The sequence below is a fragment of the Heteronotia binoei genome, chromosome 10 (assembly GCF_032191835.1).
Source record: "Heteronotia binoei isolate CCM8104 ecotype False Entrance Well chromosome 10, APGP_CSIRO_Hbin_v1, whole genome shotgun sequence".
Taxonomy (NCBI): Eukaryota; Metazoa; Chordata; class Lepidosauria; order Squamata; family Gekkonidae; genus Heteronotia; species Heteronotia binoei.
In genome coordinates this window covers 14,286,881-14,863,596 of record NC_083232.1, presented here as the reverse complement: position 1 = coordinate 14,863,596, position 576,716 = coordinate 14,286,881, and the positions used below count along the sequence as shown (strand labels likewise).

Below are 576,716 nucleotides of genomic sequence, written 5' to 3'. Positions count from 1 at the left end.
ATGTGCTCCAAGCCCACTTCATCAGACGAGGAATCAGGTACAGCGGGCAGAGCTACATACAGCTGGTAGGCAGTGGCTCAGAATGCAAAATGGTACAAATTTAAGATCCAATGACAGAATGACTGAGAAAGTAATGCCCTCTTTTTGACCCAGGCCTATATAATAGAAGCGGCCCCGCGGCACAGAGTGATAAAGCCGCAGTACTGCGGTCTGAACTCTCTGCTCACGACCTGAGTTTGATTCCGGCGGAAGCTGGGTTCAGGTAGCCAGCCCAAGGTTGACTCAGCCTTCCATCCTTCCGAGGCTGGTAAATGAGTCCCCAGCTTGCTGGGGGGAAAGTGTAAAAGACTGGGGAAGGCAATGGCAAACCACCCCATAAAAAGTCTGCCGTGAAAACGTGAAAGCGTCACCCCAGAGTCGGAAACGACTGGTGCTCGCGCAGGGGACCTTTCCTATCCTATATAATAGAGTGATTGACATACATTCTCACATTTTGACGTATTACTTTACCCACGTTACCCAGATTGCTCAATTTGTTAATTTTGCTATTCTGTCATTGCATTTTAAATTTGTGCCATTTTGCATTCTAAACCACTGCCTACCAGCTATATCTAGCCCTGCTCATTGTACCTGATTCCTCGTCTGATGAAGTGTGCTCGGAGCACACGAAAGCTTACATTCTGAATAAAACTTTGTTGGTCTTAAAGATACACTTGACTCTGACTTACTATTTGTTTTCTTGGACCCAGCCCCCTGCAGAGGGATCTAAAAAAATGGCTAAAAAACAGAGGGATCTAAAAAAATGGCTTCCATAGTTACAAACTAGAAATTTCCCCATCCTTCTGTGGACTTTACCAAAGAGATAATGGGAAATTCCTAGATGATCACCTGGAAGCGTTCCCTCTAAGCTGAGTTAGTGTGAGCTAGCTCACAGATTTTTAAGCCTCCAGCTCACACAGTTTGTCTTAGCTCAGGAAGGATGACCCCAGAAGACACTAATTTATGCAGCAGCTCACAACTTTAATGCCAGTAGCTCACAAAGCAGAATTTTTGCTCACGAGACTCCACACCTTAGAGGGAGCATTGGAAGTGACATCACATCCTTCTCAAGCCACGCCTTCCCCAGGCACCACCATCAAAATCTTCTGGCATTGGCTGAGACAGTACTGGCAAACTTGGCTGTTTCAAGCTGGGAAAACGGAGGGGAGAGAAAGTGTGGGTGTAAAGTGCTGTCAAGTCCCAACTGAATTATGCTGAGCCCAGCAGGGAGTCATCGAGGCAAGGGAAAAGCAGAGGTGTTTTGCCCCTGCTTTCCTCTTCAGAGTCTTCCTTGGTGGTCTCCCATCCAAGTCCTACGGCAACCTGAGCAAGAGAATTTCAAGGCAAGTGAGAAGCAGAGGTGACCATTGCCTTCCCCTGCGGAGCTTTCCTCAGTGGTCTCCCATTCAAGACTGATGACAACCCCATCAAGGGGCTTCCAAGGCGAGTGAGAAGCAGAGTTGGTTTGCCGTTGCCTTCCTCTTCAGAGTTCCTTGGTGCTCACCCTTCCGGTTACTGACTCTACTTAGCTTCTGAGATCTGATGAGATCAAACTATACTCTTTTGCCTTTCCTCCCAAAAGCCTACGGTTTTTGCTATTGCTCAGTCGCACAGTCGAATCTGACTCTTTGCGACCCCATGGACCAAGTCACGCCAGGCCCTCCTGTCTTCCACCATCCTCGAAAGTCTGCTCAAATTAGTGTTAGTTACATCAGTAACACAGTCCAGCCACCTCATCTTTTGCCGTTGCCTTCTTCTTTTGTATTCTGACTTTCCTAGCATCAGGGTCTTCTCCAGGGAGTGCTCCCTTCTCATTTGGTGGCCAAAGTATTTGAGCTTCAGCTTCAGCATCTGACCTTCCAGGGAACAGTCAGGGTTGATTTCCCTTAGGACTGACTGACTTGATCTTCTTGAAGTACCCTCTTCTAATACACCACAGCCTGAGAAAACATCTATTGAGCCAACCTGGGGACCTAACCAGGAAATGTGTATCATGCGATGACGACCTTTCACAGTAATACGTGTGAAATATTTTTTTCAATATCTAAATCTCCGATGTTTTGTTGGAAGAACAGAGGGACTATTTTATCCATTCCATGTATCTCATTCTGCAGGATATATGTAGTGATCAAATTCGTACACATAAGGATATGCTGATTCCTGCTGCAACTTCAAGCGTTCTATTGGAGGAGACTGATAGACCCTTACTGAGCAAATGATCTAGATGACAATTGGATAATTGGTATTTTATCGCATGCCCACACACATGCCCTGTGCCCCTCATTGTTCAGGCGCTATTCCTGTAGACACATGTGCTTCTTCCTGCCAGCGTTGTGGGAGGTTAAGAGCATAATAATTATCTTGCTGGGTTTAGGAGAAGGTCTTAATTTTCACACCCAGACTCAGCTCATCAGTGGTATTTGCCTGTGAAAATGGAGATTCCGTAATTTAACTATCATATCTATTAGCCATAGGCAAGATTGCCCTTCAAGAATCCACTGAATTGATTTTAGGGCTGTTAGCCATCGACATACCTTGCAGTAATTACTTCAGTAAATTAATCATCCTTCCTTTGTTCTTTGGCGGTCCTTGGCTTCATCACCATTTCAAAGAGGCTTATTTAACCGAGTAGGTTGAAGCACCGAAGAAGTGGCGGTTATTACATCGTTAAGCTGGTTCAAAGGAGTAGACACTTGACGTTTCTGAACAATCGAACCAAAAAATGCAGTCGCCATTATCCAGTCCTACAGACTAGAGAAGAAGATCTGACCAATAGTTTGTCCCATCATCTGTATGTCAATGTGACCTTATAAAATAACATAATGATACCCCCCCCCCCTAAATCTATAGCAAGCGACACTTTTGAAATAATAAATCTCTCCCTTATCCCCCACCCCCACTGCCTTGAATGTGAGGGAAAGTGTACAGTTTTAATTCTGTCAGTAGCTAAATCATTAGGGATCCATTTCTGGCAACTTCATGGCAGAGTGAAAAGAAAGTGGCAAGTCCACCAGGAAGTATACTTTGATGCAATCGTTTCACTGTAAATCGAATTAACGGCTAGAGTTGATGGATTGTTAGAGAAACAGGAAACAAACAACAGTTTCCGTAACAGCTAGATTCAATCCAGGTAGGTAGCTGTTAGGGTTGCCAAGTCCAATTCAAGAAATATCTGGGGACTCTGGGGGTGGAGCCAGGAGACTTTGGGGGTGGAGCCAGGAGACATTAGGGGTGGAGCCAAGATCAAGGCTGTGACAAGCATAATTGAACTCCAAAGGGTGTTCCGGCCCTCACATTTAAAGGGAAATAATGGATAGGGGCACCTTCTTTTGGGGCTCACAGAATTGGACCCCCTGGTCCAATCTTTTTGAAACTTGGGGGGTATTTTGGGGAGAGGCACTAGATGCTATACTGAAAATTTGGTGCCTCTACCCCAAAAAACAGCCCCCCCAGAGCCCCAGATACCCATGGATCAATTCTCCATGATTTTCTATGGGACTAAATCTCCATAGGGAATAACAGAGTTTGCAGCAGACATTTCCCTCCCCTCCCCCCCGCTTTCTGATGACCCTGAAGCGGGGGGAGGGCCTCCAAACCGGGGGATCCCCTGCCCCCACCTGGGGATTGGCAACCCTAGTAGTTGTGTTGGTCCGAAGCAGTAGAACAAAATTTCAGTCCAGTGGCACCTTCAAGGGTATGAGCTTTCATTTGAGGGAGTGTGTTGTACCCACAAAGCCCATACCTTAAATAAAACTTTGTTGGACTTAAAGATGCCATTGGACTCAAGCCAGATTTGAGTCCTGTGGCACCTTAGAGCAGGGATTTTTTTTGTAGAAAAAGCCCAGCGGGAACTCGTTTACATATTAGGCAATACCCCCTGACATCGCCATAGTTTTGTGCAGGGCTTTTTTGTAAAAAAAAAATAAAAATAGTGGAACCTTTGCATATTAGGCCACACCCCCTGATGCCAAGCCATCTGGAATTGCGTTCCTGCAAGTTCCTGCTCAAAAAAAGAGTCCTGCCTTAGACAGCTACAAGATTTTCAGGGTAGAAGCTGTCAAGAGTCAATGCTGTCTTCATCAGATACTTTTGAAAGCTCCTACCCCGGAAAACTTGTGGGTCTTTAAGGTGCCACTGGTCTCAGATCTACCATTGCAGACTCACATGGGTACCCTCTGAAGCTAGTTTCCATAACACAATCCTACAAGAGAAGAAGAAGAGGAGAAGTGGTTGGATTTATACTCCGCCCACCACTCCCCAAAGGACTCTCAGAGCAACTTAACATCTCCTTTCCCTCCCCCTCCGCAGAACAGACACCCTGTGAGGTAGGTGGAGCTGAGAAACGGCTCTTGAGAGGAACAGCTCTGTGAGAATTTGTGACTGACTTAAAGTCACATTAGCAGGTGTATGTGAGGAGCGGGAAATCAAACCAAGTTCTCCCAGATAAGAGTCTGCCCACTTAACCATTACACAAAACTGGGGAGGGGGGGGGAAGAGAGAGAGAGAGAGTAAGGACCGGTTCAGATGCCCTTCATAAACTTTGGCATTTTCCACTATTTGCCTTTCTACTATCTGGAATATAAATCATGTCATACAATGATGCATCTTACTTTGCTTTCAGATTTTGTTCCTAGGAGCAACTATCGTTTGTGTATAATGAATTATGGAACTAAGTGAAGACATTAATATCTGGCTCTCAAGGAATACCAAAAGTTTTACATTTCTATAAAGCATTTCTCTATAGAGCATTTCAGGTTTCTGTAGAACAATCCTAATATGTCTACTCAAAACCCTACTCAATTGTACTCCTACAGGGCTTACTGCCAGACAAGTATTCTTTCTTCTCCACAGGTATCCAGATTTAGGAATATATCTAGTCTAAGGAGCTAAAAACAACAGGACAGGCTGTTTTAGCTGGACTCCCCCCCAGTCTTCTCTTTCTTCAATTTAAGCTTTGCTCTTTCCTGTGATTAGAGACAGGGTCTCTTCTATGGCAATGCCCTGAATATGGAACCCTCTTCCCACGCTGGCTCACTAGTTTCCCACACTGGTTTCCTTTTCCTCCAGGCTTGTGGATGATTCAATTTTGGGACTATTCCACATTGCCATTTTCTTCCCATGTGTGTCCCTATGGTTTCAGGGTGTTTCTTTCCCCCTTTTCCACATGTGTTTTGCTCCCTCTAGTGGTTGATTTGATATTACACTGCTGTATGTCCAGCATAACAGCCTTACATGTCCAGCATTACAACATGTGTACAGTGATGTAACATCGAATCAACCGCTAGAGAAAGCAGAATGCATGCAGAAAAGAAGAACACCCTGAAGCAATCAGGACATAAATCAAGAAAATAAGAATGCGGAAGAGCCCTTAGGTGCTTGGATCATTTCTCTTTCTTTTGCAGCTTTGATTGTTTTACATTCATTAGAAAAGTTGGTTTTGCTCTGTGCTATCTGTTTTGTTCCTTGCCTCCCATATGTCCCCTTCCCGCTCATCCATTCCTTATTTCCCCACTCCAGCTTGGTGGTGAGAACCATTCTTGGTCTGCCAGTCACACAAAGACTAAAAAACCAAGTCTCAGGCCTTTTAGAACACAAAAGCTGAATGCCAGCAAATGAACAGTCAGTGCAATTCTGCATAATCTCATCTCACTCACTGGGAACAATGGCAGCCTCCGAGAAAAATAAGCCTCCCGCTTTACCTAGCCCTTGATGTTAATCAGAACCTCTCACTGCCTAATCAGGAATACTCTACAGTAAGGGATCCTACTGCCTTCACTCTTAGGCCTTTGAAAGCTCTAGCATCCACATTAGCATTTACCTCCTGAGTTCAGGTTGGATTATGGAATTTCCCACCACAAATTCTAGCTCAGAAAGATGAAATGAGCAGGGCTTTCTTTGGTAGAAAAAGCCCAGCAGGAACTCATTTGCATATTAGGCCACACACCCAGACAGGACTGCATTCCTGTGCGTTCCTGCACAATAAATAAATAAATAAAAATCCCTGGATATAAGCTTGCCTCCCGTATGTCCCCTTCTTGCTCATCCGTCCCTTATTTGGAAATATCCACAGGAACTTGGAATTCCCTGCCTCCGATGTACCACAAATCAAGGAATACGCCTGTTAACTCCCCTGGATTCCCCTCTCCTTTCTCCAAGTCCAGGAAAAAGGGAATCGTCTGTTGTCATTCAGACGATCTTATGTGCCATCGTTAGCCTGATCAGCTTCCAAGAGTTTCCCAGAGAAATCTGGGAAGAACTTCGAAGGCACATACTTCAGTCGTAACACCCTGAAGGATAGATACTTGCCCAGGTATTGAAGAGCAGACACTGCCAGGGCCGGTGCTAGCGGTTCTGCCGCTTGAGGCAGAGCCCTGCACCACACTCCGCCCCCACAAGCTGCCGCTTCCCCCCTATTCAGAGACTTCTTTGGAAGCTTCCAAAGAGCGCAGTGTTTTCGTGGCGCCCATCCGCTTTCGGGTTGAAAGCAGTGTACACTGCACTCTTCAGAGGCTTCCAAGGAAGTCTCCAAAGAGCATAGTGTGCTGTGAGTGGGCAAGGGGAGTAAGGGGGCAGGGTAGCCCCCCAGGCAGCCACCTACCCCGCCCACTCCCACGCGCCGGCCCTGGATACTGCCTGCCATGTGGTCTAGAGTTCGACAGGTTGCGTTTTGTAAATGTATCCTTTGTGCTCACCACTTCGTAAGAACATAAGAGAAGCCATGTTGCATCAGGCCAATGGCCCATCCAGTCCAGCACTCTGTGTCGCATAAGAACATAAGAGAAGCCATGTTGGATCAGGCCAATGGCCCATCCAGTCCAACACTCTGTGTCGCATAAGAACATAAGAGAAGCCATGTTGGATCAGGCCAATGGCCCATCCAGTCGAACACTCTGTGTCACAGAAGAACGTAAGAGAAGCCATGTTGGATCAGGCCAATGGCCCATCCAGTCCAACACTCTGTGTCACAGAATAACGTAAGAGAAGCCATGTTGGATCAGGCCAATGGCCCATCCAGTCCAACACTCTGTGTCACATAAGAACATAAGAGAAGCCATGTTGGATCAGGCCAATGGCCCATCCAGTCGAACACTCTGTGTCACAGAAGAACGTAAGAGAAGCCATGTTGGATCAGGCCAATGGCCCATCCAGTCCAACACTCTGTGTCACAGAATAACGTAAGAGAAGCCATGTTGGATCAGGCCAATGGCCCATCCAGTCCAACACTCTGTGTCACATAAGAACATAAGAGAAGCCATGTTGGATCAGGCCACTGGCCCATCCAGTCCAACACTCTGTGTCGCATAAGAACATAAGAGAAGCCATGTTTGATCAGGCCAATGGCCCATCCAGTCCAACACTCTGTGTCGCATAAGAACATAAGAGAAGCTATGTTGGATCAGGCCAATGACCCATCCAGTCCAATATTCTGTGTCACACAGTGGCCAAAAACCCCAAATGCCATCAAGAGGTCCACCAGTGAGGCTAGAAGCCCTCCCACTATGCCCCCCCCAAGCACAAGAATACAGAGCATCAGTGCCCCAGACAGAGAGTTCCAACAATAAGCTGTGGCTAAGAGCCACTGATGGACCTCTGCTCCAGATGTTGATCCAATCCCCTCTTGAAGCTGTCTATGCTTGTAGCTGCCACCTCCTGTGGCAGTGAATTCCACATGTTAATCACCCTTTGGGTGAAGAAGTACTTCCTTTTATCCGTTCTAACCTGACTGCTCAGCAATTTCATCGAATGCCCACGAGTTCTTGTATTGTGAGAAAGGGAGAAAAGTACTTGTTTCTCTACCTTCTCTTTCCCATGCATAACCTTGTAAGCCTCTATCATGTCACCCTCAGTCGATGTTTCTCCAAGCCAGTTTTCTGAAATCAGCGTACTTGTTTTGTCTACTATCTCTGAGGCTAAATCTTGAAACAACTTGCTGGGAAGGAGAAATCCACTGCCGCAACACCTACAGTTATTGAGTCAGAGATCGTTGGGACAAACCAGCTCCTATCTCCCATCAGCCAGCACCTTCTCCACACCATTCCAGGCTCAGATAAGGGAATGTTCTTATTCCCCTTGAAGCCTGGTTAGCCTGGTAACATCCTGTTCCCCGCCGTCCCATTGAAAAGCTTGACATGACACATTTTTTCATTTTTCATTTTTTCATTTTTTTTCGATTTATATCCCGCCCGCCCTCCCCACCGAGGCGGCTCAGGGCGGCTCACAACATAAAATTCTAACAATAAGATTAATTAATATTAAAATACATTAAATAGTTTACAGCAGTTAAAACAAGAAAATGATCTATCAATGTGCTATCCTACAACCTTCCTTTGGGGTTTTTCAGGTACCGGTCAGTTATATGCCAACCGGAAGAGGACTGTCTTACAGGCCCTGTGGAACTGCCCAAGGTCCCTCACCTCTTCCGGTAGCTGGTTCCACCAACAAGGGGCTGTAATCGAAAAGGCCCTGTCCCTGGTTGACTTCAGATGGGCCTCCTTCGGCCCGGGGATTGTTAGTAGATTTTGAGAACCAGATCTAAGCACTCTCTGGGGAACACGTGGGGAGAGACGGTCCCTAAGGTAGGCAGGTCCTAGGCCATATAGGGCTTTAAAGGTAATAACCAGCACCTTGTAACGAACCCGGTATATTATTGGCAGCCAGCGCAGTCCCCGGAGCCCCGAGTCACATGCTAGGTGACAGGTGGTAGGGCATTGGGAGGGGGCTGGAATAGCTGGGCAACAGCTTCACAAGAAGACAGTAGGTGCTAATCCTTTAGCTTCAGTGGCATACACAGGCCCCAGATTCAGCAGGAGCTCACAGGAGCACAGCTCCTGAACCTTTCTGAGGGCTCCCCCTCTTTCTCCCCACCTACCTACCTTGTCCATTGGATAGTAGGCACATCTGCATAACAATCCCTGGATTAGAAGGGTGGGCAGCCAGCCAGCCACGAGGAGCTTTGCCACACCCTCAGCAGCCCTCATTAACCTCTGGAGAAACCCACACCACCCTTTCTCCACTTCTTATGTGATTTCAGGCAGCGGGTGGCTTGCTGGCCTTTTGACTTGGGGGGGTGGGTGGCCAAGGAGAGCCGCTGGTGAGTAAGGCCTGCTTGGCCTGGCTGGATCTCTAGCCAAGCAGGCCTCGCTCACCCAGGGCTCTCCTTTCTTGCATCAGGTTGCTTTTGGCTGGGGGGGGGGGCGGTGGCATATGCTAATGAGTTATGGTAATGAGCTCCACCACCTATTTTCCTACAAAACAACCCCTGGGCATACAACACAGGAGAGCCACATACTAAATTCCACATGGAGAAGATAATCAGGGGATGCACTGAGGGGCTTTAATCCAACAAAGTCAATTCCATCTTAATCTGATGGGTATAATTCCCCCTTTTTTGACCTCCTCTTGGAGGCCACAGGCTTTAACTGTCATTTCCTCTCCCATAAGGGATATGGGAGCTGTAAATCGTGAGGTGAAACAGAGAGGGATTTCTCACTACTGCTACATCTGCACATCATTGGATATTGTGCTGTTATTGCGCTATAATGGTCATTCCTCTCAAAGGGTGGGGCTCCGTGGCAGACTATCTTCTTTGTATGCAGGAAGTTCCTGCTTCAACCCCTGGCAGCATCTCTAGTTCAAAGGGTTTGGTAGTGGTGGTCGAAAGGGCTGTCGTCACAGCTGAGAACACAAGAGAGCATAAGTGAAGCCACGTTGGATCAAGCCAGTGGCTCATGCAGTCCAACACTCTGTGTCACACAGTGGCCAAACCCCAGTTGTCATCAGAAGGTCCACCAGTGGGGCCAGAACTCCAGAAGCCCTCCCACTGTTGCCCCCTCCCCAAGCACCAAAAATACAGAGCATCAGTGCCCCTTACATAAGCATAAGTGAAGCCATGTTGGATCAGGCCAATGGCCCATCCAGTCCAACACTCTGTGTCACACAGTGGCCAAACCCCAGTTGTCATCAGAAGATCCACCAGTGGGGCCAGAACTCCAGAAGCCCTCCCACTGTTGCCCCCTCCCCAAGCACCAAAAATACAGAGCATCAGTGCCCCTTACATAAGCATAAGAGAAGCCATGTTGGATCAGGCCAATGGCCCATCCAGTCCAACACTCTGTGTCACACAGTGGCCAAACCCCAGTTGTCATCAGAAGGTCCACCAGTGGGGCCAGAACTCCAGAAGCCCTCCCACTGTTGCCCCTTCCCCAAGCACCAAGAATACAGAGCATCAGTGCCCCTTACATAAGCATAAGAGAAGCCATGTTGGATCAGGCCAATGGCCCATCCAGTCCAACACTCTGTGTCACACAGTGGCCAAACCCCAGTTGTCATCAGAAGGTCCACCAGTGGGGCCAGAACTCCAGAAGCCCTCCCACTGTTGCCTCCCAGCACCAAGAATACAAAGCATCATTTCCCCAGTTGACTTAACCCATAGAGTTTTCAAGGCAAGAGGTGTTCAGAGGTGATTCACTATTGCTTTCCTCTGCATAGCAATCCTGACCTCCCTTGGTGGTTTCCCATCCTAGTGCTCTCTGGAGCTTGTATGGGAAAAGGCGGTCCAGGAGGTAGTCAGGTCCCAAGCCATATAGGGCTTTAAAGGTCATGACCAGCACTTTGAACCGGGCTCAGAACACCATAGACAACCAGTGCAGTGTCTCCGATACCAACCTGGCCACATAGTCTTCAGAGTCTGAGAAATTCTAGTGTTCTAAATTATTCCTCTAAAAGAGATTAAACATAATATCAGACCACACCTTCGTATCATCATGGGCAAGCTTCACCACTGAGAAACAGCAAGGAACTTGTACCATAGGGTTAGTTTTTCCTCACACAGGTTACCAAAGGCCTGACTCAGTATAAGGCTCGCTTATATGTGTGGTTGACTTACTTGCAGTTGCTTAATTCCATGTAGGAAGAAGAAGAAGAAGAAGAAGATATTGGATTTATATCCCGCCCTCCATTCCGAAGAGTCTCAGAGCGGCTCACAATCTCCTTTACCTTCCTCCCCCACAACAGACACCCTGTGAGGTGGGTGGGGCTGGAGAGGGCTCTCACAGCAGCTGCCCTTTCAAGGACAACCTCTGCCAGAGCTATGGCTGACCCAAGGCCATTCCAGCAGGTGCAAGTGGAGGAGTGGGGAATCAAACCCGGTTCTCCCAGATAAGAGTCCGCACACTTAACCACTACACCAAACTGGCTCTCCAGCCTTCAGGTGGGACCTGGAGATCATCTGAAATTACAGTTTATCTTCAGATATTCAGTCCCACGGGAGATCAGTCCCACGGGAGAAAATGGATGATTGGGAGGGTGTGCCCCACTGAGGTCCCGTCTGCCCCAGGGAAACATTTGTCTAATATGAACTCTCTGGATGAATAGGTGTTTTTGACTTTGATTACTCTAGGAAACTTCCTTGGTGGAAGACAAGAAGGAGTACCAGAGCCCATCTCAAAAGAATGTGTAAATTAACTAAGGGCTGTCTGAAGTAACCGTGTGGCAGCCATTTTGTTGCTACCACACTTCTATCATTTGTCATTCTAAGCCAGCTTCACTGATGGGCCCTCTGTTGGTTTGCTTTAAATATACACACATCTGTTGCTTATGTATACAGTATTGAAAACAGGGAAGGAGAACTTGGTGTTCCTTCATAGGAATTACTGTGAAGAGTGCAAAGATAATGTTGACCAAAAAAGGACATTGAGAATTTGACAATCTGTTCCTCACCCTCAGTCTCACTCAGCCCAGGAGTGAGTTTTCATAAGGCAGGGCTGATTGCTGATGGTTAGCTATGACATATGCAGCTAGGAATCAATCACTTTGATGTGTTATCTTATCTCAAAAGATAAGGATTAGTGGGTTGTTTGGAGGCTGTTGTAATGCAACTTTAACACTCTCGTCTTGAAGTGCGATGGAGGTACTTTATAGGTCTGTTGTGAGAACGGAAAAGTTGACACGGCCGTTGCCTTGTGAAATGGCTGAAAGGGAGCCTTCACAAGATGGCCGCCGCTGCTTGTCCCTGCTGAAGGTGTCAGGGTGGAGGGTCTCCTAATGGATAGTTACTGTTGTGTCCTAGGTTCAAATGGAGAACTGTTACTTTTGGAGGGAACTGTTACTTTTGGAGGGAAGCTGAACAAGCCAAGCTTGTACTCCACACCAGGGTTCCAGAGAAGGCCTAAGCATGCCCAATCAGGGGAAGGATTGAAACATAAGTAGCCAATCAACATCTAGGCTCATACTGTACCCTGATAGGCCCTTAGGCCTCTGTAAATAGCCAATCCATGTACATAGTTAAGGTCCAATCAGAAGGGGGCAAGAATTGTATAAAGGAGCGGGAGGTTTGAATAGAGCTCAGTCTGTGTTGGTGTTCCTGAAGTAAAGCTTGCTGAAATCACTCTCCGACTCTGGTCTCTTACTGTGTCGACCCCAGTACTTTACAGTTACCACCAGGGAACTAATTCTGAAAAGAACACTGGCTTCATTGGAGAACCAGGTCTCGTCTTTCGATGGAGCTGGCGATATTGTGAAAGCAGAGAAGCTAAGGATCAGAAATCAAAGGAGCAGGGCTTTTTTTGAGCAGGAATGCATGGGAATGGCTGGCTTTGTGTTAGGGGGTGTAGCCTAATATGCAAATGAGTTCCTGCTGGGCCTTTTCTACCAAAAAAGCCCTGTGTGATACAAAGGTGATGTCAAGGAGTGTGGCCTAATATGCAAATGAGTTCCTGCTGGGCTTTTTCTGCAACAAAAACCCTGGAAAGGATATTGCCGCTCTCCTCGCCTCCATGATGGCCTCTATCTCAACAAAAGGGTGGGGCTTTCCTTTGTAGTGATTGGGAAGCTTTCTTTCAAAGATGCCTGTTCATCTTTTAAGAAGTACCTGAAACTGGATATTAGCATTACAAAATTGTGAATCATGCTCTCTTGAGCTCAAAATACCAGACATTTGTCTATTTAGAGAGTTTTATTCTAACCATACATTATGCTGAGGAGGGAGGAGAGAACCATGTAAGCTGCCTGGAAGTACTTGGAGGAAGGAAAGGATGAAAAGGAGACAGAAAGACAGGCAGGCAGATGGATAGATGTGGGGCAGGGAGAGTTAAATCTGTGAATAGTAAAATCCAGGCTTCAGATTCAGCAGGAGTACACAGGAGCACAGCTCCTGAACCTTTCTGACAGCTCCCCCTCCTCCTCCCCACCTACCTTGTCCATTGAATAGTAGGTGCAGCTGCATAACAATCCCTGGATTAGGGGACTAGGCAGCCAGCCAGCCATCAGGGACTTTGCCACGCCCCCAGCAGCCCTCATTAACCCCTGGAGAAGCCCGCCCCACCTTTTCTCCACTTCTTATGTGATTTTGGGTGGCAGGTGGCTTGTTGGCCTTTTGACTGGGGTGGATGGGCCAGGAGAGCCCCAGGTGAGCGAGGCCTGCTTGGGCTGGCTGGATCTCTAGCTAGCCGAAGCAGGCCTTGCTCGCCCAAGGCTCTCCTTTCTTGCATCGGGTTGCTTTTGGCTGGGGGGAGAGGTAGCATATGCAAATGAGTTATGCTAATGAGTTCCGCCACCTATTTTTCTACAAAATGACCCCTGGTAAAATTGCAGTGACCAACTGGATGAGATTTGTGGTGTATCTAGAGTTGCCAACTCCAGCTTGGGATATTTGTGGAGCTTTGGTGGCGATGGCCAAGCAGGGCCGAATTTGAGAAGGGACAGGATCTCAGAAGGATATAATGCAATAGAGTCCACCCTCTAATGTAGATATTTTCTCCAGGGACACAAATTCCTCTCATCTGGATACCAGTTATAATCAGGGTTGCCAAGTCCAATTTAAGAAATATCTGGGTACTTTGGGGGTGGAGCCAGGAGACATTAGGGGTGGAGCCAAGATCGAGGCTGTGACAAGCATCATTGAACTCCAAAGGGAGTTCTGGCCATCACATTTAAAGGGACGGCACACCTTTTCAATTCCTTCCTTCCATAGGAAATAATGAAGGATAGGGGCACCTTCTTTTGGGGCTGGACCCCCTGGTCCAATCTTTTTGAAACTTGGGGGGTATTTTGGGGAGAGGCACTAGATGCTATACTGAAAATTTGGTGCCTCTACCACCAAAAACAGCCCCCCAGAGCCCCAGATACCCACGGATCATTTCTCCATGATTTTCTATGGGAATAAATCTCCATAGGGAATAACAGTTCCCAGCAGACATTTCCCTCCCCTCCCCCCGCTTTCTGACGACCCTGAAGCGGGGGGAGGGCCTCCAAACCGGGGGATCCCCTGCCCCCACCTGGGGATTGGCAGCCCTAGTTATAATTCCGGGAGACCACCGGGCCCTACCTGGAAGATGAAACTCTAAGGGCAATTTCCCACACAGCTTACCGAGGAGCGAAGTCCCTCCTCACCGCGCAGTGTCTGCTCGGATTTCCCACCAACTGCTCCGTGGATTCAGGAAGTGCCGCACCTTTTGCGTTGCTAACGTAAACTAGGGTTTTAGCGATTTCCATTTGAGATGCAAAAGGTGCGGCACTTCCTGAATCCGCGGAGCAGTTGGTGGGAAATCCGAGCAGACGCTGCGCGGTGAGGAGGGACTTTGCTCCTCGGTAAGCTGTATAGGAAATCACCCTAAATGTACCAAGTCTCTTTTTGTGGCACACTAGCGACAAAATTTGAGTCCAGTGGCACCTTTAAGACCAACAAAGGTTTATTTAAGGTATGAGCTTTCGTATGCATGCACACAGGCCTTGAATTCAGCGGGCGCTCCCAGGAGCACGGCTCCCGAGCCTTTCTGAGGGTTCGACCTCCTCCTCCCCACCTACCTACCTTGTCCATTGAATAGTGGGTGCAGCTGCATAACAATCCCTGGATGAGCTCCACCACCTATTTTTTCTACAAAACGACCCCTGCACGCACACTTCTTCAGATACAGAGTATGCGCACACACAGTGTGCATGCACACGAAAGCTCATATCTTGAATAAACTTTTGTTGGTCTTAAAGTTGCCCCCGGACTCAAACATCTATTCTGCTGCTTCAGACCAACAAGGCTGCCCACCTGGATCTATCTGGGGACAGAACTGTGTAGGCTGGTTTCTGGAAAAGTCACCGAAGTGTAATCACACTGCTTCGTTTTAGGGAGCTGAAAGACTTCTTCAGACACCATCTCCATTCTTCCCGCTTGAACAATCCCAGACAACATCCCTGACTTAAATTAACTGAGATCTAAGGCAACCTGGACTTTCTAGTTCTTTACAGGACAGGTTTGTCGAGTTCTTAGAAAGACAATCCAGTTTCAGAGACGTAGATCTTCCTTCAATATTTGCCCTAGATTGATTCAGTTGGCATAGGGATTAAGGGTTGCATTACAAAAAAAACCTGCAAGAGGATTTCTGTTTTGTCCTCCCTGCTGTTTAGGTAAGAGAAGTTCAAAGCCAGCCATCTGTCTGTGGAAGCCAGAGGGCGCTGTTTGCCCATGCATGGTTGTTTGACATTCTTGGGTCAAAAGGCATCCCTGGACCACCTCCCATGGAATTTTCTACCCATGGGACAAGAACGCAGCTGACGCTGAGAGTTTCCATGGTCCTGCTCAGGGCCTCCAACTTTCCCCAAATAAAACAAGGGCACTTCTTTTCTCTGTACAAATACCCCTAATCTTGGCATACCAAGGATCACTGCATGGCCAGTTTGTGTATAGTGCATGTACTTATTTTGCAGCGATTGGCTTCAGAAACAGGTATGTTAGCACTGCCTTCTGTCTTCCACAGTGTTTCTGTCTCCCACTGACTTCAGAAACAGGCGTGTGAGCAAACTGGCTGCAACGGTTTCACTAAAAAAGCAAGAGCATGTAAGATCCAGCCGGAAGTTAAGCAATTCTATTGATTTTTATGGAGATTTTTAATCATATGCTTCCCTTTCTTATTGAGATCAATGGCTTTAGTCTAATAGCGCACAATAGTCTGATCTTGTTGGGGATTAGAAGCTAGAAATGGCCAGCCACAGTCAGTATGTGGATGGGACATCCCCAAGGAAGGCTGGAGGAAGATAATGGGGAACCATCACTGCTCCTCTCTTGTGCTGAAAACCCCACGGACTTGGGGTTTCCCTGAGTCCTTTGTTACTCAACAGCACACTTTCCACCCCCCCCCCCCGGACTGGGCCTTAAGGGTTTAATAAAATGTTTAGACCAGGGGTGGCCAAACTGTGGCTTGGGAGCCACACATGACTCTTTCATACGTATTGTGTGACTCTTGAAGCCCCCACCATCTTGTCAGCCAGATTGGAGAAGGCATTTGTCTCTTTAAATCACTTCCCCAAGCCAGAGAATGCATTTAAAGTTGTTTTCTTTCCACCTCTCTCTCTACCTACCACCTACCTACCTATCTATCATCTATCTATCTATCTATCTATCTATCTATCTATCTATCTATCTATCTATCTATCTATCTATCTATCTATCTATCTATCTATCTATCTATCTATCTATCTATCTATCATCCATCCATTTTCATCATCATCTCCTTCCTTCCCTCTCTCCCTCATGGCTCTCAAACATCTGACATTCATGTCTTGTGGCTCTCAAACATCTGACGTTTATTCTATGTGGCTCTTACATTGAGCAAGTCTGGCCGCCCCAGGTTTACACTAACAGAGAATCTGGTTGGGTTTTCTATACAATATCTGACACAGTAACATTTTGCCTGCTGAGTATTTACCAAGGGCAGTCTCTCTTTTCTGGTGCTGCCAGCAACTTGGGTGGGATGCCTTTGTAAAATGCTGTGGCCAAGTATTTTAGCAACACAGAAGAAGAAGAAAAAGACATTGGATTTATATTTCACCCTCCACTCCGAGTCTCAGAGCGGCTCACAATCTTTATCTTCCTCCCCCACAACAAATACCCTGTGAGGTGGGTGGGAAGGAGAGGCTCTCTCAAAAGTAAAAAACTTACCACTCCAAGACACTTACGTGTGTACATTTTTCATACAGGAGCTAGAGTCAGTTCAAGACTGATTCATTTAACCAGATACTCAAGCCTTCTGGAGTTTGCTGGCCTATAGCCCTCTATGAATAAATAAAGCAAGCTGTTCTTTAGATGGCCATTTGCTCTTTTACTGAAATACAAACTTTTGATTTTTAGTTCCATTCAGCTGTGTTGCTATCTTGCGCTGCCATTATCTTGGTTTATTCCAGATTGAGAGAAAAGATGTGGTAAGAAGAATCAGGAACATTGGTCCGTACTAGTGGCTGTTACACCTGGGAAAAACATAGAAAGGCATTACTCCCGAGGAAGTCTACTGATGAAATGGGCCTATATCCGGGTGCTCATAGACTTTTTTTGCAATATGGGAATGTCAATATTGGACCTCTGTTACAACAGGAAGTATGCAAAATTTACAATATGAAATATATGAATGGATATTTAAATTGGATTTTTTATTATAACATGAAGTATGTAAAATTTAAAATGTGGTGCATTAAAATATATGAAGGTTTTTAAATGGTTACTATAAACTTTGTTTATCATCACAGTCGTTGTTTAACTTCCATGGCCTGTCCCATTAACTGGGATCCCTTTTTCTTATTACAAATCCCCAGGTGGGGACAGGGGGTACCCTGATTTGGAGACCCTCCCCCATTTCAGCATCATCAGAAAGTGGGGGGGGGGGGAGGAAAATGTTTCCTGGGCCCTTTGTTATTCCCTATGGAGACTGGTTCTCATATAGTATAATGGAGAATTAATCTGCAGGTATCTGGAGCTCTGGGGGCCCCCGTTTTCTGAGGTAGAGGCACCAAATTTCCAGCATAGCATTCAGTGCATATCCCCACAATGCCCTCCAAATTTCATGAAGACTGGATCAGGGGGTCCAATTCTATGAGCCCAAAAAGAAGGTGCCCCTATCCCCCATTATTTCCAATGGAGGGAAGGCATTTCAAAGGTGTGCTGTCCCTTTCAATGTGATGGCTAGAACTTCCTTTTGGAGTTCAGTCATCCTTGTCACAGCCTTGCTCCTGGCTCCACCCCCAAGTCTCCTGGCTCCACCCCCAAAGGATATTTCTTGAATTGGACCTGGCAACACTAGTTTCTATCCAGTGCACCATGTGGATCTCATTGCTCCTTTCCTTTCCTTTTTTTTGTAACGTGGAACAGCAAGACTCTTGTTTCCCTGACCAAATGCCCGGCCTGCACGGGGTGTAAAGAGATGCTGCTGGAGACATGATGTAGCCCATTTTCAGGAAGATTAAGTCCTCCCTTTTGGATTAGTAAGAGGACACCGCTGCAAATGTGTCCAAATTCTGGGAAACGGCACTGACCAAGAGGCTGTAACAGTATCCTCCCGGCCTCTCCTCCAGTAATCTCTGCATCTCAAATCAATACACTCGCTGAATCCCCCTCCCATCCATTTGTTGCGGTTGTTGTTTGTTTCCTGTGATTTCTTGTCCCCCTGCCAGGTAAATCCTTGGCTAGTGAGCCAAGCCAAGTCCGGGGGTACAACACGGCTGTGCCAACGTGACTGCCAGAACGCAGAATGCTTGCTCCCGATATAACCGCATCGGAGAGGAAGCTGACATGAAGTGTGTTGCTCTCAAGACTTCTCAGAGAATCTCGGGGGTGCAATCTCAGTGGGCAGGCCGAGAGTTTGGAAGGGAGTCGAAACTTGCTGCTTCCCTTTGTGGACACACATCCCGAAAAGGAAGAAGAAACTGAATTTGTTCCCCACCGTATACTCTGAATCCCAGAGTCTTAGAGCAGCTTATAATCTCCTTTACCTCCCCGCCACAACAACAGACACCCTGTGAGGTAGGTGGGGCTGAGAGAGCTCTCCCAGAAGCTGCCCTTTCAAGGACAACTCTGCGAGAGCTATGGCTGACCCAAGGCCATTCCAGCAGCTGCAACTGGAGGAGGAGGGAATCAAACCTGGTTCTCCCAGATAAGAGTCCACGCACTTAACCGCTACATCAAACTGGTTCTCAGCTGTTGCAGACTTTAGAAACAATGTAAAAACTTACTTACCGGAGGTCAGGCATTTGGGGCAAGAGACCACGGGGGACCCCCTACATTGCATGCAAAAGATGCAGCGTGGCAAATAAAAGCCCATCCAACAGCGCCTAATCCGCTGACTCAGGCAAACAAGCCAAGCCATGGGCTAAAGCAGAGGTGGCCAAACTCTGGTTCAGGAGTCAAATGTTGTCATGCTGAGCCCAGAACCTGCAAAACCTGTTGCGCTGGAGGACAAAGGGAGCATAGAGTTGCCAACCTCCAGTAATCTCCCAGAATTACAACTGATCCAGTAAGTAAGTTTTTACATTGTTTCTAAAGTCTGCAACAGCTGAGAACCAGTTTGATGTAGCGGTTAAGTGCGTGGACTCTTATCTGGGAGAACCAGGTTTGATTCCCTCCTCCTCCAATTGCAGCTGCTGGAATGGCCTTGGGTCAGCCATAGCTCTCGTAGGAGTTGTCCTTGAAAGGGCAGCTTCTGGGGCGATCAACACGTGAAATTCACTGCCACAGGAGGTGGTGGCGGCTACAAGCATAGGCAGCTTCAAGAGGGGATTGGATAAGCATATGGAGCAGAAGTCCATCAGTGGCTAGTAGCCGCAGTGTATTGTTGGAACTCTCTGTCTGGGGCAGTGATGCTCTGTATTTTTGGTGCTTGGGGGGGGGCACAGTGAGAGGGCTTCTAGCCCCACTGATGGACCTCCTGATGACACTTGGGGTTTTTTTGGCCACTGTGTGACACAGGGAGTCAAATGTGGCTCTTTCGCATGTATTGTGTGGCTCTTGAAACCCCCGCTGCCCCTTTCAACTGCTTGCCTTTGCATACAGGAAGTTGGTTGGCAACCGACTGCTCCCTATAGTTGCCAGGTTTGGAAATCCCTGAAGGTTGGGAGCTGGGACAGTGAGTTTTAGGGAGGAGAGAGACCTACGTAGGGCATAATACCATGTGGTCTACTTCCCAGAGCAACCATTTCTATTTAATAGAAGTAGAATAAAGGTAGAGGTGCAAGCACCAGTTGTGTAAGTACCTGTGCAAGCACCAGTCGTTTCTGTCAGAACTGGGAACTTCAAAAGAGACGCATTACTTTGTTTCAAAAGTTAAGACGTTTATTGAGAACTTAGTGTCCAGGAGAGAAGCGGGTTGACTCTGATAGCCTTCAAGGCTATCGGCACATTCTTATGCAGTGGTAACAGAAACAATAAAACTCTTTCTCACACCCAGAGAGACAGTTGTCTGTTCCCAGGCCCCCTTATCTCCCAGCGCGGAGGAAGGAACCCCGCTGCTCTTCTCTGGCATGTTAGCTTCAAAGGCCACCTGCAGATGGTTCCCAGAGGCTATCAGTCACCCTTCAGTGGTTAGTATTTGTTTGAAATGCAAAGTACAGGGTTAGTAGACATTTCCAACATGGAGTCAGTTAGGCTAATAATATATTGCTTAGCACATAGGAAAGTTACAAGTTCTGACAGTTTCCAACTCTGGGGGGATGTCGCATCATGACGTTTTCAGGGCAGGCTTTTTACGGGGTGGTTTGCCGTTGCCTTCCCCAGTCATCTACACTCCCCCCACCCCCAGCAAGCTATGATTGATGTAGTCTGGAGATCAGTTGTTATTCTGGGAGATTACTGGAGGTCGGCAACTCTATGCTCCCTTTGTCCTCCAGCGCAACAGGTTTTGCAGGTTCTGGGCTCAGCATGACAACAGATAAGACCTGTTTGATCAGAGACAATGGAAGCCCTGGGGGAAACAAGTGCTTGCACACCGTGAATAATGGTCAGCACTTGTCTGGCCAAACCCTCTTGCCTGCCAGCTGCCTCTTTGCTTTTCTGTCTCTGTTCCTTCTTTACTGATTCCCCTCCCACCCCCACCCCCACCCCCGGGCACAATGTCATTTGTATCTCAGTGAAATCCTGTCTATAAACAATTAACAATGCAGTTTCCCGAAATGGTGTCATGCATGGTTGAAAGAGCACTTGAGAAAACGAAACCCCGAAGTAGAGAAAGTAGAGAAAGAAGTACATTTCTCCCTTTCTCACAACACGAGAACTCGTGGACATTCAATGAAATTGCTGAGCAGTCGGGTTACAACTGATACAAGGAAGTACTTCTTCACCCAAAGGGTGATCAACATGCGAAATTCACTGCCACAGGAGGTGGTGGCGGCTACAAGCATAGGCAGCTTCAAGAGGGGATTGGATAAGCATATGGAGCAGAAGTCCATCAGTGGCTATTAGCCACAGCGTATTGTTGGAACTCTCTGTCTGGGGCAGTGATGCTCTGTATTCTTGGTGCTTGGGCGGGGGGGGGGGCACAGTGAGAGGGCTTCTAGCCCCACTGATGGACCTCCTGATGGCTCTTGGTTTTTTTGTCCACTGTGTGACACAGGGTGTTGGACTGGATGGACCATCTGCCTGATCCAACATGGCTTCTCTTCTGTTCTCTTCTGTATCTAATAAGGCACTATCCAAAAGCTCTCTCCTGGATGACTTAGGCTAGCCCAATATTGTCAGATCTCAGAAGCTATGCAGGGTCAGCCCTGGATGGGAGACCACAAAGAAAGTCCAGGCTTGCTATGCAGAGGCAAGGAATAGCAAACCACCTCTGTTTGTCTCTTGCCTTGAAAGCCACCAGGGTTGCAAAAAGTGAGTTGTGACTTGTCTGCACTTTCCACTACCATCAATATCTTGTAGATCGTATTTTATCATATAAATGGATATTGTATCTATATCTACCTCTACACCGGTCTATTTATATCAGGCATGTCAAGCATGCAGCCTGGGGACCAAATCAGGCCCCTGAGCAACTGACTGTCTTATGCTTCCTTCTCGCTCTCTCTTGCTTCCTTCTGCATCACAGCTTGCTTTTTTAAGGCCTGCTGTACAGGAGGGGGCACACAGTCTTTGTCCATGTGTGGCCTTCTAGGAAACCAGTTGTGGGCCAGAAGTCTGTAATGCTTTGGAGGATGGTAGATTTGGCTTGGAGACAGGTGTGGAAAGGACCTGAGAACGCATTCGTCTTGCTTTTTTACGCAGACCAGTACTTCAAGCTCTCTTTGCCTAGTTAACTTTTTAAAAGGCATTGCTTCATCCCAATATAGTGTATTGCTAGTGAACATCTGTGTTGGGATGGGGATGGGGGTGGAGGTTGTTGATGCGTAATACCCATTTGTTCACAAAGCTACTTATACTCACCTTATTCTGTTTGTTTTCTCTGCTGCTACTAATAATTAGTGGCAGGATGACCGCACTTCTGGTGATGTAAGGGGTGTGTGGCCTAATATGCTAATGAGTTCCTGCTGAGCTTTTTCTGCAAAAAAAAAACCCCTGGAAGCAATAGATGGCAGAACTTATACGATACTGATGATGTATCACTCACTGCATCCCTGAAGTAATGTTGATTGTCTTTAGAGAGCCAGTTTGGTGTCGTGGTTAAGTGTGCGGACTCTTATCTGGGAGAACCAGGTTTGATTCCCCACTCATCCAGTTGCACTTGCTGGAGTGGCCTTGGGTCAGCCATAGCTCTGGCAGAGGTTGTCCTTGAAAGGGCAGCTGCTGTGAGAGCCCTCTCAGCCCCACCCACCTTACAAGGTGTCTGTTGTGGGGGAGGAAGATAAAGGAGATTGTGAGCCGCTCTGAGACGCTGAGATTTGGAGTGGAGAGTGGGATATAAACCGAATATCTTCTTCTTTACTTAGCAAGAAAATAGGTGGAAGAGGTCTCTTGATGTTTAGGCAAGCACTTGAGAAAGAAAAACTAGCACGGAATGACTATACCAAGAAAACAAAGAGAAACTTCTAGTTGAAGTGTAGAAGGCAAACATATTAAGGTTACATAAACCAAAGAAAATTACAAAAAAGACTGACAACTGGAAGGAAAAGCATTTGCACGGGGCCTTATTTGAAAGTCACAGAAAACAAAGTTTATAATGAAAGCACCTGGAAGCGTCTCCAAAAGGAGCACTTGACAAAAGAAACGGAGACGCTCATTCTAGGTGAACAAGAGCAGACACTCGAAACAAATCATATGAAAGTCAAGATGCAGAAGACCAGTGATGAAAACAAATGTCAACTTTGCAAGGCAACGGATGAAATAGCGTGCATAGGGCTTTTTTTGTAGCAAGAACTCCTTTGCATATTAGGGCACATACATACCTGTGATGTAGCCCTGTAAGCTCTTGGAGGATTGGCTGCATCATGGGTATGTGACCTAATATGCAAAGGAGTTCCTGCTACAAAAAAAGCCCTGTCTTCAGGTCTGCATGTAATAACTGAGTGCTGACCACATGCAAGGTTATGCAGGTCAATACCAGTGTTCCCTCTAAGCTGTGTAGTCTTGTGAGCAAAAGTTCTACTTTGTGAGCTACTGGAATAAAGCTGTGAGCTACTGGCAATAAAATCTAGAGCTACTGCATGAATGACTTTGCTCTGGGGCCATTTTTCCTGCGTGAAGACAAAATCGTGTGAGCCAGAGGCTAAAGAAATTTGAGCTAGCTCACACTCACTCAGCTTAGAGGGAACGCTGGTCAATACTCCTCCCCGCAATTAAATCAAGGCCTGGGATTTCTTAAACCAGATCTCCTGGGGATTGAACCTAGTACTTTATGCATGCCAGGCACTCGCTCTAGTACTGGCTCCTCTTCCCAATCCAGCCGTGCTGGAGTCAGAAGCGGCTGTATAATATAGCGGGTTCAAAGCATCGCAGAGGTGAGATCATAGTGAGGACAGCTCTTTATTAAGGAACGCATTGTGAGGGCTGCTCCCAACAAAGACTGACTAAGGGCCTGTGGGCCTAACTTGTATACAACTCTAATCTCCCGCGCTAGCCTGCCATTGGTTCATTCAAACAGGCAGGGGTCTGTGATTGGTGCAGGACGGCAGGTATTTGGATCCCACTACCCATTGTTATACAGTCCCCAAGCTCTGCTTTCCTGGCTCCAATGAGCCGGCAGGAAGTACATACTTTAAGGCACATACATAACAGTCTGCCTCTCTCTGTCTCTCTTGTTTTTCTCCATGTCACTCTTCCTTCCCACAGGCAGCCTGCACAAGTCTCATCTTCCCTTGCTTAATAACAGTGAGTCACTATTCACACAACACTAAATTAAGCTGCTAATTAAATACGGGCTTTTTTTTCTTCTTCGGGCTCTAGACACGCTGTACTTAAACAGCAAACTAAATTATTATTTGCTCGCATCCTTCTTCCACACCAAAAAGAGAGAGAGAGAAACTTTTCATTCGGCTTGGCTGAGCTGAAAACAAGCCCGGGCTTGCAAAGGCACAAGATCCTATTCTTTCTGGATGTCGCGCTCCCAGTTTCTCTTATGTTGAATTGTGTGTGTGTGTGATACGCCATTTCGGTCTGCCCTGTGATATTCCTCCAGCCAAGCTACAGGAGTCTGGGGAACTGGCTTCTGGGGTTGCCGACTGTAGGTTGGAAATTGTAAGGTTTTGCCCGGAATCTACCACAAGACTTCTCAAGTCAGAGTAGAAGAAGCTTTAGTAGGATTGCCAAGTCCTCTTCATCTATGGTACACCAATTGTACCATAGAGTTTTACCTCCCAAATGGCTAGAGCGTCCGGGAAAACCATAGAGTTTTCCCGGAAACCCTTAGAGCGGCCCCACACGGGTGCTGCCATTTTGATGATGTCACTTCTGGGTGACGTCATCACGCTAGCAACGCAGGGGGAGGTTCCCTGCCCAGACCGGGGGCTTGATGGCCTTAAGCTTTAGTGAAGAAACATATAGCAAACACTTGTAACATGGTCAGGCCTCATTTTGAGCAGGAGCTCACAGGAGCAGCGCTCCAAAACCCCTACATTTTATTGTGCTCTTTCTTTCTTACCCCCCCCATATTTCACCTCACAAAAAAATGCAAAAATAACCAAAACATATAAAGCAGATGGAAATCTTTCTCTTGACACTGTGGCCACATAGGAGAAAATAATTTAAAATGTATGATGGGAGTAAGGTTTTCTTATGACATTGATAATTCAAAAAGCATTTTGAGGTAGATGCTGAGCTGATATAATTTAGTCCACCTTCTGGTGATGTCAGGGGTATGCAAATGAGTTGTGCTAATGAGCTCTGCCACTTCTTTTTCTACGAAATGACCCCTGCATGTATATACAAGGCTACTGCTTCACCAGACTGATATAAAATGAAACTTACAAGCTAGATATAAGTGATAGGATAGTGTCCCATCACTCTTTTCACCTAAAACCTTCCGCTCAAAAGTCTGAATTATTTCTCAGGCCAGTGTTACCTTCCATCAAGGTTGCATTCCAGTTCGCAGGCATCTTCAGTTGGTACCTATCAAGTGGGCGTCAATGTGGCAGATGAGGTTCATTGTGGCCAAGTGCAAAGTAATGCACATTGGGGCCAAGAATCCCAGCTACTAATACAAGTTGATGGGGTGTGAACTGGCAGAGACTGACCAAGAGAGAGATCTTGGGGTCATGGTAGATAACTCACTAAAAATGTCAAGACAGTGTGCGATTGCAATAAAAAAGGCCAACACCATGCTGGGAATTATTAGGAAGGGAATTGAAAACAAATCAGCCAGTATCATAATGCCCCTGTATACATTGATGGTGCGGTCTCATTTGAAATACTGTGTGCAATTCTGGTCACCGCACCTCAAAAAGGATATTATAGCATTGGAAAAAGTGCAGAAAAGGGCAACTAGAATGATTAAAGGTTTGGAACACTTTTCCTATGAAGAAAGGTTAAAACGCTTGGGGCTCTTTAGCTTGGAGAAACGTCGACTGTGGGGTGACATGATAGAGGTTTACAAAATTATGCACGGGATGGAGAAAGTAGAAAAAGAAGTCATTTTCTCCCTTTCTCACAATACAAGAACTCGTGGGCATTCGATGAAATTGCTGAGCAGAAAGGTTAAAACGGATAAAAGGAAGTACTTCTTCACCCAAAGGGTGATTAACATGTGGAATTCACTGTCACAGGAGGTGGTGGCGGCTACAAGCATAGCCAGCTTTAAGAGGGGATTGGATAAAAATATGGAGCAGAGGTCCATCAGTGGCTATTAGCCACATTGTATATGTGTGTGTGTGTATACACATACATATATTGGCCACTGTATGACACAGAGGCCGTTTTCCCACTGACCTTACTCCGGAGCGACGTCCCTCTTCACCGCGCAGCGTCTGCGCGGATTTCCCACCAACTGCTGCGCACAACCAGGAAGAGCCACGGCTTTTGCGTCGCAGATGTAAACTGGTTTTTAGCGGTTTACATCTGCGATGCAAAAGCCGCAGCACTTCCTGGTTGTGCGCAGCAGTTGGTGGGAAATCCGCGCAGACGCTGCGCGGTGAAGAGGGACGTCGCTCCAGAATAAGGTCAGTGGGAAAACGGCCAGAGTGTTGGACTGGATGGGCCATTGGCCTGATCCAACATGGCTTTTCTTATGTTCTTATGTTCTGTTACTAGAGAGATGAGATTATACCCAAACTTCCCACCATGACTTCTCCTCCACAGTGTCTTTCCTTCTCACCAACATTCTCACGCAGCTCCTCATCTGGAGCATGCAATGGTACAAGTGAGCAAGAGATTTAACTTCTCATGCACTGGGGCAAGAGAGAAAAGGAGCAAAAGGACTTCCAGTGCACCAGGAAGAAGTTTCCCAAGGAACTTGAACAGCGTACCTCTTGTCTGGAGGCTCTGTAAAGCCCACCCGTTTAGGAAGGCTTTTGGAAATCAAACCCTGACATTTCTTTTCTGATTTCTGCTGCTTATTCTTTTTATATACGGCATAGTTCAAATGGTGCGTTTGCCTGATGTGATTTTAATTGATTTTTAGTAGACTTATTTGTAAAGGGAAAGACAGGCATAGTATTTAAAGAGCAATTACGGAGGGTTCTTCACCCACGGTGTGTACCTGGCATCACAATTTGCACGACAGGCACGCCTGCCAGGAAATCGAAGGCAAGGCCAGCCATCAGTCTTCGTCCCCCCCCACCCCCACCCCGAAAGCTTTAGGCATGTTTTGTCATTACTTTAAAAAAGTCTTTCATGTACATTTATTTTTAACCTTATTGTTCATCCTATGAAGAAAACACAACTTTTTTTGTTTTCAAGTTGCAAAAGTGTTTTGGGGTTGTTGACGTGATGGGTGCTGTCCAACAGCACCCTCTCCAGCCAGCTTTTCACTTGCATCAAGTTGCGCAGAATACCTTTTCAGTACCTCGCGTAGGCTGCCTCAAGCTACAGGTGGTGTCAAGCGCCGATATTTCCCAATGATCAGTCTTTTGTTTTAAATCAAAGCTGTTTTATTGGTTGAAACTCGGAAGCTGTACCAAGGACACAAGCCTTGGGAGTAATGACGTATACAGAGTTACACAGTTGCTATATAGGATATCTTCAAAGGTTAAATTACAGATGCATACTTGAGTCACAGGTTCAAAGGTTGCGAAACGCCGGCTGTGATCACACAGTCTAAATAATGCACTTTCGATCCACTTTCAATGCACTTTCCAACTGAATTTTACTGTGTGAACTGGCAAAAATCCAGTTGGAAAGTGCATTGAAAGTGGGCTGCAAGTGCATTATTTAGTCTGTGTGACTGCAGCAACTATCTCTTTTATCACTAAGGAATTTGGACTATTAAAAACATCTGCCATTCTCACACTTCTCGAGCAAAAGAGAAGAGTTGTCTGTGTGAACCTGTGGGAGAGGCGACTTGAAAGTGGTACCAGCCAGGCTGTAGCATAAACATCCTTGGGCCAGATGGATTTATTACCTGCCCAATGGTTGTAAATCAGGGGGGAGCAGTAAAGAGCCGGTGACCTGCTCTTTGTTTAAGGAACCATCATGTTACAGAAATAAGTGTGCTTGACAGGTGGGACCAGGCCTGGACTGTCCACTAGTCAAATTTGGCCATCATTTAGGGTACCAACAGTCCAGGGGTGCAGAATTGGACTGTGGCATAGGCCGGCAGGGCTTCCTTCCTGCTTGCACCCCAGGAATTTTTGCACCCCAGGGATGTGAGTTCCTGCTCAAAATGAGGCCTGGATTAGTTACATTCATGAAGTGCATCCTTAATTGGCAATCTATTTTTTGCTTGGGGTGGCAGGGAAGAGCAAGAACTTGCATTGTATATCTTGCTCTTCCGATACTGTACAGAGGACTATGTTAATAATGCAGACACGGTGCTTGGGTTAAACACACACAGAGAGAGCCCAACTAGGCGGTAACCTTTTGTTTATCAGACAAATGCTCTTTTGTACAGTGGCTGTGTGGTATTTTCTCCCAGATTTAAAAGTGGTGCCTTGATTTCTCTCGCTCTTTTTTTTTTTTTATCTGCTCCCCGAGACTTTTTCCCTGATTAGAAGAGATTTTGCACTTCACTACTTGATTAAATAATGAATACATTTCTGTTTGATTTGCCGTTGCTTTCTTAATTAAATTTCTTTTCAGTGGCCCCAATTTTCATTATAATTTCAATTTTGCATTTAATCACTGTTGTTCTTTGGCGCCACCTTTCCTAATAGGGGTCTATTCTCCTGTCAGAATGCTTGGAGAACTCAGATGGGAATTACATGCATATATCAAGGGCAGAGGGGGGGGAACATGTCTATTGGTACAGTTATCTGAGAAGTTAATGAGGGAAGGGAGAACTTAAAAGAGTGGAATGTTTTGGGTCATGTGTGAATTGAGAAACCTCCGTCTAAATACCTACAGGAAGGAGCCTGGAAACAGTTGGAGTCTTTTCATCGTTGTGTATTTCTTTGTGCATGAATGTGGTGTGCGTTTGTCTAGATCTGGGATTAACCTAGAAGAGGCCTTATTGTGTTAGTGCTAGGGAAATTCTGTTAGAGGAGGAGAAAAAGAGGAGGCGGAGATAGCATTTATACCTCGCCCTTCACTCAGAGTCTCAGAGCAGCTTACAATCTCCTTCCCTTCCTCTCCCCACAACAGGCATCCTGTGAGGTAGGTGGGACCAAGAGAGCTCTTTTGAGAACTGCTCTTGAGAGGACAGCTCTGAAACGTCACATGAGCAGGTTGCATTGCGGAGAAGTGGGGAATCAAGCCCAGTTCTCCCAGATTGGAGTCCGATTGGAGTCCGCACTCCTAACCGCTACACCAAACTAATAGCTAGAACTAACCTTGTCACAGCTGGGTAAGGATGCCATGGGGATCCCCTGGAACTACTGCTCATCTCCAGACTACAGAGATCAGTTTCCCTGGAGATAGGGTTGCCAAGTCCAAATCAAGAAATATCTGGGGACTTTGGGGATGGAGCCAGGAGACATTGGGGCGGAGCCAGGAACAAGGGTGTGACAAGCATAATTGAACTCCAAGGGAGTTCTGGCCATCACATTTAAAGGGACAGCACACCTTTTTAAATGCCTTCCTTCCATAGGAAATAATGAAGGATAGGGGCACCTTCTTTGGGGGCTCATAGAATTGGACCCCCAGGTCCAATCCTTTTGAAACTTGGAAGGTATTTTGGGGGGAGGCACTAGATGCTATACTGAAAATTTGGCACCTCTACCTCAAAAAACATCCCCCCTAGAGCCCCTGATACCCATGGATCAATTCCCCATCTTTCCCTATGGGAATTGTTCATGGAGGTGCATGATGGCTGTGGGGGCGGGGCTTCCCCCACCAGCCAGCTGACTGGGGGAGGGGGGAAGTCTGTAAAACCGGGGGATCCCCCTCTGGGACCTGGGGATTGGGAAGCCTACCTGGAGAAAATGGATGTTCTGGAGGGTGGTCTCTATGGCATTGCACTTCACTGTCCTCCCCACAGGCCCGTAGCTACAGGGGGGGGTGGGCTGGGAAGGGCCAGACCCATCCTTTCAAAAACCCCTTCCAACTGTACAGCCCCTCCATTGGAGGGCCTCCAATCTGTCCCTTTTGCTCACCACCACTCTGAACAAGTAGCAGCCTTGCTGTTGGTCTTTTCACTTTTTTCCGCTCCCCTTTTCTAACAAAGCATGCAGAGCAAAGTTGGGGTGGGGGGTGAGTCAAGAGGTCCCTGTCTTTCTGAGAGGGGGGCACATAAGAAAGGAGTGAGGGGAGCAGAGCTGCTGTGATTGCCCAGGTGAAGGGGGGTTAGCTTGTGGAACTCAAGGCAGCTTACAGTGCTCAGAGCCCAGGGCCACCAAACTGAGTTGCCCCCCAGCGCCCCCCCAACTAGGGTTGCCAAGTCCAATTTAAGAAATATCTGGGGACTTTGGGGATGGAGCCAGGAGACTTTGGGGGTGGAGCCAGGAGACTTTGGGGGTGGAGCCGTGGGGGTGGAGCCAGGAGACGTTAGGGGTGGAGCCAAGATCAAGGCTGTGATAAGCATCATGGAACTCCAAAGGGAGTTCCGGCCATCACATTTAAAGGGACCGCACACCTTTTCAATGCCTTCCTTCCTTAGGAAATCATGAAGGATAGGGGCACCTTATTTTGGGGCTCATAGAATTGGACCCCCTGGTCCAATCGTTTTGAAACTTGGGGGATATTTTGGGAAGAGGCACTAGATGCTGTACTGAAAATTTGGTGCCTCTACCTCAACAAACAGCCCCCCCCCAGAGCCCCAGATACCTGCGGATCAATTCTCCATTATTTTCTATGGGAATAAATCTCCGTAGGGAATAACAGAGTTCCCAGCAGACATTTCCCTCCCCCCGCTTTCTGACGACCCTGAAGCGGGGGGAGGGCCTCCAAACCGGGGGATCCCCTGCCCCCACCTGGGGATTGGCAACCCTACCCCCAACCAACTAACCCTGCAGTGGGCCTCACCAAACACGAAATCCTGGCTGTGGCCCCGCCTCCCCAAGCTATGTACCCAATTCTTCAGGAGTTTCCCAACCTAAATCTGGCAACCCTCATCCCAGTAGCTGCACTGGGGAGGGCACCTAGCAACCCTACTGCTAGGTAACTCTAGGAATCACCAGAAACTCCATGGTAAATACTTCCTGTAAGCAGAGGTTTGTTTTTTTTTTAAATTCTCTCCTGCTGCTAGTACCAGCGGCAGCAGGCAAGGGGACCCGGGGGGCAAGATTCCCCCTCACTGGGATTTGGCAGCCCTTGCTGAAAAATGAGCAAGCCCACCTTACTATGTTCACTCAATGTCCTATTTTGTAGCTTCCTCCTGAGTTCGACAAAGCATGGGCAGCTCCTGATAGGTCACAACTGACGGGAGGTTGTTTTCATCCCACTTTGGGGTTTGCACATTGAAAAGCCTGACCCTTAAATTAGGGTTGCCAAGTCCAATTCAAGAAATATCTGGGGACTTTGGGGGTGGAGCCAGGAGACTTTGGGGGTGGAGCCAGGAGCAAGGGTGTGACAAGCATCATTGAACTCCAATGGGAGTTTTGGCCATTTCAAGGGACCGCACACTTTTTAAAGCCTTCCATAGGATATAATGAAGGATAGGGGCACCTTCTTTGGGGGCTCATAGAATTAGACCCCCCAGTCCAGTCTTTTTGAAACTTAGGGAGTATTTTGGGGAGAGCCACTGGATGCTATACTGAAAATGTGGTGCCTCTACCTCAAAAAACGGCCCTCAGAGCCCCAGATACCCCCAGATCAATTCTTCATTATTTTCTATGGGAATAAGTTTCCATAGGGAATCATGAGTACCCAGCAGACATCTCCCTCCCCTTCCCTGCCCCCCCCCCGCTTTCTGATTACCCTGAAGCAGGGGGAGGGCCTCCAAACTGGGGAATCCCCTGCCCCCACCTGGGGATTGGCAACCCTACCTTAAATGGTCATCATGGGACTATTCACATGCTCCCTTTGAACAGGTCAACTGAAGTACATAAAAAAGGCAGGGCAATTTTTGTAGCAAGAGCTCCTTTGCATATTAGGCCACACACCCCTGATGTAGCCAATCCTCCAAGAGTTTACTGGGCTCTTAGTACGGGGCCTGCCATAAGCTCCAGGAGGATTGGCTGCCTGATGGGGTGTGGCCTAATATGCAAAGAAGTTCCTGCTACACACAAAAAAGCCCTGCATAAAGGATGCCCAAAAGAACACTTGACAGAACAGAGAGCAAATCGCAATTGCCTTGTAGGCACAGCTACAAACAGGGCCGGCCTTACCATTAGGCAAACTAGGCAATTGCCTAGAGTGCTGGCCTTCAGAGGGTGTCAAATTGAGTGCCCCCATGTGACTTGGTGATGTTATCAGTACAAGGGTGGTGGTGGGGAGAAGTTAGCCTTGCCTAGGATGCCAGACAGTCTAGGGATTGTCAACAGAGCAGCCGTATATTGGTTTTAGGCCACCTGAATTGTCACGTTTTCCCTCTCAAGGGATCCTGGGAATTGTAGTTCGGTGCAGGTTCATGCAGTGGTCTCTAGACCTCCTGCCTCGGAGAACCCTGCCAGGGTTTCCTTAGAAAGATTCTTACCGCATTCAGTTTGTAATGTAGACATGCCCTAAAGGAACATGACGCACTTGTGGGTGTGGCCTGTGATTGACAGCTCATTTCTCCCGCATCTCTTGGAAGTTGGAATCCACCTAGCAGCGGAAGTCTCCTCTTGCCAGCAGGCCTGATGTAGGTGTTAATTGAAACGCAGACTTTTGAGAGCGCACGAGAACCACCTGCCAGGAATTCCTCCTTTAAAGTCCTTCAAGCAATGAGCTGAATAGCGTAAAAGAGAGAAGCCTCTTCCCAAGGGCTCTGTTAAGCCCTCTTTTGCAAATCCAAAGAGGAAGACCAATTTCTAAATAAGAACTGGTGTGCAGTTTTATTCCCGGATGTTCCTTGGCGGGGGAGGGCGGGATACAAAAATAAATTTACTTACTTTACTTTACTTTACTTTTATGCTGCTGTGTAGCATGTGTGTGCTATCTTTCTCTGCCTCCCTCTCCGTCTCTGTTTCTCTGTCTCTCTCTCTCACACACCCATAGAGGTTGCCAGACTCCAGGTGGTACATTACAAGAAACTAGATGTCTGTGATGTAAATAGGCTACCATACTTTTTATACTTATTTATATATAATTACTTATGAATTTACATACTTTAAACGTTTTTTTTACTTGAATTTACAAATATCTTTGACACACACATTCACAGTAACAATTATAAAAAACAATTAAACCATTTTCAACAGAGCTCGTAGTAATTTAGTGGGACAGCATTACAAGTAGCTAGTTATAATAGACGCGTTTCGTGTTGCCACTTCATCAGTCTTATTATTATCTTCCACTTGTCGAGCTGTATATAGTGAGGGAGTAAGCAAGTTTTTAGCATGTGCAAAGCCTTCCATTTCACTGCTGGCCAAAACACTCTCCATGCATACTGGAGTCAAACAGTGAGGCTTCATGAAGGAACAACCTTAAAAATGACAGGCTGGAAAACTGGGCTAAAATCAGTAAAATGAATTTTAGCAGGGATAAATGTAAAGTTTGAATTTAGGTAGGAAAAATCCAATGCATGGTTATAGGATGGGGGAGACTTGTCTTAGCAATAGTATGTGCGAAAAGGATATAGGGGTCTTAGTGGATCATACGCTGAACATGAGTCAACAGTGTGATGCGGTGGCTAAAAAGGCAAATGCAGTTTTGGGCTGTATCAAGAGAAGTCTAGTGTCCAGATCAGGTGAAGTGATGGTATTGCTTTAGTCTGCTCTGGTAAGACCTCACCTGGAGTATTGTGTTCAGTATTGTGTTAGGCATCTCAGATCCCAGGTTCTTCTTGCTAGTCTCAGGGTGTGAGCCTTGGGACAGACTGGGCAGTAAAATGTCTGTCTCAGTAGAATGTTGGCTGGCTGGTGCGCTGAGCAACAGTGGGCCAGCTATGGAGGAAGGCTTAGATAACAGTGCCCCTGAAGTTCAGTCATGACATGTCGGAAGTGAGTATATAAATTAGGAGTCAGCCCACCAACTCTGGTTTACACCCTCTCTGGATCTGGCCCTTGACCTACACTTTAATCTCTCCTCACACAGCCTCACAGGCGAGGTCCCGTAATTCCAAATCGTATTTGTTTTAATTGCCTCCTTGCATTTTTTGTGCCTTTTGGCAAACTTACAAAAAGAAAGGTGAAAGAGGGGTGCTTCTTTTGTGAGGAGGTGTGAAATTAACTTGCACGTTTTTTAAAAGAAAGAAAGAAAGAAAGAGGGGAGGAGAGACCAGGGTACTGTGCTAATGGAGAGGGGAAGGTAGAGAGGAGAAAATTGCTTTGTCTGTGGCCTGTGTTTTATCACTATGCTTTATTATGAAGCCACTCAGAGATTGTCAAAAAGCCTTTCTCGCTGTGAACCTTTCTCTCCACCTTGCTGAGGTAGATCTTTTTTTTTTTTGCTTGGCAGCCTGTTCCCCTGCTGGAGCTGTCACCATTCATGGGTCAAGTCGGGTGTTGTAGTGCCTAACTTCATTTTCTGCTTCAGGCCCCGAGTTGTGGCTCAGCTGAGGTTCAACATTTCAACACCTAAAGCAAAACATCAGGATTGCACTCCACCCCCTTATCCCCGCCAGTCGCCGAACCCACATTCTGGACTCAGCTAATTCCCTCCCCTGAAACAGAGAATAGTGCCTTAAGGCGGGAAATGTGTGACCTGCTCCTGAGGTAATTCTTTTGTGGCCTGACTAGATGTGGGATCCATTTTAACACAAGAGGTCTACACGATGGATTGATAGACTGCAGTTTTCCTGCCTCACATGGCCGCCCAGATGCCTTCAAAATTTCGTTCCTGAGGGTCTTCTTCAAGGACAGGGGAAGATGTGTGTGTATATATAAAAAATTTTTGGCCACTGTGTGACACAGAGTGTTTGACTGGATGGGCCATTGGCCTGATCCAACATGGCTTCTCTTATGTGACACAGAATGTTGGACTGGATGGGCCGTTGGCCTGATCCAACATGGCTTCTCTTATGTGACACAGAATGTTGGACTGGATGGGCCATTGGCCTGATCCAACATGGCTTCTCTTATGTGACACAGAATGTTGGACTGGATGGGCCGTTGGCCTGATCCAACATGGCTTCTCTTATGTTCTTATAGCTGGGGTTGCCAGCTCTGGGTTGGGAAATATCTGATTTGGGTGGTGGACCCTCTATAGGGTGGGGTTTGGGGGAGAGGAGGGACTTCAGTGGTGTACACAGCCATGGAGTCCACCCTCTGAAGCAGCCATTTTCTCCAGGGGAACTGATCTCTGTCATCTGGAGACAAGTTGAAATTCTGGGGGTTCTCCAGCCACCACCTGGAGTCTGGCAACATTAGCACACCCTAAACTCCTTTTTGTTCTTTATCTGATATTTCTGTTTGTAAACCTTACAGGGCCGCTGTTAGGGATGGGCATGAATCGCCTCACAAACGAATGTTCGTGGTGATTTCTGGCCAGTTTGTGCTTCGCGTAGCGAAGTTCGTGGCAGGTCAACAGGCACAGAGTTTCCACAAACTTTCAAGCAGTTTGTGGCCATTCCCACAGCCACCCTTGCCACTAGGCAAACTAGTGCCCTAGGCATATGTCCCAGCTTGCTCTAGGGCCTGGTGGCTCTGCTCTGCTTCTCTCAGAAGGATGGAAGGCTGAGTGAACCTTGAGCCGGCTACCTGAACCCAGCTTCCACCAGGATCGAACTCAGGTCATGAGCAGAGCTCAGACTGCAGTGCTGCAGCTTACCACTCCGTGCCCATGATAGTGTTTGCCAACTGAGCCCTGGAAAATCAAGAGATAAGCAAATCAACACATACACCTCTGAAAATGCCTCATACTAAATCAGACCCATGGTCCATCAAAGCCAGTATTGTCTACTCAGACTAGTGGGGGCATTTCAGGTCTCAAGTGGAGGTCTTTCACATCACCTACTACTCGATACTTTCATCTGGAGGTGCTGGGGATTGAGCATGGGACCTTCCATGTGCCAAGCGCTGAGCCATGGCCCCTCACCTCTAAGGCATTTGCTGGAAGGGTTGAGTTTGCAGAGTTTAAATCAGGGGTGTCAAACATGCAGCCTGGAAGCCGAATCAGGCCCCCAGAGAGCTCCTATCAGGTCCCCAAGTAACTGGCTGTCATCTGCTTCCTTCTCCCTCTCTCTCAATCCTTCTGCATCACAGCTTGTTTTGTTAGGCTTGCTCAACTGCACAGGAGCTACATAGCAAAGCCTCTATTTTCTCCATTGGCTGAGGCTCCTTCCTTGTGAACAAAGGGGGAAGGAATAGTTTGCTTTGCCAGGCTCTCTCAATCGCACAGCAGAGCTACTGAGCCAAGCCTCTCTTCCTTCTGTTGGCTGACGCTCCTCCCCCCCCTGGTCCCCTGGGGAAGGAAGGAAAGAGCCAGAGCTTCCTTTGCCCAGTTCCCTGGATCCCATGGGAGAGATACAAATAAACCACCTTTAAGACCAACAAGTTGCTAATGTTTTAAACATATTTTATTTTAAGCTTTTTAAAAAAATCTTTGTGTTTGTCTGTGTCCTTTATAAAGTTTAAGAACATAAGAGAAGCCATGTTGGATCAGACCAATGGCCCATCCAGTCCAACACTCTGTGTCACACAGTGGCCAAAAAAATTATATATATACACACACTGTGGCTAATAGCCACTGATGGACCTCTGCTCCATATTTTTATCTAACCCCCTCTTGAAGCTGTCTATGCTAGTAGCCGCCACCACCTCCTGTGGCAGTGAATTCCACATGTTAATCACCCTTTGGGTGAAGAAGTACCTCCTTTTATCCGTTTTAACCCAACTGCTCAGCAATTTCACTGAATGCCCACGAGTTCTTGTATTGTGAGAAAGGGAGAAAAGGACTTCTTTCTCTACCTTCTCCATCCCATGCATAATCTTGTAAACCTCTATGATGTCACCCCGCAGTCGACGTTTCTCCAAGCTAAAGAGCCCCAAGTGTTTTAACCTTTCTTCATAGGGAAAGTGTTCCAACCTTTTAATCATTCTAGTTGCCCTTTTCTGGATTTTCCCCAATGCTATAATATCCTTTTTGAGGTCCGGTGACCAGAATTGCACACAGCAGAGGCGTCACTAGGGCAGGGCCAAGGGGGCCATTGGCCCCCCCCCCTAGAGCATTCTCATTGGCCCCCTAGGGCTCTTTGAAGGCAGCAGGCGGCAAGCAATCACAGTCTTTATTGGCGGGAGACGCGGGGAGGCTCTTTCAAGGCAGTGGCGAAGCGAGAGAAGGCCGGGAGGGAAGAGGAAAGCGCAGCTCTCCGCAGGCAGGCATCAGAGGGCGAGCAGGCAAACCAGGGAAGGGAGGACGTTGCGAGCCAACCAGCGAGGGAAAGGAGGCTTTAGACGCGCGGGGCGCAGGAGGGAAGGGAAGGGGGCAGGCAGGCAGAGAGCGAGGGAGTCCCTCACGCAGGAGGAAAACAGGCGGCATCGGCCGCGCTCGCAGCAGCAAGAGGAGGAGCGGGTGAGGGGTAGCGCAGGAGCATTGCCGGCAGTGCGCATGAGCGCCAGTGCTGAAGACTCCGCACCGCAGGCGCTGCTGCTGGCGGCGGGGGAGGAGGGGGCAGGCGACGAGGACCCGAAGCGGGCTTCTTTCTCGCTGGTTCTCGCCAGGTGCGCTGAGCTCCCCCAGCCGCCGCTCTCGGCTAGCAACTGGTCTTGCACAAGCCCGCGCCGCCGCCAGCGCCTTGGGAGGGATGGACTGATGGAAGAAGTAGTTTGCAGGACGAGCAGCGCCTCTCCTCAAGTTTCGGGACGGTTACCGTCCCCAAATCTTTCGGCTTCTCCAGGCGGAGGCTTCCTTTGTTCGAACGCGAGGGATTTAGCACCTCTGGGCAGCGCACGAGGACTGCTGCTCTTCCCTCCGAGTCCGGCACACTTGGCCCCAGGGTGCAACCGACTTGGCCCCAGGGTGCAACCCACGCACTTGGCCCCAGGGTGCAACCCACCCCAGTGACGCCACTGGCACACAGTACTCCAAATGAGACCGCACCATCGATTTATACAGGGGCATTATGATACTGGCTGATTTGTTTTCAATTCCCTTCCTAAGTTTATGTCTCTGCTGCCTGGCATTCCATTTTATGACTCCCATGGTCCAGCCTGACAAAGTCTTATTGATGTCAGACCCAGCCCTCATAACAAACGAGTTTGAAACCCCTGGTTTAAATCATCCAAGGGCGATGTATCCTCAGTTCCCTTCTGCACATACATGACAAGAAAGGCCAGAGTGGGGAAGGAGAAAGGATTCCCAGAGCTTTGCTTAGGCATGGGATATGCGTTTCTTTGGTCGATATAGAACTGTGAGGTTTGTGAATGTTGATTTTTTGTAGTTGCTTAGCGATCAGTGAGTTGTGCAAACAGAAGGGATATTTCTATCCTGGTGTGCTGTTAGGCAAAAAGACCTCCTAACAGCACGCAGCTCCAGGGTTCCAAACACATCTTTGCACTGAATTTCATTAAAATGTACTGCGCTTAATTGCTAAGTAAACCCCTGGCTCTGTATGGATGACTTCAAACGTCTGCGCCAAAGTAAACCGAACCTGGTACGAAATAAAGCGGGGCTCTGTGATGAACGCATTAAATTTGCTTACTTTGATTTGTGCAAAAGGGAGGCCTCTCAGATCTTGGAAGTCCCATCTCCTTAGATGATCCAACGGTAATTCCGTTCTGTGAAGCTGCAAAAGCTATGCATATTAATTCGGTATATCCTTTGGATTTATAACCCTTGACTGACAACTGATTCAGATATCGTTATCGCTTATTACTCCATCAGTCACAGATGTGCAGGCGAATGTATGAACAGCTTCCACTGGGGAAAAAAAATGCTGTGTCTGAGGTGATGCCAGATGATACGACAACTCCACTTCTTCACGAACCGCGATGGCCATCTCCCTTCCACAATTCCCTGATGGTTCAGAGTGTTACCCGTTACCTCAGGTGGGGTCTGGAGATCTCCTGGAATTATAACTGATCTCGAGACAACAGAGATTAGTTCACCTGGAAAAAACGGCTGCATTGGATGGTGGTCTCTATGACTTTGTACTAAGCGAGACCCTTCCCCCTAAACCAGGGATGGCCAAACTGCTCAGGAGCCACATGTGACTCTTTCACACATATTGTATGGCTCTCGAAGCCCTCACCACCCCATCAGCCAGCTTGGAGAAGGCATTTCTCTCTTTAAATCACTTCTCCAAACCAATCCAGCTGGCAGCTTGGAAAATGCATTTAAAGTTAAAGTTGCTTTCTTTTCAGCTCTCTCTCCCCATGTATCTTCCTTCCTTCCTTCCTTCCTTCCTTCCTTCCTTCCTTCCTTCCTTCCTTCCTTCCTTCCTTCCTTCCTTCCTTCCTTCCTTCCTTCCTTCCTTCCTTCCTTCCTTCCTTCTCTCAGACATCTGATGTCCATGTCTTGCAACTCTCAAACATCTGATGTCCATGTCTTGTGGCTTTCAGACATCCGATGTTTATTCTATGCAGCTCTTACATTAAGCAAGTTTGGCCACCTGGGCCCTAAACTCTGCCCTCCCCAGTCTCTACCCCTCACACACAAAATCTCCAAGGATTTCTCAGTCCAGAGTTGGTAACCCATTAAATCATTCCTTGGGTGATACTTTTCCAGTACGAACTCAGCCTTATATGCTGTTTCTCCATCATTTGTAAGAGCTGTAAGAGTTTAGGACTCTTGTGGGTTTGCTTAGGAAGACCTTTTCTTATCCATAGGATGTATGTAGCAATTCAGTCATACTTTACAACTCATAGGGTTAAATACGGACTCAGAGATCTGGGTTCCACGCTCTGTCCCGAAGCTCTCAGAGGTGACCTTGATAAAATCGCACTCAACTTCCGATGGTGGTTGGGATCCTAAAATGAGAAAAGCCAAATATGCCGTTCAACGCTCCTTAGAGAAATGGTGAGATAAAAATGCGATAGACTTTACTGTGATGATTCTGATTCTGACTGACACAATCGTAAGGATTTTCTTGCTGGCAGCCTTCGTCGGTGACCAAAAGCTGTGAAGAGTTTGCTGGAGATTCCTGAGAGATCCCTTTGGAGCAGACGGGGGGCGGGGTCTGCTTACTCGGGGTCTCTGGCCCTAATCAGCATGACTCAGGCAAACCTTAATGAGGTTGCTATGGCAACCTGTGGGGGCCACTGCCTGCTCTGGCAGTTATTGCAACGGCTTGTGTGCCCGCACGTGCAATATGGCTGAGACGCGTCCTGTGACTCAGCAGGAATGCAGAACGTGCTTGCCCAGTCAAACTGGCACCTTTAAGGCCAACAAAGTTTAATTCTGAGTAGCAGCTTTAGTGTGCAAGGACACTGCCTTTAGGACTGTCAGGTCCAATTCAAGAAATATCTGGGGGACTTTGGGGGTGGAGCCAGGAGACATTGGGGGGTGGAGCCAGGAGCAGGAGTGTGACAAGCATAATTGAACTCCAAGGGGAGTTCTGGCCATCGCATTTAAAGGGACCACACACCTTTTAAAGGCCTTCCCTCCATTGGAAATAATGAAGGATGGGGGCACCTTCTTTTGGGGCTCATAGAATTGAACACCCTAGTCCAATCTTTTTGAAACTTGGCGGGTATTTTGAGGAGAGGTACTGGATGCTTTGCTGAAACTTTGGTGCCTCTGCCTAAAAAAACACCCTCCCTAGAGCCCCAGATACCCACACATAAATTATCCATTATACCCTATGGGAATCGGTCTCCATAGGGTATAATGGAGTGCCCAGCAGACATTTCCAGCTCTGGGTTGGGAAATACCTAGCAATGTTGGGGGTGGGGCCTGGGGAGGGTGGGATTTGGGGAAGGGTGGGACCTCAGCAGCGTAGAGTCAACCCTCAAAAGCAGCCATTTTCTCCAGGGTGGGCTGACTCTATGGTCTAAAGATCAGCTGTGCTAGTGGGAAATCTCATGACAGCAAGTAGCCCTTCAGCTATGCTTCCCTCGTAAAGAACTTTAGAGGTCAATATGACCACCCTGAATTGGGCCCTGAATCAATGTGGGAGCCAGTGTAGACGGAACGAGGCAGAACCCACTCCAGCTGACACACTAAAGTGGCAGAAGAAAACCAACAGGAATATTTGCATATTAGGCCACACCCCCTAATGCCAAGCCAGCTGGAACTGCATTGCTGTGTGTTCCTGGTGCTCTGGAATCCTACTCAAGTGGGACATGATCCTGGTCATGCTAAATGCTTATTTCCTCTATTTTATGGTTTCCCTGTACTCATCAGCTGCTTTGCGCAGCTCTTTGGAGAGGTGGTAGTAAAAAAAAATCTATGTAATCTGTATTTTGATAAAGAGGATTGCACCTCTGATTTGTATCGATACGGTTTCCTTTGTTGGACTATATGGTCTCAAGCGCCATATTTTTCTGCAGAAAAAGCCAAGCAGGAACTCATTTGCATATTAGGCCACACCCCCTGATGTCACTGTTGTTTCACACAGGGCTTTTTGTAGAAAAAGCCCAGCAGGGATGCATTAGGCCACACCCCCTGGTGCCAAGCCAGCAGGAACTGTGCATTCCTGCTTTTCAAAAGCCCTGATCCCAGGAAAACATTTCTGTCTGACTGCTAAAGGAGTGAGTCATTTTCCAAGTGAGTGAGTCATCTCAGAAAGTAGAGTCTCCTACCAGAAGGATTCCATGAGAAGCATGGCTCATATCTTCCATGTCCTTGGAGGGCCAAGATCCATCTGGTGTTTTCTGGGGCTCACTAATAGGCTCCTAAGATACTGTGCTAAGTCAGCCTCGTCAGAGAATAGAATAATAGAATCACAGAGCTGGAAGGGACCATACAGGCATAGGTGGAATTCTAGCAGGAGCTCCTTTGCATATTAGGTCACACACACCATGATGTAACCAATCCTCCTGGAGCTTACAAAAAAGAGTCTTGTAAGCTCTTGGAGGATTGCCTACATCAGGGGTGTGTGGCCTAATATGCAAAAGAGCTCCTGCTAGAATTCCACCCCTGCATACAGGTCATCTAATTCAACCCAGCTGCTCAATGCAAGATCAGCCTAGAGCAGGGGTGGCCAATGGTAGCTCTCCAGATGTTTTTTGCTTACTACTCCCATCAGCCCCAGCCAGCATGGCCAATGGCAGGGGCTGATGGGAGTTGTAGGCAAAAAACATCTGGAGAGGTACCGTTGGCCACCCCTGGCCTAGAGCATCCCCGACAAGTGTTCATCCAGATGCTGCTTAAAAACTGCCAGTGAAGGGGAACTCACCATCTCCTTAGGTAGCTGATTCCACTGTTTACTTACTGTAAAAAACGTTTTTTTAATATCCAGCTGGTGCTTTCCCACCAATACTCCCTCTTAGCTGTGTACCTTTGAGAGCAAGAATTCTACTTTGTGAGCTACTGGCATTTACGTTGTGAGCTGATGCATCAATTTGCTCTGGGGCCATTTTTTCCTGAGCTAAGACAAAAATGTGTGAATAGGAGGCTAAAAAACTGTGAGTCAACTCAACCTAACACAGCTTAGAGGGGCACTGCTTCCCACCCTTCATTTAGACCCCTCTCCCCTCAACCTCCTCTACTCCAGACTGAACATTCCAAGTCCTTCAGCCTTTCCCGATAGGGCTTGGTCTCTAAGGATTCTCTTCCACTGTCTCTAAGCTGTTCCCTCTAAGCTGAGCTAGTGTGAGCAAGCTCACAGGTTTTTTTAGCCTCCAGCTCACACATTTTTGTCTTAGCTCGGGGGTGGGGGAAAGGCTCCAGAGCAAACTAATTAATTCCGTAGCTCACAAACAGCCCCCATTTAAAAAAGATCAAGTTCTGAGAAGGACAGCGTTTTGTCACGAAAGCATTTGTTCGATTTCTTCTGGAGAAAATGGCTGCTCTGGAAGGTAGACTCTATGGCATTATGCCCTCCTGAGGTCCCTCCCCTCCCTAAACCCCAATCTCCAGACTCCACTCTCAAATCTCCAGGCATTTCTAAACCCAGAGTTGGCATCAGGGCTCTTTTTCTAGCAGGCGCTCCTCTGCGTATTAGGCCACGCCCCCCTGATGTAGCCAATCCTCCAGGAGCTTACAGGGCTCTTTGTACAGGGCCTACTGTGAGCTCTAGGGGGATTGGCTACATCAGGGGGCGTGGCCTAATATGCAGAGGAGATCCTGCTAGAAAAAGAGCCCTGTTTGGCATCCCTGTGAGCCATTCTTGTGTGGTGCAGGGAAATTTTATCCCACATTTCTTCTGCCCTGGTGCAGACAGAGATGCCCAGATTACACTTCTTCTGAAGACGAAGACGATGAAGAGGAGATTGGATTTATAACCCTCTTTCGCTAGCCAAAGGAGTCTCAGAGCAGCTTACAAATCTCCTTTCCCTTCCCCTCCTCACAACAGACACTATTTTGGGGCAGATGGGGCTGAGAGAGCTCTCCCAGAACTGCTCTTGAGCAGAACCGCTTTGAGAGAAATTTGTGACTGACTGACTCAAGGCCATGCCAGCAGGTGCAAGTGGAGGAGTGGGGAATCAAACCCAGTTCTCCCCTACAAGAGTCTGCACACTTAACCACTGCACCAAACTGGCACTCACACCAAATGCGTATGAGCGAATTATCAGGTGCATGTTAGACCCTGTGAGTAGTCATGACCCCCTAACACCGTCCTGGTTTAGTTCCAATTAAAGAATCGCGGATCTATTTTTAATTACTTTTATATACTTTAACCGGGTGTTTCCTTGGCCTCTCCCAAAATATAAAGTGCTTTTTATAGCCATCGCGGAGTTAAAATTGGATTTCCGGTTGTCTGTATATATTATATAGCAGGCAGAGGCCCTTGCTTACTTCTCAGCTGCGTGCCAGCGTCTCTGCCTTGCAAAAGGTATTGGCAGAGAGCTTGGGCCCATTAAGATTCACATGTAATATTTACAAATCCCTCTTTATCTTTGACTGCCTCTCTGTCTCTTCCCGCATCCTGCTATCATCTCCTGCTTGCCTGGCCTCCGTGCCTAATGCGCTGTGCCGGGACGTGATTCTGGGTAGGGGGAACCTGTGATGATTCTGGGAAAACTTTCAGCAGGTACATGCATGCAGCCACGTTCTCCCAAGTCCTGTGGATTACCATTGCCTGTAATTTAAACACTGCTAGATTTTTAAAAAGAAAGTAGAGAAAGAAGTCCTTTTCTCCCTTTCTCACAATACAAGAACTCGTGGGCATTCGATGAAATTGCTGAGCAGTCAGGTTAAAACGGATAAAAGGAGGTACTTCTTCACCCAAAGAGTGATTGACGTGTGGAATTCACTGCCACAGGAGGTGGTGACGGCTACAAGCATAGCCAGCTTCAAGAGGGGTTTAGATAAAAATATGGAGCAGAGGTCCATCAGTGGCTATTAGCCACAGTGTGTGTGTGTGTGTGTGTCTATATATATATATATATATATATATATATATATATATATATATATATATATAATTTTTGCCACTGTGTGACACAGAGTGTTGGACTGTATGGGCCATTGGCCTGATCTAACATGGCTTCTCTTATGTTCTTATGTTCTAAAACTACACCCAACTGTGCAAACGTTTGCGGGATGGGAACATGAGGCAGGTTATCAGATCAGACCATTCTAATAGGCTCAGGTTTCCTTAGGGTTGCCAATCCCCAGGTGGGGGCAGGGGACCCCCTGGTTTGGAGGCCCTCCCCTCACTTCAGGGTCGTCAGAAAATGGGGGGAGGGGAGGGAAGTGTCTGCTGGGCACTCTATTATTCCCTATGGAAATTTATCCCCAAAGAAAATCATGGAGAATTGATCCACGGGTATCTGGGGCTCTGGGGGGGGGCTGTTTTTTGGGATAGAGGCACCAAATTTTCAGTATAGCATCTAGTGCCTCTCCCCAAAATACACGCCAAGTTTCAAAATGATTGGACCAGGGGATCCAATTCTATGAGCCTCAAAAGAAGGTGCCCTATCCTTCATTATTTCCTATGGAAGGAAGGAATTGAAAAGGTGTGCCGTCTCTTTAAATGTGATGGCCAGAACTCCCTTTGGAGTTCAATTATGCTTGTCATGGCCTTGATATTGGCTCCACCCCCAATGTCTCCTGGCTCCACCCCCAAAGTCCCCAGATATTTCTTGAATTGGACTTTGCAACCCTAGGTTTCCTGAGGGTGATGAGGGAGGCGGAGACTTGCAGTGGGGGCATAAGATTAGTGTCCCTGGCATCATGACATCCCTTCCAGTGTGACCTGGGGTGATGTTCTAGAATTCACCTAAAACTATGGTTTGGGGTGAATGCTAAAGCATCACTTGATATGATGTCACTTCTGGGTTGGCCAGGAAGTGATGTCATCATGCCAGGGATACTGATTGCATCCTGCCATCTTGCCCACCATTTCCCTCCCGCTGCCCGGATGAGTAGCAGTGGGCACTGGCAGCAGGGGGCGTGAGGTTTGTTGCCTTCAGTGGAAAGCTAACAGAACCAGAGATGAAAAAAAGGCCCCGTGAGTCACCAAAGTACAGAAAGCCAAAAAAGCATCTCACTGGGAACAAATAGAGTATAATTTTGAGATCCATTTTGGTGCAGTGGTTAAGTGTGCAGACTCTTATCTGGGAGAACCGGGTTTGATTCCCCACTTACAGCTGCTGGAATGGCACTGGGTTAGCCATAGCTCTTGCATGAGTTGTCCTTGAAAGGGCAGTTGCTGGGAGAGCCCTCTCAGCTCCCCCCACCTCATAGGGTGTCTGTTGTGGGGGGAGAAGATATAGGAGATTGTGAGCCGCTCTGAAACTCTGAGATTCAGAGTGGGGGGCAGGATATAAATCCAATATCATCATCTTCTTCTTCACTACGCCAGTTTGGTGTAGTGGTTAAATGCATGGACTCTTATCTGGGAGAACCCGGTTTGATTCCCCACTTCTCCACTTGCACCTGCTGGAATGGCCTTGGGTCGGTCATAGCTCTGGCAGAGGTTGTCCTTGAAAGGGCAGCTGCTGTGAGAATCCTCTCAGCCCCACCCACCTCACAGGGTGTCTGTTGTGGGGGAGGAAGGTAAAGGAGATTGTGAGCCCCTCTGAGACTCTTCGGAGTGGAGGGCGGGATATAAATCCAATATCTTCTTCTACCTTACAGGGTGTCTGTTGTGGGGGAGGAAGATAAAGGAGATTGTGAGCCACTCTGAGACTCTTCAAAGGAATTAAAAATGTGTGCCATCCCTTTAAATTTGATGGCCAGAACTCCCTTTGGAGTTCAATTATGCTTGTCACAGCCATGATCTTGGCTCCATCCCTAATGTCTCCTGGCTCCACCCCCAAAGTCTCCTGGCTCCACCCCCAAAGTCCCCAAATATTTCTTGAATTGGACTTGGCAACCCTACTCCTTCCTAGGCCCTTGCTGCAAGAAGGTTGGTGTTTATTGAGATGGAAGGTTGTGTGACCTTTAAGTATGAACAAGCTGTGTGTGGAGGGGGGGAGGGGTAAGGCGATTCTGCCAAGGCGCTGTTCAGTGACAAAGTGTCAAAAGCAAGCCTGTCAAGTGCGCAGCCGTCCAGCTTGACATCCCTGAGCTGGAGTCACAAAAATAAGGCTTTGCCAGGCCTCAGCAAGAGTGTGATAGCCTGGCATGCAGGCGTTGAAGGATGCCAAGGTTGGCATGAGCTGCAGGCGGCTTTCCTCACCGTCTTGCTTTCTTTGGCCCAACAGCACACCGCCAACGTTAGCTCCTACCTAATCTGATGTCAGAGGAGTAGTTCACACAGAGCATGAGGAGGAACCGTAGGCCGTTTTCACGTGCTGCCTAATTCACTTTCCGTGCACTTTAACAATTTTGCGGCTGGGTTTTTTGAATAGGGAAATCCAGCTGCGCATGCCTGCTAAAGTGCACTGAAAGTAAGCCTAAACTGCATTGAAAATACACTTGAATAAAGCTCTTTCAATGCATTTTAGGATTGTTGGTTCCTATACGCGTAGGGTTATCTCATATCACATGATGTCTCGAAGCTGAAGGTGTGCATTTTAGGTGAGACGATGGAAGGCAACAGGAAAGTTCTGCCCATGAAGGGTTTAATTTAATTTAATTTAATTTGCCACTTATACCCTGCCCTATGCCACAAAGCGGGCTCAGGGAGGCTTACAACATTAAAACATTACAATACCAATAAATTAAGCATATCAAATTAATACACAACAAATCTAAGATGTCTCATAAATATGATACATACAGTTTAAAATAAGAAGACCATAACTCCAACAATGGTACAGCCTGAGACCATAGTTCAGCAGTTTGCTTTATCGGTGATGGCTCTTCACTTCTGTTAAAAGCGGGGGACCAGGGAGGACCTCTGTTGGCTGCCCCCAATCTGGTAGGGGTCTGTCTGGGAGGGCGCAGAGCACCCAGCCAAATTCCTTTATCTTCCTTCCCAGCAAGCACCTTTGGCCTGTGACTGAAGATCTGTGACTGTGCAGACCCAGGCAGTGTAAGAATAACACGTTTATTGTAAGGGCTCACAAACAAACAAGCGTGTTGTAACTTTCTTTAGTGCAATAGTGAACAAGGAAAATGAGACAGTAAAGGTGGTTCAAAGAAATAAAAGCCCTGACGTGACTAGCTATACTTTCCCTTCTGCTTTCGACTCACTCACCCTTCCCTGGATGAGGGAACCTTCACGACTGCAGCCTCTCCCCGGCTCAGCCTTTTCCAGAAAGAACGTACCTCTCTCTCTAGCTGGCCTTTTGTTTCCTCCCAGATCCCACCCATCTGGACAAGTTTTCCCTCCAAAACTGCTGCCCACCCAATTAGACGGACAGATAGGCTTGCCAATCCCCAGGTCCCAGCAGGGGTTCTTCCGCTTTCCCAGGCTCCTTCCCGCCCCCAGTCAGCTGGCTGGCGGGGGGAAGCCCCGCCCCCAGAGGACCATGTGCCTTTCCACCTCCAGAGGCTTCAGTCTCCGGTTGAAAGGCTTCCTCTTGGGATGGTGTGTCTGTGTTACTTTGAAGAAATTGGCAGCAACTCGTGAGTAGAGAGGCCAATCCCTTGCTTCAGAGTCACCAGAAACGGGGTGTATCGGGGGGAGGGAAACATCTGCTGAGCACTTCATTATTCCCTATGTGGAGATCGATTCTCATAGGGTATAATGGGGAATTGATCTGGAGGTTTCAGGGGCTCTGGGGGAGCTCTTTTTTTAGGTAGAGGTGCCAAAGTTTCAGTATAGTATCTAGTGCCTCTCCCCAAAGTACCCCCCAAGTTTCAAAATGATTGGACCAGGGGGTCCAATTCTATGAGCCCCAAAAGAAGGTGCCCCTATCCTTCATTATTTCCTATGGAAGGAAGACATTTTAAAAGGTGTGCTGTCCCTTTAAATGTGATGGCCAGAACTCCCTTGGAGTTCAATTATGCTTGTCACACCCTTGTTCCTGGCCCCGCTCCCAATGTCTCCTGGCCCCACCCCCAAAGTCTCCAGATATTTCTTGAATAGGACCTGGCAACCCTAGGGACAGAAGGGATCCTGGGAAATGTAGGCCTGTTACTACTCTAACACAGGTTTCCCTGGAGCTTGTAGGCCTCACTCGCCTAGGATCATGACAACGTCAATCATCAGAACCTCTGAAGAGCCCTGCAGGACCAGTCCAGAATCCTCTTCTCCACAGAGGGGCAACCACATGCCTCAGAAGGTCCACTTATGAGGTCCATGCCTCAGAAGGTCCACCCACCACAGCAGCATTGGAGCCAAAGCATTCTTCCCCCTGCTTTCTTCTGGCAAGTGACATTTGGAGACATTCTGTCTTCAGCCACAGATCCAGCAAACGTCATGCCATGAATATGCATGTGAGAAACGGTTCCTGAGTAATGCAAGCAAACATCTGCAGCTGGGGATTAGCGCCATTAAATTACTTTTCTTTTTTTTGCCTGGATGTGATATTTTGGTATTATTTTATTAATGTTTTCAAAATGTTGATATTGGTGCTAAGAAGCTGAGGTGTGAAATCTGGGAGAAGAGGGATGCTTTTGAGTGAGCTGGAAGCCAACTTGCTCCGCTGTGATCTTTTTTCCCCCTTCCTGCCAAGTCCCAGCTAATTTATGGTGACCCGGGCAACAGAGGTGAAGAAGAAGAAGACATTGGATTTATATTCCGCCCTCCACTCAAGAGTCTCAGAGCGGCTCACAATCTCCTTTACCTTCCTCCCCACAACAGATACCCTATGAGGTGGATGGGGCTGAGAGGACTGTCACAGCAGCTGCCCTTTTCAAGGACAACCTCTGCCAGAGCTATGGCTGACCCAAGGCCATGCTGGCAGTTGCAAGTGGAGGAGTGGGGAATCAAACCTGGTTCTCCCAGATAAGAGTCCACACACTTAACCACTACACCAAACTGGCTCTCTGGTTGTTGGTGGTTGTTGGAAGTTCCTGGTGCAATGCCCTGTGCCTCAGTCCTCCAGAAGCAAGTGACTACAGAGTAGGCAGGGGCAAGCAGCCACACACTAAGTTCCTCCTGCTTCCTGTGTGTTATCACAGTCTCCCTTTGAGATGCAGATGAGCACTCCTAGGAAAAGCAACTTCCTTCATTCCTTAAGAACATAAGAGAAGCCATGTTAGATCAGGCCAATGGCCCATCCAGTCCAACATTCTGTGTCACACAGCGGCCAAATATATATATATATATATATATATACACACACACACTGTGGCTAATAGCCACTGATGGACCTCTGCTCCATATTTTTATCTAACCTCCTCTTGAAGGTGGCTATGCTTGTGGCCGCCACCACCTCCTGCGGCAGTGAATTCCACATGTTAATCACCCTTTGGGTGAAGAAGTACTTCCTTTTATCCATTTTAACCTTTCTGCTCAGCAATTTCATGGAATGCCCACGAGTTCTTGTATTGTGAGAAAGGGAGAAAAGTATTTCTTTCTCTACTTTCTCCATCCCATGCATTATCTTGTAAACCTCTATCATGTCACCCCCGCAATCGACGTTTCTCCAAGCTAAAGAGCCCTAAGCGTTTCAACCTTTCTTCATAGGGAAAGTGTTCCAGCCCTTTAATCATTCTAGTTGCCCTTTTCTAGACTTTCTCCAATGCTATAATATCCTTTTTGAGGTGCGGCGACCAGAACTGCACACAGTACTCCAAATGAGACCGCACCATCGATTTATACATGGGCATTATGATACTGGCTGATTTGTTTTCAATTCCCTTCCTAATAATTCCCAGCATGGCGTTGGCCTTTTTTATTGCAAACGCACACTGTCTTGACATTTTCAGTGAATTATCTACCACGACCCCAAGATCTTTCTCATGGTCAGTCTCTGCCAGTTCACACTCCATCAACTTGTATTTGTAGCTGGGATTCTTGGCCCCAATGTGCATTACTTTGCACTTGGCCACATTGAACCGCATCTGCCACGTTGACACCCACTCACCCAGCCTCAACAGATCCTTTGGAGTTCTCCACAATCCTCTCTGGTTCTCACCACCCTGAACAATTTTGTGTCATCCGCAAACTTGGCCACTTCACTGCTCACTCTCAACTCTAAATCATTTATGAACAAGTTAAAGAGCATGGGACCCAGTACCGAGCCCTGCGGCACCCCACTGCTTACCGTCCTCCACTGCGAAGACTGCCCATTTATACTCACTCTCTGCTTCCTATTACTCAGCCTATTACTCCTTCTGTATTTTGCAGGGCTTTTTTTGTAGTAGGAACTCCTTTGCATATTAGGCTGCGCCTCTCTGATGTAGAAAAATTCTCCAAAAGCTTACAGGGCTGTTCTTACAGGGCTTATTGTAAGCTCTTGGAGGATTGGCTACATTAGGGGAGTGTAGCCAAGTAGGCAAAGGAATTCCTGCTACAAAAAAAAGCACTGGTCTTGTGGCTCTCAAACATCTGAAGTTCATGTCTTGTGGCTTTCAAACATCTAATATATATTCTATGTGGCTCTCACGTTTTGCAAGTTTGGCCACCCCTGGCCTAGAATATCCAGGATCCGTGTGTTAGACTGTTTTCATGGTTATGTTGTTCAGACCTTTATTGGCATAAGAGCAATAATGATTCACAATCAAAAGTAGGTACAAAGGCCTGAAATATAGTAAGAACAATACATAAACAATCAATTAAAATAGCAGCCAATAATACTAATCAAAAGTAGACACCTAGCAATTAAAATACAGTAGTATGCCTAGATTTAATTTTATAGACTTCTACTAAGAAGTTCGCAACACATGTAGTAATGTGGGGATTAACATCTTCTAAAAGGTAGGATAGAATTTTCCTTTTAGTAAATACATTGTGTTGGAGATATTCAGCTAAGAATTGTCTACGTTGTGAGGCCGGGGGGAGGAGAGAGGACATTCTAAAATAATATGGGATATGGAACCAAGGACTCCTAATTCACATGGGCATAATCTATTTTGGAGAGGTATCTGTCTAAACCCACCATAGAGAACTGTTGATGGGAAGGGCGCCAAAGTAAAAGTCCGGCGATGGAATGGGGAGTCTAAAGTAAAAAAATAATGGGGTCTCTTCCCATGTCTTTGGGGTATACCTAGGTTGGCTGCAGAGCAAACAAGGGAATGTGAAGGGAGCACTTTTGGTGTTCGTGATCCATAAGCCTTTGTTGGATTGTTCTTAAAGATATATAATTCGTCACATAAGAAAAGTGTGTTCACCACAATATCAAGTTTTTGTAGTTTGTGGGTAAATGTAGAGAGCCAAGTAATGCTGCGCCCGCCTTTCATGAGGTTGTATAATAAATTTCCTGAATCCATTCTGAAATGAATTTTTAACCAGAACTTAAAAGCCATAATCCAGGCTCTGGTTTCTAGAAGGTGTAAACCTAGCTCTGCACAAATGGAAGAGTAGGAGACACTTGGGAGCACCTAAATCTGACGGCAGAATGATGATTGCACATTCTCCACGCAGGGACTAAAGGCTCCAAACCACAAAGGTATTCCATATAGCAATTGAGGGAGGATTTTAGCATTGTAAATTTTCAGAGTTGCTGAATGGTTATCTCTTTTAATTTGCGCCAGATAACATCTTACTAGACTTACAGCTCTATTACGATGTGTTGGCCATCTAAGGTTGTAGTTAAAGTAGTTTCATTGTTATTCATTGAGCCCTTCTGTTGTTTATGGACCTATGGCGCCGTATCTTGTGGAGATGAGGTATCCACTTCACTGACTTGTGTATCAGTTCAGGATTGCAAGATATACAGACTGATATACTTTGAAAATTCTCAGTGGACTTTGTTTGGAACCATTTTATATACCTGCAGGTGGATGGTCAAACAGGTGTATCATTTTCTATTTTGTGATATATGGTTGAATTTGTCTCTCTCTCTCTCGGCTTGACTTCGCGAACGAAGATTTAAGAAGGGTGCAGTAGTCCACGTCTGCTGCAGGCTCGCTGGTGGCTGACAAGACCAATGCGGGACAGGCAGATCCGGCCACAGTGGCTGCAGGGAAAAATCTGATTTGGGGTTGGTCCTGTAGCAGTGCGATTCTTCCTCAATCTCCTTTTGTCCTCAAGACCAGCTATGCGTGCGTTCTCAAAGGAAGAGACAGCCTGGTGGATGGTGTGCCTCCATGCTTTGCGATCTGAGGCTAGGTCAGACCACTGGTGATGGTTGATGCGACAGGTGCCAAGGGATTTCTTCAAGGAGTCCTTGTACCTCTTCTTTGGTGCCCCTGAATTTGTATAAACACATTAATAGACACTTTGTTGTCCTTTTGTAAGTGTCCTTTGTTGTACTGACTGTTGTAAGTGTTCTTTTGCATATTGTTTATTTATGGTTTCACCATCTGGAGGCTGGCAACCCCACCTTAGAGACTAACATTTTCGAGGTATTTGAGAATCAAGAAGAAGAAGAAGAAAAAGATATTGGATTTATATCCCGCCCTGCACTCTGAATCTCAGAGTCTCAGAGCAGCTCACAATCTCCTTTACCTTCCTCCCCCACAACAGACACCCTGTGAGGTAGGTGGGGCTGAGAGAGCTCTTACAGCAGCTGCCCTTTCAAGGACAACTCCTACAAGAGCTACTGCTGACCCAAGGCCATTCCAGGAGGTGCTTGTGAAGGAGTGGAGAATCAAGCCAGGTTCTCCCAGATAAGAGTCTGTGCACTTAACTATTACACCAAACCACTACACCAAAGTTCCCTCTGTCAGATCTCAAAAGTTTACCCTGAAAATCTCATTGGTTTCTAAGCTTGTGAACTTCAACTTCTAGTGGCAACCCACTAGAACAACTCAGGGCAGGTGCTTTGGAAGTTTGGAGCAAAAGGAAGAAAAGAAAAGGCCTAAGTAATCTCTCACCCACGCCATCCCTCCACTCAGCTAGCAGCCTGCAAAACAGCTCTGCGTTTTAAAAGAACCCACCCTTCTGGTGAAGCTATGCATGTTAACTGATCATCTCCTGTCATTTCAGCCTGATAAATTGTTTTCTTTTCTCAGCCTCTTTGGTATCACCCGGAGGCATGAAAGCCCCGTTTGGGTATCGTGTCTCTCTGTCATCTGGTCTCGATCGGGGTGTTGAGGCAGACGGCCTAGCAGCTCTGGAATGTTTTTCAGCTGGCTGATAAAAAGAGCAGGAGGCCTTCTCGGGATTACACACGCCCGGGCACCAATCTTATCAGCGCCACTTAGGGCGCATTCTGCACAGACACTTCTGGCCCGCAGTCAAGAGAGCGATGATGAACTATGCGGGGTCAAGATTGCTGGTGAGGTCTGGTGGTTGTAAACATGTTGTGCCTCTACTGTGCCACAGGCACAGAAAGTTTTAGAAGGGGGGAGACAGATTTATGAAGAATAAGTCTATCGACGACCATAGTGACTCAAGGGAACCTCCACAATCAGAGGCAGTCAACCTCTGCATCCCAGAAGGCAGCATCAGGGGAAGGCCCCAGCCTCTGTACCCAGGGACGGCTCACACACTAGGCAAACTAGGTGGTTGCCTAGGGCGCCGGGAGAGGAGTGCCAAATTGGGCTCCCCCCTACCGATGCCCAAGACAACCTCCAAAATTTGCCTCTCTCCCCCTGCCTCCTCCAGCCCCCTCCTTTCACTTCCACCGTGCTGCGCTCTGCCCCCCCCCCCATCAGAGGAATGTGCCGCGACACGGCTGGGCCTTACCTGCTTCGAGGCAGTTGGCATCTGAACATTTTTTGAAGAGAGAGCTGGGGGAGGCTTCGCTCCCCCTCATTTCTGGTTCTGGCGGTGGGGGGTGGGGGTGGTGGGCAGCGAGCCTGCGTGGGGCGCCATGCGCCCTAGAGCCAGCACTGTCTGTACCTTTTTGTTGGACCACCAGAGGAACTGGTTGGCTGCTGTGTGAGATGGGATGCTGGACCAGATGGGTCACTGGCCTGATTCCACAGGCTATTTTTCAGCTCCCATGACATGTCCACAGGTGACCTTTTGCAGGGTACAGGAATTCAAAGGCTGTTTAGTAGCAAGAGTGGTAAAGCAGACAGATATAAGTACTGCAGTGCTGTGGTCTGAACTCTCTGCTCACGACCTGAGTTGGATTCCGGTGGAAGCTGGATTCAGGTAGCCGGCCCAAGGTTGACTCAGCCTTCCATCCTTCCGAGGTCGGTAAAGTGAGCACTCAGCTTGCTGGGGGGGGGAGTGTAAAAGACTGGGGAAGGCAATGGCAAACCACCCCGTAAAAAGTCTGTCATGAAAACGCTGTGAAAGCAACGTCACCCCAGAGTCGGAAACAACTGGAGCTTGCACAGGGGACCTTTCCCTTCCTTAGTAGCAAGGCTGACTCTTCAGTTCCTTCAAAGGAAAGGCCTCCCTCCCTTAAAAAAATTAGAAATAAAAACATAGCATGGGAAACTCTCTCCCTAATCTCCGTGAGCTACTGTGGCGACACTTGATTAAAGCTTAAGGACTGTGGGAGAAGAGTGGGGGGGGGGGGGGGAAGGAACCGAGTCACATTGCAGCTTTGATGCCATAACAGAAATCCATAAAACATTTGTAAACTGCTAGGGGCTTATGGGATCCGTACGAGAAGTTATGTTCAGGTAAGTGTTGTTTAAAATAGATCGGAAAGAACTGTACTGTCTCCTTGATGAGGAAACTGCACCGTAGGGAAATGGCGCTGGAGCAGGATCGATATATTGAAGGTAATAACCCAGCAGAACGCTGAGTAACAAGCCAGAGCCTGATGAAAGGGAAAGCCAGACGGCAATTTTCACCTTCAAATTCAGCCTTCCCTTGCGCTGGGTATTTACAGAAATATTGGGGAATGAAATTGAATTTTTATAGTTCAGAGAGAAGAAGGAGGAACCCACCTCCCCCCAAAAGTCTCGGATGAGCCTGAGCCGTAATAGTCTGCAGAAGAAGAAATTGTAGCCCCTGAGTTGGTCAGAAGGGGAATGCTTAGCATGGCTCTCTGAGGATGAGACGGCGACAGTCGCTGAACCTGGGCCCAGCACATCCATTGAGCTCAGTGTATGTTATTGCTTTAATAACGGTGAGATAAGGTCTCGATGTCTCTTGTCCTTTTCACTGTCAAATAATAACGCTTTCCTTTCTCGTTGTGACGGAGCTCGCAGCGCAGCCTACTTAATTCATCGTTTTAGTGGGCAAACTGGATACGATGGTCTTTGTGGGTCTCTGTCGGTCTTCTGAGAGAGAGAGCCAGTTTGGTGAGCCAGTTTGGTGTAGTGGTTAAGTGTGCGGACTCTTATCTGAGAGAACCGGGTTTGATTCCCCACTCCTCCACTTGCACCTGCTAGCATGGCCTTGGGTCAGCCATAGCTCTGACAGAGGTTGTCCTTGAAAGGGCAGCTGCTGTGAGAGCCCTCTCCAGCCCCACCCACCTCACAGTGTCTGTTGTGGGGGAGGAAGGGAAAGGAGATTGTGAGCCGCTCTGAGACTCTTTGGAGTGGAGGCGGGATATAAATCCAATATCTTCTTCTTCTTCTTCTTGAAGATAAATTACAGCTGTACAGGCCCAAAATTAGGATTGGCGTTACATGGGGACTGTACACACAAAACTGCCTTCTGCTGCATCAGATCTAAAGGGTGATTAACCTGTGGAATTCACTGCCACAGGGGGTGGTGGCGGCTACAAGCATAGACAGCTTCAAGAGGGGAATGGATAAGCATATGGAGCAGAGGTCCATCAGTGGCTATTAGCCACAGCATATTGTTGGAACTCTCTGTCTGGGGTACTGATGCTCTGTATTCTTGTGCTTGGGGGGGCACAGTGAGAGGGCTTCTAGCCCCACTGGTGGACCTCCTGATGGCACTTGGGGGTTTTGGCCACTGTGTGACACAGAGAGTTGGACTGAATGGGCCATTGGCTTGATCCAACATGGTCTCTCTTATGTTCTTATGTGACCCAGAGTGTTGGACTGGATGGGCCATTGGCCTGATCCAACATGGCCTCTCTTATGTTCTTATGTGACCCAGAGTGTTGGACTGGATGGGCCATTGGCCTGATCCAACATGGCCTCTCTTATGTGACCCAGAGTGTTGGACTGGATGGGCCATTGGCCTGATCCAGCATGGCTTCTCTTATGCTCTTATGTGACCCAGAGTGTTGGACTGGATGGGCCACTGGTCTGATCCAACACGGCTTCTCTTATGTTCTTATGTGACACAGAGTGTTGGACTGGATGGGCCATTGGCCTGATCCAACATGGCTTCTCTTATGTTCTCTTATGTACCCCTGGTCCATCAAGGTCAGAATTGTCTACTCAGACTGGTAGCAGCTCTCCAGGATTTCAAGTTGAGGTCTTTCATGTCACTTGCTACCTGATTATTTTGCTTGCAGATGCTTGAAATTGAACCTGGGACCTTTGGCATGCTAAGCCAGTGCTCTACCACTGAGCCACAGCCCCTCCCAATTAAAGGAACTATTTGAACATGTATTTTTAATATATTTTTTATTTTTTCTAATGGGAAACTAGAATGATGTATATATTTACGTTGTGTGTTAAAAGGTAAATTAGCTGGACAGGAAAAACGTCTGGGAAAGAAATGCCCTCATTTCGACCCAGGCTTATTAGCAACAGAATAATTAACAGACATTCTCACATTTTGACACGTTACTGTTTTATTGGTTTCCCATGCTAATGCAACCCAGATCAAAGGTTTTCTGAATTTGTTAATTTTACTATTCTGCCATTGGATTTTAACTTTGCATTCTAAACCACTGCTCACCAGCTATATGCAGCTCTGCTTACTGTACCTCAGCAGCCCCGTGGGGCAGAGTGGTAAAGCAGAAGTACTGCAGTACTGTGATCTGAACTCTCTGCTCACGACCTGAGTTCTATCCCAGCGAAAGCTGGTTCAGGTAGCCGGCCCAAGGTTGACTCAGCCTTCCATCCTTCCGAGGTCGGTAAAATGAGTCCCCAGCTTGCTGCGGGGAAAGGGTAAAAGACTGGGGAAGGCAGTGGCAAACCACCCCGTAAAAAGTCTGCCGTGAAAACGTTGTGAAAGCAACGTCACCCCAGAGTCGGAAACAACTGGAGCTTGCACAGGGGACCGTTCCTTTAGCGGCCCTGTGGCACAGAGTGGTAAAGCAGCAGTACTGCAGTACTGTGATCTGAACTCTCTGCTCATCACGACCTGAGTTCTATCTCAGCGAAAGCTGGTTCAGGTAGTCGGCCCAAGGTTGACTCAGCCTTCCATCCTTCTGAAGTCGGTCAAATGAGTCTCCAGCTTGCTGGGGGGAAAGTGTAGATGACTGGGGAAGGCAATGGGAAACCACCCTGTAAAAAGTCTGCCGTGAAAACGTTGTGAAAGCAACGTCACCCCAGAGTCGGAAACGACTGGTGCTTGCACAGGGGACCTTTCCTTTCCTTACTGTACCTCATTCCTCGTCTGAAGAAATGTTCATGCGCACAAAAGCTTACATTCTGAATAAAGGTTTGTTGCTCTTAAAGGTGCCATTTGACTTCTGCTTTGTTCTATTTGAGCACATGAAGCTGATTTATACTGACTCAGACAATCGGTCAATCAAAGTCAGTAATGTCTACTAAGACCAGAAGTGTCTCTAGGGTCTCAGGTGGCAAGGTCTTTCATATCATCTGCCAAGTCCTTTTCACTGAAGATGCCAGGGATTGAACCTGGGACCTTCAGCATGCCAAGTAGATGCTCTACCACTGAGCTGGAGCCCCTCCTAGAAGAAGTTTAACTCCTCCCATCCTTGCAGGGCTGCACTAAATGAAATCGGCCTCCCTGCCCTCCCCCCCACACCTGATGCTGGTAGGAGTCTTCTAGAGGAAAAAAGACCGGCATCTATCTTTTGCCAGTCTTTTTTCTTTAAAGGGCTATGGCAGCACAACCAGCCTGGTTTTGATTTGCAAAACTCTCTGTGAGCGGGGTGCAAACAGTTAAGCCCGCTTTCTTCTTCCTTCCTGGCTCAAGTCGGGGCCCCCGCATGGTTTAAAAGAAGCTTTTAAAAACCCCTTGCAAATCCTATCACGGCTTTCTCCACATCTCATCTCTTTTGAGCTTAAGTGCTGTTGGATTGTTCCTGTATCTAGTTTCCCATGACCTTTCTCAACATTCTTCAATCAATGAAGACAGCCAATTTCCATTTCTGGGGCCACATTTATCCTGACCATTACGACTGGATTCCCAACAACTTCCTCGTGATTTGGTTTGACTTTGCTCTTCAAGGAACCCAATACATAAACCGAGTCCGGTCAATCCCACTGAAGACTAACGTGTGCATATCTTGCATCCGTTAAGGTTACCAACCTCCAGACGGTAGCTGGTGGTCTCTTGGGATTACAATTGATCTCCAGGCAACAGAAATTCACCAGTGCGGAAAGCGGACTCTATGGCATTATACCCCACTGAAGTTCCTCCCTTCCCAAGCCACGCCCTTCTCAGGCTCCTCCCCCAAAATATCCAGATATTTTCCAACCTGGAGCTGTCAACCTTACTCCGGGAACACCCAGGCTAGCTGGTTTATGATGACAAAGGCCTTTGGGTTGATCCCAGACCCTGGAATCTTCCCCATTCCAATTTTGCTACCTCACCAGCTCATTCCCAAGTTTTCTTAGTTGCTTCTCTTCTCGGGGAGGAGTGGAAGCTACTTCTCCTTGGCTGGTGGGGCTGGCATACTCAGCCTTCTTCGCTCTCATTTGATGGAACTGGGCAAGTTTTGGGAGAACTTAGCTCTTTCCTTCCTTATTTTGCATCCTCGCCATCTCACTTCTGCATGGAAGGTGTGCCCTTTTGCTGGCAATGTTAGATAAATTAATCTGGCAATCCATTAGTCTGGCCTTTAACTAGCAATCTGTATGCAGAGGGGCCCATTTTCAGTCCTTGGAATCACAACTAGCAGGTCCTGCTCTCCCTAAGATCTTGGAGAAGATTGGGCTGTAGCTCAGTGGTACAGCATCTGTTTGGGATGGCAAAGGACCCAGGTTCAATCGCGGGCATCTCCAGTTTAAAAAGATCTGGCAGTAGGTGATGCGAAAGACCTCTGCCTGGGAACCTGGAGAGCTGCTGCCAGTCTGAGGAGACTGTGCTGAATCTGAAGGACCAAGGGTCTGATTCAGTTGAAGGTAGCTTCGTGGGATTCAAGTGATCCAGTGACTGCCAGTCATTATAGACAGTTTCGTGTTAGGTGTGTCTGATTTGGTATAAAGCAGCGTCATATCTTCATAGGGTAGCACAGAGGAAAGATTTGACATTCCTTTGACGATAACTGCCAGTCTGAGCAGCACAAAGCCCTTCCCTGCCTGAACGGCGTGGCAAAGGGAAGCGTCTATTTTCTTTTCTTGCACGACATCTGAATGAGGATGACTCGTCAACCTTAGCAAGATAGGTTCAGGTGGCTAGCCTGGAACAGCAGAACACAACCAGAGTCCAGCAGCACCTTAAACCAACCTTTTTGACAACAGGGACCAGTTTTGTGGAAGACAATTTTTCTACGGACCAGTGGGGGGGGCGTGTTTGGTGCTGGGGTTTTTGCCATCCCAGGCTGCCCCCCCTGCCCACGCAACACTCCTGCCCCCCCAATGGGGGTAGGATTGCCAATCCCCAGGTGGGGGCAGGGGATTCCCTGGTTTGGAGGCCCTCCCCCCACTTCAGAGTTCTCAGAAAGCGGGGGGGGGGGGAGGGGAAGGAAATGTCTGCTGGGAACTCTGTTATTCCCTAGGGAGATTTATTCCCATAGAAAATAATGGCGAATTGATCTGCTGGTATCTGGGGCTCTGGGGGGGGCTGTTTTTGAGGTAGAGGCACCACATTTTCAGTATAGCATCTAGTGCCTCCTCCCAAAATACCCCCCAAGTTTCAAAAAGATTGGACCAGGGGGTCCAATTCTATGAGCCCCCCAAAAAGGTGCCCCTATCCTTCATGATTTCCTATAGAAGGAAGGAATTGAAACGGTGTGCTGTCCCTTTAAATGTGATGGCCAGAACTCCCTTTGGAGTTCAATTATGCTTGTCACAGCCTTGATCTTGGCTCCACCCCCAATGTCTCCTGGCTCCACCCCCAAAGTCCCCAGATATTTCTTAAATTGGACTTGGCAACCCTAAATGGGGGGTCTTTAAATGGGGGGGGGGAACTGGGGCTGTTTCTGCCTCCCTCACCCATTTAAAGATGACCAGTAGAGGTCTATAAATGAGGGGTAGGCTAAAGTCACAGCAGCGCTGCCCCTTCTGCCAGCCCAGGACCTGGGCAGACAAAAGAGGGGGTGTGGCCTCACTCCATGGATTGGAGCAAGGCTGTGCCACCTTTTTAGTCTGGGGCTGCTCAGCCTTGCTCAGCATCCCAGTTACTAGCAGGCCACAGACTGGTACTGGCCCATGGCCGGATGGCTGGGGACCCCTGCCTTAAAAGGTTTTTGTGAGTCAAAGTGAGTCAATTTGTCAGACATCTGACAAAGTGAGCTTTAACACAAGGAACTAATGCCCTGGGGGAGGGTGGGGGGTGGGAAACCTGTCCGTCTTCCAAGGTGCTGCTGAGCCCGAATTTCCCCCCAGCACTTTACATACACACAGATACACAGTGCAAAGTTTGAGTCCAATGGCACCTTTAAGACGAAGAAGAATTGCAGATTTTTACCCCGCCCTTGGTGGGAAGGGCGGGATATAAACCATAAATAAATAAAGGTCATTAAGAAAGAGGTTAAACAGAAAAGGGGCCAACACACAGCCTTGTTTAACCCCTTTGTTTAACGGGATCTTTGACGTAAGATTGCCTGATGAAGAGCATTTGACCTGACAAAAATTAGAAGTATATAATTTTTTTAATAAGCATGAGAAGTCTTTTATCAATACTTCTTTGTTCAAGTTTAGCCCAAAGCAGGTCCCTGTCAATTGAATCAAATGCTCCCTTTAAGTCTAAAAAGGCTACATACAATTTTGTAGCCTTTTTCCTAATAGTGTATTTGGAAATTAGATGAGACAAGGTATTACAATGATCAAGAGTAGGTTTCCTACTAATCTTCCTTCGCTCTCACTCTCCTCTTCTCCGTGGGGCTTCCGTCGGATTTTGGACAAGCTGCCCTGGGGCTGCAACTTGCTCCGCCTCTTTCGCACAGCAAACAAGATCCTCTAAAAACAGTTTCTGTTTGCCTTGCGAAGCTAGCTGCAGCCCCGAGGCAGATAGTGTGAAATCCAAAGGACGTCCTGCAGAGAACAGGAGACTGAGAGCGGCATAAGGCTAGTGGGGAATTGGTCCTTGTTTTTTTTTGAGATCTGGAAACTGTGAAGGGAGCCACAGATCAAAATGTGCCCATGCAGCAACTGGTGGGGAATTGATCGCTTGAGCTGGGAAAGCAGAAGCCTGGGGGTGGAGCAACTCCTAGAGAGCCAGTTTGGTGTAGTGGTGAAGTGGGTGGACTCTTATCTGGGAGAACCGGGCTTGATTCCCCACTCCTCCACTTGCACCTGCTGGAATGGCCTTGGGTCAGCCATAGCTCTGGCAGAGGTTGTCCTTGAAAGGGCAGCTGCTGTGAGAGCCCTCTCAGCCCCACCCACCTCACAGGGTGTCAGTTGTGGGGGAGGAAGGTAAATGTGAGCCACTCTGAGACTCTGAAATTTGGAGTGGAGGGCGGGATGTAAATCCAATATCATCATCATCATCATCGTCATCGTCATCGTCTTCGTCTTCTTCCTAGTGAGGAATTAGTCAAACTTCCTTAACCATTACATGTGTGGGGATGTTAGTTGCCAGGAGGGGCTAGTAAGAGACAAGATGCGAAAGTAACTGGGCAATACGTATGGTTGAGATTGGATTAAAGCAGTTGGTGCAACTTGCAAATAGCAGCAATTTAGCATACAAATAAAAGTGTTAACACACTTTGTATGCTAATTTGCTGCTATTCACAGATCTTACCAATTGCTTTAATCCAATCTCAGCTATACTTATCGCTCAGTTACTTATGCATTTTGACTCTAAACTAGCCCTTCCCAGCAACTACCTCCTTTCCCTCTCTACCTATATGCAAGACCAGGGGTGGATTTCTAGCGGGAGCTCCTTTGCATATTAGGCCACACACCCTGATGTAGCCAATCCTCCACGAGCTTACAAGGCTCTTTTTTGTAAGCTCTTGGAAGATTGGCTACATCAGGGGTGTGTGGCCTAATATGCAAAGGAGCTCCTGCTAGAATTCCACCCCTGGGTAAGACTTAAGGAAGTCTGTTTCCCTGTATTTAAAGAAGTGTTCACTTCACTTCACTTCACTTCACGGCTTGGCTTCGCGAACGAAGATTTAAGAAGGGTGCAATAGTCCACGTTTGCTGCAGGCTCGCTGGTGGCTGACAAGACCAATGTGGGACAGGCAGGTCCGGCCACAGCGGCTGCAGGGAAGAGTCTGATTTAGGGTTGGTCCTGTAGCAGTGCGATTCTTCCTCAATCTCCTTTTGTCCTCAAGACCAGCTATGCGTGTGTTCTCAAAGGAAGAGACAGCCTGGTGGATGGTGTGCCTCCATGCTTTGCGATCTGAGGCTAGGTCAGACCACTGGTGATGGTTGATGCGACAGGTGCTAAGGGATTTCTTCAAGGAGTCCTTGTACCTCTTCTTTGGTGCCCCTCTATTTCGATGGCCGGTGGAGAGTTCGCCATACAGGGCAATCTTGGGAAGGCGGTGGTTTTCCATCCTAGAAGTGTGTGTAAACATGAAACCTTATACTTTGTTGATCTTAAAGGTGCCACTGGACTCCAGCTTTGTACTGTTGCTTTAGACCAACATGGCTACCCATAGTGGTAGGGATGTCAGCAGCCCTGACCCAGATGGCCCGAGCTAACTCAGTCTCATCAGAGCTCTGAAGCCAAGCAGGGTCAGCCCTGGTTAGTGGTTGGATGGGAGACCACCAAGGGAGACCAGGGCTGTTAGGTGAAGTCAGGCAACGGCAAACTATCTCTGTTCATCTCTTGACATGAAAACCCTATGGAGTCAGTCAGCATCAGTTGGCTATGAATGGAGGGTACTTTTTACCACCAGTGATGTCAGCTGTTTTGTAGACGCTGTCTAGAACAGGGGCGTCAAACATGTGACCCAGGGCCGGATCAGGCCCCCAGAACGGTCCTATCAGGCCCGCGAGCAAATCAAAGGTAGGTTTACAACCTACAGAAAACACAGCTGAACAACACCTGAACAGGATACTCAAGATTGCTACAGCACAGACGTCGTCTCCCGTTTTCGACGCAAAAATTCAGATCAAGAGGTGTCAGTTAACAGAGACTCATAAATAAACAAAACATTGCAAGAGTGCTAATGTTTTAAGCATGTTTTGCTTTATTTTAAATGTTTAATTGTGTTTGCCTGTGCCCGCTACCTAGCATTACATTTCATGACACACATGGCCCAGCCTAACAAGGTCTCATTTATGTCAGATCCAGCCCTCGTACAAATGAGTTTGACGCCCCTGGTTTAGAAACCACATAGAAGAAGAAGAATTGCAGATTTATACCCCGCCTTTCTCTCTGAATCAGAGACTTAGAGCGGCTTACAATCTCCTATATCTTCTCCCCCACAACAGACACTCTGTGAGGTGGATGGGGCTGGAGAGGGCTCTCCCAGCAGCTGCCCTTTCAAGGACAACCTCTGCCAGAGCTATGGCTGACCCAAGGCCATTCCAGCAGCTGTAAGTGGAGAAGTGGGGAATCAAACCTGGTTTTCCCAGATGAGAGTCTGCCCTTTCAAGGACAACCTCTGCCAGAGCTATGGCTGACCCAAGGCCATTCCAGCAGGTGCAAGTGGAGGAGTGGGGAATAAACCCGGTTCTCCCAGATAAGAGTCTGCACTTTCAAGGACAACCTCTGCCAGAGCTAATGGCTAACCCAAGGCCATTCCAGCAGGTGCAAGTGGAGGAGTGCATAAAACAAAGAAAGAAAAGCCACAGCTCCATTTGGTGCCAAGCACATGATGCGCCAATATCAAGCCGCACCTTCATGGAGCAGCAGAAGGTCAGGAGAACTGGCCAAGAGCCTCCTTCTCTAGGAGCTGAAGCAGCCGTGACTTTGTTTAGTCAAGACACAAGAGTGTTACAACACTGCGGCCTATCTTACCCCTTTCCTTCAGGCTGCCAACATTTTCACAGGACATGTTGTGCATCGTTGCCATTTTGACAGCTGACGGGGCGTGAGTTTTAGCACCCTCCTCTCCAATGGCCGTGCCAGCCCTCCATTGCGCTTTGCATTCCCTCATTTTTCGGGGGCTTCCCAAGGCTTGGTTTCCTGACTTCTGTGTCACCTTGTAGAAAAACGAAATAAAACAAAACCGATAACAATAACACAAAGACTCTGCATTCTCAGGGCAGCCATCTGATATTTAGGAGTTAGGAGTTCAAAGAGGATTAAATCATCACCAGCAAAGGAAAAGAGAGGAGGGAAACACTGTGCATTGCTTGCAGAAGTGGAAACATTAGCAGCTGTTCCCGGGTTTCATGTGCCAATAGGATGGAAACACCGATGGGGGAGATCACTCCGGAGTTTTCTCCCAACCGCAGAAGGATTTGGCCTTTATTTCTGGCAGTGATGGGCATTAGAGGGTGGCAGGCACTATGCACACAAGACTGTAACATTGTCCTCTGTGCTCTTTAATCAGAAATACCACCACACCCTCATCCTGCCCTTACAAATCATTAATGTGGATTCTGTGCCCTGCCCCATTCCAGTTTCTCGGATTCTACACCCCGCCTCATCCCAAATCCTCTGAGGTTTCTTTGGTTTACTTACTGGAATATGTCCATCCCATTTTTGGTGTAAAAAACAGGTTATAAGAACATAAGAGAAGCCATGTTGGATCAGGCCAATGGCCCATCAAGTCCAACACTCTGTGTCACAATAGAACATAAGAGAAGCCCTGTTGTATCAGACCAATGGCCCATCCAGTCCAACACTCTGTGTCACAATAGAACATAAGAGAAGCCATGTTGGATCAGGCCAGTGGCCCATCCAGTCCAACACTCTGTGTCACAATAGAACATAAGAGAAGCCATGTTGGATCAGACCAATGGCCCATCCAGTCCAACACTCTGTGTCACACATTGGCCAAAAAACCCCAAGTGCCATCAGGAGGTCCACCAGTGGGGCCAGGACACTGGAAGCCCTCCCCCTGTGCCCCCCAAGCACCCAGAAGACAGAGCATCACTGCCCCAGACAGAGAGTTCCAACAATACACTGTGGCTAATAGCCACTGATGGACCGCTGCTCCATATGCTTATCCAATCCCCTTTAGAAGCTGGCTAAATAGAACAATCACAAAACACATTTTTTAAAAATGAGGTTAAATATACAAAACAAACAAAGCAGAAGTCAAGTGCACCTTTTAAGACCAACAAAGTTTTATTCAGAATGTAAACTTTAGTGTGCTAGAAGCACACTTCATTGTCTGATGAAGTGTGCTTAGAGCACACAAAAGCTTACATTCTGAGTAAAACTTTGTTGGTCTTAAAAGGTGAACTTGACTTCTGCTTTGTTCTACTGCTTCAGACCAACACGGCTGCCCACTTGGATCTATAGATCCAGGAGCCACATGTGGCTCTTTCACACATATTGTGTGGCTCTTGAAGCCCCCACTGCCCCGTCAGCTGGCTTGGAAAAGTCATTTCTGTCTTTAAATCACTTCTCCGAGTCAAGTCAGCTGGTGGCTTGGAGAAAACATTTAAAGTTGCTTTCTTTCCACCTTCACCTCCCCTCCCTCCATCTATTTGCCTTCCTTCCTTCCTTCCTTCCTTCCTTCCTTCCTTCCTTCCTTCCTTCCTTCCTGCTCTCAAACATCTGATATTCATCATGTCTTGTGGCTCTCAAACGTCTGATGTTTATTCTGTGAGGCTCTTATGTTTGCAAGTTTGACCATCCCTGCTCTAAGCTCTCACCATCCCATCAACAGGCTTGGAGAATGTATTTAAAGTTGTTTTCTTTCCACTTCTCCCTTCCTCCTCCCTATTTATTTGCCTGCTTACCTTCCTGTCTTGCGGCTCCCAAACATCTGACATTTATACTACGTGGCTCTCATGTTAAGGAAGTTTGGCCACCCCTGTTGTAGACTAAACTAAAACACAGTTCATAAACTACTAACCTCCTTCACTTGGAACTAAAGCAAAGAGCTGCAGTGAAAGGAAACAAAGATGCTATTGAATAAAATCAAGCCACTCTTTTAAAAAAAACCCTTAAAGACTAGGCCCTGGATCCCTGTCATAAGAATGGCTGTCCGTCCATGTGCTTTCTCTGTAATGGTTCCCAATGAGGTTAGGAAAGTTCCCACTCTCCTGCCTTTCTGCAGACTCCGCACAACTGAACTATCCAAGAGGACTTTTCTGCTCAAATAATAATTACTCATTATCATATGGCAGTATGTTGTAACATAGCCAAGAGATCCTAAGATTGCCTGGCAACCGGAAGTTCTAGCTCTTTTACCGTTACGCACCACTAGGTGGCGAGGTAGGCTTGTTTTTAAGGCAAGAGATGTTTCCGAGGTGGTTTGCCGTTGCCTGCCTCCACATCGTGCTGCTGGCATTCCTTGGAGGTCACCCGTCTAAATACTAGCCAGGGCCGACCTTGCTTCATTTCCAAGATCTGACCCTGCTTAGCTTCTGAGAACTGCTCAAGTAACAGCATTGCACTGGACCGAATGACCCTCCAAGGTCATCTAGTCCAACCTCCTGCACAATGCAGGAAACTCACAAACACCTCCCCCTAAATTCACAGGATCTTCATCGCTGTCAGATGGATAAATGATTGAGACTGTGGTCTGCATTGCTGTGTATAGCAGCATAAATAAGATCATCGGGATGTTTGTCTTATTGCGCATACCAACCCATCCTCCACTGTGTTTTAATGTCTTCCTTTTTTTCTAATGGCAAACTATAATGTATGTTATAACCTCTTGAGAAACCATGCCCTCTATTTAAACTAACAAAGCCAGAACGTTACCTAGATTTATGGCACTTCGCACCTACAACAGCAGTCTGTTTTTTATCACCCTCCAGTGTTGTTTCAGCCCTGCTTTGTTCTAACGCTAAAAACACATACATCCCTATTTGTGATTCTTTTAATCTGCTAAAAACATTCCCATGATCCTAGGTACCAACTCACTGCCCACTTATATTAAGAATTGCTGCTTGCCATTCCCATTTTGTCGGATGAAGTCTGCTTAAGAGCATACGGAAGCTTACATTCTGAGTAAAACGAAGAAGAAGAAGAAGAAGAAGAAGAAGAAGAAGAAGAAGAAGAAGAAGAAGAAGAAGAAGAAGAAGAAGAAGATATTGGATTTATATCCCGCCCTCCACTCCGAAGAGTCTCAGAGCGGCTCGCAGTCTCCTTTACCTTCCTCCCCCCACAACAGACACCCTGTGAGGTAGATGAAGATATTGGATTTATATCCTGCCCTCCACTCCAAAGAGTCTCAGAGGGGCTCTCAATCTCCTTTACCTTCCTCCCCCACAACAGACACCTTGTGAGGTAGATGAAGATATTGGATTTATATCCTGCCCTCCACTCCGAAGAGTCTCAGAGCGGCTCACAATCTCCTTTACCTTCCTCCCCCACAACAGACACCCTGTGAGGTAGATGAAGATATTGGATTTATATTCCGCCCTCCACTCCGAAGAGTCTCAGAGCGGCTCACAATCTCCTTTCTCTTCCTCCCCCACAACAGACACCCTGTGAGGTGGGTGGGGATGGAGAGGGCTCTCACAGCAGCTGCCCTTTCAAGGACAACCTCTGCCAGAGCTATGGCTGACCCAAGGCCATTCCAGCAGGTGCAAGTGGAGGAGTGGGGAATCAAACCCGGTTCTCCCAGATAAGAGTCTGCACACTTAACCACTACACCAAACTGGCTCTTCACTGGTCTTAAAGGTGCAAGTTGGTCTTAAAGGTGCAACTTATCTACTGCTTTGTTCTATTGCTTCAGACCAACACGGCTGCCTACTGGGATCTTATGTGAACTTTCAGCGTTGAAAAGCCTGTCATTAAACTCTGATTTGCCACAACATCGGAATGTCAAGTCCTTCATCAAACCAGAGTTTCCCTCAGAAAACCAGGATTCCCCTCTTAAACCCTGTGCCGTTTGGTCCGTTCCCTTTGCTTCTGGGCTCAAACAGCATTTGCTTTTGGGTTCTTCCCCTCTCCCTCTACAGGGGTCTCTGCACTGTAATTGGATTGAGGCCAACGTAGCTGAGAAAGGACTCTGTCCAAATGCCTTTGGCTCCTGGAGGGGAGAGGGGGCTTCTTCAGTTTAGTTAAAGATACACAGCCGTGAAATTACTTTGGGAGCTGTTCTTGACCTGACACATTTCAGCAGCTTTGGCAGAGCTGTTAAAGATGCCTCCCCCTGTCTGGCTGTTGAGGACTGTACTGAGGCGGGGGTGGGGGAAGCTGAGAGCAACCTTTTCTTCCATTTTCAATGGAGAGCCCTCGCTAGAGTTGTTCATATACATTTCTACAGTTCAGGCACTGAAATGCACAAGGGAATGTCCACTCCTGCATGGTCAGATTCCCTCCTTCCACATAGAATCATAGAGTTGGAAGGGGCCTCCAGGGTCATCTAGTCCAACCCCCTGCACAACGCAGGAAACTCACAAACACCTCCCCCTAAATTCACAGGATCTTCATTGCTGTCAGATGGCCATCTAGCCTCTGTTGAAAAACCTCCAAGGAAGGAAAGCCCACCACCTCCCAAGGAAGCCTATTCCACTGAGGAATTGCTCTAACGGTCAGGAAGTTCTTCCTAATGTTGAGCCGGAAACTCTTTTGGTTTAATTTCAACCTATTGGTTCTGGTCCTACCTTCTGGAGCTACAGAAAACAATTCCACACCATTCTCTATATGACAATCTTCGTCACCCTTCTCTGGACCCGTTCCAGCTTGTCTATATCCTTCTTAAAATGTGGTGCCCAAAACTGAATACAGTACTCCAGGTGAGGTCTTACCAGAGCAGAGTAAAGCGATACCATCACTTCACGTGATCTGGATACTAGACTTCTGTTGATACAGCCCGAAATTGCATTTGCAGTTGCCTTTTTAGCCACCACATCACACTCTTGACTCATGTTCAGCGTATGATCCATCAGGGTTGGTACCAAGTGGGTGGGGAAAGAGGGAGTGTGCAGGAGGGGGAGGCGTGTGGCCATTGGCAGTGAGCCCTCCCAGAATCCCTGGGCCCTGGCATCTCCCTCATCTGAAACGGGTTTTCAGAGGATTCTGCCTGCCGCGGAGGGAACTTGAAAAGAGGTGGGGCAACTCGCTGCCCTGGGGCAGCTTGTGCGAAATCCAGCAGAAGTGCTGGCAGGGAAAGGAGCGACGAGATCGAAACATGGCTAATGGGGAATCCTCTCTCTCTGTCTATCTGTCTCTTTGTCTCTCTGTGTGTGTCTCTCTCTCTCTCTCTCTCTCATCCATCTATCTATCAGCAGTTGCCTCTCCATACATAAACAGCAAATTAGCATACAGCTTAATGATGATGTTTTGACATATGCAAAGACTAAATAGCAATGACAAGCTAAGGTGTCGGGTCACACTATGTTTGGGTTGAATTACGGGAGGAAACCAGTAAAGCCATAAATATGTCAATGTAGGAGATTAATGTATAAAAGTATCTTTCCAAATTGTTAAAAGTAATTGGGACTCTGCCTATATATATGAAACGTTAGCTTCCATTTCTATGTGTCTGGAGAAGTGTGCGTACGCACAAAAGTTTGTACCTTGAATAAACTTTCGTTGGTCTCGGGGCTTTTTTTAAAAGCAGGAACACACAGGAATGCAGTTCTGGCTGGCTCGGTGCCAGGGGGTGTGGCCTAATATGCAAATGAGTTCCTGCTGGGCTTTTTCTAAAAAAAACACCCTGGTTGGTTTAAAGGTTCCACTGGACTACAAATCTGTTGTGCTGCTTCAGACCAACACAGCTGCCCACCTGGTAGAAAGCATCAGTGGAACAGGCTTCCTCGGGAGGTGGTGGGCTCTCCTTCCTTGGAGGATTTTCAACAGAGGCTAGATGGCCATCTGATAGTAATGAGGATCCTGTGAATTTAGGGGGAGGTGTTTGTGAGTTTCCTGCATTGTGCATGGGGTTGGGCTCGATGACCCTGGAGGTCCCTTCCAACTCTATGATTCTATGGGCTGTGGTGTCTATGAAGATACGTTCCATCATTCTAGCTTGCATTTGGGTGGACAGGCCATTTTAAGTCAGAGGAAGCAGAGCAGAGTTTAGGATATTAGGCGTCAACTGTTCCTGGTGTGCCAGTGGCAGTAACAGCAGCAGTGTCCTCCTGTTCTAGTAAAGAGGGTGGTTCGTGCCAACAGGGGTGTTCCTTGTGACCCAGGGGGTCTATGCGAATGACATGGATGGGACCCCAGAATCTATCAGGCAATAGTTGGGAGAGCAATCAGGTGTAATGACATTGGGGGCCCCTCCATCGCCCTAGCGCTGATGGTTCTCCCCTCCACAATGTTTCCTGGGTCACCAATAAGCAGGGCTTTTTTTGTAGCAAGAACTCCTTGGCATATTAGGCCACACACCCCTAATGTAGCCAATCCTCTCGGAGCTTACAGTAGGCCCTGCACTAAGAGCCCTGTAAACTCTTGGAGGATTGGCTCCATCAGGGGTGTGTGGCCTAATATGCAAAGGAATTCCTGCTACACACCACAAAAAAAAAGCCCTGCTGGCAATGTAAGGGATTTGTGGTCACTAGGGCTTTTTTAATAGCAGGAACTAATAAGTTTGCTATTAGTGGTAACCAGCTGCATATTTAAGAGGAAACCTTAATTGTACCCAAATGCTCCCCTCTGGGATTCCATACACCAACTAATTTTGCATATTAGGCCACACCCTCCTGATGCAGCCAATCCTCCAAGTGCTTACAGGGCTCCTCTTACAGAGCCTACTGTAAGCTCTTGGAAGACTGGCTACTTCAGGGGGGTGTAGCCTAATATGCAAAGGAGTTGGTGCCTAATATGCAACATAAGTTGGTGTATGGAATCCCAGAGGGGAGCATTTGGGTACAATTAAGGTTTCCTCTTAAATATGCAGCTGGTTACCACTAATAGCAAACTTATGAGCCCCCAAATCTCCCAGTGGGGACTCACAGCGGCTGACATCATTCTCCCTTCCACTGTTTGATCCTCACAACAAGCCTGTGAGGCAGGCTAGGCTGAGAGTGTGTGACTGGCCCAAGGTCACCCAGCAAGCTCCCCTGGCAGAGCAGGGATTCGAACCTGGCTCTCTCCGCATACCTAGTCTGACACTCAACCGCCACATCACACTGAAGAAGAAGAAATGATATTCAGCCACACAAACCAGAATATCTTGATCTTCTCGACTTATAAGTTTTTAATATTTTTCTTCAGTTTTGTTTTTTGTTTCTTTTCCTTTTACTAGTACTTTTTATTTCTCTCTTTTTCTACCTTCCTTTTCTTTTACCGTGTTAGTCGTGGATCACACCTAATAGTAATTACTCAATAGTAATTTTTGGAATAATCTGTAATAGTTTGCATAAAAATTATTAGGCAGTTAAGAATTCTTAGCAATGCTTACTTAATAGTTTAATGATAATATGGGTTCAATTAGATTGATTGTATTTTGATGCAGGGATTGTTGCCTTAACTTTAATCTTGTTTTCATCTTGATCTCTCTCCTTGGATAGAAAATGATCGACATATCTAGACACATTTATATAACTTAAAATTCTTACTAGATATTTTATTGTATGTATGTATGTAAGTATTTATGCTTGTTTATAACCTGATTTCATAAGATTAATTGTATATGAGTATTAATATTGATATTAACTTGTATATTTTCAAAATTCAATAAAATACATAAATGAAGAAGAAGAATTGTAGATTTATACCCCACCCTTCTCTCTGAATCAGAGACTCAGAGCGGCTTACCATCTCTTATATCTTCTCCTCCCACAACAGACACCCTCTGAGGTGGGTGGGGCTGAGAGGGCTCTCACAGCAGCTGTCCTTTCAAGGACAACTCCTGCGATACCTATGGCTAACTCAAGGCCATTCCAGCAGTTGTAAGTGGAGGAGTGGGGAATCAAACCCAGTTCTCCCAGATAAGAGTCCGCACACTTAACCACTACATCAAACTGGCTCTCTGGTCCTCTGTGAAGAAGATGATATTGGATTCATATCTCACCCTATACTCTGAATCTCAGAGTCCCAGAGCAGTTTACAATCTCCTTTACCTTCTCCCACACCCTCACAACAGACACCCTGTGAGGTGGGTGGGGCTGAGAGAGCTCTCCCAGAAGCTACCCTTTCAAGGACAACTCCTGTGATAGCTATGACTGACCCAAGACCATTCCAGCAGCTGCAAGTGGAGGAGTGGGGAATCAAACCTGGTTCTCCCAGATAAGAGTCCGCCCATTTAACCACTACACCAAACTGGCTCCCACAGACTATGCCCACAGATGTAGGCTTGAGAGTGTAGGTACAATGCCTGTGTAAGTTCAGCTCAGCCTCTGTACTCATTTCTATCCATGGCAGGGCTGGGAGAGGAGAGGGAAGTATCTGGACAAGATCAATGAAATCTCTGGGGAATTTCAAAGGGATTTGGCTCTCTCTTCTGCATCGCTGCTCCTCATGAGTAGCAGAAGCAAAAGGAATTATGCAAAGTGAGTTAAATATGCAAATCTGCTTAATTTATACAGAACACAGCTCTTCTTGGCCCAGAATTACTCAGATACAGATGCTGCTTTATTCTGTAAAGCGCAGAGGAAGGAACAAATGGATAGCTTCTCTTCTTGCCTTGCTTGGCAAAGTTGCTATCTGTGTGGTTCTGTTCCTTACCCACGAGGTCCTGTCCCTTTACCCTTTACCCACATGTCGCTGGGTTGTGTGCTGCTGTGAATTTCCCTGTCAGGAAACGTGAGAGATAGAATCATAGATGTTGTGTATGAAGACTCAAGTGAAGACTCCTGCCTGCCTCATTGGAGCCATACCAATGGAGCTTGGAGACCTGGGAACAATGGGCAACAGGATCCGAATTCTGCTGCCCTGCACCAATCATGGGCCCCCTGCTGGTTTGAATGGTCCAATAACGTGCTTGCGTGGGAACCCTGAGTTGTATATAGTTGGCATTGTGGGCCCAGTTAGTCACTCTTTGAGTGCAGCCCTATACCATGCTGTACCTAATAAAGAGCTATGATCACTACCACCTCACCTTTTAAAATCATAGAATCATAGAGTTGGAAGGGACCTCCAGGGTCATCGAGTCCAACCCCCTGCACAATGCAGGAAACTCACAAACACCTCCCCCCTAAATTCACAGGATCTTCATTGCTGTCGGATGGCCATCTAGCCCCCAAGGAAGGAGAGCCCACCACCTCCTGAGGAAGCCTGTTCCACTGAGGAACCGCTCTGTCAGGAAGTTCTTCCTCATGTTGAGCCGGAAACTCTTTTGATTTAATTTCAACCCATTGGTTTTGGTCCGACCTTCCAGAGCCACAGAAAACAATTCCACGCCATCCTCTATATGACAGCCCTTCAAGGACTTGAAGATGGTGATCATATCACCTCTCAGCCGCCTCCTCTCCAGGCTAAACATCCCCAGCTCCTTCGACCATTCCTCATAGGACTTGGTCTCCAGAACCCCTCACCATCTTTGTTGCCCTCCTCTGGACCTGTTCCAGCTTGTCTATATCCTTCTTCATTGCATTGAACCCACTATATTATAATAGAGTTGGAAGGGACCTCCAGGTTCATTTAGTCCAACCCCCTGACCAATGTAGGAAACTCACAAATGCCACCCCCCAGATCCCCAGTGACCAATACTCTTTGCAAGCTGTCTAGTCTTGTGAGCAAAAATTCTACTTCCTGAGCATTAAAGCTGTGAGCTACTGCACAAATTAGTTTTCTCTGCAGCCGTTTTTCCTGAGCTACGACAAAAATGTGTGAGGAACTAACTCAGTTTAGAGGAAACGTCGCAGTAGTGACCTCTGCTCCATTCCCAGAAGATGGCAAAAAAGCTCCAATATCCCTGGCCAAATTGGTCCTGAGAAAAATGGCTACCTGACCCCAAAGTAGCAATCTGCATTTCCCTGGGCTTGTAAGAAAGGCCATGAGAACGATGTACTGATGCAATGCTTCCTGCCACCCCTCTCATGACCCTTCTAAGCAGGGCTGGAATTCTAGCAGGAGCTCCTTTGCATATTAGGCCACACCCCGCTGATGTAGCCAATCCTCCGAGAGCTTACAAAAAAGAGCCTTGTAAGCTCTTGGAGGATTGGCTACATCAGGGGTGTGTGGCCTAATATGAAAAGAAGCTCCAGCTAGAATTCCACCCCTGCTCCTAAATTTTCAGGGTCAGCATTGCTGTCTGATGGCCATCTAGCCTCTGTTTGAAAACCTTCAAAGAAGAAGAGTCCACCACCTGCTCAGGAAGCCTGAGGAACAGCTCTAACTGCTGTAATCACTGCATCTTGAACACATGACGCTGCCTTAAACTCAGGGCTTGTTTTTGAGCTGGAATGCACAGGAATGCAGTTCTGGCTAAAAGGAAGTCCTTCTTCTCCCAAAGGGCGATTAACATGTGGAATTCACTGCCACAGGAGGTGGTGGCAGCTACAAGCATAGCCAGCTTCAAGAGGGGATTGGATAAAAATATGGAGCAGAGGTCCATCAGTGGCTATTAGCCACAGTGTGTGTATATATATGTATACACACACACACACGCACACACACACACACACACATATATATATATACATATAATTTTTTTGGCCACTGTGTGACACAGAGTGTTGGACTGGATGGGCCATTGGCCTGATCCAACATGGCTTCTCTTATGTTCTTATGGCTGGCTTGGCATCAGGGTGTGTGGCCTAATATTCAAATGAATTCCTGCTGGGCTTTCCCTACCAAAAAAGCCCTGCTCATACTAAATCAGACCATTGGTCCATCAAGGTTAGTATTGTCAGTTCTGACTGGCAGCATCTAGACCTATCCAGATTGGTTTATTTTCCCCACAGATGTGCACATGTGAACCTGAGCATGCATAAAGCACCACACTGAAAGAATCTAGATTCCACCCCCCCCCCAAAAAAATGAATGTACAGTCACATCAACACTATTTATTACCGTCTTCTATTTGTGTGCACAGTCACCAGTAATGGGGTGTGAGCATGCATATGAATTAAAGTTTGTTGCAAACTATACCTGCGCAGTTTTTTCCTGAACAATATTCAGATATGAAAAAGAAAATAATGGAGAATTTCTAATGCATCAGTGCTGCTCGAGAACCCATCTGTACTTCCAACATTCAGGGAGAAATTCAAATGAGAAGAGTTTTGGAAACATCCCCTGTGTGTAATGCACACAGTGTGGGTTGGACTTGGTGATGTGTTCTTCATGCAAAGCAGGGACTCCATGCATGGGTGGAAAGTTCACTGGAGCTCCAAGAAGCAAAAGGATCAGGACAACAAGAGTCAAATAATCATAGAAGAAGAAGATATTGGATTTATATCCCACCCTCCACTCTGAAGAGTCTCAGAGGGGCTCACAATCTCCTTTATCTCCCTCCCCCCCAACAGACACCCTGTGAGGTAGATGAAGATATTGGATTTATATCCCACCCTCCACTCTGAAGAGTCTCAGAGCGACTCACAATCTCCTTTCTCTTCCTTCCCCACAACAGACACCCTGTGAGGTGGGTGGGGCTGAGAGGGCTCTCACAGCAGCTGCCCTTTCAAGGACAACCTCTGCCTGAGCTATGGCTGACCCAAGACCATTCCTGCAGCTGCAAGTGGAGGAGTGGGGAATCAAACCCGGTTCTCCCAGATAAGAGTCCGCACACTTAACCACTACACCAAATTGGCTCTCCTAGAATTATAGAGTTGGAAGGGAACTCCAGGGTCATCTAGTCCAACCCCCCCTACCATGCAAAAATATGCAAATACCTCCCCCCCATACCCACCCACCTCCAGTGACCCCTGTTCAATTCCCAGAAGATGGCAAAATCCGCCCCCCTCCAGAATCCCTGGCCAAACTGGTCTGGAGAAAAATTGCTACCTGACCCCAAAGTAGCAATGGGCATTTCCCTGGGCGTGCAAGAAAGGGCCACGGGAACTAAGCGCTGATGCCGCCCTTCCCGCCCTCCTTCTCATGATCTGCCTAACCCCACAGAATCAGCATTGCTGTCAGATGGTCATCTAGCCCGTCACCTTCCAAGGAACTCTGTTCCACTGAGGAAATGCCCTGTCAGGAAGTTCTTCCTAATGTTTAGCTGTAAATTCTTCTGATTCCATTTCAGTAGGTCAGTAGGAAAAAAACAGATTGACTACCCCTGGGCCAAAAGAAATTAAACTCCAGAATACCCGCACACGGGCCTTTTCTTCCGCGGCCCCATATCTTTGGAATCAGCTCCCAGAGGAGGTGCGGGCCCTGCGGAACCTTGATCAGTTCCGCAGAGCCTGCAAGACCATCCTCTTTAAACTGGCGTTTATGAATAGCTGAACTATACGTGCATAACAAAGAAACATCAAATGGTCCAGTCTGGAGATCCGCCATCAATACTAACTGACAGGCATAGCGCCAAATGATGATATTACGGTTAGATTTAATTCAATGCTATTAGATTAGTAACAGTTTTTAATTTAATGTATTCATTGGTTTTTAAGGCTAATTTAATGTTTATTAATGTATTGTTATTTTCTGTTGTTGTTAGCCGCCCTGAGCCTGCTTTGGCGGGGGAGGGCGGGATACAAATAAAATTTTACCTTACCTTACCTTACCATTTCAACCTATTGGTTCTGGTCCGACCTTCTGGGTCAACCGGAAACAACTCCGTGCCATCCTATACGACAGCCCTTCAGGTACTTGAAGGTGGTGATTGCATCACCTCTCAGTCTCCTCTCCAGGCAGTGTGTGAGATCAGGTTCATGTCGCGTTCCCACTTTGGGAATTTCCTTCCCCCCATTTCATTGTGCAAAGGATTGCCACTGCTTGGATTTCCCAGCCTGATCAGAACATGTACACATCTGTCCCCAGATGCTGGACTCATTAGAATCTGCTGCTGCATCTGTAATGAACTGTTGTTGTTTAGTCACACAGTCGAGTCAGACTCTTTGCGACTCCATGGACCAAGTCACGCCAGGCCCTCCTGTCTTCCACCATCCTCCAAAGTCCGCTTAAATTCATGTTAGTTACATCAGTGGCGCTGTCCAGCCATCTCATCTTTTGCTGCCCCCTTCTTCTTTTGCCTTCTGTCTTTCCCAGCATCAGGGCCTTCTCCAGGGAGTGCTCTCTTCTCATTTGGTGGCCAAAGGATTTGAGCTTCAGCTTCAGCATCTGACTTTCCAGGGAACAGTCCGGGTTGATTTCCCTTAGGACTGACTGATTGGATCTTCTTGCAGTCCCAGGGACTGTGCGGAGAAATAAATAATGGTTCCTATAATGAGAGATAAAAGCATTAATCATTAAGAGAGCAGCCAGTAGCCTATCTTTATGCTATAGGGAAAAGGCCACTTTAGACACTGCAGCCCACAATGTAAAGGAAGCAAAAAATAAAATTCCCAGTGGGGGTAGCCTGTGCAGTTGCTGCACTGTGCCTGAATCCAGGAACTCTGGAAGACACACTCTCTTTTCTGCACCAGCGTTGCAGCTGGTTGGAAAGCTGCTGCCGTCAGCTCAGCCCTATAGAGTCACCACTGCAAATGGCCAGAGGGTGATATTGCAACTACTGGCGCAGCAGAACTGAGGCAACATAACGTGCCTAAAGGACATAAGAAGCCATGTGGAATCAGACCAATGGCCCATCCAGTCTAACACTCAGGGCCACACGGTGGCCAAAACCTCTGTGCCATTAAAAACAGGTCCAGAGAAGGGTGACGAAGATGGCGAGGGGTCTGGAGACCTATGAAGAAAGGTTGAAGGAGCTGGCCATGTTTAGCCCGAAGAGGAGACGGCTGAGCGGTGATAGGATCACCATCGTCAAGTACTTGAAGGGCTGTCGTTTAGAGGATGGTGTGGAATTGTTTCCTGTGGCCCCGGAAGGTAGGGCCAGAACCAGTGGGTTGAAATTAAATCAAAAGGGTTTCCGGCTCAACATTAGGAAGAACGTCCTGACCGTTAGAGCGATTCCTCAGTGGAACAGGCTTCCTTGGGAGGTGGTGGGCTCTTCTTCCTTGGAGGTTTTTCAACAGAGGCTAGATGGCCATCTGACAGCAATGAAGATCCTGTGGATTTAGGGGGAGGTGTTTGTGGGTTTCCTGCATTGTGCAGGGGGCTGGACTAGATGACCCTGGAGGTCCCTTCCAACTCTATGATTCTAAACGTTCCACCAGTAGTGATGGAACTCCAGAAGCCCTCCCACTGTTGTCCATCAAGCACCAAGATGACAGAGCATCGCTGCCCCAGACAGAGTGTTCCACCATCTGTACACTGTGACTAATAGCCTCCCATGGAACTCTGCTCCATATGTTTATCTAATCTCATCTTGAAGCTGTCTATGCTTGTAGCTGTCCACCATTTCCTGCATCAGTGCATGCCATGTGTTAATTACTCTTTGGGTGAAGAAGGACTTCCTTTTATCTCTTTTCATTTCACTGCTTATTAATTTCACGGAGTGCCCACAAGTCCTTGTACTGTGAGAAAGGGAGAAAAGTACTTCTTTCTTTACCTTCTCTGTCCCATACATAATGTTGTAAATCTTTATCATGTCACCCCTCCAGGCTTTTTTTTTGTAGCAGGGACTTCTTTGCATATTAGGCCACACCCCCTTGATGTAACCAGTCCTCCAAGAGCTTACAGTAGGCCCTGTACATAAGAACATAAGAGAAGCCATGTTGGATCAGGCCAATGGCCCATCCAGTCCAACACTCTGTGTCACATAAGAACATAAGAGAAGCCATGTTGGATCAAGCCAATGGCCCCTCCAGTCCAACACTCTGTGTCACATAAGAACATAAGAGAAGCCATGTTGGATCAGGCCAATGGCCCATCCAGTCCAACACTCTGTGTCACACAGTGGTCAATATATGTGAGAAGAGCCCTGTAAGCTCTTAGTACAGGGTACTGTACTATATGAAGGGTACTGTAAGAAGAGCCCTGTAAGCTCTTGTGGGATTGGCTACATCGTGTGTGTGTGTGTGTGTAAAGTTTAATATACAAAGGAGTTCTGACTACAAAAAAGCCCTGCACCCCTCAATTGTCATTTCTCCAAGCTAAAGAGTCCTAATGTCTATAGGGAGGGTGTTCCATCCTCTTCATTATTTTAGTTGCCTTTTCTGCACCTTTCCCAATACTATGATGTCTTTTTTGAGGCTGCAACCAAACAGTCAGAAGGAGGATGAGACTGGGAAGGGCAGCCATGAAGGAGCAAGAAAAAAAAAAAACCCTGAGTGTAAGGCTGGTAGAGAGCCAGTTTGGTATAGCGGTTAAGTGCGCGGAGAGATGTGACAAAAAAAAATATGATAGCCTTTCTAAATTGGTCTATCCGCCATAATCCTTGTGGAATTCCAGCTTGCCCAACCACTAAATTTAAGGATTAGAAAGGATTTACGGTGTTCTTCCAGTTCAGATTGGTGTGCCCTGGCCTAGATAGCCCGGGCTAGCCTGCTTCTGTCAGATTTCGGAAGCTAAGCAGGGCCGGTGTTGACTGGTATTTGGAAAGGTGACCTCCAAGGAATACCAGTGGTTGTGATGGAGAGGCAGGCAATGGGAAACCACCTCTGAAATGCCTCTTGCCTTAGAAAACAAGTCTAGCTTGCCACCTATTTTTTTTTTTCTTATTTGATTTTGATTTTTAGCCCACCCTTCCCATAGAGCAGGCTCAGGGCGGGCTGCATCATAAAACAATCAACGGTTAAAAGCCTATTTAAATATATATAAAATCTAAAACTACGTAGTAACAGTAGAGACTAAAATGGCAAATTCTGCCTCACAAACATGGCCTATTGTCCAGATCCAGCAGGTTCTACAGCACTGAGATGGAATGAAAGGGGGGAGGCCGGCCAGTAAGGTTTAGGTTTTATTAAATTTATACCCCGCCCTCCCTGTCAAGGGAGGATCAGGGAGGCTTACAGCAATCATCATATTACAATCAATTTAAATTTAAAACAATTTAAAAACAGTTGGTGCTAGTAACATTCTGATGTTGTTTAGATCCGATGGCATTGGTATCCCCTGGATTCCTCCTGCTGTTACAATCTCAAAGTCAGCTGAAAGCAAGCCGGAAGAGTATGGTCTTGCGGACCTTGCAAAACTAGCCAAGGTCCCACAAGGCCCTAACCTCTTCTGGCCTCACCTCACCTCAACCTCTAACCTCTTCTGGCCTCACCTCACCTCTCCTCAACCTCTTCTGGCCTCACCTCTCCTCAATCTCTAACCTCTTCTGGTCTCACCTCTCCTCAACCTCTAACCTCTTCTGGCCTCACCTCTCCTCAATCTCTAACCTCTTCTGGCCTCACCTCACCTCAACCTCTAACCTCTTCTGGCCTCACCTCTCCTCAATCTCTAACCTCTTCTGGCCTCACCTCACCTCAACCTCTAACCTCTTCTGGCCTCACCTCTCCTCAACCTCTAACCTCTTCTGGCGTCACCTCACCTCACCTCAACCTCTAACCTCTTCTGGCCTCACCTCACCTCAACCTCTAACCTCTTCTGGCCTCACCTCACCTCAACCTCTAACCTCTTCTGGCCTCACCTCTCCTCAACCTCTAACCTCTTCTGGCCTCACCTGTCCTCAACCTCTAACCTCTTCTGGCCTCACATCTCCTCAACCTCTAACCTCTTCTGGCCTCACCTCTCCTCAACCTCTAACCTCTTCTGGCCTCACCTCACCTCAACCTCTAACCTCTTCTGGCCTCACCTCTCCTCAACCTCTAACCTCTTCTGGCCTCACCTCTCCTCAATCTCTAACCTCTTCTGGCCTCACCTGTCCTCAACCTCTAACCTCTTCTGGAGTCACCTCTCCTCAACCTCTAACCTCTTCTGGCGTCACCTCTCCTCAATCTCTAACCTCTTCTGGTGTCACCTCACCTCTCCTCAACCTCTAACCTCAAGAGATGTCCACTGCCTCAGCTGAAAGCCTGGTGAAAGAGCTGTTTTACAGGCCCTGCAGAGTTGAAGCCGATCCCGCAGGGCCCGGATATCCAGGGGGAGTTCATTCCACCAGGCAGGAGCCAGGGCTGAAAATGCACAATGCTAAAAGAGATAGAACGTCTGGCTGCCAGACAATCTTAGGCTCTCCTGGCTATTCTACACACAATGCCATATGGTAATGAACTAATTAATTAACAATGGTGTGACTTGAGAGAGCTGTGAGCATGCTAGAAAAATGAAGTTAATCCTGCAAGATTCTGAGCAGGACAGCTCTGCAAGAGCTATGGCTGACCCAAGGCCATTCCAGCAGCTGTAAGGGGAGGAGTGGGGAATCAAACCCGGTTCTCCCAGATAAGAGTCCGCTCACTTAACCACTACACCAAACAGAGGAAGCCCAAGTGCAAGGGAGGAGCAAATTTTAACAATACACTGGGAAAGAGGAATCAGGGAAAGAATAAAACCCTCGATGAGGGACGGTGGCTCAGTAGTAGAGCATCTGCTTGGTAAGCAGAAGGTCCCAGGTTCAATCCCCGGCATCTCCAACTAAAAAGGATCCAGGCAAGTAGGCATGAAAAACCTCAACTTGAGAGAGACCCTGGAGAGCTGCTGCCAGTCTGCGTAGACAATACTGACTTTGATGGACCCAGGGTGTGATTCGGTATAAGGTGTTCAACCAACACTATAATGGCCCCTGTCGCTGACATGTTATTTTAATCTGCACAGCCAATCTCACATGGGCAATTAAAAGCTCCTCCCACTTTTTAAAAGCACTTGATGACTGCTAGGAAGGGTGATGGTGGGTGCCATGGTTCCCCCAGGGATCCATGTTGGAGACCCCATTCTATCGTGTCCAGGAGGAATAATCCATTGCCTCTCTCAGTTTCCATCGAGAGCAAGGAATTGTGTTTCCAAGAAACACTGATCCGTCCGGATCCAGACCTGCAGGTGTTAAAATTCTCCCGAGTCACTTGTCTCTGGGATGACTCTGTTAATTAAAGCAAATGTTACCAGCCCGGACCTCCCCGATTCATATTTCAAGTGACCGTTTTAATGGAGTCCTGTTTTCCTCAAAGGTGTCATCGGTGGACTCAGTCTAATTAAAGGGCTGATCGAGGTGTCACTTCGCCTTAGGTGGGCCTTCATAACAAGGCAGGCTTCCTGCGGAGGCTGTGAAAAAACGAGTGCAGGTACTTCTTCCTCCCAGCTCTGTAATTCTGCAATTCTCTGTAGTCAGGCTGTGGAGGGGGGCAGGCAGTTGTGGGAGGGGGGGAGAGTCACAAGGAGGACTCCTTTCCAGCCGTCTGGGCTCCGGTCCCAAAGGGTTAATGCGGCGTGGCGTGTGCCGTGGCTTGTGGCGCTTGATTGCTTTTAATTAAAAAAAATTAAAGGATTTATGTTGGGATTAAGTGGGATAATTATTGATTGATCTCTTGCCTTGTAAATTGAAGAGCCTTTTGGATTAATCACTTTTTAAGTAGGAAATCGCTCTCTGCTCTCTGGACAAGCGAAGCGGCTTTCGGGGCCCTCTTGCTCGTTTTGCATGCGGTGAAAGAGAAACCGAATGCAGCCGCTCAGGCCCCAGGTTGCCAATTCCACCCCTACGGCTGACTCCTGGGAGCAGTGTTGCCTTTTAACATAAGGTTGCCAACTCTAGTTTGGGAAACACCTGGAGATTTGGGGGTGGAGCCTGGGGAAGGGTGTCGAACTCATTTGTTATGAGGGCCGGATCTGACATAAATGAGACCTTGGCAAAAGAAAGAAGGGAAAGAAACTTAACCCAACACTGGATGCGATATGTATGCCCTTGATTAAGACATAAGGCTGTAGAAGAAGAGCCCTCAAGAATATCTCTAAGCCTTTGTCACTTCGTTGCAAGTAATGAATTCATTCTAAATATTACCCTTAAATAGCATGTTTGAAATAATTTTTACAAATTCATAATTTTTTCTTTTTTATGTCACAGAAATTTCCTTGTGGTCCAGCATTGTTCTATTGTTTTATTCTATTCTGTATTATGAGCCAATATGTGTAACTGGAGAGCCAGTTTGGTGTAGTGGTTAAGTGTGCGGATTCTTATCTGGGAGAACTGGGTTTGATTCCCCACTCCTCCACTTGCACCTGCTGGAATGGCCTTGGGTCAGCTATAGCTCTGGCAGAGGTTGTCCTTGAAAGGGCAGCTGCTGTGAGAGCCCTCTCCAGCCCCACCCACCTCACAGGGTGTCTGTTGTGGGGGAGGAAGGGAAAGGAGATTGTAGGCCGCTCTGAGACTCTGTCCTTGAAAGGGCAGTTGCTGTGAGAGCCCTCTCCAGCCCCACCCACCTCGCAGGGTATCTGTTGTGGGGGAGGAAGGGAAAGGAGATTGTGAGCCGCTCTGAGACTCTTCGGAGTGAAGGGCGGGATATAAATCCAATATCTTCTTCTTCTTACCTTTCTGACCTCTGAAGAAGACCAATTGAGGTCGAAACGCGTCAGGTCAAGTTGAGTGGGTTCCCATTGTGGTTTTATGATTGTACATAGGATAGAGGCTTATGATGGGCCCTTACGTGGTTTTAGCTTTCTACAATAAATACATGTATGTTGGTTTATGATTTATTTTACACTTCGTTTTTAATGTTTGGCCCTTTAATTGCATATTAACCTTTCTGGTTTCTTATTTATAAATTAGACCTTTTCAGGCCGGGCCGTGTGTGTCATAAAATGTAATGCCAGGAGCAGAGATATAACCTTTATAAGGGACACAAACACAAAAATGTTTTTAAAGCTTTAAATAAAACATGCTTAAAACATTAGCACTCATTGGTCTCAAAGGTGCTTTCTTTGTATCTCAGGGAACTGAGCAAAGGAAGCTCTGGCTCTTTCCTTCCTTCCCCAGGCGACTAGGAGGGGGAGGAGCCTCAGCCAAGAGAAGGAAGAGAGTCTTGGCTCAGTAGCTCCGCTGTGCGATTGAAAGAGCCTGGCAAAGTCAGCTTTTCCTCCCCCACTTTTCCTCCCCTCCCCAAGGGAGGAGCCTCAGCCAATAGAGAAAATAGAGGCTTTGCTCTGTAGCTCCTGTGTGATTGAGCAAGCCTGGCAAAGCAAGCTCTGATGCAGAAGGAAGTGAGAGAGAGAGAGAAGGAAGCAGATGACAGCCAGTTGCTCAGGGACCTGGTAGGAGCTTTCCGGGGGTCCCTGTGCCGCATGTTTAACACCCCTGGGTTATGGTATATAATTGGTATATAATGCCACGGGGTCCAAAGCAGCCATTTTCTCCAACCGATCTGTGGTCTGAGGATCAGATGTAATTGTGGGAGATCTCCAGGCAGATTCCACCTTATGGCATGGACTTCGGTCTGCTTGAAATGTCCCACTTAGAAGCCAATATAATTAGGTAAAGAACCATTCGAAAGGCAGTGTCGTACCTGGGAACATGTAATCCTTTGGATTTTGGATTTCTATTCATCATATAAGCCTCAGCCCACTCCTAAAGGAACTGTGAAATACACTCTCAGATTAAAGAGGAAACAATTTTAGCAGGAGTGAGACTAGTATACATTGGGATATACTTTGGACAATATAATTTGTAAATTCTTTGCTTTTGCATTAGGCATATGTTTATACCGTACACTGTATGTCGGTTTTGGACCCCAAACCATATAATATGACCCTCTAGATGAAATATACATGAATTATTGGTTTTGATATACTTTATTTGCATTATGTGAATCTTCACTGTGGTCTGAACAGCAGTCGGTGTGGTTTTTTGACTAGTACCTGGTGGCTGGTAACTGTCTTATAACAGCCTGCAGCCTCGGCATGCTTCCCTTTGAGGCAGTGATCCAAAGAACCACACACGCCATCTTAGCCTCCAGACTCCTCTTCCTCAAACTCTAGGTTGCCTTTATTTATTTTATTCAATTTATATCCCACCCTCCCCATGAAAACAAGCTCAGGGTAGCTTACATGCTCATGTAAATACATGGGGGGGGGATCACATTAAGATATAAAAACATAAAAATCAAACTATTTTAAGTGCTATTAAAATATTTGGATTTTTCTATTCTGTTGTGGTAAGAGCCCCGTGGTGCAGAGTGGTAAAGCTGCAGTACTGCAGTCGGAGCCCTCTGAGTTTGATCCCAGTGGAAGCTGGTTCAGGTAGCCGGCTCGAGGTTGACTCAGCCTTCCATCCTTTGGAAGTCGATAAAATGAGTACCCAGCTTGCTGTGGGGGGAAATGTAGATGACTGGGGAAGGCAATGAAAAACCACCCTGTAAAAAAGTCTGCCGTGAAAACGTTGTGAAAGCAACGTCACCCCAGAGTCAAAATCGACTGGTGCTTGCGCAGGGGACCTTTCCTTTACCTTAGAAGAGCCCTGTGGCGCAGAGCGTTAAAGCTGCAGTACTGCAGTCCTAAGCTCTGCACCCTGTGTGGTGGGTGGGGCTGAGAGGACTCTCACAGCAGCTGCCCTTTCAAAGACAATCTCTGCCAGAGCTATGGCTGACCCAAGGCCATTCCAACAGCTGCAGGTGGAGGAGTGGGGAATCAAACCCGGTTCTCCTAGAGAAGAGTCCGCACACTTAACCACTACACCAAACTGGCTCTCTAAATACTAAAATAAAGAGGATGCCTAGCACTTTTTGGTGAGAATACAGATATAAGGACTGAATGAATTTAGCACAGTGGAAGAGTATCTGCTTGGCATGCAGAAGGTCCCAGGTTCAATCCCCAACATTTCCAGGTAAAGGGTGTTGCAGTTTATGAATCATAGGCCAGAAAACAATTCATAAATTCAGTTTATGCTGTGAAAGACCTCTGCCTGAGAACCTGGAGAGCTACGGCCAGTCTGAGCAAACACAGTGATGGACCAAGGGTCTGATTCGCTACAAGGCAGCTTCATAAGTAGGAGATCTATTTGATAAAGGGCAGAATGGAGCAAAATCTGGAGCTGTTGCTGGACTTTTCAGACAGTGGCTACCTGATCAGAGGTAGCCCATAAAACGCTTCAGGCTTGCACACCGGCAAGCGAAAGGCTGAACGATTCGCTCCTTGCAAATGTTCTCTTTCCTTGAAATTGCATCGTGGAGCCTCCAGCCGGGAAGGGGAGGTCTGCTTCTGACTCAGCAGAATCTCAGCATTGCTGCGCACTCACAAACACACACAGAGACAGAAATGCCATCCCCCGCAACACGGCGGCCGTTGAGCCCTAAACAGATGCCGGGCCCCATCTCGCATGACGGCAGCTGTCTTTCCCCGCGAAGGCGAGAGAGGCATCCCAGAAATCTCCTTTGCTTCCCACTTGGCAAGGATGATCAAATGACACCTCGGGATAAATGTGATTTCTCAGCAGGGGCAGGAGGGCCAGACCTTTGGCCCAAAGCATGACTAAGAAAGACTAAAAGGGTGGTGCAGACACAGAGAGGAAGGGGAAGACCGCTCACGTCTAGGGATGCCAGCCTCCAGGTGGGACCTGGGGATCCCCTGGAATTGCTGCTCATCTCCAGACTACAAAGATCAGTTTCCCCAGAGAAAACAGATGCTTTCAAGGGTGGACTCTGGCATTGTATCACACAGATATCCCTGCCCTTCACAGGCTTCATTCCCAAATCTCCAAGAATTTACCAACCTAGATCTGGCAACCCTGCTTCCCCATCCTCCACCAGTGGCTAGGGGGGACCTGGCAACCCTATTAGCGTGTGATGATATGATGCCACAAAGCCAACCAAACTTTGTTGTGTGGCAGTGCTACTTTAGTAAATGCAGCCATTTCCGAGCAAGGGCAGTGCTATTTTAGTAAATGCAGCCATTTCCGAGCAAGGGCAATTGCGTTCACTCTGAACAGACTTTGTGAAGGAGTACAGAGGCTGCCTGATGAGTATTGGGGTGGGGAAGACGCTATGGTTTTCCACCACTGCAGGATGACACAGGCACTGTAGGGGTTTCCTGACTGATGATCTCACTCTCCTCTACCAAGGAAACTGTTATCCATCAGCAAGAGCAATTTCTCCTACTTTTTACCACCCCCCGCCCCTTAAAAAGTCACCCAAAGGGAATCCTAGTCACATCAAGCAATCCCATGAGATCAAAGCACTGGTTTCGCAGATGCATGAGGAGGACATGGGGCCCAGTAATTAAGCCCACACAGTTCAGTGGAGGGACAGTAGACTTAGGACTGCTAACCTCTAGGTGGGTCCCAGAATTCTCCCTGAATTACAACTGTGAGAACTTCAGGCCCCAGCTGGACACTGGGAACTCTAGCTACAGGGCTGACTCAGGGTGTACAACTTCAGTTAATAACCCTCTTCACAGAAGGCCAATAGGAAGGGTTGTGGTTAGAGAGCTCCTGGAATTCTGACTCATCGCCAAGCTATAGAGAAGAAGAAGATGATGATATTGGACTTACATCCCACCATATACTCTGAATCTCAGAATGGTCACAATCTCTTTTACGTCCCCTCCCAACAGACACCACTGTGAGGTAGCTGGGGCTGAGAGAGCTCTTACAGCAGCTGCCCTTTCAAGGACAACCCTTGCCAGAGCTATGGCTGACCCAAGGCCATTCCAGCAGGTGCAAGTGGAGGAGTGCGGAATCAAACCCGGTTCTCCCAGAGAAGAAAGCTATGGCTGACCCAAGGCCATTCCAGCAGGTGCAAGTGGAGAAGTGGGGAATCAAACCCGGTTCTCCCAGAGAAGAAAGCTATGGCTGACCCAAGGCCATTCCAGCAGGTGCAAGAGGAGGAGTGGGGAATCAAACCCGGTTCTCCCAGAGAAGAGAGCTATGGCTGACCCAAGGCCATTCCAGCAGGTGGAAGTGGAGGAGTGGGGAATCAAACCTGGTTCTCCCAGAGAAAAGAGCTATGGCTGACCCAAGGCCATTCCAGCAGCTGCAAGTGGAGGAGTGGGGAATCAAACCCGGTTCTCCCAGATAAGAGTCTGCACACTTAACCACCACACCAAACTACACCAGTTCCCCTGGAGAAAATGGCTGTTCTGGAAGGGGGAATCTAGGGACTGTATTCTGCTGAAATCCTCCCCTCCTCAGACTCCACCGTTCCCAGGCTCTATCTCCAAAAAGTTCAGGGATTTCCCACCATTCTGCACCTGTCAGTCCTAGTGGGAGGTACACCCACTGGTTTGCAATCAGCTTTTCAGAGAATGGTCCTTTTGGTCCAAAGCTGTCATTTCATGCAAACAGGACTGCCCCAAACCACATGACTTTACCTGCTTGGTCAAAGGATCCTCACTTGTGTGTGTGAGGTGCCATCAAGTCACTTCTGGCTTACAGCAACCCTATAAGAACATAAGCGAAGCCATGTCGGATCAGGCCAGTGTCCCATTCAATCCAACGCTCTGTGTCCACAATGGCCAAAACCGAGGTGCCATCAGGAGATCTACCGGGGGGGCGGGCAGAAATCCAGAAGCCCCACCACTCTCCCCCGCCCCCCCCCCCCAACACCAAGAATCCAGAGCATCACTGCTCTGGACAGAGTGTTCAATCTTCACCTTGGGGCTAAGAGCTAATGATGGACCTCTGCTCCATAGGTTTATCCAGTGGGTGCCACCACTTTCTGCATCAGTGAATTCTGCATATTAATTACCCTTTAGGTGAAGAAGTTCTTCCTTTGATTTCTTCTAAGCCTACTGCTCCTTAATTTCATGCAATGTCCATGAGTCCTTGCATCACAACAAACGGAGAACAGTACTTCTTTCTCTACCTTTTCTATCCCATGCATATTTTTAAAAACTTCTATCATGTGTAAACCCTATGAATCAATGTCCTCCAAAAGTCCTATCAACAGACTTGCTCATGTTTTGCAAACTGAGGGCCGTGGCTTCCTTGACTGTGTCAATCCATCTAATGTTGGGTCTTCCTCTTTTCTTTCTGCCTTCCACTTTAGCTGGCATTATTGTCTTTTCTGGGTAGTCTTGTCTTCTCATAATGTAATAAAAATGTGATAGGCTCATTATATCCATTTTAGCTTCTAGATTTCAGGCTCAATTTGATCTAGAACCCACTGGTTTGTCTTTTTGTCCACAGTATCTGTAAACCTCTCCTCCAACACCTTACCAATGCATTTATTCAGTTGGCTGTGGGGAGATTTTTGTATTCAAAGAAGTAAAAATTTTAAAAAGTCCATGGAATATTTTAAGTGGATGGACTGAAACTAGAAGAAGAAGAAGAAGATATTGGATTTATATCTAACCATTGGATTTATATTGGATTTATATCTAACCATTGAATCCTTGCAATGTATATTCCTGTATTCTGAAATGCAGCAGTACAGAGATCACCAAGATAAGTACACTGAATCTCCACTGGGTTCAATAGAATGAAGGCCCTATGCAATAGAATAGAATCATAGAGTTGGAAGGGACCTCCAAGGTCATCTAGTCCAACCCCCTGCATAATGCAGGAAACTCACAAAAACCTCACCCTAAATTCACAGGATCTTCATTGCTGTCAGATGGCTATCTAGCCTCTGTTTAAAAACCTCCAAGGAAGGAGAGCCCACCACCTCCTGTGGAAGCTTGTTCCGCTCTAACGCTCAGGAAGTTTTTCCTAATGTTGAGCCGGAAACTCTTTTGATATAATTTCAACCCAGTGGTTCTGTTCCTGCCTTCTGGGGCTACAGAAAACAATTCCACACCATCCTCTAGATGACAGCCCTTCAAGTACTTGAAGATGGTGATCATATCACCTCTCAGCCACCTCCTCTCCAGGCTAAACATCCCCAGCTCCTTCAACCTTTTCTCATAGGACTTGGTCTCCAGACCAATCACCATCTTTGTCGCCCTCCTCTGGACCCATTCCAGATTGTCTATATCCTTCTTAAAATGTGGTGCCCAAAACTGAACACAATACTCCAGGTGAGGTCTTACCAGAGCAGAGTAAAGCATCACCATCACTTCATGTGATCTGGACACTATACTTCTGTTGATACAGCCCAAAATTGCATTTGCCTTTTTAGCCACCACATCACACTGTTGACTCATATTCAGCGTATGGTCCACTAAGACCCCTAGATCCTTTTCGCACAGACTACTGCTAAGACAAGTATCCCGCATCCTATAACCATGCATTGGATTTTTCCTACCTAAATGCAGAACTTTACATTTATCCCTGCTAAAATTCATTTTGTTGGTTTTAGCCCAGTTTTCCAGCCTGTCAAGATCATCCTGGATCCTGTTTCTTTCTTCTACTGTATTTGCAGTAATAGATATAGGCCTCCCCCTGAAATATATCTGCATTCCCCCACGCCCACCCCATATCACTGGCGACAGTATTCTCTGCTACTTTTCTCCTGATCCACACAGCTTGCCTAGCCTGACCGTAAACATTTCCCTGGTATTCCTATAAGTAGCTTAACTATATCCAGTGAAACATAAAACCAAACAAAAGGGATTAAAATATTATCCTAAGGCGAGGGGAAAATGGAAGGCATTTACCTGAAATCCACACGGACTTCCCTGTTGCGTTGATGAGGCCACTTCCTTCTTGGGGGGGGGGCACAATCTTATGCGATGGAGGCCATGTGCAGGAAGAAGCTGTGGATATTAAAGTAGCAACGGAGCCCGGTCTGCTTTGCAGAATTTGCCAGTCTGGAATGGCCATTGACAACTGTGGGGCATCATGCAATAGAGTTCTCCCTCCGAAAGCGGCTGTTTTCTCTACGGGGAATGGATTTCTGTCATCTGGAGATCAGTTGTAATTCCGGGAGACTTCTAGGGCTGTTTTTGAGCAGGAATGCATCGGAACGCAGTTCCGGCTGGCTTGGCGTCAGGAGTGTGGCCTAATATGCATATGAGTTCTTGATGGGTTTTTCTACCAAAAAAAAAAGCCCTATGCAAAACAATGGTGACATCAGGGTGTGTGGCCTAATATACAAATGAATTCCTGCTGGGCCTTTTCTAGAAAAAAGCCCTGTGTGAAACAACAGTGACATCTGGGGGGGGTGTGTCCTAATATGCTAATGAGTTCCTGCTGGGCTTTTTCTACCCCAAAAGCCCTGCTAGTCCCCATCTGGAGGCTGGCAAGCTGAGTTGCTAATGCAACACTCTTAAAGCTAGACACAAAAAGAATGTTGATGGGGCCATGCAGACGAGCACCTCCTTTTTGCTTAGTCTCACACAAGAAAAGAAAGAGACACAAATCATATGTCAAGGGTTTTGGAGAACCCTCTGAAACCAAGGAGCAGAGAACGCTATAACCTCCCCTCCCTAAAACTTTCAGCAAGAGTTGAGTTGCCAGGTCTCTCCTGGCAACTGACAGGAGATGGGGGACTTGTGAGGGAGAAAGGCCCAGGTGATGTTGCTGGCGATGTGGTTACGTCACTTCCAGTGTGTACCAGAAATGACATCATCATGCTGTGTCACTCTGGCATTTGGGAAAAAACTCTATGGTAAAAATGACTTCTACCATAGAGTTTTTGCCCAACTACCAGAGAGTCACCCAGAAGTCACTAGTATGATGGCATCACTTTCTGTGAGATGCCAGGGATATGGCATAGACCTTCCTCTTTCAGCTGGTAAGTCCCCCACCAGCCAGATGTTCAGTGCTTGGGGGGAGGGCCTGGTGACAGGTCCCCCACCTCAACTGGAGAGTCTATGAACCCTACTGCAGGCCTGGCAACTGACAGGAGATGGGGGACTTGTGAGGGAGAAAGGCCCAGGTGATGTTGCTGGCGATGTGGTTACGTCACTTCCAGTGTGTACCAGAAATGACATCATCCTGCTGTGTCACTCTGGCATTTGGGCAAAAACTCTATGGTAAAAATGGCTTCTACCATAGAGTTTTTGCCCAACTACCAGAGAGTCGCCCAGAAGTCACTAGTATGATGGCATCACTTTCTGTGAGATGCCAGGGATATGGCATAGACCTTCCTCTTCCAGCTGGTAAGTCCCCCAGCAGCCAGATGTTCAGCGCTTGGGGGGAGGGCCTGGTGATAGGTCCCCCACCTCAACTGGAGAGTCTATGAACCCTACTGCAGGCCTGGCATCCATATCCCATGGCTACTAATCAAGACTTGAGAACAGGGGCTGACCTGGCTGTTCAGGTTTGCCAAGTAGAGAGGGCTTTCCATTATTAGTTTCTATAATGAGAACTACGAGAACTGGATTCTGGGTTCCAAGAAAAGGGGAGGAACATCATGGCCTGCTCAGCTGAGTTTCCTGGGGCATCCCACTGGCTGCTGTGGAAAACAGGATGTTTGCTCTGAGCCAGCAAAACAATTCTCATGTACATGTAAGTCCCTTCATCTGGGCTATGGCAGAGAAGAGAGGAACAGACAGGAAGCAAACAAGGGTGTGCCCTGTTCCGGTTCATCTTTTAGAAAGCCCAGAGCAGCTTATGTGGAGCTTCTATCCAGGCACACAACGTTCTAAACCTCCATGGCTCCATCATGGACTGCTTCCAAGCCTTGCATTTGCAAATGATTCCATGGGGACTCTCTTTAAACATGTGCAGCGCTGCCCATCATCGTTTAGCCAGACATCATGGGACGTATGGGAACACACATACTCTTGATCCTGCCGATACCTTGAACAGGAGTGTTGTTTATGTAGGATCTGTGGATACGAGGCAACAGGGAGCATTAGACTGGGATGATAAGAGCTTCCAGAGAGACAGAGGGTTTAAGGCACGGGCAGCCTGGTGCATATAGTCGGAACGAGAACATTCCCTCCCAACACTTGTTCATTCTTCAGACGCTTGCCTGGGCTTTGCTCAGCAATGCGCCACGAGGGAGCAGCTGATTCCACGACAGCTGCACAGCGGAGGTCATGTGGGGTGCTCTTTGAGGACACTCCCTAGATTGGAGTGCCTCAATGGTACGCAGGAGAATTTTGTTGAAGGAGGCTCTGGCAGACATCGCCTGGCTGAGGTCCAACCGGACGGCCAAAGGCAAAGTTAAACATCTTGCTAAAATGAAGGGTCTGCTCAGTCACTGGGGTTATGTCCTGCTCTTCCTGGTTCTCCTTCTCTCATGGAAGAGCTCTCCCTCCACCTTTTAGCATCATATCTCCATTTGGATCAATGGCACCATTTGTATCAATGGTGCTTGGGGGGCACAGTGGGAGGGCTTCTAACGGTCTGGCCCCACTGATGGACCTCCTGATGGCACCTGGGTTTTTGGCCACTGAGTGACACAGAATGTTGGACTAGATGGGCCATTGGCTTGATCCAACATGGCTTCTCTTATGTTCTTCTGTGACACAGAGTGTTGGACTGGATGGGCCGTTGGCCTGATCCAACATGGCTTCTCTTATGTTCTTATGTGACCCAAAGTGTTGGACTGCATGGGCCGTTGGCCTGATCCAACATGGCTTCTCTTATGTTCTTATGTGACACAGAGTGTTGGACTGGATGGGCCACTGGCCTGATCCAACATGGCTTCTCTTATGTTCTTATGTGTGACACAGAGTGTTGGACTGGATGGGCCACTGGCCTGATCCAACATGGCTTCTCTTATATTCTTATGTGACACAGAGTGTTGGACTAGATGGGCCATTGGCCTGATCCAACATGGCTTCTCTTATGTGTCACAGAGTGTTGGCCTGATCCAACATGGCTTCTCTTATGTTCTTATCACTTGCAGTTTTGAAGAGCAGATAGGAGAAGAAGGACTTGGCCATCAGTACACTGTAAAATGTAAATGAGTACCCAGTTTTCTGGGGATAAAGTGCAGATGACTGGGGAAGGCAATGGCAAACCGCCCCGTAACAAAAGGTCTGCCAAGAAAACGTTGCGATATGACGTCACCCCATGGGTTGGTAATGACCTGGTGCTTGCACGTGGGACTACCTTTACCTTTACACTGCAAATGTAGTTTGACCTTTGCTGGAAAAGGGGTGGTTGTATTGGAAGAAAGGCAGGAGGAAGGGTGCTATCGAAAGCACTTTTATGGGTGGTTTTGATAGCATTTTATGAATCAAAATTAAATGAAGTAGAATAAGATGCGGGACAAATTGAGGAACCCTTCTAAAGACTGTAGTTTATGTACTGGAGTACATCTGGGTATAGATGAGGTTGGACATGCAAGATCAACTGTAGGCCCAGAATGCAGTTTTGGACCCTGCTGCACCATCTCATCATATTGTTCTGCGGGGCTGTTTTGTTCTATTGAATACTGAGATTGACTTTTATTATTATATGATTTTATTGTGATTTTATCATTATGTTGTGCTCCACCCTGAGCCCCTATGGGGGAATGGGTGGACTATAACTAAACTAATAATAATAATAATAATAACTAATAATAATTGGACCCAGGGTTGCCATTCCCAAAGTGAGAGTAGGTAATCTCCACCCCACAGCTCCCATTTCATGCTGCTGCTCGGAGCAGTAGCTGGATAATTTATTTATTTTTTAAATGGCCATCAGGACTATGGTGTGATGTCACTTTTTATGGAAAAACTAGAAGGGACATCCCGCCTCTCTAGGGATTGCTGGAAACTCTATGGTAAAGTAATAGAGCTTTCAAAAATTCTTAGAGTGGACTGATGTCAGTTTGGTGAGAGCCAGTTTGGTGTAGTGGTGAAGTGCGTGGACTCTTATCTGGGAGAACCCGGTTTGATTCCCCACTCCTCCACTTGCACCTGCTAGCATGGCCTTGGGTCAGCCATAGCTCTGGCAGAGGTTGTCCTTGAAAGGGCAGCTGCTGTGAGAGCCCTCTCCAGCCCCACCCATCTCACAGGGTGTCTGTTGTGGGGGAGGAAGGTAAAGGAGATTGTGAGCCGCTCTGAGACTCTTCAGAGTGGAGGGCGGGATATAAATCCAATATCTTCATCTACCTCATAGGGTGTCTGTTGTGGGGGAGAAAGGTAAAGGAGATTGTGAGCCACTCTGAGACTCTTCAGAGTGGAGGGCGGGATAGAAATCCAATATCTTCATCTACCTCACAGGGTGTCTGTTGAGGGGGAGGAAGGTAAAGGAGATTGTGAGCCGCTCTGAGACTCTTCGGAGTGGAGGGCGGGATATAAATCCAATATCTTCTTCTTCTTCTTGATGTCACTTCCAGGTTTGCGCCATATGTGCCATCAGTCTCCTCTACAAATCACCAAAAAGCACTATGGTTTTACCATAGTAAAACCGTACTATGGGGAGGGACGGTGGCTCAGTGGTAGAACATCTGCTTGGGAAGCAGAAGGTCCCTGGTTCAATCCCTGGCATCTCCAAAAAAGGGTCCAGGCAAATAGGTGTGAAAAACCTCAGCTTGAGACCCTGGAGAGCCGCTGCCAGTCTGAGAAGACAATACTGACTTTGATGGACCAAAGGTCTGATTCAGTATAAGGCAGCTTCATATGTTCATCGCTGCCAGCACACCTCTGTAGGAAATGCCAGAGATGCGATGGTAAAACCATAGTGCTTTTTGGTGATTTGTAGAGAAAATTGATGGCCTCCCCTGCATATGAAGTCTGAAAGCTGTGGGAGGGTTGCAATCTGTGTCTCTTCTAGCTTGCCCTTAAAAGCCTGAACAGAAGCAATTAACATGATGAAGCAGAAACCACCAGACCTCCTCATTGCATTGGGCAACAGGGAACCAGGCTGCAAACATTCCTCCTGTGTCTGCATAATGCCTCACCCTACATCCTGCCTGCTTCCTTTTCTGTCATGGCGTTGCTTTATCTTGGCCTAGAGAGGCACTGTCCTACTCTGAACTGCTGCAGGACATCCGATACGCCGATGACTGAGCTGCTGCCTGCAGAAATGCTCGATCCAGTGGAGCCACATGACCACCTGAGCTGCTGCCAGGTTGGCCAATGAGAAACACTCCTGCTGGACAGCTGTGACATTCTGCTTCCAGAGAACACCACAAAGTGCCCACCCACCTGCTCGGACATTCCCGGGAGTTGAGCTGGAGAGATTCTTGCGAAGTGGGCAAACGAGCCTTTGTTCCATCTGTGGGCAAGAAACGAGCCAGCCAAAGCAGACTTCCCTCGGTGCGCCAGGATGCCCTGGGATCCCGCCCCGTAACAGGCATGTGAGAGTTCAGGGGTGAAGCAGCAGTAGCAAAGGGGGTTACCTCTGAGCATGTGCAGATGGCCAGGACCCAAACACGGAAGGGATGAATGGGGGGCAAGGTAGGCAAGTCAGAAGAACCAGTGAGACCAAGTGCATTGCTATTATACAGACAATTTATTTAGATGGCTAGCTGTGTTGGCCTGAAGAAGAAAAACCACGGAGAGTCCAGTGATGCCTTTAAGACCAACAAAGTTTTATTCACTATATGAGCTTTCGCATTGGACGCACATGTGTCTGAGGAAGTATGCATGCCTTAAAGGTGCCACAGGGCTCATAGCAGGGGTGGCCAAACTTGCTTAAAGTAAGAATCACACAGAATAAACATTGGATGTTTGAGAGCTGCAAGACATGAATGTCAGATGTTTGAGAGCTGGAAGGAAGGAAGGAAGATAGATGAGGAGAGGAGAGGAGAGGAGAGGAGAGGAGAGAGAGAGAGAGAGAGGTGGGAAGAAAGCAACTGTAATGAATTCTCCAAGCTGCCAGCTGGCTTGGCTTGGAGAAGAAAGGTTAAAATGCTATAAAGAAAGGTTAAAACACTTGGGGCTCTTTAGCTTGGAGAAACGTCGACTGCGGGGCGACATGATAGAGGTTTACAAGATTATGCATGGGATGGAGAAAGTAGAGAAAGAAGTCCTTTTCTTCCTTTCTCACGATACAAGAACTCGTGGGCATTCAATGAAATTGCTGAGCAGTCAGGTTAAAACGGATAAAAGGAAGTCCTTCTACACCCAAAGGGTGATTAACATGTGGAATTCACTGCCACAGGGGTTGGTAGCAGCTACAAGCATGGCCAGCTTCAAGAGGGGATTGGATAAAAATATGGAGCAGAGGTCCATCAGTGGCTATTAGCCACAGTGTGTGTGTGCGTGTATATATTTTGGCCACTGTGTGACACAGAGTGTTGGACTGGATGGGCCATTGGCCTGATCCAGCATGGCTTCTCTTATGTTCTTAAGTGATTTAAAGAGAGAAATGCCTTCTCCAAGCCAGCTGATGGGGTGATGGGGGCTTCAAGGGCCACACAATATGTGTGAAAGAGCCACATGGGGTTCCTGGGCTGCAGTTTGGCCACCCTTGGTCTATAGCCAATTTGTGTCATTTCGGAAATAAGAGAGAAGTCTCCTTCTCTGACTCAGGAAACTGAAGATGTGGGATACAATGTGGGAGAAAGGCATGTTTCCTTCGTTTGTCCTGAGCCTGCAGAAAACACAAGAAATAATGTTCTGATTCTGCAGCTGTAATTTCCAGCCGTCATCAAGCAAGCCCAACTATCCATCGAGGTGTGGGCTGGGACTCTTAAATGTCCCACGAGTAAGCTGAGCCCAATGGCTTCTGCGGTCTCGTAGCCCCATGGGGGCTTGCTTACAGGACAACAATCACGATCAGGGGTGGAATTCTAGCAGGAGCTTCTTCGCATATTAGGCCACACACCCCTGATGTAGCCAATCCTCCGAGAACTTACAAAAAAAAGCCTTGTAAGCTCTTGGAAGATTGGCTACATCAGGGGGTGTGGCCTAATATGCAAAGGTGCTCCTGCTAGAATTCCACCCCTGATCATGATAGGTGTGAGGTTGGGTTGTCAGGCTGAGCAACAGGCAAGAGGGATGGGGGCAGGGAAATTACATCACTTCCTGGAAATATCTCAGAATTCCAAGATGGCCAGTAGAATTGTGATGTTTTTCACAATTCAGTTTAGAACTGGAGGGATTTTTTTTTCTTTTTGCAAAACATAGATTTTAAATCTCATAAATTTACTCGAAGGGAACAATATTACCAGATAGTCTGATGCGATACTTTGCACTTTGTTTTTTCTTGAATTTCTGAATACGACTTAAAGGGTTTTGGGGTGCAAATTCAAGCTAGATTTTGATTGCAGAATCCCCCCCCCCCCCCCGCCTAACTATCTGATAATATCAGGCCCCATTTTGGTCAGGGGCTCACAGGAGCGAATCTCCGGAACCTCTAAATTTTATTGTGCTCTTTCTTTCTCACCCCCCCCCCCCCCAAAAAAAAAAACCTTGCTTCTGGGCTCCATTGTTAAACCTCCTGTGAGAATTTTGCTGAACTCTAAGATTTGACAGACTTTCTAATATTTTTCCCCATGAAAAATGGGAAAATAACCAAAACACGTAAAACAGACTTCATGCCACTGTGGTCACATAGGATAAAGTAATTTTAAAAGTATGATTGGAGTAAGGTTTTATTAAGGCAATTATAATTCAAGAAGCATTTAAAGGTAGATGCTGAGCTGGTATAATTGAGTCCACCTTCTGGTGATGTCAGGGGTGTGTGTGGCATATGCAAATGAGTTGTGCTAATGAGCTCTGGCACTTCTTTTTCTATGAAATGGCCCCTGGGTAATACTAACTGATACTATTTTTCGGGACATTTTTTGTAGCAGGAGTTCCTTTGCATATTAGGCCACACACCCCTGATGTAGCCAATCCTCCTGGAGCTTACAGTAAACCCTGGAAGAAGAGCCCTCTAAGCTCTTGGAGGATTGGCTACATCAGGGGTGTGTGGCCTAATACACAAAGGAGTTCCTGCTACAAAAAAGCCCTGATATTATTGCCTTCAAGTAAATGAACGAGATTTAAAAAAAATCTGTTTTGCAAAAAGGAAAAAAATATCTCTCCAGTTCTAAACCGAATTGTGAAAAACATCAAAATTCTACTGGTCGTCTTTGGAATTGTGAAATATTTCAGAATTCGTTTCCGATTTACTAAACACTATTCTGGACTGTTAAAAAATTCGTAAAACCAAACAGTTGAAATATGCAGCACACTCGTTGTGCAAAAAAAGTATATATGAGTATGAGATACAGAATGCAGCATCTCGTTTGGGAGGAAATCTGTGCTCTCTCTATATATAACCAGAGAGGGACTGTCAAGCGGGAACAATCCGGGGAGCAACTTTCCTGTCTCACCACTTCCCTCTCTCTGGCAGGAGAGGGTGCATTTGTCCAAAAGCTGCCATTAGCTGTTCATTCCAGTTATTAATCCCACATCCTTTACATGGTTGCATCTGTCTCTGAGCCAGTATTATATAACTACAATTGGCTCGCATTGGGAGATGCTAAAACATGGGCAGGGGGCTGGAAGGAAATCTGCCTGTTCCGAAACAGAGAAGAGGAAATATTTTGCCCATTAATGACTCTGTCTTGCGTTTCATCACATACAGTTTTTGCTTCGGGTCACTTCTGGGGTAGAGAGACATTTGGGCTTGATTGCATTTCAAAGTCACTTTTTTAAAAAAAAATGCTCTGACCTTAAGCGGGACATTGGTCAACGGCTGCCATTGAAAAGGTGGCAATAAGACAAATCAGGTGGCAGAAGAGATGGGAAAAGAGAATGGTGATGATGAAGAAGAAGATGGTGATCATAATGATAATAATTTCCAAACAATGAATCAGTGGGATTTATTTGCAAAGTAAGTCCCGCATGTCAGATGGGTCAGGAAGCTAAAAATATCTCCCTTTTTTTTTCCCTAAGCGACTGGCAAATAGCATTAAATTGAGACAGACGGAAGCAGATAGAGGGATTATGAAGCCGTTCGCTTGGGATTGCGGCGTTCATTCCAGCGACTGCATTTTGCAAAGAGCCAGGCCTTCAATGACACGAGGGTTGCCAACTAACCAGAAAAAATGGTCCGGCTAGCTCCTGTGCAGCAATTCGTTCCGCAACGATCAGAGGATGACGCTTGTTTCCCTGCTGTGAGAAAAGCTTCCGTGTGTCTCTACCGGAGGGTTTGCGAGTAGGGGTTAGCAGGCGATCGTGTTTATCCCCATGCCACCAGAAACATCACTTGATAATTCTGCCGGATCAAATGGCTATCAAAAGCACAGCTGCAGGATCCAGCTCCAAACTGGCAATCCTCAATGGCATATTTTCGGACTCCACACTGCGAGAAGGTTTAGGCTTTCCAAATTTGCAACTTGCACGAGCCTTGCAAACCGGTGAGGTGTCAAAATGAGGTGGGAAGCCAGATTTCTGCTTTGGCCGCCGCCATCTCCCCAGTCTACAGGTATTTCCCAACCCACAGCTGGCAACCTTGTTTCCCACACGGAACGCCATCAGGTGCACCAGATCATTGTCTTCTAAAAAACAGGGACACAAATATTTAGGGCTGCTTGCCATTCCATTTTTGTCTGATGAAGTCTGCTTAGAGCATACGAAAGCTTACATTCTGAATAAGTTATTTGGTCTTAAAGGTGCACTTGTCTATTGCTTTGTTCTAACGGTTCTGTTTTGTTTGCTGTCAAGTCACAGCTGACTTCTGGCAGCTCCCTAGAGTTTTCAAGGCAAGAGATGTTCAGAGGGGGTTTGCCGTTGCCTACCTCTGCACCTGTCGCATCAACCATCACCAGTGGTCTGACCTAGCTTCAGATCGCAAAGCATGGAGGCACACCATCCACCAGGCTGTCTCTTCCTTTGAGAACGCACGCATAGCTGGTCTTGAGGACAAAAGGAGATTGAGGAAGAATCGCACTGCTACAGCACCAACCCCAAATCAGACTTTTCCCTGCAGCCACTGTGGCCGGACCTGCCTGTCCCGCATTGGTCTTGTCAGCCACCAGCGAGCCTGCAGCAGACGTGGACTACTGCACCCTTCTTAAATCTTCGTTCGCGAAGTCAAGCCGAGAGAGACCTCTGCATCACGACCCTGGTATTTCTTGGAAGTCTCCCCTCCAAATCCTAGTCAGGGTCGACCCTGCTTAGCTTTGGAGATTTACTTTGCTTTACTTTAAATTTTGGATTTATATTCTGTCCTATTCCGCAAGAGGGTTCAGGGTGGCTTACAACAGTAAAATCAAACAGTTAAAATAATATCATAAAACAAACATCACAAAGTCAGGAGCCGCACTAGTTCCTGGGCCGGGTGGGGTTTCCCCCACCCTGGAGGTTCTCAACCCGCCAGCCCACATTATTTTATTTATTTTTCATATTTATATCTTGCCCTCCCCGCCAAGGCAGGCTCAGGGCGGCTAATAACACATCACTCACAACTGATGTCATTGTGCCGGCGATGTTGCGTGCAAGCTGCTCTAGGAGCTTCCAGGAAAACTCTGTGGTTTTCCTGGACGCTCTAGCAATTTGGGAGGGAAAACTCTATGGTACCATATGGAGCTCGCAGGGGACTTGGCAACCCGAAGCAGCACAGTAAACAATCCTTATAGACACAGGGTTATAGACATCCTTACAGACATCTGATGAATCCAAGCCAGTGTTCCCTCTAAGCTGAGTTAGTGTGAGCTAGCTCACTGTTTTTTAGCCTCCGGCTCACACATTTTTGCCTTGGCTCTGGGGAAATAGCCCCGGAGCAAACTAATTTACGCAGTAGCTCATGACTTTAACGTCAGTAGCTCACAAAGCAGAATTTTCGCTCACAAGACTCCACAGCTTAGAGGGAGTCTCGGTTCAGGCTAGTCTGGGCTATCCAGAGCAGGGCAGGTCCCTGGAAAACGATATACTCCTGCCTGCTGAAATCCATCTTGGATTATGCTGTAATCTGGGTCTTTCTCTTTCTCCTGGAAAGTCCCTCCCCATCCCCCACCTGACTAACAGGAGGCAGCTGGCAATCCTGTTTGTGACTTAGCATTGGTTCAAAGGGATGACAAAATGTAATAAGTATGCAGGTTCACTTTGGTGGATCGGAGGAACTTCCTTTCGGTCGGGCAACATACTTTATTGCAGGTACATTACACACAAGTGAGAGAACACGCGGGCCGGGTCCCACTTATAAACATCGCCCGGAACATCCCCCAAGACTGGCCAGCCCAATCCTGGCCAGTCAACTTCCCGCCACTGATGGTGATTGGCGGGTGCTCAGCGCGCTCCGCGGAGTCGCCTGGGTGTCCCCAGTCGCCTCCGCTGGCTGCGCGGACTAACGCTATTGCGTTATAACGAAATGGTTGCGTTATAACGAAATGGTTGCCACAATACACTACAGAGAACATGGCGGTAACCCTTCTTAGGTGGCCAGCCCAGCTAGGATTTGGATGGGAAACCTCTATATACTGGAAATCTATATACTCCTGCCTGCTGAAATCCATCCTGGATGTTGACCCAAATGTGAGAATCCTGTTGGATATTTACAAGGGTCGCTTTGTAGAAAAATAGGTGGTGGCGCTCATTAGCATACGTTGCCCCTCCCCCAGCCAAAAGCAACCCGATGCAAGAAAGGAGAGTCCCAGGCGAGTGAGGCCTGCTTGGGCTGGCTAGAGATCCAGCCAGCCCAAGCAGGCCTTGCTTGCATGGGGCTCTCCTGGGCTGCCCCCCCTCCAATCAAAAGGCCAGCAAGCCACCTGCCTCCCCAAACCACATAAGCAGTGGAGAAAGGGTGGTGTAGGTTAATGAGGGCTGCTGGGGGCATGGCAAAGCTCCTGGTGGCTGGCTGGCTGGCTGCCCACTCTCCTAATCCAGGGATTGTTGTACAGCTGCACCTCCTATTCAATGGCCAAGGTAGGTGGGGAGGAGGAGGAGGAGGAACCCTCAGAAAGGTTCAGGAGCTGCACTCCTGTGAGCTCCTGCTGAATCTGAGAGCTGGGTATTTATATGCAGCCAATGGCTAGTCTGCGTGTTACAGGAAATCCAGGGAAGGTGGAAGGAGAGGACATCAGCGAGCTGTTGGCAGGGACGCGAAAGAATCTTCCGCTGTTACTGATAGCCACCGGGTGACGAGTGAAGGTGCCGGACGGCAGAGCTGAAGGTGAGCTCTCATCAGGCCTTCAACACAAGCTATTTTTGCAGCCTGACCTGTAGCTTTCTGGGGCCTGGGATTAGAAGGAAGAGGGTCCGGCCCGGGTGTGCAGGACCTCGTGGATTCCATGCCTGCCCTTCTTGGCTCCTTCACCAAAGTCATGTGCCAAAGTTCACATTCTCCTTCCGCCCCCCTATTCTGATGCGTACAGTTGCCAACTACCAGGTGAGACCTAGAGATCTCCTGCTACTACAGCTAATCTCCAGGCGACAGCGATCAGTTCACCTGGAGAAAATGGCTGCTGTGGGGAGTGGACTCTCTGGCATCGTACCATACTGAGCTCTCTCCCCTCTGTAAACCCTGCCCTCCCCAGGCTCCACCCCAAATCTCCAAGTGAAAGAAGAAGAGATTGGATTTATACCCCACCCTCACTGCCTGAAGAAAGGAGAGCCCCGGGTTAGTGAGGCCTGCTTGGGCTGGCTAGAGATCCAGCCAGCCCAAGCAGGCTTCACTCACCTGGGGCTCTCCTTGACTGCCCCCCCCCCAGTCGAAAGGCCAGCAAGCCACCCGCCGCCCAAAATCACATAAGTGGAGAAAGAGTGGCGTGGGCTTCTCCAGGGGTTGATGAGGGCTGCTGGGGGCGTGGCAAAGCCCTGGTGGCTGGCTGCCTGCTCTCCTAATCCAGGGATTGTTATGCAGCTGCACCTGCTATTCAATGGACATAGCAGGCGGAGAGGAAGAGGGGGAACCCTCAGAAAGGTTCAGGAGCTGAAAGGTGGTGTTGCCTTGAGCCGTTTTTTGAGCCTTTGCCATTTTTGCAAGTAGTGAATTGAGACTTTAGTGTCGATTTGTGAATGTACTGCATGAGACGTTATTTCAAACGGAGGAGGAAGAACTTGGAGTCGTCGTCCACTGGGCGCGTTCTTAAATTTACTGGAGTTGTCTTCATTGAGGAGAAGATTGCAGAGTAGACCTTTGCTGGAAAAAGCTTCGAAGCAGGATATCCACCTCCTAGACCCTGGAGCTCTAATTTATATTGTGAATCCCTAGTGGGCATATACTTTTTATTGAGATTGTTCCTTATATGTGTGTGTATTTATGATCTATGTTTTACCTATAAATGTTGAGAATTGGAGTACATTACCCCTTAGTAATTTTTTATCACTATAACCTTTTGGGTTGTTTATTGCTGCAGCCCCTGGAGGTTGGCTGCCCTATGCTGGCTGGTTGGTGGGATGACGTTATATATGTGATCTGAAACGTGTACTTAGTATAGGTGTTCTTGCCTGGCTCATTGGAGTCTGTAGGACTAAACTTGGGGACTTGGGAACAATGGGCAGTTGGATCAAAAGCCCTGCTGTCCTGCTCCAATCATGGCCCCCCTGCTGGTTTGAATGGTCCAATAGCACGCTAGCACGGGAATTCTGAATGTATATATAAAATCATAGAGTTGGAAGAGACCTCCAGGGTCATCTATTCCAACCCCCTGCACAATTCAGGAAACACACAAACACCTCCCCCTAAATTCACAGGATCGTCATTGCTGTCAGATGGCCCTCTAGTCTCTGTTTCAAAACCTCCAAGGAAGGAGAGCCCACCACCTCCCGAGGAAGCCTGTTCCACTGAAGGATTGCTCTAACGGTCAGGAAGTTCTTCCTAATGTTGAGCTGGAAACTCTCTTGATTTAATTTCAACCCACTGGTTCTGGTCCAACCTTCTGCGGCCACAGAAAACAATTCCACACCATCCTCTATATGACAGCCCTTCAAGTACTTAAAGATGGTGATCATATCACCTCTCAGCCGCCTCCTCTCCAGGTTAAACAGGCCAGCTCCTTCAACCTTTCCTCGTAGGACTTGGTCTCTAGACCCCTCACCATCTTCATCGCCCTCCTCTGGACCCGTTCTAGCTTGCCTATATCCTTCTTAAAATGTGGTGCCCAAAACTGAACACAAGACTCCAGGTGATGTGAGGGCCCTGTTGGTCCAGTCTTCAGTCTTAGAGTGCAGCCCTATAATATGCTGTGCTAATAAAACAGCTATGTTCTCCACCACCTCGCCTCTTCCTTGCATTGAACACACTATATTATAGATGGGGAGAAGGAAGCAGGATAAGGGGAGAGGCCATGTGGGCATTAATGGAAGAGAAAGAGGAAATAGGGTGGGTGAAGAGATGACCCTTGCGGGTTGCCACTCGTGCGTCTCTAGATTGCATCCCTGCACTGGATGCGCTGATCAAAAAGAAAGCGAATCAGCCCCTGTGATCTGCGGGGGGGGGGGGGGGAGGTAAAGGTAGTCCCCTGTGCAAGCACCAGTCATTTCCAACTCTGGGGTGATGTCGCATCATGACGTTTTCACAGCAGACTTTTTACAGGGTGGTTTGCCATGGCTACATCTACACTTTCCCCCAGTCATCTTTCTAGCCCTCCTCCCTGGTTGTGCTGTTATGTGTGTCCATATGCTTTTTATTGAACTGTTTAAATAGTTTGGAAAGGTCCTCTGTGCAAGCACGAGTCATTTCCGACTCTGGGGTGATGTTGCTTTCACAACGTTTTCACGGCAGACTTTTTACGAGGTGGTTTGCCACTGCCTTCCCCAGTCTTTTACCCTTCCCCCCCAGCAAGCTGGGGACTCATTTGACCGACTTCGGAAGGATGGAAGCTGAGTCAACCTGGAGTCGGCTACCTGAACCCAGTTTCCACCAGGATCGAACTCAGGTCGTGAGCTCGGACTGCAGGACTGCAGCTTTACCACTCTGCGCCACGGGGCTGCTTGCGATCTGAAACCGTGCTGTAAAATGAAAGCACATCCCAATCCTGCAGATCTCACTGTGTCTGAGCCTCAATTTAGCATCTGGAGAGTTGAGCCTATCAACATTGGCACAGTCTTGTTTCTTAATCCTTCCTCTGGTTTCTGGTTTGTTTTAGGCTGGAAGTGGGGACAATCTGTCAGTTTGTAAATGTACATATCCAAGTGCAAAATGCAAACACCGCACATTGCCAAACGTTAATATACTCCACCCCTCCCTGTTCAAGGTCTGATCTCGCTGCTGTTTCACTGGCCTGCCCTCTCCCATGCTGGTTCTCTAACTCAATTGGTCATAGCCAATCAGAAATTCCATGTAGGGATACCAATCTCCAGGTGGGACCTGGGGATCCCCTGGAATTACAGCTCATCTCCAGACTGCAGAGATCAGCTCCCCTGGAGAAAATGGATGCTTTGGAGAGTGGAGCCTATGGCATTGTACCCCACTGAGGTCTCTGTCCTCACCCCCCCCCCCCCCCGCACCAGGCTCCATCTCCAAATCTCCACGAATTTCCCAACCTGAATATGGCAATTCTACCCCCCCACCCCCCCATTCCTGGCAACCCTAGTAGTTTATATGATATGATGCCACAAAGCCAACCAAACTTTATTGTGTGGCAGTGCTACATAGGTAAACGAAGCCAGTTCCGAGCAAGGGCAATTGTGCTCATTCCAAACAGAAGTAGCGGCTTCCTGTCTGATAATCTCACTCTCCTCTTCCAAGGGAACAGTTATTCATCAGCAAGAGAAATTTCTCCTACTTTTGATCCCCCCCCCCAAAAAAAGGCACCCAAACAGTACTTTTTCATTGTAGGCAAGAGCGTTGACAAAAATGCTTTCTCCTACTTACAGCCCAGCAGTGGTTATAGGATCTGGTTGGTTTTATTGCTTGTAAAACCACTAGCAGCAATGGTGAAAACAGGCCACCCCGGGGTGTTCCTAGGGAAACCCCACTTGTTACTTCTAATCAGGGGTGGAATTCTAGCAGGAGCTCTTTGCATATTAGGCCACACACCCCTGATGCAGCCAATCCTCTAAGAGCTTGCAAGGCTCTTTTTTGTAAGCTCTTGGAGGATTGGCTACATCAGGGGTGTGTGGCCTAATATGCAAAGGAGCTCCTGCTAGAATTCCACCCCTGCTTCTAATTCTGAATTGGGCCTCCACATATGGCTGAAAAAACCTATCCGGTAAAACCAGGGTCAGAAAGGGTATTAAAGGTTGGAACACTTTCCCTATGAAGAAAGGTTAAAATGCTTGGGGCTCTTTAGCGTGGAGAAACATCGACTGTGGGGTGACATGGTAGAGGTTTACAAGAGTATGCATGGGATGGAGAAAGTAGAGAAAGAAGTCCTTTTCTCCCTTTCTCACAGTACAAGAACTCGTGGGCATTCAATGAAATTGCTGAGCAGTCAGGTTAAAACGGATAAAAGGAAGTACTTCACCCAAAGGGTGATTAACATGTGGAATTCACTGCCACAGAAGGTGGTGGCGGCTACAAGCATAGCCACCTTCAAGAGGGGTTTAGATAAAAATATGGAGCAGAGGTCCATCAGTGGCTATTAGCCACAGTATATTATTGGAACTGTCTGGAGCAGTGATGCTCTGTATTCTTGGTGCTGGGTGGGGGCGGGGGTGGGGGCAAAGTGGAAGGGCTTCTAGCTCCTCTTGTGAACCTCATGATGGCACTTGGGTTTTTTTGGGGGGCGGGGGGGGGGTTGGCCACTGTGTGACACAGAGTGTTGGACTGGATGGGCCATTGGCCTGATCCAACATGGCTTCTTTTATGTTCTTATGTTCTTTTTTTTAGGAGCCTGGGAGAAGCCCAAAGTTTGCAGGAAAAAAGAAAAGAAAAACAAAAACAAAGAAAAACACACCAGAGGTTCTAAATCCCCCAAGTCATAGAGGCAACGTCTGCCTCTTTTTAAAAAGTGTGGCATCCAGATTGCCAGGCTATGTTGTGAGATCTCAGTGGCTGTTTGGTGGGTTGCTAGGCAACCTGCTGCCAACATTATGGAGGATTCCAAGGGTCATGTGTGGGAGGGTGGGGAGAGAGAGACTAAAAAGTGGAAGGAGAGAGGGAAGGTAAAGGTGGAAGGAGAGAGCAGAATATGTTAAAAAGATGGAGAAAGAGGGGGAAAGTAGGTAGATATGTACAGTAGGTGGATGGGGATAAAGGAAAGAGGAGAAGCTGAAGGCTCTGCCAAGAGGAGGCAAAGATGGAAAGCACACGGAAGAAAGAGAGGGAGAGAGGCAATGAAATTCCCTCTGTGAATCTTCGTGGGTCTTCCATTTTTGCTTGTTTTTATGGCAGCTTTTTTCTTTTGGGACTATTATGCAGTGGTGGAATTCTAACAGGAGCTCCTTTGCATATTAGCCCACACCCCCTGATGTAGCCAATCCTCCAAGAGCTGACAAGGCTCTTTTTTGTAAGCTCTTGGAGGATTGGCTGCCTCAGGGGTGTGTGGCCTAATATGCAAAGGAGCTCCTGCTAGAATTCCACTGCTCTTGTTATGTATCAAACTTTATGCATGGCGGGGAATTTTCACGGGCAACCGCAGGAATGCTAGCAATGCAATATTTCCGTCTGAGATCATAACCAATGAGCAGTCAGGGCGTGAAACTTGACTGCTGTGATTTGGTATGGGAAGCTGGAGGGTGGTCCTTTTGCATGCATATAAGCAGAGCTTTGGCCCCGCCCTGTTGTCTTCGTATGTAGTTGCCAATAAAGCCCATTCCGCGTGAACTCCAAAAGCATCGAACCCAGTACTCAACAGGGACTGTGGTTTTCTCTTCATTGCTACTTGGGCCGTGCCAAGCAGAACCTCAACCCCGAAACAGTGAAAGAGAGACTGCTTCAGATGACTATGGGCCATTTTCAGATGCGGCAAACAGCCGATCGGAGAGGGAGGGAAAGTTCTTTGCGAGCTCTTTGCGGCGAAGTGCGGATCAAAAATTAATGGAAGCCTTTCTATAGATTGCACCGCACACTTCAGAGCGAGCCTTTAAAGTGTAGTAATTAACCTCCCGATAAAAGGGTTACCCAAGTAGGATCCATTGATTCGTCTTCTCTTAAGATGCAGGCTCCAAAGGGGCCTTCCATTTGGTTGCCGAGGAAGGCTGGAGCAAATTACCACCGCTGTCGAGAGGCTGCGAGCCGATTTAACAGGGGAAGGATGTCGAGCTCCCCTTGACTCATCCGTCTAGCCGAAAGAACAGGAGAAAGCTGCCTTCTCCTGCCTGCCATGTTCCTTCCTGAGCCCCGCTAATATCCACCTTATCCAGGCCTCTTTTAGAATAATAACATATTTCTAACAGCTGATGCTCGAGAGCTCATGGGAAGAAGCCCTGGCCAAATCATGGCACCTATTGTCCTGCTAATGCGAACTAAAAATGGCAAATGAATACATGGAAAGCTCAAAATTATTTTTCAATCACTCTCGCGGCAGGCTCCCCAGCGGTTTGAAGGAGCAAGGAAAGGAGCGTCTGATGGATTCTGGAGCTTACCTGTAATTGGCAAGGGGTCGGCAAGGGACTTGGGAGCCCCCGCTGCCAGCTCTCTTCCTTGGGAAAGAGAAAAGGACCCCTTCAGCTTCCTTTCTTTCCTGGTATTTGGGCATAAATGAGGGGATGTTGACAGGGCATTTTTTTGCAGCAGGAACTCCTTCGCATATTAGGCCGCACCCTCCTGATGTGGCCAAACCTCCAAGAGCTTACAGTAGATTCTGTAAGAAGAGCCCTCTAAGCTCTTGGAGGATTGGTTACATCAGGGGGGTGTAGAAGAAGAAGAAGAAGAAGATATTGGATTTATATCCCGCCCTCCAATCCGAAGAGTCTCAGAGCGGCTCACAATCTCCTTTCCCTTCCTCCCCCACAACAGACACCCTGTGAGGTAGATGAAGATATTGGATTTATATCCCGCCCTCCACTCCGAAGAGTCTCAGAGCGGCTCACAATCTCCTTTACCTTCCTCCCCCACAACAGACACCCTGTGAGGTGGGTGGGGCTGGAGAGGGGTCTCCCAGCAGCTGCCCTTTCAAGGACAACCTCTGCCAGAGCTATGGCTGACCCAAGGCCATGCTAGCAGGTGCAAGTAGAGAAGTGGGGACTCAAACCCGGTTCTCCCAGATAAGAGTCCGCACACTTAACCACTACACCAAACTGGCTCTCCGTAGGGTGTAGGGTTGCCAAGTCCAATTCAAGAAATATCTGGGGACTTTGGGGGTGGAGCCAGGAGACATTGGGGGCAGAGCCAGGAACAAAAGTATGACAAGCATAATTGAACTCCAAGGGAGTTCTGGCCATCACATTTAAAGGGACAGCACACCTTTTAAATTGTCTTCCTTCCATTGGAAATAATGAAGGATAGGGCACCTTCTTTTGGGGCTCATAGAATTGGACCCCCTGGTCCAATCATTTTGAAACTTGTGGGGGGGGTACTTTGGGGAGAGGCACTAGATACTATACTGAAAGTTTGGTGCCTTTACCTCAAAAAACAGCTCCCCCAGAGCCCCCGAAACTTCCAGATCAATTCCCCATTATACCCTATAAGAATCGATCTCCACATAGGGAATAATGAAGTGCTCAGCAGACGTTTCCCTCCCCCCCACCCTTTCTGGTGACTCTGAAGTGAGGGATTGACCTCTCTACTCATGAGTTGCTGGCAACTTCTTCCAAGTAACACAGACACACCATCCCAAGAGGAAGCCTTTCAACTGGAGACTGAAGCCTCCAGAGGTGGAAAGTCACATGGTCCTTCGGGGATGGGGCTTCCCCCCACCAGCCAGCTGACTGGTGCGGGAAGGAGCCTGGGAAAGCGGAAGAACCTCTGCTGGAACCTGGGGATTGGCAAGCCTGGGGGGGAGGGGGGTGTAAGCCTAATATGGAAAGGAGCTCCTGCTACAAATAAAAGCCCAGGGGGTTGAACTGTCCTTGCAGCCACTTGCCTTCTGAGATGCCTTCACTTTCACTCCCCCTTACTCTTCTGTGTTAGATGATGGGAGGGGCCTCCACTTGTGTGCACCTCTTGCTTTTAAGTAGGCTTGCCAACCTCCTGGTGGGGCCTGGAAACCTGGAATTACAGCTGCTCCCCAACTGACATGGATTGGTTCTCCTGGAGAAATTGGCTACTTTGGAGGGCGGACTCTATGGAATCATATGTATGTTGAAGCTAGGGTTGCCGATCCCCAGGTGGGGACAGGGGATCCCCTGGTTTAGAGGACCTCCCCCTACTTCAGGGTCATCAAAAAGTGGGAAGAGGGGAGGGAAATTTCTGCCGGGCACTCCATTTTACCCTATGGAGGCTGATACCAATAGGGTATGAGAATTGATCTGTTGTTATCTGGGGCTCTGGGGGGCTGTTCTTTAAGGTAGAGCCACCAAATTTTCTGCATAGCATCCAATGCCTCTCCTCAAAATATCCCCCAAGTTTCAAAAAGATCGGACCAGGGGGTTCAGTTCTGTGAATCCCCAAAGAAAGTGCCCCTATCCTTCATTATTCTAACTGGAGGGAAGGGATTTAAAAGATATGTGGTCCCATGAAATGTGATGGCCAGAACTCCCTTTGGAGTTCAATTGTGCTTGTCACAACCTTGCTCCTGGCTCCACCCCCAAAGTCTCCTAACTCAACCCCCAAAGTCCCCAGATATTTCTTGAGTTGGACCTGGCAACCTTAGCTGAGGCTCCTGCCCTTACTGGAATCCACCCCGAAATCTCCAGGAATTTCTTTATCTAGAGCTGGCAAACCTACTTTCAAACCATTGAACATAAGAACATATAAAATATGAAGCTGACTTATGCTGAATCAGACCATTGGTCCATCAAAGTCGATATTGTCTACTCAGATGTAGCTTATTAAATGTGTGGATAAAGTACAAGAAATATGGTGATGAGAGGAGACCTTTATGGATAGTGCCGGCTGAAGTGATAAAGTTAACGGCCAAAACAGTCAAGGAAAAACAACTATCATACAACCAGTTACTAAAAATACAAAGCGGGAAAATAGAATTGAAAACTGCAGAAGAACTAAACTATAAATATGATTGGTTTCAAATGCAACAAATAAAAAGTTTGATGGAGAATGATATCAAAGCTGAAGGAATAAGGAAAGAACAAACAGAAATGGAAAGAGTTCTGCTTGGAGATAATGAGAAATTAATTTCAAAAGTGTACAAATTACTTTTACAATGGGCTACAGAAGATGAAGTAGTGAAATCTCAAATGATAAAATGGGCAATTAATGTAAATAAAGAAATAAAGATGGAATCTTGGGAATATCTGTGGAAAAATTCCATGAAACTCGCAACATGTCATAGTATTAAAGAGAACTGTTTTAAGATGATGTATAGATGGTATATGACTCCAAAAAAATTAGCAAAGATGAACAATAAGATGCCAGATAGGTGCTGGAAATGTAAAAAGCATGAAGGTTCTTTCTACCATATGTGGTGGACTTGTGAAAGAGCTAAAATGTTTTGGCAAATGATTCAACAAGAGATATCTAAGATCCTGGGATATGAATTCAATAAAGAGGCAGAGACTTTTCTGCTGGGATTACAAATGGAAAAATTTCCAAAAGAAGATAGAACATTAATATGGTACTTGCTCTCAGCTGCTAGGACATTGTATGCGCAGTTGTGGAAGCAAGAAAAAATACCAGAAAAATGGGACTGGATTATGAAAGTTATGTCATGGAGTGAAATGGACAAATTAACAAGAAAATTAAGAGACTGTGATTTAGAACTTTTTAACCAAGAGTGGAAGAAATTCAGAAGATATGTAGAGAAAGAGTGGAAAATAAAAGGACATTGGACAATTTTTGAGGATTAAGATTTTTAAGATAACAATATAACTCTTGAAGGGGGTTCTTCTTCCCTATGTTTCTTTTTTGTTTCGTTTTTTTTTCTTGATAGTTAAGGGTACCTTTAATATCTGTTTTTTTAAAGAAAATAACACTGGCGGGGGTCAAGTAATTGGGGGAGGGGTGGGAGAAAGTAAGATGTGGGGTAGAATGATGGTCTTTTTCTTAATATATATTAAGCTTTTTATAAGTTGTAGTTATAGTTCTACTACCATATGTTACTAATAAAATTGTTTATTCACAAAAAAAAAAAAGATATTGTCTACTCAGACTCGCATCGGCTCTCCAGAGTCTCAAGCTGAGGTTTTTCACGCCTACTTGCCTGGACCCTTTTTTAGTTGGAGATGCTGGGGATTGAACCTGGGACCTTCTGCTTACCAGAAGAGCCGCATATAAGAGCCACATAGAAGAAACGTCAGATGTCTGAGAGCTGCAAGACATGAATGTCAGATGTCTGAGAGCTGCAGGAAGGAAGGTAAATAAATGGGAGGAAGGAGGGAGAGAGATAATGGTGGAAAGAAAGCAACTTTAACTTTAAATGCATTCTCCAAGCTGCCAGCTGGCTTGACTTGGAGAAGTGATTTAAAGAGAGTAATGCCATCTCCAAGCCAGCTGACAGGGAGGTGGGGGCTTCAAGAGCCACACAATGTTTGCGAAAGAGCCACACGTGGCTGCTGAGCCACAGTTTGGCCACTCCTGCTCTGGAAGATTATCATGATCAGCATGGTATAATAGCCTGAAGGCAGGTGCCAGGGCCTTTTTTTGTAGCAGGAACTCCTTTGCATATTAGGCCACACACACCTGATGTAGCCAATCCTCCAAGGGCTTATAGTAGGCCCTTTAATAAGAATCCTGTAAGCTCTTGGAGGACTGGCTACATCAGGAGTGTGTGGCCTAATATGCAAAGGAGTTCCTGCTAAAGAAACAAACAAACCCTGGCAGGAGCTGTAAGGTTGTTTCCATCATGTGAATAACATGATCCATATGCAGTTTGAGAAGGTAAGGTGAAATTGTTTGTGAGAAGTATAAACATTTCCCCCCCAGAGACTTCCGGGGTTGGAAAATGCCAAGCTGAACTGCTTCTCAGAAGGGGAGCAGGCTGGAACTTCTGTTCGGGGTAGTGGAAGGCAATTTAATGCCTACTGCCTACTTTTCTCAGTCAGAGATCAGTCCAAGATATGCACAGGAAACTTTGAGGAGATTTACCTTGGCTAAAAGGGAGTCCCGGGGGGGGGGGGGGGGCTCCTTTGAGGCTTTGAGGGGTCTCCGGAAACGAGTTGCATTTTCATCATCTGCAGAAGTTTCCAGAGTCATTTATTTGACATAAGCTCGACAGGATCCTAATCTTCTTTGATACTACTAAACATCTAAAGCTACACAAGACCGGTGTTGATCTGGATAACTACAGAAAAGGTACAGATCACTATCTTTCATTCTGGGACTAATTAAAGTTAAACAAAATGAAATCAGAAGGTGGGAAATTGAAATCTAGAAAACTTGGAAGAAAAAGGGGCGAAGGGGTGAAATTTGGACTTTGTAAATTTAAAGGACAGTGCTAAAAAGTGGAAAGGAATTTATTGTTTCGTCTACTTGCGGTTTTTGAGAAAAAGCCCCATCATCATAGAATTGCAGCTCCCAAAGTCAACACAGGAAATACGTCAAGTATCGTGAGATCTCTCTACCAGCGAAAACGAGATTTGGTGGCAAGTAAAGCAGGAAGCATTGAATGGAAAATGGAAATCATTGAAGCAGCCAGCCTATTCTAGGACTATAATATCATAGAAAAACATCAGCGGCCATTGCAAGAAAGCTAAAGTTTAAATAAAATTTTTAAAGTGTTCGGGACATTAAAAATTGGGGAGCCGACAGAGGTGACGTTTATAAGGTAAATGCTATTGGACATTATTGTTAATAACTATTTTAGAAGCCACTAGAGAAAAAAAGAAAATGTTTTTTTTTAAAGTGAGGCAGAAAGTCGCGACCGCCATTTTGGAGAAAATAAAAACTTTAAAAATTAATATCTGAGCCCAGGAGGCTTTGAGGACGGCAAGATTAGGCTTATTGAAGAAAGCAAGCTTCACTCTTTTAAACCTGATAATTGAAATTTAATTTGGTGAGGTCAAAATTTTCGGTGTTTTTACATGTCAGACCACAAGCAAACCCGAGCAAGGACTGGATTGTTCCATTAAAATCCTTATTATTTTTTTTCGCGCTCCAGGAAGGGGGCCAGCTGCCTTGCCCGCCTAAGATGAAAAAATGCGGACTTGGCAGCGGCTGCTATCTGAGCCTCCATCTTTAAGGAAGGCTCCAATAGCACCCCCAAGCTCCTGACCTGTCCGCCGCCGTCAGCGGCGCACCGTCAAAAACTGGTAGGGGGATTCCCCTTCCCGGGCCGCGGCGACCCAAGCAAAGGACCTCTGTCTTCATAGGATTTAGCTTCAGCCCACTCAGTCTGAGCCACTCAGCCACAGCCTGTAGTGCCCAATCAAGATTTTCCGGGGCGCAGACCGGCTGGCTGTCCATCAGTAGATAGAGCTGGGTGTCATCAGCGTACTGGTGACACCCTAGCCCATACCTTCGGGCAATCTGGGCAAGAGGCCGCATCTGATGTTTATTCTATGTGGCTCTTACATTAAGCAAGTTTGGCCACCCCTGTTCTAAGCACTAGGCTACAATGGCTTCAGAACTCAGGGACTAGATTTTCCATAAGCCACTTGTCTCAGGGTTGGCAGCCTCTAGGTAGGGCCTGGAGATCTCCTGGAATGACAACTGAGCTCCAGATTATAGAGCTCAGTCTCCCCTGGAGAGAAATGGAATCTTCAGTAGGTGGACTCTATAGCATCTCATTTCTGCAGACCTCTCTCCAGCCTCCAAGTTCCAACTGCAAATCTCCAGGAATTTCCCAACCCAGAGTTGGCAACTGTAGAGCTCTGTGAGAATACATGTCCAAGTTGAACTGCAACCCCCCAGGGTCATCTAGTCCAACCCCCTGCACAATGCAAGAAGCTCACAAACGCCGCCCCCTAAATTCACAGGATCTTCACTGCTGTCAGATGGCCATCTAACCGCTGTTTCAAAACCTCCAAGGAAGGAGAGCCCACCACCTCCCGAGGAGGAAGCCTGTTCCCCCGAGGAACCGCTCTAACAGTCAGGAAGCCCTTCCTAATGTTGAGTCGGAAAGGTGCTTTTGTACAAGCACCTTTGGTCTTTCAAGTATAGAGCTTGGACTTTTAAGAGAATTTTGGGGGGATAATGAAGATTTCATATTTGTGGCACTTTATATTGTTATGAATGGTGTGTTTTTTTATTAGTGCCGTAAGTTGCGAGATGTGGGAGATTCAAGCTTTATAAACACTGCAATAATTTGTAAGAGAGTGGCAGGGGGGAGAGGTTTGTTTGTTAATCACAGTATTGTGGTGTATGTCCCCCCCCCCCCCCCGGAATCAAAGCCGATCATGAGAGGTAGAGCAGGAAGGGCTGCATCGATGCTTAGTTCTTGTGGCCTTTCCTTACATGTCCAGGGAAATGCTGAGCACCACTTTGGCGTCAGGAAGCAGTTGAATTCAGGGCCAGTTTGGACAGGGATCGTGGAGGGTTTTTTGCCGTCTTCTGAGCACGGAGCAGGAGTCACTCGGGGTGTGCTAGGAGGTGGGAGGTAGTTCTAAATTTCCTGCATTGTGTGTGGGGGGGGGTTGGACTAGATGACCCTGGAGGTCCCTTCTACCGATGATTCTAATTTCCTGCACCAGCTGCAACTCTCTCCTTTGAACAGCGCGGCCCAATCAGCGCATCTTTTCCTGTCCACTTGGGTTTTCTCCTCTGCAGAGCGAAGCCTCCTAGGTCCCTGGCAGCAATCCGTTTTTAAACTGACAACTGGGAACCGCTATCCCGGAGGGCATTACTCCATTTCATTTTTCTAAAATTAAACATTGTTTTGAGAGGATTCCGTCAGGCATTTGCCACAGCAAATTGTTTGCTTCTTTCATTAAGCTTTCATTTGGGTATCCAGAGAGACGGGGAGGTGATAGGAGGGGGTTGGAAAAATAGCTGCTTCAGCTGGAGGGAAGTGGGGAACGAAAGGCTTCTATGCCACTCCTGGGTCATGCTTATCTTGTGCTCCCTTCCCAAGAGTTCTTGTTTTCAAAGTAGTCTTCCAAGAGCTGGTAGGCAAAAAATATTTCAAAGCACCCAATAGGAAGAGCAGGAACTAAGATTTTCCTCCAGCGATTGGCATCCTCTGCCAATCTTTGCTCCCAACAGGGAACAATCCCATTCGGCAATCTACATCTCGATTTTAAAAACTCCACACTCGCCAATAAACGAAATGCATGTCCTTATGCATCTGAGGAAGTGTGCATGCACATGAAATCTCACACCTTGAATCAGAGGTGGAATTCTAGCCAGAGCTTCTTTGCATATTAGGCCACACCCCCTGAGGTAGCCAATCCTCCAAGAACTTGAGCAAAGGTCCCCTGTGCAAACACCAGTCGTTTCTGACTCTGGGGTGATGTTGCTTTCACAACGTTTTCACGGCAGACTTTTTACAGGGTGGTTTGACATTGCCTTCCCCAGTCTTTTACACTTTCCCCCAGCAAGCTGGGGACTCATTTTACCGACCTTGGAAGGATGGAAGAAGAAGAAGAAGATGATGATATTGGATTTATATCCTGCCCTTCACTCCAAAGAGTCTCAGAGCGGCTCACAATCTCCTTTCCCTTCCTCCCCCACAACAGACACCCTGTGAGGTGGGTGGGGCTGGAGAGGGCTCTCACAGCAGCTGCCCTTTCAAGGACAACCTCTGCCAGAGCTATGGCTGCCCCGAGGCCATTCCAGTAGGTGCAAGTGGAGGAGTGGGGAATCAAACCCGGTTCTCCCAGATAAGAGTCTGCACACTTAACCACTACACCAAACTGGTTCTCCTGTTGAGCCGGCTACCTCAACCTTGAGCCGGCTACCTGAACCAGCTTCTGCTGGGATAGAACTCAGGTTGTGAGCAGAGTTCAGATCACAGTACTGCTGCTTTCCCACTCTATGCCACGGGACCGTTTCCAAGGCTCTTTTTTGTAAGCTCTTGGAGGATTGGGTACATCAGGGGTGTGTGGCCTAATATGCAAAGGAGCTCCTGCTAGAATTCCACTCCTGAATAAAGCTTTTGTTGGTCTTCTAGGTGCCCCGGACTCTAACTTTGTTCTACAGCTTCAGACCAACACAGCTGCTCACCTGGATCGAGGTACGGATATGAAGGGAAGGAAGATAAAATGAGAAATTCCGCATGGGATGGAGAAAGTGAACCATAGAGAACTTTCTCTTCTAAAACTAGAGCATGGGGACACCTGAGCAAGTTGTAAAGCGATAGAGTCAGGATGAACTAAATGAAACGCTTCTTCATACGGAATGAGAAATGAAATTGTGGGATTCCTTATCCGAGGAGGTAGAGATAGAGATCTGGATGGCCGGAAGAGGGGATGAGACAGGGTCCTGAAGAGACGGTCCAGGCATCCTTTCCAGGCTCCACCCCCAAACGTCCAGGTATTTCCCAATCCAAAGCTGGTGACCCTAACCATGTATAGAAGTGTGCTGTTAATTTTGGTGAGGCAGAGAAGTTTGGGGAATGTGAAGAGTGAGCCAATCACAACAATCGTTTTCCCCCTCTAAGCGGAGTGAGCGTGAGCTAGCTCACGGTTTTTTAGCCTCCAGCTCACACATTTTTGTCTCAGCCCAGGAAAAATGGCCCCAAAGCAAACTAATGGATGCAGCAGCTCACAAGTTTAATGCCAGTAGCTCACAAAATAGAATTTTTGCTCACAAGACTCCACACCTCGGAGGGAGTATTGGCAACAACCTGTTCCCCGCACTTATTACCATTTCCAGAATGAACGGATGAGATTCCAAGGAAGCAAGAGGGGAAGATGGTCTGAAAATCAGACATCTTTGACTTCAAGAGCGGCAGCCCTCATTTTTATACACTTGTGGAGGCTTGCATGGCACTTCTTTAACTAAGGGGGAGCCTCCTGACAACACAGAAGCCTTGATTACCATCCCGTTAGCATCTCCTCTCTCCTGCTGTCAATAACAGGCCCTCTACATCAGCGAGCCAAGTCCAACTTCAGAGAAAATACTACTTGTTATGCTGATGAAGCTGAAGCAAACACTCCTTTGGCTTCAAACAAAAAACTATTAGTAAAAGCTTTTTCTCAAGTTGTTTCAATGGTATCTAGCTTCACAAACCTTTTTGGAGGGGCAGAAAGTTCACGATTTGGGGGCTTATGTTCAGGGAGGGGCCGTTACTCATGGTTAGAGCGTCTGCTTGGAACACGAAAGGCCCTAAGTTCATAAAAAACATAAGAAGTGCCCTGCTAGATCAGACCAGAAATCCATCTAGTGCAGCATCCTTCTCACAAAGTGGCCAACCAGTTCCTCTGGAGAGCCAACAGCAGGAAATAGAGGCTGAGGCCTTCCCCTGAGAAGAATATCAGGACAACCCTGCTGTATCAAAGCAGTGGTCCATCTAGTCCAGCATCTTGTCTCACACAGTGGCCAGCCAGTTCCTCTGGAGGACCAACGACAGGGCATAGTGGCTGAGGCCTTTCTCTGATAAGAACATAAGACGAGTCCAGCTGGATCAGACCTTCTAGTCCAGCATCTGTCTCACACACTGGCCAACCAGTTCTTCTGGAGGGTCAACAACAGGGCATAGAATCCAACATATTCCCCTGATGTTGCCTCCTGGTACTGGAATTTAGAAGTTTAGTGTCTCTGAATGTGGAGGATCCCCTCAGCCACTGATTCCTCCAAGAATCTATCTAACCAATCCCTAACAGTTTAAAGCAGGGCTGTTAAACATGCAGTTCGAAGGCCAAATCAGGACCACAGAGGGCTCCTATCAGGCCCCCGAGCAACTGGTTGTCATCTGCTTCCTTCTCCCTCTCTCTTGCTTCCCTCTGCATCACAGGTTGCTTTGCCAGGCTTGCTCAATCGCTCAGGAGCTACAGAGCAAAACCTCTATTTTCTCCATTGCCTGAGGCTCCTCCCTTGGGGAGGAAGAGGGAAGGGAGAGCTTGCTTTGTCAGGCTGTCTCACAATCGTACAGCAGAGCTACTGAGCCAAGCCTCTCTTCCTTCTATTGGCTGAGGCTTCTCCCTCTCCTGATCACTCGTGGAAGGAAGGAAAAAGCCAGAGCTTCCTTTACCCAGTTTGCTGGATCCCCTGGGGGAAATACAAAGAAAGCACCTTTTAAGAGCAACGAGTATTAATGTTTTAAGCATGTTTTAAGTTTTTTAAAAAAATTTTAATTGTGTTTGTCTTTGTCCTTTATAAAGTTTATCTCTCTGCTACCTAATCTTAAATAGGTACACACATGGTCTGGCCTGACATGACCTGGCCCAACAAAGTCTCATTTATGTCAGATCTGGCCCTCATAACAAATGATTTTGACGCCCTTGGTTTAAAGACTCTGGAAGTGGGTGATGTGAAACCTGAGACCCTGGAGAGCTGCTGCCAGTCTGAGTAGTCAATATTGACCTTGATGGACTACGAGTCTGATTCACTACAAAGCAGCTTCATATGTGACTTGGAGCAGTGTCCTTAAAGCCAGGAAAGTAGATTCTTGAACCGTGCTAAAAAAATAGTGCTTTTATTGGCAGGTTTACAAGCAGAATCCATTAGTGTCTAATATCCTGCAGGAGAGAACAAACAAACAAAAAAGAGAGTCTCGCTTCCTCTGATGTCACTTCTTTCCTTCTGTTTTCCTGGGGGTTCCAAGTGGGCGTCTTGGCCATAGTACAAGGTTAAGAATGTCGCTGACTTTCTAGCTTGCAGGGCAACGCACGTTCTCGGCCAGCAGCCACTTCTCCTGCCTTTTGGAAACCGCCTCGAGCTCCTACTTTATATCACGTAGAGTGTTAGCAATCATCTATCTCCGTGGAAAAAGAGACAATTATATATTTTCCCCCCTCTTTTTTGTTAAGTAAAAAAATATCAAATATAATAAATTTATGAAAGACCATTCACAACATATACATTAAGTGTTAACGTGGTTGCTACAGCAGCTACGTGATCCCCTCTCCTTTGCTCGGCCTTTCTCTCCCGGGCTTTTTTTGCAAAATGATAGAAATGCAAGGTCGTACATGGCCATAGGTAAATGCGCTAATATAAGTAAGACCTTAAAAATGAAAATATGCGGTCGGATTTTTTTTTTCTCCCCCTCCCCAGTGGATTAGATATACAGTATTTTAATTTTGTTACAGTCTAGCGCCTCCGTAATCGTACCGCTGCTATGATAGCTGCGACTTCTGGCCTGATCCCCAGTGCCAATTTCTGTGCATATATAAATATAAACATTAAGCAAAGTTCAAAAAGAGTAGGGTCAAAGGTTATAAGTATATAACGCATTGACACCCCCCACCCCCGGCATTAAGGGTTTAGCTTCCATTCTGGATTTCCTTTGCGACTAATGTTTCAAAAGGCTGCTTTGACTGTTGTGTAGGTACAGCATTACATTCTGTAAACAATATATTTTTTTAAGTGTTCTAAAAAAAAACCCCCTCAACCAACCCACCCTTTAAACCACCGACTCTTTGTCCTGCTCGGGTGACAACTGATCGTCTAGATGTTCATCGCTTTTGCTGGAGTCCGTCAGCCTTAGTTGGAAGTTGTCACTGGTGCCTCTCGTGACGCTGTCGTAGGAGGGCGGGAACGACGTGGAGGAAAGAGTCTCGGACTTGTTGATAGGCCTGCCGTAGTTTTCGCTCATCAGGAGGGCTATGAGGCCTTCCTTCTCTGGCGCGTCCTCCTCCAAGTTGCAAGCTTTTTGGCGGTATAAGAAAGAGGCCTGCTTGACTGAGCGTCGGAAGAGGTGGTTCCTATAAGCCCTCTGGATGACGACGGCGGAAACCTCTTCCTGTTTCCGCCGCAACGTGGTTGTGATTGGCTCGTAAGAAATCTTGGATGGGTTGGCGGCCATGAATTTCTCCTCCATCTGGATTTTAAGGGCATCCATCTCCCCGGATTCTCCCAGGACTCTTTTGGTAAATGCAAACAAAATGTCCAAACAGTGGATCCTGTCGCCACTCACCATGGGCAGGTCCATTGCAATGAGCTTGATTTTGTTTGGTTTCGCGATGCGCAACGGTTCTGAGAGGGCATCGGCAAAATTGGAAAGTGCATCATACTCAATAAACTGAGTGGCTTCAGGATCAAATCTTTCCCAGATTTCATAAAACATATCAAAGTCATCCTCACTTAGAGGTTCTGTGCTCTCTTCAGTGGCCACACTGAAGTTCTCCAAAATTATGGCTATGTACATGTTTACAACAATGAGAAAAGATATAATGATGTAAGTAACAAAGAATAGGATCCCCACAGCGGGGCTGCCACAGTCTCCCTTTGAGCTATTTGTATGGTTACCGTGAGGATCGCAATAGGGTGGCCCAGTGTTCAAGATGGGGTTGAGGAGGCCATCCCAGCCGGCCGATGTTGTGATCTGGAAGAGGCAAAGCATGCTGTTGGCAAATGTCTGGAAGTTGAACATGTCATCGATCCCGTGCTCTTTCTTGACGTAGGCAAAGTTGGCCATCCCGAATATGGCGTAAATGAACATGACCAAGAAAAGCATGAGGCCGATATTGAACAACGCAGGGAGGGACATCATTAAGGCAAAAAGGAGGGTTCGGATTCCTTTGGCCCCTCTGATCAGTCTCAGAATCCGACCTATTCGAGCCAAGCGGATGACTCTGAAGAGGGTAGGGGAGAAGAAGTATTTCTGAATGATGTCAGAAAGCACAGAACCTTGGGAGAGAAGAAAACAGAAATGAAAGGAACAAGAGGTGAGCATTTCATCAAGGCTTTGGTTGTTCAGTTAAAAAGGAGAAGACTGCAGATTTATACCCCACCCTTCTCTCTGAATCAGAGACTCAGAGCAGCTTACAATCTCCTTTACTTTCCTCCCCCACAACAGACACCCTGTGAGGTGGGTGGGGCTGAGAGGGTTCTCACAGAAGCTGCCCTTTCAAGGACAGCTCTGCAAGAGCTGTGGCTGACCCAAGAGCATTCCAGCAGCTGCAAGTGGAGGAGTGAGGAATCAAACCCGGTTCTCCCAGATAAGAGTCCGCACACTTAACCACTGCACCAAACTGGCTCTCCTTTACATTTCCAGTTTAAGAGCATGAGCCACTCCTGTGTGAGTTTAGCCAAGTACGTGGACCTGAAACAGCCCACAGCAGAAATCTCTTCTATTCCAGACTCCCTTGTTGGTCCTTGACACATGCATGAGGGAACATCACAGCACACCGGCCACTGCAGACCTTGAGACCAAACTCTGGCTCCCCTACCCTCATCTGACTGAGAGACGTGTGTGTTGGAGCCCTGTGGAGGGAGGAAACTGATAGCTAGACACGTGTATCTCACCACTGAGCAATGCCAATTTCATCTATCTCTGCTCCCCCACCCCGTATACAGCAGTTGGCAGGAAAAGGCTGGTAACCCAACTTTGGGAGTTTCTTTCTTTGACAAAGATGAGAAATTTCAAAATAAGTCAAAAGAGTTTTAATAAGATTGGTGAAATTTCTCACTCTTTTTTTTTTACACAGAGGACAGCAAGGCTTTGGATAAGGTTACCGTGGTTTCTTCAAGTCAAGGTAGTCCCCTGTGCAAGCACCAGTTGTTTCCAGCTCTGGGGTGACGTTGTTCTCACAAGGCCACTAAAGGAACGGTCCCCTGTGCAAGCACCAGTCGTTTTCAACTCTGGGGTGACGTTGCTTTCACAACGTTTTCACGGCAGACTTTTTACGGGGTGGTTTGCCATTGCCTTCCCCAGTCCTCTACACTTTTGCCCCAGCAAGCTGGGGACTCATTTGACCGACCTCGGAAGGATGGAAGGCTGAGTCAACCTGGAGCCGGCTACCTGAACCCAGCTTCAGCGGGGATCGAACTCAGGTTGTGAGCAGAGCTTAAGACTGCAGCACTGCAGCTTTACCACTCTGTGCCACGGCCAAACTACCGTGATTTTATGTTTTAATGTCTTTTAATGTACTGCTCTGGCGGGGAGGGTGGGATATAAATCAGTCAATCAGTCAGTCAGTCAATCAATCAAACAAACACACAAATAAATGCCTAAGAGGGGACATGATAGAAGTTTATAAAATTATGCATGGGGTGGAGAGAGTTGACAAAGAGAATCTTTCCTCCCTCTCCAAACATTCTAGAAGTCAAGGGTATCCAATTAAGCTGACGGGCAGTAGTTTCAGGATGGACAAAAGGAAATACTACTTTACACAAAGGGTGATTAAAATGTGGAATTCACTGCTGGAGGATGTAGTGATGGCCACCGGGACAAATGGCTTTAAAAACAGATTAGATAGATTCATGGAGAATAGGTCTATCAGTGGCTACTAGCCATGGTGACTGAGGGGAACCTCCACATTCAGAGGTACTAAGAATCAAGATGCAACATCAGGGGAAGTCCTTGGCCTCTGTGCCCTGTTATTAGCCATCCAGAGGAACTGGTGGCCACTGTGTGAGACAAGATGCTGGACCAGATGGACAACTGGTCTGAGCCAGCAGAGCTTTTCTTAGGTTCTTATCAAGGAAATCCTTGGCCTCTATGTCCTGCTGTTGGCCATCCAGAGGAACTGGTTGGCTACTGTGTGAGATGGACTAGATGGACAACTGGTCTGATCCAGCAGGGCTCTTCTTATGGCTGTGTTTGGTGTAAAAATTAGTCGTGTGTACATCCCAACACATCTGGGATGTGATTGCTGCTCACAACTTCCTTAAAAACTTCCAAAATGAGGACCACATTAAGAGGCAGTGAACTGCTACCTAGATGTGCCACAGGTGCATGGAAACAATCAATGCAGCAGGGTAAGAGGAGTGGTCAACAGCATGTACGGTAATCCAGGACCTTGCTTTGCGTGGGCCAGGGAAAAGCTTGCCCAATTTACCCTCTTTGGCAACCCTATAGGGTCTGTAGGAAATGTGGGCCACGTGACCTCCCCCAACCAATCACGGCTTCCAGATTTTTGTCTGACCTACCCACAATGGATAGAATCACAACAACGAAATCAAATATATTCCAGCCATTGGTGAAATAGTAGTGCCTCAGGGCCACCATTTTCAAGATACACTCCGCAGTGAAGACGGCCACAAAGATCATGTTGATGATGTACAGGATGTTGATTTTATCCTGACTTTGGTCATCCGTTTCCACCATCATGGTGACCATGTTGAGGCAGATGAGGAGCATGATGCAAATGTCGAAGGCTTGCTTTGTGACCACGTCAAAAATGAAACCCTGGCACTTGTTCTGGTGGAAAGGAAGGAAAGAGGATCGTTAGTACACCGTACACTTAGCAACTGAGTGAGGCAATGCTGAATCTTCGAAGCGCCGAATCTTCGAAGTGCCGAATCTTCGAAGTGCCGAATTTTCTTCTACTTTTGGGATGAAAGCTTTCCAGCTGCACAGAAACTTGAGGGTGGACATTTTATTTATTTATTTAAAACATTTATTAACCCTGCCTACTTTGGCCGCACAACATCCATGCAATGGATTCTATTCTGTGGTCACTAGTGTGCCCTATCCCAAACCTTCTGTCAAGTTAAATGACAAAAGGACCGTTAACTTCATTGGAGCTAGATCGCTCCCTTATTCACCAGCGTAGTGCTTTTTAAAAGATGGGGCCTTCCAACAGTAAATAGAAAGAAGAAAGGAATTGCAATCTGCAAAAAGGTTTTTTTCCCACGCCTGGCTACCCGAGATGAAATACATGAAGAAGAAGAAGAAGAAGAAGAAGAAGAAGAAGAAGAAGAAGAAGAAGAAGAAGAAGAAGAAGAAGAAGAAGAAGAAGATGATGATGATATTGGATTTATATCCCGCCCTCCACTCCGAAGAGTCTCAGAGCGGCTCACAATCTCCTTTACCTTCCTCCCCCACAACAGTCACCCTGTGAGGTGGGTGGGGCTGGAGAGGGCTCTCCCAGCAGCTGCCCTTTCAAGGACAACCTCTGCCAGAGCTACGGCTGACCCAAGGCCATTCCAGCAGGTGCAAGTGGAGGAGTGGGGAATCAAACCTGGTTCTCCCAGATAAGAGTCCGCACACTTAACCACTACACCAAACCGGCTCTCTTCATGAACACATGAAGCTGCCTTATTCTGAATCAGACCCTTGGTCCATCAAGTCAGTCTTGTCTACTCAGACTGGCAGAGGCTTTCCAAGGTCTCAGGCAGACGTCTTTCCCATCACCTACTGCCAAATCTTTTAACTGGAGATACTGAGGATTGAACCTGGGATCTTTTGCACATAAAAAAGATGCTCTGCCACTGAGCCACAACTGGTGATGCTCTCCCCTGATCTTTGAACAGGAGGCAGCAGGGTTTGAATTCAGGACTTTCTGCATGCAAATCATGCACTCTTTTTCATGGGCCCTCCCTGGTGGTCATTTTGTAGAAAAAGAGGTGCCGGAGCTTATTAGCGCAACTCATTTGCATATGCCACCCACCCCTGACATCACCGGAAGGTGCACTAAATTAGATCAGCTCAGCATCTACTTTAAAATGCTTCCTGAATTATCATGGTCATCATAAAACCTTACTCCAATCATAGTTTTAAAATTATTTTCTCCTATATGGCCATAGTGGAATGAGAAAGATTTCCATCTGTCTTCTTAATATGGTTTGGTTATTTCCCCATTTATTGTACGGGGAGGGGAGGGGAGGGAAATATTAGAACATTTGTCCAATCTTAAGAGTTCAGCAAAATTCTCACAGGGAGTCTGAACAATGGAGCCCAAAAGCAAGGGGGTTTTTTTGTTTGGGGGTGGGGAGGGAGAAGAAGCACAATAAAATTTAGAGGTTCTGGAGCTCTGCTCCTCTGAGCTCCTGCCCAAAATGAGGTGAGGGCCCTCCTAAGCCATTCAAAAACTGAGCAGTCTCACCAGCGGTCGGGGGATGGGCTTTTGGGGTTTCTTGGATCCCAGTTTTTTCATGGCGTTGTAGTATTTCTTCTGTTCCTCCGTCATAAAGATGTCTTGCCCGCCTAAGTATAGAAAGATACAGCGACTATTATTTTGGATGAAAGAACAGAACCTTTGTGCAAAGCAGCAGTAATCCAATGTATTGAAAATACCGTTCATTTTCATTGCTTTCCTTGTGTTCCTGGAAACTAAAATGGGTTATTGGAATTCTAGCAGGAGCTCCTTTGCATATTAGGCCACACCCTTCTGATGTAGCCAATCCTCCTGGAGCTGACAGTAGGCCCTGTACGAAGAGCCCTGTAAGGAATTCTAGCAGGACCTCCTTTGCATATTAGGCCACACACCTCTGATGTAGCCAATCCTCCTGGAGCTGACAGCAGGCCCTGTACTAAGAGCCCTGTAAGGAATTCTAGCAGGACCTCCTCTGCATATTAGGCCACACCCCTGATGTAGCCAATCCTCCTGGAGCTTACAGTAGGCCCTGTACGAAGAGCCCTGTAAGGAATTCTAGCAGGACCTCCTTTGCATATTAGGCCACACACCCCTGATGTAGCCAATCCTCCTGGAGCTGACAGCAGGCCCTGTACTAAGAGCCCTGTAAGGAATTCTAGCAGGACCTCCTCTGCATATTAGGCCACACCCCTGATGTAGCCAATCCTCCTGGAGCTTACAGTAGGCCCTGTACGAAGAGCCCTGTAAGGAATTCTAGCAGGACCTCCTTTGCATATTAGGCCACACACCCCTGATGTAGCCAATCCTCCTGGAGCTGACAGCAGGCCCTGTACGAAGAGCCCTGTAAGGAATTCTAGCAGGACCTCCTCTGCATATTAGGCCACACCCCTGATGTAGCCAATCCTCCTGGAGCTTACAGCAGGCCCTGTACGAAGAGCCCTGTAAGGAATTCTAGCAGGACCTCCTCTGCATATTAGGCCACACACCCCTGATGTAGCCAATCCTCCTGGAGCTTACAGCAGGCCCTGTTCGAAGAGCCCTGTAAGGAATTCTAGCAGGACCTCCTTTGCATATTAGGCCACACCCCCTGATGTAGCCAGTCCTCCTGGAGCTTACAGCAGGCCCTGTACTGAGAGCCCTGTAAGGAATTCTAGCAGGACCTCCTTTGCATATTAGGCCACGCCCCCCTGATGTAGCCAATCCTCCTGGAGCTTAGAGTAGGCCCTGTACGAAGAGCCCTGTAAGGAATTCTAGCAGGACCTCCTTTGCCTATTAGGCCACACACCCCTGATGTAGCCAATCCTCCTGGAGCTTAGAGTAGGCCCTGTACGAAGAGCCCTGTAAGGAATTCTAGCAGGACCTCCTTTGCCTATTAGGCCACACATCCCTGATGTAGCCAATCCTCCTGGAGCTCTCAGTAGGCCCTGTACGAAGAGCCCTGTAAGGAATTCTAGCAGGACCTCCTTTGCCTATTAGGCCACACATCCCTGATGTAGCCAATCCTCCTGGAGCTTACAGCAGGCCCTGTACGAAGAGCCCTGTAAGGAATTCTAGCAGGACCTCCTTTGCATATTAGGCCACACACCCCTGATGTAGCCAATCCTCCTGGAGCTTCCAGCAGGCCCTGTACTAAGAGCCCTGTAAGGAATTCTAGCAGGACCTCCTTTGCATATTAGGCCACACACCCCTGATGTAGCCAATCCTCCTGGAGCTTCCAGCAGGCCCTGTACTAAGAGCCCTGTAAGGAATTCTAGCAGGACCTCATTTGCATATTAGGCCACACACCCGTGATGTAGCCAATCCTCCTGGAGCTTACAGCAGGCCCTGTACGAAGAGCCCTGTAAGGAATTCTAGCAGGACCTCCTTTGCATATTAGGCCACACACCCCTGATGTAGCCAATCCTCCTGGAGCTTCCAGCAGGCCCTGTACTAAGAGCCCTGTAAGGAATTCTAGCAGGACCTCCTTTGCATATTAGGCCACACACCCCTGATGTAGCCAATCCTCCTGGAGCTTCCAGCAGGCCCTGTACTAAGAGCCCTGTAAGGAATTCTAGCAGGACCTCATTTGCATATTAGGCCACACACCCGTGATGTAGCCAATCCTCCTGGAGCTTACAGCAGGCCCTGTACTAAAAGCCCTGTAAGGAATTCTAGCAGGACCTCCTTTGCATATTAGGCCACACACCCCTGATGTAGCCAATCCTCCAAGTGCTTACAAAAAGAGCTCCTGCTAGAATTCCACCCCTGTTTAGAACACACAACAAAAGACTTGACTTGGTAAAGGTAATTAGGGATGGTTGAACACCTGGTGGTTCAGCTCCCATCCTGTTTACCAGTTGCAAAGAAGGAGCAGATTTTTTGGTGGATTGTTCATCTATTTGTCAGGCTGTTTGTGACTGTCTGGCAGGTTGTTTCCTTCCTCATATGGCTAATGCGTGCTCTCATACAGCTGGTTCGAGTCCTACTCTCCCTGGCCAAGCTGCTGCTGTGTTCATTTGCCAATTGCTTGACTAGGTTGCTTCCTCTCCCTGTGTTACCAGAGAGCCTGGATGTTTTTGGTTTTAATCCACAATTCTAACTGTGCAAATGAACAATAGCATTACAACAATCTATTACCAAGATCTACTAGCTTCTCTGAATTCCCAGCTTTCATTATAGAAAAACAAAGACTGTAGCCCTTTTCATTGGGGAGATGTAAAGGGAAAGATGCATCACTTATATCTCCATAACAAAAAAGAAATACTTTTTTTGCCAAGAGGGGGGCACACTGGGGATCATGTCCATCCTGCTAGCTGTGGTTAGTTTTCCACTTGTGGTCACAGTATCAGCTCCCTGTATCCTGTGCCTGGGTCATTGTTTCACTTGCTTAAAGCTGGGATGTTGTGGAGTTCTCCTAAACTATACCGCCGGTTTGTTATCAATGAATCAGAGAGCCTGTTTGCCATGAGCCAATATCATGGAAGGCTCCCCCCCTGCAGTTGTATGCACCATGAACATGGGCAGCCAATATCAAAGGCTGTATTTTTCTGATTGCATACATATGTACAGAAAGACAGATACTTCTGGCCTTGTAATCAACATGCAAATTTGTTGTACAACAATTCCATTGTGTAACAATTCCAGGCAGATGCACAGCACATGAGGCACTACTTATCTTTTTCTTTTGCTGATTAAAATTATCAATGATGACACCAATGAAGAGGTTCAGGGTGAAAAAGGAACCAAAGATGATGAAGATCACAAAATAGAGGTACATGTACACGTTATATTCCCATTTAGGCTGCTCCTCGCGCTGCGAAGACAAAAGAGAAACACATGAGACTGCTTTTGGCTGAGTCAGGCCACTGGTCCGTCCCATTGACTCTGACTAGCATTGACCCTCCAGGGTCTCAGGCACAGAAAGAACTTTCACATCACCTACTACCTGATTTTTAAAATAAAACAAACTTGCAAATGCTGGGGATTAAATCTGGGGCCTTTGGCATGCCAAACAGACGTGCTATTGTTGATCCTCGGCTTCATCCAAGAACAAAGCAAGAGAGGATGAGAAAAACTCATTGGCATTCTAAGAGAGATTTCACATGGGAGGGCTTTTCTTGTAGCAAGAGCTCCTTTGCCTATTAGGCCACACCCCCCCTGATGTAGCCAATCCTCCTGGAGCTTACAGAGCTCTCATTCCAGGGCCTACTGTATGCTCTTGGAGGACTGGCTACATCAGGGTGTGTGTGGCCTAACAGGCAAAGGAGTTCCCACTGCAAAAAAAAAAAAAGCCCTGTTGCACAGTATGTCATTGACAGTGGACACAGCTCTGCAACATTCCCTCCAGAGGTAGCCGGTGGGGGTGGGCTTGTAGAAAAAGCCCAGCAGGAACTCATTTGCAAATTAGGCCACACCCCCTGACATCACCCATTGTTCCACACAGGGCTTTTTTTTGGTAGAGAAAGCCCAGCAGCAACTCATTTGCATATTAGGCCACACCCCCTTGATGCCAAGCCAGCTGGAACTGCGTTCCTGTGCGTTCCGGCTCCAAAAAAAAGCCCTGGGGGTAGCCATTACAATTTGGTGTCTACTCCTGTTTACCTTTCCACATCTGAAAATAGCTACATTGGAAAGACAGCAAACCTCCAAAACAGACCAGGAATCAAGCCAGTTGCTGTTAGAGAAAGAAAACTCACTCTTGCCTCTGGCCAGCAGATGTTGCATTCTTTTAAAACACTGCTGCCTCAACCTAAGGCGGATGAGTAGTTTGGGATGCTCAAACACCTGCCAGTTCAGCTCACTTCCCATTTGCCAGTGATGATTAGGCAGTCAATTAACCCAGGGGCTGTTTGTAACCTGTTTGTGTGTATTCATGGGAACCAGCAACTTGGAGCCATCAGAAGCTGACTCTCAACTGATGAGGGATCAGCTTCTGATCTCCTGCTGGGTAAATGCTGCCCTGTGCCTAGCAAGTTTGGGGATGGGGCATGGGAATCACAAATGGACTACCAACTGATCACCGGGAAGTCAGGTTCCTGTGAACTCTCACCCTGAAAACTTTGTTGCCTGAGATGCAGCAAATCGAGGAGAGGGCTGACAAGGAGACCAACCGATTCCCTTTTATTTTTCCCATCCAAAGCTGTGGGCTTGGGCTGCAAAGAAAAGGAATGAAACGAGCTCTTTCTCCTCTCCTTTTCTTGCAATGCAGAGATTAAAGCATCTATCCCTGTCCAGTTTGGAGAGGGGGGAGAGAAAGGAGCTCTCCCTTTTGCAATGTAGAGTTCAAAAGCATCGCCCTTGCCCCTGCCCAGTTTGGAGTGGGGAGAGAGCATCCTTTTGCAACCCATGGAATAGGTATGTTGATTCTCATTCTCCTCTCCCCCATCTAATAGATCCAGAGGAGTTAGCCATGTTAGTCTGTTGCTGCAAAATAGTGAAGAGTCCAGTAGCGCCTTTAAGACTAACAAATAGATTGTAGCATAAGCTTTTGAGAAACACAGCTCTCTTCATCAGATGCTTCCGATAAAGAGAGCTGTGTTTCTCGAAAACTTACGATCAATTTGTCAGTCTTAAAGGTGTTCCTGGATTCTTTACTATTTCCCCCCATCGAAGAGAATTAAATGGTTAGCCCCCTCCTGGGGATGTACCTTAGGATCTTATTGTCCACTCCAACCAGATAAGGCTTTGTTATCTTAAAATTATATCAATCTACCCGCAATGCTGGCAACTTGGACAAATGCCAATTCGGCCAAGGCTCACAAAGCAACAATGAGAAAAGGTGAAAAGCAGAAAGGTAACGTTGCCTCAGTCATTCTACATACAGAGTCTGAAAGCCTCTTCTGATTCCAACCTATTCCCACTGGCTCCAATAGCTGGATAAAGGATTTTGATATATTATTAACACAAATATCCTCTTTGTGAACACCCTCTTATGTTTGACACAGATACGATGCAGCCTCCTGCTGCTGAAATTAAGCAGGTAAAGATCTCCCGCTTGGAGGACAAACAAGTCAGAAGTGAGAGAAAGAAAGACATCCCAAAGTCTTGCTGCGTTCAGTCCCACATCTGGCTTTTACAAAGGCTAAGACCCCGAATCTAATATCAAATCCAGAGGAAGTGAATGCAAATCCCGTTCATTTCAACGGTACTAAAGCAAAATTAACATCTTGGAGTGCTTTTATTCCATCCCAAAACAGAAATTTAGGTATTGGGTAGGGATGCCAGCCTCCAGGTGGGACCTGGAGATCCCCCAGAATTACAGCTCATCTCCAGACTATGGAGACCAGTTTTCCTGCAGGGAATAGCTGCTTTGGAGAGTAGACTCTAATGCATTGTACCCCACTGAGGTCCCTGTCTTCCTCAGGCTCCATCTCCAAATCTCCAGGAGTTTCCCAATATAGATCTGCCTCCCATGCCCCCCCCCATCCCCTCAGGGCCAGCCGTAGACTGTCTGGCACCCTAGGCAAGGCTAACTTCTGGTGCCTCCTGCACTGATAATGTCACTGAGTCACATGGGAAGCACCCAATTTGGTGCAAGCACCCTAGGCAATTACCTAGTTTCCTTGGGGCAGGGCTGGCCCTGCATCCCCTGTCGGTGGCCAGAGGGGATCTGGCACCCCTATCTCCCTCACTCCCCACCCCCCAAAAAACATACAACTAGCTAGCTGATCTCTAAGGTTAAAGGAGCTTATTCAGGAAAACATCATGATGGATTATGCCCACAGTTGCTTCGAAGCATAGCAGGAGAATAATGCAAAGCAGAAGATAAAAGTATCTGAATGTCACAGCCCACCTCTCGTGAATCCACTGCAGCATACATAATTTCCATCCAACCTTTGAATGTTGCCTAGGAAAAGGAAAGAAATGTATGGATAATTAGAGCAATCATAATAAGCGCTGGTTGGTAATGGTGACTTTATTACTCGGAGCCGTTATATGAAATATTATTTCTCGCTGAATAAAACCACCAAGTCACATCCCACAGATTTTTTTTCTTGTGTGAGACCATAAATGTTATTTGGATGGCTGTTTTCTTTTACGGGAGTCTCTGATTAATGCTTTCAAACAAGCTTTTAATAGATTTTGTTTTTTAAACAAAAGTTGGCGTAACGCGGGCATTTGAGAATGGTCAATTGAGCCGGTGCAAAATCCATGCTACTCTCGAAAGAAAGATATTTGTTTTTAGATCATTGCTTGAGTTGGTCTCTACCCATAGAATGCATCTCTTGGGGAAATTCACAACAATTCCAAGAATTATTTGGAGGAAAAAATGAAACCATACTCTAATTAAATATGTTAGAAGGGGGAATAAAAAAGAACTTAAATAAAAAGCCATAGTCTACCGAGGGAGATGGGCATACAAAATCTGGCTTTTGTGTGAAGCTTCTGTTCCTCGATGGGAAGCTGAGCATGCTGATCTAAAGAAGATGATGGAGAAGAGGAAGAGGATGAGATTGGATTTATACCCTACTTTTCACTACCCGAATTAGTCTCAGAGTGGCTTACAATCCCCTTCCCTTCACTGGCAGTCTTTAAGCAACAGCTGAACAAACACTTGTCACGGATACTCTAGACTGATCCTGCATTGAGCAGGAGGGGTTAGACTAGATTGTCCTGTATGGCCTCTTGCAACTCTGTAATTCTATGATTGTTTTGAATCAGTTGGAAGGGGCCACACAGGCCAATCTAGTCCAACCCCCTGCTCAATGCAAGATCAGTCTAGAGCAAGGGTGTCAAACTCATTTGTTATGAGGGCCGGATCAGACACAAATGAGACCTTGTTGGGCCAGGCCATGTCGGGCCGGGCCATGTGTGTACCTATTTAAGATTAGGTGGCAGAGATATAAACTTGATAAAGGAAACAGACAAACACAAATATATTTTTTTAAAAAAATTAAAACATGCTTAAAACATTAGAACTCATTGGTTTTAAAGATGCTTTCTTTGTATTTCTCTCATGGGATCCAGGAAACTGGGCAAAGGAAGCTCTGGCTCTTTCCTTCCTTCCACAGGGGAAGGCTCAGCCAATAGAAGGAAGAGAGGCTTGGCTCGGTAGCTCTGCTTTACAATCGAAACAGCCTGGCAAAGCAAGCTATTCCTCCCCCCCTTCCTCACCAAGGGAGGAGCCTCAGCCAATGGAGAAAATAGAGGCTTTGCTCTGTAGCTCCTGTGCGATTGAGCAAGCCTGGCAAAGCAAGCTGTGATGCAGAAGGAAGCAAGAGAGAGGGACAAGGAAGTAGAGGACAGCCAGTTGCTCGGGGGGGGGGGCTGATAGAATCCCTCCAGGGGCCTGATTCAGCCTGCAGGTTTGACACCCCTGCTCTAGAGTATCTGTGACAAATGTTTGTTCAGCAGCTCCTTAAAGACTGCCAGTAAGGGGCAGCTCACCACCTCCCACTGCGGAACAACTCTGACTGTAAAAAAAAAGTTTTCCCGAATATCTAGCCAATGTCTTCCCACCCTTAACGTAAACCATTATTGAGAGTCCTCTCCTCTGCTGCCAACGGGAACAGCTCCCTGCTCTCCTCTAAGGGACAGACCTTCGGAGACTTCAAGACAGCCATCCTGTCCCTCCTTAGCCTCTTCTCCTCCAGACTTCCCAGTGTCCAGTTAAAAGAACCAGGGAGCAAGTGATTAAACACACACACACACACAAATCTTTGGATTCCAACACTCAGGAACCCGACGCATTCATTTGACAAGATTGCTGAACCTGAGTTCATTCACACATCCAAAACAACGGGTCCTTCAGGGCTGAGCAGGGACATCGGATTCTCATCTCCATACAGATGATAATTTCTTGCCTGCGACCATTGCTCCTCTGCTCTATTCAAGACAGTGGCCCCGTGCCGCAGAGTGGTAAAGCAGCAGTACTGTGATCTGAACTCTCTGCTCACGACCTGAGTTCGATCCCAGCTGGTTCAGGTAGCCGGCCCAAGGTCGGCTCAGCCTTCCCTCCTTCCGAGGTCGGTCAAACGAGTACCCAGCTTGCTGGGGGTGTGGGGGGGGAAAGTGTAGATGACTGGGGAAGGCAATGGCAAACCACCCCGTAAAAACTCTGCCGTGAAAATGTTGTGAAAGCAACGTCACCCCAGAGCCGGAAACAACTGGTGCTTGCACAGGGGACCGTTCCTTTCCTTTTCCTAATCAAGACATTCCATTTTGCGCGGTACCTTTTCATCCTGACTCCTTTCTCTGTGACACCCAAGGGTAGAATTCTAGCAGGATCTCCTTTGCCTATTAGGCCACACACCCCTAATGTAGCCAATCCTCCAAGAGCTTACAAGGCTCTTTTTTGTAAGCTCTTGGAGGACTGGCAACATCAGGAGGTGTGGACTAATAGGCAAAGGAGATCCTGCTAGAATTCCACCCCTGATGACACCCCTCCCACTTCCAGAGTGAGATATAAGGACTCATAAGTCTCCATTCCTACTCAAAACTGAAGGGAGCCCTAACTCCTGAAAGTTCAGATCTTGGAAATCTCGTTGGTCTCTCAGGTACTACTGGACTTGATTTTAGCTGTTGTTTACTACAGAGCAACCAGCCCACCCTCCCGAAATCATACTTAAAAAGAGAGATAATAGCCCAGATGATATCGCAGCACTTTTGCTTCAGCAAATGGTCATTTCATCCTATATACTGATCATTGTACACCTGGCTTAATACCATCTCCCCCTGTTTCTCGTGGAAGGCGATACGAACCTCTTGTGGCCCATTTCTACTCAACGGCTGATTCTCCTGTCCATGGAGAGGGACGGGACAGTGGCTCAGTGGTAGAGCATCTGCTTGGGAAGCAGAAGGTCCCAGGTTCAATCCCTGGCATCTCCAAAAAAGGGTCCAGGCAAATAGGTGTGAAAAACCTCAGCTTGAGACCCTGGAGAGCCGCTGCCAGTCTGAGAAGACAATACTGACTTTGATTGACCAAAGGTCTGATTCAGTATAAGGCAGCTTCATATGTTCATATGTTCAAGGAGGCTAGAACAGGGGTTAGGGTCTGTCCGTGGGGCAGCGGCGTGTTCTCAAATTTCTGTAATATTTCCTTGCACCTCTTCCTATTGGACAAACAATTTTTGGTCTCTGCATGGCGTTTTTTATCCCTGGGGTATTACTTGGGCTAGATCCCAGCCAGGGTACAACTTGGGTCACTCAGCAAGAAAGCTCTGCTGAGTTTCACAACCGCCGTTCGCAAGCCGATTGGACGACGATAAGACGATGTCTGACAACGCAGCTGCTGAAGCACGGTTTTCTAAAAGGCCTAGCAGTAACATAATCCAAAGCCCCATCGGGCTTCTGGAATCCTTCACTAGACACTTCATCTGCAAAGAGAGGGCGGTAGCACGAAGGGGAGGAAAACAACGCTGGGAAAAGAAATTATCGGTGAATTAGTAGCCACTTACAGCCCTGATCCGGAGGTGGCGAGATCTTCAGGGGAGTGTTGGGTGATATTATCCTGCCTGGAAGAGCTCCAGCTAAAACGCCACCTACTTTGGAAACCGTCGGAGGGGACAAGATTAAACGGCCGATAAAATTCATCTGAGGGCAAGCTGGCAGCTGACGATTTGGCTGCGGCTTAGGAGGGCAAGTGCAGCAAATCTGCTCAAGGCTTAGAACCACCAAACTGTGGCTAAATAGGAATTAAAAAGGGAAGGGAAAATAATTCTGGAGACGTGCCAGAGAAAGACGATCGTTGCGGGTTGAAAGTGCAGAGGCTGGGCTTCTGCAGAAGAGGCAGTATCTGAAAACGATCCAGTATCTATTGACCCGCACAGCTGAACTTCCGTTTTCTTTTGCTACCTCTCTCAAAACCCCAGACCCTACCAGGGTTAATTATGATTGTACTAAGAGCCCTGTAAGCTCTTGGAGGATTGGCTACATCAGGGGGTGTGGTCTAACATGCAAAGGAGTTCCTGCTACAAAAAAGCCCTGCTTCTTCCTAGTCCCCGCCCCCCCCCCCCCCACTCAAATCAGGGCATCACAAGATTATCTGCATTTCTGACAATGGTATCTGTCCTAGGAACTGTCCTAAGCATGATTGGACTGTGAATAATACAAACATTCTCAGCCAAGGTAACTGAAATTCTGGAGGTGACTGCTATAAACAGAGTATATTATGTAATTTGATCCAAACTGCATACACTTATTCAGCTGCATAGATTAGCCTGCTTATCAAAGATAAGTGCTGGCAAAGCTTTTTTGTAGAAGGAACTACTTTGCCTATTAGGCCGCACTCTTTTATGTAGCCAATCCTCCAAGAGCTTACAGGGCTGTTATTACAGAGCTTACTGTAAGCTCTTGGAGGATTGGCTACATCAGGAATGTGTGGCCTAATAGGCAAAGGAGTTCCTGCTACAAAAAAAGGCTGAGTGCTGGGAATATTTCTTTGGCAGTGTACTCCTTTGTCTTGTGGTTGTGCTATATGTACTTGTACTGTATGTACTTGTGCTGTATGTACTGTACTGCTTGTACTTGTATCTGCCCTGTACTTGTGGTGGTGGAGTTTTGTTTCCTTGGCTCACAGGGGCTTTTGCTTCCCCCCATTAGGTGATCCAGCCAGGAAATTAAATAGAACGATGCCTTCCGTAAGGCTGTGCAAAAATGCACGTATGCAAAGAATGTGGATAACACAAACTTGCATATCAAATATTAAGACTGATTTAACATGAGCATTTATGATCGCTGGCTGGCTGACTGATTTGCTCACCACTTATTTATATAGTTGGTTGCTGAGCAATATGCAGCAATGCCAGGTCTGGGGGGGGGGGGGGAGAGACAGAAAGAAGGACTGCTCTCAGGCTGTGCAACAATGTACATTCCCCGTGGCACAGCACTGAACTGCACTGGAGGGATGGTGGCTTAGTGGTAGAGCATCTGCTTGGTAAACAGAAGGTCCCAGGTTCAATCCCAGGCATCTCCAAAAAGGGTCCAGGCAAGTAGGCACAAAAAACCTCAGCTTGAGACCCTGGAGTGCCGCTGCCAGTCTGAGCAGACAATACTGACTTTGATGGACCGAGGGTCTGATTCAGTAGAAGGCAGCTTCATAGGTTCGTATGTTTGAACACCTGAAACGTAACATAACAAACAGGCACCAACTGCTTATGAATGGCAAACTGGTCATCAGACAATTGGCTCCCTGTTTGCAACCTGTGAACACCTGGTAAGCCAAACTGTTTGGTGTTCGAGCATCCCGAAACCGAGTTCAACCGAGTGCAGTGGGATTTGCATCCCAATGATTAAAAGAGGAGGATGAAAAAGAGTTAGTTTTTATAACCTAGTTTTCCTCTAACCTAAAGAGTATCAAAGTGGCCTACCTTCACCTTCCTCTCCCCGCAACACACACCTTGTGAGGTAGGCGGGGCTTAGGGTTGCCAATCCCCAGGTGCGGGCAGGAGATCCCCCGGTTTGGAGGCCCTCCCCCCGCTTCAGGGTCATCAGAAAGCGGTGGGAGGGGAGGGAAATGTCTGCAGGGAACTCTGTTATTCCCTATGGAGATTTATTCCCATAGAAAATCATGGAGAATTGATCTGCAGGTATCTGGTGCTCTGGGGGGGGGGGTGTTTTTTGAGGTAGAGGCACCAAATTTTCCGTATAGCATCTAGTGCCTCTCCCCAAAATACCCCCCACGTTTCAAAAAGATTGGACCAGGGGGTCCAATTCTATGAGCCCCAAAAGAAGGTGCCGCTATCCTTCATTATTTCCTATGGAAGGAAGGAATTGAAAAGGTGTGCCGTCCCTTTAAATGTGATGGCCAGAACTCCCTTTGGAGTTCAATTATGCTTGTCACAGCCTTGATCTTGGCTCCACCCCTAATGTCTCCTGGCTCCACCAGATATTTCTTGAATTGGACTTGGCAACCCTGGTGGGGCTGAGATAATTCCGAGAGGGAACTGTGACTGCCCCAAGGTCACCCAGCAGGCCGCATGTGGTGGAGGAGTGGGGAATCAAACCCAGGTTTCCAGATTAGAGTCCACTGCTCTTAATGACTTCACCGCACTGGCTTTCAAAAAGAAAACAGAACACGCATACATACACTAACCCGGATGACCTAGACTTGCCTGATCTCACAAGACCTTGGAAGCTAAGCAGGGTTGGTCTAGGTTTGTGATTGGATGGGAGACCCCAACACAAGTTCAGTCGCTACACAAAGGCCAAAATGGCAGCCCCCTCCCCATCCATCCCTCACCTCGACACCCCCCTGTCCAGCACAAGTGACCTTTTGCAACGGGCACTGTAGTTCCTTCATTTCCACAGAGCTCTAATGGGAACACTCGTTGGTGATCTGTTGCGTGTTCCCGAAAACTCATGTGACAAATGATTGCCTTTTAGAGTAGTCTTTGCTATTTTAGGTCCACTGTCTGGCTATTACTAATTGTAAGTAGGAAAAACAAAAAGATGACGCAGTAGCTCTCAAAAATACTGCAGAGTCAAGAAAATATTTTGGTGCATTGTGACATGGATGTATGGGATGCCCTAGTAATTTGAGCATAAAGTCTGAGTTTTCCATCAATCCCCCCCCCCATTCCATTAATATAAGCTAGACTATTTCTGTCAATATTAAAAATACAGATTTTGGAGTGCAGAAATGAGAAGTCTGGCAATATTTACTCTGGCTGCACATCAACTAAGCATCTTCATCGGATACAGAAGGTTAATGTGGATCCTCTATAGGGTTCTCTGTTCTTAGGAGAGTCTCTATGCTACTCCCTTGTCAAGAGCTCTGAATTCCTATCTGGAGTCAAGATGAAACTGGGGAGTGTGACTTTCGGGGGCTGATGGAGACTTTCTGCATTACAGGCTAGGGTTGCCAACCTCCAGATGGAGGCTGGCAATTTCCCAGAATTACAGCTGGTCTCCAGACAACAGAGATCAATCCTTCTGGAGAAAATAGCTTATTTGGAGGGTAGACTCTACGGCACTGTACCCAACTGAGGTCCCTCCCAAACACTGCCCTCCACAAGCTCCAAATCTCCAGGTATTTCCCAAGGAGGAGTTGGCAACCCTAAATTTACAGGAGTGCCTATAATAAAAGGTATTTCCTGGCAACTGGGGAGGGGGGATTCGGGGAGGCCACAGTGTTATATCACACAGGAAGTGACATCATCATGCCAGCAACTCCCATGCGACACTCTAGAAAACTCTAAAGCGTCACCTAGAAGTTGGTGATGTGATGACATCACTTCCTGTGTGAGGTAGGCCATGTGGCCTAGGCTTTCTTTCTACTGGTAGGTCCCCCTGCCAGTCAGCTAATCAGTGACTGTAGGCAGGGCAGTGCCTATCAGCAGACAACCCTTGCCTCCACCAGGGGGTCCAGCAGCCCTACTCTTCTGGAACTTGCTCCTGAGGCAATTACTTCATGTCACTTTGTGCCACAGCTGATCCTTGCGGCTGTGAGGATAACATGGAGGAAGAATGACGTCGTAAGCCACTTTGGGTCCTCCTAGAGGAGAACAGAAGTATGCAAACGAATAAATCTGGAGCTCTCTCCAGTTTGGAAGATCAGAAAGGCAGTCACGCCTATTGTGGGGCAGATGGCATTACAGCATGTTAACACCCATGATTTTTTTTTGAGCAGGAATGCACAGGAACGCAGTTCCAGCTGGCTTGGTGTCAGGGGTGTGTGGCCTAATACGCAAATGAGTCCCTGCTGGGCTTTTTTCTACAAAAGAAGCCCCGGTACCGCCCATGCCCTAGGTTTCCTGGTTTTGTGTGGGGTGGGGATGAGCCAATGTTCCCCTTGTTTGCTTGTTTCTTTTTATACTCATTCACACGCTGATCAACCGTTTTGGTTCGTTATTCTTCACTTTCAGTTTTGTCGGTGCCTGTGCCATGGTATTTCTGTGCCATGGTATTTCTGTGACGCATACTGCTCGTTTTTATGTAGGGCTAATATGACATAATTAATATTTGGATAACACTTATTTCACCCTGAAGATTTTACAGGGGAATACAGACGCAAGGAAATAGAAAATGGCGTGGAATGAATCAAGAGGCTTGATTTGCACAATGGGAGAAGAGGAGGAGGAGAAGGAGGAAATTGACTCAGATTCAGAGGCTGCAGCTGGTGCAAAACACATCAGCCAGGTTGTTAATGGAGCTACCTGTCTGAGAGCACATTCAACCTGCGCTGGAAATGTTGCACTGGCTGCCTGTGGCGTTCTGGATTCGTTTCGAGGCGCCGGTTATAACATTTAAAGCCCTATATGGCCTGAGACCTGTCTATCTTCGGGACCGCCTTTTCCCATAGGTACCCCAGAGAGCACTACGTTCTGGGTCCCAAAATCTTAAGATCACCGGACCAAAAGAAGCTTGATTATCCATCACCAGAGCCGGAGCATTCTTGGTAATAGCCCCCGCTCTGTGGAATGCCCTCCCCGAAAACATCAGAGCCCTGCGGGACCTGCCACAGTTCCGCAGGGCCTGTAAGACCGAATTGTTTAAACTCGCTTTCAATAGCTAAGGGGAGGTGCCTATTATTTCATAGCACTGGCAATCTCACTGAACTGTGAGAACCGAAACTAAAAAACATTGGAATGATCAGAATATCAATGCGCATCTTGAACGTAATGAGTGTAAAATGTATGGAAATGATTTTATTGCATATCTTGTTTTAAATGTTATGTCGTTTTAACTGCTGTGAGCTGCCCTGAGCCCATTAGGGGAGGGTGGGATATAAATTTTGATAAAATAAAATAAAGAAAAGTAAAAATTGGATTTATATCCCGCCCATCACTCAGAGTCTCAGATCAATTTAGAATCTTCTTCCCTTCCTCTCCCTGCAAAAGACACCCTAACAGGGAGGTGGGGCTGAAAGAGGGGTGAGAGAATTGCTCTTGAGAGAACAGCTCTGAGAAAACTGTGGTTTGCCCAAGGCCACCAAGCTCGCTGCATGTGGAGGAGGAGTGGGGAATCAGACCTGGTTCTCCCAGATCAGAGTCTATGCTCTTAACGACTACACCAAACTGGCTGTCACCAGAAGAGAGATTTAGAGGAGAGAGAGGGATAAGAAATGAGAAATCATCCCTCGCTGGCTTTTCAGCTCCACGAACTTGTACGTTGGGTGGCAAGAAAGTGTTTCCCATCACCCTGAGGACCCCACAAAGTAACTGCCAGCAATTCTTAGAACACATTCAGACAGGTGGATTGTTTCAGCTTCTTGCTGTTGCCCCATCTCAGAGAAGGATCTCACAGGGCAATGCAAGATGCAGGGAAAAAGGAACTCAAACAATCAAGGGGGATGAAACACCTTTCCTGGAAATAAAAGCGAAAGTGTCTTGGGCTTTTAAATTTCAAGTAAAAGAAAGCCAGGGGGAATACATGACAGCAAATGTATACAATTGTACAATGCGAAGAGTGTTAAAGAGAGACAAAGACAGCTTTCTATAACAATACTAGAACTTGAGGGTCACCCAATGGAATTGACTGGCACTCAGTGGAGAAGAACAGACACTAAAAGTACTTCTTTGCACAATGAACAATAGCGAGAGTTTGGAGAGAGAACTGGGATTGCCTTAAGGTCACCTAGCAGGCTTCGTGCGGAGGAGGGGGGAATCAGTCCCGGTTCTCCAGGCTGGACTCCGCCATCCTTAACCACTACTCCATGCTGGGTCTAAAAGATCTCTCATTAATCCAACGACATGCATAATTACTGGAGTAGCACAAGAGCAAAGGGACTGAACTATGACTCAGAACCTTCCCAGTTTGAATCTCACGTCCGCCATAAACGCACCACAGATGCAAAGTCAAAGGAGAACTTAGCGTAGCTAACTGTGTAGAAGAGCAACCCATGGATTCTGTTATGAAGGATTCCATTATGAAGAATTCCATTATGAAGCTGTGAACTTTATGTCCAGAATATAGAGATGCTGAAATCTGGTTCCATTGAAGCAGACTACTAGATGACTTCTGCAACTGATGAAGAGAAATTGAAACACCACAATATCTGGAATGGGTGTTTTACTGCTGCTCATTGCTGCTTAGCTGCATTTTGTGACTTTGTATGCATTATCTGAATTGTACTGGAACTTCTGTTACTTTGTTCAGTACTCAACTTGCCTTATATGTTCACATATTTGTAAACAGTTTAAGGGTGCCTGTGAGCACTAGAAATTTAAAAATCTTTGTTGTATACTACCAACATAATTTATTGCATACTTTGCAATAGAGCATTTAAGTGGCTCAGCTGCAGTAGAAGGTGTTTGGATCTAGAACAGAGCTGCTGGTAAGGTGAGTGAGACTTGATTTGCTTTTCTAAAACTGCTGGGGAGCATTACCTAGGGTTGCTGTGGGAGGTAACTGTGGAGTGCTTGGTGCCTGCTGAAGAGCGGTTTCTGATTGCTTTTGTGTAGCCGTTGCTGAGTGAGGAGAGCTTGTTTGCCTGTGGGTAATTGCTGGCCCCACCCTCTGCCGTTGCTCTGGCTCTTGAGTCAGAGGTGGGTGGGGGCTTGAGCCTTTAATTTGCAAGGCTCATCCTTGCCAGAGGCGCGAGCCTAAGGGCAAGAGCCAAAGGGCTCTTAGCCTGGGGGTCTAGTTTGGGGGTTCTGTAGAAAGGTGGGTAGTTACTCACAAGTAGTTTCAAGTGGCAGTTGGTAGTGGGATTTAAAGAGAAGTGAAGATAAAGAAAATGTTGAAATGGATTGCAGCAGTATGGCTGGTGAGGGAGCAGAGGCAGTGATGTGTAAAGACTGTGGGATGTTTGTACTTCTACCTGAGAGTAGCACGAATTACACTTGCAGCAAGTGTAAGTTAGTGGCCCTGCTGGAGGAGAAGATACAGGGACTGGAGGCACACAACTGTCCACACTGCAGTGTTTAAAGGAAGGTGAGGATTTTCTTGACAAAACACGTAAGGCACTCTTGACAGGACAAGAGGAGGGAGAGGAAGTGGTATCTCAGCAATTAGAAGAGAATCCAACACAGGAGGAGGGTTCCTGGAAAATGTAACCCAAAGGAGAAAGAAAATCAGAAGATGTTCTGAGCCCCTGCTGCTCAGCAATAGGTTCCAGGATCTCCCCACAGTAACTGATTCTGAACAACTGGAAGAAGGGCTACTTCCCCAGCCTCCACGAAGCTTGAAGAAAGTTTCTCAGGATCCTGCAGATAAGAAGCCTGGAGCTTCTGCTCCCCAATATAGGAAGAGGATGGTGGTGATGATTGGAGACACTTTGCTCAGAGGAGTGGAGCCCAAAGTGTGCCGACCGGATTCGTCATCCCGAGAGGTCTGCTGTCTGCTGGGTGCAGAAAGGATTGGAAGACTTATCAAGCCTACGGATTACTATCCTTTCTTGTTGATCCACGTGGGAACGAACAATACTGCCCGTCATAGCCCTGAACGTATTAGAAAAGACTATGTGGTCAGAAGGTGAAGGAGCTGGGCACACAGGTTGTGTTCTTGTCAGTGCTTCCTGTTGAAGGCCGTAGCTTAGGACGACAAAGAAGAATACTTCAAATAAACGACTGGCTACGTTGATGGTGTCGTCAGGAAAGATTCGGATTTTTGGACCATGGCTTACACTTTCGAGATGCTGGTCTTCTATCGGGAGATGGTTTGCACCTTACAGTGGTAGGAAAAAAGGTGTTTGGTAACAGCCTTGCTAACCTAATAAGGAGGGCTTTAAACTAAATTGTATGGGGAAGCGAGACAATAATTCAAAGCCTCGTATGATGCCAGAAACTGGGGATAAGAACATTAAAGATTTGCAAAGAGTGCAGCATACGCTAGGTAATGTTAACTTGCAGGTTTGTACAGAAACTAAACCCTCGGGATGCATAAAACATGGATTCCGATGTCTCTACACTAATGCACAGAGTATGGGAAATAAACAGGAGGAACTGGAAGTCCTAATAAAGGAAGGAGACTATGACATAATAGGCCTTACTGAAACATGGTGGGATGACACTCACAACTGAAATATTAGGATTCAGATATACAACTTATTTAAAAGGGACAGGGAAATGAGAAAGGGTGGAGGCAGCAGTATATGTGAAGGAGGTATATACTTGTGAGGAAATATGTGAATCGGAGCATGGCAGCTCAGTTGAGAGTCTCTGGGTAAAAATAAAAGGAGTAAGAAATAACAGTGATATTATTGTGGGGGTCTGCTATAGACCACCAAGTCAGGCAGAGGACTTGGATGAGATACTTCTACAGCAGATTGCAAAGTTCTCCAAGAGAAGGGATACAGTGATCATGGGAGATTTCAACTACCTGGACATCTGTTGGAAGTCCAAATCTGCTAAAATTGAAAAGTCAAATAGATTCCTGACTTGTCTTGCTGACAACTTTATTTTCCAGAAAGTGAAGAAGGAAACAAGGGGATCTGCTATCTTGGATTTGATTCTCACCAACAAGGAAGAATTGATTGAAGAAGTGGAAATAGTGGGCACCCTGAGCAGTAGTGACCATGTGATTTTGGAATTTACAGTCTTAGGGAAGGGAAAAGCTATACGTAGTCAGACTTATAGGTTGAACTTCAGAAAGGCAAACTTTGATAAACTTAGAATTATGCTGGGTAAAATCCCATGGTCAGAAATACTTAGAAGGAAGGGGGTTCAGGAGGGCTGGGAGTTTCTTAAAAGCAAAATACTGAAAGCGCAATCACAGATGATTCCTATGAGAAGAAAAAAATGAAAAAAGCCTAAAGAAGCCAAAGTGGCTCCATAAACAGCTCTCTAAAGACTTGAGAAATAAAAAAGTCTCCTTTAGGAATGGGAAGGAGGGCCTTATAACCGAAGATGGATTTAAACAAATCACCAGTGTTTGTAGATAAAAAGTTAGGAAAGCTAAAGCTCAGTATGAACTTAGGCTGGCCAAAGATGCTAAAAACAACAAAAAATGGTTCTTTTCTTATGTTCAGAGTAAGAAAAAGAGCAAGGACATGGTAGGCCCATTGCGAGGGCAAGAAAGTGAAATAGTAATGGGTTATGAAGAGAGGGCGGAACTGCCCAATTCCTACTTTTCCTCAGCCTTCTCTTCTGAGGGAAACAGTGCTCACCATGGCAAAAATGTATATATAAGGAGTGTATGAAGTTCCAACCTAGGATCAGTTAGGGAAACACCTAGTTTCTTTAAACGAAACTAAGTCCTCAGGGCCAGATGAATTGCATCCAAGGGTTCTAAAAGAGCTTGCGGATGTAATTTCTGAGCCTCTGGCTATTATTTTTGAGAATTCTTGGAGAACAGGAGAGGTGCCAGAAGATTAGAGGCAGGCGAATGTTGTCCCCATCTTCAAGAAGGGGAAAAAAGAGGATCTGGGTAACTACCGACCCGTCAGCTTGACATCTATACCTGGAAAAGTTTTGGAACAAATCATCAAACAGTTGGTCCTGGAACATTTAGAAAGAATGGATGTGATTACTAAGAGCCAGCATGGTCTTCTCAAGAACAAGTCATGTCAGACTAACCTGATCTCTTTTTTTGAGAAAGTGACTACCTTGCTGGATCTGCTGTAGACTTCATTTATCTTGATTTCAGTAAGGCTTTTGATAAGGTTCCACATACTATCCTTGTTGACAAGTTGGTAAAATGTGGTTTGGATCCTGTTACTATTAGGTGGATCTGTAACTGGTTGCAGATGATACTAAATTGGGAGGGGTTGCAAACACAGAAGAAGACAGAAGCAGGATACAGGATGACCTTGACAGCCTGGAAAACTGGGCTAAAATCAATAAAATGAATTTTAACAGGGATAAATGTAAAGTTCTGCATTTATGTAGGAAAAATCCAATCCATGGTTATAGGATGGGGGAGACTTGTCTTAGCAGCAGTATGTGCGAAAAGGATCTAGGGGTCTTAGTGGATCATACGCTGAACACGAATCAACAGTGTGATGCGGTGGCTAGAAAGGCAAATGTAATTTTGGGCTGTATCAACAGAAGTCTAGTGTCCAGATCATGTGATGTGATGGAATCGCTTTACTCTGCTCTGGTAAGACCTCACCTGGAGTATTGTGTTCAGTTTTGGGCACCACAGTTTAAAAAGGATATAGCCAAGCTGGAACGGGTCCAGAGGAGGGTGACGAAGATGGTGAGGGGTCTGGAGACCAAGTCCTATGAGAAAAGGTTGAAGGAGCTGGGGATGTTTAGCCCGGAGAGGAAACGGCTGACAGGTGATATGATCACATCTTGAAGTACTTGAAGGGCTGTCATATAGAGGATGGTGTGAAATTATTTTCTGTGGTCCCGGAAGGTAGGGCCAGAACCAATGGGTTGAAATTAAATCAAAAGAGCTTCCGTCTCAACATCAGGAAGAACTTCCTGACCGTTAGAGCGATTCTTCAGTGGAACAGGCTTCCTTGGGAGGTGGTGGGCTCTCCTTCCTTGGAGGTTTTTAAACAGAGGCTAGATGGCCATCTGACAGCGATGAAGATCCTGTGAATTTAGGGGGGAGGTGTTTGTGAGTTCCCTGCATTGTGCAGGGGGTTGGACTAGATGACCCTAGAGGTCTCTTCCAACTCTATGATTCTATGATTTTTTGTGATGGTAATTACTTAGCATGCCTTTTTTGGCTTGCTCTTCTATAAATGCACCACAAGCTACTCTACCTCAGATCCCATCAGGGGATATTACTACTGACCTGCCGTTGCAAGGTACCGGTCAGGATTACAAAATGAGATTTGTCAATCCCTTTGAATATTTAAAATTCCGAGACAAACACTATTATTAATTGGAAATGCTGAGAAGAAATTCAGGCAAGAATACAAGAAAGGTTCAGAAAAATGTGCTCGAAGGCATTGATTTTGCCCATGTTCGTTTCAGTTCTGCTTTTGTCTGTCTAATTTTCACTCCTATCTCTCCATTTAGCAACTTTGCATGTCCTGGTCTCAGATGCTCCTAGAGGAAGCTCACAGCAATAACATGAAAAAGCCAATAAAAACAACTGATGCCAATAAAAATAAGTCACTAGAACCACGCCAGGGCATAAAAGTGGCATAGAACAAACAAAACAGTCTAGAACAATATCGATAAAGCCGTTTTCAGGTTCAGAGTGCATCATAAAACAGATTAAAAAGTGGATCTTGATATAGATGATAGACAGACAGACAGATAGATGATAGTTAAAAAGATAGATGATAGATAAATGATGAAGATAGATAGATAGACAGACAGACAGATGGATGGATAGACAGACAGACAACAGGCAGGCAGATGAATAATAGGTGGGTGGGTGGATGAACGAATGAACAGATGTGGATCCAACTATTCTCTAAGTAGTCTTCCTCCAATGGAAGAGCCACTTAAATTGGAGGAATTATCCTTGAACTGGACAAAGGCCTTAAACCTGAGCCAAAATGAAAGGGTGAAGTATAAATATTTTAATAAATGAATGAATAATAACCTTTGCTCAATGGAGTGATAGGATTGTAGCAAGATCCACCCCACTTTCCATCTATCCACCCATCCATTTTTGTAGCAGGAACTCCTTTGCATATTATGCCACCACCCCCGCCAGATGTAGCCAATCCTCCAAGAGCTTACAGTAGGCCCTGTAATAAGAGCCCTGTAATCTCTTGGAGGATTGGCTATATCAGGGGCGTGTGGCCTAATATGCAAAGGAGTTCCTGCTGCAAAAAAAGCTCTGCATCCATCCATTCATCCCTGCTTTCCCCCATGGAGCTTAGGAGAACATATGTGATTTTATCCTCACAACCAGTTTTATCCTCACAACCATTCTGTGAGGAAGGACAGGTTCAGAAAAAAAACGTGATGGGGCCAAAGTGATGCAGTGCACTGCACGGCTGAACAGGAATTTGAACCAAGACCTCCCAGGTCCTAGTTCACCACTTTAATCATCACACCCCGCTAGCGCACGCATTTCCCATGTGCAACTTTCCCCTCCCAACCATGCAGAAATATGAAGGCCAGCTGAACTTACCACCTGCAGAAGAGCCAGGTACCCTGCCCCAACGTTATCAAAGTTGACCTTCACTTTTGTCCAATACAACTCTCCCGTCTCGTTCAGGCTTTGACACTCGCTCATGTTGTTGACAATGGCGTAGTCCAAAGGCAGGTCACTCTCTGTGTTGTTAATGCATTTCCCAAACTTCCCAGCAAACAGGTTGACTCCCATGATGCTGAAGATGAGCCAAAAAATGAGGCAGACAAGCAGAACGTTCATGATAGAAGGGATGGCACCTACCAAGGCATTGACCACCACCTTTGACGAATGAGAAGAAAGCATGCAGTTACTGTAAGCCACAGTGCCAAACTGCCTACTCTACGTAACATCCAAAATCAGGCCAGGACTCTTGGCAGAAGGACAGATTCACACTGGCAATGGTCAAAGGGCTTGTGATAGAATTGCGGCTTTTTGGGATTCCATCATAGACTAAATTCCTTTCGTAACTATGAAATAAATACCCAGGGCTTTTTTGGGTAGCAGGAACTCCTTTGCATATTTGGCCACACACCCCTGATGTAGCCAATCCTGCTGGAGCTTACAGTAGGCCCTGTACGCTGTTGGAGGACTGGCTACATAAGTGGGGTGTGGCTTAATATGCAAAGGAGTTCCTGCTACAAAAAAAGCCCAGCAAATACCTAAGCGACCCGTATTACTGTAACTTTCTTTACAGACTGATGTCAAAATACCTAAACCAACCCGAATTTTATTTGAATTTTTACTAGCAGCGGCACGAGCAGCCATAGCATCTAGGTGGAAATGTAAATCACCACCATCAATTTCTTTGTGGTTTGATAATATCTGGAGATCTTTTGTGATGGAAAAAAAAATTGTACTATAATCAATATAGAGGAATTGCTGAGTGCAATTCTGATTTTCCACCAGTTTGGTTACCCTTGTTAAATTATATGGTTTTAATGGATAAAGTTCCAAGTTTTGCGTATCCCACTGATTTGCTGTAATTATAATCTGATTATTCTCTTCGTCACTTCTCCTACAATCCTGTATTTGATACTGTTATTACCCATAATGTGTTTATTTGTTTGGAGAATGTATTTATTTCATTAAAATAAAATTTAAATCTGATAAAAGAACTATTTTTAACTAATGGAAGATCCTTTTAAAACAAAACAAAAAAATCCAGCAGGTTTCCCAGCAAGGCAACCGTCCGACTGCGGCCCATGTAAGTCGAAGCAACAGCTGTGGCAGAGCTGAAGCAACAGCTCTGGATGGTAAGTGGAGCGACATATTTTCCATAAAGCTGAACATACATTAGATTGGAACCAACTAACTGGTGACAGATCAAAATGAGTAGCTGTGTTTAGTCTGGCTGCAGTTGTAGGAAAGAGCCAGAGTCCGGTAGCGCCTTAAAGGCTTTAAATTTGTGACAAGGGATGAACTTCCATGAGTCACTACTCACTTCTTTCTTCAGATCTGAAGAAGACAGCAGTGACCAGCACCAGTGCGGCGCCCCTCCCCATACCCCTCCTCCCCTGACTCTCACCCCCAACTGAAGAAGAAGATATTGGATTTATATCCCAACCTCCACTCCGAAGAGTCTCAGAGCGGCTCACAATCTCCTTTCCCTCCCCCCCCCCCCCCGCAACAGACACCCTGTGAGGTAGATGAAGATATTGGATTTATATCCCGCCCTCCACTCCGAAGAGTCTCAGAGCGGCTCACAATCTCCTTTCCCTTCCTCCCCCACAACAGACACCCTGTGAGGTAGATGAAGATATTGGATTTATATCCCGCCCTCCACTCCGAAGAGTCTCAGAGCGGCTCACAATCTCCTTTCCCTTCCCACCCCCACAACAGACACCCTGTGAGGTAGATGAAGATATTGGATTTATATCCCGCCCTCCACTCTGAAGAGTCTCAGAGCGGCTCACAATCTCCTTTACCTTCCTCCCCCACAACAAACACCCTGTGAGGTGGGTGGGGCTGGAGAGGGCTCTCACAGCAGCTGCTCTTTCAAGGACAACCTCTGCCAGAGCTGAGTGAGCTGGAGTGAACTGGAGTGAGCACAGCTAGCGGTCATGTGGTTTGCACAGCGTGCCCCATCATCGGCTGCCGTAGCTCCATCTCCCGCATTGTGCCTGTGCTTCCAGAAGGCGGGAGGTGGAGCTAAGGCAGCCGGGCGGTGGCATGCACTATGTGAACTGCGCCACCACCACCAAGCTTGTATGAGGGTAAGAAAGGAAAGGTCCCCTGTGCAAGCACCAGTCGTTTCCGTCTCTGGGGTGACGTTGCTTTCACGACGTTTTCACGGCAGACTTTTTACGGGGTGGTTTGCCACTGCCTTCCCCAGTCTTTTACCCTCCCCCCCCCAGCAAGCTGGGTACTCATTTTACCGACCTCGGAAGGATGGAAGGCTGAGTCAACCTTGGGCCGGCTACCTGATTCCAGCTTCCGCCGGAATCGAACTCAGGTCGTGAGCAGAGAGTTCAGACCACAGTACTGCAGTACTGCCGCTTTACCACTCTGTGCCACTGGGCCGCTATGAGGGTGGGAGGGAGGGCCAAAACCAGTGCCTTACCCCCTGGACCACACTCCAGGCAGCTGCCTGAGGCTGTCTAATGGACGTGCCGGCCATGGCAGTGACTCACAACAGTTCATCCCCTGCCACAGGTTTTGTTAGTCTTTAAGGTGTTCCTGGACTCTTGCTCTTTCTACTAACTGGTAAGAGGGTTGCCAGCTTCTGACCTGGAGGCAGCGTGCACCTTGTCTGAACAGCATCAGGACAGCAAAATGTGGATGGGACTTATAGCCAGAGTCCTGCTTCCTTGCAGCTGGTGATGGCGGACCACGGTGCCAGCATGCAAGCCACTGTACCCGAACGAGAACTTGCTGATCTGGAGTTGTTAAAGCAGAACACTGCCACCAGCCCAAGAGCTGGTCCAGGTCACACAGAAGATGCCAGCTGGCTTCCTAGACCTGTTCTAGAAACTTGGCAGAATGAGGTTTTGGTAAATATGAGGGGGGCAGAAGACACTGCCCCGTTTCAGGCTGCAGGCAAGGTATTGCATTGTTTGACATTCCCCAGTAATAATAATAATAATACTGCAGATTTATACTCCACCCTTCTCTCTGAAACAGAGACTTAGAGCAGCTTACAGTCTCCTATATCTTTTCCCTCACAACCAACACCTTGTGAGGCGGGTGGGGCTGAGAGGGCTCTTTCAAGGACAGCTCTGTGAGGGCTATGGCTGACCCAAGGCCATTCCAGCAGCCGCAAGTGGAGGAGTGGGGAATCCAACCCGGTTCTCCCAGATAAGAGTCCCCACACTTAACCACTATGGCTGACCCAAGGCCATTCCAGCAGGTGCAAGTGGAGGAGTGGGGAATCAAACCCGGTTCTCCCAGATAAGAGTCCGCTGACTTCACCACTATGGCTGACCCAAGGCCATTCCAGCAGGTGCAAGTGGAGGAGTGGGGAATCTAACCCGGTTCTCCCAGACAAGAGTCTGTACACTTAACCACTACACCAAACTGGCTTTGGAAGCAGAAAAGAAGAATTCTAGGAAAAGTGGAAGGGAGTAGGGAATGAGGAAGACCCAACATGAGATGGATGGACTCAGGGCTTTTTTTTTGTAGCAGGAACTACTTTGTATATTAGTTCTGATGTAGCCAGTCTTCCCGGAGCTTATAGGAGGCCCTGTACTAAGCTCTTGGAGGATTGGTTACATCAGGGAGGAGTGGCCTAATATGTAAAGGAGTTCCTGCTACAAAAAAGCCCTGGATGGACTTTACCCAGGAAGCCGCAGCCCTCAGTTGGCAAGACCTGAGCAAAGCTGTCAAGAACAGCATGTTTTGGAGGACATCAATTCAGAGTGTCGCCATACATTGGAAACGGCTTGACAGCACTTAACACCCCCACACTCAAGCAGAGAACCAGCACCACAGGTGGAGGGTGCGACTTGAACATTTCCTCCTGACGTTCTTTTAATCCCCGGGGAGTTTTTACATGAGGGAACGTTAAAAAAATGGACGCCACACCTCCACTACTCTTGCTGTCTCGGTAGCTCTGCCATTGCTTCCATTTTGGAATAGCCAGGCAGCAAGCTCAATGACAAACTTCCTGGATTTTAATCTATGCTGTTTTTTGAAATGCGTATCCCCCTCTTTCCTTAGGCATGGATATTTTTAAAGGCTGGTCCTCTTGCTCTTGAGAATTTTAATCTATTCTTTCTTACTAGTGCTGGCCCTGGACTATCTGGCAACCTAGGCAAGGGTAATTTCTGGTGCCCCTGATAACCAATTTTCAAAAACAGATGAATGGTGAGAAAAAGGAAAAGCACAATACTTGAAATTGCTCCCTGATCTGGATAACCCAGGTCACTGTGTCAAGTGGGGGACATCCAAATCAGCACCCACAGAAGGCTGGTATAGGGTTGCCAAGTCCAATTTAAGAAATATCTGGGGACTTTGGGGGTGGAGCCAGGAGACATTAGGGGTGGAGCCAAGATCAAGGCTGTGACAAGCATCATTGAGCTCCAAAGGGAGTGCTGGCCATCACATTTAAAGGAACGGCACACCTTTTCACTGCCTTCCTTTCATAGGAAATAATGAAGGATAGGGGCGCCTTCTTTTGGGGCTCATAGAATTGGACCCCCTGGTCCAATCATTACGAAACTTGGGGGATATTTTGGGAAGAGGCACTAGATGCTGTACTGAAAATTTGGTGCCTCTACCTCAAAAAACAGCCCCCCCTCCAGAGCCCCAGATACCCGCGACTCAATTCTCCATTATTTTCTATGGGAATAAATCTCCATAGGGAATAACAGAGTTCCCAGCAGACATTCCCCTCCCCTCCCCCCGCTTTCTGATGACCCTGAAGCGGGGGGGAGGGCCTCCAAACCGGGGGATCCCCTTCCCCCACCTGGGGATTGGCAACCCTAGGCTGGTACCCTAGGCAATTGCCTAATTTGCCTAGTGCCAGGGCCGGCCCTGTTTCTTACACATTCTAAATCAGGGCTGGAATTCTAGCAGGAGCTCCTTTGCATACTAGGCCACATCCCCATGATGTAGCCAATCCTCCAAGAGCTTATGAGGCTCTTTTTTTTGTAAGCTCTTGGAGGATTGGCTACATCAGGGGTGTGTGGCCTAATATGCAAAGGAGCTCCTGCTAAGAATTTCATCTCTGGTCTAAATGCCAATGCGCTAGATAAGATGTTTGGAATAAATGGAAAGGGAAGGGACTCCTTGCCTGCAGTCTGGAAAGGGACAGCTCGGTCTGCCTCTTTGAAATTTTACCACTCCTCTCGCCACTCTCGCATGTGTGGAATATACACAGGTGTGTGCAGCCCACCAGAAGAACATTATTTTATCCATAATTACAGTCTGTAAAGCATTGACCTGCCCCGAGCCCTTGCTGTGTGTTAAGCATGAAAGATTGCATTAACCTGTTTCCCGATTAGCAGAGTGCACAGAATTGTTCATCGAGAGATGGAAATATGTTCTCAGGACAGGTAATGCAAGCACACGGCGTTAGAATAAGGGCCTTTTCTCCCAGTGAGCAAAATTATCTATGGCTCTAAACCTAGGCACACTCGAGTGGGCCAGTTCGCCCATTGCAAAGTTCTCGTGTCCTTCCCATGGCTACGGCATGTCAAGTGGGTACAAGTGGCCATGCTCAAGCTTTCTTTCTCAGGTGTGCAGGGGCCCATTCAGGTCAATACTACCATGCGCACACAGAGAGAGAGAACTTAGCTCTCCACCCTGTGGTGTCATTTTCCCAACCTGAGATAATCCTGGTGACTCGAGCCACTATTTGCCCTGCCAGGGAAACTTGCATAGACCAATGGATATACGTAACACACATGAAGATACATGGAGTTGTCTTATTTTGAATCGGACCAGTGTTCCATCAAGATCAGTACTGATGACTCATGCTGGCAGCAGTTCTTTGGGGTCTCAGGCAGAGGTCTTTCATACCATCTTCTGCCTGGTCCTTTTAACCGGAGATGCCGGGGATTGAACCTAATGATGATGATATCGGATTTATATTCTGCCCTCCACTCCGAATCTCAGAGTGGCTCACAATCTCCTTGACCTTCCTTCTCCACAACAGACACCCTGTGAGGTGGGTGGGGCTGAGAGAGCTTTCCCGGAAGCTGCCCTTCCAAGGACAATTCCTGCGAGAGCTATGGCTGACCCAAGGCCATTCCAGAAGGTGCAAGTGGAGGAGTGGGGAATCAAACCCGGTTCTCCCAGATAAGAGTCCGCACACTTAAGCATGACACCAAACTGGCTCTCTGGGACCTTTTGCAGACCCAGCAGATACTCCAACCACTGAACTCCACCCCAAAGTTTCCCTAATGGAGCAAACAGTAGTTCTTGGGGAACATCTCAGGTTAAGAAAGCAGCACAGAAAGAAATAGATCTGAACCAGGACTTTGAATACCTGGGAATTTAATTCCAAGTATGGAACTCAGACCAGAGGTCTGTTGACCCAGCACATGGAGGACACAAGGACCCATTTCCTACTAGCCTTACGCCTCTCTCATGCGCCTCCTCTCTGCGGGGCTTCCGTCAGATTTCACACCATCTGCCCTGTGGGTTGCAACTCGTGCCTCCTTTTTCGCACAGCAAACGAGATCCTCTAAAACCAGTTTCTGTTTGCCGCGTGAGAATGGTGAAGCTAGCTGCAGCTCCAGGGGAGACAGTGTGAAATCTGACGGAAGTCCCACAGAGAAGAGGAGAGTGAGAGCAGCATAAGGCTAGTGGGGAATTGGTCAAGGACTTTGCAATGCATGAATTGGCCCTGTCCAGGATCAATTTGCACTGCAGATTTTGGCTTATATAACCAGTTACAACAATCTGTTAGCCTTCTGTCACATGGACAAATGAAATGTGTGGGCTGGGCAGTCAAGAACTTGTCAGCAAAAATCTGAAGACTACATTGGTTCTTTCCCCAGTCTCAGAAGTAAGGAGAATTGTTTCTGACTTTGCCACCTGATTCGTACATTACTTTTGTCCGCAAGAGCACATGTCCCTTAATGGCTGACTCAGGAGCACAACAGACAGGGACGTGAATACTTTTGCTGAACCATTTTCACGTGTTTCACTGCCACAGCGACTAAGGCAAGTAACTGTGCCCAGTCTTTGCAGCTCTGAAACCCCATGTTTGTTTGTGAATTCGAGACCAATAGGAACGTTGTGCTATCGGAGCCCGCAACGGTTCTGCTACCATCAACCATTGTGAGCTGCCCAATTTGAAAACAAGTGAAGTTGTTCTTCTTTGCTTTTTTGCTGGTTTCGACAAAAGGGACACACTCCAAGCCTCAATATCATCTGTAAACCAAATATAACCTGTAGTGCAGCCGGCAACATCACTGATTAGAAATCAATGAAATACTGCGCGACACATGATAGTCAAGATGAGATACCTTTGGTCTAGATCAGACAGTTGCCTATGCAGTTATCCAGCTCACACAGCTGGGTCTGTCGTAGAACAGTAAGGTTTGAATCCAGCGGCACCTTAAAAACCAACAAAATTACCTAGGAAAAATCTTTCAGATGTCAAAGCTCCCTTCATTAGATATCTGTTATCTGACAAGGAGCTTGGACTCTCGAACACTTATACTCTGGAAACCTGGTTGATCTTTAAGGTGCTAGTGGACTTTTGCTCTTCTAAAGAAATACATTAAGCAGGTACTGCAAGCAGAGGCCTATCTGTATGGTAGCCCAGTTGACAAGATCTTATCTACTTTTGTGCGTGGAAAGAGCAGAACCAACTGGGTCATTGTACCCACGGGCTTCCACCCTACTTACGGCTTCGCACGCAAGACAGAGGGAAGAGATACCCATTTGCCCTCCAGACTGAGACTGATTTCTCACTCACCCTACGCCGCTCTCACATTCATCTTCTCGGTGCGGCATCCTTCCGATTTCCCACTATTTGCCCCGGGGCTTCGGCAAAGATCAGCGTTTAAGCGCAGCAAACAGAAACCGCTAAGAACCAGTTTCCGTTTGCGGCACTTAAACGCCGATCTTTGCTGCAGCCCCGGGGCAGATAGTGGGAAATCGGAAGGACGCCACGCTGAGAAGACAAATGCGAGAGCGGCATAGGTCTGAGAGTGCGAAATCGGCCTGAGAGTTCGATCACCATTTAGTAAGGCTTTGAACTAGGCCTTTGGGTATTTACCTCTTGCATTCATTTCCTTTTCACCTTTGCGCATGCATATATCCATCTCCTAGATCACATATGAGTATCTTTTTCTTTGGTCCTTGGCAGGTTCAGTAAGCAGCGTAACATGTTCAAAGCAAGCATGCAAAATAATACTGTGCAGTTAAGGACTCAGTCCTTTAAGGCCCTGGGGGCAAGCCCCATGTTGTCAGTGGGAAATGAGACCCATTGAATCTGTGGGTCTGAGGCCTGCAGATGCATTTCAAGGTAACACCGTCACGGGAAGAAAAATCACATTTGCAACAGGGTTCTAAAGCGATGGAAACGGATCACGTGGTGGCACATACATTCTCGACTCTGGTTTGAAATATTCAGTAATATCGACATGCATTGCAACAGACAAGATGACAATAAAATTATGGGCACGTCACTCAGAGTTTTGAACCACGGTATACAATATGAAGGGTTTTCAGGCATGCAGAACATCGTATTAAAAATGTGGGAGTACAATCCAGAAAAAGTTAGTCATGACTATGGCTGAGCCCAAGCAGGAGACACGTGTTGCGAAGAAATTTGCCTCCCGTGAAACATGTTGTTGGTTCAGGAGTAATTTGGAGAAGCCTGCAATATTCAGACTGAGGGCAGGAAACATTGCCCTTACTCGGAGTCGGCTTTGCGGTGTCATCACATACCCAAATTTGATTGGATTCGTGACACTGAGAGGTCATCCTCGTTTGCTGCACCTCACAGACCGCGCAAAGGACTTTGAACAGAAATTGAAACCCAAGCAATGGCGGGGAAGGAAAAAAGTGAAATTGACAAAAAGGGTAAGGGATATGGCTGTCTTCAGGAGAAACTGAAGGTCTCCTTTTCTGCACCCAAAAGTTCACTCATGAAAAACTCAGTCTTAGTCACAATTAAAGCCACATCGAAAACAACAGCAAGAGTCTTGGGCACAGCTAACATCAGTCTTATTGGTTGCTGACAAACAATTCCTGGATTGTGCCAATCTCCTTAAAACATATTAAAGGCTTGTTAGGTCTTTTGTAACTGCAATATTATGTAAGATGCTTGTCAAATCTGTTACAGAGGACCCAGGAGTTGTTCTTTTCTGTTGCCTTTGTCGTTTATGTCTTTGCTCCCTTGAGGATCCATGCCCTTTGGCTTCTGGGGCACCGACCCAATTCAGTCCCTCTCCTCCCATTTATAACAGCCAATAGTACCGATGGTAAAAGAAAAATTAAATTTTGATTCAACTGGGGAATTGAATTGTAGAAAATGTCACTGTTTGCGGCCTATCAGGCTGGCGTGCAACTTTCTAACAAGCCAGTAATACAACATTCATTTCACTATTAATTTCGTGACATCTGTGAGGAAGGGGGGGGGGGGACAGCAGGATCAAAGGACTTTGCACATCAAAGGGAGGCCATTGTTTACTCTGGTACATTTAAAAAAAAACACATAATGAAGCGGCTGTTCCAAAATCTTTACACCTTAAAAGAATGAGAATGATGCAGTCATTTAAAAAACACACACACACACAAATATAATTTGTTTCATTTCAATGGTCAATTTTTGATCACTCATTTCCTTTGTTATCTGTGAGTGCATTCTGCAATGATGTCGGGTGGGTGGGGTAATGCGTGCTTTGAATGAAACAGGAGGAATTATTATTGTGGGACAATAGATTCCTAGCGAAAACAGGACTGTTCTGTGACGATCGGGACCAAACCTACATGTTTTTTTGAGGGGAGAGGGAATTAAAAATGATGCCCCCTTATGGGCCCATTCTATCTTATAGGCCTATACAATAGAATGGACTCCATACCCAAGTTGGCACCCCCCCCCAGTGGCGCCTGGGGCAAATGACCCCTCTGCCCCCCCCCCCCCCCCCGATCTGGCCCTGGTGAAGACTCGTCTCCAGAATGCTCCAAATTGTGACGGTCAACTCGGATTGCAAAGCTGATGGTTGAGTGGCAGGGAATGCAGCAAGGTGGGGGTTACAAGCCACTTTGAAGCTCACAGCAAATGACACCGGTTTGTGGTCTCCCATGCAATCTGCACGTCATTTGCATTGATCTAACTAACACAGATGAACGCATGCAGAACTGTGCAGGACAGCAACATCATGAGCAACTTCGGGTACCATTTCCAAGCATAGAAGACTTACTGTTGACCTCATGTTGCCTACAGCCTGAAGTGCAGCTGCCTTTCCAAACAAGCTGCCTTGCCTTATTGCAGAGCAGTTCCACTGGCATACCTACGTACATACGTGTCGTCAAGACGTTACCAACTCACGGTGACCTTATCAAGGGCCTTTCAAGGCAAGTAAGAAGTAGAAGTGGTTTGCTGTTGCCTTCCTCTGCACAGCCTTCCTGGATGGTCCCCCTTCCGAGTACTGACCCTGCTTAAATTCGGAGATTTGACAAGATCTGGCTACATAACATGTCACCTTCCCTCCCATCTGGCATCCTTAGGCAGGTCTGGCCCTAGACTGTCTTTGACTCCAGGCAAGGCTAATTTCTGGCACCCGCCCCCTGCACTGATAACATCACCAAGTCCAATGGGGTGCCCAATTTGGCACCCCCGGAATGCTGGCGCCCTAGGCAATCACCTAGTTGCCGAGTGGCAGGGCCGGCCTTGTCCCTAGGATACTTCAATTCCAGCAGTTTGGGGCACGTAACCACAGACAGGGCTAGATTAGCCAATAAACGAAGAACTCCAACTAATTAGGGGTCCTGCTTTAGTTTATGGTATTTACCTGGTGCCCCCCAAGGTGAAATAAGCGCACGTCTCTCTTCCAGACGTAGGCTTCTCTGAGATTCCTTGCAGTTCAGAAGAACCAGTGTTCCCTCATCAAAAATCAAGGCCTCCATTCCTGGCTCGAGGAAAAAGATACATTCATGATAGCCTGGAAACCGAGAATTGCAGAACATGCTTTGCACTGCCGAAGGTCCTGCTGATTGGGAATGATGTGGTGGAAATCTCCCTTTCTCACAATACAAGAACTCGTGGGCATTCAATGAAATTGCTGAACAGTCAGGTTAAAACGGATAGAAGGAAGCACTTCTTCACCCAATGGGTGATTAACATGTGGAATTCACTGCCACAGGAGGTGGTGGCTATAACCATAGCCAGCTTCAAGAGGGGGTTAGATAAATATATGGAGCAGAGGTCCAACAGTGGCTATTAGCCACAGTGTGTGTGTGTGTGTGTATTGGCCACTTTGTGACGCAGTGTTGGACTGGATGGGCCACTGGCCTGATCCAACATGGCTTCACTTATGTTCTTATGTGACACAGAGTGTTGGAATGGATGGGCCACTGGCCTGATCCAACAGGGCTTCTCTCATGTTCTTATGTGACACAGAGTGTTGGACTGGATGGGCCACTGGCCTGATCCAACATGGCTTCTCTTATGTTCTTATGTGACACAAAGTGTTGGACTGGATGGGCCACTGGCCTGATCCAACAGGGCTTCTCTCATGTTCTTATGTGACACAAAGTGTTGGACTGGATGGGCCACTGGCCTGATCCAACAGGGCTTCTCTCATGTTCTTATGTGACACAGAGTGTTGGACTGGATGGGCCATTGGCCTGATCCAACATGGCTTCTCTTATGTTCTTATGTGACACAGAGTGTTGGACTGGATGGGCCACTGGCCTGATCCAACATGGCTTCTCTTATGTTCTTATGTGACACAAAGTGTTGGACTGGATGGGCCACTGGCCTGATCCAACAGGGCTTCTCTCATGTTCTTATGTGACACAAAGTGTTGGACTGGATGGGCCACTGGCCTGATCCAACAGGGCTTCTCTCATGTTCTTATGTGACACAGAGTGTTGGACTGGATGGGCCATTGGCCTGATCCAACATGGCTTCTCTTATGTTCTTATGTGACACAGAGTGTTGGACTGGATGGGCCACTGGCCTGATCCAACATGGCTTCTCTTATGTTCTTATGTGACACAGAGTGTTGGGCTGCATGGGCCACTGGCCTGATCCAACATGGCTTCACTTATGTGACACAGAGCGTTGGACTGGATGGGCCACTGGCCTGATCCAACATGGCTTCTCTTCTGTTCTTATGTGACACAGAGTGTTGGACTGGATGGGCCATTGGCCTGATCCAACATGGCTTCTCTTATGTTCTTATGTGACACAGTGTTGGACTGGATGGGCCACTGGCCTGATCCAACATGGCTTCTCTTATGTTCTTAAATGATGTTTTGGCATGTAGCCATGACCTGGATGACTAGCCCAATCTGGTCAGAGCTCTGTAGCTAAGCAGTGTCAGTTCCACTGAGCGCTTGGATGGGAGACCACCAAGGAAGTCCACAGTTGCTATGCAGAGGCACACTATGGCAAACCCCAAGTTTGTTTGGCCTGGAAGTTCCATGCTCGTATTCTAGGCTCAGTTCCATGCCTCTGACCATATTTTGCCTTGAAAACCCTAACAGAGGTCGTCTTAAATCACAGCCATTGGAGTGCAAGTTTTGGTGCATGCTTTTTCCTGTCAATGCCAGTGGACAAAATATGTGGTCTAGGCCTGTGGTCCCCAACCTTTTTGGCACCAGGGACCAGTTTTGTGGAAGACAATTTTCCCACGGACCAGGAGGGGCAGGGGGTGAGTTGATGGTTTCGGGATGATACAATTGCGCACTTTGTTTTGGTGTAGTGGTTAAGTGCGCGGACTCTTATCTGGCAGAACCAGGTTTGATTCCCCACTCCTCCACTTGCGGCTGATGGAATGGCCTTGGGTCAGCCATAGCTCTCGCAGAGTTGTCCTTGAAAGGGCAGCTTCTGGGGAGAGCTCTCTCAGCCCCACCCACCTCACAGGGTGTCCGTTGCGGAGGAGGAAGATAAAGGAGATTGTGAGCCGCTCTGAGACTCTTCGGAGTGGAGGGCGGGATATAAATGCAATATCTTCATCTACCTCACAGGGTGTCTGATGTGGGGTAGGAAGGTAAAGGAGATTGTGAGCCGCTCTGAGACTCTTCAGAGTGGAGGGCAGGATATTAATCCAATATCTTCTTCTACCTCACAGGGTGTCTGTTGTGGGGGAGGAAGGTAAAGGAGATTGTGAGCCGCTCTGAGACTCTTCGGAGTGGAGGGCGGGATATAAATCCAATATCTTCTTCTACCTCACAGGGTGTCTGTTGTGGGGGAGGAAGGGAAAGGAGATTGTGAGCCGCTCTGAGACTCTTCGGAGTGGAGGGCGGGATATAAATCCAATATCTTCATCTACCTCACAGGGTGTCTGTTGTGGGGGAGTAAGAGAAAGGAGATTGTGAGCTGCTCTGAGACTCTTCGGAGTGGAGGGCGGGATATAAATCCAATATCTTCTTCTACCTCACAGGGTGTCTGTTGTGGGGGAGGAAGGGAAAGGAGATTGTGAGCTGCTCTGAGACTCTTCGGAGTGGAGGGCGGGATATAAATCCAATATCTTCATCTACCTCACAGGGTGTCTGTTGTGGGAGAGGACGGGAAAGGAGATTGTGAGCTGCTCTGAGACTCTTCGGAGTGGAGGGCGGGATATAAATCCAATATCTTCTTCTACCTCACAGGGTGTCTGTTGTGGGGGAGGAAGGGAAAGGAGATTGTGAGCCGCTCTGAGACTCTTCGGAGTGGAGGGCAGGCTATAAATCCAATATCTTCATCTACCTCACAGGGTGTCCGTTGCGGGGGAGGAAGATAAAGGAGATTGTGAGCCGCTCTGAGATTTGGACTGGAGAGAGGGATATAAATCCAGTATCAACATCATCATCGTGTAGCCCTGGCCTGGACGGCTAGCCTGACCTGGTCAGATCTGTGTAGCTAAGCTATGGGAAAGGGTGGAATATAAATCTGCTAAAACAAACAAGCAAATAAGCTGGGTCAACTCTGCTGAGTGCTTGGATGGGAGACCACCAAGGAAGTCCACAGTTCCATGTTTGGCCATGCTCATATTCACTTCTATGCCTCTGACCATATTTTGCCTTGAAACCCTTAAGGTTGGTCAATAAGATGATGATTTTGGATTTCTATCCCGCCCTATACTCTGAATCTCAGAGCGGCTCACAATCTCCTTTCCTTTCCTCCCCCACAACAGACACCCTGTGAGGTAGAAGAAGATATTGGATTTATATCCCACCCTATACTCTGAATCTCAGAGTCTCAGAGCGGCTTACAATCTCCTTTCCTTCCCCCCCCCCCCCCCACAACAGACACCCTGTGAGGTAGAAGAAGATATTGGATTTATATCCCACCCTATACTCTGAATCTCAGAGCAGTCACAATCTCCTTTACCTTCCCCCCCCCACAACAGACACCCTGTGAGGTAGAAGATGATATTGGATTTCTATCCCGCCCTATACTCTGAATCTCAGAGCGGCTCACAATCTCCTTTCCTTTCCTCCCCCACAACAGACACCCTGTGAGGTAGAAGAAGATATTGATTTATATCCCACCCTATACTCTGAATCTCAGATCAGACACAATCTCCTTTACCTCCCCCTCCCCACAACAGACACCCTGTGAGGTAGAAGAAGATATTGGATTTCTATCCCGCCCTATACTCTGAATCTCAGAGTCTCAGAGCGGCTTACAATCTCCTTTCCTTCCCCTCCCCCCCACAACAGACACCCTGTGAGGTAGAAGAAGATATTGGATTTATATCCCACCCTATACTCTGAATCTCAGAGCAGTCACAATCTCCTTTACCTTCCCCCCCCCACAACAGACACCCTGTGAGGTAGAAGATGATATTGGATTTATATCCTGCCCTATATTCTGAGTCTCAGAGTCTCAGAGTGGTCACAATCTCCTTTACCTTCCCCCCCACAACAGACACCCTGTGAGGTAGAAGATGATATTGGATTTATATCCTGCCCTATATTCTGAGTCTCAGAGTCTCAGAGTGGTCACAATCTCCTTTACCTTCCCCCCCCACAACAGACACCCTGTGAGGTAGAAGATGATATTGGATTTATATCCTGCCCTATATTCTGAATCTCAGAGTCTCAGAGCGGCTCACAATCTCCTTTCCTTCCTCCCCCACAACAGACACCCTGTGAGGTAGAAGATGATATTGGATTTATATCCTGCCCTATACTCTGAATCTCAGAGTCTCAGAGCGGTCACAATCTCCTCTACGCCCCCCCCCCCCCCCACAACAAACACCCTGTGAGGTAGGTGGGGCTGAGAGTGCTTTCATAGCAGCTGCCCTTTCAAGGACAGCTTCTATGAAAGCTATGGCTGACTGAAGGCCATCTCAGCAGGTGCGAGTTACTTCCATTGGAGTGCAAGTTTTTGCACATGCCTTTTCCTGTCAACACCAGTGGACAAAATATCTGGTCTAGGCATCCGAGTGCCTTGAGAAGCCTTCTGGCACGGAGCCCCTCGTGTTCTTGAACTGTCTCTTCTCTAAGCTACACTGTTTACGGCATTTCTGCTGACTCAGTGAGCAGACTGCCATCCAAAGCAGAACTGTGAAAAACAACTGCCCGTCTGACTACTGACCAAAGTGAAACCTTGGAAGCAGAAACACACACACACACAAATCGATCTTTTGTAGAGCGATGCTTTTGTTCAATGTCTCTCCGAAACCAGCCCAAAATCTACCGCAGGTACACACGGGGAATTTATAATTTGAAAAGGGAGCAATGCTTTTCAAGATGAGGAAGCCTGTGGAATCAGGCGCATGCACGGAATCGGGAGATGCAATCGTGCAAGTTAAGATCGATGTGAAGGATAATCCAGGCCATGCATTCCTCCCCCCCCTCTTTCCATCCCCTGAGCTCTTGCAAGAACTTGCACAGATGACAAGATGGGAAAACACTGAACTGTTCTCCAAATGAATCGCAAGCAGCCAAATTTTCCTCGGGTGTATCGCGCTCAGGCCTCAATCCCTTGGATGCTAATGGGCCCAGGTCTCCCCAATGCCAGCAGCTGGATGCCTAGATAAACTGGACGTAGGATTTGTCAGGATGGCTGAGATACAAACCCAACAAAGCTAATTTCTCTAGAGACCAGGAGGGACTGTGGGAGTTTCTTTGATAAAAGGTACTTCCTGTCTTCATTTTTTTAAAACTGAACTCTATAAAAGCCTCCCTCTTCTACTGGAACAATACAGTGGATGAAAGACTGGTTTTCTCTCCTGTGAAGGTCATGGTGTTGAAAGACGTTAGTGGAAGGCTACAACTTGGGAGACGCGAGCCCCGTGGTGAAGAGTGGTAAAGCTGCAGTACTGCAATCCAAGCTCTCTGCTCATGACCTGAGTTTGATCCTGGTGGAAGCTGGGTTCAGGTAGCTGGCTCAAGGTTGACTCAGCCTTCCATCCTTCCGAGGTCACACCCAGAGTCAGAAATGACTGGTGCTTGCACAAGGGACTACCTTTACCTTTTACAACTTGGGAAATGCATCGGTCCCTAGCAGTGGTCTCTGTGTTGATTTTTTTTTCTGTTTTGAAGCTCAGCCTAGGAATTTTACAGGGCAAAGAGAGGGTATTACCCCATGCCTCTCCTGCAAAGTACTGCAGTGTGGGTTTGGCATTGCCAATGAAGCTACAATCTAGTGCTGGGGGAACATCATCAGCGTTCCTCTTGATAGCACATTGGGAAGAATAGTACAAGTGTTTTACTTCCATTGCTTTAAATGCTAGACATTCTTCAGTTAGAGTGCATGGAAGGGATCTGCTCTGTCCCCCCCCCCCCCCTTGAGCCCAGTTTCTCCAATCCAAGCTTTGCGTGACATTTGATGGACATACTGGCTAACCAATTGACCACCAATTCAGAAGTCTGGCTGGCTATTCCTCCATGTTGGAGGTATGCTGTCCACTTGCTTTCTCTTAAAAGTTCTGTATATTTATTCACCTAAGCGAATATTAGTTTTCTTAACAAAATCTCAAAAACGCTGCATGCACTGTGGGATACTAGGTGCTTGCACGTTGCACTCTCATGTACACCATAATATGTGTTGCAGGTCATATGCATGTATGTCAATATGCTCGCATGTCTGACTATGAACATATATGAACATATGAAGCTGCCTTATACTGAATCAGACCCTCGGTCCATCAAAGTCAGTATTGTCTTCTCAGACTGGCAGCGGCTCTCCAGGGTCTCAAGCTGAGGTTTTTCACACCTCTTTGCCTGGACCCTTTTTTTTGGAGATGCCGGGGATTGAACCTGGGACCTTCTGCTTCCCAAGCAGATGCTCTACCACTGAGCCACCGCCCCTCCCCTATGTACAATCAGGCATATTTGCACAGAGAAGGAAGGACATATCCCCCATCTTGGATATACACCGTGCAAAGGGTGAATGTTTCATTGCGCAGAAACATTTTTCGGTCAACCATTGTGTGAATGCAGAATTAAGATGAACAATTAGAGTTAATTAGAATTAAGATGACTGTTGAAATGGTTCCTCAGTGGAAAAGGCTTCCTCAGGAGGTGCTGGGTTCTCCTTCCTTGGAGATTTTTAAGAAGAAGATGAAGAAGATATTGGATTTATATCCCGCCCTCCACTCCGAAGAGTCTCACAATCTCCTTTACCTTCCTCCCCCACAACAGACACCCTGAGAGGTGGGTGGGGCTGGAGAGGGCTCTCACAGCAGCTGCCCTTTCAAGGACAACCTCTGCCAGAGCTATGGCTGACCCAAGGCCACGCCAGCAGGTGCAAGTGGAGGAATGGGGAGTGGGGAATCAAACCTGGTTCTCCCAGATAAGAGTCCGCACACTTAACCACTACACCAAACTCTTTTAAACAGAGGCTAGATGGCCATCTGACAGCAATGGGGATCCTGTGAATGTAGGGGGAGGTATTTGTGAGTCTTGAGAGTCCCTTGGACTGCAAGAAGATCAAATCAGTCAGTCCTAAGGGAAATCAACCCACACTGTTCCCTGGAAGGTCAGATGCTGAAGCTGAAGCTCAAATACTTTGGCCACCCAATGAGAAGGGAGCACTCCCTGGAGAAGACCCTGATGCTGAGGAAGACAGAAGGCAAAAGAAGAAGGGGATGGCAAAAGAGGAGATGGCTGGACAGCGTTACTGATGTAACAAACACGAATTTGAGCAGACTTCGGAGGATGGTGGAAGCCAGGAGGGCTTGGCGTGACTTTGTCCATGGGGTCGCAAAGAGTCGGACTCGACTGTGCGACTGGACAACAACAACAAATTTGTGAGTTTCCTGCATTGTGCAGGGGGGTTGAACTAGATGACCCTGGAAGTCTTTTCCAACTCTATGATTCTATGAATTGACGAGAACAAATACACGTACCATCCACCTGGATAAAGGAAGCTCAAGAAGAGGGAATAAAGAACAAATGGGGCAACTTTTGCACAGGCCAGGCAGTGGAGCCCAAGTTTAAGATTCTGTTCTCTTCACCTTCAGTTCCAGTTCCCACGTTATTCCAGAAATGCATGCCTTTGAACAACCTTTCCCCGGTACATTCACTTGAAAACCGGCTGTTTGTCGCATAATGCGTGCCCGCAGGATGAACCCGCAAACTACAATAATCTTGCTACTTAACGCATCTGTACCTGAAACTACTCAACACATTGCTTAAGGGGGTCAGTTATTTCCCTTGTTAAATTCTCGAACATAACATCAGTGGATAATAATGGAAAGCTTCACTCTCTCCAGGTCATGGCTAGATGTCGCTAAAACTGACTTTAAAAAAAACAACACTCAATGTGTCAGCCGGCAGCAGGTATATGTAATCCTTCCTTGGCTTTAAAAACAAGTGCATGCCGCCATTGTGGGAGAACCTTGGGAAAGTAAGTAAAGAGAAGTATCTGTACATGGAGGAACAAAAGGGAACCAGTCGGCTTGGGAGAACATGAGAGTCCTGGGTTCAAATCACTGCTAAGACTGGGACTCTGCTGCTGCGCAGCTGTGGAAGCAAGAAAAAATACCAGAGAAATGGGACTGGATTATAAAAGTTATGCCATGGAGTGAAATGGACAAATTAACAAGACAATTAAGAGATTATGATTTGGAGCTTTTTAAGTTGGAGTGGAAGAAGTTCACAAGATACATAGAAAAAGAGTGGAAAATAAAAGGACATTGGACAATTTTTGATAATGATTAAGTTCTTTTTATTTATTTATTTTTAAAAACAAAAGTATAATTTTTGGGGGTTTTTAATAGTTAAAGGTATCTTTAATATTTTTTTTAAGTAAATAACACTGGTGGGGGTCAAGTAACGGGGGGAGGGGTGGGGAAAAGTAAGATATGGGGTAGAAGAATTTCTCTCTTTTTAAGTCTTTATAAGATGTAGATATAGTTTTGCTACCATATGTAACTAATAAAAATTGTTTATTCCCCCCCCCCCCAAAAAAAAAAAGACTGGGACTCTGCTTGGCCTTTGTCCGGTTAGTCTCAGTTTTCCATCGGAGAAAACAGAAACATTGGACACAGGCCCAACACAAGAACCGTTTTCCCGCACAGCTTACCTCGGAGCGACGTCCCTCTTCACCGCGCAGCGTCGGCTCGGATTTCACACCATCTGCTCCGCAGAAGCAGGAAGTGCCGGGGCTTCTGCGTCGCAAATGTAAATCGCTAAAACCCAGTTTACGCGGTGAAGAGGGACGTCGCTCCGAGGTAAGCTGTGTGGGAAAAAGGTTAAGGAGTGATGGGCAGATGGTGGTTTGTTGCTCTGGCCAATTGCACCAGGCCATGCTCACCCTCTAGGTCCTGTTCCTCTTTGCTACTATATGGGAGAAGACGGAGGGCAAGAGGCCAGTTGGCAGCAGTCAGTATCTGCCCATTCCGTCCTTTCCCCATATGGCTAATCAGGCCATTTTAAGGAAGTGCTATTCCAGGTATCACTGGCCTATCAAGCAGAACAAGCGATGAGACATTCCCTGTATTGGTCTTGGTATTCTCAGGGCCTGCTAAAGTCCGTTTGGACAGAGACTGATTTCCCCACTAGCCGTACCCTCCTCACGCTCCTCTTCTCTTCCGTTGGATTTCCCGGGGCTGCAACTAGCTTTGCCTTTTTCACGCAGCAAATAGAAACTGGCTTTAGAGGTTTCTGTTTGCCGCGCAAAAAAAGGCGAAGCTAGTCGCAGCCCCGGGGCAGATAGTGTGAAATCCGACGGAGCCCCCGCAGAGAAGGGAAGCGTGAGAGCGGTGCAAAGCTAGTGGGAAAATCGGTCAGACTTATATAAAATAGAAACTTTTTTTTGAAAGGCCTTCTCTGACTTGACAATTTGACTCTGGTGAACTTCCCATCAGTGCAGGAGTCAGGCATGTGCACATACAGATCTAATCAGGTCTCTCAGCACTGTATAAGGAGTATAGGGTGGCGGGGGTGTGTCACCGCCCAGTGCTCCACTCTGCATGTGGTACTTTCAGGTCAGCCACTGTGTGATCTAGGGTCACTGGCCTAGTGGTTAAGTGTGCCAGTTTGGTGTAGTGGTTAAGTGCGCGGACTCTTATCTGGGGAGAACCGGGTTTGATTCCCCCACTCCTCCACTTGCACCTGCTAGCATGGCCTTGGGTCAGCCATAGCTCTGGCAGAGGTTGTCCTTGAAAGGGCAGCTGCTGTGAGAGCCCCTCTCCAGCCTCCACCCACCTCACAGGGTGTCTGTTGTGGGGGAGGGAAGGTAAAGGAGATTGTGAGCCGCTCTGAGACTCTTCGGAGTGGGGGGGGCGGGATATAAATCCAATGTCTTCATCTACCTCACAGGGTGTCTGTTGTGGGGAGGGGGGAGGTAAAGGAGATTGTGAGCCGCTCTGAGACTCTTCGGAGTGGAGGGCAGGGTATAAATCCAATGTCTTCATCTACCTCACAGGGTGTCTGTTGTGGGGGAGGAAGGTAAAGGAGATTGTGAGCCGCTCTGAGACTCTTTGGAGTGGAGGGCGGGATATAAATCCAATATCTTCATCTACCTCACAGGGTGTCTGTTGCAGGGGGGGGGGGAGGTAAAGGAGATTGTGAGCCACTCTGAGACTCTTCAGAGTGGAGGGCGGGATATAAATCCAATATCTTCATCTGCCTCACAGGGTTGTCTGTTGTGGGGGAGGAAGGGTAAAGGAGATTGTGAGCCGCTCTGAGACTCTTTGGAGTGGAGGGCAGGATATAAATCCAATATCTTCATCTACCTCACAGGGTGTCTGTTGTGGGGGAGGAAGGTAAAGGAGATTGTGAGCCGCTCTGAGACTCTTTGGAGTGGAGGGCGGGATATAAATCCAATATCTTCATCTACCTCACAGGGTGTCTGTTGCGGGGGGGGAGGGGGGGGAGGTAAAGGAGATTGTGAGCCACTCTGAGACTCTTCAGAGTGGAGGGCAGGATATAAAATCCAATATCTTCCATCTGCCTCACCAGGGTGTCTGTTGTGGGGGAGGAAGGTAAAGGAGATTGTGAGCCGCTCTGAGACTCTTTGGAGTGGAGGGCAGGATATAAATCCAATATCTTCATCTACCTCACAGGGTGTCTGTTGTGGGGGGGGGGGGGAAGGGTAAAGGAGATTGTGAGCCGCTCTGAGACTCTTCTGAGTGGGAGGGCGGGATATACATCCAGTATCTTCATCTACCTCACAGGGTGTCTGTTGTGGGGGGGGGGGAGGTAAAGGAGATTGTGAGCCCCCTCTGAGACTCTTCAGAGTGGAGGGCGGGATATAAATCCAATATCTTCATCTACCTCACAGGGTGTCTGTTGTGGGGGAGGAAGGTAAAGGAGAGTGTGAGCCCCTCTGAGACTCCTCAGAGTGGAGGGCAGGATATAAATCCAATATCTTCTTCTCCTTCTCCTGGCAAACCCTGGGAACTTGCTGGATGGGGTGGGTGTTTAAGCCTGGGAAAAGAGAGCTTCATTGATGCTGTAACATCACACCTGGAATTCATGTTACAGGCTCTCTCTCTAGGAATCACCTCAATCTCTATGATAACGTTCATAAAGACTGGGGAGATTCGCTACAGCATCGCTGACAGTCACCCAGAAGTGACATTTCAGCACCTGCAATGCTGTGCTCTTCCCATTTTTAATTCCTGCTGCTTTCCCGAGCGAGTGTGGACAGTGCAGTGCAGCAGCGGGAGGTTGCTCACCCATGGATGGGCAACTGGCAACCTGAGTGCAAATCAATGCATTTTCCAGACCTGGCTCCATGAAAGCTCTATCCCCCCACCCGCCACGGTGAGCATCTCCACCCTGTGGGACAAATAGCCTTGACCTTGCTAAAATTCATTGCCTCTCAGTCCATACGGTGTAAGTAGGCCTTCCATTAATCCTCACTAACCTGCCCTTCGTTCAATCTAGAGAAAAGCAAGATAAATACTTAACATTTGTTGGGAAATTCAAAAAAGCCATGGCCAGTCCAAGTTGCACTTTTACCCCTAAGAACAATTCCAGTCCTGTTTTGTCCAGGAAAGAAAGCATTTGGTTTTGCGAACACCCCTCGGTCCAAATAAGCAGTGACCAAGCAGAAAAATCATATACACAAATACAGCACAAAGTAGGCATAAGACGGAAGAACTGTCTCTGCCTGGAAACGGAGATGCCCCATGTTCACAAACGGGTGAGGTTGCAAACGCGCGTGTTCATGTATCTGCCTCCAGGTGCAAAGCTGCCAAATAGCAGAGCATGCCGGGGCCCTTAATAGCAAACTATTTTCCAAACACTTGCACGGTTGTTACAAAACATCCGCTAGGAAAGATAATTTGTCACATTTGCAAGCATATGGGTTGTTTCTTTTTAAAGGGGGGGAAAAAAACCCATATTTGCTGACTGCAAATGCTTTATTCCTCATTCCCCTCCCCCACCCCCCGTTTGGTATTGACAGCTTGGGCCACATGGGGAAAACTGCACTTTTGCTTGCAAGTTTGAACCGTGTGCAAATTGCCCCCCCACCTTTTAGCCGACATGCCTCAAGACCCGGAACTCTTGCAAACAGAGGAAGGCCTGAAGTATTGCAAACCCCGAAACACAAGACTGGCATCAATTTCCATTTCCCCCACCTCCAGAACCTCAGCTATACGCAAGATGCTCCATATCTTGTTGTGCGCTTCCATGGACCCCCCGCCCCGTCCCCCAGACCACAGAATATCCCAAGCAAAGGGTGCCATTCACCAAGAGGCCAGTCCAGCTGACTGGCACCACGCATTTGCATGCAAACTTTCCAAACATGCATATGTTCAGTATGCAAAGATGAATCTCATGTGCGATGAAATGGAAGGGGGGGGGGGGAGGCAGACACGAGGAATGACAAGACGTGGACACACACACGCACGCCGGCTAATCCTTGCAATGGGAATGATCAAAAAAGAAAATGCTGCATTCGATCCTTCCCTTTCAACTAGGGTTGCCAAGTCCAATTCAAGAAATATCTGGGGACTTTGGGGGTGGAGCCAGGTGACATTGGGGGTGGAGCCAGGAGCAAGGTTCTGACAAGCATCATTGAACTCCAAAGGGAGTTCTGGCCATCACATTTAAAGGGACTGCACACCTTTGAAATGTCTTCCTTCCATAGGAAATAATGAAGGATAGGGGCACCTTCTTTTGGGGCATATAGAATTGGACTCCCTGGTCCAATCTTTTTGAAACTTAGAGGGTATTTTGGGGAGAGGCACCAGATGCTATGCTGTAAATTTAGGGCCTCTACATCAAAATACCAGCAAATATTTCCCTCCCTTCCCCCCACTTTCTGATGACCCTGAAGCGGGGGGATGGCCTCCAAACTGGGGGATCCCCCTGCCCCCACCTGGGGATTGGCAACCCTGCTTTCAACACAACTGAAGCACCTGCTGGCTTCTAGAGGAGGGCAGGGAAATCTGGAGCCTGGCGCTCCAACTAGAGGCAAAATGCTGGAAGAGTCATGGAAGGAACCTTCCAGCTTATATTTTTTTTAAAAAAAACCCAGAGATGTGGAAGCCGGATTTAGGTCAGAGCTGGGTAGGGAGAGAGAAGGTGGTTAAATTCTTCTACTCCGGTGTTGACTCCTCAACTGGAAATGGCTCCACTCACCCCTGCAATTACTAGGGTTGCCAAACCAAGCTTTCCAACCAATGGGACTTGAGACGGGCGGGGACGTGGTGTTGAGGGTGGCACCAGGACAAGTACAATGACATCACTTCGGAGTACTACACAGAAATGACAATTGGGTAGCTTAAGAAATAGCCAAAAACTACCCTCTTCTCACTTCCGGGTTGTTCCTGGAAGTGATGTCATCACGCTTGCAAAGCTGGTGAGTTTCAATTTTTTAAAATCTTTATCTTCCACCACCTTCTCCAAGCAAGTGGTGGCAAAAGGAACTTGAGATGGAGGGATCTCCCATGTGCCCCCTACACACCAAGAAGATTCATCATCACCTGGAGTTCTGTGTTCAGTTTTGGGCACCACATTTTAAGGATATAGACAAGCTGGAACGGGTCCAGAGGAGGGCGACGAAGATGGTGAGGGGTCTGGAGACCAAGTCCTATGAGGAAAGGTTCAAGGAGCTGGGGATGTTTAGCCTGGAGAGGAGGCGGCTGAGAGGTGATAGGATCACCATCTTCAAGTCCTTGAAGGGCTGTCATATAGAAGATGGTGTGGAATTGTTTTCTGTGGCCCCAGAAGGTAGGACCAGAACCAATGGGTTGAAATTAAATCAGAAGAGTTTCCGGCTCAACATTAGGAAGAACTTTCTGACATTTAGAGCGGTTCCTCCGTGGAACAGGCTTCCTCGGGAGGTGGTGGGCTCTCCTTCCTTGGAGGTTTTTTTTTTTTTAAAGGCTTAGATGGCCATGTGACAGCATTGAGGATCCTCTGAATTTAGGGGGAGGTATTTGTGAGTTTCCTGCATTGTGCAGGGGGTTGGACTAGATGACCCTGGAGTTCCCTTCCAACTCTATTATTCTACGAACATGGCTTTTTTTTTTTTAGTATCTGCCTAACTAGACCCTTAGATGGAGTGTGCACATTGTACATAAAGGTGTGGAGGGTGGGATTTATGCAAGAGAAGGGGGGGACTAGGGAAAGGGATGCAGGAACCTGCAGCCTACTCCTGGATCCTTGAATCCTACGGAAGGGCTGTTCTGGAGACAAGAATTGAGAAGCCCCTTGGAAAGAAAGGAAACAAACAAGAGAATGTCTGGGCTCCCAAATGTTTGTACTTTGCAGATTCAATTTCCGTTACTTTATTCCGAGGGCCAAATTAGGTGTTATGTTATTGGCGAGTTGTGTCTGGGTTTCTTCAACTCCACTCATCTTCCCTGCGATCACACGGTAGCAATAGGGAATGTCATTGCAGAGATCAGAGGGAGTTGTTCCAAAGTTATGTAAGTAACTCCCTGCCGGGGGCTCTTTCAGCTTCTAAAAATGGTCTGGGGAGGAGGCAGGAGTCCCTCCTCCACCCACGCCGCAGTTCCAAGCAGAAAAGCACTTCCTCTGATCTTTAAAATGATCTTCTTTCTAGCTTCTGTGTGACTACAGGGAACATCAGTTGGGTCATGGAAAGCCAGTTACAACTTGCCAAAAAAGGGACATCTAGTTTGACCCTGCTTCCATTAAGCTGGTTTAACAGCTACTAGGATTTCACAATGTGTGTGTTTGTTTTTTTTAAAAAATTGGGTCTTGCAAATGTATGGCTGAATTTAGGCTGCTCTATTAATGACTGGACGAGCCCCGTGGCGCTGAGTGGTAAAGCTGCAGTACTGCAGTCGGAGCCCTCTGCTCACGACCTGAGTTCGATCCCAGCAGAAGCTGGCTCAGGTAGCCGGCTCCAGGTTGACTCAGCCTTCCATCCTTCCGAAGTCGGTAAAATGAGTACCCTGCTTGCTGGGGGGGAAGTGTAGATGACCAGGGAAGGCAGTGGCAAACCACCCCGTAAAAAAGTCTGCAGTGAAAACGTTGTGAAAGCAACGTCACCCCAGAGTTGAAAATGACTGGTGCTTGCACAGGGGACTACCTTTACCTTTTTTTTTTTTTAATTAATGACCGACAGGCATTTATATCTGTGTAATTGTTGATTTACCCTTTTGTTTAGTTTTCTGTGAAGAGCAAGGTGCTGATCTAATAAAATAACAGAAAATTAGGATACTGTGGGTAGAGTTCGGAACTAGATTCTAAAGGATATTCAGCAGACGGCCTTTGTGGCAAATTCTCAACCTACTTTAGCTCACGACTTTGGCGTGAGGATACTATAAGGCAAATTTTCTGCCTTGATACAAACATGATACTTATGTGTAACTATTAGTTTCCCAGTGGTTCTTTTGCCCATCCACCTTTCCTGCAACAAATCCTCAGGGCTTTTTTTGTAGCAGGAACTCCTTTGCATATTAGGCCACGCACCCCTGAAGTAGCCCACCCCCCAAGTGCTTACAGGCCTCTTCCTACAGGGCCTATTGTTTATTTATTTTATTTTATCATATTTATATCCCACCCTCCCCTAACGGGCTCAGGGCAACTAACAATAGTTAACATAGGGGTTAAAAGACAAAATGTACAATAAAAATCATTTCATACAATTTACAATCCCTAAATAGCCAAGATGGACATCAATACTTGTAGTGTTCTGGACTCAAGTGAAGACTGCATTAGGTGTTCCTGCCTGGCTCACTGGAGTTATGCGAATGGAGCTTGGGGACTTGGGAACAATGGGCAGAAGGATCCAAATCCTGGCTGCCCTGCACCAATCACAGCCCCCCTGCTGGTTTGAATGATCCAATAACATGCTTGTGCAGGAACCCTGAGTTGTATATAGTTGGACCCGTTGGCACAGTTCGGGCGTCTTTTGAGGGCAGCCACCTACCGTGCTGTCCTAATAGAATCATAGAGTTGGAAGAGACCTCCAGGGTCATCTAGTTCAACCCCCTGCACAATCCAGGAAACTCACAGACACCTCCCCCTAGATTCACAGGATCTCCATTGCTGTCAGATGGCCATCCAGCCTCTGTTTAAAAACCTCTGTTTAATTTTATCATATAAATCCCAGTGGAGCTCAGTGTTCCACTTTCAACCTTTCTCACAATACGAGTACTCATGGGCATTCAATTATATTGCTGAGCAGTTGGGCTAGAACGGATAAAAGGAAGTACTTCTTCACCCAAAAGATGATTAACACATGGAATTCACTGCCACAGGAGGTGGTGGCGGCCACAAGCATAGACAGCTTCAAGAGGGGAATGGATAAGCATATGGAGCAGAGGTCCATCAGTGGCTATTAGCCACAGCATATTGTTGGAACTCTCTGTCTGGGGCAGTGATGCTGTGTATTCTTGGTGATTGGAGGGAGGCACAGTGGTAGGGCTTCTAGCCCCACTGGTGGACCTCCTGATGGCACTTGGGGGTTTTTGGCCACTGTGTGACACACAGTGTTGGACTGGATGGGCCACTGGCCTGATCCAACATGGTTTCTCTTATGTTCTTATTTCTCCAAGGAAGGAGAGCCTGCCACCTCCCGAGGAAGCCTCTTCCACTGAGGAACCGCTCTAACGGTCAGGAAGAAGAAGACAAGACATTGGATTTATATTCCGCCCTCCACTCAAGAGTCTCAGAGCGGCTCACAATCTCCTTTATCTCCCTCCCCCACAACAGATACCCTGTGAGGTGGGTGGGGCTGAGAGGACTCTCACAGCAGCTGCCCTTTCAAGGACAACCTCTGCCAGAGCTATGGCTGACCCAAGGCCATGCCAGCAGGTGCAAGTGGAGGAGTGGGGAATCAAACCCGGTTCTCCCAGATAAGAGTCCGCACACTTAACCACTACACCAAACTGGCTCTCCTCATGTTGAGCTGGAAACGCTTTTGATTTAATTTCACTACCACCTTGCCTCTTCAATGCATTGAACCCACTATAGACTAATTATTGTTTAGTGCTGCATTTGTTGATGTCACTGGATGTTATTTGGCACTCTGTAAGCTCTAGTAGGATTGGCTACTTCAGGGGTATATGGCCTAATAGGCAAAAGAGTTCCGGTTACAAAAAAGCCCTGCAAATACTGTTCTAAAACAGATGTTCTAAAACCTGACCCTCCCATTCCTGTATCTCCTGCTTAATAAATGGATGTTGTTTTGAACACCTGCACCGATATATTATGAATCTGAGTGCAGGAAAGAGAGAGAGTACACTAGTCCTGACCTGGAAAAAAGGAACATCACAAGCTGAACCTTTAAATTTGGAAGGGATTTAGTAGTGAGGCAGGACTCCTTCACTTCAAGCATGCACAGTCTAATCTACCTCTCGGAGAGGAGAGAACTTTTGACCTAAATGCTAGCACTTCGGTTTCTGAATTGAAGCCCATCACTTGTGATACACAGAGACCACAAAAAAGTAACCCAAGGGGTGTTTGAGGAAGGAAGGAAGGAAGGAAGGAAGGAAGGAAGGAAGGAAGGAAGGAAGGAAGGAAGGAAGGAAGGAAGGAAGGAAGGAAGGAAGGAAGGAAGGAAGGAAGGAGGAGGGAGGGAGGGAGGGAGGAAGGAAGGAAGGAAGGAAGGAAGGAAGGAAGGAAGGAAGGAAGGAAGGAAGGAAGGAAGGAAGGAAGGAAGGAAGGAGGGAGGGAGGGAGGGAGGGAGAGAGAGAGGGAATAGATGGGGAGGGAGAGGTGGAAGGAAAGCAACTTGAAGTGCATTCTTTAAGCCCCCCCCCCCAAGTCAGCGGCTTGGCTTGGAGAAGGGATTTAAAGAGACAAATGCCTTCTCCAAACTGGCCAACAGAGAGGTGGGGGCTTCGAGAGCTGCACAATATGTGTGAAAGAACCACATGTGGCTTCCGAGCCACAGTTTGGCCACCCCTGCTCTAAATGAGTCCACAGATGTCCACTGAATTGACTGTACAGATCATATTTGTTTGGATTGCCATGAATTTTCAGATCTCGAGCCCTGAACTGATTCCACCCCCCCCCCTTTGCTTAAAGAAGGACTCTTATCTCTCTAGAAGCTAAGTTTTCTTCGTTACTAAGAAATGAAGACAAACAAAGAACTTTGTGTGTGGCTAAATCTTTGGCAGCTGTAGTGAAATCTAATGCTTAGGCTTCCCTTTTAGTGTGTGATGACTCACGGCTTTTGTCAAGAAATCAGTAATTAAGAAGAAGAAGAACAGGGCATAAGAAGGTAAGCCTCAATTCCACTGCACAGGATGAGACTCTCGTGACTGACCTGGGCGTGAAGGCATCTCATTCCTCATCCAAAAATGGCCACATCCCCTTCATATTGCATCGCAACCCTATTTGAAGCTAGGGAGCCTAATGGATTTGTCCTGTTGCACTCTGTAAATGAGGGGCAACTGTCTGACAGATGCCGTCTCCACCCGAAATCTGTTTGAAAAATGCTGCAAGACAAGGCATGCAGCCGGAGTAGTTCCGAACAAAATTCACCGGGGAGTCAGTCCTTGCTAAAGCTGTCCCTACAAACAAGATGATCTTGGGCGGGGAGAGGAGGAAGGGGGGGGGGTGTTTTACTTTTGCAACATTCAACATTGCCAATGGTTTCATTTGCAGCCTGGCATAAAAACAACAACGACGACGACAACACAATTATAACAGATAAATGAATGAACAAACAAACAATGGCCTTCATCACATGCTGTTCATAGACAGGTGGGCTTTGACGATGGGTCTTGTGGGTTTTTTTTTTTTAATTTTAATTGACTCTTACCCTCATCCCTTCAAATCGTGACAGTGCTCTTAAGGGTCTCAGAGCTCTGAGGGTCCTAAGGGATTTAATGGGACCCATTTCCGAGTATCCAAGTGTATTAGCTATGAGGCTTACTAATGACACCTGAATGGAGACACAAAAGAGGAGAAGTCCAAACTATTAGCACAAATCCAACCAGTGGGCTTTTCTTCTCTGGCTTTCTTGCCTGGAAAGAGAAATCTGGTTAATCGATAGATGAAGGAAGAGCCTAAATGGGGGAGAAAAAGTGATATTAATTCAGCATGCAGACATATAAAAATCTTTTCCCAGAAGCAGTTTGGGACAGAGAACTGTTGATTCCCATATTCAAAATGGCACCATGAGACGTCGAAACCGATAACCAATGCACTTTCTCTGGCTGACATCTCCATCATGTTCTGTTGTCTTCTTTCCTCAAGGTGACCACATGGAGCTCTGACAGACATCAAAAGTTGGCAGTAAAGGAAAAGCAAAGTCTTTTTTTGTTAATGATTTGGGTATCCCCCCTTCTTTTTGCAACTGAACAGAAACAGCAGAGACGTGGGTGCTTCTCCCGTTATTAAATTATGCGAACACTGTAATTTTGTGCTCTCGAGATGAAGCACTTGTGGGTTTTGCAAGATCCAACCGTTTATTATGACCCTTTTTATAGAGCGTTGCCAATGCCAACTAAATTGTCACTCAAAGTGTATTGCCACAATATCCTGTTCCCCTTGCAGACACACCGTCATGGGATCTGTTTACTATGGTCATCCTTCTAGAAATGGGCCTGAACAGCTGTTGGACCACCAAGCCGGACACAGACAACTAGCCACGTATGGTGACCCGCCATGCTTGTCACACACACATACACCCTGCCTTTGCACACCCCAGAAAGCTTATGAGCAGCTGGATTCAAGTCCAGTAGCACCACATAGACCAACGAAATTTTAGGGGTAGAGGTTTTCGAGAGTGAAAGCTCCCTTTGTCCAAATCCAGAAGGGAGCTTTGATTTTTGAAAACCTACCCCAAATATCCCATTGGTCTCCCAGGTGCTATCGGGACTCGAATCTAAGATATTCTACCATAGACTATCATGTGTACCCCCTGAAACTATACATAGCTGGTAGCAGGGGTGGAATTCTAGCAGGAGCTCCTTTGCATATTAGGCACACACTCCTGATGTAGCCAATCCTCCAAGAGCTTACAAGGCTCTTTTTTGTAAACTCTTGGAGGATTGGCTACATCGGGGGGGGGGGGTGGGCTAATATGCAAAGGAACTCCTGCTAGAATTCCACCCCTGGCTGGTAGACTTTGTTCGGCTTGGTGAATCACAATCCGTGCAGATCCATTCTAAAGGACTGTGAAGGAAGTCTAATTGGACTGACGACACTTAACCGTGGAGACCACCATGTGCCACCGTAAGGAAAGGCTTGACGGTATCTATGCTGCAAAAAAAAAGAGAGAGGGTTTCGTTACTTCAGGTGCAAGCCACACTCCATAGACACTGAAAGACAACCCTTACCCTTATGCTCTCAAATCGGGATAAGGCTCGGAGGGGCCTCAGGGCTCTCAGCGTCCTGAGAGATTTCATAGCGGCCACGTGGTCAAAACCGAATAGTGTTGCTATCAGGCAAATTACTGAAATCTGTGCGGGTCGAATGGAATGTGAAATTACTGATCAAAACGAGCAAAAACACACAGATATAACAGCAAAGTCAAGGGGGATGCCACCTGTTCGGGGAAGTGACCTTTCTTGGCAGTGAGAATGAGAGCTATGGATAAACATATAGGCCTTTTTTTTAATAGCAGGAATTCCTTTGCATATTAGGCCACACACCCCTGATGTAGCCAATCCTCCAAGAGCTTACAGTAGGCCCTGGAAGAAAAGCCCAGTTTGGTGTAGCTTGGTGTAGTGGTGAAGTGTGCGGACTCTTATCCGGGAGAACCGGGTTTGATTCCCCACTCCTCCACTTACAGCTGCTGGAATGGCCTTGGGTCAGCCATCGCTCTCACAGGAGTTGTCCTTGAAAGGGAAGCTGCTGTGAGAGCCCTCTCAGCCCCATCCACCTCACAGGGTGTCTGTTGTGGGGGAGGAAGGTAAAGGAGATTGTGAGTCGCTCTGAGACTCTTCGGAGTGGAGGGCGGGATATAAATCCAATATCTTCTTTTTCTTCATTTCTGGAGTCCAGTTGTGCCTTAGAGACATACCAGATTTTTGGGAGCTTTGACTCTAAAGCTCATATCCCTTTGGCGTATTGGTTAAGTGTGCCAGTTTGGTGTAGTGGTGAAGTGTGCGGACTCTTATCCGGCAGATCTGGATTTGATTCCCCACTCCTCCACTTGCAGCTGCTGGAATGGCCTTGGGTTAGCCATAGTTTTCGCAGGAGTAGTCCTTGAAATGGCAACTGCTGTGAGTGCCCTCTCAGCCTCATCCACCTCACAGGTTTTCTGTTGTGGGGGAGGAAGATATAGGAGATTGTAAGCCGTTCTGAGTCTCTGATTCAGAGAGAAGGGCAGGGTATAAATCTGCAATTCTTCTTCTTCAAAGGCGTTCCTGCTACAAAAAAAGCCGTGTAGAACATGGATTGTGCCTTTATAGCAAAGTGGCTGCTCCATCATGGTGCAATGTGCGACTGAATCGTCATCGACAAATGTGCGAAAAGTGGGCAGTGCATTGGAACAGCAATGTCAGCGAAGTTGCTTGCACCCAAAGTAATCCTGCTGCCCCCATGTGTTCGCTTTTCATTCTCATTGCCATGAAAGGGTTATCTGGGTCCTAGTTTCCCCCCAACCCATGCGTGTTGAGCTCCACTGTAGTCAAGCAATGCTAGGTTGTCTGAAAGGATCCGGTGCACGATTGGCTAATGAATTCAACCAGCAAAAAGGAAAATCTAGCACATCTCATCACCAGAGGTTGTGGGGACTAACCAACAGACAACCCAGATCCACCTGATTCCCACAACAGAAATCAAACCCTGTTAGGGAGAAAACGGTTGTTTGAATGCTCCCTCAGACATTGCAGGTAGAATTCTGAATGACCAATGAATGACAAAGAAAGCTAATCCCGCCCCCCGCACCCGCCCAAATACACTGTTAAAGTCACTCTAGATTTCCAGTGATATTTCTCATTTATTTTTCTTTCTGCATGTCATCACTGGAACCTTTTCATTTTGCACATTTTCATTTGTTGATGCTTCCAGTTGGTTTTCTTGCTTTTCCAGGATTCAAATGTTACTTTATGCCATGCATACATTATATCCCGTCGGTGTGCAATTGATGCAAATGTGCTGGTAAAAGCCAGAGAAATTTAATGGGAAATATTTGACATGAAAAAACTGGAAATTGTGTAAAGGTTTGGATCCAGATTGCATTGGAAAATTCCCACAAATTCTCCCATCTCCCTGCAGACTTCCTCACGTCACTTCTAGGGATAACTTATTCCCCAGAAGCGGCCTTTTGGGGAAGTCCAACGAAGAAGGGGAGGCAGGAAATTTCAGTTCTGCCACTGGAAATTTTTGTCTGGATCCAACAGAACTTTAATTTACACGGTGAGGGAAAGCAAAAAAATAAAATAAAATGGGGAATTCTAAAGAAGGAAACTGGGATGCCACTGAACTTCTGAATCTCACTCTTTGAAATCCACTGAATTAGTAGGATAAGGTAGCTAACTTAAGGTTCAATGAGCTTTGATCTGCTGGATCTTTGGAATGGGACTGTCTTCCTACGGGACTAACAAAACAGCCTGTCCTGTTAAGTTGAAACCTCTAAGGCTGACATCTCCCAATATGGAAATTCCTGGAGATTTAGAGGTAGATAATGGAGAGAGCAGGGTTTGGGGAGAGACCTCAGCAAGATATAATGCCATACAGACCACCCTCCAAAGCAGCCATTTCCTCCTCTGTAGTTGAGTTCAGTAATTCTGGGAGATCTCCAGGTCCCAGTTTTCTCCAAGGCTAGTCCTGCATGGGGTGTTCCATGATAGGGCTGCCAATCCCCAGGTGGGGGCAGGGGATCCCCCAGTTTGGAGGCCCTCCCCCCGCTTCAGGGTCGTCAGAAAGCGGGGGGAGGGGAGGGAAATGTCTGCTGGGAACTCTGTTATTCCCTATGGAGATTTATTCCCATAGAAAATCATGGAGAATTGATCTGTGGGTATTTGGGGCTCTGGGGGGGCTGTTTTTTGGGATAGAGGCACCATATTTTCAGTATAGCACCTTCTTTTGGGGCTCATAGAATTGGACCCCCTGGTCTAATCATTTTGAAACTTGGGGGGTATTTTGGGGAGAAGCACTAGATGCTGTACTGAAAATTTGGTGCCTCTATCTCAAAAAACAGCCCCCGCAGAGCCCAGATACCTCCAGATCAATTCTCCATTATACCCTATGAGAATCGATCTTCAGATAGGGAATAATGAATAGCCCAGCATACATTGCCCTCCCCCTTCCTTTCTGGCTACTCTGAAGCGAGGGATTGGCATCTCTACTCACGAGTTGCTGCCAACTCCTTCCAAGTAACACAGACATACCATCCCAAGAAGATGCCTTTCCAATCAGAGACTGAAGGCTCCAGAGTGGGAAAGTCACATGGTGGCTTTGGGGGCGGGGCTTCCCCCCGCTGGCCAGCTGACTGGGGGCGGGAAGAAGCCTGGGAAAGCGGAAGAACCCCCGCTGGGACCTGGGGATCGGCAAGCCTACTACTGGCATTAAAGTTGTGAGTGAGCGACTTGGCTGCTGCTGGCGCCATCCCTTCCTGAGCGAAGACAAAAATGTGTGACCTGGAGGCTGAAAAGCTATGAGTTAGCTCACACTAACTCAGCTCAGAGGGAACACGTCTCATAACAAATGAGTTCGACACCCCTACTCTACTGCGTGAGCAGCTGCTCGTGAACACAGGAAGCCCAGCTCAGCAGCCGTCTGGAGCCACGCACGGTGTTGCACTGCTTCTTGCCCATTTGAAGATTACAGCAGTTATAGGTTCCATCTAAGCCAGGGGCATCAAATTCATTTGTTACCAGGGCCAGATCTGACATAAATGAGTCCTTGTTGGGCCAGGCCAGGTGTGCACCTATTTAGGATAAGGTAGCAGAGGCATACATTTTATAAAGGACACAGGCAAACACGATTAAACATTTTAAAAAAAAATTAAAACATGCTTAAAACGTTAGCACTCATTGGTCTTAAAGGCGCCTTCTTTGTATCTCTCCTATGCGATCCAGGCAACTGGGCAAAGGAAGCTCTGGCTCTTTCCTAGGGAGCCAGGAGGGGCAGGAGCTTCAGCCAATAGAAGGAAGAGAAGCTTGGCTCAGTAGCTCTACTGAGTGATTGAGAGAGCCTGGAAAAACAAGCCCTGCCTTTCTCCCTCAGCCAACGGAGAAAATAAGAGTTTTTGCTCTATAGCTCCTGTGTGATTGAGCAAGCCTTGCAAAGCAAGCTGTTGTGCAGAAAGGAAATGAGATAGGGAGAAGGAAACAGATGACAGCCAGTTGCTTGGGGGCCTGATAGGAGCCCTCCGAGGGTCTCAATTGGCCCCCGGGCCACATGCTTGACATCCCTGATCTAAGCTGTATGCTTGAGCAGTCATTCATTTAATGCAGGAAACCCTGCTCAGCAGCAATCTGGAGCCGCTCAGGGTTTTGCACTTCACAGCAGTTATGTTCTGCTCAGGATGTGCTAAATAGGGGGGGGGGATCAGAGGGACTATTGGAAGCCACCAAGAAAGTCCAGGGTCGCTCTGCAGAGCCAGGCAATGGCAAACCATTTCTGTTCCTCTCTGGCCTTGAAAACCCTACAGGGCTGCCGGAAGTCAATTGCACCTTGGCAGCCTTTTCTACGACCACCACGGTTCTCCTGCCATGACCCTGGCAAGCTATGAAAACCAGCTCTGCTGAATTTGTTACGGTGCAATCTTTTTTTTTTTCCTGCAAAAGTGGTGTGGAGGGGCGGGGGGTGGGGATAGGGTTGCCAAGTCCAATTTAAGAAATATCTGGGGACTTTGGGGGTGGAGTCAGGAGACTTTGGGGGTGGAGCCAGGAGACATTAGGGGTGGAGCCAGGATCAAGGGTGTGACAAGCATAATTGAACTCCAAAGGGAGTTCTGGCCATCACATTTTAAAGGGACGGCACACCTTTTCAATGCCTTCCTTCCATAGGAAATAATGAAGGATAGGGGCACCTTCTTTTGGGGCTCATAGAATTGGACCCCCTGGTCCAATCTCTTTGAAACTTAGGGGATATTTTGGGGAGAAGCACTAGATGCTGTACTGAAAATTTGGTGCCTCTACCTCAAAAAACAGCCCCCACGGAGCCCCAGATACCCACGGCTCAATTCTCCATGATTTTCTATGGGAATAAATCTCCATAGGGAATAACAGAGTTCCCAGCAGACATTTCCCTCCCCTCCCCCCGCTTTCTGGCGACCCTGAAGCGGGGGGAGGGCCTCCAAACCGGGGGATCCCCTCCCCCCACCTGGGGATTGGCAACCCTAGGTGGGGAGCAGGCAAAGTTAAGCACAGTGACCCAACGGCTGTTCATAGATCTGAAAGTCTGCCATTGAGAGCGGAAAGCCGGAGCAATGAAGGAAGCCCAGGAAGCGAGAAGGCTTTTGAGAGCAGGAAGCCCCGCTGATGCACAAACTGCTGAGCACATGGAAAATGGTTCCTGTGGGATAGCGAAGTCCTGTTCCCCCATTTTCCCTTCGACAGATGGGTGTCTGGTTTCCTGTTAGGAATGGCTTAATTCTCAGGAATGTTTCTATTCTGGGGTGATGGCAGTTCTGAGTACTGTGTGTGTGTGTGTGTGTGTGAGAGAGAGAGAGAGAGAGAGAGACAGAGAGAGAGAAGAGGAGGAGGAGACTGGATTTATACCCTGCCCTTCACTACCGAAAAGAGCAGGGCGTTTTTTTGTGGCAGGAACTCCTTTGCATATTAGGCTGCACACCCCTGATGTAGCCGGTAACCGGGAAAAAGCCCAAAGGGAAAAAAACCCACGGACATAAATGCTCACAAGAAAAAAGCCCACATGGAAAGAAGCCCACAAGGAATAGGGTTGCCAAGTCCTATTCGAGAAATATCTGGGGGTGGAGCCAGGAGCAAGGTTGTGACAAGCATAATTGAACTCCAAAGGGAGTTCTGGTCATTACATTTAAAGGGACCGCACACCTTTGAAATGCCTTCCCTCCATAGGAGATAATGAAGGATAGGGGCACCTTCTTTGGGGGCTCATAGAATTGGACCTGGTCGAATCCGTTTGAAACTTGGAGGGTATTTTGGGGAGAGGCACTGGATGATATGCTGCAAATTTGGTGCATCTACCTAAAGAAACAGCTCCCCCAGAGCCCCAGATACCCGATGTAGCCAATCCTTCAAGAGATTACAGGGTTCTTCTTACAGGGCCTAATGTAAGTTCCAGGAGGATTGGCTACATCAGGGGGTGTGTGGCCTAATAGGCAAAAAAGTTCCTGCTACAAAAAAATGTCCTGCAAAGGAGTCTCAGAGAGGCTACAATCTCCGTTTCCTTCCCCTCCCCACAGCAGACACCCTGTGAGGTAGGTGGGGCCGAGAGAGCTCTAACGGAAACTTGCTCTTGAGAGGAACAGCTCTGTGAGAACTTGTGAGTGACTCAAGGTCACATCAGCTGGTGCATGTGGAGGGGTGGGGAATCGAACCTGATTCTCCCAGATAAGAGTCTGTGCACTTAACCACTACACCAAACTGGCCTGTGAAGGTAAGTCACATTCTGTGACCAAACAAGTGGAATTCAGCATAATTAAGTAGATTCTCTTATAGTCAATTAATGTTTGGGGAAAAGAGGAATAGCTAATTCTAATGCTCAAGGGACCCTGATCTGGATAGAACAGGCTAGTCTGATCTTATCAGCTCTCAGAAGGTAAGCAGGGCCAGCCCTGGTTAGTACTTGAATGGGAGACCACCAAGGAAGTCCAGGGTTGCTATGCAGAGGCAGGCAACAGCAAACCACCTCTGAACATCTCTTGCCTTGAAAACCCTACGGCAGGGGTGTCGAACATGCAGTTTGGGGGCCAAGTCAAGCCCCCGGAGGGCTCCTATCAGGCCCCCGAGCAACTGGCTGTCATCTGCTTCCTTCTCCATAACAGCTTGCTTTGCAAGGCTTGCTCAGTTGAATAGGAGCTACAGAGCAAAACCTCTATTTTCTCCATTGGCTGAGGCTCCTCCCTTGGGGAGGAAGGGGGGGGGAGGAATAGCTTGCTTTGCCAGGCTCTCTCAATTGCACAGCAGAGCTACTGAGCCAAGCCTCTCTTCCTTCTATTGGCTGAGCTCCCCCCCCAATCCCCTGGGGAAGGAAGGAAAGAGCCAGAGCTTCCTTTGCCCAGTTCCCTGGAGCTAATGGGAGAAATACAAAGGAAGCGCCTTTAAGACCAATGAGTGCTAACGTTTTAAGCATGTTTTAAGGGTTTTTTTAAATATTTGTTTGTCTGTCTTCTTTATAAAATTTATATCTCCGCTACCTAATCTTAAATAGGTACACACATGGCTCGGCCCAACCCAACATGGCCCGGCCCAACAAGGTCTCATTTTTGTCAGACCCGGCCCAAGTAACGAATGAGTTCGACACCCCTGCCCTATGGGGGGGGGGGTCTTCTGGGCAGTGCTAACAAAAAATGCTCACGGGCAAGGGCAAATGAAAGGGAGACAGGCTATCGCCACCCAGATGCAACAAAGAATGAGCCCACTGTATTAATGCTGAAACTGATAACACAGCACTTCCGAGAGGAGCATCCGATTCTGTTAAATCACCTTGCGTTAATAACCTCCTAGCCGAAAACATGCCTTGCCTGCAGGGAAATTAGTAAAAGCTTCTTTTAGCACCCCTGGCTGTGAATTTGTATTTTTAGTGACACGTCTCTTGTTGTCTAGATGAGAAATTGCATGGATTGTGATGACGATATGCAAGTTCCCTCCTCCTTCAGGTGAGATACTTGCAGGTAATCAGGTCAGTTGCACTCAACACTGGGTAGGAAACGCCTGGGCAAGAATCTGGGCTTCTAGATCAGACACACACTCCGCCCCCCCCCCAGGGCTTTTCTTTGTAGCAGGAACTCCTTTGCATATTAGGCCACACACTCCCTGATGTAGCCAATCCACCAAGAGCTTAAAGGTAAAGGTAGCCCCCTGTGCAAACACCAGTCGTTTTCGACTCTGCAGTGACATCACATCACGACATTTTCACAGCAGACTTTTCACGGGGTGGTTTGCCTATTCCTTCCCCAGTCATCTACACTTTACCCCCTGCCCCCAGCGAGCTGGGGATTCATTTTACCAGTTTGGTGTAGTGGTTAAGAGCCAGTTTGGTGTAGTGGTTAAGTGTGCGGACTCTTATCTGGGAGAACCGGGTTTGATTCCCCACTCCTCCACTTGCACCTGCTGGAATGGCCTTGGGTCAGCCATAGCTCTGGCAGAGGTTGTCCTTGAAAGGGCAGCTGCTGGGAGAGCCCTCTCCAGCCCCACCCACCTCACAGGGTGTCTGTTGTGGGGGAGGAAGGCAAAGGAGATTGTGAGCCGCTCTGAGACTCTTCGGAGTGGAGGGCGGGATATAAATCCAATATCTTAATCTTCTTCTTCTACCGACCTCAGAAGGATGGAAGGCTGAGTAAACCATGAGCCGGCTACCTGAACCCAGCTTCCACCAGGATCGAACTCAGATTGTGAGTAGAGCTTGGACTGCAATACTGCAGCTTACCACTTTGCACCACGGGGCTCTTCGTACAGGGCCTACTGTAAGCTCCAGGTGGATTGGCTACATTAGGGGTCTGTGGCCTAATATGCAAAGGAGTTCCTGCTACAAAAAAAGCCCTGCCCCCCCCCCCCCCCCCCACAATTCAGCTTTCCTTTTCACCTGACAAAGCCACCTGGAGAAATGCACCAAGCCGCCCTTGTAGATATTTGCACTTCAAATATGCATTGATGTTTGAGATTTTTAACCGTAAATGCAGTCACGTCATTTTCATAAGGGACAGGATCTTCCAAACGCTTCGTTTGCAGGGTAGCCTACCTGTCACTTTGCATTTTAGTGTGCACATGCTATTCCTCTTTCAATGTGCTAACAACTTGCGCTTATGCACAGTGCCCAGTTGTCTTGGATCACCCCAGAGTTTCCATCGAGTCCCAGAGCTACTCTAAGGGCGATTTCCCACACAGCTTACCGAGGAGCGAAGTCCCTCCTCAAAGCGCAGTGTCTGCTCGGATTTCCCACCAACTGCTCCGCGGATTCAGGAAGTGCCGCACCTTTTGAGTCTCAAATGGAAATCACTAAAACCCTAGTTTACGTTAGCGACGCAAAAGGTGCGGCACTTCCTGAATCCGCGGAGCAGTTGTTGGGAAATCCGAGCAGACGCTGCGCAGTGAGGAGGGACGTCGCTCCTCGGTAAGCTGTGTGGGAAATCACCCTAAGTTAATTCCATCTTCTCACCAGAAGTGTGAGATTACAACTGCTGGGTTTTCATTTGTTCCCTCTCCTGCTGCCAGTGTGGTGCAGCAGTGCCTGAGTGGCAGATCCTAAACTAAAGGACTGGGATTTGATTTTCCACTCCTCCTCCACATGAAGCCTGATGGGTGACCCGAGGCCAGTCACAGTTCTCTCAGGACTCTCTCAGCCCTACCTTCCTCACAAGGTGCCTGTTGTGGGGAGAGGGAGGGAAGGTGATTGTAAGTCGCTTTGTGATTCTTTAAGGTAAGAACATAAGAGAAGCCATGTTGGATCAGGCCAATGGCCCATCCAGTCCAACACTCTGTGTCACATAAGAACATAAGAGAAGCCATGTTGGATCAGGCCAGTGGCCCATCCATTCCAACACTCTGTCTCACATAAGAACATAAGAGAAGCCATGTTGGATCAGGCCAGTGGCCCATCCAGTCCAACACTCTGTGTCACATAAGAACATAAGAGAAGCCATGTTGGATCAGGCCAATGGCCCATCCAGTCCAACACTCCGTGTCACACAGTGGCCAAAAAGATCCAAGTGCCATCAGGAGGTCCACCAGAGGGGCCAGGACACTAGAAGCCCTCCCACTGTGCCTCCCCAAGCACCAAGAATCCTGAGAACATAAGAGAAGCCATGTTGGATCAGGCCAGTGGCCCATCCAGTCCAACACTCTGTGTCACACAGTGGCCAAAAAAAACCCAGGTGCCATCAGGAGGTCCACCAGCAGGGCCAGGACACCAGAAGCCCTCCCACTGTGCCCCACAAGCACCAAAAATACACAGCATCACTGCCCCAGACAGAGAGTTCCAACAACATGCTGGGGCTAATAGCCACTGATGGACCTCTGCTCCATATGCTTATCCAATCCCTTCTTGAAACTGTCTGTGCTTGTAGCCGCCACCACCTCCTGTGGCAGTGAATTCCACGTGTTAATCACCCTTTGGGTGAAGAAGTACTTCCTTTTATCCATTCTAACCCGACTGCTCAGCAATTTCACGGAGTGCCCACGAGTTCTCATATTGTGAGAAAGGGAGAAAAGTGCTTCTTTCTCTACCTTCTCTATCCCATGCCAGGTGAAGAAAAGTGGGGTATAAAAACCTTCTCTTCTTCTCCTCTCTTGGAGCGGCAGAGGATAACAGGAACTTGGGCTATAAGGGAATGATATTCCTATAAAGAGATGCTCAGGCTGCTGTTCCCTGTATACTGTTCTGAACAGGGCCTCCATACACCTGGGAATCAAAGGTTCTCCTAGGAAGAATGTATTGTGTAGCTAGGGAAGAAAAAGCCTGTGTGCTTCGTCTCTGGGTCTTGCTTACTCAGCACTCATGAAGGGCACCTCCAGCAGAGTGGATCCATTGTTATGAATGGATTCGACATCCCAATTGTTCTCTGAGCAGCCTGCCCTATTCTTCTCTTCCAACAAAGATGTGTCGAAAATTCAATACTTTCTTTCAAAGGGGGAAGGGGGGGGGAATACACAAATCGAGTTCCAGGGATAGCTGTTTGAGAACAACTGATTACGGCAGATTGCACAATTACTGCCAAGGCAACACAAGCCTCCGTTTTACTAATCAACAGGGGAAAGAAATTCAGAAAACAATTAAAGTCGTTACAAAACATCAATATATTTACCCTCGCTTGGGATGTTTTTTTTGGTAAGGGTGATTCAGCAGAAGGGTGGCATTTAGGCCAATTCCTAAGGCATTTCTAACCTGCTAGGCGTCCCCAGCGGTGTGTGATTGACTTTCTTTTCTCTCCGGACTTGTACGTATGCGGGGTTGTGTGCCTCCTGTCCCCACCCCCCCACCCCCCACCTGGTGTGGCAGCCAGGCATTCTAAATTTAACATCGAAATCCTGGAAGACGCAGAGCTTTCCAGGAAACAATTTGGAAAGGCGCTTGAGCATTTGCTTAAAAAAAAAAGGTTGGGGGGGGGGAGGCCTCGCTGTTTGAGTGACGAATGATCCACAAAGTAACATGCAGCAAGTACACGGAAACCGCCCCCACGTGGATGCGACCACTGATAGAAGAAGAAGAAAAAGATATTGGATTTATATCCCGCCCTCCACTCTGAAGAGTCTCAGAGCAGCTTACAATCGCCTTTACCTTCCTCCCAAACAACAGACACCCTGTGAGGTGAGTGGGGCTGAGAGGGCTCTCACAGCAGCTGCCCTTTCAAGGACAACCTCTGCCAGAGCTATGGCTGACCCAAGGCCATGCTAGCAGGTGCAAGTGGAGGAGTGGGGACTCAAACCTGGTTCTTCCAGATAAGAGTCCACACACTTAACCACTACACCAAACTGGCTCTCACCAAACTGATAGATGATTCCTGTTCCATAAGAGTGCTTCCAGATGCAGTGCATTGAAAAAGAGTGGCACTCTAGACTGGCCAAATCCCTGAAATGAAACACACCCAGGAAGCAAACTTCCTTGAGAATTGGTGTTAGGCTACCTGGAGTAGCAGGATCGCATGATTGCCACTACTATTGTCACACCCAAACAGGAGCAGTGACTCTAAACATGCTCAATAGGAATGCCAGAGTGTGCATTCAATAAAGTGGCACAGTCAAGGACATGTGCAGCCAGTGAAAGGGGAAAACAGGTCGCCCCTGCAGCTATTTCCACCGGCAAAAACAGCACTGGAGAGAAACCTCTACTCCCATGTCAGGGTCAGAGTGCTCCACAACTTGATGGTGCAATGATACAAATTTAAGGTAATCTATGCATCTCTTCAATGCTACAAGTTGGGATGGGCACCTGTGTCCTGTGTCACAAGTAACATTTCGACTGGATCTTAATGTGCCGATTTTCAAACACCATGTTGGCTTCTTTTCCACACTGTCTTTTCACATGCACATGTACGAAATTGTTAGGTGTCCACCTATCATAAAACGGATTGCGTGAAGAGGCCTTCAGGCCATGAAGTTACTTTTGCTTCTTAATAACGATTTGTCCCTAACCCGTGTATTGGAAACGAAATCAGGAATTGACTCGGCAATCAACTTGGAAACTATCTTTTTGAAAAAGGAATGACAGAAAGAAAGAAAGAAAGAAAGAAAGAAAGAAAGAAAGAAAGAAAGAAAGAAAGAAAGAAAGAAAGAAAGAAAGGAAGGAAGGAAGGAAGGAAGGAAGGAAGGAAGGAAGGAAGGAAGGAAGGAAGGAAGGAAGGAAGGAAGGAAGGAAGGAAGGAAGGAAGGAAGGAAGGAAGGAAGGAAGGAAGGAAGGAAGGAAGGAAGGAAGAAAGAAAGAAAGAAAGAAAGAAAGAAAGAAAGAAAGAAAGAAAGAAAGAAAGAAAGAAAGAAAGAAAGAAAGAAAGAAAGAAAGAAAGAAAGAAAGAAGAATGCAATGTAAGGTGAGATGCACGGGGAACTGATGAGGGCAAATAAAACCCACAGCATATGGGAAATTGATATTTATTTGGCCGCTTTCTGAAATCTGGCAAGGATATGCAGAATAATAGAGATAATTTTCAAAGTTAGAATCTGAGACACAGCGAGGGTCTAACATTCCCCCCCTTTCTCAATAGCCTCTTTACAAGCTCGGTTTAAGCACTGTAGAAATGAGAACACTCCCAAGATAGGTCACGTCAGGTAACGCAACTAGCAGAAATCAAGAGAGGGATTTTTGTCCAGTGCTGTCTTGTTTTCTTCTCTCTGTGTTTTGCTGGCTAGCCATTTTCTGGTCTCAGCTGGTCTGCTGCTCTGTGAATAGGGTCTAATTTTGAATTTCTTCTTTTTGGCAAAATGGGCACTTTTTTGTTTATGATGTCTTGGAGTCCATTGTCAGGACTCATCCTTCAGGGATTCCCTACTGGACAAAAATAGCCCGCAGCTGACGTACGATAATAGGACATTGAGTGTCCAGCTTTCCGAGTGAGAATTTGTTGCACTCATCCAAAATGATGGGATGGGTTTTCATGCTTCCACGTGCAGAAATGAAGACCCAACATGGAGCAGGGTAAATAGATAGGGGTAAGGAAGAATGCCCACAAGCACCTGTTTTGAGAAGTGAGTTGGGTTTTCCGGGCCTTTTAATGGGAGGGGTGCTGACTCAGTGGTAGAGCATCTGCTTGGCATGCAGAAGACCCCAGTTCTGATCCCTGGCAGATCTGGCAATAAAACGGTAAAAAGTAGTCGCCTGTGCAAGCACCAGTCATTTCCGACTCTGGGGTGATGTCACATCACGACGTTTTCACAGCAGACTTTTTTACGAGATGGTTTGCCATTGCCTTCCCCAGTCATCTACACTTCACCCCCAGCAAGCTGGGTACTCATTTAACCGACCTCAGAAGGAGGGAAGGCTGAGTCAACCTTGAGCCAGCTACCTGAACCCAGCTTCCACTGGGATCGAACTCAGGCCGTGAGCAGAAAGCTTGGACTGCAGTACTGCAGCTTTACCACTCTGTGCCATGGGGCTCTTATAATCTGGTAATAGGTGATGCAAAAAAACTCATCTGAGACCCTGGAGAGCTGCTACCAGTCAGAGTAGACAATATTGATGGCCCAAGGCAGTTCCAAGTGCTTGTGTGATACCGCAAGTGATTTGTTTGGTGTAGTGGTTAAGTGTGCGGACTCTTATCTGGGAGAACCGGGTTTGATTCCCCACTCCTCCACTTGCACCTGCTAGCATGGCCTTGGGTCAGCCATAGCTCTGGCAGAGGTTGTCCTTGAAAGGGCAGCTGCTGGGAGAGCCCTCTCCAGCCCCACCCACCTCACAGGGTGTCTGTTGTGGGGGAGGAAGGGAAAGGAGATTGTGAGCCGCTCTGAGACTCTTCAGAGTGGAGGACGGGATATAAATCCAATATCATCTTCTTCTTGGCAGAAATTTATGCAGAGTCATGGTATGTGGGGTTTGTGAAGTTTCTACAAGGGGTTGGGATTATCAAGTACTCAACAGAGTAGAATGCCAGCTGAAGGGGGGCCATAACTGTAGCCTGGTTTTGTGAACTTCCTCAGTGCTAATTTAAAAAAAAAAATGCTGAGCAATTATAGCACAGTGGCTTAGAGACCCAACTACAAATTAGGAAGTCCCAACTTCAATGCTCACCTGAGTCAAGAACTCCACCGTGGACTTGTTCCCCACTGAATGAATGAATAGAGGTTTAGTTTGGTGTAGCGGTTAAGTGTGCGGACTCTTATCTGGGAGAACCGGGTTTGATTCCCCACTCCTCCACTTGCACCTGCTGCAATGGCCTTGGGTCAGCCGTAGCTATTGCAGGAGTTGTACTTGAAAGCGCAGCTTCCGTGAGAGCCCTCTCAGCCCCACCCACCTCACAGGGTGTCTGTTGTGGGGGGAGAAGATATAGCAGATTGTAAGCTGCTCTGAGTCTCTGATTCAGGGAGAAGGGTGGGGTATAAATCTGCAATTCTTCTTACAAGATTATGCATGGGATAGAGAAGGTAGAGAAAGAAATACTTTTCTCTCTTTCTCACAATACAAGAACTCATGGTCACTCAATGAAATTGCTGAGCAGTTGGGTTAGAACGGATAAAAAGAAGTACTTCTTCATCCAAAGGGTGATTAACGCATGGAATTCACTGTCACAGGAGATGGTGGTGGTTACAAGCATGGAAGGCTTCAAGAGGAAATTGGACAAACATATAGAGCACAGGTCCATCAGTGGCTAATAGCCACAGGGTATTGATGGAACTCTCTGTCAGTGGCGGTGATGCTCTGCCTTGGTGCTGGGGGCGAGGAACAGTGTGAGGGCTTCTAGTGTCCTGGCCCTACTGATGGACCTCCTGATGGCACCTCTTTTTTGGCCACTGTGTGACACAGAGTGTTGGACTGGATGGGCCCTTGGTCTGATCCAACATGGTTTCTCTTATGTCTAAGGCAGTGATGTTCCATATTCTTGGTGCTTGGGGGGGGGGGGGGCAACAGTGGGAGGGCTTCTGGATTTCTGGCCCTGCTGGTGGACCCCCTGATGGCACCTGTTTTTTGACCACTGTGTGACACAGAGTGTTGGACTGGATGGGCCCTTGGTCTGATCCAACATGGCTTCTCTTATGTCTATGGCAGTGATGTTCCATATTCTTGGTGCTTGGGGAGGCAACAGTGGGAGGGCTTCTGGAGTTCTGGCCCTGCTGGTGGACCCCCCTGATGGCACCTGTTTTTTGGCCGCTGTGTGACACAGAGTGTTGGACTGGATGGGCCTGATCCAACATGGCTTCTCTTATATTCTTATTAACTGACCTACATGACCTACAGAAGTGGTTTGCAGAATATTTGGCAAATGAGCTTGGATTTCCCATGGTTGGTGACGACGAGTAATTATTATCACGGAGGTGTAATAACAAGTCACAGTTTACTGACAGAGACATGATGGATGCAGAAGGCAATTGAAGTTGTTTACAACTGAGAAGCCAGAACAATCCACGTTGACACTAAGCGATGTGATGGGCAATGGATCGTTCTTTGAGAATTGAAGTCCTCTATTTATAGCAGTGGCTGTACTTAACACTCTTTGAGAGCTCTTCTTGTATTCAGAAGCACTTCTTGGCCATTAGCTGATGTCACAAATATGCTAAATCTCCCTGAGGTACCCTTGGGGAAGTCACACAGAGTTGGAAGGGGCCTTATATATGCCATAAAGTCCAACGCCCTACTCCAAGAGTGTCAAACTCATTTGTTATGAGGGCCGGAGCTGATATAAATGAGATCTTGTGGGGCCGGGTCAGGTGTGTCATAGAATGTAATGCCAGAACACGGACAAACACAAAGTTTTTTTTTATAAAAAACTTAGAACATGCTTAAAAGATCAGCACTCTTGCAATAGTTTGTGTATTTAACAGTTTCCGATAACTGACACCTCTTGCTCTGAATTATTGCATCAGAATCTGAAGACAACGTCTGTGTTGTAGCAATCTAGGCTGTTTAGGTGTTGTTCTGGTGAGTATCTGTGAAGTTTTCAAACCTACTTTTTTGACATTCATTACAGAAATCTCAGTGTCAATGCTTTGAGCCTAAGACCCAGGGGAAAACATGAAATGTCTGGGCATTGTGAGGTTTTGTACGTAAGTTGCTTCATGTGCTGGTCATCCAATGGAGAAAATAGAGGCTTTGCTCTGTAGCTTGGTTGCGCAAGCCTGGCAAAGCAAGCTGAGATGCAAAAAGAAGCAATAGAGAGAGAGAAGGAAGCAGATGACACTGAGTTGCTCATGGGCCTGATAGAAGCTCTCTGGGGGCTTGATCTGGCCCTCAGGCCACATGTTTGACACCCCTGCCCTAATCAGTACAGGAAATCCATAGCTTGAGAAGAAATTGGGTTTATATCCTGTCCTGTGCTTTGAATCTCAGAGCAGTCACAATCTCCTTTACCTTCCCCCTACCACAACAGGAGCTGAGAGAACTCTTACAGCAGCTTCCATTTCAAGGACAACTCCTACAAAAGCTATGGCTGACCCAAGGCCATTTCAGCAGCTGCAAGTGGAGGAGTGGGGAATCAAACCCGGTTCTCCCAGATAAGAGTCTGTGCACCTAACCACTACACCAAACTGACTCTCCTTAACCACTACACCAAACTGGAGGTGTCCAGTCCAGCCTCTTCTTGAAGACCCCTGGTCAGTCAAACTGTTCTTTCCACTAGGAAGCTTCTTCTTGTTGGAAATGAAAGGATTTGCAGTCTTTCTTGCCTTAGACTACAAAAGAAGACTACAGGAGAGACAGAGAGATAGGCTAGGACACTAAACATCCTTCCCTTCTCTCTCTCTGATGCAGTCCCTCTGAAGTGTAGATTGCTACTCTCAGGAAAACCTACCTTCCTTCCTTCCTTCCTTCCTTCCTTCCTTCCTTCCTTCCTTCCTTCCTTCCTTCCTCGCTCACAATGCCACCTCTTCTCTACCCTGGCAACATGAGAGCAGGTTGTGTTCCTATTATCTCCATCCATCTTAGCCAGTTAGCCTAGACTGAAATCTGTTGCTACTCTATCTTGTCTAGAATGGAGTTCCTTAAATAAAAGGATTATATTAGTTTGCTATAAAGAGGTTCAGTGTGTACATTTGTTATCTATAGCACACACACACACACACACACTCCAGATGGGCTCTGCTGTGCTATGCGCCTTGCTCACTCTGCTACCCATATAATCCAACACTTCTAATGTTCACCTGATAACTACTCTGTCATAGTTTCAAGTGTGCAACTGTGGTGGTCTGCAGTTGAAGAGAAAGATGACCAAACATGATCCCTAGTGTAAAAACTTTCAAGAGTCAAAGCTCCAGTATCTGACTCTCAAAAGCTTATATCCTGGAAATCTTACTTGGTCTCCAAGGTACTACTGGACTTGGTGGCTCATCTGCTTGATAAGCAGAAGGTCCCAGGTTCAATCCCTGGCATCTCCAACTAAAAAGGGTCCAGGCAAGGAGGCGTGAAAAACCTTTTAGTGCAGGGTCCACTGTAAGCTTCAGGAGGATTGGCTGCTTCAGATGGGTGTGGCCTAATATGCAAAGGAGTTCCTGCTACAAAAAAACCCTGATGTTAATGTTTTTAATTGTTCTAATGTTTTGTGTGCACTGCTTTGGGGACCCTAATTGGGTGGAAAGGAGACACTGAAATTTTTTAATAAATAATTTTAAAAAAAATAAACATGAGCTGCCACGGGGCAGGGGGGGAGATCCCCTTCAGCCACTATTTGTGAGGTGTCTGAGGTGGAAGTGAACCACAGAAACATTGCTAACTTTCGTTCCTTCAGTTCACTCGTGACAGTGAGAACAACAGCAGAGGCAACAAGGAATAGAGCAGGGGTGTCACTCATTTGATATGAGGGCCGGATCTGACATAAATGAAGAAGAAGAAGAAGAAGAAGATATTGGATTTATATCCCGCCCTCCACTCCGAAGAGTCTCAGAGCGGCTCACAATCTCCTTTACCTCCCTCCCTCACAACAGACACCCTGTGAGGTGGGTGGGGCTGAGAGGGCTCTTACAGCAGGTGCCCTTTCAAGGACAACTTCTGCCAGAGCTATGGCTGACCCAAGGCCATGCCAGCAGGTGCAAGTGGAGGAGTGGGGAATCAAACCTGGTACTCCCAGATAAGAGTCCGCACACTTAACCACTACACCAAACTGGCTCTCACACCAAACTGGCTCTTGTCGGGCCGGGCCATGTTGGACAGGGCCATGTGCGTACCTATTTAAGGTTAGGAAGCACAGATAAAAAGCTTTATAAAGGATACAGACAAACACAGTTAAAGGTTTTTTGGAAAAAAACAAAAAACATTAGCACTCATTAGTCTTAGACGTGCTTTCTTTGTATTTCTCCCATGGGATCCAGGAAACTGGGCAAAGAAAGCTCTGGCTCTTTCCTTCCTTCCCCAGGGGACGAGGAGGGGGAGGAGCCTCAGCCAATAGAAGGAGGAGAGGCTTGGTTCAGTAGGTCTGTTTTGTGATTGAGAAAGCCTGGCAAAGCAAGTTCTGCCCCCCCCCTTCCTCTGTCGCTCCTGTGCCACTGAGCAAACCTGGCAAAGCAAGCTGTGATGCAGAAGGAAGCAAGAGAGTGGGAGAAGGAAGCAGATGACAGCCGGTTGCTCGGGAACCTGATAGGAGCCCTCCGGGGGCCTGATTCAGCCCCCGGGTTGCATGTTTGACACCTTTGGAATAGAGGAAAGAATCTAGAGAAGAGCTGGGCAAGCAGCCAGGGGGAAAGTGGAGAACTAAATCAAACGGGAAAGCCAGGAGCACCTGTGCGGAGGACTCAGAATGGACTACCTGTTCCCAGGTCCAAGTAGGCAGCTGCGTTGGTCTGAAGTAGTAGAACAAAATAGGAGTCAAAAAGTTGCCATTGACTCCTACTACCTGTTCCCACTTCAGCATAAATGAAGGAAATAAACACCTCTCTTTTACGAGATGTGTATGTCCCCCGCTCCTTGATATGCCTGAGGATCCCCCAGGTCAGTTCCTCTGGAGAAAAATGGTCGGCTTGGAGAGTGGACTCTATGGCATTACACCCCGCTGAGGTCCCTGCTCTCCCCAGACTTCATCCCCAATCTTCTGGGAGCTTATAAAAAAGAGCCTTGTAAGCTCTTGAAGGATTGGCTACATCGGGGGGGGGGGGTTGGCCTCATATGCAAAGGAGCTCCTGCTAGAATCCCACCCCTGATTAGGCCACACCTCCTAATGTAGCCAATCCTCCAAGAGCTTTGAAAAAAGAGCCTTGTAAGCTCTTGGAGGATTGGCTACATCAAGGGTGTGGCCTAATATGCAAAGGAGCTCCTGCTTGAATTCCACCCCTGGCCCTGGGTAATACTTCAGTGAAGCCCAGGGTCACTCCACAGAGACAGGCAAGGGCCAACCACCTCTGTTCATCTCTTGCTGTGAAAACCCTAAGACAGCTGAGTCACCATAAGAGAGCTGAGACTTGAGGGCACTAGAAGAAGCAGCAGCAGGAACTTGAGGGCACTTTCTACCACAGTCGTTTAAAAAACCCAAATGTGTGTGTAGGCGGCAGGTTTTTGGAAGTGAACTTTATCCTGTGAACAGCCCATAAAGCAGCCAATCACAGAATCGCAAAAGGAACCTCGAGAGTCACTTAACACCGGGCAATCGCAAACGTCGTCAATTATTCCCCCTCCTCAAGCTCATCTCTAAAACCCTCCCCCCACATCCCCGGGGGAAAGATATTTCCTGGCAAATACCATCATCCAAGTTGGGGGAGGGGGAGAGATGCATCCGCCTAGCTTATTTATTTATTAGATTTATACCCCACCCTTCCTGCCAAAATGGGCTCAGGGTGCCTTACAGGCCAAACGGAAGTTAATAAAATAAAAAAATTAAAATTGGCACGATCGCTAAAACATTACTACAACTAGGGCTGCCTAGTTCCTGGGCCGGGTGGGGTTTCCCCCGCCCCAAAGGTTCCCAACCCACTGGCCCGCATTGAGCTGGGGGGGGGATCCTCCCCCGACATTGCCGGTGCAATGACATCACTCACAGTAAAGTCATAGCGCCGGCGACATCGCACGCCAGCCAGTCTAGGAACTCCCAGGAAAACTCTATGGTTCTCCTGGATGCTCTAGCAATTTGGGAGGGAAAACTCTATGGTACAATAGAGTGACATCATAGCTCTGCGCAGGAGGAAACAGTCCTCCACTGGAAGCTTTGGGGGACTTGGCAACCCTAACTACAACTATAATATATTAAGGTGGCGAGCTATGACAGATTTTCTTCATATCTTCTCTAGCATCATCAGTGTTACATCCAAAAGTTCCAGATGGATCCAGGTCCCAGCGTCAGGTGATCAGCTACATTTCTTCATTGAAGCAGTCTCTGATCATAACAATCAAAACCTTGGTGGAAGAACTCAATTTTGCAGGCCCTGTGGAATTGAAGAAGGTCCCCCAGGGCCCTAATATCCTCTGGGAGCACATTCTACCAGTGTGGAGCCACAACTGAAAAGGCCCTGGCCGTAGGACTCTTTCGGGCTGGGGATCGATAAAAGATTTTGAGACCCCAATTGCAGTACTCTCTGGGGAACATGTGGGCAAAGGCTTGGATAATGGTATTTGCATAATGCATCAACTTAAATTTGCATCCTCTGATCTGAGCCCAGAGCTGCTGCTGCTTCTGTCAGTCCTTCTACAGCAGGGGTGGCCAACGGTAGCTCTCCAGATGTTTTTGGCCTACAATTCACATCAGCCCCAGCCAGCACGGCCAATGGCTGGGGCTGATGGGAGTTGTAGGCAAAAAAAAATCTGGAGAGCTACCGTTGGCCACCCCTGTTCTAGAGCAACGTTGCTCTCCCTCGTCATAACAGAAGCCTTTCACATAGCTGAACATTCTCAAAGGAGTTGGTTGCTGCAAATCACTTCAGCCTTACATTTCAGCATGTTGTTAAAGGAGCACGTAGAGTTAAGGCGTACGGTTCAGGGGATATAAAAGGTGATGAGAATTGGGTTCTGCACTCTTCGTTCTATTCTGAAAACAACAGCTGACACCGATGAACTCATCCCAAGCTGCCCCAAGTTGGAGTAAATGTAACCCCAAGGCCCCCAGCCTTTGGAAGTCTGACATGGTGCAATGGGACCAGCTACAAAATGGCTGCCACAGGAGGCGAAGCCAGCTACAAAATGGCTGTCGCAGCTTGCCTACTGTCACACAGTGAATATTCTTGTGCTGTAGAGGCAGCTGCTGTTGAAGCAATGTTTTTAAAAATCTGCACAGGCAATCATATCTTCACCGGCCAATCAGAAACATGGACTCTGCCCACTTTCTAAGAAAGCGGTGGGCACCAGGAAATGTGTCAGTGGAGTCCAAGATACCCTCAGGCACTGGTTGAGGACCCCCCTGGTGTAACCCAAACCACATGAGAAATGTATGATAGCTCAAAACGAAACTTATTCCACCATGTTCTCTAACCCAACATGAAGGAAGAGCCATACTTACGTCGACAATGAGAAAATCAAGCCAGCACCAGGCGTTGGTGAAGTATTTCTTAAACCCGTAAGCTACCCATTTGAGGAGCATCTCCAGGACAAAAATGTAAGTGAAGATACGGTCAGCATATTCCAACATGGTTTTAATGTTCTTCCTCTCTTCAAGGTAGATGTCTTCAAACGCCTGGAAGGAGAAAGCAACCCATTGCAGTGCTACGTACTCCAGAAGGTCCGCTCCCCAAAAATCGAGATGACAGCTCTAGTTATAAATGCCTACACTAGGGCAAAATATTTGTCAATGAAGGAATGTCCCATCCAAACATTGGATTTGCTAAATGTTGCCACAGGGTTGTTCAAAAGATATTGAAAGAGAACGTTAAAGGACATTTGGTGATCTTTGACAACGGTTAATCTTTAAAGAAATGATATATGGATTACAGTTTAAAAAAACATGATTATTGAATTATAACTTTTTTTCTTTTTCTCAATGACTAAGAAGAAACACCATGAAGATGGATTATAACTATTGAGTTTTTCGGAGAAAGATTTTCTAACAGACAGAGTTTATTACCTTATAACAGATTAAATAATAATACGGGGACGTTTGCTAAGGGGGCACGCACTGCTGGGGGGGTCACAAAAGGGGTGGGGTGGAGAAAAGGTTATATATGTGTACTAACATTCAATGACAAATGAAGATACGTTATTACAATATATTACAATACATTGTTTTTTTAAAAAAACCAAAAACCAAAAGATATTGAAAGAGAATTTCACAGTCTTTTCATTCATGCTAACCATTTCTACAAGGAGAACGTAACTGACAGTCCCACCGTTCAAAACAATTGAGTTAGAATACTCACAATGCAACGCTGTGTCTGTGTTATGTGCCACTTAGTCACTTCTGACTTAGAACCATGGAATAACAGAATTGGAAGGGACCTCCAGGCTCATCTATTCCAACCCCCTGTACAACGCTGGGAATCTTACAGTTCCGCAGGGCCTGCAAAACGGCACTCTTCTGCCAGGCATTTACATGAATGGTAACATCTGCGGCGATGGGACTGGCCCATAAGAACACCACCAGCGGTCTGCTTCACTACGCTACGGCAATCTTGAGACCTCTGAGTATAGCTAACCACCAGAATTTAAATCGCTGCCTGAAATTATGATAGTAGCACATGCAAATGTTTTAAATTGTTTTTATGTTTCTATTGTTGCTTATTGTATTGGTCACACTAATGTGTTTGCGTCGACCCTTGGTTTGTGAGCCGCCCTGAGCCTGCCTTCACAATTCACAAATACCTTCCCCTACACACCCCGCGACCCCTGCTCTGTGACCCCAAGATGGCAAAAAAACCTCAAGGATCCATGGCCAAACTGGCCTGGAGAACATTGCTTCCTGGCCCCAAAATGATGATCAGCATTTCCCTGGGCATGTAAAAAAGGGCCACAAGAACGGAGGAAGGGCCATGAGAAATAAGTGAACATATGGTGGCTCACTGAACTAATGACCTCCAAAATGCCATGTTATTAGCCTTGCTCAGGTCTTGCACACTGAAGGACCCATGCAGCTTCCTTGATTGAGTCAAACCAACTCATGTTGGGTCTTCCTCTTTTCCAGCTGTCTTCTATTGCAGGGGAGGCCAATGGTAGCTCTCCAGATGTTTTTTTGCCTACAACTCCCATCAGCCCCAGCCATTGCCCATGCTGGCTGGGGCTGATGGGAGTTGTAGGCAAAAAACATCTGGAGAGCTACCGTTGACCACCCCTGTTCTATTGTTCCTAACATTATTGTCTTTTCCACTGAGTCTTGCATTCCAGCCTATTGATTTCATGGGGTTTAAATGAGCCTATCTATGCACAGAAATACTCTATTGTTAAGGTATTCGCAACCTGATCCACAAAGAGTTTAAGACTGTATGAACAGTTGCTCAGATGGACCATCTAGTATAGGATGCTATTTCCAACAGCACTCAGTTTGGTGCAGTGGTTAAGTGCACGGACTCTTATCTGGGAGAACCGGGTTCGATTCCCCACTCCTCCACTTACAGCTGCTGGAATGACCTTGGGTCAGACATAGCTCTTGAAGGAGTTGTCCTTGAAAGGGCAGTAGCTGTGAGAGCTCTCTCAGCCCCACCCACCTCACAGGGTGTCTGTTGTGGGGGAAGGAGATAAAGGAAGAAGATAGAAGAAGATATTGGATTTATATCCCGCCCTCCACTCCGAAGAATCTCAGAGTGGCTCACAATCTCCTTTCCTTTCCTCCCCCGCAACAGACACCCTGTGAGGTGGGTGGAGCTGAGAGAGCTCTCAAAGCAGCTGCCCTTTCCAGGACATCTCCTACAAGAGCTATGGCTGACCCAAGGCCATTCCAGCAGGTGCAAGTGGAGGAGTGGGGAATCAAACCCGGTTCTCCCAGATAAGAGTCCGCACACTTAACCACTACACCAAACTGGCTCTACACCAAACAGATTGTAAGCTTCTCTGAGACTCTGATTCAGAGAGAAGGGTGGGGTATAAATCTACTGTTTTCTTCTTCTTCACTCAGAATTCAATAACAGGGAGGAAAGGACATGGTTTCCCTATGATGTATGCCTTAAGCAAGTAATAAAAGCTATTCCCTCTGAAGATGGAATAGGTTTTTAGCTACTATGGTCAGGGCCGGCCCTAGACTGTCTGGTACCCTTGGCAAAGCTAACTTCTGGCTCCCCCCACCCCCTGCACTGCTAATGTCACTGAGTCACAAGAGGGACACCTGATTCTGTGTCCCCAGAAGGCCGACACCCTAGGCAGTCACCGATTTTGCCTAGTGGCAGAGCTAACCCTGACTATGGCTAACTACTACTTTTCACTCTCCCGCGAGTTTGTCTAATGAGTCTGAGCCCCACGATAGTGGGGGAGAGCGGGATACAAACGGGATAAACGAGTAAATCATTCTTCTTCAGGGTCGCCAGAGCTCGTGGCCACGATCACAACTTGTGGTTGGATTCCCCATATTTATCCCATAAAGTTCACCTAAACGTCGTGGGTCCTTCTTTGCGGTTCTCTTGGTCAGGGAGTCAGATCTGCACAGCTGGCAATAGGCAGATGAAACAGTCTGTGACATCCTACAGCGATGATGGGAGTTGTTCACCAAGACATGAACACACAAATCTGCCCCATCCTGAGTCTGACCAATGGTCCGTCAAAGTCAATATCGCCGCCTCAGACTGGCTGTGGCTCTTCAGGGTCTCAGAGTAAAGGTCTTTCAAATCAACTATGACCTGTACTTTTGCCTGGAGATGCCAGGGGTTGGATCTGGGCATGCAAAGGACATGCTCTGCCACTGAGCCACAGACTGTCTGTGATACCCCCCCCCTCCCCATCCACTTGGGGCTAAAGAGATTGTTCCAGAAGGTAGCCATATTGGTCTGCAGTAGAACATCTAGACCTGAATCCGGGAGCAACTTAGAAACCAACAAGGCGAGGTCTTACCAGAACAGAGTATAGCGATATCATCACTTCATGTGGGCTGTATCAACAGAAGTATAGCGTCCAGATCACGTGAAGTGATGGTATCGCTTTACTCTGCTCAGGTAAGACCTCACCTGGAGTATTGTGTTCAGTTTTGGGCACCACATTTTAAGACAGATATAGACAAGCTGGAACGGGTCCAGAGGTAGGTAATGAAGATGGTGAGGGGTCCTATGAAGTCCTATGAAGAAAGGTTGAAGGAGCTGGGCATGTTTAGCCTGGAGAGAAGGCAGCTGAGAGGTGATAGGATCACCATCAAGTACTTGAAGGGCTGTCATATAGAGGATGGTGTGGAATTGTTTTCTGTGGCCCCGGAAGGTAGGGCCAGAACCAATGGGTTGAAATTAAATCAAAAGAGTTTCCAGCTCAACATTAGGAAGAACTTCCTGACGGTTAGAGCCTTCCTCAGGAGGTGGTGGGCTCTCCTTTCTCGGAAGTACTAAAACAGAGGCTAGATGGTCATTTGACTGCAATGAAAACCCTGTGAATTTAGGGGGAGGTATTTGTGAGTTTCCTGCATTGTGCAGGGGGTTGGACTAGATGACCCTTGAGTCCCTTCCGACTCTATGATTCTAAGATTTGGGGGAGTATGAGCCTTTGAGAGTCAAAGGTCTCTTTGTCAGATACCTGATACTTGAAAAAGTGACTCTCAAAAGCTCATTCCTCGGATATCTTGTTGATCTTTAAGGTGCTATTGGTCTCAGATCTAGCTGCTCTAGAAGCCAGGAAATCCTAAACACTCTGCAAAATATCAAAGCACTGGGAGAAAAACCAGCTCACAAGCTGGGTTTTTTTTTGAGCGGGGGCATTAGAAGAAGCAGCAGCAGCAGGAACAAATGAGAGCAGACTAGACAGACATCATTATCCGGAAGAAGGAAAGCTGTCCAATTAAGCTGACTAGCACTGAGGAGAGCTGGAGCCAAGGCTGAGTGAAGCCAAGGCCACACTGAAGACAGAGTGGGTTGACATTCATTGAAGGCAGCTTGGTAGAAGTCTCAGAGTCCTCCAAAACATAGGGAACCACTCCAGAAGGCGAGTTCTGGCCCAGTTCCATCACAGTAGGCATAAAAGGCAGCTTCCCAGCCGCATCCAATGTCTTGATCCACCGCCAAAGTTGTCTGAACGGAGAATAAGGATCTCAGCTGTGATACGGCCACGGTGGCACCGGCACTTTTAAGTTTCCCTCTTTAGAGGTGCTAAGAAGTGCTAGCCAGTGTGATAGAGTGGTTACAGTGTCAAACTAGGTTCTGCCATGTAACTTCCCAGCTGACTCTTTGAACAAGTCTCTCTCGTTGTGCATAACCTCATAAGGTTATAGTGAGGCTCAAAGAGGGAGGAACATCTGGACATATGAAGCTGCCTTATACTGAGTCAGACCATCGGTCCACCACAGTCTCTATTGTCCACTCAGGGATTGAACCTCGGACCTTCTGCATGCCAAGCAGATGCTCTGCCACTGAGCTACAGCCCCTCCCCCCAAGAAGAAGACGACGACTGCAGATTTATACCCCACCCTTCTCTCTGAATCAGAGACTCAGAGCGGCTTACAATCTCCTATATCTTCTCCCCCCACAACAGACACCCTGTGAGGTAGGTGGGGCTGAGAGAGCTCTCAGAGAAGCTGCCCTTTCAAGGACAACACTGCGAGAGCTATGGCTGACCCAAGGCCATTCCAGCAGCTGCAAGTAGAGGAGTGGGGAATCAAACCCGGTTCTCCCAGATAAGAGTCCGAACACTTAACCGCTTCGTCAAACCAGGCTGCCTTCAATGAATGTCAACCACGTGCACCTATGAAACTATACAGGGAAGGGGTCTATAGAAGGCTGCGCAGTACCAGATCTTTGAGACTGCTCAGGGTTAATTCCTGGCACTTCTAAAGGAATCAGTGCAGGATTTCCAGGCGGCTGCTTTATCAGCAGCCGCCGAATTGACCGCTTACCGAATGAAAGGTAAAGCAATTTTCACAGTAATGGTCTGTCAGGGAGATAATTATCATGCTTAATATTTATGTAGCCCTTTCCCCAAGAGCCTGGAACAGCTCCCACACCTGATGCCACCCAGCGAAATCATCCCGGAGCTGAGGGGATAGAAGAAGAAGAATTGCAGATTTATACCCCGCCCTTCTCTCTGAATCAGAGACTCAGAGTGGCTTACAATCTCCCATGTCTTCTTCCCCCCACAACAGACACCCTGTGAGGTGGGTGGGGCTGAGAGGACTCTCACAGCAGCTGCCCTTTCAAGGACAACCTCTGCCAGAGCTATGGCTGACCCAAGGCCATTCCAGCAGGTGCAAGTGGAGGAGTGGGGAATCAAACCCGGTTCTCCCAGATAAAAGTCCACACACTTAACCACTACACCAAACAGGTGGAAGCATGCCCCAACTCCATCTCCCAAATCACTCCGCTCATTTCCCTTTCCTGTGACTCCCTTTGGCCGAGGGTTGTCAGGTCCAATTCAAGAAATATCTGGGGATTTTGAGGGTGGAGCCAGGAGATGTTGGGGTGGACAAGCACGACTGAACTCCAAAGGGAGTTCTGGCTATCACATTTAAAGGGACTGTGCACCTTTTAAATGCCTTCCCTCCATTAGAAATAATGAAGGATAGGGGCACCTACTTTGGGGGCTCACAAAATTGGACCCCTTAGTCTGATTCTTTTGCAACTTGGAGGGTGTTTTGAGGTGAGGTACCAGATACTATGCTGCAAATTTGGTGCCTCTACCTCAAACAACAGTCCCTCCAGAGCCCCAGATACCCATGGATTCATTCTCCATTATGCCCTATGGGAATCGGTCTCCATAGGGAATAATGGAGTGCTCAGCAGATGTTTCCCTCCCCCCCACTTTCTAATAACCCTGTAGCAGGGGATGGGCCTCAAAACAGGAGATCCTCTAACCCCACCTGGGTATTGTACAGACACACAGGAAACCACAGCAGATGGATTGAACAACGCAAATTGCTGGTGAACTATAGTGCTACGATGAATGACGGAGAGCTGTGCAAAGCCGGAGTAAGGGATTTAAGAAGCACTGGTTCCAATCTTAGTCGCAGCTGAGAAGAAGAATTACAGAAACGTGAAGTCAACCTAGGATTCATGTTGCTGCCTGTTTGGTGAAAGAAATACAGCGGCTTTACAGTCTACAAGCGCTACCTGGCAACATCGCCCACCAGAGAAGAAAAGTTGGCAACTGGGTTTTGTGCTGGATTTGTAAATCGTGGCGTGATGACGGCAGGACACGCTAACTACAAGTGCCTGGGACTGTCACTTTAAGAACTTTGATAATGTTTTAAATTCAATGATATGAATAATGTATGTAATGTATGAGAAGCATAATACGCTCTTTTGATGTGTTCTATGAATATAATAGAATTTGGTTTGCAAAGGATTTAAGTGGTCTTTTAAGACTTTTTCACCAGCAATTTGTGTTGTTCAACCCACCAGGGGATTGGCAACACCATTTTGGCCTCTCTCCCTCCCTCCCTCTCTCTCTCCACCCCCTTTATCAGGGTCTTCGGCCAGCTGAAGACTTTTTAAATTTCATTTGGCATACCTCCAGTAATGGTTACCGGCCCTCCTTCCTGGCTCCGGTGTTGTTTGTTTATGTGTTTTTACTGAATTTATAATGTTAAGTATAGTTTTCAGTGGTTCAAATGTTCTAATGGTTTTTATGTTCCCTGCTTGGGGACCCTGATCAGGTCGAAAGGTGACCTAAAATATTTTAAATGAATAAATAGAGAAATATCCCTAGCAAAGGAATTGAAGGGATAAATTCCCTTTCCTTCTCCTTGTACATCCCCAATTCAAATGGCATCTGCAGTCATGTGCAATTTACTTTTGACTGACTGAGGAAGAGTCAAGATTTTCCTCATATCCATTATGGCCTCCAGAGACTTGTGCCCAAGAGCAGAAAGTTTCTCCAGAATGCCTCCTGCTGCTCCAGCAAAGTGGTTCAGAAGAAGACTTAACTTCTCTTCCTGATCTTCATCCACTCAAAATTATCCCCTCTCAGATTGTTCTCTCCCCACCACCAAGGTAGGGTTGCCAAGTCCAATTAAAGAAAAATCTGGGAACTTTGGGGGTGGAGCCAGGAGACTTTGGGGGTGGAGCCAGGAGACATTGGGGGTGGAGCCAAGAACAAGGATGTGACAAGCATAATTGAACTCCAAGGGAGTTCTTGCCATCACATTTAAAGAGACAGCACACCTTTTAAAATGCCTTTCTTCCATAGGAAATAATTAAGGATAGGGGCACCATATTTTGGGGCTCATAGAATTGGACCCTCTGGTCCAATCGTTTTGAAACTTGGAGGGTATTTTGGGGAGAGGCACTAGATGCTATACTAAAAATTTTGTGCCTCTACCTCAAAAAATAGCCCCCCAGAGCCCCCAATACCCACGGATCAATTTCCTATTATTCCCTATGGGAATCATTCTCCATAGGGAATAATAGAGTGCCTAGTAGACATTTCCCTCCCCGCCACGCTTTCTAAAGGGGGGGGAGGGCCTCCATACCAGGGAATCCCCTGCCCCCTCCCTCTCACACACACTTACCAGATCTTCCTCCGGACAACTCTACTTCCTGTGAAAACGAAAGCAAAAGAAAGGGAGGGGCCGTTCTCAGAAGCCCTTTCTGCTTCCTGCCCAGCCTTAAAGGGGCAGACATTTTGCAAACGGCTCAGGAGCTCAACAACATGAAGCCTAAAGGTATGTTCTCCCCCCCCTCCACCCCCACCCCCGCTTCCAGAGTTTTGAAGAGCGGGAGATGAGGCTGCGAACCCAGAAGTCTCCCGCCAGAGCGGGAGGTTTGGGAAGCCTACACCAAGGGAGGGAACAAGAAATATCGGACTCCTGTATCTCTTCCTCTCTGAGTGGAACAGCAGTTTGGGGGTAATTTTCAACGGAAAGGTATCAAGAAGGGAGACAAGAACTCCCCTCATGGTTTTCTGCTTCTGACCCCAACCTCCAAAAACTGAGTTGCATTTAAACTGAGTTTGAGGGAAGAATTATTCAACTGACCCATCTGTGTAGTTTGTGTTTCATTTGAACCTTTCCTTCAGATGCCTTCTTTTTCCCCCATCTTTTCAGTCTTAGGGTCAAATTAGATATAATGGCATCCTTGTGGCTGCCGCCAACCATTTTGAAGTCATTTAAAAATGCTGTGAGGCTCTGCTCAGGTGGCCATTCAAATGAGTTTTAAAATGGCTGTGGCACCCTCAAGGCATTTTAGAATGACTGTAAAATGGCGGCAGCATCCTTGTGTTATTTTACCATTACCTTAAAGTGACAGCGGCATCCTTGTGTTATTTTAAACTGATTTTAAAATGGCAGCAGCATCTTTGAGGCATTTTAAAATGGCTCCTTATGATGACCACAAGGATGCTGGCATGTCTAGTTTGGCTCTCTGATCCATAAAGTAAGTTTAGTGAGATAAGGGAGGAGATCATTCATGTCACCAGGGGTGGAATTCTAGCAGGAGCTCCTTTGCATATTAGGCCACACACCCCTGATGTAGCCAATCCTCCAAGAGCTTACAAGGTTCTTTTTTTGTAAGCTCTTGGAGAATTGGCTACATCAGGGGTGTGTGGCCTAATAAGCAAAGGAGCTCCTGCTAAAATTCCACCCCTGCACATCACACAAAGGCAAGGGAAAGGTATGCTATTCTGCACTTGATACTGGGGAGACTCTATCCAAGATAGGAATGGGCACACACTGTCTGACGAACTAAAATTTGTCATGAATTTTGGCCATGTTGTGGTTTGTGAAGAAATGTTCATGAAACTGAAGCACCCTCGTGAACTTTTATGAATTCTGATGCAGTTCATGGTGGTTCATGAAGGGGAGAAGGCAGAAGTATAAACCCCTGCTTTCTACTCTTCACCGAAAACAAGCTGAGTGCTCCCAGCCATTTAAACCCCTGCTTTCCGCTCCCCACAAAAAGCAGCAGGGAGACTTTAAATGGCCACAAACCATGAACTGCACTGCAAAAAAATGCGGGTCATGCCCATCCCCAGTCCCAGATAAAAGGCTGCTGATTCCCCACACACAGTCTATCACCTTCGCCCCCTTCTCTGCTTTCTGGGAGTTTGTCCAGAATGTCTCCTATCGCTCCAGCAAAGCGGTTCAGAAGAAGGCAAGACATACTGAATCACAGATGGGCAGGAGATGATTCTAGAAGATTAAAGATAATTAAGGAAAGCGCTCTTCACACACGTTCAGGAACATTTTTTTTTTTTAAAGACCGTGAGTAGAAAATGGTAAGTTCTGAAGCTTACCAGTGCTCCACTGCTAAGGAGGATCATAAATATGATGAACGTTTCGAACCAGCTGTGTTCAACAATTTGATAGCAGGTTTTTCGGATCCTCCACCAAATCTTCCCAGGAAGTTTCGTGGTGTCCACAGAACAGCAGGGGAGGAATCGGACACATGCTGAAAAGAGCAAGCGGGGTTGGAGAGAATGTTTAATGCCACAGGAGATGAAACAACATGCCCTATTCATGTTCTTACATTCGGGGAAGGGCCATGGCTTAGCAGCAGAGCATCTGTTGGCATGCGGAAGGTCTCAAGTTTGATCCCAGGCATCAACAGTTAAAAGGACCAAGTAGAAGGGGATGTGACAGACCTCTGCCTGAGACACTGGAGAGCTGCTGCCAATCTGAGTAGATAATACTGACTTTGATGGACCAATTATTCGATTTGGTGTACGGAAGCTTCAAGTTTGCATTTCAAGTCCTCTGCTTTTTGTGGCTGCTTTTGTAGATTCAATTCTCGTGGGTATGGAGGGTTGCTTGGGATCATACACAATTTGTATGGTATTTAGGCCCATGACATATTGTCATTAGTACGTATATGATACTGAAATACTAGGGTTGCCAACTCTGGGCTCAGATTATAGTTGCTAACCTCCAGGTGGTGGCTGGAGATCTCCTGAGATGACAATTGATCTCTAGGAGACAGAGCTCAAGTCCCCTGGAGGAAATGGCCACTTTGGAAGGCAGTCTTTATGGCATTATACCACAAACCTCACCCTTCTCAGGCTACAATCCCAAAATCTCCAGGTATTTCTCAACCAGGAACTAGCAACCCTAGTTGGGAAACTCCCTAGTTGGGACTTGCCAACCTCCAGGTGGTAGAGAGTACAATCTGAGAGAGGTCACTATAATGGATAACACAACAAAAAATGCAAGCTAGTGACCAATTTACTAAGAAGTATATAGAAATCAGTCCAAATGTCCAAAACATGTATATTCAAGTCCCAAAGTAGTGTGGTGACAAGCCAATCGATTAAGTACTTGTTTCTATCCAGTCTTCATCAGACCTGGGACCAATATTGATTCAATTATATGGATTTTTTACACAATTTTCAAAAAAGAGGGATGCGGAGCGTCTCCAGCATCAATTTCACCTCGGCTACAGCTCAGTATGTGGCTTCTTCTATATAATTGAATCAATATTGGCCCCAGGTCTGATGAAGACTGGAAAGAAACAAGTACTTAATCGATTGGCTTGTCACCACGCTACTTTGGGACTTGAATATACATGTTTTGGACATTTGGACTGATTTCTATATACTTCTTAGTAAATTGGTCACTAGCTTGCATTTTTTGTTGTGTTAACCTTCAGGTGGTGGCTGGAGATCTCCTGAGATGACAATTGATCTCTGGGAGACAGAGCTCAAGTCCCCTGTCGGAAATGGCCACTTTGGAAGGCAGTCTTTATGGCATTATACCCCAAACCTCACCCTTCCCAGGCTACAATCCCAAAATCTCCAGGTATTTCTCAACCAGGAACTGGTAACCCTAGTTGGGAAACACCTGAAGATAGTGCAGCCTAAGGAGGGAGGGATTTGTGGAGAGGACAGACCTCGGTGGAGTAGAATGCTACAGCAGCCATTTTTTCTAGGCTCTAGATTACTGAATGGATCTCTGGGAGATCTCCAGGCCCCATCTGGAGGTTAGCAACCCTATGAAATACTAAAACACAAATTACATTGGAGAAATACATGCAGTTTACAGGATAAAACTTCAGGGAATCAGAAAGGGACATAAAACAAAGCCAGCACAGAGTCCAAACTGGAGAGCTAGTTTGGTGTAGTGGTTAAATGTGCAGACTCTTATCTGGGAGAACCGGGTTTGATTCCCCACTCCTCTACATGCACCTGCTGGAATGGCCTTGGGTAAGCCATAGCTCTCGCAGAGTTGTCCTTGAAAGGGCAGCTGCTGTGAGAGCCCTCTCAGTCCCACCCACCTCACAGGGTGTCTGTTGTGGGGGAGGAAGGTAAAGGAGATTGTGAGCCGCTCTGAGACTCTTTGGAGTGGAGGGCGGGATATAAATCCAATATCATCTTATTCTTCTTCAATCAACACATAGGTTGAAATGGGATTGGTAGTGGCCAGGGGTTACAACCGAGAGATACTAGAAATCTGAAAACATCCAGATCCACCGAGAGCCACAACTAATATTTCTGAAAGCTTGCCATCGCCTCCAGAATTGTTTTTCAGTTTTGCCAGTGTCTATTTCCAAATCCTGCTGAAAGATATTAGTTAACTTGATATAATGTCTGACTTGATAATAAAGCGACTAATGCGTTCACGTGCGAACTAACCAAGTTGTTATGCGATAAGCAAGCAGCTTGTAAAGCACATGATTCTGATGACTAAAAATGGCTCATAGCTTATCAAGGTCATCTCACAAATTAAATACAAAAGTACGATAATGTTGGGATACTCGATTTACAGTCTCTGGCTTTACAAAAACACCCTCAAATCCTTGGGTAACACAATGAGCCTTTAACCATTCCCTGTTGGTCTGGTAATGTTGTGAGCACAAGATATAACCAAATATATAATAGTATAACCTTCATCCATTTAATATTAATCTTCAATATTAATAATAGAAGTGACCAGTGACTCACAAAAGCTCATCCCCTGTCACAGGTTTTGTTAGTCTTGAAGGTGTTCCTGGACTCTTGCTCTTTTCTACATTATATAATACAACCTTCATCTATTTATAAACCTCCTACAGCTAAGCGGGAATAGAGATAATTTTACTGCTACATACACCAAAGGAGGAGGATTGTGAAGAAAGCCCAAAGTGAGATAAATCAAGTCCACTGTCAAGTTTTTGTCAATGCTGAGTAAGACCTTATGGCTCTTTCAAATGGGATGTTTGACCCAGTTCAGATTCTGAAGCCAAACAGATTTTTGGGGGTAATGCATTTTTTTTGTACAGCTTTTTGGTAACTTTCTCACACAAAAAACTGTCTGATCCCTTTTTCTTCTCAGTTCCCCCCACTTTAGAAGTGCTTCTCCCCTTTGATGCAATCGATCTGAAGGTTGTTCCCTTTTGTGGCGTTGCCGCTGCAAACCTGAGCTCTTTTGGCACACCTTGTCTGCTAGTGGCAGATCAGCTGTGTGAAGGAGCTACTTTCCCTATGCAGGATATACAGGGAGGTTTGCAAGGTATTCATTCAAGTGCTGACTCTCCCTTTTCCTCCTCTGTCTGACTCCCCCTTTTCCTCCCATCTGGTCTTTCAGGAAGATGTGGCAGCACGATTGGTCCTAGACCAGGGGTGTCAAACATGCTGCCCAGGGGACAAATTAGGCCTCCAGAGGGCTTGTATCAGGCCACCAAGCAACTGGCTGTCATTTGCTTCCTTCTGCATAACAGCTTGCTTTACAAGGCTCGCTCAATCGAACAGGAGCTACAGATCTATTTTCTCCATTGACTGAGGCTTCTTTGGGGAGGATGGGGGGGTGGAGGGAGAGCTTGCTTTTCAAGGCTCTTTCAATTGCACAGCAGAGCTACTGAGCCAAGACTCTCTTCCTTCTATTGGCTAAGGCTCCTTCCCCTCCTGGTCTCCAGGGAAGGAAGGAAAGAGCCAGAGCTTTCTTTGCCCAGCTCCCTGGATCCCATGGGAGAGATATAAAGAAAGCACCTTTGAGATCTACGAGTACTAACGATTTAAGCATGATTAAGTTTTTAAAAAAAACCTTTGTGTTTGTCTGTGTCCTTTATAAAGTTTATATCTCTACTACCTAATCTTAAATAGGTACGCACACGGCCCGGCTCGACACGGCTCAGCCCAACAAGATCTCATTTATGTCAGATCTGGCCCTCATAACAAATGAGCTCAACACCCCTGCCCTAGACTGTCTGGCACCCTAGACAAGGCTAACTTCTGGAACCCCCCCCCCCTCCTCAGCTATGATAACTTCACTGAGTCACATGGTGATGCCCAATTTGGTGCTCCCAGAAGGCTGTAGGCTTGTCAATCCCCAGGTCCCAGCGGGGGTTCTTCTGCTTTCCCAGGCTCCTTCCCGCCCCCAGTCAGCTGGCTGGTGGGGGGAAGCCCCGCCCCCAAAGCCACTATGTGACTTTCCCCCTCCGGAGGCTCCAGTCTCCGATTGAAAGGCTTCCTCTTGGGATGGGGTGTCTGTGTTACTTGGAAGAAGTTGGCTGCAACTTGTGAGTAGAGAGGCCAATCCCTCGCTTCAGAGTCACCAGAAACGGGGGGGGGGGACATCTGCTGAGCACTTCATTATTCCCTATGTGAAGATTGATTCTCATAGGGTATAATGGGGAATTGATCTGGAGGTTTTGGGGGCTCTGGGGGAGCTGTTTTCTGAGGTAGAGGCACCAAATTTTTAGTATAGTATCTAGTGCCTCTCCCCAAAGTACCCCCCAAATTTCAAAACGATTGGGCCAGGGGGTCCAATTCTATGAGCCCCAAAAGAAGGTGCCCCTATCCTTCATTATCTCCTATGGAAGAAAGACATTTAAAAAGGTGTGCTGTCTCTTTAAATGTGATGGCCAGAAATCCCTTGGCATTTAATCATGCTTGTCACACCCTTGTTCCTGTCTCCGCCCCCAAAGTCTCCTGGCTCCACCCCCAAAGTCCCCGGATATTTCTTGAATTGGACTTGGCAACCCTAGAAGGCTGGCACCAAGGCAATCACCTAGTTTGCCTAGCGGTAGGGCCGGACCCGTGTGGCAACACTGGAGAAAAATTAGTGTAAAGTAAAAGCATGAAACGGTCCATAGTGGGTGGTAAAAAAGAAGGTAAAGGTAGTTCCCTGCAAGCACCAGTTGTTTCCAACTCTGGGGTGCTGTCGCATCACAACATTTTCACGGCAGGCTTTTTACGGGGTGGCTTGTCATTGCCTTCCCCCGTCACCTACACTTCCCCCGCAGAAAGCTGGCTACTCATTTTACCGACTTTGGAAGGATGGAAGGCGGAGTCAATTTTGAGCTGGCTACCTGAACCCAGCTTTCGTCGGGATCGAATTCAGGTCGTGAGCAGAGAGTTCGGACTGTAATACTGCGGCTTACCACTCTGCACCGCAGGGCCCATCGTATTGGGTGGGGGAGATGCTAAAACAGGCTTTGGGGGGGGGAAACCCCAGAGCTAATCAGCCGTTGAGGCATGCCACGGGACACTTAGCTCTGCTTGCTCACTGGGAAACTTCCCAGTAAGCTCCAAGGCCAGCCTACCTGTGTTAGAGGCCTCTTGCAGAAAACCGCTTGAAGCGTTTGCCGTGACTCATGCACAAGAGGCAAAACTTTACTGAGGTCTAAGGGGTAATCTGTTAGCGGAACAATGGCAGCGCTCTTGATTCAATTTAAAGGACATGTGTCATTTCTCACTTGTTCCTCCCCAACAGGGGAGGTATTCAGTCCTATCTGTCCAGCACAGTCATTTTCTTTTCACAGTGGGCAAGCCCCTCCCTCCCATTCAGCTCTGCCAAAAATCTTAAATTACATCATGAGAAATTTGCAATGTGAAATGGCTTTAAAAAAAAAAAAGAGTTGTTCATAGAGTGTTCTAAAACAGCAGGCTTTTACTGCTAAGACAAGTGGAAGATAATGCTGGGTTGTCACTGATTGGCAACGCTCCATCAGAGAGAAATGTCTGCAAATGAATTATGGAAAGGCAGAGGCCAACGTACTGTACATTGTGTAGAAACATCCCCTGCTCTGTATGGAACGTCTTCAAGGCGCAAGTAGTGTGGATATGGATGGGAAAGGTAGGTAGTCCTACATCATGGTAGTTTGTAGGTAGTCCTACAAACGCCAAACTGCTTTTTGGCGATTTACGTTTGAGCGGCTTTTGCGACGGGAGTTTCCGGCGCAAAAGGCTGCTCCGCGGCATTTAGTGCGAAATCCGCGCAGATCCTGCGCGGTGAAGAGGGGGTCGCGCCGGCTGGAGGTGAGTGCGAAAATGACCCATGACATTTTCTTGGCAGACTTTTTACAGGGTGGTTTGCCATTGCCTTCCCCAGTCATCTACACTTTACCCCCAGCAAGTTGGGTGCTCATTTTACCAACCTCGGAAGGATGGAAGGCTGAGGCAACCCTGAGCCAGGTACCTGAACCCAGCTTCCGCCGGGATCAAACTCAAGTTGTGAGCAGAGCTTGCACTGCAGTACTGCAGCTTATTACTCTTATATTATGGCAAACTCTTTTAACCAAGTGGTGCTTGTTCAACAGCGGCTCTTCAAGGTCTTCTTGAGGAGGTGCAGCATTGTGTTTTTTTTTAAATGCAGACTTGTGTACTTACTGGAAGTTCTTACAGAAGCTCTCCCAGAAGTGTAAACGGGTAGTTCTAGGAATCATTAGAAATTCTATGGTTTTACCATAGAGTTTCCAAGAATTCCTAGAGCTACCTGTTGTAACTTCTGATAAGAAATCAGAGGATTTCTTATCAGAAGTTACTGGGAGCTTGTGCAAACCAAACAGAGAATCATGGCAAAGAGTGACAGGAAAAAAACCCCAAAGGGTGCCATGATAACCAGCCTCACAGAGACAAAAAATTGAAGAAAATTTGGAAAAAATTCAATATAATCTATTTACACTCTCATACAAAATATTTTGAATATTTCCAGGATTGGACTGTTTATTTACTTATTTGCATCCTTCTCTTACACTGAATATGGGTGCTTGTTTGTCAGGGTATGACTTTTAAAATATTTTGTATGAGAGTGTAAACAGATTGTATTGAATTTTTCTAAATTTTCTTCAGTTTTTTTGCCACCTACTGGGAGCTTGGCACCCCTATCTTGAGCAAAAGCCTGGTACTGTGGATCCTTCTTTTGTGGACTGAACTTCTTATATGCAAAATCTGCTCACCCACTCAGCTACATTCCTCACACCTGAGCTGCATCTCTGCATACAATCTTCCTGTGAAGAGATTTGTGTGCTACCAATTTTAACACTCTCAGCTTCAGTCCCTGAACATTTGGGTATTTTGTTACAAGAAAGCTAAGTAAAGATCCACAAAAGGGGATGCTGTGAAAATCTGCCATTTGGTGTTCCCTAAGCTAAAATTGAATATAATGAAATTAGCACAGAACTGAACCAGAGGCCTTTTTCAATGTATTGTTGTTACATTTTTTATCCTTGTTCATTTGTCTAGAAGCTCGCTTTTCTTCTGTCCTTCATTTCATGCTCATACAACCCTATGAGATAGGTTTGAATCTGGGAGACTAGCTAGGGTTGCCATCCTCCAGGTGCTGCCTGGAAATACCGTGGTATTACAACTGATCCAGAGAATGACAGAGATCAGTTCCCCTGGAGATAATGGCTACTTGGGAGGGGGCACAATGGCGTTGCAAACCAATGAAGTCCCTCCTTCCCCTAAAACCTGCCTTGCCCAGACTCCAAAGACCTTTCAAAGCCAAGTGTAGCTTAGAATGTGGATCTAAATGTTTAGATGAAATTATCCCCCTGCCCTGAGGCATGGGGCGCCCATTTTGGAATTGTCTCTGTGGCACATGAACAAATTTGTCTTTTCAAAGCACTACTATCACACTTTGTGGAAAAAAACACTTTCATGGGTTGTATTGTGGAGTCCCACAAGAAAAGAAAACCTTGTTTGTGGTAGCAAAAGACATCGTGTTTCAAAATCACCAAATGCCTGAACTCTGAAAATACACTTGTAAACAAGGCAGAAAACACCCAGCATTAATAACAACTAATATTTGTATTTAGGGTTATTTTCCTGTTTCTAGAACATTATCTTGTTTTGGTGAGGTAAATTTTCATTAGGTTACCAGGAACCAGCAGATTATGGGGGTGTTTTTTTGGGGTGGTGGTGGTGGTGTATCTCTAAACAGCACTTAAAAATGCCTTCCTGGATCAGTGTTTTCTGAAACAAATGTCGTATTTTTGTATCCCAGTTTCTGAGGGGGTAATGAGGTAACAACACAACGCGATGGGAAAAGATATGATGTATACCTTTGTGCTGAGTGCAATACTTCCTGCCTCACAGAAAAAACTTTACTGAGACTGAGGGCTGGATTACAATTTTGTCACAAAAGGAGATTTTCCTGGGGAACGCTGCCCCCTCAGAGCAAACTTTGTGCTCCTACCCAAACGTCAATTTAAAAAACCCCACAATTCGGTACAGTCTTACATGTAATTGCCATTAGGAAAAATATGCTGCACGTTTACGAATGCTCTGTTCTGATCTGTGAGGCAAAAAGGCAGCCACGGTGCAGATGACTCATGACAAATATTCAGATTGGCACCTCACCAGCGTCACACCACATGTAACAACTATGTTTCTGGGAAAATGTGCTTGGTCACCAAGAGCATGTTTTCTCTTTTGACTGTGGGGATGAACAGAAAACAGGAACTGCAAACCATCTGTGTCCCTCTGAGGCACACACATGACTATTGCTGTGTGATGAACCATGTTCTTCCTCCAGCACCCACAGAGAAATCTTCCTTGCTAGTTTTAAAGACAAAATTCATTCTTAATTTACAAGGGGAAATGCATTGCTCTGTAGAGAAAAATCAACAGACACTTTTAACCGTGTGTGTTGGCTGATGTCAAACAGAATAAGGGAACTGATGATGTTTATTAATATTACGTTAATATTATTTGTTTCTTTAATATTAGCGAACCTGGCTACAGGAATTCAACCCAAGTTTAGTTTCAGAGTGAACAGAGAATCAGGGGATAATGAAACTGACAGGGAACATTTCCAATCAGCAGAGTTAAAAGATCTTGCAACAGAACAGATTTTTGATAAATTATTTTTGTGTCAGGCTAGATGACCTTGATGGTCCCTTCTGTCTCTGAGATTAAGTAACTAAAATAAATACATAAAAACCCTTCTCTGCCATCACTGTGACCTCACAGGTCTGCTGTATGTTTTAGTCTAAGGGTGTCAAACATGTGGCCCGAGGGCCAGATCTGGCCCTGGGAGGGCTCCTATCAGGCCTGTGAGCAACTCACTGCCATCTGCTTCCCTCTCTCGTTCTTGCTTCCTTCTCCATCCCAGCTTGCTTTGCCAGGCTTGCTCAATCGCACAGGAGCTACAGAGCAAAGCCTCTATTTTCTCCATTGGCTGACCAGCACATGAAGCAACTTATGTACAAAAGCTCACAATGCCCAGCCATGTCATGTTTTCCCCTGGGTCTTAGGTTCAAAGCATCGACCATGAGATTTCTGTAATGCACATCAATAGATCAAAAGTAAGCTTGCAATTTACAGACACACACCTGAACAACGCCTGAACAGCATACTCAAGATTGCTACAGCACAGACATTGTCCATAGATTTTGATGCAATTATTCAGAGCAAGAGGTGTCAGTTATCAGAAACTCTTAAATAAACAAAATATTGCAAGAGTGCTGATCTTTTAAGCATTCTTTAAAAAAAAATCTTTAATTGTGTTTGTGTCCTTTTTATATCTCCACTACCTGGCATTACATTTTATGACACACATGGCCCAGCCCCTCAAGGTCTCATTTATGTCAGATCCGGCCTTCATAGCAAATGAGTTTGACACCCCTGGCTTAGTCTAAGTCATTCTGGGTCTTTTGGCAACAACACTGTAATAATCTCACACTCTGCTTCACATCCCCCAGCTTCCTGGTAAACCACAGAGCAAGGGGTTTACCCAAATGTAGGGGAGTCCACCAAGGAGTGACCCTGTTTAAAGCCAGCCCATTTTTCTGGACAGCTACAAGGGCCTCCCCAGAGTCTTCTGGAAAGCAAACATGGTGTTTTGTTTTGTTTTTTCAGAAAACGCCCAGCAGGAGCTCATTTTAGCGGCTGAAGGGAGGTAGCTATTACATCACAGCACCGATAATCCCACTGAATGATTACTGTTATAAGAAGAATTGCAGATTTATACCCCACCCTTCTCCCTGAATCAAAGCAGCTTACAATCTCCTTTATCTTCTTCCCCCACAACAGACACCCTGTGAGGTGATGCATTTCAGGAGGTTTCTTCTTGTCTGGTTTTTAGCCCTCCGTCCAGGGTTAAATGCGCTCTCTCTCTCTCGCACCCACCGTCTCACATTGTTGCCAGCACATTTCTCCCCCCCCCCCCCCTTCTCAAAGGAGGACAACTTAACCTGTACAACTTCTTGTGGTGTCGGGTTCCGAATCGTTTTCCACACAGGCAATCCCAACAACTGACTGCTACTTAAATCAACTTTTGCACGGCACTGAACAATGCTGAATTCCCAATGAGGGCACACCTGTACATAACTCTGTCCTTAGCCGTTTTCTTGCCGCAAGGAAACTCAGTATGTTTGCTATGATACGCTCTCTTTTTTAATATCTGTAACCACTTATCATGATATGTAGGTCACTGTCTTATCAACGGAGTGCATTATCTAGGCAAAAAAGAAACACCATTTTGCAAGCTTCTTGGAAAACAGAAAACATCTGGAAAGGAGCTTACAAATAATCACAGACGGTGGAGTGCTCGCACTTCTGTACCGGGCCTGTTGCTGTCAACAGAATTAATGTTTCATTGCTGCGTTTAAGCAGAACTGCCAAAAAAATGCCTAGGACCTAAGGATGTTTGCATGCTCTCCAGGGGTTCTGTTACCTCGTTCAGTCATCTTTCCTCATGCCCCCATGCCATTTTGCTGACCAGAGAACATAAGAACGTAAGGGAAGCCATGTTGGATCAGGCCAATGGCCCACCCAGTCCAACACGCTGTGTCACACAGTGGCCAAAAAACCCAAGTAGCATCAGGAGGTCCACCAGTGGGGCTAGAAGCTCTCCCACTGTGCCACCCCCAAGCACCTAGAATACAGAGCATCAATGCCCCAGACAGAGAGGTCCATCTATGCCCTGTGGCTAATAGCCACTGATGGACCACTGCTCCATATGCTTATGCAATCCCCTCTTGAAGCTGGCTATGCTTGCAGCCACCACCACCTCCTGTGGCAGTGAATTCCACATGTTAATCACCCTTTGGGTGAAGAAGTACTTCCTTTTATCCATTCTAACCAGACTCTTAATGTTCCAAGTTCTATAAAAAGACCGATCTTAGGTTCATGCTAGAGGTGGCCCAGTGGTTTCGGAATCTGTTGTAGCCTGTGATCTTAATTTACAAATACCTGGTGGAAGAGCACCATCTTACAGGCCCTGTGGAACTGTGGGAGCTCTTGCAAGGCCCTAACCTCCTCAGGGAGCTTGTTCCACCAGCTGGGGCTACAACATTATGCCTAATGTCCCCATTTGCCTCTTCAACACGAGACTGCCTGGTTTGAAAGGCATGGGGTCTCCATCCAAATGGCAGCCTTGCATTCCCTATGCATTATTCCTCTTTGATCAGGTGTGTTTCTGACTGCAACAATTCTTTGGGAGGTGCACACTCATAGATTGATGACGGTTCAGCTCGCCTTATTCCCCCTGCTTGTCCCCCTCCCGACGCTCCAGGGAAGAATCCTATGGAACAATCAGCCGGAACAGAAACTCATTTTGAACAGTGTGGCCTTTCAAGAGATTTCTCCCTCTGCTCCCTTGCATATCTGAGCTGCAGAATTAAACCGAGTGAAAATCTCCCCACGGGTGTCATGCCACATCCCCGCCTTTCGGTGGCAGGTAGAGTTTTGAGGTTACCGAGTGCCGACACATTTTAATCTGAAAAAAAGCAAAAAGATCGTCTCAAGCAATTGGCTGACGGTTACCAGGAATGCACAATTCCGCTCTGCCTTCCGTTCAGTTTTCATTCAGAAAATTAATTTCGGAACTGGCACACAGGCAATTTTGCTGTGGCTTTCATGCCTCCCTTGAGTCTAGGGTTTCCAACTCTAGTTTGGGGAATTCCTGCAGGTTTAGGGGTGCAATGTGGGGAGAGCAGATGTGATTCCATAGAGTCCACTCTCCAAAGAAGCCATTTTCTCCAGGGTAATTGCTCTCTGTCATCTGGAGATCAGTTTTAATGCTGGGGGGATTACAGTTTTGGGGGATCTGGGGAATCGCCAGGCCCTGCTTTGAGACTGGCAACCCTACTGGCTTTTGTATGCATGCAGTTTGGTGTAGTGGTTAAGTGTGCGGACTCTTATCTGGGAGAACTGGGTTTGATTCCCCACTCCTCCACTTGCACCTGCTGGAATGGCCTTGGGTCAGCCATAGCTCTGGCAGAGGTTGTCCTTGAAAGGGCAGCTGCTATGAAAGCCCTCTCCAGCCCCACCCACCTCACAGGGTGTCTGTTGTGGGGGAGGAAGGTAAAGGAGATTGTGAGCCGCTCTGAGACTCTTCGGAGTGGAGGGCGGGATATAAATCCAATATCTTCATCTACCTCACAGGGTGTCTGTTGTGGGGGAGGAAGGGAAAGGAGATTGTCAGCCGCTCTGAGACTCTTCGGAGTGGAGGGCGGGATATAAATCCAATATCTTCATCTACCTCACAGGGTGTCTGTTGTGGGGGAGGAAGGGAAAGGAGATTGTCAGCCGCTCTGAGACTCTTCGGAGTGGAGGGCGGGATATAAATCCAATATCTTCATCTACCTCACAGGGTGTCTGTTGTGGGGGAGGAAGGTAAAGGAGATTGTGAGCCGCTCTGAGACTCTTCGGAGTGGAGGATGGGATATAAATCCAATATCATCATCATCTTCTTCTTCTTCTTCTTCTTCTTCTTCTTCTTCTTCTTCTTCTTCTTCTTCTTCTTCTTCCCCAGTTTACCCCTATACCACATCTGTGTACACACAGCTCCTGAAGCTTTCTGAGGGTTCTCCCTCCTCCTTCCCACCTACCTCGTCCACTTTAATAGTACATGCTGGGCGTGCCAGTCCCCAGGTCCCAGCTGGGTTTTTTCTGCTTTCCCAGGCTACTTCCCGCCCCCAGACAGCTGGCCGGCGGGGGGAAGCCCTGCCCCCAGAGGACTATGTGCCTTTGGAGGCTCCAGTCTCCGACTGAAAGGCTTCCTCTTGGGATGGGGTGTCTGTGTTACTTGGAAGAAGTTGGCAGCAACTCATGAGTAGAGAGGCCAATCCGTTGCTTCAGTCGCCAGAAACGGGGTGGGGGGGGGGAGGGAAACGTCTGCTGAGCACTTCATTATTCCCTATGTGGAGATCGATTCTCATAGGGTATAATGGGGAATTGATCTGGAGGTTTCAGGGGCTCTGGGAGAGCTGTTTGAGGTAGAGGCACCAAATTTTCAGTATAGTACCTAGTGCCTCTCCCCAAAGTACCCCCAAAGTTTCAAAACGATTGGACCAGGAGGTCCAATTCTATGAGCCCTAAAAGAAGGTGCCCCTATCCTTCATTATTTCCAATGGAAGGAAGACATTTAAAAAGGTGTGCTGTCCCTTTAAATGCGATGGCCAGAACTCCCTTGGAGTTCAATTATGCTTGTCACACCCTTGTTCCTGGCTCCACCCCCAAAATCTCCTGGCTCCACCCCCAAAGTCCCCAGATATTTCTTGAATTGGACTTGGCAACCCTAGTAGGTGCAGCTGCATAACAATCCCTGGATGAGCTACACCACCTATTTTTCTACAAAATGACCCTCTGGTTAAGAGTGGCAGACTCTAATCTGGAGAAGCAGGTTTGATTCCCCACTCCTCCACATGGAGCCAGCTGGGTGACCTTGGGCCAGCCACAGCTCTTTCAGAGCTCCCTCAGCTGCTAAAAACAAATCTAACTCCCCATTGCTCAATGCCAAGAGCTAGAACTCGCAGCTGCCAAACACTCTAACGCTCTAGCTCCTGGCTATTCTACCAAGAATGGCATCCGATAATTTAATTTAATTTAATTGAGTAGTACTGATTAGAATTTGGATTAGGATTTAGAAGACCCAGAATTTGGGAAACTGATGAATCGTGAAGTTTGCTAGGTGATTCTCAGCCTAGCCAACCTCACAAGAAAACAGATTCAGGTGGGGAGCCGTGTTGGGCTGAAGCAACAGAACAAAGACGAAAATACCCGATGAAGTAGGGGAGGGACGGTGGCTCAGTGGTAGAGCATCTGCTTGGGAAGCAGAAGGTCCCAGGTTCAATCCCTGGCATCTCCAAAAAAGAGTCCAGGCAAATAGGTGTGAAATACCTCAGCTTGAGACCCTGGAGAGCCGCTGCCTGTCTGAGAAGACAATACTGACTTTGATGGACCAAAGGTCTGATTCAGTATAAGGCAGCTTCATATGTTCATATGTTCAAGCGCTGTATGCATACAAAAGAAGAAGATATTGGATTTATATCCCGCTCTCCACTCCAAAGAGTCTCAGAGCGGCTCACAATCTCCTTTCCCTTCCTCTCCCACAACAGACACCCTGTGCGGTAGATGAAGGTATTGGATTTATATCCCGCACTCCACTCCGAAGAGTCTCAGAGCGGCTCACAATCTCCTTTCCTTTCCTCCCCCACAACAGACACCCTGTGAGGTGGGTGGGGCTGAGAGGGCTCTCACAGCAGCTGCCCTTTCAAGGACAACCTCTGCCAGAGCTATGGGTGACCCAAGGCCATGCTAGCAGGCGGAAGTGGAGGAGTGGGGAATCAAACCCGGTTCTCCCAGATAAGAGTCCGCACACTTAACCACCACACCAAACTGGCTCTCCATTTCCATCTCCAATTTCGCTCTGCCTTCCGTTCAGTTTTCATTCAGAAAATTAATTTTGGAACTGGCACACAGGCAATTTTACTGTGGCTTTTATGCCTTCCTTGATTCTAGGGTTTCCAACTCTAGTTTGGGGAATTCCTGCAGAATTCAACTTGGTTGGTCTTAAAGGTGCCACTGAACTCAAACTTTGGTCTACCGCACAAGGTTACTGTGAGGATAAAATGGGAGAAGGAAGAATGATAATGTATGTAACACAAACTGAGAATGCCGATGAATGGGCAAACACGAGAGCATTGCAATTCCCTTCTGAGATGACGCATGCGCATGAGTGCATGTTGATCTGGGTAAGATCTATGCGGAAAGATGAGGAAGAATGGAAAGAAATTTGACAAACTGCATACAAGCACCAGCCCTTAAGAAGTCCAGGAATTAAAAGGCACCAGGTTTGTTTGTTTTTAGCAGGAATTCCTTTGCATATAAGGCCACACCCTCCTGATGTAGCCAATCATCCAAGAGCTTTCAGGGCTCTTATTCCAGGGTCTACTGTAAGCTCCAGGGGGATTGGCTACATCAGACGTGTGTGGCCTAATATGCAAAGGAGTTTCTGCCACAAAAAAGGGACCAAAGCTGCATTCCTAAAGCATAATTTGGTGCCATTCCACAAACAGGGCCGAGTGATCTAGAGCTTCAAAATCTGGGCAGAAATTCAGATGGGGAGAATGTTGAAGCATCTATAATGAGACCTAAGGGAGGGACAGAAGCTAGAACATTCCCACCCACCCAAGGGCTGTTGCCAAAACAACACAATTCTGCTCTAATTTAAATTAATTATTTAAATTAATTTATTGGTTATCTAAATTAGATTACTGTTTCATTAATTGGCTAATTTGAGGAAACTGTATCTGTGGCAAATTAATTGGGGAAGAGTAATTGATTGGGAGGGTTTTATACTTAAGGAGCCAATGGAGTTAATTAATTAATTATTTTTTAGCTAATGAATTAATGGGTAGATTTGGGGTGGGGGTTTTAATTAAATAACCATTAGACACTATTGGCAGGTTAGCATAATTGATAGATTGGCTAGAGAAGGGAGGGTTGAGCAGGGAGTAGGTTCAGCTATTTCACCGGTCTGAAGTTCTGGTGGACACCAGCAGGAGATGACTGGCCTGGGGATTCCAGTACTCCTGGGGAGGGGAAGGTATGACGGTGGGAACAGGCAGAATTATAAGGGAAGGAGGCCGAGGCATGACAGTGCTCGATCCCCTTCCAGCCTGTGTCTCATCCCAACAGTGGCAGGTAGTGGGGCCAGGTTAAATTACTCGCCTCCGTCACTGGTGTTGTGCAATGCCAGGCCCATAAATAATAAGACCTCTACCCTTCGGGAGTTCCTGCTTGAGCAGGATATGGACCTGGCATGCGTGACCGAGACCTGGGTGCGCGATGGGGAGACCGTAGCTCTCTCCCAGATGGCCCCCCAGGATGGCGGGCGGGGGGGAGGGGTGGCTCTATTCATACGAGAGGCTTACTCCTTCTGGGCTGTCCCGGCCCCGGAGATCAAGGGCACTGAATGTGCCGGTCTGGCATGGGACTTTGGGGAGGTGTTGGAGATCTGGTTGGTGTACCGACCGCTTAACGCACCAGCTGGCGCCTTACCGTCCCTGGTGGAGGCCGAAACAGGCTGGGCATTGGAGTACCCGAGGCTTTTGATCCTGGGTGAATTCAATGTCCATGCCGATGACGAGACCTCCAGTCAGGCGATGGACCTAGTGTCATCCATGGCGACGCTAGGACTCTCCCAAATTGTTACAATGCCCTCTCACCAGGCGGGGCACATGTTAGACTTGGTCTTTGCGGCGGGAGTTTTAGTGGACGATATTACTGCTGAAGCAGTGCCATGGTTGGAGCACTATGCCCTTAAGGCTCGTGTGGATGTCCCACCCCAAGCCCATTTAGGCAGCGAGCATATTTTAGCTCGCCCACGGAGCCAGACGGCTCTACGGGATCCCTGGCCTACTGGCGATTCCTTGGATGACCTGGTGGAGTCTTGGAATGACAGACTCTCCAGAGCCATCGATAAAATCGCACTTAGGCATCCTCTGCGCCCTCATCCAAAGCCGGCACCTTGGTACAACCAGGAGTTGCGGCAATTAAAGCGAGGACTCAGACGACTAGAGAGGCAATGGTGGCATACTTGAGACGAAGCGAATAGAACATCTTATAGAGAGTTTATGAAGTCCTATGAGATGGCAGTCAAAGCCGCAAAGAAAACATACTTTGCGTCTAAGATTGCGTCTGCAATTTCGCGCCCGGCACAATTGTTCAATACAATGCTGCCACAAGGCAGACCAAATTCTAAGGAATTTGTGATCGGCTGTGAGGTTTTTGCGAATTTCTTTGCAGATAAGATTGCGTCGCTCCGTCGCAACCTCCCCACCACATTGGAGACAGTATGCGAACCCGAGGCTCCGTGCTTGTCTTCGGATCGTGTTCTGGACTGTTTCAATGTTCTCAGCCTGGAGGAAGTTGACAGGATCCTCTTGTCTGCACGCCCTACAACTTGTGATATGGACCCTTGCCCCTCCTGGCTTATTAAAGCTTACCAGAGGGAACTCAGATATCCTGCACGGGATATCATGAATAGATCCCTGATGGAAAGGCATTTTCCAGCACCTCTTAAAGAGGCGGGTGTCTGGCCTCTCCTGAAAAAAATCAACGCTAGATCCGGCTGAAATGGCACACTATCGGCCGGTCTCGAATTTACCCTTTTTGGGTAAACTCATTGAGAGGGCAGTGGTGTTGCAGTTACAGTTTTCTGGAGGATACTTCTGTTCTCGATCCCCATCAGTCCGGCTTTCGCCCGGGTCACGAGACGGAGACAGTGCTGGTTGCTCTGGTGGATGACCTTCAGCGGCATCTGGACCGAGGTGGCTTGGCGGTACTGATGTTGTTAGACCTATCGGCAGCATTCGATACGGTTGACCATCGGTTGTTGACTTGCCGTCTCGTCGACGTGGGGATTCAGGGGCTAGCCTTACAATGGCTTTCCTCTTTCCTCAATGGTGGGGACAAAGGGTGGCGATTGGGGGTGAACTGTCCCGGAGGCACACGCTTGATTGCAAGGTGCCTCAGGGGGCGGTGCTTTCCCCGATGTTGTTCAACATCTACATGCGCCCCTTTGCCCAGATTGCCCGGAGGTATGGATTGGGTTGTCACCAATATGCTGATGACACCCAGCTCTATCTACTCATGGACGGCCGGCATGACTGTGTCCCAGAAAATTTGGACCTGGCGTTACAAGCCATGGCTAGATGGCTCAGGCTGAGTAGATTGAAACTAAACCCAGCAAAGACAGAGGTCCTTTGCTTGGGTCAATGTGGTCCGGGACGGGAAATTCCCCTACCAGCCTTTGACGGTGTGCCATTGACAATGGCACACAAGGTCAAGAGCTTGGGGGTACTATTGGAGCCTGCCCTGACAATGGAGGCCACTGCTAAGTCCGCATTCTTTCATCTTAGGTGGGCAAGGCAGCTGGCCTCTTTCCTGGAACACGACGATCTGGCAACAGTGATCCATGCAACAGTCACCTCAAGGTTGGACTACTGTAATGCCCTTTACATGGGGCTGCCTCTGTGCCGAACCCGGAAGTTGCAGCTAGTGCAGAATGCCGCCGCCCGGCTGTTATTAGGGCTCCCCATGTGGGAGCACATTCAGCCGGGGCTCTGCGGACTGCACTGGCTGCCAATAATATACAAGGTTTGGTTCAAGGTGCTGGTTATTACCTTTAAAGCCTTATATGGCCTAGGACCTGCCTATCTTAGGGACCGTCTCTCCCCACATGTTCCCCAGAGAGTGCTAAGATCTGGTTCTCAAAATCCCCGGGCCAAAGGAGGCCCGTCTGAAGTCAACCAGGGACAGGGCCTTTTCGATTACAGCCCCTTGCTGGTGGAACCAGCTACCGGAAGAGGTGAGGGCCCTGCGGGACCTTGGGCAGTTCCGCAGGGCCTGTAAGACAGTCCTCTTCCAGTTGGCATATAACTGACCGGTACCTGAAAAACCCCAAAGGAAGGTTGAAGGATAACACATTGATAGATCGTTTTCTTGTTTTCTTGCTTTAACTGCTGTAAACTATGTAATGTATTTTAATATCCATTAATCTTATTGTTAGAATTTTATGTTGTGAGCCGCCCTGAGCCACCTCGGTGGGGAGGGCGGGATATAAATCGAATAAAATGAAAAAAAAAATGAAAATGAAAAATGCTCTGAGTTCCTCCTCCTTTTCAGTGTTTAGGTGAACTTATTTTATGTGCTAGTTCATTGCTGTTCATGTTTCACATGTTGTTTCCCATGATTCACGCTGTAGAGCTAGAAACGAGAAAACGCATGTATTGACATCTGGATTCAAGGTAAGAGGTGATACACATTATGTTGGGAAGCGGAATATAATGCAGGGCTGCCATTTGGATGGACACCCCATGCCTTTCAAAACAGGCAGTCTCGTGCTGAAGAGGCAAATGGAAACATTAGGCATAATGTTGAAGCCTCAGCTGGTGGAGCTCCCTGAGGAGGTTAGGGCCCTGCGAGAGCTTGCACAGTTCCGTAGGGCCTGTAAGATGGTGCTCTTCCATCAGGCACTTAAAAATTAAGATCACAGGCTACAACAGACTCTGAAACAACTGGGCCACCTCGAGCATGAACCTAAGACCAGTCTTTTTATAGAACACCCAGCTGGAGCAACAGAGTAGAAAAAGCTTACAGATCATCATAACACTTGAAATGGTTTGACTTGTTTATGTCTTTATATTTTAATGCGATTTCATATCTCATGTCTCTGCAGGGAAATGTAAGCCGCCCCGAGGCCTGCTTTCGCGAGGAGGGCGGGATATAAATTGAATAAAATAAATAAATAATGCAAATCGAGTCACCATAGTGGAAGCCCTGACCTGGATAGCGCAAGGTAGCCTGATCTTGTCAGTTCTCAGAAGTTAAGCGGGGTTCAGCCCCGGAGAGTATTTGAATGCGGGGACTCCAAGGAATACGAGACTGATTCCACATTCACCTTGCTCCGGGGCAGGCTTCCGTTTCTGTGTGGAGCAAGCTGGCGATTTCACACCACTTGCTCTGCGCCGCCATTTTGTGCGGGGCAAACCCGCCATTTGCCGTGCCACAGTGTAAACCTGAAAAAAACCAGGCTTACACTGCGGTGTGGCAAATCGTGGGTTTGCCCCACGCAAAACGGCAGCATGGAGCAACTGGTGCGAAATCGCCAGCTTGCTCCACACAGAAACGGAAGTGTGCCCCGGAGCAAGGTGAGCGCGGAATCAGCCACAGAGTTACTACACGGGGAGGGACAGTGGCTATAAGGGGAGGGACGGTGGCTCAGTGGTAGAGCATCTGCTTGGGAAGCAGAAGGTCCCAGGTTCAATCCCTGGCATCTCCAAAAAAGGGTCCAGGCAAAATAGTTGTGAAAAACCTCAGCTTGAGACCCTGGAGAGTCGCTGCCAGTCTGAGAAGACAATACTGACTTTGATGGACCAAAGGTCTGATTCAGTATAAGGCAGCTTCATATGTTCATATGTTCATATGTACACAGAGGCAGACACTGGCAAGCGACCTCTGAACATCTCTTGCCTTGAAAACCTTATAGAATCACCTAGTCAGTTGCAATGTGATGGCCAAAAAAAAATCTAATGGGTTAGTCTGGATTTGCTCTACTACTTTAATGCGTTACGAGTTTTTAGAATCATATGATGTATGTACCGGTAAAATATAAGTTGCTTGGTGCTGCAACTGGCAGACTTAAGCAGAATAAAATCTGATATTCAGATTTAAAGTTTTGTTCGAGAAGCCTATAATATCATGATGTGACTGCGAATTTTCTGTGCAAAATGCAAGTACACAGTGATGGGCAAAAGGATAAGCATATGCAGGCCTCAGTTCCAGTGGGAGCTCACAGGAGCACAGCTCTTGAACCTTTCTGAGAGTTCCACCTCCTTGTCCATTGAAGAGCATTGCAGCTGCATAACAATCCCTGGATGAGCTCCACCACCTGTTTTTCGATAAAACAACCCCTGAGCATATGCATGCAAATACGTGATAAATGTGTGTCACAAAAAAATGTGTTTTTCATCGCAGTGCCCTGTGAGTGTTTGCAGATCCCAACATTTTGCATAAATTCAAAACCAGACACATTTTCAAAATTCTAATCCAAAATTTCATATTTTGATTTTTAGCACCATGAACCATTTAAGACACAGACCTGAAACTGGAGTTTGGATGGCAAATTCTTAAGGCAAATCTCATTCGATTTAACCCAGCTGAGTCCATGCTACTTTATAGACCTGGCATCTCTCAAACCTCTAAGCACCTAAATGTGTGTGCGTGTAAAGTGCCATCAAGTTGCAGCTGACTTATGCTGACCCCAGCAAGGGGTTTTTGAGGCAAGTGAGAAGCAGAGGTGGTTGGCCATGGCCTTCCTCTGCAGAGTCATTCTTGGTGGCTTCCCATCCAAGAGTTATGGCAACCCAACAGGGGGCTTTCAAGGCAAGTGAGAAGCAGAGGTGGCTAGCCGTTGCCTTCCTCTGCAGAGTTTTCCTTGGTGGCCTCCCATCCAAGAGTTATGGCAACCCAACAAGGGGCTTTCAAGGCAAGTGAGAAGCAGAGGTGGCTGGCCATTGCCTTCCTCTGCAGAGTTTTCCTTGGTGGTCTCCCATCCAAGAGTTATGGCAACCCAACAGGGGGCTTTCAAGGCAAGTGAGAAGCAGAGGTGGCTAGCCATTGCCTTCCTCTGCAGAGTTTTCCTTGGTGGCCTCCCATCCAAGAGTTATGGCAACCCAACAGGGGGCTTTCAAGGCAAGTGAGAAGCAGAGCTGGTTGGCCATTGCCTTCCTCTTCAAAGTCTTCCTGGGTGGTCTCCTTTCCAAGTCCTGCTTCCTGCTTATCTTTCAAGATCAGATGAGATCATGCTGCCTTCCCTCCCAATCACCTAAACATAAACTGATGAAATTCACAGGTTTCAATACATCTGTAAAATGCAAAATGCAAAGGAAAAAAATAGTTTTTTTAAAGTCCTATTTTCCCCTTGAAAACGCTAACAGCCCAGAGAGCACGGTTTCTATTAGCAAAACCTTGCAAGGGGTTAAAGGGTTAAATCATCTCCCTGTGAGACTGAATTTAAATTGGAGTGGACACATCTGCACAATTTGCTTTTTTACAGAGGGACAAAGACCCATGATGGGTTCGTGTCCTATATCTCTTAGTAGACACAACCGGAGAGTCCGGCAGAATAAAAAATTAGAAGACAAATGCTAATTTTTGTGAGCAAACAGACATTCTGCTAATGTCCTATTAACTATGGTGTCACTGCAATTCTAAGCAGAGCTCCTCTGAGCCCAGAGTTCTTTAGAACTTAGTTACTCTGAATTTGACTTCAGTGGACTCAGAAGGAGGTAACGCTGCATAGAATTGTGCTGTTAGCTTTGCTGTGGCTTCATGTGAAGCTCAGTCATAGACGTCCTTGATGCTATGTACTTGTTGTGTTCAGCGTTCACTGTTAGTACACCTGAGCTTGAATCAGGCTTCCATTATTCTCCAGGATCCTGATGCCTTCATTCCAATTGGCTGTTCTCTTGGAACCGGCCAATCAGGACATGAGGCATTTCTACCAGGAAATGCAAATGAAGGATCCTGGAGAGACCAATAGGAGGGATTGTCGCCGACTGAAGGGGGCATGTTTTACTCAACCACTGGGCATATATTGAGTGGAGTCGCCTGCGCTGTTAGTGACTGTTTCTTCTTGTATAGACTGTTGCTGCTTACTTAACAGTTGACTGAACTAGCTTCATCTCTACTCAGTAGAACAGCTAGATTCTAGTCCAGTAGCATTAAAGAGATCAACAAGGGCATAAGCTCTCAAGAGCCAGAGTTCCCTTCAACAAAGCTTTGAGTCTTGAAAGCTCATACCCCCTCCTCAAACCGGATCTTGTAGAGCCAGTTTGGTGTAGCGGTTAAGTGTGCAGACTCTTATCTGAGAGAACCGGGTTTGATTCCCGACTCCTCCACTTGCAGCTGCTGGAACGTCCTTGGGTCAGCCATAGCTCTCATAGGAGTTGTCCTTAAAAGGGCAGCTGCGGTGAGAGCCCTCTCCAGCCCCACCCACCTCACAGGGTGTCTGTTGTGGGGGAAGAAGATAAAGGAGATTGTATGCCGCTCTGATTCAGGGAGAAGGGCGGGGGTATAAATCTAGTCCTCTTCTTCTTCTACAGTCCTACGGGACTCAAATCTAGCTCTTCTACTGCAGACCAACATGGCAGCCCTCTGAAAAAACTATCTTTACTCAACGGTGTGCTTACCACAAAGCAGGCTAGGTCAGGATACAGGCCAGATCTTTTTGCGTGCACATGGAAACTTATGCTTAGAATCAAACTTCAAAGTGTGCTGGCACACGAAAGTTTATGGCCAGAATTAAACTTCAAAGTGAGGCTCTTTAGCTTGATGAAACATTGACTGAGGGGTGACATGACAAAGGTTTACAAGATTATACATGTGATGGAGAAAGTAGAGAAAGAAGTACTTTTCTCCCTTTCTCACAATGCAAGAACTCGTGGACACTCAATGAAGTTGCTGAGCGGTTGGGTTAGAACAGCTAAAAGGAAGTACTTCTTCTCCCAAAGGGTGATTAACACATGGAATTCACTGCCACTGGAGGTGGTGGCAGCTACAAGCATAGCCAGCTTCAAGAGGGGATTGGATAAACATATGGAGCAGAGGTCCATCAGTGGCTATTAGCCACAGCGTACTGTTGGAACTCTCTGTCCGAGGCAGTGATGCTCTGTATTCTTGCAGCTTTTTGCGGGGGGAGGGGGGGCACAGTGGGAGGGCTTCTACTGTCCTGGTCCCACTGGTGGATGTCTTGATGGCACTTGGGTTTGTTGGCCACTGTGTGACACAGTGATGGACTGGATGGGCCATTGGCCTGATCCAACATGGCTTCTCTTATGTTCTTATGGCCCCGCTGGTGGGCCTCCTGATGGCACCTGGGTTTTTTGGCCACTGTGTGACACAGTGATGGACTGGATGAGCCACTGGCCTGATCCAACATGACTTCTCTTATGCTCTTATGTGTGAATGTGCATGAAATCTTATACCTAGAATTAAGCTTCAAAGTGTGTATGCACATGAAAGCGTATACCCAGAATTAAATTTTGTTGATCTTAAAGGTGCCACTGGACTCAAACATTGTTTTAAGGATTTAAAAGTTCACCTGCCTGCCAAATTGTGGTTTCACAAACAGGTTGTAGTTCTGACAAACTACGTAATTTGGACAAACTATGGTAACATGTTATGTCTGAACTGAACTATTGCGCATTCGGTTTATAGGTGCCTAAGCTGTTATGTTTGCCAAGTGACCATAAGATGCACCTAGTTTTTAGAGGCGTTTGTGTGAATTTAGAGGTGTTTGTGTGAATTTTTTGCAGTATTCGCTCCTTAAGACGCACACACTTTCCCCCCACTTTTTTTTGGGGGGGGGGGGGAAGTGTGTCTTATAGAGCAAAAAATACGGTACCTCTGGGGTCACTGGTTGGGGGACAGGTGGTACGGGGTTGCCAGTTCCAGACAGGGAAACTCTTGGAAATTTGGGGTGGGTGTTGGGGAGGACAGGGATGTCAGTGGGGCCCAATGCCATAGTATCCACCTTCTGAAACATCCACTTTCACCAAGGAACTGATCTCTACAGTCTGGAGCAGTGTTCCCTCCGCTAGCTCATAATTTTTTAGCCTCCAGCTCACATATTCTTCTCTTAGCTCAGGAAATATGGCCCCGGAGCAAACTAATTGATGCAGTAGCTCACACCTTTATTGCTAGTAGTTCAAGAAGTAGAATTTTTGCTCGTAAGATTCCACAGCTTAGAGGGAACATTGGTCTGGAGATGAGCTGCAATTCCTGGAGATTCCTAGGTCCCACCTGAAGGCTGACATCCCAAGAGGAAGGGATTAATCAGTGTACTTCTGCTTCTCCTCCTACACACCTATGTCCTCATACCTCTACACAGATATAGATTCATGTACTTCTGCTTCTCCTCCTACACACCTATGTCCTCATACCTCTACACAGATATAGATTCATGTACTTCTGCTTCTCCTCCTACACACCTATGTCCTCATACCTCTACACAGATACAGATTCATGTACTTCTTCTTCTCCTCCTACACACCTATGTCCTCATACCTCTACACAGATATAGATTCATGTCCCTCAAGCTAAGGTTAGGTGAAAACACCATTTCCTATTGCAATGCTACCAGACCCATCAACCACAGATGTCTGATCCAAGAAAATACACAACCGGGAAAGACCTTGAATCAATAATCCTGTAATTGTCAATCAACCCATTCCTTTTCCAATATGCAACCCTCATTTATTGTCTAAAGCAGGGGTAGGGAACGTTGGCTCTCCAGATGTTTTTGCCTACAACTCCCATCAGCCCCAGCCAGCATGGCCAATAGCTGGGGCTGATGGGAGTTGTAGGCAAAAAAAACATCTGGAGAGCCACTGTTCCCTACCCCTGGTCTAAAGTGACTCAACCGCCTATGCGACTCCTCCGATTCTGCATCGCAGCCCCAAGATGCACTCAGTAAGCTTCTGACTTGTTCTTGACATTTTACAGTGAGGAAAAGAAAGAGGGCTTCATGCTTACGTTCCGGGAAGCAGTCTTCAGGCTCCATCATCTCTTCTGCCAGTTCCGGCATCTGTTCCAGAAGATCTGGCGGGATTGCCAAATCCACCGTACTTCCTTCCGAAAGGCTGGTCTCTTCAAACTTCTGGAGGGAAGACATAGGGGCAAACGGTGAGAAGGAAAGAAGAAGGGAATAAAGATGAATCAGTCTTCTTATGGGAGATGCTGTAGAACAAAAGCAAGCCAACAATGATTCTGCTGGTAGAGAAGGGTGGATTTCTCCCCCCCACAATGCATTTCACTTAATATCTAGAGAAGGTTCAAAAGCGATAGAGGAGCATGCTAAAAATGGGGGGGGGGGAATGCATCAGTGAGGCAACAAGGGATGCCAGCAAGCCTGGAGAGGGATGTCCTGTCCCTTTTATAGAGACCTAGGTGTAAAAACGAGCGGCCAAAGCCTTTCAGGTAATAACATCACCTGGTCAATACCATTCCATTGAGCCTCTATTAAAGACAGAGATCTGGATGGCCCAGGATGGCCTGATCTGGTCAGATCTTGGAAGTTAAGCAGGGTCAGCCTTCGTTAATACTTGGATGGAAAACCACCAAGGAAGAGTCCAGGATTGCTATGCAGAGATGGGCAACGGCAAACCGCCTCTGGTCTTCTTCACACCCCCATGGGAAAAAATGGAAAGGTCCCCTGTGCAACCACCAGTCGTTTCTGACTCCGGGGTGACATTGCTTTCACGACGTTTTCACAGCAGACTTTTTACGGGGTGGTTTGCCATCGCCTTCCCCAGTCTTTTACCCTTTCCCCCCAGCAAGCTGGGTACTCATTTGACCGACCTCGGAAGGATGGAAGGCTGAGTCAACCTTGGGCCGGCTCCCTGAACCAGCTTTCGCTGGGATAGAACTCAGCTCGTGAGCAGAGAGTTCAGATCACAGTACTGCTGCTTTACCACTCTGCGCCACGGAGCCTAATGAGGGATTACACCCCCATGAGGGATCGCCATAAGCCAGCTGCAATTGGATAGCATTTTCCACCCCCAAAGAGACAGAACTTGTTGCCCTCCAGCCAGCTGGCAAACCGACGGGCAACCATTTGTGATGAGTTGGGGGACACTTCACCATAGGAATGGGCCTGCTCCACCCCCAAATCCGCACCACGAATCGGTTTAGGTGGCTGGATGTCCTCCAGTCTCTGAGCAACATAACCTGGGGCCTGTGTGGCATATGAAACCTCTACCATGATGCCCCTGTGCAGGCCCACCCCTCTGTTCCATCCCCTTACCTGTAAGTGGCAGTGGAGAAGACTCACATAGGCTGGGTTCAGATGGGCGGTTTAAGGCACTCCAGGGATCACCGGTGAGTGCCTCCCAAAAGCGTGTCCCAGGGCCGACTTGCCCACTAGGCAAACTAGATGGTTGTCTAGGGTGCCAGCAGGGTGGGGGCACTGAATTCGGCCTCCCTCCTAGGCAAACACCGAGTTTGCCCCCCTGTGCCTCTTCCTCAATGTCCGGAAGGGCTATCGAGTGCCTCCCGGCTGTGTAAAGGCGCCCCCCACTGATCAGCAGGGGGGCGCCTTTACGCAGCGGGAAGCAGCGCTCCATCTCCCTTCCAGTCATTGAAATTGACCTGGGGTGGGGAAGGGAGGGAGGAGGCAGCAAGGGGGGGTGCGGCACCAGGGGGAGGTGCGGGATGCTGTGGAGGGGGGCAACAGGCCACCCAGTCTGCCTGGGGTGCCATGCAACCTCGGGCCGGTGCTGTGCCTACCACCCAGCTCCTGCCCTTGACCAATCCCCGACTTACCAAGAGCTGGCTCAAAAAGGTACCACTTTAGCACATCTGAGGCACCTCCCTGGGTGTCTGGACTGCTGGGAAGTGCCGGGAAAGCACCTGGGGAGCTGCAGACAGGGCGCATGAGCGCTCTGGATGCTTCCCCTGGGGCACCTGTGGCCCATCCCTATTTCTTGGGCCATCTGGAAGCTCTGGGGTGTTCCGGTTTCTGCTGGCTCACTTCTGGGGTGGCACACCGCTGCCCTGAGATGGTGGTCTGAACTCAACCACAGGGGACCGAAGAAAGACACCCATTACGTCAGGAATGTGCTGCTGTACCCAGAACTGCTGGTAGCAATGGGTGATGTAGCCCCTGTGGATATGGATGCTGCTTTGCATATTCATCAGCATGGACCATGGATAAGTTGGGGGAAGGGCTGTAGTGGTAAAGAGGGCTTGATGAGCGTATGTGTGACATAGTCTGCGTCAGGCTTGTCTGGAGATATCGGATTGGCTCTATGGTGGTTGGACTCATGATATCCATTGGTCAAATCCATTTTGGGGGGTGGGGGCGGGACCCATTCTGACATTATTTGGGCATCAGTACCGGGAACGGAAGTAGCTTCCAAGATGCAAGCAGAGGATAAATGTCACAGCATTGTAACAAGATGCATGAAAGGACTGGGTTGGCACAGAAACTGAGGCTAAAACGAGATGCTATCTGTAGTTTGAGCTGGGCCCGGGTTTCCCCGATCTAACCCTGATCTCTGCACAGTCAAAGCTGAGGCTGAGGAACTAAAGCTCCTATGTGCCTAGTGTCCCAATTGTGCTGGGAACCAAACTGTGGGGGAAGGAGCGGTTTCCACGTTCCCTTTCAATTTCCCCAAGGCGAAACATCTAGTTTGGGCCTTAGAGCAATTTCTCACTAAGACCAAAAACCTGTGACTGTCTGGCACTTCAGACCTGGAGTCCGGGGAGTGTCACATGACTGAATCTTTCGGGGGGGGGGGGGGCGGAAATCCCTCTGCATAGAAAACCAGCTTATCAGGATGACTAAAACCTTCCTTCTTGTTTTCTACCTGCCGGCATTTTAAATAATTATTTATGTTTATTCAGATTCCACATTAAAATGTATATAGTTACAGAACAATAGAATACAATAACAAGGAGAAGACTGGTGAAATGGGTAAGGAAAGAAATAGTGACACGAACTGTAGAAGAAGAAGAAGAAGAGGTGGAGGAGGAGCTGGAGACTGGATTTATATCCTACCCTTTACTACCTGAAGGAGTCTCAGAGCAGCTTACAATCTCCTATTCCTTCCCACAACAGACACCCTGTAAGGTAGGTGGAACTGAGAGAGCTCTCCCTGAACTACCCTTAATCAGAACAGCTCTGTGAGAACTTGTGACTGACTCACGATCATTCCAGCAGGTGCATGTGGAAGAGTGGGGAATCAAACCTGGATAAGAGTCTGTGCTCCTAACCAGTACACCAAACTGGCTCTCTTTTCAGGTGATGATGATGATAATGATGAATTGGATTCATACCTTGCCCTTCACTTGGGAGTCTCAGAGCGGTTTACAATCTCCTTCCTTTCCTCTCCCCACAACAAACACCCAGGGAGATAGGTGGGGCTGTGAGGGCACTGAGAGAAGTGCTCTTGAGAGAATCACTCTGAGTGACTCAAGGTCACCCAGCTGGCTCCATGTGGAGGAGTGGGGAATCAAACCAGGTTCTCCAGATTAGAGTCTGCCACTCTTAACCAATGAACCAAACTGGCTCTTGACAAAGTGTTCGATTAAAACGACAGCTTTAGTTATGTTACAATGACATCTCTCTGTCGGTTTTTTTGCATTTGGTGGGTGATGAAGAGTTACTGAATGACACAGAACAAACAGAGTGCGAATCTCCATCCATGGTATGGACCAAGCGCAGGCTCAGTGCCTTGACAGGAACTTGGCCGCCGTTGGCACACTCCACGCTGTGCTTTCAATTCATTCAACAACCTTGACCCACATCTGCCATGTTCAAAGAGTGCATAGTGGTGTGTGACCCTGAATCCCGTGCAACAACTGGGATTCTTTTGCACGCGTGCAAGGGAATCCTTAGCAGATACAGCCGTGCATGAACGGTTTCCCAAGGGAGAATCAATAATCTTGTACTAAAGGCACAACGCGAATCTTTGCTTTGGGTCAACACGTTGTCGCAGCCCAGGTCAGTTTGGTATAGTGGTTAAGTGTGCGGACTCTTATCTGGGAGAACCGGGCTTGATTCCCCACTCCTCCTCTTGCAGCTGCTGGCATGGCCTTGAGTTAGCCATAGCTCTCGTAGGAGTTGTCCTTGAAACGGCAGCTGCGGTGCAAGCTCTCTCAGCCCCACCCACCTCACAGGGTGTCTGTTGTGGGGGAAGAAGATATAGGAGATTGTAAGCCCCTCTGAGTCTTTGATTCAGAGAGAAGGACGGGGTATAAATCTGCAGTCTTCTTTTTCTTTAATCATCTCCATGAGCACTGGAGCTCTCGCTGCTTTCATTTCTGGCATTCCACGAACCAAAAGCCTCAGCCCCATAGCTCCAACCTGGAATCTCAAACGGCCTCAATTTGGACACAGCTGCTCGACTCAGCAGAATCTGAAAGTGCAGAAGACTTCTGCATTTCGCTAATTGCGGCCTCCAGCTGGTCTCCCCTCCTCACCCCAGAGAGTTCCAATGAATCCATCAGGCAAGACAACAGAGAGAAAACACCACCTTTAAGAAGCTAAGATGAAGGACACAAATAATAGCTCGCTGGAGATTTCGAAGCAGAAATCTTCTAACCTGGCCCCCCCAAACCCTTCGTGATGCAGATGAAAAACGTCTAAGCGAGTGATTATTGGGCTGCTGCAGATTTCCTGAGAACAGACACGGTGAGAATGAAGGCAGCCTTTCCAGGAATTGAGGACGTGTTTCATGGCTGGATTATGGAGGCAGCGGTGATGGATCCTATTAGAAAGGATTCAAGCAGCCTAGTCCACAAAACCCAGCTGAACTGAAGACCTGTTGGCTTCTAAGAGACTGATCTCCAGTAAAATGTCCCAGATGTCTGCAAATGACCATGTCTGCCCCTTCCCTTTGAACTTACTCTGGACTGAAGATGTACCATCTGAAGGGTCAGTGGAACCAGTGGGTTTTTTTGGGGAGGGGGGGGCGTAGGGCTTTTTTTGTAGCAGGAATTCCTTTGCATATTAGGACACACCCCTACGATGTAGCCAATCCTCCAAGAGCTTACAGGGTTCTTAGTACAGGGCCTACTGTAAGATCTTGGAGGACTGGCTACATCAGGGGTGTGTGGGGAAGAGCTGCCCTTTATTTCCTTGCCCTAAAGTTTTAAGCATCGATTCCCCCTAGCAGGGTTTTTTTGAGCAGGAATGCACAGGAATGCAGTTCCGGCTGGCTTGGTGTCAGGGGGTGTGGCCTAATATGCAAATAAGTCCCTGGCAGGACCAGATCTACATGTTTTTTTGAGGAGAGGCAAAATTAAAAAAATGATGCCCCCTTAAGGGCCCATTCTATCTTACGGGCCCATAGAATAGAATGGACTCCATACCCAACTTGGTGCCCCCCTCTGCCTCCTCTAGGTCCGGTTCCTGGTGAAATTTCCCTGCAAAAAAGTTTTATGTGAAACAATGGTGCCACCAGAGGGTGTGGCCTAATATGCAAATGAGTTCCTGCTGGGCTTTTTTAACACAAAAAAGAGCCCTGCCCCCTAGCATTTTATTTTCCAATTCAATCCTCCGTTCTCTTGGTAGAACCTTTCAGTGCAAAAATTTTGGGACTCCCCCCCACCCCACTGTGCTATGCAAATGTCCCAGGTAGAAAAGCAAGACATGTCGAAGCGCAGGCTTCTAAAGAAAGAGCAAATGCATTCGTTGAACTTAGCAGGCCAACAGAAATAAATAATCTGCAATGTGCCTACACCTCAGCCTGGTACAGAGACAGTGTCAAAGAGAAAGATGTGAATATTTTGCAGGTCTCAGCAATACAGCCCCAGGAGGGAGGAAGAAACCCAAAAAAGGAAGAGTCTAAATGAAAACAATGCACGGAAAGGAAAAAGAGCCGATTAAAAGGGAGCGGTGTAGAAGGGACAGAGGGTGGGAGTGAAAGGGTTTTTAACTGATTATTTATAGAAATGACAGTGAATGGGTTAGATGTAGGACCATCAAACATGGCTGCCAGGTTGCGGTTGGGAAATACCTGGAGATTTAGGAGATGGAACCTGGAGAAGGTGGGGTTTGGGGAGGGGAGGGACCTCGGCAAGGTACAATGCCATCAAGTCCATCCTCCAAAGCAGCCATTTTCTTCATGGAAACTGATCTTGGCCATCTGGAGATCAATGATCACAGGGGCTTTTCACACTTACCAGTGGAAACCGGAAGAAAATCGGTATTGTGCCGCCCTGGAGTAATGAGGGATAGGGATGGGAATTTCAGACATATGATTTTCTTTCCGGCAGGGTTCCGTGTCTGAAGCGAGCCATTTCACACTGTTCTGCTTTTATCTCGCTTCCAGGAGCACTGGCCCTTTTTGCACACACCATCTCCAGCTTTTTGGGGGGGTGGAAACTTCGGGCTACGAGCGTTATAGCGCTATAGCACGATAACAACGTATCAAAACAGAAAATAAAAATCTCAATGGAGCCCAGGCATCCCAATGTCAGTACTCTTGCACCATACTGATATCGCGCTATAGCGCTAGAATCCTTTTAGCCTGATGTTTAAAAAAACAAACAAACGGAGATTGTGGGGCAGCCAGCAAAAAAAGTCATGAAAACGGCCAACGTTCCTGGAATCGCTACTGGGGATTTCAAACAGCATCCCATAGCAATTACAACCTGGAAGGAGGGGCTGAAAATTTTTTGGGAACGTCAGGCTACGAGCGTTATAGCGCTATAGTGCGATAACGATGTATCAAGACAGAAAATAAAAATCTCAATGGAGCCCAGACATCCCAATGTCTGTACTGTTGCACCATACTGATACCTTGTTATCGTGCTATAGCGCTAGAACGCTTTTAGCCCGACGTTTAAAAAAACAAAACAAACGGAGATTGTGTGCCAGCCAGCAAAAAAAGTCATAAAAACGGCCAACGTTCCTGGAATCGCTACTGGGGATTTCAAACAGCATCCCATAGCAATTACAACCCGGAAGGAGGGGTTGAAAATGGAAGGGAACTGCTCTTAGTAAAAAGCGAGTCAGGCACCGGGACAGCTGTGGGACTGAAAAGGTAACAGTATTCTGGTAGCAGCCAGTTACTGAATCGGATCTGTCTGAAATGATAGCAAAAACCCATTACTGTTCAGTAACTGGCCAGCTGCCATACCGGAATATTTAGGCTTTGTGAAAAGCTCATAGCAGGAGGTTTCCAGGTGCCACCTGGTGTTGGCAACCTTGATCATTTATGATGACCAACACAGATGGAGGAATAAGGTAGCCAGTTCTGGATCCTTCCATGATTTTTTTAGTTTAAAGTTTCTGGTCTTTCTACTTATGCATATAAAAGGAAAACATGGAGTCCATCTCAGCGGTTTAATATGGAGGAACATGGGCCATCCATCTGAACACTGCCTGTACTGTCTTAAGGTGGCTTTTCAGAGGAAAGATGCTTTCCTCCAATGCTTGCTGCCTGGAGTCACAAGGAACCAAACCTGGACCTTCACAGTGTAGCAATCTTCTCCGTGTCTCTGCATGATTTACTGCTCTGATCTTTCTTTCAGTCAGACTCTATTGGGATCAGTTATTTTGTTCAGTCCTGGTCCCAGGAGTGATTTGGTCATTTTAAATTGTTCTCAATGTGGAGGCACAGCAGAATGACTCGTCCTGACTTCCCAGCACAGCTTTCCATAAGTGCTAGTTTTGCTCACTTTAGGATTCATGCTGAGATCAGTGATTCATGCAGAAGCACAGCAGGGGGACTCCTCTTGAGAATTCTTATTTCCACATCATCTACTGGTAAAGCTTTTCAGTCATAAGAGTGACATACATCCCATTTTTATATTTAAAAAAGGAGTAGATCTTTAGGCCACAAGTCTGGGGGAAATTATTTAGGGGTATTCATTCATTCATTCATTCATTCATTCATTCATTCATTCATTCATTCATTCATTCATTCATTCATTCATTCTATTTCTCACCCGCCTTCCCCACAGGTGGGCTCCAAAATAAACGATGCAATCCCAAATACAACCCTTCCAAATCTGTTGAATCCAGTCAGTTTAGAACAATGAAATTCTGTTTGGGAATGAAGACAATATTGGATTTATACCCCACCCTCCACTCCGAGTCTTAGTCTCAGAGTGGCTTACAATCTCCTTTACCTCCCCCCACTCCCCACAACAGACACCCTGTGAGGTAGATGGGGCTGAGAGAGCTCTTCCAGAAGCTGCCCTTTCAAGGACAGCTCTGCGAGAGCTATGGCTGACCCAAGGCCATTCCAGCAGCTGCAAGTGGAGGAGTGGGGAATCAAACCCGGCTCTCCCAGATAAGAGTCCACACTGGATAGACTTGGACATCCAGGTCACTGGGTAGAAGGGGTATAAATAGTTAATATTTTTTTTTTAAATAGTCCTCTGAAGTAGTGAACATTTCCCCTGGCTTGAGGTAGATGCCCCCCTTGACTCCGTGAGAGGGTCTGGAACTCATCATAAAGCCACGGGCCCCAAAATCATCATTCTAGTACTGCCTCTCCCTCCTGTAGAAGCTGCAGCCCCAAGCTTGGATTTTCTTGGAGAAAGAATTCTTCCCCACCCCTAGAATTTCAACCATCCACAAGTTGGGGGCAAATATCTCATAATTAGCCACTCCTGTGTAACATCTTCTGAATTCTGTTGGACAAATTAACTGTCTTGAACCCTTCCTCAATAGACTAGGCCAGGGGTGGCCAAGGGTAGCTCTCCAGATGTTTTTTGCCTACAACTCCCATCAGCCCCAGCCATTGGCCATGCTGGCTGGGGCTGATGGGAGTTGTAGGCAAAAAAAACATCTGGAGAGCTACTTTTGGCCACCCCTGGACTAGGCAATTCTGTCAAGAATAATATGCCCTACACAGGGCAGGCCAACGTCTGAGATCATCCGCAGAGAGACCAGGCTATCTTGTCCTTCCCGGCCTTATGACACCTCCCAGAAGTGGCTCACCCAACGAATGGGATTGGCGCTGTTCGCTGCCCGGAACAGATTTGTCTTCAAAAATAGCATCCTAGGCATTACTCTTCCATGATGGCATCTGTCACCTTGTGTGAACTTCCGCCTCGCTTTCCGCTTTGCCGTGGAAAGGTGCCATGTTTTCTCAACCCCTCTTGAACTGTCACAAATAGAATCCAATTATGTTGTGTTCTACGAAGATGGCATTTGTCTTCGGGGACAGATTCATTTAAAGGTGGGGACAGATACGGAGTTGGCTGTCACTGCTGCTTCCTGTCAAGATGGCATTCAATCCATCAAAGGAATGTCCCAGTTCCACGAAGAATTCCAGTCACAAACAGGTTCCATTTTCTGGTTCCCCCCCCCCTTTAGTCTTGATTCAGAGGAGGGTCCCCGTACAATGACACGCTCACAAAGCAGTTCTTTTATCTTTTATTATTATTTTTTTTAAAAAAAAATTCAAACTTCAAACAGGAAGGAAATAGAACATAGGACCATAACGGTGGCGAATCTCCAGATAAGCACCTCTAGAAGGATTCCAGATATCTAAAAATGTGTCCAAGCGCAATTATCGTCAATATGCCATAAATCCCAAGGTGGATAAGGCTGTACGGTGAGCATTTATCTCTCTAGTGTTGTAATAGAAGCAGTTCTTGTCGGTTTTAAGGACTATCTGGACAGAGCGAGAGGACATGCTATTTTGCGGAAGTCACTTTCCGCCAATGGCTAAATATTCCACATTAGCATAAACATGAGGTGATAGTATAGTATTATATAGTAGGCTTCCCAATCCCCAGGTCCCAGCGGGGGATCCCCCGTTTTTACAGGCTTCCCCCTGCCCCCAGCCAGCTGGCCGGCGGGGGAAGCCCCACCCCCACAGTCACCATGTAGTTTTAGAGCTCCTGCAGGTTTAGAAACCTGCAAACAGGCCCGTTTTTAAAATGTGTGCCTTTAAGGCTGAGCAGGAAGCAGGAAACAGGAAGGGCTTCATGGGAAAGGGTCAGTAACAGTTTCCTCGGAGAACGGCCCCTCCCTTTCTTTTGCTTTCGTTTTCAGAGCAAGTAAAGTTCTGCAGGAATAAGACCCAGTAAGTATTTGTGTGAGAGAGAGGGAAGGGGCAGGGGATTCCTTGGTTTGGAGGCCCTCCCCCCCTTTAGAAAGCGTGGGTGGGGAGGGAAATGTCTACTGGGCACTCTATTATTCTATGGAGAACGATTCCCATAGGGAATAATGGGGAATTGATCCATGGGTATTGGGGCCTCGGGGGGGGGGGGGCTATTGTTTGAGGTAGAGGCACCAAATTTTTAGTATAGCATCTAGTGCCTCTCCCAAAAATACCCCCCCAAGTTTCAAAACTATTGGACCAGGGGGCCCAATTTTATGAGCCTCAAAAGATGGTGTCCCTATCCTTCATTATTTCCTATGGAAGGAAGACATTTAAAAAGGTGTGCTGTCCCTTTAAATGTGATGGCCAAAACTCCCTTGGAGTTCAATTATGCTTGTCACACCCTTGTTCCTGGCTCCACCCCAATGTCTCCTGGCTCCACCCCCAAAGTCCCCTGGCTCCACCCCCAAAGTCCCCAGATATTTCTTGAATTGGACTTGGCAACCCTATTATAGAGTGAAATACTACTTACAGCCATTTTTCTTCAGGGGAACCGATCTTTGTAGCCCGGCAGTCCACTGTAATTCTGGGAGCTCTCCCCATCCCACCAGGACGTTGCCAGCCTTTCCTTACGGACTGGAGAGATTGGTTTCCAAACCCACATGCAGGTCATGCCCTGCCCCACGATTGCCCCCTGCCCTGTCATGCAGCCCCACCTCCATTTTGACCACATGCACTACTGAACTCAGGCAACAGATGGCATGCAACTGGCAAGCAGGTGGGCAGCGTGAGCCGTGGACTGGTTACCTCCTTTTGCCCAGTGGGTGAGTCCAGAGGGTCGTCCTTCGATGGCTTGTCCGTGTTGAGCTCACTTAACTCCTCGCAGATCTCAGAAGCCTGACTCCGAACGGCTGGGCTTTTGTAGAGTTGCCCCTTCGTTGGAGGCAGCTTGTCCTGCTAGGAGATAATCCTAGATGGGTTTGATTTCCCTTTTCTCGCATCGCGTGCTCATTGCAAGAAGCAGAACTTTCTCCCATACACCGAGACGCACACCCAATGAGAAAAGGAAAACCGGCTTCCAATATTAGATGTAGCACTTTAGGGCAGTAAAGGGGAAAGAATCAAGAATACATCTTGCCACTACCGTTACTACTAACACGATAGGGTTGCCAGCCTCCAGGTGGGGTCTGGAAGAAGAAGAATTGCAGATTTATACCCTGCCCTTCTCTCTGAATCAGAGACTCAGAGCGGCTTACAATCTCCTCTATCTTCTCCCCCCATAACAGACACCCTGTGAGGTGGGTGAGGCTGAGAGGGCTCTCAAAGCAGCTTTCAAGGACAACTCCTACAAGAGCTATGGCTGACCCAAGGCCATTCCAGCAGGTGCAAGTGGAGGAGTGGGGAATCAAACCCAGTTCTCCCAGATAAGAGTCCGCCCACTTAACCACTATGGCTGACCCAAGGCCATTCCAGCAGGTGCAAGTGGAGGAGTAGGGAATCAAACCCAATTCTCCCAGATAAGAGTCCACACACTTAACCACTACACCAAACTGGCAGGAGATCTCCCTCTTTTACAACTGATCTCCAGCAGGCAGAAATCAGCTTCCCTCAAGAAAATACAATATAAGTAACTGGTACCGATGCACAAATGGGGAATATATACAAAAATCATCTGTCAACAATAAAGATATTCACACTTTTAATGTGTGTACATGCATTTGATTTAGTGCAAATACAAGACAAAATAAGGACAAATAAAAATACAAGGAACAGAAAGGTATCTGTACTCCCCCAACTCGTGCACTATGAAATTTCTACATAGAGCATATTATAGTCCCTTAATATAGTGCTGGCAGAGGTTTAGAGCATGCGTTGATCCGTGTTTGAAACAAAGTCACTGTGGCTCCAAAAAACGGTGAGAGAAGAGGCTGACAAAAAACAGAACAAGCAAAACCGTGAGGATTCCTTTCTATACGGTTCCTTATTCTCTCCATGACGACATCATGAGCAGAACTGCTAAGAATTCCACCCTACAGCACTTAGCTGTGGACTGTATTAAGGCTATGCTCTATGTAGAAATTTCACAGTGCATGAGTTGGGGGAGTACGGCTATCTTATTGTCCCTTTGTATTATTATTTGTCATTATTTTGTCTTGTATTTGCACTAAATCAAATGCACGTACGCACATTGCAAGTGTGAATATCTTTATTGCTGACTGTTGATTTTTGTATATATTCCCTAGAGAAAATGGCTGCTTTGAAGGGTGGACTCTATGGCATTGTACCATACTGAGGCTCCCTCCCCTCCTGAGACACCACCGTCTCCCGGCTTCATCCCCAAAGTCTCTAGGTATTTTCCAACACAGACCTAGCAACCCTATAACACGATGTCAAGTCTTTAAAAGCATCAGACATGGATGGACTGAAACAGAAGATCGTTCTGGTCCCAGAGTGACTGCCATCCTTGGGGGAGCTCTGTACAACTTGGGTCTTAGTAGCTTTACTGGATCTTTGACTTGCTTTGCGCTACCCATTCTGATGGGCCTGGTCACCGCATAACGTCCCCCTTCCTGCTAGAAGCCCTTGCGCAACAAAACCCCACACAGTTTCAGGTGGGTAGCTGTGTTGGTCTGCAGTTGAAGAGCAAGTGTCAAATCCTGTAGGTGTCTTAACGTCCAACAGGATTTCCTGTTTTGACTCTCAAAATCTTGCTTGTTTCGAGGCACTACTGGACATGAATCTTAATCTAAGATACCCCACAGATTCTATTGGCACTTTCGCACACCCTGAATAATGCACTTTTAATATACTTTGAATGCACTTTAGAGATGGTTTGCAAGTGGATTTTGCCATTCCTCACAGTAAAATTCAGTTGTAAAGTGCATTGGGAATGAATTGAAAGTGCAACTTGTGTGAAAGTGCCCTATGTCTCATTCTGCTTATTTCCCAGCCTGGCAGGCTTTCTCTTGGCTTCTGGGTCATATCCAGTGGGGTATAATGCCATAAGAGACAACATTCCAAAGTAGCCTTTTTGTCCAGGGTTGCAATCACACACGCTAAATAATGCACTTTCCATCCACTTTCAAAGCACTTTCCAACTGGATTTTGCCAGTTCATACAATAAAATCCACTTGGAAAGTGCACTGGATGTGGATGGAAAGTGCATTATTTAGTGTGCGTGATCGCTCCTGTCTGGAGTTCAGTTGCAATCCCAGGAGATCTCCACCCACCCTTGGAGGTTATGGATCAAAAACACTCTGCTCCAGACACAACAAAAAACAATGTAGTAATTGCCAGTCATTTGTGTACAAGTATATAAAACATACAAACCTTATATATAAAATATGGACTACAGTTAGGGTTGCCAAGTCCAATTTAAGAAATATCTGGGGACTTTGGGGGTGGAACCAGGAGACTTTGGGGGTGGAGCCAGGAGACATTAGGGGTGGAGCCAAGATCAAGGCTGTGACAAGCATAATTGAACTCCAAAGGGAGTTCTGGCCATCACATTTAAAGGGACGGCACACCTTTTCAATGCCTTCCTTCCATAGGAAATAATGAAGGATAGGGGCACCTTCTTTTGGGGCTCATAGAATTGGACCCCCTGGTCCAATCGTTTTGAAACTTGGGGGATATTTTGGGGAGAGGCAGTAGGTGCATGTACTGAAAATTTGGTGCCTCTACCTCAAAAAACAGCTCCCCCAGAGCCCCCGATACCTGCGGATCAATTCTCCATTATTTCCTATGGGAATACATCTCCATAGGGGATAATAAAGTTCCCAGCAGGCATTTCCCTCCCCTCCCCCCGCTTTCTGATGACCCTGAAGCGGGGAGAGGGCCTCCAAACCAAGGGATCCCCTGCTCCCACCTGGGGATTGGCAACCCTAACTACAGTAGGTTGATCCAGTCCACCATTTCAAATCTTCCTCGAGTCCAAGGATGAATAAGTTGAATCCAGAAAGCTTCTTTGTTATCACTTTTGGAATGGGGCGAAACCAGACTCCAAGGAGCTTACAATCTTATTTGCAAAAAAACGCTTGTATTTATATGGAAATCACTGCAAACATTCCTCAGTAGCCAAAGCCTGCAATAATTATACAGGGAAAATCAGGCTACTGAGGAATGTTATATTTGGGATTTGTATATTGTATATACTTGTACACAAATGACTGGCAATTGCTAAATTGTTTTTTGCTGTGTCAAGAGCGGTTTAGTTTTGATCTGCATTCTCTACACAGCAGTTCTTTGTATGGACCACTTGGAGGCTGGCAACTCTGTTGTCTACCTTTACCTTGGGATGACTGAGCTGGAAATAAGTTTGCCAGCTCTGAGCTGGGAGGCATCTGGAAATTTTGGGGTGGGGCCTGAGGAAGGCGGAGTCTGGGGAGGGCAGAGTCTTCAATGGGGTACAATGTCATAGGCTCCACCCTCCAAAGCAGCCAATTTCTTCTGGGTAACTGATCTCAATTGTCTGGGGAGCAACTGTATTAGTGAGAGATCTCCAGGTGCCACCTGGAAGCTGGCAACCCTAGCTGCAAAGTCACCCTCTCTCTCTCTCTCTCTCTCTCTCAACACCCCCGCCCCACTGCTACTGACACGTTAGTAAAGATTTGTCTGTTTGCAAAGATTTGCCAAGAAGGGTCTTAAAAGAGGGATTTCTGCTGGTTAAAGAGTAATTATAAGCAGAATACATAGTTTTCCTTCATTCTCTTTAATTCATACTTCTTTCTTGTGCTTCATTGCAAGCACTAGAGAAGTACCAGTACTCTCTCTCTCTCTCTCTCTCTCTCGGCTTGACTTCGCAGTGTTTCAAAAAACATGGAAATCCACCCAAACCCACCTCAGTGCCTGCTCCCCGTATTGATCTTACAGTTACCACACTGTAGGAGGTGGGAGATAGGAAACGGAAAATGTTGCAAAGGAAAAATGGTTCCTTTTGCCACGGAAAAAACACTGAAGACAAAGAAAGCTCTTCGGTTAAGTCATTTCCCCTCCCCTTTTAATATGTCAATTTTCTCAGATTGTCAAGTTCCTAGTAACTGCCTCTTTCCAAAGGCCTTTTTGATCCTCAGTAAATTAATTTAAAATTAAATTACTGATTTCTAGCTGCAAAGGTCACGGGATTCAATGTATATTTTAGCTTGTAATACATTGAATTATTCATGCCACAGACTTGTACCCAATGTTTAAGAATGTTCTCTATGTAATTGCCCAGCATAACTCTGAACCAGGTCGGCACAGGCCAAAAGATCGCTCTGTCATCAGAGAAGTCGGAATTTTGTCTCTGTCAGAAAATATATCCGCTTCAGTCGATAAACATGCAAGGGGGGGGGGGGGAAACCTTCCTCTTTGATGCCAGAAATCAGCTGGATAAACTAGAAAATATTGGCAGTCCTCCCCACAAAAAAAGAAAGAAAGAAACGATTGCAAATAGTTTTATTCACGCAGCACCTTCTGACTAATTGATGCTTAAAGTGAAGTAAAAAAAAAATTCATCAGTAACACTTGGAAGCACTTTCCAAGAAACAGAATGAAATGGAATAAGATACAAAATCTATTTGAAGAGCAGAGAGAACAACCAACTGGAAGTCCTGTAACAGAACGTGAATTTGCTCTCCGGGATATTAGAAACTCTTGATCCAGTCAGTGTCTCCAGTTTCATCTAACTACCGAAGAGGGACTGAGGATTCTTACCTCACTACCAGTGTTCCCTCCAAGCTGAGTTAGCGTGAGCTAGCTCACAGATTTTTAGCCTCCAGATCACATGTTTTTGTCTTAGCTCAGGAAGGAGGACCCCAGAGCACACTCATTGATGCAGCAGCTCACCACTTGAATGCCAGCAGCTCACAAAGTAGAATTTTTGCTCACAAGACTCTGCAGCTAAGACGGAACATTGCTCACTTTCAGGGTTGCCAGCCCCTTTCGTGGAGGTTGGGGGTCCTTTGATGCCAGGCTCCGCCCTCCCGATCAGCTGTCTGGCATCTGTAGTGAGTAGGGTTGCCAGGTACCTCTTGGTAAACTGGGGGAGGGGAGAGAAAGAGGAAGGTCAGGGTCACCTGACCAGCATCACGGAGGAAGTGAGGTCATCATGCCAGCGATATTCTGATATTTGGGCAAAAACTCGGTGGTAGAAGCTGGTTTTACCATAGAGTTTTTGCCCAAATACCGGAGCACTGCAGCATGGGGATGTCACTTCCTTTGTGATGCCAGCAATGTGGCCTGGCCCTTCCTCTGTTTCCTGGTAAGTCCCTGTAATGTACTCAGAGATGAGACGTGCTGAAGGCAAGATGCTTTATTGGATGGTACATCACAGAACAGGGCAACGCGGGCCGGGACCCGCTTTATATACATTCAACCCGGCACAGCCCTCCAGCTGGCCAGTCCAATCCTGGCCATTCAAACTTCCCGCCACTGATCTTGATTGGCGGAGTCTTTTCCCGCGCTGCGCAGGGCGACCTAGGGACTTCCCCAGGTCGCCTCTGCTGCATGGCCGCGCGGTGCTTCAGTTAATCCCGAGACACTACAGTCCCCATCACCACACGTCTGTTGTCAGGAGGGGCCTAGCAACCCTACTCACTACAGATGTTAATTATCTGCCCCCAGGCCTTTCCCTTCTGCTTTCATCGAGCTGATTACAATAGGGATGGTACCTCTGATTCCTTCACAACATTCTTTATGATACCCCTCCCACCTTCTGACTGGGATATAGGGTTGCCAAATCCAATTATAACTTTCAGATTAACAACAACAAAAAAAATTCAGATTCAGCATGCTCAATCCTCACTAAACAATAAATGGATTTTTGGGGGGGCGGGGGGGTTAATCTCCAAAATGATTGTTTTCTGCATACCTGGGCAGTTCCCTGCTTCTATAGAACCCCCTATCTTATCTGTTGGTGGCCTAGATTTGCTGCTATCCAACAAACAGGGAGTCACCCTCCTGCTACTGGCCCCCAGGCTCTCAGTGCTGCTCTGCGAAGCAGTGAGAGCAAAGTGGGTGTGAAGAGACTGAAATCGACGCTCTAGGAATTTTCCAAATCTCTATTGAAAACATCTCTACGGTAAAAAACCATAGAGATCTGGAGAATCCCTAGAATGTCACAAGACGCCATGACATCACTTCTGGTTTTTTAGTGCATTCATGCCTCCCAAAGCTCCTGGGGGTTGTAAAATACGATAAAATGATTTGTCACTGTGCTTGCTGGTTTCAAGAGTCTGAGAGAAAATAATGTAATATCTGGGAGAACAGCCAGAAAACTGGAACCAGACACCTCTGAGCTGCTTTTCTCTCTTCTGGGCAAAAAATCAAGATACCTGTAGTTTCTCTCAGTAAGTGGAAGCTGATTGGGTGTTGTTTTTCTGAGTGAGAAAACAACAGGGGAGACAAGAATCAGAGTCCACCCCCCCCCCGTGCCGTTTTTCTCTGGCAGTTAAATTTGTTTTTTTTAAAAAGCAGTTCAAAGTAAACTGAGAAGGAACTGTAACACATACTTGAGCCCTAAGCCTCTGCAAACAGATCACAAATTAACGGACGAGGTGACTAAATCATTCCCAGACTATGTCACCGTGGGCAACAGAGGGGATGGGAGGGGGCCACAGCTCAGTAGTAAAGAACTGCTTGGCTTCCAGAAGGTCCCAGGTTCAATCCCCGGTATCTCCAGTTAAAGGACCAGGCAGCAGGGATGCAAAACACCTCTGCCTGAGACCTTGGAGAGCTGCTGCCACTCTGAGCAGATAATACTGACCTTGATGGACCAAAGCTCTGATTAGATATCAGACAGCCTCATATGTTCCGGGGATGGGATTTCAAGTCCCTCCAGCAAAAAATAAACCGTTACACGTAGAAAACTAGATTCAAGTCCAGTAGCATCCCAAAGACCAAGAAGGTTTTCGAGGTATATGCTTTCAAGAGTCAAAGCTCCCTTCGCCAGATATCTTGTTGGCCTCTGAGGTGCTACAAGACTCTAGTCTTGCAGACGAACATGGCTACCTTCTAAGCCAGGGGTGGCCAACGGTAGCTCTCCAGATGTTTTTTGCCTACAACTCCCAACAGCCCCAGCCAGCATGGCCAATATATATGGACATATGAAGCTGCCTTATACTGAATCAGACCCTTGGTCCATCAAAGTCAGTATTGTCTACTCAGACTGGCAGCGGCTCTCCAGGGTCTCAAGCTGAGATTTTTCACGCCTATCTGCCTGGTCCCTTTTTAGTTGGAGATGCCGGGGATTGAACCTGGGACCTTCTGCTTACCAAGCAGATGCTCTAACTACTGAGCCACCATCCCTCCCAGAGTGGCTGGGGCTGATGGGAGTTGTAGGCAAAAACATCTGGAGAGCTACCGTTGGCCACCCCTGTCTAAGCTTATCAACGCAGAAAACTTGCATGCCCTGTTGCTGGACCTCCAGAGGAACTGGTTGGCCACCATGAACCACTGGTCTGATCCAGCAGGGCTCTTCTGATGTTCTTATGAAGGCCTTGGCCTCTCTGGCCTGTTGCTGGCCCTCCAGAGGAACTGGTTGGCCGCAGTGTGAGACAGAATGCTGGACTAGATGGACCACTGACCTGATCCAGCAGGAGTCTTCTGATGGTCTTATCATAGAAAGGCCTTTTCCTCTCTACCCTGTTGCTGACCCTCCAGAGGAACTGGTTGGCCACAGTGTGAGACAGAATGCTGGACTAGATGGACCACTGACCTGATCCAGCAGGAGTCTTCTGATGGTCTTATCATAGAAAGGCCTTTGCCTCTCTACCCTGTCGCTGACCCTCCAGAGGAACTGGTTGGCCACTGTGTGAGACAGAATGCTGGACTAGATGGACCACTGAACTGATCCAGCAGGACTCTTCTGATGTTCTTATGAAGGCCTTGGTCTCTCTGTCCTGTTGCTGGCCCTCCAGAGAAACTGGTTGGCCACTGCGTGAGACAGAATGCTGGACTAGATGGACCACTGACCTGATCCAGCAGGAGTCTTCTGATGGTCTTATCATAGAAAGGCCTTTGCCTCTCTGTTGTCTGTTGCTGACCCTCCAGAGGAACTGGTTGGCCACTGTGTGAGACAGAATGCTGGACTAGATGGACCACTGAACTGATCCAGCAGGACTCTTCTGATGGTCTTATCATAGAAAGGCCTTTGCCTCTCTACCCTGTTGCTGACCCTCCAGAGGAACTGGTTGGCCACTGTGTGAGACAGAATGCTGGACTAGATGGACCACTGACCTGATCCAGCAGGAGTCTTCTGATGTTCTTTATGAAGGCCTCAGCCTCTACTCCCTGTTGTTGACTGTCCAGAGAAACTGTGTGAGAAAGGATGCTGTATTAAATGGACCACTGGTCTGCTACAGCCAGGCTCTTTTTATTTTCTTATGTTCTAGTATACCCTAGGTTAGCACACCTTTCAGATACCCCTGACATCCTTATTGTTGTGTGAATTGGTTTGTTGCGGAGTGTGCTGTGTATGATGCTGGAACTGAAGAAAACAAGGTGTGCTTAATATTTTTGAAAAAGTGGTGGTGGGGGGGGGGGGAAAGCACCTCACTTTCCTTTGAATTCCAAACAATTCATTATGTTGCGGCAACAATACTGGTTTTATTGACAGCAATGATTCCTGCTGTGGGTGGCTTATGTAATCTGTTTGTAATTGTTTTATACCAAGCGCTGAGTTGCCAAGGCAGTATTAATTATACTAATATTTATTGAATCAGTGGTTTTCCTAATTCTTAAAGTACAAAACACAAAGCGATACGATAATGCTGCGTACATCGATGGAGGACGGGGTGCTGCATAGCTTTCCAACAAATGATTTTTGGAGAGAGGAACATAAGAACAGACCCCAGTGCATCTGACCAGAGGCCCCTTTAGGTCAGTATTTTGCTTCACACAGCAGTCAACCATCAAGTGCCATTAGGGTTGCCAGGTCCCCTGCAGCCTCTGGTGGGGGGCTGTTTTTACGTGCGCATAGCACGCGCGGCAGGATGACATCACTCACAAGTGACATCATTGCATCCTGGCCACTCTAGGAGCTTCTGGGAAAACTCCCCAGCTGCTCTAGCAATTTGGGAGGGAAAACTCTGTGGTATAGGTACCATAGAGTTTCCCCTCCCAAATTGCTAGAGCGTCCGGGAAAACCATAGAATTTTCCCAGAAGCTCCTAGAGCGACCAATGCTCAATGTTGCCAGTGCAATGACGTCACTGCGAGTGACGCCATCGCACCAGTGACATTGGGGGAGGATCCCCCCGCTGGCTCAATGTGACCTGGTGGGTTGGGAACCTCCGGGAAAGGGGAACCCCCGCCCAGCCCGGGAACTTGACAGCCCTAAGTGCCATTTGTGTGGCTGAGGCTTAGTTTATGCACGACGGCAAATAGACAAATCTAGGACTGCAGGTGGTGGAGGAAAAAAGGGGACTCCTTGCAGCTGAGGATAGAACCCGAAGCAATGGGCTCAAATTACAAGCAGAAAGGTACTGGCTGGATATTAGGATTTTCTTTTTCTTTTTTTTTACAGTCAGAGTAGTTCAGGGGTGGAAGCAGCTGCCTAGGAAGGTGGTGAGCTCCCCTTCATTGGCACTGTTCAAAATGCAGCTGGATGATTGTTAGAGATGCTTTAGGCTGATCCTGCATGGAACAGGGGGTTGGACTAGATCAGGGGTGTCAAACATGTGGCCCAGGGGCCGAATCAGGCTCCCGGAGGGCTGCTATCAGGCCCCTGAGTAACTGGCTGTCATCTGCTTCTTTCTTCCTCTCTCTTGTTTCCTTCTGCATAACAGCTTGCTTTGCATGGCTTGCTCAACTGCACAGGAGCTACAGAGCAAAACCTCTATTTTCTGCATTAGCTTAGGATTGTCCCTTGGGGAGGCGGGGGTGGGGAGGCAGAGTTTGCTTTGCCAGGCTCTCTCAATCGCACAGCAGAGCTACTGAGCCAAAGAAAGCACCTTTAAGACTGAGTACTAATGATTTAAGCATGTTTTTATTTTAAGGGTTTTAAAAAAAACCCCTTTAATTGTGTTTGTCTGTGTCCTTTATAAAGTTTATATCTCTGCTACCTAATCTTAAATAGGTACACATGGCCCGGCCTGACATGGGCCAACCCAACAAGGTCTCATTTATGTCAGATCCAGCCCTCATAACAAATGAGTTTGACGCCCCTGGACTAGATGGTCTGTATGACCCCTTCCAACTCTATGATTCTATGATTCAAGCAAAGCTATAATAGAAGAAATGTCAGGGTGAAACTATAAACACTATTCTATCAAAACATTTATTACAAGAAAATAATAATGGGGTGATGAGAAAAACTCTGTAGCCTCTACTTCTAAGTAGCCTCTGCTTCCAACAGTCTATAATGAGAAATACAAGAGTGCCCATAGGCACTTTAACATTCCAAAGCCTCTGTTTTTAAACAAGCTGCAATAGAGTACACAAGAGCGCATGCAGGCACTTTAACATAACCTTTCCCCAAACAGTCTGTCATTGAATGAATCCAGTCTGCAGTAGAATAAATCAGAGTGCGCACAAGCACTTTTTAAAAGTTAAGAGTCTGCATGTGACTCATTAGAGAACTGTCTGCGATGAATTCTTTCACCAAAAGTGCTTTTTTAAAAATGGGTTCCACATGAAATCCTTACATCAAACAAATTACTCCACTTCACATTCATACACACTCAGCCCTCTGTTGTTTCAGCGATGTGTTAGGAGAAAGAATCCACATAAAGCCGGTGTCAAACGTTTCGTTGCCTTTATCAAGACTGATGGCTTTTAAGTGGAACCCAAAATTCCTGTCACTTCCTCACAAGGCTCCGGCTCATTCTTTGTAAAGATGCAGGATCCCCCCACTGCCAGGCCCTACCTCTCTGCCGCCAATTGTGAGCAAGAGACCTCTAATTTCAATTATATACGGACATCGTAATCACCCGTTTAGTTGCCAGGGTGCCTGGAGATTCAACTCACACACATCTGCTGCGAAACGTGGGTTTCATCTACCATTTTATAAGAGACTTATGTGAATACTAACAGCCCCAGCATTACAACAGCACTCTATATCTCTGGAAGAGTGCTAGCCAGAAGTACAGATGGGTTTCCAGCCGCTCCGTGCGTGCAGCATCTCATAGAATCATAGAGCTGCAGTGGAAGAAGTCGCGTCGCCAGGAACTGTCCGGGCAAGCGGTTTCCAGCCTTGACCATGAAAGCCGTGTTGGTAGGCTAACATCATCGGCGGCCATCTTCCTGCAGTGCCAGATTCCATGACAGAGAAGTGAGAGGCTCACGTACTCAACAGCTGTTGCATCTACATAAGGCAATCAAGCTTAGCTTAGGCGTGGATCCTGCCTGACCGCTCAAGTTTTTGTCAAACAGAACTTCTGACAAAGGACTGTGCTAGCCAGAAGAGGAAGACCAGTCTCCCCCAGAGCCAGAAGTTCTTTGTATAGATCGGGTGTCACCTTAGGTACCAATTTGGCCCTCTATTGTCACCTTTAGATAAGTTTGGATAGCTTGTTTAATCCCCTCCACCCATGCTTCCACCCATGCCTTGCCCAAACTGCCACTCTGGAGCCTCCCCCCTGCCCCGTTGTTACCTGGAGATCCATTCAGGTGACCAGAGTCAGGTCTGCTCATTGGCTGGAGGTGGGCATCCAATCAGGTACCCAGAATAGACTAGATACTGCCCCCCAACAAGCCAGCCCCTTTTTGGGAGGACCTTTTCCTTTCTAACAAATAAATAAATATCACTTCCAAGCCTCACTGGAAGTCATGTGAGCATGTCGCTGAAACGGGATGAAACTCCCTACTCCCTATAAGCCCCAGCCGCATCACCAGGTGCTCGGAGGGACCTGGCAACCCTAGGTTCCACTCACCCCCCTGCCCAAATCGCCAGGTATTTCCCATCTCAGAGCAGATGATCCTAGACAGTGCCCTGAGTAGGGTTCTTTTTTGTAGCAGGGACTCGTTTACCTCTTAGGCCACACCCCCTGATGTAGCCAATCCTCCAAGAGCTTACAGGGCTCTTAGCACAGAGCCTACTGTAAACTCCAGGATTGGCTGCATCGGGGGTGTGAGTGTGTGCGTGGCCTAATATGCAAAGGAGTCCTGGCCCTGAGGTAGAAGAATGGACCACTTCAGACTGTGAAGAGCACAGTTTGGAATGATCTCTTATGTGAGTGAGGGTAAAACCCTCCTGCCAAACTGAAAATGACCACACCAGCAAAGAGAGACTGTAGAAGGGTCCCCTGGCTTTCTATTATTTGCTTGGAGGTCAGGGCCATTTTTGCATAGCCAGGTCTTATTGGCTTCATGGTGCCATGACACCATCTCATTCCATATGTGATCCCTGACTGTCTGCAATCAGTTGGGGAAGAAGAAGATGAAGACAGTGAATTTATATCCCACCCTATACCCTGAATCTCAAAGTCTCAGAGCAGCTCACAATCTCCTTTACCTTCCGCCCCCCACAACAGACACCCTGTGAGGTAGAAGAAGATATTGGATTTATATCCCACCCTCCACTCCAAAGAGTCTCAGAGCGGCTCACAATCTCCTTTCCTTCCTCCCCCACAACAGACACCCTGTGAGGTAGAAGAAGATATTGGATTTATATCCCACCCTATACTCTGAATCTCAAAGTCTCAGAGCAGCTCACAATCTTCTTTACCTTCCTCCCCACAACAGACACCCTGTGAGGTAGATGAAGATATTGGATTTATATCCCACCCTATACTCTGTATCTCAAAGTCTCAGGGCAGCTCACAATCTCCTTTACCTTCCTCCCCCACAACAGACACCCTGTGAGGTAGAAGAAGATATTGGATTTATATCCCACCCTATACTCTGAATCTCAAAGTCTCAGAGCAGCTCACAATCTCCTTTACCTTCCTCCCCACAACAGACACCCTGTGAGGTGGGTGGGGCTGAGAGAGCTCTGACAGAAACTGCCCTTTCAAGGACAACTCCTGCGATAGCTATGGCTGACCCAAGGCCATTCCAGCAGGTGCAAGTGGAAGAGTGGGGAATCAAACCCAGTTCTCCCAGATAAGAGTCCGCGCACTTAAGCACTACACCGAACCTGGCTCAACAAAAGGTGGAGGCCATACCAGTAACAGATGGGGAAATACAAGGCAGAAATGCCCTGTAAATCAGAGGAATTTATTTTTGTAAGAGGATGCTTCCGAAAATCTGCGAAGGTCACAGCCCTGGAGTCCCCTTGGATCCTTTTCAAGGATGAACTCACAGTGCACCCTCAAGACACACGTCTAATGATTCTGACCGACGATAAAGCAGACACTGCTTAATTTCTCCAAAGGGTTGTGTTTTCAAGATGAGTCTCAAGTGGGAGAATTTGGCCGAAGGCAGCATCGGCGATGCTAATTTCTCCCGTTTTCAGTTCTAAAGGCGCCAAAGTGCTTCACAAGGGTTCGGCGTGAAGCGCCCAAGCCGCTTACCTTTAGCTAAAATTGCACGTCAACAACGTTTTAATCAGCGTGCTCTTTATTTTCCTCTTGGCAATTGGGCTCTCTCCGCAAGGCAAGGCGGGGAATTGAAACAAATGGCCTCCGTCGACAAAACACTTTACCTCCGAGAGATTGGAGTTTGCTTTCTAATGTTCGCTCTTGGAGGGCCGAGTGCTTTCACACGCCGGCTGAAATAACCGCAGAAGATGCTTTTCAATCAATTAAGGCTTTTATGTGTGTGGCGTGATTAAGGAAGCTTTGGACCATCGTGCCCTCAGCAAATCAGCAGAGGTGACGGGCGTGTCAAGGTGCTGCTGCCATCTTTTTCAGGGTCTCTCTTTGGGAACTCTCACGAGAAGCGAAAATGATTCAGCTCAGGTGACTGTACTTGGAGTCTCAATGCAAGAAGACAAGAGTCGCTGGAAAAGACAGTGCCAGGAAAAGTGGAAAACCCAATGCTTTTTTTTTTTTTTGGAGCAGGAATGCACAGGAATGCAGTTCCGGCTGTCTTGGTGTCAGGGGGCATGGCCTAATATGCAAATGAGTCCCTGCTGGCTTTTTCTGCAAAAGAGGCCCTGGGAGGACCCAGTATGAAATCTACGGACTTGATCAATGAAGCTTCAGTTTGCAAGACCTGAATAAGCTGGTTAATGATAGGAGGTTTTGGAGGTCATTAATTCATAGGGTCACCATAAGTAAGAAGTGACTTGATGGTACTGAACACACACACACACACAAAGGGAGTTCTTTAGAAGACAGAACAGCTTCCGTTTCCTGCTGAAAGTGAACCTGAGCACAAACGCATGCATGGTGAGACACCACAGTTCAAACTGTCTGTAAAGTACCAGACTTGGAGACGAGCGTAGGGCAACATAGTTTATTCCATGGTACTATACAAGATGGAGAGAGAGAGCACGCGGGCCGGATCCCGCATATATACAGTTGCCGGACTATTCTCCCTGCTGGCCGGTCCAATGCCGGCCAGCCGTATTTCCCGCCACGAGCTGTGATTGGCGGATCGTTGCGCCCAGCGCGGAGGCACCTGGATGTTTCTCAGTTGCCTCCGCGGCTGGGGTGGACTGATGTCATACTGCTGTTGTGGCCCTTATGAACTGGTTGCGTTCTGCGAACGCCATACACTACACTCCTCCCCCCTTAGTTAGTGACATAGTCCTGGAGGTAGGCGGGAGGTCGGCGCTCCCGTGTTGAACGCCTGGGAGTTGCTTGTGGTGCCGAGGCTACTTCCGCCTCTGGGGTTTCCCCGGGGGTTTGAGCGTTGTTGGGTTGTGGGTCGGGGTCCGAGGGTTGGTCCGCCTCTGCCGGTGTGTGTGGCCGAGGTGTCGGTGCAGGTGTCATTGGGTGCCCCTCGGACCCTGCCCCCTCCCTCGTTTCCGTGGGTACCTCTGGGAGAGTCCGGCGGCGTAACTGGTCGATGTGCCGGTGTAGGATCTGGCCCCCCTCGGTGGATACCTCATAGTGGCGGGAACCCACGACCCGTAGTACCCGCCCGGCTACCCACTCGGGGCCTGAAGCGTAGTTGCGGGCGAACACTGGGTCCCCTGCGAAGAACCCCCTAGCCGCGTCTCTGACCTCCGGGGACCCTCGCACGTCGGGGGCTCTGTCGGGGTTTAGCCGATCTAGCCTTGTGGTGAGCTTGCGTCCCATGAGGAGCTCGGCTGGGCTGACCCCGGTGACTGGGTTTGGGATGACCCGGTTGTCGAAGAGGAACGCGGCCAGCCGGTGGTCCCAATCGCCTTGCACTATCCTTCCTAGGGCCTCTTTTGTTGTTCGGACCATCCGCTCGGCCTGGCCGTTGGTGGCCGGGTGGAAGGGGGCTGACCGGATGTGTCTAATGAGGTACCTCTGGAGGAACGCCTGGAAGTCCCCCGAGGTGAACGCTGCCCCGTTGTCCGAGACTATGGTGTCCGGAATACCGTGGGTGCACAGGACCCTGCGTAATGCTCTAATGGCTGCTGCTGACGAGGTCGACCCTACGGGAACGACCTCTAACCATTTTGTGTATGCATCCACAATGATTAGGAAGATCTGTCCCTGGAACGGCCCGGCAAAATCAATGTGGAGCCGGGACCACGGTTTCCTTGTGGTCTCCCACCGTGTAGCCGGGGCGCTGGGTGGATCCGGCCGCGACTCCTGGCATGTGCTGCATCTCCGGACCCAGTTCTCTATCTCCCCGTCCATCCCCGGCCACCATACATAGCTCCTGGCCAGGGCCTTCATTCTCACTATGCCTGGGTGTGTTTCGTGGAGTGATTCTAAGACCCGTTTCTGTAGAGGGGGGGGGACCACTACCCTGCTCCCCCATAGTAGGCACCCTTTGTGGGCTGTGAGTTCCTCCTTTCGCATTTTGTAGGGTTTGAACTCTTCCCCCATGTTCCCCTCTGGCCACCCCCTCACCACCCAGTCGAGCACCCGTGCTAGGGTTTTGTTTTTTCCGGTGGCTCTAGCCACCTCCGCCGCGTGGAGGAGCTGCTCCGGAAGCGACTCGATCGACATGACCTGGTGTGCTGGGGCTGGATCGGGGCCTGTGTCAGGGAGCGGCAACCGGCTGAGAGCGTCCGCGTGACCCATTGCCTTGCCCGCCCTGTGTACCAGCGTGTAGGTGTACTAGTTGAGGAATTGATTCCACCTCAACACCCTCTGGGACAGGATTTGGGGAGTTTGTCGGTCTGGGGCCAACAGACCCAAAAGCGGCTTATGGTCCGTCGCTATTGTGAACCGGCGCCCATACAAATAATCGTTGAATTTATGGACCCCCGCTACTATGGCCAGGGCCTCCTTGTCGATTTGTGCGTAGTTCCGTTCTGCCGAAGTCAGGGTGCGTGAGTAGTATGCGACCGGAACCTCCCGGCCATCCGGTAACTGGTGCCCCAGGACTGCGCCCACCCCGTACGGCGATGCATCGCAAGCCAAGATGACCGGAAGGCGCTCGTCGAAGTGGTGCAGCACCCCGTTGGAAACCAGAACGTCTTTAACTGCCTGGAAGGCGGCGGCTTGCTTCTTCCCCCACACCCATGGAGCGTTTTTGTCCAGTAATCGGTGTAGGGGTTCGGCGAGAGCCGCCTTGTGGGGTATGAACGTGTGGTAGAAATTGAGGACCCCCAGGAAGCTCTGTAGCTCCGCTTTACACGTGGGGGCTGGGGCTTGAACAATGGCCCTGGTCTTTTCCTCGGTCGGGTGGATTCCCTCCGCGTCCACTGCGAAACCCAGGAACTCCACCCGTGGCACCCCCAGCATACATTTCTCCCTCTTAACTTTTAGTCCAGCGGCTTGGAAACGGCGGAGCACCTCTCGCAGGCGGTTGCGGAATTCATCAGGGTCCGGGGCGGCGATTAAAACATCGTCGAAAAACGGCTGGACTCCGGGGATCCCTTTGAGGAGAGCATCCATTATACTCTGGAAGATCCCCGGAGCCACGCTGACCCCAAACTGCAACCGGTTAACCCTGAACGCCCCCCTGTGGGTAACTATCGTCTGTGCCTCGGCCGTTTTAGCGTCCACTGGGAGCTGCTGGTAGGCTTGTGCCAGGTCCAGCTTCCCAAAAATCTTTGACCCCGCCAGGGCTGCCAGGACATGGCTGACTACTGGCACCGGGTATGGGTTGTCTTGGAGCGCTTTGTTAATTGTGCACTTGTAATCGGCACATATCCGCACGTCCCCATTTGGTTTGACCGGGGTCACTATGGGGGTCTCCCACATGGCGTAATCGACTGGCTCCAGGACCCCTTGGGCTACTAGGCGGTCCAACTCTGCCTCGATCTTGGGCTTCAAGGCGAAGGGGACCCTCCTTGCCTTGAGCCGGATCGGTCTGACCGTCGGGTCGAGCGGTAGGGAGATGGCCGGGCCCTTGTAACTACCCAGCGACCCATCGAATACGTCGGGGAACTCTCCGCACACCTCCCCGAACCCTCCTGCTGTGGCTGTGCGTGCCACCTCTACTCGGATTCCCAAGGGGCCAAACCATGCAAGACCCAACAGGGTGGTAAGCGGCCGCTTGACCACCAGGATGTCTAGGGGCCCTCTGAAGGACCCCCGCTCCACCAGCACCCGTGCCCACCCCGCCATTTGGACCGGGTTTTGCTGGAAGTCCCGCAATATGAAATTTGCCGGTCGCAGCTGCAGCCCCTGGCCGGGGCGTAGCCTTCTCAGGGTCTCCTCCGCAATTATGGAGATGGAGGAGCCTGAGTCCACTTCCATGGTGCAGGGGGCCCCGTCTATGAGGACCGCCATCGTTATCTTGTTGGGGGTGGTCAGGGGCAAATTCAGTACCTGAAGTGAGGTGGAGGCTGTGGAGTGGGACTCGGCGGCCTCGTGGTGTGCGGTCGGCCGCGGGCGGTTGGGCTTGGCTTGGCAAGCTCGCGCGATGTGGCCAGTCTTCCCGCAGCTCCTGCAGTCCCAGGTCCGGTACTGGCAGTCCCGCCGATTGTGGGGGTCGCCGCAGCTGGCGCATTTAGCCCTTTCGCTGGTGCGCTGACTCGGCCGTTCGTGGACTCGGGGGCGCTGTGGAGCTCGGGCGGCGGGTCCTGCGGCGCGTCGCGTCTGGAAGGCTTCTCCCTCGTCCTGGTGCTCGGGGTCCAGCTCCTCGTGGTGAGCGGTCTCGGTCTTGGCCCGGGGAAACGTCCTGGCGGTCCTCTCCCACGCTACCGCCTCGCTGAAGGCGCCCTGGAGGGTGAGCTCTTCTTTGGCGAAGAGCTTCTGCTGGAGCCTTTCATCGCGGAGGCCCCACGTGAATCGGTCGGCCAGGGTTTCCTCCAGCTGGGGAAAGTTGCAGTTCCCGGCGAGTTTGCGGAGGGCCGCCAAGTAGTCCGCTGCTGACTCTCCTGCGGTCTGGTCCCTTCTGTGGAACAGGAATCTGCGAGCCACCCGTGAGGGCTGCGGCAAGAAATGGCCCGTGAGGAGCCGGATGATCTCCTCGTAGGATTTCTCCGCCAGGTGGGCGGGCGCCGAGAGACCCTTCGCGATCTCGAACGTGGCTGGCCCGCAAACGCTCAGGAGAACATCCCTCTTTGCTCCGGCGTCGGTGATCTTGTTGGCCCGGAGGTAGAACTCGACCCGTTCCGAGTAGGACTCCCAGCCCTCTGGATTTGCAGGGTCGAAGGGCTCGAGGTAGCCGGTGATCCCGCCCTGGTTGGCCATGGTGGCGGCGGCGGTCGTGTCCGGTCGTTCGTTGCCCAAGATCTCCGTCGTAGCCGATGAGGCTAGAATCCCATCCTCGTCGCCACTGTAAAGTACCAGACTTGGAGACGAGCGTAGGGCAACATAGTTTATTCCATGGTACTATACAAGATGGAGAGAGAGAGCACGCGGGCCGGATCCCGCATATATACAGTTGCCGGACTATTCTCCCTGCTGGCCGGTCCAATGCCGGCCAGCCGTATTTCCCGCCACGAGCTGTGATTGGCGGATCGTTGCGCCCAGCGCGGAGGCACCTGGATGTTTCTCAGTTGCCTCCGCGGCTGGGGTGGACTGATGTCATTCTGCTGTTGTGGCCCTTATGAACTGGTTGCGTTCTGCAAACGCCATACACTACACTGTCCATAAAGAAAAAGAAGATATTGGATTTATATCCCGCCTTCCATTCCAAAGAGTCTCAGAGCGGCTCACAATCTCCTTTACCTTCCTCCCCCACAACAGACACCCTGAGAGGTGGGTGGGGCTGAGAGAGCTCTGACAGATGCTGCCCTTTCAAGGACAACTCCTGCGATAGCTATGGCTGACCCAAGGCCATTCCAGCAGGTGCAAGTGGAAGAGTGGGGAATCAAACCCAGTTCTCCCAGATAAGAGTCCGCGCACTTAAGCACTACACCAAACCTGGCTCAACAAGGTGAAGGCCATACCAGTAGCAGATGGGGAAATACAAGGCAGAAATGCCCTGTAAATCAGAGGAATTTATTTTTGTAAGGTGATGCTTTGGGGAATCTGAGAAGGTCACAGCCCTGGAGTCCCCTTGGATCCTTTTCAAGGATGAACTCACAGTGCACCCCCAAGACACACTTCTAATGATTCTGACCGACGATAAAGCAGACACTGCTTAATTTCTCACAATCTCCTTTATCTTCCTCTCCCACAACAGTCACCCTGAGAGGTGGGTGGGGCTGCGAGAGCTCTCACAGCAGCTGCCCTTTCGAGAACAACCTCTGCCAGAGCTAGGCTTCCCAATCCCCAGGTCCCAGTGGGGGATGCCCCGTTTTTACAATCTCCCCGCCCCCAGCCAGCAGGCCAGTGGGGGAAGCCCCGCCCCACACAATCACCATGTAGTTTTAGAGCTCCTGCAGGTCCGTTTTTAAAATATGTGCCTTTAAGGCTGAACAGGAAGCAGGAAACATGAAGGGCTTTGGAGAACGGCCCCTCCCTTTGTTTTCGTTTTCAGATGAAGTAAAGTTCTGCAGGAACAAGACCCAGTAAGTATTTGTGTGTGAGAGACAGGGAGGGGGCAGGGGATTCCCTGGTTTGGAGGCCCTCCCCCCGCTTTAGAAAGCGGGGGGGGGATATCTACTGGGCACTCTATTATTCCCTATGGAGAACGATTCCCATAGGGAGTAATGGGGAATTGATGCATGGGTATTGGGGGCTCTGGGGGGGGGCTATGTTTTGAGGTAAAGGCACCAATTTTTTAGTATAGCATCTAGTGCATCTCCCCAAAATCCACCCCCCCCCAAGTTTCAAAATGATTGGACCAGGGGATCCAATTCTATGAGCCCCAAAAGATGGTGCCCCTATCCTTCATTATTTCCTATGGAAGAAAGGCATTTTAAAAGGTGTGCTGTCCCTTTAAATGTGATGGCCAGAACTCCCTTGGAGTTCAATTATGCTTGTCACACCCTTGTTCCTGGCTCCACCCCCAATGTCTCCTGGCTCCGCCCCCAAAGTCCCCAGATATTTCTTGAATTGGAATTGGCAACCCTAGCCAGAGCTATGGCTGACCCAAGGCCATTCCAGCAGGTACAAGTGGAGGAGTGGGGAATCAAACCCGGTTCTCCTGGATAAGAATCCACACACTTAACCGCTACACCAAACTGGCTCTCTGATGGTGCTCAATCCTGTATGTATGGACATATGAAGCTGCCTTATACTGAATCAGACCCTGGGTCCATCAAAGTCAGTATTGTCTTCTCAGACTGGCAACGGCTCTCCAGGGTCTCAAGCTGAGGTTTTTCACACCTCTTTGCCTGGACCATTTTTTGGAGATGCCAGGGATTGAACCTGCGACCTTCTGCTTACCAAGCAGATGCTCTACCACTGGACTAAGGATGACCTGTGGAGGGATGATGGCGTAGGTTTGCTAGATCCAGATTAGGAAACACCTGAAGATTTGGAGATGGAACCTGGGGAGGACAGGGAACTCAGTGGAGGACAATGCCATAGAGTCTACCCTTCCAAGCATTTTCTCCAGAGGAACTGATATCTGTAGTCTAGAAATGAGCTGTAATTCCACAGGGTCCCCACGTGACCAACTTCCCCGAAAAGATGGCCAGCCTCATTCCAGAAGCAAGCCTTCTCTGCCATGCGTATGGAATGTTGGGTGCATTCCAAACTCTCATGGTAGGGTTGCCAAGCCCAATTCAAGAAATATCTGGGGACTTCGGGGGTGGAGCCAGGAGACTTTGGGGGTGGAGCCAGGAGACATTGGGGGGCGGAGCCAAAAGCAAGGGTGTTACAAGCATAATTGAACTTCAAGGGAGTTCTGGCCATCACATTTAAAGGGACTGCACATCTTTTAAAATGCCTTCCTTCCATAGGAAATAATGAAGGATAGGGGCACCTTCTTTTGGGGTTCATAGAATTGGACCCCCTGGTCCAATCTTTTTGAAACTTGGAGGTATTTTGGGGAGAGGCACTAGATGCTATACTGAAAATTTGGTGCCTCTATCTCAAAAAACAGCCCCCCCAGAGCCCCCGATACCCGCGAATCAATTCCCCATCATTCCCATGGGAATTGTTCATGGTGGTGCATGATGGTTGTGGGGGCGGGGCTTCCCCTGCCGGCCAGCTGGCTGGGGGAGGGGGGAAGCCTGTAAAACCGGGGGATCCCCCTCTGGGACCTGGGGATTGGGAAGCCTATCTCATGGGGAGGCGGCCCTCCAAGCATCACTGGTGCCCCAGAATACCCTGCAGGGTTTTGGGGAGGGGAGGGACTTCTGTGGGGTATAATACTCTAAAGCTCACACTGAGAAGCTGCCATTTCCTCCAGAGGAACTGTAATCTGGAGGTCAGTTGCTGTTCTGGGCACCACTGGGAGGGTGGCAACTCTACTGCAAAAAAAAAATAACTGCGTTCGAGGGGCTTTCTTAGTAATTGCCCTCATTCATTCTCCTCCCTCAGGTCTTGATTCAGTAGGAAATGTTTGAGGTCTCCCCAATGGGGATAGTCCGGTTTCCCATTTCTTGACCACTTTCTCTTCTCCTTAAGACTTCCAAGGATTCCTCATCCAATCCATTGGCACTGAAAAAGTCCCCAGAAGGGCAAACATACTGATTTAAATCTTGGATGTTTATGTTGTATTTTGTGGCTCTAATGTGGCAAGAACAGACTGAAAGAGGGTTGCTGGATCCCTCCTGAATGCCGATGGGGGAAGGGGGTCGGATTACTGGGAGAAGGATGCTTCATCTGACATTTCACCAACTTCTGGTAAGATGGCCCTTCATTAAGGAGTCTTCTCATTAGGCTCTGAGACCCTAACTCCCTAGGGGCATTTGAAAACGGCTGGCGAGAGATAAGAACAAAGTTGGAATTCAAATAGGGCTGCCAAGTTCTCACCAGGGACTATGACATTGTATCCCTCACCTCCAGTGAGCCCCGTTGCAGATTTTGTTTTTGATTTTGTTTTATTTTTCACACACACACACACACACACACACACACACACACACAAGCCCTAGCCGGGATTGCTGATCTGCTAGCGGCTTCCACATTGTTTTTTGCCTTCAAGTCATAGCTGGTTTATGGCAACCTGGTAGGTTTTTAAGGCAAGATATGTTCACAGCCAGCTCCTGCCTCCAGCATGGTGTAGTGTTAAAGAGGGTGGACTCTAATACGGGAGAACTGGGTTGATTCCCTACTCCTCCACAGTCAGCTGCTCGTCTGACCTTGGTGTCAGTCACAAATTCTCTCAGAGCTATCTCTTGAGAGCAGTTTCTGCTAGAGCTCTCTCAGCTCCACCGACAAGATGTTTGTTGTGAGGAAAGGAAGGGAAGGAGATTGTAAGCTGTTCTGAGACGCCGAGTGAAGGGTGGAGTAAAAATCCAATATCTTCTTCTTCTCCACATAACAACTCTGGACTTCCTTGGCAGTTTCGCATCCAAATACTAACACACGCATAGCTGGTCTTGAGGACAAAAGGAGATTGAGGAAGAATCGCACTGCTACAGGACCAACCCTAAATCAGACTTTTCCCTGCAGCCGCTGTGGCCGGACCTGCCTGTCCCACATTGGTCTTGTCAGCCACCAGCGAGCCTGCAGCAAACGTGGACTATTGCACCCTTCTTAAATCTTCGTTCGCGAAGCCAAGCCGAGAGAGACTAAACAGGGCTCCCCCTATAGGCAAATGCAATTTTGGGCTGCATCAACAGAAGTATACTGTCCAGATCACGTGATGTGATGGTGTCGCTTTACTCAGCTCTGGTAAGACCTCACCTGGAGTCTTGTGTTCAGTTCTGGGCACCACATTTTAAGAAGGATACAGACAAGCTGGAACGGGTCCAGAGGAGGGCGACGAAGATGGTGAGGGGTCTGGAGACCAAGTCCTATGAGGAAAGGTTGAAGGAGCTGGGGATGTTTAGCCTGGAGAGGAGGTGGCTGAGAGGTGATATGATCACCATCTTCAAGTACTTGAAGGGCTGTCATATAGAGGATGGTGTGGAATTGTTTTCTGTGGCCCCAGAAGGTAGGACCAGAACCAGTGGGTTGAAATTAAATCAAAAGAGTTTCTGGCTGAACATTAGGAAGAACTTCCTGACCGTTAGAGCCATTTCTCAGTGGAACAGGCTTCCTCGGGAGGTGGTGGGCTCTCCTTGGAGGTTTTTAAACAGAGGCTGAATGGCCATCTGACAGCAATGAAGATCCTGTGAATTTAGGGGGAGGTGTTTGTGAGTTTCCTGCATTGTGCAGGGGGTTGGACTAGATGACCCTGGAGGTCCCTTCCAGCTCTGATTCTATTATTCTACTTCGTCTCTGAGATCAGATGAGATCAGGCGAGCCTAAACAATCTAGGCCAGGGCATTCCACAATAATGTGGCCAACTCGTGGGCAAAGAACAACCAAGAAAATACCTGCAATACAATAAAGTGGGGTTTTTTTAAAAAGAAACATTTGCAATTGGAGGGGAAACAAAAATCAACTTAAGGTAGATCCCGCCTCCTCTTCCCATGATTGCTCACTTCAGTCTAAGACACATAAGAATTTTTTAAAGGAAAAAAAAAATGTTTCTTTTGGTGTAATGAGAGCGTGGGTGGTAAGAATTAGCCGTGCTGAATACACTTCGGTTTTGATTTTCAGCTATAAACTAGCAATTTTGGTAGAGTAGAAACAGTTCCTGACAAACACACAGGCTTTAAGAACATACGTCTCTCTCCCCCAGTCCCGTTAAGTGTCACTGTTTCTCTTCGACATCGCTTCCCTAGCACCAATTTCCCTCCAGCTGTGGGTCTCAGAGTAGCAGTACAGATGATCCCACTCTATCAGGGATCACACAAGCTTTGTCCAGGAATTACAGTGAACACACGTACAATCTCTGTGCAGTGAATACTCGATTTTTCTTTGTATGTGCATTCAGAAATCCCCAGGTGCCCAATTCCAAAACTCCCGGGCAAAGTCTGAGGCAGCCACACCCTGCAGGATTTCCTTTTGTGGAAAAAGCCCAGCATGAACTCATTTGCCTATTAGGCCACACCCCCAGAGAGCCAGTTTAGTGTAGTGGTTAAGTGCGCAGACTCTTATCTGGGAGAACCGGGTTTGATTCCCCACTCCTCCACTTGCAGCTGCTGGAATGGCCTTGGGTCAGCCAGAGTTCTCGTAGGAGTTGCCCTTGAAAGGGCAGCTTTTGTTAGAGCTCTCTCAGCCCCACCCACCTCACAGGGTGTCTGTTATGGGAGGGGAGGGGAAATAGAGGAGATTGTGACCTCTCTGAGACTTTGAGATTCAGAATGTTGGGTGGGATATAAATCCAATATCACCATCATCTTCTTCTTTTTCTTGACAGGACCCTCAGGAGGGCCTCTGATAGGTGAGAAGTTGGGGATGGAGTTGGCATTCACCCAGCTCCCTCTCCTGCCACCTCCAGAACTTTCCCATACACACCTAGGCAGGGCCTTTTTTGAGCAGGACCGCACAGGGATGCAGTTCCGGCTGGCTTCGTGTCAGGAGGTGTGGCCTAATATGCAAATGAGCCCCTGCTAGGCTTTTGCTACAGAAAAGCCCTGGGCGAAACAATGGTGATGTCAGGGGGTGTGGCTTAACATACACATGAGTTCTTGCTGGGTTTTTTTTCTACAAATAAAGCCCTGTGTGAAACAATGATGACACCGGGGGCATGGCCTACTATGCAAATGAGTTCTTGCTGGGCTTTTCTACAAAAAGCCATGTATGAAACAATGGTGACATCAGGGGGTGCGGCCTAATATGTAAATGAATTCCTGCTGGGCTTCTCCTGCAACATAAGCCCTGTGTGGAATAATGGTGACATCAGGGGGTGTGGCCTAAGATGCAAATGAGTTCCTACTGGGCTCTTTAAAAAAAAAAGCCCTGTATCTAAGGATGGACCTGGCTGTTTTGCTCACCTTTAAAACGCCTCCCTGATAGAGAAGCCTCTCATGGCTCTTCTAGCCTTTTTGCCACTAAGCACTGGAATGTCCTTATTGGCACAGCTTGGTGCCAATAAGGAGCCTGTCCAGCCAGTGGCGGACTGGGTCTATAAACATTGGTTGCCAGGAGACCAAGGGGGCCCACCCACAACTATAAGGCCATCATTTAATTTTTGTAATAAATATATAAAAATTAAAAAATACATAAGTGGAAAAAAGGTACAATTAAAGATATATATAAAGGTAGTCCCCTGTGCAAGCACCAGTCGTTTCCGACTCTGGGGTGATGTTGCTTTCACAACGTTTTCACGGCAGACTTTTTACGGGGTGGTTTGCCATTGCCTTCCCCAGTCATCTACACTTCCCCCCCAGCAAGCTGGGGACTCATTTTACCGACCTCGGAAGGATGGAAGGCTGAATCAACCTGGAACCAGCTACCTGAACCAGCTTCTGCTGGGATCAAACTCAGGTCGTGAGCAGAGGGCTTCGACTGCAGTACTGTAGATATATATATATATATATATATATATATATATATATATATATATATATATATATATATATATATATATATATATATATATAGTAATTACAGTGTACACATATTGTACATTTTGCTGGCAGTGTGCAGTAGATACTAAATGTAAATACAGATTGCATTTTCTCCAGGGCTCTCGGCCAGCTGGAGATCAGTTGGAAAAGCGGGAGATCCCCAGGCCCTTCCTGGAGGCTGGCAACCCTAAATACAATGTAAATTTTAGTTGCATTACTGTAATAATCCTGGAATGTCTCTTATATTTTCAAGCTACTAAAAGATCATTAGCATTTTTAACATATTGTCTAACGTTTAAGGGGGCCCACTTGCCATGGGGCAAGCTGACACCCTGGCCAGTCCACCACTGCGCCCAGCCCCCTTCTGCTCTAGCCACACCCCCCGCGGAACTTCACAAAGGCTGCTGCTTCAAGCCTGGCTTGGCCTTCTTTCCGTTTCCCCTCCTCCTATCGCACCGCTGGCTGAGAACCCGGGGGTTTGCACACTGGCTTCAGGGCCGGCTCCTGAATCTCTTCCTTGCTGCCTCGCTCTCACCTCCTGGGGCTCGAGTCGCCAACACCTTCAGCAAGCTGGCTGGCTGGCTACTGAACCACCTCATTCCCTGCTGTCTCCTTCCTCTGTAGCGCTCTGCGACTTGCCCTTTGCTCCTGGTCCTCCCGCCATCACCCGTTGCAAAAAAAATAAAATAATACTGTGTCGTTTCCTATCCCCTGGTCTGCCAGGCCTTCCTGCTTGCGCCTGGGATACTCCCGTCGTCTTCGGCGTGCTACTTTATTACAGAGGCCAAATTGACACCTCTGCCGAGATAATAGAAACGGCTGCAGACTGAAGACTCTTCTCGGCTCAACTGTACACCTTTCAGCAGCCTGAGAAACGTTATCTCGCCATCTGAACTCTTCCGAGGCTGCGCTCAATAGCATAATGGGCCTCGGCTCTCTTCAAGCCCTGAGGGTTTCTTTCAGACTCAATTCCGGGCCTTTTTGTTAAAGAGGGTTATCTGATGCTCTTCGCCGGAGTGGAGAGCCTGCTCAGACTAGCGCCTGGGGAGGGGGGGAGTGACCATTGTTGCTAATGCCTGCTATTTCGCAAAAGGGCCCCCTAGGGTTGCCAATCCCCAGGTGGGGGCAGGGGATCCCCCGGTTTGGGTCGTCAGAAAGCGGGGGGAGGGGAGGGAAATGTCTGCTGGGAACTCTGTTATTCCCTATGGAGATTTATTCCCATAGAAAATCATGGAGAATTGATCTGTGGGTATCCGAGGCTCTGGGGGGGGGGGGCTGTTTTTTGAGGTAGAGGCACCACATTTTCAATACAGCATCTAGTGCCTCTCCCCAAAATATACCCCAAGTTTCAAAACGATTGGACCAGGGGGTCCAATTCTATGAGCCCCAAAAGAAGGTGCCCCTATCCTTCATTATTTCCTATGGAAGGAAGGCATTAAAAAGGTGTGCCGTCCCTTTAGATGTGATGGACAGAACTCCCTTTAGAGTTCAATTATGCTTGTCACAGCCTTGATCTTGACTTCACCCCTAATGTCTCCTGGCTCCACCCCCAAGGTCTCCTGGCTCCACCCCCAAAGTCCCCAGATATTTCTTAAATTGGACTTGGCAACCCTAGGGCCCCCATGTGTAGAGGGTGCACGGCAGTCAGGCAGTCCGACTGAGTACGGACAGTCCTATTGTCAGGGGGTGGGTATGCGCCGCAGTTCTGTCAAAGTGCTCCAAACTGTCCAATCCAGCTTCCCGAGAACCTTTGCTTTCATTTGCAAGTTTGCAAAATTTCATTTGCAAGGAGTAATATCCTAGACCTGATGGGCTGCGTGGAGGTTCTCGCAGATGTGTGGGCGAAAGGCCTGCCGAACGCTCCGAAGCCAGAGGGGTGGGTGGATAAATATCGCCAGTGACTGGGAGAAAGGGAGACTTTAAACATATGGGTTGTGTATGCCGGTTAGCAGCCCCGTGGCGCAGAGTGGTAAAGCTGCAGTACTGCCCTCCTAAGCTCTGCTCACGAGTCACGACCTGAGTCCGATCCCTGGCGAAAGCTGGGTTTTCAGGTAGCCGGCTCAAGGTTGACCCAGCCTTCCATCCTTCAAGGTCAGTCAAGTGAGTCCCCAGCTTGCTGGGGGGAAAGCGTAGATGACTGGGGAAGGCAATGGCAAACCACCCTGTAAAAAGTCTGCCGTGAAAACGTTGTGAAAGCAACGTCACCCCAGAGTTGGAAACGACTGGTGCTTGCACAGGGGACTAACTTTACCTTTATTGTGTATATGGACTAATATTATGTTTTACTGGAGTTCCTACCTGGCTGATCGGAGCCTGTACACTGAGCTTGGGGATTTGAAAACAATAGGTAGTAGGATCCAAATCCCTGCTGCCCTGCTCCAATCACGGGCCCCCTGCTGATTTGAATGATCCAATGGCGTCCTTGCACAGGAACCTTGATCTGTATATAGTTGGCCTCGCTGGGCAGTGTTAAGAGTTCAGCTTTTACTATACTGTACTGAATAAAAGAGCTACGATAGCTTCTACCTCGTCTCCTCCTTGCGTCGAACCCACTACATTATAATATGCATGTAAGAAGAGATCTGCTGGATCAAACCAGTGGATCCGTCTGGGCCAGCATCCTGTCTTACACAGCGGAGAGCCAACAACAGGGCAATAGGAGCCAAAGTCTCTTTAGTGGACTTTAGGAGACGCTCTAGTTCTTCCCTAGCAATTCTAAGTGACGAGCAAAACCACAAAATTATTCAGGGCAACAGTAATGCTGGCATAAAGGAAGAGAAAATAGGCCCAGCTAGCATGACTGATACAAGTTACATCGACTATATATATATATTTTCTTGGCATTTAGATTGTATTAGCGTCGCCTTTACAATGCCTATAGGATTACTACAGGATTACACTACATTTAAGGCAATGTTTTTAGCTGGGGATAGACTTTAAAGACAGCTGAGCATATTCTGTGGTTGCTAGGTAGGGTTGCCAATCCCCAGGTGGGGGCAGGGGATCCACTGGTTTTGAGGGACCCCCCTCCACTTCAGGGTTATTAGAAAGCAGGGAAGGGGAGGGAAATGTCTGCTGGGTACTCCATTATTTCCTATGGAGACTGATTCCCGTAGGGTATAAATGGCTGCTTTGGAAGGTGAACACTATGGCTTTATACCCCACTGTAGTCCCTCCCTTTCCTAAATTCTACCCTCCTAAGGATCCACCCATTAAGTGTAGTGGTTAAGTGCGCGGACTCTTATTTGGGAAAACCGGGTTTGATTCTCCACTCTTCCACATGCAGCTGTTGAATGGCCTTGGGTCAGCCATAGCTCTCGCAGAGTTGTCCTTGAAAGGGCAGCTTCTGTGAGAGCTCTCTCAGCCCCACCTACCTCACAGGGTGTCTGTTGTGGGGGAAGAAGGTAAAGGAGATTGTAAGCCACTCTGAGTTGCTCATTCAGAGAGAAGGCGAGGCAAAAATCTGTAGTCTTCTTAAATCTCCACATATTTCCCATCACATAGCTGGCAACCCTCGCTGGTTCTAGTTTATGGGTTGGATGCAGCTAGCTTTTCTGCTGGTGCCAGAGGAATGAGAGCCCCCCCCCCCCCCCTGACCAGTGAAAAGGCTGTGCCAGTGATTCTTGAGGCCCATGTGAACTGAAGTCCTACGAGAGACAGGTTGCAGCAAGGAGAACTGGGGGAAATCAAGCAGACAAGTTAGCAGGACCTAATCCTCTGACTCATGCCTCGTTGCCCTCTGTATCATTCTTAAGGTAATGGTCAGCCCAGGCCTGCCAATATCCCTTTACAAGAAGTTGCATACCCCGGGGCTGTTTTTTCCATCTCTAATATCCAGCAGGCAGGTTGAGACACATAATGCTTTTGACAGCCATGTTTACCACCCACACAGAGACCCACTCGTTAAGAAGCCTTAAGGCAACAGTCACCTGGCACATCATTCTTATAGCTATGTGTGTTTTTTTTGGTGGGGGGTGATTGGCATGTATCCATTCCATCAAGTGATCCTCAATATGTGCCCTTCGAAGCTGAGCCCAGGGAGACCCCATGCCTTTGCTCTGCGCTCAGCACTTAAGTGGGCTTTGGCATTTGATCCATTATGTTAACCATGCATTTGGGAAATGCCGAAACAAGTGTGTCAACATTCCAAGCCTCCCAAGCATGATAGGTTAATCACATTGGCAACCAGCCTCGTTATAAGATCGAGGAGAGGGAATTGCTTTTCCACTCCGGGTTTTCGGTGGCATGCCTCTGAATTCCTTTTGCCGGTTCTGATTTATATCAGCCGTGACTCCAGAGACAAATCTACTTCATTACAAGAAAGCCCCTGGGAAAGAGACTGGGGGCAAAACCGCGGTTTTTCCCAATGACGGATGTCAGACAGCAATATTCATTAAAAAACACTGACCCAACCACTGTCTCTGCCTCATTTGCAGTGTAAATGAAAGTAGGATCTACCGGCAGAAGAAAGCGAGGCACCGTTGCTGTACAGTGTCAGATTTCAGTAGATTATCTTTTCCTCTTTTTTTTTTTTGCTGTAATGTACTGAAGTCGGAGATGTTCAGATGGCAACATGCTTTATTAGCAAGTACATCACAGAGAACATGGCAGGGCCGGGTCCCCTGTTATATACATTTCCCATTCTTCCTGGTCAGGTCCAATCCTGGCCAGTTAAAACTTCCTGCTGCTGATCGTCATAGGCGGGCTGCGTCCGTCCCTTCCAGGCACCGCCCACAGGTGCGCTGTGCTGTACTTTCTGGGACGAACGCCAGACACAACACTCCTCCCCCCCCCCCCCAGTTCAAGATACATAGTCTTTCAAATGAGCGGGAGGCTGCCACTTTCTGAGTGACCACTGAGGTTCGATCTTGGGAGCTGGGGCTGCTGCATGGGGCACCCTTATCTAGGAATCTGTGTAGGGGTTCAGTCAGGGCTGCTTTGTGGGGCAAGAATGAGTGGTAAAAGTTCAGGAGCCCCAACAAACTTTGTAGCTCCGCCTTGCACGTGGGGGCCGGGGCCTGTACTATTGCCCTGGTCTTGTTGGCTGTTGGGTGAATTCCCGCAGCATCCACTGCAAACCCCAGGAACTCCACCCTTGGCACCCCAAGCGAGCATTTCTCCCGCTTCACCTTGAGACCCGCATTCTGGAAACGGCGGAGCACCTCTCGAAGGCGGCGGCAGAACGCGTCGGGTGCCGCTATCAAAACGTCATCGAAAAAGGGTTGTACTCTGGGAATCCCTTTAAGGAGAGAGTCCATTAAGCTTTGGAAAATTCCCAGAGCCATGCTGACCCCAATTGTAACCTCTGCACCTTGAAAGCACTCCGGTGCGTAACGATGGTCTGGGCCTCAGCCGTTTGCTCATCCACCAGAAGTTGTTGGTATGCTTGGGCCAAATCCAACTTTCTGAAAATCTTTGAACCGGCCAGGGAGGCGAGGACATGGCTGACCACCAGGACAGGGTATGGGTGATCCTGTAGTGCTTTATTAATTGTGCATTTGTAGTCTGCACAGATGCGCACATCCCCGTTCGGCTTGACTGGGGTGACTATGGGGGTTTCCCAAGTGGTGTGGGAGATGGGCTCTAGCACCCTCTGGGCCACAAGGTGGTCCAGTTCGGCTTTGATTTTTGGATTAAGTGCAAATGGAATCCGCCAAGCCTTCAGCCTTAAGGGCCTAACCGTGGGGTCCAGCTGCAATGCAATAGGTGGACCCTTGTACGTTCCCAGAGCCCCATCAAATACTTCCAGGAACTCCCGACACACTTGGGTCGAAATTGTGGGCCTGTATGTGGTCCGCCCCTACAATTTTAATGCCCAGGGGCTTAAACCAAGCCAATCCCAATAGGGTGGTGAGCCCGCGCTTTACCACAATTATGTCCAGGGCCCCTTTAAAATTTTTGAACTCCACCCTAACTCCGGCCCACCCCATGATCTGCACCGGATTCTTTTGAAAGTCCCGCAATATGAACTCCGTGGGCCGCAGGGTCGCCCGGTTGTGGGGGCAGAGTTTACTGAGGGTCTCCTCTGAAATAATGGAGATGGAGGATCCCGTGTCCAATTCCATCAGGCAGGGACCTCCCTCTATCAAGACCTACATTTTGACCTTGTCGGGGGTGTCCTGGGGCAAGTTCATTACCTGGATGCTGTTTGGAGCCGTCGTGTGTGCGTCTGTCGCATCATGGTGTGCGGACTGAGGCCTCCTGTTGGTTCTGGCCCTGCAAGCTTGGGCAACGTGGCCCACTTTTCCACAGCTTCTGCAGTCTGTGTTATGATAGGGGCAGTCTCGGCGCTCGTGTGGTCCCTACAGCTGGCGCACTTGGCGCTTGGCTTCTCTGCTGCCCGTGGTCGGTTTGGTGTTTTCAGCCCACTGCGTGGCTGGTGGCGAAGCTGGTGTGCCCCTTCCTTGTCGGAACCATTCGACATCAAGGCAGTGGTGGCCTGGTGTGCAGAAGGGCTGGTGTGCGTCTGTTCGAAGACGGTTGCCTGTCGGAGCGCTTTTGCAAGGTCGATGTCTTTGTCTTCGTATGCTAGCAACTTTCAGCACATTTTCTCCTCCCGGACGCCAACCGCGAATCGGTCTAGCAGGATCTCTACCAGGTCCCCCATGAAATCGCATCTCAGGGCTAATCCACGGAGCTCAGCAAGATACTCGGCGGCGGACTCAGCTTGTCTCTGCTGTCTCGTGTAGAACGCATGCCTGCGTGTGAGACGGGACAGCTGTGGCGCCATGTGGTTCGTCACTGCCTTGACCAGTTGGTCATAGGTGGCTCTTGTGAGGGTGGTTGGCGCAATGAGTCGCTTCCTCAGCTGGATGGTCTCCACCCTGCACGAGCTCAGGAGAAGCGCCTTCTTCTCGGCCGCTGCCTCCATTTTGTGCAGCTCTATATAGTAGTTGATTTGGTCCACCCGTGATTCCCATAAGTCGGGCCGGGCGACATTGAATGCTGGTAGGGTTTGTCCAGGAGCAGTAGCCATGGCCGTAGCCATGGAAGCACTAGAGTATGGAGCGCTATAGGCTGCTCTCTGCTCATCGGTATCCCACCTTCGTTGTCAGTGTAATGTACTGAAGTTGGAGACGTTCAGATGGCAACATGAGTTTGTGAGTACATCACAAAGAGTACTGCAGTCCTAAACTCTGCTCACCACCTGAGTTCGATCCCTGGCAGAAGTTGGTTTCAGGTAGCCGGCTCAGGTTGACTCAGCCTTCCATCCTTCCGAGGTTGGTAAAATGCGTACCCAGCTTGCTGGGGGGAAAGTGTAGATGGCTGGGAAATGCAATGGCAAACCACCCCGTAAAAAATTCTGCCGTGAAAACGTGAAAGCAACGTCACCTAGAGTCGGAAACGACTGGTGCTTGCACAGGGGACCTTTCCTTTCCTATGGCTTCATCATAGTAACACAGCATCAAAGGGCAGCTCTGGGACAAAGGGTAACAAAGGGTAGCTCTAGCAATTGCCAGTAACTCTGTGGTTTTACCATAGTACCATAGTAACAACGGGGAGTTCTAGGACAAAGGGTAGCTCTAGCAATTGCCGGTAACTCTGTGGCTTAACCATAGTAACAAAGGGGAATTCTAGGACAAAAGGGAACAAATGGTGGCTCTAGAACAGGGGTGTCAAACTCATTTGTTATGAGGGACAGATCTGACATAAATGAGACCTTGTCAGCAATGTTCCCTTTAAGCTGCAGTCTTGTGAGCAAAAATTCTACTTTGTGAGCTACTGGCATTCAAGTTGTGAGCTACAGCATAAAAAGTTAAAGTTGTGAGCTACAGTTGGCCTTCAACTGATTCTGAGTCACCGTTATTGTAGGAGAAAATTTAAGAAATGCTGACACCATTGGAAGTGAAACAACACCAAATGACGTTAGCACCAGATTGTTTTTAACTGTTGAATTTTAGATTATGCTATATCAATGTTGTGAAATTTTAATTATTTATTGTGATTTTATTGCTGTGAGCCACCCTGAGCCTGCTTCAGTGGGGAGGGTGGGATATAAATCGAATGACAATTAATTGATTAGCTCTGGGGCGATTTTTCATGAGCTAAAACAAAAATGTGTGAGCCAGAGGCTAAAAATCTGTGAGCTAGCTCATGCTAACTCAGCTTAGAGGGAACACTGCTTGTTGGGCTGGGCCATGTGCGTCATAAAATGTAATGCCAGGTAGCAGAGAGATAAACTTTATCAAGGACACAGACAAACACAATTTTTTTTAAAAGCTGAAAATAAAATATATTTAAAATATTAGCAACTCATTGGTCTTAAGTGCTTTCTTTGTATCTCTCCCATGCAATCCAGAGAACTGGACAAAGGAAATTCTGGCTCTTTCCTTCCTTTCCCCAAGGGACCAGGAGGCAGAGGAACCTCAGCCCATAGAAGGAAGAGAGGCTTGGCTCAGTTGCTCTGCTGTGTGACTGAAAGAGCCTGGCAAAGCAAGCTATTCCTTTCCCCCTTCCTCCCTATGAAAGGAGCCTCAGTCAATGGAGAAAATAGAGATTTTGGCCTGTAGCTCTTGTGCAATTTAGCAAGCAATTTTATCTCCCATCCAAATAACACAAGCTGTGATGTAGAAGGAAGTGAGAGAGAGGAAGAAGGAAGCAGATGACAGTGTCACGTTCTCAGGGTGCAGGCAGGCAGGAGTTCAAAGCCATCCAAGGTCAAAGTCCAGAATGAAAAGCAGGAGCCAAGTCACCAATGCAGAATCACAAACCGGAATCAGAAGTCAATGTCCAAAAGCCAAAAGGTCAGGGTGCCAAGGAAATCAAGCAGGTCAGGATCAGGAAGGAGCGTGGATGCAAGCCAGAGAATAGACTTGTTGCTTCCACAAGGTTACCAGGTCCTGGGTGGGAGCTATATAAGAGTCTCATTCAGCCTGCTCCCTGCGTGGCAGTGACTCTGCTAGAACTCAGGGCTGAGAGATCTGAAGCATCGGCGTGCCTCATGTCTTTGCTCTGAAAGTTCTTTCTGGAGCGTGCTTCGAACTCTTGAGATGGGAGGAGGAGAGCTTGGAGGAGATTAATCATCAACAGCTGACACTGGTGCCTGGAGAGTGATTGATGGGCCAGCTGCTGTTTGTTCAGCTGAGGAACTGGCTGACAACTCTTCCAGGTCTGTTAACCCTTCCAGCTCCTCCTCATCAGGGCTCACGACAGACAGCCAGTTGCCAGGGGCCTGATTCAGCCCCCAGGCCACATGTTTGACACCCCTGCTCTAGAAATTGCCAGTAACTCTATGGCTTTACCCAGGGCTTTTTTTGTAGCAGGAACTCATTTGCATATTAGGCCACACACCCCTGATGTAGCCAATCCTCCAAGAGCTTACAGTAAACCCTGTAATAAGAGCGCTGTAAGCTCTTGGAGGATTGGCTACATCAGGGTTTTGTGGCCTAATATGCAAAGCAGTTCCTGCTACCAAAAAAGCCCTGGCTTTACCATAGCAACTTAGTAATAAAAGGTAGCTCTAGGAGTCCAAGAGAAAAAACTGGAATTAGCACACTTTAGCAACAGCATCATCATACCGATTCAATCATTTCTAAAGCTGGGCAGAATCTTCACTCACGATGATTTTGTACGCAGAAGACAAGCTCGTGTTCGTTGCCTTCACACTTCATTTCCTCAGGTGTAAAACTGCTGTGCATTAAAACAAAATCTAATTCTTGTGATGCGACCCTCCAGTGTTAATTATCGCTCCGTTTCTGAAATCAATGCTGACCATATTAGCTTCCTCTGATGGTGATACGGGACGACCCTTCCTCTTCCCGTTGCCAACAGTGAAGACAGAAGCAAAACCACTAACGGATCCATACAGACCAACCACAGGGAGCAGGCAATAGATTTCTTCTTCTAATTAGAAAGGCAGGGAAACTCAGGCAAAGTCTAGTGCTGAAGATTGTTAAGCAGAGGAGAAATTAACAAGGCAGGGAAAGTGGTAGGCTTGCCAGTCCCCAGGTCCTTGCGGGGGATCCCCTAGTTTTTCATGCTTCCCCCCCACCAACAGCGACCATGTGCCTTCAAACCTCCACAGGTTTAGAAGAAGCTTGCAACTGTTTGAGTTTCTGAAACTCCAGCAGGGCCTGCAAAACTGAACTATTTCGACAGGCCTTCAAACACCTAAACCAGGAGAGGACTGCCACCCGACACTGCTGAGGAACTACCATCATTTCCTTGTCAGAAGAAAGAAAGATCCCGCCTATACTGAAGTTGAACAGCACCTTAACATGTATTTTAATTGCTATTTTATCATTTTAAATTGCAATTGTAAATGTTTTTAATTGACTGTCAGCCGCCCTGAGTCCACTTGCGGAGAGGGAGGGATAGAAGACTAAAGTAATAAATAACAACAACAACAATAAATAAATAATGTGTGTGTGCCTTTAAATCTCATCAGGAAAGCTGCAGGGAGGCGGGGCAAGCAAACAGAGCCATGGTGCTCTCAGTCCCTCTGTTTGGAGGAAAACTCCACCCCCTAGGCTGTTCTTTAGTTTTCCTGTTAGTCTGAAGAAGTCTGCAACTTGGGCAATTTGCCTTAGTGAGATCACAAAAGTGTGTGCCTGCTAACTGTGTTTATTCCAGCTGCTTTGTGAGTATAATATAGTGGCAGAGTCTCAGCGTAAGTGATAACAAGCTCTTTAATAGGAGTGACATAGTGTAAGGTCACATTACAAGATTGGCGTTAGGGCCCACGGGTCAAACTTATATACATCTCTGGATTCCCGCGCAAGCACATTATTGGGTCATTCAAACCGGTGGGGGCTTGTGATTGGTCCTGGGCTGCAGGGATTTGAATCCTGCAGCCCTGTGTTCCCAAGTCCCCAAGCTCGGTCCGTATGGCTCCAATGAGCCAGGTGGAAACATCCAAAGACTTCCCTTGAGTCCACATACATAACAGTGAAAGTTAGTGGGAGCAGCTGCTGGGGAACAAGGAAATGAAGACGGGAACTGCACTGCTGTGTTTTTATTTATTTATTTTAGGGAATGGGAAAGTCTCCTGGCTCCACCCCCAAGGTCTCCTGGATCCACTCCCAAAATTCCCATATATTTTCTGAGTTGGACCTGGCAAGTGGGCATGTTGACTAACCATCAATGCACTTGAGTGTTTGTGGAGCTGATCAGCCAACAAAGAATTTCTCCAAACTCATCTTCCTTCCTTCCTTCCTTTGCTGTCAAGTCATAGCTGACTTACAGCAACCTTGTGGGGTTTTCACAGCAAGAGGTGGTTTGCCAATACCTATGTCGGCAAAGCAGCGTGGGCTTCCTTAGTGGTCTCCCATCCAAACAGCAACCCAGGTCAACCCCTGCTTAGCTTCCAAGATCTGACAAGATTAGACTTGCCTGAGGTATCTAAGTCAGGGCCCAAGCTTCTTGCCCATGAGCAATAGCAACAAGGATGTAAAGGCTTAAAAAAAAAAGTCTAGAGATGGTCAAAATGCAAGCTGTTTACTGTATATTATACAGATTGTATCCAATTAAAAAAAGGTAAAGGTAGTCCCCTGTGCAAGCACCAGTTGTTTCCGACTCTGGGGTGACGTCGCTTTCACGGCAGATTTTTTTATGGGATGGTTTGCCATTGCCTTCCCCAGTCATCTACACTCCCCCCCCCCCACCCAGCAAGCTGGGTACTCATTTTACTGACCTCAGAAGGATGGAAGGCTGAGTCAACCTGGAGCCAGCTACTTGAACCCAGCTTCCGCCAGGATCGAACTCAGGTCGTGAGCAGAGCTTAGGACTGCAGTACTGCAGCTTTACCACTCTGCGCAACGAGGCTCTTTTTGTATCCAATTAGCAATATCTTATTAAACAAAAGGGAAAAAAGCAACCCTTCCTAAGCCTTGAAAAGGGTCTCTTTGCAGCGGATGCAGCTATTCTAGGGGAAACCAAGAGCTGGTGAACTTTTCAAAGGGAACAGTGAAGCATTATCGGTAATAACTGGGGTTGCCAACCTCCAGGTAGTCAGAACAAATAAGGCACAAAGCCTACCGCGAAAACCAGCTTCCGTCTCAAAATAAATAAATTCAACATAGAAAAGCATAAACATATATGGATTTCAAAAGCAACCATGACATTTGGTCCTGAGTACAAAAGGGAACGTATACACCAAGAGTCCACTCTTTCCTGTAGCAAACGATCCGTTCATTCCTTGGAGTTCCGGTGCAGTGATATGAAAGATCAATGTCTATTAATGGATGCAGCCAATAATCCAAACCTTGAGAAGACAAGGTCGTACTGGAACCCTTGTTTCGCCTGAGCTTCTTCAAGCTGCAAAAATTCCTTTTAGCAATTTCTTCCTATCACTGCACCGGGACTCCAAGGAATGAATGGATCGTTTGCTACAGGAAAGAGTGGACTCTTGGTGGATACGTTCCCTTTTGTACTAAGAACCAAATGTCATGGTTGCTTTTGAAATCAATATATGTTTATGCTTTTCTCTGTTGAATTTGTTTACTTTGAGACGGAAGCTGGTTTTCGCGGTAGGCTTTGTGCCTTATTTGTTCTGTCTATTGTTACCGTGATTCTCTTGGTGTGTTGTACAACCTCCAGGTTGGTGTAGTGGTTAAGTGCGCGGACTCTTATCTGGGAGAACCGGGTTTGATTCCCCACTCCTCCACTTGCAGCTGCTGGAATTGCCTTGGGTCAGCCATAGCTCTGGCAGAGGTTGTCCTTGAAAGGGCAGCTGCTGTGAGGGCCCTCTCCAGCCCCACCCACCTCACAGGGTGTCTGTTGTGGAGGAGGAAGGGAAAGGAGATTGTGAGCCGCTCTGAGACTCTTCGGAGTGGAGGGCGGGATATAAATCCAATATCTTCATCTACCTCACAGGGTGTCTGTTGTGGGGGGGGGGGAAGTAAAGGAGATTGTGAGCCGCTCTGAGACTCTTCAGAGTGGAGGGCGGGATATAAATCCAATATCTTCATCTACCTCACAGGGTGTCTGTTGTGGGGGAGGAAGGGAAAGGAGATTGTGAGCCGCTCTGAGACTCTTTGGAGTGGAGGGCAGGATATAAATCCAATATCTTCATCTACCTCACAGGGTGTCTGTTGGGGGGGGGGAGGTAAAGGAGATTATGAGCCGCTCTGAGACTCTTCGGAGTGGAGGGCGGGATATAAATCCAATATCTTCTTCTTCTTCAGGTAGTGGCTGGAGATCTCCTGCTATCACAACTGATTGCCAGGTGACAGAGATCAGTTCTCCTTGAGCAAACGACCACTTTGCAAGGTGGACTCTAGGGCAGGGATGTCAAACTCATTTGTTATGAGGGCCGGATCTGACATAAATGAGACCTTGTTGGGCCAGGCCATGTCGGGTTGGGCCGAGCCATGTTGGGCCGGGTCAGGTGTGTACCTATTTAAGATTAGGTAGCAGAGATATAAATTTTATGAAGAACTCAGACAAACACATATACGGTATTTTTTAAAAACTTAAAACATGCTTAAAACGTTAGCAATCATTGGTCTTCAAGATACATACTTTGTATTTCTCCCATGGGATCCAGGGAACTGGGCAAAGAAAGCTCTGGCTCTTTCCTTCCTTCCCCAGGGCACTAGGAGGAGGAGGAGCCTCAGCCAATGGAGAAAATAGAGGTTTTGCTCTGTAGCTCCTGTGCGATTGAGCAAGCCTTGCAAAGCAAAATGTGATGCAGAAGGAATTAAGAAAGAGGGAGAAGGAAGCAGATGACAGCCAGTTGCTCGGGGGCCTGATAAGAGCCCTCCGGGGGCCTAATTTGGCCTCCAAACTGCATGTTTGACACCCCTACTCTAGGGCATTATACCCCACTAAACCCTCCCCTCTGCAATCCCCACCCTCCTCAGGTTCCACCCCCAACGTATTCAGTTATTATTATTAAATTGGAGGTGGCAAACATAGTAGTAACTATTTGACTGAGCAACCAATTAGAGGTTTGGGTTTTTTTGTTTTTGTTTTTGTTGTTGCTGTTGTTGTGTTGCTTCTCTTTTTGATAGTGTGTGTGTGGGGGGGGAATAAATTAGCAGACAGGATCAATCAGAGATGAAGCACCTGCCGCTTAGAAAAAACAACAGCAAGGTCTGCAGAATATATGTTCAATTTTGGATTGCGATCCCTACGCATCTTTTAACACTATAAACAAATAGAGTTAATCAAAAGTCGCCAGCTAGGAAACAAACAGAGAACATCAAAAGGGCAAAATTAGGAAAGAAACAGAGAACATCAAAAGGGCAAAATTAGGAAAGAAACAGAGATCATCAAAAGGGGGCAAACCGTGTGTTTTTCAGCCTCCTGGGGAAGGTCTTAAAAGGAAAAAACCCTGGACCATGCCACCTTTGCTGTTGTGCCTGAAAACAACAACGGAACTGGGTGGTACAGAATGGGGGGGAAACCTCGACGGAAATCCTTGTTTTTCTGTGGTTGCTACACACTTCCAATTTAGTATTCAGATCAGCTGCCTGGGTGCACTAAATATATGCACCTTGCATTAATTAAGAATTCTCTCTGGCTTCCCTTTCTACCTGGAACATCCTCCCAGAATTCTTATGTGATGCCATCTCTCTCTCTCTTTGTGGGTGTGTCTCACTTTCCCTCTCTCTCATACGCACATCCTTCAAATCTCTTCTCAAAGCCCGCAACGTACTCACAGACATTCTTAGAAGTCAAAGATCAGCCTCTGCCACCTCTGTACAATTCAAAGGGGCAAGCAGCAAATCATACAGTCAAGCAGCCTTCATGAGCGCCAGGGAACTTGTGGTCTTGACGCTTTAATGTCTGTGCTGAAGTGCAAGCCGCAGCAGTAGAAGCCCCACCAGTGTGCCACTGAAAACACGTGTGAATTAGGCGACCCAATGAGGGAGCAGATCCATCTGAAACCCGCCCTTGTCTTTGGAAGAAGTTTGCAGACAGGATGATATATGAGCTAAGCTGCATGTTGTAGCTCCTACGTTCCATGACTGCCACTGTCCCAGACGGCAACCAAGCACAAGTCTGGAGCTATGCGTGCTCTGCTGCTTTATGAGTGATCCAGTTGTAGGGTTGCCAAGTCCAACTCCAGAAATATCTGGGGACTTTGGGGGTGGAACCAGGAGACACTGGGGTGGAGCTAGGGGGAGGGGGGGAAACGGCGCCGGGGAGCGTAGCGAGCCGCCCCGTCTCGGAGCGGGCGACGCCGCCGCGCAGCTGCCGCCTCTTCTCCGCTCGCTCGCCGTGGCTGCTCCTCCGAGATGGGCTCAGGCTGGGCCCATCTTGGAGGAGCAGCTGCGGTGGAATCAGAGGGGGGGGGGTGGAGGAGGGCCGGGGGCGTGGCGAGCCGCGAGTCCGGGCCCTAGAAGGGCCCGGATTCGTGGCTCGCCATGCTCCCGGCTAGCCTCCGCCCTCCTCTTCTCTGGTTTTGCCTTGGAGGCGGGGCGGGCGATGCCGCTGCGCAGCTGCCGCCTCTTCTCCGCTCGCCGTGGCTGCTCCTCCGAGATGGGCTCAGCCTGGGCTCATCTCGGAGGAGCAGCTGCAGTGAGCGGGGAGGGGGCGGCAGCGGCGCGGCGGCGTCGCCCGCTCCGGGATGGGGCGGCTCGCCATGCTCCTTGGCGCCGTTTCCCCCCCTCCCCCCGCTTCCATTTTTTTGGGGAGCGGGGGAAGAGGCTGGAAATTCTGGGGTCCCCCGCCAGGGCGGGAGGGTTGGGAAGCCTATCCAGTTGAGTGTTTTGCAAGCAGTTCTATCAGGTTGCCTGCATCTATTTCCCAAACTGATAGGATGGCTAGATTGTAACAGAACGGTTCAGGAACGTGCTATTATAAAGGGAATGAGAGCTGTAGGGTTCCCAAATTCCTGCTGGGGGTGGGCTTTCCCCTAATTTCGGGGCCTCCAAACCCACTGCCCCATAAAACGCTGAGGGGAGGAACCCCACCCCCAAAAAAGCTCAGCGTGCCACAACATGCCCAGTGTAATGATGTCACCTGGAAGTGATGGTATCACATGCGTGATGCTCTGGCAATCTGGTAAAAAACTCTATGACGCCATAAAGTTTTTACCCGATTGCTAGAGCATCACACACGCAACATGTCCAATGCAATACCATCACTTCTGGGTGACATCCTTGCTTCGCACACGAGAGTCCATCTAGGCCAGCATCCTGTCTCACAAAGTGACCAACCAGCCCAATTTAGGATGCCAGCGACAGGGCATAGAGGCTGAGGCCTTCATAAAAAACATCAGAAGAGCCCTGCTGGATTAGATCACTAGGTCATCTAATCCAGCATCCTGTCTCACAAAGTGGTTAACCAGTTCCTCTGGAGGGCCAACAAGAAAGCATAGAGGCTGAGGCCTTCCCCTAATGTTGTCTCCTGGCTCTGGGATTCAGAGGCTGATTGCCTATGAACATGGCAGTTCCTTCAATCGCCATGGCTAGGAGCCATTGATAGACCTCTCCTCCATGAAGATGACTAATCCCTTTTTAAAGCTGTCCATTCCTGCGGCCATCACGACATCCTCTGGCAGGGAATTCCATGTTTTAATCATTCATAGTGTAAAGAGATATTTCCTGTGGTATGTCCTGCATCTACTACCCACCAGCTTCATTGGAAGTCCTCAAGTGAATAATTTTTATAAACTTCTATAACAGGGGTGTCAAACTCATTTGTTATGAGGGCCGGATCTGACATAAATGAGACCTTATCGGGTCAGGCTGGGTCATGTTGGGCCAGGCCACGTGTGTACCTATTTAAGATTAGGTAGCAGAGATATAAATTTTTTAAAGGACACAGACAAACACAAATAATTTTTTTTAAAACACCTTAAAATAAAACATGCTTAAAAACATTAGCACTTGTTGGTCTTAAAGGTGTTTTCCTTGTATCTCTCCCATGGGATCCAGAGAACCGGGCAAAGGAAGCTCTGGCTCTTTCCCTCCCTCCCCAGGGGACCAGGAGGGGGAGGAGCCTCAACCAATGGAGAAAAGAGAGGTTTTGCTCTGTAGCTCCTGTGCGATTGAGCAAGCCTTGCAAAGCCAGCTGAGATACAGATGGAAACAAGAGAGAGGGAGAAGGAAGCAGATGACAGCCAGTTGCTCTGCGGCCTGATAGGAACCCTCCAGGGGCCTGATTCGGCCCCCGGGCCGCATGTTTGACACCCCTGTTCCATAATGTTTGCCCTTTGTTGTCTCGTTTATAAACTGAAAAGTCCCAGACTCTTCAGCCTTTCCCCTTAGAGAAGGTGTTCCAAGAGGGCATATCTTGGTTGCCCTCCTGTGCCCTTTTCTTCAGCTCTGCGATGTCCTTTTTGAGATATGGAGACCAGAACGGCCCATGGTGTTCCGAATGAGGTCACACCACAGTTTTGAACCTGAAAGGTTCTGCAACGCTGGACCCGGATGGGCACTTGAAGCCGACACAGGGACGGCTTGCAGACAGATTTAAAAATCAAATCCAAATGCGAACATCGGCCTCCTGCCCAACTCCTGCACTCGCCCCATTCTTAGGCATCCCAGTCACAACTCAAAAAGCTACCGCTTCCGAAGCGGTAGCAAATTTCTGTGCTGCACGGCATCCGCCTCAATGGGCGTCCTAATGCGGCGCGCGCATGTGAGGCGCACTGGCGGGGTGAACCTGCCAGGCCACCCCAAGCTGCTTCTAGGGTTGCCAAGTCCAATTTAAGAAATATCTGGGGACTTTGGGGGTGGAGCCAGGAGACTTTGGGGGTGGAGCCAAGATCAAGGCTGTGACAAGCATAATTGAACTCCAATTATGGCCATCACATTTAAAGGGACGGCACACCTTTTCAATGCCTTCCTTCCATAGGAAATAATGAAGGATAGGGGCACCTTTTGGGGCTCATAGAATTGGACCCCCTGGTCCAAGTGTTTTGAAACTTGGGGGCTATTTTGGGGAGAGGCAGTAGATGCTGTACTGAAAATTTGGTGCCTCTACCTCAAAAAGCAGCCCCCCCAGAGCCCCAGATACCCGTGGATCAATTCTCCATTATTTTCTATGGTAATAAATCTCCATAAGGAATAAGAGTTCCCAGCAGACATTTCCCTCCCCTACCTCCGCTTTCTGACGACCCTGAAGCGGGGGGAGGGCCTCCAAACCGGGGGATCCCCTGCCCCCACCTGGGGATTGGCAACCCTAGCTGCTTCTGACTTTTCTTCTTTAAAAATACGTTGATTCCAAGCGGATAGGCACATGGGTGTGCATGCGCATGACCAGGGGTCATTTTGTACAAAAATAGGTGGTGGAGCTCATCTAGGGATTGTTATGCGGCTACACCTGTTATTCAATGGACAAGGTGGGAAGGTGGAACTCTCGGAAAGGTTCAGGAGCTGTGCTCCTTTGAGCTCCCGCTGAATCCGAGGCCTGCGCACGGCCAGTACATGAAAGGGAGGAAAAGAAACCCAAACCAAGCTACGGGGATGCTGTGGGGCAGCCGTCTGACTGTGCTGAAGCACATCCCAGGCAGGTTATGGGCACTTTGTGGGGGACTGTGTGGACGGGCTTCCGCTGCTCCATTTTGAGCCAGCCCGATCTGGGATGCTTCCTGTGTGTCCCAAGCTGCCGGTCTGGACCTGGCCCGAGAGATCCTAACCCCCTCCCCATAAACCCTAACCCTTCCCCCCTCATTTTGCTCAGTTGTGCTGCTGTTGGATGCTCTTCCAGGCAGATGCTTTACTCTCCTTTTTTCTTTTTTTTTTCCTCAAAGAGGGTTTTTCTTCTTGCTGACTAAATGATGCAAGCAATCAGGAACGCATTTCCAGCATGCTAATGTGACGGCAACCACACAGCGAAATCAAAATAAAAGCCACGTCTCCCGCTTTCCCTCTAAATGGAATAACATTTCCACTCCGTTTTGTAGCCCCCTTCCCAATTATTGCTGCTATGGTGGGTAGGCTGCAGGAAGCAAAAAAATTCATAAAACACCCCTCCCCCCCTCTTCCTACAGTTCACTAGTTACATTTCGGGAGAAACACCAAGCGCATAACATACTTGGGTGAAAGCTGATTTTAAAAATACACCTCTTATTAAAGGAGCATTATGCCATATAATTTGCTCAAGGATGGCATAATAAGTGTGGGGGGGGATTTGGGGGTATTCTCACCCCAAAAGAGCCCCGTGGCGCAGTGTTAGCTGCAGTACTGCAGTCCTAAGCTCTGCTCACAACCTGAGTTCGATCCCAGTGGAAGCTGGGCTTTCAGGTAGGTGGCTCGAGGTTGACTTAGCCTTCCATCCTTCCGAGGCTGGTCAAAGGAGTCCCCAGCTTGCTGGGGGGAAAGTGTAGATGAAGATGACTGGGGAAGGCAATGGCAAACCACCCCGTAAAAAGTCTGCCGTGAAAATGCGAAAGCAACGTCACCCCAGAGTCGGCAACGACTGCTGCTTGCACAGGGGACCTTTCCTTTACCTTTTTAATCTCTGCTGGACTACTATAAAAACATTAGTATTTGCTTGCCTTGCTTTGGCAGACTAGAACTTGAGTGATGCACAGCCATTGGGCCATATTTATTTCATCAAAACTGCACAGCTTTTGGAATGTTCCTCATGAGGTCCCCAGAGAGGAGGAGACCTGTCAGGGGTTTGATTCCCAGCCTTTCATTTCCTTCAGATGCCAGATGGAAGAAACCAAGGATAAAGCCACCATCATTAATGGTAATTCAACAGAACAGACAGACCAGCAGTATTCAGATTCTATTCCATGGAACCTCCTCAGAAACACCATGATCAGAAGAACCAGGAGTGGAATTCTAGCAGGAGCTCCTTTGCATATTAGGCCGCACCCCCCTGATGTAGCCTATCCTCTCGGAGCTTACAGTAGGCCCTGTACTAAGAGTCCTGTAAGCTCTTGGAGGATTGGCTACATCAGAGGTGTGTGGCCTAATATGCAAAGGAGCTCCTGCTAGAATTCCATCCCTGAGAAGAACAATCAGGTTGGAGAAGCTGTTCTCCTCACTGATCACTGATGGGGAGTTTGTAATACACGCAAAGATTCATGAAGCTACCTTGTACTGAATTAGACAGTCTATCAAACTCAGTACTGTCTAGGGCTTTTTTTTTATTGTAGCAGGAACTCCTTTGTATATTAGGCAACACACTCCTGATGTAGCCAATCCTCCAAGAGCTTGGAGTAGACCCTGTATTTAGAGCCCTATAAGCTCTCGGAGGATTGGTTACATAAGAGGGGTGTGGCCTAATATGAGTTCCTCCAACAACAAAAAGCCCTGGTATTATCTACTCAGACTGGCATTGGCTGTCCAGCAGTCTCAAGCAGAGGTCTTTTCCATCACCAGGGCTTTTTTTTTTTAAAGTCCAGTAGGATCTCATTTGCATAGGGTTGCCAAGTCCAATTGGGGGTGGAGCCAGGAGACATTGGGGGCGGAACCAGGAACAAGGGTGTGACAAGCATAATTGAACTCCAAGGGAGTTCTGGCCATCACATTTAAAGGGAAAGCACACCTTTTTAAATGTCTTCCTTCCATAGGAAATAATGAAGGATAGGGGCACCTTCTTTGGGGGCTCATAGAATTGGACCCCCTGGACCAATCGTTTTGAAACTTGGGGGGCACTTTGGGGAGAGGCACTAGATACTATACTGAAAATTTGGTGCCTCTACCTCAAAAAACAGCTCCCCCAGAGCCTCTGAAACCTCCAGATCAATTCCCCATTATACCCTATGAGAATCGATCTCCACACAGGGAATAATGAAGTGCTCAGCAGCCGTTTCCCTCCCCCTCCCCCCCCCCCCGTTTCTGGCGACTCTGAAGCGACGGATTGGCGTCTCTACTTATGAGTTGCTGCCAACTTCTTCCAAGTAACACAGACACCCCATCCCAAGAGGAAGCCTTTCAATTGGAGACTGAAGCCTCTGGAGGTGGAAAGGCACATGGTCCTCTGACTGGGGGCAGGAAGGAGCCTGGGAAAGCGGAAAACCCCCGCTGGGACCTGGGGATTGGCAAGCCTACATTTGTACATTAGGCCACATCCCTGACTTCACCATTGTTTTGCACAGGGCTTTTTTTTGTAGAAAAAGCCCAGCAGGAACTCATTTGGATATTAGGCCACACACCCCTGACACCAAGCCAGTTGGAACTGTGTTCCTGTGCATTCCTGCTTAAAAAAACAACAAAAAACAACGCCCATCACGTAATTCCTGATTGCTTTGACTGGAGATACTGGGGACTGAACCGGGGACGTTCTGTATGCTAAGCAGGGGGTCTTCCACTGAGCCACAGCCCCTTCCAATGGTCTTCTCAAACTCATGTGTGGCACATGGGTAAGGCTGTGGGGCCTGAACCTTTTCTGTGAAAACTGCACTCACACGCTTCTCTGCAATACACTGGGTTTCCATGACAGTCAGGCCAAATGTATCCCCAAAGATAAGAGCCTGAAAATGACAGACTGCAGGCTAATGCCAACCCCAAAAGGCTTCTGATTGGGCTTCCAGCACGCCACTGTTTCCACTTCTGTGTAATCATTACTCTTGCTCTCTCCATTGCAAGCTGAGACACCAGCCGACAGCAAGAAGGCTTCATCCGTTCATTAATTGGGTGCTGGCAAGTTACGGTGGACTCCTGGTGATAGGGTTGCTAACCCCCTGTTGGGGGCAGGGGATCACCCCATTTGGAGGCCCTCCCCCTGCTTCAGGAATATCAGAAAGCGGGGGGGGGGGGAGGCAAATGTCCTCTGGGCACTCCATTACACCCTGTGGAGGCCAGTTTCCACAGGGTATAATGGAGAATTGATCTATTGCGGGGATCAGCTTGGGAGGCTGTTTTTTTAGGCAGAGGCACCAAATTTTCAGCATAACATCTGGTGCCTCTCTAACTGCCCCCCCCCCCCAAGTTTAAAAAAAAGATTGGACCAGGGGTCCAATTCTATGAGCCTCAAAAGAAGGTGCCCCGATCCTTCTTATTTCTAAATGGAGGGAGGGCATTTAAAGGAGCGTGGCCCCTTTAAATGAAATGGCCAGAACTCCCTTCGGAGTTCAAGCATGCTTGTCACACCCTTGTTCCTGGTTCCGCCCCCAATGTCTCCTGGCTCCACCCCCAATTGGACTTGGCAACCCTATGCAAATGAGATCCTACTGCCTATGACTTCCTCTGCATAGCAACCCTGGTTGGGTTGGTTGGTCTTCCGCCAAGATCGTAACTAGGGCCAACCTTGCTTAAGCTTAGAAGCACTGGGGAGGAATGGCGGCTCAGTGGAAGAGCATCTGCTTGGTAAGCAGAAGGTTCCAGGGTTCAATCCCTGGCATATCCAACTAAAAAGGGTCCAGGCAAGTAGGCATGAAAAACATCAGCTTGAGACCAGTGTTCCCTCTAAGCATGAGCCAGCTCACAGATTTTTAGCCTCCAGCTCACACCTTTTTGTCTTAGCTCAGGAAGGATGACCCCAGAGCACAATAATTTATGCAGTAGCTCATAACTTTAATGCCAGTAGCTCACAGCTTTAATACCAGAGGCTCACAAAGTAGAATTCTTGCTCGCAAGACTTTGCAGCTTAGAGGGAACATTGCTTGAGGCCCTGGAGAGCCGCTGCCAGAATGAGTAGACAATACTGACTTTGATGGACCGAGGGTCTGATGCAGTATAAGGCAGCTTCATGAGTTCAAGAGGTTAGGCCAGTCCAGGCTACTATTTTGCCTCTTATGCCCATATTCTGAGTAGGGTTGCCAAGTCCAATTCAAGAAATATCTGGGGACTTTGGGGGTGGAGCCAGGAGACATTGGGGCGGAGCCAAAAGCAAGGGTGTGACAAGCATAATTGAACTTCAAGGGAGTTCTGGCCATCACGTTTAAAGGGACTGCACATCTTTTTAAATGCCTTCCTTCCATAGGAAATAATGAAGGATAGGGACACCTTTGGGGGCTCATAGAATTGGACCCCTGGTCCAATCTTTTTGAAACTTGGGAGGTATTTTGGGGAGAGGCACTAAATGCTATACTGAAAATTTGGTGCCTCTATCTCAAAAAACAGCCCCCCCCCAGAGCCCCTGATACCCGCGCATCAATTCCTCATCATTCCCTATGGGAATTGTTCATGGAGGTGCATGATGGTTGTGGGGGCGGGGCTTCCCCCGCTGGCCAGCTGGCTGGGGGAGGGGAGAAGCCTGTAAAACCGGGGGATCCCCCTCTGGGACCTGGGGATTGGGAAGCCTAATTCTGAGACACAAACAAAGGAACTGAGAGAGCCCAAGACTCTGGGGAAGAAGATGGCCTTGGCTAGTATAACGGCTCTAAGAGTCAACAGACACCAATATTGCTGGCTCTTCAGCCACTGTCGACTCAAGCTATGGCTTCTGTTAAAATCCAGAGTGAACAGCAAGGCTTTTTTTTTGCAGCTGGAACTCCTTTGCACATTAGGCCACCCCCCTCCCCCCGCCGATGGAGCCAATCCCCCAAGAGCTTACAGGGCTCTTCTTACAGGGCCTACTGCAAGCTCTTGGAGGATTGGCTACATCAGAGGGGTGTGGCCTAATATGCAAAGGAGTTCCTACTACAAAAAAAAGCCCTAGTTAAGAGAATCCCTCACTGGTCTTTCCTCCAGCTCGTTTCACATACTTATCTCCATCCCTCCCTCACAAGCCTGTCAGTCACACACACACAATTATTGCGCCTCAAAATGAGAAACAGGAATGCCGTGAAAAAATATCCCCTTTCAGCACACAGGATAGCCTCCAACCGACTTCTCCCGAGCCACTGAAATCACATGAAGATGTCAAAACAAGAGACAAGATTAGTAGCTCATTTGAAGCCCTGTCTACTGGCAAAGCACGCTACCTGAAGCAGTCATTATTTTCCCTCACACATCTCCTTCAAATAACATTTCAATCTCCGAGGCTCTTGAAAAAGTCTCACACCAGGCTGCTCAAACGAAGACACTTCATCCTCAGGCATAGTTTGCATTTCCAGGTACACGTTTTTACAGTAATTACGCTCAAACATGAAGCGGCCACAAGACAGAGCAATCCGGCTCACAAGAGAGAACGTCTCCCTCAACCGAACCAAAGTGTGAATAAAGGTTCACCTCTGCTTCACGAAGGCCTTCAGGGCAACCGTAGCTACGATGACACTTAAGACAGCTATATCTACACTAAACACATTTATCAGGCATGATCACACTTCCTGAGTACCCGGACAGCTGTCACATAGAAAGGGCAAGGCCTCATTCTCTGTGACTCCAGAGGACAAGGTTGGAACAGGGGTTTAAGTTACAGGAGGGCAGATTTCAGATTAACATTAAGAGGCATTTCTGAATGGTAAAGTCTGCTCCCCGGCCCCCAGTGGGAGCAGGGGATTCCCTGCCCCCAGTTGGCTCTTAAGAAGAAAAATAAAATTTAAAATGGCTACGAGGCAACAGCTTGATGTCACTTCTGAGCAAACCTGGAAGTGACATCACATCTCTCTAGGAACTGGCCAAAACTCTATGATTTGACCATAGTGTTTCAGACAATTCCTAGAGAGCCATGATATCACTTCCAGGTTTCCCTGGAACTGACCTCATACTGTTGGCTGACAGCCCCCCTCCACTATTAGAGAGTCATCCTCTCTGTGATTTTCAGATATCCTGTTTAATTTCAGTTGTTCTCCCCCTCAAGAATTTGTTTCCTTTTGTAAATCTGGAGATGCCAGGGACTGAACCTGGAATCTTCAGGATCCAAAGCTAATAAGAACATAAGAAAAGCCATGTTGGATCAGGCCAATGGTCATCCAGTCCAACACTCTGTGCCACACAGTGGCCAAAAAAAAGCTGCCTGATGCTTTACCATAGATTGAACAATTGAGTGATTGAACCATGGAGCCCTGGGTCTACACTGCTGCTGTCTATCTCACACTCCCGCTCTCTTTCCTGTGTTCTACTGATGCAGCTCCATGACTTTGTAGACTAGAGGCAACCTCCACTGAAAAGCATGGTAGTCTGCACATTAATTGTCATGCCTACTAGAATGCCGCAAGACTTTGGACCTGCTGTGTCCTTGCCAATAGATTGGTCACCACTGGGAAAAGCACACCGTCGACGGAAGTGCTTACCTGGTCTGTTTCCGTGAACGTGCTCTGCTCATCATCTTCGATGTCGGATTCCCCGACTGCGATGGGGACACAGATGGACAAGTCTGGGTTGGTCATAAAGTCATCGTTGTGGTCTTGAGCCCTTTGCTGGTTCTCCTCCTTCCTTTCAGTGCTGTCGTTGCTGGGGTTATCCTTGTGGGTGTCTCCTTCCTTGCCAGACTCCGTGGCAGTGTGGTTGCTGACGCAGTTGTGAATGACAGCTGGGTTCTGAGCGACAAGTTTCATCATGGCTTTTTTTTCAGCTGTCGCCTTGGGCTGCTTAAGGACGCTGCAGCAGAAGTCCCACATGGCCCTTTTGGCATACTGGAGCCCTCGGTTGATGCGGGCAAAGGCCAGCTGGAGGTTGTTCATCTCCCCATCCTCGTCCGGCGCAGAAAGGTTATCGGCACTGAACGAGCTCAACAGCAAGGCAAGGAACAGGTTCAGCACCTGAAACGAAGTCAAGTTGTATCCATCACCCTGAGAAATCACATTCAGAGCAATTCATTTCAATTGTTAGCTTGCATTAACAGGTCAGGGCAGATAGTAAGCAAGACTCCTTCCAGCAGCTTATAATTAAGAGTGGCGAGGGCCCCTTGTTCAGATGGATTTGGGGAAAAAAAGGTTATACACCACCATGGCTGGTTGGATCTACTAATATCCATTATGACTATAAACCTGACATCAAAAATCAGAACACTAAAAAACCCCCAAAAAACAGCAGGAGAACATTTTAATCTTCCAGGGCATTTGTTGCTCACCTAAGAGTCACAAACTTCAAGCAAAGAAGCTTCAAGGGGAGATTACAACGGGAGATCAGTTCATTCACAAATTCGGAACAATGCACCACTACAGGGCTAAATAGGGACATAGGATTTTTATCTCACTACAAACGCTAATTTTCTGCCCTTAAGTGGCCAAACTGTGGCTCTTTCACACATATTGTGTGGCTTTCAAAGCCCACCCCATCAGCTGGCTTGGAGAAGGCATTTCTCTCTTTAAATCACTTCTCCAAGTCAACCAGTAGGTTGGAGAATGCATTTAAAATTAAAGTTGCTTTCTTCCACATCTCTCTCCCTCCCCATCTATTTTCCTTCCTTCCTTCCTTCCTTCCTTCCTTCCTTCCTTCCTTCCTTCCTTCCTTCCTTCCTTCCTTCCTTCCTTCCTTCCTTCCTTCCTCCCTCCCTCCCAGCTCTCAAACATCTAACATTCATATGTCATGACTCTCAAACATCTGACATTTATTCTATGTGGCTATTACAAAGTCTGGCAACTCTGCACTAATCAGCCTTGTAACATTTTGCTTTTTACTCCTGCATCCTGACGCCATCCTCTGGAACACCCATCCCATTTTCTTACTGGAATATGAGAGCTCAAGGTTCTCCATTCCCACTTATATCTGATGAAGAGAGCTCTTATTCTTGAAAGCTCATCCCCCAAAACCTTGTTGGTCTCAAAGGTGCAACTGGAGTGGAATCAAGCACGTCTCCTGCAGACAAACCTGCCTGCCCTCCTGAAACAATACCTGTTAATCTCAATAGTTACCAATGTACAAAGCAACATCCAAAGGTGGAGACAGACAACAAGGGATGGAGGCAATCACCTTCATGTCCTACTCATGAAGTTCACATGACCACCAGCTGTTGGACTAGCTGGACGTCTGTCTGGTCCAGCAATGCAGTTGTTATGAAGCCTGGATCCATTAATTCCAGCTAACAGTCGACATAACCTTGCCACAGTCCATATAGACCAATGCTTTGTTCTAAAAACAATACAATGGAACATGCTTCCTCTCAAGGCTGCAAGTCATAGAATCATAGAGTTGGAAGGGAACTCCAGGGTCATCTAGTCCAACCCTCTGCACAATACAGGAAACTCACAAACACCTCCCCCTAAATTCACAGCATCTTCATTGCTGTCAGAGGGCCGTCTAGCCTCTGTTTAAAAACCTCCAAGGAAGGAGAGCCCACCACCTCCCAAGGAAGCCTGTTCCACTGAGGAACCCCTCTAATAGTCAGGAAGTTCTTCCTAATGTTGAGCCGGAAACTCTCTTGATTTAATTTCAACCCACTGGTTCTGGTCCTACCTTCTGGGGCCACAGAAAACAATTCCACACCATCCTCTATATGACAGCCCTTCAAGTACTTGAAGATGGTGAGCCTATCACCTCTCAGCCGCCTCCCCTCCAGGCTAAACATGCCCAGCTCCTTCAACCTTTCCTCATAGGACTTGGTCTCCAGACCCCTCACCATCTTCGTCGCCCTCCTCTGGACCCGTTCCAGCTTGCCTATATCCTTCTTAAAATGTGGTGCCCAAAACTGAACACAATACTCCAGGTGTGGTCTTACCAGAGCAGAGTAAAGTGATACCATCACTTCATGTGTTCTGGACACTGTACTTCTGTTGATACAAGTCCTAATTTTTCACACCACCCAAAGACATATCCAAACATGCAGGGCCGGCCCCGCCACAAGGCAAAGTAGGCATTTGCCTAGGGCGCCTGCCTTCTGGGAGCACCATAATGGGTGCCCGTCATGTGACCCAGAGATGTTATCAGTGCAGGGGAGGGCAGGCACCAGAAGTAAGCCTTGTCTAGGGTGCCAGACAGTCGAGGGCTGGCCCTGCAAACATTTTCAATATTATCAAAGATTTCAGGTTTTCATGGCTGGTAACATCATTAGGGTTTATAGAATCTTTCGGGCTCAAGTGCCGTGTTCTATTGGAGAAAGTTTTCCTTCCAGTCGTTCCTTTCTCGGCTGCGGAGAACATCCTCAGTGGCGTTGCAGCCGGAGCAGGCGCTCTGACCTTCTTGGCTGCTGTGCATTGAGTGGGGCCAGGGCTGCTGGAGAGCTGCTATTTCTAGGCTATTTCTAGGCCCTTTCATCACACCCCCTCCAGCCTAGAAATAGCAGCTCTCCAGCAGCCCTGGCCTCACTCAATGCACAGCAGCCAAGAAGGTCAGAGCGCCTGCTCCGGCTGCAACGCCACTGAGGATGTTCTCCGCAGCCGAGAACGAAACGTCTGGAAGAAAAACTTTCTCCAGTAGAACACGGCACTGGAGCCCGAAAGATTCTACAAACCCTAATTTTCAATATTGTTAACTGTTAGTACTTTACCAACTCTATGTGAGCACACACGACTCCCCTGCTTGTATATTTTCACAGCAGATAAGGAAAATATATTTTCTCGTAAATTGTCCCAACCTCCTGTACAATCGTCCCCCTGCGATGCTCCATTCACCCCACCACTTGGGAATCAAATGACCTACTTTGAGGGAACCTTGACATATGGTGAGAGAATGCTGCCGCTAATCATAATAATATCCCTTCTCTCCAAATGAGGTATATTCATTCTAACTATATGATGCTAATGAAAAATGATTCTAAGGTTAGGGGAGGTCTTCTTTCTTTTTTTATACATAAAAATGCATTCTGCTTTCATATGGCCGCAATTATCTCTCTCAGCATATAATGGGCATGCACTTATTGGGTATGATAACTCTCCTAGATTTCCGATGATCCCGGCCCAAGGGGATCTAGTGTGATGAGAACGCCCTGTCCTTCCCCAAGAAGGTCTGGTGGAGAGTTCTCTCATTTGTTTTCAAGTAAGAGCAAGCGGAATCCAATTTGAAGAAGAAGATGACTGCAGATTTATACCCCGCAGAGTGTTAAAGCTGCAGTACTGCAGTCCTAAGCTCTGCTCACGACCTGAGTTCGATCCCAGCGGCAGCTGGTTTCAGGTAGCCGGCTCACGTTGACTCAGCCTTCCATCCTTCCGAGGTTGGTAAAATGAGTACCCAGCTTGCTGGGGGGAAAGTGTAGATGACTGGGGAAGGCAATGGCAAACCACGCCGTAAAAAGTCTGCCGTGAAAACGTTGTGAAAGCAATGTCACCCCAGGGTCAGGAACAACTGGAGCTTTCACAGGGGACCTTTCCTTTCCCTTCTCTCTGAATCAGAGACTCAGAGCAGCTAACAATCTCCTATATCTTCTCTCCACACAACAGATACCCTGTGAAGTGGGTGGGACTGAGAGGGCTCTCCCAGCAGCTGCCCTTTCAAGAACAACTCTGAGAGAACTATGGCTGATCCAAGGCCATTCCAGCAGCTGCAAGTGGAGGAGTGGGGAATCAAACCAGGTTCTCTCAGAGAGGAATCTGCACACTTAGCCACTACACCAAACTGGCTTTCTTAGTTCTTGATACTTGGACCCCGAAGACTTCTATGTTAGATTACAGTCAGAAAGAACATGGATGAGGGGGCAGGTTTTTGCCTAACCAGAATGACAGGCAGGGATTTAATTTAATTTGATTTGTACCCCACCTTTCTCCCCAAAAGGGACCCAAAGCAGCTTTACATTGTTCTTCTCTCCTTCATATCATCCTCACAACGACCTTGCGAGGTAGGTTATGCTGAGCGAGTGACTGGCCCAAGGTCCCCCAGCAAGCTTCCACGGCACTTGTGGGGATTTGAACCTGGGCCCCCCAGAAAGCACTCTTAACCACTACTTCACACGGGTGTGGGATGATATCGTGTGCTTGCTAAGTTAGAATCAAAGAATCAGAGTTGGAAGGGAACTCCAGGGTCATCTAGTCTAACCCCCTGCACAATGCGGGAAACTCACAAACCCCTCCCCCTAAATTCACAGGATTCTCATTGCTGTCAGATGGCCCTCTAGCCTCTGTTTAAAAACCTCCAAGGAAGGAGAGCCCACCACCTCCTGAGGAAGCCTGTTCCACTGAGGAACCGCTCTAACGGTCAGGAAGTTCTTCCTAATGTTGAGCCGGAAACCCTTTTGATTTTATTTCACCCGTTGGTTCTGGTTCTGGGGCCACAGAAAACAATTCCACACCATTCTCTATATGACAGTCCTTCAAGTACTTGAAGATGGTGATCGTATCACCTCTCAGCCGCCTCCTCTCCAGGCTAAACATGCCCAGCTCCTTCAACCTTTCCTCATAGGACTTGGTCTCCAGACCCCTCGCCATCTTCGTCGCCCTCCTCTGGACCCGTTCCAGCTTGTCTATAGCCTTCTTAAAATGTGGTGCCCTTGTCTTTGTTCATCCTGAGTACCTGCAGGCCCTGATGGCCAATCCTGAAATGTGACTGATTTAGAGACATGCAGGCTGAGCCTGCTAAGAGAGAGTGCAAATAGATTCCTAAGGAGGGGTCACCAAGGCTGGCCCAAGGGCTTTTGGAACCATTAGCTGGTCTCTACCAGCACCCCTCCACAGCCCAAGTGAATCTGGCATAAAGCTAGAAAGAAGGAGCCCAGCAGAGCCAGTGTCCACCTCTTCCTCCAGGGCTTTTTTTGTAGCAGGAACTCCTTAGCAGATTAGGCCACACCCCCATGATGTAGCCAATCCTGCTGGAGCTTTCAGTAGGCCCTGTAGTAACAGCCCTGTAAGCTCTTGGAGGATTGGCTACATCAGGGAGGTGTGGCCTAATATGCAAAGGATTTCCCGCTGAGTTCCACAGGAGTTCCATACACCCCCGATGTAGCCAATCCCCCTGGAGCTTACAGTAGGCCCTGTACTAAGAGCCCTGTGAGCTCTTGGAGGATTGGCTACATCAGGGGTGTGCGGCCTAATATTCAAAGGAGATCCTCCTACAGAAAAAGCCCCGTCTTCCTCTTTTCCTCCTTCGTGTGGGGCAGGCTTGCCTTTCCCCCAGTAGGTGCAAATATGGAAAAGTCAAGGGCAGACCATCAAAACTATCTCAAAAAATCACAAATACCAGTAGACATCAGTCAATTGAAACATAATAATAGTAAATACAGACGGGGTGTAATTCTAGCAGGAGCTCCTTTGCATATTAGGCCACACCCCTTCTGATGCAGCCAATCCTCCAAGAGAAGAAGATATTGGATTTATATCCCGCCCTCCACTCCGAAGAGTCTCAGAGCGGCTCACAATCTCCTTTCCCTTCCTCCCCCACAACAGACACCCTGTGAGGTGGGTGGGGCTGGAGAGGGCTCTCACAGCAGCTGCCCTTTCAAGGACAACCTCTGCCAGAGCTGTGGCTGACCCAAGGCCATCCCAGCAGGTGCAAGTGGAGGAGTGGGGAATCAAACCCGGTTCTACGCAGATAAGTGTCCGCACATTTAACCACTATACCAAACTGGCTCTCCACACCAAACTGGCTCTCAACTGGCTTACAAGGCTCTGTTTTTGTCAGCTCTTAGAGGATTGGCTACATCAGAGGGGTGTGGCCTAATAGGCAAAGGAGCTCCTGCTAGAATTCCACCCCTGAATACAGATAAATAAATAGAATTGGTCACAATTCAGAAACCAGTAGTAAGAAATTAATGGCCACAATTCAGGAAACATTCTTCAACAGTAAATATGAATCCAACAAGAGACTCCTCTGGGCTTCTTCACGTAATAGTGTCCAAACGGCCTCCTAAAGTCCTCAGCAGGGTAAAATGCTATAGAGTCCATCTTCCAAAGCGACCATTTTCTCCAGGAGAACTGATTTCTTTTGCCTTGAGAGCAACAGTGGCAGATCTCCAGCCACCACCTGGAGGTTGGCAACCATACAAGAATGTCAACCTGGCCCAAAGGCTTCCCATTCTACCCAACCTGTGAGCAGAAACTCTTGTCTTGACTGCCATCCCTTGGTGGGCGGAGAAAAGAGGGCATCGGCTCGGCTCTGTCCTCCTGCCAGTGAGTCCATCCAGCCAACCAGAAGAAACACGTTCCGATGAAATTGGCGAGGAGAGAATCTGAATCTTTGATGAGCTTCAACCAGCTGCAGATGATATCGATAGCAGGGACCAGGGCTTTTTTGCAGCAGGAACTGCTTTGCATATTAGGCCACACCCTCCCGATGCAGCCAATTCCCCTGGAGCTTACAGTAGGCCCTGTAAGAAAAGCCCTGGTAAACTTTTGGAGGATTGACTACATCAGGGGTGTGTATCCTAATATGCAAAGGAGCTCCTGCTACAAACAAAACAAAACAAACAAAACAAAACCCTGTCAGGGAGAAATGCACTAAGATGATTTACACTGAAATTCTGATCTGGTGCAAAGTACAGATGGTACACAGACTGGTACTTGAAAGGACAAGAGGAGGGAGAGGAAGTGGTATCTCAGCAATTAGAAGAGAACCCAACACAGGAGGAGGGTTCCTGGAAAAATGTAACCCGAAGGAGAAAGAAAATCAGAAGATGTTCTGAGCCCCTGCTGCTCAGCAATAGGTTCCAGGATCTCCCCACAGTAACTGATTCTGAACCAATGGAATAAGGGCCACTTCCCCAGCCTCCACGAAGCTTGAAGAAAGTTTCTCAGGATCCTGTGGATAAGAAGCCTGGAGCTTCTGCTCCCCAATATAGGAAGAGGAAGGTGGCAGTGATTGGAGACTCCTTGCTCAGAGGAGTGGAGTCCAAAGTGTGCTGACCAGACTTGTCATCCCGAGAGGTCTGCTGTCTGCCTGGTGCACGCATCCAGCACGTGACAGAAAGGATTGGAAGACTTATCAAGTCCATGGATTACTATCCTTTCTTGTTGATCCACGTGGAAACAAACAATACTGCCCGTCATAGCCCTGAACGTATTAGAAAAGAATATGTGGCTCTGGGTCAGAAGGTGAAGGAGCTGGGCGCACAGGTTGTGTTCTCGTCAGTGCTTTCTGTTGAAGGCCGTGGCTTAGGATGAGAAAGAAGAATATCTCAAATAAACTACTGGCTACGTCAATGGTGTCGCCAGCAAAGATTCAGATATTTGGACCATGGCTTATGCTTTTGAGATGGTGGTCTTCTATCAGGAGATGGTTTGCACCTTACGGCGATAGGAAAAAGGGTGTTTGGTAACAGCCTTGCTAACCTAATAAGGAGGGCTTTAAACTAAATGGTATGGGAGAGTGAGAAAATAATTCAAAGCCTCGTATGATGCCAGAAACTGGGGATAAGAACATTAAAGATTTACAAGGAGTGGCACATACGCTAGGTAATGTTAACTTGCAGGCTTGTACGGAAACTAAACCCTCAGGATGCATAAAATGTGGATTCTGATGTCTCTACACTAATGCACAGAGTATGGGAAACAAACAGGAGGAACTGGAAGTCCTAATAAAGGAAGGAGACCATGACATAATAGGCCTTACTGAAACGTGGTGGGATGACACTCACAACTGAAATATTAGGATTCAGATATACAACATTTAAAAGGGACAGGGAAATGAGAAAGGGTGGAGGCATAGCAGTATATGTGAAGGAGGTATATACTTGTGAGGAAATATGTGAATCGGAGCATGGCAGCTCAGTTGAGAGTCTCTGGGTAAAATAAAAGGAGTAAGAAATAACAGTAATATTATTGTGGGGGTCTGCTATAGACCACCAAGTCAGGCAGAGGACTTGGATGAGATACTCCTACAGCAGATTGCAAAGTTCTCCAAGAGAAGGGATACAGTGATCATGGGAGATTTCAACTACCTGGACATCTGTTGGAAGTTCAATTCTGCTAAAAATGAAAAGTCAAATAAATTCCTCTCTTGCTGACAACTTCCTTTTCCAGAAAGTGAAGAAGGAAACAAGGGGATCTGCTATCTTGGATTTGATTCTCACCTACAAGGAAGAATTGATTGAAGAAGTGGAAGTAGTGGGCACCCTGGGCAGTAGTGACCATGTGATTTTGGAATTCACAGTCTTAGGGAAGGGAAAAGCTATACGAAGTCAGACTTATAGGTTGAACTTCAGAAAGGCAAACTTTGATAAACTTAGAACTATGCTGGGTAAAATCCCATGGTCAGAAATACTTAGGAGGAAGGGGGTTCAGGAGGGTTGGGAGTTTCTTAAAAGCGAAATACTGAAAGCGCAATCACAGACGATTCCTATGAGAAAAAAAAATGGAAAAAGCCTAAAGAAGCCAAAGTGGCTCCATAAACAGCTCTCTAAAGACTTGAGAATAAAAAAGACTCCTTTAGGAATTGAAAGGAGGGCCTTATAACCAAGGATGAATTTAAACAAATCACCAGTGCTTGTAGAGAAAAAGTTAGGAAAGGTAAAGCTCAGTATGAGCTTAGGCTGGCCAAAGATGCTAAAAACAACAAAAAAGGGTTCTTTTCTTATGTTCAGAGTAAGAAAAAGAGCAAGGACATGGTAGGCCCACTGCGAGGGCAAGAAAGTGAAATTGTAACAGGTAATGAAGAGAGGGCGGAACTGCTCAATTCCTACTTTTCCTCAGCCTTCTCTTCTGAGGGAAACAGTGCTCAACATGGCAAAAATGCATACATAAGGAGTGTATGAAGGTCCAACCTAGGATCAGCATACGGTTAGTACATAAACACCTAGTTTCTTTAAATGAAACTAAGTTCTCAGGGCCAGATGAATTGCATCCAAGGTTCTAAAAGAGCTTGCAGATGTAATTTCTGAGCCTCTGGCTATTATTTTTGAGAATTCTTGGAGAACAGGTACCGGAAGATTGGAGGCGGGCGAGTGTTGTCCCCATCTTCAAGAAGGGGAAAAAAGACAATCCCGGTAACTACCGACCAGTCAGCTTGACGTCTATACCTGGAAAAGTTTTAGAACAAATCATCAAACAGTCGGTCCTGGAACATTTAGAAAGAATGGATGTGATTACTAAAAGCCAGCATGGTTTTCTCAAGAACAAGTCATGTCAGACTAGCCCGGTCTCTTTTTTTGAGCAAGTGACTACCTTGCTGGATCAGGGGAATGCTGTAGACATGGTTTATCTTGATTTCAGTAAGGCTTTTGATAAGGTTCCCCATACTATCCTTGTTGACAAGTTGGTAAAATGTGGTTTGGATTCTGTTACTGTTAGGTGGATTTGTAACTGGTTGACAGATCGCACCCAAAGAGTGCTTGTGAATGGTTCCTCATCCTCTTGGAGAGGAGTGGCAAGTGGAGTGTCTCAAGGATCTGTCCTAGGACCTGTTTTGTTCAACTTCTTTATCAATGATTTGGATGAAGGAATAGAGGGAATGCTTATTAAATTTGCAGATGATACTAAATTGGGAGGGGTTGCAAATGCAGAAGAAGACAGAAACAGGATACAGGATGACCTTGACAGGCTGGAAAACTGGGCTAAAATCAATAAAATGAATTTTAATGGGGATAAATGTAAAGGTCTGCATTTAGGTAGGAAAAATACAATGCATGGTTATAAATGTAAAGGTCTGCATTTAGGTAGGAAAAATACAATGCATGGTTATAGGATGGGGGAGACTTGCCTTAGCGGCAGTATGTGCGAAAAGGATCTAGGGGTCTTAGTGGATCATACGCTGAACATGAGTCAACAGTGCGATGCGGTGGCTAAAAAGGCAAATGCAATTTTGGGCTGTATCAGAAGTATACTGTCCAGATCACGTGATGTGATGGTATCGCTTTACTCTGCTCTGGTAAGACCTCACCTGGAGTATTGTGTTCAGTTTTGGGCACCACATTTTAAGAAGGATATAGACAAGCTGGAACAAGTCCAGAGGAGAGCGACGAAGATGGTGAGGGGTCTGAAGACCAAGTCCTATGAGGAAAGGTTGAAGGAGCTGGGGATATTTAGCTTGGAGAGGAGACGGCTGAGAGGTGATATGATCACCATCTTCGAGTACTTGAAGGGCTGTCATATAGAGGATGGTGTGGAATCATTTTCTGTGGCCCCGGAAGATAGGACCAGAACCAGTGGGTTGAAATTAAATCAAAAGAGTTTCCGATATCAAGTTCTTCCTGATGATTAGAGCGATTCCTCAGTGGAACAGGCTTCCTTGGGAGGTGGTGGGCTCTCCTTCCTTGGAGGTTTTTAAACAGAGGCTAGATGGTCATCTGACAGCAATGAAGATCCTGTGAGTGGCTGATTCTACATTCATGCTTGGGTCTGATTTTCTGAGCAATGAAATCGCCTTCTAGAAATCCGGAGTATATTTTTTCATCTACACTCAAAATTTTGCTCCTGGACTTCCCCTCCACATTTGCTTGCTTTACTGGAGGGGGGAAGGGGGCAGATTTGAGAGTTCCTTTGTTCTTTCTTGAGAAATGAGTTTATTGCCGTTTCCCAGGAAAGATATAATAGAAGAAGATAGAAGATATTGGATTTATATCCCGCCCTCCACTCCGAAGAGTCTCAGAGCGACTCACAATCTCCTTTACCTTCCTCCCCCATAACAGACACCTTGTGAGGTGGGTGGGGCTGGAGAGGGCTCTCACAGCAGCTGCCCTTTCAAGGACAACCTCTGCCAGAGCTATGGCTGACCCAAGGCCATTCCCGCTGGTGCAAATGGAGGAGTGGGGAATCAAACCCGGTTCTCCCAGGTAAGAGTCCGCACACTTAACCACTACACCAAACTGGCTCTCCCAGTCTGGTCCTGTGGAATGCGGTTCCTGGAAAACCTTCATTCAAAAGTAGTCTTGGAAAGTCAGGGGCAACTCCGTGCTGAAAACGGTGTCATAACCAATTCAGGAATTTAAATGTAAACGACAGTCAAAACACCAGAGCAAGACAGAAGTCAAGGCACATTGTAATGTAGATGATCACTTTTGAAAGCGCAGCATTACTGGATCTTTTGCCCAGTGTAAAATCAGTGTGTGTGTGAGAGAGAGAGAGGGAAGATGTGCAGTTGCTGGGGGATAAGGAAATGAAGACCGTCTTCAGGGGAACTGCTCTGCTGTATTTCTATTTATTTATTTCAAGGAGTTTGAATCTCCTGGCTCCATCCCCCAAATCCCTAGATATTTTCTGAGTTAGACTTGGCAACCCTAGTCTTTTCCTCCTCCCTCCAAATTTCCCTAGCATTATTGTCATTTTCCAGTGACTCTGGACTTCTCATCGTGTGACCAAAGTATGATTACTACTGTTAGCTATACAAATAATAGCTGTTATGCGCTATCCAATTTACATTATGATTGATTTATTTACTGTCAGCTGTTCCAAGGCGGTATGAGAAAAAGCAGGGTCAGAAGTTTCCAGATAAACATAAAATCCCATTATTTTCATTTATTTCCTTCCTCCCCAGTCACAAAAGCAGTCCCCCAAAGCAGCTAACAATAATTAAAGTTGAAAACAATAACACCGATAAGTTGAAAAAAGCAATCAAGATGGAGGCAATTGCTAACACTGGCAGCACAGCATAAATTAACGATTTAGGCAATGATCAGCAAATGTTTTCCCCCCCAAAAAAGAGAACGTCTTCCCAGAGCTATTGCAGAAAATGGGTTATTCCAGGTTCTTCTGGGAGGATTTCCACAGGAAGGGGGTATGATAAGAAAGAATGTCCTAAAGCAGAGGTGTTATGAGGGCCGGATCTGACATAAATGAGACCTTGTTGGGCCAGGCAATCGTCATAAAATGTAATGCCAGTTAGCAGAGAGATAAACTGGGGACCTGAAGACACAGAGGTTCCTTCCTTCCTTCCCTTCCTCCCTCGTGCTTTCTTTGTGTCTCTCTTGTGGGATTGAGGGAACTGGGCAAAGGAAGCTCTGGCTCTTTCCTTCCCCAGGGGATGAGGAGGAGCCTCAGCCAATGGAAGGAAGTGATGCTTGGCTCAGTAGATCTGCTGTGCAATTGAGAGAGCTGGCAAAACAAGCTCTCCCTCCCCCCCCCTTTCTTCCCCAAGGGAGGACCCTCAGACAACAGAGAAAATAGAGGTTTTGCTCTGTAGCTCCTGTGCGATTGAGCAAACCTGGCAAAGCAAGCTATGCCGCAGAAGAAAGCAAAAGAGGGAGAAGGAAGCAGACTTGCTTAAGAGCCTGATCGGAACCCTCTGAAGGCCTGATCCGGCCCCCAGGCTGCATGTTTGACACCCCTGGTTTATAAAGTCTTTTCCCTTGATTTTATCCAGAAATGGTTGCTCCTGTTGACTTTAATAGAATCCCTAACCTTTAGACATCTTGAATTTTTATAATTATGGATCCAAAGGGTCACAATTTTAAATTCTAATGCTGAGCCATTTTCTCCCCCATGGATCAAGACTTTTTTAAACCTCTTCCTCAGTTTGACAAGGTCTCTGTAAGGGTTTGTACCACAGGCAGACAAGATTATGAGGAAGTATTTAAAGGGAAGCATTCTGAGAGACCCTGTAATGGTATCCACAAGAGGGCTAGGTGAGAATTCAAAGATCCAGTTGCCGTGTCAGTGGGAAGGCACAAGGTCAGAAGTTCTTGCACACAGACACTGGGAGGATACCAGCTGTGGCATTACATCACTTGAGGTTTTAAAAATTGAATGATATAGATAGTTCTGGGAATTGCTGGAATCTCTATGGTAAAACCATGGAGTCTGTGGTAGGGTTGCCATCTCTGGTTTGGGAAACACCTGAAGATTTTGGGGGTGGAGCCTAGTTTGGAGAGGGGAGGGACCTCAGAGGCCTATAATCCCATACAGTCTATCTTCCAAAGCAACCATTTTGTGTAGGTGAACTAAACTCTGTTCCCTTGAGATCATTTGTAATCTCAGGAGATTTCCAGCCACCACCTTGAGGTTGGTAACCCTCATTTCTGGTGATTCCTAGAGCTACTCCGACTTCTGGTTTGGGCAGCCTAATTTCCCCCAGTAGGGGGGGTGGGAGTTCTGCCCAGAAGTACCATTGTCTGTTACTGCTGGAATTGGTGGCAGGAGAAAAAAAAAAGGGGAAGGAAAATAAGGCCTTAGCTACTTACTAGGAATAAGGCCCCTTGTGAAGAAAAACACAATGAGCTCTTGGCATCCTTGCGAGAGGACTCCCCTGCGGCAGCCAAAGTAGGACTTGGCAACCCTAATTTTAAGTTTCTAAAAAAGAGGTCTTTAATTGTTTGTGTCCTTTACCATGTTTACATCTTCACTACTTAAAATTATACTTTATGACACACATGGCCCAGCCTGACGAGATCTCATTTATGTCAGATCCAGTTTGAGTTTGACACCCCTGTTCTAAACTATTCCCATCGGCTCTCTGACCATTTCCTCACGTCTGTGGCAACGCTCAAAGAACTGAACAGATGTGACATAAGAACGTCAGAAGAGCCCTGCTGGATCAGACCGGTGGTCCATCTAGTCCAGCATCCTGTCTCACAAAGTGGCCAACCAGTTCCTCTGGAGGGTCAATAAGACGGCAGAGAGGCTGAGGCCTTCCCCTGAAAAGAACATCAGAAGAGCCCTGCTGGATCAGACCAGTGGTCCATCTAGTCCAGCATCCTGTTTCACGCAGTGGCCAACCAGTTCCTCTGGAGGGTCAATAAGAGGGCAGAGAGGCTGAGGCCTTCCCCTGAGAAGAACATCAGAAGAGCCCTGCTGGATCAGACCAGTGGTCCATCTAGTCCAGCATCCTGTTTCACGCAGTGGCCAACCAGTTCCTCTGGAGGGCCAATAAGAGGGCAGAGAGGCTGAGGCCTTCCCCTGAGAAGAACATCAGAAGAGCCCTGCTGGATCAGACCAGTGGTCCATCTAGTCCAGTATCCTGTCTCACACAGTGGTCAACCTGTTCCTCTGCGGAACCAACCACGGGGTATAAATAAATGTGACAAATGCATAGAAACAGCCGTAATAGTCAGGCAACAGTGCCAGGGGATGGGGCAACGGCTATAATCTGGGTATTCAGAAACCCAAACAGTGCAAGTTTCACCAAGGCAGCCTTGAGCATGGAACAGTGTAGTGTGCCGGCACAGTCCTGGAGGTGGAGTTTGAAGAAGGGAAGCAGGAGATTTCTGTTGGGTCTGGTTTAGGATGGCTGGACTGGTCCTTAGCTTCACTTAGCAGAGTGCTCCTTCTGAGCTTCAGTGCAGCAGTGTGGCCCAGTCTAATGGTTACCATACTATCTCACAAACTGCACTGACAACCTTGCCTTAAGTTAAGGAACCAATACTGGTGGATTTATTTAAAAGAAAACATAGCATATTAGTGTAGTGGAGAGAAAGAGTAACTAAACTATTCTAGCTAGCTGTATGGTTTTGGATTGTGGTAGGCCATCTGCTTAGTTAAGTTCAGGAGGAGAGACACCATGCTGTTCCTCGTGATGTATGCAGGGAAGAAAGAGGAGGAAGAGGAGGAGAATAAAGAGGAAGGGAATTCTCTGAGCTACATTCTATTGAACAAAGTAGAAGCTAAGTAGCACCTTTAAGAAGAAGATGAAGAAGATATTGGATTTATATCCCGCCCTCCACTCCGAAGAGTCTCAGAGCGGCTCACAATCTCCTTTCCCTTCCTCCCCCACAACAGACACCCTGTGAGGTAGATGAAGATATTGGATTTATATCCCACCCTCCACTCCGAAGAGTCTCAGAGTGGCTCACAATCTCCTTTCCCTTCCTCCCCCACAACAGACACCCTGTGAGGTAGATGAAGATATTGGATTTATATCCCGCCCTCCACTCCGAAGAGTCTCAGAGCGACTCACAATCTCCTTTCCCTTCCTCCCCCACAACAGACACCCTGTGAGGTAGATGAAGATATTGGATTTATATCCCGCCCTCCACTCCGAAGAGTCTCAGAGCGACTCACAATCTCCTTTACCTTCCTCCCCCACAACTGACACCCTGTGAGGTAGATGAAGATATTAGATTTATATCCTGCCCTCCACTCCGAAGAGACTCAGAGGGACTCACAATCTCCTTTACCTTCCCCCCCCCCCACAACAGACACCCTGTGAGGTAGATGAAGATATTGGATTTATATCCCGCCCTCCACTCCGAAGAGTCTCAGAGCGGCTCACAATCTCCTTTACCTCCCCCCCCCCACAACAGACACCCTGTGAGGTAGATGAAGATATTGGATTTATATCCCGCCCTCCACTCCGAAGAGTCTCAGAGCGGCTCACAATCTCCTTTCCCTTCCTCCCCCACAACAGACACCCTGTGAGGTAGATGAAGATATTGGATTTATACCCCGCCCTCCACTCCGAAGAGTCTCAGAGCGGCTCACAATCTCCTTTCCCTTCCTCCCCCACAACAGACACCCTGTGAGGTGGGTGGGGCTGAGAGGGCTCTCACAGCGGCTGCCCTTTCAAGGACAACCTCTGCCAGAGCTATGGCTGACCCAAGGCCATTCCAGCAGGTGCAAGCGGAGGAGTGGGGAATCAAACCCGGTTCTCCCAGATAAGAGTCCGCACACTTAACCACTGCACCAAACTGAAGCAGACCAACAAAGTTTTATTCAGAATGTAAGCTTTCATATGCATGCATACTTCTTCAGACAAAGGAATGAGGTACAGTGAGCAGAACTACATATAGCTGGTGGCAGGCAGTGGTTAAGAATGCAAAGTGATATAAAGTCAGGATCCAGTGGCAAAATAGTGAAATAAATAAAGGTGGGCTCTCCTTCCTTGGAGGTTTTTAAACAGAGGCTAGATGGCCATCTGACAGCAATGAGGGACCTGTGAATTTAGGGGGAGGTGTCTGTGAGTTTCTTGCGTTGTGCAGGGGGTTGGACTAGATGACCCTGGATGTCCCTTCCAATTCTGTGATTCTATGAAACTGAAAGCACATTTGGTCTGGATAGCATTTGCGCGGGAAACCAATAAAAGGTAATAGAAGCTGCCTGTTAATTGCTCTACTGCTACAAGTCTAGGTTAGGACATGTTATCCCTAGATATTCTGTTGATTAGAGAGGGTGACTGAAAGCAGACAGGAAGGAAATTGATATGAACCTAGCCATCTGACTTCTATGGTGTTTGTTGTCTTGGGAGGGCTGAGCGAGAGGTATTGTCAGCCTGTTCTTCTTACAATCTCCAGGTGCCACTCGGAGGCTCGCACCCCTAACTGGGCCTCCAAACGTCATGAAAGCCAATCTAAGGCCGTAGAGGTCAGGCCTCAACATGCCCTCAACCAAAGCCATGCTTTTGGAACGGGGGTAATACATTTCCTGCGGTCAGCTTCAGTCAGTAACGGGGCTGCAATATTCCGAAGCATCTCAAGTTTGCCAAACGCTCTTCGGATGCACCCCTGGGCAGCGCGTATTACAACCGTCTGGTCTGGAGGAACGGACGCCAAACCAGATGGCAGGTGTACCTCGCTAAGTGCCTCTGCTTAACGGCTATGAAAGCGGAGCTCCTCAGGTGTCTAAACATCCCATTCTGCGAAGCATTCAATGCGCTCCGGAGCACAGGAGGTTGTTTGCCCTCGTTTCTGGGTCCTTTTTTTTTGTTGTTTGTTTAATTACAAAAAAAACCGAGCCTAAGGACTACCGCGCAGCGACATGACCTTAATTACGCCGCGACCACTTGATCTGGAGCATCCTGTCATTATTAATCCATCAGGCACTCGCCGTGATTAGCATGAATGCTTTTTGGCATCGATGCGCATAGCTCATTGTCCAGTTTAGAATAACCTCCCTCATCCTCTGAACGGAAGAGACAGCTGTTTAAATTCACTGGATGGACCAAAGCAATAAACCAAAGGGGAAGGGGGGGAGGGGGAAGGAAACCCCACACCAACAACCTTAACTGCACGGTAGTAAAACAACCTTTCCAGTTTCTGTAAACTTATGTTCGGTGCTGATTGGTACACAGCAGGAACGGCCCTAAAGGGTGTAAGAGCAAGGGACCACCAAGCATCGGAATAATCTGGAATGTCACTAGATATTGGCTCCATGTCAGGCAGAAACTTAGCTTCTTTAGAAATCCTGGCACGCCATAGGGATAGCCAGGACGGGCTTGGTGTTCTGTTGTCGGTGGCAAAGGTAGTTGATGCACACGGGTGCTGAAAGCAAGATGCATCTGCAATTTTGCTTTCGGAAACTTGGGGAAGGGAGCTAAAACCCAGGAGGATGAAAATGCCAATTGCATCAACAACTCCAACATAGCATCCCCTGAAGTCAGAAGCAGATAGGGACAGCGACTGGCCAAGGACAGAAGCTGTCTCTAAGTCAACAGGGGCAGTTGGAGCACATGCTTAGCTTGGGGAAGAAAATCATAACAAGCCACTTCATTCTTATAGAGAAGAAGAAAAAGAAGAAGAAGAAGAAGAAGAAGACGACGAAGAAGAAGAAGACGAAGAAGAAGACAACTGCAGATTTATACCCTGCCATCTCTCTGAATCAGAGTTTCAGAGCGGCTTACAGTCTCCTTTATCTTCCTCCCCCACAACAGACACCCTGTGAGGTAGGTGGGGCTGAGAGGGCTCTCACAGCAGCTGCCCATTCAAGGACAACCTGTGCCAGAGCTAGGGCTGACCCAAGGCCATGCTAGCAGGTACAAGTGGAGGAGGGGGGAATCAAACCCAGTTCTCCCAGATGAGAGTCCGTCCACTTAACCACTACACCAAACTGGAGGAGGAAAGGGTGGGAACTTTAACCATCTGGGCAGAAGAGCGGAAGGGGAGCCTGGGAACTCTCTGCCCAAGGCCCCTGGAAATGGCCCTGAGAATCAGTACCCATAGCTGGTATCCCCATAATCTGTGTAGCTGTTTAGGCACAGAATATGTATCACCAGCCCTAGCCGCAGGCTGAACCCCATGCCTCCGCTCTTCCCAAGTGTGCGGCCCGAGGACGTCACTTCCGTCGTGACAGCATGCTTGCACGAGTGCCCAGCCTTCTCCCACTTCAGAGGGAGCTTCTTTCTTGCAAAAAAAGAAGGACGCAGCTTCTGCCCAGCTCCCTCTGAAGCGGGAGAGGGCTGGGCCAGGGGCGGGCCAAGCCATGCTTTCAGAAAGATTGATCCAAGTGGGCAGCCGTTGGTCTGAAGCAGTTGAACAATGCAGGAGTCAAGTTGCACCTTTAAGACCAAGTCCAGGGCTCTTTTTCTAGCAGGAGCTCCTCTGTATATTAGGCCACGCCCCCCCCTGATGTAGCCAATCCTCCAAGAGCTTAGAGGGCGCTTAGTACGGGGCCTACTGTAAGCTCCAGGAGAATTGGCTACATCAAGGGGGTGTGGCCTAATACGCAGAGGAGCTCCTGCTAGAAAAAGAGCTCTGAAACCAACCAAGTTGTATTCAGAACGTAAGCTGTTATGTGCTCTCTAAGCACACTTCATCAGACAAGGGGATCAGGTATTGTGGGCTGAAATTCAGAAAGATTGCTCTGATTGTTCGGAGCAAAGAAAGGATGATGCAGAGTATAAGGGTCAGCGTAAGCGGTGACGGGGAAGGAGCCCCTGCCCCCACTCCGACCCCTCACCCCTATGGCAAGGTGCCACCCTAGACAGCCACCTACCTCACCTACTCCCACACACCAGCCCCGTGTAACTCTAAATTTTGTTTCCATTTTCCTTGGTGTAGTGGTTAAGTGTGCAGACTCTTATGTGGGAAACCTGGTTTGATTCCCCACTCCTCCACTTGCACCTGCTGGAATGGCCTTGGGTCAGCCATAGCTCTTGTAGGAGTTGTCCAGTTTGGTGTAGTGGTTAAGTGTACGGACTCTTCTCTGGGAGAACCAGGTTTGATTCCCCACTCCTCCACTTGCACCTGCTAGCTGGCCTTGGGTCAGCCATAGCTCTAGCAGAGGTTGTCCTTGAAACGGCAGCTTCTGGGAGAGCACTCTCCAGCCCCACCCACCTCAAAGGGTGTCTGTTGTGGGGGAGGAAGAGAAAGGAGATTGTGAGCCGCTCTGAGACTGTGAGATTCAGAACGGAGGGCGGGATATAAATCCAATATCTTCAGCTTCTTCTTCTTGCTAGGGTCTTTTACAAATTCCTTTTTCATAACTGTGTAATATTATCCAAGCCCACCTGCACTCTCATAGAAGCTGGTGCTCCCCCCACCCTGGTTCTGAGTATCGTTTATCACAAGCTCTTTTGTGTCCTAATCCAGCTATCTGACGGCAGACGCATCCGTAGGCCACACTGAGGAGTTCATGCTTGCAACCAAAACAAACCAAACCTCCGATAGGATTGTTTGCTATTATTTTTAAACTGCTTGCCTTGGAGACATTACGCCCTCGCGTTTACACAGATAAAGCCCTTTTCTGCGCAATGGCTTCATATCACCACTTCACTTCTGCGCTTCTCAAACATCACTGTTCATGCAAAACTGCGTGTCATGAGGTTTCTTCGAGTGCTGATCGAGCACAACCAGGCTCAGGAGCCCGAGTCTGCTTTGGAATTAAGCTGGAGTAAACAAAAATGTCAGCAAAGATTAGTTCGGACTCGAGGCTGAAGTCCACAGCAGATGCAGCCTTTAGGCCTCAGGCTTCAAGACAGGATTGCCAGTCTCGGCTTCGAGAGGGGACTAGACAATAGCCGAAGGGGTCCATATGGGGTTGCCAATCCCCAGGTGCCGGCAGGGGATCCCCTGCTTTGAAGGCCCTCCCCCAGCTTCAGGGTCATCAGAAAGGGAGGGAAATGCCTGCTGGGCACTCCATTATTCCCTGTGGAGACCTATTCCCATACGGGATAATGGAGAATTGATCTGTGGGTATCTGGGGCTCTTGGGGGGGGCAGCTGTTATTTGAGGTAGAAGCACCAAGTCTGCAGCACAGCATCTGATGACTCTCCTCACAGCACCCTCCAAGTTTCAAAAAGATCGGACCAGGGGGGTCCAATTCCATGAACTCCCAAAGAAGGTGCCCCTATCCTTCATTATTTCCAATGGAGGGAAGGCATTAAAAAGGTCCCTTGAAATGTGATGGCCAGAACTCCCTTTGGAGTTCAATTATGCTTGTCACATTCTTGCTCCTGACTCCACCCCCCAAAGTCTCCTGACTCCACCCCCAAAATATCCTGGCTCCACCCCAAAGTCTCCTGACCCCACCCCCAAAGTCTCCTGACTCCACCCCCAAAGTCTGCAGATATTTCTTGAATTGGACCTGGAAACCGTACTAGAGAAACATATGGATCAAAGGTCCATCTGGGGCTCTGAGCCACAAAGGATAGAAATTCACAAGTACTTCTCTCCACATACCCCCCGTGACCCCTGCTCCAAGCCCAGAATATAGCTCCCCCCCCCCCCCCAAAAAAACCCCAAAATGCCAGCTTGCTCCCCACAGAAACAGAAGCCTGCCCTGGAGCAGGGTGAGTGCAGAATCGACCTAAAAATCTGCATGAGTTCAAGAATGAACAGAAGCCTCTGAAAGTGAAAATATATGCACTGGGGGGTGGGGGGGGGGGGGGAGATTCAGATTTGTTACTGTTACTTTGTAAAGAATTATATCCATCAATGGCACTCTAACCCTTCTTAATAGTAATGCAAAACAAGGTTCTACAGTTCGTCTGCATTGATTCTGTCCATTCCAAGGAATTCCCTGACTCTAGGGTTGCCAGCCTCCAGGTAGATAGGGGATCCTTCTTTTGGGGGGAGGGATCCTTCTGGGGGAGGGACGGTGGCTCAGTGGTAGAGCATCTGCTTGGGAAGCAGAAGGTCCCAGGTTCAATCCCTGGCATCTCCAAAAAAGGGTCCAGGCAAAATAGGTGTGAAAAACCTCAGCTTGAGACCCTTGAGAGCCGCTGCCAGTCTGAGAAGACAATACTGACTTTGATGGACAAAGGTCTGATTCAGTATAAGGCAGCTTCATATGTTTGGGGGCTGTTAGAATTGGACCCCCTGGTCCAATCCTTTTGAAACTAGGGGAGTGTTTTGCAGAAAGGCACCGGATGCTATGCTAAAAATTTGGAGCCTCTATCTCAAAAAAACAGCCCCCCCCCCAGAGCCTCAGATACCAACAGATCAATTCTCCATTATACCAGATTCAGCCTCCAAAGGGTGAAATGGAGTGTGCAACAGACATTTCCCCCCCCACACTTTCTGATGACCCTAAAGTGGGGGGAGGGCCTCCAAACTGGGAGATTTCCTGCCTCCACCTGGGGATTGGTAACCCTACCTCACACTCAGAGCTGCCAGCTTCTCTCTGGAGACCTCCAGCTCCTGTTTACCACTGCCACTCCTAGGGCCAGCAGGAGAAAAATATGGGGGAGGGGACCACTGTCAATGACAGTGTGACATGACTTTCAGGGAAACCATGGAAACCACACCAGTCCTCTCTAGGAATCGGTGGGAACTCTATGGTTTTACTAGGGTTGCCAGGTCTGACTCATGAAATTTTGGGGGACTTTGGGGGTGGAGCCAGGAGCTAGGTTGTGACAAGCACGATTGAACTCCGAAGGGAGTTTTGGTCATCACATTTAAAGGGACTGTGCTTCTTTTATATACCTTCCCTTTGTTGGAAATAATGCAGGATGGGGGCACTAAATTTTTGGGGCTCATAGATTTGGACCCCTACTCCAATCTTTTTGAAACTTGGGGGAGGGGGAGGTTTGAAGAGAGGCACCAGATGCTATGCTGAAATTTGGTGCCTCATCCTCAAAAAAACTCAGCTTCCTCCCCCAAGCCCCAGATACCCACAGCAATTCTCCATTATTCTCTATGGGAACAGTCTCCATAGGGTATATGAACATATGAAGCTGCCTTCTACTGAATCAGACCCTGGGTCCATCAAAGTCAGTATTGTCTTCTCAGACTGGCAGCGGCTCTCCAGGGTCTCAAGCTGAGGTTTTCCACACCTATTTGCCTGGACCCTTTTTAGTTGGAGATGCCGGGGATTGAACCTGGAACCTTCTGCTTCCCAAGCAGATGCTCTACCACTGAGCCACCGTCCCTCCTCATAGTATAGTGGAGTGCCCAGCAGACATTTAACCCCCCCCCCCGTGGGGGAGGGCCTCCAAACCAGGGGATCCCCTGCCACCAACTGGGGATTGGCAACCCTTGTTTTTACCATAGAGTTTCCAGTATTTCCTAGAGAGTCATGACGTCACTTCTGGGGAAAAGCCACAACCTTGCTGACACCCCTTATGTCCCCATCCCACCAGACTCCCACCATTTTCCAGGCTTGATTAGAAATCTGACCCGATTGTGGGCTACCAGAGAGAGAATATTCGCATGACCTAAATCCTTTTCAGTGGAATCTGTATATTCAGCTGTGAGTCACCAAGGGCCGATCTGCCCATGAACCCATCTCCCTTGATTGTTCGACACCCAATGACTGCACTCCTAATGTCTAACAGCTGAATGTGTGAATTGCCTTCGTTGAGAAATGCTGCATGTGAGGTGATAACAAGATTTCTATCCCTGTTGTTAGATAGGCGGCAGCCCCGTTCACACATGCAAGGCATCCTCCACGTGTGAAACTGGCTTCAAACAGAGAAATCCAGGCTGGGGACAGACGGGCAGCTTTGTGCGCAATGGAGGCGTCCCAAACTGCACTGCCTCACAATGGAGCAGCCAATCCCAGTCAGACACTCCGGCGTGAGTTCCCCATATCTTGCACAGGGGGCGCTTTGTAACGTTTATATCATTGTGCACATCGGCTACCATGCATCGGCCACCACGCGTCTAGCCATGATGTTTTCATAGGGAGGGACGGTGGCTCAGTGGTAGAGCATCTGCTTGGGAAGCAGAAGGTCCCAGGTTCAATCCCTGGCAGCTCCAAAAAAGGGTCCAGGCAAAAAGGTGTGAAAAACCTCAGCTTGAGACCTTGGAGAGCCGCTGCCAGTCTGAGTAGACAATACTGACTTTGATGGACCAAGAGTCTGATTCAGTATAAGGCAGCTTCATATGTTCAGAAAGCTCTGAGCCATACATTTCGCTTCCGGCACAGTAGGGCTTCCCTACAATCTTGCAGAAATCCATAATCAGGAGGCATTTTGGTGCAGACGCATGGTATTAAGGGAATTCAGCCAGTTTGGTGTAGTGGTGAAGTGCGCGGACTCTTATCTGGGAGAACCGGGTTTGGTTCCCCCACTCATCCACTTGCACCTGCTGGAATGGCCTTGGGTCAGCCATAGCTCTGGCAGAGGTTGTCCTTGAAAGGGTAGCTTCGGGGAGAGCTCTCTCAGCCCCACCCACCTCATGGGGTGTCTGTTGTGGGGGGGGAAGGTAAAGGAGATTGTAAACTGCTCTGGGACTCTGAGATTCAGAGTATAGGGTGAGATATGAATCCAATATCATCTTCTTCTTCTTCACAGAGAACCAGAGAGCCAGTTTGCTGTAGTGGTTAAGTGTGCGGACTCTTATCTGGGAGAACCGGGTTTGTTTCCTCACTCCTCCACTTGCAGCTACTGGAATGGCCTTGGGTCAGCCATAGCTCTCACAGAGTTGTCCTTGAAAAGGCAGCTTCTATGAGAGCACTCTCAGCCCCACCCACCTCACAGGGTGTCTGGTGTGTGTGTGTGGGGGGGGGGGAGAAGGTAAAGGAGATTGTGACCGCTCTGAGACTCTGAGATTCCGAGTATAGGGCGGGATATAAATCCAATATCTTCTTGTTATGCGCCATTCCCTTAGAGCAGTTTGGATTTCTTTTTCCCCTTAATTTTTTTAGTGGCCATGCGCTCATCAGCACATGCGCTCGAGCAGTTTTTTAAAAAAAGAATACAGGTGAGCGCCTAGAGTAGATTGACGGGTTCACACCGGCAATCTGCCTCGCTTGTATGCTCCCGCATTCAGACGCCTAGAAAGGTGGATGGTGTGCGGCAGGAACAATTTACTACCACTTCGTAAGTGGTAGCTTTCGGGGCTGCCTAAGAGATGCCGGATGACGGGGTGAGTACAGGAACCGGACGGGTGGCAGATCGGCACGTTTGAAATTGTTTTTTTAATCCATCCGCGAGCCAGCCCTGTGTTGGCTTCAACTCCAGTTTGGAGCCAGCCTTGGTGATGCACGTATGAACGAACGCGGAAGCCCCCTGCAGATGTTGCCTTCACATCAGGTGGGAATCTGTATTAGGAACCCACAGAACACCTGATACGCATAACTTCTCCATTATTGGTGTCTGCTGTTGGGGAGGGGGAGAAGATCATAGAATCACAGAGCTGGAAGGGACCTCCAGGGTCATCTAGTCCAACCCCCTGCACAATGCAGGAAACCCACAAATACCTACCCCAAATATAGGGGATAGAGGAGATTCTAAGCCACTCCGATTCAGAGAGAAGGGCAGGAAATAAACCTGCAGTCTTCTTCTTCTTCTTTTATTTTGGGCGAACCAGGCAACACGTGGATTTTCCATTTGTGCATGGCTTCAATATGCATAATCCAGGACACTGATCTTCCAGGTTTGCATGGATGGAGGCGTGGATGGAAAACCCATGTGTTGCCCGATTCCTTTAATAGAGGCGACCCCACACTCTCAATGCATGCAGTTGGTGGGTTCTCAGGTCCTGCGAACACAACATCTGGAAGGGCCTAGAGCCACGATGTTTTCAGAAAGCTCTGAGCCATACATTCCGCTTCCTGCACAGTAGGGCTTCTCCACAGCCTTGCAGAAATCCATAATCAGGAGGCATCCCGAGCTGCACTCCCTCCTGTCCATCAACATCTGCCTAAATAACAAAAGTGCTGCCGTCTTCCATAAGTGCTGAGGACACAACGCTGTGCAATCTGAGTTTGCCAGGCAAAAACCCGCCTCCTGAAATACATTACGGAATTAGAGCAGATATAACCTCTCTGTTGCTGTGGTTACTGTCCTTATTTGAGAAATCATATATATCACATCTGAATCCACACCCTCTCCTTCTCCCTCCTGTTGGTACACAGGTTCCTCTTTTGGCCTTTCCCCCCTAATTTGTCAACCACACAAAAACATAAATTTGTATTTCCCCAAAGGTTCCTTCAGAACTTCAAAATTAGACAAGGAATCCATCTTCCTCCCTGAGATTTTCATCTCTCACCACTTTAGCTTGGAGAAACGTCGACTGCGGGGTGACATGATCGAGGTTTACAAGGTAATGCATGGGATGGAGAAGGAGTAGAGAAAGAAGTACTTTTCTCCCTTTCTCACAATACAAGAACTCGTGAGCATTCAATGAAATTGCTGAGCAGTCGAGTTAGAACGGATAAAAGGAAGTCCTTCTTCACCCAAAGGGTGATTAACATGTGGAATTCACTGCCACAGGTGGTGGTGGCGGCTACAAACATAGACAGCTTCAAGAGAGGGTTAGATAAAAATATGGAGCAGAGGTCCATCAGTGGCTATTAGCCACAGCGTGTGTGTGTATACATACATACATATATATATATATATATATATATATATATATAATTTTTTTGGCCATTGTGTGACACAGAGTGTTGGACTGGAGGGGCCATTGGCCTGATCCAACATGGCTTCTCTTATGTTCTTATGTTCAAAGGTCCCTGTTGTTGAGAATGTTCACTTGACAGCATGGTTGATGATACTTGGTTGGGAAATTCCTGGAGATGTTAGGGGTGGAGTCTTTGGAAGGCGGGGTCTGGGGAAGCTTAGTAGGGTATAATGCCATAGAGTTCACCCACCAAAGCAGTCATTTTCTCCAGGTGAACTGAGCCTCCCTGAGCCCGCCTCGGCGGGGAGGGCAGGATATAAATGGAATTAGGGAAAAGGAAAGGAAAGGTCCCCTGTGCAAGCACCAGTCGTTTCCGACTTAGGGGTGACGTTGCTTTCACAGTGTTTTCACAGCAGGCTTTTTACGGGGTGGTTTGCCATTGCCTTCTCCAGTCTTTTACACTTTCCCCCCAGCAAGCTGGGGACTCATTTTACCGACCTCGGAAGGATGGAAGGCTGAGTCAACCCTTGGCCCGGCTACCTGAAAACCCAGCTGCCGCCGGGGATCGAACTCAGGTCGTGAGCAGAGAGTTTAGATCACAGTGCTGCAGCACTACTGCTTTACCACTCTGCACCACGGGGCCGCCAAATGAAATTAAACAAACGAACAAATAAATAAATCTCTGTCCTCTGGAGAGCAGTTGTTATTCTGGGAGATCTCCAGGCTCAATTAGGGTCGCCAAGTCACAATCAAGAAACACCTGAGGACTTTGGGGGTGGAGCCAGAAGACTTTGGGGTGGGGCCAAGAGATATAAATAAAATATTATTATTATTATTATTATTATTATTATTATTATTATTATTATTATTATTATTATTATATTGGGGGTGGAGCCAGGAACAAGGCTGTGACAGGCAGAATTGAACTCCAAAGGGAGTTCTGGTCATCATATTTAAAGGGACAACACACTTTTTAAATGCCTTCCCTCCATCGGAAATAATGAAGGAGAGGGGTACCTTCTTTTCGGGATCCTAGAATTGAATCCCCTTGTCCAATATTTTTTTAAACTTGGAGGGTGTCTTGAAGAAAGGCACTGGATGCTATGCTGCAAATTTGGTGCCTCTATCTCAAAGACAGCCCCCCCCCCCGAGAACCACAGCTCAATTCTCCATTATACCCTATCGGAATCGTTCTCCATTGGGAGTAATGGAGTGCCCAGCAGACATTTCCCTCCCCCATACTTTCTGATGACTTGAAGCAGGGAGGGACCTCCAAACCGGGAGGTGCCCTGGCCCCACCTGGGGATTGGCAACCCTAGGTCCAAATCTACTCGACACCTTGCTTGGGGATGTTCAGGGCAGAGGGTGGAAGGGGTGCACTATTAACAATATGGCTTGGGAGCAGGTTATCTGAAGGTCTGTCTTCTCCCTTTTATTTCTGCTCCAGAATAAAGATCACAGGAAGAGGCCCTTTTGGCTGTTCCATTGACCAATGAAGCTAAAGTGATGGTTGCACAAGACAGGGCCTTTTCAGCGGCAGCCCCACACGTCTGGAACAACCTCCCCAGGGAGGTGCACCTGGTCCCCTCACTCTTGACCTTCAGGAGGCAGCCGAAAAAACGGTTTATTATTCACAATGGCATTTGATTAATTTAGTTTTTCTCTGCATTGGCAGTCTTCATCTGTGATTTAAATGCTGTTAAACGTATTTTTATGCTTATCGCTTTGTTTACATTGTAAGCTGTCTTGAGTTCTGTAAGATGGAAAAGCTACTAATAAATATTTTGAATAAAAGAGTGATATCAGCAACATTTTCATGAGTCGGCGACATTCACAGTGCAAAGCTAAAGACGACACGTAACTCTTTTCGAGAGCAACAGTGGGGAGTAGGTTGCAGAAATGCCTTTGCTCTTCACGTCTATTCCTCTCCAAGGTTGAGTTCATGGGGGGGGGGGTGAGCTATTCCTGCTGTGATCAGCACTGATTGGCTGGTTCCTGTACTGTCACCGAGACATTTGCTTGCCCCACACCTTTTCATTTTTAAAAAAAGCTTTTAAAATAATGTGACGAAGGAATGGGTGAACACATGAACGCTCATCTGCTACTTTAAGAAAAAATAGAAATGAAAAGTATGGGCAGTACCCCTGACAGAGGGGAAAAGAGGCAAAACTGACGGCCGAGCTGGGGATTGATCGGCTGTGTGCCCCACTGCACGGGAGGGCATCAAATTAATACGGCGCCTTGACCATATGCCATGTGGTCCGTTTTCATCTAACCCCTGCCATCGTTTTAAAGCTCTTCATACAGCAGTTGGCCAATGAAAAACTTAACCTTCTCTTAGGGTTGCCAAGTCCAATTCAAGAAATATCTGGGGACTTCGGGGGTGGAGCCAGGAGACTTTGGGGGTGGAGCCAGGAGACATTAGGGGTGGAGCCAAGATCAAGGCTGTGACAAGCATAACTGAACTGCAAAGGGAGTTCTGGCCATCACATTTAAAGGGACGGCACACCTTTTCAATGCCTCCCTTCCTTAGGAAATAATGAAGGATAGGGGCACCTTCTTTTGAGGCTCATAGAATTGGACCCCCTGGTTCAATCTTTTTGAAACTTGGGGGGTATTTTGGGGAGAGGCACTAGATGCTATACTGAAAATTTGGTGCCTCTACCCCAAAAAACAGCCCCCTCGAGCCCCAGATACCCACGGATCAATTCTCCATGATTTTCTATGGGAATAAATATCTATAGGGAATAATAGAGTTCCCAGCAGATATTTCCCTCCCCTCCCCCCACTTTCTGACGACCCTGAAGCGGAGGGAGGGCCTCCAAACCAAGGGATCCCCTGCCCCCACCTGGGGATTGGCAAGCCTACCTTCCCTACTTACAGTGACCATCCCACTCACTGATTCAAAGAACAAGAAATACAGATGACCATTTATCCAGTATTAACGTGTCACAGCCTCGTGCATTTTGATGGCCCAGGCTAGCCCGATCTCTCCAGATCTCAGAAGTCAGGCAGCGTCAGCCTCGGTTAGCACTTGGATGTGAGGCCACCAAGGAAGTCTGGGGTTGCTACAGAGCAGGCAATGAGAAACCGCCTCTGAATGTCTCTTGCCTACGGGGTTGCAAGAAGTCAGCTGTGACTTGACGGTTCTTACCAGCACCAAGCTGAGCTTTGTTATCCACTGAGGAGGAGATCTGTGTCCGTTCATGTGAGGTGGGTGGGGCTGAGAGGGCTCTCCCAGAAGCTACCCTTTCAAGGACAGTTCTGTGAGAGCGATGGCTGACCCAAGGCCGTTCCAGCAGCTGCAAGTGGAGGAGTGGGGAATCAAACCCGGTTCTCCCAGATAAGAGTCCATGCACTTAACCACTACACCAAACTGGCATAGTGAAGAAGAAGAAGATGATGATGATATTGGATTTATATCCTGTCCTCCACGCTGAATCTCAGAGCGGCTCACAATCTCCTTTATCTTCTTCCCCCTCAACAGACACCCTGTGAGATGGGTGGGGGTGAGAGAGCCTTGACAGAAGCTGCCCTTTCAAGGACAACCTCTGCCAGAGCTATGGCTGACCCAAGGCCATTCCAGCAGGTGCAAGTGGAGGAGTGGGGAATCAAACCCAGTTCTCCCAGAGTAGAGTCCACTCACTTAACCACTATGGCTGACCCAAGGCCATTCCAGCAGCTGCAAGTGGAGGACTGGGGAATCAAACCCAGTTCTCCCAGAGAAGAGTCCGCTCACTTAACCACTATGGCTGACCCAAGGCCATTCCAGCAGCTGCAAGTGGAGGAGTGGGGAATCAAACCCAGTTCTCCCAGAGAAGAGTCCACTCACTTAACCACTATGGCTGACCCAAGGCCATTCCAGCAGCTGCAAGTGGAGGACTGGGGAATCAAACCCAGTTCTCCTAGAGAAGAGTCCGCTCACTTAACCACTATGGCTGACCCAAGGCCATTCCAGCAGCTGCAAGTGGAGGAGTGGGGAATCAAACCCAGTTCTCCCAGAGAAGAGTCCACTCACTTAACCACTATGGCTGACCCAAGGCCATTCCAGCAGCTGCAAGTGGAGGAGTGGGGAATCAAACCCACTTCTCCCAGAGAAGAGTCTGCACACTTAACCGCTATACCAAACTGGCTTACCAATGAGCTACCGGTACTGTGTAGTACTAAAAAAAACTAGACCTCCTTTTTTGCAGAATTTGCACGTTTGGGTGCCCCTGGAGTCACCAGCTGTGGACTGGGAAATCCCTGGAGACCTGGAGGTAAGCCTGGGGAGGGTGGAGTTTGGGGAACGGAAGGCATTTAGGGAGGGATGTAATGCTGTGAAGTTTACCTTACAAGTTTACCCTGAAGTTTACCCTGCCATTTTCTCCAGGGCAATTTATCACTGTAGCCTGGGGATCTGTTGCAATTCTGGGAGATCTCAAGGGCTGCCAAGTCCCACTCAGAAAATACTTGGGGGATTTGGGGGTGGAGTCAGGAGACTTTGGGGGTGGAGTCAGAAGACTGTCCCGTTCCCTAAAATAAATAAAAGTACAGCAGTGCAGTTCCCCCTGAATAGTCTTTATTTCCTTGTCCCCAACAGCAGTTGTAATTCCAGCAAATAAAAGAGAATCCACACTAACAAAGCAGCCAAAATGAACAGAATTTGTTTGCAAGCAAGTTTTTTGTGATCTCACCCAGGCTCTATGCACAGGAGCTGCTGTATTTCCAACCAACTTTACCTAAGCAAATGAAAAGAGAGAGAGAGAGAGATGGAGTTTTCCTCCATTCCATAAACAGCTTACTATAAAAGATGTCTGAAACGAATTCAAAAAACAAGCACAGAGACTGTGCTCTGGCTCTCTTTCTCTCTCACTCACTCACACACACACTTACTGGCTCAGGTGTCTATAGAAAGGAAAAGCAAACAGGGACTGGGCTTCACTCTCTTTCTCACAGGGGGCTCTGCTGTTGGCCCCTCCTGATGCAGCTCTCACTTCCTGCTCAAATTTAAAGGGGCGCACAGACTTTTTTTTTTTAAAGGTGTTTGCAGGCTTCTACACCTGCAGAGATTTAAAGGCACATGGTGGCTGAAGGGCCAGGCTTCCCCACTGGCCAGCTGGCTGGGGGCGGGTGGAGTCTGGGAAACCAGGGGTTCCCCTGCTGGGATGGGGGGATTGGAAAGCCTAGAGATCTCCGGCCTTCACTTGGAGGCTGTAAACCACAGCCTCTAATGAGAAGCTACGGAATATTATCTCACTTCTTTAGAACTGTGTGACTCCCAGAAACACTGAATCTACTGGAGGCTACGAAGCTGTAAACAGAAACAGGACAGCAGGACAGATTCACAGAATTGCTGGTGATAGACATCCAGGAGGAAGCCAGAAACCCATTTATCTCGTCTGTCTCCTTCCCGTCAACAAAAACTCGTCGTCACACCATATAATGGGAGTGTGGTTTCCCCCCTCTTTTTTTTTTTTTTTGCATACCATCAATCCAGAAAAAAACTTTATCAAAGGAAGCGCTCCTTCCCCAAAACAATTTACATGCCTGCTTATCTCCGATATCATTCCTTTTTGTATTATTGCAGCTATTTGTACTCAGATAAGAGGCTTATTCTCTCCCTCCCAGCCCCCTTTTTCTTTTTTCTCCTGCAGTGAAGTCATAATCCCACGCTTCTGGCTTTGGAATGCGAGATGACAAAGTTGTCCATCAACAATGGGCCCTTTCAGCCAAGGAGAAAGAAAAGTCAAGCTTCAGAAAGAAAAGACTGTAGGGAGGAGGGGTGAGAATGACAGAGACCGATTTCCCATCAGTTGCGTGGAGGCAGTGAAGTCCTACAAAGTGTTGGGATTAATCCTAGAGAGAACCAGGATCAAGTTCGGTTTTTCCATTAGACTCAGACCAATTTCCCACTACCCTTACGCCGCTCTCACTCTCCTCTTCTCCGCGGGGCTTCCGTCGGATTTCGCACTCTCTGCCCCGGGGCTGCAACTCACTTAGCCTTTTTCACATGGCAAACAGAAGCCAGTTTTTAGAGGATCTTGTTTGCTGCACGAAAGAGGCGGAGTGAGTGGCAGCCCCAGGGCCAGTAGTGTGAAATCTGACGGAAGCCCCGCGGAGAAGAGGAGAGCGAGAGCGGCATAAGGCTAGTGGGGAATCGGTCTGAGTTTCATGGAAAAACGGCATTTGATCCTGGTTCTCTCCAGGATTAGTCCCAACACTCTGTACGACTTCACTGCCTCCATGCAACGGGCGGGAAGGTTATGGGGGAGAGGCAGCATTTCCCGGAGAATTTTTTTTTAAAGATAAATAAGGCCTTGGATACTTGTCGAAAAGGTTGCCATAGAGTTTCTCAAGATTGTGAGAGCCACTTATGTCATCTCTGGGCAGCTCTAGGTATCATCAGGAACTCTATGGTCAGAATTTCCCATAAGTAAACCAGGCTTTTTTTCCCTTTTTTCTCCCCGGGATGACTGCCCCCCTTTGGCCCCAGTTCCTTCCTGTCAATCAGCTGTGCATGGGCGGGCTGCGACCTGGAGGCTGGCAACCCTAATAGGGTTGCCAATCCCCAGTTGGAAACAGGGGATCCCCTGATTTGGAGGCTCTTCTCCTGCTCCAGGGTGATCAGAAAGGAGGGAGAGGGAAATATCTGCTGGGTACTCCATTATATCCTATGGAGACCAATTCCCATAGGGTATAATGGAGAATAAATCCATGGGTATCTGGGGCTCTTGAGGTAGGGGCACCCAAGTTTCAGCATAGCATTCAGTGCATGTCCTCAAAACACCAAAGTTTCAGCATAGCATTCAGTGCAATGTCCTCAAAAAAACCCAGCAGTGCCGGATCAAACCCTGCAGAGGCCCCGAGGCAGTTGAAATCTTGGGGGTCCTTCTAAGCTGCAGAACCTTGTGAGCAAAAATTCGACTTTGTGAGCTACTGGCATTCAAGTTGTGAGCTCCTGCGTCAATTAGAGTGCTCTGGGGTCATCCTTCCTGAGCTAAGACAAAAATATGTGAGCCGGAGGCTGAAAATCTGTAAGCTATTTCACACTAACTCAGTTTAGAGGGAACACCGGCCCCGGCAGGGCAGTTTGTTTCATTTCTTTCGTTGTAGTTCTTCATTCCCAAAGGGACTTGGAGATGTCCAGCTGCCACACGCTCAACCATCTTGCCCAAAAAAGGAATTTTAGCAACAGAGCTGGGAATTATTTAGAATCTTCCAAAAGGGTTGGAACAATACCCTCCTTTTGAAACAATGTATTTAGCAACTCCTGCAGCCAATTTACTACACTTGCCCCGCCAGCTTTGATAACCCAGGAAGAGAAAAGGCCAAGCCCTAGGAGATGTCATACAGACTCCCCCAAGCGGTCCGTCCACCTCCTCCGGCTTTAATAACTGAAAGCCATCCAAGCGACTGTGATTTGATGGAGCACCGATAACATTCTGCAGCGGCACTGTCAAAACAGTCGAGTCCAAGTCCTGGCGAATGGGAGTTGATTTCTATCTGCGAAATGCCTTGCAAACACATTGCAGCAAGAGACAGAATGTTCTGAGCCGAAAGCAGAGGCCTGATTTGCAAGACTCCTCGATGCCTGGAATAGCTAGCGTTGCCAATCCCCAGGTGGGGGCAGGGGATCCCCTGGTTTGGAGGCCCTCCCCCCGCTTCAGGGTCATCAGGAAGCAGGAGGGGGGGGAGGGAAATGTCTGCTGGGAACTCTATTGTTCCCTATGGAGATGTATTCCCATAGGAAATAATGGAGAATGGATCCACGGGTATCTGGGGCTCTGGGGGGGCTGTTGTTTGAGGTAGAGGCCCCAAATTCGCAGCGTAGCTTCTGGTGCCTATCTCCAAAATACCCTCCAAGTTTCAAAAAGATTGGACCAGGGGGTCCAATTCTATGTGCCCCAAAAGAAGGTGCCCCTATCCTTCATTATTTCCTATGGAAGGAAGGCATTTAAAAAGGTGTGCGGTCCCTTTAACTGTTATGCCCAGAACTCACTTTGGAGTTCAATGATGCTTGTCACAACCTTGTTCCCGGCTCCACCCACAATGTCTCCTGGCTCCACCCCCAAAGTCTTCTGGCTCCACCTCCAAATTCCCCAGATATTTCTTGAATTGGACTTGACAACCCTAGGAGGAGTTCAGACGGCCAGCTAGGGTTGCTGGGTCTTCCCAGGAGCAGGGTTGCCAAGTCCAATTCAAGAAATATCTGGGGACTTGGGGGGTGGAGCTAGGAACAAGGTTGTGACCAGCATCACTGAACTCCAAAGGGAGTTTTGGCCGCCACATTTAAAGGGACGGCACGCTTTTTAAATGCCTTCCCTCCATTGAAAATAATGAAGGATAGGGGCACCTTCTTTTGGGGCTCATAGAATTGGACCCCCTGGTCCAATCCTTTTGAAACTTGGAGGGTATTTAGGGGAGAGACACAGGATCCTATGCTGAAAATCAGAGCCTCTACCTCAAAAACACACACACACACACTTTCAAACAAGGACCCACCTTACTGAAATGAAAAGCGTCTAAAAAAATTAACAACTTCCAAAAGTTACGGCCTTATCTCATTTAAGCACCCTGCCATGCTCACAGTAATAAGGACTCAAGGATGCGTTTTATTTCTAGAATCACAAGCATCAAAAAGAATGATCATAAAAATTCACCTCCTGCGGATGGACAACTGTGGGTGGAGATCAAATGAGCAGTTTGGAAGACTCTACCGTTTGCGGAGCAGGGCAGCCCCCCCCCCCCCCAGTTTTTTAAAAACCAGAAGGCTGGTCATTCTGAAAGCACTATTTGTGAGTTGTTTTTTTTAAGCGGGGGGGGGGATCAGTGCAGCAATGTACTTATGAACCCGACACTAGCGTTGACCCTGATTTCTATGCAGCTGAAGCACAAGTAATTTTCTCTCTGGACTAAAAGCACAGACTCTTAAATCACACAAAATCAAGCTGTGGTTTGGGGTGGGTTTTTTTTTTTTTAGCTATGCACTACAAGCAGGGTTGCCAACATATCTGGAGAAAAATGTCCCTTCCCTTTTGTCGTTCGTGTGATCAGAAATGTGTATAACTAATCGTGTTCTTGCCTGGCTCATTGGTGCCTGCAGGACTGAGCGTGGGGACTCGGGAACAATGGGCAGCAAGGATCCAAATCCCTGCTGCCCTGCTCCAATCGCAGGCCCCCTGCTGGTCTGAATGGTCCAATAGTGTGCTAGCACGGGAACTTTGAGCGTTTATAAGTTGGCCCAGTCTTCAGTCTTAGAGTGCAGCCCTATATTATGCTGTGCTGAATAAAAAGAGCTACGATCACTACCACCAACCTCTTCGGAGAGCCGGTTTGGTGTGGTGGTTAAGTGCACGAACTCTTATCTGGGAGAACCGGGTTTGATTCCCCACTCCTCCACTTGCAGCTGCTGGAATGGCCTTGGGTCAGCTATAGCCCTTGCAGAGGTTGTCCTTGAAAAGGGCAGCTTCTGGGAGAGCTCTCTCAGCCCCACCCACCTCACAGGGGGAGGAAGGTAAAGGAGATTGTGAGCCACTCTGAGACTCTTCAGAGTGGAGGGCGGGATATAAATCCAATATCTTCATCTTCACTGCATTGAACCCACTATATTATACCTTTCATAGAGGCTTTATGGAATATGATTGATCAGGTGATGGCGTTTATCTCCGTGCCAAGAAAAGATTTACAGGATTATGCACGGGTTAGAGAAGGTAGAGAAAGAAGCACTTTTCTCCCTTTCTCACAATACGAGAACTCCTGGGCACTCAGTGAAATCGCTGAGCAGTCGGATTAGAGCGGATAAAAGGAAGTCCTTCTTCACCCAAAGGGTGATTAACACGTGGAATTCACTGCCACGGGAGGTGGTGGCAGCTACAACCATAGACAGCTTCAAGAGGGGATTGGATCAACATATAGAGCAGAGGTTCATCAGTGGCTATTAGCCACAGTGTATTGTTGGAACTCTCTGTCTGGGGCAAGTGATGCTCTGTAAACTTGATGCTGGGGGGGGGGGCACACAGTGGGAGGTTTCTCCCCCACTGATGGACCTCCTGATGGCCCCTGTTTTTTTGGCAACTGTGTGATACAGAATGTTGGACTGGATGGGCCATTGGCCTGATCCAACATGGCTTCTCTTATGTTCTTAAAAGCTTCAGCTGCCCATTTCCACAAGATTAAGCCTCCATGAATCAGACAGGACATTCTTCAGTGTCTACACCTGGTAATCCCAAGAACACATGAACCTGCCTTATACAAGGTCAGTATTGCCAACTTAGGCTGGCAGCAGCTCTCAAGAGGCTCTGGCAGAGAACTCTCACATCACCTGTTACCTGGTCCTTTTTACTGGAGATGCCAGGGATTGCACCTGGGACCTTCCTGCATGCCAAATTGATGCTTTACCACCGAGTCAAGGCCCTGAGCATTTCAGCATGGGGAGCATTGAGGTAACATCACTTCTGATCCAGAAGCAACATCACTGAATCACCTGACACTCTAGGAATACTCCCAATCTCGATGGTAAAGACCACAGACATCGAGGATTCCTAGAGCGTCATGTGACATAGTGATTGCAAATGCCATCGTTGCTTCCATACTGTCACTCCCCACTTTCCCCCACTGAAAGACTGCACAAAGCAAGTAACAGCCAGTAGGGACAGGAGGTTACCACAGTGGGTTACATGGCACACCAAGTTGTCATCCCAACGATAAGCCCTAATAGCTGCCAAGGTACCAAGTAGAATCACTGGCACATCTCAGTATTAACCAATGTAGATCCTCACACTAACATGCACAAGTGAGTGAGCAGTGACTCATGAAAGCTTATCCCCTGCCTCAAATTTTGTTAACCCTTAAGGTGCCACTAGTCTCTTGCTGTTTTCTATTCACAACCCAACACACCAAGAGGTTTTCTCCACAAAAACTGCCATAGAAGAAGGAGGAGAAGAAAGACCACAGATTTATACCCTGCCCTTCTCTCTGAATCAGAGCCTCAGAGCAGCTTACAATCTCCTTTATCTCCTTCCCCCACAACACACACCCTGTGAGGTGGGTGGAGCTGAGAGAGCTCTGACAGAAGCTGCCCCTTCAAGGACAACTCCTACAAAAGCTATGGCTGACCCAAGGCCATCACAGCAGGTGCAAGTGGAGGAGTCGACTGCGGGGTGACATGATAGAGGTTTACAAGATAATGCATGGGATGGAGAAAGTAGAGAAGGAAGTCCTTTTCTCCCTTTCTCACAATACAAGAACTCGTGGGCATTCGATGAAATTGCTGAGCCGACAGGTTAAAACGGATAAAAGGAAGTACTTCTTCACCCAAAGGGTGATTAACATGTGGAATTCACTGCCACAGGAGGTGGTGGCGGCCACAAGTGGGTGGTTTAGATAAAAATATGGAGCACAGGTCCATCAGTGGCTATTAGCCACAGTGTGTGTGTATATATAAAAATTTTTGCCACTGTGTGACAAAGAGTGTTGGACTGGATGGGCCATTGGCCTGATCCAACATGGCTTCTCTTATGTTCTTATGAGTGGGGAATCAAGCCTGATTCTCCCAGATAAGAATCTGCACACTTAACCACTACACCAAACTGGCTCTCCATAGCGTTCTCTGCAGCTGTACATCCCAATTCAATGTTCCTGGGCATGGCCTTCCAACTGTCTCAAAGCTTACATGAGACTTCTCTTAAAGGGTCACATTTGCTGCTCTCCCTGAAAGACAGTGCAGGGGAGAGACTGTACAACCAAGAGCCACCCTCAAAAAACGGGATTCAACTTTGCCCTCCCAACGTAACAGAGAACTCCTGTAGGGGATGTCTTAACATTCAGGCCTCCTTGGCTCACGCTGGGTTTACCACCGAGCAATCTGGAAACTTTCCCATCAAGCCATTTGAAAATCAATAACAAAATTCCTTTGCTTGATAAACAGATTAAGAGCGTGGAGAAGTGTAGCCCCGAGGTGGACTGCGCGCTTCCCAGAACCTCTGGATTGCAACTGCCGTGGCTCTCAGGCCGATTTTGGAAATCCCAGGGCTAAGGAAACTGGAAGCAGGCAAAGAGGACTGGCTGTACAATGCTGAGAGTTGAACAGACAATAATGTGAGAAAGATGCCGGGGCGGGGGGGGGCGGGGAGCAGGTAGGGAATGCAGCTCAGACCCAGGAAACCCGGCTATTCCTTGGCTGACAAGAAACAGCTGGGCTAGACTTCCTTGTTAGAGAAGCAAGCATTCGATCGGTGGGTTTTTAGTGGGGATTGATGCAAGAAGTAGGGTTGCCAGGTTTGCGTTGGAAAATACCTGAAGACTTTGGGGATCCAAGAGAGGGTGGGATTTGGGGAGGGGCCTCAGTAGGATCCAGGAGTCTTGGGGGTGGAGCCAGGAGACATTGGGGGGTGGAGCCAAGAGCAAGGTTGTGACAAGCATAATTGAACTCCAAAGGGAGTTCTGGCCATCACATTTAAAGGGACCACACACTTTTTAAATGCCTTCCCTCCATTTGGAAATGAGGAAGGATAGGGGCACCTTCTTATGGGGTTGTTAGAATTGGACCCCCTGGTCCAATCCTTTTGAAACTTGGAGGGTATTTTGGGAAGAGGCGCTGGATGCTTTGCTGCAAATTTTGTGCCTCTACCTAAAAAAACACAGCCTCCCTGAGTTCCAGATACCTGCAGATCAATTCTCCATTATACCCTATGGGAACCAGTCTCCAAAAGGAATAATGGAGTGCCCAGCAGACATTTCCCTTCTCCCCAGCTTTCTGATGACCCTGAAGTGAGGGGGAGGGCCTCCAAACTGGGGGATCCCCTGCCCACACCTGGGGATTTGGCAACCAGAGTGAGACCCACGGATATAAGTGGACTGTTGCTTTACCTTTAAGATGTACTGTTCTGTTGGTTTCTTCGTTCAGCCTCCCAAGATCTTCTGATAGTCCCCGGCCCAAGAGATGCCCGTCTTGCCTCTACCAGGGCCGGGTCCTTCTCAGTCCTGGCTCCAACCTGGTGGAATCAGCTCCCTCTGGAGATCCGGGCCCTACCTGGCTTGCTGGCCTTTCGTAGGGTCTGCAAAACGGAGCTGTTCCGCCAGGTCTTTGGATGAGGCAGCGGGCATCTAGTTATCGATCGACTGGCCTCCCCCCCTACTGCTCTGCTGCGCTACTGTACTGTGATGCTGTATTGTGGTACTACTTTGTGCTACACCACCTTGCTGTCATGCCATCTTGCTGAATCATCTTGCTGCAATTTGATGAATGCTGTAATTGGTTTTGAACATATGAAGCTGCCTTCTACTGAATCAGACCCTTGGTCCATCAAAGTCAGTATCGTCTTCTCAGACTGGCAGCGGCTCTCCAGGGTCTCAAGCTGAGGTTTTTCACGCCTATTTGCCTGGACCCTTTTTTGGAGATACCGGGGATTGAACCTGGGACCTTCTGCTTCCCAAGCAGATGCTCTACCACTGAGCCACCGCCCCTCCCCAAAGTGAACATATGACCATATGATGGACATATGAAGCTGCCTTATACTGAATCAGACCCTCGGTCCATCAAAGTCAGTATTGTCTTCTCAGACTGGCAGCGGCTCTCCAGGGCCTCAAGCTGAGGTTTTTCACACCTATTTGCCTGGACCCTTTTTTTGGAGATGCCAGGGATTGAACCTGGGACCTTCTGCTTCCCAAGCAGATGCTCTACCACTGAGCCACGTTCCCTCCCCAATTATTTTATTATGATTTTATTTCTGTTTGCTGTACTCCGCTCTGAGCCCCCAATGGGGGAATGGGCAGAATATAAATAAACAAATAACAATAATGAAGAAAAAGAAGAAAAAGTATGAATGCATATTGTGATTTAATAACAGGTATTTAAGATTTTTCTATTTCTATTATCTGTACTTGATTAAGAAATTCTTATTAGTAGTATCTAGGCGGCATACCCGGAGGCTTAGCTTCTCCCCATCCCACCTGGGGATTGGCAACCCTACGCTAGACACACTTTTCTCACTTCGCTTTTCAGTATGATGGGGAGTATCACACAGAGGGAAATGAAAACTTTAGAAAGAACATAAGAACATAAGAGAAGCCATGTTGGATCAAGCCAACGGCCCATCCAGTCCAACACTCTGTGTCACATAAGAACATAAGAGAAGCCATGTTGGATCAGGCCAACGGCCCATCCAGTCCAACACTCTGTGTCACATAAGAACATAAGAGAAGCCCTGTTGGATCAGGCCAGTGGCCCATCCAGTCCAACACTCTGGATCACATAAGAACATAAGAGAAGCCCTGTTGGATCAGGCCAGTGGCCCATCCAGTCCAACACTCTGTGTCACATAAGAACATAAGAAAAGCCATGTTGGATCAGGCCAGTGGCCCGTCCAGTCCAACACTCTGTGCCACATAAGAACATAAGAGAAGCCATGTTGGATCAGGCCAATGGCCCATCCAGTCCAACACTCTGTGCCACACAGTGGCCCAAAAAAATTATATATATACACACACATACATATACACACACACTGTGGCTAATAGCCACTGATGGACCTCTGCTCCATATTTTTATCTAACCCCCTCTTGAAGCTGGCTATGCTTGTAGCCACCACCGCCTCCTGTGGCAGTGAATTCCACATGTTAATAACTCTTTGGGTGAAGAAGTACTTCCTTTTATCCGTTTTAACTTGACTGCTCAGCAATTTCATTGAATGTCCACGAGTTCTTGTATTGTGAGAAAGGGAGAAAAGGACTTCTTTCTCTACTTTCTCCATCCCATGCATTATCTTGTAAACCTCTATCATGTCACCCCACAGTCGACGTTTCTCCAAGCTAAAGAGCCCCAAGCGTTTCAACCTTTCTTCATAGGGAAAGTGTTCCAGCCCTTTAATCATTCTAGTTGCCCTTTGCTGCACTTTCTCCAATGCCTTAACCTTCTAAAGCTGCCATTTTCTCTAGTGCAGGGTGGCCAGTTGTGGGTAAGGAAATTCCCAGAGATTTAGGGGAGTGGAGCCTTGGGAAGGCAAGGTTTGGAGAGGAACCTCAGCAGGGTATAATCTGTAGTGTCCACCTTCCAAAGCAGGCATTCCCCCACCCCCCCCAGAGGACCCAGATCTCTGTCATCTGGAGATCTGCTGTCATACTGGGAGATCTCTGGAGCACGTCTGTTTAATCTGAGAGCCAGTTTGGTTAAGTGTGCAGATTCTTATCTGGGAGAATCGGATTTGATTCCCCACTCCTCCACTTGCACCTGCTGGAATGGCCTTGGGTCAGCCATAGCTTTCCCAGGAGTTGTCCTTGAAAGGGCAGCTGCTGTGAGAGCCCTCTCAGCCCCACCCACCTCACAGGGTGTCTGTTGTGGGGGAAGGAGATAAAGGAGATTGTAAGCTGCTCTGAGTCTCTGATTCAGAGAGAAGGACGGGGTATAAATCTGTGGTCTTCTTCTCCTCCACTTGCATCTGCTGGAATGACCTTGGGTCAGCCGTAGCTCTGGCAGGGGTTGTCCTTGAAAGGGGAGCTGCTGTGAGAGCCCTCTCAGCACCACCCACCTCACAGGGTGTCTGGTGTCGGGGGAGAAGATACAGGAGATTGTGAGCCGCTCTGAGTCTCTGATTCAGAGAGAAGGGCGCAGTATAAATCTGCAGTCTTCTTCTTCTAATAGACTTCAGTTTGGCAAAATGGTTCTGATTGTGATTCATATCGGCTGGGTTCAGGCTGGCAGCTTCAGGCACACTGGAAGCGTCTCAAATTGGGCTGGTTGAAAAGGGAGCAGACTATTCCGGGTCAGACGCTTCCACCTGAGTCACCTGTATCCCGTGGGGGGTGGGAGGGGCACTTTGGCTTAGTCAGATGGCTGTTCTGCACAGTGCCTGCCCCAAGGTGCATGGCGCCCCAGGCAAACTCCCTGTCTGGAGCCCCCCCCTGCCGCCTGCCACCCTCCCTCCACAGCACTGTGCTCTGTCGCCTGCCCTCCTCTTCCCCTCCCCCCCCCCACAAAGCGCGATGAGGCTGGGCCCAAATGGCTGCAAGGCAGCTGGCATCTGTATGTTTTTGGAAACTTTGGGGGGAGGGCAAAGCATAACAGAAGAGAAGGGAGGCGGCTGGCAGTGGCTGGCAGCAACTGTGGCAGCAGCGAGCTTCAGGGGGCGGAGGATGGCAGAAGGGAAGGGAGGGGGCTATTAGCGGCTGGCAGCAGTGGGGGGGGGGAGAGAGGCAAACTAGGTGGTTGTCTTGGGCACCGGGGGGGCCCAATTTGGCACCTCCCCTCCTGGCGCCCTAGGCAACTGCCTAGTTCGCCTAATGGGCAAGCCAGCCCTGGTCGCACACCATCCCTTAAGCTCGGTTTGGGTTTCTTTCTTTCCCATTCATTTTAGTGGTCATGCTCATATGCGCTCATGCGCTCACTGGCAATGGTTTTTTGTTTGTTTGTTTTTAAATTAAAAAAACAAACAAACATCCAGACGTGGCCAAGGGCAGATTGGCAGGTTTCGCTGCCAATCCACCTTGCTTGCGAGCTCCCGCATTCAGACACCCAGAAAGGCGGATGGCGTGCAGCTGACGAAGTTGCTTCCACTTCCCAAGCGGCAGCTCTTTGAGCTGCCTCACGGATGCCAGAGGACGGACCGAGTACGGGAGCTGGAGGGGTGGTAGATGTGCGGTGTCTGAACTTGGCTTTTTAAACCCACCTGGGGGCTGTTCCTACATAGTCTTAAAATGGCCACCTGAACCCAGCCGTAGTGTGTTTTCTTAAAATTAAATTGAATTGGTAAAAATCGTGGTTAAAAATGGATGTCTGTATTGTTAGACTTCTTGCACAGTGTTCATTTTACTCCAGCACCATCGTGTTTCACTGTGGTCCCTTTAGTTATATCCTTGTAACTTCCAGGTGATGGCTGGGGATCTCCTGGGATTACAACTGATCCTCAGGCAAGAGAGATCACTTCTCCTGGAGGAAATGGCAGCATTGGAAGCTGGGCTCTGTGGCATTGACTTCCCTTCCCTTCCCTCCCCAAACCCCGCCCTTCTCAAGCTCCACCCCCCAAAATCTCCAGGTATCTCCCAAGGCAGAAGAGAGAGAGCTGATGTAAGCAGGGGTGGAATTCTAGCAGGAGCTCCTTTGCATATTAGGCCCCACACCCCTGATGTAGCCAATCCTCCAAGAGCTTACAAGGCTCTTTCTTGTAAGCTCTTGGAGGATTGGCTACATCAGGGGGGCATGGCCTAATATGCAAAGGCGCTCCTGCTAGAATTCCACCCCTGGGCCACATACCCCTGCTGTAGCCAATCCTTCAAGAGCTTACAGTAGGCCCTGTAAGCTCTTGGAGGATTGGCTACATGGGGGGGGTGGCCTAATATGCAAAGGAGCTCCTTAGAATTCCACCCCTGGAGGTAAGCATAGCACATTGAAGTGAACTTGCAGCATGTGCTTTTCATTATACTGCAGCTTAAAACTTGCTTGATTTCTCGCGTACTTAAAAGTGCTAATCACCACCATCAGGATTTCTTTTTCTTAAAAAAAAAAAACCCACATTCAAATTGGTAATTACTCAAGGCTTTCAAAAAGAGGGAAGAGAGAAAAGGATTCATAACATCTTGCTTTTAATTTCAGATCGGTTTTTGGAAACGCTCCCCACCATTCTCCTCCACGCAGGCTTTTCGGCTGTTTTGATTTAGCGTCACTTATACTAGCAAGCAAAAGACTGGATTTCTTCAGTGTTTTCCACCCAGCGTTCTGTCAGCGGGGAGCCGAAGGATAAGAAAGCTGAACACGGCGGCCTAGATTTACATCTTTTCTCTGCCTCACAGATGTTCCAAGACATTGGAGACATGTGGTACAGTCTTCTCACAAGACAATATCACCTCATGCTGCATGCAAGGGATCATTTGAAGGAAAGGCTCCTCGTGTTAAGATTTCCTTTTGCTAAAAAAAAAAAAAAAGTGGGTAGGAGAACTGCACTTAGGATTCTTGCAAATGAACAGTCCTTCTCACAAATTCTGAGTTGTGGCAACCCCTTTGAAGGGCTATACCGCATCTGCTCACATTCTCTAAAAGGTTATGGGAATATCCTCCCCCCCCCCTTTCTCTTTAAGGTCACAAAAGTGTCAGAGACAGGTCACTTGGCACAGATTGTATGGGCTTACAATGTCTCTGATTGTATTTGAATAAATCTCGGTTCCAATGGCATCTTTAATATCAACCAAGTTTCAATCAAGGTATATGCAGAGTACATCATGCGGAATGCTGGCCTGGATGAAGCACAAGCCGGAATTAAGATTGCCGGGAAAAACATCAGCAACCTCAGATATGCAGATGACACTACTCCAATGGCAGAAAGTGAGGAGGACCTAAAGAACCTCTTGTTGAGGGTGAAAGAGGAGAGCACAAAAGTAGGCTTGAAACTCAACATCAAAAAAACTAAGATCGTGGCATCCGGCCCCATCACACCTTGGCAAATAGAAGGGGAAGACATGGAAGTAGTGACAGACTTCACATTTCTGGGATCCAAGATCACTGCAGATGGTGACTGCAGCCATGAAATTAAAAGACGTTTGCTCCTTGGGAGGACGGCTATGGTGAACCTGGGCAGTATTATAAAAAGTAGAGACATCCCCCTGCCAACAAAAGTCCGTATAGTCAAAGCGATGGTATTCCCAGTAGTAATGTATGGCTGTGAGAGCTGGACCATAAGGAAGGCCAAGCACAGAAGAATAGATGCTTTTGAGATGTGGTGCTGGAGAAGACTTTTGAGAGTCCCTTGGACTGCAAGAAGATCAAATCAGTCAGTCCTAAGGAAAATCAACCCAGACTGTTCCCTGGAAGGTCAGATGATGAAGCTGAAGCTCAAATACTTTGCCCATCCAATGAGAAGGGAGCACTCCCTGGAGAAGATCCTGATGCTAGGAAAGACAGAAGGCAAAAGAAGAAGGGGACGGCAAAAGATGAGATGGCTGGACAATGTTACTGATGTAACAAACACGAATTTGAGCAGACTTCAGAAGATGGTGGAAGACAGGAGGGCCTGGCGTGACTTTGTTCATGGGGTCGCAAAGAGTCGAACTCGACTGTGCAATTGAACAACAACAAATAAGCAAATAAATAATAATGGGTTTGGGCACCACAATTTAAGAAGGCTAAACACAAGCTGGAATGTGTCTAGAGGAGGGAAGTGAAGATGGTGAGGGGTCTGGAGACCGTCCAATGAGGGAAAGTTGAAGAAGCTGAGTATGTTTAGCCCAGAGAGGAGTCGACTGAGAAGTGATATGATCACCATCTTCAAGTACTTGAAGGGCTTCAAGTACTTGATATAGAGGATGGTGCGGGGTTGTTTTCTATGGCCCCAGAAGGTTGGACCAGAACCAACAGGTTGAAATTAGAACAGTTTTCAACTAAACATTAGGAAGAACTTCCTGACGGAACGGTTCCTCAGTGGAACAGGCTTCCTCGGGAGGTGGTGGGCTCTGCTTCTTTAGAAGCTTTTAAACAGAGGTTAGATGGCCATCTGAAAGCAATACTGATTGTGTGAACTGAGGCGGATCGAGGGAGGGAGGGCAGGAGGGGTTGCACGAGTGCTTCATTCTCGTGGTCCTTTCTTACACGCCCAGGGAAATGCTGATGACTACTCTGGGGTCAGGCGGCAATTTTTCTCCAGCTAAAAAAAAACAAAAGAGAAGCCCCAGGGTGACAAAAGACTTCAGTACTTAACAAAATGCCAAAGTATTTAACATCTGCAATTAAGAACAATACATGACGTTACAAAGCCCGCTATAAGGAGAAAAATTTACAAACGACAAAGTAATGCAAAATGCAATGTGACATAGTGCAGTAACCCCTACGCAAATACAGGTTGCTCTTTACAAACAGATGTCAAGCTAGTCCCAAAGTGTGGCTCACTCAACAGTGTTCTTCTCTGGCCACTTCAGACTTGATCACCTTGAGAAAGCAGAGCTGTACACATAAGCGATAACGTCCGGTTTGGAGTAGCCTGAGCCTTCAGCTCGCATAAATCTCAGTGCAATGTCCCCATATCTGAAATAAATTTCAAAAGGCGACATAAAACATGTTCTAGCTGCAGGGATGTCTATCACCTTCCTTTGGACTGAAATATGATCCTTCTACTCCTAGGCACCTAGGAGCAGAAGGGTCATATATCAATCCAAAGGAATGGTTTTCAGTCTTTCCTGCTCTGAGTCGGGAAATTCCTGGATTTTGGCATATGGAGCTTGGGGAGTATGTGATTTGGACAGCATTGGGGGGGGGTCCCTCAAGGGGTGTATAATGCAACAAAGAACACAAACTTCTTCAGGTATATTGAAATGGAAGTTACCAGTTCGTACGTACAGGTAGAGGGTGAGCAGCAAATTTGCATGCAGCGTATTGAAGCTGCTTGGTGTAGTGGTTAAGAGCCAGTTTGGTGTAGTGGTTAAGCATGCGGACTCTTATCTGGGAGAACCGGGTTTGATTCCCCACTCCTCCACTTGCACCTGCTGGAATGCATTTGGGTCAGCCATAGCTCTGGCAGAGGTTGCCCTTGAAAGGGCAGCTGCTGTGAGAGCCCTCTCCAGCCCCACCCACCTCACAGGGTGTCTGTTGTGGGGGAGGAAGATAAAGGAGACTGTGAGTCGCTCTGAAACTCTGAGATTCAGAGTGGAGGGCGGGATATAAATCCAATATCACCATCTTTTTTTAAGAGATGCAAGGTACAACAAGTTTAGTTTATATGGTCACCATTTGTTTGGGTTTAATACCAGTGGGGAAAAACAAAGCGAAGGAAATAAATATATCAAAACGGAGTAATGGGTGGATGTGCCCTTCTTAATTGTGGAATGTTGACAGTAATTAACCAAGACCCTGCTATTATGCTGATTTTTTGTAAGGCTCTTTTACACACACACACTCTCTCTCTTTCTCTTTAAAGGAAGGTGTTGGGGGGAAAAATCATCTTTTTTTTTTAAGGCAAGACCAGACGAGAAGCCTCACAAGAGTAATGGAAGCGAATAGGATAATAACTGCGATGGAAATCGTTCGGAGTCTCTTCTGCGTGTGCCCCACAAAGCGCTCAATCATCAGTACCGTTTCCTCTCCTTGACGAGGTGGGATGTGGCTGGCGATGAATGGACTCTGCCTAATGAGGTATCCAAGGTGATAGAATCATAGAGTTGGAAGGGACCTCTAGGGTCATCTAGTCCAACCCCCTGCACAATGCAGGAAACTCACAAACACCTCCCCTTAAATTCACAGGATCTTCATTGCTGTCAGATGGCCATCTAGCCTCTGTTGAAAAACCTCCAAGGAAGGAGAGCCCACCACCTCCCAAGGAGGAAGCCTGTTCCACTGAGGAATCGCTCTAATGGTCAGGAATTTCTTCCTAATATTGAGCCGGAAACTCTTTTGATTTAATTTCAACCCTTTAGTTCTGGTCCTACCTTCTGGGGCCACAGAAAACAATTCCACACCATCATCTATATGGCAGCCCTTCAAGTACTTGAAGATGGTGATCCTATCACCTCTCAGCCACCTCCCCTCCAGGCTAAACATCCCCAGCTCCTTCAACCTTTCCTCATAGGACTTGGTCTCCAGACCCTTCACCATCTTCGTTGCCCTCCTCTGGACCCGTTCCAGCTTGTCTATATCCTTCTTATTACATTATTTATTTATTTATTACATTAAGCTTCTATCCCGCCCTCTCCGCAAGCGGACTCAGGGCGGCTCACAACATCACATTACTACCATTAAAACCAATAAAACATATAAAACATAATTACTTATTTAAATTATTTAAAACCATTTCATGGTGCTGTATTAATACAGTACAATATAGCCAGTTCTGAAAATTCGGTGGTGACCACCAGTACTCTACATGGTGCTCTATATGATGTCCAGTGGCAGCTCTCTCTCAGTTAGATATCAAAGGCCTGTTCTTAAAATGTGGTGCCCAAAACTGAACACAATACTCCAGGTGAGGTCTTACCAGAGCAGAGTAAAGCGATACCATCACTTCACATGATCTGGACACTAGACTTCCGTTGATACAGCCCAAAATTACATTCTAAATTCTCTCTTTGAATGGGATGCCTCTCTTTTTTCTTAACCTGGGAGCTGCCCTCTGACCCTTCCTCTCTCCCTTTGTCCTCTTACTCTCTGCACATGGCCTTCCATGGAGACACAAGTCTCTGAAGGTCTCTCCTGTAGAGACAATGCCCTTATACTCCCACACGCAGGATGCCAGACAATCTGGCTGTTTGTGATCGGGAAAGTACTCTTCAGATTAGGCTTCTCTCTTCCTTTTCCATTGCAACCTCAATGTGAATGGAACTACTTGAATACATTTTTTTACCTATTGCAAATATACTTCTCGGGAGATTTATTTACTGCACTCAGCGTCACGCTTCTATGAGGGGGCAAAGCTCTGCCACATTAATATCCCACTAACAAGAGCTTAATACTTCTCATAAAATACAAGGCCTTAGCAATTATGGTTCTTTGCGTGTGGGGGAGAGGTAATATTTGCACTTTCTACTCTAATATGGGTTAGAGTGACCCAAGCAGCATCCTAACGCATGCTGGAGGAAAGGAACTCACCTCTCCCAAAAATTCTACCAAGCTGTTCAGCAGTTAAATGGAGAGACAACCTACCGGGCAACATTTTACTGCAAGGTGCAAAGACAAAGGTCAGCTGGGAATGAAGTGCTAGCAGCCATCCCAACCAGCAGAGACAATGCAAGGGGGAAAGAGGCCGAAAGTCAGGAACTAGGAGGTCCAGAAAGGACAGGGTTCTAGGGTTGCCAGTCTCCAGGTGGGCAGAGAAAACCAAAGCACAAGGCTTTCCGTAAAAACCAGCCTCCGTATCAACACCAACCTTAGTAAACAATACAAGAAAGTATAAGCTTATATTAATTCATAAAAGACCATACAATTAGTCCTTAACGCAAAAGGGAACGTATTCACCAAGAATCAATCCAATCTTTGTGGCAAATTGCTCAGTTCATTCCAAGGAATCCTGGTGAAATTGTTGTACAGATGATCAGTTCTCGGCTTGGCTTCGCGAACGAAGATTTAAGAAGGGTGCAATAGTCCACGTTTGCTGCAGGCTCGCAATGTGATAATAAAATGGCGTTTTTTGCCCAGGGTATGAAAAATATTGCTAAAAGGATTATTTGCAGCTTGAAGAAGCTTGGGCGAAACAAGGGTTCCAGTACGACCTTGTCTTCTCAATTTTTGGATTATTGGCTGCATTTATTAAGAGACATTGTTCATAATGTGTTTAAGTTTTGGATATTGTCTCTCATTATGTATGGCACTGTCACCATGGACTTTTGTGGTTTTAACATGGGAAGTATACGTACACATAAGAGCCCCGTGGCGCAGAGTGTTAAAGCTGCAGTGCTGCAGTCCTAAGCTCTGCTTACTACCTGAGTTCGATCCCGGCGGAAGCTGTTTTCAGGTAGCCGGCTCGAGGTTGACTCCACCTTCCATCCTTCCGAGGTCAGTAAAATGAGTACCCAGCTTGCTGGGGGGAAGTGTAGATGACTGGGGAAGGCAATGGCAAACCACCCCGTAAAAAGTCTGCCGTGAAAACGTTGTTAAAGCAACGTCACCCCAGAGTTGGAAACGACTGGTGCTTGCACTGGGGACCTTTCCTTCCCTTTCCTATATATACATAAGAACATAAGAACATAAGAGAAGCCATGTTGGATCAGGCCAGCGGCCCATCAAGTCCAACACTCTGTGTCACACAGTGGCAAAAAATGTTATATACACACATACACTGTGGCTAATAGCCACTGATGGACCTGTGCTCCATATTTTTATCTAAACCCATCTTGAAGGTGGCTATACTTGTGGCCGCCACCACCTCCTGTGGCAGTGAATTCCACATGTTAATCACCCTTTGGGTGAAGAAGTACTTCCTTTTATCCGTCTTAACCTGTCTGCTCAGCAATTTCATCGAATGCCCACGAGTTCTTGTATTGTGAGAAAGGGAGAAAAGTACTTCTTTCTCTACTTTCTCCATTCCATGCATTATCTTGTAAACCTCTATCATGTCACCCCGCAGTCGACGTTTCTCCAAGCTAAAGAGTCCCAAGCGTTTCAACCTTTCTTCATAGGGAAAGTGCTCCAGCCCTTTAATCATTCTAGTTGCCCTTCTCTGCACCTTCTCTAAAGCTATAATATCCTTTTTGAGGTGCGGCGACCAGAACTGCACACAGTACTCCAAATGAGACCGCACCATCGATTTATACAGGGGCATTATGATACTGGCTGATTTGTTTTCAATTCCCTTCCTAATAATTCCCAGCATGGCATTGGCCTTTTTTATTGCAAACGCACACTGTCTTGACACTTTCAGTGAGTTATCTATCATGACCCCAAGATCTCTCTCTTGATCAGTCTCTGCCAGTTCACACCCCATCAACTTGTATTTGTAGCTGGGATTCTTAGCCCCAATGTGCATTACTTTGCACTTGGCCACATTGAACCGCATCTGCCACGTTGACGCCCACTCACCCAGCCTCAACAGATCCCTTTGGAGTTCCTCACAATCCTCTCTGGTTCTCACCACCCTGAACAATTTAGTGTCATCCGCAAACTTGGCCACTTCACTGCTCACTCCCAACTCTAAATCATTTATGAACAAGTTAAAGAGCATGGGACCCAGTACCGAGCCCTGCGGCACCCCACTGCTTACCGTCCTCCACTGCGAAGACTGCCCATTTATACTCACTCTCTGCTTCCTATTACTCAGCCAGTTTTTGATCCACAAGAGGACCTGTCCTTTTACTCCATGATTCTCAAGCTTTCTAAGGAGCCTTTGATGAGGAACTTTATCAAAAGCTTTCTGGAAGTCAAGGTAAACAACATCTATCGGGTCTCCTTTGTCCACATGTTTGTTCACCCCCTCAAAGAAATGCAACAGGTTAGTGAGGCAAGATCTTCCCTTGCAGAACCCATGCTGAGTCTTCCTCAATAACCCGTGTTCATCAATGTGCCTACTCATTCTGTCCTTGATAATGGTTTCTACCAACTTTCCCGGTATTGAAGTCAGACTGACTGGCCTGTAATTTCCCGGATCTCCTCTGGAACCTTTTTTAAAGATGGGGGTGACATTTGCTACCTTCCAGTCCTCAGGAACGGAGGCAGATTTCAATGAAAGATTACAGATTTTTGTTAGAAGATCCACAAGTTCAACTTTGAGTTCCTTCAGAACTCTCGGATGTATGCCATCCGGACCCGGTGACTTATTAGTTTTTAATTTGTCTATCAGTTGTAGGACCTCCTCATTTGTCACCTCAATCTGACTCAGGTCTTTCAACACCCCTTCCAAAATTAGTGGTTCTGGGGCGGGCAAAAAGTTCTCGTCTTCTACAGTGAAGACGGAGGCAAAAAATTCATTTAGCTTTTCAGCCATTTCCCTATCCTCCTTCAGTAATCCTTTTACCCCATGGTCATCCAAGGGCCCCACTGCCTCCCTGGCTGGTTTCCTACTTCTAATATATTTGAAGAAAGTTTTATTGTTGGTCTTTATGTTTTTTGCAATATGCTCCTCTTAGTCCCTTTTTGCCTGCCTGATCACAGTCTTGCATTTGATTTGCCACAGCCTGTGTTCCCTTTTACTAATCTCACTTGGACTGGTTTTCCACCGCTTAAAGGAGTCCTTCTTACCTTTTACAGCTTCCATTACTTTGTTTGTTAACCACGCAGGCCTTTTCTTATGCCTGTTTGTGCCTTTCCTAACTTGTGGTATGTATTTTATCTGAGCTTCTAGGATTATAGTTTTAAATAGCGTCCAAGCTTCCCCAAGGGTTTTGACCGTATGTACCTTTCCTTTCAGTTTCTTCCTCACATGCCTCCTCATCTCAGTGTATTTACCCCTTTTAAAGTTAAACGTGGTTGTGGTGCATCATATTTATGCATGGTCACCCATTTCTTTATGCTTTATAGAGGTCCTGTCTGTGTAGTTTCTTTCTTTGAGTCCAGTAGCTCCTTTAAGACCAGCAAAGTTTAATTCTAGGTATAAGCTTTCGTATCCATGCACACAAAAGCTTATACCCAGAATTAAACTTTGTTGGTCTTAAAGAGGTCACCAGACTCAAACTTTATTCTATTTATTCCGACCAACATGGCTATCCACCGGAATATTGACTGATTCCCTACTCGCCTTGTCTCAAACTCACGCTCCTTTTCTCCACGGGGCTTCCGTCTGATTTCGCACAAGCTGCCCCAGGGGCTGCAACGTGCTCTGCCTCTTTCATGTGGCAAACTGGAAACTGTAGCGTACTGATTAGCAAACACTAGAAATAAACTACTGCGTTTTAATGTTGCAAATAAATGCTTAGGCAATTCCTTTCATAATGATGCAATTACATTATTATCATCACAAACCAAAATTCATTAAACGTCCATAGAAAAATCAAAAAGTTATTTCACATCACTCTTGTAAGACGACCCTCTTCCGGCTAGCCTATAACTAGCTTGAGAATTTTAATGTAACTTGCTGGTTTTCTTCTATATACAGTTGCAATATTTATTAATGTGCATTAATAATTAAGGTTTTATCTGTTTTATCTGTTTTAAATACGGATCCCTTTATATGTTTAACTATTGTAATTTTGTTGGATCTACTATTGGAAGCCGCCCTGAGCCACTTGTGGGAAGGGCGGGATACAAATCTTAAATAAATAAATAAATAAATAAATAAGGCAGCACTTTCAAAATCAGAATGTTATTTCGCATCACTCTTGTAAGGTAGTACTTTGCAGTCCACTGTCTCAGGAGCACTATTCGCGCAAGCTGCAAAGTAACATTGTATTGTAATGTGTGAGCGATTGCCTTTAGCATGGGTTCCAAAGCTAAAAGAAAAGCGGCCAGTGGAAGTTGAATGAAACAGAACTGAACCTAGGACCTGTGTAGGCACCGCACCTGTCAGACTTCGGTCTGCTACCCAAACCGGAGAGCCTTTGGGGGTGGAGCCAGGAGACATTGGGGGTGGAGCCAAGAACAAGGATGTGACAAGCATAATTGAACTCCAAGGGAGTTCTGGCCATCACATTTAAAAAGACAGCACACCTTTTAAAATGCCTTTCTTCCATAGGAAATAATTAAGGATAGGGGCACCATCTTTTGGGGCTCATAGAATTGGACCCTCTGGTCCAATCGTTTTGAAACTTGGGAGGTATTTTGGGGAGAGGCACTAGATGCTATACTAAAAATTTGGTACCTCTACCTCAAAAAATAGCCCCCCCAGAGCCCCCAATACCCACAGATCAATTTCCCATTATTCCCTATGGGAATCGTTCTCCATAGGGAATAATAGAGTGCCTAGTAGACATTTCCCCCCCCCCACGCTTTCTAAAGGGGGGGAGGGCCTCCAAACTAGGGAATCCCCTGCCCCCTCCCTCTCACACACACACACTTACCAGATCTTCCTCCAGACAACTCTACTTCCTGTGAAAACGAAAGCAAAGAAAGGGAGGGGCCGTTCTCAGAAGCCCTTTCTGCTTCCTGCTTCCTGCCCAGCCTTAAAGGGGCAGACATTTTGCAAACGGCTCAGGAGATCTACAACATGAAGCCTAAAGGTATGTTCTCCCCCCCTCCACCCCCCACCCCCGCTTCCAGAGTTTTGAAGAGCGGGAGATGAGGCTGTGAACCCAGAAGTCTCCCGCCAGAGCAGGAGGTTTGGGAAGCTTAGCCAAGTGTGTGTGTGTGTGCGCTAGGGTTGCCAATCCCCAGGTGGGGGCAGGGGATCCCCCGGTTTGGAGGCCCTCCCCCCGCTCCAGGATCGTCAGAAAGTGGGGGGAGGGGAGGGAAATGTCTGCTGGGAACTCTGTTATTCCCTATGGAGATTTATTCCCATAGAAAATCATGGAGAATTGATCCGTGGGTATCTGGGGCTCTGGGGGGGCTGTTTTTTGAGGTAGATGCACCAAATTTTCAGTATAGCATTTAGTGCCTCTCCCCAAAATACCCCCCAAGTTTCAAAAAGTTTGGACCAGGGGGTCCAATTCTATGAGCCACAAAAGAAGGTGCCCATATCCTTCATTATTTCCTATGGAAGGAAGCAATTGAAAAGGCGTGCCGTCCCTTTAAATGTGATGGCCAGAACTCCCTTTGGAGTTCAATTATGCTTGTCACACCCTTGATCTTGGCTCCACCCCTAATGTCTCCAGGCTCCACCCTCAAAGTCCCCAGATATTTCTTGAATTGGACTTGGCAACCCTAGTGTGCGCGCCAGATTAGGCTCTCTCCACATGACTTCAAATTTTGCTGGTTTGAATCATTCTTCCTTGGCAAAGCACTGTTTTTTAAGTTGATAATTTTTTTATGGCCCGTGAATGATATTATAAAATTCCATATGGCCCTTGGCAGAAAAAAGGTTCCCCAGCCCTGCTTTAATGCGCCCTGTTTTTCTAATGGCTAACTTATACTATTTCTCTTTTAGAAAGTGTATCAGAATATTTGCGGGTTTTTTGTTTTTGTTTTTTGTTTTTTTGTACTGACGTACTCAAATGGGGGATATTGGCTGTTTGTCTTATTGCAAATACTGACCCATCCTCCACTGTATTTTAATGTCTTCCTTTTTTTCTAATGGCAAACTATAACGGATGTTATAACCTCTTGAGAAACCATGCCCTCTATTTAAACTAACAAAGCCGGAACGTTACCTAGATTTATGGCACTTCGCACCTACAACAGCAGTCTGTTTTTTATCACCCTCCAGTGTTGTTTCAGCCCCGCTTTGTTCTAACGCTAACAAACACACATCCCTATTTGTGATTCTTTTAATCTGCTAAAAACATTCCCATGATTCTACGTACCAGCTCACTGCCCACTTATATTAAGAATTGCTGCTTGCCATTCCCGTTTTGTCTGATGAAGTCTGCTTAAGAGCATAGGAAAGCTTGCATTCTGAATAAAACTTTGTTGGGCTTAGAAGAAGAAGAAGATGATATTGGATTTATATCCCGCCCTCCACTCCGAAGAGTCTCAGAGCAGCTCACAATCTCCTTTCCCTTCCTCCCCCACAACAGACACCCTGTGAGGTGGGTGGAGCTGGAGAGGGCTCTCACAGCAGCTGCCCTTTCAAGGACAACCTCTGCCAGAGCTCTGGCTGACCCAAGGCCATGCCAGCAGGTGCAAGTGGAGGAGTGGGGAATCAAACCCGGTTCTCCCAGATAAGAGTCCGCACACTTAACCACTACACCAAACTGGCTTAAAGGTGTACTTGTCTACTGCTTTGTTCTGGTTTCTTTCTTGTTTGCTTCTCTACCCTCAACCTTCCTTACATTTCCCAAGAATGAGTTAGCAACCTTAACAACTGAGGTTTGATCACTTTTCAAGCTTTAAAGACATTTTTTTTTGGGGGGGGGGGGTTCTACTGTGTAGAGTATACATTCTTTATTTCTCTGGCAGTAGAAAAAATATCTGTTCTCAGCTGCTAATCCCTCACACAGCTAACTGTGCGTATTTTAAAAGTGTGTGAGCTTGATCTCTAGAATAAATACACTCTAATTACTTTGTCTGTTAAATATTTAGGAGTCAGTGGATACTGTCGATTTAAAAAAAAAAACACCAGCATCTGCTTTAGGATGTCAAGCAACTGAGATTCAACAATGAGTACAAATCCACGTCTCCCTGCCAGAAAATTCAAAGAAAATTATTATCTAAATATTTTTAAAATGCTTAGATTATTATTTTTGGCTTTGTGCATAACATTACCTTTCTAGGAGGCAAAAAAAAAACGATACCGAAATGTAAACACCGTCTTGGATGGAAACCGCAAGGCCTTGCAGCAGGCGTGCCCTGCGTCTTTAGATGAGATATGAGAAAGGCATGCAATATCAAAAATTGCAACTGGAAACTGTTTAGTTGCTCAGAAAAGATTCGCAGCTCCCAGATGCACCTGGACGCTTCCCTTCTCGTCCACCCACTCAGCAATTTCACCGTTTTTTATCTCACAGCTGACCTATGACAGATAATCTTCCACCCACGCGCTGCCAGTTTTGGGTTGGGAAATACCAGGGGATTTGGGTGGAAGAGCAGGGTTTGGGGAGGGGGAGGTTTGGGGAAGAGAAGGACCTCGAAGGGGTATAGAGCCACAGAGTCCACCCTCCAAAGCAGCCATTTGCTCCAGGGGAACGGATTTCGATCAACTGCAATAGTGAGAGATCTCCAGGTGCCGCGTGGAAGTTGGCAACCCTAGCCGCAGTGCACGACTAAAACACATTTCCCCAAATCATAACAGGTCCACAAAGATAAATCGGTGGGCCTCTCTCTGCTCCTCTGGTGCCATCTCCACAAATGGAGTTGCCAGGGCTAATGTTGCCAGTTCCCTCTGGCCACTGACAGGGGATGGGGGGGCGAGGGTTGCCAGATTCAAGTTGGGAAACTCCTGGAGATTTGAGATGGAGCCTGGGGGGGACTGGGGCGGGGTACAGCGCCACAGGGTCCACTCTCCAAAGTCTCTGCTTTCCTGAGGGAAAATTATCTCTGTAGTCTGGAAATGAGCTGTGATTCCTGTTGATCCCCCAGGTCCCACCTGGAGGCTGGCATCCCTACCAGGACTCTTGGTTGTTTTCGAAGAAGAAAATATGGGATTTATATCCTGCCCTCCACTCTGAAGAGTCTCAGAGCGGCTCACAATCTCCTTTCCCTTCCTCCCCCACAATAGACACCCTGTGAGGTAGATAAAGATATTGGATTTATATCCCGCCCTGCACTTCGAAGAGTTTCAGAGCGGCTCACAATCTCCTTTACCTTCCTCCCCCACAACAGACACCCTGAGAGGTAGATGAAGATATTGGATTTATATCCTGCCCTCCACTCCGAAAAGTCTTAGAGCGGCTCACAATCTCCTTTACCTTCCTACCCACAACAGACACCCTGTGAGGTGGGTGGGGCTGGAGGGCTCTCACAGCAGCTGCCCTTTCAAGGACAACCTCAGCCAGAGCTGTGGCTGACCCAAGGCCATCCCAGCAGGTGCAAGTGGAGGAGTGGGGAATCAAACCCAGTTCTCCCTGATAAGAGTCCGCACACTTAACCACGACACCAAACTGGCTCTCTAGGAGAAAGAATATCCAGATGAAGGTCTTGAAGTATGGTTGCCAACTCCTGGTTAAGAAATTCCTGGATATTTGAGGCTGGATGCTGAGGAGGAACCTCAGCGTGGTATAATGGCATGTTGTTCACCCTCCAAAGCAGCCATTTCCTCCAAAGGAACTCTTCTCTGTTTTCTGGAAATCAGTTGTAATTCTGGGAGATCTCCAGGCTTCACCTGGTGGTTGACAACCTTAATCTGAAGTAGCTTGGGCTACCTTCAGGTTCAAATGGCATCTTCCAGGGGGTGCCCCCAGTTGAGGCTCTTCAGTGGCATTTAGAGTCGCCTGGGGCATGTAGAGTCACCAACCCTCAAGTGGAGGCTGGAGACTCCTTAGAACTACAGCTGATCTCCAGGTGACATAAATTTATTTTATTTATTTATTTATTTATTTATTTATTCTATAATTTATATCCCGCCCCTCCCACAAAGTGGCTCAGGGCGGCTCACAACAACGACAAAACAATAAACAAGGTACAAAGTTAATACATTTAAAAGTCAAAATATTTAAAAAACCTAAAAACCTTAAAATCTTAACATTAAAACTATCCAGTATCCATTCCCTTGGAGGAAATGGCAGCCTTGGAGGCTGGAGTCTATGACATCATATCCTCCCTGAGCTCCCTCCGGTCCCCAATCCCCACCCTCCACAGTCTCCACTCCCAAATCTCCAGGAATTTCCCAGGCAACTCAGCAGCATTTCCCTTCCGAAGGCCAGCAAAATGCTTCATTTTTTGGACAACTCCCTTATTGGAGGAGGCATGGAAGCGCACTTCCAAATGGAAAGACTACTCTGGCTGGCAAAGAGGGCCTGGGAGCCGTTGAGACCGTGAGAATTTGCCTTTGGAACTTTGCCACAGCGGGCAGATTTGAAGGACCACATGGAATCCCATAATACAGGGGTGGCCAACGGTAGCTCTCCTGATGTTTTTTGCCTACAACTCCCATCAGCCCCAGCCAGCATGGCCATGCTGGCTGGTGCTGATGGGAGTTGTAGGCAAAAAACATCTGGAGAGCTACCGTTGGCCACCGCTGCCATAATAGCATCTTTGATCACATGACTCCTAAGTTGTTGGCAAGGTTCACAGATGACAACAAACTGTTTGGAAGCGTGCGTGCACGCGAAAGCGCATACCTCGGATCAGGGCTTTTTTGTAGCAGGAACTCCTTTGCCTATTAGGCCACACCCCCTGATGTCGCCAATCCTCCAAGAGCTTACAGAGCTCCTATTGCAGGGCCTACTGTAAGCTCCAGGAGGATTGGCTATATCAGTGGGGTGTGGCCTAATATGCAAAGGAGTTCCTGCTACAAAAGAAGCCCTGCGCTTGGATAAAACTTCACTGGTCTTAGAAGCGCCACTGGACTCCAATTTCGTTCTGTTTGGGGGGGGGGATAAAACTTCTAAAAAGCCAGCTGCAAAGTGGTTTCCTTTAAACCAGACCGCTAACCTTAACCGTTCAGTAAACGTTGTAGAGGCAGTGTTGGTGTAGTGGTTGTCGGACTGGTATTCGGAAGCTCCAGGTTCTAATCTCCACTCATGCCATGGAAACTCACTGGGTCACACTCTCTCAGCCTAACCTACCCCGCAGGGTTATTATGAGGATAAAAGTAGAGGAGAGGAGAATGATGTAAACCACTTTGCATCCCCACGGGGGGGAAAGGGTGGGATACTAATCAACTAGAATAAATAACTAGAGTGGCCAAGACTAGGTTGGGAAATATCTAGAGATTTTTTGGGGGGGTGGAGCCTGGGGGTTGGGGAGGGGAGGGACCTCAGCTGGATATAATGCCATAGGGCAGGGGTGGCCAACGGTAGCTGTCCAGATGTTTTTTGCCTACAGCTCCTATCAGCCCCAGCCATTAGCTATGCTGGCTGGGGCTGATCGGAGTTGTAGGCCAAAAAAAAAACATCTGGACAGCTACCGTTGGCCACCCCTGCCATAGAGTCCACCTTCCAAAGCAGCCATTTGCTCCGGGATAACTGATTCCTATCGTCTGGAGAACAGCTGTAATAAACGGAGGTCAGCAGCCTCCGAAGAAGGCACCCCATCCTCCATTATTTCCAATGGAGGGAAGGCAGTTAAAACAGGGGTGTGGAACTCATTTGTTATGAGGGCCAGATCTGACATAAATGAGACCTTATTGGGCTGGGCCATGTTGGGCCAGGCCATGTGTGTACCTGTTTAAGATTAGGTAGCAGAGATAGAAACTTTTTTTAAAGGACACAGACAAACATGACTAAAGATTTTTTTTTAAAAAAAATAAATAAATCTTAAAATAAAACATGCATAAAACATTAGCATTTGTTGGTTTTAATAGTGCTTCCTTTGTATTTCTCCCATGGGATCTAGGGAACTTGGCAAAGGAAGCTCGGGCTCTTTCCCTCCCTCCCCAGGGGACCAGGAGGGGGAGGAGCCTCAACCGATGGAGAAAACGGAGGTTTTGCTCTGCAGCTCCTGTGCGATTGAGCAAGCCTGGCAAAGCAAGCTGAGATGCAAAAGGAAGCAAGAGAGAGGGAGAAGGAAGCAGACAAGAGCCGGTTGTTCGGGGGTCTGAAAGGAGCCCTCCGCAGGTCTGATTCAACCCCCGGGCCGCATGTTTGACGCCCCTGATTTAAAAGGTGTGCAGTCCCTTTAAATGTGATGGCCAGAACTCCCTTCAAAGTTCAATCATACTTGTCGCAACCTTGCTGCTGGCTCCACCCCCAAAGTCCCCAGATACTTCCTGAGTCGAACCTGGCAACCCTACCTGAACACCAGACCATCCCTGTCAGCTTTTTTCCTGAGCGGCAGCATGGAAAACCCCATATCCTCCCCATGACAAATGACTCAAATGACCCCACTCATAATCCCTGCTGGGAAATAAAAGCAACCGCTGCGCTCACACAGGCTCTGGATCTCACAGTCAATATTTCAGCACTGCCTCCTGGAGGTCACGGCTTCCAGGGCCCCCTCCTGCTCTCCCTCCTCCCTCTCTCCCTAGCTAAAGTTGGCTCACTGAGCGAGCACATCAGCCATTTTGAAAACCGTGCCACAAAACTCTCCTCTGAGAGACAGGTGGTATTACTCGTCTCCTCAGCGTCGGCTCACATGATGCAACGCGGGCTACAATTACATTTCATTGGCAGCCACCAGGACTCCTGATGGAGAAATTGCTGTTAACGAGCCACTCTATAGTTTCTTAATAACTTGCCAACACGCGCTTTGCTGTATTAACCTCCGCGGCCTTCATTTCCATCTGAAACACGCTGCACTGTTTCACCCCCAAAAAAGTGCTGTAAACATAATTATACGCGTCGGATGGTCCCAAAAGCCATTTCTCCGCGTGGGAGCTGCATTCTGGCCATTCTCCAATTCCATCAGGCCCTTCACGGCACCGTCAATGACACTCCAAAATCCAATGCAAGGAGAGCGGCACGTTATAATGGTGCTAAAGAGAGTGACACGGACCCCAAATCCAGTGCCCGGCAACTGGCTAACTGGCAACTGGCAGCCTTGCCGTCTGCCAACACACTTTTCAGGAAGGACGACTTTATGCCAGAGGCTCAGGAATCGCTCGCATGCTTTTCCAGCTATGAATGTTAACACCTAGACGATCGCACACGTCGTAAACCCAGGCTCGGAAGAACTACCCTGATCTGAAAGTGCCGCATTGAGAGCTTGCGAGATAATAGGAAGGCTTCACAAAAGCATAATTAGTTCATAGAGCTCAAGGGAGAAACACTTTCGAAGCCTAGCTGAAGAGTGTGGATTGTTGGTCCCTGCATATGCTAAGACTCCGTTACACCTGTTTACTCACCGTGCTACCTCACACGTTCACAACATCCGTATGAATGCAGGTAGGGACCAATGCCCCCTCTAATCTGTGGGGTCTTGTGAGCAAAAAAAAAAAATCCACTTTGTGAACTGCCGGCATTGAAGTGGTGAGCTGCTGCATCAATTAGCATCCTCTGGGGCCATTTTTCCTGAGCTACAGCAAAAACGTGTGATCTGAAGGCTAAAAAACCTGTGAGCCGGTTCACACTAACCCAGCTTAGAGGGAACACAGGTAGGGACAGCGGGGGGGGGGGGGGGGAGAAGCAGGCAACAATCCTGGGGAGGGACGGTGGCTCAGTGGTAGAGCATCTGCTTGGTAAGCAGAAGGTCCCAGGTTCAATCCCTGGCATCTCCAAAAAAGGGTCCAGGCAAATAGGTGTGAAAAACCTCAGCTTGAGACCCTGGAGAGCCGCTGCCAGTCTGAGAAGACAATACTGACTTTGATGGACCAAGGGTCTGATTCAGTATAAGGCAGCTTCATATGTATCAAATCCTGTCCGCACAGTTGCATTGGTCCTGCACACGCAACAAACTCGGGGAACAGTGCAAAGGCTAAGTAGCTCCCGTGTGACTGAGTGAAGGCACAAAGGCAGGGCTACAAACCATCTATGGGAGAACTTGTACTGACCATGACTTGTACTGAGGCAGAGCGTTGGTGCGTCAAGGTCCCAATTGTCCGTTCTGACTGGCAATGGCTCTCTCAACTGGAGAACCGTGACGTATTTTTAATAGAAATGCTATGAATTATTATTATTATTTTTAAAAGAATATTTATACGCTGCCTCTTTGGAGACTTCCTGGAGATGGCTTGCCCTCTAGATCAGGGGTTCCCAACCACTGGTCCACGGCCCGGTACTGGTCCGTGGCCTGCTAGCAACTAGGCTGCGGAGAGAGGCCACACCACCTCTTTTGTTCACCCAGGTCCTGGGCTGGCAGAAGAGGCAGCACTGCTGTGACCTTAGCCCGCCCCTCATTTATAGGCCCCCGCTGATCACTGATTGGTGGCAGTCTTTAAATGGGAGGGGGACGCAGATTGGTCTTCTGCCACCTGGCCACCTAGCGGGGAGGTGACAGAAGCAGCCCAAGTCTCCCCCCCCCTTTTAAAGACCCTCATGGGGGGCAAGGATGGGGCACGGGTGGGAGCAGCCTGTGGAACAAAACCCCCACTGCTGCCCCCCCCCCCACAACCGACCCGTGGAAAACTGTCTTCCACAAAACTGGTCCCTGGTGCCAAAAAGGTTGGGGGCCACTGCTGTAGATAATAAAACAAACCCATCAAAACACAACTACTAAAAGCAAAGCCATTCAAACCCATCCGTTAAAGAACAGGCCGGCAACATTAAAGCGAGCTAGTTCGTAACAACAGCATAAAAAACACACTGCACCGCCCCAAAAATTATATAGATAAAATAATCATCAAACCAGAAGCAGACCATAAAAGGATGGCTTCTCCCTGGCACCTAAAAGAGGAGAAGGTAGGATCCAGGTGAGCTTCACAGGAGAAGGAATCCCAAAAGTGAGCCTCACCTCAGAAGGTTCTCAGTTCAATTCCCAGCATCCCCAGCGGCTAATTACTGAGGAGGTGAAAGAAAGCCCCAAACGGTTCAAAGTTCCTGAAGCACTCACCACCAGGTTCCCGATCACCATGACCAGCAAGAAGACCAGGAAGCAGAGGGGTTGCTGAGCCACTTTCATGCAGTCCCACATGGTCTCGATCCATTCCCCACACAGAATGCGGAAGATAATGAGGAAGGAATGGAAGAAGTCGTTCATGTGCCAACGGGGCATCCGTTCCGTGGTGCTGATCTTGTGGCGGTTCAAAAAATACAGGTCTCCGAAGAGCTGCATCCCCACCACAGCAAAGATGAAGACGATGATGGCCAAGACGAGCGTGAGGTTCCCCAGGGCGCCGACGGAGTTGCCAATGATTTTGATGAGGGTGTTCAATGTCGGCCAGGACTTGGCTAGCTTGAAGACTCTCAGCTGTGTGGAGGGGGGAAGGACACATCATGAACAAACGGAGAGCTCAAAACGATTCTGCTGCCAGACACGGAGAGTGGCGCAGAGTGGTAAAGCAGCAGTACTACAGTACTGTGGTCTGAACTCTCTGCTCATGACCTGAGTTTGATTCCGGCGGAAGCTGGATTCAGGTGGCCGGCTCGAGGTTGACTCAGCCTTCCATCCTCCTGAGGTCGGTAAAATGAGTCCCCAGCTTGCTGGGGGGAAAGTGTAGATGACTGGGGAAGGCAATAGCAATGGCAATGGCAAACCATTCTGTAAAAAGTCTGCCGTGAAAACATTGTGAAAGCAACATCACCCCAGAGTCGGAAATGACTGGTGCTTGCACAGGGGACCTTTCCTTTCCTATCATGCAGCCCCACCCCACTCCCCACCCCCAGTCATACCTCTTCTCAACTGAAAAGCCCCAAACTCTTCAGCCTTTCCTCCTAGGGAAGGTGCTCCAACCCCCTCGTCATTTTGGTTGCCCTCCGCTGTAGGGCTTTTTTTGTAGCAGGACCTCCTTTGCATATTAGGCCACACACCCCTGATGTAGCCAATCCTCCGAGAGCTTGCAGTAGGCCCTGTAATAAGTGCTCTGTAAACTCTTGGAGGATTGGCTACGTAAGGAAGGTGTGGCCTAATATGCAAAGGAGTTCCTGCTACAAAAAAGAAAAAGCCCTGCACAGCTCTGCAGTGTCCTTTTTGAGATACGGTGACCTGAAATGTACACAGCATCCCAAACAAGGACACACCATAGATCCATAAGGGGCAATATAATATCAGCCATTTGCCATTGCCTGCCTCTGCGTAGCAAACCCTGGATTTCTTTGGTGATCTGTTGAACAGCCCAGTGAATTAGCATTTGCCTCGCTGAACATTCGCTTTGGCCAACATTTCCTATCTTGTGAGTGGGATGGGGCTTGTGGGAACAAATGCGCCTGCTTTCTCCCTAATGCTGCCGCCTCTCGAAAATGTGACTCAACGAACTGGTTTTCCAGGCAGACACTGGGAAGGTAGAACCAGCGAAAGTGAAAAATTACTTTTTTGCTAGGATTTTTACTGCTTTTATTATTTATGGGAGGGGCTTTATTGTTTTATGGGAGGGGCTGTGGCTCAGTGGTAGAGCATCTGCTTGGTGTGCAGAAGGTCCCTGGTTCAATCCCTGGTATCCCCCCAGTTAAAAGATCTGACAATAGGTGATGTGGAAGACCTCTTCCTCAGCCCTTGGACAGCTGCTGCCAGTCTGAGTAGACAATACTGGTGGGTATAGGAAGCTGCTTGACCAGGACCATTGACTCAGCCAGCTCATTCTCATAGAGTTAGTTCTCCTTTTTGGTGGGGTGGGGCATCAAGTTGTGGCTGGCTTATGGGGACCCCATAGGGCTGGGGGGGGGGTCAAACATGAGGTCCAGGGCTGGATCAGGCCCCCCAGAGGGGTCCTATCAGGCCTGTAAGCAAATCCAAAGTAGGTTTGCAACTTATAGATACACACCTGAACAGCATACTCGAGATTGCTACAGCACAGACACTGTCTCCAGTTTTGGACGCAATAATCCAGAACAGGAGGTGTCAGTTATCAGAGACTGTTAAATAAACAAAATATCGCAAGAGTGCTGATGTTTTAAGCATTTTTTTTTTAATTTTAAGGTTGTTGCTTTTTCTAAAAAAGATATTTAATTGTGTTTGTGTCCAGTACCCGGCATTCCATTTCATGACACACATTGCCCAGCCCAGCAAGATCTCATTTACGTCAGATTCGGCCCTCATGACTAATGAGTTTGACCCCCCCTGCCGTAGGGTTTCCAAGGCAAAAGGCATCCAGAGATCATTTGCCGTTGCCTGCCTCTGCATAGTGACCCTTGATGGTCTCCCATCCAAATGCTGACCAGAACCAACTCTACTTAGCTTCTGAGATCTGATGAGATTGGGCTAGGCGGGGCTATCCAGGCCAGGGCTCTCTATAAGGTAAAAGGTAAAGTGCAAGCACCAGTCGTTTTCGACTCTGGGGTGACGTTGCTTTCACGTTTTCATGGCAGACTTTTTACGGGGTGGTTTGCAAGCTGGGTCCTCATTTTACCTACCTAGGAAGGATGGAAGGCTGAGTCAACCTTGAGCCGACTACCTGAACCCAGCTTCCACTGGGATCAAACTCAGGTCGTGAGCAGAGAGCTTCGACTGCAGTACTGCAGCTTTACCACTCTGCGCCACGGGACTCTTATAAGGGCTCTCTATACAGTTCTGCAAAACAAGGACTTTTTCAACCGGAGATGCCCAAGGCTGAACTTAGAATTCTGCCTGCAAAGCATGCTGCTCTACCACTGAGCTAGTCCCAATTACGGCGATGAGCATGTCAAAGAAACAAAGACATTCCAAGCGCTACCGAAAATACCAGAAGCATTTCCCCTCTACATGCATCATGACAGAACGAGGTAAGCTATTTCAGCTCAGCCCTGGCTGGTGGCTTTCTAATCTCTAATTTGCTACTGCTGAGCGTTCTACATATAGAAAAAAGGAAACATGACATTTTAAATTAAATGGAGTCAAATGTGGCTCCACTCAATTTACGGCACTCCATTTTTCCTCCACTCAATTTACGAATGCAAGAAATTGAAATAACAAGGCGAGTGTCTGCAGCGCTTGAGGGGATGTCTGGTGATAAGAAGGTTCTGTCTGGTGCTTGACCAATGCAGCTTGATGCTGCAGCATTCCGGGGTCAAGCGCCCATGCACGAATGCGTCTTCTCTTTCCAAGTGGAGCAACCGGCTTAAAATGGACATGACCCAATGGAGTGATGGGGGGTGGGAGGAAGGAGAAGCTGATATTGGATTTATATTCCACCCTTCTCTCTGAATCAGTCTTAGAGTGGCTTACAATCCCCTTTACCTTCCTCTCCCACAACAGACACCCTGTGAGGTGGGTGGTGCTGAGAGCTCTCACAGAAGCTGCCCTTTCAAGGATAGCTCTGCGAGAGCTATAGCTCACCCAAGGCCATTCCAGCAGCAGCTGGTGGTGGAGTGGGGAATCAAACTCGGTTCTCCCAGAAAAGAGTCTGCACACTTAACCACTACACCAAACAGGAAGGAAGGAAGGAAGGAAGGAAGGAAGGAAGGAAGGAAGGAAGGAAGGAAGGAAGGAGGGAAGGAAGGAGGGAGGGAGGGAAGGAAGGAAGGAAGGAAGGAAGGAAGGAAGGAAGGAAGGAAGGAAGGAAGGAAGGAAGGAAGGAAGGAAGGAAGGAAGGAAGGAAGGAAGGAAGGAAGGAAGGAAGGAAGGAAGGAAGGAAGGAAGGAAGGAGGAATATTCTCTTTCTGGGGTACAACTAGCTTTAAAATAGACAAAACCAAATGGACTGTTTTGAGAGGAGAATCAGAGGAAGGGAGAGAAGGAGGGAGGGAGGGAGGGAGGGAGGAAGGAAGGAAGGAAGGAAGGAAGGAAGGAAGGAAGGAAGGAAGGAAGGAAGGAAGGAAGGAAGGAAGGAAGGAAGGAAGGAGGGAAGGAAGGAGGGAAGGAAGGAGGGAAGGAAGGAAGGAAGGAGGGAAGGAGGGAGGGAAGGAAGGAAGGAAGGAAGGAAGGAAGGAAGGAAGGAGGGAGGGAAGGAGGGAGGGAAGGAGGGAAGGAAGGAAGGAAGGAAGGAAGGAAGGAAGGAAGGAAGGAAGGAAGGAAGGAAGGAAGGAAGGAAGGAAGGAAGGAAGGAAGGAAGGAATATTCTCTTTCTGGGGTACAACTAGCTTTAAAATAGACAAAACCAAATGGACTGTTTTGAGAGGAGAATCAGAGGAAGGGAGAGAGGGAGGGAGGGAGGGAGGGGGGAAGGAAGGAAGGAAGGAAGGAAGGAAGGAAGGAAGGAAGGAAGGAAGGAAGGAAGGAAGGAAGGAAGGAAGGAAGGAAGGAAGGAAGGAAGGAAGGAAGGAAGGAAGGAAGGAAGGTTGGTTTACCAGTCTGAAGGAGCGCAACACGGAGACGTTTCCCATGCTGGAGAGACTTAGTTCCATCAAGCTGAGTGTGACAATTATACTGTCAAAGATATTCCATCCTTGCTGAAAATAGTAATAGGGATCCAGGGCGATGACTTTGAAGATCATTTCAGCAGTAAAGATTCCGGTGAAGACCTGAGGAAGGGGAACAGAACATTAACCTGCAAGCGAGATCTCATCTCATGGATGGCTTCTTACAACTAGGAAAACTCAGCCGGAGGAAACGAAACTCTGCATTCTTCTCCAGGCTTTCCTTATCACAGCATTCTTTGGCCCATTTCATTTGCTAGACGGTTTGAAGGGGCATGCGGCAAACATTCAGAAATGCGTCAGCTTCACTCGATCGTAGACTCACAGAATCAAATCAAAGTTGGAAGTGGCCTAAAGAGCATCTATTCCAACCCCCTGCACCATGCAAGATGACCTAAAGCATCCCTGACCACCTCTGCTTAAACACCTCCATAGAGGGAGAGAACCTAGACATCCCCAGAGACATACAGGGTTGCCAGCTTCCAAGTGGTGGCTGGAGATCTTCTGGGATTACAACAGATCTCCAGGCAGCAGAGGTTAGATCCCCTGAAGAAAATGGCTACTTTGGACAGTGGGCTCTATGGCATTGTGCCCCACTGTAGTTCCTCCTCTCCCCAAACTCCACTCTTCTCTGGCTCCTCAAAGTCTCCCAATTACCCACTCCCGACCTGGGGAGGTAGTGATGAAAAATAACAGTACAGGACTCTTTCAAGGCCCTGTAATTGGAATGGAAAAGGAAAGGTCCCTTGTGCAAGCACCAGTCATTTCCGACTCTGGGGTGACGTTGCTTTCACAACGTTTTCACGGCAGACTTTTTACGGGGTGGTTTGCCATTGCCTTCCCCAGCCATCTACGCTTTCCCCCCATCAAGCTGGGTACCCATTTTACCGACCTCAGAAGTATGGAAGGCTGAGTCAACCTCGAGCCGGCTACCTGAACCCAGCTTCCACTGGGATCGAACTCAGGTCGAACTCAGGTCGTGAGCAGAGCTTAGGAATGCAGTACTGCAGCTTTACCACTCTGCGTCACGGGGCTCTAAAGGAAAGGTCCCCTGTGCAAGCACCAGTCGTTTCCGACTCTGGGGTGACGTTGCTTTCACAACATTTTCACAGCAGACTTTTTACGAGGTGGTTTGTCATTGCCTTCCCCAGTCATCTACGCTTTCCCCCCAGCAAACTGGGGACTCATTTTACCGACCTCAGAAGGAGGGAAGACTGAGTCAACCTTGGGCCGGCTACCTGAACCAGCTTTCGCTGGGATAGAACCCAGGTCGTGAGCAGAGAGTTTAGACCACAGTCCTGCAGTCCTGCTGCTTTACCACTCTGCGCCAAGGGGCCGCTATGAATGAGCACACTTTAAATCCTTTCACAAGGATCCATTGGAGGGCAAGTCTGGGGCCAGCAGCCACGGTAATTCCAGCTCCAATAGCGGATATTAAAGTTGCTGCAGTTAAAAAGCTCGTAGTTAGATCCCGGGATCGAGTTGGCGGTCCGCCCTGAGGTGAGCTACCGCCTGTCCCAGCCCCTGCCTCTCGGCGCTCCCTTAATGCTCTTAACTGAGTGTTCTGGGGGTCCGAAGCGTTTACTTTGAAAAAAAATTAGAGTATTCAAAGCAGGCTGGTCACCAGAATACTCCAGCTAGGAATAATGGGATATGACTCCGGTTCTATTTTGTTGGTTTTCGGAACGGGGCCACGATGAAGAGGGATGACCGTGGGTATTCGTATTGTGACGCTAGAGGTGAAATTCCCAATGCAGAGTTGGCGACCTCACAGGACAGCCAATTCCACCGTTGAACTGCCCTTATGGTTCCAAAGCGTCTCCTTCTAGCCTACCGCTATCTCCCCATCTGCAATTTAAACCCCTTCTTACGAGTCTTATCCTCCACTACCAGCTGAAGTAACGCCCTGACCTCCTCTGAATGACAGCCCGGGAGCTGAGATTCGGCAGGGCTCTCTGTTGGGGGCAGGCCCCCGAACTGCTGCTGAAGCATTTTTCAAACAGCCCGCAGAGCCGGCAGACCAAACGCCGCATCTGCTCGATCATCATTTTCAAAGGCTATTTCGTTCTAGCTGTAAACAAAGATTAACATCTGGGAATACGCTGCCTCTTGGGGATCTGTTTTCGTCTCCTCCGATAAAACAAACAAATGCTCACAGCACATAGAAGGGTGCTGCATTACAAATATATCCATAAGAACTGGAACATAACTGTCGGGGTTTCCATAGTGCTTTGAACATTCGACAATCCTTCGTGGGCATTGTGGAACAAATCCAGTGGGTCAGCTAAGAGCCAGGGCAGTGTAGTGGTTGCAAAAACAGATTAGGGCTGGGAAGACTTGGGTTCAAATCCCCATTCTGCCATAAGTCTCACTGGGCGATTTTGGGCTACCACCTCTCTTTCAGTTTAGCCTACTTTACAGGGTTGTTGTGAGATTTAAATGGATGAACGAAGGGATGGTGATGAAGAAGAAGATATTGGATTTATATCCCGCCCTCCACTCCGAATTTCAGAGTCTCAGAGCAGTTCGCAATCTCCTTTATCTTCCTCCCCCACAACAGACACCCTGTCAGTTGGGTGGGGCTGAGAGGGCTCTCACAGTAGCTGCCCTTTCAAGGACAACTCCTGCGATAGCTATGGTTGACCCAAGGATGTTCCAGCAGGTGCAAGTGGAGGAGTGGGGAATCAAACCCGGTTCTCCCAGATAAGAGTCCATGCACTTAACCACTACACCAAACTGACTCTCTATTAGAGCTATGGCTGACCCAAGGCCATTCCAGCAGGGGCAAGTGGAGGAGTGGGGAATCAAACCCGGTTCTCCCAGATAAGAGTCCATGCACTTAACCACTACACCAAACTGACTCTCTATTAGAGCTATGGCTGACCCAAGGCCATTCCAGCAGGGGCAAGTGGAGGAGTGGGGAATCAAACCCGGTTCTCCCAGATAAGAGTCTGCACACTTAACCACTACACCAAACTGGCTCTCTATACCAAACTGCATGTATATGCCATGGCTACTCTGAGCTCCATTGTAAATAGGCAGGATACAAATGCTCATGTTAATGTTCCTCATGCCACTGGACAATAGGGATACACGGAAGTGCTACCTAATACTAATGACTCCTAGGCTTGCCAACCTCCTAGAGCAGGGGGTTCCCAACCCCTGAGCTGTGGATCAGTACCGGTTCATGGCCTATTAGCAACCGGGCCGCAGAGTGAGGCAGAGGCCCTGCGCCACCCCTTTCAGGGAAGGCAGCTTCAGAACAAGGCAGAGCGGCCCCACCACCCCTTCTGCCCACCCAGGACCCGGGTGGATGAAAGAGGCAGTGCAGCCTCGCTCTGAAGCACCACCTCTTTCGTACATCCGGCTCCCAGGCAGGTGGAAGGAGCAGCACAGCAGCAAGCTTTGCCTACTTCTCGTTTAAAGACCCCCCCATGGGGGGCAGGGCTGGGGCAGGGAGCAGCCTGGGGTGGCAAAAACCCCAGCACTCACCACTCCCACGTAACCGGTCCCTGGTGCCAAAAAGGTTGGGAGCCACTGTCTTAGATACCTCCTGGAATTATAACTGACCTCTAGATAATTGGGATTTGTTCATATGAAGAAAAAGGTTACTTTGGAGGGTGGGCTGTGTGACATGATACCGTTTAGACGTCCCTCCCCTCCCCAACCTCTCCAGGATCCACCCCGCCTCCCCCCAAAAAATCTCCAGGTGTTTTGGAAACCCTACTCAGCAGGAGTTAGTAACCCAACTCAGCACTCTGGGCCTTTTCCCCAGGCCACAGTTGCTAATTGGTTCAGAACCTCTTCATGCAATGCATCAATTACTCATGGAATCCACTACCACAACACCATGGAGACCACAACGTTATAGGGTTTTTTTGAAATGATCTGATCCAATCATAGCATTTGGTCCTCATAAGAACATAAGAGAAGCCATGTTGGATCAGGCCGATGGCCCATCCAGTCCAACACTCTGTGCCATACAGTGGCCAAAAAAATCCCAGGTGCCATCAGGAGGTCCACCAGTGGGGCCAGGACACCAGAAGCCCTCCCACGGTTGCCCCTCCCAAGCACCAAGAATACAGAGCATCACTGCCTCACATATAAGAACCTAATAGAAGCCATGTTGGATCAGGTCAATGGTCCATCCAGTCCAACATTCTGTGTCACACAGTGGCCAAAAAGTGGCCCCTAAGTGCCACCAGGAGGTCCATCAATGGGGTAAAGACACTAGAAGCCCTCCCACTGAGCCCCCCACAAGCACCACGAATACAAGCATCCGTGCCCCAGACAGAGTGTTCCTACAATACGCTGTGGCTAATAGCCACTGATGGACCTCTGCTCCATATGCTTATCCAATCCCTGCAGAGCTTACATAGAATCTCTGTGGGTTGCTCCAACGTACCTAAGATTTGAGATCTGCTCGCAGCACTTGGCTTCGGGGGTTGGAAAGAAATGGCGGACTCCCTGGCCCATCCAAACCAGCCTCCTCCCCTCCTGTCTGAACGCACGGAACGAAGGCAATCCGCTTACCAGGTTCCCGATGTTGAGGACTTCCTCAAAATCCTTCGTCATCTTGTAGTGATCCATGGCCATGAAGAGAGTGTTGAGCACGATGCAAAGGGTGATCGTGAGGTCGCTGAAGGGATCCATGATGACAAACTTGACTTTTTGCTTGACCAGCAGCCAAAGAGGGCAACAGTCCCATATGAGAAACTTCACAGCAAAGCGATTCCAGCAGGGGGGGCACTTCTGTTGAGATTCTTCAAGCTCTAAGTAAGAGGAAGCACACGACAGGCCAGCCGATGAAGGCCCAGGATAAGAAAGAAGAAGATGATATTGGATTTATATCCCGCCATATACTCTGAATCTCAGAGTCCCAGAGCGATCACAATCTCCTTTACCTTCTCCCCACCCCCCACAGCAGACACCCTGTGAGGTAGGTGGGGCTGAGAGAGCTCTCACAGCAGCTGCCCTTTCAAGGGCAATTCCTACAAAAGCTATGGCTGACCCAAGGCCATTCCAGCAGGTGCAAGTGGAAGAAGAAGACTGCAGATTTATACCCCAACCCTTCTCTCTGAACCAGAGACTCAGAGCGCTTTACAATCTCCTTTACCTTCTCCCCCCCACAACAGACACCCTGTGAGGTAGTTGTGGCTGAGAGAGCTCTGACAGAGGCTGCCCTTTGAAGGACAACCTCTGCCAGAGCTATGGCTTACCCATTCCAGCAGCAGCAAGTGGAGGAGTGGGGGAATCAAGCCCGGTTCTCCCAGATAAGAGTCCACGCACTTAACCACTGCACCAAACTGGCTCTCTGGGGGGACCTAGCAGCCTTATTAGGTAGATATATGTGAGTTACAAAAAAAATAATAATTAGTAAGTGATAGGGTCAGAAGGCCATGAAATGCAGAGAGTACAGTATGAGAGGCAATTATGTACAATCCCAACATAATCAAGAAAAGTGCAGGGAACCCTCCACAACAGCAGTGACCGGCAATCCCTCTAGTTTTCCTGAGCTACTGAATACCAATAACGGCAGAGAAATCCCCAGCTCATAGGGTTGCCAAGTCCAATTCAAGAAATATCTGGGGACTTTGGGGGTGGAGCCAGGAGACATTGGGGGCGGAGCCAGGAACAAGGGTGTGACAAGCATAATTGAACTCCAAGGGAGTTCTGGCCATCACATTTAAAGGGACAGCACACCTTTTAAAATGTCTTCCTTCCATAGGAAATAATGAAGGATAGGGGCACCTTCTTTTGGGGCTCATAGAATTGGACCCCCTGGTCCAATCTTTTTGAAACTTGGGGGGGGGTACTTTGGGGAGAGGCACTAGATACTATACTGAAAATTTGGTGCCTCTAGCTAAAAAAACAGCTCCCCCAGAGCCCTCGAAACCTCCAGATCAATTCCCCATTATACCTTATGAGAATCGATCTCCACATAGGGAATAATGAAGTGCTCAGCAGATATTTCCCTGCTCCCCCCCCCCCCCCCGTTTTGGAAGCCTCTGGAGGGGGAAAGGCACATGGTCCCCTGGGGGAGGGGCTTCGCCCCCCCCGGCCAGCTGACTGGGGGTGGGGAGGAGCCTGGGAAAGCGGAAGAACCCCTGCTGGGACCTGGAGATTGGCAAGCCTAGCAGCTCAGCTTCTCCAAGTTGTAGGAAACCGTTCATGCTAGAATGGAATTCCGCCTCCTTGCAATGACCTTGCTTCTTACCCCTTGGTCAGAATGGGCAGGGTAGCATAGCAGAGGGTTAAAAAAGAAAAATTGTGTCAGCTGTATGTCTCATTCTTACCAGCCTTAACTTGGGAACCTCGACAGGCAGTTGTCGTTAAAGGTGACCTTTTCCAGAAACATTTGGGCCCTTGCTGTTTCCTGCTTCGACACAGTTGAAAGAGAATCCAACAAGGGCTGACTTCATTTTTTTGTCTTTGCAAAGTGTGAGGTCGCAGATCATTCGTGCAAGCGCTCAAAAATCGGAGCAGACAAGAATGTCTCCTTTTTTGCTTCTGCACCACCCTCAGGGCTTTTTTTTGTAAAGCCCAGCAGGAACTAGGGCTGCCAATCCCCAGGTGGGGGCAGGGGATCCCCCGGTTTGGACGCCCTCCCCCCGCTTCAGGGTCATCAGAAAGCGGGGGTGGGGAGGGGAGGGAAATGTCTGCTGGCAACTCTATTATTCCCTATGGAGATTTATTCCCATAGAAAATCATGGAGAATTGATCCGTGGGTATCTGGGGCTCTGGGGGGGCTGTTTTTTGAGGTAGAGGCACCAAATTTTCAGTATAGCATCTAGTGCCTCTCCCCAAAATACCCCCCATGTTTCAAAAAGATTGGACCAGGGGGTCCAATTCTATGAGCCCCAAAAGAAGGTGCTCCTATCCTTCATCATTTCCTATGGAAGGAAGGCACTGAAAAGATGTGATGGCCAGAACTCCCTTTGGAGTTCAATTTTGCTTGTCACAGCCGTGATCCTGGCTCCACCCCTAATGTCTCCTGGCTCCACCCCCAAAGTCTCCTGGCTCCACCCCCAAAGTCCCCAGATATTTCTTGAATTGGACTTGGCAACCCTAGCAGGAACTCATTTGTATATTAGGCCATACCCCCTGATGCCACCATTGTTTTGTATGTGGTAAAGACTGAGGATACTTGATAATGAATTGGCAAAAAAACCCGGAGAATGGTGTAGCCCTGGCTACACATAAGATGGCAGAAGGCTGATAGGGTGAAATGGATTGATCATATTTGCTTTGGACAATAAGCAGCAGGCATTTTGATGTGCTCCTACAGTGGAGGACCTCAAACGTTTTGAACCTGTGGGCCCCTTTGGGATTCTCACAATGAAATGGCTGCCTCAGCTACAAAATGGCTGCCACAGAAGGGAGAGCCATTTTATGGAGGGAGACCAAGTGCAGTGTTTTTTTTTTAAATTACCCTGGGAAAGAGGAGCGAGGGAGAATAAAGGTAGCACGCAGTGTTCCCTCTAAGCTGAGTTAGCATGAGGTAGCCCACAGATTTTTAGCCTCCAGCTCACGCATTTTTGTCTTAACTCAGGAAAAATGGCCCCAGAGCACACTAATTTCTGCAGTAGCTCACAACTTTAATGCCAGTAGCTCACAAAGTAGAATTTTTACTCACAAGATTCTACAGCTTAGAGAGAACATTGCTAGCACTGTGGCGGCATGTGGCACTGGAACAACATTATTTTAATCTGCAAGGCCAATCAGAATTCCAGTGACCAATCAGAAGCTCTGCTGGGCAAGAATCCCACTTGGCCACACCCACTTTCTCAAAACCATGCGTGAGTGCAGGAGAAGGTGGCAGCAGGCACCATGGCACCCGTGGGCTTCACGTGGGTGACACCTCTCAGACAGAATGAAACTGAAAACCACCAGTCCAGCTCTCGGCTAGAATGTTTCTGCTACTTTTCTATTTGCTGGAATTTTTTAAAAAAAAATTTTTTAACCCTGAGAGAACTTTAAAACAAAAGTAATCTCTTCCCAAGCAGAGCATGATGCAGTGCCAGCCATTCCATCGCTATTGCTTCAGATGTACAACTAGCTTCAGATGAGACATTTCAAAGGATAACAGACACGTCCGATTTCTCATTCTTTCAGGAAGGGAGCCACGTGTGACTGCAGTAGAAGAGCTAGGCTGTGATAACACACACTAAATAATGCACTTTCAATAGACTTTCAGTGCACTTTTCAACTGAATTTTACCATGTGAACTGGCAAAATCCAGTTGGAAAGTGCATTGAAAGTGGATTGAAAGTGAACATAAGAACAAAAGAGAAGCCATGTTGGATCAGGCCAATGGCCCATCCAGTCCAACACTCTGTGTCACACATAAGAACATAAGAGAAGCCATGTTGGATCAGGCCAATGGCCCATCCAGTCCAACACACTGTGTCACACATAAGAACATAAGAGAAGCCATGTTGAATCAGGCCAATGGCCCATCCAGTCCAACACTCTGTGTCACATATAAGAACATAAGAGAAGCCATGTTGGATCAGGCCAATGGCCCATCCAGTCCAACACTCTGTGTCACACATAAGAACATAAGAGAAGCCATGTTGGATCAGGCCAATGGTCCATCCAGTCCAACACTTTGTGTCTCATAAGAACATAAGAGAAGCCATGTTGGATCAGGCCAATGGCCCATCCAGTCCAACACTCTGTGTCACACATAAGAACATAAGAGAAGCCATGTTGGATCAGGCCAATGGTCCATCCAGTCCAACACTTTGTGTCTCATAAGAACATAAGAGAAGCCATGTTGGATCAGGCCAATGGCCCATCCAGTCCAGCACTCTGTGTCACACATAAGAACATAAAAGAAATCATATTGGATCAGGCCAATGGCCCATCCAGTCCAACACTTTGTGTCACGCATAAGAACATAAGAGAAGCGATGTTGGATCAGGCCAATGGCCCATCCAGTCCAACACTCTGTGTCACATAAGAACATAAGAGAAGCCATGTTGGATCAGGCCAATGGCCCATCCAGTCCAACACTCTGTGTCACATAAGAACAGAAGAGAAGCCATGTTGGATCAGGCCAATGGCCCATCCAGTCCAACACTCGGTGTCACACAGTGGCAAAAAAACCAGGTGCCATCAGGAGGGCCATCAGGGGGCCAGGACACTAGAAGCCCTCCCACTGTCACCCCCCAAACAGCAAGAATACAGAGCATCACTGCCCCAGACAGAGAGTTCCAATAATACACTGTGTCTAAGAGCCACTGATGGACCTCCTCTCCATACATGTATCCAATCCCCTCTTGAAGCTGGCTCCTGTGGTAGTGAATTCCATATGTTGATCACCTTTTGGGTGAAGAAGTACTTCCTTTTACCTACTCTAACCCGACTGCTCAGCAATTTCATGGAGTGCCCACGAGCTCTAGTATTGTGAGAAAGGGAGAAAAGTAATTCTTTCTCTGCCTTCTCTATCCCATGCACAATCCTGTAAACCTCTATCATGTCACCCCTCAGTTGTAATTTCTCCAAACTAAAGAGCCCCAATGGTTTAAACTTTCTTAATAGGGGAAGTGTTCCAACCCTTTAATCATTCTTGTTGCCCCTTTTCTGCACTTTCCCAATGCTATAATATCTTTTTTTGAGATGCGGTGTCCAGATTTGTACACAGTACTCCAAATTAAGCCGCACCATTGATTTATACAGGGGCATTATAGTACTGGCTGATTTGTTTTCAGTTCCCTTCCTAATAATCCCCGGCATAGCGTGGACCTTTTTTTTTTTTGTATTGCAGTTGCACGCTCTCTTGACATTTTCAATGAGTTATCTACCACGACTCCAAGATCTCTCTCTTGCATTATTTAGTGTGTGTGGCCACAGCCCTAGATCCGAATCCAGCTGCACCTTTGCAACCAACAATATTTTCAGAATATAATCTTTTCAGGAGTCCAAGCTCCCCAAACTTTATATCCCAGAAATCTTGTTAGTGCCCTAAAGTACTACTGGACTCATATCTAGCTCTTGTTCTTTTGGAGGTTCAGGCATTCTCATGCCTTCAGTGTTCCACTGTGATCAAAGTGCTTCAAAAAGATTACTTTGGTCGTATTAATAGAAGCAGCATTTCAATGCCGCGGGAACAAAAGAATGGTAACAGCGGGAGAGCCACGCACTTCACACACGCGAGGTCTGAAGGTTCAGTTCTGAGCACCTCTGTTCAAAAGGACCTCAGTCATCGCAGCGCCAGGAAAGACCTTGTTCTTCCTGAGACTGCGGAAAGCTCCTGTCAGTTGAAGGAGATGGGATGGATTGGGATGGACCAAGAGGCTGACTCAGGATAGAATCATCGGTGTAGGATACTTAGCAGCATTTATGTATGGTTTTGCAGAGTACAAAGCGTTACGTGTATTTCATTTCAATTTAAAGGAGAGTGGGGAAAACTGGATGAGAAGAAGACAGAAGAAGACGACACTGGATTTATATTCCATCCTCCACTCAAGAGTTTCAGAGCGGCTCACAATCTCCTTTATCTCCCTCCCCCACAACAGACATGGTGCGTGGGGCTGGAGAGGGCTCTCACAGCAGCTGCCCTTTCAAGGACAACCTTTGCCAGAGCTCTGGCTGACCCAAGGCCATGCTAGCAGGTGCAAGTGGAGGAGTGGGGAATCAAACCCGGTTCTCCCAGATACGAGTCCGCACACTTAACCACTACACCAAACTGGCTCTCCAGAGCAGAAGTCGCTACGACTGAAACTGTGCATCAGATTCCAACGGCATTTGTAGGCACCTTGGAAGTCATACGTCAAGTTGTGGAGTCTTGTGAGCAAAAATTCTACTTTGTGAGCTACTGATATTAAAGTGATGAGCTCCTGCATAGATTCATTTGCTCGGCTCCGGTGCCACTTTTCCTGAGCGAGCGGCATCCTCGAGTGACCCCTCTTTCTACAGTTCTCCCGGATTATCTGATTGTGCACAGGGTGCAGTTCGATCTCAAGAGGGTCTCTTACCTTCCATGGCACTAGTAATGATGCTGACGGCGCTCACCGCTCGCTGCCTTTGAAAATGCCCCTCTGACTGATCCACTGAAAGGCGTTGGGGAGACAAAAGGTTCTTCTTGCTCACTTCTTCCGATGGAGTAGTCTGCTGAGACAGACACATGTAGTTAATTGTACACACACACACTGTTTCCAAATACCTAGGAATTTGTATTTTCATCTTTTGCATTCCAAAGATGCAAAAGTTTGGGTTTAGAAACTTGAACCTCCAGCGGAAGAGATTCCCATGTCTGGCGTCACTATGAATAGTAGCCCACCAGCTACTAACCACAAGTGACTGCAGACCTGGGAATCTCTTTTCTGCTGGAGGTTCAGTTTCTAAACCCAAGTCTCTGCATCTCAGAAGCTAAGCAGTGTCAGCTCTGGTCAGTATTTGGATGGGGGACCAGGGTTGCGATGCAGAGATAGGCAATGGCAAACCGCCTCTGAAAGTCTTTTGCCTTGAAAACCCTACTGAGTCACCATAAGTCAGCTGCGACAGCAAATGGGGGGTGGGAAGGTGGTTCTGATGTGCTATAGACCAGGGGTGGCCAACGGTAGCTCCCCAGATGTTTTTTGCCTACAACCCCCATCAGCCACAGACATTGGCCATGCTGGCTGGGGTTGACAGGAGTTGTAAGCAAAAAACATCTGGAGAGCTACCGTTGGCCACCCCTGCTCTAGACATTGATGTGGTTCCGGTGTAATCTTGAAACTGAAGTGAATATGCAGAGTTACTGCAGTTAAAGCCCTGGTTAGTACTTGGATGGGAAGCAAACAGGGCTCTTTTTTTTGTAGCAGGAACTGTGCCTTGCATATTAGACCACACGCCCCTGATGTTGCCAATCCTCCTGGAGCTTACAGGGCTCTTCGTACAGGGCCTACTGGAAGCTCCAGGAGGATTGGCTACATCAGGGCAGTGTGGCCTAATATGCAAAGGAGGTCCTGCTAGAATTCCTTACAGGGCTCTCAGTACAGGGCCTACTGTAAGCTCCAGGAGGATTGGCTACATCAGGGGGTGTGGCCTAATATGCAAAGGAGGTCCTGCTAGAATTCCTTACAGGGCTCTCAGTACAGGGCCTACTGTAAGCTCCAGGAGGATTGGCTACATCAGGGGCGTGTGGCCTAATATGCAAAGGAGGTCCTGCTAGAATTTCTTACAGGGCTCTCAGTACAGGGCCTACTGGAAGCTCCAGGAGGATTGGCTACATCAGGGGCGTGTGGCCTAATATGCAAAGGAGGTCCTGCTAGAATTCCTTACAGGGCTCTCAGTACAGGGCCTGCTGTAAGCTCCAGGAGGATTGGCTACATCAGGGGCGTGTGGCCTAATATGCAAAGGAGGTCCTGCTAGAATTTCTTACAGGGCTCTCAGTACAGGGCCTACTGGAAGCTCCAGGAGGATTGGCTACATCAGGGGTGTGTGGCCTAATATGTAAAGGAGGTCCTGCTAGAATTCCTTACAGGGCTCTTAGTACAGGGCCTCTGTAAGCTCCAGGAGGATTGGCTACATCAGGGTGGTGTGGCCTAATATGCAAAGGAGTTTCTGCTGTAAAAAAAAAAAAGTCCTGCCCACCAGTGGCCAGTGAATTAAACCAGCATAGCGAACAGAGTTTGAGTCCAGTGGTACCCTTTTAGACCAACAAAGTTTTATTCAAGGTATAAGTTTTCATGTGCATGCACATGTCCTCAGATATTGGAGGAAGTGTGCACACACATGAAAGCTCGTACCCTGAATCAGGGCTTTTTTTGTAGCAGAAACTGCCTTGTATATTAGGCCACACCCCTGATGTAGCCAACCTTCTAAGAGCTTACGGGGCTCTTCTTACAGGCAGGCCTGGCACTGGGGGTTCTGCCCCCCCAAGCAGATCCCCACTCCCCGCCCCCAGCGAGGTCAGGAAGGTAGTGGGTATGCCCAGAGCCGGGCTTTGAGTGAGCTTGCTGCCGTGCCCCCGATTTCACCAAGGCTTCCTGAGCCTCGGCGAGGTCAGGAAGGCAGCAGACACACCACGAGAGGGGGGCACCTTGTGGTGCCCCTAGGCCACAAAGCCTACTCGGCCTACTATTACATGCTGGCCAGTTTGGTGTAGTGGTTAAGTGCACAGACTCTTATCTGGGAGAACCGGATTTAATTTCCCATTCCTCCACTTCCAGCTGCTGGAATGGCCTTGGGTCAGCCATAGCCCTCCTTGAAAGGGCAGCTGCTATAAGAGCTCTCTCAGCCCCACCTACCTCACAGGGTGTCTGTTGTGGGGGGGGGAGATAAAAGAGATTGTGACCACTCTGAGACTGAGATTCAGAGTATAGGGCAGGATATAAATCCAATATCTTCTTCTACCTCACAGGGTGTCTGTTGTGGGAGGGGGGGAAGGGAAAGGAGATTGTGACCGCTCTGAGATTCTGAGATCCAGAGTATAGGACGGGATATAAATCAATATCTTCTTCTATCTCACAGGGTGTCTGTTGGGGGCGGGGGAGATAAAAGAGATTGGGACCACTCTGAGACTGAGATACAGAGTATAGGGCAGGATATAAATCCAATATCTTCTTCTACCTCACAGGGTGTCTGTTGTGGGAGGGGGGGGAGGGAAAGGAGATTGTGACTGCTCTGAGACTCTGAGATCCGGAGTATAGGGCGGGATATAAATCAATATCTTCTTCTATCTCACAGGGTGTCTGTTGGAGGGTGGGGGGGGGAGATAAAAGAGATTGTGACCTCTCTGAGACTGAGATCCAGAGTATAGGGCGGGATATAAATCCAATATCTTCTTCTATCTCACAGGGTGTCTGTTGGGGGTGGGGGAGATAAAAGAGATTGTGAGCACTCTGAGACTGAGATTCAGAGTATAGGGCAGGATATAAATCCAATATCATCATCATCATTTATTTATTTTTGTACATTTATTTTCCGCCCTTTCCCATAAGGGCTCAGGGCAGATTCCAACAAGCTAAAACAGTAAAATCAACAATAAAACATCAAAATAGTTAAAGCAATTAAGCCAATACATTAAAATTAATTATTTAAAACGGCGTAGATGGTTCGAGCACATGGGGCGTAATTATCATGGGCAGCCATTTAGTTGCCCTAAGATGTCAACAGTATTGACCCCAGTTGAAGTGGCAGTCATTGCTAGAAGGCCAGTTAGATGGTATGAGGACGTCCACTTGCCTCAACCATAGACCTGGAGGAACAGCTCCATTTCGCAGGCCCTTTGGAATGGTAACAAATCTGGAAGGGCCCGAATCTCTATAGGGAGCTGATTCCACCAGGCCGGGTTGAGGCAAGCTGGACGTCCTTTGGGCCAGGGATGGTCAGAAGATGTTAGCTGGCCGATCGTAATGGCCTTCAGGGCTCATATAGGGAGAGACAGTCCCGATCATCATCATAATCATCATCATAATCATCTTCTTCTTCTTCTTCTTCTTCTTCTTCTTCTTCTTCTTCTTCTTCTTCTTCTTCTTCTTCTTCTTCTTCTTCTTCTTCTTCTTCTTCTTCTTCTTCTTCTTCTTCCAGGGCCTTCTGTGTGCTCTTGAAGGATTGGCTACATCAGGGGTGTGTGGCCTAATATGCAAAAGAGTTCCGTGATGCAGAGGCAAGCAATAGCAAACTTCCCTCTGCTCATCTGTGGAGTGAACGGGGTTTCAGATGTCACTGGGACTACTATTTTTAATTGCACACAATTGCCACGGGTGTAGGGCAATCCTAAGCAGAGTTACATTGTTCCAAGACCACTGACTTAAATATTCCCATGACATTTATCTTTTTTTAATTTTCATTGGCTGGAATGGGAAACACTTCCAGCTGTATGTTCTTCGTTTTACATCCAATTTTGGATGCCTTCCCCCTCCCCTTGCCCCCAGGAACTGTAACCTCTAATTCAAGGGATCCTTTTGCCCAATTTCAGTTTTATAGGAGAAAGGGCCCTAGTTCTATAGGGCCTAGGCAATTTAAGGCAAAACAAATGGCAATTAAGGGCAAAACTGAGAAAGAAATGGAGGACATTTATTGCTAATCCAAGCCATTCTTATTGGTCTTAATAAATACGGCTCTTGAGGTTTAGCTTTTTTATAACTGACAATACACACCATGCGTTGAACAGCTCTTTCTGAAGCTCAGCAATAATTTAAACAAACGAAAATTAAACATTTCCCTTCATATGCGCCCTCCCACGCAAACGTCGGTAATTCCGTCAAGAATATTAAACTTTCCTCAACAATACTTTCCTACTGCCGATGAAGTCGGAGGAAAATGTGAGTGAAATCTGTTTCTCGTATTCCCTTTTACATTTTTTTTTCAGATAACAAGCCCTGATAAACTGAATATACCAACAGTGATTATTTGCACAGCTTCAAGGCAAAGCACGAAACACTTTCTGTTTCTGATTAATGAGGTAAAGGAGCATGATGCATCTACAGGATAGTTTCGGCATGCTCTCAATGGACACAGGTGGTTTCTTAACCACAGAGGAGACGAAAGCTTGCACAGAATCGTTTTGGAATCTTCCAAAACGTTGAAGTCAGGAAACCAAGAATCTCCGCAATTTCTCCCAATATTTTAGGGTTGCCAGGCAACTGGCAGGAGGGCTGGGGTCAGGGACATGGAGTGATAGCATTACAAGCATGATGATGTCACTTTCAGGGAAAACCTGACAAGGTAGCTCTAGGAATCACCAGAAACTCTATGGTATCCATATTTAGCTGTTGCTGCTCAGCTGGCTGGCATGGAGAAATGGTGGGAAATGGGGGGGGTATCCGCAGTGTCCCAGTGTGCTGGCTTTACTCTCTGTGCACCTGGAAGTGATGTCAGTGCATTGCTGGGGACACTCTGGTATTTGGCAAAACTCTGTGATTAAAACCACAGAGTTTTGCTCAAATGCCAGAGTGTCCCCAAGATTATGCTGGCATTCACTTTCAGATGCATGGGGTGTGATGTAAGCATATTATCAGCTATCTCATTATGTTTCTTGCAAGCCCCTACAACTGGCAAGCCCTCTCAACAGTTGCCAGGCCCTGAGACCTGTTGAACTTCTGCTTGACTTACATTATGAACTTCAAGACAACCAACAGAAGGTCCCAGGAAGTCCTTGATACAGATACACATGCATACATGCTTCACTTCAGCAAGGTGGCTATGTCATATGCCGTCAGTTTGGTTATATTAGGTTCTTTATAACAAAGCAGGAGTCAAGTTAAACCTTGAAGACCAACCAATTTTTATTTAGAACGTAAGCTTTCATGTGCTCTAAATTTCTAAATAAATTTCCAAATAAAAATTGGTTGATCTTCAAGGTGCCACTTGACTTCTGCTTTTTCAACTGCTTCAGACCAACACGGCAGCTCGCTTGCATCTAGGTTCTTTATAGACTGCCCTTTGACAAAAAGGTCCCAAGGCGGTTGACAGCACAATAAAAATTAATTAAAGCCCCCAGTGAAATGCAATAAAACCAGTAGAAATCAATACAATGCTACAAAACCCTACACGTCACTATGTTAATCGCGCTGTTCCCTCCGTCACATCATTTTTATAAGTCTGATTGAAAGGCCCTTTGGAAAGAGCAGCTCTCCAAAGCCACCTGAAGGCACGCCGTGCCTGCCAACTGGAGCATGGGTTGATGACTGGGACATTCTGAGTGAGCAGCATCATGGTCATGACGATGCCATCAGTGCAGATGATGTAGAGGGACGGTGGCTCAGTGGTAGAGCATCTGCCTGGTAAGCAGAAGGTCCCAGGTTCAATCCCCGGCGTCTCCAGCTAAAAAGGGCCCAGGCCAGTAGGTGTGAAAAACCTCAGCTTGAGACCCTGGAGAGCCACTGCCAGTCTGAGTAGACAATACTGACTTTGACAGATCCAGGGTCTGATTCAGTAGAAGGGAGCTTCATATGTTCATATGTTTGGGGAGGGGCAGTGGCTCAGTAGTAGAGCACCTGCTTGGTAAGCAGAAGGTCCCAGGTTCAATCCCCAGGATCTCCAACTAAAAAGGGTCCAGGCAAGCAGGCATGAAAAAACTCAGCTTGAGACCCTGGAGAGCCGCTGCCAGTCTGAGTAGACAATACTAACTTTGATGGACTGAGGGTCTGATTCAGTATGGGATGGTGGTTCAGTGGTAGAGCACCTGCTTGGTAAGCAGAAGGTCCCAGGTTCAATCCCCAGGATCTCCAACTAAAAAGGGTCCAGGCAAGCAGGCATGAAAAAACTCAGCTTGAGACCCTGGAGAGCCGCTGCCAGTCTGAGTAGACAATACTAACTTTGATGGACTGAGGGTCTGATTCAGTATGGGATGGTGGTTCAGTGGTAGAGCATCTGCTTGGTAAGCAGAAGGTCCCAGGTTCAATCCCCAGGATCTCCAACTAAAAAGGGCCCAGGCAAGCAGGCATGAAAAAACTCAGCTTGAGACCCTGGAGAGCCGCTGCCAGTCTGAGTAGACAATACTGACTTTGATGCACTGAGGGTCTGATTCAATATGGGATGGTGGTTCAGTGGTAGAGCATCTGCTTGGTAAGCAGAAGGTCCCAGGTTCATCCCCCAGGATCTCCAACTAAAAAGGGCCCAGGCAAGCAGGCATGAAAAAACTCAGCTTGAGACCCTGGAGAGCCGCTGCCAGTCTGAGTAGACAATACTGACTTTGATGGACTGAGGGTCTGATTCAGTATGGGATGGTGGTTCAGTGGTAGAGCATCTGCTTGGTAAGCAGAAGGTCCCAGGTTCAATCCCCGGCATCTCCAACTAAAAAGGGTCCAGGCAAGCAGGCATGAAAAAACTCAGCTTGAGAACCTGGAGAGCCACTGCCAGTCTGAGTAGTACTGACTTTGATTGACCGAGGGTCTGATTCAGTATAAGGCAGCTTCGTATGTTCATAACATTAACTTGATATGGGCACTTCTTCAAGGGTCCATGAGAACTCCAGCAGCCATGTTTTGGACCAACTGAAGTTTCCAAACTGCCTTCAAGGAGAACCCCACACAGAACGGGTGATCGTAGATGACAGGCTCGGGGCGGCATCAAGCCATCCCAAAGAGAGCTGACTGGAAAAGGATCAGACCGGAGGCCTCCAGACAGCATGCGGCTTGCCCCCGGAACAGGGACAGGATGTGTGCACCCTGGAGGAGCTTCCAGAGTGCTTCTGCACCTCTCAGCCGCTCCCTTGGCGCTTCCCGGTCATCCAGACGACCAGTAAGTGCCTCAAAGCCACCTTGGAATTTAGGCATCACTTTGTAAATGGTGACTTTTTGAGACAGCTTTGATCTGGCCCTGGGTGGGCTGCAGTTGGAATGGGAGGCAGATGTGTGTGTGTACTTTTTTGTCCCACCTGCATCCCATCTCTGGAGCGACTTAAACTGCAATCATCCAACATGTCACAGTAGTCAAGTCTGGATTTTACCATGTTTACCCATTACTAAGTTTCTTGGAAGTTACTGGCCACACAATGCCAGATTAAACTCTGTGGAGGCCCCCTGGAAGTTATCTCAGAGTTGGAGCGCCCACCCCACAGCCTGTAACCCCCGCTGCAGCCTACAGGCACCTTGTTTGGTGTAGTGGTTAAGCGTGCAGACTCTTATCCGGGAGAACCGGGCTTGATTCCCCACTCCTCCACTTGCACCCGCTGGAATGGCCTTGGGTCAGCCATAGCTCTGGCAGAGGTTGTCCTTGAAAGGGCAGCTGCTGCGAGAGCCCTCTCAGCCCCACCCACCTCGCAGGGTGTCTGTTGTGGGGGAGGAAGGTAAAGGAGATTGTGAGCCGCTCTGAGACTCTTCGGAGTGGAGGGTGGGATATAAATCCAATATCTTCTTCTACCTCACAGGGTGTCTGTTGTGGGGGAGGAAGGTCAAGGAGATTGTGAGCCACTCTGAAACTCTTCGGAGTGGAGGGCGGGATATAAATCCAATATCTTCATCTACCTCACAGGGTGTCTGTTGTGGGGGAGGAAGGGAAAGGAGATTGTGAGCTGCTCTGAGACTCTTTGGAGTGGAGGGCAGGATATAAATCCAATATCTTCATCTACCTCACAGGGTGTCTGTTGTGTGGGGCGGGGAGGAAGGTAAAGGAGATTGTGAGCCACTCTGAGACTCTTTGGAGTGGAGAGCGGGATATAAATCCAATATCTTCATCTACCTAACGGTGCCTGTTGTGGCAGGGCGGGGGGGGGGGGAGAAGGAAGGTAAAGGAAATTGTGAGCCACTCTGAGACTCTTCAGACTGGAGGGCGGGATATAAATCCAATATCTTCTTTTCCCTCACAGGGTGTCTTTTGTGGGGGAGGAAGGGAAAGGAGATTGTGAGCCGCTATGAGACTCTTCGGAGTGGAGGGCGGGATATAAATCCAATATCTTCTTTTCCCTCACAGGGTGTCTGTTGTGGGGAGGAAGGGAAAGGAGATTGTGAGCCGCTCTGAGACTCTGACATTCGAATGGAGGGTGGGATATAAATCCAATATCATCTTCTCAAAAGCCCCTTTGACGAAGCTGTGAGGGAGAGGCAGAGAGAGACAAACCTGGCGATGACGCCAGCAGCAGCCGCACCAGGCTAGTTGGGCAAAGAGTGGCTCAGTTGCTGGCTGCTCATGCAAGCTGGGAGGGCTGAAAGCAGGGGGGAAACCAGGTGGAAGAACCAGCCCGGGTCCCCTAAAAGTGTGGAGGCACATAGGCCAATGCCTACTTTGCCTAATTGTTAATCCGGCCCTGTGGCCACACAATGCTCTGGGATCCATACACACCAGTATAAGCTTTTAAACATTAGGGAACTCATTAGGAATGCTAGGAATAAGGCGGCATATACATCCCAGGAAGGGAGGGGAGAACAAATATGAACATATGAACATGTGAAGCTGCCTTACTGAATCAGACCCTGGGTCCATCAAAGTCAGTATTGTCGACTCAGACTGGCAACGGCTCTCCAGGGTCTCAAGCTGAGTTTTTTCATGCCTGCTTGCCTGGACCCTTTTTAGTTGGAGATCCTGGGGATTGAACCTGGGACCTTCTGCTTACCAAGCACATGCTCTGCCACTGAGCCACTGCCCCTCCCCCAACATATGAACATATGAAGCTTCCTTCTACTGAATCAGACCCTGGATCTGTCAAAGTCAGTATTATTAGGGTTTGTAGAATCTTTCGGGCTCAAGTGCCGTGTTCTACTGGAGAAAGTTTTTCTTCCAGACGTTTCGTTCTCAGCTGCGGAGAACATCCTCAGTGGCGTCAGTATTGTCTACTCAGTCAGTATTGTCTACTCAGATTGCTTACCAAGCAGATGCTCTACCACTGAGCCACCGTCCCTCCCCTAATAAGTCATGTCACAGGATTCCAAAGGACAGCCCTTTCCTCCCCAGGCTGTCCAAGTCCTGCCCACAGATCAAATCATTCATCCACCAACCCATATACCAGGGGTGACCAACGGTAGCGCTCCAGAAGTTTTTTGCCTGCAACTCCCATCAGTCCCAGCCAGCATGGCCAATGGCTGGGGCTGATGGGAGCTGAAGGCAAAAAAAAAAACATCTCGAGAGCTACCATTGGCCACCCCTGCCATATACAGTCAAGTTGCAAAAATCCAGATGGGAGAAAATGTCAAGGAAACTGGAGGAAAAACAAATATACACCCAGGGATTGTGTTGGCGGACAACAGCTATCCCTCTCTCAGTTTTGCACGACTGCAAATGTTTCCCACTTGAATTGGCCTTGCCTTACGGGGACAAATATATTGTTGGGCAATTTATATGTAAATGAAGATCTATAGCACCATACAGTGAACCCCGCTTTTGTGCGCTGGCCATTAGGAATACGGAGAGAGGAAAATGGAACGCACGCAGCCTACAAGCTACATTTGGGTACTGGCACGGTTTTAATTTACCGCATATAGTGAGGATCTTTTTAAGTACTATGGAGGGGGAGAATGAAAGGGGGGGGGGCTTAGAGAGGCCAGAGTGTATGCAATAGGTCTAACAATATGTTAGCACAAGTGTTGTCTTGAGTTGCCAGTAGTTATCAAAAATTCTTGTTGGTGCCCTTGAAATTCCTCTGGTGCTTCTCTGTTCACGCTTCCCTTGCCGTTTTGCTTTGTGTCACATTCACTGGCAAGGGATACAGTAGTCTAGGGTTGCCAACTTCCAGGTCGCACCTGGCTGGAGATCTCCTGCTATCACAGCTGATCTCCAGATAACAGAGGTCGGTTCCCCTGTGGAGAAGGGCTGCTTTGGAGGGTGGTGTCTATGGCACTGTGGCTTCCTGAGGTCCCTCCCCCCCAAAAACCCCACCTTCCCCCAGCTGCACTTCCCAAATCTCCAGGTGTTCCCCGACCCAGAGCTGGCAACCCCACAGTCACCCAAGCCTTAATCAGTTAATCTGCTTGGTGAAGAAGATCCTAGGCTCCATCGACACATTGCATGTTTTTCAGGGAACACGAGGACTTTGTATCACACGCGTAGTGGGAGTTTTGTACCGCTCAGATGCCCACCAGCTTTTTTTTTCTGGTGGTCACAGTGCGTGGCTTTAGTACCACCCCTCCTCCACACTATTTTTGCAACCTCAATCTGCCCCATGGAGCCGCTATTGGCTCTTTTATTGGCGAGAGTCAGTTTGGTGTAGTAAGTGTGCGGACTCTTATCTGGGAGAACCGGGTTTGATTCCCCACTCCTCCACTTGCAGCTGCTGGAATGGCCTTGGGTCAGCCATAGCTCTGGCAGAGGTTGTCCTTGAAAGGACAGCTTCTGGGAGAGCTCTCTCTGCCCCACCTACCTCACAGGGTGTCTGTTGTGGGGGAGGAAGGTAAAGGAGACTGTAAGCCGCTCTGAGACTCTGATTCAGAGAGGGCAGGGTATAAATCTGTGGTCTTCTTTTAAAAAAAATCACACGACTTACGTGACCACGTGTCGGTTTCACAACCAAGCCAATAATGGCTCTGTGGGGCAGTCTGAGTGTGTGAAAACTGTGTTTGAGGGGGAGCCGGGAGCAATTTCTCCCTACATACTGTGGCTGTAAACAGAGGAGGAGGAAATTGGTTTTATACCCCACCCTTTACTGGGAGTCTCAGAGCAGCTTACAGTTTCCTTCTCCTCTTCTGCCTGCAGCAGACGTCCTGTGAGGTAAGTGGGGCTAAGAGAGCTCGGAGAGAACGGCTCTTGAGAGAACATCTCTGAGAGAAATTGTGACTGGCCAAAGGTCACCCAGCAGCTGCAAGTGGAGGAGTGGGGAATCCAACCCGGTTCTCCCAGATAAGAGTCCGGGCGCTTAACCACTACACCAAACTGACTGATGAAGAGGATGATGCAGCACGACTTGACCGGTCTGAATGCTTTCTGCACATCCCTGATTTGGACGCAGTGAACCCCCTTGAGGGACCTACAAAGGATTCAATTGCAGAGGAGAAAAAAGCTCAACCGTATGTCATGTTTCTTCCAGATCACCCTTTTGCTGGTGCTTTCTTCCTGCATGCTGAACATTTTCATCTGTCCATTTTGGCATGCGCGCCTGAGATTTTTGTGTTTCGTTTCCCAGTCTTGACCTTCGCAAATGTTTTTAAATGACACACGGATTCCAACAGGTGTGACGCTGGTCGGCATAGATCTGTGCCCCACGAGTCCTTTTGTCGAGGGAGGAAGCTCCTGGCAGAGCAGACGGCACCTCCTGATGTTACTGGTGGCCTTCAACTGTTTAATGCCACGGCGGCTTGGAAATGGATCTGTACAATAAACAGGAAGAACAGCTTGGGGGTGGGCACCAGGCCACTCAAACATATGTGGCTACGGAGAGGAGCAGCGAAGTTCTCTGCTAACTCCATCAGCACACGGATGGCTCAACCCTTGGACTACTCAAGGTAAGGAAAGGAAAGGAAAGGTCCCCTTCGGAAGCACCAGTCGTTTCCGACTCTGGGGTGATGCTGCTTTCGCAACGTTTTCACGGCAGACTTTTTACGGGGTGGTTTGCCATTGCCTTCCCCAGTCATCTACATTTCCCCCCCAGCAAGCTGGGGACTCATTTGACCGACCTCGGAAGGATGGAAGGCTGAGTCAACCTTGGGCCGGCTACCTGAATCCAGCTTGTAAGGAACCCCTGCTCTGGAGGAAGCTACGACGGCCCAACGTGTATAAAAACAACGCACATTGGAGGGTAAATAAGAAGATGATGAAGAAGAAGATATTGGATTTATATCCTGCCCTCCACTCTGAAGAGTCTCAGAGCGGCTCACAATCTCCTTTACCTTCCTCCCCCACAACAGACACCCTGTGAGGTAGATGATATTGGATTTATATCCCGCCCTCCACTCCGAAGAGTCTCAGAGCGGCTCACAATCTCCTTTACCTTCCTGCCCCACAACAGACACCCTGTGAGGTGGGTGGGGCTGGAGAGGGCTCTCACAGCAGCTGCCCTTTCAAGGACAACCTCTGCCAGGGCTATGGCTGACCCAAGGCCATCCCAGCAGCTGCAAGTGGAGGAGTTGGGAATCAAACCCGGTTCTCCCAGATAAGAGTCCACACACTTAACCACTACACCAAACTGGCTCTCCTTCTGACAGCAACCTTTCTTTTTAAAAAAGAACATAGTGCTGAGTGGTACTTAACTCTGAATGATGTCACAGTTTAGCCTCAACGTTAGCCTCTCTCTGAAAAGTCTGGATCTAAAATGTCGCCGGCTCAGAGCCATTTAGCCTCTCGTTCGTTTTTCTGCACGGCCTTCACCGATGAAATTCCGAACCTGCTTTGCAGAAGCGAGAGCGGTCCTCTCCCCTCCGTATCGTCAAAGTGAGCATCTGTTGCTATAGAGCCTCGGTGAGATTTCCTAGACGACCACAGAGGTGCCAAGAGTGGTTTTTCCTGGCTGCCTACTCCAGTCAATTTTCAACAGACTCCCCCCCCCCTCCTTTCTTCTTCTTCTTTTGGTTAAGGCGGAAAGTGGCTTCAGAGAAGAGGAAGCCCTCGCAGAAGCTCCTTTGTCATTTCAGCGCCTGAAACGGAAAAAGAGCCGCGAGGGCCAATGCCAAGGAAAGATCCCTCGACGGGATTTAAACCAATACCTCTTTGTTAATACTAAGTGTTCTCGTCTCCTGCCGACTGAAGTGGGAGTCGAGAGCCCTGCGCTTAGCTGAGAGGCACAACAGCTGTAAGTGAGCAAGACGGAGACGCTGCTAATGTGCTTCAGACGGGGTTCAGAGACCGCATAATGAAAACACAAATAAATAAAAAGGATTGTTCATGAGCGACGCGCTTCACGGTTGGCATTTGAAGGGAAAAGGTTACGCCGGAAACAGACAGAGCCTGAGTAGCTCTGTTTTTTGTCACACTTCGCACAAGAGTTGAAATTAATAGGAAACAAAACAAAACAAAGAAGTGAAAAGGGGGCGGAAGATGTTCCTCAGGGTCCTCTTAGAACTACACTGTCTGAACCGCTTTTTCCTTCTCGAATTTCCATGATTAAAAAAGCATCCATTTCCTGGCAATTATCCCCCCCCTCGACTCCCATCACCACTTGGTAGGACAGTGGCAGATAAACGAAGGAGGGGGAAAAGTGGTTGTGGCAATGGTGTGACATCATTTCCGGCGGGGAGGGACCAGAAGCGACGCCATGCCACTCTAGGATTCAGTTGAAACTCTATGTAAAACCATACGGTCACTACCGGTTTCAGCTCAGAAATGATGTCATGCTGTTGCGATGGCTTCCCTCCTAGGCTCCTGCAGGCTGGCAACCCTACCGAGGCAAAGAAGAACACCGTAGATTTATACCCTGCCCTTGCCTCTCTGAATCAGAGTCTCAGAGCGGCTTACAATCTCCTTTCTCGTCTTCCCCCACAAACAGACACCCTGTGAGGTGGGTGGGGCTGAGAGAGCTCTCACAGAAGCTGCCTTTAGAAGGACAACTCTGCAAGAGCTATGGCTGACCCAAGGCCATTCCTGCAGCTGCAAGTGGAGGAGTGGAGAATCAAACCCCGGACAGTAGGGAATCAAACTAGGACAGATAAGCAGAAAACTACCTCGTAGCAACCAATTACAACAGCAGTTTTTCATTGGACACATCCTTGGTCCTCACTGGAGCACATGTGGCCCTCCTACATTAAGACAGGCTTGGAGGGCATTTTCTACCCTTAGTCACACTGACTCTTGAACCATTGCCCCCAACCAAGATCTTTCTATGGATCCAAGTTCCCTGTTCAACAAGGGGTTATGTTTTTGTGCCTTTGAGGATACTGACCACTGAGATTCTTATTTACTCCTGAATTCTCAAGAACAGAAGAATCTCATTGTCTGGGAATGCCCATAAACTTAAGCAAGATAAAACTTTATGGATTGTCTGATTTCTCCAGCCAAGCCCGACCCCATCAGTGTCTGAATAGAAAAGTCAACGTATGCCTTGATTTTTTTCTGGTGACTTGGAAAAGTGGGGGGAAGGAGTGTCAAACACCTGTCAACAACACGTGGCTGGTGATTAGATTCGGCTTGATGGGTCATTTCATTCATTCATTCATTCATTCATTCATTCATTCATTCTATTCAATTTTAGCTTCAGCCTTGCAGTAGAACAGGCTCAGAGCGGGTTACATCATAAAAAAACAGCCAACAATAAATTGACTCCTATTTTGTTCTAATAAAAAAACCAATTTAAAATATATAAAATCGAAAATATATAAAATCGAAAATCACAGAGTAACCATAGGCACTAAAATGGCATCGTTGCCGTGAAGAGAGCTCAACTTCTGCGCAACTAAGAAAGAAGAAGAAGAAGAAGATATTGGATTTATATCCCGCCCTCCACTCCGAAGAGTCTCAGAGCGGCTCACAATCTCCTTTCCCTTCCTCCCCCACAACAGACATCCTGTGAGGCAGATGAAGATATTGGATTTATATCCCGCCCTCCACTCCGAAGAGTCTCAGAGCGGCTCACAATCTCCTTTCCCTTCCTCCCCCACAACAGACACCCTGTGAGGTGGGTGGGGGCTGGAGAGGGCTCTCACAGCAGCTGCCCTTTCAAGGACAACCTCTGACAGAGCTATGGCTGACCCAAGGCCATGCCAGCAGCTGCAAGTGGAGGAGTGGGGAATCAAACCCGGTTCTCCCAGATAAGAGTCCATGCACTTAACCACTACACCAAACTGGCTCACCGACTCACCGAATCTCCGGTTCCCGATTTCTCCATAATAACCGGGGGACAACAGGTTGTCCGTTGGAGAAGTTGGGTCTGGGCTTCCTCCTCCTCCAATGAGGGACACCACACCGTTGCAGTCCACCGAAGAGTTCCTCTTGCCATTGAGCGTGCAGTTCGGCGAGCTGTGACTCATTTGACTCTGCACGCTCAGGCGCCTCCCGTTCCTGGGGACAAGCAGGGATCCACGCTGGCTCTCGCTCTCCCCAGCGGTGCTGATGTCGTCATCGGCAAAGTCCGCCTCTGAGCCAATGTCCCTGCCCCGCAACCGAAAGCTGAAGACGCTCCCGTGGCTGGCCTTTCGCTTCACTGAATTCTCCAGAGAGCCAGAGGTGAAACCCAGGACAGTCTTGAAGGACCCAAAAGAGAAAGGAATGGGAAACAAAGGAAAAGATGTCAATTTCATGTCGTCACTGTTCGGAGTTACAAAGATAACTAATTCTTCCACCATGATTTCTTCACATGGGTCAGTGAAGGGGTGGCCAAACTCCGGCTCAGGAGCCACATGTGGCTCTTGAAAACCCCACTGCCCTGTTGGCCTGTTTGGAGAAGGCATTTCTCTCTTTAAATCACTTCTCCAAGCCAAGCCAGTCGGTGGCTTGGAGAATGCAGTTAAAGTTGCTTTCTTTCCACCTCTCCCACCCTCCCCCATTTATTTACCTGCCTCCCTTCCTATCTTGAGGCTCTCCAACATCTGATGTTAATATCTTGCGGCTCTCAAACATCTGAAATCCATATCTTGCAGCTCTCAACCATCTGACATATATTTGATGCAGCTCTTACATTAAGCAAGTTTGGCCACCTCTGGTATATAGTTTATATTTAAAAAAAAAAATCCCACTTTGGAATGAACAAAAAGCATGAAGCCATGTCATTCCATTTATCTCCCAAAGTGAGCTGCCAGTAAGTCCTTGTGCCATGTTTCCTCCCCTCCCCCCTTGCCTCTTCAAGAGGGGATTGGATAAACATCTGGAGCAGACATCCAGCAGTGGCTGTAAGTCACAGCGTATTGTTGGAACTCTATCTGGGGCAGTGATGCTCTGCATTCTGGGTGCTTGGGGGGGGCACAGTGGGAGGGCTTCTAATAGTCCTGGCCCCTGATAGCACTTGGTTTTTTTGACCACTGTGTGACACAGTGTTGGACTGGATGGGCCACTGTCCTGATCCAACGTGGCTTCTCTTATGTTCTTATGTGTGACACAGAGTGTTGGACAGGATGGGCCATTGGCCTGATCCAACGTGGCTTCTCTTATGTGTGACCCAGAGTGTTGGACTGGATGGGCCACTGGCCTGATCCAACATGGCTCCTCTTATGTTCTTATGTGTGACACAGAGTGTTGGACTGGATGGGCCATTGGCCTGATCCAACGTGGCTTCTCTTATGTTCTCTGTTCCAGCAACTGGGGGGGGGGGAATGGGGGATTTGTCCTGGTTTTGTACATTCTTTTGCAACTCTTTTAAACTCATGTTACCAGCTGACACTGGTCCAACTAGAGGACCTTCCTATGCAGGCTTATGTAAAGCTAAATCTTTGGTACACTTTGGTACACTTGACTGACTTTGAAGTTCAAACTGACAAAACACTCTTACTCAGCTTGCATAGCAAGTTAAAATCTTGGTCGGATTTGCTGCAGCCCCATATCTAGCTAATATCACATATGAAAAGTATAAAGGGACCTTTTTTTCAGGGCGCGTTTTGATGCCCTTCCTTCTAATGAATTGCAAGGTTCTTTCGCTGGCCTATCCACCAAAGATGCTGTATATGCTCAGAAAAGGACGTTGAAACTTGTCACTCACATTCTTTTACATCCTGAGCTTTATTCCACAGAGAGACATCCGTTAATTTTTCCATTACTTTCCAAATTTAAACTTTTGGATAATTATCTGAAATTTGCAGATGTCGCGCTACTGAAACACTTACTGGAAGATACTAAGAAGTCTGAAACTCAGGCGGTAGCCAAATTTTGGCCTTTTAGTCATAAAGGAGTGTACGGTTTTAACAAAGTAGAGAAGGTTAATAATGCCATTTTTAAAGGTTAACATGGGTGGAATTTGAATATGAGAATGCTTTTATGCTATCAGATATCGTGGTCTGTGACTACGAGATTTTGTATATTGTTATTGCTGGTCAATTGACCGTAATGAATTGGAATTGAATCGGACATGCAGGCAGTGCTGACAGGTGAAACCTACTCCCCCCCCCCCAGCTTTTACTGTCACACGTGGACACAAATAATTGCTATTCATGGCACTGGATCAGTCTCATGCTATCTCATGAGATTCTGTGAACTTAGGCAGATCATGAGAGCAAAAAGGGTTGCATCAGTGCTTAATTCTTGCGGCCCTTTCTTACACACCCAGGAGAATGCTGATCACCGCTTTGGGATCAGGTAGCGGTTTTCTTCAGGCCAGTTTGGACAGGTATCCTGGAGGGTTTTGGGGTTTTTTGGCATCTTCTGGGCATGGAACAGGGGTAACTGGATGTGTGTGTGTCAAGCATGCGGGTTCAATGACGAGTCGAAGTTGATACAAAGACTACGTTTATTGATAGACCGATACTTTGGTAACAGGTTCTTGAGAGTAATGCCAACCATACATTGATACAATATTTTTAAGGACTACTTCAAAGGGATTCCAAGGGATGGGGTTGCAGGGTAGCATTCACACATAAACTATCATAACTGTCTACGTTCCCATAGCGTTATCAGGACTGTGTCCTTGCTCTCCCAGATGTCTCTCACTCCCTTACTGGAATGTATGGCAAGGTGCTGACTACTTAGTTTCAATTCTCACTACTTCTAATTACAGGCCACAAAGCAGGGAAAGGGGGAAGGGAAAGAATAACAAACTAACAAAGTTAGGTCCTCCATGATACTTCGCAGACCAGGTTAGGCAGGACGATAAAACAATGAATCAACAATGGAATTTTACCATGCTTGACAGGGGGGAGGTGTTTATGTATTTCTTGCATTGTGCAGGGGTTGGACTAGATGACCCTGGAGGTCCCTTCTAACTCTATGATTCTGTCTTTTCTGTCTGGCAGCACTTCACCAGGCACTAGTAAAAGACTTCCTTTGCTATCATTTCAACTGAGGCTCCACGGGTACCAAGATGTACCCCATGCAAAGCATGTACTCACTGCACTAAATCTCTCTGTGCTTGATCTACTGCATCTCGGTTTCCCTGGGCAAATTTGCAATGGCTCTGGTTTTCTCCTCCTCTCATCACATGAACTGCTCCAACCAGTGTTTCCTCTTAAGCTGAGTTAGTGTGCAATTCCCATGACAGCTAGAGAAAGCCAACCAGGGGTGAAATTCTCCTCCTCTCACCGCATGAACAATTCCAACCAGTGTTTCCTCTAAGCTGAGTTAGTGTGAGCTAGCTCATGCATTTTTGTCTTAGCTCAGGAAGGATGGCTCCAGAGCAAACCAGTTTCTGCAGTTACTTGCTCACAACTTCAATGCCAGCAGCTCACGAAGTAGAGTTTTTGCTCACAAGACTCCACAACTTGGAGGGAGCATTGGTCCCAACCACTTCCCACATGGAGAAACAGAAGAGTTGGACAATATGGTCCCAAGGATGGCAATTCCCATGACAGCTAGAGAAAGCCAACTAGGGGTGAATGTCTCCTCCTCTCATCACATGAACAGTTCCAACCAGTGTTTCCTCTAAGCTGAGTTAGTGTGAGCTAGCTCACAGTTTTTGGGCCTCTGGCTTATGCATTTTTGTCTTAGCTCAGGAAGGATGGCCCCAGAGCACAATAATTTATGCAGTTACTTGCTCACAACTTCAATGCCAGCAGCTCATGAAGTAGAGTTTTTGCTCACAAGACTCCACAACTTAGAGGGGGCATTGGTCCCAACCACTTCCCACATGGAGAAACAGAAGAGTTGGACGATATGGTCCCAAGCACGGCAATTCCCATGACAGCTATAAAAAGCCAACCAGGGGTGGAATTCTAGCAGGAGCTCCTTTGCATATTAGGCCACACACCCCTGATGTAGCCAATCTTTCAAGAGCTTACAAGGCTCTTTTTTTGGAAGCTCTTGTAGGATTGGCTACAACACGGGTGTGTGGCCTAATATGCAAAGGAGCTCCTGCTAGAATTCCACCCCTGAAGCCAACTGACTACAAATATGGAAACTGCTGCAAAGCATATCCCACCAATTCTCACATTCCCACCCCCCCCACCCCCCAACACTGGACATATGTGGGCATGAAACTGTCGAAACAGTGCCAAGTGGAGAGATCTGGGCAGCCACAACTGCTACCTAATCAGGCCTGACCAATACTGTAAAATTAACAGGGGGATGACAATGCAGAAAGAAAAACAAACGCTTCCCAGCCGGGTTCTGTAAAAAGCCCACTCACTTCATTTTGTCAGTAACGTGAAGGCAGGTTAGACTTTATCTGCATGAAGATAACTCTGTCAGGCTGTTCCTCCAAAGGTGCCAACTGTCGCTTTGCAAGGGACAGGGCTTTTTTTGTAGCAAGAACTCCTTTGTATATTAGGCCACACCCCCTGATGTAGCCAGTCCTCCTGGAGCTTACAGTAGGCCCTGTACGAAGAGCCCTGTAAGCTCTTGGAGGATTGGCTACACCAGGGGTGTGTGGCTTAATATGCAAAGGAGTTCCTGCTACAAAAAAAGCCCTGGATGTACCTATCATCATAGCGGAACGGTGAGGGCCAGGGCTTTTTTTTAACAGGAACGCAGTTCTGATTGGCTTAGCATCAGGGGAGTGGCCTAATATGCAAATTAGTTCCTGCTGGGCTTTTTCCTCAAAAAGCTCGGTGTGAATCAACGGCGACATCGGGGTGTGTGGCCTAATATGCAAAGGGGTTCCTGAATTAATTTTAAAAAACCTGGCAAGGGAGGTGCATCGTATGCGTAGGCACACTCCTCACCACGGTTTGCTCTCGGGTGTGTGTGTCTGCAGATGACAAATTCAAGGACGCCAAAAAAAAAAAAAAAAAGCCGACTCATCAGTGGAAGGAACATGCTGAGAAATGTGTCGCTTTCTTCCCCGCCTAGGCTGACATTTCATTCGGCGTGCCAAAGCCCATTCAGAGCAAAGCCGCTCACTCCGCCGCTCTGACACTAACGATCTTGTAATTAGAAAGGCAACCCGCTCAATTAAACAGGATGGGGTGGGGTGGGGGGAAGAGAGAGAATAAAGGCTCTGGACGAATCCAACAAAGAGAAGAAACCAAAACAACCCATTCATGTGTCACTCGAGAACTGGATAGGACTGAAAAGCAACGTGCGCTCGCCCGGCATCATCCGCTTGGCACATCCGTCTCCCATTCTTGGTGCATTATCAATGCAATCGGCAAGTGTCGCTAACTTTTGTTAACGATTAAGGATTGGAAGATTTCACACAGGCCGACCCTGTTAATTAGAGAGGCTCAGAGCTGGTGGGATAGAGGAAGAGGCAAGGACGGTTCAGAGGGACGCCCAGAATGCAAGAAAGCAGCTGAGGAACAGAGTCACTATAGCTGCCAGCTGTGGTATCCGTGTGAAATTGAATACTTGTGGCTGCTCATGTTTCTCTGCTCATGTTTTCACATGAAGCTGCCTTGTACCGAACCAGACCTTTGGCCCATCAAGGGTAGTATTGTCCAGGGCTTTTTTTGCAGCAGGAACTCTTTTGCATATTAGGCCACACACCCCTGATGTAGCCAATCCTCCAAGAGTCTACAGGGCTCTTCGTATAGGGCCTACTGAAAGCTCCGGGAGGATTGGCTACATCAGTGGGGTGTGGCCTAATATGCAAAGGAGTTCCTGCTACAAAAAAAGGCTCTGGTTATAACTGAATACACATGAACATATAGGAAGCTGCCTTATACTGAATCAGACCCTTAAGAAGAAGATGAAGAAGAAGATATTGAATTTCTATCCCGCCCTCCACTCCGAAGAGTCTCAGAGCGGCTCACAATCTCCTTTACCTTCCTCCCCCACAACAGACACCCTGGGAGGTAGATGAAGGTATTGGATTTATATCCCACCCTCCACTCCGAAGAGTCTCAGAGCAGCTCAGAATCTCCTTTACCTTCCTCCCCCACAACGGACACCCTGTGAGGTAGATGAAGATATTGGATTTATATCCCGCCCTCCACTCTGAAGAGTCTCAGAGCAGCTCACAATCTCCTTTACCTTCCTCCCCCACAACAGACACCCTGTGAGGTAGATGAAGATATTGGATTTATATCCCGCCCTCCACTCTGAAGAGTCTCAGAGCGGCTCACAATCTCCTTTCCCTTCCTCCCCCACAACGGACACCCTGTGAGGTGGGTGGGGCTGAGAGGGCTCTCCCAGCAGCTGCCCTTTCAAGGACAACCCCTGCCAGAGCGATGGCTGACCCAAGGCCATGCTAGCAGGTGCAAGTGGAGGAGTGGGGAACAAAACCCGGTTCTCCCAGATAAGAGTCCGCACACTTAACCACTACACCAAACTTGTTAACCATAACAAGGTCATCATTGTCTACTAAGACTGTCACCAGGGTCTCGGGCAGAGGCCTTTCCCATCACTTACTGCCTTATCCTTTTATCTTGAGATGCCGGGGATTGAACCTGGGACCTCCTGCATGCCAAGCAAATGCTTTGCCACTGAGCCACAGCCCCCTCAACCCGCTCTCTTTATACATTTTAACTTGCATCTTATTCAGCAAAAACCCCCACAAAAAAACAGACCTCAGCAAATTTTTTAGTAAAGGCCTGAGTAAAGGACCCATTTATCTTACACCAGCTGGGGGATTTATGAAACGAGTTGAGGCAACTGATATTACCAACCGCAGAACCGGAGTTTGTTTTAGATTGTTATATTGCTTTTAGATTGCATATTGTTTTTTGTAGAAAAAGCCCATCAGGAACTCATTTGCATATTAGGCCACACCCCGATGTCGCCATTGTTTCACACAGGGCTTTTTAAAGAAAAAGCCCGCAGGAATTCATTTGCATATTAGGCCATGCCCCCTGCCGCCGTTGTGTCACACAGGGTTTTTGGAGAAAAAGTCCAGCAGGAACTCCTTTGCATTTTAAGCCACACCCCCTGATGCCACCATTGTTTTACGCGGGGCTTTAAAAAGCCCAGCAGGAACTTATTTGCATATTAGGCCACACCCCGATGTCATCATTGTTCCACACAGGGCTTTTTTTTAGAAAAAGCCCAGCAGGAATTCATTTGCTTATTAGGCCATGCCCCCTGATGCCGACGTTGTTTCACACAGGGTTTTGGGAGAAAAAGCCCAGCAGGAACTCATTTGCATTTTAAGCCACACCCCCTGATGCAACCATTGTTTTGCCCAGGACTAGAAAAGGCCCAGCAGGAACTCATTTGCATATTAGGCCACACACCCCGATGCTAAGCCTGTTGGAACTGTGTTGCTGTGCATTCCTGCTATAAAAAAGCCCTGCCCATATCAATTCTGTATGAGAATGTTCATTGATTTTTGAGGATGCTTATGGAGTTTAAAACGATCTGCCCATCTCTCGGAGGCTAACTGAAGGTAAATGGAAATAGAACCTCCTTGCCCTTACTACACCTAAACAACTCGTACTGTAACACTGGAGAGAGATATGCCCACCTTGGAGAGATAAATGTGGATCTTAAAACTTTATCAGTATTTGAAGACGTAGCATATAGATGCCAATGGACATATTTTTTAGATATTTAGAAACCTGTTACAGATGCTCATGTGTAGACCTGCCACCATTGTTGTTATATTTAGCATATTTTCCATTTTTCTGTTTGGGGAGGATAATTCTTACAAGGGAAATTCAAAAACTGACATCCGAATGCAGATGCCAGGATCAACTGGAGCCAGTTTCTTCCCCACGTCTTACTTTACTAGAAGACTGGAAAGAAGCCAGTGTGACGCTCTGCATTCTTGGTGCTCTTCTGATGTTATGTTCTTATGTTAATTTAGCATTTAGGGATTCTTTGGTCCTGGGTTGTTATGCATTTCACAGCGCCAGGAGCTGGCAGTCAACTGAAGGGCCACCTGCAGAAGATGAGAACCTCCATTCATAACCCACCCCCATATTTACCTAGGCAATCCGGAGCTCTGTGTACTAGAAGCAGAGAAGCAACTAATTCTAAGGATGCTTGCAGACTGGAATCCTGAGATCATTCTCATGGCCCTGTATGGAGCTGGTAGTCTGCAGATATATTCATCTGCATATGTCAGTAGAGAGTCAGTCTGGTGTAGTGGTGAAGTGTGTGGACTCTTATCAGGGAGAACTGGGTTCGATTCCCCACTCCTCCACTTGCACCTGCTGGAATGGCCTTGGGTCAGCCATAGCTCTCTTATCAGGGAGAACCGGGTTCGATTCCCCACTCCTCCACTTGCACCTGCTGGAATGGCCTTGGGTCAGCCATAGCTCTCTTATCTGGGAGAACCGGGTTCGATTCCCCACTCCTCCACTTGCACCTGCTGGAATGGCCTTGGGTCAGCCATAGCTCTCTTATCAGGGAGAACCGGGTTTGATTCCCCACTCCTCCACTTGCACCTGCTGGAATGGCCTTGGGTCAGCCATAGCTCTCTTATCAGGGAGAACCGGGTTTGATTCCCCACTCCTCCACTTGCACCTGCTGGAATGGCCTTGGGTTAGCCATAGCTCTCTTATCAGGGAGAACCGGGTTTGATTCCCCACTCCTCCACTCGCAGCTGCTGGAATGGCTTTGGGTCAGCCATAGCTCTCTTATCTGGGAGAACCGGGTTCGATTCCCCACTCCTCCACTTGCACCTGCTGGAATGGCCTTGGGTCAGCCAGAGCTCTCTTATCTGGGAGAACCGGGTTTGATTCCCCACTCCTCCACTTGCAGCTGCTGGAATGGCCTTGGGTCAGCCATAGCTCTCTTATCAGGGAGAACCGGGTTCGATTCCCCACTCCTCCACTTGCTCCTGCTGGAATGGCCTTGGGTCAGCCATGGCTCTCTTATCTGGGAGAACCGGGTTTGATTCCCCACTCCTCCACTTGCACCTGCTGGAATGGCCTTGGGTCAGCCATAGCTCTCTTATCAGGGAGAACCGGGTTCGATTCCCCACTCCTCCACTTGCACCTGCTGGAATGTCCTTGGGTTAGCCATAGCTCTCTTATCTGGGAGAACCGGGTTTGATTCCCCACTCTTCCACTCGCAGCTGCTGGAATGGCTTTGGGTCAGCCATAGCTCTTGAAGAAGTTGTCCTTGAAAGGACAGCTGCTGTAAGAGCCCTCTCAGCCCCACCCACCTCACAGGGGGTCTGTTGTGCGGGAAGGAGATAAAGGAGATTGTGAGCCACTCTGAGACTCTGATTCAGAGAGAAGGGTGGGTTTTAAATCTGCGGTCTTCTTCTTTTTTCTTCTTCAAATAGTGGTATTGGGGGCAGCCAGCAAGGGGCTTTGAAGGTAAGTGAGAAGCAGATAACTTCCTCTGCAGAGCTGTCCTTGGTGGTCCCCCAACTAAGTACCAACAAAGCTTAGCCTCTGAGAGCTAATGAAATTGGGCAATACCATACCATTCCACATCCCAGATTGATTAATGCAGTGAGCCTTGCTTGTCTATATTAGAGAATCACTTTTCTCTTATCCCACACAGCATTCGCTTTCAATAGGATTTTCGCAAGCGTCTCCCCCTTTGCCATTTTTTTTGGCACAAACTAACCGTCCTCCGCTGGCCGTCCTCCGATTCAGATTTCAGACCTTTGGGGTCCTCGCCGTAATCTTCTCCCCCTGAGGATTTCTTTTTTCTTCTTCGGCTTCTCCGCTCTTTGGAATTTTTTGATGCCAACGGTGACATTTCGAAGGAGCTAAGCGACATTGAATCAATTCCCCGAGCTAATGCCTGCAGAAAGAGGAAGAGAGCAGAAATATGCTGCTGCAGGGGGAAAACACAAATGTACAACTTTTTAACAACCCAAGCTCTTTTGATCATCTGCCCAGCTTGAGATGTCGCTGGATCTCACCCAGTGCAAAATACAAAGACAATAGGGGTGTTTCACATCGGGAAAACATCTGGGGATCTTCTGAAGCCAAAAGAAGGCATTCAGACAGGGAGATGGGCTGGATCCGTGCTTTCAGTGGGCAGTCATTCCACTTAAGAACAGAATATAAGGGAAGCCATTTTGGACCAGGCCAATGGCCCATCCAGTCCTACACTCTGTGTCACATAGTGACCAAAAAAACCAGGTGCCATCAGGAGGTCCATCAGTGGGGCCAGGACCCTAGAAGCCCTCCCACTGTGCCCCCCTCGCAAGCACCAAGAATACAGAGCATCACTGCCCCAGACAGAGAGTTCCAACAGTACGCTGTGGCTAACAGCCACTGATGGACCTCTGTTCCGTATGTTTATCCAATCCCTTTTTGAAGTTGTCTATGCTTCATGAAGGTTTCATGAAGGGCCACCATGACTCTTCACTTCTATCACACACACCCAACCATGTGCAAGGAAGACAATATATGGGAAAACCTGTATGTGTGATAGCCTGTACAACCTTATTCTTTCTCCCCTGGATAAGACTATTGAACCACTACACAATGAGTCTCTTCCAAGACCACCAAGTGTCCACCTATCACATGGCATGAGATGCCCAATGGAGGGAAGGGCAGGGGTGGAATTCTAGCAGGAGCTCCTTTGCATATTAGGCCGCACACCCCTGATGTAGCCAATCCTCCAAGAGCTTACAGGGCTCTTTTTTTGTAAGCTCTTGGAAGATTGGCTACATCAGGGGGCTGCGGCCTAATATGCAAAGGAGCTCCTGCTAGAATTCCACCCCTGGGGAAGGGTACACAAGCCCTCCACCTTGCCAAGTAGAGACCTGGCTACCTGACGATCCCAGGAGACAGCGACTTGATCGAGGTGGTGTTGGAAAGGGCCGCCAGGCTGCAGCTGACTTATGGTGACCCTTGTAGGGTTTTAAAGGCAAGAGCCGTTCAGAGGTGGCTCGCCATTCCCTGCCTCTGCGTCACCACCCCGTTATTCCTTGGCGGTCTCCCCTTCCAAACAATAGTTCGGCCAGCTTTGCTTAGCTTATGAGGTCTGATGAGATCAAGCTAGCCAAGACCATCCGGGCCAAGGCAAGAGACAAAGAGAGGTGGTTTGCCATTGCCTGCCTCTGTGTAGCACCCCTGGACTAATCATCATCATCGTCATCATTATCATCATCATCTGTGAATTGCCTCATCCCAGCGAATGCCAGGCTCTAGGCAACATACATCGAGAAATACACATAAAATCCATAAAACCAGTTAATTAAAAAACAGTTGCAATCCAACGGACATTCTTTATAATGTGTGCGGACTCTTATCTGGGAGCACCGGGTTTGATTCCCCCGCTCCTCCACTTGCACCTGCTAGCATGGCCTTGGGTCAGCCATCGCTCTGGCAGAGGTTGTCCTTGAAAGGGCAGCTGCTGGGAGAGCCCTCTCCAGCCCCACCCACCTCACAGGGTGTCTGTTGTGAGGGAGGAAGAGAAAGGAGATTGTGAGCTGCTCTGAGACTCTTCGGAGTGGAGGGCGGGATATAAACCCAATATCTTCATCTACCTCACAGGGTGTCTGTTGTGGGGGGCAGGAAGGGAAAGGAAATTGTGAGCCTCTCTGATACTCTTCGAGTGGAGGGTGGGATATAAATCCAATATCTTCTTCTACGTCACAGGGTGTCTGTTGTGGGCGGGGGGAGGAAGGGAAAGGAGATTGTGAGCCGCTCTGAGACTCTTCGGAGTGGAGGGCGGGATATAAATCCAGTATCTTCTTCTACCTCACAGGGTGTCTGTTGTGGGTGGGGGGAGGAAGGGAAAGGAGATTGTGAGCCGCTCTGAGACTCTTCGGAGTGGAGGGCGGGATATAAATCCAGTATCTTCTTCTACCTCACAGGGTGTCTGTTGTGGGCGGGGGGAGGAAGGGAAAGGAGATTGTGAGCCGCTCTGAGACTCTTCGGAGTGGAGGGCGGGATATAAATCCAGTATCTTCTTCTACCTCACAGGGTGTCTGTTGTGGGTGGGGGGAGGAAGGTAAAGGAGATTGTGAGCCGCTCTGAGACTCTTCGGAGTGGAGTGTGGGATATAAATCCAATATCTTCATCTACCTCACAGGGTGTCTGTTGTGGGGAAGACGAAGGTAAAAGAGATTGTTGAGCCGCTCTGAGACTCTTCGGAGTGGAGGGCGGGATATAAATCCAATATCTTCATCTTCTTCTTCTGTAGTTTTAGTTTATTTATTTATTTATTTATTTCTCTCTCTTTTTAGCCTGCCCTTCCTGTAAGACAGGCTCAGGGCGGGTTGCATCACAAAAAACGGTCAACAGTAAAAACAGTAAAAGACTAGTTTAAAATCTAAAATTAGACAGACTAAGATGGCAGAATTCTGCCTCACGGGTGAGACCTATTGTCCAGGTCCAGCAGATCTTGTAATGCTGGGATGGAATGGGGGGGGGGGTAGGCTGATAACAAGGGATGCCCGCTGCCTCACTTTCTAAGCATTAGGAGCATTCCCCCTCTTAAGTGAAGGGGAGAGGGGGTGCCAGCCCGGCAACCATCGCTGTCTTCAAGCAATAGCCTGGCAGAACGTCTCGAACCTGCTTCGCTTCTGGTATCTGAACAGATTGGGCTAACCTGTTCCTTTGAGGTGGGGGGCGGGAGCAGAGACATCCAGATAGTAAAATCGACATACGAGCCTAGTGGCTGTGACCATCCCTTTGCCGTGAAATGTATTAATTGACGGTGTGAAACGTCAGTTAAAAACAGGCATTTCATTATTATTGCCTTCTTCAAAGATATTCCCCTGCTTACCGGAGGGAAATTAATGGCTTTTCATTCTATGTTTGCCGCCCTTGCCATTAGTTCAAGTTAATTAGCATTCTTTTCAGATTGGCTTTATTGATCCTCCAACTTCAAACAGCCATTAGTATCCCATTATTTCGGGGAGAGGGAGAACAGGTGGGGTCAGCTGCGCAAACACGGCCATTGTGGCTCTTGTACAAATAAAAGAAGAATGAGATCGCGCACCAGCGCACAGGTGCGATACAATAGCACGGATTAGCCTGAACGAACCTCCCGCCCCTTGCGTCGGATGGGGGTCACTCTTAGTTACTGTGCCAGTTGTGAGCGGATGTGCAAGCCCAAGCAGGCCTCGCTCACCTGGGGCTCTCCTGGGCTGCCCTCCCCTGAGTCTAAAAGCCAGGAACCCACCCGCTGCCGAAAATCACAGGAAGAGCAGCAGCAGCCAGAACGAGGCCATGGGGAGAGTGGGGGCCGCAAGAAAGGGGTGCGGAGAGCAGTGGCGGCCAGAACGGGGCCATGGAGAGAGTGGGGGCCACAAGAAAGGGGTGCGGAGAGCAGTGGTGGCCAGAACGAGGCCATGGGGAGAGTGGGGGCCTCAAGAAAGGGGTGCAGAGAGTGGTGGCGGCCGGAACGGGGCCATGGGGAAGTGGGGGCTGCAAGAAAGGGGTGCGGAGAGCGGTGGTGGCCAGAGCGGTGGGGAAAGGAGGGGCCATACAGGTGGAAGGGGGGTTTGGGTGAAGGGGCCTTTCACCCCGTGTCCCCCCCCCGGTAGCTACCAGCCTGGTGGCTTCCAACAATTAAATAACAATATAATCAGTATCGCACTTTAAAATCAACCTTACAGCTAATCGCATATGGAGGATCAGACAATTAGAACATTTTGGATGCTTTCTGCATTAAGAAAAGAACACTCCTTGCATGGGGAGAATGAGCATGCCAGATACTTCTGCGATCACACACGCTAAATAATCCACTTTCAATCCACTTTTGGTGCACTTTCCAACTGGATTGTGCCAGTTCACACAGAAAACTCCAGTTGGAAAGTGTACTGGAAGTGGATTGAAGGTGCATTCTTCAGAGTGTGTGATCGCAGCCCTAGAGAGGGGCTATCATTGCCCAGCTCTTCTCTGTTTCCAGGAGTAGCTTTCTTCTTATAGGTAGTTTTTGTTTTTTTTACATGAGAGAATATAGGGAACATGCGTTGCCTGCTGTCCGTGTAAAGGAAGCCTGGAGCACACAAAGAAGGAGAGGAGACAGAGACCGATTTCCCACTCACCTTACGCCGATCTCATGTTCCTCTTCTCAGCAGGACTTCCTTCTGATTTCACACTGTCTGCCCCGGCGCTGCAAGTAACGTCAGTGTTTTCTTGCAGCTAACAGAAACCTCTAATGTGGAATTCACTGCCACAGGAGGCGGTGACGGCTACAAGCATAGCCAGCTTCAAGAGGGGATTGGATAAAAATATGGAGCAGAGGTCCATCAGTGGCTATTAGCCACAGTGTGTGTATGTGTGTGTATTGGCCACTGTGTGATGCAGAGTGTTGGCCTGGATGGGCCATTGGCCTGATCCAACATGGCTTCTCTTATGTTCTTATGTGACACAGAATGTTGGACTGGATGGGCCATTGGCCTGATCCAACAGGGCTTCTCTTATGTTCTTATGTGACACAGAGTGTTGGACTGGATGGGCCATTGGCCTGATCCAACATGGCTTCTCTTATGTTCTTATGTGACACAGAGTGTTGGACTGGATGGGCCATTGGCCTGATCCAACATGGCTTCTCTTATGTTCTTATGTAACACAGAGTGTTGGACTGTATGGGCCATTGGCCTGATCCAACATGGCTTCTCTTATGTTCTTATGTGACACAGAGTGTTGGACTGGATGGGCCATTGGCCTGATCCAACATGGCTTCTCTTATGTTCTTATGTGACACAGAGTGTTGGACTGGATGGGCCATTGGCCTGATCCAACATGGCTTCTCTTATGTTCTTAAAAACCAGTGTCTGTTTGCCACGTGAAAACGCCAACGTTACTTGCAACCCCAGGGCAGATAGTGTGAAATTGGAAGGAAGCCCTGCTGATAAAAGGAACGTGAGAGCGACGTAAGGTGAGTGAAAGATCGGTCAGAGACTCAAATTGGTAGACGTTGCCAATTTGTCGTGCAGATGGGGTGTGCGTGGAATGCCATTTTTGAATGGGCTCTCTATGCAGAAAGGTCATTGCACATAAACAACTATTTTTGTTTATTTTATTTCTTAGTTTTCTATTCCACTCTTTCTTAGCTCTATCATACATGGAATGCTTGTCCCAGCCTGCTCTGCACTTTCTCATTTATGTGCTAAAAAGGTAAAGGTAGTCTCCTATGCAAGCACCAGTCGTTTTCGATCCTGGAGTGATATCACATCACAGCGTTTTCACAGAAGACTTTTTAATGCAGTGGTTTGCCCTTGCCTTCCCCAGTCATCGACACTTCCCCCCCCAGCAAGCTGGGTACTCATTTTACTGACCTCTGAAGGATGGAAGGCTGAGTCAACCTTGAGCCAGCTACCTGAACCCAGCTTCCATCAGGATTGAACTCAGGTCATGAGCAGAGAGCTTCGACTGCAGTACTGCAACTTTACCACTCTGCGCCACGGGGCTAGATTAATGTTAATTTTCCTCCAGGCCAGATTGGCCCAGGGATCTGGGAGGTTTTTTTTTTTGTCTTCCCCTGGGTAAAGATCAAGGATCGCTGGGGGAGTGTGGGGGGGGGGGGTTAGTTGTGAATTTCCTGTATTGTGTGGGGGGTTGGACTCGATGACCGTTGAGGTCCCTTCCAGCTCTGTGTTTCTACGTCTCTGAGTTGTGAAAAGGTGAGTTGATTTTTCTCCCAAGAGAAACCAAAAAGAAACGGAAAAAGAAACCCCTCTTTTAAAAGAAAGGGGGGAGGGAGGAGAATGACAAGAACGCCTGTATCTAAAAAAAGCAAATTTCAGGGGGGGGGGGGAATCCCTTTTTTACAACAACGTTATGCCAGATTGTGGTTAATATATTTTTTAAAATGTACGGCGAGCTTAGAAGCGAGAGCAATTTTGCATCGCTGTTCCCACCTGAAGCCCACCTGACTGACCACCTCTGGTGTACAGCGTGTTTGTTTGGTTGAGAAATGACTCAGGAAAAGAAAACAAAAGTTCCAGTCTTTACCTGCTTTTTCATTTTCTTTTTTGCTTTCCCTCGTCTGCTTTGCCCGCTTCCTTTCTCATCGCTATTGCCACGTTGTTGTTGGGTTGCGGGTTCCCCTCCCCCCCCACCCTTCCGGACTCCGTATTATTATTTATATATATATTTTTCTAATTTGGCTTCAGCTTGATTTCTAGCACCTCTTGGCGTTATCAGTCTCTCCCTGCCGCGATTCCTCCGGATAGCTGACGCAGAGAGCCGGCTGCCCAGGCTTGTGGTGGAGAAAAGTCCACCTTATCTCTGCATTATAGACATGGGGGGGGGGGGGTGGCGTTAAGCCCGCAGTTTGTGTTTATCACTCTGGATCCCCAGCCACAGCTGGCTCCGCCGCTTTGTGGGATAAGATTTTTTGCTCGCCAACACTGCGTCAGCAGAAACAACACGCGCGGTTGCTTCTGCTTTCCGGGGAGACGCACAGATTTCTCAAAAAGCAGAGGCTCCTCGCAGAAAGCTGAGCTCCGGCTCCACTCGAGTGTCTGGATGTGGCTGGGGTGGGCCACTGACTTCTAGGCATGTAGCTGGCCTTTCTTTGCCAGGTCCTTTGATGACCAGTGGGCTGCAGGGAGATAAGGTCCAGCTAGACTCAAGCTCTGGCATGGATTTGTGGAGCGGTCCTTGGTGACCCGCCGTGACACAGAGCGGTAAAGCAGCAGTACTGCAGCACTGCGGTCTGAACTCTCTGCTCACGACCTGAGTTCAATTCCGGCGGAAGCTGGATTCAGGTAGCCGGCCCAAGGTTGACTCAGCCTTCCATCCTTCCGAGGTCGGTCAAATGAGTCCCCGGCTTGCTGGGGAGGAAGTGCAAAAGACTGGGGAAGGCGATGGCAAACCACCCTGTAAAAAGTCTGCCGTAAAAACGTTGTGAAAGCGACGTCATCCCAGAGTCGGAAACGACTGGTGCTTGTGCAAGGGACCTTTCCTATTCCTTTCCTTGGTGACCTCTTAGGGTCACCATTTCCTGGCTGAGATTTGGGGGTGGAGCCTGAAGAGGGCCGGGCTTGGTGAAGGGAGGGACCTCCACCGGGTAACTTTTTCGACAGGCCTACAACAACTAACATGGGAGGAGGCTGCCATTGTTATGCCACTGAACGATATCATCTGTAAGACCGCTAACAGAGCAACAAAGGAAGAGAGAACTGAGATATGGAGAAACCGCCTTTGTGATGAAATCTTTTCATAGGACCTAATAATGTAGTTTTAAAATTGTTTATAGATGGGTTTTTTTATTCTTTTAACGTAATTTGAAGTATTTCTGCCATGATTGTCAGCCGCCCGGAGTCCGCTCGTGGATTGGGTGGCATATCAATCGAAAGTAAATAAATAAATAAAAAAAAAATTGCCACAGGTCGACCCTCAAAGTAGCCATTCTCTCCAGGGGAACGAATCTCCATTTGGAGATCCAGGTCTTTTTTTTTTTTTTTTTTAGCAGGGACTCCTTTGCATATTAGGCCACACACCCCTGATGTAGCCAATCCTCCTGGAGCTTATAGGGCTTTAAGCACAGGGCCGAGCGTAAGCTCCAGGAGGATTGACTACATCAGGGGTGTGTGGCCTAATATGCTATTGTAAATGTGCTCAGAATTGTATCTATAAGCTGGAGTTCTTGCCTGGCTCACTGGGGCCTGAAGGACAGAGCTTGGAGGACTCGGGAACAACAGGCAGCAGGATCCAAATCCTGCTGCCCTGCTCCAATCAAGAGCCCCCGACTGGTTTGAATGGTCCAATCACAGGCAGCGCCGGAACTTTGGGTGTGTATATATAGAGGGCTCCGCGGCCCTAGTAGTTAGTCTTTGTAGGCAGCGCTATACCATGCTGTATTCAATAAAAGAGCTATGTTCACTACCACCTCGCCTCATTACTGTATAGAACCCACTATATTATATATGCAAAGGAGTTCCTGCTACAAAAAAAAAAAGCCCTGTGGAGAGCAGGTGTAATTCCAGGGATCTCCACATCCCACCTGGAGGATGGCAACCCTAAGCTGTCTGCGTTGAGAAAACACAGATCTACAATATGCCCGATATACAGCCAAAGGTAGATTGCTCAAAAACTACAGACGGGGACGTGTACTGACCTCCTGCTCTTTCTTCAGTGCTTCCATGGCTTCCCGGAACTTCCTTTCTTTGGCTTCCGTTTCAGCGATGGTGGCTTGGTTCTGCTCTTCATACGCCATGGCCACCACGGCCAAGATCAAGTTGACTAGATAAAAAGATCCCAGGAAGATAACCAGCATAAAAAAAAGCATGTAGATCTTGCCAGCAGATCTAAGAGTCTGCAAAGACAGAAATGAAAGAGTCGTTTAGGGTTATTAACGTAAGAACATAAGGGAAGCCATGTTGGATCAGGTCAATGGCCCATCCAGTCCAACACTCTATATCACACAGTGGCCAAAAAACCTGGGTGCCATCAGGGGGTCCATCATTGGAGCCAGAACACTAGAAGTCCTCACACTGTTGCCCCTCCCAAGCACCAAGGATATAGAGCATCACTTGCCGCAGACAGAGAGTTCCAACAATACACTGTGGCTAATAGCCGCTGATGGATCTCTGCTCCATATGTTTATCCAATCCCCTCTTGAAGCTGTCTGTGCTTGTAGCCGCCACCACCTCCTGTGACAGTGAATTCCACGTGTTAATCACCCTTTGGGTGAATAAGTACTTCCTTTTATCTGTTCTAACCCAACTGCTCAGCAATTTCACTGAGTGCCCACAAGTTCTCGTATTGAGAGAAAGGTAGAAAAGTACTTTCTTTCACTACCTTCTATTAAAGTGAGGTGGCTTGTCATTTTTTGAGAACAAAGTTGGACTCCAACTTTGTTTTATTGCTTCAGACCAAAACGGCTGCCCACCTGGATCTGTCAGTTTTTAAAATTTATTTAGAATAGTTCTGTGCCACCTTTGTGAAGGATCTCCTAAGTATCACCACCTGGACCAATGATCAGCTACACCAGATCAGCACTAGAGGTAATGGATGGCTGAACGGTGCCCTGAATCCTTGGATGAAGAAAAGGAAAAGAGTAGGTTTTTAAACCCACTTTTTCTACATTAAGGAGTCTCCAAGAGACGTACAATCTCTTTCCTTTATTCTCCCCTCACCCTGTGAGGGAAGTGGGGTTGAGAATTCTAAGAAAACTGTGATGGGCCTGAGGTAATCCAGCAGGCCTCATGTGTCTTGAAGCAGCTTACTCTCACCTTCCCTTTCTCTTCCCACAATGGGCAACCTTGTGAGGCAAGTAGGGCTGAGAGAATCCTGAGAGAACTGTGACTGACCCAAGGTCACCCAGCAGGTCTCATGTATCTTGAAGCAGCTTGTGTTTGTCTTCCTTTCCTCTCCCCGCAACAAGCATCTCATGAGGTAGGTGGAGCTGAGAGAGTTCAGAGAAAACTATGATTGGCCCAGGCTTCATGTGGAGGAGGAGTGGGGAATCAAATCCAAAGAAAATGGTCCAGGAGAATTAGGGCAGACCTCCGGACAGAGTTCTCTGTTGGCCAAACATCCTATGACCTGGTTTGCTCCACAGGTCTACAGAAGAAGGGTCCCCTTAGCCCCCTCGCCCTGGCTGCCCTGGGAAGAAGAGCCCACTGAATCACCAGAACCAAGCCAGTTTGGTGTAGTGTTTTAAGTGTGCGGACTCTTATCTGGGAAAACTGGGTTTGATTCCCCACTCCTCCACTTGCACCTGCTGGAATGGCCTTGGCCCAGCCATAGCGGTTACGTGTGGGGACTCTTATGTGGGAGAACCGGGTTTGATTCCCCACGCCTCCACTTGCACCTGCTGGAATGGCCTTGGGTCAGCCATAGCGGTTAAGTGTGCGGACTCTTATGTGGGAGAACTAGGGTTGATTCCCCACTCCTCCACTTGCACCTGCTGGAATGGCCTTGGGTCAGCCATAGTGGTTAAGTGTGCGGACTCTTATCTGGGAGAACTAGGGTTGATTCCCCACTCCTCCACTTGCACCTGCTGGAATGGCCTTGGGTCAGCCATAGCGGTTAAGTGTGCGGACTCTTATGTGGGAGAACTAGGGTTGATTCCCCACTCCTCCATTTGCACCTGCTGGAATGGCCTTGGGTCAGCCATAGTGGTTAAGTGTGCGGACTCTTATCTGGGAGAACTAGGGTTGATTCCCCACTCCTCCACTTGCACCTGCTGGAATGGCCTTGGGTCAGCCATAGCGGTTAAGTGTGCGGACTCTTATGTGGGAGAACCAGGTTAGATTCCCCACGCCTCCACTTGCACCTGCTGGAATGGCCTTGGGTCAGCCATAGTGGTTAAGTGTGCGGACTCTTATCTGGGAGAACTAGGGTTGATTCCCCACTCCTCCACTTGCACCTGCTGGAATGGCCTTGGGTCAGCCATAGCGGTTAAGTGTGCGGACTCTTATGTGGGAGAACCGGGTTTGATTCCCCACTCCTCCACTTGCACCTGCTGGAATGGCCTTGGGTCAGCCATAGCGGTTAAGTGTGCGGACTCTTATGTGGGAGAACTAGGGTTGATTCCCCACTCCTCCACTTGCACCTGCTGGAATGGCCTTGGGTCAGCCATAGTGGTTAAGTGTGCGGACTCTTATCTGGGAGAACTAGGGTTGATTCCCCACTCCTCCACTTGCACCTGCTGGAATGGCCTTGGGTCAGCCATAGCGGTTAAGTGTGCGGACTCTTATGTGGGAGAACCAGGTTAGATTCCCCACTCTTCCACTTGCACCTGCTGGAATGGCCTTGGGTCAGCTATAGCCCTTGCAGAGGTTGTCCTTGAAAACGGCAGCTTCTGGGAGAGCTCTCTCAGCCCCACCTACCTCACAGGGTGTCTGTTGTGGGGGAGGAGTTGAAGATGATTTTATTTGAGATTGTCTTTGACTAATTTAATTATTGTTTACTGGTTATCCCAACTGAGATTTTAAATTGTGGTCTTTTATGTGTTTTTAATAATTTAAAAAAAAAATTACACAGGAAGCTGCCTTGAATTCTGCAAAGTAGAACAGTGATGAATAAATGCTTTAATTAAATAACTCCCTTGGAATTTAAGATAGTAACTTTGAAAATTGGTAGTCTGTATCTCATCCATTTTCAGAGAAAATGGCACTATTAGAACAGAAGAACAGAAGAGAAGCCATGATGGATCACGCCAATGGCCCATTTGGTCCAACACTCTGTGTCACATAAGAACATAAGAGAAGCCATGTTGGATCAGGCCAATGGCCCATCCAGTCCAACACTCTGTGTCACATAAGAACATCAGAGAAGCCATGTTGGATCAGGCCAATGGCCCATCCAGTCCAACACTCTGTGTCACAGAAGAACATAAGAGAAGCCATGTTGGATCAGGCCAATGGCCCATCCAGTCCAACACTCTGTGTCACATAAGAGAAGCCCTGTTGGATCTGGCCAATGGCCCATCCAGTCCAACACTCTGTGTCACATAAGAGAAGCCATGTTGGATCAGGCCAATGGCCCATCCAGTCCAACACTCTGTGTCACATAAGAGAAGCCATGTTGGATCAGGCCAATGGCCCATCCAGTCCAACACTCTGTGTCACATAAGAACATAAGAGAAGCCATGTTGGATCAGGCCAATGGCCCATCCGGTCCAACACTCTCTGTCCCACAGTGGCCAAAACCCAGGTGCCATCAGGATGTCCATTAGTGGGACCAGAACTCTAGAAGCCTTCCCACTGTTTGCCCCCCCCCCCCCCAAGCACCAAGAATATAGAACATCACTGCCTCAGACGTAAAGGAAGCCATGTTGGATCAGTGGCCCATCCAGTCCAATACTCCGTGTCACACAGTGGCCAAGGCCTAGTTGCCATCCGGAGGCCCTCCAGCAGGGCCAGTTATGTGATGAGACACTGATTCTTATTTACAACCACACAAAACAATCAAATGTCAATCCACATGCTTTCCAGGGGGCTGTATTAATTTTCACTTTCCTACCCGCCAACAAAACACCGGAGCAGCCATAATCACCCTTTTGTCCTGCTCAATGGATTGCAACAATGCTTGCAAGGGGATTTAGGAATTACACCCAAGATGCAATTTTGCCAGCGGGGTGCACCAAATTGGTTACATGAATCAATTCTTCATTCTCTTCATTGGGAAAAAAAAAACCACTATGTGTTTGTAAGTGTTAATCCTGGGTTCGACGGTAAGAAAGAGGACTCCAAGCATAGTGATCAGTAACTTTACTAGTGATTTCAGCAACTATGTACAAGCATGCAAACCCCAGACCATGGCCTGGTTTAATACTGTTAAACTTCACCCTGCTCCCGACCCGCAGGTGTATTCAAACCGGCCCTCGAGCCCTCGATAGGTAGTCCAGTGAAGAAGATCCTAGTGAAGAAGAAGAAGACTGCAGATTTACACCCTGCCCTTCTCTCTGAATCAGAGACTCCGAGTAGCTTACAATTTCCTGTATCTTCTCCCCCCACGACAGACATCCGGTGAGGTGGGTGGGGCTGAAAGAGCTCTCACAGAAGCTGCCCTTTCAAGGACAACCTCTGTGAGAGCTATGGCTAACCCAAGAAGAAGAAGAAGAAGATATTGGATTTATATCCCGCCCTCCACTCCGAAGAGTCTCAGAGCGGCTCACAGTCTCCTTTACCTTCCTTCCCCACAACAAACACCCTGTGAGGTGCGTGGGGCTGGAGAGGGCTCTCCCAGCAGCTGCCCTTTCAAGGACAACCTCTGCCAGAGCTATGGCTGACCCAAGGCCATTCCAGCAGGTGCAAGTGGAGGAGTGGGGAATCAAACCCGGTTCTCCCAGATAAGAGTCCACTCCACTTAACCACTACACCAAACTGGCTCTCCAAGGCCACTCCAGCAGCTGCAAGTGGAGGAGTGGGGAATCAAAGACACGTGTTATTGAGGCATTCAGATGCCCATGTTATTGAGGCATTCAAATGCCCCACACATGTGGGGGACAGCATACCACAAGGGAATTGCTCTTGCATTAAAGGGGCCACAGTTAGCCACAAACCTGGTTCTCCCAGATAAGAGTCTGCACACTTAACCACTACACCAAACTGGCTCTCTATTGTGCTCTATACTCCTCTGGTTTGTAGCTCACAGAGTCCCCTAGGAAACTTCAGCCCAGACATAACAGCAAGGGTTCATTACTGGCATGTAAAGGACAAATGCCCCAACCCATAAAATCATGATGACCTGCACCAGAAGAAGAAGAAAAAAGATATTGGATTTCTAATCCCGCCCTCCACTCCGAAGAGTCTCAGAGCGGCTCACAATCTCCTCTACCTTCCTCCCCCACAACTGGACACCCTGTGAGGTGGGTGGGGCTGGGGAGGGGCTCTCACAGCAGCTGCCCTTTCAAGGACAACCTCTGCCAGAGCTATGGCTGACCCAAGGCCATGCTAGCAGGTGCAAGTGGAGGAGTGGGGACTCAAAACCCGGTTCTCCCAGATAAGAGTCCCGCACACTTAACCACTACACCAAACTGGCTCTCCTCCATGAAGAACTCCATGTATGCACAGGAGCTCTGCATCTGGACTCAGACCCCCTGGAAGTGTGGCTAACTGTGGCCCCCCTTAATACAAGAGCAATTCTCTTGTGGTGTGATGTCCCCCCATGTGTGTGTGGTGTTCGAATGCCTCAGTAACATGGGCAGGCTGACCATGTGTGTCTTTCTCATCCAATCAGTACCTTCCCTCCTGGACCTCCTAATCATGCGGAAAAGGTAGGGCTACCAAGTTCCCAGGCCAGGCGGGGGTTCTCCCGCTTGGGAGATCCCCAACCCACTGGCCTGCTATGGGCTGGTGGGTGGATCCCCTCCTGATGTTGCCAGTGTCATGACATCACTCAGAAGTGACATCATTGTGCCAGAAACATCACATGCCAGCCACTCTAGGAGCTTCCGGGAAAACTCCATGATTTTCCTGGACGCTCTAGCAATTTGGGAGGGAAAACTCTATGCATGCATGAAAAAAGTCCCCTGCCCTAGGGAAAGGCCACCCAGTCAGTTCCCCTCACATAATTGCATCATTCAAAGATAGGATAGTCAAGGTGGTATTTCTCTCACAGGGAAGCGATTCCCCTATGATTGTGAGTGAGAGGCACCCTAAAGTAACCAGAATTATGAACTCCCAAAATCGTAGAGGTAAACTGAACTGGCTTCACCACTAGTCTTTTCCTCTTTCATGTAAAAAGCAGGCGTTTTCATTTCCCACATGCACCGATGCATCTTCTACCTGTTGATAGAGGCGCTCCCAGCAATCCTGCGTCATGAGGCGGAACAAGGAGAGAAAGGCCCAGCCAAAAGTATCGAAGCTTGTGAAGCCATAGTCAGGATTTTCACCGGCCTTGTAACAAGCGTACCCTTTCGGACACGTCCTGCAGAACAAAAAAAAAACACATAAGGTCAGGAAGTTCTTCCTAATGTTGAGCTGGAAACTCTTCTGATTTAATTTCAATCCATTGGTTTTGGCCCGACCTTCTGGGGCAACAGAAAACAATTCTTGTCCTGTCTATCTACAGGAGTGCCTTTCCCCATATGTTCCCCAGAGAGCACTGTGTTCGGGAACTCAAAATCTGTTGTCCATCCCTGGACCAAGGGAGGCCAGACTAAGCTCTATGTGGGCCAGGGCCTTCTCAGTGGCAGCACCAATGCTGTGGAATGCTCTCCCTGAGGCCATAAGAGCCTTGCGGGATCTCTCCGAATTCCGCAAGGCTTGTAAAACCAAACTTTTTCGACACTCCTATAGTGGCTAGTGGGAGAAGACTGAACAATACTGTCAGAAGGACCGCCAACAGATAAACAGAAGACGTAACATAATCTGAACCGCCTATGCTTCAAGATTTTGTATAACACCTAATACCTTGTTTTTAAATTGTTAATTGTTTATGTTTTAAACTTGTAACTGAGATTGTTGGTTTTATTATGACTGTTAGCCACCCTGAGTCCACTTTGGAATGGGTGGGATATAAATTGAAAGTAAGTAAGCATGAAAGTAAGTAAGTAAGTAAATAACAAGTCCTTGAAGATGGCGATCCTATCACCTCTCAGCCACCTCCTCTCCAGGCTAAGCATCCCCAGCTCCTTCAACCTTTCCTCATAAAACAGTCTCCAGACCCCTCATCCTCTCTATGACAGCCCTTCAAGTCCTTGAAGATAGCGATCCTATCACCTCTCAGCCACCTCCTCTCCAAGCTAAACATCCCAGCTCCTTCAACCTTTCCTCATAGGACAGTCTCCGGACCCCTCATCCTCTCTATGACAGCCCTTCAAGTCCTTGAAGATGGCGATCCTATCACCTCTCAGCCACCTCCTCTCCAGTCTAAGCATCCCCAGCTCCTTCAACCTTTCCTCATAAAACAGTCTCCAGACCCCTCATCCTCTCTATGACAGCCCTTCAAGTCCTTGAAGATAGCGATCCTATCACCTCTCAGCCACCTCCTCTCCAAGCTAAACATCCCAGCTCCTTCAACCTTTCCTCATAGGACAGTCTCCGGACCCCTCATCCTCTCTATGACAGCCCTTCAAGTCCTTGAAGATGGCGATCCTATCACCTCTCAGCCACCTCCTCTCCAGGCTAAGCATCCCCAGCTCCTTTCCTCATAGGACAGTCTCCGGACCCCTCATCCTCTCTATGACAGCCCTTCAAGTCCTTGAAGACGGCGATCCTATCACCTCTCAGCCACCTCCTCTCCAGGCTAAACATCCCCAGCTCCTTCAACCTTTCCTCATAGGTCAGTCTCCAGACCCCTCACCGTCTTTTTTGCCCTCCTCTGGACACAATCCAGATTGTCCATATCCTTCTTAAAATGCGGTGCCCAAAACTGAACACAAGACTCCAGGTGAGGCCTTACCAGAGCAGATCGTCACTGTATGGCTAAAGGTAAGCTGCAGCACCCACTTTGTGACTGGTTCTGCCTTCAGTGGCAGCCATTTTCTGGCAGCCATTTTGTGCTACGGTCACCACATTATGTCAGAATTCTAAAGGTGACCACAGCCTCAAAAAGGTTGGGAACTCTTGTAACAGAGTATTGTTTTGTAATATATAATTTGTTTTTACTAAGGCTGCCATTCCTCAGGTGCAAGCTGGGGGTCCCTCATTTTGGGGGGCTTTCCCTACTGCTGGCCACCCCCCAAACAGTGATGTCTGCAAGCAATGTGCCTGTAATGACATGATCACATTGGGGATGTCGCACAGTGATGCTCCAGTTTTGGGGCAAAACTCTATGGTTTGATGCCAATTTTACCATAGAGTTTTGCTCCAAAACCCGAGTATTGCTCCGGACATCACTAATGTGATGACATCACTTCCAGGTGACATCAGTGCATTGTGCAATGTCCTGCCCAGAATGCCTCCCAATTTCCCCAACGGCGCAATAAGGGAACCTGGCAACCCTAGTTTTCACCCATCATGGTTCTTGCACTGTTGGGAGAAAGGAGATTCCAAAAGAAAGTCAACAATGTATTTTGAAAAACCGGCAAGCCTACTAGGCACTAAAAAAGGGAGAGGGTATAGAATAGAATAACATAGTTGGAAGGGACCTCCAGGGTCATCTAGTCCAACCCCCTGCACAATGCAGGAAACTCACAAACACCTCCCCCTAAATTCACAGGACCTTCATTGCTGTCAGATGGCCATCTAGCCTCTGTTGAAAAACCTCCAAGGAAGGAGAGGCCACCACCTACCAAGAAAGCCTGTTCCACTGAGGAACTGCTCTTAACGGTCAGGAAGTTCTTCCTAATGTTGAGCCGGAAACTCTTTTGATTTAATTTCAACCCATTGGTTCTGGTCCTACCTTCTGGGGCCACAGAAAACAATTCCACACCATGCTCTATAGGACAGCCCTTCATATACTTGAAATACCTCTCAGCCACCTCCTCTCCAAGCTAAACATGACCAACTCCTTCAACCTTTCTTCATAGGACTTGGTCTCCAGACCCCTCACCATTTTCGTCGCCCTCAAGTTGAAGTGAGCAGCCTTGGGGCTATGGAGGAGGGGTTGCTTGGCTCAGAGATAACCCTCAACTCCAAAAAAAGCCAAAATGGAAACATTATTAGTAGGGCTGCCAACCTCCAGGATAACTGGAGATCTCCTGCTATTATGATTGATCTCCAGATGATCAAGATCAGTTCCCTTGGAGAAAATGGCTGGTTTGGAGGGTGGAATCTATGGCATTGTATCTGCCGAGGTCTCTCCCCTCCCCGTTCCCTGCCTTCCCCAAGCTGCAGTCCCCAAACCTTCAGGTATTTCTCAATCCAGACCTGGCAAGGCTTCTTTTTGAGCAGGAACTCCTTTGCCTATTAGGCCACACACCCCTGATGTAGCCAATCCTCCAAGAGCTTACCATAGGCCCTGTAAGAAGAGCCCGGTAAGCTCCAGGAGGATTGGCTACATGAGGGGTGTGTGGTAGGCTTGCCAATCTCCAGGTCCCAGCGGGGGTTATTCTGCTTTCCCAGGCTCCTCCCTGCCCCCAGTCAGCTGGCCAATGGGGCCACCCCCAGAAGACCATGTGCCTTTCCACCTCTGGAGGTTTCAGTCTCCGATTGAAAGGCTTCCTCTTGGGATGGTGTGTCTGTGTTACTTGGAAGAAGCTATCAGCAACTCGTGAGTAGAGAGGCCAATCCCTCACTTCAGAGTCGCCAGAAAGGGGTGGGGAGGGAAACATCTGCTGAGCACTTCATTATTCCCTATCTGGAGATCAATTCTCATGGGGCATAATGGGGAATTGATCTGGAGGTTTTGGGGGCTCTGGGGGAGCTGTTCTTTGAGATAGAGGCACCAAATTTTCAGTATAGTATCTAGTGCCTCTTCCCAAAGTACCCCCCAAGTTTCAAAACGATTGGACTAGGGGGTCCAATTCTATGAGCCCCCAAAGAAGGTGCCCCTATCCTTCATTATTTCTTATGGAAGGAAGACATTTTAAAAGGTGTGCTGTCCCTTTAAATGTGATGGCCAGAACTCCCTTGGAGTTCAATTATGCTTGTCACACCCTTGCTCCTGGCTCCACCCCCAAAGTCCCCAGATATTTCTTGAATTGGACTTGGCAACCCTAGTATGTGGTATAATATTAGGGTTGCCAATCCCCAGGTGGGGGCAGGGGATTCCCTGGTTTGGAGGCCCTCCCCCCGCTTCAGGGTCATCAGAAAGCAGGGGGAGGGGAGGGGAATGTCTGCTGGGAACTTTATTATTCCCTATGGAGACTTATTCCCAAAGGAAATAATGGAGAATTGATCCACGGGTATCTGGGGGTCAGGAGGGGGGCTGTATTTTGAGATAGAGGCACCAAATTTTCAGAGTAGCATGCAGTGTCTCTCCCCAAAATAGCCCCTAAGTTTCAAAAAGATTGGATCAAGAGGTCCAATTCTATGAGCCCCAAAAGAAGGTGCCCCTAGCCTTCATTATTTCCTATGAATGGAAGGCATTTAAAAAGGTTTGCTGTCCCTATAAATGTGATGGCCAGAACTCCCTTTGGAGTTCAATCGTGCTTGTCACGCCCTTGCTCCTGGCTCCACCCCCAATGTCTCCTGGCTCCACCCCCAAAGTCTCCTGGCAACCTTACCTAATATGCAAAGGAGTTCCTGCTACAAAAAAAAAGCCCCGGGTATCAGTGATGATAAGAGAAAAGACCCAAGAGACTTTCCAGCAGGAAGCTTTGACGCTGAAAGATTCCTGAAAGATTTAGCAAAAGATTTTAATACAACATCTTCCCGTTTGGATTGCTGGCAAATGGCAGAACAGCTAGGCCCTGAGTGGGGAGGAAAAAACGAGTCTGTCAAGATATTAACTTATCTGCTTATTTACAGGGGTTGGCAACGCTGGCGTATTCCATTAGCAGCGAGCACCTCTCCAGACAAACGTCCACACAATTAATCACAATAAAAATTACAGCGCTATTGATTAAGAAACAGTTGACAACATCAATCTACCCATTAGGCCATAATCAACATCATGGGCTGGCACCGACGCTGGAAATTTAAAAGGCCTCTTTGTCAAATCAAAAAACCAGGATCGGGCAGGCTTAATGAGTACAGTTAAGTGGCAACTATAATCCGTTTAGATGGCTCTTCAAATATGTCCAAGTAGGCTTCCCAACCCTCCCGCCCTGGCGGGGGACCCCAGGATTCCCAGCCTCTTCCCCCGCTCCCCCCAAAAACGGAAGCGGGGGAGGGGGAGGTATGGGAGGCCGTACCATTTCGTGAGGATGAGTAGGCTATTGGAATCTTTCAGAAAAAAAAAGACGCTCTTTGCCTTCCTTCCTGACGTCGTGCGACTTCCTCCCAGAGCTCCGTCTGCCCTGGGCTTCTGGGAAATCACTTCCCCTTCCTCTCGAGTGGTAGCGTCTCCTCCTTGACCAGCGTGTGGGTGTGGCGCGTGCATGAAGGGGATTATGGCTGGGCTGTTTAGGGTGGTTGGGATGTGGCGTTGGCGCCATCGCACCCTCCTCAGCGCCGCTCCACTCCGCTCGGGCCGCAGTCTCCCGCGGCAGCAGCAGGTGAGAGTCCCTGGCTGGCCTGGCGGTAGTCACACCGGTGGTGGGTGAAAGGGCAGGAGAGTCCTGGCTGGTCCCCTCAAGAACGAAGGTCACGTCCTTCTTTTTTCACAGTGAGTAATGTAGGCTGCGTGTTTTATTGTTGTTTATATTGTAAGCAGTTGGGGCGGCTCGCCACGCTCCTCCCCCCTAGCTCCACCCCCAAAGTCTCCTGGCTCCATCCCCAAAGTCCCCATGTGCCGTCCCTTTAAATGTGACGGCCAGAACTCCCTTTGGAGTTCAATTATGCTTGTCACAGTCTTGATCTTGGCTCCACCCCTAATGTCTCCTGGCTCCACCCCCCAAAGTCTCCTGGCTCCACCCCCAAAGTCCCCAGATATTTCTTGAATTGGACTTGGCAACCCTATGTCCAAGTCTTGGCACAGCAAGAGGTTTCGGCTGCAGAAAGCCAAAGTGAACCTTCAGGTGCAGTAGCAGTCTACCCCTGAATATCATATGCCTTAAAGCAGTCGCAGGAGAGAGATCTTGCCTTTGTTAGCTCCTCATAAATCCCCCAGAGGGATCTGGCTAGTCAATACTGGAATGTAGACCTGGGGGGGGGGGGGGGGCGGGTTGAGCGGGAACGCACAGGAACGCAGTTCTGGCTGACTTGGCATCAGGGGGCGTGGCCTAATATGCAAATGAGTTCCTGCTGGGCTTCTAATACAAAAAAAAGTCCTAAATGTAGGACCACAGCAGGGGGAACTGAGATGTTAAAACAGCCCTGGAACAAGTTGGCATGAGCAGCCCTGGGGCTGTGGAAGAGGGGTCGCTTGGCTCAGCGGTAGACCCTGAGAGTAATGACAGACAATGCTAGCCTCTTATAGTGGCCACTGCTCAGCTTCAAGATGCAGGAGGAGGAGGAAGAGGAGGAGGAGGAGGACAACAACAATGACGACAACAATGAGATTGGAATGATACCCTGCCCTCCAGTTGGGGGTCTCAGAACAGCTTACAATCTCCTTTCCCTTCCCCACCCCACAACAAGCACCCTGTTTGAGAGGTGGGGCTGAGAGAGCTCTGACAGAAACTGCTCTTGAGCAGAACTGCTCTGTGAGAACTGTGACTGACCCAAGGTCATCCAGCTGGCTTCATGCGGAGGAGTGGGGACTCAAAATTGGTTCTCCCGGCTTAGAACCCACGCGCTTAACCACTATACCAAATGGGCTCTGCAACAATTCCAGCACCTCAGAGACAACTTTCTCCTGGTCACAAATGGATCTACAAGGCTCCTGTTCAGCAGGAAACTTCTCAGTAAGTTTTTACTTTTTTTGTTTTATTTCCTCACAAAAATTCATCATTCATTCATTCATTCCCTGCCTCTTTCCTCACTGGGAACCAAAAGTGTCTCACATCATTCATTCTCTTCTCCATTTTATCCTCACAACTCTCTGAGGGAGGTTATACTGAGACAGTATGACTAGCCCAAGGTCTCCTAGCAAGAGTATCCCACTTTTCTGCTGCTACAAGGGCACACACAAGGTACCTACACACAAGGTACCTACCTACCGCTTTAAAACATACAAGATAAACTTGCACTTTAAAGCCATTCAAATCAACTGCCCTTCCACACGCACATCATTTAAATGTGGAATTCGCTGCCAGAGGATGTGGTGATGGCCCCAAGAATAAAAAGCTTTACAAAGGATAGATTCATGGAAGGAGAGGTCTGTCAGTGGCTGCGAGACGTGGTAGCTGAAAGAAATCTCCACATTCAAAGGCACTACACCTCTGGATCCTAGAGTCAGAAGGCAACATCACGGGAAGGCCTCGGCCTCTGTGCCCTTTAGTTGGCCCTCCAGAGGAACTGGCTGGCCTCAACGTGGAACAGATTAGAGAGATTCATGGAGGAGAAGTCTTTTCAATGGCTACTAGCCATAGTGACTGAGGGGAACCTCCACATTCAGAGGCACCTAGCCTTTCAACCCTAGTGCCAGGACGCAACGTCAAGGGAAGGCCACGGCCTCTATGGCCTGTTTTTGGATGTCCAGAGGAATTGGTTAAAAACATAAGAGAAGCCATGTTGGATCAGGCCAATGGCCCATCCAGTCCAACACTCTGTGTCACATAAGAACATAAGAGAAGCCATGTTGGATCAGGCCAATGGCCCATCCAGTCCAACACTCTGTGTCACATAAGAACATAAGAGAAGCCATGTTGGATCAGGCCAATGGCCCATCCAGTCCAACACTCTGTGTCACATAAGAACATAAGAGAAGCCATGTTGGATCAGGCCAATGGCCCATCCAGTCCAACACTCTGTGTCACATAAGAACATAAGAGAAGCCATGTTGGATCAGGCCAATGGCCCATCCTGTCCAACACTCTGTGTCACATAAGAACATAAGAGAAGCCATGTTAGATCAGGCCAATGGCCCATCCAGTCCAACACTCTGTGTCACATAAGAACATAAGAGAAGCCATGTTGGATCAGGCCAATGGCTCATCCAGTCCAACACTCTGTGTCACATAAGAACATAAGAGAAGCCATGTTGGATCAGGCCAATGGCCCATCCTGTCCAACACTCTGTGTCACATAAGAACATAAGAGAAGCCATGTTGGATCAGGCCAATGGCCCATCCAGTCCAACACTCTGTGTCACATAAGAACATAAGAGAAGCCATGTTGGATCAGGCCAATGGCCCATCCAGTCCAACACTCTGTGTCACATAAGAACATAAGAGAAGCCATGTTGGATCAGGCCAATGGCCCATCCAGTCCAACACTCTGTGTCACATAAGAACATAAGAGAAGCCATGTTAGATCAGGCCAATGGCCCATCCAGTCCAACACTCTGTGTCACATAAGAACATAAGAGAAGCCATGTTGGATCAGGCCACTGGCCCATCCAGTCCAACACTCTGTGTCACACAGTGGCAAAAATTTTTTTTATATATACAAACACACTGTGGCTAATAGCCACTGATGGACCTGTGCTCCATATTTTTATCTAACCCCCTCTTGAAGGTGGCTATGCTTGTGGCCGCCACCACCTCCTGTGGCACTGAATTCCACATGTTAATCACCCTTTGGGTGAAGAAGTACTTCCTTTTATCTGTTTTAACCCGACTGCTCAGCAATTTCATCGAATGCCCATGAGTTCTTGTTTTGTGAGAAAGGGAGAAAAGGACTTCTTTCTCTACTTTCTCCATCCCATGCATTATCTTGTAAACCTCTATCATGTCACCCCGCAGTCGACGTTTCTCCAAGCTAAAGAGCCCTAAGTGTTTCAACCTTTCTTCATAGGGAAAGTGCTCCAGCCCTTTAAATCATTCTAGTTGCCCTCTGTGAGACAGGATGTTGGACTACAGGGGCCATGGGTCTGATCCAGCAGGGCTCTTCTGATGTTCTTATCAGGCCTCAGGCTCAATGCCGTGTTCTTGGACTTCCAGAGGGACTGGCTGGCCTCTGTGAAACAGGATACTGGACTACAGGGGCCATTGGTCTGATCCAGTAGGGATCTTCTGATGTTCTTATCAGCAGAAGGCCTTGGCCTTTGTGCCCTGCTGCTGGCCCTCCACAGGAATTGGTTGGCCACTGTGTGAAACAGGATGTTGAACTAGATGGACCCTCACTGGTCTGATTCAGCAGGGCTCTTCTGAAGGTCTTGGCCTCTGTGCCCTGAAGTTGGCTCTCCAGTGGAACTGGTTGGCCACTGTGTGAGACAGGATGGTGGACTAAAAGACCACTGGTCTGATCCAGCAGGGCTCTTCTGATGTTCTTATGAAGGTCTTGGCATCTCTGCCCTGTTGTTGACCCTCCAGAGGAACTGGTTGGCCACTGTATGAGACAGGACGCTGGACCGCATGGACAATTGCTCTGATCCAGCAGGGCTCTTCTGATGTTCTCAAGTGTTGTTTTTTTAAAAAGAACTGTTCCCACAGGTTTTTTTCCCCCAGTTGGAGTCTTTTATCTGAGCAAGCCTGAGAAATTGGCGACGAGAGGAGACAAAGATAAAGAAAATGCTACTACAAAGCTGAGTCACCGACACCCACAAGGCATTGCAATGTATCAATGAATAAATGGAATATAATTGCCGGTTAACCAGTCCTGATTGAGGACAGCAAATATCTGACCACAATACACCACAACAAAGACTTTAGCAAAGCACCAATATTGCCCTACAACACAGTAGGCAAGCAAACCGGGGTTGTCTTCTGACGCTGCAAAACGCTTACACACAATGGATTCTACGCCAGCTACCTTATGCTGGGAGCTGCAGCACCTGCAATGGCAATGTTCACAAGTTCTATATGGTTCCATTTTAGGCTCTGTTGAGTGAGCGGAGGGAGGGTTAGGGAAAGCCTGAAGACAGAGATAATGATGATTACGCACACACACACACCCCACCACTCTGTTCCTTGCATGCTCCCCCAAGCTCAGCCCACAAATACCAGCCAGGAGCACAGACTAGCTCTTAGAAATGGCCATGAAGTGTAGTGGTTAGAGCACTAAATTAGACCTTAGAGATTTCAGTATAAACCCCACTCTACTCTGCTGTGAGAGGCTTGGGGTGAGGACATGAGAGGGCACAACGTCAACAGTATCTATGGTAAAACCATAGGGCATTTTTGCATTGACCTTAATCAGCAGCGACGCCCCTCTTCACCGCACAGGATCGGCGCGGATTTCGCACTAATTGCCGCGGAGCACCCGGAAGAGCCGGAAAGTCCCGCGGCTTTTGTGGCGCAAATGGAAACTGGATTTTGGCGGTTTCCGTTTGCGCCGCAAAAGCCGCGGGACTTTCCAGCTCTTCCGGGTGCTCCGTGGCAATTAGTGCGAAATCCGCGCCGATCCTGCGCGGTGAAGAGGGGCGTCGCTGCTGATTAAGGCCAGTGCGAAAACAGCCATAGAGTACCCAGCTATCCCTAGAGATACCCTGGGTCACTTTCAGGTTTTTCCAGGAAGTGATGTGGTGATGTAGCCAGCATCACTTTTTCCTTTCTCCTGCCACCACTCGGAGAGGTGAGGCCTGCCAGTCTCTCCCTCTCTCTCTCTCTCTCCTCTTCCTCTCCTTGAGTCTAACACAGGGCTTTTCTGGAAGAAAAAGCCTGTCAGGAATTCATTTGCATTTTAGGCCACACTCCTGACACAAAGCCAGCCAAAACTCCCTTCCTGTGTGTTCCTGCTCAAAAAAAAGCCCTGTCCTAACCTATCTCACAGGGTTGTTGTGGAAAACGACAGGACAGACACTGACAGTGGAATCAGTATCCAAAGCTCCATGCCCCAAGCCAGGGCCGGCTCGCCTACTAGGCAAACTAGGTGGTTGCTTAGGGTGCCGGCAGGGTGGGGGCACCAAATCTGGCCTTCCTCCCTGCCCCCCTAGGCAAATGCCTATTCTGCCTGCTCCCCAGCCTCCTCTTCCCTTCCTCCCCTCCAGGAAGTCTCTTTAAATGCGCGGAACTGGCAGTGGAGCGCCGTGCTCCAGACTATCTAAGACGCTTCCCCCTGCCGATCAGCTGATCAGCAGTAAAACCTTGCGGCTCATTGTCAGTGTCCGGGCAGGCCAGCAGTACCAGACCTCCAAGTCTGAAAGGGTGGCCGCAGTGCTGCCACAGCCCCCTCCCCACTTCCTGGATGGGAAGGAAGTGGGGAAGAGGCAGTGCCGCGGCCGCCCTTTCAGGCTTTGTGGTCCGCTGCTGTTGCCTGCCTGGGCATTGACAGTGTACCCCAAGGTTTTACCTGCCGATCAGCTCATCATGGGGCCCATTTAGATAGCCCAGAGCGTGGCGGTTCTAGGCATTTAAATAGACCTGGGGGGGGGGAGGGAGGTGGTGGCGCAGGGGGAGGAAGGAGGCAGTGAGGGGGGGGGGCGCAGTGGGCCCAAGTCTGTCTAGGGCGCTATGTGCCCATGGGCCGGACTTGCCCCAAGCACTGACATATCTAAAAATTAAAAACTGGCAGCCCTAATTCAGAATTAGCTCTTCAGTATTGCAGTGGCTAAGTCCACAGAGTTCCAGGAAGGCTTTCGCAAGTAGCAATGGTATGTTCTACGTGCAAAACTATTTTTTTCTGAATGTTATGTGTGCAGAGCGGCTCACAATTAAAATGGGTGCCTGGTGAGGGCTTTTATTTATTTTTTGCATATGCTTATGAGGATTTTCTTAACAAGGTGCAACAGCAAGTGGCAACAACAAAAATAGTTCCCTTAAGATGTTTTTTTTTTTTAAATGAGGAGACGCAGCAGAGAACTTCTATGAGGCCTCTTTACCCGTCTAAATTGCTTGTATTTATAGATGGAGGTGAAACAATAAACTCGCAAAAAAGAGAGAAAGACGTATATTCCTATAGAGCATATCCCCCCCCCCCCTTCAGTCTCAATCTATAAATGAAAATTAGGGTCCAAGATAGGAGAGAAGCAATTAAGGTTTCTATAGCAACAATCTCTAGGATGTGGTTGCCAAAGGTGCTTTCTTGATACAGCTTCTGCCTGCCCCAGTGACTTGCAAGTTTTTCCTTCCCGCTTTCTTGCCAATACCGATCTAGGAAGCAGGCGAGTGTCTTTCTCGTGCTATTCACGAGGTTGCCATATTATTTTTCCCATGATGGAACAGTTTCCTGTGCCCTTAACTGTAGTGAAACAATCCAGAAACAAAAATGGCGGAGGCTTAGCTGGCCCTGCCCCCCAGGCTGAAAAATGCTTCACCCATTGAGCTTCTCCATGCCCTGTTAAGGTTGCCAGGCAACCAGTGGGTTATGGGGCAAGGTAGGTGCTTACTGCTGGGGCCAATGATTGCAGCCTCCACAAGATGATGTCACTTCTGGTATGACCCATAAATGCCAGCATTGCATCAGGGTGGCACCCTAGCACTAGGCTTGCCAATCCCCAGGTCCCAGCAGGGGTTCTTCCGCTTTCCCAGGCTCCTTCCCGCCCCCAGTCAGCTAGCCAGCGGGGGGGGGAGAAGCTCCGCCCCCAGAGGATCATGTGCCTTTCCACCTCCGGAGGTTTCAGTCTCCGATTGACAGGCTTCCTCTTGGGATGGGGTGTCTGTGTTACTTGGAAGAAGTTGGCAGCAACTCGTGAGCAGAGAGGCCAATCCGTCACTTCAGAGTCACCAGAAACGGGGGGGGGCGGGGGGAGGGAAACATCTGCTGAGCACTTCATTATTCCCTTTGTGGAGACGATTCTTAGAGGGTACAATGGGGAATTGATCTGGAGGTTTCAGGGGCTCTGGGGGAGCTGTTTTTTGAGGTAGAGGCGCCAAATTTTCAGTATAGTATCTAGAGCCTCTCCCCAAAGTTTGGACCAGGGGGTCCAATTCTATGAGCCCCAAAAGAAGGTGCCCCTATCCTTCATTATTTCCTATGGAAGGAAGACATTTAAAAAGGTGTGCTATCCCTTTAAATGAGATGGCCAGAATTCCCTTTGGAGTTCTATTATGCTTTCCACACCCTTGCTCCTGGCTCCACCCCCAAAGAGTCCTGGCTCCACCCTCAAATTCCCCAGATATTTCTTGAATTGGACTTGGCAACCCTACCTAGCATGCCCCCAAAGCCTCTATGGAAACCATAGGGTTCCTGGGCTACCCTTGTACCTGGGAATTGGTACCTCAATTCCCCACCTCTCCACAGCTCTGTTGCACATAGCTCTCTGAGTAAAGATGAGGTAGCCCCTCTCCCTCACCTCCTTGAATCCCACTGAAAGACATGTTTGGGGGTGAGTTTTGGGGCGAGTGCTAGAGCATGACTTCGGTGCGATGCCAATCCTGCCAGGTCATACCTGAAGCGAAGTCGTCACCTGGCAATGATGATCGCTGCCCCTCCCCCAATCTGGCCTGCAGGCTTTGACCGGCTGGCCCAGCTGAGCGTCAGCAGGCAGCAGCTATGATTGCTGGGAGTTTGCCCACCATTAGCAGGCAAGCCTACCTACTGTGGTACAAAAAAAGAAGGCGGCAAGACCCCAAAGTGGTATCTGCTCCACCCCCCGAGATCTGTGTGCTGTGCATGCCACCCACCACACACAGCCTCCGTCAGGCTTTCTGGGGGTCAGGCTGGTGCTTTATTTAGTCATTCATTTAGCCATTTATTTAGTCAATGGGTAGCAGTGCTTGTGAACAAGACCTTGGGGTAAGGGTGGACCATGGCCGATTCCCCACTAGCCTTACACCGCTCTGCGGACTTTGGGGGTGGAGCCAGGAGAATTTGGGGGTGGAGCCAGGAACAAGGGTGTGACAAGAACAACTGAACTCCAAGGGAGTTCTGGCCATCACATTTAAAGGGACAGCACACCTTTTAAAAAGTCTTCCTTCCATAGGAAGTAATGAAGGATAGGGGCATCTTCTTTTGGGGCTCATAGAATTGAACCCCCTGGTCCAATCGTTTTGAAACTTGGGGGGTACTTTGGGGAGAGGCACTAGATACTATACTGAAAATCTGGTGCCTCTACCTCAAAAAACACAGCCCCCGAAACCTCCAGATCAATTCCCCGTTATAGCCTATGAAAATCGATCTCCAGATAGGGAATAATGAAGTGCTCAGCAGACGTTTCCCTCCCTCTCCCCCCCCCCCCACCGTTTCTGGTGACTCTGAAGCGAGGGATTGGTCTCTCTACTCACGAGTTGCTGCCAACTTCTTCAAAGTAACAGACAGACCATCCCAAGAGGAAGTCTTTTAATCAGAGACTGAAGCCTCTGGAGGAGGAAAGGCACAAGTTCCTCTGGGGGCGGGGTTTTCCCTGCCAGCCAGCTGACTGGGGGCGGGAAGGAGCCTGGGAAAGCGGAAGAACCCCCCGCCGGGACCTGGGGGTTGGCAAGCCTACACCGCTCTCACGTTCCTCTTCTCCACAGGGCTTTGGTCGGATTTCACACTATCTGCTCCGGGGCTGCGACTAGCTTCGCCTTTTCACTTGGCAAACAGAAACTGTTTTTAGGGGATCTTGTTTGCTGCGCGGAAGAGGCGGAGTGAGTTGCAGCCCCCGGGGGGCCGATAGCGTGAAATCCTACCCAAGAGAAGAGGAACGTGAGAGCGGCATAAGGCTAGTGGGGAATCGGTGCGTAAGTTAAATACGAGCAGCCAGCATCATCCAGTGACAAAAAAGGCAAATCAACCCAGGTGGTGTGTATCAACAGAGGCATAACTTCCAGATCACAGGATGTCATAGTTCTGCAGCACATTGCATTGGTCAGGCCGCACCTGGAGTCTTCTGTGCAGTTCTGGAGGCCTCACTTCAAGAAGGAGGTGGACAGAATGGAGCGGGTGCAGAGGAGAGCGACGAGGATAATCAGGGGCCAGAAGGAAAAGCTGAGGGACGTGGGCATATTCAGTCTGGAGAAGAAGAGGTTGAGGGGAGGGGACACGATTGCTCTCTTTGAGACTTTGAAGGGCTGTCACTTAAGAGGAGGGCAGGTTTCTTCCTGTTGGCAGCAGAGGAGAGGACTCATAAGAATGGGGTTAAATTAAGGGCAGGAAGGTACCAGCTGGATAGTAGGAAAATCTTTTCTTGCAGTCAGAGTTGTTCAACGTTGGAATCAGCTACCAAGGGAAGTGCTGAGCCCCGCCTCGCTGGGTATCTTTAAGCAGTGGCTGGATGGACACTTGTCAGGGATACTCTAGGCTGATCCTGCACTGAGCACGCATGGCCCTTCATTATGCCAAAAGGAGGGAAGGCATTTAAAAGATGTGCTGTCCCTTTAAATGTGATGGCCAGAACTCCTTTTGGAGTTCAATCATGCTTGTCACAGCCTTGCTCCTAGCTCCACCTCCAAAGTCTCCTGGCTCCACCCCCAAAGTCCCCAGGTATTTCTTGAGTCAGACCAGGCAACCCTAGAAATCCCCCACCTGCCGTCTGAACTGTTGTAGTCTTGGAAGAGCTTTTCCACATCATCTGCTCTCTGCTTAGGCTACCTGTCTATCTCTACATTGCAATCACAGTATTTAAACCTCTGGAATTAGGTGTCATCTAAGTATTTTCCAAAGGGGGTTCAAATGCACCCCAGGTTCTTCCAACTTCCACGGGAAACCACTAAAGAGCCAGTTTGGTGTAGTGGTGAAGTGTGCGGGCTCTTCTCTGGGAGAACCGGGTTTGATTCTCCACTCCTCCACTTGCACCTGCTGGAATGGCCTTGGGTCAGCCATAATGGTTAAGTGAGCGGACTCTTATCTGGGAGAACCGAGTTTGATTCCCCACTCCTCCACTTGCACCTGCTGGAATGGCCTTGGGTTAGCCATAGCTCTTGCAGAGTTGTCCTCGAAAGGGCAGCTGCTGTGAGAGCTCTCTCAGCCCCACCCACCTCACAGGGTGTCTGCTGTGGGGGGGGGTGGAAGGACAAAGGAGATTGTGAGCCTCTCTGAGACGCTGAGATTCGGAGTGGAGGGTGGGATATAAATCCAATATCTTCATCTTCATCCATCAATCTCTCCTTTGCGTTTCTGATTCTCCCTCCGCCATTTCGCCTTTCATTAGAAAAAAAACCCAAACCACGAATTGACAACGCCAAGCACATTATCAAGTTTCCAGGAGAAAATTAAATGGATGGAGAGAGGACTGGTAACAAGACTCCAGAAAAACGTGGGCTTGAGCGAGCCTGAAGCTGTCCCCCTTTTCTCCCCCACTGTTTGGAAAATTGTATTATCATACCCGAAAGCCAGCCCCATCATCACCGCTCCTGTTATTAGTGACCCACAGAAGGGGAGATTCCCGTTCTCCTACAGCTAGAACAGATAATCTGGTGAATTTGGGGGTGGGGGGGGAGAGGGGAAAATAATATCTATAAAAACAAAAGGCTGAAAACGTCGACTGGTTGAATCAATAGGCGGATCTGCCAAACCTTTCCCTGATTAATCAGGGCAAAACCAATTTTAATCAGAGAAGGCAAATGCTAATTGATGAGATGGGAGAATCCAGGGCAGACTCGCGGATTCAGCTGAAAGGCTACTTTGGTTTCAGAGTGCTATTGTAATACAGAGTGGGAAAGGGGGGGGGATTAGAAACACTCAAGGCAGCGCTGGTGTCTAACAACGGATGGGAATGTTTTTGAGCAATCCTAAACAGAGTTTAGAATCCTAAGCAGAGTCTGCCCTGTGGTGCAGAGTGTTAAAGCTGCAGTACTGCAGTCCTAAGCTCTGCTCATGACCTGAGTTCGATCCCCGGCGGAAGCTGGGTTTTCTGATAGCCGGCTCGAGGTTGACTCAGCCTTCCATCCTTCCGAGGTCGGTCAAATGAGTCCTCAGCTTGCTGGGGGGAAAGTGTAGATGACTGGGGAAGGCAATGGCAAACCACCCCATAAAAAGTCTGCTGTGAAAACGTTGTGAAGGCAACGTCACCCCAGAGTCAGAAATGACTGGTGCTTGCACAGGGGACCTTTCCTAACCAGAGTTACACCCTTCTAAGTTTATTGATCTCAAAAAGGTACCTGGAGATTTTGGAAATGTGAAAATGTCGGGGGGGGGGGGGAGTTGTAGGAAAAGCCCAGCAGGAACTTATCTGCCTATTAGGCCACATTCCCGATATCACCATTGTTTCACACAAGTTTTTTTGCAGGAAAAAAACCCAACTGGAACTCATTTGCATATTAGACCACACCCCCAGACATCACCGCTGTTTTATTCAGGGCTTTCTTTGTAGGGAAAGACAGCAGGAAGTCATTTGCATATTAGGCCACATCTCCTGACATCATTGTTGTTTCACGCAGGGTTTTTCCCCAGAAAAAAACCAGCTGGGACTCATTTGCATATCAGGCCACACACCCTGATGCCAAGCCAGCCAGAACTTCATTCTTGTGGGTTCCTGCTCAAAAAAAGCCCTGTTCAAATGTATAACCTGGATGGCTCAGGCCAGCCCAGTCTCATCAGATCATGGAAGATAACCAGGGTCAGCCCTGGCTAATATTGGGTGGGAGACCATCAGGGAAGTCAAGGGTTGCTACACAGAGGTAGGCAACAGCAAGCCACCCCTGTTTGTCTTTTACCTTGAAAACCCTAAAAGAGTCAGCTATAACTTGACAGCACTTTACACGCACAAACACAGGCATCAGCGACTGGTTGGCTTAAAGGCAGAATAAGTGACTACGGACTCCTTAATTAATAATTCGACATTATCCATTCCCAGGACCGGCTGGAGCATCAGGCAAATCTAGCCAAATGCTTAGGGTGCCAGACTAGGTGGCAGTTTGAGGGGTGCTGGACTGAGCAGCCTCCTCCTCCTATGGATTTCTCAAGCATCTCCTCACCCTGGCAGTGCTGAGAGGCTACCCTGGACTGCAGCTTCATACACAATGAGGCTGGCAGAAGCAGGAAGTAGAAGGAAGGTACAGCCACTGTGCCTCCATAGAAGAATGTAAGAGAAGCCATGCTGGATTAGGCCAATGGCTCATCCAGGCCAACATTCTGTGTCACAGTGGCCAGAGCCCAGGTGCCACCAGGAGGTCCTATGTCGGGGCCAAAACTCCAGAAGTCCTTCCACTGTTGCCCCTCCAACACTAAGAATACAGAGAACATAAGCAAAGCCATGTTGGATCCGGCCAATGGCCCATCCAGGCCAACTTTCTGTGTCACACAGTGGCCAAAAAAACAGGTGCTATCAGGAGGCCCATCGTCAGGGCCAGAACTCCAGAAGCCCTCCCACTGTTGCCCCTCCAACACCAAGAATACAGAGAACATAAGCAAAGCCATTTTGGATGAGGCCAAAAGTCCATCCAGTCCAACAGTCTGTGTCACACAGTGGCCAAAACCCAGATGTCATCAGGAGGTCCATCAGTAGAGCAAGAACTCCAGAAGCCCTCCCACTGTTCCCCCCCGCCAGTACCAAGAAGACAGAACATCACAGTCCCAGACAGAGTATTCCATCAATACCTTGTGACTGAGAGAACTTAAGAACATAAGAGAAGCCATGTTGGATCAGGCCAGTGGCCCATCCAGTCCAACACTCTGTGTCACACAGTCACCCAAACCCAGGTGCCATCAGGAGGTCCACAGCAGGGTCAGAATTCCAGAAGCCCTCCCACTGTTGTCCCCATGCACCAAGAATCCAGAACATCACTACCCCAGACAGGATGTTCCATCTATACCTTATAGCTAAGAGCCCCTGATAGACCTGTTCTCCATATGTTTCTCCAGCCCCTCTTGAAGCTGCCTATGCCTGTAGCTGTCACTTCCTGCAAACCTCTGCTATGACAATGGAGCATTTTGCACTAATAGAAAAACAGCAGGCTCCTGAAAGGTTTACACAATGACTGAAAGATATGCATACTCTAAAACCATGGTGGTTCGTCCCTCCTCATCTTGAGAAAATTCCTATAGGGCCTCTTAACTGTTTCAAAAATATCCCAAGAAACAGCAATATCCAAAACGTCATCTACTAAATGCTGCCTGACAAATGAAGATGCAATAATCCAAATAAATAAATAAGCGGTCCCAAATTTCACTGTAATTTCTTTAATGACACTTAAATAATACTCACCCGGCATCTGAGCTGTTGCCACACAATAACACGTCTGTAGTGCCCTCTTTTATGTAGTAGTTATCTGCAACACAAATGAAAGGGTTGTCAGTTTCTAGTACCTTTCCCTTACAAACATCACAAGCTCCAGAATTGATATTTTGCATTGGCCCAAGTTTTGATAATATGCAAAACTTCCTGCATGCAGAAAGCTAGCAAGCTTGTTCCCCTTCAACGGGTTTACTCCCAGACATACTAGTTTTATACATGCAGTACAGAGGTTTCAAAACAAGCAATATTAGGAGGAGGAGCATTAAATAATGGAATCACAAGACCACTTGGGGCAAACTAGGGATTCTTTGGTAGCAGGAACTCCTTTGCATATTAGGCCACACACCCCCGATGTAGCCAATCCTCCAAGAGCTTTCAGGGCTCTTAGAACAGGGCCAACTGTAAGCTTCAGGAGGATTGACTGCATCAGGGTGTGTGGCCTAATATGCAAAGGAGTTCCTGCTACAAAATAAAAAAGCCCTGAGCAAAACTAAATATTACAGATCAAAATCCTTCTGCTCCCACGCCTCATATTGACAAAAGACAGTCTCTGTTTTCTGGCTCTGGGCCCTAGTAAATCACTGACCATATTTCACATGTTGCAACCGTTATTTACTTATTTAGAATATTTCCATGCTGCCATATAGTAGTTAAGAGCCTGGACTCGTCTCTGGGAGAACCGGGTTTGATTTCCCACTCCTCCACTTATAGCTGCTGGAATGGCCTTGGGTTAGCCATAGCTATCACAGGAGTTGTCCTTGAAAGAGCAGCTGCTGTGAGAGTCCTCTCAGCCCCACCCACCTCACAGGGTGTCTGTTGTGGGGGGGAGAAGACATAGGAGATTGTAAGCCGCTCTGAGTCTCTGATTCGGAGAGAAGGGCGGGGTATAAATCTGCATTCTTCTTCTTTTTTAGAGTCCTGCTCGAGATGGCTTACAATTAAAAACCACAGTATTTTGAAAAAGGCATTAAAACACAAACCATTAAAACATAAGCTGTTGAGCATAAGCAGCATAAAAACTATCAATAAAGCTGAAGCTGGCTGTTAAAGAAGTTGAGAAGATAAAACCTTGAATTAAAACCCTGAAGGGGGGGGGGGGAGATGCATTTTCATCTGGCACCATAAAGAAAGTAACGTGATTGTAAGTTTGATTTGCTAGTTTCTTTCTTTGGTGTTTAGATGCTTTCCCAGGGACACTAAAACTAAATGTTAAACCTCAGAGTGGGGAGTGGATTCGCTACAGCACACAGCGGTAAATGTCTCTGCACAGAAACCAAGCATGTAGTGATTGTATGTTGCCAGATTTCCTGTCATAGCTAGTTCATGGTTCACAAAGGAATGTTTGTGATCTGAAGAACCGCCACGAACTTCCACAGATTTTGATGCAGTTCATGTTGGAGCGTGGCAGTTCATGAAGAGCAGAAAAAAAAACATTTAAAAACAGAGGAGTGGTGGGCAGCTTCCTTCCACTCAGCTGTTTCCTGCTCCCCACAGAAAGCCCTGCTCCCCACAGAAAGCAGGTTTCCAAGCAGCTCGGATGTTTGCTCCCCATGAAAAGCCACAGGGAGCAGAAAGCAGGAGCTTGAACTTTGAACGGCTCACCAACCGATAGAAACCGTTTGGTTCACAAACCAGCGCATCAGTGGTTCTGTTTATGGTTCAGCCACAAACTACAAATGAAAGGAGCAAAAAATGTGGTTCGTGCCCATCCTTAATTGCAAGCTTGCTGATCTGATTCAAATATTCCCATTGCAATCTTGCTTTCCAATCTCATGAAAAACAACCTTGGGAGTCTTCCTTCTCGCACCATTTTCTGCTTCTTTGCACCAAAGTTTTACTTTAGAAGAAGAAGAAGATATTGGATTTATATCCCGCCCTCCACTCCAAAGAGTCTCAGAGCGGCTCACAATCTCCTTTACCTTCCTCCCCTTCCTCCCTCCCCCCCCCACAAAAAACACCCTGTGAGGTGGGTGGGGCTGGAGAGGGCTCTCCCAGCAGCTGCCCTTTCAAGGACAACCTCTGCCAGAGCTATGGCTGACCCAAGGCCATTCCAACAGGTGCAAGTGGAGGAGTGGGGAATCAAACCCGGTTCTCCCAGATAAGAGTCCACACACTTAACCACTACACCAAACTGGCTCTCACACCAAACTGGCTTTAAAACATGTACACATTTTTCACCATGATGTGCGTGTCCGTTGCCTATACGAAAGCGAGACACAAAAATATCGCAAACAACACAACAGGATCATCAATGGCAACCACAAGAATGAGGTGGAACTAGACCAATACACACCAAAGGGGGAGGGGAACTTTTTTCAAAAAAAAGTCCAGCAGGAATACATTTGCATATTAGGCCACACCCCCTGACATCACCATTGTTTTGCTCAGGACTCTTTTGTAAAAAGAAGCCCAGCAGGAACTCATTTACATATTAGGCCACACCCCTAACATCAAGCCAGCCAGAACTGCAATCCTGCTCAAAAAAAGCCCTCCTCAACCAACAAATATACGGTAACCCAAAGAAGATTGAGAGCACAAAGAAACAGAAAAAAATATCAGGGATGATCAGGGATGGAATTCTAGCAGGGGCTCATTTGCATATTAGACAACACCCCTCAGATGCAGCCAATCCTCCAAGCACTTACAAAAAAGAGCCTTGTAAGCTCTTGGAGGATTGGCTACAACAGGGGTGTGTGGCCTAATATGCAAAGGAGCTCCTGTTAGAATTCCACCCCTGGGCATGATGCGATATATACATGAACACATTCAATTATGTGCATGTAGCATAATACTGGTGATTTTATATATACACTAATCCAAAACAGGAAATAATTGTGGGCATGTAAAAAAAAATAATAACAACACACCTGGCCAAATGCTGTCAAATAATGCCAAATGTGTTTTGGCACAAAACCTCGACCGATGACAACAACAGAGGGAATCAAAAAGAAATGGAAACGGACAGATTGGCACACCCCCAGCTCACCAGGAACCTTAATTTCAAGAGGCACTGCATTGTTGTACAATCGATGGGGAGAGGATATTTTTGAAGCATTTTCCTCATCCCCTTTTTCCCCCTTCACCAGGAGACGCCGGGTGTGATGGTGTTGAGTGGAACTTAACTGTTGCTGGATGTGACAAGGCGCCTGTAAAGGAAACCAGCACGACCGTGGCAGGAAGGAATGCTCAGCAAGCCGTCTCATCCCGGCGATGACCGAGATAGAAGGCAAGAGGGCAACGCTGGCGGATCTCCCGGAATGAGTCAGTTCGGGGAGGGGGAGGGGGATTTCTTGGCAGACACAGAAAGAAAGGCCATCCTCCCTTTGGGGCCCGAACAGGGCCTGGTGAAAGGAGGTAAATCTACACGTGTCTATGGTTGTCAGCCTTCAGGTGGGACCTGGGGATCCCCTGGACTCTCCAGACTATAGTTCCCCGGGAGAAAACGGATGGTTTGGAGGGTGGAGTCCATGGCATTGTCCCTGTCTTCTCCAGGCTCCACTCCCAAATCTCCAGGAGTTATAGTTGCCAGGTCCAACTCAGGAAGTATCTGGGGACATTGGGGTGGAGCCAGGAGTCTTTTGAGGGTGGAGCCAGGAGCAAGGGTGTGTCACACCAAGCACGATTGAACTCAGAAGGGAGTTCTGGCCATCACATTCCTTTTAAATGCCTCCTTTCCATTGGAAAGAATGGAAGATGGGGACACCTTCTTTTGGGGCTCATAGACTGGAATCTTTTTGAAGCATGAGGGTGGGGGTTTGAGGATGGCCACCAGATGCTATGCTGAAAATGTGGTGCCTCTGCCTCAGAAAGCAGCCCCCCTAAAGCCCCAGATACCCACGAATCAATTCTCCATTCTACCCTATGGGAAACCGGTCTCCATAGGGTATAATAGACTGCTCAGCAGACATCCCCCCCCCCCGTGCTTTTTGATAACCCTAAAGTGGGGGGGAAGGCCTTCAAACCAGGGGATCCCCTGCCAGGAGTTCCCCAACCTGGATCTGGCAAGCAGAATACAACTGCTGTAATCTTAAAATGGGCAAGGGGCTTAGCAAGACCCCGCATGGCTCCAGACTGCTGCTGAGCGAGGCTTCCTATGTTAGCAAGTGGCTGTTTGGTGCAGTGGTTAAGTGTGCGGACTCTTATCTGGGAGAGCCGGGTTTGACTCCCCACTCCTCCACTTGCACCTGCTGGAATGACCTTGGGTCAGCCATAGCTCTGGCAGAGGTTGTCCTTGAAAGGGCAGCTTCTGTCAGAGCTCTCTCAGCCCCACATACCTCATAGGGCAGGGTGTCAAACTCATTTGCTATGAGGGCCAAATCTGACATAAATGAGACCTTGTAGGGCCAGGCCATGTTGGGCCGGGCCATGTGTGTACCTATTTAAGATTAGGTAGCAGAGACATAAATTTGATAAAGGACACAGACCCAATTAAATGTTTGTGTTTTTTTAAAAACATGCTTAAAACATTAGCACTGCTTGGTCTTAAAGGTGCTTTCTTTGCAGCTCTCCCATGGGATCCCATGGGCAAAGGAAGCTCTGGCTCTTTCCTTCCTTCCCCAGGGGATGAGGAGAGGGAGGAGCCTCAGTCAATAGAAGGAAGAGAGGCTTCACTCAGTAGCAATGCTGTGTGATTGAGAGAACCTGGCAAAACAAGCTATCCCTCCTCCTCTTCTTCCCCAAGGGGGGAGTGTCAGCCAATGGAGAAAATAGAGGTTTTGTTCTGTAGTTACTGTGCGATTGAGCAAGCCTTGCAAAGCAAGTTGCGATGTAGAAGGAAGCAAGAAAGAGGGAGAAGGAAGCAGATGACAGTCAGTTGGCCAGAGGCCTAATAGAAGCCCTCCGGGGGCCTCATTTGGCCCCCAGGCCGCATGTTTGACACCCCTGTCGCTGGGTGTCTGTTGTGGGGGAGGAAGGTCAAGGAGATTGTGAGCCTCTCTGAGACTCTGAGATTCAGAGTGGAGGGTAGGATATAAACCCAATATCATCATCTTCTTCATGTGCATAGCTTAGAGGGAATACCACTGGCAACGTTCCTTCCCACCCCCTGCCAATGGCCAAGGGCAGCCTGGCAACTCTAAGTTGTGGGCTACATTAGAAAAGAATCTATACCATCATGGGGGTGTTTCCACCTCTCCCAGTCTCACACACTCACACTTCCAGGCTTCAGAAACCGGCCAGCCTTTCCAGACACATTCCCAGCAGCAGGTTCCCCGCAGATCAAAAAACGTGAATTCCCTCAGGCAGGTAACAAAGCCTCATCTCCGACAGAAGTGCCAAATCTGCCGACATGTCTTTTCAAGAACGAGAATAATTGGAACGGAAAAAGCCCAAACTTTCAAACTACAAAGGGACTTTAGTCACAGCATCGGGGACTGCCTCGTATAATGCCAAAAAGATGCCAGAAAGGAAATTATGTAGGTGAGACCAGATGGCCTTTGAGACTGTGAACAAACACGCCTTGCAAGACAATCATGCAGCAAGAACTCCCGCATCGCCTGTGGATGGAGCACTTTTCCCAGCAGAATCTCCGGCCTCTGTTGTTTCCCACTTTGGCCATGCATTTTTTTTGTTTAAAAAGTTCTCTCTCTCTCTGGTCGTTTTCGCACTCACCTCCAGCCGGCGCGACCCCCCTCTTCACCGCGCAGGATCTGCGCGGATTTTCCACTAAATGCCGCGGAGCAGCCTTTTGCGCCGGAAACTCCCGTCGCAAAAGCCGCGCAAACGCCAAACTGCTTTTTGGCGATTTACGTTTGAGCGGCTTTTGCGATGGGAGTTTCCGGCGCAAAAGGCTGCTCCGCGGCATTTAGTGCGAAATACGCGCAGGTCCTGCACGGTGAAGAGGGGGGTCGCGCCGGCTGGAAGTGAGTGCGAAAACGACCTCTCTCTCTCTCATCCACAGCTTCCTGGTATGCAATGCAGCTATAACGATTACAGTATCTTGCCTTAGGGAGTTGCTTTTCAGGTTACTTAGGCAAAGGACTATGAGAAGCTACAGGAATCATCACAGATAATTAGGGTTGCCAAGTCCAATTCAAGAAATATCCGGGGACTTTGGGGATGGAGCCAGGAGACACTGGAGGCGGAGCCAGGAGCAAGGATGTGACAAGCATAATTGAACTCCAAGGGTAGTTCTGGCCATCACATTTAAAGGGGCAGCACACCTTTTTAAATGCCTTCCTTCCATAGGAAATAATGAAGGATGGGGCACCTTCTTTTGGGGCTCATAGAATTGGACCCCCTGGTCCAATCGTTTTGAAACTTGGGGGGTATTTTGGGGAGATGCACTAGATGCTAAACTGAAAATTGGTGCCTCTACCTCAAAAAATAGCCCCCGCAGAGCCCCTGATACCTCCAGATCAATTCCCCATTATACCCTATGAGAATCAATCTCCACATAGGGAATAATTAAGTGCTCAGCAGACGTTTCCCTCCCCCCCCCACCACCCGTTTCTGGTGACTCTGAAGCGAGGGATTGGCATCTCTACTCACAAGTTGCTGCCAACTTCTTCAAAGTAACACAGACACCCCATCCCAAGAGGAAGCCTTTCAATCGGGGACTGAAGCCTCCGAAGGTGGAAAGTCACATGGTGGCTGTGAGGGCGGGGCTCCCCCCCCCTGCCAGTTAACTGACTGAGGGCGGGAAGGAGCCTGGGAAAGTGGAAGAACCCCTGCTGGGTCCTGGGGATTGGCAAGCCTATAGATAATAATTCCCCTATGGTGGTGGCCAAATGGAGCACTCCCATTGGCTTAGGGGTGCACTCAATAAACCATTGGCTCGTCATGGCTCAGTCAGCGTCTCCGACCTCCCACCGACTGACTCCCCTGTCCCCTCCTACAGCAGGCCCAGGACTGTTGAAGAAACTGCAAAAACAGTCGTACCTCAGAGAAAGACACAACTCTGATGCTTCTGTGTCCTTTCTGTCAACTGGCCTCAGAAAGGACTGCCATTCTACCTCCTCCCCACCCATGATTCTTCTTCCTTATTTCCATCCATGGCCTCTTTCTGGGCTTTGAGCCACCACAGACACAGGGACACACACACACTCACCCCACTACCCTTACTGTCTTCCCAAAGATTGGGAAGACTTACAGAGTCTCAAAGCGGCTCACAACATGTGGGGGGGGGGGGTGGAGTAGCCAGCATCTGCATCAGCTGCAGGATGGATGGGGAGACAGTAAGGGTAGTGGGGTGAGTGAATGCCAAGGGTTGGGGGAGTAGTGGAATGCCAAGGGTGCAGGGAAGAGCTGGTTGGGGGTGGTTGGGTGGGAAGACAGCAAGGCTGGGGAGGCACTTGCCAAGAGCCTCTTTCTAGAGCTCATAAGAACAGAAGAGAAGCCATGTTGGATCAGGCCAATGGCCTATCCAGCCCAAAACTCTGCACACACAGTGGCCAAAAAAAATTTATATATATATATATATATATATATATATATATATATATATATATATATATACATATATATATATATATATATATATATATACACACACACACACACACACACACACACATATATATATACACTGTGGCTAATAGCCACTGATGGACCTCTGCTCCATATTTTTATCTAACCCTCTCTTGAAGCTGGCTATGCTTGTAGCCGCCACTACCTCCTGTGGCAGTGAATTCCACGGGTTAATCACTCTTTGGATAAAGAAGTACTTCCTTTTATCGGTTTTAACCTGACTGCTCAGCAATTTCATCGAATGCCCACGAGTTCTTGTATTGTGAGAAAGGGAGAAAAGGACTTCTTTCTCTACTTTCTCCATCCCATGCATTATCTTGTAAACGTCTATCATGTCACCCCGCAGGCGACGTTTCTCCAAGCTAAAGAGCCCCAAGCGTTTTAACCTTTCTTCATAGGGTTCTTCATATTTTCCCCCACAACGGGCCTTATTTCTTGTATTAGCATAAAGAAGCAGAAGTCACAAATGAGCTCAAATGCCACAACTGACAGGTAAGGTTAGTTTCACATTCTTCTTCTTTTTTTTTTTTTGTATTATTATTATTGGCTAGCCACTGTGGTGGTAGTGTAGGAGTCCCCACAGCTTCGCAGGTCCCCACAGGCAACATGATTCCTGCCAACACCTTTTCTAGCACCCATCAGGTGTTTTTAGAAAGTAGGCATGCCCAGGTAGAGCTTTTGCCTAGCAGGGCTTCTGATGGACCATTAGAAAACATGCCTGGCCGCACAGAGTTTTTACAAGTTGCTTGGGCAGCAGCAGTTGCCACAACACCAGGATCTTCACAGTGTTATTGAAAATTAGCTAGATTCGAGTCCAGAGGCACCTCAGAGTCCAAAATCTTGTGGGTGCTGCCGGACTCAAATCCAGCTGTTCTATGGCAGGCCAACATGACGGCGAGCTGTGTTTATACAACAAAATACATATTTTTAAACAAGATGCAGTATCCTATTAAAGAAAGCTTCTGCCTGAAATGTTGAAGAGTTATTATTAAAATTATGAACAACCTCACGCCCTGATATGTTATGGCTGGCCCCGCCTCTTGTAGCGGCCATTTTGTGGTGAGCACCGCCTCCTGTGGCAGCCATTTTGTAGTTGCACCCGCCACCCTGTGTCACCATGTCGGTTCAGGAAGGTTGGAGAACCCCATCCGGTTTCAAATAATTGCGGATTGGCTCAGCTGATACATCAACCATATTTTTTAAAAAAATCACAACCAATGTTCCCTCTAAGCTTGCAGAGTCTTGTGAGCAAAAATTCTACTTCGTGAGTTACTGATATTAAAGTTGTGAGCTACTGGCATTAAAGTTGTGAGCGACTGGGGTCATTCTTTCTGAGCTAAGACAAAAATGTGTGAGCTGGAGGCTAAAAATCTGTGAGCTAGCTCACACTAACTCAGCTTAGAGGGAACGCTGGTTACAACATTGCATACTTTATCAAACAGAGTTCTTCCCAGCTCAGCATGAAATAAAGTTTGTTATGATAGCTAAACTGACAAACAATGGCTTGCATTTCCCCTTCAAACCAGCACTGGTAATTAGGGTTGCCAATCCCCAGGTGGGGGCAGGGGATCCCCCAGTTTGGAGGCCCTCCCCCCGTTTCAGGGTCGTCAGAAAGTGGGGGGAGGGGAGGGAAATGTCTGCTGGGAACTCTATTATTCCCTAGGGAGATTTATTCCCATAGAAAATAATGAATTGATCCGCGGGTATCTGGGGCTCTGGGGAGGCTGTTTTTTTAGGTAGAGGCACCAAATTTTCAGTATAGCATCTAGTGCCTCTCCCCAAAGTACCCCCCAAGTTTCAAAAAGATTGGACCAGGGGGTCCAATTCTATGAGCCCCCAAAGAAGGTGCCCCTATCCTTCATTATTTCCTATGGAAGGAAGGCATTGAAAAGGTGTGCCGTCCCTTTAAATGTGATGGTCAGAACTCCCTTTGGAGTTCAATGATGCTTGTCACAGCCTTGATCTTGGCTCCACCCCTAATGTCTCCTGGCTCCACCCCCAAAGTCTCCTGGCTCCACCCCCAAAGTCCCCAGATATTTCTTAAATTGGACTTGGCAACCCTACTGGTAATTATGCTCTGAAATGGGTTTTGAGTATTGGATTGTGGGTGGGGGGGAAGGTAAAGGTAGTCCCCTGTACAAGCACCAAGTCGTTACCAACCATTCATGGATTCAGGACCCAGTTCCACTTAATCTTAGTCTGTGGTTTATCATGTGCGGGGCTCTTTTTCTAGCAGGAGCTCCTCTGCATATTAGGCCACGCTTCCTGATGTAGCCAATCATCCTGGAGCTTACAGCAGGCCCTGTACTAAGAGTCCTCAAAGCTCTTGGAGGATTGGCTACATCAGGGGGGCATGGCCTAATATGCAAAGCAGCTCCTGCTAGAAAAAGAGCCCTGATCACGTGACACAGTTTCCAGCCAGTTTCTACTCTCCATCTAGTTTCTACTCTTCCCCTGCCATCACTGTAGCATGAATTACTTCAATACCGCATGAAAATGTGGTGGTGCGGGGGGTGGTTACTATAAGGAAGCAGCAGAACCTTGTTTTTCAGCATCGACAGATTTCACCATTCATCACTGTTCTGGGAACAGATCTGCTGCCAATGGCAAGGGACCGCTCTCTGGAACTCTCAGATTCAATGAGAACCACCAGCCAAGCGGACATTGCAGAACTGGACTTTCCTGCCTCCTCCACCAGCTGTATCCCACTGAGCCCCTCCCAACACGGTCGCCAGACTTCGGGGCATCCCCAAGAAACAAACTAAACATAATGCTGGAGGAGGGAGTCGACACCCCCTCCCTCCAGTGTTAAAAAAAAAAAAAAACAGCTGTGGGATACAAGCCATTATATTTATATACTATGTACTTGTCTGTGGGTGTGAAATTTTTAAGTGCAATATATAGAACGTATATACTTATGCATCTGATTAAGTAGGCTCTAGCCCACGAGAGCTTATGTTGCAATAAATCTGTTAATCTTTAAAGAGCCAAAAAAAAAAAAAACCCTCTGTTGTTTCTGCTGAAGCAAATTAACCTAGTTATCCGTTATTATTAATGTTATTCTAAGGGCCATTTCTTTACCAGATGGATTTTTGTTTACTTATCAATCAGAATTAATCAAGAAGAAAAAGAAGAAGAAAAAGGAAGAAGAACAAGAACAAGAACAAGGAAGGAGAAGGAGAAGAAGAAGAAAGAAAGAAAAAGAAGAGGAGGAGGAATTGGTTTTATATCCCACCTTTCAGTACCCAAAGGAGTCTCTGAGTGGTTTGCAATCACGTTTTATTTCTCTTATCACAATAGTAAGGGTCTTCATAGAGGTGTAAATAAAAATGACAATGATTCTTTTTTAAAAAAGAAACGTGTAAACCTGTCATTACAAACCAGGGGTTGCTTTGTAGAAAAATAGGTGGTGGAGCTCATTAGCACAACTCATTAGCATATGCTGGCCCCCCACCAGCCAAAGTCAACCCGACACAAGAAAGGAGAGCCCCAGGCGAGCGAGACCTGCTAGAGATCCAGCCAGCCCAAGCAGGCCTTGCTCACCTGGGGTTCTGCTGGTCCACCCTGCCCCCTCACAGTCAAAAGGCCAGCAAGCCACTCACCACCCAAAATCACATAAGAAGTGGAGAAAGGGTGGTTTGGGCTGCTTCAGGGGGTAATGAGGCCTTCTGGGGGTATGGCAAAGCTCCTGGTGGCTGGCTGGTTGCCCGCTCTCCTAATCCAGGGATTGTTATGCAGCTGCACCTACTATTCATTTCATTTTTTGATTTCATTTTATTCGATTTATATCCTGCCCTCCCTACCGAGGCAGCTCAATGGACAAGGTAGGTAGGTGGAGGGGAAGAGGGCGGCCCGTCAGAAAGGTCCAGGAGCTGTGCTCCTGTGAGCTCCTGCTGAATTCAAGGCCTGTTAGAAACCAACCAAATGACATTCTAAGCAGTAAAAGCAAGATAAAGAAACCAAGCAAAAAAACATGGGAAGAAGAACAACAAAAACCCCAGCAGCAGCAACAACAACAAAAATTATTTAGGTTCCTTCAAATCCTCCAGAACAAACTGTGAAAAGTTTTCAAAATGTCAAGACTTCACTTGCCTGTCAGGTCTCCTGAGATAAGGAATTTGGTACGCTGGGCGCCATCCTCCAAAATTCCTGTAACCAACCGTCTCACCTCAGAAGGCTGAGGTAGGGTTGCCAATCTCCAGGTGGGGGCAGGGGATCCCCCGGTTTGGAGGCCCTCCCCCCCGCTTCAGAGTCAGCAGAAAGCGCGGGGGGAGGGGAGGGAAATGTCTGCTGGGAACTCTGTTATTCCCTATGGAGATTTATTCCCATAGAAAATCATGGAGAATTGATCTGTGGGTATCTGGGGCTCTGGGGGGGGGGCTGTTTTTTGAGGTAGAGGCACGAAATTTTCAGTTCACCATCTAGTGCCTCTCCCCAAAATATCCCCCTAGTTTCAAAACGATTGGACCAGGGGGTCCAATTCTATGAGCCCCAAAAGAAGGTGCCCCTATCCTTCATTATTTCCTATGGAAGGAAGCCATTGAAAAGGTGTGCCGTCCCTTTAAATGTGATGGCCAGAGCTCCCTTTGGAGTTCAATTACGCTTGTCACAGCCTTGATCTTGGCTCCACCCCTAATGTCTCCTGGCTCCACTCCCAAAGTCCCCAGATATTTCTTAAATTGGACTTGGCAACCCTAGGCTGAGGTAACAGAAGCAGGGAAGCCCTGGAAGGTCTTAGCCTGATGGAGTCTGCCTCTTACGGCTGTGGTGGCAGGTGCCATCAAGTCACAGCTGACTAACGGTAACCTCATTGGGCTTTCAAGACAAGAGCCATTCAGAGGTGGCTTGCCATTGCCTGACTCTAGAGAGCAACCCTGGACTTCCTTGGTGGTCTCCCATCCATTTCCTAGCCACGGTCGACTCTGCTTAGCTTCCGAGATCTGATGCGATCAGACCAGCCTGGGCTATCCAGTCAGGGATATGCATAGCTAAAGACCTGGTGTTACCTGGTGAAACTGAAGACATACTTCTTGGGGAAGGGCTGTGGCTCAGTGGTAGAGCATCGGCTTGCAATGCAGAAGGCCCCCGGTTCAGTCCCTGGCATCTCTAGTTAAAACAGGGGCGTTGAACTCATTTGTTACGAGGGCTGGATCTGGCATAAATGAGACCTTGTTGAGCCGGGCCATGTTGGGCTGGGCCAAGCCTTGTCGGGCTGGGCCATGTGTGTGCTTATTAAGATAAGCCAGCAGAAATACAAATTTTATAAAGAACACAGACAAACACAAATATATATATTTGAAAAAAAACTTAAAAACATGCTTAAAACGTTAGCACTCACTGGTCTTAAAGATGTTTTCTTTGTATTTCTCCAATGGGATCCAGGGAACTGGGCAAAGGAAGTGCTGGCTCTTTCCTTCCTTCCCCAGGGGACTGGGAGGGGGGGGGGGCCTCAGCCAATAGAGGGAAGAGAGGCTTGGCTCAGTAGCTCCACTGTGCAATTGAGAGAGTCTGGCAAAGCAAGCTATTCCTCCCCCCCTTCCTCCCCAAGGGAGGAGCCTCAGCCAATGGGGAAAATAGAGGTTTTGCTCTGTAGCTCCTGTTCAAGCCTTGCAAAGCAAGCTATTATGCAGAAGGAAGCAAGAGAGAGGGAGAAGGAAGCAGATGACAGGCAGTTGGCCTGGGGGCCTGATAGGAGCCCTCCGGGGGCCTGGTTCGGCCCCCAAACTGCATGTTCGACCCCCCTGAGTTAAAAGGACCAGGCGATGGGAAAAGACCTCCGTCTGAGACCCTGGTGACCTTCAGGTTCTGCACAGTTATCTCCAATGAACACTCCTTCTTCATTAGTAAGGTTATTTATTAAGTGATTAAGCAGTTACAGCCACATTGCTACTTTTTTGCTGAAACTAAGGCAGGAGGCCTCAGTTCCCACAGTTATAGGTTTGGGTCCGTCTGTTATACATTCAAAGCGCAAAGCGGCAACATTAGCCAATAGCTTCTCCCTCCACCCCCCCACAAGAATTCCCGGCCCCTTGCAACAGAGAAACAGAAACGTACATTCTCCAGGAACCAGATAACAGGCCTTGACTTTGCTCTCCCGTTCCCAGGGTAGAACTGGTTACGTTTAAGGTATAGACACAACAGGCAGAGACAGGCTGATAAGAGCTAAGCAGGACCCTGAGAGGTCACACAGAGTCATTTGTAAAGCAATTCAAACATGGCAAGAGGCACTCTTGACACTGGCAGCCTGAGTAGACAACACTGACCTGGATGGGGGAGGAGTTTATAGCAGGAACTCCATTGCCTATTAGGCCACATACCCCTGATGTAGCCATTATCCTCCTGGAGCTTACAGTCCAAGGTCAAAGTCCAGGAAGTCAAGTGGGAGCCAAGTCACCAATGCAGAATCACAAACCAGAATCAGAAGTTAATGTCCAAAAGCCAAAAGGTCAGGGTGCCCAGGAAATCAAGCAGGTCAGGAATCAGGAAGGAGCGTGGATGCAAGCCAGAGAACAGACTTGTTGCTTCCACAAGGTTGCCACGTCCTGGGTGGGAGCTATATGGGAGTCTCAATCAGCCTGCTCCCTGGGTGGCAGTGACTCTGCTAGAACTCAGGGCTGAGAGATCTGAAGCATCGGCGTGCCTCATGTCTTCGCTCTGAAAGTTCTTTCCGGAGCCTGCTTCGAACTCTTGAGATAGGAGGAGGAGAGCTCGGAGGAGATTGATCGTCAACAGCTGACACTGGTGCCTGGAGAGTGATTGATGGGCCAACTGCTGTTTGTTCAGCTGAGGAACTGGCTGGCAACTCTTCCAGGTCTGTTCACCCTTCCAGCTCCTCCTCGTCAGGGCTCATGACACTATCCTTCATTATTTCCAAAGGAGGGAAGGCATTTAAGGTGTGCGGCCCCTTTAAACATGATGGCCAGAACTCCCTCTGGAGTTCACTTATGCTTGTCACAACCTTGCTCCTGGCTCGCCCCCAATGTCTCCTGGCTCCACCCCCAAATTCCCCAGATATTTCTTGAATTGGACTTGGCAGCCCTAGCTCCAGGAGGATTGGCTACATCACGGGGGTGTGGCCTAATATGCAAAGGAGTTCCTGCTACAAACAAAGCCCTGAGTATAAGGCAGCTACATGTGAAGTCTGTTATCCTGGTTCTATATGAACACTAATCTAAAAAGCAGTTCTACAAATTTTGCTCATGGAACGGGAGTTCTGGCAAGGAAGGGATGCTACTGCCTCAGTCAAGCACATGGGAGCCTCCAAAGAAACGTTTGGTTTGGGATGCCTGATTTCATTTTTAAAAGCCCAGCCTTTGTGGGGTGGGAATGACTGATTGCTCCCGATCCCTCCACCCTATTGATCTGTTCTCCCTTCCTCTGAAACAGACAGCCTTGTTTGTCTGTTCCCATTCGCCTCGCATAAATCCAAGCTGACTCATAACTCCTAGACTGCACTTTATTACTAAGTGTCGCCTTAATATCTCCCATCAAGAGATATTTCCCATTGCCAGGTTGGCAGGCTCAAAATCCTCAGCTCCTTTCCTTGAAGCCGCAATGCCCACCTACACACAAAACCCAGAGACAGTGGCTTTTTTTTTTCCTGATCGGCAGAGATTTCTTCAAGCGCCGTAAAGTTGCCAAATGCAATTATAAAGATCTATAATTCATCGGCTTCGAGTCACTGGCGAACGTATACAGGCTGGATTTGTTCTCAGGAAAGAATGGTCTGGCATCCTACGTCAGGAAGGAAGGACCTGAATTATGAATGCCCCCCCTCCCCAAAAGACAATATTCAAAGGCAATCTACCAACACAAGCTTCTCAATCCAGACTTTGTATGAGCCAACTGTTTTGATTCACTGAGCCCTAACTCCTGATTTTATGTTACTTTCCATATTTTGTCTTGGGGGAGATTTCAAAGATATTATTATTATGCATACTTCCACTAAAATTCTTCAGCCCACCCTCTCCCTCCCTGCCTCACTAGAATTTAAAGGTGCTTTCACACTTGTTAAATCAGGGGTTTCAAACAGGCAGCACAAGAGCTGGATCAGGCCCCTGGAGGACTCCGATCAGGCCCACAAGCAACTCACTGTCATCTGCTTCCTTTTCTCTCTCTTGCTTTCTTCTGCATCACAGCTTGCTTTGCCAGGCTTGCTCAATCGCACAGGAGCTACAGAGCAAAGCCTCTATTTTCTCCATTGGCTCAGCCAGGATATGAAGCAACTTATGTACAAAAGCTCACAATGCCCAGCCATTTCACGTTTCCCCCTGGGTCTTAGGCTCAAAGCATCAGCCATGAGATTTCTGTAACGAATGTCACTCAATCAAAAAGTAGGTTTGCAACTTATAGATACACACCTGAACAACAGCTGAACAGCCTACTCAAGATTGCTACAGCGCAGACACTTTCTCCAGATTTTGATGCAATAATTCAGAGCAGGGGGGGGTCAGTTATCAGAGACTGTTAAATAAACAAAATATTGCAAGAGTGCTAATCTTTCAAGCATGTTTAAAGTTTTTTTTTAATTTAAAAAATGTGTTTGTGTCCTTTAGAAAGTTTATACATCTGCTACCCGGCATTATATTTTATGACACACATGGCCTGGACCGACAAGATCTCACTTATGTCACATCTGGCCCTCATAACAAATGAGCTTGACACCCCTGTGCTAAGTAATGCCATTTCAATCCACTTCAGTGACAGTTTGCAAGTGGATTTGGCCAGTGCTCACAGTAAAATCCAGTTAAGCGCACTGAAAGTGGATTGAAAGTGCATTATTTAGTGTGCACAGGGGTGGAATTCTAGCAGGAGCTCCTTCGCATATTAGGCCACACACCCCTGATGTAGCCATTCCTCCAAGAGCTTACAAAAAAGGAGGATTGGCTACATCAGGGGTGTGTGGCCTAATAGGCAAAGGAGGTCCTGCTAGAATTCCTTACAGGGCTCTTCGTACAGGGCCTGCTGTAAGCTCCAGGAGGATTGGCTACATCAGGGGTGTGTGGCCTAATAGGCAAAGGAGGTCCTGCTAGAATTCCTTACAGGGCTCTTTGTACAGGGCCTGCTGTAAGCTCCAGGAGGATTGGCTACATCAGGGGTGTGTGGCCTAATATGCAAAGGAGCTCCTGCTAGAATTCCACCCCTGAGTGTGCATGAAAAATGTTGTCTCTAAGGGCACGAGTGCCCCGACCTGGCTGGCCCAGTCTAGCCCAGTGTCCTCCGTTCTCAGAAGCAGCGTTCCCTCTAAGCTGAGTTAGCGTGAGCCAGCTCACAGATTTTTAGCCTCCAGCTCACACATGTTTGCCTTAGGTCAGGAAGGATGACCCCAGAGCACAATCATTTATGCAGCAGCTCACAGCTTTAATGCCAGTAGCTCACAACTTTAATACCAGGTAGAATTTTTGTTCACAAGACTCTGCAGCTTAAAGGGACACCTTGCTCGGAAGCTAAGCAAGATTGTCCCCGTTAGTATTGGGATGGGAGACGGCCAAAGAAGTTCAGAGTACTGATGCCGCGGAAGGCAACGGCCAACCACCTCTATTCGTCTCTTGCCTACAGGGTCGCCATAAGTCATCTATGACTCCCAGTCATTTTCTGCCGCCTAGCCTCCATCTGCACTTGTACCATTGCCTGCGTTAGGCCAGCGGCTAGGCATTTTGAAAACGATGAACGGCCGCCTGACAAGATGGGGTTAGCTCAGGCGATTCAGATCAGGGTACCAAAACTCATCCTAGATATGAGTTCACTTCCCTCTTCGCAGCAACAAGGGTGGGGGGAGGGGATCCCCCGATTTGGAGGCTCTCCCCCTGCTTGAGGGTCATCAGAAAGCGAGGGAGGGGGGGAGGGAAATGTCTGCTGGGCACTCCATTATTCTCTATGGAGACAAATTCCCATAAGGTATATTGGAGAATCAATCACTGGGTATCTGGGACTCGGGGGGCTGTTTTTTGAGGCAAAGGCACCAAATTTTCAGCATAGCATCCAGTGCCTCTCCTCAAAACACCCTCCAAAAGAAGGTGCCCGTACCCTTCATTATTTCCCATGGAGGGAAGGCATTTAAAAGGTATGCTGTCCAGCGGCGTCACTAGGGCGGGGCCATCGGCCCTCCCCCAGAGCATTCTCATTGGCCCCAGTTTGCAGAAGGCCGGGCCGAGGAGCGAATGTCAAAGGTGCAAACGTAAAGCGTGCTCTTGTCTCTTAACAAACATCGTACCCCTATTTAGGATTTAAGTAGCGTTATGCATTTGCATTCTTTTTTTTTTAGAACAGTTTTCAATATATATCGTAACCCACCCGCAGTCTTCTCGATACGCTAGGGGGGGATTATTGAATCTAAATGCAATATCATATTTTCAGGGGGGAGATGCCGCTAACAACTTTGCATGCTGCTTTCTCCGGAGACGCCGCTAACAACTTTGCACGCTGTTTTCTCTTCCCCCCCCCCACTCCCTCCTTGCTCCCGCTCCCTGCGAGGACTCACACCGGCTCTGTGTTGGGGAGCGCCAGCTCCCGCAGGCTGCTGCTGCTGCACGAACAGTGCACGGAGAGAAAGGAAGCGGATCAGCTCCACACCGGTCCCAAAGGCGAAAAAGAACCAGCAACAAGAAGGGCAGAGGGGGTGACGCAGCCCTCCAAAAGGGGTGATGCCCAATGGGGAGGGGGGGTGACTTGAATAAGTTACACCCCAGGGTGCAACCCACCCTAGTGACGCCTCTGATGCCGTCCCTTTAAATGTGATGGCCAGAATGTTCTTTGGAGTTCAATTATGCTTGTCACAACCTTGCTCCTGGCTCCACCTCCAAAGTCTCTTGGCCCCACCCCAAAGTCCCCAGATAGTTCTTGACTTGGACCTGGCAACCGTAGTTCACAAACTGCCCGCAGATCTTCCCGTAACAGCGACTGTCTTATTGACAGACTTTCTGTCTCCTAACAATTAGTTGTCTAATTCCAACTTGATTCCGCCCCCCCCCCCCTATCTGTCAGATGGCAAAAATGAAAGGTAGGTATATTAGCACGGCAGAGTACAGCGGTTTGCAACAATTAGGATTCAACTGTTACCAAATTCTGTTAAGAATGGCAAACAATACTATTTTATGTTAAATGATAAATGAGGTTCTTCAATGTCTTTTAGGGAATGGAATAAGTTTTGATTTGGTAGCAAAGCGAGTATTGCTTACAGTTAGGGTTGCCAGCCTCCAGGTGGTGACCTGGTGATCTGGAATTACCACAGATCTCCAGAGAACAGAGATCAGTTCCCTTGGGGAAAGTGGCTCTTTTGGAGGGTGGACTCTACGGAATTATACCCCTTTGAAGTCCCTTCGCTCTCCAAAGCCTTGCCTTCCTTAAGCTGCACCCCACAAATCCTCAGGTATTTCCAGGGCTTTTTTTGTAGCAGGAGCTCCTTTGCATATTAGACCACACACCCCTGATGTAGCCGAGAAGAAGATGAAGAAGATCTTGGATTTATATCCCGCCCTCCACTCCGAAGAGTCTCAGAGCGGCTCACAATCTCCTTTCCCTTCCTCCCCCACAACAGACACCCTGTGAGGTAGATGAAGATATTGGATTTATAGCCCGCCCTCCACTCCGAAGAGTCTCAGAGCGGCTCACAATCTCCTTTCCCTTCCTCCCCCACAACAGACACCCTGTGAGGTAGATGAAGATATTGGATGTATAGCCCGCCCTCCACTTCGAAGAGTCTCAGAGCGGCTCACAATCTCCTTTCCCTTCCTCCCCCACAACAGACACCCTGTGAGGTAGATGAAGATATTGGATTTATAGCCCGCCCTCCACTCCGAAGAGTCTCAGAGCGGCTCACAATCTCCTTTCCCTTCCTCCCCCACAACAGACACCCTGTGAGGTAGATGAAGATATTGGATTTATATCCCGCCCTCCACTCCGAAGAGTCTCAGAGCGGCTCACAATCTCCTTTCCCTTCCTCCCCCACAACAGACACCCTGTGAGGTAGAAGAAAATATTGGATTTATATCCCGCCCTCCACTCCGAAGAGTCTCAGAGCGGCTCACAATCTCCTTTCCCTTCCTCCCCCACAACAGACACCCTGTGAGGTAGATGAAGATATTGGATTTATAGCCCGCCCTCCACTCCGAAGAGTCTCAGAGCGGCTCATAATCTCCTTTCCCTTCCTCCCCCACAACAGACACCCTGTGAGGTAGATGAAGATCTTGGATTTATATCCCGCCCTCCACTCCAAAGTGTCTCAGAGCGGCTCACAATCTCCTTTACCTTCCTCCCCCACAACAGACACCCTGTGAGGTAGAACAAGATATTGGATTTATATCCCGCCCTCCACTCCGAAGAGTCTCAGAGCGGCTCACAATCTCCTTTACCTTTCTCCCCCACAACAGACACCGTGAGGTAGAAGAAGATATTGGATTTATATCCCGCCCTCCACTCCGAAGAGTCTCAGAGCGGCTCACAATCTCCTTTACCTTTCTCCCCCACAACAGACACCGTGAGGTAGAAGAAGATATTGGATTTATATCCCGCCCTCCACTCCGAAGAGTCTCAGAGCGGCTCACAATCTCCTTTCCCTTCCTCCCCCACAACAGACACCCTGTGAGGTAGAAGAAGATATTGGATTTATAGCCCGCCCTCCACTCCGAAGAGTCTCAGAGCGGCTCACAATCTCCTTTACCTTCCTCCCCCACAACAGACACCCTGTGAGGTAGAAGAAGATATTGGATTTATATCCCGCCCTCCACTCCGAAGAGTCTCAGAGCGGCTCACAATCTCCTTTCCCTTCCTCCCCCACAACAGACACCCTGTGAGGTAGATGAAGATATTGGATTTATATCCCGCCCTCCACTCCGAAGAGTCTCAGAGGGGCTCACAATCTCCTTTACCTTCCTCCTCACAACAGACACCCTGTGAGGTAGAAGAAGATATTGGATTTACATCCCGCCCTCCACTCCGAAGAGTCTCAGAGCGGCTCACAATCTCCTTTCCCTTCCTCCCCTACAACAGACACCCTGTGAGGTGGGTGGGGCTGGAGAGGGCTCTCACAGCAGCTGCCCTTTGAAGGACAACCTCTGCCAGAGCTATGACTGACCCAAGGCCATGCTAGCAGCTGCAAGTGGAGGAGTGGGGAATCAAACCCGGTTCTCCCAGATAAGAGTCCGCTCCCTGTACGAAGAGCCCTGTAAACTGTTGAAGGATTGGTTACATCAGGGAGGTGTGGCCTAATATGCAAAGGAGTTCCTGCTACCAAAAAAGCCCTGAGTATTTCCCTACCTAGAACTGGCAACCCTGCATACAATTCTCTAGATTTCTGCCCCCTCTGTGGTTTTTTAAAAAATTATCTGGAAATTTTATACCTTCAGTCTGCATCCGATGATATATCTGAACATGTTGTTGGGTTCCGGGTTATATGTTTTGTGGTTAAAACTAGTGTGTTATATAAAATGTCCCAGGGCAGTTGGTGCCCTCCAGAGCCAACGTGCCTCTCTCTTTGCATTTCCTGAGAATTACAACCAATATACCGCTCCCTAATGAACAGTGACAGGCTTTCACTTAATCTAGTTCTCCTCTGATCGAATTCAGCGTCCCTAATCCTCATTTTACCTGTATTCGCAACATCAATCTTGGAGAAAATGAAATGTGGAATCTTATTATGCAGCATGATCAATACCCCTCAAATGACGTTAAGTCGTTCGCCCTCCACATAATACTTACAAAATGATTAAATTTCCCGCGCAGCCATTCATATTTAGCCCACGCATTCTATGCATAGTAGAATCACAATGACACAATAACAGCCAATCACAAACATTTGGAAAATGCATAATGTAAAGATGCCAGCCTCCAGGTGGGACCTGGGGATCCCCCAGAACTACAGCTCATCTCCAGACTACAGAGATCTATTTCCTTGGAGAAAATGGTGCTTTGGAGTGTAGGCTCCATGGCACTGTACCCCACAGAGGTCGTTGTCTTCCCCAAGTGAAAATCCCTAAATCTATAGAGCAGGGGTGACCAAACTTGCTTAACGTAAGAGCCAGACATAATAAATGTCATGTTTGAGAGCCGCAAGACATGAGCATCAGATGATTGAGAGAAGGAAGGAAGGAAGGAAGGAAGGAAGGAAGGAAGGAAGGAAGGAAGGAAGGAAGGAAGGAAGGAAGGAAGGAAGGAAGGAAGGAAGGAAGGAAGGAAGGAAGGAAGGAAGGAAGGAAGGAAAACAGATGAGGAAGTGAGGTGGGAGGGAGATGTGGAAAGAAAGCAACTTTGCTCTTTAGCTCCTGTTTGATTGAGCAAGCCTTGCAACGCAAGCTGTCATGCAGAAGGAAGCAAGAGAGAGGGAGAAAGAAGCAGATGACAGCCAGTTGCTCCGGGGCCTGATAGGAGCTCTCCAGGGGCCTGATTTGGCCTCCAGACTGTACGTTTGACACCCGTAGCTTAAAGCATCAGAAGTACAAAACAGAATGGGAGAGGTCAAAGACAGAAGAGATACCTTATGTCACTGATCTTGATTTTCTTTCTTGGGGAAAATGAGCAGGTGACTGGAGGAGTAACCACACTTACCCCTTAGCACCTATTGCTTTCAGAATAAGTTCTAAGCATTTTAGTACCCACCCACTCTGTGTGGCACCACCCACCAAAGCCAACTCATACTGACAAGCAGACATGTGGGTGGCCTCTTTAATTAAAGTCAACTGTGAGGAGGCTGCTCTGCCCAACACTCGCATGGAACCTTCTGTTTCTCTAATGACCACAAGTGCTCATTCGCAGTGTTGCAAAAGCACCCTACCTCCAAAAAATGAGCATTCCTACAGGTTCTTAATTCCAAAGAGTTTCTGCAGTGGGATCAAATTTTTAGGTGGATGTGCATATGCAGAAGTCCTTAATTTAGGGTTGCCGATTGCCAGTTGGGGCAAGAGATGACCCTAGGTTATCTAAGGTTTTCTGATAACCAGCCTCCAAAAAAGATTAACTCTTAAATATTCATACAAAATGACTTTTATAGCATTCTAAACATTCTCACAAACATTGATCATAAACATACCCTGATAAACAGAACACCTAATGTGAACATAAAGGAAGGAAAGGAAAGGTCCCCTTTGGAAGCACCAGTCGTTTCCAACTCTGGGGTGACGTTGCTTTCACAACATTTTCACGGCAGACTTTTTACGGGGTGGTTTGCCACTGCCTTCCCCAGTCATCTACCCTTTCCCCCCAGCAAGCTGGGGACTCATTTTACTGACCTCGGAAGGTTGGAAGGCTGAGTCAACCTCGAGCCAGCTACCTGAAAACCCAGCTTCCACTGGGGATCGAACTCAGGTCGTGAGAAGAGTTTAGGACTGCAGCACTGCAGCTTTAACACTCTGCACCACGGGGCTCTTATAAAGGAAGGACACAGTCTCAAAAAGATCATGATATACAGTCCCACATAGATGACAAATCGTCCTTCCACATACAAAGGGAATCCTCGGTCCATTTGCTCCTGAGGAGACCCCATAATATTTCTGGATGATTCCGCTTCCAAATTTATAAAATGTCCACAGCCAAACACAGTGACGAGGTTGTACTTTGTGTTGCCTCGTTTCACCAGAAGCTTGGACCAGCTTTCCACAATTTTATCAGAGCACGGCAAGATTCTAGCTCTTCTCTAACAAATAAGTTACACTTCTCAAAAAGGCAAGACAGTTGCATGGGGGCTTGGAGGAAATCAAACCTAGTTCTCCCAGATAACAGTCCACACACTTGACCACTACACCAAACTGGCTTCTGGGTATCTCAAGGCCCAGAAACCACAAGGTCTTTGTGGGGTCTTTATTCCTCCACTTGCACCTGCTAGAGTGGCCTTGGGTCAGCCATAGCTCTGGCAGAGGTTGTCCTTGAAAGGGCAGCTGCTGTGAGAGTCTTTTCCAGCCCCACCCACCTCACAGGGTGTCTGTTGTGGGGAAGGAAGGGAAAGGAGATTGTGAGCTGCTCTGAGACTCTTCAGAGTGGAGGGCGGGATATAAATCCAATATCTTCATCTACCTCTTCTTCTTTATCTCTGCAGGATTAGTCACCATAAATCTCCCCATCCTCTGAAGAGGACTTGTCAGGTCCAACCTTAACAGAGAGTTACCTCCAAGGCAGGTTCTAGGTTTGGGGATGCCCTGGGCAAACAGTGCCCCCCTCTGTGTTTGTGCATCCTTCTCCCCCTAACAAGCACCCCCCATCACCATTCCTTGGTTGCCTGCACACCCTTTCCCCAATAGCACTGCCTACCAGGTCATTGAGAGCACTGCTGCCATGGCACCTGGAGTGTCTCCACTGCACACCACCCACATGACTGTTCTCAATGACACTGGGCAGCTGGGAGCATAGATGGTGAAGCGCTTCAAGCAAACAGAGGGGGAAGGACATGAGGACAAGTGGTGGAGGAGTGTGGGGAAGGGGCAGTGGGCCCCACCAGAAGCCCCCAGCTCTGGCCGTTGCCCCACCTCAGATGCTCCTGACTAGGGTTGCCAGGTCCAATTCAAGAAATATCTGGGGACTTTGGGGGTGGAGCCAGGAGACATTGGGGGTGGAGCCAGGAGCAAGGTTGTGTAGGGTTGCCAAGTCCAATTTAAGAAATATCTGGGAACTTTGGGGGTGGAGCCAGGAGACTTTGGGGGTGGAGCCAGGAGACATTAGGGGTGGAGCCAAGATCAAGGCTGTGACAAGCATAATTGAACTCCAAAGGGAGTTATGGTCATCACATTTAAAGGGACGGCACACATCCAGTAACCAAGATGGTGGCAGTCAAGGAGCTTGGTGCTAATGCTCCTTGAATAACACCTTCTGCCGCCTCTGCTATGCACTAAAAACTTCCTGCTGCTGCCTACGTCTGTTGCTGCTGTTGGGGAAGGCGAATATTGACTGAGAGCTTTCTACCTCGCCTTTTCCTGAGAAAAAACAAGCGGTTACCTGCGGGGGCTGGTCGGAGCGGGGCGGCGCAGTCGGCTCGGGCGTGGCCTGCTGGGCGGCGCTGTGGGCCGACTTGTGTTGGGGGTGTGGACCGGCCGCAGACTGACCGCGGGAGGTGTCGGGTGGCGTCGGGAGGCGTCGGGTGCTGGGGCGACTGTGGCCGCCGGCTGGGGTGCGGCGGAGCCGGGCCTGGCTGGCCGCGGGGGGCGTCGGGTGCTGGGGCGGCTGTGGGGGGAGGCAAGCGCGGCCAGTACTGAAGTTCAGAGCAGGGTGCCCAGTCAACTCAGCAGGTAGTTTTTCGCCGCAGGTAGCCTGCAGTTGTGCTGGAGGCCACTTGAAACGGGGGGAGAGGGGTAGGGTCTTAAGAGACAGACTGGCCCCTCTTCCCCCGTTTCAAGTGGCCTCCAGCACAACTGCAGGCTACCTGTGGCGAAAAAGTTTCAGGAAGGCAGACGCGTTGCCTTCGCACGCTGCTTTCTCTCCCCCCCCCCCACTCCCCGCGAGGACTCGCACCGGCTCTGTGTTGGGGAGCGCCAGCTCCCGCAGGCTGCTGCACGAACAGCGAAGAGAAAGGAAGCGGATCAGCTCCACACCGGTCCCAAAGGCGAAAAGGAAACTGAGGAGGGCCGGAACCAGCAACAAGAAGGGCAGAAACGACATGGTGGGGGGTGGGGGGGAAGGTGCTTCTCCCGCCGTCTAGAGGAACCGCCCAGTCGGGGGAGGGGCTTTCCTCTTCTCCGCTTCACCGTAGCTACAGTGAAGCAGAGAAAAGGCAGCAGAAGCGCAACGGCATCGCTCGCTCCGCGAGTCTGGGTCCTCCAAGATGGGCGCCGTTTCCCCCCCCTTCCCCCGCTTCCATTTTTGGGGGGAGCGGGGGAAGAGGCTGGAAAACCTGGGGTCCCCCGCCAGGGCGGGAGGGTTGGGAAGCCTAAGGTTGTGACAAGCATAACTGAACTCCAAAGGGTGTTCCGGCCATCACATTTCAAGGAACCGCACACCTTTTAAATGACTACCCTCCATTGGAAATAATGACGGACAGGGGGACTTACTTTGGGGGCTGCTAGAATTGGAGCCCCTAGTTCAATCTTTCTGAAACTTGGCGAGTATTCTGGGGAGAGGCACTGGATGCTATGCTGAAAATTTGGTGCCTCGATCTCAAAAACAGCCCCCCGAGAGCCCCAGACACCTGCAGATAATTTCTTCATGATACCCTAAGGCAGAGGTGGCCAACGGAAGCTCTCCAGATGTTTTTTTTGCCTACAACTCCCATCAACCCCTGCCCTAAGGGAATCTGTCTCCACAGGGAATAGTTGAGTGCTTAGCAGACATTTCCCTCCCCACTCCCGCTTTTTGAAGACCTTGAAGCGGGGGGAGGGCCCCCAAACCAGGGGATCCCCTGCCCCCACCTGGGGATTGGCAAGCCTCCTGCTGACTCCAGCCCTGCCTCTGTCCTTTCACTGCTGCTGCTCCAAGATCCTTCCTGCCCAGGCTGGATTTCAGGCAGAATGCAACAGTCCTTCGTCTGCTAATTTGATTTCTCTGTCCCTCCGCAAGACGCCTGCCCAGGCATGCATCTTCTCATGTCGTGTTTATTTGTTTGGTTGCCCTGTTGAAGCTGGGACTCATCCAGTCTGGAACGATGCATTGTCACCACTCAGGAAGCCTCTAGAGAAGCAGCCTAACGTTTCTGGGGGCAGCAAAAATGTTTGAAGTTTTACATTCTTGCTGGAACAATAACACCCACTTTCACTCGCTTCGAGAGCCAGTTTGGTGCAATGGTGTAAGTGCGTGGACTCTTATCTGGGAGAACTGGGTTTGGCTCCCCACTCCTCCACTTGTAGCTGCTGGAGTGGCCTTGAGTCGGCCATAGCTCTCGCAGAGCTGTCCTTGAAAGGGCTGCTTCTGGGAGAGCTCTCTCAGTCCCACCCACCTCATAGGGTATCTGTTGTGAGGTGGGGGGGAGGTAAAGGAGATTGTGACCGCTCTGAGATTCAGAGTATAGGGCAGGATACAAATCCAATATCTTCATCTGCTTGGTAAGAGCATCTGCTTGGTAAGCAGAAGGTCCCAGGTTCAATCCCCGGCATCTCCAGCTAAAAAGGGTCCAGGCAAATAGGCGTGAAAAACCTCAGCTGGAGACCCTGGAGAGCCACTGACAGTCGAGTAGACAATACTGACTTTGATGGGCCGAGGTCTGATTCAGTATAAGGCAGCTTCATATGTTTGGGGAGGGGCAGCGGCTCAGTAGTAGAGCATCTGCTTGGTAAGCAGAAGGTCCCAGGTTCAATCCCCGGCATCTCCAACTAAAAAGGGTCCAGGCAAATAGGCGTGAAAAACCTCAGCTGGAGACCCTGGAGAGCCGCTGCCAGTCTGAGTAGACAATACTGACTTTGATGGGCCAAGGGACTGATTCAGTATAAGGCAGCTTCATATGTTCAAATGTTTGGGGAGGGGCAGCGGCTCAGTGGTAGAGCATCTGCTGGGTAAGCAGAAGGTCCCAGGTTCAATCCCCGGCATCTCCAACTAAAAAGGGTCCAGGCAAGTAGGTGTGAAAAACCTCAGCTGGAGACCCTGAAGAGCCGCTGCCAGTCTGTGTAGACAATACTGACTTCGATGGGCCGAGGGTCTGATTCAGTAGAAGGCAGCTTCAAATGTTCATCTATCTTCTTTTCGGTACTTAAAATAATTAGAACCATTTCCCCCCATTAAATCATACCAGATGTACAGATAGTGGACACAATGAAAGCAGCCTGGACCATGGGATTCTGCCGCTCAAGGCAGAACCCCAAGGCGCGCTCTCCCCCAGTTCATTTTTTGCACACACAGCCTGATGGCATCACCTGACCTCTTAAAGCCAGAAAGAAAACGGTCAGCACTGCCCAGGGTTGCCAGGTCCAATTCAAGAAATATCTGGGGACTTTGGGGGTGGAGCCAGGAGACTTTGGGGGTGGAGACAGGAGATGTTGGGGGTGGAGCCAGGAACAGGGGTGTGACAAGCATCATTGAACTCCAAGGGAGTTCTGGCCATCGCATTTAAAGGGACAGCACACCTTTTTAAATGTCTTTCTTCCATAGGAAATAATGAAGGATAGGGGCACCTTCTTTTGGAGCTCATAGAATTGGACCCCCTGATCCAATCGTTTTGAAACTTGTGGGGTACTTTGGAGAGAGGCACTAGATACTATATAGAAAATTTGGTGCCCCTACCTCAAAAAACAGCTCCCCCAGAGCCCCCGAAACCTCCAGATCAATTCCCCGTTATACCCTATGAGAATCGATCTCCGCATAGGGAATAATGAAGTGCTCCGCAGACGTTTTTCTCCCCACCCCTTTCTGGTGACTCCGAAGCGAGGGACTGGCCTCTCTGCTCACGAGTCGCTGCCAGCTTCTTCAAAGTAACACAGACACCCCATCCCAAGAGGAAGCCTTTCAATCGGAGACTGAAGCCTCCGGAGGTGGAAAGTCACATGGTTGTTGTGGGGGCGGGGCTTCCCCCTGCCGGCCAGCTGACTGGGGGCGGGAAGGAGCCTGGGAAAGCGGGAGAATCCCCGCTGGGACCTGGGGATTGGCAAGCCTAGCACTGCCCCTCCGCAGCGGTTGCCGAGTTCAGCAAGCGCTGCAGACGAGAAGCGAGGCTGGGGGCGACGCGAGCGGGGAGGGGGCGGCCACCTCCGCCGCTGCTGGGAGCTGGCACCCGAGGCATTTGTCTAGTTTGCCTACTCCCACGCGCCGGGCCTGAATAAAAGCAGACTTAAGGGAAATGATATTGCACCTGCAGGAAGATTTTGGGCTACACACTAGGCTTTCTGAAGCTCTAACAACCAGGTCAGCGGATATACAGTTCCTAAATAACATGTGCTAGTACCCAACATATTGCTGCCCGAAGGGCCACAGGATTTTCCTGCATCTCCCTCTCTACCCCTTAAAATCCGGGGTCCCCCATCTGGTGTCTGTGGGTGCCATGGCACCAGCCAACACCTTTTGCGGTAAATGGTTATGACTATGAGTTGCATTTGAAGAGCTTGGAATAGTTAACTTGCCCAGTCCGATCCCTCGTTTCCCATGAATAACAGAGCCGTAGCAAAAGATAAAGGAATGTTTCTTTCTCCAGTCTGCCAAGCGCTACAGCACGGCTAAACGGCAACCGCCAAGTTTAGCAGATGCAGTCTGACAATGGGTGATCTTCCACAGTGATTATTAACCTTTCCTCCAGTACCAGCTCCCGAAAGTTCACAACATGAGTACCAAGCCACAAGAAAAATTAGGACACCCCCTCCCCCCGTGGCGCAGAGTATTTAAGCTGCAGTACTGCAGTCCTAAGCTCTGCTCACGACCTGAGTTCGATCCCCGGCGGTACCTGGGTTTTCAGGTAGCCGGCTCGAGGTTGACTCAGCCTTCCATCCTTCCTAGGTCGGTAAAATGAGTCCCCAGCTTGCTGGGGAGGAAGTCTAGATAACTGGCGAAGGCAATGTCAAACCACCCTGTAAAAAGTCTGCCGTGAAAACGTGATAGCAATGTCACCCCAGAGTCGGAAACGACTGGTGCTTGCACAGGGGACCTTTCCTTTCCTTCCTCCCCCCACAAACAGGGCAAGTTTAATTAGACGGTAGCATATGTGTGCCGGAGTCCTGTTGATAGTGGGATAGAAACATTTTAAATCAATCTGTGCAGAAAAGGGAGAAACGGGATTTCCTTTAAAAATGCTTGGGTTTTTTTTTTGTTGTTTTTTTAAATCTGAACCTGATTGGCATTTTGGGGGAATCCAGTTTCTCCCTGGCATGTGAGCTATTGCAAAGCCGCCTGTGTTGTTTTTATTCTTGGGAGCTCATCACCCATCTCATGGACTAGGGCTACCAGTTCCTGATTGGGAAATATTTGGAGATTTGAGGGATAAAGCCTCAACAGGGGATTGGATAAACGTATGGTGCAGAGGTCCCTCAGTGGCAATTAGCCACAGCATATTGTTGGAACTCTCTCTGTCTATATTATTGGTGTTTGGGGGAGGGGGCAATAGTGTGAGGGCTTCTAGTGCCCTGGCCCCACTGGTGGACCTCCTGATGGCACCTGGGTTTTTTGGCCACTGTGTGACACAGAGTGTTGCACTGGATGGGCCATTGGCCTGATCCAACACGGCTTCTATTAGGTTCTTATGTCTGAGGCAGTGATGCTCTGTATTCTTGGTGCTTGGGGCGGGGCGGGGGGGGGGCAACAGCGGGAGGGCTTCTAGTGCCCTGGCCCCACTGATGGACCTCCTAATGGCACCTGAGTTTTCTGGCCACTGTGGGACACAGAGTGTTGGACTGGATGGGCCATTGGCCTGATCCAACATGACTTCTCTTATGTTCTTATGTGACCCAGAGTGTTGGATTGGATGGGCCATTGGCCTGATCCAACATGGCTTCTCTTATGTTCTTATGTGACACAGAGTGTTGCACTGGATGAGCCATTGGCCTGATCCAACACGGCTTCTATTAGGTTCTTATGTCTGAGGCAGTGATGCTCTGTATTCTTGGTGCTTGGGGGGGGGGGCAACAGCGGGAGGGCTTCTAGTGCCCTGGCCCCACTGGTGGACCTCCTGATGGCACCTGGGTTTTTTGGCCACTGTGTGAAACTGGAAGAAAGCAGCTTTAGTCGTCATGTCTTCCACCTTTCCCCCCAAAAAAACAAATTAAAATAACACTTGCCTTTTATACCATTGTTGCAGCTTCAGGGATTTCTCAGAAGAAACCTCATGATCTTCTATTGGGACAGTCTCGTGTGTTTTAAATTCTCCCATATTCACGTATTCAGGCACACTACATGAACCAACACGGAAAGGAGAGGTGTTTTACCTTTATCATTGAGAAAGTCATCCAGGGTTTGCCAGGTCTTGTGGTCTGAAGCAAAGGTGCCGTTGGTGGTGTTAAACTCGATGTAGTTCCTGATGCATTTGTTTCTCAAGTTTCCCATGAAAAGCTGAAGGCCGATGAGGGCAAAAACACTCAAGCAGAAAACTGTCAAGATCATCACGTCCGCGAGTTTCTTAACGGACTGAATGAGGGCTCCCACAATGGTCTTCAGACCTAGAAAGACAAAAGGTCAGGAGATCATAGACTGGGATACAAAAGGTCGCTAGCCAGCAGCATCAAATGAATCCAAAACCTCAGTCCCAGAGGCAGCGCCTAAAACTCTTCATCCCACCCCACCAAAGTCCCAGTTGCTAATACATGGCACAGGCAGAATTTCTGCAAGAATTTGCCTCAACTATCATTGGAAGGCCCAGGGCTTCTTTTGTAGCAGGAACTCCTTTGCATATTAGGCCACACACCCCTGATGTAGCCAATCTTCCAAGAGCTTACAGGGCTCTTATTCCAGGGCCTGCTGTAAACTCCAGGATGACTGGCTACATCAGGGGTGCGTGGCCTAATATGCAAAGGAGGTCCTGTTAAAAAAAAAAAGCCCTGTTCAAGCAAAATGTTGGTAGAAATTTCAGGGCAAGAGAAGAGAATTCAGGAAGACTAGAAATGTTTCTTCTTTATAGAGACACATTCTTCTTCCTATCGGATGAGATTCAGATCTATTATAATCAATGGGATATTAGCTGTTGATGATGGGGGGTAGGGGTGGAAATGGCTCACAACCTTCTTTTAAAGATGGAGTGCTAAGTATCCAATCCTTAAACATTTGTTAGCTGGTAAGGGGCTTTTTCTGTTTGGGTTCAGTTCCAGGAGAGGAAATGGATGGAGAGTAATGGAAGGGTCTCAGTTAATTACTCTCAGCATCCCGCAATTAAGGATGCACCAGTTTCCAATTTAGACTTTTGTTTGAACGCAAACAAAAGGTAACCATATAAACTAAGCTTGTTATTCCTGTGCGGTCCTTGAATCTGCTAAACATTTCATTACATGGTATGCTAATTTGCTGTTCACCTCCTGCCTATATGTACAGGGATGGAATTCTAGCAGGAGCTCCTTTGCATATTAGGCCACACACCCCTGATGTAGCCAATCCTTCAAGAGCTTACAAAAAAGAGCCTTGTAACCTCATGGAGAATTGGCTACATCAGGGGTGTGTGGCCTAATATGCAAAGGAGCTCCTGATAGAATTCCATCCCTGTATATGTATATCTGAAGAAGTGTGTTTGCACATAAAAGCTCACACCCTGAATAAAACAGTGTTAGTCTTAAAGGCGCCGCTAGAGTTAAACTTTGTTCTGAAATTCATACGGCATGTTAATGTTGGGATACAGAATGTGAATTCCAAATTTGCAACTAAAGGTTTGGAAGAGAACAAGAAACCTATATTTTAAAAAATTCTATATTTTAGATAAATTCCCCACTGGGGACAGGAGTGTGAATTTTCCGATTTGGAGTCACAATATGCAAAGTTCAGTTTCCTCATCTCTGAATTTGTAATTTGAATCTCAGAAACCTCAGGTTTAGGACACTGGGCTTTCCCAGAAAGCCAGATTTCAAAAGAATGAGTTCAGGTTTCTGAAAATTAATCAAACTTTGGCACTGTGCAAAACTACTTATGCTCTCACATTTAGGCGCTTGGCAGGAAACGATCCCTGGTTCTTGACATTTGCTAAGAGCCTATTTTTTATATGTCAGAGACAGCTGAGCTACTCTAGAAACAAAGCAAAACTTGACCACACAAGCTTGGATCCAGCAGTCAATTTCTGCAAATGGGATGGGGAGGGGTTGATTTTCACCAACTCCCTCCTCCAGCTACAAATAGGGTTGCCAAGTCCAATTCAAGAAATATCTGGGGACTTTGGGGGTGGAGCCAGGAGACATTGGGGGCACAGCCAGGAGCAAGGGTGTGACAAGCATAATTGAACTCCAGGGGAGTTCTGGCCATCACATTTAAAGGGACAGCACACCTTTTAAAATGTCTTCCTTCCATAGAAAAAATGGATAGGGGCACCTTCTTTTGGGGCTCATAGAATTGGACCCCCTGGTCCAATCCTTTTGAAACTTAGGGGGTATTTTGGGGAGAGGCACTAGATGCTATACAGAAAATTTGGCACCTCTAGCTCAAAAAACAGCCCCCTCGGAGCCCCCGATACCCACAGATCAATTCCCCATCATTCTCTATGGGAATCGTTCATGGAGGTGCATGATGGCTGTGGGGGTGGGGCTTCCCCCGCCGGCCAGCTGGCTGGGGGAGGGGGGAAGCCTGTAAAACCGGGGGATCCCCTGCTGGGACCTGGGGATTGGGAAGCCTAGCTACAAACCTCAGACTCTTCCTCCTGTTGTTCCAGGTCTCTTGCTTTGAAGGAAGCCCTCCCAGGAGAAGCCCAATGCGCTAAGGCCGTGTGTCAGGAGACAGGGGAAGAAATCAACGTTCCCGCACCCTGTGCTACAACATCACTGCCAGCACAAATCAGAAGAGCCATAGATGCACCGGGATGACACTTTTAGCATTCACCGGAAACTCTATGGCAACCATAGAGTTTTGAGCATGTGCTAGAACATTGCCCTGAAGCGCTGACATCGCCTATGGCTCAGGCCAAACATGACAGCACGAGGTGGGGGAATGTTAAGACAGGTACATCTCCATCTCTCCCCCCAAAACTCTTCCATTAGGTCCCCGGGTTCTCAGAAGGAGCATTATAAGCTGCTTTGTGTGTTTGTGTGTGGGGGAGAGGTTCTACTCCAATTAGGCTTCCCAATCCCCAGGTCCCAGCGGGGGATCCCCTGTTTTTACAGGCTTCCCCCACCAGCCAGCTGGCTGGCGGGGGAAGCCCCATCCCCACAGTCACCATGTAGTTTTAGAGCTCCTGCAGGTTTAGAAACCTGCAAACAGGTCCGTTTTTAAAATATGTGCCTTTAAGGCTGAGCAGGAAGCAGGAAACAGGAAGGGCTTCGGAGAACGGCCCCTCCCTTTGTTTTGCTTTCGTTTTCAGATCAAGTAAACTTCTGCAGAAACAAGACCCAGTATTTGTGTGTGAGAGAGAGGGAGGGGACAGGGGATTCCCTGGTTTGGAGGCCCTCCCCCCGCTTTAGAAAGCGTGGGCGGGGAGGGAAATGCCTACTGGGCACTCTATTATTCCCTGTGGAGAATGATTCCCATAGGGAATAATGGGGAATTGATCCATGGGTATTGAGGGCTCGGGGGGGGCTATTTTTTGAGGTAGAGGCACCAAATCGTTAGTGTAGCATCTAGTGCCTCTCCCCAAAATACCCAAGTTTCAAAACGATTGGACCAGGGGGTCGAATTCTATGAGCCCCAAAAGATGGTGCCCCTATCCTTCATTATTTCCTATGGAAGAAAGGCATTTAAAAAGGTGTGCTGTCCCTTTAAATGTGATGGCCAGAACTCCCTTGGAGTTCAATTATGCTTGTCACACCCTTGTTCCTGGCTCCACCCCCAGTGTCTCCTGGCTCCATCCCAATGTCTCCTGGCTCCGCCCCCAAAGTCCCCAGTTATTTCTTGAATTGGATTTGGCAATCCTAACTCCAATGCTGGATATTGCTGCCATTGGTAGGAATTACCACTGGATCCAAACCATTATGAATAGCAACAGCAATTCCTTGGAGCATCTCTCTGTATCAAATCAGACCTTTGACCCATCTCTTGAATGGCATCTACTTGACTGGCAGTGATTCCCCAGGGTCTCAAGCGGGAAAAAGGTCTTTGCCCGCACTTGCCATCTGTGATCTCTCGACTAGAAGATGATGATGATATTGGATTTATACCCCGCCCTTCTCTCTGAATCTCAGAGTGGCTCACAATCTCCTTTATCTTCTTCCCCCGCAGCAGGCACGCTGTGAGGTGGGTGGGGCTGAGAGAGCTCTGACAGAAACTGCCCTTTCAAGGACAGCTCTGTGAGAGCTATGGCTGACCCAAGACCATTCCAGCAGCTGCAAGTGGAGGAGTGGGGAATCGAACCCGGTTTCTCCCGGATAAGAGTCCATGCACTTAACCACTACACCAAACTGGCTTTCTAGAGATGCCAGGGACTGAACTTGGATTCTTCTGTCTACAAAGCATGTGCTCTGCTATTCAGCTATGTCTCTCTCCCTGCAAGGAAAATCTGAGTCGTCTTTAAGGAGCATGCTCTGTTTGTGTGGGAGGAGGCGTGGGCTGGGCAGCGTGCTACTTGATCTGACTGAGCAACATGCAAGGATTCCTCAATCAACGCGTCCAGGTTTCTCAGCAGGCTAATTGGAGTGAAAAGTGCTGTGACAACCACACAAAATATGAAGCTGCCTTGGTCCATCAAAATCAGACCCTTGGCCCATCAGATCCTTGGTCCATCAAATCAGTTTTGTCTCTTCAGGCTGGCAGTGGCTCTCTAAGGTCTCAAACAGTAGTCTTTCCCATCACCTACTGTCTGATCCTTTTCACTGGAAATGCCAAGGACTGAACCCGGGACCATTTGCATACCAACAAGATTCCTTCTTAACTTTTCTAGGAGAAGAAGATGATGATGATGATATTGGATTTATATCCCGCCCTCCACTCCAAAGAGTCTCAGAGGGGCTCACAATCTCCTTTACCTTCCTCCCCCACAACAGACACCCTGAGAGGTAGATGAAGATATTGGATTTATATCCCGCCCTCCACTCCAAAGAGTCTCAGAGCGGCTCACAATCTCCTTTCCCTTCCTCCCCCACAACAGACACCCTGTGAGGTAGATGAAGATATTGGATTTATATCCCGCCCTCCACTCCAAAGAGTCTCAGAGCGGCTCACAATCTCCTTTCCCTTTCTCCCCCACAACAGACACCCTGTGAGGTAGATGAAGATATTGGATTTATATCCCGCCCTCCACTCCGAAGAGTCTCAGAGTGGCTCACAATCTCCTTTACCTTCCCCTCCCCCCCAACAGACCCCCTGTGAGGTAGATGAAGATATTGGATTTATATCCCGCCCTCCACTCCGAAGAGTCTCAGAGCAGCTCACAATCTCCTTTCTCTTCCTCCCCCACAACAGACACCCTGTGAGGTGGGTGGAGCTGGAGAGGGCTCTCCCAGCAGCTGCTCTTTCAAGGAGAACCTCTGCCAGAGCTATGGCTGACCCAAGGCTATGCTAGCAGGTGCAAATGGAAGAGCGGGGGAATCAAACCAGGTGCTCCCAGATAAGAGTCCGCACACTTAACCACTACACCAAACTGGCTCTCCAGAGGCTCCTAGATAACTTAAGAAGGAATCTTGTTGGTATGCAGTAGGAGCTACTGATTTGCCAAACTTGCTTAACATAAAGGAAAGGTCCCCTGTGCAAGCACCAGTCGTTTCCGACTCTGGGGTGACATCGCTCTCACGTTTTCACGACAGACTTTTTTACGGGGTGGTTTGCCATTGCCTTCCCCAATCATCTACACTGGGGACTCATTTTCCCTACCTTGGAAGGATGGAAGGCTGAGTCAACCTGGAGCCGGCTACCTGAAAACCCAGCTTCCGCCGGGGATCGAACTCAGGTCGTGAGCAGAGTTTAGGACTGCAGTACTGCAGCTTTAACACTCTGCTGGATGTCTGAGAGCCACAAGACATGAACTCAAGGGGGAGAAAGCGAGTAAGAAAGGTGGAAAGGAAAGAAAGGAAGGAAAGATGGGAAGGAGAGTGAGAGATGGAAGGAAAACAACTTTAAATGTGTTCTCCAAGCCCCCCACGTTGGCTGGCTGGCTTGGTGATGGGATTTAAAGAGATAAATGCCTTCTCCAAGTTGGCCAGTGGGAGCTTTGAGAGCTGCACAATATGTGCGAAAGAGCCACATGTGGTTCTTGAGCCACAGTTTGGCCACCCCGACTCAGGAGAAAATGGAGACTGTGCCAAGTACAAGATCATATCTCTGTTTCCCAGCATCTCCTTTTGGGATCTGCTTATGGTTGCCAGTTCTGGGTTGAGAATTTGCTGGAGATTTTGAGGGTGGAGCCTGGGGAGGGTGTGGTTTGTAGAGGGGAGGGGCCTCCATGGGTTAAAATGCCACCAAGTCCACCCTCCAAAGCAGCCATTTTCCCCAGAAGAGCTGATCTTGTCCATCTGATCAACTGTAATAGCAGAGCTCCAGGTGCCACTGGGGAGTTGAGAACACTAGCAGGTGCGACTTGATGGCTCTTTCCACCACCAAGAAAAAATTTGTTATTTTCTGCAACTACAAAGTGGGAGATCTCCAGGTGCCACCTGGAGGCTGGCAACCCCTGGGTCGAGCTCCTCCAGCATCCTTTAGGCGAAAACTATACTTTATGATGTTTCTGCCCCTTCTGTCACCTTTACCCAAGATCTATTAATTAACCCCACTGACCTTTAGACAACTTTTCCATAGTTACAGCGTGGCGACTCCCTTATCTCCTTTTCAAATCCTAGAATTGTTTGCCCTTTTTGCCCTTCCCAGGAAGTCGACATGATGACATCACACCCAGAAGTGACATCATCACGTTGCTGACATCCCTCTAGTTTGGGGGGGCAAAACTCTATGGTAAAATTGGCTACAAACCATAGAGTTTTGCCCAGGGGTCATTTTTGTAGAAAAATAGGTGGTGGAGCTCATTAGCATAACTCATTAGCATATGCCGCTCCTCCCCAGCCAAAAGCAAGCCGATGTAAGAAAGGAGAGCCCCAGGCGAGCGAGGCCTGCTTGGGCTGGCTTGAGATCCAGCTGGCCCAAGCAGGCCTTGCTCATCTGAGACTCTCCTGGGCCACCGCCCCCCAGTCAAAAGGCCAGCAAGCCACCCACCACCCAAAATCAAATAAGAAGTGGAGAAAGGGTGGCATGGGCTTCTCCAGGGGTTAATGAGGGCTGCTGGGGGTGTGGCAAAGCCCCTGGTGGCTGGCTGGCTGCCCGCTCTCCTTATCCAGGGATTGTTATGCAGCTGCACCTACTATTGAATGAGCAAGGTAGGTGGGGAGGAAGAGGGGGAACCTTCAGAAAGGTTTAGGAGCTATGCTCCTGTGAGCTCCTGCTGAATACGAGGCCTGGTTTTGCCTAAAAACTAAAGCATCTACCCCTCCTCCCCATGTTGGTGACATGATCTCATCACTTCTGGGTGACACAATGATGTTATCAAACTGCACAGCAGGCAGAAGATCTCAGAGAGGACCAAGGATCCCCCCCGATGGCTGGCTGGAAGGACCTGGGAACCCTAATTCCACCACTAGAAGGAGAGCCAGTTTGGTGTAGTGGTTAAGTGTGCAGACTCTTATCTGGGAGAACCGGGTTTGATTCCCCACTCTTCCACTTGCACCTGCTGGAATGGCCTTGGGTCAGCCATAGCTCTGGCAGAGGTTGTCCTTGAAAGGGCAGCTGCTGTGAGAGTCCACTCAGCCCCACCCACCTCACAGTGTCTGTTGTGGGGGAGGAAGGGAAAGGAGATTGTGAGCCGCTCTGAGACTCTTCGAAGTGGAGGGTGGGATATAAATCCAATATCTTCTTCTTCTTCTTCCAGTCAGATGTATATCTGAACAGAGCCGGCCCTAGCCCTTCTGTCGCCCTAGGCAGCAGAGCCTTAGAAACAGGGCTGGCCCTCCCGCTAGGCAAACTAGGTGGTTGGCTAGGGCACCAAGAGGCAGGGGGCAGCAAATTTGGCTCTCGCCCCCCTCCGGTGCCCCTGGCAAGTGCTTATCTTGCCTCCCTCCCCTCCCCGCTGCCGCTAGCCCCTTCCGGTCCGCCACCTGCCCACACCCTCCGCCCCAGTCACCGGGCCTGCTGTCTACTCATGAGTAGACCCGTGGAGGCCACCTACTCACGAGTAAACATGTGGCTACTCGCGAGTCGGCAGCAGCCGCGGGGAGACGCTAGAAGGGCCAGGGCCGGCCCTGAGGGAAGCAAAGGTGCGGCGGTGGTGACTGGGAGGGGCAGGGTAGGGCAGAAAGGGAGGGAAGGGAAGGAAAACTGCAGCGGCAGTCATTGGGGGGGCGGGAAGGGAAGGAAAAGTGCAGTGGCACCAGAAACGCCTCGGCCTGCTCGCCGGCTAAGCTTACTTTTAGCTGGAGAGCCCCAGGGGGAAGGGAAGGGAGCGAGCGGAGTGCCACCAGTTTTAGCGGCGGTGGGCAGGCAAGCGGAGTGCCAGGGGTGTGGGCAGGTGGCAGACCGGAAGGGACTAGCGGCGGCGGGGAGGGGGAGGGAGGCAAGATAAGCACTTGCCCGGGGCACCGGAGGGGGGGGCGAGAGCCCAATTTGCTGCCCCCTGCCTCTCCACGCCCTAGGCAACCACCTAGTTTGCCTAGCGGGAGGGCCGGCCCTGTTTCTAAAGGGCGGGGCTTTTTTGTAGCAGGAGCTCCTTTGCATATTAGGCCACACACCCCTGATGTAGCCAATCCTCCAAGAGCTTACAGTAGGCCTTGTACGAAGAGCCCTGAAAGCTCTTGGAGGATTGGCTACATCAGGGAGGTGTGGCCTAATATGCAAAGTTGTTCCTGTTATAAAAAAGAAAAGGCCTGCTAAAGGCACATCCAGACTAGCATCCTCCATTGCCACTAGGGTTGCCAATCCCCAGGTGGGGTCAGGGGATCCCCTGGTTTGGAGGTATTTTCCCTGCTTTGGGGTCATCAGAAAGCGGGGCTGGGGATGTTTGCTGGACACTCCATTATTCCCTATGGCATTATTCCCTTTTTTTCTGCCAAGGGCCATATGGATATTTATAACATCATTCGTGGGCCATTAACAATTATCAGCTTAAAAAACAATGCTCCGTCGAGGGAGAATGATTCAGACCAGCAAAATTAATGCAAATAATTGTTTTTCTATTTGGCACACACACACACACACCCGGCCCGCCACCCTAGGCAAATGCATAGGTCCAGGGCTTTTTTGTAGAAAAAGCCCAGCAGGAACTCAGTAGCATATTAGACCACATCCCCTAATGTTAGCATATTAGGTAATATACTCATTAGCATGTTAGGCCACACCTTCTGGAATAATCAAGCGCAAACTGAACTGTGACAATAACTTTTCCAGGCTCTGTAGCAATTCTGGCCGGCCAGCCAGGCCCCAGGGAGGCTGCCACATGGCTTGGTTTGGTCCAGCAATCCCCAAGGGCCACACCTAGTGACCTCGAGGGCCGTATACGGCCCTTGGGATGGAGGTTCCCCACCCCTGCCCTATGGAGTTCAATTCCCATAGGGTATAATGGAGAATCGATCTGAAGATATCTGGGGTTCTGGGGGAGGCTGTTTTTTTTTTTTTAGATAGAGGCACAAAGTTGTCAGCATCGCATCTGGAGCGTCTCCCTCAAAATAACCCCCAAGTTTTAAAAAAAATGGACCAGGGAGTCCAATTCTATGAGCCCCCAAAGTAAAGTGTCCATTATTTCCAATAGAGGGAAGGCGTTTAAAAGGTGTGCGGTCCCTTTAAATGTAGCCAGAACTCACTTTGGAGTTCAGTTATGCCTGTCACAACCTTGCTCCTGGCTCCACCCCCGAAGTCCCCAGATATTTCTTGAATTGGACTTGGCAGCCCTAGTTGCTACTGACGAAATAGTGGTGTCATTCAGGTTTCCCGGGTCCTGTATTTGTCCACCTGTCCCTGCCTCAGGACTGCAGATTTACTATTCCTTAAATAATAGTTCCGAACAAGCACAAATGTAGCAGCACACCCCTTTGCCCGTCTGAGGCGGATGCACGAAGACGTCCCCAGGGGTTGTGCATTAGCTACGGCTGTGCAAGGTCAGAAGCAAAGCCCTTCTCACGCTCGCCTAATGAGAAAAAAAAAATTAGACAGAAATCGGTAAGTGCATAAAATTGGCATAAATGTTTTACTTGACATTTATGGATCGCCTGCCTCTTAAAAATATTCAGAACCCCCTTTCTTTATGAAAAGGCTACAGCAGGGAAGGAGGGAGAGCAACAGAGTAATTGGGATGAGGGGCTCTTCTGGTGCATTGGCTAGGGTTGCCAGGTCCAATTCCAGAAATATCTGGGGACAATGGGGGTGGGGCCAGGAGACTGGGGGTGGGGCCAGGAGACTTTGGGGGTGGGGCCAGGAGACTTTGGGGTGGAGCCAGGAGCAAGGTTGTGACACGCCTGAACCCAAAAGGGAGTTCTGGCCATCACATTTAATGGGATTGCACCTTTTTCATGTCTTCCCTCCGTTGGAAATAATGAAAGATAGGGGCACCGCTTTTGGGACTCATAGAATTGGACCTCCTAGCCCAATCTTTTTGAAACTTGCAGGGTGTTTTGAGGAGAGGCATCAGATACTATGCTGCGAATTTGGTGCCTCTACCTCAAAAACCAGCCCCCCCCCCAGATACCCACAGATCAATTCTCCATTATACCCTATGGGAATTGGTCTCCACAGGGAATAATGGAGCACCTAGCAGACATTTATTTCCCTCCCACCCCCGCTTTCTGATGGCCCTGAAGTGGGGGGAGGTCCTCCAAACCAGGGGATCCCCTGCCCCGAATTGGGGATTGACAACGCTAGCAATGGCCCATCTGGCTTGCAACATGTGGAAGTTCTGGAATGCAAGGCTTCTCTGATGGATGTCAGGAGAACTTTGTGCCAGATGTGCAGCAGAAACGAAGTCCTCCCAATGCATGTCAAGCCCCGTTCTGCACATGGCCATGGTATTGAGGGGGCGGGGTGGGGGTGGCGGACTGACACCTTCAGCATTCTCCAAAAACGCTGCCAGTTTCATTTTCCCAAACTGCCTCATTGGGCCACTGTTGACTCCATAGTTAAAACCAGGTGCAACCACATAAGCAATCTGATTTTGCAATGAGACCATTAGCAGCTTGACAGGGTGGTTTAAAGATGCAAAACAGCATGGGAGGAGAAGAATGAAGTCCTTCTGTCTGCATATGGTGGCCACAAGCAGAACAGCACCAGAAATCATCTAGGAGGCACAAACTGTCAGGCATCTGATGACACCTTGCATTGCCCACCTGCAAGCCCAGAGCTTTTTCTGTAGCTGGAACTCCTTTGCCTATTAGGCCACACACCCCTGATGTAGCCAATCCTCCAAGAGCCTAAAGGCTCTTAGTACAGGGCTTACTGTAAGCTCCAGGACGACTGGTTACATCAGGGGTGTCTGGCCTAATAGGCAAAGGAGTTCCTGCTACAAAAAAAAAAGCCCTGAGCAAACCTAAGGACTTTGTCATGTCTAAAGAGGTTGCATAACTTCTAGTGAGAACAAATTAACTTTCCAGTTCAGTTTGGAACCTTCCCGGGACAAGTTCAGTTCAAGGTCTCCTCCAAAGTTTGCCAGGCCCAGCTTGAAACCAGTGGGAAACTGGGCGGGATCGGGATAAGAGAGGTAGGCTTGCAGCAACAGCATGATGTCACTTCCAGAAGAACATGGAAGTGTTGCCACATCTATGCAGGAATTGCTAGAAGCCGCTTTGTAATCAGACAGGGATTAAACAGCCATCCTGCCCTTTTGCAAAAGTTTTAAAAAATCAATAATGGGGACAAGTGATTCTTTCATTGAGGTTTCAGTGATTCTCAGGACTGAATTTTCTTCCAGAGAAACTCCAGACAAGAACTGCTGAAAACTTGATGGTTTTACCATAGAGATTCTGATAATTCCTAGACAGACCCAACATCACGTCCAGGTTTTCTTGGAAGACACATCATGCAATCACCAATGGCCTTTAAAAAAAATCCTTTCTCTCCCTGGCTGCTGGATGGTCAGCGGGCAAGGCCCACTGGGAATGGCAGATTTCCTGTTCCAAGCCAACAACCAGCAATCTTATTTCTTCCTGATGCAACAAAGTTTGTATTGGCTTTGTACTTTTTTGTGTGGACTTCTCTTCCTGATAGCTAACAAGCATCCCGAAATGTTTCTTGAAACATAAAACACGGGACATTACGAGCATCTTAGGACCTTGTATAAAGAGGCTCTAATTTCCATGTGAATAGATCAAGATGGGTAGCCATGTGAGTTGTCTGTAGCAGCAGAAAAGAGTGAGACCGATTTCACACTAGTGCTTGTTCCGGGTGGAGAGCCCTTTTGCCCCAGGCGCTTCTCTCTATTTTTACATAAGCTGCCACAGAGCTGCGAGTTGGCGCACCACTTTTCCGTGGCAAGCAGAAACTGCTTGTCAGAGGATCTCACTTGCTGTGGGAAAGCAGCACGCCGACTCACAGCTCCGCGGCAACATGTGCGAAAATGGAGAGTAGCATTGAGGGCAAAAGGGCCATCCACCCAGAACAAACCCAGTGCAAAATCAGTCTGAAAGTCCAGGACCTTAAAGATTCACAACAGATTTGTGGCAGATCTGAAGACGTGAGCAGTGACTCACAAAAGCTCCTACCCGGCCACGATTTGTGTTATTCTTTAAGGTGCTACTGGACTCTGGCACTTTTGTTGCTGCTATAGACAGACAGAGTGACTCCTGAAAAGACCTTTCCACAAATTTTGTTAGTCTTTAAAGGGCTACTAAACGCTTGCTGTTTTCCATGTGAAGGAACTCAGAAACAAAACAGCGAGCTGGGAGAAGTTGAGCAACTAAGTGTGTATTGCAAAATACATACAGAGAGCCAATTTAGTGTAGTGGTTCTGGGAGAACCGGGCTTGATTCCCCCACTCCTCCCCTCGCACCTGCTGGAATGGCCTTGGGTCAGTCATAGCTCTTGTCCTTGAAAGGACAGCTTCTGGGAGAGCTCTCTCAGCCCCATCCACCTCACAGGGTGTCTGTAGTGGGGAAAGAAGATATTGTGAGCCGCTCTGAGACTCTGATTCAGAGAGAAGGGTGGAGTGTAAATCTGTGATCTTCTCCTCCTCTTCCCAATACAAACCACACTAAAAATCAGCCAAAGTCTAGATCTCCCCTAGACGCCATTAATAACTTGGAATAGCCCGTTTCCTACATTAACTTACATGAACAAATTTGTTTATTTTATCGCCTCTCTCTCTTTTTTAAACGGCTAGATACGGCTATCACAGAGGGATTCTCCTAAAGCACAGCCCCCTTTTTCTTGTCAGCAAGCAACGTGAAAGGGACTTGCCAGATGCTATCCAGGACCAAGCGGTGTGTCAGTCCCGGTATTACTTCCTTCACCGTATTAATATGCCAGATCCCTTATCGTCGCTTGCAAGCAATCGCCATGGCCGTGCCACGCAGCCACCAAAGCCGCTTTGCAATCAGACGAGGATTAAAGAGGCATCCCGTCCTTTGCAAAAGTGAGGGTGTTTTTAATGGGGAAAAGTTCAACCGTTTTTTAATTTTTGCTTCCGAAAACAACGGGTTCACCTGCATCGCCGCAGCCCTTGATATTGCTAATTTTTTTTTTTTAAGGTCAGTTTTTCAAAGGGTGTTTTCTACTCGTCCAGTTATTATGGTTTTAAATAGAAAGATAATCCTCTCTGTGTTGGATTTCCACCCCCCCACCCCCATATATAATCTTCTCATCCATCAGAACATTTCGTTTTGATCCTTCCCCCCTCCCCATTTCATATACAGAATGCGAGCTGATACAGCCAGAACTGCATCTTGTGTGGCCTGCCAAGGAAAAGACAACACAGCCGCTCCTTGTGAAGTCCACTACTTGTTTTTCCTATCTTCTTGGGATTGCAAATATCAGTTCTGAGCATGTGTGTCTAGGGCTTTTTTTTATTGGTAGAAAAAGCCCAGCAGGAACTTCTTTGCATATTAGGCCACACTCCCTGATGCCACCATTGTTTCATAAAGGGCATTTCTGTAGAAAAAGCCCAGCAGGAGCTTGTTTACATATTAGGCCACACCCCCTGATACCGCCATAGTTTCACAAAGGGCATTTCTGTAGAAAAAGCCCAGCAGGAGCATCTTTGCATATTAGGCCACACCCCCTGATGCCACCATTGTTTCATAAAGGGCATTTCTGTAGAAAAAGCCCAGCAGGAGCTTGTTTACATATTAGGCCACACCCCCTGATGCCACCATAGTTTCACAAAGGGCATTTCTGTAGAAAAAGCCCAGCAGGAGCATCTTTGCATATTAGGCCACACCCCCTGATGCCACCATTGTTTCATAAAGGGCATTTCTGTAGGAAAAAGCCCAGCAGGAACTTCTTTGCTTATTAGGCCACACCTCTTGATGCCAAGCCAGTCGGAACTGCATTCCTGTGCGTTCCTGCTCAAAAAAAAGCCCTGCGTGTGTCTGTGTGTTTGCTAGGGTTGCCAACGCTGGGATGAGAAATACATAGAGATTGGGGAAGGGGGGAGCCTTAGGAGGCGGGATTTCGAAGGGGAGGGGCTTCAGTGGGAGATAATGCCATCATTCACTTTCCAAAGAGGCCATTTTCCCAAGGGGAACTGACCTCGACCTACTCAAGAACCTTTCAGATTTATGACGTATAAGAACTTCAATTTAGTAATGCTTTTAGAACGGCAACATTTCTGTGAGTTTTTTTTTTAAAAAAAATCAGTGGGGATGGGTTCACCCCCAAAGTGGTGGCGCTCTAATTTTATTTTATTATTATTATTATTATTATTATTATTATTATTATTATTATTATTATTATTATTATTATTATTATTTGCAAATGTTAGCGACCCTCCCAAAAGCTAGGGATGCCAGTCTCCAGGGGGTTGAACAACACTAATAGGTGGTGGAAAAGTCTTAAAAGACCACTGAAATCCTTTACACATCAAATTCTATTGTATTCAATGGTTGGAAAAGAACTGAATTGTAATTGTTAATGATAACTGTTTCAATATTATTTATATCGTGATTGTATCAAAGAGAAAGGAAAGATATTAACTATCGATTCGGGACTTTAATACCACAGTATCACCCCACTTGGGATGTATGTTGTTTGTTATAGGATAAGGATAATCCTATTGAGAGTATATAATTTTGTGTGGAAATTATTTGGTTGTGTTTGTATTAATCGAAGGATGTAATAAAATAATAGAAATTGAAAAAAAAAATTCTATTGTATTCACAGCACACATCTGAAGAGCACATTATGCTTCTCATATTACATGCATCATTCATATCATTGCATTTGAAACATAAATGCTTATCAACGTTTTTAAAGTTACAGTCCCAGGCACTTGCACTCAGTGTCTCCGGCCGTCATCGCTCCACACTCTGAATATCCAGTTGCTGGATTTTGTGCTGGATCTTCAGAGTGTGGATTAGATTTAGATTTATCAGATTTATATCCCGCCCTCCCCACCGAAGCAGGCTCAGGGCGGCTCACAACCCCATACAATCACAAGAAACAATTCGACCACATTAAGTTACATATCATAATTAAAATCAAACAATTAAAACAGTTTGGCGCTAATACCTTTTGGTGTCATTTCATTTACGATGGCGTTCAGTGCTTATTAGGTATCATTCCCTACTACTGTACTGCAGGGATGGCCAACGGTAGCTCTCCCGATGTTTTTTGCCCACAACTCCCATCAGCCCCAGCCATTGGCCATGCTGGCTGGGGCTGATGGGAGTTGTGGGCAAAAAAACATCTGGGGAGCTACTGCTGGCCACCCCTGCTACATTGGCAATTCAAGATCAATTAAAGGCTAGCTGGAATAGTGCTATCTTGCAAGCCTTGTGGAACTACGGGAGGTCCCACAAGGCCCTAACCCCCTTCGGCAATTGGTTCCACCTGCCAAGTGATGACTCAGGCACACTGAGTGCAGCTGCGTGGGACTGCAACTTTAAGAACTTTGATAAGAATTTATGTTTCAAATGCAATGATATGAATGATGCATGCAGGGCTTTTTTGGGTAGAAAAAGCCCAGCAGGAACTCATTTGCATCTCAGGCCACACACCCCGATGTAACCATTGTTTCACATTGGGCTTTTTGTAGAAAACGCCCAGCAGGAATTCATTTACTTATTAGGCCACACCCCCTGACAGCAAGCCAGCCGGAACTGTGTTCCTGTACGTTTCTGCTTAAAAAAAGCCCCGGATGTATGTAATATGAGAACCATAACGTGCTCTTTAGATGTGTTCTATTAATATAATAGAATTTCATGTGTAAAGGATTTAAGTGGTCTTTTAAGACATTTTCACCAGCTATTAGTGTTGTTCAATTCATCTGCGGTGGTTTCCTGTGTGTGTGTACATCATCTCCGGGGGTGGCTAGAGATCTTCTGGGATTACAACTGATCTCCAGGAGGAACTGATTTCTGTCGTCCGGAGATCATTTGTAATTCTAGAAGACATCTAGATCCCACCCGGAGGTTGGCAACTATTTTTCCCCAAGAGCCTGATGGACTGCTGACAGTCGCAGCTGATGCTACTGACTTTGACAGATTCCGTGTAAGTAGGGTTACCAACGTTCAGGCAATAGTTGGAGATCTCCTGGGATTCCAGCTAATTACCATGGGACAGATGTCAGTTCACTTGGAGAAAATGGCCACTCTAGGGAGTGGACTCTATGGCACTATACCTCATTGAAGTCCCTCCCCTCCCCAAACCCCACCCTCCCAGGCCCCACCCCCAAAATCTCCAGTTATTTCCCAACCCAGCATTGGCCACCCTATTTGTAAGGGAACTTCATATGTGTTGTTGTTTTCCCCCCTCCATCTTCCAGGATATGGGAGAGGAATGGGCTTCAAGCTGCATCTAACTTTTGCACTGGATTCAGAAGAATGACTAGGTTTTTGCTTAAACCACACACTCACGGGAATCAGTCGTGCCTCGGGGGCCAGCTTTGTTACTGGCCCAGCTCCTCTGCCTTTAATTACCTCCTCTGACATATAAACTAGTCAATGCCATAGACCCCACCCTCCAAAGAATCCATTTCATCCAGGGGAACTGATCTCTGTAGTCTAGAGATGAGCTGTAATTCCGTGCAATCTCCAGGTCCCACCTGGAGGTTGGCATCCCTAAATCTGGAGACCTGTGGAGGCCAATGGGTTGGCTCCTTACTAAACTTTTGGGGCAGGATGTTGCGCTACCCTTTGCCATGTAGTTCCTATATGTTTTTTTTTTCTATTTCTTTTCCAACCCAAATTCTTGCCTTTACCTCTTCGATTCCAGTAGCGTTCCAGATATAACGGCAATAAGGAAAAAGGAAAGGTCCCCTGTGCAAGCACCGGTCGTTTCCGACTCTGGGGTGACGTCGCTTTCACAACGCTTTCAGGGCAGACTTTTTACGGGGTGGCTTGCCATTGCCTTCCCCAGTCATCTACACTTTCCCCCCAGCAGGCTACATACTCATTTACTGACCTCGGAAGGATGGAAGGCTGAGTCAACCTGGAGCCGGCTACCTGAACCAACTTTCGCTGGGATCGAACTCAGGTCGTGAGCAGAGGGCTCTGACTGCAGTACTGCAGCTTTACCACTCTGCACCATGGAGTTCTTCCCAAGGTAAAGATAGTCCCCTGTGCAAGCACCAGTCGTTTTTGACTCTGGGGTGACATTGCTCTCACAACATTTTCACGGCAGACTTTTTACAGGGTGGTTTGCCATTGCCTTCCCCAGTCATCTACGCTTTCCCCCCCAGCAGGCTACGTACTCATTTACTGACCTCGGAAGGATGGAAGGCTGAGTCAACCTCGAGCCGGCTACCTGAAAACCCAGCAATAAGGGCCATAACTATTATGTCCAGGACTTAACCTAAAGGGAAGGAAGGTGTGTTTCACAAAGATTTTTACCCCCTGATTTTTTTCCCTGCCCTGTTCGCTGATTTTGACCTCCCTCGGGATCAAGAGACTACACAGCTAGATCCCATTGGCTGCATGGCACTTTGATGACATCTCACTTATTATGGGATGCCCGAGCGGGCTGGGATCTTTCTTTCCAAGAAAGGAAGCAGCGCTAAAGCAAAGCCAAACCAGCTGCCGTGAACAGCAGAAGGGGAGAACTTTCTGAATTCCACAAAACCGACCCTTTTCACCTCAAAAAACATATATATGCCAGGATCTAACAAACCATATAACTGGTTCTGTTCGCCCAACAGTTGGTCTGGTTTTGTGTTACTTGGAACATCAGATGTTCAGACCGCATGGTGCATTTGAAACGGAGGTTTTTTTTAAAAATCAGATAGTGATAGAGCATAACACCCTGCTGTTTGGAGGGGGAGGGAAAATCTCACTGAATATGAACCAAAACCTTTGGGCATGCCTAAAATAGCTCTTTAAGTCTTTAGGAGCCCTGTGGCGCAGAGTGGTAAAGCTGCAGTACTGCAGTCGGAGCCCTCTGCTCAAGACCTGAGTTTGATCCCAGCGGAAGCTGGTTTCAGGTAGCCAGCTCAAGGTTGACTCAGCCTTCCATCCTTCCGAGGTCGGTAAAATGAGTACGCAGCTTGCTGGGGGGGGGGGGGAGTGTAGATGACTGGGGAAGGCAATGGCAAACGACTCCATAAAAAGTCTGCTGTGAAAACGTTGTGAAAGCAGCGTCACCCCAGAGTCAGGAAGGACTGGTGCTTGCACAGGGGACTACCTTGACCTTTAAAATAGCTCTTGGACTCTCGATATGAAGACAAAAATTGCAAATATAAGTCACAGACATCTCTTTCATTGGTCTGTTTCTATCTTGGTTCTCCAGGATTTCCTGCCTGGAAGATGTAGGACTCAAGAGGCGGGGATTGTTAGGCAACCAATAAGATATGGGGATGGGTACTCACCACCACGGGGGTGGCAACCTCCACTTCTGTGCAATGACATCACTTCAGGCAGCTGGAAGTCCCAGCCTCACGCCAGGGTAACACATTAGCACTCACTGAAAAACTCTGGCCGTTTTCGCACTCACGTTTTACTGGCGCCACGACCCTCCTCACGCCGGCGAATCTGCATGGATTTCGCACCAGAAGCGCCGGCGCACCCAGAAGCGCCGGCTACTTCCGTCGCTAAGCCAGCGCAAACGGAAATCGCAAAGATGCAGGAAAACGTTTGCGCTGGCTTAGCGACGGAAGTAGCCGGCGCTTCTGGGTGCGCCGGCGCTTCTGGTGCGAAATCCATGCAGATTCGCCGGCGTGAGGAGGGTCGTGGCGCCAGTAAAACGTGAGTGCGAAAACACCCTCTGTTTTTCATAGAGTTTCTGGGTGAGTGCTAGAGTGCCAACCTAGTGCAAGGCAGGGGTGGCAAGTTTAACCATGATTCCTAGAGCATCACATCAGAAATGCTCTAGGATTCACGGTAAAAACTCTATGGTACCATAGAGTTTTTAGCACGAGTCCTAAAGTGTCCATGGCGCCACATCCCCTGTGTGATGATATCACTTCTGGGTGATGTCATCATGCCGGGGATGGCGCACACCAATGGGGCTCTTAGAGGGCAGGGATCCCCCCAGTGGCCTGGCCCCTGCCGATGGGTTGGGGCCCTCCAGGGTGGGGGACCCCCTCCCCTGGCAGGAGTTTGGCAGCCCTCGTGCAAGGCTGGCACTTCTGCGTTGCTCCAGAAGTGGTATCATCACATGGTGACAAAGATCAGATAAGCATTGGCGGGCATCAAAAAGAATTACCAGGGGTTTGCCCGCCATGAGTGGGCACCTGGTAAGCTTACTCAAGAGGGAGGAAAGGGCCCATGTTCAAATAACATGTGTCCATCTTGTTTATAGGGAAATGGTTAAAAATGTCGACGTTGGGGAACGGAACCATGAATGTCTCTGTGAATGCAGACAGCAGCTTGGAACCAACCTCTCTGCTCAACGGAATTGTAGGCCTCCTTTCAGGCTAAAGAGCCTTAAGACTTTTTGTGTGTGTGTTTAGCAGGGACTCCTTTGCCTGTTAGACCACACACCCCTGATGTAGTTAATCCTCCTGGAGCTTACAGTAGTCCCTGTACAAAGAGCCCTGTAAGCTCTTGGAGGATTGGCTACATCAGGAGTGTGTGGCCTAATATGCAAAGGAGTTCCTGCTACAAAAAAAAAAAATCCATGCGTACACTGATGGCTCCACTGGTGTATATCCCACCACTCAACTAAGGTATGAGTATCCCTGCAGCCTAAGAAGTCTCCCTCTGATGGTAGCGGAGTCCTCTAGAGCAGGGGTGGCCAATGGTAGCTCTCCAGATGTTTTTTACCTACAACTCCCATCAGCCCCAGCCATTGGCCATGCCGGCTGGGGCTGATGGGAGTTGTAGGCAAAAAAAACATCTGGAGATCTACCATTGGCCCACCCCTGCTCTAGAGAAAGAGCTACTTTTGTTGGAAGAAGTCTACATGCCTTAGGAAGAACATGTAGAGGTGCCAACCTCAAGGTGGTGGCTGGAGATCTCCTGGGATGACAACTGATCCCCTGGTGGCAGAGATCAGTTCACTTGGAGCTTCTGAAGGTGGACTTGATGGCATTTCCCCAACCTGGAGCTGGCAACTCTAAGAAGAAGAACTGCAGATATATACCCTGCTCTGCTCTCTGAATCAGAGACTCAGAACGGCTCACAATCTCTCATATCTTTTCCCTCACAACATACACCATGTGAGGTAGGTGGGGCGGAGAGAGCTCTCCCAGAAGCTGCCCTTTCAAGGACAACTCTGCAAGAGCTATGCCTGACCCTAAGGCCATTCCAGCAGCTGCAAGCGAAGGAGTGGGGAATCAAACCCGGTTCTCCCAGAGAAGAGTCTGCATACTTAACCACTACACCAAACTGGCTTTCTGGAGGTTTCAGAAGAACGTGTGGAGCCAGAGCTTACAGAAGAACGTGTGGAGTCAGAGAAAGGGGCCAAAAAGCCCTCCCCCATCCCTTTCTGACAGCAAAAGCGAGGTGGGAGGGAAACTAGAAGTTCCTTCCCCCTTTACAGCCTCAAGCAAATGAGCACTTTTTAAGGTTCGTATGTCTGACTGCGAGTCTGTGACCTGAAATTTATTGGGCATCTTGTGTCACTCGGCCCTCAAATACCCATAATAAAGAAGGTAATACCTGCCTAGCTAATAAAGGTTTCAGCGGCCGTTAAAGGTTATCATTGATGGACTGAGAGTCATTCTTTTGGTGCCCCAAATAACTTGCTACGCATCAAACTGTCATTGTTAGCAGAGGCAAATGCATTAGGACTTTGTCCAACGTTAATTCCACGGGAAGCATCTCTTCGAGGAAGTCCTTTCGTATACCTCCAGTGGCTAGCGTGCTTCCCGGTGAATTGTGCCCATCCTCTACCATCCCACCCCAAATGAGAAGGCACTTTAAAAAACAAAACAAAACACCAGAATTGAGAAACAGCAAGCAACATCAAGCACTGGGAATCATTGAACATGCTCATAGCCACCCCAGTTCATTCATGGAAATGGAAGGCATTATTACTGGGACAGATGTTGGCAATCAGATGGAATATTCATCAAATACTTCCACACTTTTTTGGGGGGGAGGAGGTTGTGATTCGCTCTCTGGGTGTTAGTACCTTGACTAACTGAATTTTTTTTAACACAAGGTTAATCCCCCCTCCCCGGATGGCCAGGTGTCTGTCTGTCTGTGTTAGGAGCATATCTATACAGAAACAATAATGGTTTCCAATGAGCTGTTGGCATTGTTAGCAATAGCATGAATGGCAGTCTTGATGAATATATTCAGTTGTCGGCAGGGGGGGGGATTCTAGCAGGAGCTCCTTTGCATATTAGGCCACACACCCCTGATGTAGCCAGTCCTCCAAGAGCTTACAAAAAAGAGCCTTGTAAACTCTTGGAGGATTGGCTACATCAGGGGTGTGTGGCCTAATATGCAAAGGAGCTCCTGCTAGAATTCCCACCCCTGGTTGTCAGGATTCCCCCTCCCCCCCCTCCATTGACAAGATCACAATTTATAAAATTCCAGTAGACCGATCACTTTTTTTGGCTCCTCTTGAGATTCCCCAGACAAAGGAAGATCCTCATTGGCTATGAATTCTGCTTCAGTCATAGTCTTTGGTTGGCCTTCCTCATTCAAAGAACCCAAATTTCACGTCTTTCCCCTTGAAGTCACTCTGCCTTCCTTGCCCTCTGCCCCAGAATTAGAATTTGCTAGCATATTTTAGCCTTGACTTGGGTGGTCTAGACTAGCCAAATCTTGTCAAATCTCAGAAGCTGGTTAGAACTTGGATGGGAGACCACCACGGGTGTCCAGGGTTGCTACACAGAGGCAGGCAACGGCAAACCACCTCTGAGCCTTGGAAACCCAACGCCCCCAGTATAAATCAGCTGCGACTTGATGGCAACTTCCACCCTTGCTATTGGATTTTAACCCAAAATCAGATTCAGCTGAAACCTTTAAAGGAGTTTTGAGGGAATATATGTACAAGTCCCATTCAGACCAAAGATCAGAATGCCAAAGGAAGCTAATAGGATGTGAACATGAGGGAGAATTTATCAGGTGGAGTTCACAGAGGAAAGGAAAGGTCCCCTGTGCAAGCACCAATCGTTTCCGACTCTGGGGCGACGTGGCTTTCACAACGTTTTCACAGCAGACTTTTTACGGGCTGGTTTGCCATTGCCTTCCCCAGTCCTCTACACTTTCCCCCTCAGCAAGCTGGGTACTCATTTTACCGACCTCGGAAGGATGGAACGCTGAGTCAACCTCGAGCCGGCTACCTGAAAACCCAGCTTCTGCCGGGGATCGAACTCAGGTCGTGAGCAGAGCTTAGGACTGCAGCGCTGCAGCTTTAACACTCTGCGCCACGGGGCTGTGTGAGGGAGAAATTATGAGATTGTTATTATTCTAGATAGGTCAGTCTGGGAGGCAAGGATTCAGCTACTTGGCCAATTTTGTGTGTGTGTGTGTGGCTTCAGTTCTCTAATCTCCAGTTCTCCTCCAGCCAGTGATGGATGCAGTTTCAAGTGATGGATGCAGTTTCATTAAGCATTATGAAAGGCAATACAGTGAAACATCTAGTAGAACTGACAACAGAGCAAAGGTAGATTTGACTTAATATGGTTAATTAAAGGGCTGAATTTTTACAAAATTGGATGAATTCCCCTCCCTTTTGCTGAGTACCTTCATGTACCTCCAACGGTTAATTGTGCATTAATTGTGCTCTCTTTTGGTGACATCTTATTCATTGTTGATTACAGATTACTGTAATTTTTAGTGCTGTTGTAAAAGCTTGTTAAAGGTTTTTTTTAACCCAATTTATTGTTGTTACCTGCCCTGAAACCCCGCGATGCAGGGGAGGGCGGGTTATTAAATCCAAATAAATAAATAACACAACTTTTTTTAAAAGATGAGATTCATTCACTAGGGTTCCCAACCTCTAGGTGAGGTCTGTAGCTCTCCTACTATTACAACCGATCTCCAGACAACAGAGATCAGTTCCCCTGGAGAAAACATGAAAAGGGGGGAAATTCGTGGAAAAATAACTAATGCAACAATTGAACCATATAACTACTAAACTCTATGATATATAATTTGCTTATGTGATCTGGTGGATATGCTTATACACAGACACAAATTATATACCATAGAATTTAATAGTTACATGGTTCAATTATTGTATTAGTTACTTTTCATGGATCCCCCCCCCCCTTCCATACATTTTTCCCCTTGATTCTCTTTGTGGTTTCCCCTGGAGAAAATGGCTGCTTTGGAGAGTGGGATCTACAGCATTGTACCCAGCTGAGGTCCCTCCTCTCCTTAAACCCCACCCTCACCAGGCTCCACCCCCCAAAAACATCTCCAGATATTTCCCAACCCAGAACTGACAATCCTATCCCTCACCGGCAAACTGAAGTGGCCCAGACCATTCTATCATTGCAGGGCTCCGCTACCTCATTGGGAAGAATCTCAAGGGAAACCAAAATAATTTCAACAGGAGTAGAGTTTTCAACAAAAGTCACCAATTCTTGTCAGGTCCACTTGTTCCCATTCACTAGTTGGGAGATGGAGAGGAGAACAAAATCCAGAGCCATTAAATATGTATTACTTTTTTTGCCATCAGCTTCAGGGGTAAAGCGACTAGCAGCCCATACCTTGAGCCAATTTCCATCCGAAAAAGACAACAGCGGTAACCGTCGAATTTATATCTGAAATGCACTGCGAGAGCAGATAATGCGAACTGCCGCTTGGGTGTTTTGTTTCAATTCAAGTGCCGCAGATGAACATTTGCCATCTAATGGAGTGAAAAACTCTTCCCGTCTCCTAAATGGATGTTGATTTCCCCCCCACACACACACCCTATTTTTTAAAAAGCAGCCTCTTTAGACTATTTTTTGACCTGTAATTGCCAACATCTGTTCGGGATAATCATCAACAGGAAGCAACTACCATGCAAAGCGGTCATTGTGCCATCTTTTTCTACCTTGCCATGCAGGTCTGATACATTAAATACTAAGGCTGTAAGTAGGGTTGCCAGCCTCCAGGTGAGGCCTGGAGATCTCCAGCTATTACAACTGATCTCCAGACAATAGAGATCGCATCCCCTAAAGAAAACGGCTGTTTTGGAGGGTGGGCTCTCCCAATGAGGGTGGACCTCCCAATGTGGTTTCTTCCCCATCCAAACTCCTTTCTCTCCAGGTTCAATCCCAGAATCTCCAGGAATTTCCAGAACCAGAGTTGGCAACCCTAGCCCAATGAGACCTGTCCATAGATACACCAAGGGGGTCTCTTCCCAACAGTCTGTTCCCAGGTAGATCAATAGATAATTCAGCATCCATAATAAGATGTTCTATGTACTATCTTGAACAAGAAGCAAAGACAATGGAGAGAGACTGTAGGGTACCGGTTATCGAAAGATTCACAGGGACCCCCAACATTTTTGAGCCTTTGGGCACTTGTGGAATTCTGGGACAGCGTGGTGAGGTGCAACCACAAAATGGCTGCCACAGCTTACCTTTAGTCATGTAATGCAGATCCTTATATTGTGGTGGCGGCCAGGGCCTTTTTTTGTAGCAGGAACTCCTTTGCATATTAGGCCACACATCCCTGATGTATCCAATCCTCCAAGAGCTTACAGGGCTCTCAGTACAGGGCCTACTGTAAGCTCCAGGAGGATTGGCTACATCAAGAGGGTGTGGCTTAATATGCAAAGGAATTCCTGCTACCAAAAAAAGGCCCCGGTTGCAGCTACTGCCAAAGCAATGTTTTTAAAAATCTGCACAGCCAATCGAATCCCCAGTGGCCAATCAGAAACCTTATTGGGCAAAAAGCCCTACCTGGGCCAGGGATAGACACCTACGAAGTAGTCTACCGACAGGTCCCATTCCCAATGCTTTCCATTCCCATATCAAGCGCGTCTTGATATGAATGATATATCCTACCCACAGGGCACTTGGCTGCCGGGAATGGCGCATAAGCGTTTGCAAGGACAAGCCCCAGTGTTTTAACTGGGTATTGTGTTTTTCACCTGAAATGACTGAGATTGTTTTCAGCGCCCGGAGAACTCTGAACGTTCGTAAGGCTGACACATTGCCCAGGTCCACAAATTCAGTTATGTATCTGCAAACAAGGGAAAGTCACACACGTTTGACACACACACACACAAAACAAAAAAAGACCATGACAAGAAGGCCAGCAAATTAACGGCAGCAAAAAGAAGAGACAGGAGAGAAAAGTGGAGGGGGGGGGACATGAAAAAGGTCATTTGTTGAAGCCGACACAAGATAATGCGAGAATCGAGATGTCTTACCTGGCTCGGTCAAAACAGTTTTTTTTTTTTTAAAAAAAAGCTTTCATTACCCTGAAAATCCGAAGAGAAGAAAACTGCCTAGTTTTGTTAATTCTCCTAAAAACCTGTTGAATTAAACCACAGTTATTTGGAAACACACAGCAGAGCACACTGAGAGATCATACAAATAAATGAATCGATTTATCCCTTTGGAAGTGGCGGTTTGCTTTTTATTGTTAATCTTTTTACAATTGCAGCACTCCCTTTCCTTTTTTCCTGCCCATCTGCTGCAAAACCTCTCTGAGCTGTAGAAGATTCTCAAAAAAGTATTTTGGGGGATACAGGTGATTTGTGCCAACTGGCCACCATACTTATCAGCTTTGCCTCTGACTTGCGTGAAATGAGTGTAGCAGTTGTTAAAACACGCTCGGTCTAGTTGGCTTACTGCAGAGAAATCCAGGAAAGGTGGGTGATCTGTCCTTCGTCGTTCACTTTCTGATGAAGAAGGAAGGAATTCCAGCATTCCTTGAAAAACATTTGAAAACCACTGACATGTGGCAAAGATAAAGCGGATTTATTGGATTTATATCCCGCCCTATACTCTGAATCTCAGCGCCTCAATGCAGCTCACAATCTCCTTTACCTTCCTCACCCACAACAGACACCCTGTGAGGTGGGTGGGGCTGAGAGAGCTCTCTCTCAAGCTGCCCTTTCAAGGACAACTCTGCCAGAGCTATGGCTGACCCAAGGCCATTCCAGCAGCTGCAAGTGGAGGAGTGGGGAATCAAAGCCAGTTCTCTCAGATAAGAGTCTGCACACTTAACCACTATGGCTGACCCAAGGCCATTCCAGCAGCTGCAAGTGGAGGAGTGGGGAATCAAACCCTGTTCCCCCAGATAAGAGTCTGCGCACTTAACCACTACACCAAACTGGCTGCCAGCGGCTGCAATGGGGCTGCTAGATCCCCCCTGGTCACCAGAGAAAGGGGGGAAGGCTGCGAGCTCCAGGGTGGGAAACTCCTAGAGATTTGTGGATGGGGCCTGGGGAGGGCAGGGACCTCGTTGGGGGACAACGCCACATAACCCACCCTCCAAAGCATCCATTTCCTCTGGGGGAACTGATCTCTGTAGTCTGTAGATGTCATAATCCCAAGGGATCCCCAGGTTCCGCCTGGAGGCTGGCATCCCTAACAGCAAGCTTCGATGGCCTGAGGTGAGATTCGAATTTGGGTCTTCCCAGATACTAGTCCAGCAATCTGATCACCACACCCCACCCCATTTGCCAAAACCACATCCACTCATCTCTAAAGCTTTGGCACTCAGGTGGAAACGATTCCATCAGAGATGAAGGAGCTGTCGGCCAAATGAGAGGAGTGGGGGAAGAGGCGGACTCTGACATTATGGAGGTCGGTCCCCATGACAGCCACATGCAGTTTCTCTCTCCTCCTTACTCTAGAGGAATTCTATCTGAAGTACTGGGCAAACCAGCGTTTGTGACAGCTGAGAAAATTGTAACAACCGAGAGGGCGGGATGACGACGTCCAGGCTTGGGAACTGTATTGTTCCACTGACAAAAAAGAGCAATTACAAATTCATTGTCTGAAAAATCCATTTCCACCCATATTCATTTTTTTCAAGATCCAAGTAACCAAACCCCCTCCCCACCCCCCCCAAAAAACCCTTCCAGTTTCTCAGATCAGCAATGAACAATTTAAGGGCTCAAAAATAACTGTGCAATTAAAACAATCAAACGTGTTAAAACCAAGCTGGACTTGATTATAGATCAGCAGAGAGCACAAGACTTTTTTTTTTGTAGCAGGAACTCCTTTGCATAGTAGGCCACACACCCCTAATGTAGCCAATTCTAGTGGAGTTTACAGGAGGCCCTGTACTAAGAGTCCTGTAAGCTCTTGGAGGATTGGCTACGTAAGAGGGATGTGACCTAATAAGCAAAGGAGTTCCTGCTACCAAAAAAAAAAGCTCTGGGAGAGCACAATAATTTTATTACACAATCTCAGCAGGGAGGAGGGGGAAGACTGACCACCGTTAACCGTGAACACCCCCTCCCCAAGAAAAGCAGTACAATGAATATATGAGACTAAAACCAGTTAATGCTCATTTAACACAGCAGAGGTTAAATTAACACAGGAATGCTAGAAGGACGATTGCTAGTCAGTGCTCTTACAAACAGTCAAATGTACTATTTAAGTGTCATGCATTTGATCTTTGCAGAGGGAAACGTCACTGATTTTCCCTTTAGATTTCACAGCTTTTGGGCTTCAGGGTATATCCCGCCCCCCACCCCACCCCCGGCCCCCAATTTCAAATTTTCAACTGATCTGTATTACAGACTGCCTAACCAGGGGTACATTAGTTACATCCAGTCCATGAAAGCTTATAACACAATAAATGTTAGTACCATATGATCATAAGACTTTCCCCCACCCCCTTACTAACAAGAACATAAGAAGAGACCTTCTGGATCAGACCAGTGGTCCATCCAATCCAGCATCCTGTCTCATGCAGTGGCCAATCAGTTCTCTGGAGCTCCAACAGCACGGCATAGATGCTGAGGCCTTTCCCTGATGTTGCCTTTTGTCCAGGGGTCATTTTGTGGAAAAACAGGTGGCAGAGCTCATTAGCATAAAGTAACCCAATGCAAGAAAGGAAAGCCCTGGGCCAGCAAGGCCTGCTTGGGCTGGCTGGAGATCCAGCCAGCCCAAGCAGGCCTTGCTTGCCTGGGGCTGTCCTCAACTGCGTTCCCCCAGTCAAAAGGCCAGCAGGTCACCCTCTGCCCAAAATCACACAAAAAGTAGAGAAGGGGTGGTGTGGGCTTCTCCAGGTGTTAATGAGGGCTGCTGGGGGTGTGGCAAAGCCCCTGGTGGCTGGCTGCCCATTCTCCTAATCCAAGGATTGTTATGCAGCTGCACCTACTATTCAATGGACAAGGTAGGATCACACAAAAAGTAGAGAAGGGGTGGTGTGGGTTTCTCCAGGTGTTAATGAGGGCTGCTGGGGGCATGGCAAAGCCCCTGGTGGCTGGCTGCCCATTCTCCTAATCCAAGGATTGTTATGCAGCTGTACCTACTATTCAATGGACAAGGTAGGAGGGGAGGAAGAGGGGGAACCCTCAGAAAGGTTCCGGAGCTGTGCTCCTGTGAGCTCCTGCTGAATCTGAGGCCTGCTTTTTGTCTGTTCTGAATCTACTGCCCATTAGCTTCATTAGATGTCCTCAAGTTCTAGTATTTTGGGAGAGGGAGGTTCAGCAAGAGGACATAGAGGTCGAGGCCTTCCCCTGATGTTGCCTTTTGTCCATCCTCCTGCGTCTGCTGCCCATCAGCTTCACTGGATGCCCTCAAGTTCTGGTATTCGGTGAGAGGGAAGGGGGGAGAAAAGTTCTCTTCGTCAGCTCTCTCCACCCTGAGCATAATTTTACAAACATCTATCATGGCTAGGGTTGCCAAGTCCAATTCAAGAAATATCTGGGGACTTTGGGGGTGGGGCCAGGAGACACTGGGGGTGGAGCCAAGATCAAGGCTGTGACAAGCATAATTGAACTCCAAAGGGAGTTCTGGCCATCACATTTAAAAGGACGGCACACCTTTTCAATTCCTTCCTTCCATAGGAAATCATGAAGGAGTTGGTCAAGTAGGTGACTGCCCAGGGCACTATCTGGCCTAGGGGCACTACGAGGCACCCCCTCTCATGCCCCGAGCCACTGCTGTCCTGACTTTGCCGAGGCTCGGGAAGCCTTGGCAAAGAAAGTCGCCAGACTTTTTTCTGTTGGGATTACAAATGCAAACATTTCCAAAACAAGATAGAACGATAATTTGGTATATGCTTTCAGCTGCACGAACATTAAATGCGCAAATGTGGAAACAAGACAAATTACCAGAAAGGTGGGAGTGGACTTTGAAAGTTATGCACTGGAGTGAAATGGACAAACTTACAAGAAACTTAAAAGAACAAGACTTAGAGAAGTTTAAAAATGAGTGGGGAAAGTTCCAAAACTATATTGAAAAACAATGGAACGTTAAAGGACATTTGGTGATTTTTGACAACGGTTAATCGCTAAAAAAACTTTATATGGTTTACAGTTAAAAAATGAGACTATTGGATTATATCTTTTTCGTTTCTTTATGAAGGACTATGATGAAGTTGGATTACAAATATGGGTTTCTTTTTTTCTTTTTTTAATGTTTTTTTTTCTTTATGAAGAAGATTTTTTAATAGATAGAATTATTACCTTTTAATAAATTAAATAAAATAGCAATAGGGAACGGTTGGTAAAGGGGGTTGGCACTGTTGGGGGTCACAAAAAAGGGAAAGGGGGAAGAAAATGTAATGTATGTGTATTAATTTTTAATAACTAATGATAATATGATACTACAATATACTACATTGTAATAAATTGCTTTAAAGAAAAGGGAAGCCTTGGCAAAATTGGGGGGGGGGGCATGGCAGTGAGTGAGCTCAGAGACGGGCTCTGAGTGAGCCCTCTGCCTTCCAGACTTTGCTGAGATCTCCCAAGGCTCAGGAGGCCTCAGTGAAGTTGGAGAGCGTGGCAGCATGCCTCCTGCCTTTCGGACTTCACTGGAAGGCCTCAGCGAAGTTGGGGGGGGGGGCATGACAGTGATGTCATCAGGACTTGCGCACGTTCAACAGAGTGGGGTGAAGGAGCAGGGTTCGACCTGGGCTGCAGGTACTCCTAGCACCAGATCTGATACCATTACCTCAAATTCTCTTTGGAAAATCTGGACCATTTCAATGCATGCATCAATTCCCTTCACGTCAGCGGATTCCACCACCCTCCAGTTATGCACACCACTAATAGATGAGCATGTCCACACCACAAATTTGCAAGCCGGTTCAGCTTCTGGAGTCTCTAACCAACTGCAGCTCTCTGAAAAGGCTGGGAGAACCTCTGTTATTCTCAATACACTACCATATGGTTCTAGTGTAATTCTCAATACACTACCATAAGTTCCAAGATTCTGCTGAAAAAGCCACGATGGCAAAATGGGATTTCGGAGAGGTTCAGATTTGTAGCACAAATGTGAACTTGCTGAGTCCTTTCTTTCTTTTTGCAATCCAGGTCGGCGTATGCAAAGCACATTGGTTGATAAAGAACATAAGAAGAAGAGCCCTGCTAGATCAGACCAATAGTTCACCTAGTCCGGCATCCTGTCTCTCACAACCAGTTCCCTCTGGAGGTCCAACAGAGGCTGAGGTCTTCCTGAGAGCCAGTTTGGTGTAGTGGTTAAGTGTGCAGACTCTTATTTGGGAGAGCCAGGTTTGATTCCCCACTCCTCCACTTGCAGCTGCTGGAATGGCCTTGGGTCAGCCATAGCTTTTGTAGGAGTTGTCCTTGAATGGGCAGCTGCTGTAAGAGCTCTCTCAGCCCCACCCAGTCTGTTGTGGGGGGAGAAGATATAGGAGATTGTAAGCCACTCTGAGATTCAGAGTATAGGATGGGATATAAATCTAATATCTTCTTCTTCCTCTGATAAGAACGAAGAGGAGCCCTGCTGGATCAAACCAACATAGGCTTCCCAACCCCCCCCCCCCCGCCCTGCCGGGGGACCCCTGAATTAGCAACCTCCTCCCCCGCTCTCCAAAAATCCAGAAGCGGGGGTGGGGGTGGGGAAACGGCGCATGCTGGGACTCATAGTCCTTGTGTCCTCTCCGGCCGGGTGGCATCTCCTTGGGGAGTCTGGCCGGTGGAGGGGGGGGGGAGCTCCGCCTCCAGAGGACCATGTGCGTTTCTACCTCCGGAGGCTTCAGTCGCTGATTGAAAGGCTTCCTTTTGGGATGGGGTGTCTGTGTTACTTTGAAGAAGTTGGCAGCAACTCATGAGTAGAGAGGCCAATCCCCCTTCAGAGTCGCCAGAAATGGGGGGGGGGGTCTGCTGAGCACTTCATTATTCCCTATGTGGCGATCGATTCTCATAGGGTACAATGGGGAATTGATCTGGAGGTTTCAGGGGCTCTGGGGGTGCTGTTTTTTGAGGTAGAGGCACCAAAATTTCAGTATAGTATCTAGTGACTCTTCCCAAAGTGTCCCCCAAGTTTCAAAACGATTGGACCATGAGGTCCAATACTATGAGCCCCAAAAGAAGGTGCCCCTATCCTTCATTATTTCCTATGGAAGGAAGACATTTTAAAAGGTGTGCGGTCCCTTTAAATGTGATGGCCAGAACTCCCTTGGAGTTCAATTATGCTTGTCACACCCTTGTTCCTGGCTCTGCCCCAGTGTCTCCTAGCTCCACCCCCAAAGCCTCCTGGCTCCACCCCCAAAGTCCCCAGATATTTCTTGAATTGGACTTGGCAACCCTAAACCAGCAGTCCACTTAGTCCAGCACCCTGTTTCACAGTGGCCACCCAGTTCCTCTGAAGGTCCAACGACAAGGCATAGAGAGGCCAAGGCCTTCCTCTGATAAGAATGAAGAGAAGCACTGCTGGATCAGATTAATAGTCCATCTAGTCCGACTTCCTGTCTCATGCACAGGCCAACCAGTTCCTCTGGAGGTCCAACAAGAAAGCGTGGAGGCTGAGGCCTTCCCTTTGACGCTGCCTTTTGTTTGTTCTGAACCTACTGTCCATCAGCTTCACTGGATGTCTTCATGTCTTTTTTTGTAGCAGGAACTCCTTTGCATATTAGGCCACGCACCCCTGAGGTAGCTAATCCTCCAAGAGCTTCCAGGGCTCTTAGTATAGGGCCTACTGTAAGCTTCAGGAGGATTGGCTACATCGGGGGGGGGGGGGGGGGGTTGGCCTAATATGCAAAGGAGGTCCTGCTACAAAAAAAAGCCCTGGATGTCTTTGAGTTCTAGGATTTTGGGAAAGGGGGGAAAAGTTCTCTTTGTCAGCTCTCTCCGCACTATGCACGATTTTATGTGTGGATCAATCAAGGAGCTGATGGGTTCTTTTGCCATATTGAAGGACCTCACAAGGCAGGCAGGCACAAGTGCTGCTTCCGTCTGTGTACTAGCTTAACTCCTCGTGTCACCCAAACTCAAGGGTCTCATTACCTGGGAGAATCATGATGCACTTACAGAGAATGGCTGCTCAGACTGATGGGCATCCAGGTCGGAAATTGTAGCATTTATTCCTCTTCCCGTGCAGCTCCTTCTGAGCTTGCCGATTATTAATCAACTAGTTGCAAGTAAAGACCTTTCTGAAGGAACGAGCACATTCTGTGCCATCCCATGTAGTCTTACAAAAAGCGATGCGCTCACCAGAATGCTTTTATTAACCTGCCTGCCCACCAGGGTTGTCAAGTCCAATTCAAGAAATATCTGGGGACATTGGGGGTGGAGCCAGGAGACTTTGGGGTGGAGCCAAGATCAAGGCAGCGACAAGCATAATTGAACTCCAAAGGGAGTTCTGCCCATCACATTTAAAGGGACGGCACACCTTTTCAATGCCTTCCTTCCATAGGAAATCATGAAGGATAGGGGCACCTTCTTTTGGGGCTCATAAAATTGGACCCCCTGGTCCAACTGTTTTGAAACCTGGTGGATATTTTGGGGAGAGGCACTAGATGCTGTACTGAAAATTTGGTGCCTCTACCTCAAAAAACAGCCCCCCCCCAGAGCCCCAGATACCCGTGGAACAATTCTCCATGATTTTCTATAGGAATAAATCTCCATAGGGAATAACAGAGTTCCCAGCAGACATTTCCCTCCCCTCCCCCCGCTTTCTGATGACCCTGAAGTGGGGGGAGGGCCTCCAAACCGGGGGATCCCCTGCCCCCACCTGGGGGTTGCCAACCCTACTGCCCACACAGACCTCTGTTGGGGCTAAGTCCAGGTCTGCAGAAGGCTGCGTCGCTAACCGCTGAAACCCGCATCCTTGTGTTTCATTCTTCCTCTCCCTCTGGTCCTGGCCAGCAATACAAAGCACCAGGCCACACCCCTCTTATGTAGCCAATCCTCCAAGAGCTAAGAGGGCTCTTCGTACAGGCTTACTGTAAGCTCCAGGAGGATTGGCTACATCAGCGGGGTGTGGCCTAATATGTAAAGGAGGTCTTGCTAGAATTCCTTACAGGGCTCTTAGTACAGGGCCTGCTGTAAGCTCCAGGAGGATTGGCTACATCAGGGGGGGTGTGGCCTGATATGCAAAGGAGGTCCTGCTAGAATTCCTTACAGGGCTCTTAGTACAGGGCCTGCCGTAAGCTCCAGGAGGATTGGCTACATCAGCGGGGTGTGGCCTGATATGCAAAGGAGGTCCTGCTAGAATTCCTTACAGGGCTCTTAGTACAGGGCCTGCTGTAAGCTCCAGGAGGATTGGCTACATCAGGGGTGTGTGGCCTAATATGCAAAGGAGGTCCTGCTAGAATTCCTTACAGGGCTCTTAGTACAGGGCCTGCTGTCAGCTCCAGGAGGATTGGCTACATCAGGGGGGTGTCGCCTAATATGGAAAGGAGGTCCTGCTAGAATTCCTTACAGGGCTCTTCGTACAGGGCCTACTGTAAGCTCCAGGAGGATTGGCTACATCAGGGGTGTGTGGCCTAATATGCAAAGGAGGTCCTGCTAGAATTCCTTACAGGGCTCTTAGTACAGGGCCTGCTGTAAGCTCCAGGAGGATTGGCTACATCAGGGGTGTGTGGCCTAATATGCAAAGGAGGTCCTGCTAGAATTCCTTACAGGGCTCTTAGTACAGGGCCTGCTGTAAGCTCCAGGAGGATGGGCTCCATCAGGGATGCGTGACCTAATATGCAAACAAGTTCCTGCTACAAAAAGAAGCCCTGGATACAAAGCATGTGCAACCAACAAAGAGCAACATGGGTAAAGGAGCAGGAGAAAAGGTTACAAGAACCTTTGCGCAAAACCAGCCTCCAATAATATACAACATTATTGACTGCAAATGTTATTTACAAAACCACGTCTAATATTAAACATTGAATAATACAGAAATAAATGCAAAAGGAACATTTAGACCTTCACCCAAAGTCATTCAAAAAACAAGTCAATGTCCAAATCTTATATCCCGGAAACTGACCATACTGTTTGAAAGCAATTACAAGCGTCAGCGTTCGAATTGTGAAATATTTTTGGGAAGCTCGTCAAAGCAATGTGAAACGTGGGATAAAGTACAACCGCGCTGCGTATCACTTCTTGTGCCTTGCTGAACAGAGGAAATCATCCGGAGCACTGGTCTCCGTGGAGAACTTCACCACTGGAATTTCTACCTGCACTAGGGTTGCCAAGTCCAATTCAAGAAATATCTGGGGACTTTGGGGGTGGAGCCAGGAGACTTTGGGGGTGGAGCCAGGAGACATTGGGGGTGGAGCCAAGAGCAAGGGTGTGACAAGCATAATTGAACTTCAAGGGAGTTCTGGCCATCACATTCAAAGCGACTACACATCTTTTTAATTGCCTTCTTTCCTTAGGAAATAATGAAGGATAGGGGCACCTTCTTTTGGGGTTCATAGAATAGGACCCCCCGGTCCAATCTTTTTGAAACTTGGGAGGCATCTTGGGGAGAGGTACTAGATGCCACACTGAAATTTTGGTGCCTCTAGCTCAAAAAACAGCCCCCCCCCAGAGCCCCCGATACCCGCGGATCAATTCCCCATCATTCCCTATGGGAACCGTTCATGGAGGTGCATGATCGCTGTGGGGGCGGGGCTTCCCCTGCTGGCGAGCTGGCTGGGGGAGGGGGGAAGCCTGTAAAACCGGGGGATCCCCCTCTGGGACCTGGGGACTGGGAAGCCTAACCTGCACCCATCTGATATAAGATTTGGATTTTGACTTTTTTTTTTTTTTTAAAGACTTTGGGTGAAGGTTTGAATGTTCCTTTTGCATTTACAATGTATAATTCAATGTTTAATATTAGAAGTGTTTTTGTAAATAACATTTCTAGAAGATAATTGTGTATATTATTGGAGGCTGCTTTTCGCGAAGGTTCTTGTAACCTTTTTTTCTCTGCTGGATACAAAGCATGGCAGAAGACCATCATTTCGCTCTGAGCCTCCTGCACCTGCAAGGAGCAGCCAATGAAGTACAGCGAGAGCACAACATCTCAGAACACGGCGGGAGAGGAGCGAGAGATGCAGAGCCTGCTGTTTTCAGAAGTGGGCTTCCTTCCCTCTCTAATAGCCAGCAATTGAGAACCAGTGTGTGGTAGCGGCTAGGGTTGCCAATCTCCAGGTGGGGGCAGGGGATCCCCTGGTTTGGAGGTCCTCCCGCTTTAGGGTCATCAGAAAGCGGGGCGGTGGGGAGTAGAATATCTGCTGCATTATTCCCTATGAAGACTGATTCCCATAGAGTAGAATGGAAAATTGATTCACGGGTATCTGGGGCTCTGGGGGGGGGGCTGTTTTTTGAGGTAGAGGCACCAAAGTTTCAGCATAGCATCAGGAGCCCCTACTCAAAACACCTGCCAAGTTTCAAAAGGATTGGACCAGGGGGTCCAATTCTATGAGCCCCCAAAGAAGGTACCCCTATCCTTCATTATTTCCAAAAGGAGGGAAGGCATTTAAAAGGTGTGTTGTCCCTTTAAATGTGATGGCCAGAACTCCCTTTGGAGTGCAGTTGTGCTTGTCAGAACCTTGCTCCTGGCTCCACCCCCAAAACCTCCTGGCTCCACCCCCAAAGTCCCCAGATATTTCTTGAATTGGACTTGACAACCTTATCTACAAGTGTCAAATTGGTATCTGAGAATCTCAGGTTCAATTCCCCAGTTGTGCTATGGAAGCTCATTGGGTGACATTGAGCCAGCCACATACGCTCAGCCTAACCTACCTCACAGGCAAGGCTTTTTTGTAGCAGGGATTCATTTGCCTATTAGGCCACACCCCTGATGTAGCCAATCCTTCAAGAGCTTACAGCAGGCCCTGTAAGAAGAGCCCTGTAAGCTCTTGGAGGATTGGCTACATCAGGGGTGTGTGGCCTAATATGCAAAGGAGGTCCTGCTACAAAAAAAAAAAAAAAAGCCCTGCTCATAGGGGAGGATGAAACAAACAAGAGGGCTGGTTACAGATGGGCAGCTCTGGTAGCATCAAGGTGACCCAGAAGTGAGCCGGCCAGAAGAAAGAGCCTGGGAGCGTGCAGACAGTGTGCAGCCCTTCCCCAGAACTAGGATGGGCCGCGGGCACCTTGGAGGAGCATCCAGAGCACTAATCTGCCTGTCTGCCGCTCCCTGGATGCTACCTTGGCACTTTCCGGCCATCCAGATGACAGGGAAGCTGCCTCAGAGCTGCCTCAGATATTAGGTACCACTTTGAAAGTGGTACCTTTCTGAGGCGGCTCCCAGCCAGACCAGGACGGGGTGAGTACACAATGGGGACAGCAGGCAGCTGTGCGTGTTTGGACTTGCTTTTTAGAATCGCTCGCCTGCCGACTCCAGGGTGGCTTAAACTGCTAGTCTGTAACCAGCCGTGGAGAAGGATGCAAGGCACTTTGGGTCCACTTAAGGGGAGAAAGGCAGGGAATTAATTAATCAATCTTCCCAGGTTAGCTATTTCAACAACCTGAATGAAGGGTGTGTGGGGGGGGAGATAATCATGTTCCAGAAGAGAAACTGACTATCTGGCTCCTTGGTCTGAAAACCTCCCTGGTTTGCAATCACCATCTCCAGACTTGGAGAACAATCCTTGAATGCCTGAGATTCTAATCAATGGAATAGACCCTGCAAATACAAAGGAATTGGGGAGGCACTTAACTAATCAAGAGCTTGAGTTGCTTCTGCTTTTTTTTAAAGCATAGTTTGAGGTTTTGTATGTGCTGGAGAAGCCTGACCTAGATGCCCCAGGCTAGCTGAATTCCATCAGATCTCAGAAGCTAAGCAGTGTTGGATCTGGGGAGCCCTTGGATGGGAGACCACTAAAGAAGTCCAGGGTCACTACACAGAGACAGGCAATGGCAAATGAACTCTGTATGTCTCTTCTGGCCGAGGCTAACTGAATCTCATCAGATCTCAGAAGCTAAGCAGGGTCATCTCTGGTGAGACCTTGGATGGGAGACCACCAAGGAAGTCCAGGGAAACTACACAGAGGCAAGCAATGGCAAACCACTGCTGTTTGTCTCTCGCCTTGAAAACCCTACAGGATTGTTGTAAGTCAGTTGTGTGCACGTTCTATCCTTATGCTCAGAAAGAGGTCATCGACTTGGGCCCCTCCTCACTGGCTCTATAGCTGGGCATAAGTGTGACTGAAGACTACAGGGCAGGGGGCTTCTCCCCCAGCAAAGCAAAAGGCCAGTTCACTCCCAGCAGTAGTAAATTTCCCCTTACTCAATTCTTAGAGCCAGTTGGGTGTAGTGGTTAAGTGTGCAGACTCTTATCTGGGAGAACCAGGTTTGATTCCCCACTCCTCCACTTGCAGCTGCTGGAATGGCCTTGGGTCAGCCATAGTGGTTAAGTGTGGGGACTCTTATCTGGGAGAACTAGGTTTGATTCCCCACTCCTCCACTTGCACCTGCTGGAATGCCCTTGGGTCAGCCATAGTGGTTAAGTGTGCGGACTCTTATCTGGGAGAACCGGGTTTGATTCCCCACTCCTCCACTTGCAGCTGCTGGAATGGCCTTGTGTCAGCCATAGTGGTTAAGTGTGCGGACTCTTATCTGGGAGAACTGGGTTTGATTCCCCACTCCTCCACTTGCAGCTGCTGGAATGGCCTTGGGTCAGCCATAGTGGTTAAGTGTGGGGACTCTTATCTGGGAGAACCGGGTTTGATTCCCCACTCTTCCACTTGCAGCTGCTGGAATGGCCTTGGGTCAGCCATAGTGGTTAAGTGTGGGGACTCTTATCTGGGAGAACCGGGTTTGATTCCCCACTCCTCCACTTGCACCTGCTGGAATGGCCTTGGGTCAGCCATAGCTCTGGCAGAGGTTGCCCATGAAAGGGCAGCTGCTGTGAGAGGCCTCTCGGCCCCACCCACCTCACAGGGTGTCTGTTGAGGGGGAGGAAGGGAAAGGAGATTGTGAGCCGCTCTGAGACTCTTCGGAGTGGAGGGCGGGATATAAATCCAATATCTTCTTCTACCTCACAGGGTGTCTGTTGTGGGGGAGAAAGGGAAAGGAGATTGTGAGCCGCTCTGAGACTCTTCGGAGTGGAGGGCGGGATATAAATCCAATATCTTCTTCTACCTCACAGGGTGTCTGTTGTGGGGGAGGAAGATAAAGGAGATTGTGAGCCGCTCTGAGACTCTTCGGAGTGGAGGGCGGGATATAAATCCAATATCTTCTTCTACCTCACAGGGTGTCTGTTGTGGGGGATTAAGGGAAAGGAGATTGTGAGCCGCTCTGAGACTCTTCGGAGTGGAGGGCGGGATATAAATCCAATATCTTCATCTACCTCACAGGGTGTCTGTTGTGGGGGAGGAAGGGAAAGGAGATTGTGAGCCGCTCTGAGACTCTTCGGAGTGGAGGGCAGAATGTAAATCCAATATCTTCATCTACCTCACAGGGTGTCTGTTGTGGGGGGGAGGAAGGTAAAGGAGATTGTGAGCCGCTCTGAGACTCTGAGTCAGAGAGAAAGGTGGGGTATAAATCTGCAATTCTTCTTCTTCTTCTTCTTCTTTGACATTGACATGGAGATGGAGTCCAAATTTTCATTCTAGTTCGAGGACAGGGTTAATTTTTTGGCTAACTCAGCAAAAAAAAAAGAAAAGAAAAGAAAAAAGAACAGCATTTGCTAACAAAGAACAAAAAAGACATTACAACGGTTGTCAGATCTGCAGCGCTCGCTGTCGGTCAGTATCAGAAACTTGGGGATAGCCATGGAGTGAATTCTCGGGGACATCTGCTAATGTTTGCTGAACTTTCTCCCCAGATGTCGCTGTAAGGTTTGGTTTTGACAACTGAGGCTTTAAATCGTTCCGCAAAAACTTCCTTCTCTGGCTGCCAGATGGTTCTCGCTCACCATCCACGCTCACCTGATTAGCCGTTCACAAACAACTTGAGGACAGCAGTCACCCATGAGGGCTACTAATGTCCAGATAGAGCCCGGAGAGCTCTCAGAATTACAACTGCTCTTCAGACTACAGTGATTCGTTCCCCTGGAGAAAATGGCTGATCTGGGGGGTTACCAGGCTTTTTTTGTAGCAGGAACTCCTTTGCATATCAGGCCACGCCCCCCCCCCCCGATGTAGCCAATCCTCCAAGAGTTTACAGGGCTCTTAGTACAGGACCTACGGTAAGCTCCGGGAGCATTACATCAGTGGTGTGTGGCCTGATATGCAAAGGAGTTCCTGCTACAAACAAAAAGCTCTGAGGTTGGCATACAATAAGACTACCAACTCGAGGTTGGGAAATACCCACAGATATTGGATTCAGAAGATATTGGATTTATATCCCGCCCTCCACTCCAAAGAGTCTCAGAGCGGCTCACAATCTCCTTTACCTTCCTGCCCCACAACAGACACCCTGTGAGGTAGATGAAGATATTGGATTTATATCCCGCCCTCCACTCTGAAGAGTCTCAGAGCGGCTCACAATCTCCTTTACCTTCCTGCCCCACAACAGACACCCTGTGAGGTAGATGAAGATATTGGATTTATATCCCGCCCTCCACTCTGAAGAGTCTCAGAGCGGCTCACAATCTCCTTTACCTTCCTGCCCCACAACAGACACCCTGTGAGGTAGATGAAGATATTGGATTTATATCCCGCCCTCCACTCCGAAGAGTCTCAGAGTGGCTCACAATCTTCTTTACCTTCCTCCCCCACAACAGACACCCGGTGAGGTGGGTGGGGCTGGAGAGGGCTCTCACAGCAGCTGCCCTTTCAAGGACAACCTCTGCCAGATCTATGGCTGACCCAAGGCCATTCCAGCAGCTGCAAGTGGAGGAGTGGGGAATCAAACCCGGTTCTCCCAGATAAGAGTCCGCACACTTAACCACTACACCAAACTGGCAGATATTTGAGGGGCGGAGACTGGGGAGGTTGGGCATTTGGGGAAACAAGGGACCTCAGCAGGGTACAATGCCACAGAATCCACCTATTGGTTCAGGAAACCAGGGGGGAAGTTGGCCTGGGGCCCCTAAAGGTGTGGGGATCCATAGGCCGGTCCCTACTTGTCCTCATTGTTAATCCGGCTCTGATAATAGCAGGAGATTTTCGGGTGCCACCCGGAAGAGCAACTTTGAGGTAGGGGAATCCATGGCAAGGAAAATTGGCAGGCTCTGTTCACACTGCAAAAATCAGACCACCAGTTTGAAATGAGCGAAACACCCCCAAACCTTATAGGGCACGTTTGTGTGTCATCCCACGGGAGAAGTTAATGTCAAATCTACAAAAAAATCAGTGGATTTCAGTGCGACTCTAATCTGATTAAATTTGATTCTCTTGTAACAGAATGTCTCTCCGTGCTTTCAAAAGCGTTCCCCCTGCCTGGAGTCCTTTGGTAGGTAATTAAAATAAAAGGTTAGAGGCTCTTGAAATTTTTCACTGGCCTTCTCGAAGCTTAAAACCCAAAAGAAACACGACCCCGGTCGCGGCATCCCCCCAGCCTTCACTGTCAAACAGACCAAGTGTTTCAAAAGGCGGCTGCAGCCGGTTAAGACCCCCTTAGATTTTATTGACATTTCACCGTACGCCCGAAAGACCTGCCAAGTGGATATCATAAGGTTTGGAGTCAGCAGCCCTTCAGGTGGCCTGATTAACTCCGGAGGTTTTGGCGGGAGCCGCAGCGAAGCTAATGACCACTTGCCATTATTTCCTGATAGAGCCAGTGTCTTACTTAACCAATTTATCTCCTGATAACAGTCCAATTAGTTCAAGTAACCATTACATAGGGTGGGCTTTGAGGGGGGAAAAAACGGTTTTGTCTACAAATCCTCTCGAAGGAGTGACAAGTGGAGTGCCTCAGGGATCTGTCCTGGGACCTGTTTTGTTCAACATCTTTATCAATGATTTGGATGAAGGAATAGAGGGAATGCTTATTCAATTTGCAGATGATACTAAATTAGGGTGGGGGGGGGTTGCAAACACAGAAGAAGACAGAAACAGGATACAGGATGACCTTGACAGGCTGGAAAACTGGGCTAAAACCAACCAAATGAATTTTAACAGGGATAAATGTAAAGTTCTGCATTTAGGTAGGAAAAATCCAATGCATGCTTATAGAATGGGGGAGACTTGTCTTAGCAGTAGCATGTGCGAAAAGGATCTAGGGGTCTCAGTGGATTATACAGTGGACATGAGTCAACAGTGTGATGCGGTGGCTAAAAAAAAGGCAAATGTAATTTTGGGCTGTATCAACAGAAATATAGTGTCCAGATCATGTGATGTGATGGTATCGCTTTACTCTGCTCTGATAAGACCACATCTGGAGTATTGTGTTCAGTTTTGGGCACCACAATTTAAGAAGGATATAGACAAGCTGGAATGGGTCCAGAGGAGGGCGACGAAGATGGTGAGGGGTCTGGAGACCAAGTCCTATGAGGAAAGGTTGAAGGAGCTGGGGATGTTTTAGCCTGGAGAGGAGGCGGCTGAGAGGTAATATGATCACCATCTTCAAGTACCATGGCTGTCATATACAGGATGGCGTGGAATTGTTTTCTGTGGCCCCGGAAGGTAGGACCTGAACCAATGGGTTGAAATTAAATCAAAAGAGTTTCCGGCTCAACATTAGGAAGAACTTCCTGACCGTTAGAGCGGTTCCTCAGTGGAACAGGCTTCCTCAGGAGGTGGTGGGCTCTCCTGCCTTGGAGGTTTTGAAACAGAGGCTAGATGGCCATCTGACAGCAATGAAGATCCTGTGAATTTAGGGGGAAGTGTTTGCGAGTTTCCTGCATTCTGCAGGGGGTTGGACTAGATGACCCTAGAGGTCCCTTCCAACTCTATGATTCTATGAAATCTTCCTGAATTGGAGTCTTTGAGGATAAGTTTGCCAGCCTCTAGGTGGTACAAAGTGACCGAATAACTAATACAATTCAAATGCAAACAAATCAGGGGTCGCTTTGTAGAAAAATAGGTGGTGGAGCTCATCCAGGGATTGTTATGCAGCTGCAGCTATTATTCAATGGACAAGGTGGGGAGGAGGAGGAGGGACCCTCAGAAAGGTCCAGGAGCTGTGCTCCTGTGAGCTCCTGCTGATTCCGAGGCCTTTAAACAATAATACTCAAATAGTTCCTGCTACAAAAAAAAAAAGGCCTGCCTCCAGGTGATGCTTGGAGATCTCCTAGAATTACAACTGACCTCCAGACTACAGAGATCACTCCCCCTGGAGGAAATGGCTGCTTCAGAGGGTCGACTTTATAGACCAGGGATGGCCAAACTTGCTTAATGTAAGAGCCACATAGAATAAATGTCAGATGTTTGAGAGCCACAAGACAAGAACGTCAGATGAGGAAGGAAGGAAGGAAGGAAGGAAGGAAGGAAGGAAGGAAGGAAGGAAGGAAGGAAGGATAGGGCCTTCTCCGTAATGGCCCCTTCCTGGTGGAACCAGCTGCCGGAAGAGGTAAGGGCCCTGCGGGATCTTGCACAATTCCGCAGGGCCTGTAAGACAATCCTCTTCCAGCTGGCTTACAACTAACCGGCACTTGAAACTTGAACCTGAGTGTAGTTTTGTAAGATCGCTGTGTGTCTTAATGTTTTAATTATGTAAACTGTGTGAAATGTTTAAATTTTAACTATGTAAACTGTGCGAAATGTTTAAATTTTTATATTCTTATGTTAGATTTTATATGCTGTAAGCTGCTCTGAGCCACCTGGTGGGAAGGGCGGGATACAAATTACAAATAAACTAAAACTAAACTAAACTAAGGAAGGAAGGAAGGAAGATGGGGAGGGAGAGGTGGAAAGAAAGCTAACTTTAAACACATTCTCCAAGCCACCAGCTGGCTTGGCTTGGAGAAGTGATGTAAAGAGAGAGATGCCTTCTCCAAGCCAGCCGATGGGGCAGTGGAGGCTTTGAGAGCCACACAATATGTGTAGGAGAGCCACAGGTGGCTTCCGAGCCACAACTTGGACACCTCTGCTATAGACTCTAAAGTCTCTCCCCTCCACAAACCGCATCCTTTCCAGGCTCTGCCTCCAAAACTCTAGAACATCCCAACATGGAGCTGCCAACTGTGCTTTCGAATTCCCCTTCCCCAAAAGATGATTTCAACCTTCTAAAAAAGATACCCGAAATGCAAACCCAGGAGATCCAAATGCAAACACAGAAGCTGACCAGTTAGCTTTGCCACCTCACCAGGATCCTAAAGCAAGGCTTAATCCAGACTTAAGTGAGTGGAGGGAGGAACAGGTTAGCCTATGTACCTGCATCGATCACAAGTTAGAGTCCCAACCAAGATTCTCAGCATAAGGAGAGAGGGAATATGAACAAGTGTGTGAGCCCACCAGACTCCAAGGCATTTTTCCTTGGTGGTGGAAAGAGCCACCACGTTGCACCCAACTAGGGTTGCCAATCCCTGGGTGGCACCAGGAGATCTCCTGCTATTACAGCTGATCTCCATATGACCGAGATAATTCCCCTGAAGAAAAGTGGCGAAGAAGAAGAGGAGGAGGAGGAGGAGGAGACCGGATTTATACCCCACCCTTTACTACCTGAGGGAATCTAGAGCTACTTAAAATCTCTTTTCCCTTCCCCTCTCCGCAACAGACACCATGTGAGGTAGATGAAGCTGAGAGAGCTCTGACAGCAACTGCTCTTGAGCAGAACAGCTCTGCGAGAACTCGACTGACTCAGGGTCACACCAGCAGGTGCATGTAGAGGAGTGGGGAATCAAACGCGGTTCTGCCAGATAAGAGTCCGCGCACTTAACCATTGCATCAAACTGGCTTGGGAGGATGGATTCTATAACATACCCTGCTGAAGTCCTGCCCTCCCCAGGCTAAAATCCCAGATATTTCCCAATCCAGAGCTGACAACCTTACATCCGGTTTATGGTAACCCCGTAGGGTTTTCAAGGCAACAGACATTCAGAGGTGGTTTGCTATTACCGGCCGCTGCTTAGCAACCCTGGGTTTCCTTGGTGGTCCAAATACTAACCAGGGGTGACCCTGCTTAGCTTCTGAGATGTAATCAGATCAGACTAGTCTGGGTAGCCAGGTCAGGTCAGATTTTGCCTTATCTCTAGTACATAGGACATCTGAATGCAGCCAGGCTAAAGTATTACAAAGAAGAAGATGATATTGGATTTATATCCCGCCCTCCACTCCGAAGAGTCTCAGAGCGACTCATAATCTCCTTTACCTTCCTCCCCCACAACAGACACCCTGTGAGGTGGGTGGGGCTGGAGAGGGCTCTCACAGCAGCTGCCCTTTCAAGGACAACCTCTGCCAGAGCGATGGCTGACCCAAGGCCATGCCAGCAGGTGCAAGTGAAGGAGTGGGGAATCAAACCCGGTTCTCCCAGATAAGAGTCCGCACACTTAACCACTACACCAAACTGGCTCTCCACAGAAAGAACCACAGCAGTTACCTGCTAACTTTGGGCACAATTCAAAGTGCTGGTTATTACACTTAAAATAAATAATTTTTTTATTATTTATATCCCGTCCTCCCCACCTTGAACCTTAAACTGCCAGGGACCTCAATGTCTAGCTACACCAATTTAAGCTTGCCCAGAATTTAGGAACTCCACCAGATAAAATCCAGAGAAAGCCCAATTTCTGCAGTGGCCCCTTTCATATGGAAACCCCCCCCCCCACACACACACACACTGCACTGCACCAGGGGTGGAATTCTAGCAGGAGCTCCTTTGCATATTAGGCCACTCCCCCCTGATGTAGCCAATCCTCCAAAAGCTTACAAAGCTCTTTTTTGTAAGCTCTCGGAGGATTGGCTACATCAGGGGTGTGAGGCCTAACATACAAAGGAACTCCTGCTAGAATTCCACCCCTGCACTGCATTACACTACACTGCGCTACACTACACTACACTCACAATTATCTGCCTGGCACCCAATCATCTTGCTCTCAGGTCCTGGGTTAAATCATTTTAATTTACTCAGCCATTTGATCGACAGCCCAAATTTGCTATGATATCCCTGCTTTCTCTCCTCCCTTTGGATAATGAGTTTATAGGTTTAAATTCTGTTTGTACTGGTTTTATGTGCCAGGTCTAACTAGCTGCTGTGGTTTTGGCTTTGATTATACATTATGGATGACTTCATCTTTGCTGTTCACAGCCCTGGGAATCTAATGGCTGAGGGGGGGGGGCACAAAACCCTGACAATTTTTATAAAAAGTGAAGCTTTCTCCCTTCTCCAGAGAACTACTCAGGAAAGGATCACCACCAGCACCAGGCCAGAGTTCGATGATGTTGGCGGCACGGAAAGAATAATAGAATCATAGAATAATAGAGTTGGAAGGGACCTCCAGGGTCATCTAGTCCAAGGGTCCCCAACCCCCGGGCCGTGGACCGGTACTGGTCCGTGGCCTGTTAGCAACCAGGCTGCAGAGTGAGGCAGAGACGTTCACCTACTCCTTATTTAAAGACCCCCACGGGGGGCATGGACAGGGTGTGGGCATGGGGTAGCCTGGGGCAGCAAAACCCCAGCATCCCCACCCCTACCAGTCCGTGGAAAAATTGTCTTCCACAAAACCGGTCCCTGTTGCCAAAAAGGTTGGGGGTCACTGATCTAGTCCAACCCCCAGGAGAAGGAAGACACAATCTCATGCGGGCATACTTGTAGGGTTGCCAGCTTCCAGGTGGTAATATGTTTAAGGATTATGGCATCGAAAACATGAGTACAAGAACAGAATTAGCTGTAATAAATTCCAAAACCCACCTCAATCAGTGTTCCCTCTAAGCCGAGTTAGCGTGAGCTAGCTCACAGATTTTTAGCCTCCAGCTCACACCTCTTGATCTTAGCTTAGGAAAAGTGGTCCCAGAGCAAAGTAATTGATGCAGTTGCTCACAACTTTATTGCCAGTAGCTCACAAAGCAGAATTTTTCTTCACAAGACTCTGCAGCTTAGAGGGGACATTAACGTGTGTGTATTTCTTGTCGCTAGTCACATAACATAGAATATCCTTCAAAGCAACAGGCCTATGTAAATATCAGAATAATTCAGAATATCTCCTCAAGGGCACAAAAATTACATCAATATTGCCACTACTGATGTCATTTTTGAGCCCTTGAGGTTATAGTCTGAATTATTCTGATATTTATATAGGCCTATTGTTCCCAAGGATATTCCATGTATGCGACTAGCGACAAAATATACACACACCTTATGGGGGCTTTTGGAATTTACTGAGAGGTAATTTTGAACAGCTAATTTTGTTCTTGTACTCGACCTTCAGGTTGGTGACTGGAGATCTCCTGCTTTTACAACAGATCCCCAGGTGGCAAAAATGAGTTCCCCTGGAGAAAATGGCCACTTTGGAAGGTGGACTCTACAGCGTTATACCCCTTCGAAGCCCCTCCCCTCTCCAAACCCTGGCCTCCTTAAGCTCCACCCCCCCCCCCCAATCTCCAGGTATTTCCCACCTCAGAACTGACAAGCTTAAGGGCACAGCCTCTTCTCCTCTTGAACAGCTCCAGGTTGGGAAGTACCTGGAGATTCTGAGGGTGGTGCCTGGGGGGGCGGGCAGGGTTAGGGGAAAGGAGGGACTTCAGCAGGGTATGACGCCATAAAGTTCCCACCTTTCAAAACAACCATTCTCCCCCCATCCCCTCACCCCCCCGGGGAACTAAGCTTAGTCATACGGAGATCAACTGTAATAGCAAGAGATCTCCAGGATTGGTTTTTAGAGGGTCTTGTTTGCCGCGCAAAAGAGGCGGAGCGAGTTGCAGCCCCGGGGCAGATAGTGTGAAATCCTATGGAAGCCCCGCGGAGAAGAGGAGAGCGAGAGCGGCATAAGGCTAGTGGGAAATGGGTCTAACTGTTCTACTGCAGACTTCACTCCAAGGGCGATTCGTGGAATTCACTGCCACAGGAGGTGGTGGCAGCTACGAGCATAGTTGGCTTCAAGAGGGGGTTTGATAAACATCTGGAGCAGAGATCCATCAGTGGCTGTAAGCCACAGGATATAGATGGAACTCTCTTTCTGGGGCAGTGATGCTCTGCATTCAATTCAACCTTGTTCAATTCTGTAGGGCCTGCAAGACTACCCTTTCCCGACTGGCCTTCTCTTAACGTGGATTTTAGTCTACTACATACGGCCATCATAAATTACAAGAGGAGAACATCTAGAATACAGCACTAAACTAAAATGCACTAAACTAAAAATGTTAGTTTTTAACTGTGATGGTTTTAATTACATTGGTTTAAATAGCAACTATTATGAATTATATATTGTATTGATATAATGTTTTATATTGTAATTATGTATTTATTATATGTTGTGAGCCACCCTGAGCCTGCTGTGGTGGGGAGGGTGGGGTATAAATACAATATTATTATTATTATTATTATTAGTGCTGGGAGGAAACAGTGGGAGGGCTTCCAGTGTTCTGGCCCCACTAGTGGACCTCCGGATGGCACCTTATTTTTGTGTGTGTGACAGAATGTTGGACTGGATGGGCCATTGCCCTGATCCAACATGGCTTCTCTTATGTTCTTATGTGACACAGAGCGTTGGACTGGATGGGCCATTGGCCTGATCCAACATGGCTTCTCTTATGTTCTTATGTGACACAGAGTGTTGGACTGGATGGGCCACTGGCCTGATCCAACATGGCTTCTCTTACGTGACACAGAATGTTGGACTGGATGGGCCACTGGCCTGATCCAACATGGCTTCTCTTATGTGACACAGAATGTTGGACTGGATGGGCCACTGGCCTGATCTAACATGGCTTCTCTTATGTTCTTATGTGACACAGAGTGTTGGACTGGATGGGCCATTGGCCTGATCCAACATGGCTTCTCTTATGTTCTTATGTGAGACAGAATGTTGGACTGGAGGGGCCATTGGCCTGATCTAACATGGCTTCTCTTATGTTCTTATGTGACACAGAGTGTTGGACTGGATGGACCACTGGCCTGATCCAACATGGCTTCTCTTATGTGACACAGAATGTTGGACTGGATGGGCCATTGGCCTGATCCAACGTGGCTTCTCTTATGTTCTTATGTGACACAGAGTGTTGGACTGGATGGGCCACTGGCCTGATCCAACATGGCTTCTCTTATGTTTTTATCAGACCAATGTGGGTACCCTCTGAAACTATCTTCTCCCATTAAGCCACCCTTGCAAAGTGCAAGAGACTCATTTCCCTTGCCTTCAGAGGTAGACTGGCTATTCAACTTACAGGCAAATTTCTCAATGGGCAGTACTCCAGAGGACCACTGGTGGCCAGCAGAAAGCATAGCCAAGCTGCAGAAACTCAGCCCAAGCCCGTGGGGGCAGCTTGGCTCAGACCACTCATCCACCATGGCAGCTGGTGTCTAGGGATAAGCACAAACCAGCTGACAAAGTGAAATTGATGGCAAGTCAACCGGCATGAAATTTACTCAACTTTTCCAGTGGTTCGTGGCAGTTTGTGAACGGATACATCTTGAGACAGGAGCCCCACGGAGCAGATTGATAAGCTGCAGTACTGCAGTCCAAGCTCTGCTCACAACCCAAGTTGGCCTCTTCAAGGTTGATTCAGCCTTCCATCCTTCCGAGGTCAGTAAAATGAGTCCCCAGCTTGTTGTGGGTAAACATGTAGATGACTGAGGAAAGCACTGGCAAACCACCCCATAAGAAGTCTCCTGTGAAAACCCCAGAGTCAGAAATGACTGGTGCTTGCATGGGGGACTATCTTTACCTTTTTTTACATTTTGAGACAGACTGTTTCCACTCAATTTAAAAGTTTATGAAACTTCAAAGAAATAGGGGAAGAACTTGGAGACCATGTAGAGGAGCATCAGAGAAGCTCCCCTGTGATTTTGATGTCTGTACCTTGCACAGGATCGATTCTATGCACTCCTGAATCTCCTGAACCTACCTGTCAAAATTCCCCAGAATTCTGCACCTTTAAAAATTCCCAAGAAAACACTTTCCTAAGCCCCGTGGCGCAGAGTGGGAAAGCTGCAGTACTGCAGTCGAAGCTCTGCTCATGGCCTGAGTTTGATCCCGGCGGAAGCTGGCTCAAGGTTGACTCGGCCTTCCATCCTTCTGAGGTCGGTAAAATGTGTACCCAGCTTGCTGGAGGGAAAGGGCAGAAGATTGGGGAAGGCAATGGCAAAACACCCCATAAAAAGTCTGCTGTGAAAACGTTGCACCGACATCACCCCAGAGTTGGAAATGACTGGTGCTTGCACAGAGGACTACCTTTCCTTTTTTAAAAACTCAGATCCCATAAATCCAATCCTCACCAAACTTGCAGGGTAAGTAGAGGAGAGTCGGGCAGAGATCCCCTACAAGCTTGGTGTCTCTAGCATGCCAGACGGCATCATACCACCTGAGGAACCTCACAAACTGAATCCATTTTTTATGGCGGCTAAAAGACCGTGACAGTTTATGGTTCGCGAACCAGGCACACCACGAGCCAAACTGAACCACATTTTCTCAGTTTGTGCCAATCCTACTGGCGTCAATTTAACAACTGACAACTCCTGTACTGCATCAAACCTGGGGGCGAGCTAATGCCCACGGTTGGCCCTGCAATTTTGGCTTGGAGAACAGCAAGGGCCGTCCCGCTTGACTTCCTCAGCTCTTAAATTGAAAGGGCAGCTGCTGCGAGAGCCTTCTCCAGCCCCACCCACCTCACAGGGTGTCTGTTGTGGGGGAGGAAGGGAAAGGAGATTGTGAGCCGCTCTGAGACTCTTCGGAGTGGAGGGCGGGATATAAATCCAATATCTTCATCTACCTCACAGGGTGTCTGTTCTGGGGGAGGAAGGGAAAGGAGATTGTGAGCCGCTCTGAGACTCTTCGGAGTGGAGGGCGGGATATAAATCCAATATCTTCATCTACCTCACAGGGTGTCTGTTGTGGGGGAGGAAGGGAAAGGAGATTGTGAGCCCCTCTGAGACTCTTCAGAGTGGAGGGTGGGATATAAATCCAATATCTTCATCTACCTCACGGGGTGTCTGTTGTGGGGGAGGAAGGGAAAGGAGATTGTGAGCCCCTCTGAGACTCTTCAGAGTGGAGGGCGGGATATAAATCCAATATCATCTTCTTCTTCTTAAGTTAGAAACAGGCTTCAAAGGCACACATGCATCCTCGTTCTTCTCCTCCTCACCTGCTGAAAATTGAGACAAGAGACACAACCTAGGCGCCACACCCAAAATCTCCAGGAATTTCCCTACCCAGGGCCAGATTAACAATTAGGCCAGGTAGGCACTAGCCTATGGGCCTCCACGCCTTTAGGGGCCCCGGGAAGCTTCCCCCCCACCCCGGTTTCCCCCCAGCTTGCAGCACTCCCAGCCTGCAGGCACAGCCAGCAACTAAGTTGCTCTTTGCCCGACCTGCCTGGTGCAGCTGATGCCTGCATCACTGCCAAGTTTGCCTTTCCCCCGCAGCTTTGTTAAAGGGGCTTTTGAGAAGGTGCCTGCAGGCTGCAGCGGGGGCCACAGGTGGCAGGGTGGCCACTCCGACTCTGAGATAATCTGTGAGAGGCCCCCCCCCTGAGATTTTGACTGCCTAGGGGCCTCCACAGGGTTTAATCTGGCCCTGCCCCTACCCGCAGTTGGCAACTCTGTACCCTTGCAACATATGTAACATCAAGTTCGCATAGTGTTGCCAAGTCCAATTCAAGAAATATCTGGGGACTTTGGGGGTGGAGCCAGGAGACTTTGGGGGTGGAGCCAAGATCAAGGCTGTGACAAGCATAATTGAACTCCAAAGGGAGTTCTGGCCGTCACATTTAAAGAGACGGCACACCTTTTCAATTCCTTCCTTCCATAGGAAATAATGAAGGATAGGGCACCTTCTTTTAGGGCTCGTAGAATTGGACCCCTGGTCCAATCTTTTTGAAACTTGGGGGGTATTTTGAGGAGAGGCACTAGATGCTATACAGAAAATTTGGTGCCTCTAACCCAAAAAACAGGGGGCCCCCAGAGCCCCAGATACCCGCGAATCAATTCTCCATGATTTTCTATGGGAATAAATCTCCATAGGAAATAACAGAGTTCCCAGGAGACATTTCCCTCCCCTCCCCGCGCTTTCTGATGACCCTGAAGTGGGGGGAGGGTCTCCAAACGGGGGATCCCCTGCCTCCACCTGGGGATTGGCAACCCTACGTTCGCAGCTGGCAAATCTTCACAGCCCCACTGCCTTTAGCCGTGGGGATTTTCCTTGCGATAAACAACTTGCATTTTATTTTTTAAAAAACGAAGGCAGGGGGGTTGTGCACGCGCCTCTTGACTCTTGAAAACTTATACCCTGAAAACCTTGTGGCCTCTCAGGTGCCACTGAGCTCAAATCAATGCAAGTCACACATTGGATTTATATCCCACCCTCCACTCCGAAGAGTCTCAGAGGGGCTCACAATCTCCTTTACCTTCCTCCCCCACAACAGACACCCTGTGAGGTAGATGAAGATATTGGATTTATATCCCGCCCTCCACTCCAAAGAGTCTCAGAGCGGCTCACAATCTCCTTTCCCTTCCTCCCCCACAACAGACAACCTGTGAGGTAGATGAAGATATTGGATTTATATCCCGCCCTCCACTCCGAAGAGTCTCAGAGCAGCTCACAATCTCCTTTACCTTCCTCCCCCACAACAGACACCCTGTGAGGTAGATGAAGATATTGGATTTATATCCCGCCCTCCACTCCGAAGAGCCTCAGAGCGGCTCACAGTCTCCTTTACCTTCCTCCCCCACAACAGACAACCTGTGAGGTAGATGAAGATATTGGATTTATATCCCGCCCTCCACTTCGAAGAGTCTCAGAGCGGCTCACAATCTCCTTTACCTTCCTCCCCCACAACAGACACCCTGTGAGGTAGATGAAGATATTGGATTTATATCCCGCCCTCCACTCCGAAGAGTCTCAGAGTGGCTCACAATCTCCTTTCCCTTCCTCCCCCACAGCAGACACCCTGTGAGGTAGATGAAGATATTGGATTTCTATCCTGCCCTCCACTCCGAAGAGTCTCAGAGCGGCTCACAATCTCCTTTACCTTCCTCCCCCGCAACAGACACCCTGTGAGGTAGATGAAGATATTGGATTTATATCCCGCCCTCCACTCCGAAGAGTCTCAGAGTGTCTCACAATCTCCTTTCCCTTCCTCCCCCACAGCAGACACCCTGTGAGGTAGATGAAGATATTGGATTTCTATCCCACCCACCACTCCGAAGATTCTCAGAGCGGCTCACAATCTCCTTTACCTGCCTATACATACATACGGAAATCTCACCTAATATTATTATCAATAACTTCAGTTTCTATAATTTATGATTATCTATGTGGTCCTTAATATATCCTAAATTGCACTAATCTTGTAAGCATTACTAAACCTTATAAGCATTGCTAAGCAAGCATGGTAGAGATTGACAAGGTGATGCCTGGGATAGAGAAGGTAGAGAAAGAAGTGCTTTTCTCTCTTTTTCACAATACAAGAACTCGTGGGCACTCCATGAAATCGCTGAGCAGTCGGGTTAGATTGGATAAAAGAAAGTCCTTCTTCACCCAAAGGATGGTTAACATGTGGAATTCACTGCCACAGGAGGTGGTGGCAGCTACATGCATAGAAGAAGAAGAAAAATTGCAGATTTATACCTCGCCCTTCTCTTTGAATCAGAGACTCAGAGCAGCTTACCATCTCCTATATCTTCTCCCCCCACAACAGACACCCTGTGAGGTGGGTGGGGCTGAGAGGGCTCTCACAGCAGCTGCCGTTTGAAGGACAACCTCTGCCAGAGCTATGGCTAACCCAAGGCCATTCCAGCAGGTGCAAGTGGAGGAGTGGGGAATCAAACCCAGTTCTCCCAGATAAGAGTCCATGCACTTAACCACTACACCAAACTGGCTCTCTTAGCAAAGATGGCTTCAAGAGGGGGTTGAATAAGCATATGGAGCAGAGGTCCCTCAGTGGTTATTAGCCACAGGGTATAGATGGAACTCTCTGTCTGGGGCTAGTGATGCTCTGTATTCTTGGTGCTTGGGGGAGCACAGTGGGAGGGCTTCTACTGTCCTGGCCCCAGTAGTGGACCTCCTGATAGCACCTGGGTTTCTTGGCTACTATGTGACAGAGTGTTGGACTGGATGGGCCATTGGTCTGATCCAGCATGGCTTCTCTTGTGTACACACGCACACAGAGCCCTAAGGTCCTTCCAGCTAAATTTGAGTTCAGGGTTTAAAAAGCCCCATTTCATCTCCTGAAGATGGTATTAAAGCCCTGGATACAATTGCTTAAGTGGTTGCTGGAACAGCAGCCAAGAAGTACTTTAAAACAAATTGACAGGGTTTTAAAACTTGTGCAGAAATTGCCTGGTTGTCATAGCAATACCCTTTCTAGTATTGCCTTTCTCTCTCTCTCTCTCTTTTTTAAAAAAAACCCCAAACAACAGAATCCACTGACCATCCACCCCCTTCCTGTGGCACTCTTTGCAGCTTCTGAGTTGAGATCGTCTTTCCTTTCCGCTCTGGATGGTCCTGTTTTAAGTTTCCCTTGGCCGGCCAAGCCAGCAGCTGTCCTGAATACAAATCCTTTTGTTTCCTTTACAGAGGCTTAGAGGTGGATGTTTAAGAATGTGCTTTGAACTGGAGGATCTCAGAGCAGCAAATAAGCAAATGGCCGTGGGGGGGGGGGTCTCCCATCCTGCCAAGGGGACAGGCGGGGGGAGGGGGGCAGGCAGTCCACCTAATAGGTGAACTGGGCGCTTGCCATAAGAGGCAGATTGTCAAAGGCAGAAAAAGCAACCTAACCCGCTGCCATATGAGTCCCAGGCTTGCTGTGTGCTCAGACTCTAATTGAATGATAATCCGAAATAGGGCTTTTTTTGTAGCAGGAACTTCTTTGCATATTAGGCCATCTGCAACAAGTGCAACATAAATGAGCAAGTGTTAAGAGTTTTGGGAAACAGCTGGAGAAGAAACTTCAAACTTTTTCAAAGAGGAACATTAGAAAAAAAAAAGGTACTTACGCCATGACAATGACGCTAAAGTCCAGCCAGTTCCATGGATCGCGAAGAAAGGTGAATTCTGTCATACAAAACCCTCTCGCCAATATTTTTACCAATGATTCAAAAGTGTAAATGCCTGTGAAAGTGTACCTGCAAAGATTTAAAGGCCCAAGAGAAAGCAAGAGCATTAGCAGATGGAGGACAGAAAAGAAAAGAAAAGACAACGTATTTCCACATGCCTGTTCATCCAATATCCAGCGCATGATCTGTATGTGTGAAACAGCCATCCGGAATCAAATTCCAAACACCACCAAGCTTTCTTTATTGAAGGACGCTGATCAAACGTACAACTTTCCCAATGCTTATCTATGCCTCTGCAAGTCATTGAAGGGATGGGCCATGCGTGTGTGAAATAAGCCTGAGAAGCACATCCCAGGAATGGATCCTTTCACAAAGACAAAGTGACATGCAGCCCCTTCTCATATCGTTACTGGAGTCGCCAGGGGTGTACCGAATCGCGAGGCCTCAGGGTTGCCAGGCAACCAGCAGAAGCTTAAGGGGGCAGGGACATGGAGGGGCGGCACCTCCTGTGCCATACTATCACTTCCAGGAAGACCAACAGTTAGGGCCGGCCCTACCACTAGGCAAATTAGGTGATTGCCTAGGGCGCCGGCTTTGTGGGGTTGCTGAATTGGGTACCCCCCCATGCGACTCAGTGATGTTATCGGTGGGGGGGGGGCAGAAGTTAGCCTTGCCTAGAGTGTTGGACAGTCAAGGGTTGGCCCTGCCAACAGTACAACCCTCATCTATATTGGACTTCTGAAACTGCTTACCATGGTAAATGACATGTCAGAGAATCCTATCACAGCTCCCGAATGCCACATAGAGTCCCTCCCATTGTTCCCTCTAAGATGAGTTCATGTGAGCTAGCTCACAGCTTTTTAGCCTCTAGCGCACACATTTTTGTCTTAGCTCAGGAAGGATGACCCCAAAGCACAATCATTGATGCAGGAGTTCGCAACTTTAATGCCAGCAGCTCACAGAGTCGAATTTTGGCTCACAAAACTCTGCAGCTTAGAGGGAACACCGGTCCCTCCCCCCAATTTTAAAGACAGTATTCTTGTTCTAAGCTTTGCAAATGTTTGTTTCTTTTTATCGGCTCTGCACTGCCACCGCCGATAGCGATAGCTTCTATGTATTTGCTTGTATTTTTAAGACTTGTATGTCATCTTGGAAGTTTGTTTCCACCAAGACAGCAGAACAAAACCATTTTCAGTAAATGAGAGTGTAAAGTATGTTAACAATGAGCTGGACTTTTTTTGTAGCAGGAACTCCTTTGCCTATTAGGCCACACACCCCTGATGCAGCCAATCCTCCTGAGGCTTACAGTAGGCCCTGTACTAAGAGACCCGTAAGCTCTTGGAGGATTGGCTCCATCAGTGGTGTGTGGCCTAATATGCTACACAAAAAGGGTGTGTAACTCTGATAATCAGTATCATAATGTCAGCCTAACCTAAAACATGCATGCCTGTTTTAACTCAGAATACCCAAGAGGGCATTTGTTGCCAGATCTTTCTTGGGGAGAAGCTTCATCCTTGAAGCCTTTTGTTTTCCTGCGTAGCTTCAGAATTGCAGTCTTGAACATATAAAGAAACTCCAGTTCAGCAATGTGCAAAAAAATAATAATTGTCAAGCAGAATTGGCAGACTTCTTAACGAATGCTCATGACACTGCAGCAGTACATCCGGATGGACCGGGCCATCGTTAAGTCAGGCATGGAAAATATCAGCCGCCAGGTAATACACCTGCTGCGATCAACGGAAAAAGGCATTATGAATTATGGAGTATTCATTGCGGTTGATTGGATCGGATCGCCTCTCCCCAAGGAGGCTGGCAAAGGGCCTTTTCCCAGATGATCAGGTTGCAGATCGCAGTGGTATATTTATGTGGACTGAAAGGGATCCAGATGCTCTGCGTGTTTTATGGACACAAGCTGGGAGCTTCCTTTAAATCAGGAAGCAGGGGGGAATACATTGCCTAGAGACTGCAATCAAGAAACAGTGCCGTTAAGAGTCTGACTTATACATGTATGTCAGATGGCTGGTGGGGGGAACTGCTGATAGGGCAGGCAGGCCTGAGTTGCTGCCATCAACAATGTGGCAACGCTTTGGTTTTGGGGCAAAAACGTCATAGCAGAAGCCATTTTGACCATAAAGTTTTTGCCCAACTACCAGCATTGTGATAGAGCTGCCAAGCCCCTGGGCCGGGTGGAGATTCTCCCACCTGGGGGTTCCCAACTCGCCAGCCCACATTGGCCTGGTGGGGGAACCTCCCCCGACATTGCTGACATGATGACATCACCTGCAAATGATGTCATCGAGCTGGCAATGTTGTGTACTGGCCGCTCTAGGTATTTATGGGAAAACTATGGTTTCCCCGGATGCTTTAGTATTTTGGGAGGGAAAACTCTATGGTACAATAGGTACCATAGAGTTTTTACCTCCCAAAACGCTAGAGCATCCAGGAAAGCCATAGAGTTTCCTGGAAACGCCTAGAGCAGCTGGCACGTGATGTCGCCAGTGTGATGACGTCACTCACCGGAGGCCGCGGGGACCTGGCAACCCTACAATGCGATGATGTCATTACTGGTGCACACTGGAAATGATGTCACTGCATCTCCAGCAATGAGAACTAGGCCTCTCTCGCACTCCTGGTGAGCCCCCACTCTGGTTCCCAGAAGAGACCTGGCAACCTTAGCGTAGACACCCAACTCTTGCCAAAGGGGGGTGGGGGGTGGGAAGCAGCCAGAAGTCACTGATAGGCCCAAACAAGTGAGCCAATACACTAAGCAACCTTTGTGTGAACCAATATCCTTCACTAGATTTTATTTACTGATTTATCTCTCTTCTATCTCACCTTATGCCACGAGTGGGCACAGAGTGGCTCACGACATACCAGGTCCGATCCAGCAGGCTCTGATTTAGAGGTCCATCACTGGCTACTCGCTCTGATGACTAAATAGAACCTCAAAATTCAGGGAAAGCATATGGCCTCCCTGCCCATGATTTAGAACATCCAGGGACAACTCTGTGGCCACTATAGGGGAAATGATGCTGGACTTTATGACCTACTAGGGCTGCCAAACTCTCGCTGAGGGCGGGGGATCCCCCGACAAGGAGGGCCCCAAACTGCTGGCAGGGAACAGGCTACTGGGGCGATCCCCACCCCTGAAGAGCTCCATCGGTGCATGCTGTCCCCAGCGTGATGACATCACATAGAAGTGACATCATGGCACCGGGGATGTCACCCTGGGGACATTCTAGGACTCGTGCTAAAAACTCTATGGTACCATACAGTTTTTCCACTAATCCTACAGTATTTCCCTACACTCTAGGGATCAAGGTAAAACTCTATGGTACCATAGAGTTTTATTGCTAGTCCTAGAGCATACCTAGTGGGACATCGCCAGTGTGATGATGTCAGTTCTGGGTGATGTCATCGCACTATGCACACTGAAAAAGTCCCCTGCCACAGCAGCAGAGGGACTTGGCAACCCTATGAACTACTGGCCTGCTCCAATAGGGCACATCCTATGTTGTTATGGGTGGAGCTTGTTTACTAAGCCCTAATAACTCTGCAGGGGTTCATGAGCAGTCAAAAGAGCTGGTATTCCTATCAACATTTTCTTCCTGTTCTACCATGTGTGTAGACTCCTGCAAAACAATCAAAGCTAGACCAATCAGAGTTTTATCTGACTGCTCTCTTGCCTTTACTGACACTGCCTGAACTTATGCAAAAAAAAAAAAAATGGCGGGAAAGACCAAGAGGCTATCAAGTCTAGCCCTAAGGTTGAACAGCAGTTTTTCAGAGGAAGGGGCAAAAGAAAAATATGGTCCTAGGTGGTGGATGGCTAAAAGGCCCCTCTCTAATCCCAAGAGGCCAAAACTTGGGGCATCGAGAAACGGAAACCGCCAAGAAGCAGGAAAACGTTTGAGCTGGTTTCGCGACGGAAGTCGCCGGCTCTTTTGGGTGCGCCGGCGCTTCTGGTGCGAAATCCCTGCAGATCCGCCGGCGTGAGGAGGGTGGTCGCACCACTTGAAGGTGAGTGCGAAAACGCCCATATCTTTAGCAATGTGGAGCAGATTCGAAAGAAGCCATGGCCCCCCCCAACATGAAGACGCCGGTATTAACGGGGCCGGAATTTAGGAAGGGATAAATATGTCCCCACGTGAGCCGTGATTCCACCTCTCCTAAAAGTTGAAGCCTGCGTGTTCCGTGGGATCACTCAAAGGAGGGCATTCTGTAATCTTTCTCTCCGGCGCCAGCCACCAGGAGCAGATGGCCGTGTTTATCAGCTGTCAGTCAAACATAAAAAAGTGCATTCTGGTTGGCTCAATGAGCCACGCTAATTGTTTAATGCACTGCACTTTGATTAAGCTCCTGCATCTGCTATCCATTTCCATAGCTTGGAGAAATGCATACTTGCTGTACCTTTTTTTAAAGCGAGCTATGGAAAGCATCTTTTTAAAAAAAAAGGAGGTAAAAGGTCATCAGCAGGCAGGGCTTTCTTTGTAGCAGGAGCGCCTTTGCATATTAGGCTACACCCCCCCTGATGTAGCCTCCAAGAGCTTGCAGTAGGCCTTTGTAAGCTCCGAGAGGATTGGCTACATCAGTGGGGTGTGGCCTAATACGCAAAGGAGTTCCCGCTACAGAAAAAGCCCTGTCATCAGGTATTTGTATTCCTAAAGACTTGCTCAGCCATGCGTCAGAAACATATCTTTATATGCCAGTTCTATAAGTTCATCATTTTAGCAGCACTCCCTCTAACATTAACAAATGTACGGGGCCCAGGTGTGGCCTGCAGCTAGAGTGGGAGAGCTCTGCACAGCTCATCGTGTTTATTTGTCTACTTCCTTTTCCAGTGCACTCTGGGAATCGTAGTTCCCAGAGCATCTGACGCCACCTAAGGTCATTAAGTCTGGAATCTAAAATGAATGACATGCATACTGTGGTGGCATAGGAGCACTCTCAGCTTTGTATGGCTCCCATTAAGTTCTATGGCACAGACTCAGTGGGCTGCATTTGGGAATGCCATTGGAAGAGGGGCAGGACTTCCCCCAAGAAGGTGATGTCATCAGAGCCAGGTCTAACCTCTACTCTAACACAGACCTCTCAGCCCCAATCTCTCACCCTTCAAAAATTAAGCGGGGGTGATTGCATCCACAGTGACATTCTAGAAATCTCTCCAAGTCTCTGCGGTCTTTAATGTAGAGGTCATGAGAAATTCCCAGAGTGTCACTGGAAGTGACATCGCATCCACCCAAATTCCATCGTCCTCAAGCACTGGCTCAAAATCTCCAAGCATTTGACTAAGCCGTCTTGGGAACCCGACTCTAACACTGCCTTCAGCAATCATGCCAGCTTTCTTCCACATAAATCGATGGCTGCCGTTCTCTCTGTTGGGAAAAGAGCAGGGCGTGGGAAAACCAGGCAAGCCAGTAGTATCAAATGGAGCCCTGACAATGCGTGATGCTCGTTCATGGGAGCATAGCAGATAATGCAACGTATGAGTGGGGCGGTGTGACGATCATCCACTTACTTTCCATGGCAGGGTTCATACAGGTGAGAAAGAACCTGGCAAAACATTAGTCAAGGACAGACGTTGCTCTGGAGTCAATATTAGGAAACAGGCATCAGATCAAAGCAGACAACACACAGCTCAAGGCCCATCTGCCCAGAGCGGCTCGTAGGCTTCCCAAGCTCCTGCCAAGAGCCGGGTTTCCCCTAATTTCAGGGTCCCCAGCCCACTGGCACAGAGCAGGCCACCAGGGGGACCCCTGTCTCCCAAGAGCACCATCATGCGTGGCGGCATGTGCCATGATGATGTCATCCGGAAGTGACGTATCATGCTGGGCACGTCACGCAGGGACACTCTAGGAATTTGAAGGAAACTATGGTTTCGTACAAGGATGCCCTAGCAATTTGGGGAAAATCTCTATGGTGCCATAGAGTTTTCCCCCAAAATTTCTAGAGTGTCCCGGCGTGATATGTCACTTCTGGGTGACATCATCACTTTGTGCATGTTTAAAAAGTCCCCCACTGGCAGCCAGTGGGGACTTGGCAACCCTAGTGGCTCTGGAGGTTCCCGGTGAGCCACCATGCCCCACAACAATCCACATCTGCAGGAAACACCTCTAGGAACATAAGAGAAGCCATGTTGGATCAGGTCAGTGGCCCATTCAGGCCAACACTCTGTGTCACACAATGGCCAAAAAAAACCCAAGTGCCATCAGTAGGTCCATCAGTGGGGCCAGGACAGTAGAAGACCTCACACTGTTGCCCCTCACAAGCACCAAGAATACAGAGCATCACTGCCCCAGACAGAGAGTTCCAACAATACGCTGTGGCTAATAGCCACTGATGGACCTCTGTTCCATATGTTTATCCAATCCCCTCTTGAAGCTAGCTTGAAGCCCCCACCACTTCTAGGAAAGGAATGTAACCTTTTCCCACTGGAACTTTCCAGCATCAGAAGGTGGCCATCCCCTGGTCACATCATAGTCCTGCCTGGGCCTGTTCACACAACCATTGGAGACACCGTGGCAGTGAGGGGAAATACTAGCAATTTTTTGGTGGCACCATGCGGATGCCTTTCTCACAGCTCTCAAACACCCACAAGGTTGTCTGAATCACCCAGGTGGGATACGGGAGCAGCGCAGCTTCAGGGCTCATCCAAACAACCAAAGGGAAGAAATAAATAATCCCCTGAAGGAATACGAGGAAATGCCACTTTGGACTGTAACCCAGCACACTGACAAAATGGAAAGGTATAATAAGGTGCTTCAATTGGACATATATCTGCCAAGGAAACACACGTGATGCGGAGGTGTGTTTGAAATATGGTATTTCAAAAATTCCACAGTAATACCAGAACAGTGTGAATGAAAAACACGCACAGCCAAACATGAAAAAAAAACCTTACAATGCCCATCAAGATGATAATTTTTAGGGTGTGTGGAAGTGTGTGTGTGTGTGGGCAAGGAAATATTTTTAAACAAGATGTTCATTTTAAAAGGCGTCCTGCTAAAACAGAGCTTCTATCTGTCTTCATCGCTGAGGTTTTGTTGTTGGTTCCGCCTCCTGTGGCAGCCATTTTGTGGCTCGCTCCACCTCTTGCAGCGGCCATTTTGTAGTTGTGCCCACCACCTCATGTCACTTTACCAAAGGTGCCCACCGGCTCACCAAGGTCAAGGACCCTTGCCCTAGCCAATCATTCATTTCTTCACACCACACTCTTTGACACTCTTGGTTTCAAATTTCCTTTCATTTCCTGCCTTCTGACACACATCAACATCTCACCCGGAAGCACAAGCCTGGAGGAGACCAGATGCAAGTCAGCGAATGCTTCCAGGTCCCCAAAGATGACACTGGCAGAAATAGGGTTGCCAAGTCCAATTCAAGAAATATCTGGGGACTTTGGGGGTGGAGCCAGGAGACATTGGGGGCAGAGCCAGGAGCAAGGGTGTGACAAGCATAATTGAACTCCAAGGGAGTTCTGGCCATCACATTTAAAGGGAAAGCATACCTTTTTAAATGTCTTCCTTCCATAGGAAATAATGGATAGGGGCACCTTCTTTTGGGGCTCATAGAATTGGACCCCCTTGTCCAATCATTTTGAAACCTGGGGGGTACTTTGGGGAGAAGCACTAGATACTACACTGAAAATTTGGTGCCTCTACCTCAAAAAACAGCTCCCCCAGAGCCCCCAAAACCTCCAGATCAATCCCCCATTATACCCTAGGAGAATCGATCTCCACATAGGGAATAATGAAGTGCTCAGCAGATGTCTCCCCCCCCCACCCCGTTTCTGGCGACTCTGAAGCAAGGGATTGGCCTCTCTACTCACAAGTTGCTGCCAACTTCTTCAAAGTAGCACAGACACCCCATCCCAAGAGGAAGCCTTTCAATTGGAGACTGAAGCCTCCGGAGGTAGAAAGTCACATGGTCCTCTGGGGGCGGTGCTTCCCCCTGCCGGCCAGTTGACTGGGGGCGGGAAGGAACCTGGGAAAGCGAAAGAACCCCCACTGGGACCTGGGGATTGGCAAGCCTAGGCAAAAGGGCCCAACAATTCAAATCTTGTCAGATCTCGGAAGCTTAAGCAGGATTGACTCTGGCAAGCACTTGGGTGGGAGACCTCCTCAAAATACTGCAGCTGGGAAGGCAGGGGCAGGCTTTATTCAGCCACCTCTCTAAGTAACCTCCTCGCCTCCAGTAGGAGTCAGTCGCCAGAGGTTCCCATGACTTCCAGGTGCACACAAACACTCCCATGCACACGCATAACCCTCCCCGCAATAGACAGTGGGAGAATGGGGGGAAAAAAACGGGGGACAGAGGGAAAGTCAGAAGCAAGCAAAGATACTTACTCAACGTATTTAGCCCACTGGGGGATCTCTCGTTGTGCCATGAACACGCAATTGGTCAAAATAGTGCACATAATAAACATACTGAATAATGTTAAACCGCTCGTTAAGGAAAGAACTTGAAACAAGTAGCAGCATTTTGTTTAAATACACAGTTTGTCCAATTATACCTTTAGAACTCTATACATCAACAGTTATGTATAGTTATCTATAACTAGTACACTGATTATAGTCGTCACACTACTAAGGTCTCAGTGATTCTGGGGTCTGGGCCCGGAATTTAGGTCGGGGACCCAGGATCACTGCCACCCCCTTGGGCACCTCTTGCCACCCCCCACCCCTCCTGGGACCAAGCCAGGGTGGCCCCCTCTGCCAAGCAGTAGGTTTGAGTCATCAGCAGAAGCTGTCTTCCTGAGCCCCAGACGGAGCAGGAACCGGCGATCCCTGCAACCCAGTAGGGCTGCCAAGTTTCCAGACTGGGTGCAGGTTCTCCCACCCTGGAGGTTCCCAACCCGCCGCCCCATTGGGCTGGCAGGGGGATCCTCCCCTGATGCCGGCGGCGTGATGACTTCTCTCGAAAGTGACATCATCGCGCAGGCAGCATCGCACGCTGGCTGCTCTAGGAGCGTCTGGGAAAGCTCTATGGTTTTCCCAGCCGCTCTAGCAATTTGGGAGGGAAACTCTATGGTAACCGCGGGGGACTTGACAACCCTTCAACCCGCCTTCCTGAGACCCAGATGGGAAGGGCTGAAGTGGCTGTTGCTGTTAGGAGGCAGCCTGAACCCTAGGCAGGCCACGGGCAACTGATGGCAGCCACAGCCTAATCTGTTTCTTCTACACCCCTCCATTAGGGAATGGGGTCAGGTAAGGTGCCCCTGCAGCATGGAGCCCAGGGCAGCTGTACCTGTTGCCGATTGGCTAAGACTGCCCCTCGATATCACAACTCTCCCATCAGGAATTTGGGGGTAGAAAAAGCCCAGCAGGGATTCATTTGCATATTAGGCCACACCCCTTGATGGCACCATTGTTCCACACAGGGCTTTTTTTTTTGTAGGAAAGGCCAGCAGGAACTCATTTGTGTATTAGGCCACACCCCTGATGTCATGCCAGCTGGAACGGCATTCCTGTGCAAAAAAAAGCCCTGCGCAGTACCCTTTCACCATTAAGAGAAGCAGAATTGCAAAATCAAACGCTTAAAAGTCTTTTCTGTGGGTGCCCCTCACTTTGGCACACCTTCCCAACAGCTGCTCACCCTGTACCTAATCTTGCTTCTTCCAGATGCCAGGTGAAAAATGCCTTTGCTCACTCAAACTTTTGCTTGATTTCTATTGGGTTTTTTTAAAAAAAAACATCTATTGTTTTGCCAGCTTTCTGTCTCTCATGTTTCCTTGGCACGGACATGGTTATGCAATATGTGTTTTCTTCCGTTACAGTGATTGACTTCTGTTAATCACGGAGGCCGGGATTTGCTGCTGCCTCTTGTAGGAGACTGAAAGCAGTTGTAAATGGCTGATTAATTGTCTTGATTTTAATTGCCGATCAATATAAGCCACCTCGAAATCCATTGGCTGAGAGCCTGGAGGAGTGTAAATATTTTTCGTAAATAAATATGCAAAAACCCTCTAAAGTTAGAAACGAGGACGCGAGTGAGAAATTGAACAACAAAGAAAGCTGAATTCTGCAAGCAAGGGGGAAATTATCTGACTATACAAATTATGCAAATATTGCTTGATTATTTGAGTACAGTCAATCATTAAAATCTTTCTTCATTAAATGCAAACTTCTCTAAGAGAAGATAGCAACAATTTATCTGCTATGTTGGACGGATGCTTTGCGCTGCACTTGAGTCTCTGTACCCTACTTGTAGGCCTTCAGAAGTAGCGTTGCCAGCTCTAATTTAGGCAATACCTAGAGATTTGGGGGAGGTGGAGCCTGGGAATAGTGGTATTTGGGAAGGGGAGGGACTTCAGCAGAATATAATGACATAGAGTCCAACAGAGCTTTTTTTTGTAGCAGGAACTCCTTTGCATATTAGGTCACACCTCCTTGATGTAACCAATCCTCCAAGAACTTACAGTAGGCGCTGTAAAAAGAGCCCTGTAAGTTCTTGAGGGACTGGCTACATCAGGGGTGTGTGGCCTAATATGCAAAGGAGGTCCTGCTAGAATTCCTTACAGGGCTCTTCATACAGGGCCTGCTGTAAGCTCCAGGAGGACTGGCTACATCAGGGAGGTGTGGCCTAATATGCAAAGGAGGTCCTGCTAGAATTCCTTACAGGGCTCTTCGTACAGGGCCTGCTGTCAGCTCCAGGAGGATTGGCTACATCAGGGGTGTGTGGTCTAATATGCAAAGGAGGTCCTGCTAGAATTCCTTACAGGGCTCTTCATACAGGGCCTACTGGAAGCTCCAGGAGGATTGGCTACATCAGGGGTGTGTGGCCTAATATGCAAAGGAAGTCCTGCTACAAAAAAAGCCCTGCATATATGGAAGTCCTTATATACAGCACAACCCCCGACACTTTGTTAAACTCTGTCCTGGAACCACTTTTGGAAAGCGCCGTGGCAGTGCTGTCCATAATACTGGACTTGGTGAACCTATCAAGACCAAAAGCCTTCCTGGCTGCAAAACTCACTGCATTATCTTGGGACAATAGCCCTGTCTACATCTCAAGGTTGTTGTCGAAACAAAGGGGCTGGACAGACTCTGCACCCTGTCCCAAGCTTTTTTTTTTTTTTGGTAATTAACATTTTATTGGAGTTTTCCAATGCAAAAAACAAACCAGAATTCAAAGGAACAAGGATGTAAATAACATTGCAAATAACATTGCAGTGCAGTAAATAACCTTGACTATAGCTAAGTAAGAAGTATGTATAAACAAGCTGTAAACTGTATTGGACAAGAACATAACAGCCAGATTATGTATAAAAAGAAATTAAAAGATAGGAAACCTAGCAAGTAGATTAACATCAAGTTATGTAAGATGCCATAATCAATCAATTATGGAATTTAAAACCTAAAGCCTAAACCTAATTTAAAGAAGAAGATGATATTGGATTTATATCCCGCCTTCCACTCCAAAGAGTCTCAGAGCGGTTCACAATCTCCTTTACCGTCTTCCCCCACAACAGACACCCTGTGAGGTAGATGAAGATATTGGATTTATATCCCGCCCTCCACTCCGAAGAGTCTCAGAGCGGATCACAATCTCCTTTACCTTCCTCCCCACCCCCCACAACAGACATCCTGTGAGGTGTATGAAGATACTGGATTTATATCCCACCCTCCACTCCGAAGAGTCTCAGAGCGGCTCACAATCTCCTTTCCCTTCCTCCCCCACAACAACACCCTGTGAGGTAGAAGAAGATATTGAATTTATATCCCGCCCTCCACTCTGAAGAGTCTCAGAGCGGCTCACAATCTCCTTTCCCTTCCTCCCCCACAACAGACACCCTGTGAGGTAGATGAAGATATTGGATTTATATCCCGCCCTCCACTCCGAAGAGTCTCAGAGCAGCTCACAATCTCCTTTCCCTTCCTCCCCCACAACAGACACCCTGTGAGGTAGATGAAGATATTGGATTTATATCCCACCCTCCACTCCGAAGAGTCTCAGAGCGGCTCACAATCTCCTTTCCCTTCCTCCCCCACAACAGACACCCTGTGAGGTAGATGAAGATATTGGATTTATATCCCGCCCTCCACTCCAAAGAGTCTCAGAGCGGCTCACAATCTCCTTTCCCTTCCTCCCCACAACAGACACCCTGTGAGGTGGGTGGGGCTGGAGAGGGCTCTCCCAGCAGCCGCCCTTTCAAGGACAACCTCTGCCAGAGCTATGGCTGACCCAAGGCCATGCTAGCAGGAGCAAAGAATATCAGTGCTATTACTGTTATAAAGTGTACCTTCTGCAACAATAGTATGCCCCTTGTGCAAGATGTAGACCACAACTAGCCCAAACAAAGGAGGAAAGAAGATATTTCAAAGGGGGGGGGGGGATGAGAGAGAGAGTAAGTTGAGCTGTTCTGAATTGTATGGCTGGAGATCATGAGCTGCTACATAATCTACAAATGAAGACCATTTTTCCATGAAATGTGAGTTTTTAGGGCAAACTTCACATACAACACTCTGTCCCACACTTGATGACATTGGGTTGCAGCCGACTTTTGGTGATCTTGTAGGGTTTTTCATGGCAAGTGATGGGCAGGTGTGGTTTGCCCTTGCATTTGACACGCCTGGTTTTCCTTGGTGATCTCCCATCCAAACACTAACCAGGGTCAACCTTGCTTAGCTTTTGAGATCTGACAAGGCTGACCTAGCCCAGGCCATGAATATCAGGAGGAGGAAGAGGAGGAGAAGAGATTGGATTTATATCCCACACTTCTCCACCTGGATAAGAGCGCAGAGTGGTAAAGCTGCAGTACTGCAGTCTGAGCTTTCTGCTCACGACCTGAGTTTGATCCCGGCGGAAGCTGGTTCAGGTAGCCAGCTCAAGTTGACTCAGCCTTCCATCCTTCCGAGGTTGGTTAAATGAGTCCCCAGCTTGCTAGGGGGAAAGTGGAGATGACTGGGGAAGGCAATGGCAAAACAGCCCGTAAAAAGTCTGCCATGAAAACGTTGTGAGAGCAACGTCACCCCAGAGTCGGAAACGACTGGTGTTTGCACAGGGGACTACCTTTGCCTTAGAAGAGCCCTGCGGCGCAGAACGTTAAAGCTGCAGTATTGCAGTCCTAAGCTCTGCTCACGAGTCATGTCCTGAGTTCGATCCCCGACGGAAGCTGGTTTTTCAGGTAACCGGCTCGAGGTTGACTCAGCCTTCCATCCTTCCGAGGTCGGTCAAATGAGTCCCCAGCTTGCTGGGGGAAAAGTGTAGATGACTGGGAAGGCAACGGCAAAACAGCCCGTAAAAAGTCTGCCGTGAAAACGTTGTAAGAGTAACGTCACCCCAGAGTCGGAAACGACTGGTTTTTGCACAGGGGACTACCTTTATCTTATAAGAGTCCCGTGGTGCAGAGTGTTAAAGCTGCAGTACTGCAGTCCTAAGTTCTGCTCACGACCTGAGTTCGATCCCCGGCAGTAGCTGGGCTTTCAGGTAGCTGGCTTGAGGTTGACTCAGCCTTCCATTCTTCTGAGGTCGGTAAAATGAGTCCCCAGCTTGCTGGGGGAAAAGTGTAGATTACTGGGGAAGGCGATGGCAAACCACCCCATAAAAAGTCTGCCGTGAAAATGTTGTGAAAGCAACGTCACCCCAGAGTCGAAAACGACTGGTGCTTGCATAGGGGACCTTTCCTTTCCTTTCCTTCACTACCTGAAAGAGTCTCAGAGCAGCTTACAATCTTCTTTCCCTTCCCCTCCCCACAACAGACACAAGGGCTGCCAAGCCCCTGGGCTGGGTGGGGGTTCTCCTGCCCTGGAGGTTCCCAACACACCAGTCCACATTGAGCCGGTGGGGGAACCTCCCCCAACATCGCCAGCGCGATGATGTCACCCGCAAGTGACGTCATTGCGCCGGCAATGTTGCATGCTGGCCGCTCTAGCTGTTTCTGGGAAAACTCTATGGTTTCCCCAAACGCTCTAGCAATTTGGGAGGGAAAATTCTATGGTTACAGTAGGTACCATAGAGTTTTTCCCTCCCCAAATGCTAGAGCATCCAGGAAAACCATAGAGTTCTCCCAGAAACGCCTAGAGTGGCTGGCACGCGAGGAAAGTCCCCCACCGGAGGCCGCAGGGGACATGGCAATCCTAACAGACACTCTGTGAGTTAGATGGGCCTGAGAGCTCTCCCAGAACTGCTCTTGAGCAGAACATCCTTGAGAGAACTTGTGGCTGACCCAAGGTCACATCAGGAGTTGCATGTGGAGGAATGGGGAATCGAACCTGGTCTGCACACTTAACCACAACACCAAACTGGCTCTACAGGGTCAAGGGTTGCAAGGTCTCCCTGGTGCCAGAGAAGGGTGTGTGTATGGGTGGGGGGGGGGGGTTGCCAGCTCCAGGTTGGGGAATTCTTGGAGATTTGGGGATGGATCCTGGGGAGGGCAGTGACCTCAGTGGGGTACAAATGCCACATAGTCCAGCCTCCATTTTCTCCAGGGGAACTGATCTCTGTAGCCTCTGTAGTAATTCCAGGGGATCCCCAGGTACCTATAAGGGCCCCAAGTTTCCTACAGGCCAAAAATATAAGAAATACTAACCAACGGTGATACATTCCCGCACTTCCCCTCCTCTTAGAACCATTGGCTTGGTTTTTATTGTATTCTAGAATATGCATGGTGAAAAGCCACCCCTACCAGCCCTACACGTCAAACTAAATTAGATGCAGGGTTGCGGCAGGGAAACGCCCCCCAACTGGACAAGAGCAGAAGCCAAGTTTAGGTTCTGTTTAAATAGACTCTAACCAAACGCCTGCTGTGGATGAGAGCACAGGTGCTCGGCGCAAGTTCAGCATGTCCAGCAAAGGAAAGAGGCCCCCCTGAAGGAAGACGAGAGCAGCAACAACTGGGAAGGGAGATAAAAGACTGGAAGCGGAGTTCTCTCGAATGAGTCCTAAACCCCACCACCACTTGCAGGGATGCTTATACAGGGAAACCTAAAGAGCAGCCGCTATTTCAGCAGCGTAGAACCACCGCAGAATAACATTAGCAAAAGAGGCAGGCCTCTGGTCCTTGTAACTGGTGATGCCTGGGATCGAACCTGGGACCTTTTGCATACCAGACGGACGCTCTGCCACTGAGCAGGGCCAGCCCTAGACTGTCTGACACCCTAGACAAGGCTACCTTCTGGTGTCCCCCCCCCTCCCCGATAACGTCATCAAGGCACTTGGGGGTACCCAATATGGCACCCCGAGAAGCCGGTGCCCTAGGCACACAACTCTACGTATTCCAACATCAGAGGCAGCCAGGAAGACTTATAAGAAAGGAGAAGACCTCAGCTCAGCTAGCCAGGGAGCACAGGCTGCTGATAGAATTGAAGGGTGAAAGTCATGCAGCCCAGTTAATGTGCAGATCACCTAAGAACCCCAAAGGGATGCCAGGATAGAGACGATGAGTAGCTGTGAATCGATTCAGTCAATTAAAAGTTGCATGAGGGATCCTGATTATAAGAGTATGCCGGTTGGAAGTTGCAGGGTATGAATCCATTCCAGTGCAAATTCTTCCTTCGACAAAAAATACCAAGCTAAAGTCGAGACAGCACCCTGCCAACAAAAGTCTGTATAGTCAAAGCGATGGTATTCCCAGTAGTCATGTATGGCTGTGAGAGCTGGACCATAAGGAAGGCCGAGTGCAGAAGAATAGATGCTTTTGAGCTGTGGTGCTGGAGAAGAATCTTGAGAGTCCCTTGGACTGCAAGAAGATCAAATCAGCTAGTCCTAAGGGAAATCAACCCTGACTGTTCCCTGGAAGGTGAGATGCTGAAGCTGAAGCTCAAATGCTTTGGCCACCAAATTAGAAAGGAGCACTCCCTGGAGAAGACCCTGATGCTGGGAAAGACAGAAGGCATAAGAAGAAGGGGACGGCAAAAGAGGAGATGGCTGGACAGCGTTACTGATGTAACAAACATGAATTTGAGTAGAATTCAGTGGAAGACAGGAGGGCCTGGTGTGACTTTGTCTATGGGGTCACAAAGAGTCGGACTCGACTGTGCAACTGAACAACAACAACAAAAACGTTTTGGGCGGCTGTAGTAAAATCTTGTTTTAACTCAGGTAGGTAGTCCCCTGTGCAAGCATCGGTCGTTTCCGATTCTGTGGTGATGTTGCATCACAACGTTTTCACAGCAGACTTTTTACAGGGTTGTTTTCCACTGCCTTCCCCAGTCACCTACACTTTCCCCCCAGCAAGCTGGGTACTCATTTTACTGACCTCAGAAGGATGGAAGGCTGAGTCAACCTTGAGCTGGCTACCTGAACCCAGCTTCCGCCAGGATCGAACTCAGGTAATGAGCAGAGAGCTTGGACTGCAGTATTGCAGCTTTACCACTCTACGCCACGGGGGCCATGCGTAGGCCTCCCTTTTAGTGTGTGTGAAGAAATGCCTTTTCTCCTGGAGGGAGACTGGCAGACAGCAAGTTCCCTCTTGGCATTTTAAAAGGTTTTCTTCCCCCTACAGGCTGGGAAGGAGGAAATCTCAATGGCTTTCCAGGCACACCTCTAATTCCTGGAAAGTCCCTATATTGATCAGATGGTGGCAGTGTAGGGTTGCCAAGTCCAATTCAAGAAATATCTGGGGACTTTGGGGGTGGAGCCAGGAGACTTTGGGGGTGGAGCCAAGATCAAGGCTATGTCAAGCACAATTGAACTCCAAAGGGAATTCTGGCCCTCACATTGAAAGGGACGGCACACCTTTTCAATTCCTTCCTTCCATAGGAAATAATGAAGGATAGGGGCACCTTCTTTTGAGGCTCATAGAATTGGACCCCCTGGTCCAATCTTTTTGAAACTTTGGGGGTATTTTGGGGAGAGGCACTAGATGCTATACTGAAAATTTGGCACCTCTACCCCAACTAACAGCCCCTCCCCCGCAAGCCCCAGCTCAATTCTCCATGATTTTCTATGGGAATAAATCTCCATAGGGAATAATAGAGTTCCCAGCAGATATTTCCCTCCCCTCCTCCTGCTTTCTGACGACCCTGAAGCGGGGGGAGGGTCTCCAAACCGGGGGATCCCCTGCCCCCACCTGGGGATTGGCAACGCTATGGCAGTGACAACTTGTGAATAAAAGCCCCACCAGGGAGTTGGGAATCCCCTAGGAGGGTAGAACAGGATGGGGCCTGCAGGCCAAATCAGGCCTGTTCTCCCTCAGTGTATGACAGCTCTCTGGTTTATGTCTGTTATGTATGTGAAGGCAGGCCTGGACATGCTGGGTGTAAGTTCCTGCCTGGCTCATTGGAGCTACAGGCCTGAGCTTGAGACGCATCACAATAGACTGAGAGGATCCTGGGATCAGCCAATGAGGATGCATATTCTAATGAAGGATCCAAAAGGGGCACTATCACAGATAGGCTTCCCAACCCTCCCGCCCTGGCGGGGGACCCCAAGATTTCCAACCTCTTCCCCCGCTCCCCAAAAAAACGGAAGCGGGGGGAGGGGGGAAACGGCGCCAAGGAGCGCGGCGAGCTTCCCCTTCTAGGACCCGGACTCGCGGCTCGCCACGCTCCTGGCCTGCCTCCACCCTCCCCTTCTCTGATCTTACCTCAGAGGCGGAGCGGGCAATGGCGTTGTGCTGCCGCCGCCTCTTCTCGGCTTCATCTTAGCTGCTCCTCCGAGATGGGCTCAGCCTGAGCCCATCTCCGAGGAGCAGCTAAAATGAAGCCGAGAAGAGGCGGCAGTAGCGCAGCGGCCACCCGCTCCGAGATGGGGAAGCTCGCCACGCTCTTGGTGCCGTTTCTCCCCCTCCCCCTAGCCCTACCCCAGTGTCTCCTGGCTCCACCCCCAAAGTCCCCAGATATTTCTGAAATTGGACTTGGCAACCCTAATCACAGATGAGTTTCTGCTTCTTGAGGGCTGGGTTTCTCCTGCCCCAGCTGTATATATTGCCACACGGTCTGGTGCTTAGCAGTAGTTTGTAGTCACTTAGTAGAGATGCTGAATCACTAATCAAAAGCTTTTATCACTACGCAAGAGCCTCCACAAGTATCGAACCCACTATCTAACAATGTCTTTTGCCATGAAGACAAGAAGAAGAGCCCTGCCGGCTGAGACGCATTTCCAGTTGTCTCCTTCCACCGTTTGAAAACTCAGCTACAGAACTGGAAGCCGCTGCCAGGTAAGAAAGCATTTTCCCACAGCACAAAGACAATCCCCTTTTAAGACAACGGAATCTTTTCTTGCGTGCCCTAAATCTACCGTTAAAAAAAAAAAAAGAAAACCCTGCTCAAGTAGCTAACTAGCCCCGTTATCCCCACGTGGACACTTAGAAACCAATAATTGGACTCCGGGGGACCCATCGTCCAAAGCCTGATTCAAAAACATCTTCCACTGCTGGGACTTCTTCCTCCCCGTGAATGGCAGCGGAGAAGAGTAGGTGGTTACCCTCATTTTCTGCTCTTATTATTTTATGAACGTTAACCTCTTATAATAGGGAGAAACAACTGGAGGCCCAGTGGGGCTTTTGCTGAGGTCCCCAGGAAAAAAAATGCATCCCTTTCATTAGTCCCTTTCACCGCTTTCTCCCATGTGAGCCAAGGGCTCCTTAAGGAACTCCTCCTTCTGTGAACAGCAATGGTGAATTTGTCTTGAATCTTCCTCAGGCAAAGGAGGAGGGGGAGGAGTACAAGGAGGAGAAGGAGGAGGAGGGGAAGAAGATGATGATGATATTGGATTTATATCCTGCCCTCCACTCCGAATCTCAGAGTGGCTCACAATCTCCTTTAATTTTTTCCCCCCACAACAGACACCCTGTGAGGTGGGTGGGGCTGAGAGAGCTCTCACAGCAGCTGCCCTTTCAAGGACAACTCCTGCCAGAGCTATGGCTGACCCAAGGCCATTCCAGCAGCTGCAAGTGGAGGAGTGGGGAATCAAACTCGGTTCTCCCAGATAAGAGACCTCAGGGGGAAATAGGCAGGTTTGCAAGTTCTTCTTTACCACAGAAGTTGCCCAGAGACCTAGAGCCGTGAAAGAGTGCAAGAGCCTAGGGAGTCGCTGGAAGGAGGGACTGAATTAAAGAGGGCAGCACAGAGTTCCCCCTTAGTTTCAGAACTCTTGTAGGAGCTGTATTTATTAACCTAAGTTTCAATGATGCAAACGGTGGTCAGTTATTTAAGTGGTACATGTTTCCTTCTCCCATTGGTGCCAAAAAATAATTCCTTAACCTTTCCCTATCCTGGTTTTATGGGAACTGTTATTCCCAGCATTTGTTTTGTTTTGTTTAAAAGTCTCCTTCTAGTATGGCTGTGTTGTCAAGTGCATACATATGTATTTTATCTTTCTGTGCAAAGAAAGTATTAAGAGTTTTAAGAAAGACAATATTTGTTCAAGACATACAGCTCTCAAACATCTGCCGTTTATTCAGTGTGGCTCTTACATTATGTAAGTTTGGCCACCCCTGCCCTACAGGGTCACCATAAGTCAGCTGTGACTTGATGGCACACCCCACTCACTTCCACGTGTCCCTCTTGGGAGTAGGTGGCGTGGATAAGCTGTAGTGTAATTTAATGGGGGGAGGATATTCTGGAAAACGTCTCGATGAGGACCTCCCCCCACCCCATGTTAGGTTTTCTCTGCTTTTTTGGTTGAGGTCAGGGATGGCCAAACTTGCTTAACATAAGAGCCACTTAGAATAAACATCAATTGTTTGAGAGCTGCAAGACATGAATGTTAGAGGAAGGAAGGAAGGAAGGAAGGAAGGAAGGAAGGAAGGAAGGAAGGAAGGAAGGAAGGAAGGAAGGAAGGAAGGAAGGAAGGAAGGAAGGAAGGAAGGAAGGAAGGAAGGAAGGAAGGAAGGAAGGAAGGAAGGAAGGAAGGAAATCAATGGCAGGGAGGGAGAGGTGGAAAGAAAGCAACCAGCTGACTTGTCTCAGAGAAGTGATTTAAAGAGACAAATGCTTTATGCACGCCGGACGACGGAATGACAGGGGCTTCGAGAGCCACACAATATGCATAAAAGACCCACACGAGGCTCCCAAGCCACAGTTTGGCTACCTGTTATGATCCTGGGCCTAGTGAGGCCTACAGGCCCCGGGGAAACCTGCTTAGGAGTTACTGGGAAAAGCCTACATCTCCCAGGATCCCCTGTGTCCCTCTGATTGGGTAGTGAAGTTTTTGGAGGGAAACAGGCCCAGAGAGGGGTGGGGCCTGGGAAGAGAATATATAAAGGCCAAGCCCAGTTAGTGAGTGTTCTTTTCCTAGGAGGCAGAGCTGAGGAGGAGGTGCTGCCAGGAAGAGACCCTTGCCCTGAGAGGAAGGGTGAGTAGGCTAGGTCTGACTGAGACAGTAGGGACTGTAAGTTCATACAAGCTAGGGCATTTGTTTATTTTCCCTTCACCCTTTTACTGTTTTATTGCACCCTGTTAATTTATATTGCACTGAAATAACCCTTTTTGTTGTTGTTGTTGTTCACTCTGCCTGGTCCTCATGCCTATTATTTGGCCTAAGCTACAGGAGGCCTGAAGGGCTTGGGAGGGGACTCTGGGCCTTCTCAAGGGGAACCCTTAACCCAGAGTGGTGGCAGCACTTGGTAAGACCCCCCTGAGTCGTGACACCACTCCTGGTTGAGGTCATCCCAAGTCCCTCATTCAGTAACTGCAGCCAGTTTCCATACAGTTGGAGGACATTCTTTCAAGGCTTAGATTGCCTCTGACAGATAAGTTCCCCTGAAAAGCCCCCAAGCTTGGATACTGCTCAGAGCAATTGCAAGAAATCCGTTTGCCGTTTCACAGCAGATCACTTAGAAGAAAACAACGGCAAGCTTTATCTTCATGTGGTGTCCAAATTCTAGGTCCCCTGTTACCAAAACTCAAGGGAATGTCAGAAACAGAGTCCAGGGTAGTACAAAAAATAATTGATCAGATGTGGAGTGTGGAACAGGAAAAATCTCAAATTTTGGGGAGGAACAAAAATGTACTCAAAAGTCCTAAAGGATGGTTCTTGGTATGAGGTGTAGATCCCAGGTTCCTCAATTTTTTTATTTTTAAGAGACGGACAAATTCACTGCGAAAATCTCAGAAACTGAGAAACTGATCTGTAAGATTTCTGCTGGTCAAAGGCAGAGTTCCCAGCTCTGGGTTCAGAAATACCAGGAGATTGGGGGGTGGAGCTTGGGGAAGATGGAGTTTGGGGAGGGGAGGATATAATGCCATAGAGTCCACCCTCCAAAGCAGTCATTTTCTGCAGGGGTCTAGGACGTGTGGAGATCAATGGTAACAGTGGGAGATCTCCAGGTGTCACCTGGAGGCTGGCAACCCTAGGACAGGGCTAAAATGCCCACCCCCCACCTAGCTCCTTCTCTAGAATAAGTTGTTCCAAGAAGTAAACTTTGCAGGATAAATATTGCAAAACGAGAGCTGTTTCGCACCGTTGCTTAACCTGTAATTTAGACTGTTGCCGAATCTTCTTAGCTTTCATGTCGCAATTTGGTTCGCCCGCGTACAGCTTTTTATGGGGTTACGGAGTGCTCCCGGTCTTGCCATGGCCGCACATTTCAATGCTTTCTGAACTATAATGCTGTCTCATTAAATACACGCTTCGCTTGCAAACACTCCTCCTGCTAAAGGTTACGGAAGCTAAACGCGAGCTTTGCTTAGTCACCAGCGACGTGCATTTTAATAACTGGATTAAAGCCACCCAGCATTCCAGTCCTCTGTGAAATCCCGGCCACCGAGCCTATGCTTTCGTATTCAGATCCGTGCATGGATATTAGTGTTTTGATGCAAAGAGGTCAGGATCTTTCAAGCTCCGGGGAAAACATTGGCGCTTTTGAGCTGCACCCAACAAACCACCTTCAGTCCTTGCTTTAAAAAAAAACATCCCCACAACGCCCACACTTATTGAAGACCATACTGTTTGTTGTCAAATCTCTCCAGAATGCAGCCAGGAAGACAGAGAGTCTGAGAATGTAAAGCCTTCAAAATGTGGTTTGTAAAGGGGGGGGGCGGGGGATGGAATGGCTTTTGCCCTGCCTCATATACAGAGTTTGATCGCCTTGACAGCATCTCTAGAGCAAAAAGGAATAGCCGCAAGGAGTCCCCGGAAATGTCATGAGGCGTATTTGTCTCGTAGCTCAAGAATATCGTTGGGAGCAAGAAACCTGACCCTCACTCCAACACAAGGAAACACAAAACACCAATTTTGCCTCTTTGCCGGTGATGCCACAGCCATCCACCAGGTTCAACGCCCAGAGATTGTGTCTTCACTGATGTGGCCAAGAATCCATAGAATCATAGCATTAAAAAGTTGGAAAGAGCCTACAGACAATCCACACCAACCCCATGTAGCATATAGAATGGCCTAAAGCATCCCTGACAAATAGTCATTCAACCTCCACTTAGACACCTCCAAGGATGAAGAACCAACAATATCCCTGGGCAACCGACCACACTACTGAACTGCCTTTATCGTGCAAAAGTTTCTTCCACTGATGCAGTACCACTTCTTGCCACATGTCGAGGTGGTGCTAAAGAGCAGGAAAGAATAGCCCAGTGATTACATAAGTACGGTGGCCCAGAGGGTAAGGTACCTTGGTCCCACTAGCAGACCCTTTGATACAAGATTGGAGCACCTTACAACTCTCGAGAGCAATGGGAAGAGTTCTCGATAACGGTTCATGAAATTTCTCCATGAGGCGGGTGATCCTGTACATCTCTAAGGGCAACCTGAACTGTACTCTGCTCTTGTTTGTGCACTTTTATCAGTAGAAACTCAGCATTCTGTTGGTTCATCTCCCTGCAGGATGCTGCACGTGGATGGCCCTCTACACCAAGCAGAGTTTGACATTACATTCCTCTAATTGGAAGGAATGCAGGTGAAGGGAAGATAAAGTGACTCAGAAAAGCTTCAGCTTCCTCCAGAAGCCGCCCGCTTGGAAGCCTGAAAGCCTTCTGTCACTTCTCTAAGTGAACTTCATGCAGAGAAGATGCTGAAGAAGCCGACAGACCGGATTGCGGGGAGGTCAAGGAGAACCGAAGCGGCACAAAAATAGGCCTCGGAAATGGCAGTCTAATCTGAGAAGAGCCCTGGATGGGAATGGCCAGAGCCCCTTCAGCCCTGGAATCTGCTTTCAGTTGCAGGACTTACCTACAAATATGTGAAGCAATAATGGCCAGATCTTGTGAGCGATATTCAGACAAGCCTTTGTTCACTGCCAAACTGTATCTATACCAAGATTAGGAGGAGGAGAACAGGTCAGAGGGCACAGCTCCTGTGCCACCACGAACTCTGCAACCTGATTTTGGAATTCTTAATATCCCTGACCTGGATGACACAGGATGGCCCACTTTCATCAGAGCTCAGAAGCTAAGCAGGATCAGCCCTGGTTTGTACTTGGATGGGAGACCACCAAGGAAATCCAGGGTAGCTACACAAATTCAGGCAATGGCAAACCAGCTTCTGCTGATCAGGGTGGTCCAGAAAGATCTAGTCTTCCATCTTGTCAGATTTGAGAAAAAGAAGAAGACTGCAGATTTATACCCCGCCCTTGTAAGACTCGGAGCGGCTTACAATTGCCTGTATCTTCTCCCCCCTATGAAGTGGGTGTTTTGGGGCTGAGAGAGCTCTCAAAGCAGCTGCTCTTTTAAGGACAACTCCTGCGAGAGCCATTCCAACAGCTGTAAGTGGAGGAGTGGGGAATCAAACCCGGTTCTCCCAGGTAAGAGTCCGCACACTTAACCACTGCACCAAACTGACTTTCTGCTAAGCAGGGTTGGCCCTGATTAGTACCTATGGGAGACCACCAAGGAAGTCCAAAATCACTACAGAGGACTTCTGAATGTCCCTTGCTTTGAAAACCCTAGAGTCACCTGCAAGTCAGTGACACTTTTCAAAATTAATACAGTAATAATACAGTAGACACAATATCCCACCCTTAATTTCTCCCTTTGCTGTGATTTCCTGTTCATTCTTCAGGCTCAACCCCTAAACACATGAAACTTCCTTATACTGGGTCAGAGCAATAGTCTTGTCTACACTGAACCCCAGCAGTTGTCCCATGTCTCAAGCTGAGGTCCTTCCCATCGCCTACTAATAGATGCTTTGTACCGGAAACACCAAGGATTGCACCTCAGACCTTCTGCATGCAAAGCAGATGCTCTGGCATTAAGCCACAGTCCCTTCCAGGGAAATCCCCCTAGGGAAATCTCTTGCAAGTGACTCATCTCTGTTGAAGTAGTCAAAGCGCACTTGCTGTCATGGCTCAGCGACAGTGAGGACTCCTCAGAGGAGGAGGGGCCCTGCGTAGCAAGTACAGAGTCAATAGAAGCTGATCAGCAGGAAAAATGAGGGGTAGGCATGCCAGGATTTACAGCCAAAAGGTGGTTCAGAATAACCTCTGCACTCCAGCTCTAATTCAGCAGGTGAATTCAGCAGTTAGCCACTCCCAGTCCTCTGGAATCACCTGCACCTTTGGAATGCCACAGAAGAAGGCTGAGAACAGAGTTACAGGTTGGAGGCAAAGTGCACGTCTCTTGGCTCAATGTCAGCAACATGTTGATAGTGAAGATGAGTCTTTACAAGACTGTTCCTGAGAAGCTAGCTGTTTGTTGTGTGACGTTTGGGTGTTCAGCTGTTAAGTCTCCTGAAAGATGCTTTCGGGCATGGATGCAATGCAGAAGACACTGAACTGCCAATACTGTCGAGATTAATTACTGGAAAACCTGATCTTGGATTGAACAACCCTGGACTTTAGAGAGCCCTTTGACCTTGTTATCTTTGAGAAGCAGCAAGAAATACTGTAATCTGATAACCAGAAGCCAACAAGGCAGTACATCTGCATTACTAAATAATACTGACCAACAACCACGTGTCTCACCTAGGGCTTCTGCTTGTCTATTTTAGCTCCAGGAGGAAACTATCCATGGAGGCCAGAGGAGAACAACAAAAAAGGTTTACGCAGGATCTGAGGCAGAGCACTGGAATGGCCCATGATTCAGCCTTCCAACTTCATAACTCCATATTTTCATCAGAGTCCTTTACAATGTTTCCCGCATTGAATGGAGAGCCAGCAAAATGAGGTGTTCCCACAGCAGTCAATAGATCTAGTCTTCTTTGCTCGCTTCACTAATCCTTGCTCAAACAGTCATTGACTCAAGTTGCTTTTTGCAGCAGTTATGGACTTCCTACTGAGCCAAGCTGTTCTCTGTTTGTAAAGGATTCCCTTGATGGAAATGTCTTTCATCCACAGGGAGGAGTGTCCTGCTGAACACAGAGATGTGTCTCCGGTCTGCTAGGAGGAGAGGAATTTTCTTCCTCATCTCAGTTGGTGAGTGGAAGAAAGACTTGGCAGCCCAAAAATGCTGGTCCTTCAATGTAAACAGAGGCACTGCTAGAACCAAACCCGCTACCGGAACTGTGTTCCCTTTGGCTCAAGTTCATATTCCTGATCTTCTAGATTTTCTGCCGTTTAGTAGGAGCTCTTCTTGAGTAGTGACTGGATAAGAACAGCCCTGATGGATCAGAAGCTCAGAAGATCAAACCAGGATCCATCAAGTCCAGCCTCCTGTCTTACACAGTGGCCAACCAGTTCCTCTGGAGGGTCGACAACAGGGCATAAAGGCCGAGAGCTTCCCTTGATAAGAACATCTCAGAAGAGCCCTGCTGGATCAGACCAGGATCCATCAAGTCCAGCATCTTGTTTCAAACAGTGGCCAACCAGCTCCTCTGGAGGTCCACAGAGGCGGAGACCTGTCAATGATATTGCCTCCTAGTACTGGGATTCAGAGAGTTCCGTTCAGTCACCGTGGCTATCCTTCATAAATCTGTCTAATCCCCTTTCAAAGCCATCTATGTCTTTGGCACCCCTACATCCTCTAGCATCAAATTCCATATTTTAATCACCCATTGAGTAATGTTTCAGATTCTGCTTAGAGAAAGACAAAGATAGAAAGAGCGAGAAAGAGACAGAGACAGAGAGACAGATACCGATTTCACACTCACCTTATGCCACTCTCCCGATCGTCTTCTCAGCGTGGCTTTCTTCTGATTTCCCACTATCTGCCCTGGGGCTGCAGCAAGGATTGTTGTTTTTGCGCAGCAAACAGGAACCACTAAAAACCAGTTTCTGTTTGCTGCACGAAAACGCTGATCCTTGCTGCAGCCCCAGGACAGATAGTGGGAAATTGGAAGGAAGCCACGCTGAGAAGACGGACGTGAGAGCACCGTAAGGTAAGTGCAAAATCAGTCAGAGAGAGACAGAGAGAGAGCGAAAGAGACAACAACTTACACAATGCTTTCCTCCCTAAGTGGGACTCAACTTTAATACCCCCTTTTCCATTCTATCATCAGAACAACCTTGTTAGGTAGGTCAGGTGCTGAGACAGGGACCAGCCCAGCAGTCTCCCATGGCAGAAGGATTGGCACCTGGATGTTTCAGACCTAGGGTTGCCAACCTCCAAGTAGTAGCTAAAGATCTCCTGGGTTTACAACTGATCTCCAGGTGATAGAAAGCAGTTCACCTGGAGAAAATGGCTGCTTAGAATGGTAGATTCTGTGGCATTATACCCCACTGAAGTCCTTCCCCTCCTCGAACCCCAAACTTTTCAGAATCTACACCCCCCTAAATCTACTCAGACCCTAATCCAGTCTTCTATTCAGTATACTACACTGGTTTTACCATTGCTGGTAGAAGACAGAGGCTTGGATCCCACCTATATTTCCACAAACATAAGGCGGGAGGAGGAATATTTGCTGATTCCAACCTCCCATGTGAAAAACACATAAGTCCCATGGATCAAACCAATAGTCCATCTAGTCAAGCCTCCTGTCTCCCACCATGGCCAACCAGTTCCTCTGGAGGGCCAACAACAGGGCATAGAAGCTGAGGCCTCTATTAGAACATAAGAAGCCTGCTGGATCAGACCAGAGGTACATCTAGTCCAGCATCATGTCCCACACAGTGGTCAGCCAGTTCCTCTGGACAGCCAACAACAGAGCATAGGGGCTGAGGCCTTCCCGATGTTGATTCCTAGTTCTGGATTCAGAGGATTAGGACCTCTGAATGTGGCATTTCTCCTCACACACCATGGCTAGTAGCCATTGATAGACATATCCTCCATTAATCTACTTAATCCAGGGGTAAGGAACGCTGGCTCTCCAGATGTGTTTTGCCTACAACTCCCACCAGCCCCAGCCAGCATGGCCAACGGCTAGGGCTGATGGGAGTTGTAGGCAAAAAACATCTGGAGAGCCAACGTTCCCTACTCTTGATCTAATCCCATTTAAAGCTATTTTTTCCTGTAGCCATCACCACCTCCTCTGGCAGCAAATCCCACAGTTTAATAACTCTGTGTCAAGTAGTCATTTCCATTTGTCTGCCCTGAACCTCCTGGCCATCAGCTTCAATGGATATCTTCAAGTTCTAGTATTTTGGGAGAGAAAGAAAATGTTGACATGCTGCAACTGGGAGTTTGAAGCTTCCCAGGAATAGCTTATGGGGTGTCCATTGGTGTTCCCCCCTTGAGCTCACACAGATCTAGGTGTGATCCAAGCTACATACAGGTCTGAATGTTATCTGCACTGTAAACCCCAAAGCAAACCACTGATTGCTGCAAGGCTAAAACAGAGAACCTGTTTGGGGATAGAGATTCCTAAACTGTTAGTTAACTGTAGAATATTCTTCTTTTCCGAGGCATCAGGAATATTCTTCCACCTGATGCATTCCCTCCACCTGATGCCTTTAACCGAGGCTTTTTTTGTTGTTGCAGGAATTCCTTTGCCTATTAGGTCACATACCCCTGATGTAGCCAATCCTCCAAGTGCTTACAGGGCTCTTAATACAGGGGCTCCTGTAAACTCATGGAGGACTGGCTACATAGGGTTGTGTGGCCTAATATGCAAAGAAGAGGAAGATATTGGATTTATATCCTGCCCTCCACTCCGAATCTCAGAGTCTCAGAGTGGCTCACAATCTCCTTTATCTTCTCCCTCAACAACAGACACCATGTGAGGTGGGAGGGGCTGAGAGGGCTCTCACAGCAGCTGCCCTTTCAAGGACCACCTCTGCCAGAGCTATGGCTGACCCAAGGCCATTCCAGCAGGTGCAAGTGGAGGAATGGAGAATCAAACCTGGTTCTCCCAGATAAGAGTCCGTGCACTTAACCACTACACCAAACTGGAGTTCCTCCTACAAAAATAAGCCCTGCCTTTAGCTAGCTGGTGTAAGTCTCGCAGAAATCCAGGGAAAGGCTTTCTCGTTAATCGCCATGCCAGGGAGGGGAAAAGATTCACCAGTTGAATATATGGGTCAGGCTGCTCTTAAATGCACATGAGCAGTGCTGGATGTCCTTTTTTGTGTGGTTGCTGATACTAGCAGTCCAAGCCGAGTCACAAACTGGGGAAATACTGTCTAATTAAAAAAAGGTAAAGGTAGTCCCCTGTGGAAGCACCAGTCGTTTCCGACTCTGGGGTGACGTTGCTTTCTTGACGTTTTCACGGCAGACTTTTTACGGGGTGGTTTGCCATTGCCTTCCCGAGTCATCTACACTTTCCCCCCAGCAAGCTGGGGACTCATTTGACTGACCTCGGAAGGATGGAAGGCTGAGTCAACCTCGAGCCGGCTACCTGAACCAGCTTCTGCTGGGATTGGACTCAGGTCATGAGCAGAGGGCTTCGACTACAGTTCTGCAGCTTTACCACTCTGCGCCACGGGGCTCTTACTGCCTAATTTGGGGCAATGTAAATGCTGCAAATTTGACCTATCGTAGGAGGAAATACCAGGCACAGAATCCAGCTTCCTGAAAACCTCAACTTTCATTAAAAAAAAAAAATTATAGCCCTTTGGCCTGAAGGAGTGCTGACATTTCAAAAGCCAAAGGGATGGCGGAATAACCTTTGTGGTCCTTAAGCAAGCCTAGAATGTATTACAGAAAAAGAGGGCAATCATCTGTGTAATTTCTTCAGTTCACAGAATTCAGCTTTTTTTTTGGCGGGGGGGGGGGGGGAGGTGCAGAAATTTAATTGGCTGAGCATGGAATTTCAATTGTTGCTTCATGTGCATGGTATATGCAAGCAAGCCGGTTTGTAGTCCCCGCTGCAGTACATACACATAAGCTTAGGAAGCTCCCCTTTACAGAGTCAGACACTTCGTCCATCTAGCTCAATATCGGGGCTTTTTTTTTTTAGCAGGAACTCCTTTGCATATTAGGCCACACACCCCTGATGTAGCCAATCCTCCAAGAGCTTACAGTAGGCCCTGTATGAAGAGCTCTGTAAGCTCTTGGAGGATTGGCTACATCGGGGGGGGGGCGTGGCCTAATACGCAAAGGAGCTCCTGCTACAAACAAAGGCCCACTCAGTACTGTCTACTGTGGCTAACAGCAGCTGTTGGGCAGGAAACAAGCTTTCCCATCATGCAACTCTGGATCATTTAGCTGTGAATCCCAGGGGTTAAACATGGGGCCTTTTGCAGGCAAGAGATGCACTGAACCCTTAAGTCACCCATCTCCACGAGCTGATGCTGAGTAGACATCACTACATTACTTTAAAACAACAGTTTCTGAATTCTGAATTTGAATGGCAAAAGGCACAAAGCCCCATAATTCACTTTGACACACAGGAGCAATGAAACAGAATAACTTCTCAACCCACGTCCTTTGGCACTGGGCAGGATTCCGAAGGAGCAAATCTGAGTGAAAGGATATGAATGTACCAAAATTTTAATTGCTGCTCTTCTAACTCGGTGGAAAGGACTAAGTATATGCAAGGCAGGAGTGGCACTAAATCGAAAGATTGTCTTCCCTTTGTTCAGTACTATAAATGTCTGGAAAACAAAAAGAGAGGAGGAAAGAACATTTATCGTCAGTATCACAAGCTGCCACATGATAGAATTCTCCTAAAGTAACAGGCCCGGTCTCTGTCTCTCTTTCAATAACAGCACACCAGAATTCTGCCCAGGCTATTTAGCTTTGTGGCATGTGTGAAAGGATATGTTCAATAGCCCCAACAGTCCTTTTTGGAGGAAGTGAAATAGCCAGGGTGAACAGGCGTGCAGAAATAGGTAGCAACACCTCTTCGAATGATGTGCATCAGCTGCAAAATTCCACATTGATGCGTGCCATGTTACACGGCACATTATTTCCATGGTTTAACGTCACACCCTGGCTAACTGTGCATGGCTCACCTTCAAAAAAAAATAAACCCCAAACAGATGGAACTATGGCTCTTGATGCCACAGTCTTTATATTCTGGTGCAACAGCTTTCTGATCAAGGCACTGCTTTCTCTTCCCTCCACTCCAAAAAAGCGAGTTGTACAACCGCTGTTGCTTGCTCAGGAAACTTTTCTGCAGCTAGGGTTGCCAGCCTCCAGGTGGCACCTGGAGATCTCCCAGTATTGCAGTTGTTCTCCAGATGACCAAAATCAGTTCCACTGGCTGCTTTGGAGAGTGGGCTCTCTGGCATTCTGCTCAGCTGAGGTCCCTCCCCTCCCCAACCCCCTTCCCCAGGATCCACCAATCAAATCTCCAAGCATTTCCCAACCCAGAGCTGGCAACCCTAGCTGCAGCTACAGATTAGCTCTTCTTAAGATCAGGAACAGAATTTAGTGTGGCTGGTTTGCATCTTGGAACACCAGCCTTAAGGAGTAGAATAGCCAACTATTTTCCGGCAGGACCCCTATGCTTTTAAACGCTGAGTGACAAGCAGAAATTCAGCAGGTGAAGCTTCCTACCTCACCACCTCTGAACATAAGAACATAAAGGAAGCCATGTTGGATGAGACCAGTGGCCCCATCCAGTCCAACACTCTGTGTCACACAATAAGAACATAAGGGAAGCCATGTTGGATCAGGCCAATGGCCCATCCAGTCCAACACTCTGTGTCACACATAAGAGAAGTCATGTTGGATCAGGTCAGTGGCCCATCCAGTCCAACACTCTGTGTCACACAGTGGCCAAGAAAACCAAGTGCCATCAGGAGGTCCATCAGTGGGGCCAGGACACTAGAAGCCCTCCCACTGTTGCCCTTTCCCACCAAGCACCAAGAACACAGAGCATCACTTGCCCCAGACGGAGAGTCCCAACAATAAGCTGTGGCTAATAGCCACTGATGGACCTCTGCTCCATATGTTGATGCAATCCCCTCTTGAAGCTGTCTATGCTTACAGCCACCGCCACCCCGTGGCAGTGAATTCCATGTTAATCACCCTTTGGGTGAAGAAGTCCTTCCTTTTATCTGCTCTAACCCGACTGCTCAGCCATTCCATTGAATGTCCACGAGTTCTCGTATTGTTAGGGGAAAAAGTAGTTCTTTCTCTACCCTCTGTATCCCATGCATAATCTTGTAAACCTCTATCCTGTTTGAACAAACCTCACCTGCAGAAACTTTACTTGGCATTTGAGCTTTTAAAGGCATGGGAGCCCTGCCAGAAGAGAGCAGGGAATGGCACTACCCATCAGCACGAGATTGCCCCCAGTTACCAAAAGTACTGCACCGCTGATAGCAAAAGCATTCTTTCGGATGGTCCAAACTGGAACTGCCCATCTATAATTCTGCACTGCCCCTTGCCAATGTTTCATTTACAGAAATACAGTTTGATGGCTTACTGCTCGTCAGCAGTGAAGATTGATCCGCTTCTAGGAATCCGTCTGGATTTTGTCAATTCCTTTTTAAACCCCTGCATAAATTTCTAATGGGCATATTAGCAAAAGTGCCATTATGGATTGTGGCAAAGGAGAGAGACTGGCGAATCACACACAGGCAACAGGGACATGTTGCTACTTGCAAGAAAAGTGGTTTCCGCACTGTGGAAGAAAAAAAAGAAAGAAGAAGACTGCATGGTCTCCTTGTGAGGCTGAACTGGGTCTCCACTGACGATCTCAAGAGCAAGCAAAAAGGAGACACAATTGGGAGAGCAGACGGGTCAGGTGAGGGATGCTCCACCCATTCCCTCACAGTCCAGGGCTTTTTTTTTTGTAAAGGGACTCCTTTGCATATTAGGCCACACCCCTCTGATGTAGCCAATCCTCCAAGAGCTTACAAGGCTTTTATTACAGGGCCTACTGTAAGCTCCAGGAGGATTGGCTACATCCGGGGTGTATGGCCTAATATGCAAAGGAGTTCCGGCTACAAAAAAAGCCTTACCTCATACCATTTTTTCCAGCATTGCATATGTGGGAAACTCAACAGGAGAAAAGCAGGTGTGGAATCACAGAAGTGATGGGGAGGGAAGGGTTAAACACCTCCCCACACCACCTGTTGCTTCCCTCGCCCCAAAGTGTACCTTCCCTTGCTTTTATACATTATTATTTAGAATATTTCGATACTGCAATGAGATTAACAATATAATAATGTGGTTTTCAAAACAGCTTTTTTTAAAAAGAAGAATCACATAGAACACAATTAAAAAGCACAAACATATTCAACATTAGAATTCTTGGTTGATTTCATATTTTCTTATACGAAGGCATATCACCGTCCATGATCAGGAGGAGGAGATAGTTAGCAATGGTCATGGGGTTGAGAGAGAGAGAGAGAGACCGGCCAGCCAGAATCATTATGTTACTTAAATCCGTCTCTAGGAGGACACGACCACAGAAATGTGTGCAGTTAGGCCAGCTATGCTTTTAGATCAGGGGTGGCCAACGCTAGCTCTCCAGATGTTTTTTGCCTACAACTCCCAGCAGCCCCAGCAGCATGGCCAATGGCTGAGATTGATGGGAGCTGTCGACAAACAACATCTGGAGAGCTACTGTTGGCCACCCCTGTTTTAGAGGATACAGTTGTCACATATATACCAGTCCTCCTCCTATATCTTTAACAGAAGCCCAACCGGATGAGGATAAAAAGAAGGAAGGCGTTTCACCCACATCATTTATGGATACTCTGAAAGGCAGAGAAGCTGGGGCAGTTAAAGAAAACGAAAACCTTGTTCGTTGAACCCTCATTTCGCCAGCAGTCCATGGGGACCAACCAGCAGCCATGATCAGGGATGGCTTATCATCTTATCTACACAAATCTGAACCAGATAAGTATGACAAGGGCAGCATCCCCCAGAAATATGTCCACCCCCCCCCCCAATACACATGGATCCCACCTTTGCCATCTTTTTTTTTTTTAAAGACGTTTCCCCCCCCCTCCCTCCGTGACTTAATTTCAAGACATTAAGCATCTGTAGCTTGTCCCCATTCGCATCCTTAAACCAAGAAGAAATCTTTGCCGCTCAGAAAGCGAGAGGAAGACGAGGGGAAAATCCACAGCCTTTCCTCCGCCCGCTCCTCCTCCATCTTTAAAAAACCAAACCAAGAGCACAGGTAGAATGGCAGATTGAACCTTGTGATTGCTGTAGTAAGGGTCAATGTCCTCCAGGGGTTCCCCCACGAGCTCCGATGGAGGAGACCCGTAGATATCGGGGAGCTTCTTGCCGGCCTGTAGGTCAAACTGGGGCCGAGGCTTTTCTTCATCAGCCGCCTGTTCCCTGTATTCCTGCTTGGCATTCCGGGCGATGTTCTCCGCGATTCGCTTCTTGATCGCAGCCAAGGATTCGGGCGTGAACCGATGGAAGCTGTTGGAACCCAGTGGTAACAAGAAGTCGGCCATCTTTTCATCCTGATTCTTCTTTGTACTGGCCTTTATTCCCAATAGTAAAAAACAACTGGAAAGACACAAAGAAAGGGGGAAAATATCCGTAATTAAACAGGAAAGAAGAAGATGATGATATTGGATTTATATCCCGCCCTCCACTCCGAAGAGTCTCAGAGCGGCTCACAAACTCCTTTCCCTTCCTTCCCCACAACAGACACCCTATGAGGTAGATGAAGATATTGATTTATATCCTGCCCTCCACCCCGAAGAGTTTGTGTGGCTCAAAATCTCCTTTCCCTTCCTCCCCCACAACAGACACCCTGTGAGGTAGAAGAAGATGTTGGATTTATATCCCGCCCTCCACTCCGAAGAGTCTCAGAGCGGCTCACAATCTCCTTTATCTTTCTCCCACACAACAGACACCCTGTGAGGTAGATGAAGATATTGGATTTATATCCCGCCCTCCACCCCGAAGAGTCTCACAGCAGCTCACAATCTCCTCTACCTTCCTCCCCCACAACAGACACCCTGTGAGGTGGGTGGGGCTGGAGACGGCTCTCACAGCAGCTGCCCTTTCAAGGGCATCCTTGAAAGATTTGCACTTGGACTCCCAGTTTCCCTTTCAAGTTCTGGTCACCGCACCTCAAAAAGGATATTATAGCACTGGAAAAAGTCCAGAAAAGGGCAACTAAAATGATTAAAGGTCTGGAACGCTTTCCCTATGAAGAAAAGTTAAAACGCTTGGGGCTCTTTAGCTTGGAGAAACGTCGACTGCAGGGTGACATGATAGAGGTTTGCAAGATTATGCATGGGATGGAGAAAGTAGAGAAAGAAGTCCTTTTCTCCCTTTCTCACAATACAAGAACTCATGGGCATTCAATGAAATTGCTCAGCAGTCAGGTTAGAATGGATAAAAGGAAGGACTTCTTCACCCAAATGGTGATTAACATGTGGAATTCACTGCCACAGGAGGTGGTGGCAGCTACAAGCATAGCCAGCTTCAATAGAGGATTGGATAAAAATATGGAGCAGAGATCCATCAGTGGATATTAGCCACAGCATATTTTTGGAACTCTCTGTCTGGGGCAGTGGTGGTCTGTATTCTTGGTGTTGGGGAGGGACAAAGTGGAAGGGCTTCTAGCCCCACTTGTGAACCTCCTGATGGCACTTGGGGTTCTTTTTTGGCCACTGTGTGACGCAGTGTTGGACTGAATGGGCCATTGGCCTGATCCAACATGGCTTCTCTTATATTCTTATGTTCTGAGGTTTTGCCTCTGTGTCTCCTGCTGCCCAGTGCCTAGTCACCACAGGGACCGTTTACTGCCTTGTGCTCCCCTGGAGGAATAGCCACTTGCTGAGAGATTAGGTTTCCCCTGGTGCTCTTTTTGAAATACCATGTTCAAGACTGTGGCAGTCTATGAGGTACAGAGAACCACTACTGGCATAACATCTCTATTAAAAAAAAATGTTTGCAAGCATACATAGCACGGCCATTAAAAAGAAATGGGCAGAAACACAGTTCCTCTGATCCTTTCACCGTACATGCCCTATCAGATGTTAAAATATAGGACAGGCTCCTTAGCTCAGGAAGTTACAGATGTCTACAGAGTTGCCGTAATTCTGAAGTTTCCTTCAGATCCTAAGGCCAGCATATGGGTAACAGCTGCTTCCTCCAGACCTCAGTTAAGAGTTCTGCCTGCTCTGGTGGTCTCGGCACCAAAGAGACCTTTTTCCTTGACCCCCTGAGTTTTATCACCTCTCTTTTCCCAACCCAGGTCAAGCCAAGTCAGAGAAGCTTTTCCTGAAGTCTCTAGGACTTTCCTTCCAGCAATCTCTCTACTATTTAATTCCTCCAAATCTCTGTCCCCTGCTTAGTAGAGGGAGCTTGACTATCCCACTGTCTAGACCTATTAGCATTTGTATGAAGGTAGGCTGAGGTAAGTCTGGAAAGCAAGTGAACTGACTTCCCCCCTTCCTGCCTCTTCTCTGCCCAAAGAGAAAGGAAAACACTTAACTCAAAGTTTTTCTCATTTAAAACCAACAAAGGGGGATGTGTTTCTTCACAGAAGCCATTTTGGGATGGGTGGGAACCTCTGCAGCTGCCATTTTGCTATGGTGTGCAACCACACCTGAGAAAACACAGTGCTAGGGGTCAGAGGACGACTTTGGATTGGTTTTCCTCCAGCTTCTGTGCAGCATGGCTTCCCCCATCTATGGATACTGATCAGCATCACATGCCAATTGGTAACTTACAGATATGGGATACTGATAGACCTATGAGACTCCATGCATGCTTTCAAACGTTATAGTTATGGGTATATGCCAGACTTATTGTCCCCCATTGGCTAATGGGGTGGGATGGGAGGGTAGGGTGTCCAGCTCCAAGTTGGGAAATTCCTGGAGATTTTGGAAGGTGGTGGTAGCTACAAGCATAGACATCTTCAAGAGGAGAATAGATAAGCATATGGAGCAGAGGTCCATCAGTGGCTATTAGCCACAGTGTATTGTTGGAACTCTCGGTCTGGGGCAGTGATGCTCTGTATTCTTGATGCTTGGGGGGGGGGCACAGTGGGAGGCCTTCTAGCCTCACTGGTGGACCTCCTGATGGCACTTGGGGTTTTTTTTGGCCACTGTGTGATACAGAGTGTTGGACTGGATGGGCCATTGCCCTGATCCAACATGGCTTCTCTTATGTTCTTATGCTGGAACTTGGGGAAGACAGGAACCTCAGTGAGGGACAGTGCCATAGATTCTACCCTCCAAACCATCAATTTTCTCCAAGGGAACTGATCTCTGAAGTCTGGAGATGCACTGTAATTCTGGGGGATCCCCAGGTCCCACCAGGAAGTTGACATCCCTGCCTCCCCACTTCCACATCATCCTCACAACAATATAGTGAAGTGGGTTGGACCAAAGCTAAATGACTGTCCAAGGGTCACCTTCTTAGTGTCAAGGTTGAGCAGGGATCAGGACTGAGGTCACATTAGATAAGACAAGAGTCACGAGACGGGACAATAATGCTGGGAAAAGCTGAAGGCAGCAGGGAAAGAGGGAGACCCAGCATGAGCCAGATTTAGGGTTGCCAAGTCTAATTCAAGAAATATCTGGGGACTTTGGGGGTGGAGCCAGGAGACATTGGGGTGGAGCCAAGATCAAGGCTGTGATCTCCAAAGGGAATTCTGGCCGTCACATTTTAAAGGGACGGCACACCTTTTCAATGCCTTCCTTCCATAGGAAACAATGAACGATAGGGGCACCTTTTGGGGGGGCTCATAGAATTGGACCCCCTGGTCCAAACTTTTTGAAACTTGGGGGGTATTTTGGGGAGAGGCACTAGATGCTATACTGAAAATGTGGTGCCTCTACCCCAAATAACAGCCCCCCCAGAGCCCCAGATACCCGCGGATCAATTCTCCATGATTTTCTGTGGGAATAAATCTCCATAGGGAATAACAGAGTTCCCAGCAGACATTTCCCTCCCCTCCCCCCGCTTTCTGACGACCCTGAAGCAGGGGGGGGGTCTCCAAACCGGGGGATCCCCTGCCCCCACCTGGGGATTGGCAACCCTAGCCAGATTGACTTGATAAGGGAAGCCACGGCCCACAGTTTGCAAGACCTGAGCAAGGCTATTATCAAGGAGATGTTTGAGGGGACATTAATTCATAGGGTCACAATAAGTCGGAAGCAGGAGTTGTAGAAAAATTGGTGGTGAAGCTCATTAGCATAACTGATTAGCATTTGGTGCGCCTCCACCAGCCAAAAGCAACCCGATGAAGAAAAGAGAGCCCAGGGCGAGCGAGGCCTGCTTGGACTGGCTAGAGATCCAGCCAGCCCAAGCAGGCCTCGCTCGCCTGGGGCTTTCCTGGGCCGTTGCCCCACCCGCTGTCAAAAGGCCAGCAAGCCAAAATCACATAGGAAGTGCAGAAAGGGCAGCGCAGGCTTCTCCAGGGGTTAGAAATATATTAAAATAAAAAATACTAAAATAAATTAATGAGGGCTTCTGGGAACGTGGCAAAGCTCCTGGTGGCTGTCTGGATGCCTGCTCTCCTAATCCAGGGATTGTTATGTAGCTGCACCTACTAATCAATGGACAGGGTAGGTGGGGAGGAGGAGAGGGAACCCTCAGAAAGGTTCAGGAGCTGTGCTCCTGTGAGCTCCTGCTGAATGAGGCCTGGTTGGAAGAAACACACTCCTCGATCCTACTCCAATACTCCATAATACTATGGTATTTCTTGGAACTCCTAAAAACTTCACTGCCCGCTGAGAAACATTCTTCTCCAAAATTCCCCAGACTTGGTCTTCCCTCTTTGCCCATCACATGGTGTTATTTCCCCATAAATTTGCTTCAAGGATCACTCCTGAGATCTTCTGTATTCTGTGCTGGTGACCAGATCGTGACTCAAAGGCTTTAACGTGAGAGAGCTGCGGACCCCGTGGCGCGGTGAGTGGTTCCAGATAATTCCCCACAACACCCACAAGTTTGCCAGCAAACAAAGCTTTAACGGATCCCAGCATGACAAAGAGAGTATTTATTGACTCAATTTGTATGAATGAAGCGGGCCCTTCAAATCGCCAGTTCTCCCCGTTTCAACTTTGTTTTACGGCGGACTCATTACATTGTTATCGATCGCAGGCACATCAAAGGAAAACAACTTCCATAAGCTTTTTCTTCTTTTTTCTCTCTCTAAAAAAAAATTGTTTTTCTGCCTCAGTCAACACAAGGCAGGAATACACTGTAAACACACGTATGCCTGATTTTGTACTTAGACTCTGGGTTGGATCACATGGATCCTTTCCATTAATGGATAAGAACATAAGAGAAGCCATGTTGGATCAGGCCAATGGCCCATCCAGTCCAACACTGTGTCACATAAGAACATAAGAGAAGCTGTGTTGGATTAGGTCAGTGACCCATCCAGTCCAACTCTGCGTCACATAAGAACATAAGAGAAGCCATGTTGGATCAGGCCAGTGGCCCATCCAGTCCAACACTCTGTGTCACATAAGAGAAGCCCTGTTGGATCAGGCCAGTGGCCCATCCAGTCCAACACTCTGTGTCACATAAGAGAAGCCCTGTTGGATCAGGCCAGTGGCCCATCCAGTCCAACACTCTGTGTCACATAAGAACATAAGAGAAGCCATGTTGGATCAGGCCAATGGCCCATCCAGTCCAACACTCTGTGTCACATAAGAACATAAGAGAAGCCCTGTTGGATCAGGCCAATGGCCCATCCAGTCCAACACTGTGTCACATAAGAACATAAGAGAAGGCATGTTGGATCAGGCCAATGGCCCATCCAGTCCAACACTCTGTGTCACATAAGAACATAAGAGAAGCCATGTTGGATCAGGCCAGTGGCCCATCCAGTCCAAAACTCTGTGTCACATAAGAACATAAGAGAAGCCATGTTGGATCAGGCCAATGGCCCATCCAGTCCAACACTGTGCCACATAAGAACATAAGAGAAGCCGTGTTGGATTAGGTCAGTGACCCATCCAGTCCAACACTTTGTCACATAAGAACATAAGAGAAGCCATGTTGGATCAGGCCAATGGCCCATCCAGTCCAACACTGTGTCACATAAGAACATAAGAGAAGCCATGTTGGATCAGGCCAGTGACCCCTCCAGTCCAACACTCTGTGTCACATAAGAACATAAGAGAAGCCATGTTGGATCAGGCCAGTGACCCCTCCAGTCCAACACTCTGTGTCACATAAGAACATAAGAGAAGCCATGTTGGATCAGGCCAGTGACCCCTCCAGTCCAACACTCTGTGTCACATAAGAACATAAGAGAAGCCATGTTGGATCAGGCCAGTGACCCCTCCAGTCCAACACTCTGTGTCACATAAGAACATAAGAGAAGCCATGTTGGATCAGGCCAGTGGCCCCTCCAGTCCAACACTCTGTGTCACATAAGAACATAAGAGAAGCCATGTTGGATCAGGCCAGTGGCCCCTCCAGTCCAACACTCTGTGTCACATAAGAACATAAGAGAAGCCATGTTGGATCAGGCCAGTGGCCCCTCCAGTCCAACACTCTGTGTCACATAAGAATATAAGAGAAGCCATGTTGGATCAGGCCAATGGCCCCTCCAGTCCAACACTCTGTGTCACATAAGAACATAAGAGAAGCCATGTTGGATCAGGCCAGTGGCCCCTCCAGTCCAACACTCTGTGTCACATAAGAACATAAGAGAAGCCATGTCGGATCAGGCCAGTGACCCCTCCAGTCCAACACTCTGTGTCACATAAGAACATAAGAGAAGCCATGTTGGATCAGGCCAGTGGCCCCTCCAGTCCAACACTCTGTGTCACATAAGAACATAAGAGAAGCCATGTTGGATCAGGCCAGTGGCCCCTCCAGTCCAACACTCTGTGTCACATAAGAATATAAGAGAAGCCATGTTGGATCAGGCCAATGGCCCATCCAGTCCAACACTCTGTGTCACATAAGAACATAAGAGAAGCCATGTTGGATCAGGCCAGTGGCCCCTCCAGTCCAACACTCTGTGTCACATAAGAACATAAGAGAAGCCATGTTGGATCAGGCCAGTGGCCCATCCAGTCCAACACTCTGTGTCACATAAGAACATAAGAGAAGCCATGTCGGATCAGGCCAGTGGCCCCTCCAGTCCAACACTCTGTGTCACATAAGAACATAAGAGAAGCCATGTCGGATCAGGCCAGTGACCCCTCCAGTCCAACACTCTGTGTCACATAAGAACATAAGAGAAGCCATGTCGGATCAGGCCAGTGGCCCCTCCAGTCCAACACTCTGTGTCACATAAGAACATAAGAGAAGCCATGTTGGATCAGGCCAGTGGCCCCTCCAGTCCAACACTCTGTGTCACATAAGAATATAAGAGAAGCCATGTTGGATCAGGCCAATGGCCCATCCAGTCCAACACTCTGTGTCACATAAGAACATAAGAGAAGCCATGTTGGATCAGGCCAGTGGCCCCTCCAGTCCAACACTCTGTGTCACATAAGAACATAAGAGAAGCCATGTCGGATCAGGCCAGTGACCCCTCCAGTCCAACACTCTGTGTCACATAAGAACATAAGAGAAGCCATGTTGGATCAGGCCAGTGGCCCATCCTGTCCAACACTCTGTGTCACATAAGAACATAAGAGAAGCCATGTTGGATCAGGCCAGTGGCCCCTCCAGTCCAACACTCTGTGTCACCCAGTGGCCAGAAAAACCCAAGTCCCATCAGGAGGTGCACCAGTGGGGCTTTCTCCCAGCAAGAGAGCCGCTGCCAGCTGAGAAGACAATACTGACTTTGATGGACCGAGGGTCTGATTCAGTATAAGGCAACTTCATATGTTCATATATGTTCAAAAGGAGACTTTTGGGCTGAGGAGGAGACGCACTGCCATTAGCTGAAGGGGTCTGTATAGGGTTGCCAATCCCCAGGTGGGGACAGGGGTCCCCAGTTTAAAGGCTCTTGTGCTGCTTCAGGGTCATCAGAAAATGGGGGGGGGGGTAAAATGTCTGCTGGGCACTCCATTATCCCCTATGGAAACCTATTTCCGTAGGGTATAATGGAGAATTGATTTGCGGGTATCTGGGGCTCTGAGGGGGGCTGTTTTATGAGGTAGAGGCACCAAATTTTCAGAATACCATCTGGTGTCTCTCCACAAAACACCCCCCCCCCCCAAGTTTCAAAAAGATTGGACCAGAGGGTCCAATTCTATGCACCCCAACAGAAGGTACTCCATCTGTTATTATTTCAAATGATGGGAAGGCATTTAAAAGGAGCTTGGTCCCTTTAAATGTGATGGCCGGAACTCCCTTTAGAGTTCAGTTATGCTTGTCACAACCTTGTTCCTGGCTCCGCCCCCAAAGTCCTCGGATATTTCTTGAGTTGGATCTGGCAACCCTCTCTGTGAGTAGCCAGGCTGGCCTGCGGCTGAAGCACAAGATTCAAATGCAGCAAAGACCAACAATCCCCCCCCCCCCAGGTATCAGCTTTCAAGAGCCATAGCTCCCTTTGTCAGATAAAAGGATGGGATTGGGGCCCTTGCTTTTAATATTGCAGTGTTGTGAACCCGGTTGCCATTCCACGCAAGTGACATTTCACTTTCTATCAATGGCATTTGATAAACAGGGGCCAGGTAATCCGCTCATTTCTTTTATCTAGCCAAATGTACCTTGAATGTCTCCTGTAAGAGAGATGTGATAAAACCTGAGTCCTACACCGAGCCCTTTCATGTGATTGGATGACTAATAAATATAAAAAAAAATAAACTTTTCAATATCTAACAACAAAAATTTGAAACTTTAGAGCTGAAACGACTAAAACTTGCAGTTAACTTTGCTGAATAGAGCTCAACGCATTTTTTTAAAAAGTAAAGGTCGTCCCCTGTGCAAGCACCAGTCATCTCCGACTCTGAGGTGACGTCGCATCATAACGTTTTCACAGCAGACTTTTTACGAGGTGGTTCGCCATTGCCTTCCCCAGTCATCTGCACTTCCCCCCCAGCAAGCTGGGTACTCATTTCACCAACCTCGGAAGGATGGAAGGCTGAGTCAACCTTGAGTTGGCTACCTGAACCCAGCTTCCACTGGGATCGAATTCAGGTCGTGAGCAGAGAGCTCGGACTGCAGTACTGCAGCTTTACCACTCTGCACCACAGCGCTGCTTCAAGGCATTTTAGGGAAAAGTGAAAAACTATCAGTAAGATCAGAAAACCTTTGTAAGGGGGTCTAGGTATGCCAGCCTACAGGTGGAACCTAGAGAATCCCCCAGAATTACAGCTCTTCTCCAGACTGGACATCAGTTGCCCTGGCAGAAACGGCTTCTTTGGAGGGTGAACTCCACAGCACTGTCCCCCACTAAGGTCTTTGTCCGCCCCAGGCTCCATCACTCTCCAACCTAGATCTGGCAATCCTACTTCCATCCCCTTCCAATGACCTAGGGGTGTCCTAGCAACATTAGTGGGGCCACTGTTCTTCTCAGTACAGATATTAGGGGAGGGACGGTGGCTCAGTGGCAGAGCATCTGCTTGGTAAGCAGAAGGCCCCAGATTCAATCCCCGGCATCTCCAACTAAAAAAGGTCCAGGCAAGTAGAGGTGAAAAACCTCAGCTGAGACCATGGAGAGCCGCTGCCAGTCTGAGTAGACAATACTGACTTGATGGACCAAGGGTCTGATTCAATATAAGGCAGTTTCATATGTTCAAACTTTATAAAGGACACAGACAAACACAATTTAAAAAAAACCCTTAAAACATGATTAAAACATTAGCACTTCCTGGTCTTACAGGTGCTTTCTTTGTATCTCTCACCTGCAGTCCAGGGAACTGGGCAAAAGAAGCTCTGGTTCTTTCCCCAGGGGACCAGGAGGGGGAGGAGCCTCAGCCAATAGAAGGGAGAGAGCCTTGGTTCAGTAGCTCTGCTGTGCGATTGAGAGAGCCTGGCAAAGCAAGCTCTCCCCTCCCCCTCCCCTTCCTCCCCAGGGGAGGAGCCTCAGCCAATTGAGAAAACAGAGGCTTTGCTCTGTAGCTCCTGTGTGATTGAACAAGTCTGGCAAAGCAAGCTGTGATGCAGGAGGAAGCAAGAGAGAAGGAGAAGGAAGCAGATGACAGCTAGTTGCTCGGGCGGGGGGGGGGGTAATATGAGCCATCTGGGGGCCTGATTCATCCCCCGGGCTGCATGTTTGACACCCCTGAAGCATGCATGAAAGTGCCCTTATGAACCAATCACTTAGTTCAGTAAAAGGCAGAATCATGTGTTTACTACCCCAGCTCTACCACTATTCATACCTTGCTTAACGAACCCAAGTGGATCCAAGGAACTACTGGAAGATCCTTGTTTTCTGTGTTCTGCTTCTTCTGGGTTCTGTCTTGCCCAACAGACCCCCACATTGGAGAGAGAATAACAGTGGCAACGCTCGTTGTATGTCTCTCTGATTTTCTCCACTGCTTTGAGAATCCTGTACAGTGTGATGCCCACCGATCATATGTGGGAATTAAGTATACACAGCTCCAAGAGGGGACTGAATAAACATATTGGATAAACATATGGAGCAAAGGTCCATCAGTGGCTATTAGCTACAAGGTATAAGTGGAGCACTATGTCTGAGACAGTAATGCCTTGTCTTCTTGGTGCTTGGAGGGGGGGGGCAACAGTGGAAGGGCTTATGGAGTCCTGGCCCTGCTGGTGGACCTCCTAATGACACCTGGGTTTGAGCCACCGAGTAACACAGAGTTCTGAACTTGATGGGCCGTTGGCCTGATCCAACATGGCTTCTCTTATGTTCTTAAGGAGGGATGTGTCCGTCTGAAAAAAAATACCAGTGTCCTAGTCTCAAAACTCATATTGCTTCCCTTAAATCCCTCAGATGTTTCTCCTAAGCAGAAACTTTCTGCTCGACTTTGAAATCCTGCCTTAGCTGAAATTTCGTGGCAAGTCTCATTCACCAACCGATTTTGGTCTAATGGAGGATTTGGAGAGCTTTCCCCAAATGCACGCATGCAGAGGGCTAAAGAACTTCAAATGGTGGCGTCATGATCCTGGGCCTAGTGAAGCCTACAGGCTCCAGAGAAGCCTGCTTAGGAGTTGTTACAGAAAGCCTACATTTCCCAGGATCCCTTCTGTCCCTCTGATTGGGTGGCAAAGTTTTGGAGGGAAACTAGCTCAGAGAGGGGTGGGACCTGGGAGGAGAGCATAATACGGCCAAGCACAGACAGGGTGTGTTCTCTCTGGGAAAGGCTGCAGGAGAGAAGGCAGCAGGAGAGATCCCTTACCCAAGGGGGTGAGTTCTGGTATTAGAAGAAGGAAATGTCTAATTAGTTGCGTCAGGGCTTCTGTTCATTTGCACCCACCCACCTTTACTGTATTCATATTCACTATTGCACTAAATGTTTATCACCCACTTTTTGTTTTAGAGCATTAATAATGAACTCCTTTTGTTGTTATCCTGCCTGGGTCCTCACATCTCCTTGGTCACGGTTAAGAGGAGTTAATAATAAGGAAGACAGGGGTGGTTGGGTGCTCTGGGCCCTTCCATGTAGACCCCTATCAGAGCGGTGGCAGCCAGTAGAAGGCCTTCCTAGGCCCCTGCTGTGTGACAGGTGGTGAGATTTCTCAGGGAGGATTCACACGTCTCTATCAACCACAGAATGCATGAAGTGCTTCGCAAACATTGCTGTGTCCACCCATGCCCGATGAACCAATGCCATTACTACTGCACAGACGGCGAGGACTGAGGTGGAAAACAAAGGCAACCCGGCACATTCCTTGCTAATGGTCCCACAGCAGATATTTAGAAAGGCTCAATCCTGCTAAAGTTAACTGCACCTTACGTTCTACTGAAATCAATGGAACCCGTTAGTCATGATTAAGGTTAAAATCACATGACCCTTTGCAAAGTACAGAGAGAAACTGTAAGGAACCTTCCTGCATGCGTGGGCATAGCATTGACGGTGCTCAGCAGTACCTTTGTGGTGCCAGGTTTGCAGCGCTACCGACAAATCACTGCCCTCCCCGTGCCCTCCTTTTGCTTCTAGAAGCAAGGTCTGTCCCTCTGAGCAAGGGGATCAAAAAAAGATTGACAGGTTTCCCAAACTGAACTTCACATGAAAAGGACACATGCCAAGATTATGCATGGGATGGAGAAAGTAAAGAAAGAAGTCCTTTTCTCCCTTTCTCACAATACAAGAACTTGTGGGCATTCAATGAAATTGCTGAGCAGTCGGGTTAGAACGGATAAAAGGAATACTTCTTCACCCAAAGGGTGATTAACATGTGGAATTCACTGCCACAGGTGGTGGTGGCGGCTACAAGCATAGCCAGCTTTAAGAGGAGATTGGATAAAAATATGGAGCAGAGGTCCATCAGTGGCTATTAGCCACAGTATATATGTGTGTGTGTGTGTGCGTGTGTGTGTGTGTGTATTGGCCACTGTGTGATACAGAATGTTGGACTGGATGGGCCATTGGCCTGATCCAACATGGCTTCTCTTATGTTCTTAAGTCTAGTATCTCTGCCCGCTCCCCCTCATTCCCCCAGTCTGCATCCAACCCTGGTCCTGAATCTTTTTCAAATTCACAGGAGCCTGTTCAGTAGGCATGGATACGGGCATCACCTTCTAACAAGCATCTCATGTTCTTTAGTATCAAACCACAATGCAACAGTCAGTTTCCTGGTGCACTGCTTAAGGCTGTCTGTTCTGGCTGGGGACGTTTCTGAAGATTTGGAAATAGCGCCTGAGGACAATGGAATTTTAAAGGAAAATGATGATGAAGAAGATGATATTGGATTTATATCCCGCCCTCCACTCCAAAGAGTCTCAGAGCAGCTCACAGTCTCCTTTACCTTCATCCCCCACAACAGACACCCTGTGAGGTAGATGAAGATATTGGATTTATATCCCACCCTCCACTCCGAAGAGTCTCTGAGCGGCTCACGGTCTCCTTTACCTTCCTCCCCCACAACAGACACCTTGTGAGCAATGTCCCCTTTAAGCTGTGGAGTCTTGTGAACAAAAATTCTACTTTGTGAGCAATTGGCGCTAAAGTTGTGAGCTCCTGCATAAATTACGGTAGTTTGCTCTGGGGCCATTTTTCCTGAGCTTAGACAAAAATGCGTGAGCTGGAGGCTAAAAAATGTAAGCTAGCTCACTCTAACTCAGCTTCGAGGGAACACTGCCTGTGAGGTGGGTGGGGCTGAGAGAGCTCTCACAGAAGCTGCCCTTTCAAGGACAACTCTGTGAGAGCTATGGCCATTCCAGCAGCTGCAAGTGGAGGAGTGGGGAATTAAACCTGGCTCTCCCAGATAAGAGTCTGTGCACTTACTTACATTCAGAAAGTATGTGATATCATACGTGGTGGGCTCTCCTTCTTTGGAGATTTTCGAACTGAAGCTGGATGGCCATCTGACAGCAATGCAGATCCTGTGAATTTAGGGGGGGAAGGGGCGGTATTTCTGAATTTCTTGCATTTTGCAGGGGGTTGGACTAGATGACCCTGGAGATCCCTTCTAACTCTATCATAGAGTTGGTCCTCTGAAATTGCCATTTTCTTCAGGGGAATCGAACTCTAGACAACACTATGCACCAACTTCAACAGATATAAAGGCCTTGGGGGGGGGGGGTGGAAGCATTCCAGGAGAAAAAAATATTTTTTCGAAGAAGTTTTCCCCAGGAGCATAGGTAGGAAAAAACCCTCTGAATTGTTTTGTTGCTTTATTTGTTTTGGAATAAGTGCAATGCTTTGTATTGTATGGTTTTATGTTCATTAACAATATAGTATTATAATTTTAATATACACCAACGTTACAACATTGAATTATGACAAGCAGAGGCTTGCAAGACTTTTGGGGGAATCCCATCACCCCCTACTTTGTGGGCCAGGCAGGCTCCAGCCATAGGAAAAGGAAAGGAAAGGTCCCCTGTGCAAGCACCAGTCGTTTCCAACTCTGGGGTGATGTTGCTTCTACAACGTTTTCACGGCAGACTTTTTACGGGGTGGTTTGCCATTGCCTTCCCCAGTCTTTTACACTTTCCCCCCAGAAAGCTGGGGACTTATTTTACCAACCTCGGAAGGATGGAAGGCTGAGTCAACCTTGGGCAGGCTACCTGAATCCCGCTTCCGCCGGAATCGAACTCAGGTCATGAGCAGAGAGTTCAGACCACAGTACTGCAGTACTGCTGCTTTACCACTCTGCGCCACGGGGCCACCATAACACCTGCACAAATGGATCGTGGTGGTGTCCAGGGCTTTTTTTTTAGCAGGAATGCACAGGAATGCAATTCCAGCTGGCTTGGCATCAGGGGGTATGGCCTAATATGCAAATGAGTTCCTGCTGGGCTTTTTCTACCAAAAAACGCCCTGGTGGTGTCTACCTACCTTCTGTGGCAATAAGGTTGCTGGGTCCCACCTGGCCACTGGTGGAGGATGGGAGGGTCGGATTGCCCGATCCAGGTTGGGAAATTCCTGGAGATTTGGGGATGGAACCCGGGGAGGATCTCAGTGGGGCACAATGCCACAGAGAACCGCCTCCAAAGCATCCATTTTTCTCCAGGGGAACTGATCTCTGTAGTCTGGAGAGAAGTTGTAATTCCAGGGGATCCTCAGGTCCCACCTGGAAGTTAAAGGTAACCAACAAGAGAAACGCGGGAAAATGGAGCAGGAAAAAGGTAAGAACCTCTGCGAACAACCAGCCTCAAAACAGCAAAAACTTAGAAAAAGAATAAATATTTTATGGGCAAAAAACACAAGACAACATGAAGTGAAATTAATCGCAACTTATGAAAGCCACACCCACACCACAGTTTCCAAAAGGCAGAAAAAACGTCCATAAATACGGTGCGGAAGTCTGGGTTCTGGCAAAGGTGTAATTTTCAACAGAATCCAAAGATCCAAATCTTCACAATCACTTTAGTGGAAAGGACCTGTGCAGCGAGGCACAAATGCTACGCGACAGGGTTGTACTAAATTCCCTGTTTCACAAAAAGAGCTTCAGCGAGCTTCGTAGTACCAGTATACATTTTTCTAGAGAGCAATGCCAACTTCCAGGCGGGGCAGGAAAGAGAGCCAGGAACAAAGACTTTGGGGGTAGAACCAGGAACAAGGTTGTGACAAGCATATTTGAACTCCAAAGAGTTCTGGCCATCATATTTAAATACCTTCCCTCCATTGGAAATAAAGAAGGATAGGGGCACCTTCTTTGGAGACTCATAGAATTGGCCCCCCCGGTCTGATCTTTTTGAAACTTGGAGGGTGCTTTGAGGAGAGGAACTGGATACTATGCTTAAAATTTGTTGCCTCTACCTCAAAAACAGGCCCCCCAGAGCCCCAGATACACACAGATCAATTCTCCATTATACCCAATGGAAATCGGTCTCCACAGGGAACGAAATCATTTACGCGTTTAAATTATTCAAATATGGCAAACAGTGCATTTGAAAGGTTTCAGGTTTTCACGGCTGGTAACATCATTAGGGTTTGTAGAATCTTTCGGGATCAAGTGCCGTGTTCTACTGGAGAAAGTTTTCCTTCCAGACGTTTCGTTCTCAGCTGCGGAGAACATCCTCAGTGGCGTTGCAGCCGGAGCAGGTGCTCAGACCTTCTTGGCTGCTGTTCATTGAGTGAAACTTTCTCCAGTAGAAAACTTTCTCCAGTAGAACACGGCACTTGATCCCGAAAGATTCTACAAACCCTAGTGCATTTGAACTTGCCAAGTAAGTTATTAATAGCGATTGCTATATTGTTAAGTCGGTTAAGCAGGTTAGGCTTCGTGAGACAGAATTATATACATTTAGATATCCCCTCCCAATTCCATTTTTCCTTCCAAAAGAGAAAAAAAACCATCAGTTTTCCTCCATGACTTTAACATTTCTAAAGCTTTTACAGCAAGGGCGGCCAACAGTAGCTCTCCAGATGTTTTTTTGCCTACAACTCCCATCAGCCCCAGCCATTGGCCATGCTGGCTGGGGCTGATGGGAGTTGTAGGCAAAAAACATCTGGAGAGCTACCGTTGGCCACCCCTGTTTTACAGCACACTCCTGAATAGAGTTACAGCATTCTGAACTCGAGTTAAATGGATTTAGAAGGGTATAGTTCTGCTTATGATTTCACCATAAATGTAAGAAGTCACCTTATGCGCATTAGGACTGCCAAGTTCCCAGGCTGTGCAGGGATTCCCCTGTCTCAGAGGTTCCCAACCCACCTCTGCATTGGGCTGACGGGGGGGATCCTCCCCTGTTGTTGCCAGTGCGATGACGTCACTTGCAGTGGTGTCATTGTGCCAGCGACATTGCGCGCCAGCTGCTCTAGGAGCTTCTGGGAAAAAAAACTATGGTTTTCCCGGACCCTCTAGCAATTTGGAAGGGAAAACTCTATGGTACCATAAAGTTTTCACAGAAGCTCCTAGAGTGACTGGTGTGCAACGTTGCTGGTGCGATGACATCACTTGCACGTAGCGTCATAATGCAGAGTGCACACGAAAACAATCCCCTGCTGGAGGGAGACTTGGCAACCCTAATGCCCATGCCTATATGATTATCAATTGATCTGAAAACTTGGTACAAGAACATTTAGACCTGCCTTTCCTCATGTTCTGAAAAGCCGTAACTCCACCATACAGAAGAATCATTAGACAGAACTATTTGAAAGAAAAAATATTTAACAGTGCTTTTTTTGTAAAAAAAAACCCAGCAGAAACTCATTTGCATATTAGGCCACACACCCCAGCACCACCATAATTTCACAGGGGGATTTTTTGTAAAACAGGCCAAGCAGAAGCTCATGTGCATATTAGGCCACACCCCTGACACCACCATTGTTTCACATGGGGCTTTTTTGTAGAACAGGCCCAGCAGGAACTCATATGCATATTAGGCCACACACCCTGACATCACCATTGCTTTGTGCAGAGCTTTTGAAGAAGATGAAGATATTGGATTTATATCCTGCCCTCCACTCCGAAGAGTCTCAGAGCGGCTCACAACCTCCTTTCCCTTCCTCCCCCCCACAACAGACACCCTGTGAGGTGGGTGGGGCTGGAGAGGGCTCTCACAGCAGCTGCCCTTTCAAGGACAACCTCTGCCAGAGCTATGGCTGACCCAAGGCCATTCCAGCAGGTGCAAGTGGAGGAGTGGGGAATCAAACCCGGTTCTCCCAGATAAGAGTCCGCACACTTAACCACTACACCAAACCGGCTCTCTTTTTGGCAGAAAAAGTATAGCAGGAACTCATTTGGCATATTAGGCCACACCCCCTGACATCAAGCCAGCCAGAACTGCATTCCTGCTCAAAAAAAGGCCCTGCATTTAAAAAAGTGGATGGAGGCATGACACATAATGGTGGCTTTTCCTCTGCTTTTTCTTCTGCTTTTGCATATTGAATAGCTCCCATTTCTCCAGGTGAACTGATCTCTGTTGGTTGGAGATCAGTTGCAACAGCAGGAGATTTCAAACCACCAACAGCAGGAGAGGATGGCCGGGGAGAGGGAGGAGGAGAGATTGGATTTATACCCTGCCCTTCACTACCTGAAGGAGTCTGAGTGGCTTACAATCTCCTTCTTCCCCTTCCCACAACAGATACCCTGTGGGGTAGGTGGGGCTGAGAGAGCTCTGACAGAAACTGCTCTTGAGGGGAACAGCTCTGCGAGATCTTCTGACTGCCTCAAGGTCACATCAGCAGGTGCATCAAACCCGGTTCTCCCAGATAAGAGTCCATGCACTTAACCACTACACCAAACTGGCTGTCGTCTGAGGAGATCCTCATAGGAGTTTTAACGACACAGTTTCATCTACAGTATATATTCCCAAAATTAGACAGAGCTTTGCCATTTGTTGGAAGAGCAGGTGTACGCTTTTCAGCTGCCATAGAGCATTCTTCATTTTTTTGAGAAGAGCGCAGATTTATACCCCACCCTTCTCTCTGAATCAGAGTCTCAGAGCAGCTTACAATGTCCTTTATCTCCTTCCCCTACAACAGACCCCCCTTGAGGTGGGTGGGGCTGAGAGAGCTCTCACAGCAGCTGCCCTTTCAAGGACAACTCCTATGAGAACTGTGGCTAACCCAAGGCCATTCCAGCAGCTGCAAGTGGAGAAGTGGGGAATCAAACCCGGATCTCCCATATGAGAGTCCGCACACTTAACCAGTGCACCAAACTGGTTCTCCAAGGGCCATGCTTAGAAACAGGCCCATTTCACTGGTTGTAACGATTGGTGTGCAGAACCAGTGAGGTGTCCAGAGAGTTTGATGAGAGCCAGTTTGGTGTAGTGGTTCAGTGTGTGGACTCTTATTGGGAGAACCGGGTTTGATTCCCCACTCCTCCACTTGCACCTGCTGGAATGGCCTTGGGTTAGCCATTGCTCTGGCAGAGGTTGTCCTTGAAAGGGCAGCTTCTGGGAGAGCCCTCTCAGCCCCACCCACCTCACAGGGTGCCTGTTGTGGGGGCAGAAGATAAAGGAGATTGTGAGCCGCTCTGAGTAGAGGGCGGGATATAAATCCAATTTCTTCTTTTTCTTTTGTGTTCCCATGGATTCACTGCATATAGACTGACACTGTGCGCGTGCACATTCCAGCTTCTGTGACCTTCCTAAATCTCCCCATTAGCATCTTCTCCAAATCCGTTCTTCCAACCACACTCTGGGAAAGTCCAGTAGAACTGCCCCCCCCACACACACACACACACCATTTCTCTTTGGATGCATCAATTTCAGTTCCAGTCTGGGAGGGGTAACCCGTTGGGCCTTCAACTGTAATGTGACCTGGTGAGGCACGCTTGCTTCGCCTGTCCCCATGCAAAGATTTTAACCTCTGTCTCTTCTCTGCTTTGCCGTTCGCCGGTCTCTCCGCTTATTCACCATCTCCATGCTGATAGAATTAGTAGTTCGTTTTCCCCAAATCCCTACCTTGCCAACCCTTCGCTGAACATCACCTCGCATCCCCAACGTACGTCTGCTCCAAATTAACAGCTCACTACGTTTGCTAAGGAACGGAGGGCGCACAAACAAATATCCCTGCCGTTCTTACATAACAACATCCCAAACCTTTGCGAATCCATTCAGCAGCCGCTCTGGCTTTTGCTCCTGAAAGGCATGGCAAGAGGGAGAAATGCCGGAAACTTTCAGTGGGTAGAGAAGACAGCAGATGGTATCTGGGAATCCTGCAACCTTTTCTCCTTGGGGAGGCATAACCCTTTCCTTTACCCTGGAAATTGCACTGAAGAGAACCTTAGATTGAGGAAGACATCAATACCTCTGTGGTATGAGCCACAAGGACAGGGCTTTTATTGTAGCAGGAACTCCTTTGCATATCAGGCCACACACCCCTGATGTAGCCAATCCTCCTGGAGCCTGCAGTAGGCCCTGTAAGAAGAGCCCTGTAAGCCCTTGGAGGATTGGCTACATCTGGCGGGTGTGGCCCAGGCCTTGGATTCAGTGCGAGCTCACAGGAGCAGAGCTCCTGAACCTTTCTGAGAGTTCCACCTCCTTGTCCACCTCCATGACAATCCCTGGATGAGCTCCACCACCTATTTTTTTCTACAACAACCCCTGATGTGGCCTAATGTGGAAAGGAGTCCCTGCTACAAAAAAGGCTCTGCACAAAGACGGCCGTCCCCTCACCCCTCTCCCGTCTAGTAACCAAGAGGTATTGGTTTATTTCTCGCATTTATATCCCGCCCTCCCCGCCGAAGCAGCTCCAGAGTGGCTCACAACAGTCAAACCCAGACAATAAAACAATCGTAAACCATTAAAATTAACAATAATCATTGCCGATCAAACAATTTAAAACAAGTTAAAACAATTTAAAATGATCTAAAACCATTTTGGTGCTAGTGCTGGTACTATTAAATTCAGCGATGTTGGGCATCTACTTATACTGTAGTTTAACCAAAGGCAAGTCGAAATAGAGCTGTTTTACAGGCCTTGCGGAACTGGGCAAGGTCCCGCAAGGCCCTTACATCTTCTGGGAGTTGGTTCCACCAGTGGGGGGGCCACAACTGAGAAGGCTCTTTCTCTGGTAGCCTTCAGTCTCGCCTCCCTCGGCCTGGGTACATAAGAAGACCCTTGTGGATCAGAGCAGTGGCCTATCTAGTCCAGCCAGGGTCTTTTAAAAAAATTTGTAGCAGGAACGCCTTTGCATATTAGGCCACACCCAACTGATGCAGCCAATCCTCTTGGAGCTTACAGTTGGCCCTGTACTAAGAGCCCTGTAAGCTCTTGGAGGATTGGCTACATCAGGGGGGTGTGGCCGAATACACAAAGGAGCTCCTGCTACCTGAGTCCAGCATCCTGTCCGGGAGGGAGTCTGGTTCAGTGGTAGAGCCTCTGTTTTGCACGCAAAAGGAGGCCCCAGGTTCAGTCCCAGGAATACCCAGTTAAAAAGGATCAGGCGGCAGGAGACGTGAAAGGCCTCTGCCTGAGTCTTGGAGAGCCACTGCCAGTCTGAGTGGACGAGACTGAACCAGATGGATCAAAGGTCTGATTTGCTACAAAGCAGCTTCGTGTGTGTTGCCGTGTGAACCACAAAGTGGCCAGCCAGTCCCCCCCCGGAGGGCCAATAACAGGGCATACAGCAGGGGTGTCGAACTCAATTCTTAAAAAGGCCAGATCTGATATAGGTTGCTTCTAGGGTTGCCAAGTGTAAGTCAAGAAATATCTGGGGGGACTTTAGGGGTGGAGCCAGGAGACTTTGGGGGTGGAGCCAGAAGCAAGGTTGCGACAAGTATAACTAAACTCCAAAAGGGAGTGCTGGCCATCACATTTAAAGGAACTGTGTGCCTTCCCTCCATTGGGAAAAAAGGATAGAGGCACCTTCTCTGGGGGGCTCATATAACTGGATCCCCTGGTCGAATCCTTTTGAAACTTGGAGGGTATTTTGAGGAGAGGCATTGGATGCTATGCTGCAAATTTGGTGCCTCTACCTCAAGAAACAACCCCCCCCCCAGAGCCGCAGATACCCGCAGATCAATTATCCATTATAGCCTATGGCAGGGGTGGCCAACGGTAGCTCTCCAGATTTTTTTTGCCTACAACTCCCATCAGCCCCAACCATTGGCCATGCTGGCTGGGGCTGATGGGAGTTGTAGGCAAAAAACATCTGGAGAGCTACCATTGGCCACCCCTGCGCCTATGGGAATCGGTCTCCATAGGGAATAATAGAGTGCCCAGCAGACAGTTCCCTCCCCCCCCCCCCATTCTGATGAGCCGGAAGCAGGGGGAGGGCCTCCAAACTGGGGCATCTCCTCCCCCACCTGGGGGTTGGCACTCCTAGTTGCTTCATGTGCTGGTCAGCCAATGGAGAAAATGGAGGCTTTGCTCTGTAGCTGTGCGACTGAGCACGCCTGACAAAGCAAGCTGTGATGTAGAAGAAAGTAAGAGAGAGAAGGAAGCAGATTGCAGTGAGTTGCTAGCGGGCCTGTTAGGAGCTCTCTGGGGGCCCTCTGGCCACTCGTTTGACACCCCTGGCATACAGATCAATTCCCCATTATTCCCTATGGGAATCATTCTCCATAGGGAATGATTGCCCAGTAGACATTTCCCTCCTCCCCCCGCTGCCACTTTCTGATGACCCTAAAGGGGGGAGGGCCTCCAAATCTGGGGATTGGCAACCCTCTCTCACACACACACAAACACATTTACTGGGTCTGGTTCCTCCACAGACATCTGAAAAGAACAGGGGCTATGCTGCTCTCTTTCTCTCTCTCTCTCTCTCTCTCTCACACACACACACACACACACAGTTGCTCTGAAACTAAAGCAAAACAAACCGAGGGAATGTGTTGCTGACCCTTCCCATGAAGCACTTCCTGCTCAACTTTAAAGGCACACACACACACATTTGGAAACAGGACCTGTTTGCAGGTTTCTAAACCTGCCCAAGATCTCGAGCTGCATGGTGGCTGTGGGGGCGGGGCTTCCCCCAGAGGCCAGCTGGCTGGGGGCAGAAGGAAGCCTGTAAAACCAGGGGATCCCCCGCTGGGACCTGGGGATTGGGAAGCCTATTTGTGCCTCTGAATGTGGAGGCTCCCCACAGTCACCAGGCCACCGAATCGCCACCGAGAGACCTCTCTTCCACAGACCTGTCAAATCCCCTTTTACAGCTGTCTATACACATATGTGATTATTAGTGCTGGAAGCCAAAGGCCAAAATATATTTGGACATGCAGCGATGAGCCGCTGTCGGCACTTGATTCGCACTTGGCTAGAGCCCGTATTTATTCCATGTACATCCCCAATCAGTGGACATTTCGCCGGTAAGCTGCGGCTTTCATGTATATAGGAGCCACCCTGGCTGGCAGCAGGGATTTCGGCAGCCATGTGAAATATTCCCATCCGTTGAAGCAAAGTCTCTATTTCCAAACTAATGAATAAAGTCAGCTCATGTTAATCTCTGCCAGTGCCGGTGAGTCTTTGCAATTGGATCGATCGTTTGCTAAGAACTGCCTTCAGTTTCAATTCTTCCTGACGGCTGAGAGTTGAAATACTGCTGGATCTGAGATTTGGTCTTGCTCTTCGTTCCAAACTAGCATCTGTGTTTTGCCCCTGAAAAGTCACACTTGCAGTGCAAGAATCCATCATCCCCTGTAGGGTCTCCAGGGCATTTTTTCGTAGCAGGACCTCCTTTGCATATTAGGCCACACCCCCTGATGTAGCCAATCCTCCTGGAGCTTCCAGTAGGCCCTGTACTAAGAGCCCTGTAAGGAATACTAGCAGGACCTCCTTTCCATATTAGGCCACACACCCCTGATGTAGCCAATCCTCCTGGAGCTTACAGTAGGCCCTGTACTAAGAGCCCTGTAAGCTCCAGCAGGATTGGCTACATCAGGGGTGTGTGGCCTAATATGCAAAAGAGGTCCTGCTAGAATTCCTTACAGGGCTCTTCGTACAGGGCCTGCTGTAAGCTCCAGGAGGATTGGCTACATCAGGGGGGTGTGGCCTAATATGCAAAGGAGGTCCTGCTAGAATTCCTTACAGGGCTCTTCGTACAGGGCCTGCTGTAAGCTCCAGGAGGATTGGCCACATCAGGGGGGTGTGGCCTAATAGGCAAAGGAGGTCCTGCTAGAATTCCTTACAGGGCTCTTAGTACAGGGCCTGCTGTAAGCTCCAGGAGGATTGGCTACATCAGGGGGGTGTGGCCTAATAGGCAAAGGAGGTCCTGCTAGAATTCCTTACAGGGCTCTTAGTACAGGGCCTGCTGTAAGCTCCAGGAGGATTGGCTACATCAGGGGGGTTTGGCCTAATATGCAAAGGAGGTACTGCTAGAATTCCTTACAGGGCTCTTAGTACAGGGCCTGCTGTAAGCTCCAGGAGGATTGGCTACATCAGGGGTGTGTGGCCTAATATGCAAAGGAGGTCCTGCTAGAATTCCTTACAGGGTTCTTAGTACAGGGCCTGCTGTAAGCTCCAGGAGGATTGGCTGCATCAGGTGGGCGTTGCCTAATATGCAAAGGAGTTCCTGCTACAAAAAAGCCCTGAGGGTCACCAGCCTCCAGACCCTCAGAGACCTACCAGTGTTACAAATGGTTTCCAAGTGACTAAGATCAGTTCCCTTGGGGAATATGGCAGCATTGGAGAGTGGACTTTATGGCATTCTACCCAGCTGTGATCCAGCCCCTCCATGAACCCCATCCAGGGCCACCTCCAAAAGCTCCAGGTACTTCCCAACCCAGAGGTACTTCCCAACCCAGGTACTTCCCAACCCTATACAGGGGTCGTTTTTAGGGTTGCCAATCCCCAGGTGAGGCAGGGGGATCCAAAGCATAAAGCTCCCGTGAAATCCAGCCTCCAATGAACCAATCAAAAAAATAATACGCCAATTGTACAAATATAGAAAATGTTGCAATCCCAAAAGGTGAAATAAATCACACTATTATAAAGTCCAAGGAACGTATTCACCAAAACGCCAGTCCCTCCTTCTCCAGCAATTCAATGCTAAGATTTCTTTGGGAAAGTTCCGGTGAAGAAAATTAATGTTCAATCAATCCAATTTTCTTAAATGTGTACAGCCAGCAATCAATAAGGCAGCAGGCTTGTACTAGTGCCCCTGTTTTGCATTAGCTTCGTCAAGGTTCTCATAAACAATTTCAAACACTGGGTAAGAATGCCAACAATTTCCACTCCTCCACATACAGCCAGCTGGGTAACCTTGGGTCAGCCATAGTTCTCTCAGCTGTTCTCTCAAGAGCAGTGCTCAAAGAGCTCTCTCAACCTCACCTGCCTCACAGGGTGTCTGTTGTGGAGAGAGGAAGGGAAGGAGATTGTAAGCCACTCTGAGCGAAGGGCAGGGTATAAATCCTCCTCCTTCCTCAACCACAGAGCCGGTTTGGAGTCATGGTTAAGTGTGTGGACTCTAATCTGGAAGAACTCAGTTTGATTCTCCACTTCTCCATATGCAGCTGCTGGGTGACCTTGAGGTCATCACAAGTTTTCTCAGAGCTGTTCCCTTCAGAGTAGTTCTCTCAGAGCCCCATCTGCCTCACAGGTTGTCTGGTGTGGGGAGAAGGGAATGAGACTGTAAGCTGCTCTGAGACTCCCTTGGGTAGTGGGAGGTGGGCTATAAAACCAACTCTTCTTCTTCATGTTGTTTCTTCCTCTAGTCGTGCCCCTTCCACTTTTCCTTGCATGGTTCTCTTTTCCATGGCCATCATATGATAGTCTTAGTTTAGACATTTTTGCTTCTAGGGAGAGTTCAGGCTTAATTTGATCTAGAACCCATTTATTTTGGACCAGGGTTATTTTTTTTTGTAGCAGGAACTCCTTTGCGTATTAGGCTACATCCCCTTGATGTAGCCAATCCTCCAAGAGCTTACAGTAGGCCCTGTAAGAAGAGCCCTGTAAGCTCTTGGAAGATTGGCTACATCAGGGGTGTGTGGCCTAATATGCAGGGGTGGAATTCTAGGAGAGCTCCTTTGCATATTAGGCCACACCCCCTGATGTAGCCAATCCTCCTGGAGCTTACAGTAGGCCCTGTACTAAGATCCCTGTAAACTCTTGGAGGATTGGCTACATCAGGGGTGTGTGGCCTAATATGCAAAGGAGTTTCTGCTACAAAAAACCCCCCTTACACTATCGCC

General features: G+C 48.1%; 1 protein-coding gene across 1 annotated transcript; it reads right to left on the bottom strand.

Moving 5' to 3' along the window:
• Positions 1–120,246: 120,246 nt before the first annotated feature.
• On the bottom strand, positions 120,247–552,244 carry LOC132578151 (sodium channel protein type 5 subunit alpha-like). Its single transcript, XM_060248007.1, is given in 29 exon segments — positions 120,247–120,541; positions 121,187–122,415; positions 124,660–124,930; positions 126,558–126,658; positions 129,699–129,840; positions 132,820–132,873; positions 148,893–149,174; positions 178,603–178,725; positions 201,433–201,606; positions 211,209–211,363; positions 236,436–236,559; positions 247,277–247,423; positions 298,245–298,712; positions 360,609–360,965; positions 364,916–365,089; positions 369,518–369,756; positions 375,967–376,099; positions 391,074–391,112; positions 391,114–391,455; positions 400,751–400,930; positions 409,163–409,360; positions 415,284–415,425; positions 433,975–434,038; positions 464,220–464,450; positions 489,442–489,533; positions 518,623–518,751; positions 527,025–527,115; positions 548,299–548,416; positions 551,924–552,244. Coding segments are annotated over 28 exon segments (6,063 nt in total). The 5' UTR covers positions 552,191–552,244; the 3' UTR covers positions 120,247–120,541; positions 121,187–121,189.
• Positions 552,245–576,716: the final 24,472 nt, after the last annotated feature.